Source organism: Hemicordylus capensis, chromosome 2 (assembly GCF_027244095.1).
Source record: "Hemicordylus capensis ecotype Gifberg chromosome 2, rHemCap1.1.pri, whole genome shotgun sequence".
Taxonomy (NCBI): Eukaryota; Metazoa; Chordata; class Lepidosauria; order Squamata; family Cordylidae; genus Hemicordylus; species Hemicordylus capensis.
In genome coordinates, this window is record NC_069658.1 from 158,499,730 (window position 1) to 159,032,675 (window position 532,946).

The following is a 532,946-nucleotide window of genomic DNA, read 5'->3' on the forward strand; positions in this document are numbered from 1 at the left end:
CCCATCTAGTAGAGCATCCTGTTTTGCACAGTGGCCCGCCAGATGCCGCTGGAAGCCACAGGCAGGAGTTGAGGGCGTGCCCTCCCTCCTGCCATTACTCCCCTGCAACTGAGGCTGGAGGTGGCCTTTAGCCCTCTGACTAGTAGCCAATGATAGACCTCTCCTCCATAAAGTTATCCAAACCCCTCTTAAAGCCATCCAGGTTGTTGGCTGTCACCACATCTCGTGGCAGAGAATTCCACAAGTGGATTATGCATTGTATGAAAAAGTACTTCCGTTTGCTGGTCCTAAATTTCCTGGCAATCAATTTCATGGGATGACCCCTGGTTCTAGTGTTATGGGAGAGGGAGAAGAATTTCTATCTACTTTCTCCATACCATGCATGATTTTATAGACCTCTATCATGTCTCCTCGCAGTCATCTTTTTTCTAAACTAAAAAGCCCCACCAGGTGTTCTAGCTTTGCATCATAAGAAGGGTGCTCTAGGCCACTGATCATCTTGGTTGCCCTCTTCTGCTCCTTTTCCACTTCTACAATGTCCTTTTTTAGATGTGGTGACCAGAATTGCACGCAGCACTCTGGGTGTGGCTGCATAATATTATAATGCCCTTTTGTATTAGGGCATTATAATATTAGCAGTGTTATTTTCAATCCCCTCCCTAATGATCCCTAGCATTGAATTGGCCTTTTTCACAGCTACCACACATTGAGTCAACACTTTCAACAAGCTGTCCACCACGACCCCAAGATCCCTCTCCTGGTCAGTCACCCACAGCTCATATCCCATCAGTGTATACTTGAATTTGGAGTTTTTCGTCCCAATGTGCATCACTTCACACTTGCCAACACTGAACTGCATTTGCCATTTTGTCGACCACTCACCCAGTTTGAAGAGATCCTTTTGGAGCTCCTCACAATCAGTTTTGGATTTCACTACCCAAAAGTTTGGCATCATCTGCAAATCTGGCCACCTCGCTGCTTACCCCTGCTTTTCTCTTCTCTCACAACAGCCCTGTGAGATGAGAGTGTTCCCTCCTCCCTCCTGTATTTATTCAAATAGAAGATGATTCCAAAGTTAAGACAACCCCCTTGAAAAATACAGTTATAAAAGGAACAGGTGTCTAAATTTAAGACACACAAACACACACGGGATGTGCACGTAACCACGAAGGCACGGTCCAGCGCTGGCGGGGGTCTCCCTTGAAAGGCGGGGGAGTTGCACTTACCTCTCCCGCCGCTTTTCCCCTGCTGTCGCTCTGTTTTTTGGAAACGATTTTGGGGCAGCAGCATTCCTCCCTGCTGCCCCTGCTCCCATTGTTAGCTGGAAATACCGGAAGTATCAAGCGCCCATGTACTTCTGGTATTTCCGGCTAACAACGGGGAAGGAAGGAATGCTGCCGCCCAAAAATTGTTTCCAAAAACCGGAGCACCAGTGGAGGAAAAGCGGCGGAAGGGGTAAGTGCAAACCGCCGCCCTTAAAGAACCACCTTCCACCAGCACCGGATTGCCGGACCAGGCCAAGTTCGAACCGGTTCAGAGGCCTCTGTCATGGCCTCCAGATCAGTTCAGGTAAATATGTTTGCTTGTTTTTTAAATGCAGGTTCCCTCCATCTTTCTTCTAAATTTTTATCAGGCATCCAATAGCATACAAAATCCTGTACATGTAAATTAAGAGACCCTGCTAACTGAACAAGAAAAATCTTTTAAAGTTGTGATTCTCTCTAATATATCTTATATTATAGAGGGAGATAATATCGGGGAGAGCATCTGACTCTATCCAGCCCCAGCACTGCATCTGTCCAGTGGCTGTTGTGGGTGTCTATCACATATTTCTTTTTAGAGTGTGAGCCCTTTTGAGACAGAGAATCATCTATTTATCCACTATTTATTTTTTCTATGTAAACAACTTTGAGAATGCTGATTGGAAAATGGTATATACAGTAAATGTTCACTGTAGTGTTAGCTGTGAGTTTGTGGCTTGGTCTCCCATACTCCAAAATTACTACTTCCCCATACCTACCAGAACACTGAAGGGTTTATAAAATTCAGAACTGGTAGACACTCCATCCCAACACACAAAATCGGCACCTCAGACATTTAACTATTTTTAATTACCTTACATTATTTTATTTATTTATTTATTTATCAGATTTATATACCACCCAAACTTTCGTCGCTGGGTGGTTAACATAAAATAATTAAAACACATATAAAAAGTTAAAACAATTTAAAATCAACCACAAAATTAAAACTGACACATTTTTAAAAGCTGAGAAAGCTTGGGTGAAAAGATGGATTTTCAGATTTATTTTTTTTTAATTGCCAGAGATGGGGAGGATCGTATCTTAGTAGGGAGCGCATTCCACAATCTCGGGGCAGCAACCGAGAAGGCCCGTCTCTGTGTAGCCACCAGATGAGTTGGTGGTAACTGGAGACGGACCTCCTCAAATGACCTCATTGGGCGGTGGGAATACCTGAGGGACCGCCTGCTTCCAAGGGTTGCTGCCCGCTTGACGAGGTCATCTGAGGGGGCTCTGCTCCAGGTGCCGACAATGAGGGAGGCTCAGTTGTCGTGCACGCGGGACAGGGCCTTCTCTGTTGCTGCCCCCAGACTCTGGAATGCTCTCCCGGTGGCTGTTCACTCCTCGGTCTCCATCACAGCTTTTAGAAAGCATGTTAAATCCTGGCTTTTTACCCAGGCTTTTATTTGATTGTCTCTGCTGCTGCTCTTTGTACTCTGTATTGCTTTTATGATTTTGTTTTAAATTTTTAATCAGATTTGTTTTATATTTTTAGCTTGATAGTTTAATTGTGTCTTTCTTACAATCTCTTAAAAATTTTTTTGCTGTAAACCGCCTTGGGGTTGTTTTAATGAAAGGCGGTATATAAATTTAACAATAAAATAAATAAATAAATAAATAGTGGAGAAGAAGCACTCTTAAATACTCTCAAATAAAAATTAGATAATAAGACATTCTCTTAAATAAAATTTAAGTGTCATTGTTCTCAGTGGAAGGACTACCTAGTCAGCCAATACAGCTTTTAGGCAACTTGAGTCCTGTGTAGTGTTTTGTCCTAAGCACTGCACAAAAGGCAAATTGTGGCATCTTCTTTGGCATAAAGAATGTATCAGCTAGTAGAAGAACCCCGGTTGCTATTGGCGCTTCCAGAAGCTAATCTTTTTATGCAATCCATAGTAGATCCTGGGACGGCCCCATGTACAGAATAGATGGCTACTAGAATCGTATAGCTACTTATCTATAGATCTATAAAGAATAGATGGCTAGTTATCATTGGCTACTAGTCTGGAGGCTATAGGCCACCTCCAGCCTCAGAGGCAAGATGCCTCTAAATACCAGTTGCAGGGGAGCAACAGCAAGAGAGAGGGCATGCCCTCACCTCTTGCCTGTGGCTTCTCAGAGGCAACTGGTGGGCCACTGTGTGAAACAGGATGCTAAACTAGCTAGGCCTGATCCCACAGGGCATGTTCTTATGAGTGAGTTTGGGTAGACTGAGGGGGGGGGGGGCGGGGGGCGGGATTCTGTAACTTGCAAGTGGCTCCTGCTACACAGAACCTGATGCCTGGAAGTTACCAAAATACGTTTTAATATTTTATTAAAATAAAATATAAAATATAATAAAATAGTTACCAAAGTTTTAATATTTTATTAAAATGTACTGAATGAAATAAACAATAAGACATAAAAATGTATGGATTTTAACTATATACAAACTGGGTGGGGAAAAGGTTTTTAACTATATAAGAATGGGGGGGGGGTTTGCGCCAGAGCAACATTGGCCAAGGGTGCCACAACCCCTTGAGCCGGCACTGCATCTCTCCACGGACAGGGTTGTCCAAGGCGGTGGAGGGAAGGGAAGGCAGGAAGGCAAGAGGCGCCCGTGCCGGAGAAGGATGGGGATATTTTATATGCCCTTTTGGATATCAATAACACTGAATTTTGTTTGTATATTTTTAACGTGATGCATTGTTCAGATTACTGTTCATTTTAAATGAGCAAATGAAACATGTTGTTGTTGTTGTTATTGAAATCCCGCCATACTACAGCCCTGACAAAAATAGTTAAGCTTGGGGAAGAAGCTTCCTTTGGAACCCACAGAAAGAGAGGAGAGCTGATCTTGTGGTAGCAAGCATGAATTGCCCCTTTGTATTTCACAAAGCTGAGACTGTTGGATGATTTGGTCCTGCTGCTCTTTACACCTTGTAGCTGTAGTCTCCTGTCCTCTGTTAAGCTGCTGCTGTACTATATTACACATGTCCTTAATGTTCGTCTGCAGCAGAGACATGGGGCCAGGAGCAGGAGAGGAAGGCAGCGAGGGATCCATTTAAAAATCTTGTCTCCAGGCCCACTCCAACCTTGGTACGCCCCTGTATATAAAATAAATGAATACGGCACTAAGTTTGAGATATTAATAACAGCAATAGAACGAAAAATACACTGAGCTTTTCAGTTAAGGCTGCAATTCTGTACACACTTACTTGATTGAAAATCTGATTGAAACCCTAAGCAGGCATGCATCAAATGAATCCAAAAACTTTAAACATTACAATACACAGATAGCCAATCAATCACTCAATCAGCCTTTATTACGGTCATAGACGAGTATAAAGTATAAGGGTGATTACATGATAAAAATGGGAGTAGATAAAAAGTGTGTGGTACTTAAGGTACATATTAATACTAAAACTACTAAAAATAGTAGAAAGTACACCAGAAGCATGAGGGCATAAAAGCCTGAAAATACCCTGAATACTCCCGCTGAATAAAGGCCTGAATACCCCTGCTAACTGGGCAAAGAGCCACGTTTGACTGTGGTGATTCTCTTTATTTAGCAGGGGGAGAGTAACTGGCCCTATCCACCCCCCAGCACAGTATTTCCAGTGGCTGTTGCTGCTGTCTATCTTATGTTTCTTTTTAGATTGTGAGCCCTTTGGGGACAGGGATCCATCTTATTGATTTGTTATTTCTCTGTGTAAACCTCCCTGAGCCATTTTTGGAAGGGCGATATAGAAATCGAATGATTGAATGCATGAATGAAAAGTAATAAAAGGCATGGGGGGGGGATAAAATGGATGTAAAAAGATTAAAAGACATGAGAAGACAGAAATACATAAAAGCCTAAGTATTAAAACTGGTATTTTATACCATTTGCATGGTATATGGTGCATGTTGTTCTGTTGATTGATTGATTGATTGATTGATTGATTGATTGATCTTAATCAAGTTTGATTGATCTGACATCAAGTTGGTGTCAACCCTTCGCAACCACATGGTATTCTATACCATTTTAGTAATAACCTTTGCATTTAGTTCTCTAATATCCAACGATAATGTTTTAAGATAGCATTGATTCCATCCCCCACCCCAGCATTCTGATCCCAAAACTGTATTGAAATCCAACTCCCACGTTTTCATGGAATTGTGGCCTTTTTGGTTCCATATATGGATATATGTTTTTAAGAGAGAATAGATGTTAAGTAGGGTTGTGCATTTTGTTTTTTTGTTTGGTTTGGTTTTTGGAACGAATCCAAAACACCCCAATTGTGTTCTTTGTTCGAAATTGCAAAATCTGAATCCGAAACGTTTTGGATTTTAAAAAATGGCCCCAGAGAAAAACTAGTGGGTGTGGGTGGTAGTGCCCAATGGGTGGAAACTACCACCTAAATTTCAGAGGAATTGGGCAAAGGGCTGGTTTTTGGTGAATTTTTGAAGTATAGGATTTTTCCCATAAGGGAGAATGGAGGTTTTAGCAAAAGTATAGCTTGATGTTGGGGGGAAAGGGGTGGCCCAGAGCAGAGTAGGGTGGGTGGTAGTGTCCAGTGGGGGCTAGGAAGCTGCCAGAATTATTTCAAAGGAATTGGGCAGAAGACTGATTTTTAAAGATGTAATGGAGTTTGCATGTCTGTAAAGTTCTTCCCCATAGGGAATGATGGACCTCCATAATTCCTGCCCCATAACTGCACTTGGGGGGCCCAGGTAGCCCAGAGCAAGTGGTGGTGTAGAGCACATAGGGTGCCAACCACCCCCATGGGTTGCTAACCCATGGGGTACTGGGTTCTGTTGTTTCTGAGATGTTTTGAGTGTAGATTCAGATTCTCTGGTAGCATATGAGAGTGAATTCATGTTTTGTCATTGAAAATCTCATATGCTATCAGAGAATCTACACTCAGAACATCTCAGAAACAACAGAACACAGCACCCCATGGGTTAGCAACCCATGGGGGTGGTTGGCACCCTATGTGCACTACACCACCACTCACTTCCGGCCACCCCTGTGCCCCCCAGGTGGCGTTATGGGTCTACTGAAACCTCCATTATTCCCTAGGTGGAGGGGAACCTTAAAGAAGCGTAAACTTCCAACAATTCCTAAGAAATCAGCCCTTTGCCCTATTCCTTTGGAATCTGGGTTGTGGCAGGCACCCCTTGGGGCACTGCCACCCAGCCCACTGTTTTGCCCCTCAGGCCCACTTTCTGCCCTGAATCTGCCCCAAAGACATTTCAACTTCATAAATTCTTTAAAAATCAGCCCTTTCCCCAATTCCTTTGGAATCTGGGTGGCAGTAGACACCCATTGGGGCACTACCACCTGAACCACTCTTCTGCCCATAAAGCCCCCTTTCTGCCCCCAATCCACCCCAAATAACATCAACATCACACATCAATAACAGCAGAGATTTGGGAAAAATCAGGCAGATTTCCAAAGGTCATGCACATCCACATCCCCCCGCCGCCCGAAATGCAATTGATCTACACACAACAATGTGAAGCAACAACAACGAAATGCACACTGCCCCACTGGCCAATGAGAGTAAATGCACACTGCCCCACTAGCCAATGAGGGTAAAATTTACCCTTAAATTTGCTTAAAAGGAATAAGGAGGCAATTGCCAGCAGATCAGCCTGTGCTTTCGCTGGCCAATCTGCAGGCTGGAAGGGCTGGAAATTCAAACAGCTGTCAAAACTCAAAATGGAGACTGAAGGAGAAAGACTTTTTGTGATTGCAAAATGGAGTTCCAAAACAGCCGAAACAACAAAACATTTTGTATCCAAAACAGGGATGTTTTGTTTTGGCTACAAAATTTTCTGTTTTGAGCACTGGGTGTTTTGTTTTGGCTACAAAACAGCCAAAATGGCCTGTTTTGTGCACAAAACGTTTTGTATCCAAAGCAAAACACACATCCCTAATGTTAAGCCTTTAGAACAGAAAAAAATATTGTTTTTTATAAGTTCTAACAATCTTTTGGTTTTCTACCCAACATCTTAGAACTTTTCAAATTTAGTATTGTAAAGCTCAGTAAGTATTGTCTACACCAGGGCTGCTCAACTTTGGCACTGCAGCTGTTTTTGGACCACAGCTCCCATCATCCAGCCACAGTGGCCAGTAGTGAGGGATGATAGGAGTTGTACGCCAACGTCTTCAGGAGGACCAAAGTTGAGCAGCCTTGGTCTACACTGATGGGCAGTAGCTCTCCAAGGTTTTAGGCAGGGCGGTGGTGGGGGAATGTACCTGGGACCTTCTGCAGGCAAGCCTGCAGATGCTCTTCCACTCAACTATGTCCCCATCTTCTATGGGGAGTATCTTACAATGCTCACATGCAGTCACCCAAGGTGGACCTGCGGAGCAAACGGGACAATCCATGCTCACTACCACAAGACCAGCTCTCCTCCTCAGACCACCTCCCTATTACCTTTTTTCCCCTAACATGTCCTTAGTGACTATATTGACATTGATGAATATATTATGAAATCTACGCAAGCAGTACAGTAGTAGTAGCAGTCTTTGAAATAAAACCATTTTAATCAGGATGTTTTTAATAAGCAGTCAAGCCATGCTTCTTCATTGCTAAAATAGATGTCAGTAATTTTGGATCTTGGTTTAAGAGCGAAACTGGTCTATCAGATCCTCCAAAGGATTCGTATCTGTTATATGGATTACAACAATCCTAGCCTCAGACCAGGAGTGAGAGAGGCTATCAGTTCTTAATATTCATTAATTAGCTGACCTAATGTAAAAAAAAAAAAGTCTGCCGCACATGTGCAGATGCCTCTGCGAGGCCCTGGGCCATGCCAGTACTTGCGGAAACCATATGTGCATGTGCGGCGGTGGACAAAATGGCCCCTGTGCCAACATACGGAGGCCCGAACAGGCCAAAAAATGCGGTAGGCCACAGTGGTGCTGACCAAGGTCGGTGGGGGGAGGAGGAACTTTCATGGGTCTCCCCGTGGCCTAGAGGAAGCCCCCCGAAGGGACTAAAGATTTTTTTTTTTAAAAATTTTTAAATCGTGAACTCCCTGAACCGTCGGTGGGGTTTGGTCCAAGGTCGGACCAAACCAGGGAGAAGGGGGGTTTGATTTGACCACAGAACCATTGGACCGAAGCCCTTTCGAACTGTTCGCACATCCCTAAACTAGATCTGGACTGGACATAACCTTCTGAAATTTGACCACGGAACCATTGGACCGAAGCCCTTTCGAACTGTTCGCACATCTCTAAACTAGATATGGACTGGACATAACCTTCTGAAACTAGATATGAAATGGACATAACCTTCTGAAATTTCTTGCAAAAATCTGATGGTAACTCATCCCTACTTTGCTAAGCTTTGTATTTGAGAGCCAGCATGGTATAGTGGTTAGAGTGCTGGACTAGGACCGGGGAGACCCGAGTTCAAATCCCCATTCAGCCATGAAACTAGCTGGGTGACTCTGGGCCAGTCACTTCTCTCTCAGCCTAACCTACTTCACAGGGATGTTGTGAAAGAGAAACTTAAGTATGTAGTACATCGCTCTGGGCTCCTTGGAGGAAGAGCGGGATATAAATGTAAAATAATAATAATAAGCTGATTCAGAAAAACTACTAGAAGAATATAAATGTTTATGATAAGTAGCAAATTGATTGGAAATATCATCTGACAGACAAAATATTTGATTTCATTCTTGCAATCTTGAGTCCATTTTTGTATTTAATCCTCTAACTAACTGTGATTAATTTGTGGGATTTATGTATGAGAGCTCTTTTATATGTTTCATATGTTGTAGAACTATATATTTGTATATATATATATTTGAAAAGTCAATGATTTATAAAAAATATATAAAAACCTTCATTAGGCTCTGTTCCTATTCACCATAACATGCCATGTGCTCACAAAAGCCTCCATTGTCTGAGTGCAGAATTTGAGGTTTTCTCCTAAATGTTTGCAACATTAACAATATTTGCATGTGTTTACTGATATCAGTGTGAGTTGTTTCAAGGGGAATATTTCTCTCTTTTTCCTTGCATTTGGAAAAAGTCGATCCGATTCCCTTTGCTTTCACACCGCATATGTATGCATATGCATAGATTGTACAATGCAGGTGTCGGTTTTTAGGCCTCTGACTAAAGCCTCTTTCTCCAGCTGAGATATAGCTTGGGAGTTGTCTTGATGACCTCATCTTCTGTGCCACAGCTTTGATAACTCTCTCTGTATGAGCACAGTCTTGCAGCTTTGCCTTTTTCTTTCTCACAGTCTACTTCAAATAGGCCATTCACCCAAAGAGATTGTGAGGCGCTCCAAAAGGCTCTCTCCAGACTGTGGGAGTCGGTGACAAAATGGCCAATGTGGTTCAGTGTAAGCAAGTGAAAAGTGATGCATATTGGGGCAAAAACCCCAAACTTCACATATATGCGGACAGGGTCTGAGCAGTCGGTGTCTGACCAGGATTGAGATCTGGGTTGGTGGACAGCTCATTGAAAGTGTCGACTTAGTGTGCGGCAGCTGTGAAAAAGGCAAATTCCATGCTAGGGATCATTGGGAAGGGGACTAAAAATTAAAATGCTAATATTATAATGCCCTTATACAAATCTATATAATGCCCTTATACCATAGTACATACAGTTCTGGTCACTGTATCTTAAGAAGGACATTGTAGAACTGGAAAAGGTGCAGAAAAGGGCAACCAAGATGATCAGGGGCCTGGAGCATCTTCTCTCTGAGGCATGACTACAATATCTGGGGCTTTTTAGTTTGGAAAAGAGCAGCTATGGGATGATATGGTAGAGGTTTATAAAATTATGCATGGAGTAGAGAGAGTGAAAGTTTTATCCCTCTCTCACAACACTAGGGGCCATCCTGTGAAACTGAGGGCCAGGAAGATGAAAGGACGTATTTTTCCGCACATAGCACATAATTAACCTATGGAATTCTCTGCCACTGGATGTAGTGACGGCCACCAGCTAGGATGGCTTTAAAAGGGACTTAGAGAAAATCATGCAGGACATGTCTATCAATGACTACTAATCTGGTGGCTATAGGCCACCTCCAGCCTCAAAGGCAGGATGCCTCCAAATATCACTCTCAGAGGAGTAACAAGAAGAGACAGGGCATGCACATACCTCTTGCCTGTGGGCTTTTTGGAGGCATCTGGTGGGCTACTGTGTGAAACAAGATGCTGGTGTAGACAGACCTTGGCCTGATCCAGCGGGGCTGTTCGTCTGGAGTCCATTCATAAGCAATTCCTTTCCAGTTATAACCAAACAATGCTTTCCCTTGAACATTTCAGAGCCTTTCTCAGTAGCATAAGTACTGTCAAGTGACTGACATTAAACTGGCTTCAGGTATGGTACCATATAAGCGTCTTCAACTCTTAGTTTAATGGTTTCTCCATTTCTCCCAGTTCCCAGTGCAACTTTGCAGGCCCTCTGCCTTCTGCAAATACTTGTGTTCCCTTTTCTAGATCAGGGGTTCCGAACCAGTGGTACTTCACATGTTGCTGAACTACAGATCCCATCATCCCCAGCTGCAATTTATTGTGGCTAAGAATGATGGGAGTTGTAGTTCAGCAACATCTGGAGTATGTTGAGATATGGTGAAACTCCACCTTTTTCTGGCTCCAGCGCCTACAGAAGCAAGAGGTGGACACATCCATGCCCTGGCAAGGAACTGGGCTTGGGAGTATGCCAACAGTCCAACGCAGACAGGAAGCTCATTTCCGAGCTTGTCATGACACTTGAGCCGTTCCTTCTTGCGATGAGCAGCTTGTGTGACGAGGTGGCTGCTCTTCTCCTGGAGAAGATGATGAGTGTGCTCCAGCCCTCCCTGACCACTGGGGAAGCACCTGCCCCCCTGGCAGGTCCGTTGAGGACTGGAGTGGTGGCATGGCTCAGCAGCAAGTTGGGTCAATTGGCAGAGCATGGTTTGGCCTGCCGATGTGACCCAACTGTGAAGGGCAACACCCAGGTGGAGGGCCCTCCGGGTTCAAGAAGTTAGGCAGGCAGAGGAGAGGAGGCTGGGTCTGAACCAGGAGGAGGGTGCTGGAGTGCCTACTTCTAGTGTGCAGTCCATACCCAGCAGCAGTGTCATCTCCACTTCCTAGTCCAGCAGCATGGTGTCCCTGGCTGCGCCAATGCAGCCGGCACATCAGTAGTAGTTGGAAGTGAAAAGCGACTCCTGTTTAAGTTACTGTTCTTCACTTCATCTTGTGGCAGCATACTCCAAAAACCCATCCCAAACATGATGCACGATGGTGCACCTCTCTCATGCCCCCCATTCTTTCTAAACGAAAAGGTCCCAGTTGCCTCCACCTTTTCCCTTCCAGGAAGGAGCTACACCCCTGAGCTCTTTCATGGTCCTTTCCTATACCTGTCCAAGCTCTAACATAAGCTTGGTGAGCTGGGTTGAGCAGAACTGCACACAATGTTCCAAAGGTCTCTGCACCAATGTATTTTGGCGGCTGTCTCTACTTAATTCCTCAGCCAGAAAGAAGACAATGCAATACCTGGAAACCTATTAGGCTGCCCCGGCTGTTCTGCAACCCTTCCCTGTCCCATTGGCTCCCTCTCCTCCAAATGTGTGCTTAAAGGTCTCTTTTTCACCTTCTCCCTGCTCTCTTCTAGGCTGCGAAGGGTCTGCAGTTGCTGCAGGGAACTGTGGAAAGCCTCCCCCACAGGTGACTCCAAGCCCCCCAGACAGAGGTTCTGGAAGAGGAGGAACTGGATTGAGCCCACTCCGGCTCCTCCTCCAACTGTGGCTCCTCCGCCAACTCCAAAGGGGGCCAGACATCTTCGGGAGTCACCATCGGTGAGGAGGTGCCCCAGGCTCCTGGGGAATGGTTGGGACTGGGGGTGACACTTTGGGGGGGATGGGACAGCTAGTGCTTAGCAGACTGGCAGATTTGTGGGCCTTAATTTAAAATGTGTGGGCCTGAATTTCTTCTTCCCTTCCAGACTTGAGCACTGCAGCGCAGAAAAGAGATAGAGCTAAGGTAAGCTATCATTGAGTAAAGGGCCTTCCTCCACAGAGCCCAGGTCATTGCTGTGAGAGGCATTTGCCCCACAGGGGATCTGGGAGCACCCACCCTCTGCTGTGATCCCTTTCCCAGTTCTGCAATCTCCCTGAGAAGCAGCAGAATAACCCATGGAGGGGGTGGGGTCCCAAGAACTTGAAGCAACCCATGCAGTAAGGGTGTCTGGTCCATTTCCAGGAAGCCACAGAGAAGTCCTTCCATCACTAACAGCTCAATGCTTCTAATTTTCAGATCATCCGCTGGTGGAAATATTTGCTGGATTCCATAGTGGAGAAAGTACAAGATGCTGAATCAAGGGGCATTGATACACTGTAATTCAGCAAGGCGGAGGCTGTTGATGCCATTTTGGTGAGTGAGATGCAGCAGAGAATGACCAAGAGCAGGCTCAGTCTAAACCTGACTTCCAAGACTGTGTGTTTGGGGCATCATCTTGTTTGTTTGTTGTTCTATTTATTTTTTCTCTAAGTAAACTTTTGTTGAAAAACAGTGTGAAAATGTTGTTGTGGGATCTGTCCCAATGAAGTCCATGGGTACTGATCAACTCTTTTCTGCTCTTTACCTTCTCCCAGGAGCTAATGGAGAACATAACAATACATCCGGACCCTGGCTCCCTCTTACGAAGAGCCATGGACACGGTCACGTTGCTCAGGTAGACACATAGTCATCAGGGATTAAATAGGAGGGGGTTGTATCAGAAAAGGGCAGTGGCAAACTAGACGAGATCTGTAACTGGATCTGCCCTTTTAAAAAAGATGGCAATTAATTCTAACGGGTTGGGTAAAATCTTGTTAAGTTATAAGGCTAGAGGTAGATAAGGCTAGAAGTAGCCTTATCTGCATCAGGGCCTCCCCAGGCCTGGATTTGTCATTTTTGAAAAAACAGGAGAAACCATCACAGACCAACCGTTTTGACGCTTGCTTAGTTGCCCTGTTCCTCTTCTCTACATGAGCTTCCCTTGACTGAGTCACCAGCCTTGCTCACACTATGCAATCTTATATTTCCCCCCCTTCCAGCAAAATCAAGCCGGCTTTACCACAAAAACTCAAGTTGGCAGTGCTGCACGTGGCGGTGTCCGGGGCCAACTACCTGGAGCCAGGGACCCAGGTAAATTCTCATTGAGCTTTTTCCTCCTGCAGCACAGACTCCTGCTGCTTCTACTCCTGGGGTCCTTGAAATGGTTTGACTGCCTGCAGAGGTTCTTCCTTACATTTCTGAGATATAATGTGTAAGCTCTTCTTCCGGGATAATTGTGAGTGGCCTTTCCTACTTCCAAATATCCTGGTTCTTTCTCGGTCCAACTGGAATCAAACATGATACTGCCGTAAGCATGAGTGCTTTTCAGTATTGTGTTCTTAAGACAGGTTGTCTCTCCTACTCATGACTGATCTTCTCTTTACCCCCTAGAATGAGACCTTTGAAAGTCTCCTGAGGATGATCCGGGGGTTTCTGGAGGAGGCCCCCACAGTCTCCAACTTAAACAGCATCTTGAAGGTAAGTGCAATTTAATGTGCAATGTGCAATTTAATGTGTAATGTGCCCTATTCGGACATTAGGCAGTACATGTGTATAGGTGTCTGGACACTTGGACGTGATTTTGTGTGCATGACTGTAGTTGCATTCCTTTAAAAAGTAGAGGCCCCAATATGGCATGGTCCAGATGGGAAGTGTCTAGCAGTGCCTGTCTTCCACAGCCTGTATGTATAGCTGTCCCTGTGTACACTTCTGCACCTGTGCACTGTCCACTCGTTGTCCGAGTGTTGAACATCAGGTGTCAATGGGGCTTCTGTCTTCATCCTTTCAGACATCTGCACCTGGTCTGACAGAAGGAAGCAGCAGACCCCATTCTCTTTGTTGATTTAGAGTATTTCTAGGCCACTTCCCAATTAGAAGCAAACTGGCTGAGAAGAAGGAGAAAAACATCAATCCAATAAACAACCCTTCACAAATATTTAAGATCTTTTAAACTTAATTTTGGGGGATGTTTGTACAGGAATAGATCACCCTTAAACTTGTTTGGGCCATCAGTCAATGGATATTCCTGTAATGGGGCAAATTCCTTCCGGGCTTAGCTCTCAGTAGCATGGCAAGGGATTATTTAGGCCAGTGCAGTGACTGAGCTGCTCTTTCAACCCACAGGAGCTCTCGCGGTACATCAGTGCCAAGGAGCCCCAACTGAAGGCTCTGGGCCAGGAAGCCTGCAGGTGCATTTTGAGCCATGCTGCCAGCCTGCCAGGTTTTGATGTAAGTACCCCTCTGTGGACATGGCTTGGCTCTTATTCAAAATCCTCCGGGACCCCTGTCAGGTTCCAGGTTCAGAAGAAGACCTCCTATTGGTCTCTGGTCACCCTGGGGCTGCCTGGCAGCACACCTGCTGCAGAAGGGCTGTTTCCATTGGGGCTCACCCAATGCCCCTTGGGACAGCAGCAGTGGCAGGAGGAACAGCAGAGAGCTGGGTTCCCCCTGTGTCTCTTCTGTCTGCCCAGTGCCCCAGAGAGCCACACTCCAGCTTTGGTAATCCTCAACTTTGCACCCAACTGTATCATCTTTTTGGTACTCATAGACACGGAAAAAGAAGTCCACATATTTAATAAATAAAATGCATCTCTATTTCTACAGCTCAAGACACTGAAGTATCCTTTCGCCATAAAGATAAAGAGCAGCATCCAAGGTAACTTGGGCTATTTCCAGGGAAGGGGGGGGGGCAGAACTGTATCCCTGTAGACCCTCCTTCATTTATTCAACATGCATGAGTCCCTCCTTACCTCTTATCAAAGTCAATTCAAATAAGAAAATCAAGTCTCTTCTCTTCTCTTCAGATGATCTTGTCTTGGAAGACTTTAACAAGGAAGAGGAGTTTGGTAAATATATGAGAATCAGAAAGGAGAGAGTGGGAATGATTGAATAGCCATTGGATATAAGCCAGAGACTTCATGTTTTGTTTTCTGTTTTGTTTTGTAGGATGAGAGATATGTTTTTCAAATGAGATGTGCAGAAGAAAAAGAAATTGTGTCCACAGCACAACAGCTAAACAAAGGTTGGTGCAGGGAATTGTCCAAGATGTGTTCTCCAGTTGACTGTATCTTGTAAATGTGGTTTTTACAACTTTTACAACCCGTCCAGAGAGTTTCAAAAATCAAAATCTATCACAGAGAGGTAGAAAGAAGCAGCTTTTTAAAGGGAATCTCTTCCCCTCCAGATTCGTTTAGCCCCTTCCTTACTGATCTTCAAATCTCTATTGAAGACTTTTCTTTTTCACCAGGCTTTTGCCCTGCTTTTTGTTAGTTACTTTAGTTTTTAATTCAGGATGTAATTTTTAATGTTGTCTTGCTTGCATAGTTTTGTGCACCACCTGGAGTCTTCGGAGTGGGCGGTATATCAAATGTTTCTAATAAATAAATAAATAACAAATAGACAGAAATCTTCCCCTGTCTTTCAGATGTACCCTGATGAGGTCTCTCTCGATGCTGCCAAATTCAAGGAAAAAGCCACGACACGGCTGCATCAAGTGATGAATATGTGTATGTGAAATAGCCTTTAAAATTGCTTGCTGTTGGGGACAGGGGGGTCGACATTTTTTTAATTGGTTCTTGCATCTCTTCAAATCCACTAGAGACTTCTCTCTCAAACTGGTACAGAGGATACATGTGCAGAGGTGACAAATTCAGATGTAGCATCTTCAAGATCTAATAATAACACCAGAATTAATACGTGAAAGAGCAAAGAAAATTAAAAATTGGACTGCGCCAGGAGATGATGAACTGCATGACTTTTGGCTTAAACACCTAACAAGCCTTCATAAACCACCATCAAAACAGTTCAATCACATTTTGCAGGTGGTGATATTGAACAATGGCTAACAACTGGGAAAACTCATCTCATAATGAAAGACCCAGCAAAAGGTACAGTCCCAAGTAATTATAGACCGATAACCTGCCTGCCAACCATGTTCAAATTATTAACTGGAATAATAGCAGATGAAGTGATGCAACACTTATTAACTGACAAACAGCTTCCAGTTGAACAGAAAGGAAATTGCCCGAACACCAGAGGCACAAAAGACCAGCTGCTGATTGACAAAATGATTTTAGAAAATTGCAAGAGAAGAAAAACAAATCTAAGTGTTGCATAGATTGACTACAAGAAAGCCTTCGACTCCTTGCCTCACACATGGGTACTAAAATGTTTAGAAACAACTGGTGTCAGCCTAAACAATCAGATATTTATTTAAAAAGCAATGAGCATGTGGAGTACACAGTTAACAATCAATAGAATTAGAAGAGGCATTTTCCAAGGGGATTCACTATCCCCTCTCTTGTTTGTAATCGCCATGACCCTACTTTCACAAATACTAAACAAAACAGGCCTTGGATACCAAACATCTAAAACATCAAGTCAAATCAACCATCTGCTGTACATCGATGATCTGAAGTTGTATGGAAAGTCCCAGTCAGAAATCAAATCACTGCTAAATACTGTCTGTATATTCAGTAGCAATATAGCATTGGAGTTTGGACTAGACAAGTGTGCTGCATTAATAATGAACAGAGGAAAAATAAGAAAAACAGAAGGAATAGAACTGCCCAATGGAAGCAACATCAAGAACCTGGAAGAGAAAGAACATTACAAATACTTGGGCATTTTCCAGGCTGAAAACATTGCACACACTGAAGTTAAAAGAAAAATTGGAACTGAACACATCAGGAGAGTTAGAAAAACCCTCAAGTCTAAACTCAATGGCGGGAACACCATACAAACCATACACTCCTGAGCTTTACCTGTTATCAGATACACTGCAGGAATAACAGACTGGACCCAGGCAGAGCTAGAGACGCTAGATCGTAAGACCAGGAAAATCATGACCATCAATCATGCTCTGCACCCCCGCAGTGATGTCGATAGGTTATACCTCCCTCGCAGCTCAGGTGGAAGAGGAATTCTGCAAGTCCATGAAACAGTAGAGGAGGAGAAAAGAGGCCTTGAAGAATATATCAAGGACAGTGAAGAAGATGCACTTCAAATGGTCAATAATGAGAAACTATTCAATACCAATGAAACAAAGCAGGCCTACAAGAAAGAACAAGTCAAGAACTGAGCAGAAAAATGGAGAAATAAGCCCCTGCATGGCCAATATGTGCACAATATAAGTGGAAAATCAGACATCACCAAGACCTGGCAATGGCTTAAGAATGGCAACTTGAAGAAAGAAACAGAGGGTTTAATACTGGCTGCACAGGAACAGGTACTAAGAACAAATGCAATAAGAGCAAAAGTAGAAAAATCAACAACAAACAGCAAGTGCCGCCTTTGTAAAGAAGCAGATGAAACAGTGGACCACCTAATCAGCTGTTGTAAAAAGATCGCACAGACTGACTACAAACAAAGGCATGACAAGGTAGCAGGCATGATACACTGGAACATCTGCAAAAAATACAAGCTACCTGTAGCCAAAGATTGGTGGGACCATAAAATTGAAAAAGTTGTAGAAAATGAAGATGCAAAAAAAAAATTATGGGACTTCCGACTACAAACAGACAAACATCTGCCACACAATACACCAGATATAACTGTAGTCGAGAAGAAAGAAAAACAAGTCAAAATAATCGACATAGCTATACCAGGGGATAGCAGAATAGAAGAAAAAGAAATAGAAAAAAATCACCAAATACAAAGATCTACAAATTGAAATTGAAAGGCTGTGGCAGAAAAAGACCAAAATAATCCCAGTGGCAATTGGCACCCTGGGTGCAGTTCCAAAAGACCTTGAAGAGCACCTCAACATCATAGGGGCCACAGAAATCACCATCAGCCAATTACAAAAAGCAGCTTTATTGGGAACAGCCTACTGTATATACTTGAGTATAAGCCGATCTGAATATAAGCCGAGGTACCTAATTTTACCTAAGAAACCAAAAAACTGATTGACTTGAGTATAAGTCTAGGGTGGGAAATGCAGCAGCTACTGGTGAGTTTCAATAATCAAAACAAATGCCAATAAAATTACATTAATTGAGACATCAGTGGGGTATATTGTGACCAGTATCTACTTTATTTCAGGGGGACATTTTAGCATGGACAGATAGATGACTCGAGTATAAGCCGATGCTGATTTTTTCAGCACATTTTGTGACGATATCTATAAAAACAGCAACAACATTGACAATAAAATTCAGCCATCCCAGGTCCTTGGGAAGGACTCGATGTCTGGATAAAACAAACCAGTTAATAACAACTGTCTGACTGTGTAAATAAATAAATAAATATTTCAGCCCTTTTATTGCACCTATTAACTGAACATTAAAATTAAAACAGGGACAGGGATCCAGGCACGGCTTTCTCACTTCCCTACTGCTATTCATCATCATTTCTAGCTCCACACTAGATCTTAAGTCAAGAAGAAGAAGAAGAAGAAGAACAACAACAACAACTCTTAACTCACTGGCCAGCACTGACTTGTCACTGACAACACTGAAAAGTCAGCAACTTTTCTCTCAGCCTAACCCGCCTCACAGGCTTGTTGTGAGGATAAATAAGGTTACCATATACACTGCCCCTTGGAGGAAGAGTGGGATATAAATTTACACATCTACGAAAAGACATATCAAATCACATGTCATGAACATTGATGTTGAGTTTCATCATTAATAATATGAATGTTTCATTGCTCTCCTTTTCACAAATGTTCCATCTGTGAGAATCCATCTGGCCATTTGTCTTTCAAACTACAAATTTCCACCATGGTTCTATTTCCCTGGTACACCACTGCAATGAGGATTGTATTTCTACATAAAAACGTAAGAACCGCCCTGCTGGGTCAGGCCCAAGGAGGCCCATCTAGTCCAGCATCCTGTTTCACACAGTGGCCACAATCCTACAAAGCTATGTGTGGGAAATTATTTGTTTCTGCAGCTGAACACAGCTTTGAATTTCCTCCCACTTCCCCACAGCAACAACCCCCTATGCTCCACAAATCATCTTCTGAGCAGCAGGAGCAAACAGAACAGTCCACTTATTTTGCTTGGGCTAACTCTCTGCCTCCCCACATCCAGCAATCCTCTTGCTTCCCTGAACACAATAGAAAAAAACAGTCCACTGGTGTTGCTGACTCCCCCCCCCCACCGCCACACTCCTCCCAACTCCCCACAATATGAATATGTCACATATTTATATACTGCTTTTCAGCAAAAGTTCCCAAAGCGGTTTACATAGATATATAAATAAATAAGATGGCTCACAAAAAGACACCCCCCTTTTTGAGTAGCAGCAAACAGAAAGAAGCGTCCACTTAAGTTGCTTTAGCTGCCCCCCTTTCCCAACTCCATTGCCTTTCCACTTCCCCACATCCAGCAAACCTCCCCACCCCCACCCCATCGCCCTTGCAATTGCCTGAGAGCAGCAGCAGAAAACATAAAGAGACAAGTCCACTGTCCAGAAGATCACTGAAAATCGGGCTGGGCTCCTCTAGCCCGGTTTTCAGTGATCGTCAGAATAGCTTCAAAGGAGTGTGCATGTAGTCATATTATATTTATAATTTAGTTGATGCTAAAGCATTACATTCCTCTTTGAAAGCTAAGGATTAATCTGTGGCTCAAAAACTGACAGATATGAAAGCTGCTGTGATCACGTACATCCCTCAAACATACACATGAAGTGCCGTTTTAGAATGGATCCCTTAACCTGGGCTGGGGCTCCCACTCACTGAAGGTCTTTGAGCAGAGACTGGATCGTCAGCTGTGCTGGGGATTCTCTAGCTCCGGATTCCCTGCATCATGCAGGAGATTGGCCTAGGTGGCCCAGGCCGACAAGGCCCCCTCAAACGCCCCCATTCTACACTCACTCCAGACAGAATCGATGCTTCTCCTTTGGTTTCGAATATCTGAAGGCAGGTCTCCTGGTCTTCTTCTGTGTGCCTGATTGGTCTCTTTGTATTATGATACCTCTTCCTTTAGTAGGATGCTTTTTGAATTTTCGGTTCCAAGTCAACCTCATTGCTAAACTGCTGTTTTTTCAAAATGTACCTTCTCATTTATTCTTCAGAGGAATCGTAAACGTAGACCCAACCTTTTTCCGGCAAGCTCAGGTTTCAGGGCAGGGTGCCCCCTCTCCTCCTGTGCCAAGGACACAGCTGCTGGATGGAACAAACCCTGCTGGATGGAACTTCTGATAAAACAAATGCAGACATCGACAGGTTGACCCATGGAAGTCTACAGCATCATCAGGCCCAGATCTGTCACTTGTTTTGAGGCTCTAGGCCCCATTGTGTGCAATCCAAGGTCAGCATCAGGACCAGATCAGGCACTGGGTGGAAGAAGGAGGAGCTACCACTGAAGATTTTACCCCATTTACTGATGGGGAGGATGGAAGGAGCTCCTGGCTGCCACCCATTGGGAGCCCAGAGAGCCATCGCGGTCAGTACAGGGCTTTGCCTCAGGGTCCACTCCAACCTGGCGCTGGCACTGTTGCAATCCCATTATGCTTTAGCACTTTGATGTGCTAAAGCATAATGGAACCCTGCTGGATGGAACAAACCATTCCTGCTGGATGGAACAAAGTGTGGAACTGACAGCAGCGTTGCCAGTGACATATAATACAGCTAGTATAATTATTTGATTAAAAGTGATTGTCCATGTTGTAGTTCTGTAGTATAACTGAATGAAGTATTGATGTTGATAAGGGGAATTGGTCCCACTTGAAAGGTTGTTGGCATGATTTACTTCTGTCCAAAACAAAAGGTAAAAGGAATTGGGGGGGGGGGGGTGTATGTGAAAGAATGCATGAGTGAGCAAAATACATACCAGCCCCAAAGACAGAATAAATGTTGGGGAGAAATGCAGATGACCCCAAGAAGGGCCAGGGAAGACCGGAATGAAATGCCGAAGGCAGCAGGAAAGGAGTTGCTCAAACAAGGACTATGGTCAGTCCAAGAGATAAGAACGGAGGCCAATACAGAACATCATATAGCTTCAAAGACAGGTAACCCTTGCTTCAAGGACAGGCAACCCTTTTTAAAGCCAGGCATCAACAGATGCTTCCCCAGAGAAGCATCGAAGATCGTGGGGCCCACAGCTTCTTCCAACACCCCATTTTAAAGACTGAACACCTTTTAAATGGGGCTGGTGAGTATGTATGTATGTGTGTGTGTGTGAGTGAATGGACTATACTTTAGCTAATGTTTAGGATGTAACAATAAACTGATGAACTAAATCCAGCTGTTGTCCGGGATCTGTTTTCTTTTTGGGACTTGTATTAGCCTTATCCGAAGCAATACTCCTAATTAAAGGTGACCCCCTTAAATATTGGTCACACCAGGGATGCCACGCTGTTGGACTGGGAAGAGGAGGGGGCGACGACCTACCTATACTGGTGCTCGGTGTGGAACATGCACTAGATGTAGGTGCATCAGCACCCTCCCCCTGGTTATTTAGCCTCCTCTGCTTTGCTTCACTAATGCACTCAACCAGGGTTGATGGCATTGCCCGTCATAGTTGGGTCAACACAGGCAGGCCAAAGTATGGTCTTCTGAGTCACTCAGTTTGTTGCATAGCTACTCCACCCACCCAGTGCTCAGCCAACCTGCCAGGGCTTTGCCCTCCCTAATGGTCAGGGAGGTCTGGAGTTCTCTCATCACGTTCTTAAGGAGAAGTGTGGTGGGCAGAGCCTGTCTAAGTGGTATTGCCTCAGTACACTCTTTGTGGCAAACAGTCAGGAGTGCCAAGACTGGCCCAGACATGAGTTTCCACTCCAAGTTGGAAAGGTCTCTCTCACACACACACCCCACGATTCTTTGCCAGGTTGTGGATGGCCACCTCTTGCTTTACCATGTGCTGGAGCAAGAGAAGGGTGGAGATCCCCCAGTTCTGAAGATCCCCAGGGATGAGGTGTCAAGGGAGGTCAAGCTCACGCTGCTGCTCACAGAGTATGCGCCTGCCCTTCTCACTCCAGTGATAATAGGTTGCAATCTTGCAGCACTTCTCCACAAGTGCAGCTGTGGAAGCAGAAGGACCACTAGGCTTGCTTCCCTGTTCCTTGGCCTCCTTGACCTCCTTGAGGCCCAGGGCATCTGATACCACCAAGTGCAGAGTGTGGGCCATACAGTGTATGGACACAGACTGCAGCTGGGAGACTGCCTTGGAGCCACTGTGAGTGACAATGAAGACGCGCCCAAGGTTTGGCTTCCCGGTTAGCCATTCCTCAGTGTGTTGACTGATGATGGCCACCAGCTTATCAGCCCTGTGTGTCATACCCATTGCCTGCACATGCAGCACAGCCCACCTGGGCCATGCTGTATGCGAGGGGCTGGCCACAGCAGCAGCACCAGATGTCCCTAGCGAGCAGTGAGGAACAGGAAACCAGTCTGCATTCCACTGAGGCTAGTCCAGGTCAGTTGTAAAATGCACACTGGGGCTGGGCCCTCTTGCCTCCAGTAGCCCCGACAAGAGCTCCCTGCATGCTCGGTACAGGGACAGGACTGAAGATGGTTCTTGAGGGGATCTGATCATCTGGGGCGAGTAGCTAGCGTGAGCTGACATTCTCCACAATCCTCAATGGTCTGGGTGATGAGACCTGGGTCTGGATGACCAGGAAGCTTGCCCGATCATGAGTGTGCCCACTGCTTGGCAGGCAATGTCCCCTGCTTCTCAGCAACTGGGGCACAGCCCTTGGCAGAGCTCATCAAAGGCACACAAATAGGTTGCTAGCACTGTCAGTAGCAGAAAGGACACCAGGGTGATGCCACAAGATGTGTCGCCGTGTCGAGGACGTCCCCAGATGCTTGACCACCTCCCCACTGCTGACTTGTGCCTTGTAGTGGACACAAGAAGCACGGTTTGGGGCACTTGGAGAGATGTCAAAGTGCTTCCACACAATGCTGGCAGCAGTCATCTTGAAGCCCTCCGTGATGGCAGTTTTACTGGGTCTGCCGGCTGCCCAGAAAACTTCTTGGAAAACATTCTGTGGTTGCAGAACTTGATCTAAATCTTCTTTATCATCACAACCCAATGAAAATAGTTGAAGGCCTCTCTGCTTGTCTTTAGAATATCAGATTTGATCCGGGAAATGGGAAAGGAATGGTGAGATGCAAATGATCTATGAGGACTTACCCTCTTTATCTTCTTGAACCATGCATCTTGAAGATGTTGATTAGAAATTATGTTATCAGTAAAAATAAGAGAGGGGGCTGTGGGGATTGGGGGTCGCGCAGCCCCTGGGAGTTCCAGGATGACCCACACAAGTGTGGGAGGTTTCTTTCAGCCTCCTGGCGGGGGTCTCCTCATGTGTTGCCGTGGCGCAGAGCCGTGCCGTGGCAACACACAATCCAATAGATGGGCTTAGCGGAGCACTTGCTCCACTAACCTTGTCTAAGGGGAGGGCTCCGTCAGCGGGTTACCCGCTTTGAGGACACTGGGCTCGCCTGGTGGTTCTCACGCTCGCCAAAAGTTGCAATCGTAAGAATCACCTCATTGTCTTAGAAGTAGAGGGTTAATCACTGGAGGTTGTGTGTTAGGTTCCCACACACCAAAAAAGACTAATAATGGGGGGGGGGCATAAATAAGAGAAATAAAGTACTCTACCTTGCTCTCCAGGTCTCCAGCAATGCCCACCCAAACCCCCCATTTCCACACACAAAATAGCTCTGCCCTGTAAAATAGTGGCCGGAAATGCCATCGGAAGTAATTTCTGGGTCATTTCTTGCCCCTCAAAATGACGAATTGGTGGATTTTAGTCTATTTTTGTACTACAGTTAAAGAAACCTTGTCTCTAAGACCCGTTCGCAGATATGTGGATCCGGGGTTGTTGAAACCGTGGATCATGAGGACCATCTGGGAACTCTTTTTTTTAGTCCTATGTGAAACTGTGCTGAATTCTTAGGTCTTATCATTGTGAGGTATTCTGCAGCTGCAGTTCACAAAATGAGAGTGTAAAAGATTTTGAAGTTATTTGGGGGGTACTGAAACTAGTGGTTGACTTTCTTTTGCTATCCAGGCCCCAAGTACTTCCTCAGTACTTCCTCAGCAGGGACACAAGCTACTTTGTGTTGGTGTTTGGGGTGAAAATCAGGGATTGGGTGGTTGAGCACCTTCCTTTAGGTTTAGGAGATCCCCAGTTTTACTCCTCACCTACAGTCAACCCCACAGAGGTCTGCAGACCTTATCTCAACCAATTTCTAGCTGGATGGTTCAGATTATGAAGTTAGGTTTGAGGATTGCAACAAGTAGTATGAAGTTGGATTGCAACAATTATTGGGGTTAGAAGGTGCCTATTCTGGAAGGACGGGGGAAATTCCCCTTCAGATTCAAATGCCTGCCTCAGATTCAAATGATTGAAGTGAGCATTAGGAGCTCCCAGGGCCCATATTTCTGAAGGAAATATGAACTGCAGCAACACCTCTAGATGAAAAGCATCTTTTGGTTGTGACAACTCTGCTTTGACTGAACTCCCATATTTTGTTTGCATCTTGATGACAGTTTGAAGCAGCAGACAATCTGAATGGAATCTGTTAAATCTTTCAGACGCACAGATAATCCAGGTACTTGCTTAATTTTTATTCAATGCACAGCTTTTATTTTTATAGACAAAGTGCACATACTTTTCTCCAGCAAACATCGATTGAGAAAATCTCTCTCTCTCTCGGATAGGTATGTTGCTTTTAATTGTAATGGAATGTACAAACTAACAACATTTCTTAACGGACATTTTCTTCAACCTATAAAAGAATGGATTTATCGTATAAGTTGAAATTAGGTCATATGGTACATCACAAGTGTTGTTTTCCTGGTTTTCTTGCTTTTAAAATTTTATTGGTTTTTGCAATATCTTAAATATTGACTTCCCACTCACCAGTCTGTGCGATTCATTCAGTATACAAGTCAACCATTGCTATAATAATTGAAAACATATATCCTAAACATTACAAACTCAATTTTACTCTACCCGACCTGCTATTATTACTACATTTCAAACCCTGCTGAAAAATCGATATTAGAGAAATAGTTCTTTAAGTATAGTAAGAATGGTTTCCAACCTTCTTTAAAACATTCCAGGTTTTCATCCCTTATCAGTACTGTAAGTTTTGCCATCTCAGCATATTCCAAAATTTTTATCAGCCAATCTTCTTTGGAGGGCATTTCATTGTTCTTCCATTTCTGCGCATATACTATTCTAGCCGCCGTGGTTGCATACATAAAAATTGTTAAATTTCTTCTGGAAAACTCTCCTTGCGTTATTCCCAGCAGGAAGGATTTTGGTTTCTTAGGAAATGTCATTTAAAAAATTTCCTTCAACTCATTATATATTATATCCCAGAAAGCCTTTGCCTTCCCACAAGACCACCACATATGAAAAAAGGTTCTTTCACAGTGTCCACATTTCCAGCATTTGTTTGGAACATTTTTATACATTAATGCTAATTTTTGGGGTGTTAAATACCACCTGTACATCATCTTATAATAATTTTCTTTTAAAGTATAACATGCGGTAAACTTTAAATCCATTTTCCATAATTTCCCCCAAGCTGCCATATCTATATTATGACCCACATCTTGAGCCCATTTTATCATAGTCATTTTAACCACTTCATCTCTTGTCTCCTCCAGAAGCAGCAGCTTGTACATCTTAGAAACTAATTTTTCATCATTTTCACACAGCTCCTTCTCAAATCTTGACATTTGATCCTCAAATCCAACTTTAAGATCCTTCTTATAGATTTCATTTAACTGATGATACTGAAACCAGATTTTGTACTTCAGTTAGGGTTTTTTTTTACTTACAGCCCTTTTCTTGGAAACATAACAAATCCCTATAGGTACCCCATTCAGGTTGCATATTGATCTCTTTACGTGCTAAAGCTTCAATTGGAGATAGCCATCATGGAGTTTTACATTCCAACCATTTTTTATATTTTACCCACACTCTCATTAGACTCCTTCTCACATAGTGATTAAGAAAATCTTTATGCACTTTACTTTTATCATACCACAGATATGAATGCCATCCAAACCTTCTATCAAATCCTTTGATTGAGAAAATCTCATTCATATAGCAGTCATTTGGAACACAGTCTTGAACACTGACATGGATAACATGGAATAAATAGTTAGTAGCTCAAGTTTCTCTTCTTTGGAGTAAAGACTTGGCAAACCTCTCCAAAAACATGCTAGTTATACTTTCGTTTATGCTCATGTTCCACTACATCTGTGCTTTGCTTCCTGTTTTTAAAAAGAGAAAAAACTCATTTTCTCAAAGAAAATGTTTAATTTTTCCTTCTTTATTTCTCATACTGATAGCCTGCTCTTCCTCTAAGGACTTCAGTGCAGAATACAGGGTTATTCAACTTTATCCTCACAACAATGCTGCAAGAGAAATTAGACTGCAAGGAAGAGAAATTGACCAGGGTGCTTTCCAGATGACACACTACAACAGTGTCACTACTGTCTGTTAAGTGTGCTTCCGTACTGCCTGTGTTTCAACACTGCAAACCCTGTGCTGTCAGAAAGGTGCCATTCACATTTCTCATGACATCTTTAGGATTTTATCCTTCTGTTTTAGTCCTACAACGTTGCATGTGCATCACAAATAAATAGCTGTATTTTCCCGTTGTAGGAGGGTTGCGCAAGCTATTTTCATTTTTAAAATGATCCTGAAGCTGAAGCATTTTACTGCTGAACAGAGTGTCATCTGGAAAGCTCCCAGGGCATTTTCCAGATTACCCACTGAACAGCGGTAGTTGACTTCAGCTTAGCAAAATCGTTTTGAACTCGTAAATAGAGGTTGTTGTGCAAACTCAACACCAGGGGGAGCAGTCTTTTCTAGCTTGCATGAAACTTTTGCATCGGGAAAATACAGCTTTCTATTTACAAGGTTGCAGCGCTGTATTGCAAAGAGAAAACCTGAAAGAAGGCATTGGAAATGTGGACGGCACCTTGCTGACAGCGCAGGGACTGTGATGCAGAAACCCAGGCAGTGCGGAAGGACAATTAATGGCCATGTAGTGACACTGTTGTAGTGTCCAGTCTGGAAAGCATCCGGGAGGCTTTTTAGACAGCAGGCCTTACCACGAGGCTTTACTGCAAGTTTGGGGCATAACAGATATGCCGATGCAAGAAGAGGATTTTTTCACCCTGGACATAAACCGGGCTAGGTTCCAATATGGAGGGAAACCCCTGAATGGTGTGTGAAGTGCTCTCTGAAAATTTTCAGGCACTTTGGGTTAATTGGGCCGATATGTGGCCGCACACTAACCCTCCCAAAGTGAAGATGCTCCCTGAAAAAGCTCTTGCTGAAGCTGACTCAGCAAGCAACTTGATAGAGCAGCAACTTAAACCAGGTCAATTTGATCCAGGTTAATCACTCTTGCCACTATACCTGACACCAACCCGATGGCATACATTCCATTAATATATATTTTAGGGGCATAATTGGATTGTCTGTGGATTGTAGCTTCATTTTCTGAATCTGGCTAACTCCGTTTGTGCTGTTTGTAAATATATGGCAGTGCCAGGAGTATTTCCTGCATTCCCAAGAGTAGAATGCAGTCGTTCAGGAATGTCGGCCCAGTAATGCGATGAAATGAAGATGCAGAGACAGTCACAAGCTTTGCAGGCTCCCACGCATAGCTGGCTCAAAATTCACCAAATACTTTAAAATTGCTTCCCTTGTAAACACAAAACATTCTTATGTAGATTTAACTAAGTCTTTATTCAGAAACAACTCCATTTTCTCCTTCTCCTTTCCCTCCTTTTTGTTCCTGACCGCCCCCCCCCAACACTCCCGCAGGATCCCCACTTGGACAAACGTCTAATTAACAAAACATAACCATGACTAGATAGAATCCAAAAGATAGTGAGCGTTCTTATTCCACTAGATTCTAAACATCAAGTATTGGGCCATTAGGATTAACTGGGAAGAAAACAAGAGGTACAGATTATTTTTCTTTTGCTTGTGACAGCTAGGAGTTTAGGAGCTCAATGCTGGAAACAAAAAGCAACTCCAATTATTAAATAATGGGAAAATAATGGCTAGGGTATTATCAACTTCTTGAAATTTACCTCTTATGTAGAAGGGTGGATAAGAAGGAATAACAATAATCTCAATGCGTTGAATAGATTTCTCTTGAACTGTAATATAAGCAGAAATATGATGAATTATAGATAGAAAGAAAGGATGACATATTAAGTGGGGTAGTCATATATTTCTGGTAGTAGAATATTGAGACCTATATTGTTTCAATTTTGTAATGTTTTCTATTCTTTTCTATTTCACAATAATGTAACACATGAAATTAATCAAGCTGACATACACAGCAAGGAGTCACCAGTGCTGTTGGGAATTCCCTCTGGTAGGAGAAACCCTTATTCACGATAGCAGAGTGCACAGAGGCACAACACAGCGGAATTTGCTTAGGCATGCATGTATGCTGAGAGTAAAATAACTTGGAGCTAGTTCATAGTTTCAAACCAATATCAGGAGTATTTATTAGAGAACTCCATTCTAGTTAGGAAAGTGAAGAGATAGGATCTCTATCTCTCTAGCTGGATGCAGATGGAGTCTGCATCTCTGCACACATGGTGCAGGGAGAGAGGAGTTTGCATGTTGCAAGGGAGAAGGAAGGGCGAGAAGAAGTGACAAGGCAGGCAGGTAGGAAGTGTCCCTGAGAGTAGCAATCTCAATTCCAAAGGGATAGTGTCAGAGCAGTAGAATAGAACAATATCGGACCTCTGAAAAGTATACAGTGTACTGTGCTTGATTGGCCAGCAAACTCGCCTGACCTGACCCCATAGAGAATCTATGGGGCATTGCCAAGAGAAGGATGAGAGACATGAGACCAAAGAATGCAGAAGAGCTGAAGGCCGCTAATGAAGCATCCTGGTCTTCCATAACACCTCATCAGTGCCACAGGCTGATAGCATCCATGCCACGCCGCATTGAGGCAGTAATTGCTGCAAAAGGGGCCCAAACCAAGTACTGAATACATATGCATGCTTATACTTTTCAGAGGTCCGATATTGTTCTGTTCTACAATCCTTGTCTTCTTGGTTCCATGTAATATTCTAATTTTCTGGGATTGTGGATTTGGGGTTTTCATGAGCTGTACGCCATGATCATCACAATTATAACAAATTAAGGCTTGACTTATCTCGCTTTGCATGTAATGCGTCTGTCTCATATATCAGTTTCACCTTTTAATTTGCATTACTGAAATTAGTGGACTTTTGCACGATATTCTAATTTTCTGAGTTTCACCTGTATATATGTATGTACAGTGAAATTCCATAGATCTGAGGAGTCCCATGAATTATGAAATGGAACACACACCCCTCCTGCTATCATATGCTGGGCAGTGTATGGGTGACATTGTGTGCTCTTGACCCTTGACCTTCATGGCTAATGAAGCTGCCAGGGAGGGGGCAGGTAGATGGTTGGAGGTGATTATCAATGCCTCATTAAGGGAGGGCAAGATGCCATCATGCCTCAAGGAGACGATGGTGAGACCATTATTAAAAAAGCCCTCCCTTGATTCCTCCAACCTGAACAACTATAGACTGGTCTCTAATCTGCCCTTTTTGGGCAAGGTGATAGAGTGCGTGGTGGTGTTCCAGCTGCAGAGGGTCTTAGATGATACGGATTATCTGGACCCTTTTCAATCTGGCTTTCGCCCCGGATATGGGACTGAGACTGCCTTGGTCGCTCTAGTGGATAACCTACGCCGGGAACTAGACAGGGGGAGTGCGTCCCTGTTGGTTCTGCTGGACCTCTCGGCGGCATTCGATACCATCTACCATGGTATCCTTCTGGGCCGCCTCTCGAGTATGGGAATCGGAGGTACTGTTCCGGTCCTTTCTTGGGGGGAGAGTCCAGAAGGTGGTGATGGGGGACTACTGCTCGGCCCCGTGGCCGTTGGCCTGTGGGGTCCCGCAGGGTTCAGTCTTATCCCCCATGCTGTTTAACATCTACATGAACCCGCTGGGAGAGGTCATCCGGGGACTTGGACGGAGTTGTCAGCAATATGCGGATGACACTCAGCAATATCTCTCCTTGTCACCTGATCCTAGGGAGGCTCCTGAATCAGGGTCTGGAGGCCATGATGGGTTGGATGTGGGCTAATAAACTGAAATTGAATCCAGACAAGACGGAGGTAATGTTGGTCAGTAGGAGAGCCAATCGGGATGAGGAGATTTTACCGGTTCTGGATGGAGTTGTCCTCCCCTTGAATGGAACAAGTACGCAGCTTGGGGGTATTACTGGACCTGGCTCTGCTTTTGGAAGCTCAAGTGGAGGCGGTGGCCAGGGGTTCCTTTGCACGGCTTCGGCTAGTGCACTAGCTGCGTCCCTTTCTCGAGAAGGCAGATCTGGCCACAGTTACCCATGCCTTAGTCACGTCAAGGCTGGATTACTGTAACGTGCTCTACGTGGGGCTGCCTTGAAGAACATCCGGAAACTGCAGCTAGTGCAAAATGCGGCAGCTAGGGTTTTATCCGGAGCTGCCCGGTGGGAGCACATCACACCCATTTTGAAAGAGCTGCCCTGGCAACCAGTTTGTTTCCGGGTCCAATTCAAGGTGCTGGTTTTGACCTTTAAAGCCCTAAATGGTTTGGGCCCGGGATACCTGAGGGACCGCCTGCTCCCAAGGGTTGCTGCCCGCTTGACGAGATCATCTGAGGGGGCTCTGCTCCGGGTGCCGACAATGAGGGAGACACTGTTGTCGTGCACGCTGGACAGGGCCTTCTCTGTTGCTGCCCCCAGACTCTGGAATGCTCTCCCTGTGGCTATTCGCTCCTCAGTTTCCATCACAGCTTTTAGAAAAAAAAAGTCAAATCTTGCCTTTTTGCCCAGGCATTTATTTGATTCTCTGCTGCTGCTCCTTATAATCCTTATTGCTTTTATGCTTTTTGTTTAAATTTTTTAATTGGATTTAATATCCCCCCCCCCCACTTATTATTTTAATTGTGTCTTTTTTACCATCTTGTGTTAAAAAATTTTTTGCTGTAAACTGCCTTGGGATTGCTTTAATGAAAGGCAGTATATAAATTTAACAATAACATAAAATAAATAAATATGCACATGTATTTATGCTGCATAATGCAGCACCTGTTGGAGCAGGCCTTCTTACAAATCGGGTATAATCTTTGGAGTGATAAGGTTTTCAGTACTCAGTTTTTGAGGCCTGGAGTCTGAAGAGTGAATTTGGGACACAGACATTGCCTTCCTGAGAAGGCTTAGTTGGGTACAAGAGTCCTTCCATGTTGGATCATGGACACTTACTTTAGCTGTAATAAGGACAGACAGAAAAAGCCCTCCCCTCTTAGAGATTACACCAGACAGCACTGCAGCAGAGAAGCCAGAAAGTGACCTCTCAGTTACCAGCAGCCTCCGTAAAGAATCCAGACTTGTCAACGTGTGTGGCGGGAGTAAAAAAGCACTCAGGTGACCAGCTGAGGAAGCTATACATGAATCATTTTTAAAATTTATTTTAAGCCCAAAATAGATTCATTATTTATTCATTATTATTTATTTATTTGATTTCTATACCGCCCTTCCAAAAATGGCTCAGGGCAGTTTACACAGAGAAATAACAACTCAATAAGATGCATCCCTGTCCCCAAAGGGCTCACAATCTAAAAAGAAACATAAGAGAGACAGCAGCAACAGTCACTGGAAGTACTGTGCTGGGGGGTGGATAGGGCCAGTTACTCTCCCCCTGCTAAATAAAGAGAATCACCATGTTAAAAGGTGCCTCTTTGCCAAGTTAGCAGGGGTAACAAGTGGGGCAAGTGGTTTCTGTAGAGATCTGTGTGGGCTTTTTAGCCAGGCTGAAAGAATCCCCTTCCACGGGGTTTTTCCTACAAGGAAAATGACGTTGCTCAGAGGCTCCCCAGAATGCTCATCCCATTGGAGGGAACACCCTTTGGTGCTGGAGGAGGAGGAGGAAGAGACTGTGGGTAGAAAGTAAGGAAGAACAACAACATGGCACTTACTATGAATGCAGCTGGGAGGCCAATTCACACACTCACTCTGGGCTGATACACAAGTCAGCAATAAACACTGAGGTCATTTGGACTGTTTGCAGGGATGCACCAATCCCATCACATGGCAAGTTTGGTCACCAGGACCAAACTAGACATGATTTTAAGCATCTTGTTTGCGTGGTGGTTTGTTTACTGAATAGCAGTTGCGCAAGCCTGCAACTTGGATTTGGGATCATGATCATGATCATGATAAAAGGTAAAATCCCAATCCCTGCATACCACAACCCCATTCTGGACACCGGCCCCTGTGACTGCTATTTACCAAATGTCATGCAGAGCCAAGCAGCCTGTTAGCTGCATGTGGGCATATGAATCAATTGCTTGATATTCAGAGAGTAGAAAGATGGTGGAAGGATTTCAGAATCAACACTGTGGGTTCAATTGGGGCTGATCCTGCAAAGAAGAAAGCACTGCCTGTTAGGGCACAAGCAGCTAAGTGATGAGGTAAGTGATGGACTAAGTGATGGACCCTAAGTGATGAGGGTCCAGTGGGCTGGGTTTCCTGTATCCTCCTGATCTATGGAGCCCACACAATAGCCTGGCATCCATTGTGCTGCAAGACGCTCTGCTTGTCTCTTGCAAAGCCAGACCGAAAAATCAATATTGTGCCAGATCAGGAAGTATTCGGGGGTCAAAGAGCACATTGCCTGGAAAATGAGTTACAGATCAAAGAAGCTGCAGAGGCCATTCGAAAGCCTCCCTAGCCTTGGCTGCCCCTCTCCTGACCTCAACACCTTACACTTCCCTAAACACACTGGGAAACTGACAAAAGGGTGCAACCAACCTTAATGACAGGAGACAGAAAGCAGCAAAGGCAGACACACACAAAACTAGCCAGTGAGCAGAGAGATGATTCAGAAAAGCAGCAAGCCACAGCAACACAGAGAGACGGAGGGCGGAAGGGCATTGTAAGGAACAGAGATTTGGGGGAGAATTTAGCCAAGAGGTTCACCGAGCCTGTTAGAAGCATGCAGGAGACTCCATGAAAGAATGGTGCTGGGTAGGGAACAGAGCATATTGATCTTCGCGAAATGGCCCACATAGTGTGGCAAGAGGGTCAAGGAAAAGGGATTGGGAAGTGCTGTGGGGCAAAGGAGAACACAGACCCAAAGATGTTTTACTTTGGATTCCAGCCCACATTTTCCTACCAGGTTGTGTAGGAATGGCAGAGTCCCTTTCCCTTCCGTCATCTTTTCCCCACATGCCCTTATTCCCTTACCCTAGGGCACCAAGGCCCCCTAGGGTGTGGATTACCTGTGCGTTACCCAGCATGCACTGAGACACCCCTCCAGCAATGATATCACACACAGCACAAAATGGAGGCCTGTGGAACAAGGAAGTGGCAGTTTCTTAAAAATTCTTCCCCTTGCCCCTGGTTTCCTAGATATGAAGAACCCACGAATCACCTCCCTGCCTCCTGAATGTCATGGAAAAAACGGAAACATACTGGGCTGTAATGCTGAGCATCCACTTTGCCACCTTTCCCCTTCTCCATGGAGCCTGCACCGCTGCCGGAAGGGAGCAGACGAGTAACTGAAAAGGAACCAAGGGTTTAAAAAAAGCAGGTTTTTAAATCAACCTATTTTGGGAGCTTTAGATTCATCCTTTTCCCAACTGTGACACTGAATCATAATCACCTGCTAACTAAATTTGCCCAAGACAGTCCCAGTCTTCTGGTACTAGTCCCTGGAAAATTGCTGACCCTATTTATCTTTTATGGGGTAATTCAAGAGGTGTTGCTATTTTAAGGTTTCAGTCGCCTCCCTAAATGTCGGAGGTTGAAGGGAGAATCGGGATTACATCATGCCAATAGGCCAGGACACCCATGGGTCTTTCCCAGGCTGGTATCCTCCTTCCATCAGGGCAGCAAGGTTCCCATATGATTCAAATCTTCTTGTGCAATATAAAGATTCCTGTCATCATTGTAGTGTCATGAGGCCTGCCATGACTTTGCACATCAACAACACTGCCAGAGTAATGTATGAGTTGACCTGAACAATCTGTTGAAGTTTGTTTAAATTGAAATATCAAAATTATTCAATTAACAAATCATAGCATTGATAACCATTCATAAGCATGTACAGAATCTTGGACTTTCCCATTCCAATGTTGGACAAACAATGTCCATTTAGACACAAATTTATCCATTGTATCTGGATGGCTTTAAGAGGGGTTTGGATAACTTCATGGAGGAGAGGTCTATCAATGGCTACTAGTCAGAGGGCTATGGGCCACCTCCAGCCTCAAAGGCAGGATGCCTCTGAGTACCAGTTGCATGGGAGTAACAGCAAGAGAGAGGGCATGCCCTCAACTCCTGCCTGTGGCTTCCAGCGGCATCTGGTGGGCCACTGTGTGAAACAGGATGCTGGACTAGATGGGCCTTGGGCCTGATCCAGCAGGGCTGTTCTTATGTTCTTATCCTTGCCCCTGGAATGTACAGTCTGACCAAGAACACACAAGAATTCCTGCTGTCTTTACCTGGTGAGCTGGTACTGCTGGGTGTACAGACATTATCGTCCAACCACGCACTCTGAGCCAGCGTGTCCTGCTTCTGGGGACCTTCAAGGGAACACATCAACTCTTGCACAAAAGAAATGGGAAAGAGGCCCCCATCACTAGATGTTAAGAGGGAGCTTTTAGGGTTGCTGTATCTACTCAGTTGAGACAGGGGAATTACTAGAGTGAAAGGGGCTCAGAAGACCCCACACTGACCGCCTCAATCTCCTCCTCCTCAGACATTCCATTTTCACTCACTCTTCTGCAACAGCTCCTCACATTGGATGAGGAGTGGGACAGGGGCTGCATCACACAATATTCGGATGTCTGGCTGGAGGGGATTCTGCTGAAAGAACAGAAGCCCCAGTCACCCCCCTTGTAATAACACAGGATCAAAAAATGTTACATTCCCTTATAACAACGTAGGGATATGCAGAATGGATCATGGTCGGAACATTCTGACTGGGAACCAGCCATTTCAAGTGTTCCGAGCTCAGAGCAGAGTGCCTTCAAATGAGCTCAGAACAGAAGAACTCGAGCTCAAAACATTCAAGCAAAATGGCACTCTTCTGGCCTCTGCACACACATGGCAGCCATTTTTGTGGTCAGCACCACCATTTTGGAGTTGAAAATGGTGCTCGGAGCGTTCTGACTCAAAACAGGGTCATTCTGTCGGAACAACTGACACGACTGGTTGTTCTGACAGAACTTTCCAGGAATTTTGCATTCCATTCCGAGCTTGGGACAGAATGCAAAATCCATTTCACGCACATCCCTACAACAAAGCTTTCCTGTTGTATATAGATCTTAAAGTCTATTCTGTGAGAACAGAACTGCTCAAGCCTCTAGCTACTATGCTCAATGGCTGACATGGTGCGCAGCTTACCACCTCCATAAGGAGGATCCACTGTGGGGCTCTGCAGCCTTGAGAGGAAGTGCCAACTGGGGAAACCTGTGGAAACATAGCTTCTGCAGTTGCTGCCTCAGGGCAACCTTGGAGCTTCCTTTGAAGTCTGCGACTGCAAGAGCCCCACAACGCATCCTTACAGAGGTTGGTGGGCTGCACATCATGTCAGCCAATGTCTTCTGTATTGGTAGGTAGCAACACGGTAGGGATGACCAATTTTTCTATGCTCTACTGAAACCTTTTCCAGCCTCTCCCTTCACAGCAATATTTTGTCGGAACTCACTTGCACTTCCTGTTAGGGAATTCTGGGGAACTGGGACTGGAGGAACCATCTGACTTGAGGTCAAAGAAGGGTCCTGGACTCTCCAGTATCTTCTGTATTCTTTCAGCAACGTCTGCTAAGGAGAAATGAGAAAGAGTTTACTACACAGAGCCAGGAGTCCTTCCAAAAGAGCTAACAATTTCTACAAGGCTCATCAGCAGACGCTCCTCCAGCCCAGGCTGTGTAGGGACCATTTAGATTCTCCAGAAGCTCAAGGCCAGAGAAATTACTCCCCTTTTCACTAGTTTGACTAGTAATCTCAAGGATTCTTGACCCTTTTCTGTAGCAAACAGCACAATTTTCTATCATTATTCCTTGCACTACAAACATCGCAGCACTTTCCAGTTCTCTGCTTGTGAGACACCACAATTTTGATACGGGCTAATCTGTCAGAAGAGCCACATAGTCGGACTTCCGGTTGGATAGCTAACGAGGCTGCACGCTTCCCGACAGGGGAGACCGAGGAGGAGCAATTTAAGGGGGGTTTGAGGCTTCATAACCACCACCCCCATGCCACCCTGGATTAAAGGGTTGGGATCAAGATCTCCCACAGATTCCCCCTGAGCCGGCTCCTTAATTTAGAGCTGTGTTGAAGAGCGCAGTTCTGTTTTAAGTAGAGCGGTGGGGGCTGGGAGACATCAAGCTCACTCCTCCTACATCGGAAATCCTTTCGACTGAAGCTGGTTGGCATCTAATCTCTACGGTTTGGATTTAATTAATTACTTAAAGTTCAAGAAGCTCACCTCTCAGCGTGATTAAGGATAACTTGCTGGAATTGCGCCTGCTTTTGTTGGAAGGACTTCACAGAACTCAAGCCGTTGCTGTAAGTGTTCTGACTATAAATCAAGGAGGGAAATTCAATCTTCTTACTAAATGCTGGGATTCAAGAACTGAACTGATGTCTAAAAGCTTTAAAGCTTTAAAAAAAACCTATATTAGTGGGAATTACTATTGCTTTTTCCCCCCACTGCTGTTTGAGAAAGTCTATGAAAGAAGCGTTTTGCTGTTTGCTATTGAATATGTCTATCATCAAGTCAGCCAATTAAAGGAAGAAGGCGTTCCACTCTACCGTGAGAAAATTAAACTGGCAGTGATAAGATATATGAGTTGTGGTGTGGAGCTTACAAGGCCCGAAAATTGGGAAACAAGAATATAAACTAAGAGCCTTTGCGGGTGATGTTGTCTTCTTTTTAGAAAATCCATTGGACAAGATTGGAAGACTCTTGGAAAAAATACAACAATTTGGCCAATTGGCTGGGTTTTATATAAATAAGACTAAAACGAAGGTCTTGACTAAAAATATGGATCAGAAATCTAAGGATAGATTCTCTGAAATAAGTGAGTTGAAATTGGAGAAGAAAATTAAATGTCTGGGGGTTTGGCTGACAAATAATAATTCTTTGTTGTTCTCAAATAATTATATTAAAATATGGAATACAGTGAAAACTGATTTACAAAGATGGTCTGATATGAATTTGTCTTTAATGGGAAGAATTGCAGTGGTGAAAATGAATGTCTTGCCTAAAATGTTATTTCTTTTTCAGACTATTCCTATAATCAATACTTTAACTTGTTTTAAGCAATGGCAGAAGGACATAACTAAATTTGTTTGGCAAGGGAAAAGACCAAGAATTAATTTTAAGAATTTAACAGATGCAAAGGAAAGAGGTGGTCTTACCCTACCAGACATAAGGTTGTATTTTGATGCTGTTTGTTTGACCTGGTTGAAAAAATGGATAACATTAAGAAATCCTAGAATACTTGATTTGGAAGGATTTGATAGAAGGTTTGGATGGCATTCATATTCGTGGTATGAAAAAAGTAAAATACATAAAGACTTTCTGGATCACTATGTAAGAAGGAGTCTAATGAGGGTATGGGTAAAATATAAAAAATGGCTGGAACCTAAAACTCCGCTATGGGTATCTCTGATTGAAGCTTTAGCATGTAAAGAGGTAAATATCCAATCACAATGGGGTACTTAGAGGGATCTGTTATATTTTCAAGGAAAGGGCTGTAAGTTAAAAAGTATAATTGAAGTACAAAATTTGGTTAGTGATTGGTTTCAGTACCATCAGCTAAACGAAGTTTATAAGAAGGATCTTAAAGTTGGATTTGAGGATCAGATGTCGAGATTTGAGAAGGAGCTGTGTGAAAATGATGAAAAATTAGTTTCTAAAATGTATAAGCTCTTGCTTTTGGAGGAGACAAGAGACGAAGTGGTTAAAATGACTATGGTAAAATGGGCCCAAGATGTGGGGTGCAATATAGAAATGGCAGCCTGGGAAAAATTATGGAAAACTGATTTAAAGTTCACTGCATGTTATGTTTTAAAAGAAAATTATTATAAAATGATTTATAGGTGGTATTTGACACCTAAAAAACTGGCATTAATGTATAAAAATGTTTCAAACAAATGTTGGAAATGTGGACACTCTGAAGGAACCTTTTTTCATATGTGGTGGTCTTGTAGGAAGGCTAAGGCCTTTTGGGACATGATATATAATGAATTAAAGAAAATATTTAAAATGACATTTCCTAAGAAGCCAGAATCCTTCCTGCTGGGAATAACACAAGGAGTGTTTTCTACAACTAACTTAACATTCTTTATGTACGCTACCACGGCGGCCAGAATAATATATGCACAGAAATGGAAGAGCAATGAACTGCCTTCAAAAGAAGATTGGCTGATACAAATTTTGGAATATGCGGAGATGGCAAAACTTACAGTATTGATAAGAGACCAAAATTTGGAATGCTTTAAAGAAGATTGGAAACCATTTTTATTGTATTTAAAGAACTATTTTGTAAAATATTGATTTTACCACAGGGTTTGAAATTTAGTAATATTAGCAGGTTGAGTAGATCAAAATTGTGTTTGTAAAGTTTAAATCTATGTTTTGAATTATTATTATAGCAAGGGTTAACTCTATAGTTGGTGATTCACGAGGAGGTGTGAGCGGGAAGTCCATATTTGTTTAATGTGTTGTGATTGATTATTGTTAAAATTAATAAAAATTTAATTTTTTAAAAAAAGAAGAAGAAGAGCCACATAGTCACATTTCCTCTCTGCAATTATGTGTTTAGTGGTACCATAGAGAGAGGAAACCTGACTGGTAGGGAAGAGGGTTGTTGTTGTTTTGTTTAAAGGTCATTTAAATCTCTCTTGGCTTTGTCCGTTTGTTCTTTCCAATTAAGCTGAAGAAGGGCAAATGCACTCTAGTCATTAGGAGTACGCCAGAAATTGTTACATGTAGCCAGAAATTTGGCTTTGTACTGCTCCCCATTCTCATGGACAGTCAGACAAGACACAAGTTTGATATAATAGAAGGTGGATCCGATTTAGATATTCCAGCCCTCATGACTCTAAGGAGAGGGGATGGACACACACACACACACACACACACACACACACACACGTACGTACTTTCTTTGCAACTAAAACTGAGCATTACTCTTGGAGAGCAAGGCAGGTCAGCTGCAACTTTGGTTTGTAAACTGCACTGTCACAGTGGAGGGTCAAATTAGAAGTGATGCAAGAGAAATCTCTGTTACGTTAATGCTGCCGAGTGGGGAAGCTGGTCTTGTGTTGGCAAGCAAGACTTGTCCCCTTAGCCAAGCAGGGTCTGCCCTGGTTGCATCTGAATGGGAGACTTGATGTGTGAGCACTGTAAGATATTCCCCTCCGGGGATGGAGCCACTCTGGGAAGAGGAGAAGGTTTCAAGCTCCCTCCCTGGCTTCTCCAAGACAGGGCTGAGAGAGATTCCTGCCTGCAACCTTGGAGGAGCCACTGCCAGTCTGTGAAGACACTACTGAGTGCGCTAGATAGACCAATGGTCTGACTCAGTATATGGCAGCTTCCTATGTTCCTAATTTAAATTTGATCAGAGCAGTAGCATTGAGGGAGCGGGGGGTGATTAACGCCTTCCCTACAGGCCCTTTGCTTGATCAAAAACATTCTATCCAGTTGCTTTTTTTCTGGCTGGGAAAGATACAGTGGCCGACATCCCCACTAATGAAGTACGCACACTTCAAGAGACTGTGGGGCCATGACGGGAGCCCTTACACAAGTCCCAGCCAGCAATGCGTTTCCAATCTTGCAGAGCCCTTCTGGAGTGTGCGGAGTGCTCTGGATTCTAAGGGCTCTGGATCAACAGGGTGCGTACAGGAGGAAAGGGGGGAACTCTTCAAGGGCTCCCAACCTGCCCTTCAGTCCCTTGAAGCACACACACACTTCGTTAGTCAGGATGTCCGCTGGTGATCTGAGATGCTGGGAGAAAGTAAGCAGGGGCAGAATTGAGAATGGGGAAACCGCCCACGGGGAAAGGGCTAAACACCCCTTCTTCCCCCTGCTGCTGCTCTCATCAAACTTGGGAGTTTACACTTAGTTCAAAATAAAAAACTGAAACAGATGCTGCATCTGTCTTCAATGTCTTATCTAGTTTGCTCCACAGACTCTAGCTATTCTTATGTGTTGTTCACACTATGTGTTGTTCACATAATGAAAATAAATATGTGGTGGTGGTGGGACTTGGAAGGCCATATAATGCCTGAATTTTGCTATTTTGTTACTGCCCATGTAACAGGAATCTTAATTTACTTCTGTCGCTCTTGGAGCAAATGAAAAAACCTCCATTTTTGCCCATAGGTGGGGCAAAGGGATGACAACACACTTTTGGGAAGGGACTGTGAGTAAAATAAGGGTCATTCTGCCCCTGCTTACTATTACTGAGTATACTCTTAAACCCTAATCCATGAGATGACAGACGTATGACAGAGAAAGGGGGCAAGTTTCAGGAGCACAGTGTGGTGTTGAACTGCTGTACAAGTTCTTTCTAAAAACTCCTGAGACCCTTCCAAAGCTGTTTGCAGTGCAGCAAATGGGGCTATTATTAAGTCAGAATATCACTTTTCCCTGGCACACACACAAAAGACTCTTACAATCGCAGCTGCAAACTTTGGAAAAGCCTCTTTACTTAGCATAGCGTGCTTCAATCTCACCAGAAACTTTTGTTATTGTATAATTTGAAAGTAACAATCCCATTCTGGTCAGCTGCAAAAAGGAAAGGTCAAACTTTGCCACAAATTATAATACAGATTATCTATGTCCTTCTTCCCGTCATAAAACTCAAAATCCCTTCACCATTTGAGAAAATTTGATTCTTTGGACTTATCTTCCACTTTTGCATCATTTTCCGTCTCCTAGGATGAAAACATGTAATAGGCGGTTGTTTTTCATCCAAAAAGAAGGTGGTACAATCGTTATGATTGCCCATGACATGCACTGTCATTTTGCCACTGTTTGACCAGAGAAGACAGTGGGATAAAAGAGAAGAGCATGGAAGATTATGGGGAATGATCTTCTATTGGTACCACCTTCACCTCTCTTACGAACTATTCAGTGTTCCCTCTAACAGGGATTCCCAGAGGTTGTTGACTACAACTCCCATAATCCCCAAGCAGAAACTGTCACAGCTGGGGATTCTGGGAGTTGTACTCAACAACCGCTGGGAATCCCTGTTAGAAGGAACACTGGAACTATCGCCTTCTCTTCAGCCCCAGCCATTTGTTCCCCTCTCTCTCCCCCAAATCCAGACTCTCAGTTCCACCTGGTGCCATCTTATCCTATTTTATCTAGAACTGGTTTTCTAGGGTGTTTTTTTTTCATGTCATCAATTTGGAAACAAGATCACACAATACTAACAACTCTCTCAGGTTATTGCTCTATTCCCCCCCCCCATTTTAATATACAGAAAAGCTAGCCAAGTCAGAGAACTCCTAAACATGTAAATAGCAAAAACCTGCACAAAAGTGTCACATGCAAGTTTTAAATAATTGACTACAGAAATTAAAACTGGACACATCACCTCCCCCAAATGCCCAGTGATTAAGATGCATACAAAGGGGGAGAGACCCGTTTCCCAGGGGTGATGTGTCGCCAGCGAGTGGCAATCAGGAGCTGGTGCCTCTTCCGGTTGGCCTGAAGCTCTTGGGGGAAAGAGGGGGCCGACACAGCCCACAGCTCACAACAGTGAGTGAAGGTTATGACTAAAAAGGATGAAGCCCCTCAGTTTAAAAAATGTCACCTCACTTCGGGCTCTGCAATGGCAAGTGCCGATGACCACTCATTCTAGTAACAGCTCTCACAGAAAGAGGTTCGCACAACCCAGAGAGCTGCCATCATCACCCCCCGCCCAGCAGCCCCCGTTCTAGCCTTCCCTTTCCCTCGCACAGCCATACCTCTTCTCCTCTTGGATGTTCTCAATGCCAATGGCACTACTGTGTCTCCCATTGAAGCGGCTGCCCCGGTTGCGCGACGGGCTTCTCCCAGGCAGGGCAAAGGACTAGAGGGAGGAAAGGAAGGGAAGGAAACAAAGACAAGAGCTGGAAGAGGAAGACTAGGGGGAGGCCTGGAGTCCAGGCCCTGTCCTTGTACTGCTGTTCAGTGCCAACAGATCCAGCCCTGTCCAGTCTCACAAGGTACCAGGTGAGCAGGATGAGGGAGCGGCCAAGGGTTGACAAAACAGGAAAGGAGAAAGGGAAGAATCTCGAGAAAGAGGAGCACACTAACGACAGAAGGGAACAAACTTCAGTAGACAGAACTCCATAAGTATGGGGGTGGGAGAGTGACAGTAGCACAAACAAGGGGAGATATAGATCCAGGGAAGAGAACACACAGAAAGGTAGATGCACAGAGCCCCAGAGGGCCAAGTGGGACACTCTGAGAGATGGGTAGCTGTGGCTGAAAATGGCACCCTGGTGTCAAGCTCCACCTTCCTGCCTAAAATTCACGAGAACTTCCTGAGACACGTCTCCTTCTCTGCCATAGCCAGAAGCCAATGAAGTGAAGCAGGGATGCGGAATGTGGGATGTCATGATGTAATGGCAGGAACAGTTCTACTCGGCAAGACTAAGGTGGGGGTGGAACTAGGTGTGTGAGGGCCAGTGTGTGTGGAGTACCTGAACATTTACTATAATCGTCTAGTTTGGTCCAGAGGATAAGAAAAAAGAAAAGGCGCAGCACATCCCATTGCCTTAAATCAATGTTAATCAAGGATGGCTGCAGACTGCTAGATGTTGGTGTAATCTGTATGAGGGTACACTTAAGCGTATGGTTTGGTTCTATCCAGTTATTGTGCCATTTTGGCTTGAAATTAATACGGTAGTTAATATGACATTGCAATTATCAATGCCTTTAAGGATGTTCACATAGTGTTGGGGTACATCCCCAGCATATAGAATCTAGAACTATATCAAGAACTGTGGATTCTTTGCACTTGGGGTGTTGCCAAAAGGATTATAATACAACACTGGAAGGACAAATTCACTCCTGAATTGCTACTTTGGATTACTGGTATGTGTTCTCTGTCAGCATTTGAACGGGTCTTTCTTCATCGGCAAGGTAAAGGAGAATTTTCAGCGACCTGGCTGAACTTTAATTAACTGTTTATGCTTTGAAATATAAGATATATATTCTTGAAGAAGGCGATCCCCCCTCCCCCTCCCCCACTTTTCTCCTGCATTGGTTGTATCTTACTATGTTTAAGCTATGTTTATGGGTTTTTTCTCCCCGACCCCTCCCCCCCCATTATATTCACATGCATTATTATCATCATCCTTGACCATGTTTATGTACTGTAATCTCATTGCAAGAAAAGAAAGGAAAAGAAAATCAACTTGCCATTTCTCCTTCGGCTACTGCCCTTCTTGCACACGTGATATCGGCAACATAGAGGTCAGATGTGATTGAATGTTCTGGAGCCCTGAGGGCAGTGGTATCATGGCTTAAGACTAACTGTAAGCCACAGCCTCCGACCTAAGGAAAAGGTATTCTACAGCATGCACTCTACTACTAAAGGGAGGGACATGGTTCAGTGACAGAACACCGGTTTTGACTACAGTTCTCGGAGTCTTCAGGGACCGTGCCTTGCTCAAATTAAGCCCTGTCTGAGAACAAATCCACACAGACAGGCTTTTCACATTCTGGTTGCTACTAAAGCCTCAAGCTGACTGGACTATCTCCAGAACAGCTTTTTCTTCACATGTAATTCAAGGCCAAAGTTGCAGGAGTAATTCAAGGCCAAAGATGCAGGAGTTCTGCAACTGGAACTCCAGATGACTTTTTCTCTTTCAAAAAGCAACTGCCAAGAGAGTGATTTGGAGCAGAGCTGTGGCAAGGTGGGACAAACTGTTAGGCGACCCCTTGTGCAGTTCTGTTCCAAATCACGCCACCCACCCAATTGTGGCTTTTTGAAAAAGATGTTAGGATTCCTGTCCTTCCAAAGCCTTGCCTGTGCAAGAGAGGAAATGCTCACTTGTCTCATTAGAAACCATCCCAAACAAGCTCAGCCCAAATCTGATCAAGCAACAGTTACATGAATGCCAAGTGAAAGAACAGCTGCCAATGTAGCATCTCCAGCTATTCTAGCTTCTAGACAGACACCACTTCATCACACTTAGCAGTCAGTGAGTCATTGAACAGACTGGCCCTGCTATGCAAACAATACCCATTGCAGATACAATATCCTCAGCAAATTGCCTGCTGTAAGTGGGGAAAACCCTGAGAAATTTTGCTACTCTTATAGAAATGTTTACTTCCCTCAGAACTCCTCAGACAGTTTCTCCCAGAAAATTTCACTTTCAAGAAATACGGTGGCCAAGGTCAACTCCAGGTCTGGGGGTGGCCTCAACACGTCAGCACTGAAGGGAGTGGGGTGGGGGGAGATTGGGGGTGGCAGCAAACATCCCTATTCTTCTCAAGTTTGCTCATTGCATGGGAGACTTCTTTACCAATTCTGGACTCTTAACAGGACAATTTAATGCTGCTGAAAGGCAGCTATACCCACAACCTGATGAAGCACTGACATTACATTTTTAATGCAGGTGTTTTGTCTACCTGGATTCCGGGTGTCATTTCTTACTCAGCAGCACTAAATATTCTGAGCTATATGTTTTATGCAGGGGCCCATGTAAGAACAGATAGCCCTAAAATTCTAGAAACATTATCAAAACTCTTACTTCTCTCAAAATTCTTCAGATATTAGGTTTGGTAGGGGGGTTTTGCCCAAGCGCAAGCCTCCAAATGAGTTTCAAAATTTCACTTTACTATGTAAGATATATATGGGGGCTTAATCAATCGTCAATATATATTCAGAACCACCAAGCCTACAGCAAGCATCATTAGTTAGCATGGGTAGCCCTTCATAAGCTTTAAGCATAGGATATCTTGGCTGTAGGAAAAGGGGAATTAAGCAAAGCCATTGATATCGATGTGCTACTAGTAGTTACAGGGCGTAAATGGGAGAAAGAATGACAGACCTATCAGCAAAAACAATTGGTTGTCAGCACAAAAATATAGAGGGTGCTTGATTCATGTTGGGAGAGGATACATTGTAATGTTGAATAAAGGTAAAATGTGCCGTCAAGTCAATTTCGACTCCTGGCGCCCACAGAGCCCTGTGGTTTTCTTTGGTAGAATACAGAAGAGGTTTACCATTGCCACCTCCCACGCAGTATGAGATGATGCCTTTCAGCATTTTTCCTATATCGCTGCTGCCTGATATAGTGGAGATTCGAACCAGCAACCTTCGGCTTGTTAGTCAAGCATTTCCCCACTGCACCACTTAAGGTAGACGAATATCTATTTGTAATAGCCTATCACAGACTAAAATGGATTCTGTTTCCTACAGAAAGGAGGATTTTCTGAAAGTGGGTGGAGTATACAAGTACTGTCCACTGTAACCTACCACAGGCAACGGTCAATTGACTCTGGGTGTACTGTCTGTCTGAATTATGTTTGCGATTTTTATGGTTGTCTAATCTACATTTGCAATTGCTGTTTTGAAGTTGATAAGATAGAAATAAACTTTTAAACTTGATTTCTTGAGTTTGTATTCCATTCCTGAAGCAGTGGACAATTCCAACCCAACAGCCAAGGTCTGGTCAGGCAAGGCTGAGATGGAAAATTAACTTCAATAAATATATTAAACTAAATTCCTACATCTGCATTTAGGGAAAGAATTACTTTGGATAGATTGAATGTGAAGAATCAATGCCCCAAAAGGTCCGCAAACAGCCGAGAGAGTCCTTGCTCGCCATGCTCAAGGAGGGAGGGGTCTCTAAAGTTTACAATATTCAACCCCATAGAAGTGAAGCATTCCCCATTCCTCAAGTTGTGTGTCAAAGTCAGAATCAGCACATAAATGATTCGGGTCCAGACAGAGGGGAAATAAGATGGGGAAATGAACACAGAGATGAACCCTGCTGCACTTAACGCAAACATGGAGCAACCAAGAGCTGATAATGTCAACAGAGTAGCAGGTCCAGGGGAGTGAGGGGAGGGGACACTGAAGACCTGGTACTCTCCACACTGTGACCCCCACCTCCCCAATACCTTACCGCAGCAATGGCCTTGGGGCCCTCGGCGACACTCTGGTTGAGAGCCAGACCAGCAGTAGCCGGGCGGCTGGGCGGAGTGGATGGCGGCTGCTGCTGCTGCTTCCTCACGGCTATCCCCATGGTATCCAGGCTCTGGCTACGGCCCCGGATCACCCGCTGGAGAGAGGGCAACAGGGAGACAGACACAGACAGGTTCACAGACACACAGAAGGACATCATGAAGAGCACCACAAGACAGCGGAGGGTAGTGGGGAGGGAGGCCGAGGGAACTAAGGTTACATCGCCAACACTCTAAGGTTACATCGCCAAGACTAAGGTTACATCGCCGAGGGAACTAAGGTTACATCGCCAAGACTCAGGCAGAGAAGGTACTGCTTTCTGAACCTCCTTGGACAGAAGCTACTTGGACTGATCTAATCCAGATCATCCTTAGCAGTGTTGCCAAAGTCTTTGTTCTCAGTCTCCTGCAAATAAGAGATACTCACCAACATAATTCCAATTCTCCAAAAACCCAACATCTTCCACTGCTATCTAGAGCCACCAGCACCAGTTGAGAGAGTAGGCTCTCATTACTGTAATGAAGATATTCCATCAAAAATAGAATCAAGGTTTTCCATCTAGAGTCAAAAAGGTGATGACTTCCCAGGGCATCCTTCACACAGCAAGCTTGACTGCAAACTCCAAGTTGTTCCAAAAAACTGATACAAAAAGTGGATTTTTTAAGCTGGGATATAAATTGGGCTACGCTCTAATACACAGTGAAAACCCCGAATTGTGTGTGAAGTGCTCCCTGATAGCTTGTAGGGACTTTGGGATAAATCTGCCCGATATGTGAACGCACACCCTCCATTCCGGAGGAGATGTGCGTTCAGCTACAGGGCTTTAAAAGCCCTGTGTGAAAAATGCCCAGGCCCCTCAGAATCGTTCTACATGACCTGGTCTGCACATAAAGCAGAATGAGGTAGTGGGCTGCAGATGGAGCAATCACATTGTTGAATGCGCAGTGTAGCAGAGAGTGCTTTTTACTTGCAGAAAGTTTGTTTAAGGTGAAGGAGGATTCAAAAATCGCATCTTGCAGCCTCAAGTTATACAGGCCCAAGTCTTTCAGCCTTTTAAGTAGAGAGAACCCCTACCTTCTGAGAAATTTAAGTAGAACCTCAATTTTCCAGTTGATTTTATATTCACAATAACGGGTGCCATATGATGGAAGAAGGGTTGTGTGTATAAGGCTGTGAGAAAGCGAGACTAATTCTAGGCAAAAAACAGCAGCAAAGACTGAGCAGCAAAGGCAACTGGGCCCTCTCCTCTCTACCCTCCTTCTTGAGCTTCTTCCCCGCTCTCCTCGCCCCATACCCCTGCCTGTGTTTTGCGTACCTCCAGGGGTGTTGAGAAACAGGCAACTCTGTCATCTCAGGATTCTATATTCTGCTGGTTGTGGAAACCAGGCCCACACCATGCAAAATAAGGTGACAGAACTGATGTGGCAGAATTATGCCACTTTAAACTGCAGGTGGAGGATTGCATGTCTGAATGCGGCCCACCCCACAGCAAACAAAACAAAACCCGAACCATGCATGCGCACTTATAGGATATAGGGCAGTAAAAGTAAAGTTCAGCACAACCCTTGCCCTGTGACTCTAGTATACTAGATAGAGGGAGGTGGTTCTGTTTTGTTAAGTGAAAAGTCATTCAAAAGTTCACCTGCCACAGAAGTCATGCAGTCCAGAATCTTACCAGCTCTAGAGCCCTTTCCTGCTTGTACCCCAGTTCTAAGCACATTTGTGGTTCAGTCTCCTTGCTTTGAATGGAATCTGCTTTCAAGTGAAAATGCCCTTAGGACTGAAACTTTAGCCATGGACTATCATGTACAGCACAAGCAGAAAGCAGAGTCAGTGATTATCCATAAGGGCCATCAATAAGCACCAGACCTGAGTGGGACAGATCTTCTACAAAGGAGAGAAGAATTCAGGATGTGTCTATATTGCAAAAAGCCCCAAGACGTAGAGCACTAAACAGCGGCAGGTTACAGGATGTGCTGTTGACTGCAGCACCTGTATCACAAGAGCAGAGGTCACAAAGAGCTTGTGGCCAGCCTCCTTGGTTTTTGTCAGCCCTGAGTTTCGCTAAACAGGGTAGCCAGCTTGGGAACTAATCTGGTGCCATTGGGAAGAGGTGCCTCTTTCCTCAGATAGACATTTCACACGTTACAGGATCAATAATCTCATGCACTGGACAGGTTCCATTCTCACTCCAGGGGGGAAACAATTACATTTCTAAGGGTTCCCTGGGGAAATGAATATCAAACCCATTTAAGTCAGTGGCGTTGATATGGTCTGCCACTAGATTCAGTGCCCCCGCATTCCCCACATTCTACAGTGGTGCATCCCAACAACTGATACCCTGAATGAGGGTATTGATTATGCTTTTTTTCTCTCCAGATCAGAGGCAGGGAAAGAGTCCATCATAGAAACAGACCCTTTGCCCTGAGCTGCTTCCCATCCTCATTTTCTTAGTGAAAAGCCAGTAATGCAGATTGCCTCATTGATTCTTGCCTGATCCCTTTCCCTAGCTAGAGCTAAGCAGAAATATCAGCATCTCCTGCAGAAGTACCACAGGGTCTGATGGAGCTTGTTGAGGGGTTTAAAATGTACTCTCTAGATTAGGGCTGCAGCCTTCCAGCTGTTGGAGTACAACTCTCATCATCCCTGACTACTGGCCACTGTGGCTAGGGATGATGGGAATTGTAGTCCAACAGCAGCTGGAGGGCAGGAAGTTGTCTGGCCCTGGTCTAGATATGTGCTATGGACACGCCTGCAGTAGGAGGGCCTACTCAGAGCGCCACAGTTCTGTGCAAGTACAGACAAGCTGCTAAGATCTGGTACTGGCAGGAATTCAGCATCCTGATCATCTCTGTGAACAGAAAAGCAGGTTTCTGAGCCTTATAGCTGATGAGATCAGTCAAGCAGGCAATGCCTACTCATGAGATACCCAAAGCCAGGCTAGCTAGAGGGAACGGGGGCAGAGTTGTCAGTAGAATGCTCGTGGGCTAGGAAAGGGGGCTCCAATGCCTTGCATGGCTCAGTGCTTCTAGCAAAATCAGAACAAAATTGTGCAGAATACGGGAATACATACTTCACTTTTGTAATGTACACATATTGCATAAGATGGGTTTCCTTAGGATACGACATTTTTTTGGCTTTTCTATTGCAAAGTATCTGCATTCCTTCCTACATCACTGTTTTCGGGATGATTATAACATTGTGGGAAACATAGCCATTGGGTGACTGGGCTACAAGTCTTGCTGTAAGTTTGGTCATCGTGATTACTGTGTATGTGTTTATCCTCATAAGAACATAAGAACAGCCCTGCTGGATCATGCCCGAGGCCCCTATCTAGTCCAGCATCCTGTTTCACAGAGTGGCCCACCAAACGCCTCTGAGAGGTCCACAGGCAAGAGATGAAGGCATGCCCTTTCTCCTTCTGTTGCTCCCCTGCAACTGGTATTTAGAGGCATTTCGCCTGTGAGGCTAGAGGTGGCTTATAGCCCTCAGACCAGTAGCCGTCAATAGCCCTCACCTCCCTGGATTTATCTAAGCCCCTTTTAAAGCCATCTAAGCTAGTGGCCATCACCACGTCCCATGGCAAAGGATTCCATAGATTAATTATGTGCTGTGTAAAAAAAGTACCTCCTTTTGTTGGTCCTAAATTTATCAGCATTCAGTTTCATGGGATGACCCCTCATTCTAGTGCAGTGAGAGAGGGATAATTATTATTGTGTCTAACCAAGGAGTCAGGGATCTAAACAGCCGAAGGATGTTTAATGTTCCATCTGTAAGTCTCTCTCCAGTCCATGGAATGCAATAGCCATCAGAATTGGAAAGGCGATACCTTCTAACTGTTGGCAGGGCACAGAGAAAACAATTTGGAACCAGTTTACAGTTTGAATCCAGGGCACTTTCCAGATTAGACCCTGCAACGGGGTCACGGCGTATCTCTGAAGTGTGCTTCCACACTTCCTGCGTCGTGACACGGCAGTCCCTATGCGGACAGCAGGGTGCCTACCGTTCACATTTCCAGTGGCTTGTTTTGAATTTAATCACTGCGATATAGTGCTATGCCGTCGCATATCCGGTTTAAGAAAGTTGCTGTTTTTTCAGGTTGTTAATTTCTGCAAGACTGCTCTCCCTGCTGTTTACATTCCACATACAACTTGCTGAACAGAGGCATTTTGCTGCTGTTGAGCAGCTAGCTTGGAAAGCACCCAGGAGAAACAGGATGATAAATTGGCTGAAGCATTTTGGGACGCGCAGGCTCTCTCTGAGGTTCTGGCTGAGGGTTACTGGATCTGCTGTTGCTATAAGAACATTCGTTTACTTTCATAATTCTCTGCTTGCATATTTGCAAATGAAGCAATTACTACCAAGACAAGAGAAGTCTCCTGTGTTCTTTTTCATCCAAAGGAAATTAAACCCTTTCGTGCTGCCCCTGAAACTCTGCACCTTTTGGGGGAGTGCCAAATGATTGCCAACCATCATGAAAAAGCAGGAGTTGCATGCTTCAGGGCATTACATCATTTCCTGTCCAATATTCTCATTTCTTTCAAGCTCCTGCCTTTTACACTCCAGAAATCATCAAGAATAACAGATATGTGATCTCATCCCCGAGGCAAGGCACTCAGACAGTAGTGGCATCTGACCTCATCATGACTAGCAGGTAGGCTGCTTCCTGCCAAAACAATGGAGCCGATTTCTTCTTCCCCCATGCCGCTATTTAGAAGACTTGGCTGCTATCTCCTCTTAAAGTAAAGTTGTGCCATCGAGTCAGTGTCGACTCCTGGCAACCACAGAGCCCTGCGGTTTTCTTTGGTAGAATACAGGAGGGGTTTACCATTGCCTTCTCCCGCGCAGTATGAGATGATGCCTTGCAGCATCTTCCTATATCGCTGCTGCCCAGTATAGGAGTTTCCCATTATCTGGGAAATATACTAGCAGGGATTCAACCCAACAACCTCTTGCTCCCTAGGCAAGTTACTTCCCCACTGGACCATTAGGTTACTCCCTACTTGATTCTTTTCCTGGCTCAATTAGCTCCCTCAGCTCCATCACCCTTGCATTGCAGTCTGGCTCACAGCGCTCTCAAGTCCAGGTGGAGCAGCAGGGCTAGCAGGAGAGGTAGCGAGAGAAGGAGGAGCAGACCAGAACACGCTTGTAAGAACAGCATCCCTCCTCCCACTGATGCTCCCCCTCCCTCCCTTTAATCTAGATCCGTGGTTCCCAGCCTGGGTTCTTCCAGATGTTGCTGAACTACAACTCCCATCATTCCCAGCTACTCCCATGCTGGGAGTTTAGTTCAACAACATCTGGAGGGACCCAGGTTGGGAACCACTGATCTAGTTCCTAATTTTTTGGTGTTGGTCTTACAAAACCATTGTGTCCCTCCCTGTGCCAGGGGCAGCTGGGGCCTCCAAAATGTGGGGGTGCTACAAGCCACTCCCACACCTCCATCCACTTCTCTCTACCCACTCAAAGCTCCTCCTGCCTGTTCCACCAACAGTACTGACAGCTAGATCAAGCCTCCATGGGCAGAAGCAGTATTCTGCTGAATACCAAATGCTGGGGACAAACCAGAAGGGAGGGCTGTTTCCCCAACTGCCTGTCTGTGTGCAATTGGTTAGTCACTGCCGGTAACAGCCGGAGGCTCAGTCTTTAAAAAAACCCAAAAAACTTAAGGGCAGAGAGAATGAATATTAGGTGTCCCCACCCCACCCCGCACCCCTTTAAGGTGATAGTTCTGTGGTATTTGGTATTCAGCAGTTGGTCTTCTGAAGAATACTGTCTCTGCCCATGGAGGCTTGATTTAGCTGCCATTGCTTATGGATGGAACAGGAGCTTTCTGCAGGAGAAGCTGCAACTGCCATGAGGGGCTTGTAAGTATGAAAAAATCATCTCTCTTCTTCAAGGTTGCTTTTGACTTCCTCTTACCAGGCTTCTCTTTTCGGATGAAAAAGAAGCTTGGAATATAGAGGAATATCTACAACTACCGGGAGGGACTAGAAACCTCTCTTTCTTGCTGAAGTAAAGATTATTCGCAGAGTCTGCCCAGAAGCATCTGGAGAGAAGGAACTCGGTCCCCACAGACCTTTGTCCTCAGATCTTCGGCCAGTGGAAGGAAGCCCCACAAGCATTTCTCCAGTCCTGGGCAGGGGCAGCTCCATCAAAGCCTGGGAAAGCAAGATGGAAACTGCCCAGGGGATGTCAAGGAAAGGCAGGTGGTGCCGTCGAGTCAGTGTCAACTCCAGGAGACCACAGAGCCCTGTGGTTGTCTTGGGGAGAATACAGGGGGGGATTTAACCATTGTCATCTCCCGTGCAGTGTGAGATGATGCCTTTCAGCACCTTCCTATTTCTCTGCTGCCCAATACAGGTGTTTCCCATACTAGTCTTGGAAACATACCAGTGGGGATTCGAAACAGCAACCTCGTGCTCCCTAGGCACGTTACTTCCCTGCTGCGCCATTAGGTGGCTGCAAGGTGATGTGACAAGTTACAAACTTGGATGTACCCAAGTGGATGTGCCCAGCTCCAGGACACAACACTTTAGTTGACAACTGCGGCTGATGCAAAGGTTCTTCTTGTGGACTCCCCCAGCGTTGTACAAAACAGGGAATGAAATCCTCCAGCCTTGATCCCATTCACACTTCCAACAAGTTCCATGCAAATCCTCCCGCTCCCAATGAGGCACTTTGCCTGGGGTTATCATGGCATTTCCGTGTCATGATAGGCAAGGGCTGGGGTCCTGCTTCCCAGACCATGCACCCCAAAAACTTGTTCTGCCTGCTCCTGGACTGTAGTGGGAGACAGCAACCAATGAAACCGGACTAAGTTGCTTACATCATGGCATGTCAGACCTCCCTCACTCTTCATTTCTAATATTAGCAATAGCAATAGCAATAGCACTTACATTTATATACCACTCTATAGCCGGAGCTCTCTAAGCGGTTTACAATGATTTAGCATATTGCCCCCAACATTCTGGGTACTCATTTTACCGACCTCGGAAGGATGGAAGGCTGAGTCAACCTTGAGCCCCTGGTCAGGATCGAACTTGTAACCTTCTGGTTACAGGGCAGCAGTTTTACCACTGCGCCACCAGGGGCTCATTATTTGACAGAATATGCATCCCCTCCATTCATTGTAATTTTTTTATAGTAAGACAGGGAGAGTGCAAGTTGTACAAGTTAGGAGGACTGTAAAGTGTGCAGGCATTGGGGAGCACAACAAAGAGTGAGCTGGAAGGGGAAGGAAGAGACCTCTCGGAGAACTTGCACTGGGACCCCAGAACTTGGTGCAATAGCTTCCCCAGTCTTAACAACTTGCCCGCAAAAAGCAGCTAGACATGTGGAAGTATTTTCTTTGGAAATCAGGTACTGCAAAATTGTAGCAGTGTGGTGGCTGGAAAGCCTGAACTCTGAGCCAGGGAAGTCCTTTGCCTTCGGTAAGCCCCGTCTCTTGGCCTTGGCCTCAGCCCTCCTCCTCCTTACACCGACAACTTGGAGGAAGTGTTGCAAACCTACCTTGCAGAGGAAATAACCAAGAGGACTTCTGTGAAGTGCTTTCAATACTCCCAAGCCTGCCGTTGTTACTGCATATATTCTCCAGAACAACAAGAAATCGATAAACACACCATTACACTAAAAGGAACGAAGTGTCTGTTCTCTCACCTTGAAATTCTCAAAGAAGCCACCACCCCCATTCTCTATCTTGTCATCATCTCCAGAGGCCAAGCCCATCATACTGCATCTCTGGATCTGCAGCTCCTCATAAAGACTCTCGAGAAGAGCACTGCGGGTCCGCTCCTGATCCAGAAAGAGAAGGCACCCAGGTCGGAGAACAAAGAGGACACAAGCACAGACAGACAGCCAAGTCAGAATAACAGAAAACAAGGCAAGTATATATATACAGTATATAGGAGGGCCAGTTTACACAATTCACAGAGGAACCTTTTTCCTGGGCTGCAGGTTACGGGCTGCATGCATGTTTGAATGCTCCCCCCACACAAAAACAGCCTCTGCACACAGAAAACGAGGTCCTGCCATGCCAGCAAACTCTGACTCTAAGACTGAGAAGCAAGGTGAAAGCGGAGACAAGGGGCTTTTCTAGAGAGCAGTAAAATGAAGGTTTTTCAAAGCTTCCACACAACTTCCTAATGCCATCTCGCCCACTGTCCAGATGCAAGCATCGGCTTGTGTGGGCTCCCCATTGACTCTCTGGCTACATGCTGAGCACAGACCTTGCCCCATTTTCACAGCACCACCTCCCAGCCAGCACTTGGCATAGCGTATGTCTCTTCAGCAGAAATGAAAAAGGGACAGATTCTTCTCAGAACCCACGAGCTGGGTGGCAGGGAGCACTGTGAAAAATCACACAAAGTCCATGCTCAACATGTGGCCAGAGAGTCAAACCATGATAGGAAGGAGCATGGGTACCCACGCAAGCATCTGGATAGTGGTAAAATGGCGGCTTAGGAAGTTGTGCAGAAGCTGTTTAAAAAAAAAAAAAACCACACCCCTGCCATCTAGAAAAGTCCAAGGATGTCCACCTTCAACTGCAAACTCCTACCAAGTTCTATTATAAATACTTCTCTTCTTTGGTCTTTGACCAGTTAGAAACTGTGTGGAGGAGACCCAGAAGTGTGAGGAGATGCAGCTCCCGATGGCATCGACTCTTAGCCCAGTAACCCTATTGACCATTAGGGGCACGAGGGGTAGAGATAGTGAGCAATTGAGCCCCATATCTGACTACAGGTTTTCTACTCTACTTTCCCTTTCTTAGGCTGATAGTCTCAGGTTTCATTCTCTCACCTGAGAGACAGACTTCCTCTTCCTCTTTTTCCTTCCTGATGTAGCAAGAAGCTAGGAAAGGCCTAGGCATGTAGGCCTTTCCTAGCTCTCTTGTAGCAGAATTCCCTCCCGGGTTCAGAGTGCAAAATTGACACCAACAGTTGAGAAAAAGCAGAATTTATTGCCAGCAATGATCTCAGTGGAATAGCTCCCAACCTGAGATGAAGATTACATCAGTGACTTGAGGTCTTATACTCATCTTAAGTGTATTCAGTGTATACAATCCTCATTGGTCAGCATCACTTAATCGTCATTTTACAATTATTACCATTATTGCAATTAGACAACATTCCTCTATTATAATGGAGCATTTCTCCCCCTTGTCATCTTGCTCCAGCTACTCCCCTTCCAGCCAGATGTGTCCTTGAAGGAGTTAGTTTTCACGCTTCACTATCTGGAGATATCAGAGAGGGGCCTCTTGCCTGAATTACAACACAAGACAGATTGATGACTTGTAGCAACTTACAATTAAACACTTTGCAAACCCTTTAACCAATTCTTAACCACAACCTGAGTTTCTGCCTCACTCTGAGGCATTTCCTAAACAAACTACTTCACTTAGCCCGCTTAAGTTCCCCCCACGTTAGCACTCTGCTAACCCTGTTTTACTAGGCGCAGCAACACATGAGTAGACCCCTGACCGGGAGGCTACATACAAGCAGCCTCCCGGCCTGGGGGGTCTCCCCAAAATGCCCCATGCACTTGCACGAGGCATCTTGGGACTTCCAGGAGCCGGGCGGCCCCCAATCCCCACCGCCCCTCCTGGCTTCGTGACAGAGCCCAGAGTTGTGTGGGCAGCCAATCTGGCCGCCCAGGGTCGGCTCCTGGCTCCTTGCTCAGCCCACTCTCCCCCCACAGAGCCCGGTAAGGCTCTCCACACTGCTTGTGTGGAAAGGCTCTTTGAGTAGGGCAGGGTCTGGAGCCTCAGAGCAGCAGGAAACGGATCCATTTTGCATGCAGAGTGACTTTGAGGAGAGCTTGCCCTCTCTCCATTCCCCTCCAAAATGGCAACTCACATGCAAAAAACCCCAAGCAAGCCTAAAAACACCCTGTGCTATTCAGCACTGTGCTATTCAAGAACAACACTGTTGGCTATTTAATTCCAACTTGAAAGTTTTCCTTTGCACATAATCCTTGCCTTTGTCAATTCTTTCTCCCACCTCACTGTAATATCTTTGCATTGATTCCCAGCTAACCGGCAAATTTACTACCACCACAACAAATACTTATATACCACTTTTCGACAAAAGTTTCAAAGCGGTTTACACAGAGAAATAATAATAATATAAGATGGCTTATTTGTGGTTTACTAGGCAATGCTCTAAAAATGCCTTGATAACTCTAAAGAGATCAGATCAGCTGCATTTCTCTTCACCAGGGAACTCCTTCAGGTCATTCTCACAACCTGTGAGCAGGGCAGGGAGCGTGCGGTCGGGGGAAGGCAGGATCGATCTGACCTTTTCCCCAGATGATCTTTACTGTTTCCGGGACTGCACGACTCACAGGCCCATAAATGCCATGCTCCTCATGGCAGCACAGCCATCTGGAGGCCTGGGGAACACAGCCTGGCCTCCAGAAACCCCTCAATGCATTGCACAAGGAGCCAGGCGCATTGGGGGCATTTCCACTCCAGGCAGCCCCAGCAGACACATGACCAGGGTACCAGTCTACCCCGAGAATAGCCCCAGGACAGAAATTCGGCTACCCGGCAGGGCAGCGCCAAGATCGGCTCTGACCGCCGGTGCTCCATGCAAGCAGCTCTGTCCAGGCTGCTCATGTGAACAGCCTCCTTAGCTTTTTCGAAGAGATCGCATACCAGAGTGGCAAAACACCTCGGCAACCTTCGCCTCCCACTCCTGTTCCTTCCAGGATTTGTGCTGGGTGCTTCTGCAGCACTAAGAAACTAACCGGCCTGCCATTATCCAGGTTCTTGTCCCCAAACAAGAATGGGTCACATTATCACCAATCAGAGTCAGCGTTACCAGTGTGATCACAGAAGTCAATTCGGTACTTATTTAAGGATAGCAGAGGACAACAAGCAGCACGCTGTGCATTGGTGGAGAATGGCACACACATGATACACTGGCCATTCTTAACAAAATACACAGAACCATTGAGCACGAAAGGCTTTACTTCCACATCTTTTAAGCAATGACAAAGCAATCTGATCCCTGCCTCTTGTTCCTCTGGGCAGAGGGACAAAGTGCAACTTAGATTAAGACCCTGTTATAGAGGCACATGACTGCCGCTCCCTGCTGCTAATACAGCAGAAGAGCCCCACCGTGGCCAGTAGGTGCCCTGGTGAGCTGCAGCAATGTCTGGGAAGTGGAATCCTTCCTGTGCTTTCCCATGGACTCCTCACTTTCCAGTGCTCCCTGCGTGCCTTCCCAGATGCCACTGGAGTTTGCCAGAGCATCCAGCAGCATCTTTAAGGGTCTCCACCACTGCGGGGAACAGCGCAACATTGTGAGCAGGTGGGCAATGGGGATAGTCACTTCGGAAGGGTTCTTTGACTTTGGCCAGGAGGATTATCTGACTTTGGCTACTTGGAGGCAAATATTTACACAGGCCTAATGGCCAGGAGCAAGGAGCTTAGGCAATGGAAAAAGTTCAGAGATGCAGCAGGTGCTACTTTTGAAGTGTTTATGGCTCCCAGGTGTGCATTTTACCTTGTAGAGAGTCTCCCCAAGGGCATGGTGATGAAGCTGCACTACCACATAGGCATGCAGGAAATTGGAGGCAATCATGTCAGGGACAAAGGGAGTATTTTCATCCTGGAAGACAATGGCCACAATATCGTTCCCAATGTGGCGCTTCCGCTGAAGCTGGAAGGAAGCACACAAGAGAGGGAGTTATCCTTCCAAACAGCAAATAGCCCAACATGGCCTACTTAACCCCACCGGCCTCCCATCTCAGTTGAAAACCTGAATCCATTCTAAACCCCACTCCCAGCTTGCTCCATCAACACTAAAATATCTATATGTCGCTACCAGTCTAGATGCTCATACATCACTCTCTCTTCCACCCCGTCCACAGTTTGCAGCTCCCTAAGCACCACGAAGCACCAGGTACCTGCTGGGCATCTCCCTCTGTGAAGGGTAGCTTTGTAGAGACATGGAACATGCTCTCCTTGCCCCGGAAATTGGTGCAGACAGACTCTGTTCCTGTCTGACCTCTCGTAACATCCAAGCCACCTCGGAATCTGAGCAGATCAGTCCCACATATTTCAGGAAAGGTGGGGGGTGGGGCGAGGCAGAGCGGGGGAAGAGGAGAAAAAGAAGAGAAGAGTAAAAAGAAACACTTTATTCAGAGATGGAAATACAAGTCAAGTGAGGGCACATTTTGTAAAATGCACGTCTACCAATTCTTCATAATGCTTCTGCAAGATTAAAGTTCTTGTTGGAAGTGAAGGACTTTGCGCTGTCTCATGTCTCAATGACATAGGAGGACAGACTAGTGGGTCAGAGGGCTAGAGAGGTCAAGACATTGGTCATCCTTTCTCTACTGCTCTGACATTATCCCTTTGGTATGTAGATTGCTACTCTCAGGGATTGACTTCCTGCATGCCTGCCTGGCCACTTCCTCTTCCTTCTCTTTCCTTTCTTTTTCCTTGCAACATGCAATGCAAGCTCCTCTCTCCCTGCATTATGTATGCAGAGATGTAGAATCCATCTGCATCCAGCTATCTAGATAGAGTAGAGATACTATTTCTCCACTTTACTATCTAGAATGGAGTTCACTAATAAATGCTCCATATATTGATCTGAAACGATGAACCGGCTCCAGGTTATTTTACTCTTAGCATACACGCATGCCTGGGCAGACTCCGCTGTGTTGTGCCTCTGTGCACTCTGCTATATTAGGAGAGTATCTCTTACCAGAGAGAATTCCCAACAGTTCTTTCATTCTGAGGTATAACTGGGAATGCATTTGAGCACCCAAGTAAGTTGTGGGAGAGCATAATTCAGAATAACATGCCCTCATAATGGCAAATAAAAGGGATGGCTCTCTAAATCCAGAGTTGGGAAATAAAATGTGATCCAAGTAGCCATTTAAGATATAGATGAAAACTTGATAGTCCACTGTGCTGCAGAGGGCAATGGACTATGGTTTTCATCTATATGTTAGATTCCAGAGCATTTAGCCAAGAAGGCGATAGCAATACAAAATGGAGCCCCTAAAGAAATATGGTTCTAAACAGCATAAGGAGAAGCAAGGATGGCATGTCTAGACTCCCATTCAGACACGTCTTGGGAAGACAGAATTGCACATCCAGTCTGTAGTGCTCTGGCAGGGCAGGGATACTGACCAAAAAAACCCAAAAACGGGTTTTTCTCACAGCAGGGATTTCTCTGCCATTGTCCAGGAGGGGAGGTTCCATTTGGGTCAGCAGCATGTCTACATCTTCTCCCTTTTCATTTGGAAATCAATCTGGCTAAGGCACAATAGGGCAGGTGTGTGTGCAGCCACCCAGACCTGGTTTGCATAACATAAGGCCCGGGGGCCAGATTCGGCCTGCAGGGACTATTTTACTGGCCCCCAGGTATCCTGCAGCAACATAGGAGCTGAAAACTGCCTTATAGCGCCATCCTATGCATGGTTTCTCAGAAATATGTTCCATGGTGTACCCAGTGAGTCTTACTCCCATGTAAGCATGCCTAGCATTGCAGCCTGAAAGCAATGACAATTTAGGGAGAGGAGAGGACTTGGCATTTATTTTGGGCTGGTTTGCACTCCAGGGGCCCCACTGACTGAGCAGGGACAGGACCTATTTTCTGGCCACTATTTCTTGGTTAAAACTATGGGTCTGTTGATAGGGGGAATAGGTCCACAAGTAACTAACGATATTTTTAATTTTAATGTAATGTGCTAAAAATTGACAGCGGCCCTTTCACGCCTAGTTGTGTGTGGTTCTGGCCCACTAGGGCATTTGAGTTGTGCAGCCCTGACCTAGACTCTTACGACTTGCAGCATCTTCCAACTTCTTCCTTCCCCCCTAGTTCATCCACATACACGCTCCTGCACGCAGAGTGTTGCATATTTGTTTTTGGAAATATTTACAAGCTAACTACTCAGTACCCTGAGCAGGGCTGGCCCTATCATACACAGCACCTTTGAGGAGTGAGGAGTGCTTTTGGCATGCACACGCACACACAACCCAGGTTGGTCTTTCAGTGTTGCCAAGTTGTGTGGCTTGTGCAAACTCAGCTCTTTGCACTTGCTTAAAGTTGACACTCTGGGCAACCAGTTGCCTTGCCCACCCCTAAGGCCGGTCCTGGTTCCAGTTCAGAAAGGTCTGGACCAGGCCTTCTAGTGCCTACACATGGTAGCACTAAGCCCATCACATCTAGCAGCTGCTGAGAGCTGGAGGTTCTCCAAGCTGATGATTAATAAATCAATTGAGAATGAATGGCCATTTAGTTTTGTGTCACTTGTTACATAGGAACATAGGAAGCTGCTATATACTGAGTCAGACCATTGACCTGTCTAGCTTCAGTATTGTCTTCACAGACTGGCAGCAGCTTCTCCAAGGTTGCAGGCAGGAATCTCTCTTTCAGCCCTATCTTGAAGAATCCAGGGAGGGAACTTGGAAGTTGGAACCTTGTGCTCTTCCCAGAGTACCTCCATCCCCTGAGGGGAATATCTCACAGTGCTCACACTTCTAGTCTGCCATTCATATGCAACCAGGGCAGACCCTGCTTAGCTAACGGGATAAGTCATGCTTGCTACCACAAGACCAGCTCTCCTCTCCTCTCACCTTGTTCTTTCACACTTCTCTGCTTCACGATTTAAGATTTAAGCAATCTTACTGAAAAAACAAGCAGAGTTCTGAGAATGATGATCTGTCGTAGATCATGGTTTTGTTTGCTCCACTTGAGACTACAAGTATGCTTGTGACAATAAAAGATCTTCCTGTGCTACCTTTCTTCTTTTATTTTGCCTGATCAACAGAGATGGGTTTTGGGACAAGTTATTTCACTTTAACGAGTATTGTTATAACACTTTGACCAGTTTTAAAGAACTTCTCCCAGTGACGCTACAACAACCACCCTCCGTCAGATTCCTGTTATTAAAGCAGAACTTTAAAAGAACCGCTCTTTGTCCGGTTTCTGTGTCAAACTGCGGGTGGCATTTGCAAGCAGAGGAAGTGTGCGATATTCGGCCCTGAGCAGTCTCTGAAATCCAAAGCACAGTTTGGATTATAATCTGCATTATTATTTAATACCCTTGATATTGCAGATGGGGACTGGAAGCTAAATGAATCTAAACTACTATCTTAGGAGGCCAACTAGTAAGTCCATATCTCAACTTATCTATGACTGAGAATTTCTGAGTTCACAGCCCATGCTTTTAGGGCCATGTTTGTGTGCGCGTCAATGTAATGCGCCGTATGGCCCCGCAATTGTTGTTGTTGTTTTAAAAGTTAAAACAGTATCTGACAGGGTGCCCAGAATCAGGACAGTGACGTCCAGCAAGGGGATACGTAACCATTTCCCTTCACGCTACAGTCCCAGTGAAGATCATCCACCTGAAGCCAATGGGAACTTCTTTCCCAGGGCGAAGAGCAGCCTTAGGGAGGGCCTGATCTGGATGGGAACTGTGGCAGCGGCAAAGAGTTCAGCCCTGTCCCACACACCATGGCCCCAGGCCAGACTGCCCTTCCCTGCTGTACAGCTGGCACACAAGGGCTAATCGCATGCTTGTTCTCACATTTATTTATTTACCATACTTATATACCACCCAAAACTCACGCCGCTACACGTAGTTCGGCCCTTAGTTCACTGCCTGCTATGCCCCCTTCCCTCAGCCTCCTTGCCTGCGGGCTGCCTGTCCTTTAGCTTCCTTATCTCCTCAGCCCTGTCCCCTGTTTTTAGCCATCCCCCAGGTGAGGCTTTAATTTTTCTGGGCTGGGCTGAAAATTGCTCAGACAGACAGTGCCGGAGGCATCCACGCAAAAGTACTTACCCGCGGAAGTCCTGCAGCTGGATTCTGTCCCCAAGGAGATCTAAGAACTCTAAGATGCCTAGAGACCAACAGATTGGAAGAGGTCAGTCTACATACCCCTACTAAAGAAAAGAGACTTAACAGATTGCGAAGACCATCGCGCAATATCCTTAATAGCACATGCTAACAAAATAATGCTCAGGATCATCCAATGCAGAATAGAGCCCTACGTAGAAAGGGAAATGCTGGATGTTCAAGCTGGTTTCAGAAAAGGCTGAGGAACAAGAGACATCATTGCTGAAGCACCCTGGATAACTGAGAAAGCCGAAGAATACCAGAAAGAACTCAATATGTGCTTTATTGACTACAGAAAAGCCTTTGATTGCATCGACTGAGAGAAGCTGGATTGGAAGAAGATGAGTGTGGTTGTTTGTTTGTTTGTTTGATTGATTTATATACCGCCCTTCCAAAATGGCTCAGGGCAGTTCACAACATGATAAAAACAATTAAAACAAATTAACAATTAAAATCAAACTATTAAAACACAATAAAACCAATAAAACAGCTAAAAGCCCTGAAAATCAGGGCAACAGTTTAAAACAGTTTAAAACAGTTAATCATTTCAAACTCTGGAAGGCCAAGCCAAACAGGTAGGTTTTAAGGGCTCTCTTGAAGGACAGCAAAGATCTCAAATTACAAATTTCTGCTGGGAGTGCATTCCATAGCCCAGGAGCGGCTACAGAGAAGGCCCGCCTCTGCGTCGCCACCAGACAACTGGAGACGGCAACTGGAGACGGACCTCCTCAGATGACCTTAATGTGCGGTGGGGATCATGTAGAAGAAGGCGCTCTCTTAGATAACTCGGACCTAAGCCATTCAGGGCTTTAAAGGTAATAACCAGCACTTTGTATTTTGCCCGGAAACATATCGGCAGCCAGTGTAGCTGTTTCAAAACAGGCGTCATATGGTCTCTCCGGGTTGCCCCAGAGACCAATCTGTTTTAAAGTTGGAGGAAGAAACATCAATAACCTGCACTATGCTGATGACACCACGCTGATAGTTGAGAATGATCTGCAAGCTCTAGTAATGAAAGTCAAGGAGCACAGTGAAAAAAATGGGACTGCAACTAAATGTAAAGAAGACTAAACTAATGACAACAGGTACAGCAACCAACCTCAGAATTGACAATGAAGACATTGAAGTGGTAGATAGCTTCTGCCTTTTAGGATCGACCGTCAACAGTAAAGGATCCAGCAGTCAAGAAATATGCCGCAGACTAGCACTTGGTAGGGTTGCAATGAAGCCCTTGGAAAGGATATTTAGATGCCATGACGTGTCTACACCTACAAAGATTAGAATTGTTCGGACCGTGGTTTTTCCCGTGACACTCTATGGATGTGAAAGCTGGACTTTGAAGAAGCAAGACAGAAAAAGCATTGACGCTTTTGAACTTTGGTGCTGGAGAAGACTTTTGAGGATACCATGGACAGCCAGGAAAACAAACAAATGGATCATAGAATCAATCAATCCAGAATTTCCACTCGAGGCACAAATGACCAGGCTCAAACTATCATACTTTGGACACATTGTGCAAAGACCCAGCTCCCTGGAGAAGTACATAATGCTGGGGAAAGTTGAAGGAAAGAGAAGAGGACGACTAGCAGCAAGGCGGATGGACTCGATGACAACAGCAATGAATGTGTTGGAAATTCTCTGTGGTGAGGGAACCCCTTTCTCATTATAGCAGAGTGCACAGAGGCACAGCACAGCGGAATTTAGTTAGGCATGCGTGTATGCTGAGAGTAAAGTAACTTGGAGCCAATTCATAGTTTCAAATCAATATATAAGGCATTTATTAAGGAACTCTATTCTAGACAGGAAAGTGAGGAGTTAGGATCTCTAATCTATCTATCTAGCTGGATGCAGATGGATTCTGCATCTTCTCTACACACATGGTGCAGGGAGAGAGGCTTGCCATGTTGCAAGGTAGAAGGGCTGTTAGGGGAGAGAGAGAGAGAGAGAGAGAGAGAGAGAGAGAGAGAGAGGAAGCTAGTCCCTGAGATTAGCAATCTACATATCCAAAGGAATAGTGTCAGAGCAGTAGAGAAGGGATGACCAATGTCTTGACCCTCTAGTCCTCTGACTCACTAGTCTATCCTCCACTGTCTGAGACAAGAGACAGTGCAAAGTCCTTAACTTCCAACAGAATGCACCACTGAGAGACCTTAAAGGCCAAGTTGAAGACAGATCATCCTGGAGAGAACTATCTATGTCATCACTAAGAGTCGACACTGACTTGATGGCACTTAATCAATCAATCACCATATATTAATCAGAGGAATCGAAGCTAAGTTTCCAAAACTTACAGATGCAATAAGGAGAAGTGAAATTGCAAAACTTGCTGTGTTCCCTACAATCTTTGCACCCAGGGCTTCAATGTTAGCAATGCAGCATCTCCATCTCTTTATAAACATATCAGCTGAAAAGAAGCAATGAATGTTAGCCACTGGCTAACATCAGGGGCTCAAGGAACACTTGGGCGGCCAGAGGATGTAGTCCTGCCAGTGGCTCCTCAGCCCCTGTGAGGCAGGGAAAGGAGCTCATTGTCAGGAAATCAAGGAAACTAGCCAACCCGCACAGAGCATCTGTGTGCTCTTTGGGGCTGGCTGTTCCTCCCTCCCTCCTGCCCCACTCTCCCTCTCCCTCCCCCCTATGTCCCACACTCTTGCCTCCTCCCCTCCCTCCTACCCCTCCCCTCCCTCCTGCCCCACTCTCTTGCCCCTCCCTCTCACACCACTCTCTTGCCCCCTGCCTCCCCCTCCCACCCCTCTCACTCACCCTCCTGCCCTCCCTCCCTCCCTCCCACTCTCTCTTGTCCTCTGTCCCCCTCCCACCCATCTCCCCTGCCCTCCCACCCCTCTCTCCTCCTCCTGCCCCAGTCTCTCCTGCCCTCCCTCCCCTCCCACCCCCTCTCCCCCTCCTGCCCCAGTCTCTCCTGCCAAAGTCTCTCCTGCCCTCCCTCCCCTCCCCCTGCTCTTCTCTCCTGCCCCACTCTCCTCCCTGCTCCAACCTCTCCTGCCCTCCCTTCTGCCCTCCTCCCTCCTCATCCTACCCTCCCTCCTGCCCTTCCCCTCTCCCCCCTGCCCCACCCTCTCCTGCCCTCCATCCCTCTCCCCCCTGCTCCCCTCTCCTGCCCTCCCCCTCTCCCCCTGCCCCTCTCCCCCTGCCCCACCCTCTCCTGCCCTCCCCCTTCTTTCTGGATTGCCTGTAGGAGTTGGCGATAGAGGGCACTGCTTTGCAGTGGTTTTGCTCCTGCCATTCCAGATGGTGGAGCTTGGTGGTGGTTGCTCTTTGAAATGGGAAGTATTGTATGGAGCCCCTCAGGGCTTCATTCTGTCACCTATGCTTTCTAACATCTACATGAAACTGCTGGGTGAGGTCTTCAGGAGATTTGATGCAGGGTGTTATCAGTATGCTGATGACACCCAAATCTATTTCTCCTTATCAGTCGTCATCATCATCATCATCATCATCATCATCATCAGGAAATGGCATTAACTCCCTAAATGGGTAACTATGGGCAGTAATGGGGTGGGTGAGAGATAACAAATTGAAGCTGAATCCAAGCAAGATGGAGGTGCTCATTGTGGGGGATTGGAATCTGAGAGATGAGTTAGATCTTCCTGTGCTGGATGGGGTTACCCTCCCCTAGAAAGGACAGGTATGCAGCTTGGGAGTGCTCTTGGATCCAGGCCTCATCCTGGTATCTCAGGCGGAGGCTATGGCCAGGAGTGCTGTCCATCAACTTGGGCTGATTCGACAGCTGCGTCCATTCCTTGAAGAGAATGATCTCAAAACAGTGATGTACCTAGTGTAAGGCCCAATCCGGTCAATTTTATATTGAATTAGCACATAGATAGGTTAGCCATATTGTATTAGATAGATGCTTAACTTGAGTCTGTTTGCTCGACACAGTTTAGGCCTTGATCTTGGCATGAACCCGTGAGTGAACGCCAAGTTCCCCTGTTCCAGCAAATTTTCCATGCTGTCAAGAGCAGCCCCCATCTAGAGCTTCTGTCTAAAACTGGAGAAAATCGGCCTGTCGGCTCGGGCACACTTCCTCATTTTTCAGTACCTCAGATCGAAAGTACGCCAAGGCTCGGTGTTCCATTTGAAGGGGGGTCACTTGGCCCACGCCTTGTTCCTTTTCCACATCTCCCCTAGACAATGATATTAAATGTCAAATGGAACAGGTTAGCCGAGGGTCATGAATGGTCAAGACCCCTTCTTCGTCCAATCACTATTAGATGCGTAGGTGGGAAAGGAGAGGATACTTAAAACCCTAATTTGAGGATAGAAAAAAGGGGCTCTCTCCCTCAGGGAGGGTGGCTCAGGCACGGCACACAGGAGGAGGAAAGGAGGAAGTTGATCCGATCAATCAATTTGATGGCACCAAGCATCTAGCAAAAAGAGGAACAAGTCGAGGTTCCCTTGGGGTATAGTATATTGTGACCGCAAGGGTCTGGCGGATCTGTCAGTGTCTCTAGGCTGTTAGTTTTGTGACTGCTTTGTGTGAGAGAAGTAATTTTACTGCATGCTGTATGCTGTGATTCATCTGAATATTGGTAAGAAAATAAATCTGTTTTGATTAAATATAATCTCTTCACTTCTCCTTGTGTCTTCTTGGGTCTTGGGATTCTTGGCAGCCAGTACCATCAGAAAGGACCCATGTCTATGAATGTGGGGATTTTTGGAGCCCTCATTTATTCCTGGTTGCAGGAGTTTTGGGGGAGTCAAAAATCTCTTACACTCGTACGAAAAATTCAGTTAGTTCAAAATGCGGCAGCCAGACTGGTCTCTGGGGTAACCTGGAGAGACCAGATTATGCCTGTTTTTAAAGAGTTGCACTGGTTGCTGATATGTTTCCGGGCAAAATACAAAGTGCCAGTTATTACCTTTAAAGCCCTGAAGGGCTTGGGTCTGGGTTACATTAGAGAGTGCTTTCTTCTGCATGATCCCTATCTCACGATGAGGTCATCTGGAAAGTTCCATCTCCTGTTGCCACCGGTACGTCTGGTGGCGACTCAGAACCGGGCCTTCTCTGCAGCTGCTCCTGGCCTATGGAATGCACTCCCAGCAGATAGCCACAATTTAGGCTCGCTGTTGGCCTTTAAGAGGGCCCTGCAAACTTGTTTGGCCTGGTCTTCCAAGGTCTTTAAATTGTTTGGGCGTGTTTTAATTGATTTTAAATGCTTTTGAATTGTTTTTATATTGTTTTAAGTACTGTGTTTTAGATGGTGTTTTATGTCTTTTTAAATTGGTTGTGCACCACCCAGAGCCTTTGGATGGGGTGGTCTATAAATGTAGTGTATAATACAAAATTAAAAAAGCATTGATCCAGTTTTCTCCATGTGCAGATTCTTTGCTGTTTAAGAAGATATGATTGATCAGAAAAGCTCTTTCCACATTCCAGACATTTATATGGCTTTTCTGTGTGTACACATTGATTGATAATTAAAATAATTAAAATTTTCACATTCCATGCATTTATACTGCCTCTTGTGTGCATTCTCCAATGGGCATTAAAGTCTGGTGTGCGATTCAAGCTTTTCTCACACACTGGGTAGACACTCCTTTTCATTCCTATTTGTTTTGCTTGCTGAACTGGAATTTCATGAAAGTTGTCCCCCTGGCAAGCCATGGATTTCCCCCTTCACATCTCTGGTTTCCTTCTGGCTTTTGGAGTTTCTCTTGATTGCTGAATTGCCTTCCACCTTTTGAAGCTGGTTTCTGTCTGACGATATTGCGTGCAATCTGTTATCATTCTTGCTGTCCCACCCACTGGTTGCCAGAGAAGCTACATTCCCCCAATTCTCCTCTCTGTGCAGGACTTCTTGGCCTGCTTTTAGCAAAGCTGGGTCCACCTCAGTGAAATGCAAAACCATCTACTTCAAGGGTATTGGATCCTGAGCTGGCTGCACAGCAGCTGTTTTTGTGCACCTCCAAAGAAGAGATGTCATTCCATTACCCAGTGAGGTCTGGTCTGCTGAGAATGAAGAGACCCCAGATTTTGATTCCAATTTTAAAAGGCCTGCTGCACAGGAGCAATGGTATCCTTTTAAACATTATTCTAATGACTTCCATCTGCTGGACTTTGAAAAAATGGAACAGGAGTCATTCCATGAAACTGATTGGCATACGATTTAGGACAGACAAAAGGACTTACAGGTGAACCCCATTATCCACAGATAGCGGCGTATTGCGGCAATGGGAATCCGGGGCTTAGGTTCCTGGAGGCTGGGGAAAGGGCAAAAATGGCAGGAAATGAGGGGAAATAGCAAAAGTAAGTGCCCTAGTCTCCAGCCTTCCAGGAAAACCGCCACCCCCACCCTCCGCTAGTCCCAAATTGGCCATTTGTCTTCTTTTTTAAAAAGAGCCACAAAATGGCTCCTACTCCCAAAATGGCAGCCGGAAATGACTTTGGGGATCATTTCCAGCCACCCTGGACATGCAAAATAAACCCGTTCTTCACCTTTTTTCCCTGCGTAAGCCGAGGTCGGCTGTCAATGACTTGACAGCAGAGACACGAAAGCATGGGTGTTGGATCTGCAGATAGAGAGGTTTCCCTGTATTCATGCACACAGCAGCACTTAATCAGTCTTTGGAATTTGCTGCCACAAGGTGTATTGATGGTCTCTAGTTTAGATGGCGTTAAAACAGGATTAGACAAATTCATGGAGGACACATCTATCCGTGGATATTGGTCTTGAAGGCATACCTCCCTTCTTCCACTGTTTCTCCCCACAACTGCCATTCAGCACCCTACTGAGCCTAGAGATAGCATATAGCCTCTCCCTCCTGCTTGTAGACTTCTGGTTGGTCATGGTGGGCAACAGGATGCTGGGCTAGATAGCAGGGCCAAATAAATCAGCACTGATTTGATTTGGGGATCACCTTGGTGCTTCAGATGTGTTCTCAATTCAGTTTGATGCTTCAGGGGAGCAATCCAATTTACTTTGGCCCTGTTTGATGGAATCACTTCAACTCGAGCCTAAGCTTTGGCCTGCCTCCCTTCGCCCTCACTACTCCCCAAAGCCCTGCACATTCCACAGGACTTCTTTCATCCTATGCTTGCTACGTGGCGTCTTCTTTCAGTCTTGAATGAATACCAAAACAGACCACCTCTTCAGAGCTTGGAGCAACATGTATGGGCTTCTCAGATGATCCAGGTACTAATCAGGACCCAAGCAGAAGAATTGGTGCAGCGTCGTGGTTCCAACCACAAGCTAAAAACCCTTGGCTGCAGTGTTCCCTCTAAGAGAGATTTCCAGATGTTGACAGCTCCCAGAATCCTCAGCTGCAATGGCTTTTGCTTGGGGATTCTGGGAGTTGTAGTCAACAACATCTGGGAATCCCTCTTCTAGGGAACACTGCTTGGTTCCAATCTCCACTCAGTCATGAAGCAGACCTTTGGCAGCCCATTGTCCACTAGCCATGGCTCCCCCAACTGGCAATATACTAAACTATCTTACAGGGCTATTGTAGGTATACAACATTAGATGGATAAGATGGGCAAATGTTTTTACTTTTATTCCCCCACCCCCACCTCCGGCTTTCCTCCAAGGATCCCAGAGCAGAGTACATGTTATGTCTGTCCTCACAACGAGCCTGGAAGGTACACCCACTGAATTTCACAGCTGCACAGGAATTTAAACTTTGTCTCCCTATTCCTAGTCCAAAACCCTAAGACCTACACCACACTGGCTCTCAACACTGAAAAATATGCACAATATCACATCTGAAGGTGCCTCCGTACTTTTATGGGCCTGGAGAGAGTGCAGAATTGGAGACACTGAAGTCTGAAGCTACCTCGCACATGAAAATGTGTGCTCTACCACCCAACTAACTTTCAAGAGCTTCTTCACTAATTGTGGTATTAAATTTAGGCTTACAGGTACGAATGTCATTATGTGCACTTGCTCTGGAGTAAGTTATTAGTCAGTAGTAATTGCCATAGAGACAAAACCATCTCCACTAATGGTGGAATGAAATGAGTGAGTGGATGTGTTTTTCCTTTCCACCTATTGAAGGCACTCTCCAGACTAGAGCCATAAATGCTCCCTGATGGCAGACACACCATCTATGGAAACCATGTGCTATTTTATACCAATAGACCTTGCCCATTCTGGTCTTCCGTTTTTGAAAGAGAGAATTGTTACAGAAAGCGGCAAGTAATTCTCAGGGAAGCTTTAGAGGGGATTTTGCTGCACTCTGATTTATCCAGAGAATCCAGTATAATTGTAGAAGCAGCAGCAGGCAAAGGTAGAGCCCTAGTTAGGTTAAATAGATGAGATTATGAGAGAGATTGTCACGGTCTGGTCTCAACCAGCCCCATGATCTGGCCAGCTTTACTGCTGCTGACCCCAAGTGGAATTCCTTATGTTTCCTGGCTGTCTCCACTTGGCAGCCCATCAGCCTTCCGTCTCTCACTCAATCTAGGCAGGGTGGTGTGGCATTTAAGCCTGGGGTGGAGAACACAGACAGAGACGACACCAGAATTTAATCAAGAGGTGAAATCTTTACTTGAGAGGGGAAAATACCAATTTGAACGTAGCTTTTGCAATGTTTAACAACCATAAGAGCAAAGAAGAAGAAGAAGAAGAAAATGAGATAAGCCCATCCAGCAATTATCGGACACTCCACGCTGGCCCTAAGAGGCACCTCACCAGCAGCTCTTCGTCAGCCCACTTGGCTTCCCTGCAAGCCTGGCTCTCTCTCTCTCTGCTCAGCGCTGCCTTGTCTGGTTCTGCTGCTATCTGTTCCTCCAGCTGCTCCAAGAGCAATCCAGCTCCTCTGTGTGATCTTCAGCTCTTCTTTGCGATTCAGCTCCTCCAACTGCTCTCCTGCTCACTAAACTGTTCCAACCTCCCCTTTGAATCCCTGGAACTCTGCCCACCTCCTGAGGGCGCTTTCTAGATTAAACCCTAAAACAATGTCTGATCTGTTCAGTGTGCTTCCATACTTCCTGTGTTGTGACACCGCAATCCCTGCATAATTTCAGAGTGTAATCTGGAAAGCGCCCTGGATTAGCCAATCAGGGCAAACACAAACCAGAACTTAGGGGGGGTGGGGCAGGGATGAACACCAGCCAGAAAAACAACCCTGGGGTAGGGAAAAGGTCAAGGATTCATCTACTCCAGCAACGCAAGTGGGGAATGGACAGCCATTTTAAATATAAATCAAAATAAAGACCAAGCAAACCTACAACATGGAGTTTTAGGCCCCATTCTCCACAGAAGTCAAGGAGGATATTGTGGGGACTGAGTCAAATGCTTTGCAGAAATCAAGGCACACTTTGTCCACAGCATCCCTGTCCTCTACCAAAGTAGTAACTCTGTTAAAAGAGGAGGAGAGATTACTCCAGTGTGACAAATTCATGCTAGCACCTACTAAACACCAGATTCTCTTTTTGCTGTGCTCACAGACAGACTGCTGACAATACTTGAAACATTCAGCAAAATCACTGAGTAACCTTTTCCTGGATTGTATCACTTCAAGCTGCAGATGTGTGATTTGTGCATCCCTCCCCACAGAAGATCCCTGCACATCGAAAAATAGCTCTGAAGGGAAAGGGTTAGACTGAACCAAGAGTGCACATCACCCTTGACCAATTGAGCAGTTTCCCCTGCATTTTATCACACCACCTGCCAACTCCTGGCAACCATAGAGCCATGTGGTTGTCTTTGGTAGAATTGGGAAGGGGTTGACCATTGCCATCTCCCGGCAGTATGAGATGATGCCTTTCAGCATCTTCCTATATCGCTGCTGCCCGATATCGGTGTTTCCCATAGACTGGGAAATAGCGGGGATTTGAACCAGCAGCCTCTTGCTCCCTAGGCAAGTTTCTTCCCCACTGTGCCTCTAATAGCCCATACCTATCCACAAAATAAAATTAATGAGGTGCTCCTTAAGATTTTTCTCTGTTTGCACCCCTGAGTTGAACACTTGTTCCCAACATGCTATTTTTTTTAAAAAAAACTATTATGAGGGAGAGCATTTAAAAACCCTACCTTCCACTTGCAGCCTGAAGTGATACAGTCTATGCAGAGCTTTGCCACTTGATTGTGTGAGTATGAACCAGACTCCCATTTGTGGAGTTGGAGGAGCAGAAGACCTGGCTAGAGCAGAAGGAGCAACTCATGCTTCTCCTGAATTTCGGATTCTGCCTCTTTGTAAAGCTTGCCTTTGTGGATCTATAGCTCACACTCAATGCTACTTGAGACTGTCTTGCAAGCGTTCTGCCATGAAGTCCCTTTGCACCCACACCCAGAAATAAATGACAGCACACAGGAAATGGGTTGAAACTAGGGCCATCACTTTATTGACTCATTTTAGCAGAGAACTAGAGTGTAGCTGGGGGAAATCGCACCTGCCACCAATGGGGTGGGGCACTACATCCCCTCCTCGGACCTGCCATGGTGACCAAGGGGCTACACTATTTAGCGGCACCACTCCTAACATCCGCCCGATCAGAAATCCCTTCCAGTGCAACAGTGCAGAGTAGGCAAAAAACCAGCCACCTCCAGGCCAATCCGGGTGGATGGGGAAAATTCCTACTCGGCCCCAAATGGCGACCGGCTAATCCCACACTGTCACCTGAGGGGGGTGAGTGGATGCCGAGGTGTCCCTGCAGAAGGCCAAGAGAGGGCGGGGATCGCTTTCACTAGCGCACCCTCTGCCCCCCTGCTTGGCCTTACAGAATGGTTCACTGTGGGGTCCAGCCTTGTTTCTTGCACCCTGCCAGGACTGGACGTGACATTTGCACCCCGCACTGGATGCAGAGCCAGGGGAAGGGGTGGGGTGGGGACCCAGACTCGGAATCAAGAGATGGGACAGAGGGAACGGGTGCAAACCTGGGCTGCAACTTCAGTAACTAGTTTGAAGGGAGCTCTGTAAACTAAGGTGTGGATTCCACTCCTGGGGTGAAGTCGTTTCCCGGGAAACTATGCCCCCTCTTTGCAAAAGCCTCATGACCTTGAGTGTACACGAGGCTTTTGCAAACCTAGTCAAAAAGGGAATGGGCATCTGTTGTGGGGTTGCTCTCCTCAGCCTCTTCCTGCCTTCTCTAGGGCCCACCATTCCGCTCAGCCACCGGAGAGATTTGTCATTGTGTCAATGCATATTTATCCGGCCGAGGCAACCCTCAGCACTCGCGTTGATAACAGTGCATCAGAAGCAGGATGGGATCCTTTGTTAGATGTTGAAAGGGAAGCTCTTCTTTGCTGGTATAGCCGAGAGAGAAGAAAAAGGAAACAAGTGTGAGCTACTTAAGTGGTGTTTTCTTCATGACCCTCTGTTTCAACTGCCTGGTTTTCATGTTGATTTGTTTATCCGCCCCCCCCCCCCCCGCACAAGCCATTGCTCAAAACGTGATGGTTCTCTTCATAAGAAGATCTGGATTTACATCAGGGGACTGTATTTGTTATTGCAGGTGTGGCCAGCCTGAGGTTTTCTAGCTGTTGTTGAACTCCCATCAACTCATGCCACAATACAAGGTGGCTGGGGGTGATTGGAGGACAGCTTCTATCATCCCCAGCCAAGCTTTATGGCAGGGGGTGATGGGAGCTGTAGTCCTGAACAAGAGAAGCTGGGGATGATGGGAGTTGTAATCCAACAAGAGCTGGGGAGCGTCGGGCAATCTCTAGCCTCTCGGCATCCTCTGTGCCATTTCTCTTGCTTTTGGATGTCTGTTCTGTAGAGAATCAGTTGCCCCACAAAACCACACATTTATTTTATTTAGCATATTTAGCATGAGGGCTCAAGTGGCAGCTACAGCAAACAAGCAGCAGAAACATGAAACATGTGGAAAGAGACTACTACGGAAACATCTGTCAAGCTGGTCCAAGAGAAATCAAAGGGCAGCAGAGGGATCCAATCGGCTGTACAAAATTTTAAAGATACCATTTAAGAGAGAGGCAATTTAAAAGTACAAAAATTTCACATACAAAACTTCTGGGGGGACATTGCCCAAATAAAGTTGAAGGGCCCCGAATATAGTTCCAGGGGAAACAAGAAAAGGGAACCAAGGACAGAAACAAGAATTGAAATAAAATAAGACAAAATGAGAAAGGAAATAATACTTGGTACAACCTTGGTTCATTAGTTAGCGAAGTCCTGTCCCACTCCTGAGAAAACAACTGGAAAAGCCTTGTGGGGTCCGGCAAGAGGAAGGAACGCCAAGCCTTGTGGGGTCCGGCAAGAGGAAGGAACGCCAAGCCTTGTGGGGTCCGGCAAGAGGAAGGAACGCCAAGCCTTGTGGGGTCCGGCAAGAGGAAGGAACGCCAAGCCTTGTGGGGTCCGGCAGGAGGGGGGAACGCCAAGCCTTGTGGGGTCCGGCAGGAGGGGGGAACGCCAAGCCTTGTGGGGTCCGGCAGGAGGGGGGAACGCCAAGCCTTGTGGGGTCCGGCAGGAGGGGGGAACGCCAAGCCTTGTGGGGTCCGGCAGGAGGGGGGAACGCCAAGCCTTGTGGGGTCCGGCAGGAGGGGGGAACGCCAAGCCTTGTGGGGTCCGGCAGGAGGGGGGAACGCCAAGCCTTGTGGGGTCCGGCAGGAGGGGGGAACGCCAAGCCTTGTGGGGTCCGGCAGGAGGGGGGAACGCCAAGCCTTGTGGGGTCCGGCAGGAGGGGGGAACGCCAAGCCTTGTGGGGTCCGGCAGGAGGGGGGAACGCCAAGCCTTGTGGGGTCCGGCAGGAGGGGGGAACGCCAAGCCTTGTGGGGTCCGGCAGGAGGGGGGAACGCCAAGCCTTGTGGGGTCCGGCAGGAGGGGGGAACGCCAAGCCTTGTGGGGTCCGGCAGGAGGGGGGAACGCCAAGCCTTGTGGGGTCCGGCAGGAGGGGGGAACGCCAAGCCTTGTGGGGTCCGGCAGGAGGGGGGAACGCCAAGCCTTGTGGGGTCCGGCAGGAGGGGGGAACGCCAAGCCTTGTGGGGTCCGGCAGGAGGGGGGAACGCCAAGCCTTGTGGGGTCCGGCAGGAGGGGGGAACGCCAAGCCTTGTGGGGTCCGGCAGGAGGGGGGAACGCCAAGCCTTGTGGGGTCCGGCAGGAGGGGGGAACGCCAAGCCTTGTGGGGTCCGGCAGGAGGGGGGAACGCCAAGCCTTGTGGGGTCCGGCAGGAGGGGGGAACGCCAAGCCTTGTGGGGTCCGGCAGGAGGGGGGAACGCCAAGCCTTGTGGGGTCCGGCAGGAGGGGGGAACGCCAAGCCTTGTGGGGTCCGGCAGGAGGGGGGAACGCCAAGCCTTGTGGGGTCCGGCAGGAGGGGGGAACGCCAAGCCTTGTGGGGTCCGGCAGGAGGGGGGAACGCCAAGCCTTGTGGGGTCCGGCAGGAGGGGGGAACGCCAAGCCTTGTGGGGTCCGGCAGGAGGGGGGAACGCCAAGCCTTGTGGGGTCCGGCAGGAGGGGGGAACGCCAAGCCTTGTGGGGTCCGGCAGGAGGGGGGAACGCCAAGCCTTGTGGGGTCCGGCAGGAGGGGGGAACGCCAAGCCTTGTGGGGTCCGGCAGGAGGAAGGAACAAACGGGCGAATGGCCCTCCAGGAATGGGTGGCAGTTTAATATATGTTAAACATTTACTTACCTAAAACAGCAGGATTCTGAATTTATGTCATGAACCTGAATTTTAACATCAAGTCATTTGGGAGGCAGGAGGAAAGAACCAACGGGCAGCCGGCCCTCCAGGAATGGATGGCAGTTTAATATATGTTAAACATTTACTTACCTAAAACAGCAGGATTCTGAATTTACGTCGTGACCCTGGGTTTTAACATCAAATCATTTGGGGTAATAGCATCTTAAATTCAGATCAATGTGTTACTTTAATGGCCTTCCCTTATTCGCCCTTAGTTTCAACCTTCCTATTTTCATGTTGATTTCTTTATCCAGCCCCCTTATACAAGCTGTTGCCCAAACCCTGATGCTTTCTTTCACGATGCTTTTCACCATGGATTTGCATCAGGGGACTATATTTGTTATCACTGTGTTGGATTACAACTCCCACCATACTAAAACTTCTACCATCCCCAGCCACCTGTTTTGATGGGGGTGATCATCTGTAGTCTCAACACAGCAGCTGGGGATGATGCTAATTCTAGTCCAACAGCAGCTGCTGAGCTACAGGTGGGTCATCCCTAGCTTCTTGGCTAATTGCTGTGAATAGCTATCCCTCCCCACCCCTCTAGTGCTTCAAGTGGCAGCTATTGCAAGGATTCAGAAGCAAGATGAAAGTGTAATGTCTGTGCAAGCAGATCTCTATGGAAATATCTCTTGAGCACGTCTTGGGAGAAACCAAGAGGTAGTAGAGGGATCCGATGGGCTGTACACAACCCTGCGTTGTTTTAACCAAGAGTCTTTTCAATATGAAATATATAAATATTTTTAAAATAAAGCATAAGCATCAACTTTAAAATATTTGTAACTTCTAATATAACTTCTGTGTAATCTAACTTCTGACTTTTCAGGGCTCTTACAAGGACCCTTCCATTCCAAACATGCATGATTCCCTTTTGATCAACAAGACATGCAATACTCCTGCAAGGTTTTGTAGCTGAGGATGATGGGAATTCTAGTCCCAAAACATCTGGGGACCCAATTTTAAGAACCCTTGGCTTCTGGAATTTATATCTGCCCTTACTGCCGGGACCTCCAAATATGCAATTCTTCTATCCTCACAATAGTCCTGTAAAGTAGGTCAGGCTGAAGAGAATGACTGGAAATAGAAGTTGGACTACAACTCCCATCATACCTGACTGTTAAGAACCTAACAGCCCTGCTGGATCAGACCCAAGGCCTATCTAATCCAGCATGCTGTTTCCCCATAGGGGCTCACTGGATGCCTCTGGGAAGCCAACAGACAAGAGATTCTCAAACTTGGTCCCAGATGTTGTTGGGCTGCAACTCCCATCAAGGGAAGGGATTCAATCAGAAAAATAAATCCATGCATCACTGGTCCCTCTTTACCAATTATTGACATTAAAAAAGTGTTCACAAGTATATGTGCGAGTGTACCTCTATACTATCTATATCTGTACTTGGGATGGTTGTGTGTGCCTCTGCAGACATCTCTCCCGTGGGAAATTATTCTCAAGGCTTAGCTTAAATCTGCTTCCTCATAACTGCAGTCAACTTGGGGGGCAAATAGAATCAGTCTGGGTGTCGGGGGGGGCGGGACTTGCAGATCCCTTGCAGACTCAATGTGACGATCACAGCAGAATCTTTGCATTTTAGAGTGGGAAGGCTCCTTGGAGATCATCGTTATCTGGCTTCTGTCTGAAAACCATCAGCAAAGAGGAGCCCAGGACTCCATGAGGTGACCTTGGCAACCCTTCTCCCATTTGGGAAAGCATTCCTACTGCCTAGCCTAAACCTGCATTCTCGTATTGGCAGCGTTCAGTGCTGCGCTCAGTAGCAACAGAGAGGAAGTACGCTCCTTTTTCAACACCTTTGATATCTGTGGACTGCTGTCTTTTCCTATGTAGCTCTCTGACAGTCTGGCCTCTGGAGGTGGTAGGAGTCAGACTTACCTCTCCATCTTCTGGGAAGACAAATTCAAGAGGTTCTTCAACACTGTGAAATAGAGAAAGATTTTTTATGCTTTGCTAATCTCTTAGGAGCTACTCAATGGCACAGCAGGGAAATGACATGACTGCCAGAGGTTGCTGGTTCAAATCCCTGGTGGTATGTTTCCCAGACTATGGGGAACACCTATATGGGGCAGCAGCAGGAAGGTGCTGAAAGGCATCATCTCGTACTGCATGGGAGATGGTAATGGTAAACCACTCCTGGTCACTAGGAGTCGATACCGACTCGACGGCACAGTCTACCTTTACCTTTGATCTCTTAGGATTTGCTACAATCTCCATATACACAGAGGAGTGCTAGACAAGGCAGGGGAGTTTTATGAAAGCAAGTAGTTTTAAGAAAATAAAGTTTAGCAATTAGCTACTTAACTTGACTCAATTAGCAGCTACCCCAGCTAACTGAGCAAAGAGACACCTTTTTAAGTGCTGATGCTCTGATATTTATATACCGATGGCATTTGTAAGGTAAAGTGTGCCGTCAAGTCAGTTTTGACTCCTGGCGCCCACAGAGCCCTGTGGTTTTCTTTGGGTTGACCACTGCAGGGGGCAAGCAACAGGTCCCATCCAACCCCAGCACAGCATCCCTCCAGTGGCTGTTGCTGGCTTCTGTCTTAGGGTTCTTTTTCGATTGTGAGCCCTTTGGGACAGGGATCCATCTTTATTTTTATTTCTCTGTGTAAATCGCTTGGGGAACTTCTGTTGAAAAGCAGTATATGAATATCCATTGTCATTTGGTGAGGCTTGATGTTTAGCAAATTTGAGACGGCTTTTGTATGTTTTCTTTATCTGAAAAATAGATTGGTGGGAGTGTTCTGAGCCCGATCTATACTGTCTGTAAATACTCTTCAATTGTTTACTTAGTGTCCTACAGCATGAGTCAAACCAATGATTAGTTGCTCTCTTACAATGAGCATATGAAGACTGTAACTTGCTCAGACATGAGAACTTTTGTATAAGAGCATCTTCTCATACTCTGGATATCAATCAGGCTGCACTCTAACGAGCAGTGGAAAAACCTGAATTGCGTGTGAACTGCTCCCCAATAACTTGTAGGGACTTCAGGATAAATCTGGCCAACATGTGAATGCAGCACCTCCATTCCAGAGGAGGTGTGTGTTAAAGGGCTTTAAAAGCCTCATGTGAAAAACCTCCTGGAATCAAACTTGACTGAATTTGTTCAAGAATTCTGAGAAAACAAACATAGGCTCACCCTGCATGGTTGAAAGTCTCCTTTGCTAATCTGCAGCGAGGAGGCCATTTTAATAATTAGTGTTTCTGGTGTGTTCTAGGCATTAAAAGTAGCACAAATATATAGTACTCAATGTCTATCACTATATACTGTGAAGTGTGCGTGTGTGTATTCAGTGAAATGTATTTCCAGGCAGCATACTTATTTTGAAATATCAGACTTAATCCTTGGGGGCCTGGGATGTGTGGAGGCCCTGGACTTTGAGGGGCTGGGGGCCCATTTTAAAATCTCATCTCTGGGCCCATTCCAACCTTGCTATGCCCCTGGTGGTCACTACACAAAACTTTCTGCACAACACCTGCACAGAAGAAACTTCCATGTAGAAAATGTGTCTCTTGTAAATTGACCCTGAATTTTCCATCCATGACTGGGATATCTGAGAGTTAGAGTCAATAATAAAAGAACAGCACACTGCTTGTGACAGGAAGGGGCAAATGACAATGATTTCTTAGTCTGGCAGGGGCTGGTTTTGGCCCTGCCAGAACTTGGCTGTCTGCTCCTGTTGCAAATGCAAATTCCTCTGTCTCGTGTGGCAAACTAATGTATCCTCCTCCCTCCTGGTGCCAAAGTAAGCACTAGTGTGGTGAATGCACATATACCCCATCATGAGCCAACAGTCATCACAAGACAAAGGCTGGCAGGAATCATTCACTGGTTTATAGACACCCCACCACCACCACCAACACCTTCTTCTTCCCCTATTTTGCTAGTGGCTATTTGGGCAGGTGATCCTCTAGGACAAAGTCACGGTTTTGTTTTTTGTTTTTTTAAAGCATGAGATGAGACCGAAAATGAAACTTGGAATCCTCACATAACTCCTGACTGCTGTTCTAAGTCTTTTACAGAGATGGCTCATGTTTTCAGGTTTTGATCAACAACCATGTCTAGATGGTACAGTGTTCTACTCTAGATGGTACAGTGTTCCTTTTAACAGGCATTTCCAGATATTGTTGACTACAAGTCCCATCATCCCTGTTTGGACAGGAGTGCAATTTCAGTGCTTGCCCTAGGCACTATTTCCCCTAGATATGCCCCTAGTTCTAGGCCCCTGATTGTCTTGGTTGCCCTCTTCTGCACCTTTTCCAGTTCGACAATGTCCTTCTTAAAAGACGGTGACCAGAACTGTGCGCAGTACTCCAAATCTGGCCACACCATAGATTTGTATAAGGGCATTATAATACTAACATTTTTATTTTCCGTCCCCTTCCTTATGGTCCCTAGCACAGAATTGGCCTTTTTTCACAGCTGTCGCACACTGAGGACACTTTCAATGAGCTGTCCACCATGACCTCAAGCTCTCTCTCCTGGTCAGCCACTGACAGCTCAGACCCCATCAGTGTATATGTCAAGTTGGGGTTTTTAAAATACCAATATGCATCACTTTACATTTGCTTACATTGAACCACATTTGACATTTTGTCGCCCACTCACCCAGTTTGGAGAGATCCTTTTGGAGCTCTTCACAATCTGTTTTGCATTTCACTACACTAAATAGTTGAGTGTCATCTGAAAATTTGGCCACTTAGCTGCTTACCCCAATTTCTAAATCATTTATGAACAAGTTGAATAACACTGGTCCCAGTACAGATCTCTGGGGGACCCCACTTCACACTTCCCTCCATTGTGAAAACTGCCCATTTATTCCTGCCTTCTGTTACCAGACCACATATGAACCTGTTCTCATTCAGCAAGGCCTATTCTTCTATTTGTTTAACAATTTTGTCCTTAAGTATGCTTTCCATCAATTTACCTGGCACAGAAGTTAAGCTAAGCAGCCTGTAGTTTCAGAGCCTGATTGTAGGGAGAAATTATGTATTTTTGCTAGGACCAAAGACTCTCTTTATACCTTGAATCTCAAGACAGGATAAATACTCAATGGGTGGGGTGTATTTGAACATAGAAGGACTGTATTTCAGGATCTCTATGGAACTCCTAATGCCCTCTCCTCCCTCCAATAAAGCAAGCCACAAAGGGAGGGGCTGATTTGGATGACGTTTGTAGTGTGCAGGAGGGGTATAATGCTTCCCCTCAAATCCATAGCCCTAATGCTAATTGCTACCAGAATTTGTTAGCTGTTGAAGGGGAAATGCCCATAAGCTTTCCTTTCCGTGATGAATACTGAGATCTAAGCTGGTAATTGGCACAAGAGCAGAAGACTGGATCCCCATCCCTCTGCACCCTGGCCCCTATCCATATCCACACATCCTGCAGCTACAGAGAGGTGGGCTGGTCATGTGGTAGCAAGCATGACTTGTCCCCTTAGCTAAGCAGGGTCCACCCTAGTTGCATATGAATGGGAGACTTGATGTGTGAGCACTGCAAGATATTCCCCTCAGGGGATGAAGCTGCTCTGGGAAGAGCAGAAGGTTTCAAGTTCCCTCCCTGGCTTCTCCAAGATAGGGCTGAGAGAGAGTCCTGCCTGCAACCTTGGAGAAGCCACTGCCAGTCTGTGTAGACCATAGTGAGAGAGATGGATCTATGGTCTGACTCAGTATATGGCAGCTTCTTCTGTTCCTACATTAAAAAAAGAAAAGAAAATGATGCTGGGAGTTCTAGTCACTATTGCACTGTTTTGCTAAAATGGAAATAAAAGTGGGGAAATAATGAAGACACTGGCTAAATAAGAGACAACCGAGCACTAATCATCCACCATGATGACTAGACGAGCAACAAAATTGGCTGAACTACCAGAAGTCCACAGCAACAACTACAATGTCAAATATTTCTATATCACTTTTCAACAAGAGCAACAAGGGTTTTAAAGGAACCCTTGCTAACTGGGCAAGGAGGCACCTTTTACCGTGGTGATTCTCTTTATTTAGCAGGGGGAGAGTAACAGGCCCTATTCACCCCCCGCACAGTACTTCCAGTGACTGTTGCTGGTGTGTGTCTTATGTTTCTTTTTAGAATGTGAGCCCTTTGGGGACAGGGAGCCATCTTATTTGTTTGTTATTTCTCTTTGTAAACCACCCTGAGCCATTTTTGGAAGGGCAGTATAGAAATTGAATTATTATTATTGTTATTATTATTATTATTACTATTACATCGAAAAAAGGGAAAAGATGGTTGCCTTTCCCCAAAAGGCTCAAAATCTTTAAAAAAAATCTTAACACAACAACAACATATGGCTTGTTCACAGAATAGTCTGAATCTAGGTTTAATGTGGGTTACCAGCATTAGTGTGATTGCATGAACCCATGTCAAGGTGGGAATCTCAGGTTAACACCTTGGTTCACACAATCACTTCAATGCTGGTAACCCACATTAAACCTAGCTTCAAATGACTGTGTAAACCAGGCCATAGTGGTTTACTACTATGGAGGGGTGTTATGCTGGAATTGGATAGGAAGAATTGCTCCACCCACTGCTCAATATGACCAAGTCACCTCTTGAAAAGGTGGTGCCTCTTTCCTCAGTTAGCAGGGGCAGCAACATACTAGGGATGTGCACAAACCAAGATGTGCAGAGGCCATGTGTGTGCTGCTGCTGCTGCTCCGCTGCGCCAGGGCTACTGGGGGGAGTGCCATCGCAGTAGGAAGCAGCATGGAGAGGTGGAGGAATAGGCAGGCACCTGCTCTCTCCTCCCTTTTAAAGGGGCCAAAACGGTGCTGTGAATCTGTGCACAGATCTTGATTCATCCACATCCCTACAAGTAGGGATGGGCCCGGAACGGTCCGGACCTTGGCGTTCCGGTTCAGGTGGGGGGGTAGCTTTAAGAGCGGCGGGAGGGCTTACTTACCCCTCCCGGCTCTTTCCCGCTCTGGCGCCGTAATGTTACAGAGACGTCACAGAGACGTGAAGCGCGCGCACGATGTGCGCGTGTGCACGCAAAGGACTCCTGGGAGTTTTACAGCAACAGCGGGGAAGGGGCGGCAGGGAGGTATCCTGCCGCCCCAATTACTACTAAACTTATGGCGCCAGAGCGGGAAAGAGGCGGGAGGAGTAAGTAAGCCCTCCCGCCGCTCTTAAAGCTACCCCCACCCCAGTTCCAGACCGCAGTTTGGCGGTTCCGTGCACATCCCTACCTACAAGATACCTCCATTTTAAAAGATTAAACCTCAAAGGGAGGAGCAGGTGAGCAACCCCAACCCAAGAAGCTCCCTACACCTTGCCCTGATGTGGACAGAACATAGTGGGATAAACCAGTGCAAGGACCGCTAGGTATAGGGCCCTAGTCTTGTCTCCCCGTGCCATTCCTTGCATAAGCTAACGCAAACTCGCATGAAAAAAACCTCCCAGCTAGAGAGAGCCCTAATCAGAAAAGCCCTTGTTTCCGAGGAGAAAATCGGCCTCGCTTCTCCCTCAGAAAAGCTGTGCAGGCTGACAGGAGAACCCCCAAATAAGCTGTGGGAGATTCCTGCTTGGTTCCTAGTGTCCAGTCATGGCCTAGAGAAGTACCACATTTCTGACATGTAAATGAAGTTTCACTTCAGTCCCTTTACATTGTACCCTAACTACTGTGGATGTATGCAGATAAAGCATTGAGCTAAGGCATTCTTCTTATCCCCCCTCCCATCTCTCTGTTGCTATTGTTTTACAATGCAACTGTCAGGATTTCTAGGCAAGAACATATCTTTGGATGGGTCTAAGAGCAGTGTCCAGAGCATCCTTAGGGATGTAGCAATGTGCAGGAAGTAGTGCAGAGCCCACCATCTCCATGGGGATATCCTAATTTTCAACACAATCAAAGATGCATGGATTCTCCACATTCCATTGTGATCTGGGTAAGTGCCAGTTTCTGCATCATAGGTACTGTATTCACTAGCCCTGTACAGGTCTTATATAAGCATGGATGCTGTACCCAGCTACAGCATTCTCCAGTAGCACACCTCATCCTCACACTGACGTGTTCTTTAGCCCACACAATCTGTGACTATAGTATTGGAATGTTGTACTCATGGATAGTGTGGGGATGGAGTGTGGACGTGAGGGACAGAGCATATTCTAGAGCAGGGATTCTCAACGTTGGGTCTCCAGATGTTATTGGACTTCAACTCCCATAATCCCCAGGCCCAGTGGCCTTTGGCTGGGGATTATGGGAGTTGAAGTCCAATAACATCTGGGGACCCAATGTTGAGAATCTCTGCTCTAGAGGATGCTGTACTTGGTTTCAGTACATCTAGCACTGAAACCAGTACTAGTATTGAAACCAGTACATCTTGGTTTCAGCATCTACAGTTGATGTAACACCTGAACAGGACTACTGCACAGGGCTTATCTGAGCCAGGCCGTGCAATCCCTGTCTGGGACCAAAATGAGCAGGTGTGGGGAAGAGATGCTCTGGAGGCCCATGGGAGTTGCAGGGAGGGAAGGAGAATCGTGTGGAGTGTCTCTTGTTTCAATCTGCAAATCAACCCTATAGGGTAGGTAAGTCCCTCTGGCAGATGGGAAGCCTGAGGCCCTGGGGTTTTCCTGATAGAGGCAGCATCCAGTGGGGGCTGTCAGACTGCTAGTGCAGCCTCTTGGCCCTGTGCTACTCCAGTCTCCAAGTTATGAAGAGGGCCTTGGTAAAAAGGAACAGGATGTTTTCTAGCCTCTCTTAATCTTAATACAGAGAGAGAGAGAGAGATTGACCTCTTTTCTTGGAACAATGGGTAAGTGTCTGCTGCCTATTCTTCTCTTTATGAAGATCTTTGTCTGAAGTTTAGAATTTGTGTGCACACTTCTTTCAGTTTGGGATTGGTCAAGATTAAGATTATGGAGTATGGAGAAGGCAAAGAGGACAGTGCAATATAGACAGTGCCATATATTTCTATGGCAGGGTAAAGTGTGCCGTCAAGTCAATTTTGACTCCTGGCGCCCACAGAGCCCTGTGGTTTTCTTTGGGTTTACCATTGCAGGGGGCAAGCAACAGGCCCCATCCAACACAGGCACAGCATCCCTCCAGTGGCTGTTGCTGGTGTCTGCCTTAGGTTTCTTTTTCTATTGCGAGCCCTTTGGGGACAGGGATCCATCTTTATTTTTATTTCTCTTTGTAAATCGCTTTGGGAACTGCTGTTGAAAAGCAATATATGAATATCCATCGTCGTATTTTTACATGATTATTATTATCCTCACAACCATCAGAGATGTAGTTTGGGCTGAGAGACAAGCATGTGGGCCCACAGTCACACACAGTGGCTTTCATGGCTGAGTGGGGGATTCAAACTCACGCCTCCCTGAGTCATACGCCAGTTGTCTTGTGGTAAACAGACACAACACAATCAGCACACCAAATGTGGGGTTTTACATTTCACAATTTTGTGTTTAATTCTGCTTTTCCAAGGTCAGTTTGCAGAAAAGAGGACATAAACGTGTGTCTTGATGGGCTGCTCCTGTTCCTCAATGCTAACATTCCTGCTATGATGATTCTGAACAGGCTGAGATTAATTTTAAAAATCAAAGGAACAAAAAAGGGAAATTCTTACTGAATCAGGAGTCAGTTTTACAGTGAATCTGTAAATTAGGTATGGGAGAGGAGGAGGTGTCACAGCAATAATGGGCTATAACTGCTGGGTAATTAACTGTATCTGCATTTCTAAGCAGATTAAAAGTTCAGCTCTCATTTGCCAATGAGGCTGCTGGGAGAATTATTTGGAGAATGTTTTCCAAATATTTTAATGCTCAGTAGGAATTACTCACAATTTCCTATTCCCACCCCCAGCCCCCGTGAGAATATACTGAGAAAACAGAATATTTAGGGCATATTCACCTCAAGCCTACCTTGGCACACAAATTGAGAGGCAGGCACAGGGAACCAAGGAGACACACAGGAATTCAAAAATGAAAACACAAAGCCAGGCAGTAAGTGATACTGAGTCCTTCTAGCCTGGTACATCAGTTAGGCAAGTCCTTCCTTTTCTGCTCCTGGGACACTGACTGGAGATGCTCCCCTCTGCCCCTGTCCTCCTGGGATTCTGGGGGGTGAGGGGGCACAGCCCCCCTGCCCTTACTGACCAGCCCCCCCTGCTCACGGGGCCCATTCACTGCTACTGAGCATTGCGATCTGGCCCTTGTCTTCCACACAGCTGCAGGGACCAGGCCTTCCTGCATTCCCCTCCACACACTCGACTTCTGCAGCACTTTCCCCAAATCCAGTCCCAGGACCGCCTGCTAGCTGCCACCTCCTTCCAGTTTGCTGCATTTCAGTCAACTTTGTGCAATATTTTTAAAATGTATTTTACTTAAATGGCAGAGAGACATTAAGAGAGGCTAAAAATCTATCAGGAAAACCCCAGGGCCTCAGGCTTCCCATCTGCCGGAGGAGACTTGCCTACCCTATAGGGCTGATTTGCAGATTGAAACGAGACAAGCCACACGATTCTCCTTCCCTCCCTGCAACTCCCCACGGGCCTCAGGGGCATCTCTTCCCCACACCTGCTCATTTGGGGTCCAGACTGGGATTGCACGGCCTGGCGCAGATGAGCCCCACACCACCTACCCCAGTGACAGCTGGTTTAACTTTGGGGCCTACCTCCCCTGGGCCTGAGGGGCCATCTTGGAGCACTTGCTGGGGGAAAGAGCCCCAGATGCTCTCAGCATAGAGCAGAGCCATGGGGAGAAGGCAAGCCTCCTTTCCCCAATCTTTGGAGAGATTCCTTGGAAGAGACCAGGAACGCAGCATCACAGCCCAGCAGTGCTTGCCCCACAACCCAAACACAGCAGAGTTTTCCATGTTTCCCCCACAGAATTCAGAGACACAAAGAGCACCTACTTTCTCTAAGACGGACCCAGCTTCTTCCCAAAGCCCTCTCTGTAACTAGGAGAGCTACTAGGACCGGCTGACCAGGAGTCTGGATGACTCATCTGGAAGTCCCTGCTTTGGATCTGGCCTCAGGAGACTTCAGGCAAACCCCGAATGCCTCAGTTATCCCATCTGTGATATGGAACCAACAAGACTCGCCTACCTTACAGGACTGTAGTATGGATCAGGAGACACAGCTATCAGGATCCTCCATTGCTTGCTTCGCCTTCATTCTTTTCCGATTCCCACTCCTTCTCCTGGGCACTTTTACTTTGGCACAGGCCCAGCTCAGGGAAGGCTGCTAGGCCAAGTGGAGACCAGGCCTAAAAAGAGGAGAGGAAGACAGTTTGGACAAGGACCAGAGAACTCCTGCAGAAAGGAATAACAGGAAAAGACAAAGGCCCCAGGAGATAAGCCAGCAGAGCCTGGATGCTGGACAGACAGAGACTCAAACATTAGGAAACACAGCTAAACATGCTCTTGTAGCAAGGGCCATCTAGACTCAGCAGGGCTTAAATAGGGGCCTGCAGGTCTCCACCCTGTAGCTGGTCTCTCCAGCCCTTATTGGGTGCAGCTGGTTCAGGCTCTACTGTTCAAGAATCCAGACCTTTCTTGATTATGCCCTCATCACAGTCAGCTGTTTCCTTGCAGGATCCTGCATTCTCCTTGTGCAGCTTGACCTTCCTCCAGGTAGACAGAAGAAAAGACATAGGAACATAGAACATAGGAAACTGCCATATACTGAGTCAGACCATTGGTCTATCTAGCTCAGTAATGTCTTCACAGACTGGCAGTGGCTTCTGCAAGGTTGCAGGCAGGACTCTCTCTCAGCCCTATCTTGGAGAAGCCAGGGAGGGAACTTGAAACCTTCTGCTCTTCCCAGAGCGGCTCCATCCCCTGAGGGGAATATCTTGCAGTGCTCACACATCAAGTCTCCCATTCAGATGCAACCAGGGTCAACCCTGCTTAGCTAAAGGGACAAGTCATGCTTGCCTCCACAAGACCAGCTCTCCTCTTGTGCCCCCAAATCTTTCACGGTCCAGCTTTGGTATCTCTTTTTCTTTTGACATAAAGAAAAATCAGATACATCCAGATGTGTAAGCACTTAACCCACAGTTCCCGGGTCTGAATGACGTGCAGAGGTGTGTCTGAACAAGACCAGACCCCTCCCTCTCATGCAGGGAGGAGGGACCATGCGATCTCGTCACTCTTTCCAGTCACACTCACGATCCACAATTAGTACAAAGGTTGAGATGCCATTTTTAACTAAAAGGAGTTAACATTGCAAAAGGAATGAGAAGAGAGTTCCCTGTCCCAGAGGGGCTCACGGTCCAAGCAGCAGCTCCAGAGAGACGCCAGCAGTAGCCTCAGAAGGATGCTATGCTGAGTTGATTAGGGGCAGTTGCTCCCTGCCCCCCCCACCCCGAAATATAAGCGAGACACCACTTTAAACAATGTTTTGCTCAGTTAGCAGGGAGGGAAGCCAAGCTGTGTGTCACAAGAAGGCCCGAAGATGTTTCCGTGTCCCAAAAGGAACTGCGACTTCGTCCAAAGGTCCCTCTTGGCCCAGGGAGCAGGGCCGTTTCCCAAACTGTGTGGCACAAGAGGAGGACACCCCCCCCCCCATGGTTCCCTGTTCCCAAGGGCCACATGATTGGAAAAGAGACACAAGGGAGGCCCTGGAAAGGGCGCTGTGCCGTGCTGAAGAGGGACAACTGCTCTCCCCCTGCTCAAAAGAAGAGTCTCTACTTGGCCCAGTGGACCAAGGTCTAGCTAACAGCCGGATAAAGGAAATTCTACAGAAACCCCCTACGTCTCCTCCAAAGGAAACAGAGGAAAGCCAGGGCTACCCTTGAAACTCCTCGCCACTTGATGAAACGGTTCACAGCACAGAAGAGAAGCCCCTTACCCTCCATCATGATCTTTATCCTGTACCTGCTATGATGCTGAAGGCGCCCAGGAGAGAAAGGCCTGCTGGTGTCCTTGAAGCCCTTAACTGCATCATCTGGAGATCAACCTTTCTGCTAATCCCGGCAGAGGAAAGCAGAGGCGAGAAGGAAGCAGCTCCTCTCACAGCTCCTCTCTCTCATTGAGTGATGGGAACGGCTCCAGGGATGGCAGAAATCAACCCCTTTTGCTCCCACCAGAAATTTCTGAGCAGCTGACAGTTGAGAGAAGGCAGTTGGTAATATCACAGAGAGTGATGTCACAAAGAGCAAACAGGGTTCCAAAAAAAATCAGTGAGGCACAGTTATAGACCACTTCTCAAAAGAACTGACCACCCACAGGTTTAAAATAGAAATAAAAATATGTTATTGAATTCAAAAGAGAGGCTTGACTTGTATTTAAAGAAACACACATGACATTTCCACATGACACAGATCACGCAAGATGTTTCACGTGTCTGGCCACTAATACAGCATTACTGTCTAAAGTCCGATTCCGACATTATGCGGTACGAGTGTACAGATGTCTGTACACTTGTTTGTGTGAATGGCTGTGCCTGTGTTTATTTTAAAAGTAAACCTGGCCAGGATATAGGCCAGAGAACAATTTGTTATGGGGCAGCTAACAAATAAAGTTTGTTTGTTTGTTGTTATTATTAGTAGTAGTGGTATTTCCTTCAAATCTGTTTCCTATTATGGTACAGATAGGAAGTTTGCTTCTGTACTGCACTCAGCATAACATGTGAATGACTGCCCTGTGTACAGATCTTTACCTGTGTACATTGTACACTCGTCGTATGAGTGTTGAACATAACATGTGAATGGGCCTTAAGTGTATGTGCTTAACTGACTAGATGCTTATTATTAGAGGAGACGGGGAAAGAAAGCAAGGGATGTCTGGGTTAAGTGGGGGGACATTAAAGTAAGAAGAGCTGGTGAGGACCACTCAGTGGGAAAGGAAGGTGCATAGGAAGGATCACGTCAATAGCTCAAGTCCTTTCCATGTCTCATATGGATGAAGATGGGGGGACAAAGGAGATGGGAGTCTCCTTCCTTCAGGGTAAAGGAGCAAATATTCACCCAAAGAGCTTGTGGAACACCAAGGCGGAATTGGGTTGGATGTCAGTATCCACCCTAACTTACACCCTGAAGCATCCTTGGATAAGGACACCGACATTGCCACTGAGGGGCCCTCAGATGTGGAGAACCCCTACACAATCCCCAACAGGGCTTCAGATGAGACATCCTTGGGTCATGTCATGCAGGAATCCAAACCATCAGCCTTCCGGGATCTCCCCACATTCTGTGAATCCCCTGACAGACCCCACCCCCATCCCACCCCTGCTCAGGGGGCAAGGACACATCCCGGCAGAGGCGTAACTAGGGAAAACGGTGCATGGGGCAAGCACTGAAATTGCGCCCCCCCCTGCCGCGCCCCCCGTTGCGCCCCCAACATACTGTGCATACGTTTGCCCACCATAAGCAGATTCCTACATCAGATGCCAACATGCAGTATATACTCCTATGTTGTGGAGGAGGAGAGCTGGTCTTGTGGTAGCAAGCATGACTGGTCCCCTTAGCTAAGCAGGGTCCACCCTGGTTTGCATTTGAATGGGAGACTAGAAGTGTGAGCACTGTAAGATATTCCCCTCAGGGGATGGAGCCACTCTGGGAAGAGCATCTAGGTCCCAAGTTCCCTCCATGGCAGCATCTCCAAGATAGGGCTGCAAGAGACTCCTGCCTGCAACCTTGGAGAAGCCGCTGCCAGACTGGGTAGGCAATACTGAGCTAGATAGACCAATGGTCTGACTCAGTATATGGCAGCTTCCTATGTTCCTAAATACTACTGCAGCACACACACAAGACACCTGTCCCATCCTGACACTCAGCCAACTTCCATAATCAAGATCCTACACACACACACACACACACACACACACACACACACACACACACCACAACTGCCTACTCCTAGATTTACAAGGAATACAAGCCACACCTAATGGCACAGCAGGGAAGTAACTTGCCTAGGGAGCAAAAGGTTGCGGGTTCAAATGTAAACACCTATATCAGGCAGCAGTGATATAGGAAGATGCTGAAAGGCAACATTTCATACTACGTGGAAGGAGGCAATGGTAAATTGCTCCTTTATTCTACCAAAGAAAACCACAGGATTCTGTGGTTGCCAGGAATCAAAACCAACTTGATAGCACAACAAGCCACACCAGGGCTACCAACTTTCCAATAAGCCTCTGTACCCCCCCCCCCTTCTCAGTGTTCCAACAAGCCAGCAGCCAAGTAAGGTACAGAAACATCATATTGCATTTGACTTAAAGCAAACATTTATAGTCACTTACATTAGAAGGCTTGCTACTAAGCGCTGGTTGCTTGCTTGTGCCTACAGTTCTTCCAGTCAGCTCAGCAGAGATGCTATTATCATTTTTTGAGAGAAAATGGCGGGGGGGGGGGGAGCCACTCTTTGGCACCCCTCATGTGACCCGCCAGGGTGGCGCCCGGGGCACGTGCCCCCCCTGTCCCCCTATAGTTACACCCCTGCATCCCGGCATGGCCAACAGAGAGGTGCCACCATCCCTACTGCAGCCCCAAGAGCAACAATGCCACCAGACCCAGGCCGATCTGCAGCAATGGAAAAGAAGCACCCAACTGGCAGCATAGCATCTCCCTCAGGAGAGACCAACTTGTGAGGAAGGGGTCTTCTCAAGAGCAACAGAAGAGCCTGAACTAGCTGCACCCAATAAGGGCTGAAGAGACCAGCTACAGGGTGGAGACCTGCAGGCCCCTATTTAAGCCCTGCTGAATCTCAAGATGACCCTAGCATGTTTAGCTGTGTTTTCTAATGTCTGAGTCTGTGTCCAGCATCCCAGCTCTGCTGGCTTATCTCCTGGGGCCTTTGTCTTTTCCTGTTATTCCTTTCTGCAAGAGTTCTCTGGTCCTTGTCCAAACTGTATTCCTGTCCTCTTTTTAGGCCTGATCTCCATTTGGACTAGCAGCCTTCCCTGAACTGGGCCTGTGCAGTGAGTTGCTGACTGAACACTGCATGACCTAGTGAAGACAGGACACTGGCTCTGTTGGGAGAAAATGAAAAAAGCTTGGGAAACATTTAAGGAACTAGATGTAAAAATGCCCAGAAAGAAGAGTGAGAAGAGGAAGAGAATGAAGGTGAGTAGAATACTGGGTCCCTGGGGAATTGTTGAGAGGCAATGGAGAATCCTGACCCTTGTGTCTTGTTGCAACTCATACAACAGCCCTGTAGGGTAGGTGAGTCTCATTGGCCCTATATCACAGATGGGATGACTCAGGCACTGGGGTATGCCTAAGCTCTCCTTATGCCTTTTGTGGAAGAGACAATATATGAAGTAGGGACTTCCCAATGGGAAATGCCACAGTGACTCTCCCAGTGACAGGTGATGATAAGGTGTATCTTAAGTGCTATTTTTCTTTTTGAATTCTGTGAAGAAAACATGGAAAGCTTTGTGTGTTTTGATAGTGGGGCAAGCACGTCTGGGCTGTGATGCTGCATTCCTGATCTCCTTCAAGGAATCTCTCTAAGGAGGCCCATGATGGCTGGCCACACAGGAGCATTCATAGCATACCTGGAGCCCTGGAGTGGGCCAAACCTGGGAAAGGTGGCGGGTGGAGGAGCTCACCTGACTATTCTATGCTGAGTGCATTTGGCGCTCTTGTTCTCAGGAGGTGCGAAAAAATGGCTCCTCGGGCCCAGGTGAGGCAGGCCCCAAAGGTTAAACCAGTTGTTAGTGGGGTAGGTGGTTTGGGGTTCATCTGGGCCAGGCTGTGCAACCCCAGACAGGCTTTTGATCTTGCTTGATTTGGGGCTGTGTTGTGTGGAATCCGATTGAATCGTTTGGAAGTCTTGTATATTATTGCATAAGTCTATATACACGGATGTTATGAAGAGGTTTGGAGAGAAGAGGTTGCAGAGGAGCTCTGTACTGACAGCAGTGCTGGATGATAATCTTGACATCGCATCTTTGATTGTACACACCATTTTATTCGTGGGATTAATCTGCACATAACTGGGTGAGTCATGATAGCTACTGTTTTACCAGTGGGCAGGCAGGATCACAGTGTGACTTGCTCAAGACCACCCGTGAGTTTATGGCTGAGCACAGATGTCAGCCGGGGTCCAGATCAACACTGCTGCCCCACCCCACCCCACCCCCATTACATTTATACCCCACTCTTCCTCCCTGAGGGTAGCATTCTCCATGTTATCCTTGCAACAGCCTTCTGAGGTAGGCTAGGCGGAGAATAGTGACTGGCCCACGGCCACCCAGTGTCTTTCATGGCTGAAAGAGAATCTGAAGCCAGGAGAGGTGGCTCAGTCATGCCTTATGAGAGGCTGTCTCCACAGGAGCACCAATGGCCATAGGGCTGGATTTGGGGCTTGCTCCTGCTCTCAGTTTACAATCCTGCTGGAGGTTCAGCACTTGATTAGACAAGAGGACATCTGGAACTTGGTGATGCTAGCACCAAGCCCTCTTTATTTCATGCCGAGACATTGAAGAGCTGGCAACAGACCTTTATGACCAATTCAGGTTTTCTGTTAGGCGACAACTCCAGAACAGCATTCCTTCCGTGACTGGCACTAGCTTCTCCCTTGTGCTTCTTTTTAGATTGCGAGCTCTTTGGGGGACAGGGGGACACTTTCTTCTCCTTTTTGTATGTAAACCACTTTGAGAACAGTTGCCTTGAAACATGACATATAAATAAGATAAGTAGTTGTTTGCTTCTGTATTCCATTTCTCAACATCCTTCCTTCACAGAGGGGGGAAGCGCCAGTTGGACTTCGAAGGAGACCCTGACCTGGATGAAGCCAGCTCAGTTTTGAACAATATCATGGCTTGGGTTGCCCTCCGAGCAACTTGAGTTGCCCCACGTAACGTCATGGGCTAGCGAAGATCTCTAAACTGCACAGGCGTGCATCTCAGTTGCTTCAAGACAACGTCCCTCCCCTCTCGCTGCCACTCCTCAGCCACCATTAGAGTCTTTGGTTTGGTTTTTTAATGGAGCTTTGGTGGGGTGGGCCCCCCAAAGGAAGTTTTGGGGAGCCTCGCGTGGGGGTGGGGGCTCGTGGCTGGGCGGTCTGGATGCCCAAATTACCTTGGTGTGTCCCTAGAAGGATCTGCTCTGCTGCTAACACCAGACATGGATCTCCTGACCAATGACCCGTTTAACCACTGCCACCAAGTAGACCTGTGTGTTCTAGACTGAATCTACCGCAATGGCCTTCCAACCTTCCGTTGCAAAAGCAAACTTCTTTCAAGGTAGTAAAGCCTATAGGCGTGGGGAGGAGTCCACAGAAGCTATCATTTTCCTTTCGCTATCACAAGAAATCTGACTTTGTGATTAGTTCACTTCAAGGTTGTTTCACACGTTCAGTACAAAACAACAACAGCAACCAAAAGAGCAATGGGAACAGACAAAATGTGATCAAAAATGCATCCAAGATAGATAGATCTCTGTCTTAACATGTGGTTATGAAATGTCTTGGTTTGATGTCCGGTCACAACATAGCTATGCATCTTATTGATCTTATTAGCAAGGCGCCAAAAAGAAGCTACCCACACCAGTTACGGAGTAGAGTGCAGAGTTGAGTTGTTGCCATTATGTGAAGAACACGCATGGAGATTGTTGTACAATCTAAATGAAAAAGATGTATTGGTGAAGTACATTTAGAGAGGAAAAACCTAGTCCTATCTATCAGCTACATACTGAATAGGAAGGGGGAGAGAGATGTTTCCATCTACTCTCTAAGAGGAAAGGAAGAGGACTGACTCTTGACTGGAAATAGCTGAGGAGTCGAAGCAGGGACCATAGAGTAGAGGCAAGCAGGGACAGGTAAGGAGACCCTCAATAACTACCTCTACTCCCAATACCCCAAGTGGTCATTAGGAAAGCTGGTGCAAAAGCTCGATGCACTGGAACTCCATCTCCAACTCGAAGAGTAGTAGCTTCTTTACAGTAAGTGCAATTTCTTACCTAATTCCAAAAGAGCATGGGAGTCTCTTGTGCAGAGTTCAATCTCTCTCTCTCTCTCTCTCTTTCTTTCCATCAAAGTTTCATGGTCAGCATCAAAACTTCCATATGATCTAGAAAGCTGGGCTTTGGAACATGTTCATGACCATCTAACTAGCCTGGGACAAGTTTACCCTGTAGCAGAGGCCCGTACAGAGCAAGCCAGGCTGCACATGGGATATCTCAAGCTGTTTGATGTGGCTTGTCATGCACAGAAATCACGCTTGATGTGGAAGAGGGGAGTGGACTTCAATGTTCTAATCAAAGAGCTGCATCTGAGCTGGCACAATACAAGCGCCAGTGGCTATTCTCTTAGAATGAGCCAGCCCTATTGGTATCCCAGGTATATTTTGGTGTACTTAAGCTTTGCCCGTATATGGCAAAGCTTTCCTGCAAGCAAATCAGAGTGTGAGAAGTCAGACCAGATACTGGTGGTCACCAGGGAGCTGTTGCTGAAAACGGCCTCCAAGGATCTGATCAACAGCTTGTTGCTAACACTTAGAAGCATTGTGTACAACATGACAATTGAACTGCGATTTACAATGTGGTTGCTGCATTGTAATTTCACCGAGTACACATGCGCAAACCCAGTGAAGGTCATTCACTTCAAGGAGGCTGTTGTTGGGCTTTGATTATTTAGCAAAGCACCAAGGAAGCTACCAGGCATTGGAGAAGATCCTTTATCTTCTGCTTCTGGTGGAGAAGGAATGCCCCTTCTGGTTGTGGCACAGATTCTTCGGCTTCACGGACTGGCTCTTGCATCGTGAGACATCTTGCCTCTTTCACCTGGATCTCTGGCACAAGTTCTGGCACATCATCCCTAGTTGGCCCTTGTCTCTCATCAAAAGACACCACATTGCAGATCCGGACCTCTCCATTTGTACGATCAGAGGTTCTCTATCCCTTTAGGCCAGGCGAATATCTAACCAACACTCCCAGTTCACAGTTGCGATTGAGTTTGCTTCTCCTGGCCTTTGGGACATATGCATAAGCTTTCGATCCAAACATTTTGACATGCTTTAGAGAGGGTTTCTGCCCAAGCTATCATTCAGATGTTGTCTTGTCTATTGCTTTGGCTGGCAATCTGAGTTGCAAGGACTTAGGAACACATGGGAAGCTGCCATAGACCGAGTCAGACCAAAGGTCCATCTAGCTCAGTATTGTCTGCACAGACTGGCAGTGGCTTCTCCAAGGTTGGGAGAAGGTTGGGGTCCACCCTGGTTGCATATGAATGGGAGGCTAGCACTGTAAGAGATTCCTCTTAGGGGATGGAGCTGCTCTCGGAAGAGCGGAAGGTTCCAAGTCCCCTCCCTGGCTTCTCCAAGATAGGACTGAGAGAGATTGCTGCCTGCAACCTTGGAGAAGTCGCTGCCAGTCTGTGTAGACAATACTGAGCTAGATGGACCAATGGTCTGACTCAGGAGATGGCAGCTTCCTATGTTTCTATGACATCAGAATGATTAGCTCCAAAGGACACTGTGACTCTGTCTGTGCAGAAAAGCTGGGTCTCACCCCTTGATTAAGTCAGCAACACTGACCCCTTGTGGCAGCTTCTCTGCATGACTCCACTTTAAAGTCCTTCCTAAAGCCATTTCTCCCAAGCTCATTTATCACATGGATTTGCCTAAGTGCTAGTCTTTTAGGCCATATGGTCAAACAGTTCTTGTGTTTGCATGAGGCTGCAAGCCTGGCCTGTTCAGTTACACAGTTCAATTGAAAAAGCACATCTTTATGCATAAAGGCTGTCATCATGAAATCATCCTTCTTAGCTGATGTAGCAAACTTTGTCCTGCAAAGTCACTTTGCAACTTTGATTGACTCCACCTCCCACAGAGGTCAAGTTACTCTCCATATCAGGGGCTAAGAGACCATCTTGGATCAAAATCTTTTCCATTTCCCCATCCAATTGCTTACTAGACAGTTCAGCAGTTCCTCTCCTGGCTGAATAACTATTTTTCCCATCAGCAAACCAAACAGCAACTTTGTCATTTTTGTCTAAATCTATCAACAGTTGAGGGGAATTCAGAATATTTGGGGGTAGTGCCTGAATCAATAACAAAACTCTTCCTCTCATTTCTGGTTGCTACATTGAAAGACTTGTCTTTTTGAGTCAGTCACTCAGTCTCTCTCTCTCTCTCTCTCTCTCTCTCTCTCTCTCTCTCTCTCTCTCTCTCTCCCCCCCCCCCTGTTCTTTCAATCCAACCTGCTGTTTGCTTCTCTGTCTGTGAAAAACAGGTATCCTCCTTTCTATTGTGTAGACAGACTATCAGTCATCTCTGGAGCTATGCTGACCAGGTTTTCCTCCTCTAGGTTTCTTTCTGCAGTTGCCGCCTTTAGGATCTGAGCAATGAGCGTTCAAGCCTGGAGCATGTGCCTTTCCTGAGAGAAGTCCACCATCAAGTGTGTCATGTTGTCACTCACGTTGGGGTTCAAAGGCAGGCTGGAAGCTGGTGCCATTGTGACACTGAAGAGCAGACATCAGGAAACAGACTTCCCCAAGTCTTCAAACGTCATCAGGCAATGGCTATGCTGTTCACCATAATATCAGTTGTCAGCTCTACAGCCCTATGAAAGCAATGTAGCTGCAGCTTATAGCAGCGAGCAATGTTGGTATCCAAGCAGTTGTGGAAAGCTAAACAACACTTGAGATTGACCCTCATGGTTGCCCACTGGCCCTTTTTCGGACAGGGAACTCCCTCTACTTGTAAACCTCATGAGCTGGTGAGGACTCAGCCGTTAAGAGTTCAGAAAACTTTCGCTCTCCACCTGAAAGAGACATCCCACTTCTCAGAGAAGTTGAAGGTCACCCCTTCAAACCTGCACATACACTTCACTCAAGCCATTTCCAGACTTCTCTTCCTTGGGTCTGCACCCAAACGGACCAACACCAGCATCCATGAACTCATTCTTCTACCTGAATATTGGCCCCTCCAGCTATGACTGATGCATTGCCTCCAAGCAGGTTTTGAAGTATGACTCCAGAGGCAGCATGGAGAAGACAAGCGGCTGCCTCTCTGTGGTTGACTGCTGCACTATTACGTCAGTAGCCTCCTCCCTCCTTCACTTCCACGGGGTCTCCTCCTCTCCAAGCATGGGAAGGAGAGCCCTGCTGTTCCCCAAACAAGAGGGTCCAGAGGGAAGCCAGGCAGCTGCTCAGAGCTTCCTTCCACTTGGGGCATCAGCTCTTGGCTTTGAAACTCGGAGGGAGGGAGGGAGGGAGAAACCTGCTGCTGCGTCTTCCGCCACCCTCCGCTGAATAATGCCAAAGTCAGCGATGAAGAGGCAGAGTGGAGAAGGCTAAGCAGCCACCGACCTGCTCCACGCTGCCTCCTGGCAGGCAAGTGACAGCATCGCCACACTCTGGAAAGAGCAGAGAGCAGTGGCCAGAGGGCAGAGCCAGCAAAGTGATGTGTGTCCCCTCAGGTGAGAATCAGTGTCAGGATTGCGCTGAAGGAAGGAGTCCCCGTGTCGGGCTGAAACAAGAGCACATCCCAGCAACCAAGGTGGCTCTCGGGATGAATGGCAGTGGGCGGAGGTGGAGGGGTCTGCTCTGAGGGGCCTGTGGTGGTGGTTTTGCTTTCAACATGGTGGGGAAGAGAGTCCTCTGATTTCTCAGATCAACAGACATATGAACAGGAAGGGTGAGGTTTGGAAGAACTTCTACTACTACTACTACTACTATTGATATACCGCTTTTCGACACAAGTTTCCAAAGCAGTTTACGTGGAGTAAGAATAAAGGAATAAAGATGGCTCCCTGCCCCCAAAGGCTCACAATCTACAGAGAAAGCTAAGATTGACACCAGCAACCACCACTGGAGGGTTACTGGGCAGGGGGTGGGTAGGGCCAACTGCTCCCCCGTGCGGCCTCTGTTCAATAAAGAGAATCAGCCCTTTGAAAAGGTGCCTCTTTGCCCGCTTGGCAGGGGATGCCTCCAAGTCCTGAAGCAACCACTAGAGGCAAGAGGACCAGTGGCCATTGCTGAGGCTCATGACACATCCTCTTTTATGACACCGCCGGGGCTCAGCTGCTCTTTGTGGGTGAGTTAGGCGAGGAGGGAGGAGGCGAGGTGGAGAGGAGTTGGAGAGTTAGCGAGAAAAGAGTGTATTAGAGAGTCTGTTTCTGTTTCTGTTTCTTTATTTATCCATTTATTTATTTATCTATTTATCTATTTATCCATTTATTTATCCATTCAGTGTTACAGTTAGTGTTAGTGTTTGTTATTTTGTTGCTTGTTGTTTGTTGTTTGTTTGGGGTGGTTTTGGGAGGGATCTAGGGGGGGAGGGAGGGACAGTCAGCTTTTAGTAAGAGGAGGGATAGTTAGTCAGGGGGGAATAGTTAGACAGGGAGGGAAATGGGGGAGAAGACGAAGAAAGGCTTCCTTGCACGGTGAGTAGGATTCCATAACAGCTTTGCCTTGCTCCCAGGTCTGCTGGCCAGGTCTGACTAGAGACCCCCGCCTGCCTGCCTGCCTGCCCACCTGCCCGATTAGGAAGGGCACCAGCGCTGAAGATGCCTACTGTGACGTGCTTCACGGAGGTCCCGATTGTAGGGGGGAATAATTGAATCAACCCCACTTTAGCAGAGCAACCCGATTAAATGAGCTCAGAGTAGAGGAGGAGGCTGGGTCGCAAGCAGGAGGAGGGGGCTGGAGCGCCTAGGAGTGTGCAGTCTGGCACCAGCAGCACCACCTCTAAGTTCAGCTGCCTGGTGGCCCCTGCACTGCCTTCGGAGCCTGTAATTCTGCCTCCGTGTTCCACCCCTCCGCACCTTCGCCGGCCTTTTCTGCACCTTTCCCAGCTCTAACATAACCTGGCTGAACTGGGCTGACCAGAACTGTACCCCATATGTCAAAGGTCTCCGCCCCAAAGCGTTGGCGCAGCTGTCTCCACCCAATTCCTCAGCCAGAAGGAGGACGGTGCACCACCTGGAAGCCTATTAGGCTTCCTATATTGCTGCCCCACCTTCTGTTCTGCACTCCTTCCCTGCCCCATTGGCCCCCTCTCCTGCAAATGTCTGTTTAAGGGTCGCATTCTCACCTTCTCCCTGCTCTCTTCTAGGTTGCGAAGAGTCTGCCTTTGCTTTAGGCAGATCTTTAAGACCTCCCCCACCAGTGACTCCGAAAAGGGCAAGCCCCCCAGAGGGAGGTTCTGGCCACGAAGCAAGCAGGTTGAGCCGAATCCGGCGCCACCTCCAACTCCCTCAGGGGTCACCCCGGCAGTCTCAGGAGTCACCATCGGTGAGGAGGTGCCCCAGGCTCCTGGGGAATGGTTGGGACTGGGGCTGACTCTTTGGGGAGTGTGGGACAGCTGGTGCTTGGGAGCCCGGGAGCCAGCCTGAATTCCAACAAAGGGAATTCACCTTGCTTAATTCCTCATGGGAATTCCTGAATCCCCCCTCCCTTCCCATTCTTCTTCCCTTCCAGGTTTGACAACTATCCAGGAGGAAGTGGACAGAGCTGAGGTAGGGAACCATTGAGGAGAACGCCTTCCTCCACAGAGCTCAGGACATTCCTGTGAGAGGCATTTGCCCCATCCGGGATCTGGGAGCACCCACTCTCTGCTCTGATCCTTTTCCCAGTTCTGCAGTCTCCCTGAGAAGCAGCAGCTGCAGAATATTCCATGGAGCGGGTGGTGTCCCCAGAAAGGACTTGAGAGCAGCCCACCAAGTCAGGGTGCCCGCTCCATTTCCAGGAAGGCACGGAGAGTCCTTCCATCACTAACAGTTCAGTGCTTCTAATTTTCAGGTCATCTACAGCTGCCAGTTTTTGACATCCGTCATCCAGGATGTTAAAGATGCCAAGTCGTCAGGCTCCAATATGCTCTCCTATAGTAAAGACGATGCCATGGAGGCCGTATTGGTGAGTGAGATGCGACAGAGAATGGAAGGGAATGCCCAAGTGAGGGCTCAGTCCAAAGTGTGTGTTTGGGGATGGAGCTATCCCAAGGAAGTCCGTGGGTAGTGACCAACTCTCTTCTGCTCTTTGATCTCTGCCAGGAAATTATGGAGGATGTCAAGAAGCATCCGGACCCTGGGTTCCTGCTGCGGTTAAGCCTGGATGCCGTCACGGAACTCACGTATGCTTATAGCATACGGGGATTAAATAGGAGGGGGTTGTGTCAGGAAAGGGCAGTGGCAAACCTGGCCAGATCTGTAACTGGATCTCCCCTTTCCCAAAAGATGGCCATTAATGTGAAGGTTTTTCTTTTAGAAAGAAATCTTCTTAAGTACTACGGCCTTTTGTGAATCAGGGCCTCCCCAGACGGGGAATGGTCATTTTTGAAAAAAAGAAGGGAAACCATCACAGACCTGTCGTCGTTTTTGACTCTTGCTGGGTTGCCATGTTCCTCTTCTCTAGAGGAGCTTCCATTGGCTGGATCACCAGCCCGCCTCACACTACGAAATCTCATCTTTCTCCCTCCAGCAAAATGAAGCTGCCTATGCCCTTCAATCTCAAGGCAGCAGTCCTCAACGTGGCGGTGTCCGGGCTGAACCAAGTGGACCCAGGGACCCAGGTAAATACTGTACTTCTTGGGCTTTTTTCTCTTGCGAAGAAAACGTGATACCGCTGTCAGTACCAGTGATTTTTCAATCTTGTATTCTCAAGACCGGTTGTGTCTCCTACTCATGACTGATCTTCTCTTTCCCCCCTCCAAGGAGAACATGGCATCCTTTAAGGATATGCTCAGGGGGCTGCTGGAGGAGGCCCCCTCTGTCTACAGCACCATTGGCATCTTGAAGGTAAGCGCAATGAAAGCCCTATTGGGATGTTAGGTAGTAGATGCGTGCAGGTGTCTGAACGCTGGTACGTGCATGACTGTAGTGGCATTTCTTTTCAAAGGGAAACTGGGCACGGGCCCCTCACAGAACTGGTACAGAGAGGGAGTGTCAGGCAGTGCCTGTATTCAACAGCATGTATGAATTGCATTCCCTGTGTCCAGATCTGCCCCTGTGCACTCTCCACTTTTGGTCCGAGTGTGCAACATAAGGTGTGAATGGGGCTTCTGTCTTCATCCTCTCTGACATCTGAACGTGGTCTGACAGAAAGAGGCAGCAGACCCCATCCTCTTGGTGTATTTAAGATACAAATAGGTCACTTCCTTATTAGAAGCCAACTGGCTGAGAAGACAGAGAAAACCATCACTCCCATAAGCAACTTTCAGAAATATTGAAGATCTTGTCAACTTTATTGGGGGCGGGGATGTTTATATGGAATTAGATCCTCCTTAGACTCCAATGGGACGCAACCAAGGGATGTTCCTGTAGTGGAACAAATTCCTACTGGGCTTAGCTCTCAGTAGCATGGCAAGGGATGATTTAGGCCAGTGCGATGACTCTGAGCTGCTGTTTCAACCCACAGGAGCTCCACAGGTATATTGAATCAGAGGAGCCCCGGCTGCAGGCTCTGGGCCGAGAAGCCTACGTCTACATCCTGCAGCATGTGGCCAGACTGCCCAATGTGGAAGTAAGTACCCTGCTGTGGACATGGCTTGGCTCTGCTTCAGCATCCTCTGGGACCCCTTGTCAGCTTCCAGGTTCAGAAGAAGACCTCCCATTGGTCTCTGGTCACACGGGGGCTGCCTGGCAGCACACTTGCTGGAGAGGGGCTGTTTCCACTGGGGCTCACCGAGGAACAGGACAGAGCTGTCACCCGCCCCCACCCCATGTCTCTTCTGGCTGCCCAGTGCCCAGAAGAGCCACACTCCATCTTTGGGAATCCTCAACTTTGTTCCCAACTGGGTCATCTTCAATTCTTCACTGTTTTGGATATGGTGTCACGTTGACATGAAAGAAACATGTCTGTCTTAATTTCTACAGCTGACCACACACAAGGCTCTCTCCCGCATTGAAGATGACTTGATTCATCATTTGATTAAAAGCACCATCAAAGGTAATGCCAATTTCCAGGGAAGTGGGGCGGGCAGAACTGTCTCCTTGGAATCCCAGAATGGGCCTGGGTGACAAAGGTCATCATTCGTCCAAGGAGCCCCAGTTTTGCTCTGACCTCTCTGTGGCAGGCCTCCCAAGTGGGCATGTCTCAAACTCCCAACCCCTCTCACATGGGCAAACACGGTTCTTCTTGGGAAAGTCCTTGCAGCTAAAGTGCGAGGTCTGGAAGCCATGCTTGTCTTCCGCTTTGGCAAGCCCAGTGCAAAAAGTGACCCATTAGAACCTCCTCATTTATTCAACATGGACCTGTCCCTCCTTAGCTCTTCTCTTAGCCAATTGAAAGAAGAAAACCCAATCTTTTCTCTTCTCTTCCCTTCAGACGATCTTGTCCTGGAGGACTTCGACGAGGAGGAGGAGTTTGAGAATTGTATGAGTATCAGAATGGAGAGGGTAGGAGTGGCTGAATAGCCATTTGAGCCGGAGACTCAATCTTTGGTCTTTTTGTTTGGTTTTCTAGGCTGAGAGAGAACAACCACTCCAACAATAATAGAACTTGGTTACCCAGTGGCAGTAGATTCAGGACAGAAAGCTTTGCACAATGCATCTTTATGTTGCGGGATTCCCTTGGAGATGTCGGGAGTGCCACCGGCTTCGCTGAAGAATTACGCCAATTAATGGAAGATAGGTCTGTCGATAGACAGGTGAGCTCTGGGGAGCCCGGTGAAGGATTGCAGGTATCCCTCTGAGGGCTGGATGCTGAGGAAAAACAGAAGAAGGAACAGGGAAAGGCAGAGAAGACTTGCCCCAGCTTGTGGCCCATTTTATCCTCCGATGCAAATCTCTGGAAAAAAGATGCTTTCCCCCTGCTTAGTTGCCTATGTGCCGTGAGCTTTTGGAGTTGCTTCTTGTGAATGGGTTGGTTGGTGGGTTGGGTATTTGGGAAAGTCACTTCTGCTGTATTAGGTTGACTGGCCTGGATCATGTGACATTCTTTCTTTCTTTCATGACAGGCTAGAACTACTGATGGATGGGCTAACAGTCCAAATTCCAAAACAGAGATCCCACTTCCTAGAGGAAAGGGCTCTCTCTCTCTCTCTCTCTCTCTCATTTTATTGAATGTAAATACAAATAGCTGGCTCTTTCTTTCAGGTTTGAGGTCATTCAGTAATAAGTCTCCCCCAATGCAAACTCTTTTGAGGGTTACCATTTTATGTTTTGTTCCCCCCCAGTGTTATGGTAGTGTTGCTTGTCAAAGTGAAAGTGGCTCTCATATGGAAACCCTGACACCTTCCGTGCACACGTAAGAACAGGATCACTGGTTCGTGTTCCCATATGGAATTGTACACAAACATTGAATGCAGGTCTAAACCACCCAGGATCCACCAAGCCAAGTGTCGTCATATACGTTGGCCCACCCGGCCTCAATGAACCTCCTGTCTTGGCTGCTGTCTTTGACTCAGCAGATCCCCATTTCTGTCATCCTGATTCCATCCCTTCGGTCTTGTGTTCCAGACAGCAATTGTGTGTAGGATCTGTAGAGCTTTTGCTCAAATTCCAAGCACAGTGGTCTCACCCTACAGACACACCCTTCAGGTTACTCCTGAAATGGGAAACATCTTCTTTGGCTCTAATTTCATTTTATGACATTAGAAACCGGATAGATCCAATTTGGAAGTATTTATTTTTTATAATTTATTCTATTTCTATACCGCCCTTCCAAAAATGGCTCAGGGCGGTTTAAACAGAGAAATAATAAATCATTAAGATGGATCCCTGTCCCCAAAGGGCTGACAATCTAAAAAGAAACATAAGACAGACACTAGCAACTGTCACTGGAGATACTGTGCTGGGGGTGGATAGGGCCAGTTACTCTCCCCCGCTAAATAAAGAGAATCACCACGTTAATGGTACCTCTTTGCCAAGTTAGCAGGAGAAGCTCTATTACTTCTTATGTGAAAAATGTACATGATACAGAAACCCAAAATTGATGCAAAGCAAAGAATTCGTGGGACGGCAAAATCGTTTTTATTATGAACATTTTGCCTTTCCATGATCAAAATGATGTGGTCGCTAAGAGTTGACACCGACTTGACAGCACTCCATCCATCAATCACATGCGTGCCACAAAGAAGCAGTTCTTTTCTGCCCGCATTGCTTCTGCAAGCTCACGTTCAGCAGAGTTGTCTCGAGTTGTGAAAGGGTTAGTACATGACCCTCCTCCCTTGAATGAGTATTTGGATCCATCAGTTACCCACTCTGATATTTTAAACGAGATGTTTAAATGAAAACTCTCTTCATCCAACGGAACTAGACTCGACAGGTAGTGCAGAGCCTACTGTGGAGGTGTCCGGCAGCTCCTCTTGCACTGTGAAATTGGATCATTTTCCATTTGTGAGCACGGAGGATGTGGACAAGCTGCTTGGGAGACTTCACTTGACTACCTGTTTTCTTGATCCTTGCCCAATATGGCTTATACCATCTTGCAAGGAGGTGTTTGGAGAAGGTCTTGGAAGCATCATTAATGCTTCTCTGAGGAAGGGCAGGATGCCTCCTTGCCTCAGGAAGGCCATGATTAGACCACTGTTGAAGAAACCTGCATTGGATCCCATTCTAGGCCTGTCTCCAACCTCCCATGGTAGGGCAAGGGGACTGAGAGGGTAGTGCCATCTCAGCTCCAGGAGTCTTGGAAGAAGGAGATGATCTGGGCCCATTTCAAAATGGCTTCTGGGTGGGCTATGGGGTTGAGAAGGACTTGGTCCTTTTTTGGGTGATCTCCAATTGGGAATTGACAGGGGGAGTGTGAGCCTGTGGATCCTTGTGGATCTCTCAGCCGATCCTTCTGATATCAGTGAATCATGGCACCTACTGGAGCGCCTGAAGGGGTAGGGAGAGGGTTAGGGAGTGAGAGGCACCGCTTTGCATTGGCTCCACTCCTACTTCTCATGTAGGTCCCAGATGCTGTTGCTTGGAGATTGTTGCTCTTCCAAATGAGAGCTATTGTATGGGGTTGCACAGGGCTCCATTCTATCTCCAATGCTTTTTAATATCTACATGGAACGGTGCGGGGAAATCGTCCGGGATTTGGAGCAGGGTGTTATCCATATACTGACACCCAAACCTCTTTCTCCATCTCAACTTCATTAGGAAATGGCCTAACTTCCCGAAAGACTTACCTGGAGTCCGTGATGAGCCGGATGAGGGAGAACAAACTGAGGCTGAATCCAAGGAAGACAAAGGTACTCATGGTGGGAAGTTGGGAAATAGGAAGTGGCTTAGATCTGCCTGTTTTGGATGGAGTGACACTCCCAGAAAGAGCCCGTATGTAGTCTGGGAGTACTTCTGGACCCAAGCCTCTTCCTGGTCTCTCAGGTTGAGGCAGAGGCCAGGAGGGCTTTCTATCAGCTTAGGCTGATATGCCAGCTACGTCCATTCCTGGAGATAGACCAGCTGGAAACAGTGGCGCATATGCTAGTAACATCCTGCACTAGTGCCACGCACTGTACATTGGGCAGTTTTTGTCTGTAGTATGCAGAATGTATGTAGAATTCAGCAGCCAGGCTGGTTTCTGGGGCTTGGGCCTAAGATATTAAAGGAAATGCTACCTTCTTCATGAACCCTGCTGCTTCCTATTCAGATCATCTGGGGAGGTTTGGTTGCAGTTGCCACTGGTTCAGCTGGTGCTGACCCAAAACCGAGCCTTTTCTAGGGTTCCCCAGGACTTTGGAATGTGCATCCTAACTAAATCAAATGTTTCTATATTTATTTCTATTCTCAGCATTTTTCACCAACTACGAATGAAAAGATTCCTCAGCCAATGCACACGCTACACTGTGCTGCCAATAGAGTGTCGACCGTGAAGCTCGTCACTCCCACCCTGATATCTCTATTGCCTAAAGTCCACAAAAAAGTCTCAGTCATCAGCTCTGATTCCAAAAAAGCTGACTTGGGTATCTACAAACCTTAAGTCTGCACAGTGACTTCCGGGCCAAGACAGGGATCATTACCATCCCAACATAGACTCGAGAGACCGCTCCACTCCCAACAAGGGAGACCCCAGAGAAGTCACACCAAGATCACCCTCCGATCCTGAAGGTGACATCAACAAAGCACATATGGAGGATGATACCATCAACACTAGCTGGTCTTCTCAAGACCGGCCGCCTCCGGACCGAAAAGAGTCTCCTGCACCATACCAATGAGCGAGAAGAGACCCTACGTGATACCAAGGCTCTCCGGGCCACAGGGAATCCCCTCACCATCTGTACTCTCCAAAACACTATCCCATAGGATTCGGCAAATTGCTACTGAGAACCTCGACACTGGGACTACTCTCCATCTGATCATGCCTGATCGTTCCACTAACTTCTTCGACGACAGATCTGGCATTGGTGATAGAGGACTCTATCTTCACCCTTGCTCTTGGGCTCCACATCGAAACCAATATCCGGGGAGATTGGACCATCCAGACGCTCGGTCCCGATCACATTCTCCTCAGCACTGCCGGTCTTGGTCTCAGTCAAGAGATAAAAGAACTCAACCACCTAAGCAGCCGGACCTTGACCCTCTACCACCAAATTCCTGAACTGAAGAATCCGCCTCAGAGGAAGATGCTGAAACAGCTCTGGACATCGCATGGGGTTCCACACCTACAGATCCAATTGGAGATCCCAGGCCTCTGTCTCCCTCGGAGTACCTGAAGCTCTTTCAGCACCTGGAGCGAAGAAAGGGAGGGCCAAACTGAATAGCATGCCCTACAATTTTTGAAAAATGCTGGAGCCCAACTTGCCCTCATACATACAAAAAAGGATATTCCCAAGGAGGTGTTAATTCTCTTGGAAGGGTCAATCATGTGGAGCTTTGACTGCAAGAGGATGGATGGCAGAAGAATGTTCTTCAGAGCTGTGTAGGGACCATTTTCAGCATTTTTTAAGTGCCAAAATGTCTTCAGAATCCGGTTACAGAATTCAGCTTCTTGAGTCTCAGCTTTCTGTCCCTCTTTGAAAGAAAAAGCCAATTTCTATCCCCTGTGATTTTAGAAAGGTACGCAAATGGTTCTTAAGAGGATGTTGATACTGTTGAAAGACCCCTGGGCCTTGAATGCTGAAGGACCCTGCTAACGGGGCAAAGAGGCACCTTTTTAACATGGTGATTCTCTTCATTTAGCAGGGGGAGAGTAACTGGCCCTGGACACATTTCCAGTCTCCAGAGGCCACAACTTCATGGCTGTGTACCCTTCCCTTTCCATTCCTATAGTCAACAGAAGCACAATAGATTTGTTCAAAGTGAGAGAAATAATGGGAAGTGGTTTAATTTGCCCCAGTTATCCCATCGCAGAACTCAACCTTGCCTGTTGCAGAATTTAGGCTGTCGGTGCACACACAGAGTTTAGGCTGACAGCATACACAGTGCTGTCTGCATGCAGTTCTTCCACATAGCAGCATCATAAGAAGTTGTGCTCCAGTTCATGGCAAGGCTTTTTTTAAAAATGCATTGCGTTAACCCTCCTCCCCTTTATCTTACATAGGTCCCTGTTTTCCAAATCCACACTCTGTTGGACCGAGTTCATACAACTCAGGGTACGTGTACCGTGTGAAGCCCTCAAGTACATCGAAGCCAACCATAGAAGATACCTGTGAAGGCATGAGACTGGAAGACCTCACTACCCAATGTACATCCCAATGGGATCTGGCCCATTGATGAAAGGGAAGACGTCATTCAACTCTACTGACCTGTCTATAAGACACAACAACCTCCAACAGGGATGTCCAACTCAGGGTCCGTGGGCTGGATCTATCCTGTGGCGCTCCACTGTCCAGCAGCCGAGCAAGTCCAGTGGTTCCTGCCGTGAGTGCCGCCACATTCCCTGTCTTCCCTCTCGCCAGCACCGCTGCAGCGACCGCTGAGCAGGGGCCAGGAAGTCCATCACCACCTCTTATCCAGCCCTTCTTTCCCCCATCAGGAAGTCATGGCCAGAAGAGGTTTTCCCTTTGGAGATGCTTTCTTCATTTTGCCCAACAGACCCAATAAAGGATGTATTAATTGTGGGAATTTGGTTTCAGTATCATACAAAAATTGGTGTCTTTCACATTTTCACACCAAGCAAGGACAATACACGATTTTCATGTTTTATTTTTCTTTCATGTGTACTGTTTATTGTAAACCTCCCAGAGACATACGTTTCAGGTGGTACAGAAATACGTTCAATAAAATCAATCAATCGATACTGGAACTCTGATCCTGGAATCTTATTTTCTCTCTCTCTCGGAGTAGTTCTTCAAACTGGCCATCATGCAAGCACATCGCTTGGAGCATGTGCAGGCAAGGCGTCAGCCCGGGCACTGCTGCTTCCGCTCCTTCCATAAAGAGCAACTTTCAACACATTTAACGGGTGGGGAGCAGGCCGTGCCCTTTATTCCAGCCGCCCTGATTGATTGGGAAAGGAAGGATTGAGACTCATCAGCACAGGAAGTGCGGAAGAGTCAGATCAGGGGTCATAGAGTAGAGGCAGGTAGAATAGTTGAGGGAGACCCCCACTCACGACCTCTACTCCCAATGCAGATACAGGATCCATGGATAACTGGGTTTGAATTCAACCTGAGGACAACTTCAGCCATGCCCTTTTAATTCCACAATGCTCCCATGATATCTGTAAAGAAGATCCAAAGCAGGCCCAGGGAATGAATGAATGAAGGGGTTTCCTTTCATATCACCATCTCTGGGAGGGCTATAAAGGGTTCTGCTTTATAGGCAAACCATGGATCCTCCTCCTTCATGGCCAGGAGGCATGTTGTTGCTGGCCCTAAGAGACACAAAAATCTCCTGAGCATCCTGGAAAGGGTGCCAGACAAGGAGATATCAGGGAGGGTCTTAACTCTCTGTAAAACAGACAAGGGAGCAATACATGTTGGATGGTTTCAATCTCCCTCTAACCACAAGGGCAGATTCTATCTTCCCTAGGTATACTCTTTATTCTCTCTGCCTGCACAGCCGACGGGAGCAGGTCATACCTTGCTCGAAAGGAAGCTCTCAGATAGCACGGGTTCTCTAGACCGAATGGAGAATTGCACAGAAAAAGCAAGAGTGTGTTGCTGTGTTGAAGAATTTGTGGCTTTGGAGATTACAAACTTGGTCCGGGGGTGACCAGCTCCTGCCACATTCATCCTGAACTCTAACTTCAGCGAGGTGCGGTGAAGCATTGGCTGCTAGGTGCAATCCACCAGAGTGAGAAGCACAGAGACTTGCATAGACCAGCATGCCTACCAGGGGGAGGAGAAAGGTGTGTGGGTCTGCTGGCCCTCCCCTCCGCTCTGCTCTTTGGCAACACAGGCTTGCACATGTGGGCTTCTTGCATGTTACTGCGGATGACACTTGCACCAAACCATTCATGGTCTTCTCTTTCATCTCCCTGACGCACCTCAAGGCTGTCAGACAGATCAAGGAGAGGGACAGTACACACTTCTTTGCTTGTAACAACAGTTTCTAACTGAAGTTGAAGATTCCAGTATGAAAGGCTCTCTTCTAATGTGTTCCTTGGGATTCTCGCCACTGAGTTCTGCATGGTGTCAAGACATGCTGCTCTGTGCTGGATTGACACGTCTTCCTGATCGGTCTGTTGTATCTCATGTGGTAACAAATGTGGTCACATCTTCAAGAGAAGTGTAGTTTTGTATTCCACAGCAGAGCTAATAATAGCAACTTCCTTACAGTACGTTCAATTTCAAAAGGAGCACGGAAGTCTCCTGAGCAGAGACAAATGAAGAGGTTTATCTGTCCCTCCCTCCCTCTCGTAATGTCAAATACATCTCATGGACAGCATCAAAACTTCCATATGGCCTAGAAAGCTGGGCTTTGGAACATGTTGAAGACAATCTAACTAGCAGAAAAAACCAACGGTAGGATGTTGGTGCACTTGTTCCCAGGGTCGGTGCAAGACTCTTTTGCGCCCTAGGCAAACACATTGACACTCGACACTCTGCGCCCCCCTGAGGTCTGCACTCTGCTGCCTAGTTGGCCTAACGGTAGCACCGGCCCTGCTGGTTCCTCACAAGGGGGACACAGAACTGTAAGGCACTTGCATCTTGAGCTGAAGGTGCCTCCGATTAGAACACTCTTTGAAAGTGAAGATCCTTTTGACATGTAATCCTGAACCTGAGAGAAGGAAACCCTCCAATAGAGGCCAGGCTGCTTGCTTCTTGCCAGTGATGATGAGAACTTGCTGCATCTCTCTGTGTGCACTAGACAAAGGGATGGGCAGTGACTGACTGATGTTGAATACATGTTGTGGAGGAGGTGCCGACTGCTTTGGCTGCTAGCCCAACCAGAGTGGTCTCGCTTGGAGATCGGTCTCACCATGCCCCCAATCCCCCTTAGCAATGCCAGTCTCCAGTTGTGATGGTGGGGTCCCTGAAGGAACCAGCAGCCTCACCACCCACGGGCCGGTGAGCATGGTGGCAGCCTGGTGTGGGATCACTTCAAGTTGTGCCTTAGTGACCATAGACATGCTTTCTGCACCTACTGAGTAGCAGGTACTGGGTAGTAGTGGGTAGTAGATACTGTCTGCACCTACATGGGTCAGCATGGGAAAGGAGCCCAAGCGTCTTGGGACGATAGTGGTGCTGCTGCACCTGCGACCCCTTTCACCTGCAGGTCCATTCTCCTGCTGGCAGCAATGGGTCTGGCGTGCCCTCGGCTAGCAGCAGCAGCAGCTGCTGCTGCTCCCAAGCCTCCAGGATGCGAAGGGCACTTGCAATAGGGGGCTCCCACCACACAGGCCCTGCTCAGGCCCATAGCCAGCCTCAGTGTACAACCTGGGACACACCCTGGCTACGGGCCCCTGCTGCTCCCATGGCGCTCTTGCGGAGAAGCGCCACAAGATAGCCGGCCATTTCCACCGGGGTGAAAAGGCTCAGTGCATGCTGAAGGAGAGACAGCTTGAGCTGGACCTACCTGAACACCTGATCCCTCAGGAGGTTCCTACCCAGTGGAACTCTGACCTTCTTCTGCGGGATGGTTTGGTTGGGGGGTTTTCTGCTCCATGCTGTGCCTCAGGAGAGGCAAGGAGGTTTGATTCTGTAATGTCCTTTTCTCTGCACTGAGTGTAATGCTGTTCTCTTGTCGGTATAACGATCTGGTTTTGCTGGATCTCAGGTCGACAAAAGCAGTACTTGGGTTCCTTCCTTCCTTCCTTCCTTCCTTCCTTCCTTCCTAGAGCTCTGGTTTGGTAGTCTGTGTGTGAGATGGTGTTGTGGGGAGAAAGGGACAGTGGCAGCTCAGCTCTATGTGTCTGTGTGTAATATTTCTTGGTGATTGCCGTGATGAGCTCTCTAGCTAGGGTTCCCTTTGAGGACGATCAGGAAGCTACAGCGGGTCCAGAATGCAGCGGCTCGCCTTCCCATGGGTGCCAGAAAATATGATGGGGTAACACCTCTCCTGCAGTCATTGCACTGGTTGCCTATTGGCTTCCAAGTTCAATTTAAGGTCCTGGTTCTGACCTTGAAAGTCTTGCAGGGCTTGGCGCCTGTCTACCTACAGACCCGCCTCTCCCTTTCCAGTTACATCCCTTCTGGTTAGATCGTCTCTAATGGCCCTTTAGTCGGTCCCTGATTTCCGAGAGGTTCGGGGCTCTAGGACCCAGGAAAGGGCCTTTTTGGGTGCTGCCCCACTTCTTTGGAACACTCTTCCCCTTCAGATCCGTCTAGCCCCTTCCTTACTGATCTTCAAATCTCTATTGAAGACTTTTCTTTTTCACCAGGCTTTTGCCCTGTACTTTAAATATTTGTTTTTTGTTAGTTACTTGAGTTTTTAATTTAAAACGTGATTTTTAATGTTGCCTTCTTTGTAAGTTTTTGTGCACTGCCCGGAGTCTTTGGAGTGGGCGGTAGATTAAATGTTTCAAATAAATAAATCAATAACTGGTTTCTGGGGGCACCAGAGAGAGTTGGGCATGATGGGTGCTACCCACCACTCAACCCATTTCCAATGTCTTCTTTGTGGTTTTATTGCTGTCTTACAGTTCTGTAACGCCAGCCCCCACCAACAGGCACAGTTACCATCCACATCCCCAGTCAGCTGGTGTGACTCCACAGACCAAGACATGGGTGACAGAGCATTTCTTCCTCCCCAAAGTTTTGCCCAGCAGCCAGGCTAGGTTTTGCCATTTGGTAGCAAGCCGGCTGTCTTACCGATGGATTATTGACTTGTGCTGTAACCAATCAATGGTAGCCAGCCTTCATTCCAAAAGACGGTGTCCCACCCCTCTCTGTTTCTTTTTCCATTCCAGGTCTGAGGACTGCAAAGCGAAAGAAAGAAAGAAAGAAAGAAAGGGAAAGAAAGAAAGAAAGGGAAAGAAAGAAAGAAAGGGAAAGAAAGAAAGAAAGGGAAAGAAAGAAAGAAAGGGAAAGAAAGAAAGAAAGAAAGAAAGGGAAAGAAAGAAAGAAAGAAAGAAAGGGAAAGAAAGAAAGAAAGAAAGAAAGGGAAAGAAAGAAAGAAAGAAAGGGAAAGAAAGAAAGAAAGAAAGGGAAAGAAAGAAAGAAAGGGAAAGAAAGAAAGAAAGGGAAAGAAAGAAAGAAAGGGAAAGAAAGAAAGAAAGGGAAAGAAAGAAAGAAAGGGAAAGAAAGAAAGAAAGGGAAAGAAAGAAAGAAAGAAAGGGAAAGAAAGAAAGAAAGAAAGGGAAAGAAAGGGAAAGAAAGAAAGAAAGAAAGGGAAAGAAAGGGAAAGAAAGAAAGAAAGAAAGGGAAAGAAAGGGAAAGAAAGGGAAAGAAAGAAAGAAAGAAAGGGAAAGAAAGGGAAAGAAAGAAAGAAAGAAAGGGAAAGAAAGGGAAAGAAAGAAAGAAAGGGAAAGAAAGAAAGAAAGAAAGGGAAAGAAAGAAAGAAAGAAAGAAAGAAAGGGAAAGAAAGAAAGAAAGAAAGGGAAAGAAAGAAAGAAAGAAAGGGAAAGAAAGAAAGAAAGAAAGGGAAAGAAAGAAAGGGAAAGAAAGAAAGGGAAGGAAGGAAGGAAGGAAGGAAGGAAGGAAGGAAGGAAGGAAGGAAGGAAGGAAGGAAGGAAGGAAGGAAAGAAGGAAAGAAGGAAGGAAGGAAGGAAAGAAGGAAAGAAGGAAAGAAAGAAGGAGGGAAAGAAAGGGAAAGAGGGAAAGAAAGGGAAAGAGGGAAAGAAAGAAAGAAAGAGGAGGTCAGGAACCATTGAGTAGAGGGCCTTCCTCCACCGAGCCCAGGACATTCCCCAACACTTGCTGGGTTGTCATGATGCTGTGCTCTAGATGAGCTTCCGTGGGCTGGATCACCAGCCCTCCTCACACGATGAGATCTAAGATTTCTTCCTCCAGCAAAATGAAGCCAGCTCTGCCAATTCATCTAATAGCAGCAGTCCTGCACGTGGCCGTGTCCAGAGTCAACCAGCTGGACCCAGGGACGCAGGGATATTCTTATTGAGCTTTTTTTCTCCTGCGCCACAAACTCCCGCTGCTTCCACTCCCGGGCTACTTGTCCCATTTGAGACCACTTGGGAATCTTTTCTATGTAAGGATGCCACAGTTTTGCTTTGTCCTAATATGTTCTATGAAGAAGGGAGAATTCAGTGTCAACTGAAAATCTCCCGGTTGGCCCCAACTGGAAACAGAAGCGAAGCCCTGTAGTGGTAACCAGTTCAGAAGATGGCGTTCCATCATTCCATCATTGGTTTCATTCAGAAAGACTGGCATGATGCTTTCTTCTCAAGTCAAGTCCCATGGTTGTCTTTTTCTAGAGTTACATGGCAAGCTCAAGAGTTTGGATATTATTCTGTAGGAAATGTAACTAAACTGGTTCAAGGTGTTTGAACTGGTTGCCAAAACACTTTGGAAAGTGAATATTTGACCCCACACTGAACGGGAGAGTTCCCAAAGAATGACCAAGTTTGAAATGGTGTGACTCCCTGCAGAGGTGGTTTCTTACTTTTCTGAGATTGAATGTATAAGCTCTTCTTCGGGGTTAATTGTGAGCACCCTTTCCCACTCCCATATGTCCTGGTGGTTTCTTGGCCCAACTGGAATGAAACACAATACCACGATAAGCATGAGTGCTTTTTCAATTCTGCATTCTCAAGACCGGTTGTCACTCATATACTCATGTCTGATCTTTTCTTCCCCCCCTAGAACGAGAACATTGAGGTGCTCCAGAGGATGATCAGGGCTTTGCTGGAGGAGGCCCCCTCTGTCTGGAACTTAATCAGCATCTTGAAGGTAAGTGCAATGAAAGCCCTATTCAGTCGGTAGTACATGTGTGCAGGTGTCTGAATATTGGTAGGTGATTTTGTGTGCATGACTGTAGTTGCTTCGTTTTAAAAGTGAACCTGGGCACGGGCCCCTCAGAGGCCTGGTCCAGCTAGGAAGTGTCATGCAGTGCCTGAAAACAGGACTGCCTTTTGGTTCCATGGTTTCCATTCACCCCTGAGCTCGTTCATGGTACTTCTCTGCAACTTTGCCAGCTCTAACATAATCTGGCTGAGCTGGGCTGATCAGAACTGCACCCCATATGTCAAAGGTCTCTGCCCCAAAGCGTTGGGGCAGCTGTCTCCACCCAATTCCTCAGCCAGAAGGAGGACGGTGCACCACCTGGAAGCCTATTGGGCTACCTGTATTGCTGCCCTCCTTCTGTTCTGCACTCCTTCGCTGCCCCATTGCCCCCCTCTCCTGCCAATGTCTGCTTAAGGGTCGCTTTCTCGCTTTCTCCCTGCTCTCTTCTAGGCTGCGAAGAGTCTGCCGTTGCTGCAGGCAGCTGTTGAAGACCTCCCCCGTCAGTGACTCCGCCAAGGGCAAGCCCCCCAGAGGGAGGTTCTTTAAACGGAAACACCGCGTTGAGCCTACTCCAGCACCACCTCCAACTCCCACAGGGGGCTCCCCGGCAGTATCAAGAGTCACCATCGATGAGCAGGTGCCTCAGGTTGGGACTGGGGCTGACTCTTTGGGGAAGGTGAGAGAGCTAGTGCTTGGGAACCTGGCAGACTTGTGGGTCTGAATGAAAAGGCCTTTGGTGAGAAGTCGCTTCCCTTTGGGAGATGCTAATCTCTCATTATTCATATATGCTGGCTGACTTGGGCTGTAACCTAGAACTGGTAGCCCGCCTTAATTCCAAGAAAGGAATCCCCATTTTTCAATTCCAAATGGGAATCAAAGTCCTTAAACCCACCCACCCCCAACTCTTCTTCCCTTCCAGATCTGACTACTGGAGTGGAGAAAATGGAAAGAGCTGAGGTAGGGATCCATTCAGAAAAGGGCCTTCCTCCCTAGAGCCCAGGACAGTTCAGCAGTTCCTCTCCTGGCTGAATAACTATTGTTCCCATCAGCAAACCAAACAGCAACTTTGTCATTTTTGTCTAAATCTATCAACAGTTGAGGGGAATTCAGAATATTTGGGGGTAGTGCCTGAGTCAATAACAAAACTATTCCTCTCATTTCTGGTTGCTACATTGAAAGACTTGTCTTTTTGAGTCAGTCTCTCTCTCTCTCTCTCTCGCTCTCGCTCTCGCTCTCGCTCTCTCTCGCTCTCCCCTGTTCTTTCAATCCAACCTGCTGTTTGCTTCTCTGTCTGTAAAAAACAGGTATCCTCCTTTCTATTGTGTAGACAGACTGTCAGTCATCTCTGGAGCTATGCTGACCAGGTTTTCCTCCTCTAGGTTTCTTTCTGCAGTTGCCGCCTTTAGGATCTGGGCAATGAGCGTTCAAGCCTGGAGCATGTGCCTTTCCTGAGAGAAGTCCACCATCAAGTGTGTCATGTTGTCACTCACGTTGGGGTTCAAAGGCAGGTTGGAAGCTGGTGCCATTGTGACACTGAAGAGCAGACATCAGGAAACAGACTTCCCCAAGTCTTCAAACGTCATCAGGCAATGGCTATGCTGTTCACCATAATATCAGTTGTCAGCTCTACAGCCCTATGAAAGCAATGTAGCTGCAGCTTATAGCGGCGAGCAATGTTGGTATCCAAGCAGTTGTGGAAAGCTAAACAACACTTGAGATTGACCCTCATGGTTGCCCACTGGCCCTTTTTCGGACAGGGAACTCCCTCTACTTGTAAACCTCATGAGCTGGTGAGGACTCAGCCGTTAAGAGTTCAGAAAACTTTCGCTCTCCACCTGAAAGAGACATCCCACTTCTCAGAGAAGTTGAAGGTCACCCCTTCAAACCTGCACATACACTTCACTCAAGCCATTTCCAGACTTCTCTTCCTTGGGTCTGCACCCAAACGGACCAACACCAGCATCCATGAACTCATTCTTCTACCTGAATATTGGCCCCTCCAGCTATGACTGATGCATTGCCTCCAAGCAGGCTTTGAAGTATGACTCCAGAGGCAGCATGGAGAAGACAAGCGGCTGCCTCTCTGTGGTTGACTGCTGCACTATTACGTCAGTAGCCTCCTCCCTCCTTCACTTCCACGGGGTCTCCTCCTCTCCAAGCATGGGAAGGAGAGCTCTGCTGTTCCCCAAACAAGAGGGTCCAGAGGGAAGCCAGGCAGCTGTTCAGAGCTTCCTTCCACTTGGGGCATCAGCTCTTGGCTTTGAGACTCAGAGGGAGGGAGGGAGAATCCTGCTGCTGCGTCTTCCGCCACCCTCCGCTGAATAATGCCAAAGTCAGCGATGAAGAGGCAGAGTGGAGAAGGCTAAGCAGCCACCGACCTGCTCCACGCTGCCTCCTGGCAGGCAAGTGACAGCATCGCCACACTCTGGAAAGAGCAGAGAGCAGTGGCCAGAGGGCAGAGCCAGCAAAGTGATGTGTGTCCCCTCAGGTGAGAATCAGTGTCAGGATTGCGCTGAAGGAAGGAGTCCCCGTGTCGGGCTGAAACAAGAGCACATCCCAGCAACCAAGGTGGCTCTCGGGATGAATGGCAGTGGGCGGAGGTGGAGGGGTCTGCTCTGAGGGGCCTGTGGTGGTGGTTTTGCTTTCAACATGGTGGGGAAGAGAGTCCTCTGATTTCTCAGATCAACAGACATATGAACAGGAAGGGTGAGGTTTGGAAGAACTTCTACTACTACTACTATTGATATACCGCTTTTCGACACAAGTTTCCAAAGCAGTTTACGTGGAGTAAGAATAGAGGAATAAAGATGGCTCCCTGCCCCCAAAGGCTCACAATCTACAGAGAAAGCTTAGATTGACACCAGCAACCACCACTGGAGGGTTACTGGGCAGGGGGTGGGTAGGGCCAACTGCTCCCCCGTGCGGCCTCTGTTCAATAAAGAGAATCAGCCCTTTGAAAAGGTGCCTCTTTGCCTGCTTGGCAGGGGATGCCTCCAAGTCCTGATGCAACCACTAGAGGCAAGAGGACCAATGGCCATTGCTGAGGCTCATGACACATCCTCTTTTATGACACCTCCGGGGCTCAGCTGCTCTTTGTGGGTGAGTTAGGCAAGGAGGGAGGAGGTGAGGTGGAGAGGAGTTGGAAAGATAGCGAGGAAAGAGTGTATTAGAGAGTCTGTTTCTGTTTCTGTTTATCCATCTATTTATTCATCCATTTCTTTATTTATCCATTTATTTATTTATCTATTTATCCATTTATTTATCCATTCAGTGTTACAGTTAGTGTTAGTGTTTGTTATTTTGTTGCTTGTTGTTTGTTGTTTGTTTGGGGTGGTTTTGGGAGGGGTCTAGGGGGGAGGGGGGACAGTCAGCTTTTAGTAAGAGGAGGGATAGTTAGTCAGGGGGGAATAGTTAGACAGGGAGGGAAATGGGGGAGAAGACGAAGAAAGGCTTCTTTGCACGGTGAGTAGGATTCCATAACAGCTTTGCCTTGCTCCCTCTGTTCAGGGCCAGGTCTGACTAGAGACCCCCGCCTGCCTGCCTGCCCACCTGCCCGATTAGGAAGGGCACCAGCTCTGAAGATGCCTACTGTGACGTGCTTCACGGAGGTCCCAATTGTAGGGGGGAATAATTGAATCAACCCCTCCTTTAGCAGAGCTCCCGATTAAATGAGCTCAGAGTAGAGGAGGAGGCTGGGTCGCAAGCAGGAGGAGGGGGCTGGAGCGCCTAGGAGTGTGCAGTCCGGCACCAGCAGCACCACCTCTAAGTTCAGCTGCCTGGTGTCCCTGGCAGTGCCTTTGGAGCCTGTAATTCTGCCTCCGTGTTCCACCCCTCCGCTCTTTCGTGGCCCTTTTCTGCACCTTTCCCAGCTCTAACATAATCTGGCTGAGCTGGACTGACCAGAACTGCACCCCATTTGTCAAAGGTCTCAGCCCCAAAGCGTTGGAGCAGCTGTCTCCACCCAATTCCTCAGCCAGAAGGAGGACGGTGCACCACCTGGAAGCCTATTGGGCTTCCTATATTGCTGCCCCACCTTCTGTTCTGCACTCCTTCCCTGCCCCATTGGCCCCCTCTCCTGCAAATGTCTGTTTAAGGGTCGCATTCTCACCTTCTCCCTGCTCTCTTCTAGGTTGCGAAGCGTCTGCCTTTGCTTTAGGCAGATCTTTAAGTCCTCCCCCACCAGTGACTCCGAAAAGGGCAAGCCCCCCAGAGGGAGGTTCTGGCGACGTATTGAGCCAACTCCAGCGCCACCTCCAACTCCCTCAGGGGTCACTCTGGAAGTCTCGGGAGTCACCATCGGTGAGGAGGTGCCCCAGGCTCCTGGGGAATGGTTGGGACTGGGGCTGACTCTTTGGGGAGTGTGGGACAGCTGGTGCTTGGGAGCCCGGGAGCCAGCCTGAATTCCAACAAAGGGAATTCACCTTGCTTAATTCCTCATGGGAATTCCTGAATCCCCCCTCCCTTCCCATTCTTCTTCCTTTCCAGATCTGACTACTGCAGTGGAGAAAATGGACAGAGCTGAGGTAGGGAACCATTGAGTAGAGGGCCTTCCTCCACAGAGCCCAGGACATTTCTGTGATAGGCATTTGCCCCATCCGGGATCTGGGAGCACCCACTCTCTGCTCGGATCCTTTTCCCAGTTCTGCAGTCTCCCTGAGAAGCTGCAGCTGCAGAATATTCCATGGAGCGGGTGGTGTCCCCAGAAAGGACTTGAGAGCAGCCCACCAAGTCTGGGTGCCCACTCCATTTACAGGAAGGCACGGAGAGTCCTTCCATCACTAACAGTTCAGTGCTTCTAATTTTCAGGTCATCTACAGCTGCCAGTTTTTGTCATCTGTCATCCAGGATGTTAAAGATGCCAAGTCATCAGGCTCTAATATGCTTTCCTATAGTAAAGACGATGCCATGGAGGCCGTACTCGTGAATGAGATGTGGCAGGGAATGGAAGGGAATGCCCAAGCGAGGGCTCAGTCCAAAGTGTGTGTTTGGGGATGGAGCTATCCCAAGGAAGTCCGTGGGTAGTGACCAACTCTCTTCTGCTCTTTGATCTCTGCCAGGAAATTATGGAGGATGTCAAGAATCATCCAGACCCTGGGTTCCTGCTGCGGTTAAGCCTGGACGCCGTCACGGAACTCAGCTATACTTATAGCTCACAGGGATTCTATAGGAGGGGGTTGCGTCACGGAAGGGCAGGGGCAAACCAGGCAAGATCTGTAATTGGATCTCCCCTTTGAAAAAAGATAGCCATTAATTTTAAGGTTTTTGTTGTATGAAAAAATCTGGTTAAGTACTACGGCTTTTTGCGAATACGGACTCCACAGATCGGGATTGGTCTTTTGGGGGGAAAGAGGCGAAACCATCACAGACCAGTCATTGTTTTTTTACGCTTGCTGGGTTGCCATGTTCCTATTCTGTAGCGGAGCTTCCACTGGCTGGATCACCAGCCCTCCTCACACTACAAAATCTAATCTTTCTCCCTCCAGCAAAATGAAGCCGGCTATGGCATTCAATCTAAAGGCAGCAGTCCTGAACGTGGCGGTGTCTGGGATGAACCAGCTGTACCTGGGATTCAGCCTGAATTCCAACAAAGGGAATTCCCGTTGGTTAATTCCTCATGGGAACTCAAGTCCTGAATCCCCCCTCCCTTCCCATTCTTCTTCCCTTCCATGTCTGACAACTGTACTGGAGGAAGTGGACAGAGCTGAGTTAGGGAACCATTGAGTAGAGGGCCTTCCACCACAGAGCTCAGGACATTTCTGTGAGAGGCATTTCTTCCATCCGGGATCTGGGAGCACCCACTCTCTGCTCGGATCCTTTTCCCAGTTCTGCAGTCTCCCTGAGAAGCAGCAGCTGCAGAATATTCCATGGAGCGGGTGGTGTCCCCAGAAAGGACTTGAGAGCAGCCCACCAAGTCAGGGTGCCCGCTCCATTTCCAGGAAGGCACGGAGAGTCCTTCCATCACTAACAGTTCAGTGCTTCTAATTTTCAGGTCATCTACAGCTGCCAGTTTTTGTCATCCGTCATCCAGGATGTTAAAGACGCCAAGTCATCAGGCTCTAATATGCTTTCCTATAATAAAGACGACGCCATGGAGACCGTACTGGTGATTGAGATGCGTCAGAGAATGGAAGGGAATGCCCAAGCGAGGGCTCAGTCCAAAGTGTGTGTTTGGGGATGGAGCTATCCCAAGGAAGTCCGTGGGTAGTGACCAACTCTCTTCTGCTCTTTGATCTCTGCCAGGAAATTATGGAGGATGTCAAGAAGCATCCAGACCCTGGGTTCCTGCTGCAGTTAAGCCTGGACGCCGTCACGGAACTCACGTATGCTTATAGCCCACGGGGATTAAATAGGAGGGGGTTGCGTCAGGAAAGGGCAGTGGCAAACCTGGCCAGATCTGTAACTGGATCTCCCGTTTGCGAATCAGGGCCTCTCCAGGTGGGGATTGGTCATTTTTGAAAAAAAGAAGGGAAACCATCACAGACCTGTCGTCGTTTTTGACGCTTGCTGGGTTGCCATGTTCCTCTTCTCTAGAGGAGCTTCCATTGGCTGGATCACCAGCCCGCCTCACACTACGAAATCTCATCTTTCTCCCTCCAGCAAAATGAAGCTGCCTATGCCCTTCAATCTCAAGGCAGCAGTCCTCAATGTGGCGGTGTCCGGGCTGAACCAAGTGGACCCAGGGACCCAGGTAAATACTGTACTTCTTGGGCTTTTTTCTCTTGCGAAGAAAACGTGATACCACTGTCAGTACCAGTGATTTTTCAATCTTGTATTCTCAAGACCGGTTGTGTCTCCTACTCATGACTGAGCTTCTCTTTCCACCCTCGAAGGAGAACATGGCATCCTTTAAGGATATGCTCAGGGGGCTGCTGGAGGAGGCCCCCTCTGTCTACAGCATCATTGGCATCTTGAAGGTAAGCGCAATGAAAGCCCTATTGGGATGTTAGGTAGTAGATGCGTGCAGGTGTCTGAACGCTGGTACGTGCATGACTGTAGTGGCATTTCTTTTCAAAGTGAACCTGGGCACGGGCCCCTCACAGGCCTGGTACAGAGAGGGAGTGTCAAGCAATGCCTCTATTCAACAGCATGTATGAATTGCAGTCCCTGTGTCCAGATCTGCCCCTGTGCACTCTCCACTTTTGGTCCGAGTGTGCAACATAAGGTTTGAATGGGGCTTCTGTCTTCATCCTCTCCGACATCCAAACGTGGCCTGACAGAAAGAGGCAGCAGACCCCATCCTCTTGGTGTATTTAAGATACAAATAGGTCACTTCCTTATTAGAAGCCAACTGGCTGAGAAGACAGAGAAAACCATCACTCCCATAAGCAACTTTCAGAAATATTGAAGATCTTGTCAACTTTATTGGGGGGGGAGATGTTTATATGGAATTAGATCCTCCTTAGACTCCATTGGGACGCAACCAAGGGATGTTCCTGTAGTGGAACAAATTCCTTCCGGGCTTAGCTCTCAGTAGCATGGCAAGGGATGATTTAGGCCAGTGCGATGACTCTGAGCTGCTGTTTCAACCCACAGGAGCTCCACAGGTATATTGAATCAGAGGAGCCCCGGCTGCAGGCTCTGGGCCGAGAAGCCTACGTCTACGTCCTGCAGCATGTGGCCAGACTGCCCAATGTGGAAGTAAGTACCCTGCTGTGGACATGGCTTGGCTCTGCTTCAGCATCCTCTGGGACCCCTTGTCAGCTTCCAGGTTCAGAAGAAGACCTCCCATTGGTCTCTGGTCACACGGGGGCTGCCTGGCAGCACACTTGCTGGAGAGGGGCTGTTTCCACTGGGGCTCACCGAGGAACAGGAGGAACAGGACAGAGTTTTCACCCGCCCCCACCCCATGTCTCTTCTGGCTGCCCAGTGCCCAGAAGAGCCACACTCCATCTTTGGGAATCCTCAACTTTGTTCCCAACTGGGTCATCTTCAATTCTTCACTGTTTTGGATATGGTGTCACATTGACATGAAAGAAACATGTCTGTCTTTATTTCTACAGCTGACCACACACAAGGCTCTCTCCCGCATTGAAGATGACTGGACTCATCATTTGATTAAAAGCACCATCAAAGGTAATGCCAATTTCCAGGGAACTGGGGAGGGCAGAACTGTCTCCTTGGAATCCCAGAATGGGCCTGGGTGACAAAGGTCATCATTCGACCAAGGAGCCCCAGTTTTGCTCTGACCTCTCTGTGGCAGGCCTCCCAAGTGGGCATGTCTCAAACTCCCAACCCCTCTCACATGGGCAAACACGGTTCTTCTTGGGAAAGTCCTTGCAGCTAAACTGTGAGGTCTGGAAGCCATGCTTGTCTTCCGCTTTGGCAAGCCCAGTGCAAAAAGTGACCCATTAGAACCTCCTCATGTATTCAACATGGACCTGTCCCTCCTTAACTCTTCTCTTAGCCAATTGAAAGAAGAAAACCCAATCTTTTCTCTTCTCTTCCCTTCAGACGATCTTGTCCTGGAGGACTTCGACGAGGAGGAGGAGTTTGAGAATTGTATGAGTATCAGAATGGAGAGGGTAGGAGTGGCTGAATAGCCATTTGAGCCGGAGACTCAATCTTTGGTCTTTTTGTTTGGTTTTCTAGGCTGAGAGAGAACAACCACTCCAACAATAATAGAACTTGGTTACCCAGTGGCAGTAGCTTCAGGACAGACAGCTTTGCACAATGCATCTTTATGTTGCGGGATTCCCTTGGAGATGTCGGGAGTGCCACCGGCTTCGCTGAAGAATTACGCCAATTAATGGAAGATAGGTCTGTCGATAGACAGGTGAGCTCTGGGGAGCCCGGTGAAGGATTGCAGGTATCCCTCTGAGGGCTGGATGCTGAGGAAAAACAGAAGAAAGAACAGGGAAAGGCGGAGAGGACGTGCCCCAGCTTGTGGCCCATTTTATCCTCCGATGCAAATCTCTGGAAAAAAGATGCTTTCCCCCTGCTTAGTTGCCTATGTGCCGTGAGCTTTTGGAGTTGCTTCTTGTGAATGGGTTGGTTGGTGGGTTGGGTATTTTTCGATCTCCCCTTTATGATACTAGTTGGAAAGAAAGTCACTTCTGCTGTATTAGATTGACTGGCCTGGATCATGTGACGTTCTTTCTTTCTTTCATGACAGGCTGAAACTACTGATGGTTGGGCTGACAGTCCAAATTCCAAAACAGCCATCCCACTTCCTAGAGGAAAGGGCTCTCTCTCTCTCTCTCTCTCTCTCTCTCTCTCTCTCATTTTATTGAATGTAAGTACAAATAGCTGGCTCTTTCTTTCAGGTTTGAGGTCATTCAGTAATAAGTCTCCCCCAATGCAAACTCTTTTGAGGGTTACCATTTTATGTTTTGTTCCCCCCCAGTGTTATGGTAGTGTTGCTTGTCAAAGTGAAAGTGGCTCTCATATGGAAACCCTGACACCTTCCGTGCACACGTAAGAAAAGGATCACTGGTTCGTGTTCCCATATGGAATTGTACACAAACATTGAATGCAGGTCTAAACCACCCAGGATCCACCAAGCCAAGTGTCGTCATATACGTTGGCCCACCTGGCCTCAATCAACCTCCTGTCTTGGCTGCTGTCTTTGACTCAGCAGATCCCCATTTCTGTCATCCTGATTCCATCCCTTCGGTCTTGTGTTCCAGACAGCAATCGTGTGTAGGATCTGTAGAGCTTTTGCTCAAATTCCAAGCACAGTGGTCTCACCCTACAGACACACCCTTCAGGTTACTCCTGAAATGGGAAAAATGTTCTTTGGCTCTAATTTCATTTTCTGACATTAGAAACAGGATAGATCCAATTTGTAAGTATTTATTCTTTATAATTTATTCTATTTCTATACCGCCCCTCCAAAAATGGCTCAGGGCAGTTTAAACAGAGAAATAATAAATCAATAAGATGGATCCCTGTCCCCAATGGGCTGACAATCTAAAACGAAACATAAGACAGACACCAGCAACTGTCACTGGAGATATTGTGCTGGGGGTGGATAGGGCCAGTTACTCTCCCCCTCTAAATAAAGAGAATCACCCCATTAAAGGTACCTCTTTGCCAAGTTAGCAGGAGAAGCTATATTACTTCTAATGTGAAAAAGGTACATGATACAGAAACCCAATATTGATGCAAAGCAAAGAATTCATTCGACAGCAAAATCATTTTTTATTATGAACATTTTGCCTTTCCATTATCAAAATGATGTGGTCGCTAAGAGTTGACACCCACTTGACAGCAATCCATCCATCAATCACATGCGTGCCACAAAGAAGCAGTTCTTTTCTGCCCGCATTGCTTCTGCAAGCTCACATTCAGCAGAGTTGTCTCGAGTTGTGAAAGGGTTAGTACATGACCCTCCTCCCTTGAATGAGTATTTGGATCCATCAGTTACCCACTTTAACATTTTAAACGAGATGTTTGCAGATGAAAACTCTCTTCATCCAACGGAACTAGACTCGACAGGTAGTGCAGAGCCTACTGTGGAGGTGTCCGGCAGCTCCTCTTGCACTGTGAAATTGGATCATTTTCCATTTGTGAGCACGGAGGATGTGGACAAGCTGCTTGGGAGACTTCACTTGACTACCTGTTTTCTTGATCCTTGCCCAACATGGCTTATACCATCTAGCAAGGAGGTGATCGGATTAGGTCTTGGAAGCATCATTAATGCTTCTCTGAGGAAGGGCAGGATGCCTCCTTGCCTCAGGAAGGCCATGATTAGACCACTGTTGAAGAAACCTGCATTGGATCCCATTCTAGGCCTGTCTCCAACCTCCCATGGTAGGGCAAGGGGATTGAGAGGGTAGTGCCATCTCAGCTCCAGGAGTCTTGGAAGGAGATGATCTGGGCCCATTTCAAAATGGCTTCCGGGTGGGCTATGGGGTTGAGAAGGACTTGGTCCTTGGTTGGGTGATCTCCAATTGGGAATTGACAGGGGGAGTGTGACCCTGAGGATCCTTGTGGATCTCTCAGCCGATCCTTTTGATATCAGTGAATCATGGCACCTACTGGAGCGCATGAAGGGGTAGGGAGAGGGGTAGGGAGTGAGAGGCACCGCTTTGCGTTGGCTCCACTCCTACTTCTCATGTAGGTCCCAGATGCTGTTGCTTGGAGATTGTTGCTCTTCCAAAGGAGAGCTATTGTATGGGGTTGCACAGGGCTCCATTCTATCTCCAATGCTTTTTAATATCTACATGGAACGGTTCGGGGAAATTGTCCGGGATTTGGAGCAGGGTGTTATCCTATACTGACACCCAAACCTCTTTCTCCATCTCAACTTCATTAGGAAATGGACTAACTTCCCGAAAGACTTACCTGGAGTCCGTGATGAGCTGGATGAGAGAGAACAAACTGAGGCTGAATCCAAGGAAGACAAAGGTACTCATGGTGGGAAGTTGGGACATAGGAAGTGGCTTAGATCTGCCTGTTTTGGATGGAGTGACACTCCCAGAAAGAGCCCGTATGTAGTCTGGGAGTACTTCTGGACCCAAGCCTCTTCCTGGTCTCTCAGGTTGAGGCACTGGCCAGGAGGGCTTTCTATCAGCTTAGGCTGATACGCCAGCTACGTCCATTCCTGGAGATAGACCAGCTGGAAACAGTGGCGCATATGCTAGTAACATCCTGCACTAGTGCCATGCACTGTACATTGGGCAGTTTTTGTCTGCAGTATGCAGAATGTATGTAGAATACAGCAGCCAGGCTGGTCTCTGGGGCTTGGGCCCAAGATATTAAAGGAAATGCTACCTTCTTCATGAACCCTGCTGCTACCTATTCAGATCACCTGGTGAGGTTTGGTTGCAGTTGCCACTGGTTCAGCTGGTGCTGACCCAAAACCGAGCCTTTTCTAGGGTTCCCCAGGACTTTGGAATGTGCATCCTAACTAAATCAAATGTTTCTATATTTCTTTCTATTCTCAGAATTTTTCACCAACTACGAATGAAAAGATTCCTCAGGCAATGCACACACTACACTGTGCTGTCAGTAGAGTGTCGCTCGTGAAGCTCGTCACTCCCACCCTGATATCTCTATTGCCTAAAGTCCACAAAAAAGTCTCAGTCATCAGCTCTGATTCCAAAAAAGCTGACTTGGGTATCTACAAACCTTAAGTCTGCACAGTGACTTCCGGGCCAAGACAGGGATCATTACCATCCCAACATAGACTCGAGAGACCGCTCTACTCTCCAAAACACTATCCCATAGGATTCGGCATATTGCTACTGAGAACCTCGACACTGGGACTACTCTCCATCTGATCATGCCTGATCGTTCCACTAACTTCTTCGACGACAGATCTGGCATTGGTGATAGAGGACGCTATCTTCACCCTTGCTCTTGGGCTCCACATCGAAACCAATATCCGGGGAGATTGGACCATCCAGACGCTCGGTCCCGATCACATTCTCCTCAGCACTGCCGGTCTTGGTCTCAGTCAAGACATAAAAGAACTCAACCACCTAAGCAGCCGGACCTTGACCCTCTACCACCAAATTCCTGAACTGAAGAATCCGCCTCAGAGGAAGATGCTGAAACAGCTCTGGACATCGCATGGGGTTCCACACCTTCAGATCCAATTGGAGATCCCAGGCCTCTGTCTCCCTCGGAGTACCTGAAGCTCTTTCAGCACCTGGAGCGAAGAAAGGGAGGGCCAAACTGAATAGCATGCCCTACCATTTTTGAAAAATGCTGGAGCCCAACTTGCCCTCATACATACAAAAAAGGATATTCCCAAGGAGGTGTTAATTCTCTTGGAAGGGTCAATCATGTGGAGCTTTGACTGCAAGAGGATGGATGGCAGAAGAATGTTCTTCAGAGCTGTGTAGTTATTGGGACCATTTTCAGCATTTTTTAAGTGCCAAAATGTCTTCAGAATCCGGTTACAGAATTCAGCTTCTTGAGTCTCAGCTTTCTGTCCCTCTTTGAAAGAAAAAGCCAATTTCTATCCCCTGTGATTTTAGAAAGGTACGCAAATGGTTCTTAAGAGGATGTTGATACTGTTGAAAGACCCCTGGGCCTTGAATGCTGAAGGACCCTGCTAACGGGGCAAAGAGGCACCTTTTTAACATGGTGATTCTCTTCATTTAGCAGGGGGAGAGTAACTGGCCCTATCCACCCCCAGCACAGCACCTCCAGTGACTCTTGGGTTTCTTTTTAGATTGTCAGCCCTTTGGGGACAGGGATCCATCTTATTTATATATGATTTCTCTATGTAAACTGCTTTGGAAACATTTGTTGAAAGCGGTATAGAAATATTTGTTGTTGTTGTTGTTGATTTCCAGTGTCCAGAGGCCACAACTTCATGGCTGTGTACCCTTCCCTTTCCATTCCTATAGTCAACAGAAGCACAATAGTTTTGTTCAAAGTGAGAGAAATAATGGGAAGTGGTTTAATTTGCACCAGTTATCCCATCGCAGAACTCAACCTTGCCTTTTTCAGAATTTAGGCTGTTGGTGCACACACAGAATTTAAGCTGACAGCACACACAGTGCTGTCTGCATGCAGTTCTTCCACATAGCAGCATCATCAGAAGTTGTTCTCCAGTTCATGGCAAGGCTTTTTTAAAAACTGCATTGCGTTAACCCTCCTCCCCTTTATCTTACATAGGTCCCTGTTTTCCAAATCCACACTCTGTTGGACCGAGTTTATAGAACTCAGGGTACATGTACCGTGTGAAGACCTCAAGTACATCGATGCCGACCATGGTAGATACCTGTGAAGGCATGAGACTGGAAGACCTCAGTACCCAATGTACAGCCCCATGGGATCTGGCCCATTGATGAAAGGGAAGACGTCATTCAACTCTACTGACCTGTCTATAAGACACAGCAACCTCGATCAGGGATGTCCAACTCAGGGTCTGTGGGCTAGATCTATCCTGTGGCGCTCCACTGTCCAGCAGCCGAGCAGGTCCAGCTGATTCCTGCCGTGAGTGCCGCCACATTCCCTGTCTTCCCTCTCGCCAGCACCGCTGCAGCGACCGCTGAGCAGGGGCCAGGAAGTCCATCACCACCATGGCCGAGAAGCAGCCCTTATCCAGCTCTTCTTTCCCCCATCAGGAAGTCATGGCCAGAAGACTTTTTTCCCTTTTGAGATGCTTTCTTTATTTGCCGAACAGACCCAATAAAGGATGTTTTAATTGAAGGATTTTGTTTTCAGTATCATACAAAAATTAGTGTCTTTCACATTTTCACACCAAGCAAGGACAATACATGGTTTTAATGGTTTTTTTGTTTGTTTCATGTGTACTGTTTATTGTAAACCTCCCAGAGACATACGTTTTGGGTGGTACATAAATACATTCAATAAAATAAATCAATTGATAATGTAACTCTGATCCTGGAATCTTATTTTCTCTCTCTCTCGGAGTAGTTCTTCAAACTGGCCATCATGCAAGCACATCACTTGGAGCATGTGCAGGCAAGGTGTCAGCCTGGGCACTGCTGCCTCCGCTCCTTCCATAAAGAGAGCCAGCGTGGTGTAGTGGTTAGAGTGCTGGACTGGGACTGGGGATACCGGAGTTCAAATCCCCATTTAGCCATGAAAGTAGCTGGGTGACTCTGGGCCAATCACCTCTCTCTCATCCTAACTTCTTTTACAGGGTTGTTGTGAAAGAGAAACTCAAGTATGTAGTACACCGCTCTGGGCTCCTTGGAGGAAGAGCGGGATATAGATGTAATAATAATAATAATAATAATAATAATGAAACAGTGGACCACCTATTCAGCTGTTGTATATGGCACGTATATGGACATTGCACTCTCGCACTTCCTAGGGTGCACATCCCCCCAAAAAAGATTAATTTCAACTTTAAAACTGCCCAATCTTCCTACTATTGTATTGGCATCCATTCATGCAGTACTGCTTCAAAAAATTAATCTGTGAAGTAATTAACTTGTGAATGAAGTGGTAATTAATAGAACCTGAAGGGGTTCTGCAGAAAAATATAGTCATAAACATTTTCCATTTCAGAAAATGTTTTGCTCCACATGGTACACTGTGTACAAATATTAGCTGCTTAGAACAAGACGCAAGTCATGTAACATGAGGCCTGAAATCCTATCCACATATACAAGTCCTCTTGAACTGGGATTGACTAAGTTCTGGGTTAATAAGCGTAGAACTGAATGGAAATACAGTAGGACACGCAAAAAGCATGCTTTGATTTCATTGCAAGTTAGGGGCCTTTTCAGACAATCTCTGACTTGGCACAATAAATGCACATTAGACAATTGTTACATAGGATTCCACATTCCTCAAGACAATGAATGCTGCAAGAACATTGCAGTTTCCCAGCACTAGCACTGCTAGGAAATGTGATCTCCCCTGATCTAGCTCATCTGAATGCTATGAGAAGAATGCACAACTGGAAGAAGCCCCCACTGGAATGATAAGCAGTTTTTCTCAGCTGCTAGAAATTGGGGGTGGGGGGGAGTCAGGAAGTGTGCAGGGTACAGGGGATCTTTCATCAGAGCTGTGCACAGATATTTGACAGAAAACCGGAGAGCTGGTGTAAATATAGTGGTGACTGAGAGTGTTGGCCTTGGACCAGGGAAACTTGGGTTCAGAATTCAAATCCCTGCTCCACCATGAAGCTCCGTGCATGGGGAAATCTTGGCTGAGTTACACACTCTCTGCCTAACCCACCTCCCAGGGCAATCCCATGTGAGAGCCAGTGTGGTGTAGTGGTTAGAGTGCTGGACTAGGACCGGGGAGACCCAAGTTCAAATCCCCATTCAGCCATGACACTTGCTGGGTGACTCTGGGCCAGTCACTTCTCTCTCAGCCTAACCTACTTCACAGGGTGGTTGTGAAGAGAAACTCAAGGATGTAGGACACTGCTCAGGGCTCCTTGGAGGAAGAGCAGGATATAAATGTAAATAATAATAATTAAAAATGTACACCCAGAATACAGATTTATTCATAACGGTTATAGTTATAGAACACCAGAGAGAAATGAGGCCTCTCATTCCAGTGCGGCTCTACATGCCATTCCAGACCAAGGTACTACTTCCCTTCAGATCAGTGTGGCCAACAAGTTGAAATGATCCCATCTCAAGCAAAAACATCCGGTAATTTGCCTTTCAGGTGCTTGCCCAAGAGTGCTTCTTGCTTGCCCAGTAAGTAAGTAATTGCCGGTCTGAAAAAGCACCCTTGACCGTCCCCCATCATCTGAATTACAACTCCCATCATCTCACGGGGATGATGGGAACTGTAGTTCAAGCCAAGGTTGCCTCCCCTGTCAAAAAGGCTACTGTTATTATGTAACACACAAAAAACCCACAAAAGACTCCAGCCAAGTTTAGCATATGCTTGGATGGGCTGGGGTGGGCAGGCTATCCCCATCAAGCCCTGAACAGCTGCTGATGCTAACCAGGAAGGGAAGAGTACAGACAGGGAGCGCACAGTCTTCCTGGGTAAAAGGGTTTCCCCTCCCTCAGGCAAGAACTTTCTGAGGGCTCCTTCTCTGGCTGACCACTTGGAAGCCAAAGGAGCTCCAGGAGGGGGCAGGATATTTCCGGCTGGAGCAAGCAGGGCTCCCTCTCACCCGAATTTCGCCATTGCTCCAAGAGCTCCTCAGACTGGGAAGACAGAGGCAGTCCCTCCCCAGGCCATGGAAAGTGTCCCCGCCCGCAGGAGGGACGAAATGAGGTCTGGAGATGCTCGCCGTGTGGACCTTCACAGGCCAGCATGGCTGGGTGGCCCCGTCTCCCACATGGCAAGGCTCCCCCAGTCGGGGTTATCGTGCTAGATGGGACGGCAGGGTCGGCTCCTAGCGGGGGCGCGTGCGCGCGGCGGGGGCAACAGGCAGCAAGTCTCCCAGGGCTGGGCCCTGGTTTCTTCCATGCCTCGCGCGGCTGCCTCCCACCATAAGGCTCCCTCCCACTTGTTGCACCCGGCCACCGCCGCAGCAAACTTCGTGGCCTCGCCCGGGTCGCCCAGCAGGCCACCACCACGCCCAAAGCCACCCCCCACCCCACCCCAGCCACGAGGGAAAGTGACAGGAGGAGGAGGAGCGAGAGGCGGGAGGACGGTGCGGGGGAAAGCAGCCAGGCCCGCCTCGGCAAGAGGCACGCTCGTCCCAGGCTGCAACACAGAGGAGGAGGCGACGCTCGCCCGCTCGCCCCCTGCTCATGCGGTGCGCCGCCACCCAAACTGGCCTCTGTCCCCACCACCAGCGCCTCGCTCCCCGGCGCCATAGAATCGCCCAGGGAGGGGGAGAAAGGAGGAGGCTGAGCCCCCCAGTGGGCATCGAAAGCCTCTCGCCGAGCAGCAGCAGAGCTGGCAAAGGAGACCGAGGTGGAGAGTTGGGCCAAAAAGCAGAGTCACAGGGGCGCCTCCTCCCGAGTCCCCAGGAAGGAAGGAAAAAAGGGCTTCTCCAGGGGCGTAGCTATAATTGAGCGAAAGGGTTCAAAGAACATGGGGCCCCAGCTCCTAAGGGCCCTCCGGCTCCACCCCTCCCTATTTCCTTCAATATCTTCCTCACTCTGGGGGGCCGCCAGAGAGAGAGGAATGAACACGCCCCCCCCTCCCCTAGCTACACCCCTGGGCTTCGCCCTGCTTTGGCTTTCGGGCTTCACCGCGGGGCAGCCTGGCAACGCACCCAATCAGGGAGAAGACTCAAGCCCCCAAAGGCCGGAACAGGAGGAAAGTCAGCTGCTGCTGCTCCACGAGGCGAAAAAAGGTGCACAGCTGCAGCCAGACACACACGGAGAGGCAGGCAGGCAGCCGTGCGCGCGCATGCGGGGGGGCTTGTCTGGCGCCTCGCCAGACTCGCAGAGACCGAAGCCAGCTCGAGGTGTGCCGGGGACCGGACAACAAGGTGCCTGCTGCTGCTTCGGCCACCACAGACGAGTCCCTGGCGGAGCGAGCAAAGCGTTCTACCCAACGGCCCCCTTCGCCCACTCCAAAGCAAACACCGAACAGTTCCGAGCTCTGGGGTCAGCGACTGTTGGCTGTTGTAACTTTATTTCAGTTCCCAGGTCTGATAGTGGCAGTCCTGCTGTCCCAGTTTTCCATCTCCCCCGTTGCCTGTCAGCTTGACATGGCTTCAGGGTGATGCTCAGGCTGCCCTCTTCCCAGAGGAGGGAGAAGCATCAGGGGGTGTCGCACACTGCACCTGCTGGAGCTTCTCGTTGCTCAGGAAAGAGGGCCGGCCGGCCAGCCAGCCAGCCAGCCAGCCTTTTCTCTAGGCAGATCACCGGCCAGTCATCCAGGCCAGGGGCCACCGGATGTCCCTAAATGAGGCATTAATAAAGACTCAAGTGTTCTGAATGGGTTTTGCGGTAAAAGTTTGGTTAAAACAGCAGCATCTGCCTCCACTACTTGGGAAAGAGTCTTCCAGGGCTCGGAACCGTTAGGTGTTTGCTTTGGAGAGGGCGAGGGGGGCCGTTGGGTAGGACGCTTTGCTCGCTCCGCCAGGGACTCGACCGCGGCGGCCGAAGCAGCAGCAGCTGCCTGGTCCGGTCCCCCGTGGCACCTCGAGCTGGTTTCAGTCTCTACGGAGACTGGAGAGGCGCCAGACGAGCCCCCCGCATGCGCACAGCTGCCTGCCTGCCTCTCCATGTATGGCTGCTGCAGTGTGCCTTTTTTCGCCTCTTGGAGCAGCAGCAGCTGACTTTCCTCCTGTTCCGGCCTTTGGGGGCTTGAGTTTTCTTCTTGATTGGGTGCGTTGCGAGGCTGCCCCCCCCCACCCTGTGGGGAAACCCGAAAGTCGGGGTAGCAAGGTTGGAGTGGGCCTAGAGACAAAATTTTAAAATGCTCCCGCTCACTGGGGGACAGGGATCCACGCCCTCCTTTGAGGGACAGGGATCCATCTTTATTCCTTTATTATTACTCTTTGGAAACTGCTTTGGAAACCTGTGTCGAAAAGCGGTATATAAATAATAGTAGTAGTAGAAGTTCTTTCAACCCTAACCCTTCCTGTTGATATGTCTGTATATCTGAGAAATCAGAGGCCTCTCTTCACCACCCTGTTTAAAGCGACACCACCACCACAGGCCCCTCAGAGCAGACCCCTCCACCTCCATTCATCCCAAGAGCCACCTTGGTTGCTGCCATGTGCTCTTGTTTCAGCAAGACACAGGGACTCATTCCTTCAGCGCCATTTTGACACGGATTCACACCTGAGGGGACACACATCAGTTTGCTTTCTCCTACCTCCCCAATGCTGGCTCTGCCCTCTGGCCACTGCTCTCTGCTCTTTCCAGAGTGTGGCTGGTAATGCTGTCACTTGCCTGCCAGGAGGCAGGGTGGAGCAGGTCGGTGGCTGTTTGGCCTTCTCCACTCTGCCTCTTCATCGCTGACTGCTGCATTATTAAACTGAGGGTGGCACAAGCAGCAGGAGCAGCAGGATTCTCCCTCCCTCCCTCTGGGTCTCAAAGCAAAGAGCTGATGCCCCAAGCAGAAGGAAGCTCAGAGCAGGTGCCTGGCTCCCCACCCCCACCAACTCTCTTGTTTTAGCAACAGCAGAGATCCAGTGGAAGTGAAGGAGGGAGGATGCTGCTGATGTAATAGTGCAGCCCTCAACAACAGAGAGGCAGCCACTTGTCTTCTCCATGCTGCCTCTCACCAGGTGCCTTGTGCAAAGAGCCAGCAATGTTCATCAGGAAAAAAATAGGGTCTCTCTTTTATCCCAAATCTAAATCAACCGTCAAAGCCTTTTGCCCAGTCCCCACTTTTAGGACAGGGATTTCCCTGTACTCTTCAAGCGGCATCGTAGTTGGCTTCCCCTTTACTCCTGAGCCGGCCCAGCTCACTCGAGCCTGAGCCTGAGTAGAACCTGTTCCATGCACATTCCTAGTAGCCACTGGATGAGCCGGTGGCAACTGCAGATGAACCTCTCCAGATGACCTTAATGGGCAGTGGGGCTCATGGTGAACAAGACATTCTCTTAAATACCCAGAGACTAACCTGTTTAGGGTTTTATAGGTTATAGCCAGCACCTTGTATTTTGCTCAGAAACTTATCAGTAGCGAGTGTAGCTCTTTCAATACAATAGTAATATGGTCACTCCATTATTTATTATTTCTCTGTGTGAACCACCCTGAGCCATTTTTGGAAGGGTGGTATAGAAATTGAATGAAATAACAACAACAACAACATTGACAATAAAATTCAGCCATCCCAGGTCCTTGGGAAGGACTCGATGTCTGGATAAAACAAACCAGTAAATAACACCTGTCTGACTGTGTAAACAAGATGATAATAATAATAATCCCCCAGTGAGGCACTACCTTGGCGTGGCTGTGGGGCTTGCGTGCTCTGAGAAAGGTGAGAGCTATGCCAGAGGTCCAACCATACTGGACAGGTCTCACCAGAGGAGCCAGACAAAGAGTGCCTCTCCCATCAATAATATGGTGAGACGTGACTTTAATAAATCTATACCGGATCGGTCGTCGCCCGGGTCAACAAGGACCGCGCCAGGTGCTATAGTCCCTGGACATCTGGTGGCAAGTGGGCTACAGGACTCAGGATCTTCAGTTGAGCAGCCAGGGCTGGAGACTGCAAGGTTACTGGAAGAAATGTCGCTTAACCAGAAAAAATATCCAAAAAATGCCAACAAGGAAATAATGATCTGCTATTACAAGACTAGTCCAACTAGAAGAGGTTATTTAAAAAGAATGTACCAAATTTGGAAAGAGAAGCATCCAGATACAGAAATAACAGAACAAAGGCTAGCAGACCAGAGAAGATTCATAATAAGAAATAAAGTATTCAAAGAAGTTGAGCTGGAAGAACCGCAAAGAGCAACACTGGCTCAAGATATGGAAGAAGAATTACCACCAACTGAAGAAGTGGCGCAGGCTCAGGTGGAGGAGGAGGTGTTGGAAATAGAGGATGCCACTGTTGCTGAACTGTTTCAAAATCAAAACCAGGCAACCTCCCCTTTGCCTTCACCTCAAAAACCCAAATGCCATTTAACAGAAAAGCAACAAGAACTAAAGCAAAAAATAACTGAGCATATGAACCAAACAACCACCAGGGTTCGACTTCCAGCCCTAAAAACAGTTGCCAAAAAACAACTTGCTCAGGCATTAAAAGATGTCAATGCTGCACTTGCAGAAATAACAACCAATAATTTGCAAGAAACAAACCAACTAATAATGTACAGTGCAGAAACAATAATAACACAAGAGCTAGGATATAAGATCAATGGACCTGTAAAAAAAGGGAAGTAGTACATCACCTAAATGGAAGATTAGATTAGAAAATAAAATCTCCAGACTTAGATCAGATGCTAGTAAATTGAAAGATATGAAAGACAAGAAGCTGAAGAATGAGAACACAAAACAGTATCTGATCCTAAAATACCACCTAGATTCAAGGAAAATTAGAGAAGTCCTGGAAATAATAAAGCAGCAAATAACAGCAGTGTCAAAGAAGATTAGCAGATACGAAGCCAGAATCACACAACACAGGCAGAATCTCCAATTCCAGTCGAATCAGAGACGTTTCTACCAAAGCATAGAAGGAGAAACTGCAAGAAACTTAGAAACACCAAATAAAGAAGAAACAGTGCAATTCTGGGGGAAATTATGGGACAATACAATAGATTATAACAAAAAACCAGGCTGGATGAAAGTAACCAAAAAATGTAAACCAAAAAATGCAAGATTTAATAATAACACCAGAATTAATAAGTGAAAGAGCAAAGAAAATTAAAAATTGGACTGCGCCAGGCGACGATGAACTGCATGGCTTTTGGCTTAAACCTAACAAGCCTTCATAAACAACTATCAAAACAATTCAATTACATTTTGCAAGGCGGTAATATTGAACAATGGCTAACAACTGGGAAAACTCATCTCACAATGAAAGACCCAGCAAAAGGTGCAGTTCCAAGTAATTATAGACCGATAACCTGCCTGCCAACTATGTTCAAATTATTAACTGGAATAATAGCAGATGAAGTGATGCAACACTTATTAACTAAGAAACAGCTTCCAGTTGAACAGAAAGGAAATTGCCCGAACACCAGAGGCACAAAAGACCAGCTGCTGATTGACAAAATGATTTTAGAAAATTGCAAGAGAAGAAAAACAAATCTAAGTGTTGCATGGATTGACTACAAGAAAGCCTTCGATTCATTGCCTCACACATGGATACTAAAATGTTTAGAAACAACTGGTGTCAGCAAAAACATTCAGATATTTATTTTTTAAAAAGCCATGAGCATGTGGAGTACACAGTTAACAATCAATGGGGAGACACTTGGACAGGTTAGCATTAGAAGAGGCATTTTCCAAGGGGACTCACTATCCCCTCTGTTGTTTGTAATCGCCATGACCCCACTTTCACAAATACTAAACAAAACAGGCCTCGGATACCAAACAACTAAAACATCAAGTAAAATCAACCATCTGCTGTACATGGCCGATCTGAAGTTGTATGGAAAGTCCCAGTCAGAAATCGAATCACTGCTAAACACTGTCCGTATATTCAGTAGTGATATAGCAATGGAGTTTGGACTAGACAAGTGTGCTGCATCAATAATGAAAAGAGGAAAAATAACAAAAACAGAAGGAATAGAACTACCCAATGAAAGCAAGATCAAGTACCTGGAAGACAAAGAACATTACAAATACTTGGGCATTCTCCAGGCTGATAACATTGCACATGCTGAAGTTAAAAGAAAAATTGGAAGTGAATACATCAGGAGAGTTAGAAAAATCCTAAAGTCCAAACTCAATGGCGGGAGCACCATACAAGCCATAAACACCTGGGCTATGCCTGTTATCAGATACACTGCAGGAATAATAGACTGGACCCAGGCAGAGCTAGAGACGCTGGATCGTAAGACCAGGAAAATAATGACCATCAATCATGCTCTGCACCCCTGCAGTGATGTCAATAGGCTATACCTCCCTCGCAGCTCAGGTGGAAGAGGAATGCTGCAAGTCCATCAAACAGTAGAGGAGGAGAAAAGAGGCCTTGAAGAATATATCAAGGACAGTGAAGAAGATGCACTTCAAATGGTCAATAACGAGAAACACACACAAAAGAAACCAAAAGTCTAATGCAAAGTCTGACTCAAGGAACTTTCCTCTATACTAACTTGTACCAGCATATGTACCACTGTTCTGACACCGTTTATCTCAAAAAATGGACGTAGCTGGCATATCATCTATAACTGATAGAAAGCACCTGTGGCCACTTCCTTAACCTGGAACACAAGGGGAAAGATTAAATCCAGAAGCGCATACAGACTGTGTACCTGTTCCTTCTCGCAAAGTGTGACCCCATCCTGGACTGGCAGATCAAAATCATCTCACGAGTTCCAACAACGCTCCATCTTATCTGTATTCAATTTGTTATCCCTCAACTAGCCTATCACCATCTCCAGGCAGGCAATTAGGGAGGTTATGCCTTCTCCTGATGATGTTGACATTGAGAAAAATATTTGGGTGCATAACACCCTGCACCAGATCTCCTGATGGTCTCTCCCAGCAGTTTCATGTAGATGTTAAACAACATTGGAGACAATATGGAGCCCTGAGGGACACCATATGAAAGTTCAGATTTTGAAGAGTAACAGTCTCCAAGGAACACCATCTGGAATCTGTCTGAGAGGTAGGAGTGGAGCCACTGCAAAGCAGTGTCTTCCACTCCCAATCCGATATTGAACCAGTTTGGATTTGTACACGTTTGTACACCCCTAACTCAGATTTGCTTTCAAGAAAGGTTTTGCCCTATATGAGAAAAGCTTTGGTGCACAAAAATATACCTAGGATACCTATAGGGCTGGCTCATTATAACATTATCAAAGAATAGCAACTCCAGCTTGAATTGTGCCAGCAGAGATGCAGGTCCTTGATTAGTACATAGAAGTCCACTCTCCTTCCACAACCAAGCGTGATTTCAATACATGATGAGGAAACCCCAAACAGCTTGAGATGTCCCACGTGCAGCCTGGCTTGCTCTGTACTGGCCTCTACTATAGGGTAAACTTGTCTCAGGCTAATTAGACTGTTGTGAACATGTCCCAAAGCTCAGCTTTCTAGATCATATGGAAGCATGCAAAGCTCAGTTGTAGAGGTGTGCATGGAACCGGCTGGTTCAGTTTGGTTCGCATCGGGCCCAAACCAGACTGGGCCAGTTAAGTCCGGCACCCCCTTGACCGCCCCCCCCAGTCCGGTCTGGGGGGGAGGGTCCTCAAACCTTTTAAAAGATTTTTAAAGGTCTTAAAAAGATTTTAGAAAATAAAATAAAATAAAATAAAATTTCCCCCCCGGGGGGGTGGTTCTCCAAGGCGGCAGCCAGTCCGCAGAGGTTCCCCCCTGCCCCGCCAGCCTTTCTTCCTTCAAAAACAGCCCTGTTCAGCCATTAAGATGGTCTGTAACCTGTGTTCCTTTATATTAGGCCTGTCGGGCTAAAAGATAATGAGCAAGACTGGATTTTCTCATATGCCTGGTCTTCTCTTCCAACCATGCTCCTATATTTATAATAGAATGTTTAAAATTATTATTTTGACCATCTGTGGTTAGAAGTGTCTTTGAACTCTGAGGGAGTTTGCCCTCTCAGATGTTTGTTTGGCTCATGGGGTATTTCCTGAAACCCAAAATATAAAGGATTTGGCTACATCTTCCCATCTGTGTAAATAGGAAGGCTGCTGGTTCCTAATGAAGAAATGCTGAGAGACCTGGGTCCTCCTTATTAGGGTATTTAGGATGATGTTAAGGAGGTGGAGGCAGCAAGGATCCAAAGAAAAAGGGGATCTGGAGAGGCAGGGGGTGGATAACAATCATCAGGCCATCTTCCCACCAAGATCCTCATCACACCATCTATTATCCATTTGCTGATTTGGAATGCTGTTGTCAAGCTCGGAAACAATTTGAAATAGAAGGACAGGATAGAATAATGTTAAAATGATATTAATAGTAGTTGAAATCAATTTTTGGTGTAGTGCAAACATTGTATACACAGATGTTAAATGACTGGATATTTTGCCTGTTTTGTAGTACAGAATACTGAGTATAGAAAGTAGGTGTGCATGGACAGAAGATCAGATATGATTATATTCAGCATCTCACCATTACTGATCGACGTAATGCAGGCTTAGGAGCGTGGAGCAAGACCTCTGCCCTAGCAAGGCGCTGCTAAACTAGCTGCACTCAACAAGGTTCATGCCTCAGAGCAGTCCACAGGGGAAGGATATGAGGAGGCGATTGTTGCCACGTCTCTTCCCACCTCTGAAAAAGCCCTCTTCATCGCCAGGAATATGTCCCTGAGGGCTGCACAGCCATTCCAATGACCCACACATGGGGTCCATAGCAGACAAAGCCCTGTGGAAAGAATCTCCCACAGGTAGAAAACTTGAAGACTGCTGCTCAAGGGCATCTACTGCTATTAGTAGAAGTGGGGAGTCAGGCAGGAGAAAGAGCACAGTGTCCCCACTCGGGAACATGAACAAAAACATCAAGACAGAGAAACTTTTATTCAGGGGGAATAACTCAGAGTCCAAACTGGCTTGTTTTGTGAAGTCCTCTCAGTAAAGTCTTGAGAAAGACATAGGATCATCTATGTAGCTTTATCAGACAGAATGTGTAGAGCAATACCTGACAGAGCTGTTTATGCAATGGAAATGAATCTCAGGGAAACCCCATTGGAATGAATGGAGTTTCAGTGGCTTGTCTCCTTTTATTTCAGCTAAATGGTGTTTGGTCAGGATTCACTACAGCGCCTTTGGATACAGCCCACAGAGTCCAGCTCAATAATAGATGGCTTCATATTTTCATGCCCCAAAGACCATTAAAAACTTGTTGAACAGAGAGTGCTCCTGGGCATGTACAACATGCCTGCAATTCAGCAATAACTCAGCATAACTCAAGCAAACATGCCTCACTTTGGAGAAGGGGAGGGTCTCAAGGCAAGAGGCTTACAGCTAAATTGGAGGTTTCATTTATCTTAATGCACACAAAGGGAAAAGACCAACTACATAGTTTCAATTACATGAAATCCAGCCCCTTTGTCTGCTTTGGTGCTTTATGACCATTTTAGGACACCTTTGCCAATTGAAAATGCAAAGTTGCAGTTGTCCTGTCAGCTTCTAGATTCCAGATAATGTTTCTGTACTGGTCAAAGATTGTAATAAAGTTTATCTATCCATGTTTCAGGCTCTCTCCTCTTCTTCCTTTATGTTCAGCTTTGCAGTTCCTCAGCTAAGCAGAGATGGCCTTTTCCCTAAAAGGGACACCATCTAAGATTGCTTAATATCCTGCCATTGAGAGCTCTACCTAGTCAACCCCACACTAGCATCTCCCTCTAAACAGAGGCTGCCCTTTCTGTGGTCACAATACATATCAGAGTTGGCCTCCAACAGGCTGTCTCCACCTCACCCAGTCCTCCCAAAAGATCCCATTCACTTGATGGAAGGCCTAGAAGCATTGTCCTCAGATGTTTCTGCTGTCTGGTCTGTGTTCAGGATTGCTTTGAAAACAGACCTCAAGAGTGCAGAATATTGAAGTGGGGTAGGGGGCAGGGAATTAAAAATGTGTGTCTCAAACCAATTTGTCCAGAAAAGATATTATCTTTTCATCTTGATTCTTTATTCTCACTTCCTTGAAACAGGCTTTGTGTGAAACATGATGCTCTCACCATTTTCCTAGTGATAGTTTCTAGAGATAAGGTTATCAAGAGATACTTGCTTTAGTTGAAGAACAGACTCAAGATATTGTTGTAATATTCTTTATTTTCAACTGTCTAAACAGAGGGTAAGGGACAAAGTTGTCAACCCCAATTTTCAAGTCATCTCCTCTCCCAAAATTTATATTGTTTTTAGGCTGCAATTGTAAGCATGCTTACTCGGGAGTTAGCCTAACTGGGTACACCATGGGACATAATTCCAAGTAGACATGCATAGGATGGTGCAGTAGAACAGTGTCCAGAGAGGGCAGAGGATGAAAGAGTGACTATCTGCCTTTCTAAGGTGTGCTTTGGCCTCAAGCAGCAGCAACTGACTCATGAGCTCATGGGTCAGTCACTGCCACGTGCATCTCCAGTGGCCTTGGAGGGCTGGGTGAGTAAGCAACAGGTGGTCAGAATGTTGGAGTCAGGTAAGGCAAAGACCAAGACCGATGAGAGATGGGGTCAGTGGGCTTCAGCCCAAGGGAAGGGTGGAGGGCATCTAGTCTCAAGCAGTCAACTGCACTGCGCTGCTTTGCTGTTGCTTGTCAACAGGACATGCTAAGGCCTCTTCATAGTTTTGGATACTCCTACCTGCAGGCCAGCAAAGAAGGTCCTGTGGGCTGGATCTGGCCCCCGGCCTAAAGTTGCGCAGGTCTAATTTAGTATTCTGTTTAAATCTTTAGATGGCTGAGTGGACCTCTCTGTGATGAAACCCCATATCTCAATATGAATTCTGCTCTGGAATTTGTTAGCATGGAATACCCACTGAAATTTAAGAGCAGAGGAAATACAGTGCCTGCATAATTTGTAATCTCTAGATCAGGGCTGAATAGCTTTGGTCCTCCTGCTGCTTTTGGACTACAACTTGCATCATCCCTGACTATTGGCCATTGTGGCTGGGAATGATGGAAGTTGTAGCACAACATCCACAGGAAAGCTGAAGTTGTGCAGCCCTGCTCTAGACTGAGACAGAGGGCCACTTTTCATACTCTTTCCTCTGTGGGGCAGAAGGGAGAAGTACCCATGGAAATCTATGGGGAAATCTAAGATTTTATCACAGATGTGATTGCGCAACAAGTGTGCCCCACTTTTTTCTTTGGTGAAGCAGCATCAGCTAGAAGTCCCTACTCTTTTTCACTTGGATCTTATTTTCTGTGAAAAGTGCAATTTTGAGTTTTAAAACTTCAAGTGCAAAACACATTTAAGTCAATGAAACTTGACTCTCTTCCATGCAACTGAGTCCAGGATTTGGGGTGGGAGGATGTCTAACAAAGAAATTTAACTGGAATGTCTTCTGCTGCAATCCAACAAGTGTTTTGTATTGGGTGTGGGCAGGGGGAGGTTGGGCTGGAAATCAGAATCTGCAGCATTTTGTCTTTTCAACCTCTGTACTTGTAGCTCACATGGGAGCAGGCTAACAAGGAATGTCAGGGTGTAGGGGGTGGAGCTTATGGACATACTTTTGTAGATACTGCATCTGGGTATAGCAGCTGCATTTGTATTACACCTGAACAGGGCTAAGGTGATCATGGGATCAAACTTTCATTTGCTTTAGCTGTTCGGCAGACATATGTACAGTCTCAGTTGTTTTGGATATGAATAAAATAAATTGCATGGCCTGCAATTCTTGGATCTCTTCTTGCAACTTTAGGTTGTTTAGGTGCCACATTTGGACCTCTTTCATCTGCCGAGTGTTAAAAGTAGATTCTTAAGCTCATTTTCTGCTGCAATAATGAACTGGCTTGCCCCCAATCTTGTTTTCAGTTTCAGCACTGGAGTCTTCCAAGACCTGAGGCTCATCCTTTTGTTAACTGACATTTAAAGTAAAATGTTCTACTGAGGCAAGGAGCAAATGGTCTAAGCTGGTATGTTACAGCAGTTACCCACTCCCTTACAGGTCACTGTGGAAAATGGGGGTAGAGATCCTTTCTCAGATGTACTCGGCAGAACCTATTTATTTAGGCTTTTATAAAGAAATGTAAGCCTCTAATTTCAGTAGTAGCTAACTGGAAGATTAGCACTCTAACTGAAAGATGAGAAAGCTTTCTTGTTTCATGAAGGAAGGACAGGCCAAGTATATTTTCAATCTGCTTTTTATTCTCAATGACTGGAACAAATGTGCACAACTTTTAGCAACATACTAATATATTATACAGGAATTTTCCCCAATCTTATTTTTTTCACTTTCTGGTAGGCCAAACAGTTTGCTGTAATACAGCAAACATCAGTTTTTCTAACACTGAAAACACAGACACAAAAAAGGAGACAATATATCTGAGACTGAACTGGCCATTTCTGAGCTAGGTACAGCACAATAAATACCTGTGTTTGGACATCCTTTGTAAAATGTTACAACATCCTCTTAAAGCAATTAGAACAGTTCCCTAGGCATAAATGCTACAACACAGTACAGTCAATAAGGATTTCAGAAAGAGGGCTTTCACTAATCATCCATACACCACACTTTTGCACAATGATAATTAACTCCTCAGTTCTGCACTGAATTTCAGATGCAGTTTTAAGTGTAACTGTAACTTAATTGAGGGCAGTCAAGGTTTTTTTTGGGGGGGGCACACACACACACTCACTTACTTTCTGCTGGGCTCCAGACCATTAATCTGATATCACATTAGAAACAAATTCCAGTAGTCCACAGCTAAAGCAAATCCATTGCAAAAGCATTAGACTTGGGAGGGGGAGGGATTTTTATTTGGTCATTACACAAAGTACAAATGGAGCCTGCAAATATATGTATTCCACAACCTTGATTATTACTAAGATTTTCCAAAAATAAAAAATAAAAAAAATAAACCTCCCTCAGAAGAGTTGTTAGCTGCTACTCACTGGGATCTCCTTTTCTGTAGCCGTTAAGAACTGTTACAAAGATGTTTTAGGAGGAGAAAACCCATTAAAGTGTTCTCATTACTGAACTTGTGATTAAACGTAAGCATTGGGAACAGCAAATATCCAGATATTGGAAGGTGGTTGAGCAAGATCACCCATGAGTCTTGCAAGTCACAGGCAAGGAGAAGATGGCACACATTCTACAGTCAGCAGCTTTGCGTGGGGTGAACATTCTCTGCCCTTATAATTTCAGAATCCAGCTATTCTATAGGTGGAAGTTAAAAAAAAAAACAAAACCCCCTAACAGCCAGAGTAAACAGCTTGTAGCTCCCAAGTTTACTCTAATAAGCCAAGGGATTGTGCTAGAAAGTAAACATTTTAGGAGGTAGGAGAGACTGGCTGCTTGGTCCACAGATTATCACGCACTGCATGTAGAAAGAAAAACAAGCTGCCAACACCATTTCCATGTTGTGGGAGAGGGGTGCGAGGAACAAGAGAAGGTAAAAGTCCTTCCGATAGGAAATTACAAGCATTCATGGCTTTGAGTGCCAAGCGCAATCACAGATTTAAAAAGTGGTCTAGGAAAGCAATTCTGTTTCAGATAATTAAAGAGTTGGGCACATGAAATCTTGTTGTGTTCTCCTCTTTGCCCAACAGTTCTAAATCCTGCAGATTTTCAGCACATGTGCCAAAGGACAGGGGAGGTGCTGAAACAGTATTGTAACAAAGTAAGTTTTTTAAAAAATAGCCTTGATTTTTCATGGTAGCAGCAGTAGCTCTTAATCCCTAACTCTGAAGCATCAGACCTACCTCAAATGCATGGCAGTTAACTAGGAAAACGGTTTCAACTGCCCTTACGCCATCCGTACACAAGAGTGCACTTTTGCTCCTAGAAGAAAGCTGCATGATCACTCTTCTGGTGGTTCTTAGAAACAGAAATGACATCAAGTCTGGCAGAGACTTCCAAGCTTAAAGGAGTTCGTGAAACCTGCTTTATCTTCTCACGCCCAGTCTCTCACGCACACATACACACAAAGCAAAGCTAATCAAACTGAATAGGAATGTGTCTGCAGATAAAGATAATCTTCAGGGAAATGTATGTCTCTCTCTCCTATCAATGGGAAAGGGAGAGAGCTGAGATGAGGAACACACTCGAGCAAGGCTCCACGAAAGCATCATGGCTCTAGTCTTCCAAACTGCGGAATGCATTCTGCATGTCTTCAAAGAGCTGGGCATAGTCGGCTTTGATTTTTTGCTCCCCATCTTTCACTGGGTCCTGAAATTTAAACAGACTAGAGCTAAGCAGTTGTTAGAGGGCGCAGATCTCAAACACAGTAAAGTTTCAGGCGGCCAGAAAACTTGCTTCTTGACAATCCACAAACAACCCCCAGCACAACTCTATGATGTGGGCTCTGCCCACCTGAGCCCACAGACAGCAGCAGACACACCAATACAAAAGAAGAGGCATATTAATCCATTAGACAGCCAACTGGAGATTTTGATAGGGCATCAATGATCACCTAATTTTAGATCAAACACAGATAAAACTGATTAAACAGAGGTGACTGCAAGGGACACTATGGGGTAAGCTCTCCTCCCCCCGCTTTCTGGATAGGAGGAGGGACTCTGGCTGTTTTGCTCTCTAATCAGTGAAACATCTTGTACCTGGGCAGGGTTTGCCTATTGAGTGGGGGAGAGCCACACCTGTTGGGCTTTTGAACTTTGGGCCCTTATAAAGGGGGAGCAATGCTAAAGGCGCAGCTCACTGATGGGCAGGTCGGCTTGTAGGTGGCCACCAAAGCCAGCCATCAAAAAGGGTCAGCCTTTGGCGGTGGGGCTGAGGACTGGAGCCCTCTTTGGACTCCTAAAAAGGAAGACTCTGCTGACTACAGTATTCTTGTTGCCTAGTAATTGGTTGGGCCTGGTACAGGTATGTGTCTTGGATTGTCCAGAGATGGGGAGGTGGAGGAAGACTCTGGGGGCAGCTATTCCAGTGGTGGTGGGGAATCGACAAAGATATGACACTGGTAGGTCAGCAGGCCATTACAGGGGAAGAGAATACAGAAATTTAATTGCTGTTTCCCCTTTCATCAGGCCTACCAACTCTTTGACTTTGGAGAGCAGTGCCAATTACCCAGAGAACCACATTTTATTACTTTGTAATGCCAGGTTGGTCCGAAATAAGTCTGAGATAATCCATGACTTGATTGTGTATGAAGGGGCCGACCTGATATACATTACAGAGACCTGGTCAGGAGAGACTAGGGGTCCAGTTTGGTCCCAGCTTCTCCCGGTGGGATACTCTGTGGTGGAGCAGGGGAGAGGATATGGGTGGGGAAGTGGGGTGGCTGTGGTCTATAAGCATCTTCTTTGTCACGAACCCAACTGCCTATTAAGATCTGGGGAAGTCTGGTTACGGTTGCCACCAGCTTATTTGGTGGCAACTTGGGACCAGGCCTTCTCTGTGGCTGCCCAAGGGCTTTGGAATATGCTCCCTTTCAAAACAAGAGCATCTCCATCTCTGCCTGTTTTTAGTAAGACCGGCAAAACACAATTGTTTTATCAGACTCTTAACTGAAATTAATTTTAAACTGTTTAATTGTTTTTATCCTGAAATTGTTTTAACCTTTATTCTGTGAAATGGTTTTGACTCTGTTTTATATTTGTTTTAAATTGTGTACACCGCCTAGAGATACACATATCAGGTGGTATATAAATAAGATAGATAAGCAAATAAAAAAATTCCATTTTGTCACAAGGGAATCAGTTTGGTCAACTGAAAAGGCTAAATTGACAATGAAAGTGCCTTAATCCTTAAATTACAGATGCTCTATGGCATCCTTAATTTAAATCCCTACCTTTAAGTTTTTTTGTTATTTCATTTCCATAAGAGTTATTTGGAAATATCTTGTAATGCTCATGTAAAAATCGCATAATATAGTTGCATGGCAAAAAATTGTTTGCGGCTATCTTGGGGTGAAGGGATGGAATCATTTCTTTCAGCACATTTCAGAGCCCATTTCTATAGTATGAATATGGCTTATCACAAAACTACTCTTGTTTTCTCTTTAAACTGAATATGAACACACTTTGTATGGCCAACTTCTGCAATACCAAGCTTCCTAGCAGGGCCTAAGTTGTCAGAATTCTGACGTGCAGCCTGTTTGGAATCCTTACAATCAACCTAATAGGAGGCAAGTTAAAATTCTGGTCATGTTTTCTTCCATGGAGGATCCTCAAGCAAAGACGTGGGCAGAGATCAAGGTGATGCTTTGCTGTGACCTTGATACAAAGCACATACCTTAAATTTCATTGAGGTGAGTCGGTAAAGAATCTCATTCATGTTCTCTCTGATGATGGACCAAGTAATCTTATTGTCGCTCTGGGCAGTGGTTTCAACAGCTCGACGTGCCATATCATAGAATGCAATCATGTTAGACAGCATCCCCACTGTTTTATAGAATGGACAGAACCTGATGGAAACACAAAAGCCAACATAAATGGGACAGATCCTCAAGAAGCTCGGGAGCATCTGAATGAGCATGTGGGTTGTTCCTGTCTTTGCCATTTATTCTTAGGCTTTTGTTGCCTAGAACACAACACTGTACCTGAGCCATTTTTGGAAGGGTGGTATATAAATCAAATCAATAAATAAGAATACCATGAAAACTCTTATGGTACACATATGGGAATGCATTGTACCTGCTATACAGGGGTGTAACTATAATAGGGCAAGGGGAGACAGTTGTCTGGGGGCCCACTGCCTTGGGGGCCCCCCAGAGGCAAGTCACATGACTGACTCCCCCAGCCACGCACCCGCCCGGGCTTCCTTCAGTTGTATTCATCCTCCGAAACTGATGTGAGTGTTAAGACCTTGAGCTACCAGAACAGCATGTCTTTCTCTAGTGCCATTAAATGACTTGCATCGTCCACAATTTACAAAACCTTTATGTTTTTTGTTACCACTATTCAGCTTCATTTAAGATTTCTTTACTTCATGAGCTGAGCTTCATTGAGGTGGGGCCCATTTTAAAATCTTGTCCCACTTCAACCTTGCTACGCCCCTGCTGCTATACACTCAATACCACTACCACCTGTGACAGAAGTGTCATGAAACAAGGTCACTGCTAGAGGTGAAAAGCAAATCTAGTTGAAGTTCAAGATTTCAAACAAACAGGACACACTACAGATACATACACACATGCCAACACAGTTTGTGCATCCACTGCAATTCTAAAAGACTGCGACAAAAGCACAGAAGATAGTAGTGGATGTCAAATTCAGATTCCCCTACAACAAGGGAGAATGATGGAAGTCTGCTTTCTCTTTAGAGGAAACAGCACTAGGTAATCCACCAGCAGACCATGGTCTACCTTCTGCCTACACCTGCTCTATAGTCCCAAGAGTTACGGAAGGCAGAAAGCCTGGGCAGTACCAGACAGCACAGTTCGCCAGACACAGCACAGATCTGAGAAAAAAGCCAGGCAAAGAAGAACAATCCCCAGGAAAGCTTGGACTGGGGACAACAAGGAACTGAACAATTTCTCCAAACATTAACACTGGTAGACAGTTTTGAACAGAGTTAGTCAACGCTGCCATAGAAACTGTTTTGGTGCCCGTTAAGAAAGTTAGATATATCCAAGGAAGAAACTAGAATTATAAGCCCTCTTTCTTCCAAGTTAGCTTTTTAAGGTTGTCTACTATAGACATCGTCTACTGTATTAGCATCCAATTCCATAGTGGCAGCTCCTGGGAGATCAAAACAAGTTATGTGAAAATTCTTCAAGTGCTGGGTAACACCTCTTTGTATGTGGGGGTGGGGCAGGGCGGGGGAGAAAGGGGTCCTTGCTGCCTCCCCTTAGTCAACAAGACAGACAGCTTACAGGGAGGTTGACTTCTGCATCACGTTAAAACCCTTTCCCAAGCAGACAGTTTCCTGAGGAGCGAGACCAACTGCTTGCTGCATACCTGTCATATGGGGTATAGCCATTTTGCTGCAGGAAGTCATCTTTAATGAGCTTAGCAACTTCCAGTGTAATTTTGTCCGTTTCTGCCAAGGAAGCCTAGAATGGAACAGAGTGGTAAGCATGGGGGCTTCCTAGAGATAAGAGTTTCCATTGACTTCCATGCCCTCCCTAGTCCAGACATGCATTTCTAGGCCCTCCACTCCACGTCTATGGAACTGCCTGCCTGCCACAATTCCCAACTACTCTTCTGGCTTCTCTAGTCAAGCTTCACACCTCTGTCTCTGACTCACTGCCAGTCCTTGACCCTGTTGTGTCAGTCTAAAGGAAACTAAAGCCTTTGGGCAGGGACCATATCACTTAAGTTTTGTATAGCACCTAGAACTATTATAGGTGCAAAGGTGGGGAGGAAAGCTTTAGAGCTACTAATATTCTCTCTCTCTCTCTCTCTCTCTCTCTCTCTCTCCCCACAACCATCACCAATCAGATCAACACAAGAGGCAGGCACTGGCTCAGTTCTGTGTGCCTTCTTCCGGAAGCCCATTCCAAGCAACCCCATAGATAAGTTGTTCTATAGAACAGCTCCTACTTCACTCACCTTCCCCACCAGCTGTACAATCTCTGCAAGATCCTCCTCTTCCTGCAGGATCTCCTTTGCTTTAGTCCTCAGGGGAACAAATTCTGGGAAGTGCTTGTCATAGTACTCGTCCAGAGCACGAGTGTACTTGCTATAGCTGATCAGCCAGTTCACAGATGGGAAGTGCTTACGTTGAGCAAGCTTCTTATCCAAGCCCCAGAATACCTGCCCCCCACAAAAAACACACACAAAAGGCTTTAAACAGAACGAAATCTGGCCATGAGAATATTAACTGTTTCTGCACAGTTCACTAACCATTTCCACCAAGGCCTCCAGAAGGAGTGCCATGCCTATCCGTCACCCCTGCGTTTCTCCCAGCCTCCCAAGAGAACAGGGCTAGAAAGGGCCTTCCCATTCTAGCCTCACAACCCTTCCTGTGTGGTACACTGAACTAGGAGAGAGTGACTTGACTAAGGTCAGCTAGTGAGCTTCATGACTGAGAAGGAACATAGGATGTTATTTTAGGACAGTGGCTCTTAAACTTGTATGGGAGACTATTGGTTTCATTTGCTTGTTCTTCGTCGACCAAGTTCTCTTGCGCCACAAGCACCATATAAAGTGGGCCTGAAAGGCTGCCCATCTGAAACTCAGCTGCTGCATTTGCCCTCTGTGGTCCTGACTCAACTGAGCCCATTTCTCTCAAACCTTTTCAGCTCCACCCCGTCCCTGTTCAAAAGGTGTCTTGCCTTCTTTCTCTACTCCCTCCCAATCAGCAACAATACGTTCCATAGGCAAGCACACAAAGAGTCTCACATGTAGCCAGTGCTCAAGGATGCATGGATTGGGGGTATTCATCTTCTGCATTAGCAGAAGTATACAACATAGTATCTCTGACTTCCGCTGGTAAACACACACAAGGAAGGTGCAGTCACCCCCCAAAATCCAATAGGGATCAATTGGAGCCCACTACCAGAGGATATTCATTCTGGTCTTGGCTGCCTCATGGTTCTCTCTCTTCCTGGAACTTCATCCCTACCTGCTCCATGCCCCTCAAGGAGGCCCCACCTTACAGTCACTGAATTAACTCTATGTATACACAAGGACACGCATGTGCATACCCCAAGGATTTCTTGGAAGCTGCTTGCACTGTTCAAGCAAGCTAGCCCTTCTCAGTTTACATTACAGGAACTCCACAACTCTGAAGCTTTTTCCTCTTCATTGTAGTCTTGGAAGTGGCCGTCATGAACCACATCTTCCCCAGACCACAAGCTTAAGAATCATTGGTCCTGGTGCAGATTTGCCCCACAAAAGCAAACAATGCAGATTCAGCTGGAAGGGAAGTTGCCTACCCACCACTTCAAGAGCCCTCCCCCCACTTTTGTCTCAGGAGTTTTTAACTGTGAGCTTGAGGGTAGGGATCTGTGCATGTTATTCTTAGGCAATCTTGTAGATCACTGCTATATAGGTTTGTGTGACAGTGTTCAGAGCTGATTGAACCTAGAGTTGCAGATGCACCCGGTAGAGGGCCAAACTCTACCACTACTAGCTTTGTGACAGCAGCAATTCAAGTATAGACAGACAGGAGATGAACTGGGGAAAGCCTGCAATTTCTTACAAGTTAAAGTACTGTAGTGGTCAATCTTTAGAGAAAGCGACCCACCACTCAGGACATAGCACCACATTCCCATACATATTCTGTTCGCCGCGCCTTGGTGCTCTCAAAGCATGTGCTTTGCATATGAAGGTTCTTAATACAGTCCCCAGCATCTCCAGTTGAAGAGTCTCAGGTAGTAGGGCTGGAGAAACAGCTGGCCAAGACCTTGAAGAGAGGCTTTCAGAAGAAGCCATGCTGGGCAAGTAAAATCGAATGGTCTGGCTCCAACTAAGGGGAGCAAGCAGCAGACCACTAGAGATGCAAACAGGAGGTTAGGCCTGACACTAGGCCATATCCAGAGCCACAGGTCCTCCAGCTCTGGTGGAGACATACTGAAAGCCTCCACGGCTTTCCCCACAGACTGGCCACCCATGCTTTAAAAAGCTTAGATAGATTCTCAAAGGTATGTGCTTGCAAGTTCCAAGTGGTTCTTCACAGTCACTGGCTGGACTAAAGCAATGCTTAGAACTGGAGCTTGTAACTTTCTGTCACAAACACAAGAGGTCAACCTACCTGAACAATGCCCAGAGTAGCAGAAGTAACTGGGTCCGAGAAGTCACCACCAGGAGGAGATACACTGAGTTGATAGAAGAGAGAAAGGGTGGGGAGGACACACATGAGAGGAGGTGTGTTCATGCTGCTCAAAGCTAAACAGGAACAGTAATCATATGACTTTTTCAGCTTGTTTATTTACTGTCGTTGACCAAAAGTCATATGACTTTTTAAACTTAGTGCTCAGGTTTTCCGTCATAAGTAAATTCCTTCAACTTCTGAACATAAATCAGAATCAAGAGGATGAAAATATACCAACCCCCAAGTTTTATCCTTGATAAAAATGTTATAGATCATTGTGTAGCACAGGGGTAGGCAACCTGTCCAGACTGGACTGCTGCAATGCACTTGACATGAGGCTGCCCTTGAACACGTTTTGGAAACTTCAGCTGGTCCAGAACCTGCCTCAAGGAAGCTCATGGGCATAAGTCGCTTCATGAATGCCACACCCATCCAGCAGCAGCTTCATAGGTTACCAGTCCACTTCTGGGCTATATTCAAGGTGCTGGTCTTGACCTTGAAAGCTCTATGCGGCTTGGGGCCAGGGAACCTGCCAGACCACATTCGCCCACATGAACCTGCCAGGGCCCTCAACTTAGCATTTCAGGCCCTGCTCATGGCCCCACCACCAACAGAGATTTGGTTGGTGGGGACTAGAGATAGGGCCTTCTCAGTTGTGGCCCCTTGGCTTTGTCCCCCCACCTCCCCAGAAGAGCTTTGCATGTTCCCTCCCTCACTGTTGTTGTTTTTTTTTTTAACACATATCTTTTTTAAGAGGCTTTTAAATGTTTTATCTGCTGCTTATATCTGGTAAGGTTTTGTTGATTTTCAGTTTCTAGCTTTCTATTAACTTGTAATTCAAAATTTTTAATTTTATGTTTAATTTTAAATGTGGTTTTAGCCTGGTAAATTAATTTGTTAAGCCTTATTAATCTTTTACTTTACATTGTATCTGTTTTGTTGATGATGTGAGCTGACCTGAGGAATAGTGTATTGGAAGGGTGGGGTATAAATATTTTAACACAACAACCACCTGGGCACTCCAGCTGTGGTGGAACAATTTATCGTGGCTGGAGATGATGGGAGTTGTGGTTCAAAGAAAGAGCTGGAGTGCTTCAGGTTGCCTACCCCTGTCAAGCATCAACTGAATATTCTAGAACAGGGACTACATAACTCACCCCTCACCCCGACACTGAACTACACCTTCCCTGACTATTGGCTACTGTGGCTGAGGATGATGGAAGTTATCCAACAACAGCTGGAAAGCTAAAGTGGTACAACCCTGTCCTAGAAGCAAGTCCCTCTTGTACAATACAGGGTGCAAACATCCAGACTGGGCTCCAAGGTTTTAGAATGAAACCAGTGCATTTATGTAAAAGTTCCAGTCATTCAGAGGTACTTTTAAAATTGGTTGCAGTTTATCAAACAGGTACAGTAAGAGTGGCCATCGGCCAAACACAGGTTGAAACCATTCCAAGTTGGCCCCAAGTCCAATTGAAAAGTTTCAGAGTAGGTCCACTAGGCAGTCTTCCCCACTCCTTGCAATTCATCCCACTGTGATGTGTACTCCCGCGGATTTGGTTTTGCCTAAAGAGGCCATGGTAATCCTACAGATTCAATTTCTAATTCAAATACTGTAGTTCAGCTTGTACTATAGGAACATAGGAAGCTGCCATATACTGAGTCAGACCATTGGTCTATCTAACTCAGTATTGTCTTCACAGACTGGCAGCGGCTTCTCCAAAGTTTCAGGCAGGAATCTCTCAGCCCTATCTTGGAGAAGCCAGGGAGGGAACTTGAAACCTTCTGCTCTTCCCAGAGCAGCTTCATCCCCTGAGGGGAATATCTTGCAGTGCTCACACATCAAGTCTCCCATTCAAATGTAACCAGGGCAGACCCTGCTTAGCTAAGGGGACAAGTCATGCTTGCTACCACAAGACCAGCTCTCCTCCCTAAATGGAAATAGACGGTTATCCTGAACTTATCACCTGTCTGATTCCATTTGATTCATTTTCTGCTAGGACAGTCTATCAATGGCTACTAGTCTGCTGGCTATAGGCCACAGAGGCACGATGCCTCTAAATACCAGCTGCCGGCAGCAAGAGAGAGGGCATGCCCTCACCTCTTGCCTGTGGGTTTCCCAAAGGCATCTGTTGGGCCACGGTGTGAAACAAGATGCTGGACCTGATAGGCCTTGTGCCTGATCCAGCAGGGCTCTTCTTAGGACAAGAAACTGACAGCTTGATGCACAAACACTTGCAAAAGCTAGCCAGGGGTGGGGCAGGGAGTCAAGAATGGGGACCAGTGTTCCCTGTAAGAGGGATTCCCAGATGTTGTTGACTACAACTCCTCAAATCCCCAGTTGCAATGGCCTTTGGCTGGGGAATATGAGAGTTGCAGTCAACAACATCTGGGAATCCCTCTTACAGGGAGCACTGCTGGGGACATGCACCCAAATGGCAATGGATAACATCCACATTAATGCACATTCTAATGTATCCTCCAGTTCCTAGAAGCAAGGATCTTCAAGACACTCCATGGAGCTTCTGTGAACATTGGAGATGATGGGGCAGAAAAATGAACTAACAGTGCAGAAACAAGGGGACTCGTTTACACATCACTAGTTTTTACCTATCCTGTAACCTCTTCGGACACTGCAAGTGTCTTTTTGCTCTCAAACACACTTTTCATGATCCCTTCTGTTTCACTAATGCAGACATTTCTATCTTTACTTGGCCACTGTTTTTATACCAAAAGTCACCTTCCTAGCTCAACATTTTATGGTTTATTTGCACACTGATTAATTACTTATCTATATGCAAACTAAATTACAAGTCATTGAGTACTTGCAGGTGTGAATCAGTCACAGAATAATCATCACAGAATTTCCTATGACCAGACAGCAACTCAAACATTGCTTTCTAAAGACCACACTTCCATCTGAAAGTCATCAATGGCCAATTCCACCAAGTGTAACAAAATCCAACCAAGATTTGGCCATAATACTCACGCTCCAACAATGCTGATACTCCCTTCCCTCTCTGGGTTTCCCAGACATTTCACTCTACCAGCCCTTTCATAGAAAGAGGCCAGACGGGCACCAAGATAGGCTGGATAACCACTGTCTGCAAATACCAACAAAGACAAGTTGAGTTAGCTTCACTAACCTTAAGGCTGCTCAAAGCTTTGGGACAAATCTAAGATGGCCACCACAATGGAAAGACTCACCAGCAGGCATTTCAGCAAGACGCCCTGAAATTTCTCTAAGGGCCTCTGCCCATCGGGATGTCGAATCAGCCATCATACTGACATGGTAGCCCATGTCACGGAAATATTCAGACAGGGTAATCCCTACAACGGAGAGATAAACAATTGCAGGTCAGCCATCAGACAGAAATTGTGGTCCATTATGGCTTACTGGAGAATAAGGATAAACCCTTCCACAACATTTTTAGACTCTTAGATCTGCACAACAACTGCAGAGTAACTGGATGTTTCATCACTCCTTTGGATTCTTCCTTTGCTCCAGAGACTATGTACTTTCCAATACCATCTGAAAATAGTTTCGACTTATGCGCCAGTCAATACTGACTAGAGAGCAGTATTTGGGACACAAAAGTAACCCCCCCCCAAAAAAAGTCTTACTAGTTTTAAAATAAGTGGGGAAAGTCCATCAGATTCAAGGATAAATGTACTAGAATGACAAGACTGATTTCAGTGCCTACAGTAGCAATAAAACAGCACTTTCCCTTAGTGTTTAAAGCACGTTGCATGCATTCTTAGTAATCCTCTCAACAGTCCTGTAAGGTAGGCCATTAATAGTATCCCTATGTTACAGATATTCATGGCAGAGGCAAGACTGAAACCAAGGACACCTCAGTTCACACTCTTAGCCAGCTTGTGATTGTGAACTCTTTCCAAAAGCCAGGCATACTGCAGCCTAGAACATTGGTTGGCTTTGATTAAATGTACTCAAGGAAATCCCATTGAAATTAAAAAGGCATGCCTACCATGTCTTTTGAATTTCAATGGGACTTTGAGAATAACCAGTGTATGGAAGAGCTAAATCATACAGGTACAGTACTACTACCATAATCAATGGCAAGCAATCCTCCAGAGTCACTCCTAGTCCATATTAATAGGAAGTGTTAGCATTTGGTGATGTGTACACAGAAATCCACAGAGTTCATCGTGATGCTGGGCGATGGCAGCGACCCTTGTTGGGAGACTAAGCAACATCTGAAAAGCCCCACAGAGTCTGTTCCCCCATCTCTTACCAGTGTAGATAGAAGCTTCTCTGGCAGCAACAGGCATGTTGGAGGTGTTTGCTACAAGAGATGTTCTCTTCATAATACTTTCAATTTTGCCATCAACTTCCATTGTGAGCTATAAAGACAAAAGGAAATAAAACTGAAATCTGCTTGACAATGGCCTCAAGTAGGAATCCTGGGTCAAACAGTTCTCAGCATTTTTTGAAATCCAATTACTGTAAGAGTGTTAAATATATGGCTTCAGAGTTTTCATCTCCAGGTCATGCTTGCCCCACATCTCTATGTTCACTTGCTCCAGACCTCCATATCCTGCAGTTGCTCCAAAGTGTTATGCTCAGTAGGAGGTCCATCCATTAACCCATTCCAATACAGATAACTCACTGGGAGTGCCCACCATTTCAAGTGTATCAAACATGTAACAGCAGTGAAATACCCTCCATTTGTGAAGTAACTCAAAGAACAATTGCTGTTCTCTCAGTTCAGTCTGACCATCGGTCTGGACCCCAAAATCCAACCTCTTCACCACATAGTAGCAGCAGCTCAGAGCAAGGTTCGTGGGGATCCAGTGGAATGAATTGTTTTTTAGGACAAAGGTTTTTACCTTTAAGCTCACAGGAGTTGTCCCAAGAACAAAAAGTAGACTTTATACTGCTGCCTCTACTTCTAAAATCCTGTGAATTAAATACTTCTCTTATATGCTTACTGCCACACTTTAAACTGATGCAGAGGTAGGTCTGTATTTCCAAAGCACTTCAAAAGCCATTTCTGTAGCTTATAGAACAGACCTGCTCAACTTTGGCTCCTGCAGCTGTCTTTGGACTACAATTCCCATAAGTCCCAGCCACAGTGGCCAATAGCCAGGGATTATGGGAATTGCAGGCCAACATCTGCAGGAGGGCCGAAGTTGAGCAGCCCGGCTATAGAACAACTGTTCACCTTGACTATATAGAAAGACAGAAGAGCTAGGAGCTGAAGTTATTTTGCCCTGGACAGAGATGCTGGATTTCTCAGATCTAAAACACAATCACTCCTGAATTCAGACCATCCTGCAGAGTGGATCAAGTAAACAGCAAATGCACAGACTAGCCCAAGGCAGAGTATCGTCATCCACCACTTGCTCTGCTCTCCTTCCTGTTGCTGCCGCCACCACTACATTAAGCACCATTCTGCTCCTCCCTTTTGAAGATACAAAAGGGCTCTATGCTGCCATATATAGGGCACACACGGCCCCACTGCTCTCGACTTCATAGGACTGTTATAGCTCTAATAAGGCAAGAAAAGGGAGGAAGAGAAGAAAAGCCAGTGTTCTCCTGCGTACACAAGAGACTTATTTTGAACAAGCTATTGAGTTGTAAACCGCATTTGCCCTAACACTGATCTAGATTCTGTTTTGCCTTCTTATGCATCATCTTTGCTGTCAAGCAACTGGCAGATTTCTGAACCACCATCTAGAAGCAGAGCTGTTCAACTTCGGCTCTCCTGCAGATGTTGGCCTACAACTCCCATAATCCTGGCTACTGGCCACTGCAGCTGGCGATTATGGGAGTTGTAGTCCAAAAACAGCTGGGGGGCCAAAGTTGAGCAGACCTGGTCTAGAACCACCTGCTGGCTAATCACATTCTTGCAGAGACTCCTGGATAAGGTGTACCTCTAGGTACTCCTTCTCTGTTCTTAAGCAAGGGAGCATACTTGGAATTCCTTTAAAAGAGTTAAGCACAAGACCCTTAAGAGATAATAAGACTCCCACCCTTGATACTGACCTCTGGGAAGTCTCTGAGCACTTCAGACATTTCATTTCCTCGTTCCCCACAGCCTACATAGATGATTACATCACTATTGGAATATTTAGACAGAGACTGTGAAATCACAGTCTTTCCACAGCCAAAAGCCCCAGGAATAGCAGTGGTACCTCCTTGAACACACCTAAATGAGAGAGACAGGATAGATTCATATTTAACCCAGACAAAAAGTTAAAAGTGGGGGGGGGGAACAACTGGTAGAAAGGAAGCACTTCAAAAGACAGCACCATCCAAATCACTCTTCTCCAGAAGCTCACACTTGCTTTCCTTCAGGTTGTACTTTAATCTTGGGAAAGCAGACCAGCATTTGAAAAAAAGATTAGAACCGTAAGACAAATGGAAGTGGTATAAACTGATCATAGCTCCACATGCGAGATTGTTCATCGTGTCGAGAAGAAGGACATCTCTGCCAACAGTTGTATCACTACAGGAGGAATCCTTCCACATACAGGAGCCCTCGGCACAGCCAAAGGTCTGAGGAGGGCAATCTGTGCATGGTTGTTTGTGAAGAACTGCCTTCATAATGAAGGATGCCAGCTGTGTGACAAGGACTCCCTTCTCAAGGTACCAAGAGCACTTTTGATGGCTGCAGGCTACTGCTTCAGGGTACTGGGGGCAGAGACCTGTGTATTGATTAGTCTCCCCACCCACACGAGACACCACCTAATGTCCTGCCATAACAGCAGCAGCACCTTTTCCAGCTTGTTGTATGCATGTGCACATGTTTAGATCAGATAACTTTATCACTCCTAATTACCAATCCATTTTACTACAAAAAGACTCCCAATCATACCAGGATTTTTAAAAGGCCCAGGCTCTTCTTAAACAGAATTATTTGCTGTCATCCACACACAATCTGTGATACACCTAGCAATTTAACATCCCATCCCTGCTCCATGCATTATCATCATCAATTTTATTACAGCCATTGGCCAACAAGAATAGAGGTAGCAAATACGTCCAATACAACGATCAATAATCAATGCTAAAACACAACAAAACAAAATACAATCATTCATAATAAGTTACTTAAAAACAATAAGCAGCTCCTGCAATTAAGCACTTGAGATCTTAACCTAATGGCTATATTAAAAAATTTAGCTACAGTTTTTGTAATCTCAGAGCTTAAATCTGCAAGGCAATAATATGTGTAAAAAGCCTCACAACTTCCAGGAAATTTAAGTAACAGAGGGAAAATAAGTTCTTCTCTGGCGTCCCGATACAAAGAACAATATAACAAAACATGGGTGACAGTTTCCAAGAGGCCAGCTCCATGCATTATAAGATTCTACTCTAGAAGCTATGTTAGCTTACAATAGCAAACAGAACACAGAAGTCACTGCACAGCATCTAGACTGAGTAGTCATACCCAAACCCCCTTGAAAGAGACAAGTTAGTCTCATTCATTTCAGTGAGACTTAGGGATGGTGCAGTCCTTTTTTTTTCCTGTGTGTAGCGGGAACTTGGATGAGCCGTCTAATGGTGCAGCGGGGAAGTAACCTGCCTAGGGAACAAGAGGGTGCCGGTTCAAATCTCCGCTGGTACTATATCAGGCAGCAGCGACATAGGAAGATGCTGAAAGGCATCATCTCATACTGTGTGGAAGATGGCAATGGCAAACCCCTCCTGTAATCTACAAAAGACAACCACAGGGCTCTGTGGTCGCCAGGAGTTGTCACTGATGCAACAGCACAATTTTACCTTTAGTGGCAACTTGACCAAGGAGAAAACATACAGAAGAACCCTGTTATTCATGGAGTTTCTGTTCCATGGAGGAGGAGTGAATCCACGAATAACAGGGCATTAAAGTGAGTGTAAATTGGGGCATTAGGTTCTCACACCGCCCAAAGTCATCCCCCAAATGACAAAACAGGCCAAATAAAGTGCTTTACCATTCTCCACTGCCCGTAAGGAGTCTAAGGATGCCTCCCCCCCACAAGCACAGTCACTGAAAATTGCGTTCCCCCCATTTTCTGTTTTAGATGAGCCATAAAATGGTTCCCGGACTCAAAATGGTGGCCGGAAATGACTTCTGAGGTCATTTCTGGCCACACCCAAGGCACGGATATGTGTGTTTAACCTTTTGTCTGCCATCCCCACCACCAATACTGAGGTCAGGTGTCCATTACCTAACCACAGATACGCAAAACTGCGGGTGCTAGACCTGCGATTAAACAAGGTTATCCGGTACAGTCTATCTGAAATGCAAGGTCTTTTCTCTAAATGGTTTGATCTGCAAATAGAACTCATAGTTCAGTTCTAGCAAAAGGTTCTTCAGTTCTTCTATAATGCTTGGAACTTATATCATCCTTTTAGAGCATTTGAAGTATTTTGCATAAGCTTCCTCAGTTACAGTGTTCGTGATCTACTATACTTGTAGAGGGAATCTGTGTTTTTGCTACATGCTCTGTAGCGTATTGAGCACTTTCTGCTGGGAAAAGGCACACTTTGCATTCATAGCTGAAGAAACAGATACTGCGCTGGCAGCTGCTACTTACGGAAAGAGTGCATCAAGGACTCTTTGACCTGTTAAGAGTGGATGGTTGGCAGGTAACTTTTCAGTGACGGGACGCACTTGCCGTACAGGCCAGACCTGGACCATAGTGAATTTCTCTTTCACACCCTCAAATTCCAGCTCTAATACAACATCCTAAAAGAGGGCACCAAAATCAAGCATGAGTAACACACCGGAAAACACTGCTAGCAAAAAACATTGAAAAGTGGGGTACTGCAATGTGGTGGTTGGAATTGGGGGCAGGGCCGAGGGAGCCACCCAACTTGCTGCTCCTACCTCCCCCCACCCACAAGTGACTTACTGGGAAGTCTCTCTCCAAGCTACCTCCATGACATCCATTCAGACACCCCCAGCAATGCTGCTCAGCCAGGAATTCCTGGGTTTAGGAGGTTACCATATACTCAGTCAGACCATCGTCCATCTAGCTCAGTATTGTCTTCACAGACTGGCAGCAGCTTCTCCAAGGATGCTGGCAGGAATCTCTCTCATCCCTATCTTGGAGAAGCCAGGGAGGGAACTTGGAACCTTCTGCATGCAAGCATGTAGATGCTCTTCCCAGAGCGGCTCCATCTCCTAAGGGGAATATCTTACAGTACTCCTACAATGAAGTCTTCAATTCATATGCAAACCAGGGTGGACCCTGCTTAGCAAAGGGAAGAATTCATGCTTGCCACCACAAGACCAGCTTCTCCTCCTCCTTTAGTAGGCTTGAGCTGGGAGAAGCTAGTCCTTGTCCCTTCCCAGGCGAGAGACAGGCAGGAGGACTTTTACTGGGGCAGGCCACTCATTTCTCAAGACATCAAACGCTCCATAAGAGAAAGTACTGGCAGAGTACCGATGTCTGTCCAAAGGCTACTGTCTCTTACACTGCATGCACAGAACCCCAGCTTCCAAATGTCACTAGGGTTTTGTTGGCTCAATAAGTTTATCAACAGAACTAAGTCCAGCCACCTCTACAGGTTCTTTTTATTTTTATTTTAAAGAAGACTGTAGCAACTCCATTGTTTGAGCAAGGCGGCAGCAATATTTAGTATTGAGGAAATAAAAGGAACAAGAGGAGTTTCTTATTTCTCCCTGTTCATTACTATTTTTGAAGCCACTCAGACAGAACCCAAGTGTTACTTATGACAGAAATAGGGTAGTGTGGCAAATTTAATGGGGGCAGGGGGAAGAGACACAACAACTTACAGATGCATCATAATTCCCAGGTGGAGCAACGTACGTTACTGTGCCCCTGTTTCGTGGCGGTAACATGAGCTTGTGTTTGATAAGGGAGTTCTCATTCACTAGGCCATAAATATCTCCACCTGTGATGTGACTGCCAACCTGCAATTAAAAAAAATAAAATGCACAGATACACGAACTTCCATGTAGATCTCACAAAGTCTCTATGCATGTCTTACTGCATAGACACTTAATTCAATTTTGTTAATAGCACCAGAGTACACACAGCAGTAGACATTTGCTGCCTGGTATCCTACAGCCAGTCTAACTTAAGTGCCCATGTTCATGGGATGTTCAGACCAAGCTCATCCTCTCTGCTGCATATTCCACATTACCCACTTAGCTGCATGCTTTATACACCCGCAAAGGACTCAGACAGGCATTTCAACAGATCACCATTTTTTAGGATTCCGTTTTGTAGTGATGTGGATGGGGCTCATTCCTGGATCCGCTTAACCAATCAGTCAGACACAAGGATTGGGAATTATTAATTGAGGCTTTATTGCTCTGCAGTCAGCAATAGGTATTCAATAGGCTCATGCTCTTTCTAAACACATCAGTAGGGACACTTTTCTAATATGACACTGGCTAAAGGGTTTCAGCATCGTCAAGTGCCACAGTCGTAGCAGTGTTTGGAAAGGCAAACCCCCAGCCCAGCTACTGCATTCATCTAACGTAGCAGCAAAAACCTGTCGGACTATTTGGATGCCACCTTTTCAACCCACCCGCAGATTTTTGGCAGGCACGAAGTCCCACTTGACGTCTCGGCTCAGAGCTGTCACGTTGACTCCTCTGGGAATGTAGATACTTTTGGTCTGAGTGCTGATGTCTGACAGAGGCCTTTGAATACCATCAAAAATGGCTCCCATGATGCCAGGGCCAAGCTCCACCGAGAGTGGCTTGCCTGTACGAAGTACAGGATCTCCTACAGAAACGCCAGCTGAAAACCCATTGAGGAAAACCATGTGCTGAAGGTGGTGCCGAACCAACCAGGAAACATGCATTAATTGGTTCCCCGTGCAATCTGTCAGGCCACAAAGAATTCAAACACAGTTTTTAAAACATAAGCATCTGAGTATCTTAGAGGGGAAGGAGGGTGGGAAATCCACATACATAGCAAATCCTCAGACATCACTTGAAACCACCGTTTGTGCCAAGTCTGAGAACCCAAACCAGAGCTGCACAACTTCAGCCCTCCAGCCGATTGCCCGCTTTTGTTTCCCATCTACCCAGAACTCAGCTTCACTTATCCACTTCTGTCTCCATAGGGTGGCCGCCTCTGGAACTGGAGCAATGGCAGGGGCATGGCTTGGTACTTCAGAGAGCCAGGCCCCAGGCCCGCAGATTCCCCCCCTCCCCACACACACACTTTTATAGTTAAGTCTCAATACTAGTCCTCTTCATTATTTTTAGTGCGGGCAGCCGCTGCCAAGAGGACTCATTCTGCACGGGGGCGGTGGGGGGGGGGAGCATGGAGGAGCATTTTCTGAGTTGGCTATCCTGCAACCTGGAGATAGCAGTGTTAAAAATGCACATTTTCTTCTACAAACGGCAGTGGTGCAAATTGAGGGCCAAATGATCCTAGGGTACTAAAAACTTACTCATAGACTCTCAATCTCTATTATTCTTGAGAAATCCTAGAACATAAATGAGCTGCCACTCGACTGGAGATGAGCCAATGTAATTCACAATGGGTGGGGGGGGGAGAAAGATCTGGGAAACTGTCTTGGATAATCGCCAGCTGCAGTGTGGTTAACTGTTGTTTTACATAATACTAGCTGAACCAGAGCAGAGCATCTGTGCCTCTAGTTCTCCGTCTCTCCTCCCCATCTTCAATTCCCCCCGCCTCCCTTCAGCCCCAGTCCCCATTCTGTTTTCCTTTCCCTCCTTTCAGCCGACCTGGTGGCGCTTTCCTTTTCCTCCCTGCCCGCCGCCGCCGGCTTCCCTCAACAGCCTGGCCGGCACTTTCCTTTCCTTGCCCGCCCACCAGCTGGCTGCACCACAGCTGCCTTCCAGCCTGGTGGTGGCCGCTTCTACACCACAGCCAGCCAGCCAGCCAGGTGGTGACCGCTTCTCCTTGGCAGCTGACCAGCCTGACCACGGCCACTTCTCCTCCACGGCCACCCACCACTTCTCCGCCGCAGCCGGCCTAGCAGCGGCCACTTCTCCTCAGTGGCCAGCCGAGCCACCCGCCCCCGTCGCTAATCAGCAGCTCGCAACTCTCGCAAGAGCTGCCGAGCATGGGCTTAGCGATAGGTACGTTTAGGATAATCATATATAGAGATTTTAGTTGTTTTATTATTGCGATTTGTATTGGATTTGAAAACCATTAGGGTTGAAAAGCAGCACAAAAATGTTAGTGTTTGCTAAAAATATATGTAATGTTAATAATCCCAAGATATTGGCAACATTAAAGTAGTTTCTCTTGCTGTTACCAGACCAGGGTGCTCTATCCCTCTGGGATAAGTGATTTCATTCCTCTTCTTAGTCTCACGATTTCCCTTGTACAACACATTCCGAGAGGCAGAGGTCACACTTCACTTGAAAGGATACAGGTTTCTTCATACACCTGGATAGTAGCCATGTCACCTTCTAGCCGGATAATCTCCCCTACAAGCTCGCTGTGGCCAACTCGTAGCAGCTCATACATAGCTGCACCTGCCATGTTGCAGGCAGTGACGACTATGGAGAAGGAAGAAAGAAAACAGCAATACAGATTCAACCAGGGCTGCCCACTTGCAGGCAGGGACAGTTCAGCAGCGCTGCAATTTTCAACACTGTCTTCTGTATATTGTTATTAGAAGCAGCGTAGCCCAAAATCTTAGGTTAAGAGAGGTGTGACTTCTGTTAATGTGATTTTAACCCAAAATCTAATATTAGCTCTCACCAAGGTGGTCAACCTGCATCTGAGCTCACTCCACGTGAAAAACCAGGTTTCAGGGAGAAGCATTTTCACTTAATTCCCAAACCCTGCCCCGCAGTATGCTTGCTTTCTATGAGAAGGGGATCTTTTTGTACTGAGGAGCACTTAATCATGTGAGCCTCCACCTCCAGTGGTAGAGCCCAGTCAAACACCGTAGTGGTCACAATGGCAGTGCCAGAACCCTAGAGCCTGCTAACCGCACAGGGTCAGCTCCAGAGCCAAGGGGAAGCCCCACTCTTTTGTGTCTTAACTACTGGAGATCCCCACCTGTCAACCAAGAGAAGGTACTTCCCAAAAGGACTGCCCCACCCCAGAACCACTGCAGAACAAGACACTGGAGGTGTCAAATAGCTTTCCATGGAAGACTTGAGAGCACCCGATTCTTTAAAAAGGTACATGAATTTCTTCTCTAGCAGTTAACCCTTGGCAACTGGCAGTTCTCAGCTTTGGCAATCACGAAGCTAAAAAATATACTCATTTTTATATGTATAACATTCAGTGAAGAGCATCATGCCTTTTTTGTGTACATTGTGTAAGCTGATAAAGGTGAAAGAACAACAAGGAGTCATCTGAGGTCTCTGTGCTATAGTCTCTCTCACAGCTTTCTCACCAAGTGGATGTAATTTGCTTAGTAAAGAATGTATTAGAGATCCAAGCAAACCAGCACTCACCAGGTCCTGAGACTCCATGGACATAACCAAACAAGCTCTCTTTGTCTTCATCGCGGATTTTGGGAAGGTGGGAGAAATCCATCATAACTGTTCAACTAGCTGAGGGCAGGGAAGAGATGACAGAAAAGAAAAAGAGCATTTAAGATTGCAAATCACATCTCACCAGTCTACGACCAGTCATAGTGATGCTACTCATACATATCACAATGAGTTTGTTAGCTTAACATATGTTCCCATCTTCTCTCCCCAACCCTGCTTAAAAAAAAAAAAATTGGACTCTGGGATAGGAGACCTGTATGAGCATTTCAGCATTAATAGTTATATGTATTTTTAATTTACACATTTATATCCCGCTCTTCCTCTAAGTTCAGAGTTCAGAGTGGTGTACATAGTTATGTTTATCCTCACAACGACCCTGTGAGGTAGGTTAAGTTGAGAGATACATGACAGGCCCAGAGTCACCTAGTGAGTTTCATGGTTGAATGGAAATTCGAACTCATGTCTTCCCAGTCCTAGTCCAACACTCTAACCACTACACCATGCTGTCAAAATGTTATTCTAATATTTCACTGAACTATTAAAAATTATAAGAGAAATTAGTTTGCATAGGTAAATAATAAAATTTGATACTTTTCACACTAAACTGAAGACATGTTATGCCAGAAGATGTAATCCTTTGAGTCTAAAAAGTGGCATAAAGATTTCTTAAATAGTAAATAAACAAAGTATTAGGAAGACAGCTCCCCCACCACCATATTTTATTATTTAAGATGGGGTTCTGAAAACTGGGTCCTCAGATGATGTGGGACTACAACTCTCATCATCCCTACCACAATGGCTGCATGCTGGGGATTATGAGAGGTGTTGTAGCCCTATCTGGAGACCCAAGTTTGAGAACACCCGATTTAGGATATTTTTACCCTGGCTTTTAGATACAAAGGTGGGTATGTCACAATAAAATGCAACAAAAACATCCTATCAGAAATTAAGCCTCCTCTACCATGAAAAAGATTTTTTTTTTAATTCAAAAACAATCAAAAACCAACCAACTGCTTTTATCTTCTAGGAAATAAAGGAAGTGGGGAAATACTCCCTTTCCCCCAAGCAACAGATATGGAAGCGAAGAGGGAAAGAGAGAGAAGCTGGAAAGCCTGAAGAAAAGAATAGGAGAGATCTTTGGCAGCCCTGTTGCACAGAGCTGGAGATTTGGCACCATCTGCTGGCTGGTTACAAGCCTAACGACAATTTGAATCAGCCCAGTCTAATTGGAGCAGATTGGGTCTACAACCGCACTATCAAGGATGACCTCCTACAGGGTGTGAGAAGGGTTTTTACATTCAGGGATGACAGAAGTTGTAATCCAACAGTTTGAGGGCTGAGGTTGGGCACCCTACAAGGTATCAATGATATTGTCCATACTGATATTGACACCATATTGTCCAATTCAGAAGACTGAAAACATTCAACGCTGAAGATATGCCACCATACAGGCTAATGTTGGGCACACCTGATGGGCCTGCTTGATTCTGTCAGCTGAGCTTTTTGGATGATCCAATAGATCCTAGAGAACACAAACTCATTTGATATGTAAAGCTAAAATGCATCTTGCAATTTAAAAAAAAGGGCATGGGCCAATTACCCTTTCATTGAAAGAATGGGTGGTAAAAGAATGGAGTCAGAACTGTAGTGTCAAATGACCAACTGCATTTGTTTTAGGGCTGGCAAACTCAGGAGTGAGACTCTCAGATCTAACTGTCCTTCAATTCTTTCTTTTATGAAAGTCAGATACAATCTCGTTAACTGTTGAAGTAGAAGCTTCTTATTGGAATTGCTTATTGTGATATATTATAGATTTCACATATTTTCCTTGTTTTATAAGACAGCTCCCACTGTGCCCACCCCCCACCGCCCATAAGGCCCACAGGTATAACAAATGTGCCATGTCTCTGATATCAGGCAACAGCGATATAGGAAGATGCTGAAAGGCATCATCTCATACTGCATGGTAGATGGCAATGGTCAACCCCTCCTGTATTCCACCAAAGACAACCACAGGGCTCTGTGGGCGCCAGGAGTCGACACCAACTCAACAGCACACTTCACTGCAGTACAGAGTGGGCTAGCAACAAGTGAAACAAACAAATTGTTGCAGTAAGCTTTTTTTTTTTTTGACATTTCCATAGTCTGCTGTGCTGAAAAGCCAACTCCACAATATATATGGTTTCCTAAACCACAGAAATAGCCATTTATATTCGGGGGTTGAGTTTAACTATAATTACTCACAGTACAAGGTACGAGACAGAATTCCCTGGCTCAGATCTCACCTCCAAAAGACTCAGAGACTAGTGGTACTTTTCTTCCACATTCTTTTAAGAAATGTAGCTATGTTAATTTAAAATTCACTTTCACTATTAACACGGCTATGTTGGTTGCCTCAGGTCAATGGCAGCCATCAGAGGTTTGGTTTTCCAAAATGTTTTGAACTGGAATCAAATTATTTTCGTCATTTGCATTATTTTTTTCTCCTTATAGAAGTTTAATGTGCAGATTTTCACTAAACAGATTGTGATCCAATTCGGCATGTTAACTGACCTGTTAGTTTAGTAAAATAAACCCACCATACTAATTTGCCATGTTGTATCCAAAGATGTGAGTTTTTGAATAGGAAAACATGTGAATATTCACCTCATTTGCATAAAATGTGCATTAATCTTTTTCTCAAAAGAATTACTACACAACTTTTTCTTGATGTCCTGTGATCTGATTTGGCATGTAATTTAACCTATTTATACAGTAAACAAAAAACCCACTTTCATCATATTAATTTCTATCACTGTGTCTCAAAAGTTTCTCAAGCAGATGAAATGATTTATTTGATGTGGTGGTGGTGGGGAATCAAGAGAGATGCCTAATATGGTTTAAATGTTATACTGAAACAAATTGAAAGCTTTATGTAGAAATAAAGTATTTTTAATTCGAGTTCTCAATAACAACAACAAAACATGTGCACATAATCACCTGAAAAACACATGACCCTCAGGGACAAATTCTGGTAATGCACAATGGGCTTCAGTAGGAAGGGAAAAGAAGTGAAAATCACTGCTTCTTCTACTCAAGCCACAGCGTGGTAGTGGTCTAGAATTTACAGTTCTGTACATATGCAATGTTAGTCTGGATGTTGGCCAATTAGTTTTTGGAAATGGAAAATTTTCCACAGAAAAGTCAAACATGGAAAGATTTTTCAGGGGGGAAAAGTTTCCATTCTGGAAAAATTTCCACCCTGGGAAACACTTATATCAGGCAACAGCTATATAAGAAGATGCTGAAAGGCATCATCTCATACTGCGCGGGAGGAGGCAATGGTAAAGCCCTCTTGTACTCTACTAAAGAAAACCACAGGGCTCTGTGGGCGCCAGGAGTTGAAATCGACTTGACAGCACACTTTACCTTTACAAAACATCAGTTTTATAGTGGGGTGCCCAACATCTGCACTTAGGATTTTCCTTCTTCAGGCATGAAAGCAAAAGCCTTCTAGGTATCGATAATGTGTGGCTCATTCAGATGAGACTGGCTATCCTGATCCCGTTTTACTGGAGATTAAAAAAAACCTAGACCAGTATTCCCTCTAATTCTTTTCATCTGTGCACAGAATGAGTTTTGTTCTGGGCGGCAGTATCAAGGCAGTGTGCACATGTACATTCAGAATGGGGCCTTCCTGATTATACCTGAGCAGGATCTAAAATCTGAGCAGACATTAAAAAAAACCACACACGCACCTACCTTAGAGGGGACACTGGACAGGACATTTTACACTAGCACAAAATGAAATTTAAATTAAAATATCACATACATCCAAGTAAATGTGTCTCCAGAAGCAATCGTCCTCAAACCACTGAATGGTAAAGTGCTAAAAGCTTCTTACCTTAAGGGACCACAACCCAAACAAAAATATCCACCATTCATATGAAGCAACTCCAAAACAAAGCCCAAAGGAATCAGTACTAGCTAGCAAGCAATTTGCTTTCCCCGTCATATCTCTCTCTCACACACACACACTTACACAGGCTGGTGTATAGAAGGAAGAAATTCCAGAGCCAGCACTAAGGATCATCTGACTGATGACTCAGCCTCTCTCCCCCGCCACCTCCCCCAACAGTACTGCTGCAAGAGCAAGTCACAATGCTCAACGTCTAACTAAATTTAACATGTGCCCCCTTTTCCCGTACAAATTTCAACACACTTCTCTATGCTGAACGAAAGCGGATAGCAAGATCGGCCTCCCAAGCTTGCAGCATCTCAGAACTTGAACAAATCCTGCAGAAGGGGAGTTGCAGCTTGCTATCTTGAAGCCATTCATCCTGTGACCATTGAGTCTTCTCAACTCAGAAAAGAGAATGCATACATTTTAACGCACATAATGAGCAAAAAATAACTTCAACACTCCACTCCACTCATCCTGATAATGTACTAGTGCAGAGATGGGCAAGTGGTGGCCTAGATCTGGCCCTACGAAATTGCAATTGAGATGTGTCAAACACGTTTTCACTCATAACAAAATGTTTTGAAGTTGTCAGAAACAGAGATATTCTGCACTTGAATACAATTCATATAAGAAAATCATCATCACCACCAAAGCTACAATTCTAGAAGATCCATTAAGTTCGGCAATACTTCTTTCCAAGTAAGACACCCTTAGGACTGTGCTGTGAGTGTCCTTATTCCTAGATCTTAATCCTTTTATCTATGGAAGGATGGCTATAAAACTCCACTTCATGCAACAGCAAGTCCCTATACTTCCAGAAATATAGTTAGTTTTAACCCATTGGGGTTAAAATTTCAACCCATTATTAAAACCAATATCTTCCTTGGATGTCAAGTACAAATTGGTATGAACCAAAAGATCTCGTCTTTTATGACTAAAGCAGCGGTGTTTCATGAAATGAAGTTTGTATTTTGCCCTCTTTTTAGAAGTCAGGAAAGGTTGAGACCAGTGCTTTTTAATTTATACATGGATCAGGGTGAGAAGCCAGATGGCCAAGTGTGCAGATGATACTAAACTATTTAAGGTAGTGAAATTCAAAACAGATTGCAAGGAGCTCCAAACTGGGTGAGCAGGCAACAAAAAGGCAAATGCAGTTCAGTGCGAGCATAAAGTGATGCACGTTGGAGCAAGAAACCCCAATTTCACATATGCATTAATGGGTCCAAGCTGATTGGCCAGGAATAGGATCTTGGTGTCATGGTGGACAGCTCATTGAAAATGTCAGCTCAGTGAGCAGCAGCTGTGAAGAAGGCAAATTCCATGCTAGGGAACATTAGGAAGGGGGATTGAAAATAAATATTATATTTATTAATATTAATATTATAATGCATTTACACAAATCTATAGCGCAGTCACATTTGGAGTACTGTATACAGTTCTGATTATATCATTTTAAAGGATACATAACTGGGGAAAGTTCCTTATGAGGTAAGGCTACAATATTTAGGGCTTTTTAGATTGAAAGAAGAGGATTAATAGGAGAAATGATTTTAATAGGTTTATAAAAATAGGTTTATAAAATTATTTATGGTGTGGAGAGGGAGGGTGCCCCCCCCGCCCCGCTCTCCTACAACACCAGAACCCAGGGATTATCCCATACAACTGATTGCAGATGAAATATAGGACTAACAATAGGAAGTAGATTTTTCACATTGTGCATAAACAATTTATAGAATTCTCTGCCATGGAATATGGTGATGGTCACCAGCTTGTATGGCTTTAAAAAGGGCTTAGATCAATTCATGAAGGACAGATCTATCAACCTTGATGCTATAGGCATCCTCTAGGTTCAGAGGCAGGATGCTGAATAGCAGTTTCATGGGAGCAACGGCATTAGAAGGGGTATGCCTTTATTCCCAGAGGCATCCGGTGGGCCAACACTGGGAAAGAGGATGCTGGACTAGATAAGAGTCTTGTTGGATCAGGCTCAAGACCTCTTATGTTGGATTCCTGAACACCATAAATATTGCTTTTCATTTCATAATTTCTTCATAAAGACATACAGATAAAGGAAACTCATTCCATTATACAACCAGCGAAGGGCCACTAAAAATTCCTTTTTCAAATAAGTCAACCTTTTCTCTGCAGGAACCATTTCCTCTTGCACTGATTTTTAAAGTTCAGAGTCAGCTATAAAGTATGGTAGTCATTTCATAGCTTACAACACCCTATTCCAACAGACATTTCTGATGCACAAAATATTAAGTTTAAAAATGGCATATTATAGTGAAAATTGCTGCCAATGTCTTATGATAAATTGTCAGAGGATCCAGTATTCAAGGATCTTATTCTGAAGTAGCTACAATGAAGTCACTGTTACATGAATGCTAATGCAGAGAAAAATTAGTCTTGGGATAGAAGTTGGTTATAAATCTTTGCCTTGTTACAAACAATCTACTTACTGTTAGAATAAAAATAATTGAAGTATAAAATGGACTTGACAGATTTCTCATTTTTGTTTTCATCTTCAAATATGTGACCATTACCTAGTCATCATTCTACCAGAAATCACGTAAACCTTTTAGCTTAGAGAGAAGTATTTGGACTATGTTGGCAAAGTAAATTTGATGCCATTTCATTACTGCAATGAGGTGTGTTATACACACACTCACAGACTGTTTATTTTCTTTAAATTTATCTCTGTAAGGTACTACGGAAGAATTCTACTTTTAAAGGCAGGTTAAGCATGCATAAATTAAAAGCTTTATGGTATAGCTACTTCAAGAATGAACTGACCAGCAAGGGTCCTACCCCACCGCCCATATTCAAGCAAAATACTCAACTTTTTCATACTTCTTGCAAAATACTCATGCAGGATTTTCAGCACTAACCTGCTCCAACACTGGAATATTCTGAAATATGGGACATCTATTGCATTCTATGGAGCTAGGATTTATTCTGCAAGGCCAACTTTACACCTAGCATTACAGACTTAATAATTGGCCACACGAACAGAAAGACGACAAAAATGCTTTGCCCTCTCTAAACAGACACAGCATTAGAAACCCGCAGTTCTCACAACAGACCACAACTAATCCTCCTAATTCTTTTCACACTTCCCCCAACTCAAAGCAGACAGACTACCGTAGTTATCTCAAATGGGAATGATTAATGGTGAAACATACATGCATCATTCTCCACTAAGTCTATCGTTGGGCATGTGCTGTTCCATTCTACATATATCATAGGTTGCCATGTGGCCCAAGGAGAATCAATTTTTCCAAGTCACATTAAGCACTGTCTAAGTAAGAGTTCATGGAAAATACCAGCTTTGGTTCTTCTTGTCTCCCAAGTTTTTCCCTATGGAAATACATCAACCAAGACACCAAGGAAATGTGAAAATGATGGTGCAGCCACATATATCCAAAGCAATAGTTCGTTGTACCCTATGGAATCAGAGGCATTTAAAAAAAGAGAAAAATATGTTAATAAGTGCAGCTTTCAAAAAGGCAGTTTTGGGGTCTTCTATAAAAAGATCAATTATCTGTACAAAAAAAAATTGAAAGGGAGAAGAACATCTTCTGAGATAAAGTCCCACACATCATAGCAAGCCATGGTGTGCACTGATCATCATTTAAAGCCCAAACCATGGGTTGAGCTTCCCAATACAAAACAATAAGTTTAAGAATATTTGGCTGCTTTTGTTTTCTGTCCTCTCAGCTTCATAAGTTCCTTCCCTTCTCCTGGTGTAGCTGCCTCTGGAGATGGATGGCTTTAACTCCTGCGTTCCCATTCAGATATTATGCCAAACTACAGTTAGCAGTACAAACCCACTTCAAGACACAGGGCAGCATTCAGACCTTTTGCCAAGCAGCACTTCATTGGCAGACATCCTTTCCATAAGCAGAGAGCTGTGCTCACCCAAGGGATCTTTACACAAGAACATCTTTATTCACAGAAGGAACTTCCTCTGACAAAGCACCACTCTAAAAGTGTGGTTTGGGATTCTGGACATTATATTATGAAGGCAGCAAGTTGTTCTAGTAAGAACTAATCTGCCTACTTTCCTTTCACTATCCCTACAACTGGACTAAATCTGGTCCAAAGCAGTTAGGCAGTTCACAAGATGTAGTTCACTTGTGCCTCAAACGTGCATGTGTCTGCTATCTTGAATTGGGGTGGATGACATAATCACAAACTATGCATTTGAGGTGTCCCTACAATTGTACCAAATTTGGTTCAAATCAGTTCCTACTTGCACCTCAAAAGTTCATGTGTCCGCCATCTTGAATCAGGGTGGATGACATCATTACCAACTATGCCCTTGTGGTGTCTCTATACCTGTAGCAAATCTGGTCCAAACCGGTTAGGTGGTCCACAAATTAGCTCTCTTGTGCCTCAAACGTTCATGCACCTGCCATCCTGGATCAGGGTGGATGACATCATTACAAAGTACACCATTGAGGTGTCCCTACAACTGTATCAGATTTGGTTTATATTGGTCCAGGCATTGCGAAGTTGATGGGACACACACACACACACACACACACACACACACACACTGTGGGTGATCTCATAAACTTACTGGAAAGTAGGCTTAAAGAAGAGCTTTCATCAGCTAAATGTGCAATTAGAGTAAAACATCTATTAGAGTAAAACATATATTTAACTTCAAATATAGAGGACATTTCCAAGGTCATTTACCACCATTTTACACTACTGAGGATTTGAAGAAGTGGTGAAGACTGGGAATCTCCTGCTTAGTGATAACACATAAAGTGAATATTTAAAATTAATATGCTCATTTTGCTAGATTTAGGAAGCCAACTACATTAGCAAATTGAAAAAATGGAAAAACAGCATCCCACAGAAAACTTGATAAATTAAACACCACCAATTGGGCTGAGTATACTGTTACAAGTTTTCGTGAGGTTGCTCAAAATGCAAGGAGCATGAACAGAAACAACTTCACCCTGCAAAAGCAAAAAAATGTTGCTGATGTTTATTGCCAGTCTGAGAATGAAAGAAACCACATGTTGGGGGGGGGGCTCCCACCCAGCTGGCAGCAGCCAGTTGCTGGCTGGGCCTAGCTAGTCCTCGCCTGGAGCCACCACCACATGTGCAACCACAGAGCCCTCAGCAGCTACCCAAGGCCAGCTTGGAGGTCCAAGTGCAATTCTGTCACATGAGCAAACCGATACAGGAATTCAAATCAACTACACATCTTAGGAACATAGGAAGCTGCCATATATTGAGTCAGACCATTGGTCTATCTTGCTCAGTATTGTCTTCACAGACTGGCTGCAGCTTCTCCAAGGCTGCAGGCAGGAATCTCTATCTTGGAGAAGCCAGGGAGGGAACTGGAACCCAGAGTAGCTCCATCCCCTAAGGGGGATATCTTACAGTGCTCACACCATCAAGTCTCCCATTCAAATGCAACCAGGGTGGACCCTCCTTAGCAAAGGGGACAAATCATACTTGCTACCACAAGACCAGCTCTTGCCAGCCTGAGATGTTGCTATTGCCAACCTGAGAATGCAAGGAATCAGGTGGTAAGAGTAAGAGTAATTTTTCTTTTAGTGAAAAATCTCTCATTCATATTCATATGAATGATTTTCCATAAAGATAAGCAGACAGAAGCGTCGACCAAAGCAGTCACAACAAACCCTTCCCCAACCCCATTTGGATGAGGTGGATCCAAGCAGTGACCGGGGAGGGATTTCAGAGGCGGTGTCTGGTCTCTGTCGGAGCAGACTGGTCACTGCTGTTTCTGGCCTTTCCTTGCAGCGAGTGCTCGGCTTACCACCTCGAGTCCCTGTTAGATTGTACAGCGATCTTGCCCCTGGCCATTTTCGGCAGCAGAGCGACTCGTGTCCCGTCCCCCGCTTAAGACCAGCAACTCCCACCACGCACCAGTAAACCGCCTCAAGATGCCACGAAGAGAAGAGAGGGGCTGCCGGGCTCCCCTTAAAAGTCAACGAAGAGAAAGGCAGACCAACCCGGCAAGAGGCAGCTCCCTGTTGCCACTTGGCAGCCTTGAGGACACCAGAGAAGGCAGCCTAAAGGAAGGAATCTCACGCTTAGGAAGATCAGCGCCCGCGGAACTCCTCACCTCGCTAGCAGAGCTGAATGTACAGCAACCCTCCAGAGCCGCCGTCCTTTGATCAGCTGATTACCACCGCCGCAGGTACACACCGCGCATGCGCCCGCCTACTAAACGTCCTTCTCCAGGGGACTATGAGCGCGTCCTGCGAAGGAAATGACGGATTTGTACTTCCTGAAGCGGTTGTCGGGACTTTCCAAAAGGTGGTAATGGGAGACTCACGTGCAGACGCCAGATTCCGGGTTAACTTTAAATGTCTGGGTTATTCCTATCACTAGGAGAAGGAGACGGCTACTCAAAACGGAAACATCCAGGATTTTAGCGTCTCGGTTTTAGCGTCTCAGCATTATTTTCCTGTCCCCGCCCCACGCAAGGGACCTAAAAAGGTCTAAAGGACCCATAAGGATCGAAATGACTGTGAGTCATTTACCTTCTTTTCTTATTTGTTGGCATATATTCAGAAACATACTGGATTTTCTTATTTCATCTGGTGAGGCCACTTCCGGGTTCATATAAAAATTATTTGTTCTCTCCATGGACAAAAGTGAGAGTTGCCCTTAGGGAAACAAAAGAGAAATCCAGGACTTTAGCATATGTTTAATCGGGCTACAGCATATTCACCTACCAAAAAAAATTGATATCATCCTTTATATCCCCCTGCTAACTGAGCCAAAAGGCACCTTTTAAAAGTGGTGCTTATGTTTCTTTTTTAGATTGTGAGCCCTTTTGGGAACAGGCAGTCATCTATATTTATTTATTTATTTATTTGTGTGTAAACCGCTTTGGGAACTTTTGTTGAAAAGTGATATATAAATATTTGTTGTATTTGTATCAGTTAAGATAAGCCGGCTGTGATCTTTTAATTTCAGGTCTTTCAATGTGAAAAGAAGTTGTTTTTCATCTTTAAACATTTTTTAAAATAGCCCATTCTCCCCATACTGCAGGTTGGGTGCACTGTGGCTAAGAGCATTTTATGACAGCCTGGCAGTATAGTTCACTGTTATGACCGCAAGTTAGGATGGCTTGGTTCAGATTTCTAGCCAAACATCCCCCATACAAAACATCCATCACAAGTTGCAAAGGACATTACTTCAATTGTCAGAGCTGAATTGCATGCAGAACCCTTGTGTGCATTCACTGGCATGGAAATGCATTGCAAATGCATATATATGCAAATGAAGAATTGTCAAGGAAGTCCAACACAGATGCTTCTGACTTCAGAAGAGGAAGCTTCTCAGAAATGAGGGAACTGGTGAAAAGGAAACTTAAGGAGTCGGTGTGGTATAGTGGTTAGAGTGCTGGACTAGAACCAGGGAGAAGCAAGGTCAAATCCCAATTTAGCCATGACACTTGCTGGGTGACTCTGGGCCATTCACTTCTCTCTCAGCCTCACCTACTTCATTGGGTTGTTGTGAGGAGAAACTTAAGTATGTAGTACTCTGGGCTCCTTGGAGGAAGAGTGGGGTATCAAAAAGTGATTTTAAAAAAATATTAAAGGGAAAGTCAGGAGGATCAAATTATTACCTCCAACTTCTATTACTATAATTTTAAATAACCTCTATGCATCATAGAAGCTAAACTAGAAGGTATAACCAAAACAGAAGGAAAGGCACTACTACCAATTCCAAGAGAGTGCTACCAAGGCTAACAAGAAGAGTCAAGGAAGCTATAACAAGCATGAAGACTTCCTTCAGAAAATGAAAGTCTTGACCAACTTAGGAGAAAAGGAACCCACGTCCTAGTAAAGGAAATGTAGAGAATCAATAAGGGAAGGGGGATAAAGAATTTGAGGGGGTGTGTGGCTAAAAACATCAAGGAGAATAATAAATAGAGTTGGACAGTTGGATGGTTAGGGAGTGAAAAGGATACTTAAGGAAGATATGGAGATTGCTGAAAAGTACTAAATGAATTATATGTATCTGTCTTCACTACAGAGGATACAGGAGCAGGTACTTGTGTCTAAACCAGCCTTCTCAGGGAGGGAATCTAAAGAACTAAATCAAATAGAGGTGATGAGACAATATTATAACACAAACTGAAATATTGTAAGTTAACAATCACCAGTGCTAGATGGCACCCACCTGAGAGTTCTGAAATAACTCAAATGTGAAATTGCCAGTCTTCTAGAAAACATATGTAACTTATCCTTGAAATCAAGGTCTGTGGCAAAGAATTGAAAAATAGCCAACATAACACTCACTTTTAAAAAGGGATCCAGGAATATGACAAATATTTATTTATTGTTGAATTTATATACCGCCTTTCATTAAAACAATCACAAGGCGGTTCATATAGAAAAGTTAAAACAAGACTATGAAAATTACACAATTAAAATATTATGCTAAAATATTAAAACAGATTTAATTAAAAAAAATTTAAAAAACATACATGAAAATAACCATACAATGTACAAAGAAGCAGCAAAGGAGACAATCACATAAAAGCCTGAGTAAAAAGCCAAGTCTTCACATGTTTTCTAAAAACCATGATGGACACCGAGGAGCGAATAGCCACCGGGAGAGCATTCCGAAGTCTGGGGATAGCAACAGAGAAGGCCCTGTCCCGCGTGCACGACAACGGAGCCTCCTTTATTGTCGGCACCCAGAGCAGAGGCCCCTCAGATGACCTCATCAAGCAGGCAGCAACCCTTGGGAACAGGCAGACCCTCAGGTATCCCGGGCCCAAACCGTTAAGGGCTTTAAAGGTCAAAACCAGCACCTTGAGTTGGACCCAGAAACAAACTGGTAGCCAGTGCAGTTCTTTCAAAAGGGGAGTGATATGTTCCCACTGGACAGCTCCAGACAAAACCCTGGCTGCCACATTTTGCACTAACTGCAGTTTCTGGATATTCTTCAAGGGCGCGTAGAGCGCGTTACAGTAATCCAGCCATGGCGTGACTAAGGCATGGGTAACTGTGGCCAGATCTGCCTTCTCGAGAAAGGGACTCAGCTCACGCACTAGCCAAAGCTGTGCAAAGGCACCCCTGGCCACCCCCTCCACCTGAGCTTCCAAAAGCAGAGCTGAGTCCAGTAATACCCCCCAAGCTGCGTACTTGCTTCGTCAAGGGGAGTGCAACTCCATCCAAAACCGATAAGATCTCCTCATCCCGATTGGCTCTCCTACTGACAAACATTACCTCTGTCTTGTCCGGATTCAGTCTCAGTTTATTAGCCCACATCCAACCCATCAAGGTCTCCAGCCCCCGATTCAGGACATCCACCACCTCCTAGGATCAGGTGATAAGGAGAGATAGAGCTGAGTGTCATCTGCATATTTCTGGCAGCTCAGTCCAAGTCTCTGGATGACCTCTCCCAGCGGCTTCATGTAGATGTTAAACAGCGTGGGGGACAAAACCAAACCCTACGGGACCCCACAGGCCAATGGCCATGGGGCCAAGCAGTAGTACCCCAGCACCACCTTCTGGACTCTCCCCCCAAGGAAGGACCGGAGCCACTCCCATGCCGTTCCTCCAATTCTCGTACTCAAGAGGCAGTCCAGAAGGATACCATGGTCGATGGTATCGAACGCCTTTGAGAGGTCCAGCAATCTGGCTTCTGTCCTTGGAATGGGACTGAAACCATCTTGGTTGCCCTAGTGGATGATCTTCATTGGGAACTAGACAGGGGGAGTGCATACCTTATGGGTTCTACTGGATCTCTCAGCAATACTTGATTCCATCTACCATAGTATCCTTCTGGACTGCCTCTCAACAATGGGGATTAGATAAGCTGCTTTGGAGTGGCTGCAGTACTTTCTTGAGGGGAGGGTCCAGAAAACGGTGTTGGGGAACCACTGCTCAACCGCTCAGCTGGTGGCCTGTGGAGTCCCATAGGGTTCACTTTTGTCTCCTGTGCTGTTAACTTCTGCCAAAAATACGCAACTGAAATGCAGTTTATTGTAAATAAATGCAAAGTGATGCATGTGTGTGAGAGAGAGAAAATCCCAGCTTCACATATATACTGATGGAGACTGGTGACTAACCAGCAAAGGTATCTTGGAGACGAAAATGTTGGCTCAGTGGGAGGCAGTGGTGAAAAAGGCAAATTCCATGTTAGGGGGGTGGGGTCATTAGGAAGAGGACTGAAAATAATATTCGGAATATTATAATGCCATTATACAAATCTCTGGAGTGGCCACATCTGGAATACTATGTACAGTTCTACTCATCAAAACTTTAAAAGAATGTTATGTTATAGGACAGGTACAGAAGAGGGAGGCCAAAATGACCAGGGGGCTACAGCATCTTCCTTACAAGGAAAGGCTACAATGTTTGGGACTTTTTAGTTTAGAAAAAAGTCAACTTAGTTTATACAATTATGCATGGTGTATAGAGAGGATAGAAGCAAGTTTTTCTCCCTTTCTCACAACACTAGAACCAGGGGTCATCCCATGAAACTGATTGACAGAGAATTTAGGGACAGCCAAAAGGAAGTACTACATCACAGAATGCTTAATCAGCCTAGAGAAGTTGTTACCACAGGATGTGGTAATGGCCACTAGCTTAGATGGCTTTTAAAGGGGCTTAAATTCATGGAGGACTCGTTTATCAATGGCTACTAGTCAGGATGACTATATGCTACTTCCAGAGGCAGTATGTCTGTGAATACCAGTTTCAGGGGAGCAACCAAGGAGAGGAGGTATGCCTTCACCTCCTGCTTGTGGGCTTCCCAGAGACATTGGGTGGACCACTGTGGGAAGTAGGATGCTGGAGTAGAAAGGCCGTGGGCCTGATCCAGCAAGGTCCAGTGCGTGAGGAGGTCATTAATGTCTCCCTAGAAAGAGAGTTCCATACCTATGAGGCAACAGCTGAAAAGGCCATGTCCCTTGTACCTGCCAAATGAAATGCAAGTGAACGGTGGGCTAGGAGGCAAGGCCTTGGCAGCAATCTGAGTGGCTGGATAGGGTGATGCAGGAGGAGGCAGTCCTTAAAGTTGCTTGGTCTCAGATTGGGCCGGGCTGCAGTTAGAACGTATCCACCCCGATGTCACTGGGAGATGTGCCGACCCATTCTTGGAGCATCCTCAAATCACATGTGAAGGATGTGAACGTCCTTGAATTGTGTGTTAATCCGCATCGCCCCCTACACGTGCTAAAAAACACCAGATGAACACTCCTCACGTACAATTAGAGGGCGTGCCAAGAATGCCTTGAAACATCTGCCAGTGATACTGGGGTGAGCACAATCTCAGCATGGCCCCACCGTTATTGCATGTAGTGGCCACTGTTCATCTGAACTGACCCCTCGTAAAGAGCCAGAAAGGTTAAAACCAGCTCTTTGAATGGGGGCCCTGGAAGCAAACTGGCAGCCCATGGACTTGGCACATCGTAGGTGTGTAGGTGTGATGATGTGCTCCTGTCGGTTTGCCTCCACTAGTAACTCGAGACACTGTTCTGAGCCAGTTGAAGCTTCCAACCCATTTTCAAAGACAGCCTCACACTGAGCACATTCTAGTAGTCTAGTCAGTGCATGGATAACTGTGGCTTGGTCCAACTAGATCAAATGACATGTGAAAATCTCAAGGTTTTTGAATTTTTAAACATTTTAAAATAGCCTTGCCAAGTCAAATTGCAATGCAAATGCCTTTCATTCTACCCATATAGCAGGTTTCTGGCAGGGCCTGAAGCTGAGACAGAGTTATCGGCAATATAGTTCACTGATACTGAATATTAAAATGGTCAACACACTTGCTGGTATAAGAACTCAAGCTCCACAAAGTCAGAAAAATGGAACCTAAGGCTGATGCCTTAACAGACGTGCTGTGTGATCAGTACTGGTGTACATGTCACCACTTGTGCTTGCTTACAACTTGCTCTTCATGCATCCACAAGGCCCTTAGTCTTTGAGGCCAAATCAAAATGGGGAGGGTGAGCTGGTCTGGTGGTAGCAAGCATGACTTGTCCCCTTGGCTAAGCAGGGTCTGCCCTGGTTGCACATGAATGGGAGACCACATGTGAGCCCTGTAAGATATTTCCCTCAGGGGATGGAGCTGCTCTGGGAATGGAGCTGCTCTGGGAAGAGTATCTAGGTTCCAAGTTCCCTCCCTGGCTTCTCCAAGATAGGGCTGAGAGAGATTCCTGCCTGCAACCTTGGAGAAGCTGCTGCCAGTCTGTGTATAGACTAATGGTCTGACTCAGTATATGGCAGCTTCCTATGTCCCTATGATGGAGTGCCTGGTACCAGCAAAGATGTCCCACATTGTTCTGGTCCTGTACTCTTTTATAAAGCATCTGAGCCCTACTGTAGGCTTTTCTAACTTGGGTTGTCAGATGTTGATGGACTACAACTCCCATCATTTCCAGTCATGGCTGGAGGTGATGGGAGTTGTAGTCCAACAATATCTGGCAATCCAGGTTTGGAAACCTCTGCCTTACCGTATGGCTACAGGAAAACCCATTATGTTGCATTTCCAGATCTAGAGTAAGAATCTTGAACTCTCAAATCACTTGGCAGGGTAACTCCCAGGGCCGGATAATATGGTCAGCCCTTACAGTGCCAAGGCAAGCCTCCCTGCCTGGGGTGCCATATGTGACCCCCTTCACCTGTCAGAGTAGCATCCTTCTTTTCATCCTCCCCTTCTGATACTCTGTGTGCTGCCTGAGGCTGGAACAGAACTGGAAAGGAGGACCATAGATTATAGAAGACACTGGTGACTCTAGTATCTTCTATAGTTGCATTTATCTGTTGCTTTGCATTTGTGTTTTGCATGCTTGTGTGTTTGCATTGCATATCTGTTTATCTGTTGGTGCTGTATGCAACTTTGTGTTGCATGTGTTTGTGTTGTGCATGTGTGTATGTTTCTATGCTGCATGCATGTGTTTTTGTTTCTGTGTTCTGTGTGTGTGTGTGTTCTGCACATATGCCTGTTTGTGTTGCATGTGTCTAATCCAGTGTTCTAATTTTGTCATTTCTGCAAGGAATAAGTTTTGTTTTGGGCAGTAGTATCAAGGCAATGTGTGAGCATGTGCATTCAGAGTGGGGCCTTCCTGATTCAACCTGAGTGGGATCTAAAATTGACTGAGCAGACATAAATAAGACACGTGCACGGCTTAGACGGAACACTGATCTAATCGTATTTCTGTGCTGTGTGTACATGTTTGTGCACATGTTCATTTTGCTGTTGAATGCGAGTGTTTGCAGTGCATATGTAGTTGTGCTGTATGCATGATTTTGTATGGTGCATTTGTCTGCATTGCATACCTGTTTGTTTTTCTGTGTGGCTGTGTGCATGTGTGTTGCATGCATGTGTTTGTGTGCATTTGTGTGTTTTACAAGCATCTCTATGCATGCTTGTGTGGGTTGTGTGCATTTGTTTGTGGTGTTTGTTGTGTGTGAGTGCATGTGGGTGTATTTGTGTTGTATATATGTCTGTTTTGTGTTTATGTGGGTGTGAGTTTGTGTTATATGAGTGTGCTTCTGTACCTGCATTGCTCGTGTGTGTGTGTGTGTGTGTGTGTGTGTTTCTGTATACATATAGTTGTGCCACGTGCATGTTTCTGTGCTGCGTGGGTTTTTGTGTGTATCTCTGTATGTATTTGGGGGGGGGGGTGCATGCACATATTGCTTGTGTGTTGGTTTCTCTCAGTGCATGCATTTTCAAAATCATTCGAGGCAACCCCCAAACCATCAGTACTTCTCCCCCAGAGTGCTCTTACTTTTCACCTGGTCTCCCCCTATCTGCCCATTTTATGGCAAACCACACATGCACCCCCACCCACACACACACCCTAATTCCCTAAGGGTTCACATTCCATAACTAATGGAATGGGCACTGCACCTGCAATAGGATCCACTGGTTGGCTCCCCTTACCCATGTCAGAGTACTGGCAAACATGTCAGCATTCTGGCTTCATTGTCAAATTGTATAACTTTGCCATCACTTGCTAGCCACAGGCTTTAATGGGACACGAAAACCTTAATAACTTTTGAACTGCTGCTTAAAACTTCATCAAACTACTAAAAGGTGCTCTTCACAGACAAGCCTGACACAGAGTACTTCCATCAGAATCAGAATCTATTTATTTCGGTCATTGGCCAGAATACAGTAACATCAAACAAAGTCATTATGAGATTTACACACAATATAGCAAAACTTGGCCACAATAGTAGTGATTGTTACATTAAAATTGGACAGCAAATAGTTAAGATAAAAATCATCTGTGTGGCCAGGAAAATTCATCAGTAAAGCGGAAATAAAATTCAATCGAATATCCTTGTAAAAGTCACAATATAAAATTACGTGGGCGGTAGTTTTGATAGCGCCTGAGCTGCATGGACATAAGCGAGACAAATATGGAATCCCATTGAACTTCCCCTCTAAGACTGCAGTGGGGAGTACAATGACACACATGAGAGTCATTGCTCGCCTAAATTTTGCAATTAGTATGTTACTTAAATAATTAGCAGGTCTGGAATTTAAAAGCTGATTACCTATATGAGAGCCAGCATGGTGTAGTGGTTAGAGTGCTGGACTAGGACCAGAGAGACGCAAGTTCAAATCCCCATTCAGCCATGAGACTGGCTGGGTGACTCTGGGCCAGTCACTTCTCTCTCAGCCTAACCTACTTCACAGGGTTGTTGTGAGGAGAAACTGAAGTATGTGGCACACCGCTCTGGGCTCCTTGGAGGAAGAGCAGGATATAAAATGTTAATAAAAATTAAAATAAAAAATAATATGCAAGCCCCTCAGTACCCTGGCTGCTTCCTCTTGTAGTTCGGTGTCAAGGATACACGTTTTAATGGCCCTCCTAGCTAGGTCAATCCCCAACCTAATGAGTTCTTCTGAAGGGAGACCATAATATTGGAGTTTAGTTTTTATCATCACCTTCCAGTTTGAATAGAAACTATTGATCAATACTAAGGGGGCCAGACCCACTTGGGTGAAGTTCAATTTTAACAACAACAAAAAAAAGAATGCTTAGTCAGTAACACATTTCCAATCTGATGACTCCTGCCTCCCTTCTAAGGACAGTATTTGGAACGCAACAAGGCACTTGAAAAATTACTCTTAAGAAATTCCGTTTGTACAACATCCAGCAGGGGGAAATTTCCAAATGGACCCAGTTGGGCTCCATACAAAAGCTGCGGATAAACTTTTGCTATGAAGAGTTTAATAGCAGCAGGGATAAAGAGAATTGAATTTGCTGATTTGGGGGCATTTTGGGTTATGAAATTTAGATGGGCTCTTCGTCCGCCTGCTGAATGGAAAACAATGCCAAGATATTTGAAAGTTTTAACTTGCTCAATCTTGTGGCCATTCATATGCCACATGTGAGGCTTAGGGCGTTTGGCAAAAACCAGGACCTTCGTTTTCTGATAATTTACTTCTGTGGCCTCGTCTGCACAGTAGGCACTTAATAAGGTGAGTGCCCGCCTCAGCAAGTACTTCAGTCATTTTCACCAACATCAGAAGAAACACATAATGCACACCAATAAAGTTTAAACAAAAGGGGGCCCATTTCTCAATTTTCAGCACTTTTTTAACTTGCTGTAGCTGCAGCAGTTTTAGCAAATCTTGTTGAAATTTAGGCACATTTGTAGACATAATCAAGTAGATCACACACACCACATTTCGCATTATTAGCTCAACAGTTGTCATATTTATAAGCAATAAAATGTTAGGGCTTATAATGGCAGAACCTTTTTTGACTAGCTACTCCCCTTAATTAAAGGGACACTCCTGTGTCCTTTTAACTGAGGAATAGTCTGGTGCTGATAGGCACATACGACAACTCTGCAGTGTTAACATTATTACAGTGTAATATTAAATGGACTGAAACGGATTAGTAATATTATGATATTATTAATAATATGTTAAACTTGGCATGTAATAAAGTAAAGTTGTGCAATCGAGTTGGTCTCGACTCCTGGCGACCATGGCTACCAGCTTGGATAGCTTTAAAAGGGGCTTAGACAAAATCATGGAGGACAGGCCTATCGATGGCTACTAGTCTAGAAGCTGTGGGCTGCCTCTGAGGCACGATGCCAGTTGCAGGGGAGCAACAGCAGGAGAGAGGACCGGTCCTCATCTCTTGCCTGTGGGCCACTGAGGTGAAACAGTGTGTAAAAAGGATGCTGGAGTAGATCAGGACCTTGGGCCTGATCCAGCGGGGCTGCTCTTATCAACTTGCTTTTATTTTATTTTATTTATTTAGTACATGTATATACCGCCCCATACAAAAAGGTCCCTGGGCGGTTCACAATATAAAATTATTAACATTGCACTGTTAATACTGCAGGTTAGAGATGGGGGCTGGGAGTCTGGGGCTGAGCCTGGCTTGGTATGCATACCCAACCAAAAATCCTCCAAACAAAACACCCCTCAAATTGCAGCAAAATTCAAGTTATGCAAATTGCCCTTTCAGTCTCCCTCCGAGTCCGAGCCCAAATCTCGTGCTTGACTGCATACAGAAGTCTTGCAATCAACGGACTAGCATGCATGCACACGGGTTCCACTTTTAAAAGTACGAAACTTTAAAAAAAAATCAAAAAAAAATCCACAAGCAATAAGATTTATGTTAAAAACGACATGATAATATCACAACAGACTGCTACTCAATCAGGGCTAAGTTTAAAGCCAGGGTTTCTTCATTTATTTCTACGGTCCGCACTCAGCAGCAGCACCGTCCCCCCAGAGGCGGGGGCCGCGGACACTTCCAGAAACGGACTGTGTGTGCGCCTCTCTCTTTCGTAAGTCTATGCTAGCCGCTGCCTTCGTCACGTCGACGTTGGGTGAAAGGTCACTCAGCGAGGGGTGGGGAGGCACGCACGCACACGCGCGCGGTCGCTCGCTCGCTCGCTCGGGGTGGCCTGAGGCCCATGTGGAGCGGCAGTCGGAGCTTAACCGCCGCTACCGAATCCGGATCTCGGGGCCCGAGGTAGCCATGAAGGGGTGAGTGCGAAACCGGCGCCGGCCCTCCCCTCTCACCCGCCCCACCGCCGCGGGAAGCGCCGAATGCTCGTCTCTGGAGCGAGCAGGCGGCCCGCGCTTTCTCCCCCTGGGCGGCGGCGGGTCTTTGTTTCTCGGTCCCGGCGCCCCCCGGGAGGGCTGCCCTGGAGTCTTTCTTCCTCCGTGCCCGAGCAGAGGCGGCCCTCTCCGGTTTCTTGCGGCACCTTCTTTTCGGAGGCCCTGAATGTCTGTGTCTGGCGGGGAGGGAGGGAGGGAGAGAAGCCAGCCAGCCAGCCAGCCATGGTGTGGGGCAGGTGAAGTGGGCGGTCGCCCACGTGGAAGGACGGCGAGGGCAGCGGCTGGCGGGGATAGTGGCCACACACGCTGCGATCCTGGGCATAAGAAGAAGAGTCTTGCTGGAGCGGACCGGAGATCCATCTTGGCCAGCCTCTCGTTCTGGCAGCGGCCGGGCGGGCAGGCATGCATCTGGGGGGGGGGGGGGGAGCTGCAAGCGGGACATGATGATGAAGGCAGGAGTCCTCCTCTAGCAGCAGGTGGTATTCAGTGACTCACACTGCTTCTGGAAGAAAGTGCCAATTGAACTCGGTGGGGCATAGTTCCGAGTAAATATGTGTAAGGTTTGGCTGTAAAGCATTGCGTTTTGAGACTCTCACGTGAGTCATGCCCCAATCCAAGGTGAATCGCACAGTGATAGCCCCCACTCTTGCTTTTTTAAACAGAGGGAAGAAACGTTGCAGAGGGATTGACATACAAACGAGTCCAGGGGTCCTTTACCTCTAATCTATGTTAAGGAAATTCCAGCAGGTGTCACATAAGTTGCCAACATTCTGTATTGTAGGCAGCTATTTGAAGGATAGGACCCCTGGCCTCCTTTGCATCTGGCTGACTTATAGGTTGAAAAATAGCTATATTGTAAGTTGCAAGTTGGAGACAAAGGTGAGTTCTGGAGCTGAACAGAATGAAGGCTACTGGTCTAAAGCATTTAGGAAATGGCCCAAATACAAGTACCGGCTTTTTATGTGAGATGTAATAGATTGGTAAATGGGTAAATGGCAATTTATGGGTAAATTGGCAATTTCTCACGTGTGTTAAGGAAGAACAGTTTCTGTTGAGAAAAATACGCAAGTGTTGAGATCACACTCAACTTGCATCCTGTCCCTATGCTTGTAGACTCAGAAGTAAGCCCCACTGAGTTCAGTAGGATTTCCAGTAGTACATAGAATTCTGCCCTTAATCAAACAAGTAGTTCATTGCGAGCTTTGTGTAAAGAAGGATACTCATGAGGTAGTTTCGGCACTCTGGATAGACTATAGTTGACCAATCTCAACTATAAGAGGAGTCGGGCCGTGAGGTGCTGGCTGTGTGGGGGAGGGGCTAGAAAAGACAGCCTGCTTAATGCCTGCAAGGAAATCCTTTGTGATTCACATAGTTCCATATATGAGTAATAATACAAGCATTAAACACAAAATCAATTCATGGCATTTTAAAATCAAAATAGCGTATTTCTGTTTTAATGTGTAGTTTCTTAGTCTTTATATAAACCTGGTGAAAACAACTCCTACATTTTTATTTGCGTAGCTGGGAGAGAAAAGAGATTTATTTACACATTTCTCCCTCCCTTTTACTCCACGACCTCAGGGCAGCACACATGGTCCCATCTTTATCCTCACAACCCTGTGAGGTTGCTTAGGGTGAAAGTGAGTATGGCTGGCCCAAGACCCTCCTGTGCATTGACAACTGCAAAGAGTTTTGAACTCTAGTCTTTCTAGTTACCAGTGAATACTCTAGCTAGGTACTACACTATGTTGTGCTGGTCTTTTGCCATCACATGAAGACTATGTTCATTTCCCAATAGGCATCTGACCTATCATTTGAATGGTTTTTACAGTTTGATTCCCTGGATTTGAATAGTGGGTCATATGCAGTGTTTTCTCTAACTTTTTTCATCTGTGAATTTTGTTCTGGGCATCAGTATCAAGGCAGAGTGTTCTCACATGCATTCAAAATGGGGCCTTGTTGATTCAACTTGAATGGGATCTAAAATTAACTGAGCAGACATCAAAAAATTTGTGAGCACACATGCACGCCTTAGAGGAAACGCCAGTCATGTCTTGTCTTTCTTAAATTTGTGCGTTAGTTGTTTGATTATGCTTTTAAAATAGACAGTACTGACCAGAGAATGCTGGCCTTCTTGATTATAAATTCATCCTGTTTCACCTTTAAAGACGCTTCCTCATTAATGATTTAATTTTAAAGAGTCTGGATGAGTAAAATGAAACATTGATACAACTGCTAAGCAAAGATGTAGCAGAGTTTAGTGATCCAAGAATACACTAATATAGCCTTAGACTTTCATTCCAGATTATACACAGAAACATAGGAAGCTGCCATATACTGAGTCAGACCATTGGTCTATCTAGCTCAATATTATCTCCACAGACTGGCAGCAGCTTCTCCAAAGCTGAAGGCAGGAATCTCTCTCAGCCCTATCTTGGAGAAGCCAGGAGGGAACTTGAAACCACCTGCTCTTCCCAGAGTGGCTTCATCCCTTAAGGGGAATATCTTACAGTGCTCACACATCAAGTCTCCCATTCACATGCAACCAGGGTGGACCCTGCTTAGCTAAGGGGACAAGTCATGCTTGCTACCACAAGACCAGCTTTCCTCCCATGTCCTAGCAGCCCTGTTTCCGTTCTAATCACATTACTTGTAGAGGAGATAAAGAGAAGCCCATTTAATCACCCCTCCAACAATGTGCATCACTTGCCAAGTACAGTATCCAATGGCTCCTACATTTCAGGGCTGGCTTCTAAATCCAAATTTGCCACGGCCATACACCAGCACTTTGGATTGTGCTTGGAAGCAAATATAAGCCATTGAAGATGTTGAAGTGCCAGCAAGATACGTTCTCACCAACCAGTTCCAGTCAAAATGCCTGGAAGCCACGTTTTGAACTAGTGGAGGCTTCAAAGTGGTTTTCAAAGGCAGCCCCACACACCACAAGACCAGCTCTCCTCTCCTACAGCAATCTGTTGTGGACCTGCATAAATAATTTTGCTGATTTTTATTTCGATTTCATGTTTATTGGGCTTGTGCAGAAGCCAAGTAATTAAGAATAGGTGCTGGAGTTGGGGTAGGGGTGGCTGGAGTTCTGTGACAGGTTAGCTAGCAGAGTGAGGGAGGGATATGTGGCACCATTTTAATATGTCCAATCTTGGCAAAGCTGCTTCCTTCCCTGGCCCACAGCTGACATGCTAATACCCTTCCTGAGGCAATTGAAGTTACTACTAACCTGTTTCTGTTTTTCCTCAGAAGCACCTAATGGCGCAGCGGGGAAGCAACCAACCTAGAGAGCAGGAAGCTCTTCAAATCCCCGCTGGTGTGTTTTCCAGACTATGGGAAACTCCTATATTGGGCAGCAGTGATATAGGAAGATGCTGAAAGGCATCACCACATACTGCGTGGGAGAAGGCAATGGTAAACCATTCCTGTATTTTACCAAAGACAACCACAGAGCTCTGTGGTCGTCAGGAGTCAACACTGACTCAACGGCACTCCTTTCCTATGAATGTTTGGGGCAGAACTCTGCTGTTGTGGCTGAGAAGCAAGAAGCAGACTGTGATTTTTCTCAGCCCTGGTCTTGAAGATAGTTTACTGACCTGAGGCCTGTCGTCATGTAGCTCTGGATGAAGATAGACAACTGGGGGATAAGAAAAGTAGCTTATCACAGAAATATCAAAAGTAGGAGGTGGGAGAAATCAGGAATACATTTTTGTGCCAAAGAAGGATGTTGTCTTTGTGCTGGCAAAGGAGGTGCTCAATTCTGAATGAAAATGCATTTATTTTCAGCTCTACAGCCTGTAAACCTATATCCTTAAACTTAAGTGTGTGTGTAAAAGTGGGATAAGGTGTAGTAGTGAGATAAGCAGACAAGTGTGAAAAGCACCCTCCAGATGTTTGGAAGTATTTTCCATAATATATTCCAGGACTCTGCCTCAACACTGAGAACAAAAGTCCAGGGTTTATCCGTACAAATGAAAAACTGGAACAGGCATAGTTTTCTCTGTGGTTCTGGCTGGGTCTTTACACTCAAGAAGAGATGTGTGTGGGTATGTAGGTCCACAGTTAGGTTCCTGCTTCTCAGAAAGCAAGGGAGCATTTAATTTGAAGACAAGAGGGACTTGGGCAGTAACTTAATAGGTAGTGATAAAGTGGAGCTGAAGAAAAATATCTCACATAGCCTGGGGACAGGAAGGCTTTTGTGGTGTTGGTATTAATAGAGTGCAAGAGAAACTGGAGGTGCCAGATTCTGGAACCCAAAGGAGTGGCCATTTTATTTTATTTATTTCTATCTAGCTATCTCTCTATCTCTGTAAACCACTTTGGAAACTTCTGTTGAAAAGCGGTATGTATTGTATTGGTATTGTGTGTGTGTGTGTGTGTGTGTGTGTGTATATATATATATATATATATGTATGTATATTTATAGATAGATAGATAGATAGTATTGGTATTACTGTATTGTATTGGGGAGGCATTTTACGTATTGGTTGGCACTTCTCAGCCAGAACTTTGGTTGGCAGGCAACTAAATAGAGGAATTCTGACTAGTGATGTGCCCGGACCGGTCCAGAGGCCATTCTACAGGCCTCCGGACCGGTCCAGACATGGGTGGTTCAGGTGGATTGGGGTGGGGGGTTCCTTTAAGGGCAGGGGAGGGTTTACTGAAGCCTCCTGTGCTTTCTCAACTCCAGCGCCCGTATTTCCTTTAGCAATCGGGGTGGTAGGATACCTCCCTGCCGCCCCTTTCCCCGCTTGGCTGCGCACGCGCCCGTATTTCCTTTAGCAATTGGGCAGCAGGATACCTCCCTGCCGCCCCTTCACCCGCTTGGCTGAAAAAGGCTTTAAGAAGCCTTCTTAAAACCTTTTGCAGCTGAAAGGGCGGCAGGGAGGTATCCTGCTGCCCGATTGCTAAAGGAAATACGGGCACCGGAGTTGGGAAAGCACGGGAGGGGTAAGTAAACCCTCCCCCGCCCTTAAGGAACCCCTGCGGTTCCGTGCACACCCCTAATCCTGACTCCAGAGGACATTAAGGTGTAAATTCTGTTCAAAAAGCATTGTGCTACTTCACAGTTGGAGGGTGTGTGCTTGTGTGTGAGAGAGAGTGAAGATGGAGTATTTAAGCCTTTAATTCATACCAAGAGTTTAATCTGATTCCCCATTTGTATAAGATGTAGTCACCTAATTAATGGTGTGTTCTTGGACTGATAGGCCCTGAGCTTCATTGGCGGGGGGTCATTCAAGGTTAAGTTGAGGACAGGAGGAAGGAATGTACTCTCTCTCCCTTGACCATTTGAAACTCTGCCTAGCCTGTCCATACTTTTGCCAGTTGCTGTCAGTGTACTTCAGGTTACACTCCGCACAGCCATAAGCTCTGAAAACATTTATTTATTTGCATTTTGTATCCCGCTCTTCCTCCAAGGAGCCCAGAGTACTACATACTTAAGTTTCTCCTCACAACAACCCTGTGAAGTAGGTTAGGCTGAGACTAGTATTGTTTTAAAAATAAAAACCCTCAAAACTCAGAATTGCAACTTGTGCACCAGAGGCATTGTTTCAATGAAAAACTGTGACTGCTTGAAAAGAAATGATCTGATTGTGTTCCTTTTGGCCTGTATGGCAGGTTACTCAGCGCAGACAGAAGCAACCTGGTATATTCACAGAAAATGCTGAGAATATTCCAAAGAACTTCAACAGTGTGAAAAATACCATTTTCTAAATGTAGCTGTTCTAAGGTCAAAATCCATCATGGCTGCTAGAACTCCAGTATTATAAGCATCCCTCTACTAAAATGCCCAAATAGAAAAGCTGGAGACTGAGCTTTGAATTGGAAAATGCCCACTTCAGATCTCTTCTCTGTCATGAACTCGCTAGATGGCCTTAGACAAGCCAGACCTTCATACAACAGCTATATGTAGAACAAAATTTTCCACTGCTGTTTTTCTGTGGAAAATGTTTCTTTAAAAAAGCATTGTTTCGTAACTTAATAAATGGATTCAGTTCTGGTCAAATTGCACAGTTTCAAAGTTGTACATAATTTCCACCCCCATACAAGAGAATGTGTGCCCTGTTCTCACATTCCATGTATGTATGTGGAAGAGGAGTAAGATCAGTTGCTGGCCCCATCCCCTGTGTGTCGAATCATTCTGATCTGGATCGTGATCCGTTGTGGTCATTCTCATTCTCCATGTGGTCGGCATGGAGGCAATGCGGGCTCCAGAGTTTACCGAGGTGGACTCATCTGAGTCGCCCTCGAACATCTGCGCCACCGTCGGGGAAGGGGTATGGTGTCTCTTCATGGGCAGCACCCCGAATCACCAGATACCATTTTCTCCTGGCATCCACGATCCTTAGGTTTGTGATGCTTCTTGGAAACATCCTTGGGCCTCTTGAAGTCGCCTTCTCCCGACTTTGCCGTGTCTATCAATGTGGTTTTAGACTGTTGTCAGGAAGTTCCGCGGACATCAGGCTGTGCCTCCTTAGATACTGTCGAAGTCGGAGAGCTCGATGAGGAAAGAGAATTTCCATGGGTTACTGCTCCTGCCTCCTAGAGGAAAAGCTTACTAATCACCCATTCCTTATGACCACAACAGATCACGATCCAGATAGACAGGTTGCTTACCTGTAACTTAAGATCTGGAAGTGATCCGTTGTAGTCATAAGCTCCTCCCGACCGTCCCCGCTGCAGTACCTACGGAGAATAACAAGGGGGATACATTAAAGATCATCTTTTGCATCATCACCTTGGGCGGTCTGCGAGAAACTGGAAAATGGACGCCCCAACCGCCTTATTTAACGACTCAGCACGGCACGTGCAGGCGAGAGGGGGCGTCACGAGGAGCTAATCAATCAGCCCGTGAGGTCCCTGCGCAGGCGCAGAACCCATTCCTTATGACTACAACGGATCACTTCCAGATCTTAAGTTACAGGTAAGCAACCTGTATTTCCCCTGCTTCAGACCAGCGGATGGTGAGAACAAGCTCAATGCATGTAGAGCCTATTCTCACCTGCTGAGCATGTGAAGGTTGAAGATATGTTCATTGAGTGTGTGGATGGAACATGAGAACATTAGAACCCCTGCTAACTTGGCAAAGAGGCACCTTTTAATGGGGTGATTCTCTTTATTTAGAGGGGGAGAGTAACTGGCCCTATCCACCCCCAGCACAGTATCTCCAGTGACAGTTGCTGGTGTCTGTCTTATGTTTCGTTTTAGATTGTGAGCCCTTTGGGGACAGGGATCCAACTTATTTATTTATTATTTCTCTGTGTAAACCGCCCTGAGCCATTTTTGGAAGGGTGGTATAGAAATCGAATAAATAATAATACATAGCTCGCTATCTAATGTGATAGATCTGGTTGTGCTAAAATGGGGATGTTAACAGTTTCCAGTGCCTTCATTTTCTTAAAGTTAAATAATGTAAAATAAATGTATGTTTTTGAATTTTTGTCTTAAAATAATTTTTGCAAGTAATTTTCAGTAGAAGTTTGAATTTGTTTGTATATGTTAGGGAGCCCCCTTCATACCTGGTAGGGCCACATTGGGAAAGCCTCCAGGAGGGCTGTTGCTAGTGTTGGGAGATGGGACCCCACTGGGTGATAATGCTCCCTTCCTCAGCAGAAGTGGAGCAGAGTGTGTTGGTGCACACCTGGTTGAACAGGCAGCAGAGCGCTCGTAAGAGTTCTTCTTGGAAGAAGGAGCAGGACTCACACAAGCGCAGGACTGTGGGCATTGCCAGCAGCTGTTTCAGATTAGTGATAGGAAGACTGGAGTGTGGGCAGCAATGCCAGAGGAGCAAGATGAGTGAAACTGCCCAGGGTGGCAAAGAAAAAACAGTGTCGTAAACCTTTCCTTCCTCCAGTTCCGAGGCCAAAAAGGGGAGAAATAGCTAGGACTTGGGGCAGATGTAGGGGAGAGGCACAAAGAGAATATAGCATTTAAACCACACTAAGTGTGCTTTATTGATTTCCCCACCCATTCATTCAAATGCATTTGGATATTGGAGAAACTTTTGAGATGGCATACATTTACATGTTATACTTGGGGGGGGGGTGTTGTTAATTAAATATGTCAGGCATGCTAGATCAGATCCCAACAGATATAAGACAATGGGGGGAAATCTGGGAAGCCCACATTGCTGGCTTACATTTATACTATGTATTATTTTTTCCTTAACAAGTGGTCTTCTTTGAGAGAGAGAGAGAGAGAGAGAGAGAGAGAGAGAGAGATACACATACACACACATGCATGCATGCGCAGGGGCACATGAAATTCCTTTCATAATGGGATGAATGTGAAAATAATGGGAGCTTCATTCAGTTTGTCAGTCAGTCATGTTTATTTACGGTCATAGACCAAAATTTAAAGCATACATAATAATACACATATGATATAATAGTAATATATACAGAGATCCAATATTATCTCATCCTAATCAGCAGTTTCCAGTTTACATAATCTGGTTATCCATCTGTTGTCTAGCATTCTTAGTTGCCTCACAAAACTTCGCAACTTCATTCAGTTTGCTGAACTTGAAATCAGTTTTAACTTTTTGCAGGGTGCAATGATTTTCTCTCCAGTGTCAAGAAAATAGATCATTGTCTCAATCTTGCCGCCTCCACTTTTCTATCCCAAGTCCATATGGTAATATTAGTAAATTACCAATAGATTTGATTTTTCGTCTTAAGACAATGTAATGGTATATGTTGTGCTTTCGAGTTGGTGTCGACTCCTGGTGACCACAGAGCTGTGTGGTTGTCTTTGGTAGAATACAGGAGGGGTTTACCATTGCCGCCTCCTGTGCAGTATGAGATAATGCCTTTCAGCATCTTCCTACATCGCTGCTGCCTGATATAGATGTTTCGGGATTCGAACCAGCAACCTCTTGCTCCCTAGGCAAGTTACTTCTCTGCTGCGCCATTAGGTGGTATATGTAACACAATGTTATTCATTCATTCATTCATAGTGTAAATCAGGACTCGACAAATTCCAGGAGCCATGGTACCTAGACTATGGTATTCAGTGTTACTTAATAAAATCTTTATTTGCCCCAGACAGTCCTGTTTCTATTCTAAATATGTTATTTGTAAAGGTGATAGAGAAGCCCATTTTTTCTCTCCCTCCACAATCTCCATCACTAACTCTAGTAAGTATTCATTGTCTGGCTCCCAAAGTTTTGAGCTGGCTCCCCCAGATCCAAAGAAAATTTGTCAAGGCCTGCTGCAGAGATTACTGAAATCCACAAGAAAGTTGAGCGTGTAGAAAGAAGGATTAGAAATTCATTATGACATGGTTGAGGTGTTGGTCATCATCATCTGTTCCGTGAAATAAAGAACAACCTTGTGTAAGTTGATGCCCACCTTCTTTTATTGTCATGGGATCATTTGAGAGCAGTGGTAAGAGTGAAAGCCATTGCTCCTTGCCCTACTGGAGTCTGTGGTGTACATTTTTCTGTAACCCATTTCAGATGATCCATTAGACCAAGATGATTGCAAACTGGTCATGGCAGGCTACTGAGCGATAGTTTTGGATAAAGGAAGAAGCAGAACAAATCTCCCTTGCCTTTTCCTCAGGTGTCTTGGACGTACTGTGAAAGGGATTTGTGCCTTTTCTCACCTTCTCCAAAGCTCACAGAGCTTCACACATGCCAGAGTAAGGAAGTGGGGAGAGTCTGAATACTTTTTTTTAAACCTTCTCCAAGGCGTTTGAAGAAAGCAGAAGCCTTCAGGAAGGGCAGGGTGAAGGGAGACAGGCTACTCCCTACATTTTCTTCAGGTCTCAGAACTTGAGGTAGCAAGGGGACTGTTGGAGCCTTGTTGCTTTGAATTGATAAAATTAATTGCTGGTTTGTACAAATGGATTATAGCGAGATCAAATTTCAGTATCAGCAGCTATGAACTGTTCCCTGTGTTTTAGATTCTATTCCTAATAAACTTAAACAGTCTTGTTTCTCTTTCTGCAGTATAGAGTGGATTGATTTAAATCATGGTGTAAATAAATCACCAAGAGAAAATCTCAATTAAAATCAAGTTTCCCATTGATATGTCGTTACATAGTTCTTAAACGATGATGCAAATCTGATCACAAAAACATGTTAATTTACAACATCTAGGAAGGTATACCTCCTGTATTTTTAAAAGATAATTTGGTTTTTACTAATTTAGGAAATTGTATATAATGCCTTGGTTTTTAATGTAATGTAAAGCTTTACACACCTATCTCAAGTTGCCCTGCATCACCTTGTTGCACTGCTTATACTTGACACATTTTTCATTTTCCCAGGAAAGGCATTTCTTCAAAATCTTCCCAGATAGGGTATCTCCTACAACCAGAAACTATGCCAGATTTTTGGTGGCAAAATGTGGGGCAATAGAGGAAGCGGAGTACTAAATAAATGTAGTGATCTTCACTATTTTTCAAGTGGGGGCTACTTCAGCAAAGAACCTTCAGCAGTTTCCTACTGTGCTTATCTCCACACATCACTGCACTTTCCCCAGTATTGGGAGGGCCATTTAAGAGGGCCATCTCTCTTAGGACCTCTATAGGGAGATCACTGGGAAGGGCTACAATTCCCAGCACTTCCAAGATAGTGTAGGGGTTCAAGGGCTCAATTTCCATTAAAGGAGCCCCACCTCCGCGGACAAAGCACCAATGGGAACAGTTGCTGGTGGGAACAGTGGCCTCTGCATGGTGCCAGGGAGATTGTACAGAGTGTTCAGCTTTGACTGGAGCATTTCATAGGCAGCCACAGCCTCCCAAGCCTCACAGTGAAAAACACTAGAATAATACCTTCCCTTCCTCCCACCCGCTCTCCACTTCACCTCCTTTCCCATATTGTGTCTGTCTCAACTCCTCTGCCCTGGCTCAGCCCCACCACAAAACAATCACCCTACTTGCCATTCAGCTTGTGTCCTTGCACATGAAAAACTGGCTTAGAACAGAAACTGAAGGCCCAGAATTTTTCAAAAGCGAGAGCCAGTAGTTGATGGGCACTGCTGGACAGACTAGAGCCATTTTCATGAGATAAAACTGAAATGAATGCCCATGTTTATTTGGTAAGTTACTCATGTGTGATAGAGAGTATTTCATTCATTGGCAGGAAACTCTTAGTGTTGGTGTTGTACATTTGTGATGAGATTTAACTTTAACCATGTTGGTTTTTTTATATGAGAATTGGCAATTTTCTATTTACATTTATAAAAATCTGACTTAATTTTTAAAACTATTGTTTTAAGAAATGGATTTGTTTTAATCCATCCTACTGCAGAATAGGTAGTTCTGTACAGAAATATTAATTGCCTCAAATGAGAGGACTGTGACAAAAATCTCGAACTTGTCAAGGTGATGAGTTCTCCCAATATCTAGAATTGTTTAATAAAAGAATGAGATTTTAAGCATGATTTGATTTGTTCCAGTAGCCGGATCGAGCTGGGTGACGTGACGCCACACAACATTAAACAGCTGAAGCGGTTAAACCAAGTCATCTTTCCTGTCAGCTACAATGACAAGTTCTACAAGGATGTGTTAGAGGTTGGCGAGCTCGCAAAGCTGGGTATAAGATCTATTTTGTTTTTGTTTTGTTTCTGGCGGGTTGGTGGATAGATATGGCTGCCCACTCTTTTTCTTGATATGTCTGTTAGATCCAATGCAACTTGTGTTACCTGAGGTTTGGTTTTCCAGATATCTCAATTATCTAGTTTGTGTGAAACCTCATGTGACATGCAGCCTTGGTCTGCATCATAGCATGCAGGTAACACTGCTTTTATCCAGGCATCTTAAATATATTTTATTTGTTTGTTTTGCTTAAGAAACAGTTGCTCCCCTCCTCCCTGCCATACCTGGCTCTTCAGCCCCCTGGTTTGTAATGTGTTAGAGTGCCTAGCTCTCCTCACAGCCATTGATTACTGTAACGTGGTATTAGCAGCCCCGATGACTACTTAGAAGTTTCAGCTGGTGCAGAAAGCAATGACTAGTTTCGTAATGATGTCAGTGCTTTTTTTTTTTAATAAGAATTTTTATTGAGAAGTAAACCAAAGGAGACAAAGACAAATCACCATAAAGGCAATATAAAACCAATCGTTTTTCATAATGAAAAACCTCATTTTTCTAATTAATATTGTGCTTTAGCATTAGAAGCAGCATCCTGTTAACTTCAGTATATTGAACTGACAACTTTTGAAGCCCTCAGTGATTCCATGTGTACACTTTCTTCTCATGAACATCGTGAACTCTAAAACAGAGAGTCAAACGATACCTAACCCAGAATGATCCTTTAATTTTTCCTGAGCCAGGAAAGAACTTGAACCATTATCTAGAAGTTTCTGTTGAACTTAAACCAGAACAGAACCACTAAAAAGCATGCTTAAAAAAATAAAATCAGGTTACCAGTTCCAAATAAGGGTTCAAACAAACAAAAGACCGGATGTATGCACACTGGCTCTCCAGGATAAGAATGAGTACATAAATAAAAGATATATCTAGGAGGATTTCAGTATTTGGGGTTTGAACGGGCTTCTGTACTCTGCCCTTTTTAAGGGCAGGGCCTGAGAAGCATTAGGTTGGAGGTCTGGGAAACAGCTGCTTCCCTGTTGTGAGAAGGGTTTGGTCAACATACAGTTACAGCATGGAAGAGATGCATTTAAAGCAAAATGTATGTGAGCTGATAAAGAAATACAAGACAGGTAATATAGGGCATATTTGAATTTTATCAAATGGCATGAATGTAGAATCATCATTTGACTCTCTGCATACTACACACACAAATGATGATGGCTTGGAATATTCTCTTGGAATAAGATAACTTGAAAAAGCAAGCACCACAGTCTTCTGGCACCCACTCAAACAGGATTAGTCCATTTCTGGACTCATTTGTGAAGAGCCACGATTGATATAAATATTTTGAAAAACTTGGAGACTCAGAAAAGATCTAGATGTGAGCTGATTAGTTCAGGTTGCCTTGTTGGACATAAACTCATATTGAAAGGCACTTTTGAATTTGAAATTTATATTCTCACCTCAGAGACTCAGTAAGGAGGAGGCAATCTTGGATAACTTTTTGTTAGCAAGACTGAACAGAAATTACAGAAAGCTGCAACACTATTTTCCCTAGTTTATCGATTTAAATAGTTAACTTTTTAAGATGTTTGCTGTGAACCACATGGTGCTGACAGATGGGGCAGTATAAAATGTTATAAATAAAAGAAGATCATATAATCATAGTGACAGTTCTATGATTTTATATGAAGTTCTTTCCTTTTCTCTTTAAATTTTATTTGGTTGCTTTTTCATCTATTTTTCATGTCTCTGATAGTACAATTAAAATTAATCAGTACAAGTAAGCATTTTTCTGTTAAGTACTTAGAACTTATTTTTTGTTTCATGCATGCTTCATAATACTGGTTGCAGCAGTTTTAGGCCCATTAACTTTCTCCTCCCCACTGTGCAAAATGATGATTATAAATAATGTGCCTTAGTGAAACTTTCTGATGTGAACTGGAACTGAATCAATTGATTATGTGTGCTGAACCTTTATTGGCTTGAACTGAAACCAGACTGAAACAACTTCAGTTGCAGCTGAACCTGAATGACAGTAGAACCGGAAAACTGAATGGTTTGACTCTCTGCTTTAAAATAAACAATGACAATGTATATATTTTATAAATTTACACCTTGCCTTTCTCAAAGACTCAAGATATATTATAAATAATAAATAATATTTAAATGTACAAATAGATGTACAGAAAGAGAACACAGAGGGCAAGTTCATTTAAAATAAAACAATGCTGGATAAAAATTATATTTATTTATAGGTATTTATAGATAAAATTATTATTGTTAATATTTATATACCACTTTTCAACAGACGTTCTAAAAGCAGTTTATATAGAGCAATAAATAATATTTAAATGGACAAATAGATGTACAGAAAGAGAACACAGAGGGCAAGGTCATTTTAAAAAAACAACCCAACAGCCTTATCTAAACACCAGTTGATGGAGATGGGTTTTCTGTTGTTGTGCTGCATAATCACATGAAGTGGAGGCAGTTCATCCCACACGTTGCCTAAGTGCTGAATGCATTTCATGTATTCTGGACCAGCAATGTGCACTGAGAGAATTCTTATGTCTGCAGTCACTCATAGATCAGTGGTTAATCTTTCTCCTTCTTAGAGACTTGCCAAGTTCATGCTGAAACATTTCCCAGAAGGTTTCTAAGGCCTAGTTCTTGTTAAGCTTGTAGACCTGTGTCTTGATTGTACAATTCAGACTGCAAGTGGGGACTGACACAATGTTTTGTGTGCACAGTATTCTAGCCTAGCCTTCTCCCTGACATGCTAGCTTTCTATGTGCAGAATTCTGTTTGCACAGGGGAACACTGCATTGTGTGAGTCCCTTCAGTCTAGAGCAATACAATAAAGACACAGGTTGATCTCTTCAGAATTAGACCTATGACCTTCTTGATTAGTCTGATGTTTAATGGCTGGAGTTAGGTAGGGGTGGTTTCATTTCAATGTATTTAGCATGGAATTGTATCTTACTGGTTTTCTCATGCTGCTTTATTGAATCTACAGGAGACCCTTGTCATCTGTGGTTTCGCAGATTGCAGTTTCGTGTATCTGCGGATGGGTCTTGGACACCTAGTTTTTTAAATCCGCAGCCTGCAATTTCTGTCTATCTGCAGTTCCTGAGTGGCCAGAAATGACTTTGATGTCCTTTCTGGCCACCATTTTGAAGCGCAGAGCCATTTTGTGGCTTATTCTTCATTTTAAATATTTTTTAAAGGGAGGGGGTTTACGGGGGCATTCCTGGAGAACAAGGTACTGTGCTTTCCTACCCTTATTTCTGACCCTTCCTGCCTTTTTAGCGTGTGTCCCCCCCCAGCAAGGAACCTAACCTAACCCCCCGCCCCAAATTCCCATTGACTCAGGGTTTCGTTATTCACTGTTTCCATATTCATGCTAATTGGCGGGAATGGAACTCCCCACGAATAACGAGGGCCACTTGTATATCTGTTTTGAACCTTAGAGATATATGATGGGATAGAAATCAAAATAAACCTGCCTTTTCCCTGTCTCTCTGCCATTCTTCTCCTTGGCAGCCTATTTCAATGATATCGCAGTGGGTGCAGTGTGCTGCAGAGTAGATCACTCTCAGAATCAGAAAAGACTGTACATCATGACACTTGGATGCCTGGCCCCTTACCGAAGGTTGGGAATAGGTAAGACTGCCTTTTGAATAGTCTGGGAGCTCTTAGGCTTATAGAAACCATATTCGGCAGTCAACTGTGAGAGGAGAAGTGGTGCAGGATGGTGACATGCATTACAGTCCTGTGAAATCCAAACCTCTTTTGGCAGAAGAGTGTGTTGAAATCCAATATCACTTGGCATCTAGAGCCTTTCATGAGCTATATTGGGAATATATCTTGAAAACAAAACAGCTATCAAGCTCCAATATGTCATCTGTTTTTCTTTAAGCATGATGTATTAGCGATTATATTTTATGTTTCATTATGCTTTAACATGTGTTATGACCTGTGATTACAACAAAAAACTTAACTTACTTACATCAATTCTCAAATTTCTGTCTCCTGACAATTTAAATTTTGACTCCTGACATAAGGGGTCTAAAAGGGAGTCTTTACTGTAACTTATGGTGTGTGTTAGTAACTACATAAATACTTTTGTTTTGAAATACACTTATTCTGCTTTGTTGAGGGTAAACCTTCTGATTTAAGGGTACGGTAGCATTGATCTTGGCATGTGTAGTGATAAAGAATTAAGGAACCTTGACAAGATAGTTTTTTGTTTAGTCTCTTTTGTCTCCATTCCTTTACAGGAACTAAAATGTTGAATCATGTGTTAAACATCTGTGAAAAAGATGGCACTTTTGACAATATCTATCTGTAAGTAAACATTGCTGCTATCTTCCTCAATATCATAGGCCTCCTAGAGTCTGCAAAAAGAGGAATCTGTTTTTATGTGCCATTTCAGTTCTGTTGGTACTGTGGCATGAATGAAAATGCTGGTGCTCAGAGTTGTATGTCATAGAACTAGAGAACAGCAGGTGTAAAAGTGCTCTTGCTTTCAGTATTTTTCTGTGAGCAGTACAGAAACTACTTACAGTGCAGTCCAAATGCTTGGGCTAAATTTCTGAGCAGTGTCACCTGTTCAGCAGGTATTATCCCCATTGCTAGATCAGGATTATTTATTCTATGGCACCTTTACTATACAGTGTCCCTCACCAACCGCGAGGGTTCTGCTCCTGGAAACCCTCACAGTTGGCGAATTCATGGTTGGTGAGACTTCAATAGGAAACGGGGTTAGGGGAATCGTGAGGGGGAAAGTGCCCCAAAATTTTAAAAAGTGAAAAAATCCCCCCTAACCCCCAGAAATTGGCCCCCAAACCTGTACAAAATTTGAAAAAATGGCGCCAAACCGGGAAAACCCGGGTTACGGTTGGTGAGAGTGGTGACAATTTGCCAGTCGTGGGAATCCATGGTAGGTAAACCCACGATAGGTGAAGGATGACTATATAGTTAAAGAATAGTGTCTGCTCATCTCTGCATAACTTGCTAAACTAATAATGGGCATCTAACATGATCTTGTGAATATTAACAACTGCAGAGGCCAATCTGGAGCATATCCTCAAATTATTAGTATAGTCCCTGCCCACTCTTGCTATCCAGCATGCCCACACATAACTGTTAGTAATCATTGGTACATTCTTCACCTGATTGAGGGAGCAGGGAGAGCATCTTTTCTCTTTTGCCATAGTTGCCAAATTGTAACTGTTTACAAGCCTGATGTAAATCCCTCTGAAAATACTTAGAATAAAAAATGTAATCTTCATGTAAATAAGCTCCCTTTAAATCTGTTGACGGATGTGAAGAAAAACATTAAAACCCTCACACAGTAGAATATGCTTTGGTGGTAAAGAAGTTCAGGCCAAGAGATTATCTAGAGACATTGGGTTGCATTCAAAAAATAAAGATTCTAACATCTTCTCAACTGGGCAGTATTTCAACTCTATGGAACCCTTTTCTTGTGTCAATATGCTTTGTTCTGGATTTTTTCGTCTCCATTTTTGAAAGCAAAATACAACTTTGTCTTCAAACAATTCAGTTAGCTTCAGTTCATCAGCTCCAAAGTCTTGCAACAGCTTGTGCATCCATGCCATCTCCTGGCAAGCCTGTGTGGCTGACACACATTTCACCTCCGTAGAGGAAAGAGCAACAGTGTTCTGCTTTTGACTGCACCAACTAATTGCTCCACCCCCATAAATCAGGTATCCACTTGTGGATTTGCAATCTGTTCCATCTTCTGCCCAGTATGAATCCACACAATCCCAGTCTGAATCCACTAGTATAGGATTCCTACTTGCTGGCAATTTAAGTTTTAGATGAGCTGTACCGTTAAGGTACCTACCCAGTCTTTTAGCTGCAATCCAGTCACTTTTAGTGGGTGTACTAAGTTTCCTGCTTAAAATTCCCACAACTCCAGTGATGTCTTATCTTGTTACTGTGACAATATATAGAAGTTTCCCAATTGCTTTCCTATATTGCTTTTTGTTTAGAAGAAGCTCATTGTTTGCCTCTTGCTTCAAGAAGTTAGCTTCCCTTAGAGTGCTGACTTTCTTGGCATCTGAAAGACCCAGACATTCTAACAAGTCATTCTCCCCCCCTCCCTGCCCCCGGTTAAGAAGATAACCTTCCATTAGCAATGTGTTTGAACTGCAGTTTGAGCACATTTTGGGAAATTTGACTGGGAACTTTAAGAAAAAGGCCACCCTATTCAGCTTCCGGGGGTGGGGGTGGGGCGGGTTTGCATCGAATCCCAATAACCCCTGTGCAGCATCAGCACGCACATAGCATCCTCACGTGCAGGTGCCATTTGCATGGTCAGCATGGTGTTGCTGACCACACAGACACCATGTGCGTGCTGACACCACACAGGGGTTATTGGGATGTGATGTGCACCCCCTCCCCCAGCAGGAAGCTGAATGGGGCAGTGGAGGGACCTGCTATCCTTTTTCTTAAAGTTCCCAGTCAGATTTCCCAAAATGTGTTCGAACTGCGGTTCATGGACATCCCTAACTCCCATCTTGTTCGCTTTCTCTTTGTATTCCAAGATAATAGGAAATGTTCCCCAGTTGCTTTACGTCTATTTCTTCTTTCGAATGCATTGCAATTTTATCACTATCTTCTCTGTTTTGACTACACTCAATCAAATCATCAACATATGTTAGTATATAAGTCCACCTATTGTTTCTAAACTTTGAATATAGACAAGTCGGCTGTTCCTTGAATAAACCCTTGTTTAACTAGCAACTGATTTAACTTTATATTCCAGGCTCTTGCTGCTTGCTTTAGACCAGTGGTTCCCAACCAGGGTTCCTCCAGATCTTGCTGAATTACAGCTCCCATCACCCCCAGCCACAATAAATTATATCTGAGTTAAGCAACATCTGGAGGAACCCAGGTTGGGAACCACTGCTTTAGACCATAAATGCTCTTTGGGAGCTTGCACTAAAGTCCCTCCTTACCAAGTTCCTTGAACCCTGGCAGTTGCTCCAAGTAAACGTCCTCCTTAATATCACCATGTAAAAATGCAGTGTTGACATCCAAATGATCTTCATGCATTTTCCTCGCTACTGCAGTACAGAGATGCATTCTTATAGCAGAGTGTTTTACTACTGGGGCAAATGTTTCATCATAAACATCACAATATTTCTGAGAATATCCTTTAGCTACTAGCCTTGCTGCATTGGACATCTACATTGTTCTTCACTTTGAAAACCCACTTGCACCCTACAGTTTGTCTTCCCATAAGCTACTCTGTAAGTATCCAAGTATTTTTATTTAGAGATTGGATCTCTTCTTCTTCTACTTTTCTCCAATTGCAAGCTTGGTCACATGGCATTTTATCAATATCCTCCCATGTACTAGGCTTATGCACATGTTCTTCTCTAGTAATATATGAGAGTCTTTTTGCTGGAACACCTTTGTTGGTTCTTGCTGAGCACCTTATTCCTGACTGAATAATAAAGCTCAAAACTTTAGTAGGCAGTCTGTTTTGTAAATAAGTAGCAGTCATAATTGCCTCTCCCCAAAACATACTGTGTATTCCTGCATCCAGCTGCATGCATCTGGCCATTTCTATTAAAGACCAAGTCTTTCTTTTGTTCTGAAGTATACGGCATTGTCATTTGGTATTCAATGCCCTCCTTTTAGAGATGTCCAGTTACCTCATTTCTTGTATATTTACCTCCATTGTCTGATCTCAGAATCTGAGGCTTCCTTTCAAACTTATTACTTCAGTTTTTCAGTTACTTGGCTCTTCTTACTAATCAGATATGTAAATATATATCTTGATTAATCTGCATGGGCCTACAAATATCACTGTGTATCAGCTCAAGAGAGATTGCTGTGTCTCTCTCTGTGTTGAGGAAAGGTAGGTTTCATTCCCTTTACCCTTATACAGCATGTACACTTGGACTCTACATTACAGTTTCTTATACTTAGGCCTCTGGTTAGATCCTCCTCCAGCTGAAGTCTTGCATTGGGATTTCTGTGTCCCATTCTGTGCCATAAATTCAAACGTTTTTAATGTGAACTCTGTTTTACATTTTTGGCCTCTTCATTTATACACTCCACCTTGAATAGGCCACTCTCTTGAAAAGTTCCTTTCATGAGTCGCTCACCTTTATCTGTGATAAAACAGTGTTTATGTGTGTGTTGTTCTAGGTAAACCACTTGGAGAACTTTGGTTGAAAAGTGGTATATAAATATCCGTAGTAGTAGTTTTCCTTTGAATTTCACTTCATAACCTCTCTCTGTAGCATATTTAAAGGGGGAGGGGTTTTCCCTTCGGGATACCTGTGCAGTCCCTAGGCTTACTCATGAGAAGAGCTGAGTAGCAGAAATAGCATTGCGAACACTGAGAGCGGAGATTCCTCTTATGTGATCACGACACATGCTGATTCTGAGTGGACTGCTCATTAATGAGGTTTATAAGGCCATGGGGACACCCCCTCACAATTCATGAGAAGAGGGGTGTCGGTCAGAATTGCTAATAATATGCGATGACAAAACAACCTCTTCTCCTGTGGACCATTCTCTCATGAGACTGTCAAGCCATGGGGACACTATATTAAGCCAGGTTGCTCTATGCAGGAAAGCTGCCGGGATGGGTACCCTGGCAACTGCGAATGCCACTAAATAACTGTCAAAGTGTGCCCCCTGCCAGTTCATCCACCCATGTAGACATGTACACCCTTGCTTGTGCCCTGAAATGGCGGCGCCTTCCTAGGTTTGCTGGAAATTGCCCCACCCCAGTACGATTCCCCACCGTGGCAGATCTGCATAAGAGGCAATGCTAGCCTAAACCCAGGAATCTTGAATAGGAGTTAAAATCCATCCCCACACCTGGTGTCCCCCATCTGCACATGCAGCTAGGCTCTGACACATGGTGTGTTGCAATCTCCTTTGGGTCCATGCAAGGCTTCCCAGGGGAAGAGGGGGTTGCAGTGCAAAGGTTCTATCAACCAGAGAGAGTGAGGGCCCCCACACAAGCTGGAGCCACCTCTGTTTCACACAGTAGCTCAACTCATGAGTGCGCAGTTTGACGGAAGACCGAAGTTGTTTAACCCAACGTTCTCTCCAGTAGACTGGCCCTCTCTGACGAGAGTACTAGTCTGCTGGCAGCAAGCTGCCAGGGGAGCAGGAATATGGTTTGGTCCGCATGGACTGCTTTGCCGGGGTGAACCCTTGCAAGAGCATCCTAGGTCACAGCGGGACAGACCCCCCACGCCAAGATCGTTTGCCCTCCCTCATATACATATCTCCTCCAAAGAATCCGTCATGTTCCCTCTCCTGACACAAGTAACAGGGAAATAGTGCCTTAGGTTGTAAGAAGTAGTGCTGGCATGGCATGGCATTTAAAGAGATTTAAATGCCCTTTCTCTGCTGAGGGCAGGTGGACCGGTCCAAAAAGGCGCGCTCGGCACACTCCCTCGAAGCGTGTGGCCAATTGTAGCCACTCTGGTGACGTGCTGACATTTTGCCCACAATCTGGTGATGCAAGTACTATGAAACTTGCTGGGATGTGGCTGTGACAGACCAGGACGAGGAAGGAGCTCTCCTCTTCTGAAACCAGAGGTTGCCAGACTGCAGTTGGGCAAATGCCTGCAATTCAATTTATGGCTTAAAATTGAATGTGCGGTTTTGTCAACCTCTGGTTTGATATTTTGTGTGAATGCGACCATTGTTTCTCCTTTTTGCAATTTGCAGTGTAACTTTGCAGAACCTCTTTCTTGAGCAAATATCTGCTTCCAATCCGCTAGAAAACTTGTAGCCTTATAATTTGTGTCCAACTAAGTAAATCTTTCTCTTTCTTTAATCAAATTTCTGGTTGCACCTGAATCAGTACAAATTCCAGCATTACATTTTGTAGAAGTAGCTCTTAAACTCTCCTCTGTTTTAGCAACATGCATTTTATGCTTGTCAGACTTGTTCTTTCCTTGCTTCCATGCATTTTTCTTTGTATGCTTAGGTGACTCAGTCCTCTCAAAATGTGGTATCACTTCCTTTTTAGTTGCAAATTCTTTGTTCTGAGGGCATTGAGCCTTCATATGTCTGAGACTCCCACAGACAACACTTCTTGTTATTTTGAAAAATCTAAAAACATTTTCTTCACTTGACTTCAGTTGCTGCCCATTGCCTCTGTGCAAATTCAAGTCTTCCAAGCAGTTTATTACAAACTTCAAATTCAAATAATCATTGGCTTCCAGTACATTTACAGTAGGCTCAAAATGCTCAGGAAGATGATTCAATAACAATCCAACCTGCACCATGTCAGGCAAAACTTCTCCCTGTGCTTGCAGCTGTTGTGAATTCTCCAACTTCTCATTTACATGTTTAGACAGATACTCTCCATCCTTTAGTTTCTTATTACACATCTTTATAATTTGATGCACCTTGGAGACAGCTGACTTTCTTGCATACAATTACTTCAGAGTCTCCCACATGTCCTTTGCATGCTGTTCATTTCTTAAATGCACCAATATAGAGTTACACACCAATAGACCAATTATCCCAGTGGCTTTATCATCTGCACTGTCCCATGCTTGTCTGTCTTCTCCTTCTCTGACAGGGTGCTCTGTGTGTAAGACGCTGCAGGCTCTGTGGCTTTTTAGGAGCATCTCACATTTTGAAAGAATATAGTTCAAAATCTGGACCATGTAACTTTTCGGTCCTCTGTAGCACTTGTCCTATCTCCATCTTTGAGAAAACCTTGTTTTCTTATTCAGGCAAATTACCTTTTTCGCCAGTCTCATAGCTTTGGGCCCATAACCCTGTTGAGGGATGTGAGAGAAACATTAAAATCCTCACACAGCAGGAGCATACAGTCCAGAGTATGCTATGGTGGTAAAGTATATCTGGAAACATTAGGTTGAGTTCAAAAAACAAAGATTTATTAAGAAACTAAAACATCACATTCTGAGAGAGACATAGAACATACCCATGCCTCTAGTGGCCAGAAGAGGTTCCTGCAGTGCTAAGAAAAATGCTTTAGAATTCTCACTTGTAACAAAATCAGCTGGAATTCAAGTAAATGTACTCAAGATGAGAGTATTCTCTCCACCCTACAGCCATGGCAGGTGGGTATGCAAAAGAGGGCTTTCTTGATCATACAGTTGTAGAATACCCTCTGAAGGGAGGCTTTCCTGGCTTTATCATTTCTGGATAGAGCAGTAAACAGAGGCCAAAGGTTCTTATGGAGCATTTGATGGTGATTAGGGATGTGCTTGAATGGAAATTCGTGCTCTGTTTTGTCGCCAAGGGGAGGGGAGCGGGATCTTTAAAAAAGAGGAGAGCCGGTCCTTACCTGCTCTCGGCTGCTGCATGCAGCTTCCTTATCCCAAGAACCCATGCATGGTGCTGGGACGTACATGGCGTCTGCGCATGCGTGAGTGCCATGTGCATGGTCAGTAACATCATGCTGATGATGCAAATGGTGTGTGTGGACATCATTTGTGTGCCGGTTCCACGTGCTGGTTCTTGGGGGCAGTACCACTGCAGCACGAAACTGCATGCAGCAACGGGAAACAGGTAAGGACCTTCCCTCCCTCCCTCCCCCCCCTTAAGGATCCCACTCCCTGCATCACCAAACCAGTGCATTCATGTACATCCCTAATGGTTATCCTGTTGTTTCTGTTGATTTATGGGACCTTTGCTATGTTTGTCTTGTTCTCTTTTCTTGTTCTCTCAGTGTGTTCTCATATTGTGTGTTAGAGGAGGTTATCTGCTCTGAGTGGTCTTGAGACAGAAAAGTGGGGTATAAATAGGCCTCATGTATACATGAAGTATAAAAACATTTAAAATGACTAGCCACGGATGTTGGGGTATGGGATTTTTTCCAGTCCTAAAAAGGCTGGATATTTTTATGTTGGACATCTTAATCACACAAGGAAGTGAATTATGTCACCATAACTGGATTTTGTTAGTCTTCAATTTTTAATAGCTGGCAGTTCTAAGAAAATTTCAGTGTGTGTGTTCTACTTTTTTCTTTTTTTAATGTGCACACTGGGCGTGTTGATTATGGATAAAGTTGACAATATTGACTTGATAGCTGAAGGTAGGAGTTGGGTGGCCCCATGTTTATGATCTGATATTTATTTCCTGGTATTGTGCCTTTCAGACCAAGATGCCTCAATGGGCATAAAACAAACAGGAAATACAGGTTTCTAACTGCAGCTGCTGGTGACTCTTAAAGTTGCAACAGGCCTGATGTAAAAAATTTCCAAGAAAATGGCCACCTTCCAGAATCTGGCAGCAGGTGACAGTTTTATGGGGTGGGACTTCTCCTCCTCTTGCATCTGTAACCTGCAAGAACCGGCTGTCATCTCTTCGCTGCTGCTGCTCCAAGCGACAGCAAAGGTTGAGGGGATGAAATCATAACAGTCTGCATTCCAGCCCAGAAATGTGAGCTGCTGTGAGTGGACCAGTGTGAGTAGACCCCATGAAAATGGTTCCCAGAAAGAACTGGAGGTAGAGGAGCATTCTGTGGCATATATGCTCTCCCTTTCCTACTTTTTCTTGTATTCACTGAGCTCCAGATGCAGTTCATTACTCTGTAGATCAGAGTTCTAACCTTGAGAAAATGTGAATATGGTTTTTCACTTGTTTCTCTTTCTACTCCAGGCATGTGCAGATTAGCAATGAGTCAGCAATTGACTTCTACAGAAAGTTTGGTTTTGAGATCATTGAAACGAAGAAGAACTACTATAAGAGGATAGAGCCAGCAGATGCTCATGTTCTGCAGAAGAACCTCAAAGTCCCTTGTCTTGGCCAGAACACAGATGTGCAAAAGACCGACAACTGAACAGAACCCAATGAACGCTTTCTTGCACTTGCTTGTCACCAAATAAGGAAAGAGAGGCCTGTTTTTTCCCCTTCTAATGTTTTATACCCTCTCCAACAAATTAATAATTCCCAAGGATTGTCCAGTTGTGTGTTTGGGTTTTATAGCTCTAATTCTTTGGAATGAAAATAGTGTGCAGTTCTAGTTGTGGGGAAAGGGGGCCTTCAGTCGGTCTTCCAGAGGTCAGCTATTCTTCAGTGTGTTTGATCCTCCTGCATTCCTGTTGAAGGGCAAAATTTAAGCAATACCTTGCATCCAGACTCCTAATACCATACTTTAAAAAAAATATCTGGATGCTATTGTGTTCTAATTCTGAACTTGATTTAGCAGTTCTTTGACCCCGTTTACATTTTGAACATAAACATGCATCAGCCTGTTGGCTGATCTACAGTATTTGAGTTGCCATTTTTCCAAGGTATAGTGACTGACCAGATGTTTCATCTTGCTGAGTAAGCAGCTTTGTCTATCTTTTGACTGGCTACTGCTGTGTTCCTTGACTGGTTTAGGTGAAGATTCAGAGTGGATTGTACCATCTTCCATTCTTCTCCTGTTCAGTATAGGTGTTTCAACCCTTGGTCTTGGGCAACAATGGAAAAGCCAAACATTTAAGACTGCTAAAGAAGATCAGTGTGTGACCCTTGCTTTTTAAAAAAGAAAAAAGAAAAAAGCATTGTCTTGGAAATGGCTCTACTGGTTTGGACTCTGCTTGCTTGCTGAGATTATACTCTTTCTAGAGGATGGTTAAAAATGCTTTCCTCCCCCTACTCTTCTGAAGACTTGGCACTCATTTTGGTATCATCTTAAAAGGGGGTGTTGGAGAACACCAAATGGAAATGGCTTATTCTGAACACATCACAAGGATTCAGAAAATAACTGGCTTTCTCCTAATATTGTAATGTAAGAACTGTAGCCTCCTTTAGTGAGCTCTTGCTTTGCATTGTGTTATGCTTCTGTTTGCAATCATTTCATTTTGAGCTTATATTCAGTACAATAATGCCAGCTTAACCATTTGACTCTTCTCCTTATCTGGGGAAATGTACTGGAAGAAGAAGATCTGCCCCATCACCTAAATTGATATTAAACTGTATTACTTTCCTGTTTTTGAATTTAAGCTATATTTTGCGCTTTTCTGCTTTGAAAAATTGTTTATCTTGGGTGTGAGGGTACAGCTATTACAGTATAATCTTGCTAGCTGGTGCTGTAATCTTACTGTGATACAGAATTGAGAACCAAGGGAATCGAAATTGGGAAAGCTCAAGTTCTTTACAATATTATGCAGCCTTTAACTGTGGAGGAGTGAGGAAACGCTACAACCTCTGTTCCTTATCAGGCTTGCAGAATGTCCTGGAATGTGTGCCTGACACCTACTTGGTATATGCAGACTTTCTGTAGAACTGCATGTTAATTTTTCTGATCAGAACAAATATTAAGCTTGTCCTCCAGAAACCTTGTTTTCAAGATTCTCATGCTAATTTCCTTGTCACAGACACCATCTTACATTGTATTTCTTGAATTTGTCATCATTTTAAAAAGATGTTGACGCACATTTAAAGCTCAAGTGCCACCCTAGCTTCCCTGATCAATTGTACATAAGGCTCAGAGTTTGAAGTGGGAAGGTACTTCAGTAAATAATGTATATACAGCCCACATCAGCATCTTTCCATAGCTGCTGCCTGCTACTAAGGGAAGTGTATGCCCTTGTTTCAGAAACTGAAACACTTCATAATGGGGAGGTGGATCTACACATTCTTATGGCTATATCCTAAGAGCCATGGATGGAGGGAAGTTCAGGTAAGCAAAGTTCCCTACCCTCTCCTCACCATAGCAGCCCCCCTGTGCCCCCTAAACATCCACTCCTGAGGGTTTAGGGACCTTCTAGAACAGGATTGTATGGAAGACAGAAGATTGCTGGGATAAGGGAAACTGGGGGGAAACACACATACGTGAACAGAAGTGCTTACATTCATACAAAAAACATTTGAGATGCAACTCTGTATCACAGCAGTTTCCTTTAGATTTTAACAAAAATTCTCATGCACAAACGTTTATCTTAGTTTTTGATATTATTTTTTGTTCTTGATCACCGCCATTCTATGAATGTATGTTTCTTGGAGTTTCCATTGTATAGTCAACTATCTTAGTAACTATCTTCTATAGGAGGTGGGAAGAGAAGAAATTGGAAATCAAAGGCTTAATTTTTCTGACTATCAGTTCTGCCAGCAACTAGTAAGAGCACAAACGGAACTATCCTTCTGCTTCAGTATGGTGAAGAGCAACAGTTTGGATAGTTTGTTTTCCTCTTATTTTGCTGCAAACGCCTACTGGTTTGGGGAAAATATAGGTTGGGAGGTTGTTTTAAATGGGTGTTTTAATTCTTCATGTTCTATAGGAACTTTCCATTCTCTTGCAAATCATCATATATACAAATGTTAATTCCTTTGGGGGTACTATGAAACTATCAGCAGCAACATTTCTTTTGTAAATGTTTTCAAGGAATATGATTTCAACTGAGTTTACCTAGTTATAGGCTGTGTAAATTACAAGTGGTTCAGTATAACAGGCTTTGTTGAAGCTGCTGTATTTTATAAAGAAACTTTCAGTATTAGGTAACCATGATATGTGACAAGAAGGAAAGAAACATCCACAATAGACATCCTTTACTGGGGGTGGGGGAGGGGATATTTTTATACACACAAAGTGGCTGGGATTACTTGATTCAGTTAATGGTTAAATATGATGATACTGTTACAGCTGAAATAAATTCTAGTTCTGTTTCATTAACTTTTAATGCTGCCCTGTGATGTCTAGTTAACTTCAGCCAACCAACCAGTTACCCTTTTCCTGTGATCCCATATCAGTAGCTGTGCTCAAATTTATTTCTATGGTTCATTTTGAGTCTGCACTGCAGCATTTGTCTAAAATGCCCACCACCCTGTTTTCTTGATTAGGATTTGATTTAAATGTGTTGCTCCAAATACCCGTGTAATCCGTGCATTGTGTTAATTCATTGTGTGTTGTGTGAACATGTCCTGACATTGCAGGAACCCTGCCGTCTACCCTTGGAAACTGGAAATGCTGATATCCTTGGAGTGTAATTCTCCTAACTTTATAAGCAGCCTGTTACCTTGGTGTGAGCAGAAATGCGTCATCTAGAATCACTGTGGCACAGAGATAGAAGCTAACTTTTCTCTGTGTTACATATCCTTGCACCAGTAGTTGTGTAGATAAATCAAGGCATTCAACAAGTACAATGCCTTGGGGAAACCTTCATATGAACATGCCTTCAAATTGCAGGGAGAAACAAATTATTTACAAATGTTAGATTGTTGCTTTTGTACGTCAGGAGCATGGTTTGTCTTTCTGAAATTATTGGAAGTAAAACTTTTAGAAACATTCTGAATAAATGTACATTATGAATAAGATTGCCCTTGACCTGGCCTTATAGTGTTTGAGATTTTTTTTTTTTAGCGCTTGATTTTCTGCCTCTTGTGTATTTGTTTCTGTATTTCAGAGGTTATGTGGTTCTGAATAAGCAGCATTACAGCAAATATTCTGTTCACCCAAGACAAATGCCCCTGGCCCTCTTGAAGGCTCCTGCTCAGAACATGAGAAATGTCCTCTCCTCTCTCTCCAGTCTGGCTCCCCTCAGGGCCAGTTTCATGTCCTTGGAGCAAGCAGAAGCAGCACAAAAGATTCCTGCAGATAATTTTGTGGGGCGGGGTCTGTAGTAATACAAGCCAAAGTGTATGGATCTTGTCCTGTTCAACCCAAAATGTTTTCTAATCAAAGAACAATAGCCCCTCACTAAGTCCCATTTAATTTAGTGGGAATTGCTCCCAATAAAATCTCTAAAATGCCAAGAGTTAGGTAAAGAAAGATTGTGCCGTTGAGTCAGTGTTGACTCCTGGCAACCACAGAGCCATGTGGTTTTCTTTGGCAGAATACAGGAGGGGTTTACCATTGCCATCTCCCACGCAGTATGAGATGGTGCCTTTCAGCACCTTCCTATATCACTGCTGTCTGATATAGGTGTTTCCCATAGTCTGGGGAACATACCAGCAGGGATTTGAACTAACAACCTCTTGCTCCCTAGGAAAGTTGCTTCCCTGCTGCGCTACATAAACTTTCCCCAATTTCTAAGCTATCCCAATATGAAAATTAACTAATGCTATGTGTTTAATTGCACCTCAGGATACTGAAAAAACTTGCAGAGGTGATGTTGGAGCCATTACCTGTCATCTTTGAGAACACCTGGAGAATGGGCCAGATCCTCTAAAACAACAAATGTTCCTGATTTCAAAAAGGATCTGGGAAATGCTAGACTGATCTGCTTGACATTGATTCCTTGCAAGCTCCTAGAACAGATTATTAAGCGATCAGTGAGCACTTCGAGAAGAGTGTTAGGAGCCAGCATGGATTTGTCAAGAACAAGTCAGGCCAAGACAATGAGGATAGGGCTGTAGCTCAGTGACTTGTATGCAGAAGTTACCAGGTTCAGTCCCTGTTTGATCTCAATCCCTGTTGGACAACCCAGTGTCCCTTGGAGACTGTTGCTCTTTAAAACCTTAACTTTTCTATGGTGTCCCCCCAGGGCTCCATATTGTCTCCAATGCTTTTTAACATCTACACGAAACTCCTGGGAGAGATGATCAGGAGATTTTTGTGCAGGGTGTTTTCAGTATGCTGATGAAACCCAAATATTTTTCTCCATGTCAACTCCATCAGGAAAAGGCATAATCTCCCTAAATGCCCACCTAGAGGTGTTGATGGGCTGGATGAGGAATAACTAACTGAATCCAGATAAGATGGGAGGTACTTGTGCAGGGCTGGAACTCAGGAGATGATTTTGATCTTTGCTCTTTGCTCTGAGGGGTCATTTCCCCAGAAGGAACAGGTATGCAGTCCAGGAGTGCTTCTGATCCAAACCTCTCCCTGGTGTCCCAGGTTGAGGTGATGGCCAGAGATGTTTTATCCTTTGTATGTAGTCTGGAAACTGCAGTTGGTATAAAATGTGGCAGTCGCATTGGTCTCTGTGTCATCTCAGAGAGATGCTATTACTCCTATACTGTAAAAGCTACACTGGCTACCAACAAGTTTCTGGGCAAAATACAAGGTGCTGGTTATAACCTATAAACCTCTAAACAGCTTAGGCCCAGGATATTTAAGAGAGCATATGATTTGCCATGAGCTGCACCGCCCATTGAGATCATTTGGAGAGGTCCTTGTGCAGTTGCCACTGGCTGATCTGGTGGCTATGCAAAAACAGGCCTCTGTTGCTTCCCCAAGACTGGAATGTGCTCCCTGCTGAAATAAGAGCCTCCCCCTCTCTGACAACTTTTTAAAAGTTTCTAAAGACTTGTTTTTTTCACCCAAGCTTTTAAACACAGCCGTGGTTTTAAATTGTTTCAAGGTCTTCATTTTTAATTTGTTTGATGATGTTGTCAACTGCCCAGAGACTGAAGATTGGGGTGGTCTACAAACTTGTAAAAGAAAACAATCTCCAGGTAGGGCTGGGAAAGACTCCTGCCTGAAACCTTGGAGAGCCTTTGCCAGCCAGTGTAGACAGTGCTGAGCTAGATGGACCAATGGTCTGACTCTCTATAAGGCAGCTTCCTGTCCTTTATTTATTATTCAACTTTTATTCTGCCTTTCATAATGCATCCCAAGGCAGTTTATTTAGTTAAAATAAACTCATAAAAATCCCATTTACAACATTAAAATCAGTTAAACTGTAAAAAGCACAAAAAACCAAGACCAAACCATAAAAAACATCAACAGAAGCAAGAGAGTTGAGAAACCTGGCAACCTCCAAGAAGTAAAAGACAACAAATACAAAGGCCTTAGCTGTTTTTTAAAGCAGTGATGGGTGTCAAAGAGTGGATGTTCACTGATAGAGCATTCCAGAGCCTGGGGGCAACAACAGAGAAGGCCCTGTCCCACATGCACGATGATTTAGCCTCTCTCAATGTTGGCACATGAAGCAAAGGCCCCCCTGATGACCTTGTTGGGCAGGCAGAACCACTTGTGAGCAGGCAGTCCTTCAGGTATCCAGGGCCCAAACCATTAAGGGCTTTAAAGGTCATAACCAGTGCCTTGAATTGGACCTGGAAACAAATTGGCAGCCCGTGCAGCTCTTTCAGAATAGGTGTAATATGCTCCAAGCAAGCATTCTGCACTAACTGAAGTTTCTAAATATTCTTCAAGGGCAGCCCCATGTAGAGTGCTTTGCAGTAGTCTACAGGTGAAACTTGAAAAATTAGAGTATCGTGCAAAAGTTCATTAATTTCAGTAATGCAAATTAAAAGGTGAAACTGATATATGAGATAGACGCATTACATGCAAAGCGAGATAAGTCAAGCCTTAATTTGTTATAATTGTGATGATCATGGCGTACAGCTCATGAGAACCTCAAATCCACAATCCCAGAAAATTAGAATATTACATGAAACCAATAAAACAAGGATTGTAAATAGAACAATATCGGACCTCTGAAAAGTATAAGCATGCATATGTATTCAGTACTTGGTTTGGGCCCCTTTTGCAGCAATTACTGCCTCAATGCGGTGTGGCATGGATGCTATCAGCCTGTGGCACTGCTGAGGTGTTATGGAAGACCAGGATGCTTCAATAGCGGCCTTCAGCTCTTCTGCATTGTTTTGTCTCATGTCTCTCATCCTTCTCTTGGCAATACCCCATAGATTCTCTATGGGGTTCAGGTCAGGCGAGTTTGCTGGCCAATCAAGCACAGTAATCCCATGGTCATTGAACCAAGTTTTGGTACTTTTGGCAGTGTGGGCAGGTGCCAAGTCCTGCTGGAAAATGAAGTCAGCATCCCCATACAGCTCGTCTGCGGAAGGAAGCATGAAGTGCTCCAAAATCTCCTGATAGACGGCTGCGTTGACCCTGGACTTAAGGAAGCACAGTGGACCAACACCAGCAGATGACATGGCTCCCCAAATCAACACAGACTGTGGAAACTTCACACTGGACTTCAAGCATCTTGCATTGTGTGCCTCTCCATTCTTCCTCCAGACTCTGGGTCCTTGGTTTCCAAATGAGATGCAAAAGTTGCTCTCGTCAGAAAAGAGGACTTTGGACCACTGAGCAACAGACCAGTTCTTTTTTTCTTGAGCCCAGGTAAGACGCTTCTGACGTTTGTTGTTCAGGAGCGGCTTGACAAGAGGATTACGACATTTGAAGCCCATGTCCAGGATCCGTCTGTATGTGGTGGCTCTTGATGCACTAACTCCAGCCTCAGTCCACTCCTTGTGAAAGTCCCCAACACTTTTGAATGGCCTTTTCCTGACAATCCTCTCCAGGCTGCGGTCATCCCTGCTGCATGTGCACCTTTTTCTTCCACACTTTCCCCTTCCACATAACTTTCTATTGATGTGCTTTGATACAGCACTTTGGGAACATCCAACTTCTTTTGCAATTACCTTTTGAGGCTTTCCCTCCTTATGGAGGGTGTCAATGATGGTTTTCTGCACAACTGTCAAGTCAGCAGTCTTTCCCATGATTGTGATTCCTAATGAACCAGACTGAGAGACGATTTAAAGGCTCAGGAACCCTTTGCAGGTGTTATGGATTGATTAGCTGATTGGAGTGGGACACCTGGAGCCTAGACTGTTGAACCTTTTCACAATATTCTAATTTTCTGGGATTGTGGATTTGGGGTTCTCATGAGCTGTACGCCATGATCATCACAATTATAACAAATTAAGGCTTGACTTATCTCGCTTTGCATGTAATGCGTCTATCTCATATATCAGTTTCACCTTTTAATTTGCATTACTGAAATTAATGAACTTTTGCACGATATTCTAATTTTTCGAGTTTCACCTGTAGCTGTGACATGACTAAGGCATGAGTAACAGTGGCCAGATCTGCCTTCTCGATAAAGGGATGCAGCTGGTGCATTAGCCAAAGTTGTGCAAAGGCACCCTTGGCCATCACCTCCACCTGAGCATTGAAAAGCAGAACCGGGTCCAGCAACACCCCCCCCCCCCAAGCTGCTCATTTGCTCTTTCAAGGGGAGTACAACCCCATCCAGAGCTGGTTGAATCATCCTATCCCAATTGGTTCTTCTGCTGACCAACAGCACCTCTAGAACTGTAGAGTTGTAGAACTGGAAAAAATGCAGAAGAGGGCAACCAAGATGGTCAGGGGCCTAGAGCAACTTTCTTACGAGGCAAGGCTGGAGCTATTTAGTTTAGAAAAAAGACAATGACTGAGGGGACACATGATAGAGGTCTATAAAATCATGCATGGTGTGGAGAAAGTGGAGAGAAATTCTTCTCCCTCTCACACTACTAGAACCAGTGGTCATCCCATGAAATTGATTGCCAGGAAACCTAGGACCAGCAAACGGAGAAACTTTTTCACACAAGGCATAATCAACTTGTGGAATTATCTGCCACAAGATGTGGTGACAGCCAACAATGTGAATGGCTTTAAGAGGGGTTTGGATAACTTCATGGAGGAGAGGTCTATCAACAGCTACTATAGTCGGAGGGCTGTGGGCTATCTCGAGCCTCAAAGGCAGGGTGCCTCTGAGTACCAGTTGCCTTGGAGTAACAGCAGGAGAGAGGGCATGCCCTCAGCTCCTGCCTGTAGGCTTCCAGCAGCATCTGGTGGGCCACTGTGAAACAGGATGCTGGACTAGATGGGCCATAGGCCTGATCCAGCAGGGCTGTTCTTATATTCTCTTGTCTTAGCCTTGGTGGGCCAGCCTATATCCAGCCCATCACTGCCTCCAGCCCCCAGTTCAGTACAGCCACTGCTTCCATAGGATCTGATGTCAGGGAAACTGTCATCTGCATACTGATGACACTTCACTCCAAGTCCTCTGATGGCCTCTCCCAGCAGTTTCATGTAGATGTTAAACAGAATGGGGGACAATACTGGGCCTGCTGGACTCCATAGGCTGGAGGCCAAGGAGTCGAGCAAAAGCCCACCAGCACCACCTTCTGAAACCTCCCTCCAAGAGAGGCCTGGATCCACTCTAGTACACTGCCACCAATCCCTATACCTGAGAGGCCGTCCAGAAGGATACCATTGGTGATGGTATTGAATGCCACTGAGATGTCCAGCACAACCAACAGGGACACACTCCCCCATCTAGTTCCCAGCGTAGGTCATCCACCAGGGTGACCAAGACAATTTCAGTCCCCACTCCAGGGTGAAGGCCAGATTGGAAAGGGTCTAGAAAATTCATATAATCCAAGACCCTTTGCAGCTGCACAGACACCACATGCTCTTATCACCTTGCTTTAAAAGGGAAGATCTGAAACGGGTCAATAGTTATCAAAGTTGGTGGAATCAAGAGAGGGCTTTTTTAATAGTGGTCTTACCACCATCTGCTTGAGGCTCGATTACATCTTGCCTTCCCTTAGTATGAAGTGTTAATAATTGGATCCAACCATATACCTGTTTCTTCCCTGGCAGATTTTACTTGCCATGAAAGGCAAAAGTCCAGAGCACATGGTGTTGCCTGCCCACTGCCTAGGATCTTGTCCACTTCCTCAGGCTGTACTAACTGAAAAGAATCCATTGCAATCAGACCAGGTAGTTGCCAAGGCATGTCTCTTGGAACTGCCAAAATCCCGGAGTCCAAATTGGCACAGATACAAGCGACTTTATCTTCAGTGACATGCAAACTGGTCACAGCGGGATGCTGATGTTTCTTCCCCCATCACTTGTGGACCTGTGTGAAGCAGTGGCTTTGGCACATGAAATAGCCACTGACCTACACTGGCCAGATGTGATGGAGGTAGAGAAAAAATATGTCTTTGCTGTCACCACCACCACCACCACCGAGTAGTCCCTAAAAGGGGCTCTAGCCCAGATCAGATTTGGTCAGATACATTATGAGTCTTCCTTCAGCATCACTCTAGTCTTTGTCCAAATTGTTTTATTGCCTAAGTTCCAAGCAGAGCCAAGGCGCAGGACCAAGCCAAAGAGGATGTTTAAGAGTGACCATGTTAATAGCCCAGGCTGTTTCCACATTCCAGATTCACCAGGGCCTCAAAAGAGTCACCAGTTCTGGACACATGAAACTCCCTAAGGGCTGTCTGGAAACCAAGTGGACCCATAAGCCTTTGGGGGTCGACTATTCTAATTGGACCACCACCCGTGAAGAGGTTGGTTGAAGCAGTCAAACGAAACCACACCAGATGCTTGCTGTCCATGACAAAGGAGTTATATGAAACTCCCCCACGTGCAGTTCATTCAGTTCCTGGTGGGCAAAAACCAGGTCCAGAGAATGTCCTGCCACATGAGTAGGACCCAAAATTAGTTGAGATAGGCCCATGGTTGTCATGGCAGCCATGAAGTCCTGAGCCACTTCTGCTAGTGGGGGCTCAGTGTGGATACTGAAGTCCATCAAGACAATAAGCCTAGGGGAACCCAATGCCACCTCAGATACCACCCCCGCCAGCTCAGGCAGGGAGACTGTGGTACAGTGGGTTGGTCAGTGCACCAACATCTCGGTGCCCTATCCTCTCTCGTAGGCCCACCCTTGGAGACAAACACATGCAATTCTGATATTGTCTAACTAGGCATCTGGAGAGGGGAATGGATTCAGGACAGATGACTGCAACTCCTCCTCCCTTATGCTCAAGGTGGGGCTGCTGTAGGGCAGAGCTGGGAGAGAACCCATTCCACTGAGTTCGCCCAACCAGGTCTCAGTCACACATACCAGGTCAGCATGCTCATCCACAATTACATCATGGATGCGAGATGTTTTAGCATTTACTGACCTGACATTCAACAGAACCCTAATCTATGAGGGAGTATTCCCAGAATTCCCTGGAACTGTAGGATTGGGAGAAGAGACAGAAACAGGAATAGTCCTCAGTTGCATAGACCATTTCCCCTGTAATGGCCTGCCCAATTCCCACCACCATATATCCCTCTGCCCGCTACCCAAGAAATAGCTCCTAGCTCTCCAGGCACATGCTAAACACCACAGGTGGCCAGAGTTTAAAATGGCAGAGTTCAAATAGTACAAGGACTGTACAAAAAGAAAAATCCCCTTCACCCCAAGACAACTGGGAAGTGGGTTCCTGCATGCACCATGATGTGTTGCTTGGCAAGCAGGGCTGCTCGGAGAGGCAAGATTATGTTCCTATAATCTCATATCCTTCCCCCGCCCCCAAATTATTAGTTTAGTTGCTCATGGGAAGACCATGGAATAGAAAGCTGCCATATACCGAGTCAGACCATTGGTCCATCTAGCTCAGTATTGTCTACCCAGACTGGCAGTGGCTTCTCCAAGGTTGCCGGCAGGAGTCTTCCTCAGCCCTATCTTTGAGATTATGCCACCCGAGAGAACTTGGAACCTTCGGCATGCAAGCATGCAGGTGCTCTTCCCAGAATGGCCCCATCCCCTAAGGGGAATAACTTACAGTGCTCACATGCAGCCTCTCATTCAAATGCAACCAAAAATATTTGACAAAGTGTCCCCTGATATATTGTTTGACAAGGTGGTAAAATGTGGACCAGATAAAACTGCAGTTTGGTAGATTAATAGCTGCTTGAACAACAGTATTCAGTCAAGGTCTCCATGTAACCCTAGAGGGGGGTATTGAGTGGAGTGCCACAGGGCTCTGTCCTGGCCCTGTGCTGTAAATTGTTTTTATACATGACTTAGATAAGGGAGTAAAGGGGATGCTTATCAAATGTGGTGATTATGCAAAGCAGGAGTGGGGAGAGAGCTAACCCCTTGGGCAGTTTTAATTCTCCCTTTCTTTTGGTTCTCCATCCCTTGGGACAATTTTGATTCTCCTTTTATAGGCTTGATAGGCTGCAGGAGAGGAGATCTAGAGGCAATGTATACAAAAACAGCTAAACCACTGCCAGTCATAAGAGCAGTATAAAGGTATGACTCCTTCAAGATATCCTACCCATCATCATCTATACTAAAACAAACATACATTAGGGCACTGTACTGGTTAGAGACTGTAATAAAGATACTACTACTACATTAGTGCATATATGTACACACCTTCACTGGAGTCATAGGACTGACCCTATATTTATCTATATTTTTATACTGCTACTGCATTATCTATCTATCTATCTATCTATCTATCTATCTATCTATCTATCTATCTAGGAGGTGTACATAATACAAATGTAAACCACCCTGGGCCATTTTTGGAAAGGCAGTATATATATAAAATCAAATAAATAAATAATATGAAAATAAAAAGACAAAACACTTTCACAGAATAAAAACAATTAAAAATATATATACCTTAAACAGTTCTTTAAAAAAATTAACTGAGTGCCCTTTTGATTTGCATATGAATTGCCCAAGTATACAGCAGGGGCTAATTTAAAGCATTGGATGGACAGTCTAAAGCTGTGGATCTTTCTTTCCTTGGGAACGTGTTACAGTGCAGGGTTGACAAACTCCAAAAACTCCAATGCCTTTTAGTTTGGCGATGTTAAGCAAATGTGAGGTATAGTGTATTCGAGTTGGGGAGGGAACTTCGACTTGGGAATCTCTAGTTACTCTTACCCCCTCAGTGCAGGTAACTGCAATGGTATCCCTGAGACATGGCCATCCACCCGCCTTTGCATGAGGCATACTGTTCCATTGCTGAACGGCTCTTAGGCTCAGGAAACCCCTCAAGGAAGCTTAAATCCGCTTCCTTGTCATTTCAATGATAACTTAAGAGCAACAGAAAACTAGCCAGCTCCTTCTCTGTGACAGCCTTTTCGCTATCTGAAGATGGATCTGTTGAATCTCCCCTTAGTCTTCTCCTCTCCAAGATAAACGTGCTGAGCTTCCCCCCACACCCCATCTTTATTTCCATCCTCCGACTCCAGTCATCAATGTCTCCTTAAAATGTGCCCAGCACTGAACACAGTCCAGAACGTGTCCAGAACTGGGACACTGCACAGTCCCAGTGCAGTCTCACTAGAACAGATCAGGGTTTCGCAACCACCCCAGATGAGGTACTCGACGAACGTGAGGATTGTTTCTGGTACATTCGGGCTGGGACCAGCACACGCCATGAGATTCAACAGACCAATCAGGCTGAGCAGGCAAAGACAGGGCTGAGAGAGACTCCCGAGTCCTGCCTGCAACCTTGGAGAAGCCCCTGCCGGTCTGTGCAGACACAGTACTGAGCTAGCTAGACCAAGGGTCTGACTCAGTTATCTTCGTTCATTCGATTTCTATACCGCCCTTCCAAAAATGGCTCAGGGCGGTTTACACAGAGAAGTAACAAACAAATAAAACAAGCTTCCTGTGCCTCAGAGCAGCGGACGACCACGATGAATTAGCTGTGTCCCGTAACAGAATGAGCCCTCTGAGCCATGGGTATTAGCCGGCTCGGGAGTGTCTGTCCTTCTTGGGGCAAACAAACAGGGTCCCGACCACAGTCGAGGAGAAAGAAGAGGGAGCCGAACTTCGAGAAAAGAAACCCGTCGTCCTTCCACCCGCCTCGGCTTGTCATTCATTGGCTGAGTCGGCTGAGGCGGACTGACAGCTCAGCCAAGGGAAATGCTGAGAGAGGAGCCTGTCTGTAAACCTCAGCTTTCAACCTCTCACCCAATGACAAGCAGAGGAGGCGGGACTCAGGGAGGGGCGGGGTTAGGAAGGGATAAAGAGGCCTCGGAGGCGTTTACTTGGCGATGGGAGGTACTTCGAATGCTCTGTAGCGGAGGGAGCGAGAACACGCACAGCTGGCCGTATTTTTCTTGACGTAAGAGCGAGGCCAGTTTATTGGGCACATGTCTTTTGCGTGGCACTCATTCAATTTGTAGTTGTGCTTGCATATACTTTGATGGAGTTGATGCAAGCTGGTGCGAGCACAAAACACAGAATGAATGTGGGCTACTCAAAAAGAAACCTCTCTAAAGTAAACTGGCCCCTGAAAGAAAAATGCGGACGGGTGTCGTCGCTCTCCTCCGCAGGATATGGGACCGCCCTGCCTCAAGGTCTCGGTCCCAATACCTCATGGCTGGCAAGGTCTGTTTATCCCTTCCTAGCCCCGCCCCTCCCTCCCTGAGACCCTTCTGCTTTGCTGGCCATTGGCTGAGCGGTGGCAGGCTGAGGCTGACTGACAGACTCCTCTCCAGGCGTTTCTCGCGGTTGGGCTGTCAGTCAGCCTCGGCCTGCTCACGCCTCAGCCAATGGCAAGCCGAAGAGGCGGGATGGGTTGCCCCTCTTGTCTTCGACTTCCCCCCGCACTCTCACCACCGCCGTCAGGAAGCAGGCGCGGTGGGGACTTCTGGACTCCCCTCCCCCTCCCTCCGTCAGGCAGCAGGCGCGGTGGGGAGGACGACGATCGCGACGCTCACTCCGTAAGTCGCCGCCGCCGCTGCAGCCGCCGCCGCCGCCGCCCTGTCTCCGGCCGGGGCTGCAAGACTAGGGCCGGCCAGTCATTTACTGGGGCCGGGCCCCTGTTTGCCCCAGTGTCGATATGGGCCTGACAATGGGATGGGCTCGCAGCATTGCCCCTTCCCTTGAGGCGAGCGGGGAAGAAGCAGCTCCCTCGCTCGGCAGCCCCACCTGTGCCGTAGAGGGGCCGAGCAGCAGCCCCCCCTCCCCGCTCTGCACATTACTCCCCCTCCCCAGCCCCTCCAGGTAACCTGGTGCAATGGGGTAGATCTCAAACGAGTGGCGGGGGGGAAGCTCAGCTGCTGAGGGCAGCAGGACACCACTCTGGAAGCTGCTGCCGCCGCCGCCGAGCCTGCAGCCCACCCCCCGCCCCCGGTGCCAGTGGCTTTGGGAGGCAGCCCCTTGGACTCCGTGGGGCTCACTGCTCAGTCATAGGTATAAGGGGTTTGGGGCTGTAAGAGTGTCAGTTGAGAAGTCCTGGGCTTGGATGGGATGTTGCCCTTGCCGTGAATTTCCTTACTGGCCTCGAACAAGCCACTATCCCACCAGCATCTGCCTGCCTTCTGCAATCTGGAGATAAGGCAGGATACTGACCTCCCTTGCAGGGTTTAAAAGAAAAAAAGATTGAGCTAATGTAACGTGTGAAGAGCATTTAACCCTGATGTGAGATACCAAATCAAAACACCTCATAAAAATAAAATCTATCTTGCTACTTTCAGTCACTAGTTAGGTTCATCCCCGCTCCAGAGTTGTATTTCGTTGGTAGTTAGGAAAATATACTTTCTTCTTCTTCAAGTGAATGTGTGAACAACTTATTGATTTGTTTTGTGCCACTTTATAAATATTCTATTTTGAATTTTCTATTCTATTTAAAATCTATTTTGCATAAAACTGTACCAATAACTGAAGTAATCGTTCTATATATGTGATATACCACCTGTTGCTACATAACTTCCCTGTCGTACCCATAACTCTTATTAATCTCTTCGTGCATTCGTGCATGCCTCTTCGAGCCAGCGTGGTGTAGTGGTTAGAGTGCTGGACTAGGACTGGGGAGATCCGAGTTCAAATCCCCATTCAGCCATGAGACTTGCTGGGTAACTCTGGGCCAGTCACGTCTCTCTCAGCCTAACCTACTTCACAGGGTTGTTGTGAGGAGAAACTCAAGTATGTAGTGCAGTGATTCTCAAACTTGGGTCCTCAGGTGTTATTGGACTTCAACTCCCATAATCCCCAACCAAAGGCCACTGAGGCTGGGGATTATGGGAGTTGAAGTCCAATAACACCTGAGGACCCAAGTTTGAGAATCCCTGATGTAGTGCATCGCTCTGGGCTCCTTGGAGGAAAAGTGGGATATAAATGTAATAATAATAATTAATAATTAATGTGCATGCACATCCTGCAACACCTTTTGTGGAGTGCAATTATATCTGCTTTTTACATACTTTCAAATTAAACAGTTCTAGGTGTTTCTGTTTAAATGGTTAATGTGCCCCCTTCTGACAACCATATCATTAAGACACGACAGGTTGCAATCCTAAAGTTGCTTGTTCAGATGTAAATCAGTGTGTCTTGTTTCTGAGTAAATGATTAGGATTAGGACTGGTTGGTGGTTTCATTTTTGGTTCGTTATTGTAGGCAGATGGTTCACTAGAAGCTAGTAGTGGGGTTCTGAGTTGATGTAAGACAAGTATGTGTGAAAGAGGATGAGAGAGAAACTTGGCATGACAGGAGCAGCAGCAGCATTTGTTGTTCAGATCATGTGTCTGCCTTGTTCACTTATAAAGTAGGGTGAAAGGTTGGTTTTTAATATCAAAAGGAGCACTTTGGGAGGGAAAACATACTACGGAATTCCTGAAGAGGAGAGCTTGTGTTTTGGAGTGGCCAAGCCAAAGTCCCAAACTAAACCCTATTCAAATGTTGTGGCAAGACCTGAAGCGAGCTGTTCGTGCAAGGAAGCCCTCGAATGTCATAGAATTGAAATAGTTTTGTCTGGAAGAGTGGGCCAAGATTCCTCCAAGCCAATGTAAGAGGCCGATCACCAGTTACAGGAAAAGTTTAGTCGCAGTTATTGCTGCTCGTGGAGGTGCCACCGGTTACTGAATGAAGGGGTCGCATACCTTTTCATACAAGGATATTTGTTGTTGAATCTTTCTGTTGAGTGAATATTCCATATATACCCTTTTGGCCTTACTTACTTATTCAGTAGGGTTGCCTTTCTCTTATCGGGGTTTAGCTTAGGATTTAATCATGTTTTGAATAAGTATTGTTCTAACATACAGTCACTCCAAGGGGGTTCACAAACTTTTTTCTCAGCACTGTAGGTGTACCATACCAAAGTTACTTCCAGAGCAAAACTACTGTGATCTATGCACATATTGGTCTATTTAACACTTTTGCTTAGACAGTACCAGCAAAGTCTGCCTGCAATATGTATAGGCATTCAGAAGAGATGCAACCTGAATCTGAGACTTAGTTGTCCTTGAGGAAGTAAACCACTGACTGACTGTTACCCTAGGACTCTTACATTGGAATGCTCCTTCATAGAAGATAAAACATTCTTCTACTCAGAAAACAAGCATATCAGGGGAAAGGAATTTTTTTTTTAAAAAAATATTATTATTATTATTATTATTTATTACATTTATAGACTGCCCCATCCAAAGGTTCTGGGCGGTGCACAAGTTTAAAAAGACATAAAAACAAACACCATTTAAAACACACTGCTTAAAACAAAAACAATTTTAGAACAATTCAAAACTAATTAAAATACTAAAAACAATTTAAAAACCTTGGAAGGTCAGGCCAAACAAGAAAAATTTTAGGGCTCTCTTAAAGGCCAACAGCGAGCCTAAACTGCAGATAACTTCCGGGAATACATTCCATAGGCCAGGAACAGTTACAGAAAAGGCCTGGATCCGAGTCGCCACCAGACGTACTGGTGATAACTGGAGATGGACCTCTCCAGATGACCTCAACATGTGATGGGGATCATACAGAAGAAGGCACTCTAAGGTAGCCTGGACCCAAGCCGTTCAGGGCTTTAAAAGTAATAACCAGCACTTTGTATTTTGCCCGGAAACATATCAGCAGCCAGTGCAACTGTTTTAAAACAGGCATAATATGGTCTCTCTGGGTTACCCCAGAGACCAATCAGGCTGCCGCATTTTGAACTAACTGAAGTTTCCGAACTACATACAAAGGCAGCTCCACATAGAGCGCATTGCAATAGTCAAGCCTGGAGGTTACCAGCTAATGCACCAATGTTTTGAAATCATTCTGTCCAAGGAATGGACACAGCTGTCAAATCAGTTGTAGCTGATGGAAAGCACTCCTGGCCATAGCCTCCACCTGCGATTCCAGGGTGAGGTCTGGATCCAAGAGCACTCCCAAGTTGTGTACCTGTACCTTCTGGGGTGGTGTAATCCCATCCAGCACAGGAAGATCTAACTCATCCCTCAAATTCCAATCCCCCACAATGAACACCTCCGTCTTGCTTGGATTCAGCTTCAATTTCATGACATGCTTGTTTTCTGAGTCCAGGGATTGATTGTTTGGAAAACTCATCTGAACCTTAATTGGAGGTGGCACAGTTCAGTCACAGCTTTACTAATGAGAACTAGACCCAATTTTCACATAATAAAAGCGGCTTTGTGCATTTTACAAAAAATAGGTAAAACTGAACACTTGCATTACTATAGATTCTTGTGATTGAACACTATTGCTTTTTAGGCATTTTCCTCACAAATCTATTTTGTGTCTTTTGCTTCCAAGCAAATTATCTTATTGGTTTGGACTGTCCAACTGTAAATCTTACATAATCAGGTGATCCTTCCCCCCACATTGTTTTCTGACCCATATGGTATTTGGTGCTTCTTGTTAGGAGTCACGTTATGGTGTGACTTTAGTCTCTTGCCTGTGTTAAATATTGACCTGCATGTCTGTCTTGTCATGTTTTGTAGAGGTAGAAGAGCATTATGGTCACATCATAATGTGGTTGGAAGATGAGGGTCTCCTGTTTTGATTTTGGAAGACATAAATGGTGTGTCAGTTTCTGTACTATTGAGTTCCAAATTATAATATAATGACTGCTCAGGTCATTTGGAAGTGTGTGACTGTTTCAGGCTTCTTATTTGAAGCAAGAATTGGAATAAAATGAAATTCACAACTGGCTCCAGCTTCTTCTAATCATGTTGTTTCCTCTCATAATACAGTGAGCTTCCGAGTCTTTGTTTTGTTGCTGAATCCATTAATTCAGACAACTTTGATGTACTAATAATAATCTAGATCAGGGATTCTCAACTTTGGGTGCCAAGATGTTATTGGACTTCAACTCCCATAATCCCCAGCCCCAGTGGCCTTTGGTTGGGGATTGTGGGAGTTGAAGTCCAATAACATCTGGGGACCCAACGTCGAGAACCCCTGATCTAGATAATCATGTAAAATCACAACTAAACTGCTAGTACTGTCTTTCAGATTAGAAACTCGGAGTTTACTTGGTGTTTTTTGCTACATTTCCCAAAAAGCCTTCCAGATGGATTTTTTAAAAAGTCAGTTTTCTTCTTGCTCAGTTCATTTTTCAGCTTTCTCATTTGTGCCTCTTGTGATCCACTAACATATTTAACTGAAACAATGTCCAAGCATATGTTTTGGCATCCTATTGCCTGCATAAGCGAAATGCTGGACATGGGAAAAGGTTCTGTTGAGCTGCCCATTAACTTAACCAGATAAAATAGACAGTGACTTTAAATTATTTTTGTTCACTGCTTAGTAATTTTGGGTGATTTCAAAATAAAATTTGGTATAGCCAGTCTATTTGCTTGAATTAAAATATATTTGTATTACTAGAAGCAACGTTTAGTTTGTGTGCATTTTTACTCAGCAGTAAGTTCCCGGTGAGTTGCTTTCAGGAATGTGTAAATGCATCATGACAGATCCTTATAGTTCTGTTGTAACTGTATTGGTTTTTGAGTAGTATTGGACTGGAAATATTAAAAAAGAGCATGCAAGTGTTTTTTCAGTTTGTTCATTTCATCATTGTATGTTGAACATACAGTGCTGTTTGGCTGGACAAATTTTGGGGAAATTGTGATTGTAAATGGACACATACACCCCAGATTCCTTGTGGGATCAGAGGATTAGAAGGGACTTTAGGATCAAAGAACTGGAAGGGACTAAAATGGATTTTGTGCAACCCTCTGGTCAGGGACAGGAGCACCCACTGATTGATCAACTTGAGCAATTCAGATTACAGTATGCCACAGGCAGAAAAGCTCAAATAGCTCAGGGCAAACTCTTTAAGATGATTCTTACTAATAAATGAGCTGAGCCTTGATATTGGTGGTATTAAAGGTGAAAGCCAGTGTGAGACAGAATTTAATGTGTGGAAGCACCAAGGTGTGTGTGTGTGTGTGTGTGCATGAAGACAGTTTGTTCAGGGTGTGCAAGGCAGTGGAAAGCCTTGTGGTTTCCCCCCCAGTTTACTTTAGAATAGACTTGCAAATAAAGCTTGAATGTATGATCACTCTCCTCTTACTCCCACACACACTTCAATTACCCTTAAAAGAATGTGTCTAATTGCTGTGCTGTCTATAACAGTTTAGAAGTGCAGACTGGGGTTCTTGGAGTTCTAGTGAATTTTATCTGTAAGACTTCAAAGCACACTTTGAGAATCACCAGCACAACACTTTAGTTGGAATACTAAACCAGTCTTGTAAACAGCCACTTGTCTTTGGTGGGTATAAATATCCTTCAGGTAACTAGACAGGGGAGCTTGACACAAGTTGGTTGGTTCTTGACAAAAGTTGGTTGGTTCACAAACAAGGTATGTGAGCAGACTCAATGGCTGGGGATGAATTTCATCTTCCTCTCCAGGTTTCCCATTCAAATGGGAGCTAGTGTTAGATGTTTATATCCTCTGTTCATGTACTGGCCATCTCACTGCCTAACAGTATCTGAGCTGACAGAGATGGTCTCTGATTTGGTGTTGAGGAACTCCAAGTTTATTGTCCTGGGAGATCTCAGCATTCATGCCTGGCTTACTTTGTCTACTCTGGGGCAATTCAGGATTTCATAGTGGCCATGACAATCATGGGGCTACCACAACATGGCACATTTCCAACAAGTCTTGCTGATTATTCTCAGAATTGGATGTTCTCAACTTTAAAAAACCCCAATATTGTTATGTTTTGTTCAATAGCATTATAGAACAAACAAGATTTAACAATGTCATATGTTACCCTCCTCACTCTCACATCCCTCCCTTGAGAGAATATATAAATACATAGGTTATTAAAATGAGGAAAACAGATAGTAGCAATAAAAATCATATTTTGAAGAGTGAGTTAGTGTGAAGTAATATTATACTTCCCGATGACCTGCAGATACCAAATGTTGCATACGTAATCCTGCCACTGAAAGTACCTGGATGCACTTTTTACACTGGAATAATCTCAAAGTGTAAATATTTTTAGAAGGAATTCTGAATATCATACTGCCCAATTACCTACAAATGCTGAATTTTGCATGAACAGTGCTACCACTTAAATTAGTTGAATGCATTATTTTACCCTAGAATATGCTCTCTGAAAATTTAAGTATATATATTTTTTAGAATTTCTGAATACAGACTTTAACTGTTATTGTTTTCAACACATTAACACTCAGTAATCAGATCAATAATTCCAAAACCACATCATGCCCAAGAGAAGCTGAGAGATCTTATGATTCAAATTTACCATATGGTAATTATTCAATACAATGAATGTTTGACGTTTAAATCCTACAAATATCAACCTGTTTTTACTTCCCTTTTGCAAGCACATTAATTTAAAAAATCCTATTTCTTGAACTTTCCTATACATGCAAAATGACTTTGCTTGATCAATGACAGGGCCTCACCTCCTAATAATTAAGAAGAAAAGGAATAAGATTACAAATATATACTTAATATGTACAATTTAAGTTCATACTCAAATTGAAAAACATAATTCACAAATTAAAAAATTAGAATGATTTAAGTTTCATTTCAGAAAATTTTCTCTTGAGCTGCAGGCCTCTCCTTTTGCTGTACCTAGTTTTCTATGTCTGGAGAGAGGTAATACTTTTCCAGTTTAGCAGAATTACCGGTATACATTTTGCAGTGAGAAAAGCCCTTTCCAAAAATTTCCATTTCTTGTAGATAACAGTGATAAGGAAGGTCAAAGTCCAAGTTATATTTCTGATAAACGAAAGGTATAGGTTATAGGTAAAAGAAAAATGTTATCACATCAGTCCAAAAAAGTCTTATGGTTGCACATGATTAGAATAAGTGTGTTAGACTGTGTTTTTGTTCCACATCTCCACTATTTCAATTACAAATTCCAGTGTTCTTGAGTCTCAAAGGTGTCAAATATGTCCTAAGGACAATTTTGTGTTTGATAAATCGCAATTTGTAATCATAGGAGGTAGAGATGTTCAATAAAATCTCATTTTATGATATATAAAATACTTTGGTACCAAAAGAACTATTTAAATAATGTTGCAGCCGTAAACATTGCCAAGAAGCTGCTGGGGATAAATCAGATTCTTTTTGCAGCACGTCAAATGTTTTCAAAGTTAAAGAGGGTGACCTCAACTGAAAGACTGAGGATGGCTCTAGTGATCCAAGCCTGCCAAAATATTGCGATGCAGATCTTTGGGTTAGCCCACAAAGTTGTGTCTACATGACAAAAAAAATTGCTTTGGTAAGCGGCTAGGCTGATCCAAGGATTGTTTCAGACCAGTAAAAAAGATGGGATTAGTTTCTCCTCCAATATCTCTTTGTCAATTAATAAACAAAATAAACATTGGCATTAGGCCAAGGCACACTAAAGAAAAATACAAAACTCAAGCATGACTTGGTGTCAAAGTACTTAGCTTCAGTACCACTCAAGATGTTTCCCTTCTGTCCCCAACACAATCGCAGGCCTTAGTTAAAGGATTTTTCACTCTCTTCCTTCCCCACAGTCAAAACACAAGTCAGGTGCACACGATCCAATTGTTTTGACTAGAAGGGCACAAGTGAAGGCCATGCACAGAGTGCAAAACAAAATGTGCGACTCTCAGCGAAAACACAGGCCCTTTATGAAAGGATACACAAAATGGTTCCTCTTAGGTTTGCTTTTAACTTTTTTGTCTATTGAAAGCAAATATATATCAAATATACAAAAATGTGCCATATCATTGTGGAGGAGAGGAGAGCTGGTCTTATGGTAGCAAGCATGACCTGTCCCCTTAGCTAAGCAGGGTCCACCCTGGTTGCATATGAGTGGGAGACTTGATGTGTGAGCACTGTAAGATATTCCCCTCAGAGGGTGATGGGGCCACTCTGGGAAGAGCATCAGAAGGTTCCAAGTTCCCTCCCTGCCATCTCCAAGAGAGGACTGAGAGAGATTCCTGCAACCTTGGAGAAGCTGCTGCCAGTCTGTGAAGACAATACTGAGCTAGATAGCCCAATGGTCTGACTCAGTATATGGCAGCTTCCTATGTTCCGAGTGGGGCAATATAAAGCACGATTTTGTAATATTTTGATCCCAGAGCTGCCTCTCCAGAAAGGGGTAAGAGTTGCTGAGCCTCCATTCCAGGGATGCACAACTCAAATGCCCCAGTGGGCCAGAACCAATCATGACTTGCTGTCGGTCAACTTTCAGCCCATTACTACATTAAAGATAAACATTTATGAAAGTGAGGTGCAGAGGGTTGCAGTTGGGGGAAGAAGAGGAATGATGCCGGTGGCCTCTGGCCTAAAGGGACGGCCAACAAGGTGGGCAGCAGGCACCTGGTCTCAAGCACCCAGTTGCATTGAGCTGCTGCTGCCCGTCCTACCAGGACAGACCAAGAGCTCTTGCAGATCTTCATGAAGGCCAGCAAAAAAGGTCCCTGTGGGCCAGATTTGGGTCCCGGGCCTTATGTTGTACAGGCCTGCCCTAGAGGGCCAGGCTCACTGTTTGGGAATATTTATAGATCCAGCATTGTCAGTGGAGGCTTGTGACATCAGTTGCTTAAAAAGTTCCTTTCCTCAGCTAAAGCTGATGTGCTAGCCAGGACAGTCCTTAGAGAGCCCTGGCGGGGTGCAGGGCCTGGGGCAAGTCAGCCAGTGCGGGGCCCCCTTCCAGTTAATTCTGATGGGGGTTAAAAGAGCAGGGCCCGGGGCGGTCGCCTTGCTTGCCATGCCCTAAGGACAGCCCTGGTGCTAGCTGTGCACGAATACTGCAACAGACAGTGTGTGGGGCTGCCTTTGAAAACCACTTTGAAGCCTCCATTAGTTCAAAACGTGGCTTCCAGGCATTTTGACTGGTACTGGTTGGTGAGAACGTATCTTGCTGGCACTTCAACATCGTCACTGGCTTATATTTGCTTCCAAGCACAATCCAAAGCACTGGTGTATGGCCGTGGCAAATTTGGATTAAGAAGCCAGCCCTCAAATGTAGGAGCCATTGGATACTGTACTTGGCAAGCGATGCACATTGTTGGATGGGTGGGTAAATGGGCTTCTCTTTATCTCCTCTACAAGTAATGTAATTAGAATAGAAACAGGGCTGCTAGGACATGGGAGGAGAGCTGGTCTTGTGGTAACAAGCATGACTTGTCCCCCTAGCTAAGCAGGGTCCACCCTGGTTGCATGTGAATGGGAGACTTGATGTGTGAGCACTGCAGGATATTCCCTTCAGGGGATGAAGCCACTCTGGGAAGAGCAGAAGGTTAAGTTGCCTCCCTGGCTTCTCCAAGATAGGGCTGAGAGAGATTCCTGCCTGCAACCTTGGAGAAGCCGCTGCCAGTCTGTGAAGACAATACTGAGCTAGATAGACCAATGGTCTGACTCAGTATATGGCAGCTTCCTATGTTCCTAGGACAAATATCTATTAAATAACTCTGCTTCTGAATATTCTAGTCTGGTCACCACAGTTAAATTTCTAAGTGTCATGGCTCCCTGGCACCTGGAATCTGTCAAGCCCTGTTTTACACGGCTGCAGAGTGGATAAAGATCAGTGGTTTTTTTTTTTTTTTTTTTTTTTTTTAATAAAAAAATGGATTTTTAAATTTAAATCTGATCTGAACATTCTTCAAACCATTTATTTAAAAAATGTACCCAGGTCAAAGATAGCATCATGAATAGTAACCATAACTTCTAATTATATTCTGTGAACATACTTCTTAACAGCTGTATATGGAGATGATTAGATAACAGACCTAATCAGTCCTATTCTGGAGTTCTATTCTATGTGCACACTCAGTCAAGCTCTTAACCCTCTCTCAGAGTACAAATACAAAGGAGGTAAAAGAATAGGATTTGTGGGGATGGAGTAGCTCTGGAGTCTGGAAAAAAATGCAAGGGATAGGGGAGAGGTATAGAAAATGAAACAAGTGAGCAGAACATATCCATGCGGTCCTGAGGAAACCTATTCTGAGGGTACATTTCAGGGCTAAGGGTGGCCAGTTCAAGAAATGTGTTTTCTGATGAAGTTTTAAAGGGAAGTTGTGCTATTGAGATGATGGAAATCACTTATAAGCATTAGGATTCAGAGGCCACTGAAGTGGTAATCCAGCTTTTAACAGCAGTAGCCTCTTCCGCAGGCATAGAGAGAAATTTCTCTCTCTTTGGACCAATTCATTCTCAGCTGAGAATGAATTGGGAATTAAAAGAGCAGGAAAGCTTGTCTTTATTTTCCAAGCTATAAACAAACAGGAAGAGAAAGGTGAAGAAGACAGAGTTAGCCATCACCCAATATTTTCTTTTGTTGACTTGGCTAAAATTGCCTTTTAAATTTTTATTTGTTTAAAAAAGTTATATTAATTACTAAAATAGTTAACAATTCAAAAATACATGTGCTTGTTTTGTTAAAACAATTCTTTGAGCAAAACAAGCATGGTGTAGTGGCTAGAGTGCTGGATTAGGACTGGGGAGACCCGAATTCAAATCCCCATTCAGCCATGAAACTAGCTGGGTGACTCTGGGCCAGTCACTCTCTCTCGGCCTAACCTACTTCACAGGGTTGTTGTTGTGAGGAGAAACCTAAGTATGTAGTACACCGCTCTGGGCTCCTTTGAGGAAGAGTGGGATATAAAATGTGAAAATAATAAATAATAATAAAGCCTGTTTGGTAGTGGTTCTCCTAGCATATAATGTTAAAGATAGCCTCCAAACAACCATGATTAATTGAACTGGAGATGGTTCACCTCCTACAGACTTCGTAAGTATGTATTGGCTTTGATACTAAATAAAATGACCAAATCATCTCATTTTTAGATAAACATTATTCTGAAAAAAATCAGAATAAATAATTGCTTTATAATATATACTGTTTACCTAGCTTCTAAAAATGAAACCTACATCTCTCAGTAGTGATGAATGTGTGTGGCCAGGGAGGCAACTTAACCTTCTGCTCTTCCCAGAGTGGCTTCATCCCCTGAAGGGAATATCCTGCAGTGCTCACACATCAAGTCTCCCATTCACATGCAACCAGGGTGGACCCTGCTTAGCTAGGGGGACAGGTCATGCTTGTTACCACAAGGTTCTATCAGACAAGAATGCACTTTTACTAGAAAAATGATGAATGGAATCTTCCCAACTAGAGCTGCTCCAAGGAAAAATAGGTTATAAATGTAATAAATAAATAAATGATTTATATGGTGATTTAAATAATTGAGTCTTCCAGATAAGTGATTTAAATAAATTTGACATTAAATCCACCCTGCACAGCTTGGTACCTGAAGGAAGCAACACTAGCATGCTTATGCAGCACGGTCCTTATTGGAGGCCCTCCTCTAGGTGCCCCCATATTTAGAGGTGAAATGGGTGATGACTGGGAAGAGGGCCTTCGTGGTTGTGGCTTACTGATCAGGGAATTCTTTCCCCAAGGAAGCCTCCTTGTTGTCCTTTCTGTGCCAGCCAAAGAACTTGTTTTCCCAGGCTTGTAATCTGAGAGAACTTTTATCTGCTAGCTCTTATAGAGAGGAGAGTTGGTCTTGTGGTAGCAAGCATGACTTGTCCCCTTAGCTAAGGAGGGTCTGCCCTGGTTGAATATAAATGGGAAACTTGATGTGTGAGCACTGTAAGATATTCCCCTTAGGGGATGGAGCCGCTCTATGCTCCAAGTGGTGCAGTGGTTAGAGTGCTGGACTAGGATCGGGGAGACCCGGGTTCAAATCCCCATTCCGCCATGAGACTTGCTGGGTGATTCTGGGCCAGTCACTTCTCTCTCAGCCTAACCTACTTCACAGGGTTGTTGTGAGGAGAAACTCAAGTATGTAGTACACTGCTCTGGGCTCCTTGGAGGAAGAGCGGATAGAAATGGAATGGAATGGAATGAATGAATGAATGAATGAATGAATGAATGAATAAATAAATAAAGTTCCCTCCCTGGCTTCTCCAAGATAGGGCTGAGAGAGATTCCTGCCTGCAACCTTGGAGAAGCTACTGCCAGTCTGTGTAGACGATAGTGAGCTAGATGGAGCAGTGGTCTGACTCAGTATATGGCAGCTTCCTATGTTCTTTATTCTGTGGTTTAATTTTGAGGAGAAAGGAGTTTTATTGTTTTGTTTTTTAAAAAGCTGTAGCTGTAGCTCTGAGCCTATGGGAGAGAGAGCAGGATATAAATCAAACAATTATTTATTTATTTGATTTGATTTTTATACCACCCTTCCGAAATGGCTCAGGGCAGTTTACAATTAATACAGAAACCATTGAAACCAACAACATTTAAAACAGAAATATAAATATGAACACCGATTAACAATTAAAACATCTTAAAAAACAAACTATCAGAACAATTAAAACTCTGAAAACCAGGATAGCATTAAAACAATTAAAACTAATTAAAAACTTGGCCAGGCCAAACAGATGGGTTTTGAGGGCTCTCCTGAAGGTCAGTAAGGAATTAAGATTGCAAATTTATTCTGGGAGTGCATTCCACAACCCGGGAGCAGCTACAGACAAGGCTCGCCTCTGAGTCGAAACGAACCGGTGGTAACTGGAGATGGACCTCCTTAGATGACCTTAACTTGCGGTGAGGACCATGTAGAAGGCGGCGCTCTCTAAGATATCTTTACAAGATCTTTATAGTATGAGCTGCCCTGAGAATTTAAGGATGGCATTTACATGTGTGAAATCAGGGGTGCACAATTTCAGCCCTCTGGTTGCTTTTAGTCTACAACTCCATCAACCTTGGCCACAGTAGCCAATAGTCAGGGATTATGGGAGTCTAGGATGGCCAACATCTGCAGGAGGGATGCAGTTGTGCAGCTCTATAGTAAATAAATAGAAGCAGTCTTATTGGCAAGGTTGACCTTGCTAATGTGAATACACCACAAGAAGCCAGTGGAAGTTTAGCTATGAAGATACTTGGGGGTCAAGTGAAAATATTATTGGTGTCTGTGAAATGGTTACTAGCCTTTTCTGTTCTTCTTAGACCCTTCTTTCTCAACTATGCCAGCAATGACTGAGAAAGCTCCTCTTAAGAAGCAGCACCGGTAAGTATATATGTCCCGATCACCAAAGAAAGTTAGCCCACTGTAAAGAATAACCTATCTTCTCCATTGCTTGCTTTCCCAGTCCAGGTGTTTAACTTTATTAGAGATACTTTGAAGATGAATGGTTGCTGAAATTTCAGTAAGGGCTAGTTAAAGTATTTCCCCTGTCTGTAGCTTTAGACTCCTGAGAGTCATTATATCTGCCTGCTCATTGTTTTATTTACACTAGAACTTGGTGTTACTGTGTACAACTTCACTTTCAATAATGAGGGTGTCATTGCAACACCACACAGACATCTTCCCCCCCAAGTCAAGCTGTATTGTTTCCCTGTCATTCAAGCTTGCTGGTTAAATCCAGTTTTTTCACCAGTTAGTGCCCCCTTGGTGGTCCCTGTAAGGTGACCTTGTAGTGGCCACTCATTGGATGGTACTTTGATGTATGTGGCAGAGTAGGCCTACCCCTTGTCTATACAAAGTGAGATGTGGCTACCCGGGGTTTCCTGTGACAACAAAACTGTCTTATTGTATCAGAATTTTGGGGCACCCTTCATTTTATTACTTCATTATTGTTACTACAACTACTTATGTACCGCTTTTCAACAACAAGTTTTCAAAGTGGTTTATATAGCAAAGGAAAATAGAACATGGCTCCCTGCCCCAAAAGGGCTCAACCACCTTAAAACCACCTCTTACAGAGGAGATACCAGCAAACCCCTGGAGAGATGCTGTGCTGGCTTGAACAGAGTGAGTTGTTCTCACCCTGCTAGATATAAGAAGGCCCTTACTTTAAAAGCAGTCTCTTTGCCCAGTTAGTGGGGGGACGTTGCCACTTTCGTTTTGAAGGAGCAAAGCAAGAAGGCCCAGCTACCTGCTTCCAGCCCGGCCACAGACAGAGGCGGGCTTCTAGAGCGCCTGTCTCTTTGGGGAATCCCCCAATGCAGTGCGTGTGTCATGTGATGCATTGTGGGATTCACAAAGGCCAGGACAATGAGGGCTGGGGCCTCAGATAAATTCATACTGCGTGGAGCAGGGCTCCTCATGTGGGAGCGTGGAGCACTCTCCCACCAGGCTTACAAGGAGCATCTGGGGGGAGGCAAGATTTGGGAAGCCTCCCCCACTCCTGCCTGCCCAATAGGTCGTGTGAATAGCCCCAGAATCTGATTTATTTCCATTAACCTGCAGCAGCCTCTGTCAAGCCTCTTATTGCTTTAGTTGCACTGTTGCCCCAATAATATAATATAGTACTCTGTAGCATGACCTTTAGCCGCCTAATGGCGCAGCAGGGAAATGACTTGACTAGCAAGCCAGAGGTTGCCGGTTCAAACCCCCACTGGTATGTTTCCAAGACTATAGGAAACACCTATATTGGGCAGCCGCGATCTAGGAAGATGCTGAAAGGCATCCTCTCATACTGTGTGGGAGGTGGCAATGGTAAACCCCTCCTGTATTCTATCAAAGACAACCACAGGCCTCTGTGGCCACCGGGAGTCGACACCGACTCGACGGCACACTTTACTTTAGCATGACCTTTATAAGCTACTAGCAAGTAAATAATTAAACAGCAGTGAAAATTATTTCTTGCCCTTTGGTTGATTCAGACCATGCAATTTGCACAGTTTCTTAAGATTACCATATGTACATTTATATGTTGTCTGGAGTTAAAAGGAACACTAGTGTACCAGTGGGGAAATTGGTACAAAACGTTGCCATCTCAGAATGTTCTTGCATTTAGCAGCAAGTTTGATCTGACTAATGGGCCTTAAGATGTACTTCTGCTGCTCTCCTATAATTTCTTTAAAATGATAGAGAGCAATTTATTTTAACCTAGTTTCCATCAGTTTAAGAGGAGGATGAATGTTGTAGAACAGAAGACCAATACTTGATTGAAAAACTCATTCGGGCATCAGAACTCACATGGCTAATTGGCTACTACCTGGACTTGCTGAATAACCAGAAAGATCAGATCTGAAGATAGTCCCTTTCTCCGACACCAGAGAAGGAAATCTGGTCTGTTTTATTTACCTGATTTGGTAATTAGCAGAAGGAGACCATCAATATTACCTCAAGAGGTAAAAGCTGCAGAACAGGAAATAATCTCAATTAAGCTTTCATTGATAACCTCGAATACTCCAGCAGCAGACTTCAAGAGTTTCTAAGCCCAATTATATGCATGTATTCTCAGAAGTGTGCATCATGTTTAAGTTATCATGGAGCAGTCGGCATTAATTATAGATCTTGGGATGCAAGACACATAATGCAACTTCTTAAATGTCGTCTGTGTTCTTCTTTTTAACAGAAAGAAAAACCGTGAGACACACAATGCAGGTAGGAGCTTCAGTGCTGTGAATTAGGCAGTTTTCAGATTATTATTTTTTTTTAAAGCAGGCAAAGTCAAATGCCTTTGCAGTCGCAAGAGACAAGTAGTTATTTCTGAGTATGCCACTGACTTGCAGTTTTCCCTATCCATTATACATGATATACTTTCTATGTTTACTAGTGGAAAGGCATCGAAAGAAGAAGATCAATGCTGGAATCAACCGAATTGGTGAGCTAATTCCGTGTTCCCCAGCACTGAAACAGGCAAGTGGGCCCTTAACTTGATAGTTGCTGAACAACCTTTGCTACAGTGTGTAATTGGGGAGAATAATCCAAAAAGTCAAAAGATGACAAGGCAGAAGATCTTAATGTTGTTCATGTATGCAGAATCTAAATTGCAAGTAGGCCTACAGTTTTGAAACAATAAATTTTTGTGGGTTCTCATTCGGAGTGTAAAAGTGCAACTTCAGGGAGAGGCTGCAATAGAAGGGAACAGAGTCAAAGCAGCACAAACTAAACAAGCTTCCAAAAAGGATCAAATGCAAGGTCCAGAGTAGGTTTTAAAGCAACAGTCTTAAGGAGCCATCTGGAGCCAATGGCTGCTTCCCTCCTGGGGCAAAGAGTAGCAACAGGAGATCCCTGCCAAGTGGAACCAGAGCAGGGGCAAAGCTCCCCACTCCAACATGCCACAGTCCTGATCTGGACTGGTAGCCCCCATGACTGCTTTTTACATTTAAAAAAAAAGAAAAGCAAGCACACAGGGACAAGCAACATCATTAGTGTCATGTCTAGTTTGACTCTTAGTGATATCCAGGCAATGTACAAAGAGAGAATGCATTTGTCAGATGCAGAGAATTCAGGGATGGATTTAAAAAACACACACACCTTAACAGATTAAAACAGATGTTTTCCTTATTATTCATATATCATGTTAGAGTTAAACTTATCCTGAACTGAGAGAGCTGGTCTTGTGGTAGCAAGCATGACTTGTCCCCTTAGCTAAGCAGGGTCTGCCCTGGTTGCCTATGAAAGGGAGACTAGAAGTGTGAGCACTGGAAGAGATTCTTCTCAGGGGATGGAGCCGCCGCTCTGGGAAGAGCAGAAGGTTTCAAGATCCCTCCCTGGCTTCTCCAAGAGAGGGCTGCAAGCTTGGAGAAGCTGCTGCCAGTCTGTGAAGACAATACTGAGCTAGATAGACCAATGGTCTGACTCAGTATATGGCAGCTCCCTATGTTCCTATGTTTCCCATGTAACTGTATCCTGTGAAACAAGAGTCTGATAAGTCTCCTGCTCCGAGTTCTTGGAGTCTTGCATGAGGGTGTCACTGGGAGGTACCTTGGGTCATGTTTGACTTCATGTTGGGAATGTTCTGAAGAGTCCACTGCCACAGATCTTTCTGGCTCTTGTTGTTACATTTAAAGCTGGAAAGATCTGTGGCAGGAGAGCTTTCCCCTCACTGGCAGCTTTCTCTGGGGGAGGAGTCTGCATGCAGCAGGGACAGTTCAGCTGCATTTCTTTCCTCAGGAGGGCTCTGCAAGAATTAAAGTTGACACTGATAACTTTAAAGCAAGGTTTGGGGTAGGAAGGAATACTTGAAGACAGATAGTTTTCATACCACAAAGATAGATTAAAAAAACTTGCATCCATAATAGGATGATTTTAGCAAAGAAGACAACTTTTTGGATAGAATCCTAAGCATAAGTGTTACATATGAAATGGCTTTATACCAACTCAGACTGCTGGCCCAATCTAGCCTAGTATTGTCCATTCTGATTGGCTTTGGCTGCGCATGGTCTTGGAGAAAGGACGATATTAGCAATGCTATCTGAGATGCCAAGGATCAAACCTGGAACCTTGAAAATTCTCTAGAAACTGATAGGCAAACTTGATCATGAAATATATCAAAACAGAATTTCTGCCTGCTTGTCCAGAAGAGTTGTGCTTGTGATGTCAAACGGTATCGCTCAGTCTTTCCCCTAATTATCTGCATGCTCCCTTACAGAGCAAGAACATGATCCTCGATCAAGCATATAAATACATCACGGAGATGAAGAGGCAGAATGATGAACTCCTGTTGAACGGAGGAAACAGCGAGCAAGGTGAATAGATGAAATGAGAGACTGGCTTGTATCACAGACCTCTCCTTTGTAATGACTCCTTGGATGGAAACTGGTGTTCCCTTCTCTTGTGGGTGCCACCTACAAACTTTCGCTCTGGCGGTCCTACCCAGATTCTGTTTTCTCTAGGCACCAGCCCTCTGTTGATCTGAGCATGACTAGGCATCAGTGGGATGGCAGTGGTAGTTTGTGCTGCTTTGTCACCCTGCCCCAGGTTAGAGGCAGTGCTGGTGCTGTCTCACCCTGCCTTTCATGTCCCGATGCTGCCTTCTTCTTCCTCGCCTCCAGTTCCAAAGGCTGGGGTGCACAGTTGCTGGCGGCGTGGCCTGGCCTGGCTTGCAGGAGGCAGTGTGGAGCATGCCTTGGCCAGTGGCGGCTGCCTAGCCTCTGTTGCTGCTGCACTACTACTAGGCCAGCAGCAGCACTCCCCCTGCCCCCCGTCTTTCTTGCCGCCTCTCCGGCACCAAACTTGTTCACTCTTTCGACCAGAGTTTGGTGCTGGAGTAAAGGGGAGGTGGCAGGGGAGAGGGATTGTGCGGCCTCTGCTGGCTTAGGAGCACAACAGCAATAGCAAGACTCCTCTTGAAGGCAGACTCTGCGCGGCCTCACATGGGGCGTGCTGCAAAGTGGCAACGGCAAAGAGGAAGAGTGCAGCGCCTGGGGATAGGAGGCAAAAGTACGTCTAGTGGGGGGCAGGCATGAAGAGGTGGTGGCGGCGGCGGCAATGAGGGGCTCTGAGTGGGGCGGTGGCGCATTCATTCTGATGTCCCCTGTCCCCCCCACCGCCAGAGGTCCACCTGAGACGATTGCCTCACAGGGATGCTGCCCCAGTAATATCAATGCATGGCAAATCACATGCCTGGAGTCTATAGACAACTGACTGTCCATAAGATTAGAGCTGCCACATGGAACACTTTAGCAAGAGCTGGCCACAAAGCAGATGGCTGCCGGTCTTTCCCCGATGTCTGGACGTCTCAAGGTGATCCTCATCTTGCTGCTTTTCTTGCTGCAGCATGGCAGCTCTCGATTTGCAGCATCCATCGAGTCTGTATAAATGTCAGTATCTTGGTCCCATTTCCCCCTTGAGGAGGGTATTGCCAAGGTGAATCCTGCTCCGTGTTGCTTTTATTTTGCATCTGTTACTTGGGTGGTATGTTATTTAAGAAGGGGTTATAAACCCAAGTGCTAACCTAAGATTTGAAAGCAGCAAGGGACTGCATTTGAATCTCCATTTGGCTATAGCTAAAGGGATATATTCCCTGAAACGTTTATGCATAGGTTGGAAGCCCTAGTAACAGTAATGGGTGAAAGTTAGGCCAGGTAGCTTTGGCTGTTTGCAACACATTTTCAGTAACTCTCTCTGTTACTGTGGACACATTTCAAATGGTCTTCGAAAGGAACTGTAGTATTCCTTTCTTCTGGGACTGCTATAAAAAAAGAAAGAATCTCCCTCCAGCAATGTTATGTTCATTCCTTACAGTTTAGATTGTAATATTTTAAATAAAAGTAGACCCAATCTTGTCTTTAAAAACATATTTGCTAATTATGTCTTCCTCCAGGTATGCATTTGTGCTAATATCGTTCAATCATATGGTTTTACATCAAGTTAGTTGCTAAAGAAACCAAATATATGTTACATAAATCATACAATCAGTGTATTGGACATATAAAATATAGAAACATAATTAGGAGAATATTTCCAAAACTGGAAGTGTTTGGGTTGATTTCACAGATAGACATCACTTTGATGTGATCTAGGACTGAATGTTGGCAAATGCATACAAAGCTATCTTGTGCATCAAAACAAGTATCTGTTTCCCACTTTCAGTAATTTCAGCATTCCAGTGACAGAATATGTCATACGGCTACATCCATCTTATCTGTGAGAAAGCGCTTGTGAGAGTATGGCATCATGGCAATATCCACATGTAGCTGTACAGTGCAGTCCCCACTTTCTACAGTTGCCTCAACTATTTTGTAGTTGCACCTAAATGCCTTCAGAAGTTCTGGAGGGTCTGTTGCCATGTCTGTTGTTACAGGGTAGTCTGTTGTCTGAAATGAACCATCTTCAATACTCACACTTTCCACTTGCCCCATCCAGCACTATGGGTCTTATCCCAATATGCATGGGATAAGACCCATGCATATTGTGGTACTTAGCAGCTGCTGTGTTTGCAGGAAGTGTGTGGACTTGTACATAGGAAGCTGCCATATACTGAGTCAGACCATTGGTCTATCTAGCTCAGTACTGTCTACACAGACTGGCAGCAACTTCTCCAAGGTTGCAGGCAGGAGTCTCTCCCAGCCCTATCTTGGAGATGTCAGGGAGGGAACTTGGAACCTTCTGCTCTTCCCAGAGCAGCCCATCCCCTGAGGGGAATAACTTAAAGTGCTCACACTTCTAGTCTCCCATTCATATGCAACCAGGGCGGACCCTGCTTCACTAAGGGGACAAGTTATGCTTACTACCACAAGACCAGTTCTCCTCACCCTACATACAAATGCTGTCCTTCAAGAAACCCTCTCAGAAGTGCCTGTAGTATGTCCAAGCTCTCACCAGATGAACCCTTGTATAGGCAACAATTGCCTTTTCACCAGCTTTGAAGATCTGTTTTTTTGGTTTCAGTGATGTTGTGGAAAATATTTGCTTGTTCCATAAAGTAGACACTATTTCTTAGTTTCTGCAAAGGCACACCTTTCCTAAGCAAATGAGAGTTAACTGACGTACCACACAGCCCGCCATTATTCGGAGCAGAATGTACACACACTGCAGCATTCTACTCAAGAGCACACAGGCACAGGTTGTAGAGGCAGGGTGCCTCTGTGCCTGCTTGTCATACCTGGGAGGGGCAGGTATGTCAAGCAGCACTTTGTAAGGGCAGGCAAAGCCAAAGTCTCCAAAGCCAAGGGTCAGGAGCTAGGAATCAGTCCATCAGAACAGGCAAGATCAAGGTCAAACAAGCAGTAGGTCAGAGCTCAATCTGTTCAGAGCAGGCAAAGGCAAGGTCAAGCAAGCAGAGGGTCAGAAGCCAGGAATTCCAGAGCAGGGCACAGGAACTCAGCAGAACACTTTCACCACCACATTGCTTCAGCAACAGCTCGCTCCAAACTGAGACCTTATATAGTGCAGACCCAGGACTCCAGTCTCAGGCTCCTCCCCTCTCTTCCAGAGACTGAAGAGGCTTAAAGGGGCCAGGACTTATTTATCAGGCGAAGGCTCCTATGGTAGGGGTGGTTGGCTGTGTGACTTCCCTACAGAGGGTTGAGGGAGTCCTCGGTTCGGAAGATATGGGCAATTGTTTATCTTCTGAGCATGATGGAAGGAGTGGCTCCAAGGGGTGTGGGGTCCACTCTGGTGCCTCATCCCACAAGCTCTCCTCGTCCACCTCCCCTTGCAGGGTTGAGTTCCTGACACTGCAAAGCACACAGCCATTACTGTTCTGACGCTGCTCCCCTTATTTCCTACTGCCTGTGCAAACAGTAAGTACAGGGTAGGCGAGAGCCAGGACACACTTTTGTGAGACGTTTTCTGGAAGCACCTTACATGTTGGTGCAAGTGTTGGGACAACTGCAAAAGTCGTCAATCCTACTGTAGGAAACATAGACTCCAATGTACTGTGGCATGTTGTGGCTCTAGCTCACCAGTCATTTCTCACGGAGATCTTACAGATGAGACATTATACAAATTAAGCATCCTTGAATGCATTATTGTATTTTTTATATTGATGATATTCACACAACCATCAATATTGGTATTCGCACAACACAGGTCATTCACATAACCATAAAACCCGGGGCTGGGGATTGGGGAACGCAGGATCACTCCTGCCTTCTCCCACATAACCACAGCGATCCTCCAGCTGAGCCGCTTGCCCACCCACACAGTCACAGCTCTGGTGAGCGGTGTGGCGATCTGAAGACAGGGGAAACGAGGCCAGGCCTCCAGGAATCCCACAATGCAGCAGTGGAAATGCTAGAGGCTGGGTCGCTCCTTCCCCTGGCCTCCAGCATTTTGATGGCTGTCGGTAGCATAGCTGCCCACACAACCAGGCAATGAGAGAGGAGGGCATGCACATACCTCACTTTTAGCCTGGGTAAAAAACACGGGCTACCCGGCCAAGGACTGCCAGGATCAGTTTGGATCTTAGCAGTTCTCACGAGCAGCTCTACCTGGGTAGGGCTGTGCTAGCCCAGATGAGCTGGTTGTGAGAACAACCCCTTTGTTGTTCAGTTATACACCAGTGCAACGTTGATTTGCTGGAAAGTAGTCTAAAATGGTTTTAGTATAACCTTTTCATCAGGATATCTAGGCACATTGCTAGACACATTGTCCTGGGAAGTTTTTTCTCATCAAATTGCACGTTCTTTGTCACTGGAACACTGACATTACTGAAAGTGGAAAGCAACAGATGCATTTTGTTGATGCACAAGATAGTTTTGATTGCCAAAATTCAGTCCTAGATCACGTTAGTGTTTATCTTTGAAATCTTCAATTTTGGAAATGTCCCTCTAACTGTGTTTTTCTACATTTTTGATAGTCAACAGAGCTCTTCTCACGATAGGTGAGAAGAGCTCTGAGGAGGTCTGCGAGGAAGGCTGGTTGAGCCTACCTTCCCCGCAGATGATCTCCTGTTCTTCTCCGGGCGGATGGACCACCCACCCAGACGAGCAGCGGCTCACCTGTGGCTTGCCTGGAAGCTCTGGGGGTCGGGGTGCCCGGATGCACCACCGCACATTGCCCTGCCCCCAGGAGTCCCAATACATTACTGGGATCTCCCCCTGCTCCGAGTGTGCCAGCAAGCAGCCGCAGCTGACACACGATCAAGAAAATGAAGTTAAGGAAGCACTCGCTCCCTTAAGCTCATTTTAGCAGAAGGCTACTTTGGTGGGTTTGCCGCTGTGTAGCCACTGGGATTGGGTTCCCAGTGGTTCCCACGAGCATGCAAAACTGGGCTGGGCTCCCTTAGCCCGGTTTTGCACGCTCGTGTGTATAGCCTCAATATATTGCTTAAATATTTTGGTCTCTTTAACAATCAGTTTGACATTGGCCCAGCATTTTCAGTATGGACTGGTTAATATTCTTCCCACTGGGACACAAAACACCTCTCATGTGAAGGAGCTGCACATAGAGAGCCTGCACAATTGATTCTAAGCAGTTGTTACTAAACTTGTAAACTGAGTCCCAGAAGAAGCACAATTTGGTTATATTTTTCACTAAATTGCCTTTCAGTTCCGTTGTGAGCAATTTATTTGGTCCAAAATGTATACAAAGCACAGGTTCTTCTGACTATTCTGCAGCATGGCTGAAATCCAAGTCCCAGGGATATCCTGATAATTAGACTTAATAGCTGTTGCTTGTGCATTAACGTGATGCCTTGGTTTTCATATGGCCACTGTTCTTTTTCTTCGAAAAGTGCGATCTGAGCTTGAACACTATCAGAATTTTAAAAAATAAATGAGGAAATATAGAAAACTGCTGTATACTGAGTCAGATTATTGGTCTCACTCTGACTACTGTCTACTCTGACTGGCAGTGGCTCTCCAAGGTTTCAGACAGGAGTTTTTCTCAGCCCTACCTGGAGATGCCAGGGGTCGTACCTGGGCCCTTCTGCATGCTACGCAGATGCTCTGCCACAAAGCTACCACCACATCACCAGCAGGAATGTTTTCTTGCTGAGAAAAAATGCATGGTGGTGATGAAGTTCAGTTCATCCTAGAATCTGAGTGTGGGAAAGCACCTTGTAGTATTTTAAAGCCAACCCTCTGTTCAGTGCCAGAACAACATTATGAAGCTGCCACACTGAGTCACACGACTGGCCTAGTGCCCTTGACTCCAACTTACAGTGGATTTTCTGCTGTTCTGCTACATAACAATCCTTTTAAACTGAAGACATTTCAGCAACTGGTATTTAGAGGCATCTTAGAGGCAAGATGCCCCTAAATACCCGTTGCAGGGGAGTAGCAGTAGGAGAGAGGGCATGCACATACCTCTTGCCTGTGGGCTTCCCAGAGGCATCTGGCAGGCCACTGCGTGAAGCAGAATGCTGGACTAGATGGGCCTCCTTCGGCATGATCCAGCAGGGCTGTTCTGATGTTCTTATGATACCAGGGACTGAAACTTCCACATGCAAAATATGCACCCTGCTACTGAGTGGTAGCCCCTCCTCTTTATTCTAACTCTCTAAGAATTTGTGAATATATCTCTAAAATGTTCATTTTAGGCACACTGATGCTAAAACAAGCAAGGCATGATACACGAAGGATTCTTGTGCTGCATCTAGGAGATGCTTCAAGTATTAATTGAGATGCCACAAGTGTTTTAGTATAGTGCCTACCTACACCTGTTCCAGAAATCATTCTGCTGTAGTAGATTTTCCAAGCATCTTTGATCAGTGGAATTAATAGGTGTTTTTTCTTTTTAAATTTGCTTTGTAGCTGAAGAGATAAAAAAGCTCCGAAAACAATTGGATGAACTCCGGAAAGAAAACGGTCGCTACATCGCATTATTGAAAGCCAATGACATTTGTCTTTATGATGATCCCACCATTCACTGGAAAGGAAATCTGAAAAATTCAAAAGTTTCGGTGGTTATCCCCAATGACCAGGTGCAAAAGAAGAAAGAAAACCTCAAAAATGCAAAAGTTTCCTTGGTTATCCCCAGTGATCAGGTGCAAAAGAATATCATTGTATATTCCAATGGGAGTCAGCTTGGTGGAAGTAACCAGGGGACATCTGTTCAGGGAATAACATTTAATATCAGTCACAATTTACAGAAGCAAACAGCTAATGTTGTTCCTGTCCAGAGGACTTGCAACCTTGTTACTCCTGTAACAATTTCTGGTGTTTATTCCACAGAAATCAAGTCAGGGGTTCAGACTTCAGTTTCTCCACTGGCGCCAAGCCAAGCTAAGAAAAGTCTTGAGCACTCTACCTCTGAGAATGAGCAGGGCATATTTACCTGTGCTACCAGCTCCCAAAATGCTTTGCAACCAGTAAGGATACAACCTGAAATGCAGCATCCACCAGAAGTTGAAGACAACATCCCCAAATCTAACAATAGGCAAGAAAGTTCCAAGTTACTGGAGAAAGCAGTTATATCCAGCATTGGCCTTACTTCCAGTGTCGATGTGGACATATCTGATGCTCAACTAGCAGACATACCCGCTGCAGAGGATTCAGGAAGTGGGTCCCAAGAAAGGTGTGTTGTTTCGGCAGCGGATGCCACTTGTACTCCATTAAGGCTTTCTACTGTGGATGGCTTTCCATCAGGAAGCATCTTAAAAAGTCCAGATGTGCTAAGTGGCAGTGGAGCATCAGCAACCTCTTCAGAAGAAATCCTGAAGGTTGTAACGGAAATCAGCACATTGCCTGCTTCTGCTTTAGATCAGTGGCCTTTCCCCAGTTCTTCAGGTATTGGCACTCCAGGCTCAAAAAGCATGGGTAGCCTGACACGAATCGCCTCTGATGGAAACACCCAGACGACCTGGTCTACTTTGACACTAGCAGGGAATACTGTTCAGCCCCTAAATCATACTCCGCCCAGTGTAATGACAGCCCTGCTAAATGAGGCAGGCAGTGGTGCTGGTACTGTAACCTCCACACCGAACAAGTATTTGACCACGGATGCCTCTGCAAATCATCCTCTGCCTGCGGAGGAGCATACACAAATTGTGGTCACCTTGCCATCCTGCCCATCCTTGCCTATGCAGCCGCTAGTCACGAAGACAACACGGGTTCTCGCCCAGCCTCCAGGCAGTCTCCTTCCATTGAATCCAGCCATGCAGGTGATCCAGATGCCCCAGCCAGTTGGTTCAGCTGTCACTGCAGCACCTGCTAATCAAAACGTCATCATCCTTCAGCCTCCCAATGCTACCCACTGTCCACCGCTGTTGCGAGCTGAAGTCCCCAACCAAACCGTGAGCCAGCAGATTGTGATCATACAAACGGCTAACCCAAACCCTTTCTCCCTTTTCTCCGCCCCACCACCACCTCCTCCTCCTGCTAGGGTGCCTGTGAATGGAGCCACGCCCACAACAAGTGCTAGCAATCCTATGCAAAATGCCTCTGGCTCTCATATGTTCGGCGGGAAGCACCTTGTCCATATTCTACCCAGGCCATCCTCTTCATCGTCTTCTAGCTCAGCACAGACGGTTCCTGTTGCCGTGTCGAGCCAGCAGCTTCCACAGACTGTTTCTTTAAATGGGCAGCTGTTTGCACTGAAACCGGTTAAGTCCTGTTCTGGAGCTTCGGATCAAGCCCCTATGCAAATTATTCAGCCTACCACCAGTGAAGATCCAAACACCAACGTTGCCCTCAATACATTTGGTGCTTTAGCTAACCTCAATCAAAGCATATCGCAGATGGCCGGGCAAAGCTGTCTGCAGCTGTCAATCAGTCACCCAACCAGTCAGACAGCTGCCAGCAGCCAAGCCACACCAAGTAACTGTGTTCTGCTGGCAGCTACTGCAGCATCCAATTCAGCGGCTGAGAACTCTGTATTGCCCAATGTTTTACATCCGGTGGAAGCGTCTCCCCAAAAAGCCCCTCTTGGTTTGCCATCCAGTTTGGGCTCAAAGCGTTCGAATAAAAAGTCAAGTACTAAAAAATGCTTAGTGGGCAGCAACAACCTCACGTGCCGAATTAATCCTTGCAAAGATCCCAAGAAGCTTGATAATGGGAACACAGAAGCTGCACTTGAGCATTCAGGAAGCGACATCTTGCTTGAAAACATGTCTGTGAATGTGGTATTGCAAAGCTTAGCCATACCCCAGGCAAATAACAGGACAGCGCCGAATGATGCAAATGCTTCTGAGTCTCATTCCAAAGAGACACTGAGGACCGAGCAGGGTGTGGAATCGATTCCGGCCTCTGACCCAAACGCTGCTGCAGTGACTAGATCATCACCCCTCGAATCGGCCTTGGGACAGTTTGAAGTGGTTGCTCCCATATCCAAAGACTCTGCTTCTCCACCTCTCCAGGCATGTAGGCCACAGAGTAATTTGGCAACACATCCTCGGTTATCGGAATCCAGATGCATCCCCACCATCTCTTTAACATCTGCTTCGTCTGACTCGCAGGTGACAGTTCCTTGGATTTCCGGGACATCGGCAACAAACAGCGGGGCAGCTGCAGAGAGCGTTTCTAGAGCAGAGGTCTCCGAGATCTGCCGGGTGGAGCAAAATTGTTCGATTGCAATGCAAGCCACGGACTTGTTAGAAGGGCCAGGCTTCACCAAGATGCTCTCTGATCTCAGTAAAGAGGCAGGAGCTGTACAAAAGCCGTTCTCAGTCCAAGACGAGCTCCCCAATTTTCGCACTCGGAGCACTAAGCAAGTTGCAGACTCAAATGATGATTTGGCAGGGAAGCAAGAGGGGCTCTTGCTGATGAACGCGGGCGGAGAAAACCTCGCACATTCCTGCACCTCTGAACAAGAGACCGTTAGCAGTTCTCTCGCTGCTAGCAGGCAAGCCGACTCCCCCATGTCAACTAGCTCAGGCAGCAGTTGTGGCTTCTCCGTTGCATCGATGCTGCCGGACACGTGCAGGGAAACGGTTCCCAGCAGCTCTTCGGTGAGCAGCTGTAGCAACTGCACGTTTTCCGAGCAAACGGATATCGTCGCTCTGGCAGCAAGAGCCATTTTTGACCAAGAAACCCTTGCAAAAGGCTCAGGGCCACTGCCAGGAAGTGCTGCTTCCAAGACGAACGAAGTGGCATCTCTAAGAAGAGACCAGCCTTTCAAGACGCATGCAGTTAAAGACGCAGACCAGATGGAAACAGCACCAACCACTTTCGGCACTCAGAATCCAATGCAAATCAACATGGACAGGACGGCAGAAAAGCAAAGCTGTTCTGTCGGAGTGGAAATATCCAATTCGGCGTTGCAAATTCCGACCCCCCAGTCTTCAAGTGCAACAAGCCTGAGTGTCAACAACCTCATACATCAAAGCTGTATCATCCACCCTGCTGTGAGCTGCTCAGGTTTACCTTCTGCTTCCGACCAAGCAACTGTCCCTGCAACAGTAACTCCATCTATGCCTGCCAACTCATATATGAGTCAGTCTCCGGGACAGTCTCCAGTGCTGATGACGGATTATGTTCCAGAACAGCTGTCAACCCTTCGGGCCAGCACCATGCAGGCTTCTCAGATGCACGAGCCACAATTAAAGCCACAAAGCCAGGAAAGCCGCAAAGACTCAGGCAAGCGCTCTGTCCAAGAAGACCACCTGCTTTCTGCATCAAAGAGACAGAAGCAGTGCCAGACAGCACCTCTGAGGCTTGAAGGCATAGCTTTGCTGAACCAACCCGAAGACAGTATTTCAGATCAAACGCAGATCCTAGTCAATCAGATCCCACCCAATTCATCCAATTCAGCTGTGTCAGCAAGCAGTCAAGGACACACTGATGGCCATAGCAGGTTATTTCCAGCCAGCAATTTCGTGCCACCTGCTCTGAGGCAAGCTGAAGTTCAGTGTAATTCTCAGCCTCCTGGCTTAGATCAGCCAAGTCCAGCAGGACAACACCTGCAGCCTATTCAACATGCTCCCACTCAAGGAATAGCTCATCTTCACAGTAATAACCACCCATATATAAAGCAGCAGCAGCAGCAGGCAGGACAGTTAAGAGAAAGGCATCACTTGTATCAGCTCCAGCATCACATCTCTCATGCAGAAAGCTCGATCCACTCACAAGCCCATAATGTCCACCAACAAAGAGTAATGCACCAAGAGGTACAAATGCAAAAGAAAAGAACCCTCATCCAAGCAGCCCAGCCCTCCACACTTGCTTTACAGCAGAAGCATCATGGAAATGATCAAGCACGGCAGAAGAGCAACCAGCCTCATCCCCATCACCCACAGATTCAGCAGATGCAGCAGCACTTTGCATCTTCTCAAGCTGAGAAGAGCTGCGAGAACCCCGCTGCAAGCAGAACCCACCACAGCCATCCTCAGAGCCATCTAAATCAGGACGTTCTGCATCAGCAGCCACCAGAAGTGGGCAACAGACAGCCAGGTTCTGGAGTTGCTTCTGAGCATGTACCAGGGCATAGTCAGATGCAGAGACTTATGACTTCCAGGGCTTTGGAACAGCAAATGGTGTCCCAGCCTAGTATTGTCACCAGGCCGTCAGATATGACCTGTGCGCCCCACCGGCAAGAAAGAAACAGAGTTAGCAGTTACTCTGCAGAGGCACTTATTGGGAAGTCGCCTTCCAATTCAGAGCAGAGACTAGGAATATCTATTCAGAACTCAAGGGTTTCAGACCAGCTTGAAATGAGAAATTACCTTGATGTGTCCAGAAATAAAGGATTGGTAATCCACAACATGCAAAGTCGCGTATCTGTAGACCATTCAGTTGGATCAGATATTCAGAGGCTCTCTGAGTGCCAGACATTCAAGGCAAATGGCACTAACCAGCAGCCCACAGGCAATTTTGATGTGCAGAACTCAAGGAATAGTGAAATGTCCTCTCTCCGGGGTATGCAGACACAGGCTTTTCGAATTGCGCAACATGCTGGACCATCCATAGACAGACAAAAGAGGATGTCTTATCAACCAGTTCAAGGCATTTCAACAGGAAATCCTCTTCCTCCCCCAAGGGACAATGAAAATACATGCCACCAAAGCTTCATGCAAAGTTTGCTTGCCCCTCATCTTGGAGATCAAGCCAATGGAAGCCAAAGACCAATTTCAGATCATCAGAGAAATCCACAGTGTGGTGCTTCCTCCATTGTTGAATATAATTGCTCCCCAGCAAGAGACAGCATCCATATTCGACGAGATGGTGATGGTCAAAACAGGGAAAGCTGTGATATGTCTCTTGGCACTATTAATAATAGGAACAATTCATTAAATATTCCTTTTTCAAGTTCTTCTTCTTCTGGAGATATTCAGTGTCGCAATACAAGCCCCAATATTTCTATTCAGAAATCCAATCCCATGAGAATAACAGAGAGTCATGGAACCAAGGGTCACATGAACACCCCAGTTTCTAGCAATGTGCATGGAGTTGTCCGACCTGCTCTCCCCCACCCACCAGTCTCTCGTGGAAATACTGACCAAGTCCCACCATCAGTTCGTCAGCCAAATTCTTCAGTTACTCAGCGATCAAGACATCCTCTGCAGGATAATGGTGGTTCTAAAATCCGCCAGCCGGAAAGGAATCGGTCTGGAAATCAAAGGCATGGGAATACATTTGACCCTAGTCTTCCTCACCTTCCTTTGTCCACTAGTGGTAGCATGATCCTTGGACGGCAACAGCCTACTTTAGAAAAAAGAAGTGGCATTGTGCGATTCATGCCTGATGGACCTCAAGTGGCTAATGAAAGTGCAGCTCCTGATCAGCACGGTTTGTCTCAAAACTTTGGATTCCCTTTTATTCCAGAGGGTGGAATGAATCCCACCATAAATGCCAATGCGTCATTCATCCCACCAGTGACTCAATCTAGTGCTACGCGAACGCCAGCTTTGATTCCAGTAGACCCTCAAAATACATTGCCATCTTTTTATCCACCGTACTCTCCTGCCCACCCCACCCTCTCCAATGATATTTCAATCCCTTATTTTTCGAATCAAATGTTTCCAAATCCAAGCACAGAAAAGTCCAACGGTGGAAGCTTAAACAATCGGTTTGGCTCTATCTTGTCTCCTCCGAGACCAGTGGGCTTTGCTCAGCCCAGTTTCCCTCTGCTGACGGACATGCCCCCCATGCATATGGCCAATTCGTCACACCTGTCCAATTTCAATTTGACTTCTTTGTTCCCAGAAATAGCGACTGCTCTTCCTCCAGATGGTTCCGCAATCTCGCCTCTTCTCTCAATAGCAAACACCTCTGCCTCTGACTCTTCCAAGCAATCGTCAAACCGGCCTGCTCATAACATAAGCCATATTCTTGGTCATGACTGCAGCTCAGCTGTATGAAAAGCAGTGGGCTGGAGATGAGAAGGGCAGCTTATTTTTGTATGTGTTTCTGTATTTTTATGGAGACATTTGCGCATGCATCTGGGGTTGTCATCCCTGAAGAGACCACTTATAATATCACTGTTTGTGGGAGATGTGTGTACATGGGCAGGTGCTTCTGTATTTCTGCATACCCACATTGCCAACTTAAAGCATCAGTGCCTATCTCAGCATTTACTAGTAAGAGTAGGAATGCAGCACCTGAAACTGTCTTAACGGAATAGCAGAATCTGATTGTTCCAGACTGTGACCCCTTACCCCAGTGCCAAGATCAGTCCTGTGCAAAATGGGACCAGGAAAGCAAACGCTTCAGATTGCATTTATAAGCCTTGGACAGTAACTTGTTGTCCAAGATATGGATCTGTAAAGCACACTTCATCTTGGAACAAACGTTTTGAGTATATTCATGCGAGATCATTTTGATCACTTTTTGTATTAAAATTTACCATAGATATCTACATTAGGGCTGACTGTGTGTGGTAAATTCTGGTGTGTGTGCGCATAAAGTTTAATTCCATGTCTAGCTTCTGAGGAGCTGTATGAAAATTGTGTCATGGAAAATATTGCTTCCCTTCTAAAACATTTATAGTAAGGCTCTCTTTCTTAGGCTTTATTGACGTTTATATTAACAACCATTCCTTCTAACAATACATATATTTTAAAAATGTAATGTATTCCTTCTTGGTGGTGGTTTCCCACGCCCTCGCCAGACATGGCATTCATTCTTGCCATTACTGGCCTGTATGCTGTGAGCTTTCTCAGGGTATCCTTCTTACGTTTTGCTTACCACCTTTTTAAGGTGGATCCTTCTAATATATATTTTTTAATCTTGTGATGTTTTCCTTTGCTTTCCCCCCAGATTAAGTTTTAAACTTGTACATGTTGAACAAGTTGTGCTAGGAACATTGTTGTGGGTGAGACTGTAGGCAAATGCAAAATGAATATCATTAATTTAAATTATCACTTTGCACTTACACTAGTACTTTCTGTCAAAGCCAGAGGCTCTGGTGAGAGCGGAAAAAGAAGTTTGAGAGGTTTTAAATGCTTGGCAAATTGGGATGTTCTTGGTGGAGTAAGCTGGGGGAAAGATGAAGAATGCCAGCCAGAAATGGTTGGTTATAAACAAAACACTAAGCACTAGTTGATGACTTGATATGAAAAATGTGGAGAGTAGCATGTGCATTCACAGAGAAGGTGAATCAGCCAGACTTAAGCATGCCTTTGGATTGTTGAAAAGAGACGGCTTCCATGCATCTTCCTATGGTGCTGGTTACCAGACAGTTCTGGTGGCAGCAGATTATTGGCCTAGGCTGGGTGGTTGCCTTGCTGGGTGGCTAACTTCTCTGCTTAAGCCTTTCCTTAAATTCCATAAACAGAGAACCAGACATTTCATCTATGTTGGCTGTCTGATGCTCATTTACATGAATCACAGTGAGAGTGTGTACACAGGGATCTTAGAGTGGATATATGACGTAATCAGATATGGTACTGTAGGATGTTTACGAAGCAAAGTTAGTTGTGGAAAAGGAACCTCCTGTTCCATGCATATTGTAATCTTGAACTGGAACAGATAAGAAGCCTTGAAGCGGATAGCCTAGTCTGATTATGATGTCAGGACCACCTATTCAACTTCCTGATTGTCTGTACACCCCAGTTTGCCAAACTGTTTGGAATATAATACCATATTGCAATGGGCAGTTTTATCAACAGGTAAAGTAAGGCAGAGTGGGACCTGCATAATGAATTCCCGAACAAATACCTTGTCGTCTGGTTTTCTGTTGAAATGAGCAGCTGAACAAGATTGTAAAAGTGTGTCACTGATAACACATAGCAGCATATTTCTGGTTTGCAAAGACATGCCTCTTTGTTTAGCGTGGAGTGCACAAAGGCATTTCAGATCTCTAACCTCTTGTTTGCCCTTTGGGGCAGGATCCATTCAGTGCTGGATTCTTCTGACTCCATGGGGCTGTTCTCACAAGCAGCCAAGCCTGGGCTGGGCTGCCCGTGAGAACTGCCGGGATCCACACAGATCCCGCACTCCTGCAGCACCAAACCTAGCACCAAAGTCTCATAGCCGAGGTTCATGGCTCATAGCCGAGGTTAAGGGCACAAACATGCCCTTCACCTGGCTGCCAGGATCAAGCAGCTCACGATGACACAAAGATGGGCACCTCCAGCACCTGTCCCTGGGGGACTCCCCCAAATTGGGCCACATGAGTTCCTAACAGGACTGTTTAGGAACTCCGTTCTTTGAAGTTGTTCAGGCACCGCCGCTAATATGTCTGGAAGCATTTACTGCTCCTTGAGCAGCTGCTTAGTTCGCTTTGGGGACTTTAATAGCTTCTCCGTTTAGACCAGCAACTTACTGACGTGATAGTTTTGGACTGTGCTTCCCAGCTCTCTTCAATAACACAAGCAACTCAGATAATACCGGAGACTAGCTTTCTTGTTCACAGAGGACTTTGTTCCTTATTGCAGGAAAGGCATCATTATTCTTCACCCGGAGTCCCTATCTATTCTCTTGCTTTAACTGGTTGAGTTAAATGAAATGAAACCCGTTTTAGAGAGTTGCGAGTAAAATGCTTTATTGTACCTAACCCTTGTTGGGAGGGAGTATAAAGTTATCCCCTAATGTTCTCTCCCCACTCCTGTCCCCTCCCCACAGGGCAATCCTAGGATTCCTTAGCACCCCTTGGCCACCGAGACAACAGAAGTCTGTGAGACAAACGTGTTGATGTTGATACTGTGCTCAAGCAGGTTCTGTAGTTCAGCAATCAGAAGCACCGTTTGAGCTGCCCCATGGGAAAACTAACCCGTTTCAATGGATTCTAATCAAACTGCAGAGTAAGCCTTTCCTCCTTCCATATGAGGCCTGTGTTAAAACACTGTTACAGCACTAGGCTCCTTTTAACTTCTTGTGCAATACAATGTGTGAGTGGATAGAAGGTGCTCTTTCCAGACAATTGCTGCGCTTCCATTTGCCTAGAGATGCCAAGAGCATGTTGAGTTGACCCAGTGAAAACTGCGTGTAGCTCTGCAGCCTCTTGTTATGCATGCAATTTGACTTGAAAACCTTCCCTGCGGTGTCCGGCTTAGCTTCTATGGAAATGTGAAGGTGGCTTCATAGTTGGCACATGCAGCTTCTCCTCTAAATCTGGCTAACTACTCTTCTTGGCTTCCTTATATCGTCTGGCTTTGCAAACAGAGGATAAATCCAACTCAGCCCTATATGTTACATTGTACCTTGGCTCTACTTTACTCTTCTCTCTGTTGCTGATAGAGTTTAGTGTACCACTACAGCTCACCATTTAACCAGCTTCCCTTCCCTCCACTAGCTGGTTAAGCTGTATAGTTTGATTACTGTTTGCTACCTCCTAGGACTGGGAAGATTCCGATTCTTATTTTTTATCAAAAGAATTTCATTTAACTAATTAGTAGTAACAAAAGAAACTCTCACAAAGAGAGGGGAAGTGTCCAAGACCATATATGGGATCTGTTAGAATCCATGTTTCTTGAGTGACCTTTTCCCACAATTGTAAATTATGCCTTGGAAGAGCATTTCTAGACAAAAGTTATATGTTTGGTGTTTTTTTAGGACCCCTAAAATTCTTACAGGGAATGGAGACAGAATTCCAAGGGTCCTGTAACAAAGCATAGCCATTTGTTCTGGCTGGACGCAGGTGAAGGGGAAATGTCTGGAAAATGCCAGACTGACCAACATCTATGAGGAAATTCCTACCTAAAATTGTCTTGTATGAATTGTCTTAAGCAATTGTTCTGCTTCTAAGCAGGCAAGTTATCAAAAGTCTACAGAACTGGGAGAGTATCACCTTGGTTGACATTAAATTGTATTAACTATTTTTTTCTGCCAGTGAATGAAGAAATGAGAATACCCAAACTTTCAGTGTGTGCATTGTGGTAGTAACTGATAGGATACTCTCAATCTGTGGGCCTAATCTGTGTTTTTTGTGTGTGTGTGGCAACACAACTATAGGGAGTTGCTAAAGTGCTCCCTAGTGTAGATTGGTGGTGACAGGCACTGAAAAAAGGCTTAAGATGTTGCCTACAGTAGCGGTTTTGCTACTGCAAATGTTAGTGAGATTTGAGTTATTGCTGGAGATCTATTTAGTGGAAGATTGTACGCTCTATTAAGACTCCATGGAGAACAAAATAATACCTATGAAACTCTTTGCTGAAGCATGCACACTCAACCACATTTTTCAGGTTTTTACTGAAGAGTACATATGCAGAGACCAGTCTAAATTGATTTCTTCCTTTTTAATTGTTAAAGGTTTGTGTTTATATCACTAAACCAGTCAGTCCATCATTTCCCAGCTTAAATTAATCTTACTGTTTATCTGAATACTGGTCTCCAGTTGTGTTCTCTTATCATACTCTTTTCCTATCAACTCTGGAATAATCTAATACTTTCAATCTCTTAGGGAAGATTGGTGAAATATTGACTGGGGATTTACTCTATGTGCGAGATCCACGGGATGCCAACTTTGAATACACATAGCATTAAGCCGTTCCCCTTTAATCCCTAGCACATGTAAGTGCCACAGTAGGCAAACTGTATATAAGTTTAGAACCTGCTGGATGCAACCAGCAGGGCCTTGCTCTTTTGATGGGAGCAGATATGCAAAATTGGGTGCCAGACAGCATAAGATTGGGTGCCAGTGTGGCAAATCCCTCCCACTACATAAGCCATATGCTGTGGTGCCCAATTACCCTTAAGCACTTGAGAGGGCAAGCTATAAACCCCACCTCTCCTCTTAATTTCAACATTTCTTCATTTCAACAAATCCTCTTGCTCTGTGCCACAGGTTGTTTTTGGTTTTTTGCTATGTATCCTCCAAAATTCTAACCACTCCTTATGGTTCCTGCAGACTCTTTGTTATCCTAGTACAGAAATGTGTAATTATTCTGATTAGGAGCATAAATTATTATTGTAAATAAGATTTTCTTCTGTTTATTTTGACATTTTTTACAAATTCATTGCATTCAGATGTAAATATTTGCAAATGTGATTTTGTTTGAAGTTCTCGAATTGTAAAAATTATATAGATATTAAAATGGTATTTTATTTTAAAAATGTGTACTTTTATTTGGGGGTAATCTGTACCGTTTGTACAGGGGGGAAACAAAGCCTATAAATCCTATGCTTAAATCCTGAATGCAGAGTTGCAGTTACAAACTATAAACTTGTAAACTTCTTTGAAATGTTAAGAATTTATTAAGCTAAGAAATTCCATTACCGTTATTCACTAATGCTAACTTCTTAGACTTGCTTGCTTACCATTTTAAATCATCAAGTAGGTGCCACTGACGCTTATAAACTGGATCCATATTCTTAATACAAACAAACATCTATAGGTCATGAGCACCAGTTTGATTTGTTGACTCAAATTCTGCTTCTTTCTCTTCAACCCTGGCTGAAATGAACCTTGAAGAGTAGTCTGAGGGATCTGACCAAAACAGGACGAGGTAGAGGCCTTATTTAGTCTACAGCCCTGAGGATCTCTCTTCCTAGAGCTCTGCAGGATTGGTCTTGGTAAAATAAAGGAGGCATCTTTAAAGAAACTGGACCACCTTGTGCTGATGACTTAGAACAGACAAAAATGGTGAGAGGCCTGGAAACAGAGTCCCCTGAGGAACAGTCGAAGGAGCTGGCTATGTTTAGCTTAGAGAAGAGAAGGGGGAATATAATTGCTGTATTCAAATAGCATGTCATCTACCACAGAAGGAATGGCATTGGTTTGTTGTTCCTGAGGGTAGAACTAGAACCAGTGGGTTGAAATTACATGGATGCAGATTTAAACTAGACATTAAGAAGAATTCCCTAACTGTAAGAGCCGTTTGACAGTGGAACAGTCTGCCTTGTGCCGTGGTGGGATTTCTTTGGCTGCAGGTTTTGAAACAGAGGCTGGACAAGCATCCATCGGGAATGTCTATGTTTTCCTGGACTGAGTGTTGGACCAGAAGAACTCCAAAGTTGCTTCCAACTCTAAAAGGTTGTCTCCCCACTTCAGTCTTCTCTCCTACAGGCTAAACATATCCAGTTGCTTCAACCATTCCTCATAGGACTTTTGTTTCCAGACCCCTGACCATCTTTATTGCCTGTCCTCTGAAGGATGTCGACAACATTCCAGTTTATCAGTGTCCTTAAACTGACCAGAATTGTGCAAGGGAACTTGGACAGTAGGAGCTCCACCTGCACTGCTGTGTCTGTGGGAACAGGGTTGTTCCACTTCATCATAAAGGTGCACAAACATAGTTGCATGGCAGCCATTATTTCCCATTGGCATCACACAACTGTGTTTGTGAAAATTTACAATGGAGTGGAACAGCAGCAACATAGTTGGCGTGGTTTTCACAGACACAGCAGCACAGTCCAGTGGTCCAATCGCCCACATTTCCTGGTGCAGTATGTCAGCCAGTATTCCAAGTGAGATCTGACCAGTGCAAAATACTGTAGAGTGGAAAGATGACACTGCATGATCTGGACACCTAGGTTCCTTCCATACGTACATGTTCATTCCACCTGTAAAGTCAGGTCTCCCCTATCCTGTACTTGTGCATTTGATTTTTCTTGCCTAAATGCAGGACTTTAGAGTTGTTTCTGTTGTTCATCTCGTTGGTTTTGACAGCACACTTCCAAATTATATGAAAAGCTTGCATAGAGAGCAAAGATCTTCAACTAGACCTTGAACAGAGGACACCTTCAAACAGAGGCTGCTTGGGAATGTGTTCGCTCTAAATTTCCTGCATTGAGCAGGATGGACCAGCTGGCTATGATTCTACAATAACAGTGGAGGTTTCCCCCCACTATAGTTGGTGCTATAAGGTGGGAGGAACTTTGTTTTGTGTTCTCAGAAGGAGTTCATTTAAATACCTGCAAATCAGTAATATTTGACCTGGTGACAACTGTGAAACAAGTCAATGCAAAATCCAATACTCATATACTTTCACCCAGAAAAACAAACAGGCCAATTAAAGTTGTGTTGACTGATGCTAGAAGGCTCAAAGGTAGAGTGGCCAACTACTTTTACAAGTTCAAGTGACGTACATTTGAAAGAATAATTACTACAGAGACCACATGACATCTTTTTATTCATAAAATGTAGCAAAGCAGGACACAATATGTGCACAATGCCTGCTTCATACAATGATTTTGTTTCCAAACAAAGTTATGTTTCCATGTTTGGTAAGAACACAGAAACAATTCCATCCTTCCCGTCTGCCTTATCAGGAGAACAACAGGAAAGCAAGTACCCATTCTGGTAGAGCTCACTTGTTCCCCACAAGTGTCCCATAATGAAAGGCAAATCTCTGAAAAAGGGATTCATGAGCTTCAGGAACAGCAGTCTCAACAGCTGTAGATCACCAATACTGGCAAGTGACACTGAAGCATACTTTCATTGCACCGAGTCCTGATGCATTGCACTGAGTCCTTTGAGAAGTGAAACTCATACTTCAATAAAAAGGGGTGAAACTCATAACTTCCATTAAAAGGGGCTTTTAATTGAAGTTATGCATTTAAAAAAAATCTTTTTAGGGGTCATGATATATGCAGAGAGACTGAAGGGAGAGATGTTCCAGGTGAGAAAACAGCATGTGCATTATCAAGAAGTCTTTTTCAGAAGTGGGAAAGGACTTCTTCAGGTGTGCCCCTCCGCCCAGAAGAGGAGCTGTGCTTTTCAGATTATTTAAAGAACTAGTTGGGCCGGGCGCAGAGCATCTGCACCTCTAGTTCTCCCTGCCACCGTTTCCTTTGCCCACCCACCACCATTTCCTTTGCCCGTCAGCCACTGGTTTCTCCTCACCCCCCCCCCCATCCCTGCTGTTTTGTTTCCTGCCTCACCCACAATCCTGTCCACCAGCAGCACCGCTTTCCTGTCCCCCTGCCGGAAGCTTGCTTGCGAACTCTCGCGAGAGCTGCCACACATGGGATTAGCGACAGGTACACCTTAGAGAAATATATATATATAGATTCTTTTCATGTGGAGCATGTGTGTGTGCGTGCATGCATGTGCAGCTCTCTGAGTGAGAATCTCAGTATAAAAATAACTACATCAAATGGTTTCTTGTCCTCCATTAGTTCCCAAGTAATGGTGGGGGCGGGGGGGTCTTCAAATCTTGTGGAGAAACAAAAGGGTTAGTTCCTTGTAAACAAATGTGGACAAATCAAACAGTGGGGTACTGGTAGTGAAAAAGGATAGTATCTTACAATGCACATTTGGCTGAAGAATCCTAAAGCACAGCATACGTGGAAAATATGCCCCTACTTCCTTTTTCAGTGCAAGAGATAATTCAGACTGACCACCGTTGCAATGGAAGAAGGGTTTTTGCTCTTTTGTTTTTGTATTAATGAACAGTTTCAGTGAGATTACATAACCAAAAACGGGGGGGACCCATAAACCCACCTGCCACATCCCCCCTCTCCCATCAAAAAGATGGAGGAAAGAAAAGGGCAAAACTAAACCAAAATACACCACCACCTTTGAAGCTTGGACCAAACCCAAGTCTTAGGTAGCACAGTCCCATATTTAAGTCAGTGTGAGAAGAGTTTAACGAAAGCTTTCCAAATGTAAGATTTGCTTAGCTTGTCTGTTTCCCTAAATGTTTTTTCTCTAGCAGCCAGAGCCTTCATCTCATTCAGCCAGTCATCTATATCTGGGGCTGTATTTGCTTTCCACAATTAAGAATAGGCCTTTTGTCTATTAATAAAGGGCTAATAACCCATTGTTTCTGGCCCTCTAAGAGATCAAAGTGGAGGTGGGGATGGGGGATGCAACAAGCCAAAAACTATCAACTTGTATGGTGCTTTGAGGTTTAGCTGAAGTATAAAGTCAATTATCTTTGTACTGTTTACTGAATCACTTTACAGTGCTGTTATGCATCAAATTTGCCCTGGGTCACCTTTGCCCTGGGTCAACATGCACCAGAAGTTGTTCCCCCTAATGACTGAAATCTTACAGGGAGACCAGTATGCCCTTAGAACTATTTTTTGTTGAATATGACAGAGTTTAATGACCAAAGTCATCTGAGAAATGCCTGAGAGAACATCCTCAGTTTTGGCAAGTTACAATCTCCTTTTTTAATTGGGAGTTGTAGATTTTTGTAAGAAATTCTAAGTCTCTTTGCTTCCCACCATAAAAAAAACCAACGCAGCAATTGAGCTATCATATTAAAGTACAACTGGGGAATATTAAACAGATATGTGGGATGACTGGATTTAATCATGTTGATACTTCCTCACAGAGTCCAATTTAATTTCTTCCACCTTTTTAGGTCTAACTCCATCTTATTAGTGGATCAAAGTTCATAGAAACCACATTCTGAATACTTTTGGGTATAAGAATACCTATGTTAAATATAAAGGGTATTCACACAACTGGGTGGCCGTGCAGGTGGAGGGAAGGGGTTCAAAACACCCCACAGACGACAGCAAAAATGGTGCTCAGTGCAGACTGTGCTCCCAGACAATCCTCACTGCACCAAGCTGCACCCAGATCCAGTGGCTGGGCGATGTGTCCTGGCTTCTGGGAATCCTACAATGCAGCGTGTGTACATCGGGCAATTCGCCCGTCAGATGGGTGCTCTAGGCCAAGTGCTCTGAGCAAAGTAAGGTTTGGTTGGCAGGAGCATCAGGATCCGTGCAGATCCCAGCATTACACATGAGCAGCCTAGTCCAGGCTAGGCTGCTCATGAGGACAGCCTCATTGTCTTGCCCCCACTGAAGTCCAAATTTACTTAGGAAGAATCAGCAATAGGTGAACCTGCGGACATGGCTTCAGTTTTTAACCAATTGACTTTATATCCAGAGTTGTTTCTAAGTAGTCCTGTTAAATCCATTAGGTTTTAACAGAAACAAGTTATTTGGATCAGTTATGAATAGAAGCCTCAAAATAATTCATTAATTTTCATCTGGTTGTTCCATATCCTTTCTGCCTTATCATTAAGAGAGGCAATACGATTTCTGTTCTTCATTCATTTTAATGTATGCTTCAGAAGCTTACTGGCTCTTGCTCCACTTTTCCAGTGATTGATTGATTGATTAAGTGCTGTCAAGTCGGTGTTGACTCTTAGCGACCACATACTTGGCCTTTAAGGTCTTTCAGTGGTGCATTCATTGCTGTCGTAATCGAGTCCATCCACCCTGCTGAGCAATGATGTCTCTTGTTCCTTGGCCTTTTCTGAAACCAGCTTGAGCATCTGGCATTTCCCTTTCCATGTAGGGCTCTGATCTGTGTTGGATGATCCTGAGCATTATTTTGCTAGCATGTGAAATTAAGGATATTGTGCGGTGGTTTGCGCAATCTGTTCAGTCTCCTTTCTTTGGTATAGGTATGTAGATTGACCTCTTCCAATCTGTTGGCCACTGTGTCGTTCTCCAAATTTGCTGGCAGAGTTTGGTTAGAGCCATGACTGATTCTTCTTCTGTTGCCTGCCATATTTCTGTAGCTATTCCATCAATTCCTGTCGCCTTCTGACTTGGTAATGACCGGAGTGCTGAATACTTTTTCAGTACTCCTGTTTAATACAGGAAATGATAAAATCCACCTGTTTGGAATGCAAGAGATTAACTTCATACTAAAGTTTAAGTAGCTTAGTGTATTTATCAGGGTTTGGAGATTGCCCATAATTGATTATAGAGATTGTTCTTGTCTATTGACTAATATGGGCTTTCTTTTTATGAACTGCATGATAAATTACTTCCTTCATCTCTGCTTTTAGCAAATCCCATAGCACTAGTGATGAGACTTCACTGACAGCATTATTAGCCAGAAAGTCACTAATATGGGCTTTTATTTTTTTCTGAAACGGCTTGGTATTTCAGAAGAGAGTTATTTAGACACCATTGTGACAATGCTGCTGAGATTGGCAGGGCAATATCAAGGATCACTAGGGCATGGAACAAGAGAAAAATTGTACCTATTTTGGAGTTCAAGGTAATATTATCAGGAAGCAATGTAGCCCAGAGAACTTCTGATGGACCAGAGATATGTATGTATAATTCACAGTCCCTTGGGTTGAGCAGTCTCCAAATATTATAAATGCCAAGATCCAACATTATAATTAACCCAAAATTTCATCTAGCTAATCTATTAATATTTCTGTCCAGGACAGGGTTCAGCATGTCATTGAAATCTCATTGAAAGCTCCTGTAAGGGAAATATTATCACAACCGTACTTACAAATGTGAGAAATAAAAGTCAGAATTGTCTGAGTTTGGCCCATTAAAAAAGGTAAATAGTTGACCACTGACTCTAACCTTTACTGGTAGGAATCTGCCATTTTCATCAAGCATTGAGTCCAAGATACTTATGTGAAGCATTTTATGAAACAACAGTGCAATTCACCAAGCTTTAGGAGAGTTGCCAGATAAAAAAATTTCACCGACTCAGTCTAATTGAAGCAGTTATAAGTTCCACGGCCATTTTCCAAAATAGGGCACATAGAAATCTTATGTCCCTTGCAAGATTCCTGGAAAGTAACTGGAGAGAAACTGCAAAGCACCAAGAGTTATCATCCATGCTAGAGATACCGAATTCTGGTATTCAGTCTGAGTGACAAAGAGAAGCTCTCTTATTTCAGCTCTCTTCTCTTGTTTGTTAGAATAACCTCCCCATATGCCAGCAGTGTATGAAACCGTTGAAAACCAGTTTCTGTGTTTTGTGCTCTGTGTACTGATAAGTTTGTTTTCACCAACTGCGTTGGCTGGCAACACTAGCTGGATGAGCAGCATCAAAAATCATTCTTGTCCTCATCCCATGACTCAGAAGACAGGGATCTTGTCTCTCGGTACAGAATCCAAATCATCATCCAGAGTGAGCAGGACCTAGAACAAGAAAGTAAAGATTGAGGTATTATCTTTTAAATTTTCCTTTTAAATAGCTGCTCTATACAAATTTGTCCTTTATCTTCTCACAGGTTTGCAGTCAGGAACTCAATGCCCCATCTGAGTTGAGGACCCCCACATTCAGTTTCGGGCACTCCTTTTACCAAAGCATTTGCTGGCCACTGACCCTAATTCTAACAGCTGTTCTATTCAGCAGTGGAACAGTCTGCCTCATGTAGTGATAAGCTCTTCTTTTCTGCAGGTTTTCAAACAGGGGCCGAATGGCCATCTGTCAGGTAAGCTGCAGCAGCTTCCTGCTGTACAGGGGACTGGACTAGAAAACCTCTCTCAACTCTATGATTCACCATCCAAGGTGTCCTGCAGTGGATCTGACAGCAGAGATGCTAGTTCATGCTTAGGAAGCTTTGAGAATTCTACCCCCCTTAGATAGAAACATAGGAAGCTGCAACATATTGAGTCAGACCACTGGTCCGTCTAGCTCAGTATTGTCTACACAGACTGGCAGCAGCTTCTCCAAGGTTCCAGGCAGGAACCTCTCTGTCTTGGAGATGCCTGGGACGGAGCTTGGAGCCTTCTGCATGCAAGCATGCAGATGCACTTCCCAGAGCGGCTCCATCCCCTGAGGGGAATATCTTACAGTGCTCACACGTGTTGTCTCCCATTCATATGCAACCAGGATGGACCCTGATTAGCAAAGAGGACAGGTCATGCTTGCTCCCACAAGTCCAGCTCTCTTCCTAAGAGGTGGCAGTCATCTTAAATGCAGAACCAGAGTACATTCCAGCCCAAGCATGACCCGTCTCCTATACTCCCTCAGCGTAAAAAGGAAGTGGTTCCACATCCACCCTTCCCATCCCCCCCCCCGCTTCAGTCATTGGAGGGGAGGCTCTTCATTGAGAGTTTCACTGTAGTATTAATAAGAGAGGTGAACAAAATGGGTTAATAAGAAAATGGTGAAGGATGTCTCAGCCACCCTAACCAAGGGGGAAATGTGCAAGGTGTGCAAACAAGGGAGGGAGGAGAAATACTTCTGAATTAGATACTAATCCCACCTCCAGTGAGCCTCAGCCTCTCACTGTACACAGAGCCCCCAAGGAGGAAGTAGCATCGCCACCCCATTCTCACAGCCAAAGAACACGTTCCCTTTAATAACACAAATTGCCCTGGAATGCATAATTTTTCTTCCATAAATATGAGCCATGGGGTGTGGGGGGTAGGACAATGGTGTGAGTGATTTGAGCCTTTGCCACTGCCCTGGTCTTGAGTTGGATTGCCCTCTCCCTGCTGTTTGCACCAGGAGAGAAGCTCCCATTTATGCCAAGGCAACAGCAATTGTGGGAGGGGAGCAATCTGGATCGGACTGTGGCAGGGCAAAGGGTTAAATCCGATCTCCTCTTCCCACCCATGTCATAACCCCACATCCATTTTAGGGAGTGCAGCAGTGACCCCAACATCCGAAGCATGGCATCCTGTACCATGCATGCCGTGCAGAAAATGTAAACTGTTAGCAAAGAAAAATGGAGCATTGGTTCACTTATTGTGAAGGCTTCTGGTTGCTGAGGCCAGGGACATCTCTACGGGTTATCCCTCCTGAAAGCTCCAAGGCAGGACAGAATCTGATTGGACAAAAGAAAAGGACATGCCTACCTGAGCCTGACGGGAATAACCCCACCCCAGTTCTTTCGGGCCAAGACAGCAAAAGGACACATAGACCAGCTACATCCCACAGATCTAGTAAGGAGCAGAACACATGGACCCACTACATCCAACAAGTCTAGTAAGGACACAGGGATAGGAAGGAACAGAATTCATCAGAAGCAGGCCAGATTGTGGAAAACCGGGTGGGCTGAGATGTCCCTGGCCTCAGCAACCAGAAGAAGCTTTCACGGTAAGCAAACCAATGCTCCGTTCTCAGTTGCTGAATGCAGGGGACATCTCTATGGGAAGTACCACAGCTGGCCAACTAGAGTGGGAGCGCTCTGGCCTACTGCTGAGGAAGAACCTGCTGCAAAACCCCCTACCAAAGGAGGCCTGGGCTGAGGCATAGTCATCAATATAGTGCCTCATAAGAGTGGAAGGAGAAGCCCAAGTAGCTGCTCTGCATATTTCATCACCGGAAGCATTGGTGGAGAAGGCCACCGAGGTTGCCGCAGCCTATGCTGAATGTGCGAGGATGTGAGTAGGTGACCTAAGTTGCTGGGCTTCGTAGGCCATGGCTATACAAGCCCTTATCCACTTTGCAATAGTTGCAGATGAGACAGCTGTCCCAACAGAAAATGGATGGAATGAGATGAACATAGCCTCCAACACTCTGAAGGAAGCTGACCACTTGATATAAGCCTTAAGGCAGCGCCGGACATCCAGTTTGTGCCACTGTTGTTCTCTGGGATGAGACAGATGAGGGCAGAAGGAGGGAAGAAAAATGTCCTGCGACAGGTGAAAGGTTGATGAAACTTTAGGGCGTACAAACAGGATTAGTCTGGCAGCATCTTTTAGGGTTCAGAAATATGCCTGGCGGATGTGACTGCAACAAGGAAGGCCAACTTGAACGATACAATTCAAATGAGAATAGTTGCAAGAGGTTCAAAAGCGGAAAACTGAAGAGCTCTGAGAACAGTATGTAAATCCCACATGGGAAACCTGTGAACAGTTGGCGGAGATAACAAGGAGGCACCTCTCAAAAATCTTTGCAAATGTGGGTGAGACTGGGAAATCTGTGTAGACCCACCGGAAATTAGAGAGGCCAAGGACGCCACTTGTCTATTAAGAGTATTAGGTCGTAATCCCTTCTCTAGACTCTCCTGCAGGAGGTGTAAATTTGCAGCTCCCCTAGGAACAGAGTGATGGGCCATCCAACGCAAAAAAGTCCTCCATGTATACTGATAGATTCTTTCAGTAGAAGCTCTGCGCGATGATAGCATGGTCTTTAGCACTCCCCCAGAGTACCTGTGTTGGCTCAGCAAGTGCCACTCAGTCTCCAAATGGCAAGCCGTAACCAACACGTGTTCGGGTGATGAATGGGCCTTGAGAGAGAAGATCGTGGTCCGGAGCAACTTCCAGGGAGGCTCAGTTGTTAGATGAAGAAGCTCTGGAAACCACAGCCTCCTGGGCCAGAATGGGGCAACAAGCAGAACGTTGGCCCGCAACAGACGTACCCTTTGCAATACTCTGGTTAGAAGAGGGGTTGGAGGGAATGCGTATAGGAGACCCTTCGGCCACGGGCTTGACAGAGCACCTACGGCTGCTGCACCTTTTCACGGGAATCTGGACATGAACATAAGCAGCTTCGCATTCTCTGGGGCTGCGAAAAGTTCCATCACTGGAATCCCCATACCCTCTGTAATCTGTGCGAAGACTCTTGGAGACCACTCCCCCAGGCAGATGTTGGCTCGGCTTAGCCAGTCCGCCACTACGTTCAATTCCCCTTTGACATGATGAGCTATTATGGACCCCAGATTCTTCTCTGCCCATGATAGGAGAAGCCCGGCCTCTTGGTGAAGAGACCTGGACCGAGTCCCTCCTTGTTTGTTCACATAGACCTTGGCTGTTGTGTTGTTGGTCTTTACTAACACATGAGTGGTGCACAGTGTCGAGTGGAAGGCCATCAGGGGTAGACGGATGGCACAAAGTTCTCGCCAGTTTATATTGTGTGCCCTTTCTTGGGGAGACCACAGATCTTGAACGGAAAGATTGAGAGAGTGGACCCCCAAGCCCCTGTCCCTGGCATCTGTCGTTAGGATGATCCTGGGAGGGTCCAGGAACTGTTTGCCCCGTAGAAGATTGTCAGGAACCAACCACCAGTGAAGCAATTGGCAGAGGTGATCTGATATGGTGAGCAGCTTCCTCTTCCTTGCAATGGATGTTTGATGTGGCAGCAGAAACCACTGTAGGTTGCGGAGATGGAAACGCACCCATTGTACTGAGTCCAGAATGGCTACCATCAATCCAAGCAGCCTCGCCAAAACGCTGAGCGGACGAGCCTGATCTCTGACTGGAGAGTGTGTAGTCGATCCAGAGGTAAAGTGAGGCTGTCTGCTTCCGTATTTAAGATTACTCCTAGATGGCAAATCTTGTAGGACGGTGTTAACTGACTTTTCTCCTGGTTCACGAGGAAACTGTGAAGGTCCAGGGTCAAAATGGTCCATTCAAGGTCCAATTGTGCTTCTTGCAGGGTGTGTGACTGAAAAAGCAGATCATCCAAAAATGAGAAAACCTGCAGCCCCGCCCCCACCCACCCCCGCAGTCGGAGGTGTGCCACCAATGGTGCCAGAACTTTTGTGAATACGCGGGGGGCAGAGGAGAGACTGAATGGCAATGCAACATACTGAAAATGCTAGCCTGCATACTTGAATCGAAGAAACTTTCTGCTGTCCAGATGGATGGGGACATGCAAGTACGCTTCTTTTAAATCTATGGAGGATAGAAGATCCAGATGGTGTAGGACCTCTGAAACTGATCTTAGAGTCTCCATGCAAAAGTGCTCTCGCCGAACCCATCTGTTCAGGAACTTCGAATCCAACACAGCTCTTTTGGATCTGTCCTCCTTGGGCACGGTGAACAATATAGAATAGATCCCTCCTCCCTCCTGAGGAATCAGAACCAGCTCCACTGCTCTGATATCGAGCAGGTGTTGAATTGCTTGGATCATCTCTGAATGTTTTGCGAATGCCCCTAATCTTGGCGTTGGCAGGAACCTGTAGGAGAGAGGAGTGACAAATTCTATCTTGTAGCCATGATGGATGACCTTTAATACCCAGTTGTCCAATGTTGATTCCCACGTGTGGAGGAAGCTGGACAAATGTCCTCCAAGCCAGGTAGGCTTCCCATCATTATTGTGATTGGGATTGTTTGGACTGCGTGGCGGGTTGCTTATAATTTGCAGAACCCTTGAAGGAGTAACGCCGATGGTTCCAGAAGCCTCTCTGATTACTGGTGTTTCTATCTCTGCCCTGGAAGGGGCGGGATCCACGAAAGGGCTGGTTAAACTGGTTGTAATGAAATGGCCTCTGAAAAGGTGACTTCTCTGGTTTCTTTGTGGAAGACGGCATTGTTTTGCGTTTATCTCTGGACTCCACATGAATGTCCTTCAAGGCTGTGTCACCGAAAAGTGTAGTGGAGTAATATGACACTGCAGTCAGATTGATTTTAGACATTGTATTCACCTGCCAATTGTTTAACCATAGGTGGCGCCTGCCCACAACCGATGATGCAGAGACACATGCTGAAAACCCTAATGGCATCCAGAGTGGCATCAGCCATAAAGGCCTGAGCCTTCTGGACCTTGAGTAATTGCTGCCTCATTTTGACTGGGTCTGAAGGTGGACTGCTGAGCAGGTCATCCACCTGGAGCAAGGAGGCTCGCACTGCCATAGATGCTGCTGCCGCTGCGCACGTGACCAACGAGGAGTTATCATGGACACGCCTAAAGGCCAGCTCAGCTTTCCTGTCTGCCTGGTCTCTTAAGGAGGCCTTGCCATCCTTCGGCACGAGAGAACCCGACACCAGCTGAACAATCATGGCTTCTGTACTGGGTTTTTAAAAAACATGTCTGAAGCCCCCTTTTGAAAAGAATAAAACTTGTTAGCAATGGACATAGGTTTACAGGTTGAGGCCAGTAAGAGCCATTCCTCTTTGACTACATCCGTGAATAACTCAGGCATGGGCAATAGCATGTCCTTGGCCCATGCCCTGGAGAACACTAGGCCCCCTTTTGCTGATGACTCAGAGTCCTGGGTATCCTTGGATTGTAAGCCAATGGTCTTAATAATCTTGGTCATAAGTGGAGAGAAGAAGCTCGCGTTCCGTGGCCTGAAGGTGGGAGATGCTCTGCAGACCCGGCAGCATGTGGCAAGGGAGGCTGGGAAGTGGCCGCCACCGATGCAGAGCAGGCAGCTACAACGGGCGGCTGATAGGCGGCCGATAGTTCTGCCAGCGGCTCGCCAGCAGAGACTACGGGCAGCTGATAGGCAGCCATTAATACTGGGGGTGAAAGAAGAAGGGAGAGGAGGAGAGAAAAAAGGCAATAGCAGGGGCTTTGTTGTTGTTGTTGTTTTTGTATATATATGTATGGATAGATAGATAGATAGATAGATAGATAGATAGGGAAAGGTCTACAAGGAAAGAGAAGTTAAGAAAGGACGAGACAAAAATAGTAGAAAAAGGCTAGAAGTGAGGAAAAACGCTGCCTGGAGCTGCTGAGGACAGAAAGAAGAGGGGCGGGGCTATCCCCCTCAGGCTTTGATAGGTGTGTCCTTTGTCAAATCAGGTTCTGTCCTGCCTTGGAGCTCTCGGGAGAGAAAACCCGTAGAGATGTCACTGGCATTCAACAACCGAGAATGGGACATTTAAAACCCCACACTGATGAGTATGCATACTTCAACATCTCAGTTCTTAGCATTTCAGCTGAAAGGACACATTGTGACTGATCTAAAGGCAATCTGGGAGCTGGTCAAGTGCATTCTACAGGCCAGTTACCCACAATCAACAAATCTTTTGCTTGGTTTTTTGTCAGCTGTCCTGGGCACAACCTTCCTGCCTACACACAGCACCAACATCTTTTGTGCAAACACAGATGACAGTGCTTCCCTTTGTGAATGCCATTCCATAGCTGGGGGTATGTCTGGCTATTGCGTCTCATAGTCTCTACATAGGTCAGTCCCTTGCTCAAGAAAGTCTCTGCCAGCTAAACACTGGGGAGAAAGTTATCCCTCACCACAATTCTCTGAGGGCAGGTTCAGATGACCATTGCCTGGCACATGCGAGAACATCAGTGGCAAGAACACACCTGCCCGGATGCCACAGACGGATACGCCAATACGCTCCTGAAGCATCCTTTATTTGTGCGAGAGGGGTGCTCATCTGAACCCCCCCCCTACACATGCTACAACAATGATTTGGAGTGCATGTAGAAGGGCAATTCACCTGAAGCATCCCCAAGTGTTGCTCCATAGCTGTACACATTGCTGCACAATTTGCAGGCCTACTTGACTTTGTTGCAGTCCTCTTCCAGCTTACTTCCCAAAGTCAACATCTCCTGTCAGTGGGTAGTATGTTTCTGCATCACAGCAGCACCATATTTTCAAACTGTACTTCTTTGGTTTGCTTGGAATGTGTTGCCAGAAGGGACAGAAAACTAACAGCTGCTCATCAACTGTTAGGTCAGACCCAGGAATACAACGAGGCTGCAGATGCTTCACAAACAAGATCCAGATACCTCTAATGATTGTCAGCTTAGCAGTCACTCTTCGATCCTGTCATGTGGCTCTGTCATCAAACCTTAAATTACTTGTGATGTTCCCAAACCATCTCAGCTGCATTGTGGCATAAAAGTAGGAAGGCCCCCCAAATGTGCTGCTCATAGTCCCTGCAGCACTTTGTGGTTGGCATAAAACACGCTAGCCAGGACTAGCAGGCCAAGATTTCGGTTCTCTTAGGTCAGGGATGTCAAACTACTACTGCATCCCTGCCCCCAACCACTGCATGCCAAAGTGGTGGCATTCTTCCCCACTTGCTGTGGCTGGCTTTCTGATTCCTTCCTTTCTTCCATCCTCCTCTCGCTACCTGTGCGCTACCTCTTGCTACCTTATAAGCACAGTACCTCCAGTGACTGTTGCCGGTGTCTATCTTGTTTCTTCTAAAACTGTGAGCTCTTTGGGGATAGGGATCCACCTTATTTATTTATTATTTCTCTATGTGAACTGCTTTGGAAACAGTTTTTGAAAAGCAGTATATACATATTATTTGTTCCATTCATTTCCAGGGTGGTTTTTCTCCCAATTTACTTACAATGGGAATGGAACAAAAACTATCCCACCATAGGGAGCCCATTCATTTGGGGTAGTTTTCTATCCTGTGTCATATTTTTATTAATAACATAACTTGTGGATATATCATGTACCAGAGTCCAGGTAAGAGTTTGACAATGGAAGCATGGGATAGCCAAGAGTGCAGTGGTTTGCTTGTTTACGCAGACTTATGCAGCTGGGGGTAGAAATCCACCCCAAAATCCAAATGAAGGTTAAGCCTTCCCAGCCATGGAAAGAGGATGTAAGGCGGGGGTGGGGGGAAGTCACCTTTTCCTGTTCTTTTAGCAGAAGGACCACCACCACATGGTGTGACTGAACCATTAGAAAGGCAGGAAAGCAAAACATGCTTTTAGTTAAGCACGGAGAGTGCTATGACAGACAGCTTAGGTGAGTCATGAACTGAACTGATATGACCCTGCTGGGAGAAAGAACTTGGGCAAGGAAAGTCTCACCAGGAAGGAGAAAAACAAGGCAGCCGCTGAAAGGAAGTGCCAGACATCGTGGTCATCAAAGAATCCCAGAAGGATACATGGGCGGTTTTTCTCTCGAGATTCTGCTGGAGTTTCCTGGGGAAAACGAGGGCATAGCCAGTAAATTCCAGTTCTCTCTTAAATATCCTGCCCTTTAATTGTTTCAGAGCAATTTGAAATGTGACATCACCATGTGTACCCCTGAATGAGGCAGAAACCAGAAAGTAGCAGAAGAGCCCAGTTTCTGAAAAAAATGATCTCATGATTTTTGTGGTAATTATTACTTGTCCAGAGGCTTTGTTAATTCTTTTACATCTGATCAGTTAACAGCATCAGATCTCTTAACCATGACAAGTCCTGCTTTCAGCCATTCTGCTGGTGCTTTAGGAAAAAGCAGAGTTGTAAGACTGTATTACCTTATTGGATTCCTGAATATTTTAATGTTTGGTGGAAGAGAAATTTGGACAGGTAGCCATGAGTAGGGCTGTTGTTGACCAAATTCTCTTTCCCACCCAACAACTTAAAACATGAGAAGCCAACTCCAAAGCATTTGCCAGTCGCAGATAATGTAAGTTGAGCTGAGTAGCAGTGGGGCCTAAGCAAGAAGTCACACCAAACAGAACCTAAACCCAAACCCTGTCCAGCAGTGAGTCAGAACTGAACCTGAATCAACCCCTAAACACAAAGAATAGTAACAGGTTCAGAACAAGTGGTTCAATAATCAGGCAATCAGATTTCGGTTGAATTATTGTTTTATTTTCCTGTTTTCTATTCTGTTGTATTTTGTTTATAAACCCTTTTTTAAAAAGAGTACTAAAAATAATGACTGACATCCAGAGCAGCTTTCTGGTAATGTGGCAGGAAGACACACTGGCATGAGGGAGAGGTTCCTCACTACCACTCTGGCTGCACAACCTCAGACGTGCAGGGGCAGGGAGCAAATCTGGACCATTTGCTCCGGCTACAGGAGTGCCCTGGGGCACCCAAAATGTGTTGCTGAGGGCTGCATTTTCGGGGACAGAGGGCACCCCTGGAGCCAGAGCTAACTGTCAAAACTCATGGACCCTGAGGCCGCACAACCGGTGAGGTAGAGAGGAAGCTCTGCCTTGTGCCGATGTGTTTTCCAGCTGCGTTCCTGGAAGGCTGCTCTGGAAGGCAGACAGTATTTTCCCTCAAGTCTGCAAGCATAAACAAGGCACTTCATACATACCGTGTTTCCCCGAAAGTAAGACCTACCCCGAAAGTAAGACCTAGCAGTAATTTCTGATGTACTGCTAATATAAGCCCTCCCCCGAAAATAAGATCTACCCGAAAATAAGACCTAGTCAGGAGGCAGGGGTTCGCGGCCGTGCGTTGGCCGCAGGGATCGAGAACGGCAGGAGACTGGGCTGAAACTTGGGGCACTACCTCAGAGTAAGTTGTTCTGTGCTTGCCTGCCGTGGCGGGGGAGGTGTGTGCAAAATAAGACCTACCCGAAAATAAGCCCTAGTGCATTTTTTGGGCCTAAAATTAATATAAGACACTGTCTTATTTTCGGGGAAACACGGTAGTGGCATCTAAACGGGTTCAAAACCAGTTCATAGCTCTCTGAAGTTACTGAACCTCTTTGCGAAGTTAGTGTCTGGACCAGAATTGAACTGGAGACTTGAAACTTACTGTATTATGAACCTGAACCAAAGCCTTTGCGGAAATGCTCCCAAAACATTGACGCATTCACTGTTACATTGTCCACTTTATACTGATGAAAAAGATTTATTTTTATCTCAGTATCTGAAAGATCTCCAAAGCCACTCAGTGGAGACAATTCTTATATGCTTATTAGAAGACAGGGACCCAACAATATCCCTGGCGGTTGCTAAATTTTGTTATAGATTGACCAAACTAAGAGAAGCTAGAGCACAGCAATCGGTTACTGTCAAAGATTCCTGATTTTATATATTTGATGACATTTTAGACTTTGTTTCCATTATTGTTTTCTCTTTTTACTCTGTATATTCTGTGTATATTGATGTTTGATCTAAGATCGTAAATAAACAATAACAATAACTGTATTATGAACCTGAACCAAAGCTGAACTGAAACTCCCTGAGTATAAATAAATAACGGAGCAGTAATACTCAAGCATTCTGAACACTGCTGGCTGAAATCCTCTTAAACACCAGGGACTGAAACTGGAAGCTTTTGTATGCAAAGCATGTGCTTTGACACTCTCCCCTTTACAGATCTGATGTTCACTGCACCAAAGTGTCCCTGTATTTCCCTTATCAGGGACCCCTGAACGAGCCATGCCAGTTATTTCCAGAAGCCTGAAATATCGGGGCGGGGAAAATATACAAAAATCTTACCTCCCAGCTGCTAAGGTTTTGGAAAAAGAAATAAAGGGCTGCAGCCCAAACTACAGCTGTGGCCACAATACAGAAAAGGGGGATGGGTAGAAGTCTCTCTGAGCTGCGGAGCTGGAAAGACAAAAGGTAAGAGGCCTTAAAGTGGTGATTGAGTAGGCACTTCCCAGGTGCCCAGAAATACAGAACACATAGTTAAACCAAAAGGCACATGACAATCCAAAACATCTGGTAAAGCAGTTGGCTACACATTTCTGCTCAGGCCAGCTGTGACATTCGTTTGAACCTTCGATCAGTTAAATAATCTGACTGAATTTGCCGGCAGCGACTTTTCACGATGCCATGTGCTTAACTGTAATCAGCCCCAGAATATAAGATTAGCCAGAGATAGTGGAGGAGGATCTTTGGTGGATAAAAGGTAATTAATATCCATGAGTACAGAAATTCAAAATATCTACTCTGTATTTTTAGGGTCACCGTACAAAGCAGGGCATCCATAAGAACCCCACATTTTAGCAGAAACACAACTTTGCGTGGCATCTATGGTAGAGTCTCAGAATGCAAATCTTCTACTAGAATTCACAACTAGTAGGTAACGAAAGCCCAGTCATTTATAGTCAGCAAAATGTGCTACCAGAAATGTTTAATATAAAATTCTTTTTTTTCAATTTATTAAGTGAACCTTTATTAAATCTATTAAATGAAATTATGGAAAGTAATAAACTTCCAGAAACATGGAAAAAAGCAAAAATAGTAGTAATAGCTAAACAGGAAAGGCCCCAACTCAGAACAGTCCATATCAGCCAACAGACTGCTTAATCAGGATTTTAAGATTTGGTCTAATATTATGTCTCACATGAATAAGATCATACACAAGCTTATCTCTATTGATCAGACTGGATTTATTAAAGATAAACTCTCCACGAATATGTGTAAGATCATCAACATTATCCACAAAGTCCATCTCTCTAAGCAATGCTTTTGTAGTGCTATTCCTGGAAGCAGAGAAGGCATTTGACCAAGTGGAATGGGCATGTCTTCTGCAAACTTTAAAATTTTTTGGTTTTGGAGAGAAATCCACGTGGTGGATACGTTTAATATATGGTGCACCAAGAGCTAAAAGTGCTTGTGAATGAAGCAATTTCATATGCTTTTCAAATCAATAGAAGAATATGCCAGGGCTGTCCTTTATCACCAATACTTGCCTTGTTAACAGAACCTCTGGCAATTGCAATCAGAAATAAGGTAAACATCACTGGTTTGAGTGTGGATGGGAAACAACTCAAGATCAGTTTATATGCTGACAGTGTAGTGATTTGCTTAACAGGCCCTGAAAAATCTCTACCACGTGTTATTAACACTATCAAGGATTTTTCATTCATCTCTGGATATAAGAAAACAACTTTGATAAATCTGAATGGCTAGCTATTAATATACCCATAGCCATAAAAACCAGACTAACACACATATCTCAAGTTCCCTGGAAGGAAGTACTGATAAAATAGTTAGGAATATGAACCATGCAAGATATTGACAACTTAGCCCAACGGAACCATAATAAATTAATACAAGAGAAGGAACTGATTAAATGGTTACAGGTGCCACCACCACCAACATCATGGATGGGTAGAATATCAATTATAAAGATGAAGGTTTTCCCACAAATTCTGTTTTTACTGTTAAATATTCCCTTTGCAAAACCTGTAACAATTATAAATGAATGGCAAGATCTGCTGTTGAAGTCTGGCTTATAAAACCCCTAGGATTTCTGCATATTGGAGGGTTTGCTGTACTGGTCCATATAGCACATTAGTATCTACTTTGACTGGCAGGGTCTTTCTAAGCAATGCCACCTGTATCATAAAGGCAGCCACTAATGGCTAATTCCATCCCTGGCAAGTGCATTTTTTATTCTGGCAACATCTTCTGACCTTCTACTGAACTAGGAAAAAGACTGGCGATCTCGCAAACCTTGGTCTTACTTGGAAGCAGAAAGCAGCAATCTATTTTGCTGCTGTCCAACCTTTTTTGAGATTTATTTATATTTATTTAAAATATTTATACCCCGCCCTTCCAGTGCAATTCTGCTCGGGGCAGCTCACAGCAATAAAACAAAACAATATAAAATGAATATAATTCAGTTAAAAATAAACCAAATTAATGTTAGAAGTGGGAATTCCACAGCATTGACTCTTAGCACCACAGTAATCTCTTTTGGCCACTAGAGGCATGAGGAATTATGTTAATAAGTCTCTAAAGGCACTTAGAGTAGAAGCCACCTAATGGCGCAACGGGGACATGACTTGACTAGCAAGTCAGATGTCACCGGTTCAAATCCCCTGGTATGTTTCCCAGACTATGGGAAACGCCTATATCAGGTGGCAGCGATATAGGAAGATGCTGAAAGGCATCATCTCCTACTGCGCGGGATATGGCAATGGTAAATACTTCCTGTACTCTACCAAAGACAACCACAGGGCTCTGTGGTTGCCAGGAGTTGACACCGACTCAAATGCACACTTTACCTTTACCTAAAGGCACTTAGCGTCAGTTAGAATTGCTCAATTGTTGGAGGCTAGTGACTACTTGTGTATGTTGTTCTCTCTCTCTGTGTAAGTGATGTTTTAGTTTCTTAATAAATCTTTATTTTTGAACTCAACATACTCTCTTCAGATAATCTCTTGGGATAAACTTCTTTACCATTAGAACATACTCTGCTGTATGAGGATTTTAATGTTTCTCCTCACCCCTCAACAATTAAAACCAAATATAAATCCCACCAGAACAGATAAGAATAACAAAAGCCCCTCTAAAAAGACAAGTATTTAAGTGTTTATTTAAAATGTTGAGGAAGAGAGTATGGTGAAGTTCATCTGGGAAGACATCCGGCAGGTCAAGAGGCCACAACCAAAAAGGCCCCTGCCACTTGTCCCCACCAATCGGATCTCAGTCAATGGTGGGGCCATAAGCAGCACCTGCAGGTTCATATGAGCAAATGCAGTCTGACAAATACCCCGACCCCACACCTCATTCAACGTGCAGTGTGGATACTCCCCTGCCAACTTCTGGCTCAGGAGAAGAGGAGGAGAATTCCTAGACACTGGTCTCAAAAAAGCTAAGAAAGCTTTTCCAAGGCTCAGCGCAGGATAGGGACAAGTCCCCTGTCCCAAGCCACAGAAGGAGACTTACAAGGCTCCACCCCTCCTCCTTGGAGTGGGGAGAGGGTCAGTAGGGAGCACAGTTTTTGGCTGCCTCCAAGGCCAATGAAAAAGGGGGACTGCTGTACTAAAGATCTTGTAATTGGTGATTGAACCAATTGTATATCTTATGCATATATACACCCTTTGTCAAAAGACAACATGGAACTAAAAGGGCCAACTGACAGTTTCTTAATTAAGGGGTAATGAAACCCTATTATTTTGCCTCTACTACAATAACTGGAATCCATAGAAGTCATATTGTGGCACATAATGCAGGCAGAATTATGAGAAATAGCTCCACAACACTCATCTTCCCTACTCACACCAGTAAGGCAGCCATCAAAACGTTCTTAAATGATAAACAAATAAACAAACATGAAAGAATTTTGGAGACAGCTCCTTTACCTTCATGATGACATAGAAGGCTAGGTACAGCAGAAGGTTACAGATGAAGATACCTAGCATGTACGAGGCAAAATCTTTTGGCCGATACACCAGTCCAAAAATGGCACTGAGAAAGAAGGACAAAGACAACATCCAAGATATATGTGCAAGGCCATGTTCTTTTCTGCATTATTTATTTATTCATTTATTCTGTACATGTATAAGCCATACATGTATAAGTAACAGGCAGCTTACAATTAAATATAGAAATATATATATATATATATAATACAGTCAACTAAAAAGAGCAAGAAAAATCATAGAAACAGTAGCAAAAACCACTAAGATGATTCAGGGCAACAGTGAAATAACAACAATAATAAAAATTCTATAAAAACAACCTGAAAATAAAACAAAGCTACAACCTAAACATGCAGCCACCCATTGGCTAAAAGCATGGATAAAAAGGGCAGTCAGTTTTCTCTGAAAATCTGGGAGGGAAGGAGCCATGCAGATCTCAACCACGAGCGGGTTCCATAGACTGGGGGCAATCCCAGAGAAGGCCCTGTCCCATGTGCTTGTCAAATGAGCCTCGGAAGGTTTTGATATGTGGAGCAGAGCCTTCCAGCTGACATATTCAGGTGAGTAGGTTCAGCTTGAAGCAGGCGGTTCTTAAGGTACCAGGGCTCAAGTCATTTAGTTATTAAACAAGCATATTTAATTGTTCCTGGAGACAGACTGGCAGCCAGTGCAGTGCCTGTCCTTTTGGCCATCCAATCTCCTTCCCTTCCATCCATCTCTCTCTCTCTCACACACACAAATATACACTTACAAAGACCAGTTCACCAGGTTCCCAACAACAAGCAAGACCATTCTGTCCTAGAGAAAGGAAATAACCTTAATTAGCAAATCAGAAATGTTCATGAAGTTACAGCCAGAACATTCATGAAGACACAGCCATGGCAGTTGAAGGCACAGATGCCAAAGACACAATCCAACCTGTGTCAAAGTAGACATGTGCCCTGTTCAAGTATAAAAGCGGGGGTGTCTATGTTTAACATGAAAAATGGTGTGCACGTACAGGCAGCTGAAGTCTAACTTCCCTACCACCTTTGCCCCCCACGCCAAACAACTTCTGGTATTAAAGCTGGGTAACCAGATGTAGGGAGCTTAAGATTGGCGAGGGTTCAGTTTCCTTGATCTGAGCAACCCTTCATTAAAATCAGGGACCCCCCCCTTTTTTTTTTTTACAAGAATGGAGCACACATGTTAATAACCAAATATGGTTGCCACTGTCAAATCTAGATTGACCCTGAGAAACACTGGCTAAGTCAGCCCATTGAGTGGGGTTGGGGGCTGAGGTGAGATCTACATGTAAACTCATGCTTTTAACCATTACACCAGGAAGGGTACCATCTTCTGCATTTTTCATGTGAATTTAAATTTTTTCTGTGTTTTAGCTCCATTCTGCAAGTCAGTTGCTGACAACAGATTTCAACTCGGCACTGACCTCACAGGTGTTAATCTAACTGGATAGCCCCAAGCAAGTTCAGATTTATATGCAATTAAGAATGTAAGAACAGCCCAACTGGATCAGGCTCAAGGCCTATCTAGTCCAGCATCCTGTTTCACACAGTGGCTCACCAGATGCCTCTGGGAAGCCCACGGGAAAGAGGTAGGGGCGTGCCCTCTCTCTTGCTGGTGCTCCCCTGCAACTGGCAATATGCCTCTGAGGCTAGAGGTGGCCTACAGCCACCAGACTAGTAGCTATTGATATACCTGTCCTCCATGCATTTGTCTAAGCCCCTTTTAAACCCATCCAAACTAGTGGCCATCACCACAGCCCATGGCAAAGAATTCCATAGATTAATTATGTGCTGTATGAAAAAGTGCTTCCTCTTGTTGGTCCTAAATTTCCCAACCTTCAGTTTCCTGGGATGACCTCTGGTTCTAGCGTTGCAAGAGAGGTAGAAAAAAATGATCTCTGCCCACTCTCTCTACTCCATGCATAATTTTATACAGCTCGATCATGCCTTGATCATGTTAGAGCACATGCTTGACTCCAAGGAGCAGATCAGTGCCACTCTCATTCTGTATGATGTGCTGTCAGTCTCCTTACATAGAGTTACTTGTGTGAGAGTGGATGGGAATAATATGTGCTCATTCCCCAACTTTGTACAATTGAAATTATGGATAGGAGCCATCCAAACCGAAGAATTTGCAATTTCAACTGATTCATGCATTGAATTAGTAACCTAATAAACATAAAGGCACTCCTTTCTTCCAGTAATAGCAAAGACACCCCTGCTCTAGGCATGCTCAGGTGGGGTGGGTGGGGGAGCAGCTTTCAAGAATGGTCAGAGATGACTTCTGGAGAACTGAATGAGGAAAGTGATTACCATGTACATTGGCCGGCTGCATTGCTGGATGCAGTCTGTATACAGCACCATAACTGCACGTCGAAAAATCCCAAAGTCTGCCAGAAACAAGAGCAAAAGGAATCAAAGCATGAATGTACCTAGAGACAGACAACAATGTATCTATACTGTAATGAGCGCTATATATGCCAGTGTTGTGAGGGTCACAACTGTACCCAGGATAATACTTGTAATAGTGAGAGTTGCCATCTGATTGACAGTTGGTCACTCTTATGTGGTGAGGAAAGTGGTGATCAATCTGTTCTGGATGGTGTTGCACTTCCCTTAAAGGATCAGGTTATCTGTTTGACCCAGTCCTGTTTCTTGATGCCCAAGTGGCATCTATGGCACAAAGCATGTTCCACCCATACAACTAAGGCTGGTACACTAACTGTGATCCCTCTTGGATAACTAGGGACCCAGGTATCTAAAGGACTCTGTTCTCCTTCATGAACCTGTCCAATTATTAGGTCCAATTACTAAGTTCATCACCTGAGATCCTTCTCCTCATCAAAGAGAAAGAGCCATTTTAACTCACTATAGCATGCTCTCTCCAGGGAATTTTGTTTGGCTTCAACTTTAATGGCCTTCAGGCTCCAAACAAAGACTCAGCCCTTATTTACACAGGCCTTTACTACACAGGCCTTATTTACTCAGCCCTTATTTACAGAGGTCTTTCCAACTACTAAACATTAGCAGTCAGCTGTATAATATGGCCATTTTCAGCTACTCTTTTTACCTCTTGCCATTTTTATTGCCTTGAATTACTATTTTTAATCTGTAAGCCACCTTGTGAGTTTTTAAACTGAAAGGCAGGGTAGAAATGTTTTAAACCAACAAACATAAATAATAAATATGTATTTATTATTTCTCTGTGTAAACCACCCTGAGCCATTTTTGGAAGGGCGGTATAGAAATCGAATAAATAATAATAATAAATAATAAATAGGTCTCCTACAGAGTACTGCCAGGAGATGGTTGGTTCTGCATGTGCATATATGCCCACCCACCAACACTCATGAAAAACCTCCACAGGGCTGTCATGGAGCTCAACTCCAGTTCCTCCAGCTTGCTTTGCTATGTCTGTGCAGAAGAATGCTGACACTGGTGACTCTGTCTCTAGTCCAGGCCTGCCCAACTTGGGCCCCCAGCTCTTTTTGGACTACAACTCCCATCATCCCCAGCCACAGTGGTCAATGGCCAGGGATTATCAACTGCCCTGAGGCATTTTGGAAGGGCTGTATAGCAATTGAATGAATACCCCTGGTGGCGCAGTGGTAAAACTGCCGCCCTGTAACCAGAAGGTTGCAAGTTCGATCCTGACCAGGGGCTCAAGGTTGACTCAGCCTTCCATCCTTCCGAGGTCGGTAAAATGAGTACCCAGAATGTTGGGGGCAATATGCTAAATCATTGTAAACCGCTTAGAGAGCTCCAGCTATAGAGCAGTATATAAATGTAAGTGTTATTGCTATTGCTACATAAATGAATAAAATTATGGGAGTTGTAGGCCAACACATCTGCAGGAGGGCCAAAGTTGAGCAGCCCTGCTCTAGTCCAAGCTGCTGCTTCCCCACCTAATGGTCTAGGAGTCAAACATGTTTCCTATTCTGGCTGCTAAGACTCCTGCTGGAAAAGGGTTAACCCAAATTGCAAGTTACCTGGATCAGAGACATCTGAGGCCAAGCGAAGTGAAAGAGAAAGAAGAAAAAGAAGGTTGTGAGAGGAGCAAAACGGAACAGCAATAAAGGATCAATAAGTGTGCTGAAGCTGAGAGGTTTCCCAAGATGTCTACCAAAGAAGAATGCGTTTTGAGTTCCAGATGATGCAGACGCATGCATGCATGCATGCTCGTGTGTGTGTGTGCACGCACGCGCGTACACACACACACACACACGCCAGGCAGCCCTGAGTAGCGTACTACTTGCAGGGAGGCAAAGGATGCCTTGGACACACAGCACAGCACTAGGTACCTTAGGCAGAACAGAAGCAAAGCCTACAGCTTCTATGGGGAGTCAAGATATAATAATCCCCTAGCGCTATAATTCACTGTCAAGGAATAAGCTAACAGAAATGTCAACACGAGATTTTCATGCTCATTCCATGTACTAGAAACAGACAGTAGAAAGGAAACAAGCATGACTCCCACTGTGTTTAAGGCTGTGATCCACTGAGAGAGTTACCCCTAGGCAAACTAGTTGAGGAGGGCTGAAGTGCCAATTACCTATCTTAAAACGACCCATGTAATAGATCTGGGTGCTGAGACCAAGCGAGGCTATGACATGGATGACTGAGAAGAGGACCCAAAACCACACTGCATTTTTCCCAAACACCTGCAATGCAAACAAAAAAGTATTATTCCAAATGGTGTTTTCACTTATCGTTTCCAATTAAATAAGATATTCCCCTGCTACTCAATACAAAAAATTAAATACATCTACAGTTAATATTTTCCAAACCTGAATGGCCCCAAAATGAAGCTTGCCAAATCTGTTTGATGGTAAGAAGGATTTGGAGAAACACATGGAGGCGATTCTCACGATTGGCCAAAATCGGGCTAAGGGAGCCTAGCGCGATTTCGGCCGAGTGTGAGAACCACCAGGCTTGCAGGCAAGCCCAGTTTCTCCAAAGCGGGTGACCTGCTGAAATATCCCTCCCCTTAAACAGGGTTAGCAGAGTGAGCGCTCCGCTAACCCCATTTTTAATCGTGTATTGCCGTGGCACGGCTCCCCGCTGCAGTAACACATGGGGAGACCCCCGCCGGGAGGCTGAAACAAGCCTCCCATCCCTGGGGGTCTCTCCAGGATGCCCCACACGACCCCTGATCCCCGCAGCCCCTGCCAGTTCTGTGACAGAGCTGCAGTTGTTTGGGCGGCTGATCCGGTTGCCCAGGGCTCCCGCGGGCGATCATCTGCGCGGAGAGCGGGCTAAGCCCGTTCTCCCGGCAGACCTCATTTTGGTGAATCTCACTGATTGTGAGACTCACCTCATACTCTTGCATATCTGAATTCAGAAACCATCATTCTGGTAAAAAAGAGACTATGGAAAAAGAGTCCTCGTGTCTTCAAAGTTCATTATGGCCCAACTGGACAGTTAACATTGGAAATTCCAACTTTTAGAGGAGTACGTCAGGGCTGTATACTTGCTCATATTTTGTTCAACATCTATGTTAATTCTGTGGTTACTTGTTTGTCCACCCTCTCTATTCATCCACCAAAGTTAGCCGATAGGCACGTCTTCATATTATTATATGCGGATGACATGGCTATTATGTCGCAGACACCTGTAGGCCTTAAGTGTGCCCTAAGACTCTTCTCATCATTTTGTAACCAAGAGTCTATTGAAATAAATTATAGTAAGACTAAAGTCTTAGTGTTCGCCAAGCAAGCTAGGCGTTATAATTGGTCCATACAAGGAAACAAGATTGAGCAGGTTAATTCCTTAAAATATCTAGGAATTACGTTTCACTCTGTTGGCTCTAGAAATGCCCATTTTAACTCCATCAGTCTGCTCAAATGGTTGTAAATAAGAGCAAATCTTATCATTTTACACATGGTGCTGCTTTTATACCTGCGACAGTGAGACTTTATACAGCCAAAGTACTGCCTTTGCTCTTATATGGAGCCCAACTGGGACCTGCAAGTAATTTTGCCCTACTGGAGGCTATCCAGACTAAGTTTATTAGATGCATTTTGCAAGTTCCGTGTTGTGCTCTGAATGCTGTCATCAGAAGAGAAGTTGGTCTTATTAGGTTGGAATCCTTATACTGGTGCTGTATTTTTCGATTTTGGTTAAAATTGAGTTTTGGACAGGCGGGTTTAGCCTCTTTGGCTATGAAAGATGGTTTTAATTCAAGCTGGAAATGAGCTGTGTTGAGTAAATTTTCTTTTTTTGGCCTCTCCATAGAGGATTTGCATACTGTAGGAATTGAGCAAGCCAGGAAGTTAGTTAAGCAACGTGTCCTGGATACAGAAGTTCAACAAGAAGGTGCATGGCTCAAGCAGGGTTTATACTTAGGGAGTCAAGCTATTAATCTTAAACCAGCTAAATACTTTGATGTGGTGCTTGTCCCTAAATTTAGACGAGCCCTCACTGTAGCACATTTAAATGTTCTTCCTACAGCAGTATTGGATGGCAGGTTTAAGGGAGTTCGGCTATTTTTACGACTTTGCCCATGTGGCAAAGGGGTTATAGAATCCACCTCACACATTATTCTTTCTTGTGATTTTTATAGGGAACCCCGTTTAAGACTTTTATCTCCTATGTTAGACAATTTGCCTGGCCGGTCTGATGAATTTTATTTAAATTATCTTTTAACTAATGAGGATACTGATATTATTTCTGTTATGACCAGGTTTTGTTATATTATTTGTAAAATACGTACTGGTTTATTGTAAATGTTTGCTGGTCAATGACCGAATAAACTTAAAAATCTAAAAATCAAATCTTTTTGAACGATCATTTGTTTGTGAAAGAAAACACAACTATCTTGAGGTCCACAAAACCTTTCTTCTGGCAGACTGGGTTCAAAAACATGCCTAAAGCCACGAGCAATTTATTGCTCAGGCAATGAATACTATCACCTACTTGATGTCCCTCATTGTCTGGGAGAAACACAGAAACACCGCCCCTGGAGTCTTTTTATTGAAGGGTGGCTTATACAATATAAACTAAACTGAAAATAAATAAATAAATAAGTAAATAGATAATACATGCTAGTCTTCTTTTTGCTCAGCTTTTGGAATAAACGTATGAAGATGTCTTGTATTTATTTTTACGTTTATAAACCACCTTTGGCTGTCAGCATCAAGGCGGTTATGCAGCATGAAATACACCACCACCACAACAGAGTCAAATCACTGGTCAGTCTCGCCCAGTATTGTTTACTTTGATTGGCAGCCATTTCCCAGGGTCTCCTGGGGCAAAGACTGAGTCTGTTCAAACACGCAGCCAAGAGGGGGCTAAGGCACCTCAAGCCCACTCTTGCCTCTGTGTGTGAGCCTGCAGCTGCCGAGTAGCTGCCAGTGACGCCGCGGCGACAAACCTGCCACAGAGCCCCAGCCTGTAAATGGGGTTAAAGGAGTGCGTGCTCTTTTAGCCCCATTTTTCCAATCATCTGTCAGCCCTGGTCGCTTACGGCTGGGGCTGGGAGACTGCAGGGCTCCCGGCCGGTGTTGGGGAATCCCCATAATGCTCCCTGCGGTCACGTGGTGCATTGTGGAACTTCCAGGGGGCAGGGCGACACATCCTGGCCCTCCGACCCTCCGAACTGCCAGAGAACACAGCTGCACTTTTGGCGCATGATCTCCGTGCCCAGACCACAAGCGAGGATCGTCTGCAGGGAGGTAAGGTTTTCAAGGCTGATTGGGAGAAAGGGCTCACTATTTGTAGACCTGATACCTGAGAGCCTTTTAGCTGGAGTGAATCTAAGACCTTCTACGTACAAGCATCTGCTCTACTACTGAGCTTAATAATGCTGCCCACAGAAATGACAGATATTATCACGCCAGAAGACACTGTTGTTGTATTTTAGTTCTGTTGAATTAAACCCTCTGGTACCAATACACCATGAAAAACACACACATTACGTCTGAAGAACAGAAAGGCAGCATGGTAATAGAATGCAGTTGATTATATGCCATACTTTGAGAAAACCATGAACAAACCATGTGAATTCTGTGCAGCTAAAGCATGCAAATTAGCTGCAGTTCTCCAGTTCATGATACATTTCTCTTGTGGCTCTTCCTGCTGAGCAAATGCAGTGTCATTTTCTTTAACCGTAAACTTCTTGAATGCTTCGTGTCTACTCTGTGGTCAATAGAAATCTGCAAGACCAGAGTAGTTTGCAAAGCCATGACAACTGATTCAAGGAGAGCCAGCACAAAGGCAGACCAACTGGGGCGCAGAGATGATGGTGGCAGCTGGGATGCAGCTGAGGCAGGGCTGTGGGTCTCCAGGGCCCTCTTGGTGCCCCCCTGCAACTGACACTGCACACAGAGAAGGCGGACAGGGGAGCATCTTCAAACCTTGCCCCAGGTTTGAAGACGATCCCACCTTACTATGCCCCTGCAGCCCAGGTAACAATCTAGTTAAGACAAAATAGGCTTCAATCCAATCTGTGAGTTGTGAGATGGGCTGTGAAATGGTGGGCTAGGGTAGCAGCAGGTTGTTGGGGTTTTTTTTACTCGAATGCTGATCCAGCAGCTGATAATGCTCAGATCATATTTAAGTCTAAATCCACGAGACTGTGCAGAGTTCAAAGGCAACATTTCACAAGCCATTCTGATACTATGGCCTATTCCCCCTTGTCTCAATTCTTAGCACTTCTTCCCAGTTCTTGCTGAATCAGCCCTTCAGTGAAGAGCAGAGGTGATAAGACACAGCCATACTAAGTAGAAGGTGATTCACCCTCTGGAGCTTTCCCAAACAGCAGTACTTTACACAGCAGCTTTTCTGCGAGACTTTACTGCGAGTTCGAAATTGCCCCCCAAAACTGATGCAAAAAGTGGATTTTTTTTACCCCGGATATAAATCAGGCTACACTCTAATGTGTGATGAAAAACCCAAATCGTGTGTGAAGTTCTCCCTGATAGCTCGCAGGGACTTCGGGGTCAATTTGGCTGATATGTGAACGCACACCTCCATTCTGGAGGAGATGCAAACTAAAAGCTGGGTGTGAAAAACTTCCTGCTAACTGGGCATCCCCTGCTAACTGAGCAAAGAGGCACTTTTTCAAAGTGGTGATTCTCTTTATATTGAGCAGGGGGAAAGCAACTGGCCTTATCCATCCCCAGTATAGCACTTTGGGAACTTGTTGAAAAGCGGTATATAAATATTCGCCATATTCGTATTCATATATATAACCGGGGGGGGGGGGAGTGGGGAGCGACTGTCGTCATTCAACTGAGCACAGCATCTTCCCAGTAGCTGTTGCTGGTGTCTGTCTTTTATTTCTTTTTAGACTGTAAGCCCCCTGAGGACATTATTCTTCCCTTTTCTATGTAAACCCCTTTGAGAACTTTTAGTGTTAAAAAGCAAAATATACATGTTAAATAAATAGATAGATAGATAGATAAAGAGATAATACCACTCCAAGGACAGCGAGGCATATGACCACTGCAAAGGATGCATAGGCAGAGTAGGCACTGGCGTTGATGTCAGGGTGGCGGGTCTGGTACAGCTTTAGCATGCACAACCCGGCAATCATATACATGAAGGACGTATCTGTCAAAGTAAAAGAAAAGGCAACATTACTGGTCATTCTTCTTCGGGCAGAAAAAGCCTCTTTTCACACCAAAGAGGACCACTCCAAAATAAGCATCAGACTGAGTTGCTGTTATGATGACTTAAGATAACCAAAATGGGGTTGCCCCATCAACTGGCCAAGAATCTAACTGAAAGAATCCTGAAAATTTGAGTTTTAATTTGTCTAACAATAGAGTTTGGGGAAATTTTGGCTAGGACAAAGATCTTGAAAAATGTGACTGAAGATTCAGTGTGGCCCAAACTACACATTATCTTAAACTCATAGTCACTGGTGCTACTGGCCCATATCTCACTTCATCAGCTGCTGCTTATGGGGAACAGAGAAATAATGATGTTATCTCATCCTTGTTTTAACTAAATGTTCTGGGAGATGTGTTTGTGAGGGGGAAGGGGAGACATTAGCAGTGGCCATGTGTTGACAGTAATAAATAACATGGCCCAGTGCTCCCCCCCCCACACACCTGGTTTTCCATTTCACTCTTTATTTTCTGCTCATCTGTGTTTGCCATGTCAAAGCACTATCTGTACAGTACATGCATTTTGAGAATGTGTTTTAAGAGGGGCATATGTTAAATGCAGAACTTACTGAGACCAGCATTGGAAACAGCAGCACTATGCTTCCTTTACACCCACAAGAAGCACCCAATGAAAAGGAGTGGGGGCATAATGAGAACCATTAGGGTTCTGCAAGGTTCAGTTTTGTCCCCTGTGCTGCTTAACATCTAACTGAAACTGCTGAGAGATCATCAGGAGATCTGGACTGAGTTGTCAGTAATATGCGGATGACACTCAGCTCTGCCTCTCATCACCTGATCCTAGGGAGGCAGGGGATGTCCTGAATTGGGGACTGGAAGTAATGATGGGCAGGATGTGGGCAAGTAAACTGAGATGGAATTCAGACAAGATGGAAGTACTGTTGGTCAGTAGGAGAGCCAATCGGGATGAGGGGATTCGATCTGTTCTGGATGGGGTTCTACTCCCCTTGAAAGAGCAAGTGCGCAGTTTGGAGGTACTCCTGGACCCAGCTCTGCTTCTGGATGCCCAGGTGATGGCCAGGGATGCCTTTGCACAATTTCGACTAGTGTGCCAGCTGCGTCCCTTTCTTGAGAAGGCAGATCTGGCCACGATTATCCATGCCCTAGTCACATCACAGCTGGATTACTATAATGCACTCTATGTGGGGCTGCCCTTGAAGAATATGCAGTAGCTAGTGTTCTGCAAAATACAGTAGCTAGGGTTCTGTCTGGAACTACCCTCTGGGACCACATCACGCCCATTCTGAAAGAGCTACATTGGCTGCTGATTTGTTCCAGGTCTAATTCAAAGTGCTGTTTTTGACCTTTAAAAGCCCTCAACAGTTTGGGCCCTAGATATCTGAAGGACTGCCTGCTCCCAATAGCTTCTGTTCCCTCTGAGAAGATTATTGGCTCTGCTCAATGGGCCAATGATGAGGGAGGCTCGGTTGTTGTTCACATGGGACAGAGCCTTCTCGGTCATTGCCCCAGGCTTTGGAATGTTCTCCCATCTGCTCCTCAGTCCCTATCACAACTTTTAGAAGGCAGTTAAAAACATGACTTTTTACTCAGGCTTTTAAATAAGGTTGCTGCTCTCATGCTGCTGCTTCTGTGTGCTGTTCTTTTATTGAATGATTGTGCATATGTTTTTTCCTAATCTTTTACATTGATCTGTACTGTTTTTAATATTCAGATTTAGTATTTGTACTGTTTTAATTGTTTTATAATTTGTGCTGTTTTTAAATATGGTGTGAACCACCTTGGGATTATTTTTTAATGGAAGGCGGTATATAAATCTAACAATCAATCAATCAATATTGCTCATGGCAGCTCACAAAAATAACTGTGATAATAAAATAATACTTAATAAAAACAAATAGTTGTACACAATAGGGCCTAGTTCTGAATAAACATGGATAGGATAGTACTTTAAATCATTTATTGTTGGTATGGTGAAATCTATGCTACAGATTTTTAGACAATTTACGTATCTCTGGATCTCGGTCGTAATCATGGAGAAAACGGGCAAGGGGTCAGTATCAAGTTTGCATGCAAAGATATGTAGGCACAACTCTGCACCTGTGGGACAAGGGCTCACAATAGGGAATTCCATGTGTGGAGAAACACATGCAGGAGCGGAAGGGAAGTGTATGGTCCCCAAAGATTAGTGGTATTTGGAAAATGCAATACCCAAATTCACATGACAGGTGTTCAGTTGTAGTACTGCAATTAGGATCAGTAGCTCTTGCCTATGCTATCTTTAAGCCAAGTAGAAAATATATGTGAGAGGGTTTACTCATAATGAAGCAACCATTTCCTAATCTATTAGAAGATACGAGACAAACATATTTGCAAACCCAACCACAGAACAATCTCAACACAGGATTGTAAACTCAACACACTGTAGAGCAAGGAAAGGGGATGCTAATGGCAGACCCGCTAATAAGGTGCTGTGAGATATTCGCCGCAGGTGGGGGATTGGGGGAGGCGGCCGAATAACCATCTCAGCTAGCCTCCATGAGCTTTCCCAGAGGGGGGACTTTACTGAGGCAGGAAGCGCCTAAAGTTAAGCTGTGTTGAGCACTGCACCAAAGTGCTACTTTCTAAGGACATATATAATGTGCAGTAACTGCAAATTGTCAGGAAAAAGGCTGGAAAATGCCATTGGCCGTATGAATGGTACCTTCTGTCCCTGCCCTGATGTCGCTGTAAATAGCTCACTTATAGGAACTCCACCTGCAGTCTGTGTATCGAAGCTATGTTAAATTGCTGTTTGGAAGAGCTCCACCTGTCTCATTAGCAAGCAGGTGTCCACCCCTACCCATCAATGGTGACAGTGGTAGTGCCCCTGCTGCTGGGCTATTCTTGCCGTGGTCCCTGCAAGATGGGAGAGGGGGCACAGACTGGAAGGAAATGTGGGGTCCTCTAAGCATGTACCACTTCCTGTCTTTTCAAACTGAAATGGCAAGGAGTGGGACAGATGAACAGAAGGAGTAACAACAGCAGGGGTGGCAGCTACCACCTCAACAGTAAAAGCAAATGGGTGTGTGTGTGTGATTTTTGGAGGGTAGGGAGATGGGAGAAAGGAATGTGTTTCACATGCCATGGGTGAAGGTGGTGAGAGCGGGATTGCGGTGGGTGGAAAAACTGTTGGGGGAAAGGAGAGATGGGGGAGAACTCACACTGTGGGAGTGGGGGAGATTGGCTGGTGATGCCACCACGGCATTTTTATTTAAACATTTGGCTTTTTCTTGTTTGTTAACTGCTTTGAGACTTTTGTAATAGGCAGCATACAAATTATTAAATAAAAGAAAGAAAGAAAGAAAGAAAGAAAGAAAGAAAGAAAGAAAGAAAGAAAGAAAGAAAGAAAGAAAGAAATTCTCAAAGTGTCATTTTCCCCTAAACTATTACAGCCTTCAACATAAATCTGAATGCTAACTTGAACAGGAAAGTCTGAAGTGTTTGTGTTAAGTCCTATAAAACCTAAAGGTGCCACAGAAACTAATTCCTATGGGCCATGCTCAAAACACCACCAAACAAAAGCGAAATTCTTCCCACCCCCCATGTTTCAGTGGACTTGGCTGGAGGAACCTCTCAGCTTACCAAACTGGAAATTGGAGTAGTTGGGGCAGACATGATAACAAGCGCTGAGGACGCCTTCCATCATCAAAGCGATGCCCATCGCATAGAAGAGGCCAAAGTGCTTGGGGATCCCATATTCCTAAAAAGGAAGGGAAGGACCAAAACCAGTACCATTCATTATTAGTGCTTACATGACCTTTGATCAGATTATTCCTCATAGGAGTCCCCAGAACCCTATAAACAAACATTCATCTATCTAACTAGAAGCAACACAGGGCATGAACTTTTGGCTGGACAGGACAATTGTGATTACAACCCTAATTAAAAGCAACAGAGCTATTTCACAATGGCAGCATTTATTGTTAAAAGGAATGCAATCAGCCACTGCAAACTGATTAAAACATTCAGACAGATTCTTCATTGCTGATTAGGGTTGTGCATTTTTTTTTCCTGTTTTGTTTTTGGCCCGAATCCGAAACACCCCCATTTTGTTCTTCGTTCGAAATCAGTCAATCCGAAACACCCCCACTTTGTTCTTTGTTCGAAATTGCAAAATCCGAATCCAAAACGTTTTGGATTTCTAAAAATGCCCCCGGGGAAAAACTAGTGGGTGGGGGTGGTAGTGCCCAATGAGTGGAAACTACTACCCAAATTTCAGAGGAATAGGGCAAAGGATTGATCTTTGGTGAATTTTTGAAGTTTAAGATTTTTCCCATAGGGAAGAATGGAGGTTTCAGCAAAAGTATAGCTTCATGTTCGGGGGAAAGGGGTGGCCCAGAGCAGAGTAGGGTGGGTGGTAGTGCCCAGTGGGGGCAAGGAAGCTGCCAGAATTATTTCAAAGGAATTGGGAAGAGGGCTGATTTTTAAAGATGTAATGGAGTTTGCGCATCTGTAAAGTTCTTCCCAATAGGGAATGATGGACCTTCATAATTCCTGCCCCATAACTGCACTTGGGGGGCACCAGGGTGGCACAGAGCGAGTGGTGGTGTAGAGCACATAGGGTGCCAACCACCCCCATGGGTTGCTAACCCATGGGGTACTGGGTTCTGTTGTTTCTGAGATGTTTTGAGTGTAGATTTTCTGGTAGCATATGAGAGTGGATTCATGGTTTGCCGTTGAAAATCTCATATGCTACCAGAGAATCTACACTCAGAACACCTCAGAAACAACAGAACCCAGCACCCCATGGGTTAGCAACCCATGGGATGGTTGGCACCCTATGTGCACTACACCACCACTCGCTCGGCCACCCAAGTGCCCCCCAGGTGGAATTATGGGTCTGCTGAAACCTCCATTATTCCCTGGGGGGGGGGGACACCTTAAAGAAGCGTAAACTTCCAACAATTCCTAAGAAATCAGCCCTTTGCCCTATTCCTTTGGAATCTGCGTTGTGGCAGGCACCCCTTGGGGCACTGCCACCCAACTCACTGTTTTGCCCCTCATGCCCCCTTTCTGCCCCGAATCTGCCCCAAAGACATGTCAACTTCAGAAATTCTTTAAAAACCAGTCCTTTTCCCAATTCCTTTGGAATCTGGGTGGCAGCAGGCACCCATTGGGGCACTACCACCTGAACCACTCTTCTGCCCCCAAAGCCCCCTTTCTGCCCTGAATCCACCCCAAATAACCTCAACATCACACATCAACAACAGCAGAGCTTTGGAAAAAATCAGGCAGATTTCCAAAGGTCATGCACATCCACATCCCCCCCCCCGCCCAAAATGCAATTGCTCTACACACAACAGTGTGAAACAACAACAATGAAATGCACACTGCCTCACTGGCCAGTGAGGGTAAATGCACACTGCCCCACTAGTGAATGAGGGTAAAATTTACCCCTAAATTTGCTTAAAAGGAATAAGGAGGAAATTGCCAGCAGATCAGCCCATGCTTTTGCTGGCCAATCTGTGGGCTGGAAGGGCTGGAAATTCAAACAGATGTCAAAACTCAAAATGGAGACTGAAGGAGAAAGACTTTTTGCAATTGCAAAATGGAGTTCCAAAACAGCCGAAACAACAAAACGTTTTATATCCGAAACAGGGATGTTTTGTTTTGGCTATAAAATTTTCTGTTTTGAGCATTGGGTGTTTTATTTTGGCTACAAACTAGCTGAAGTGGCCTGTTTTGTGCACAAAACGTTTTGTGTCTGAAACGAAACACACATCCCTATTGCTGATGCTCTCAGAGTGAGACCAATGCATGTCAAGGATATATACTTGGACTGTATTATCCAGCAGCAGTAGCCACTACCTACTTATCTATCTATACTTATCTACTGCGTATTGGCATAGTAGATACAGATAGTCACTAATCACACAGTAGTTGTTTAAAACTCTATAAGGTCGTTCACACGCCCAGCCTGTCCTTGCACAGCCCTACCTGGGTAGGGCTGGTCATGTGGAGCTCCAGGATCAGTCCCAATCCCAGTGCTCTGCACCAGTGTATCCTGGGTTTTGTACCCAGGTTTATAGTGCGGTAGAAGCGTGCGGGCCTGCAGCCCAAGTACCCATTGAGCTGAGTGGCAAGAGTGCCCAGCAGCGGGACAATCCCCCCAAGCACTATGCTACTCGCATGGTGCCACCGCCTGCTTTTCCCCTGCCCCCCTCGCTGCTTGTGAATTGCTCACATGCCAGTTGTGGGGGTGCGTGGCAGGAGCAATCCCACAGCAGTGCCAACCGTGTGGGGGGAAGGTAGGTTGTATCTCAGCTCTCCACCACCACCCTACCAGAAACAGTCGTGTGTGTGAGTGACTTTAATGTGAAGCATGGAGTGGCAAGCATCTGTGTGGTAAACTCAACACTAGAATACTCTTGCAGCTGCTTGGATGTCTGAAGGAGTGGTAAGGAAGGCATTGCTAGGTCTGCTGCATGGCTGGAGACATCACGTAATTGCTCCTCCACACAGTTAGGATCACCATGAGGAAAGTCTTTTAAAAGTGACTGTTTAGTGGTTGTCAGATTGCACCTTGAGAGCATTTATGGTGATCTTCTGAGAACGGTGTGTTCTTAAACGAAAAATTGAAGTGCAAACAGTGGATGCAGTAGAGCCAGAAATGTAATATTCTGTCTTGATATCAGTTTAGAAGTCTTAGGATAGAACCAACAGGATTCTTCCAGGGTGAAACCAATTCCCATCATTCTTAGGGAAAGCTATTTGGGTCCCCACATATGCACACCCTCTCTCTCTCTCTCTCTCTCTCTCTCTCTCCTTTTCATAGAGGAGAGCACACTACAGAACACAAGTGATCCATTGAGCAGGTCCTGTACAGAGGCTCCGATGCTCTTTCATAGGGGCGTAGCTAGGGGAGAGGGGGCCCTTGTTCACTTTTCTCCCCAGTGGCCCCTGAGAGTGAGAGAAATAATGAAGGAAATAGGGAGGAGTGGAGCTGGGGGGCCCTCAGGAGATGAGGGGGCCTGTGTTCTTTGAACCCATCCGCTCAGTTATAGCTACACCCATGCTCTTTCAGAAGAGCAAAGAAGTATGCTCACTGGGTGGTTCCCATTATTTCACCTGTTCAACAGCTGCAAAATACAGGCCCCAAATCACATCAGCAATGACCCAGTAGAATTTTTCTCAAACTCAAAATTTCTTATAGTGGCAGGATAAATTATTTCCATCTATCCCTAAGGAGGATTGGAAGTTTGCTCCTGAATTCTTAACCACTGTTAACCCTTATCCTGAATAATCATGTTTTACTCACAAGTAGGACTTCATACTGCTGAGTAGTCCTATTGGTTACATTAGGTTTTTTCCCATTTTTCCACATCACAGAACCCGCAGTCTATTATATATTTTGAAGAGTCTGTTTGTGGGTGTTTGTGAAAAAGGAAGTCACACTTCCTAATTATCTACAGATGCCAAATTTTTCATACACAATCCTGCCACTGAAATTAGCTGAATGAAATACTTTTTGCCCCAGAATATGATGGGGGAATGGTCTGTATTTTTTAGAAGAAACGCTGAATATAACTACCAGATTTTAACTGCTATTGTTCTCAACAGATTTTTAACACTTAACAATCAGTTCAATAATTCAAAAACGACATTGTATGTCACCCCTGTGACACTTGGGCCACTTCAGATGAACGCAACCCACCCTGACGTCACCAGTGGATGTGGTGTCAAGTGAGAGGGGTGTTCTTCTGAATCACCCCCATCTATTTTATTGTACATGTAGAGGGGTGATTCAGATGAATACTCCTCTTGTGGAATTAAAGGATGAGCCAAGAGCATGTGGGCATGTCCACTGGTGACATCAGTCTGGTGTGGTTGATGTCATGGCACATGTTTGAGTACACATGTCTGGATTGGCTTCTTCCACGCCTGGGCCATGTGGGAGCACTATTGACATGCTACCCTGTGACTGGTGACAGTGTTGTCATTGATGCTGGGGAATTCACCTCTGGGTTTTCCCCCCCAAGCTCTTGTTTCCTTATCCTATCTTGTGTTGGACTAGTACAGGATTCCATCTATGCTAGGCTGGCATAAGCAGGACACTGGCTTGACTTCAGGATAGGATTGTCCAGCACTGAACTTCCCTGAAAAAGGTAATTCTATATCCAGAGCAGAACTAAGGAAAACATTCTTCAATATAAAGATGAGTTGGTTACAGATTCATCCAATCCTTCACTTCACCTCTAATGCAACAATTAAGAAGCAGTCAATTAGACCACTTACAGAACTGAAGCACTTACAAATCTGAAGCACTGGTGATGATGAAAAAGCACTGGGCTTTTTAATGTATGTTTTACTTGTTGAAACTTAAGATTTTCAGAAGGCTTGTTTGGGGGAAAGATATGAGGGAGGCCGTCCTGACTCTCTCTGGAATGCTGTATGGGGTAAAAAACCTATGAAGTCTGTCCCAACATTAATGAACGAGAGTTCAATTAAAATTATACATATATGGGAGCGGCAGGCGGTGGCCAGCTGGTCCGGCTGCCAGGAATTGGTGCACGGGTGGGAGAAGGTAGCGGGCCAGCTTTCTTGCTGGCCCACCATCAAGAAACGGGGCACGCAAGAAACAGGCAGGTGGTGGAGGAGAAACAGGCAGGCGATGAGGGGGAGAAGTGGGCTGGCCAGGCCAGCGGAGGTGCAGATGCTCTGCGCCCGGCCCAGCTAGTAGTAGTAGTAGTAGTAGTAGTAATTTTGAAAGATAGTTTGCACAAAGATTAACTGAATATCTTATTAGGTTAGGAAGATCAGAAATTGCTTTGCAAAGAAGCAAATAGCAAGCAATCTATACAGCATTTTCTCTGAACTGGTGTAAATGTAACATGGCATCATTAGATGAAATTTGTTTATTGAAAAGCTCGGGCAAGCCATTATCTCATTTGTAAGACATTGAACATTCAGCCATTAAGTAATCACAGGAATCCAAATTGGGCTGATCATGCTACAAATTGTGTTTTCTCCCATTCAGTTTGGTATTTGTGGATATCTTTTAAAACACTGTGCACTATCAATTCAAATCTTGCTTATTAGGTTTTTTTCCCATGCTCACAATAACCTCTGTACCATGACTGAAAAACTTTTTTGAAAAAAAGTTGCACAGAGGAAGAGGCAGCTTAATTCTTTCCTTTTCACCATTTATTCACCCAAAATTGCCCTCCCCAAGCTGTTTTTCTTCCTTTAAGGCTATGGAAAACCCATATCTTTCCCTTCCGGAGGAAAAGGAGCAGCTTGGGGAAGGCAATGTTGAGTGGGAAAATGGTCGTAGGGAAAGGGTTAAGCCCCCCTTGTTCTGCACAACCTTGAAGACATCTACAGCTGCTTTAGAACTATGGAGACACAAACATGTCGCTTAGCTCAAGGGCACATCTTCATCAAAGACAGACCATGTGTTCTCCCTCAACAGTTCCATCACCCCACCCTGTATATTTTTTAAAAAGGCGGGAGGGGGGAGTAATAGATTATTCTTGACAGGGGTTCATTACCCAACGGATTTATCTTCCTATTGGGCTCAAGCTAGAATGTCTTCCATACCATTGTGTAGATGTCTTTCATTTCCAAGGAGCGCCGATGGAGAATGTCTCTGCGCAACACAATCAGCAGAAAAAGGAAGCCCAGCAGCACATGGCCCACATTGCTGAGGATGTTGTTAAAAGCACTGCAAATAAGTAAGAAGAAGGGGTTGGGGTGAGACACGAAATCTTAACTCCGCCCCCCCCTTCTCAAATGAGCCACATAGTATTTCCACTTTCCCTGGCCCAACTAAATGTAACCATCCATAAACTTTTTAATTTTAAAAAACTAGTTCTCTGCATTTCACACATGCATTCGCGCGCACACAAACTGCATTCAATTTAAAGCAAAAATGATGGTTAAGAAATGGCCTGTCTATACATTATGAGAATTCCACAGTTGCCAGGGCAATTGGCAAAAAATGCAGAACATTTCACAACAGGGTTCATGACATTCTTTGGACACAGGTACTTGTATATTTTCCCATGAAGGGAGAAGAACTGCTTGATAGGAAGTAATAACATTTCCCAGCTTAAACAACGGTCACCACATGAGAAGCTTTTGGCAATTAAAAACTAGGTGAGATTCGTTTAAAATGATGGGAGTTAGGGATACAGGGACTGAAAACCTAAATAAAATTTCGGATAGGTAGGTCTGCTTAACAATCAGTCTTCAATATCTTCTGCTGCTTGGAGAGAAGTTCCATATTCAACTTTCCAGAGACAGAAATGAGCATTGGTTACTTCCCATGGAGGCTTCTTCTTGCTGTTGGATTTGAGGACATCTCATGTGGGTTATCCTTCACACGTGGTCTAGAGGCAGGGAGACTATGTAAACTGCCCAGAGACGTAAATTTTGGGTGATATAAAAATATGTTAAATAAAATAAATAAATTAGTTAGAAGCTTTAAGAGCCTGGGAAGGATAGCCCCACCCAGTTTCGAATAGCCAAGTCCATTTAAATACGGAGCAACCGTGAAAAGAGGAGAGGTCTATCAATGGCTACCAGTCGGAGGGCTGTGGGCCACCTCCAGCCTCAAAGGCAGGATGCCTCTGAGTACCAGTTGCAGGGGAGTAATGGCAGGAGAGAGGGCACGCCCTCAACTCCTGCCTGTGGCTTCCAGCAGCATCTGGTGGGCCACTATGCGAAACAGAATGCTGGACTAGATGGGCCTTGGGCCTGATCCAGCAGGGCTGTTCTTATGTTCCTATGTTCTAAAAGGTTGAAACAGTCTCAAGAAAATAGACAGAAAAAATGGCTTTCCTTTCAGTAGACAGGGGCCACTAGAAGGGTGGGTTGAAATGTCCTCAAATCCAGCAGCAAGAAAGAAGCTCCTTTCTCTGCTGCTTGATGAGGACATCTGATGTGGGACATGCCACAGCCTATATGACCCGGGTGGGGGCACCCCAGTCTATTGAAGAGGATAGACCTGCTGTAGGACTCTTCTGCCAATGACGCAAGGGCAGAACATTTGGAATCCAACTTTTAGAGCTTTGTAAATGTTGAAGGCGAGGACCAGGTTGCTGCTTTGCAAATTTTAGAAATAGGAGGGTTTGCAGAAAACACTGTTGAAGCTGCTGCCGCTCTGGTAGAATGTGCTGTAATACTAGGCGGTGACGCATCCGCTGTTTAATGCACAGGCTTTGTTTCATACTCAGGAAATACAGGCTTTGGTCCACCTGGCTATAGTGGCCGCTGCCATGAAGGTGGGTAGGCAGGAAACAAAAAGAGAATCCATAGAATGGACTCAGTGCATTTTAAGCAGGCCTTCATGCACCTACATACGTCCAATTTATGCCAAGCTTGTTCGGAAGGGTGAGTTCGTTTAGGACAGAAAGAGGCTAAAACAATGTCCTGTGATCTATGGAAGATTGTAGGGACCTTAGGAACAAAAGATGGATCTGGAATGAGGCAGACCGAGTCAGGAGAGAAGATGCACAGATGTTTGCTGACTGACAGAGCTTGGAGCTCTGATACTCTTCTGGCAGAGATAATAGCTACCAAAAATGCTAGCTTGAATGAAAGCAGCCTGAGTGAGATTAATCAAAGAGATTCAAAAGGTGACTGAAGAGCTCTTAGGACCATGTGCAGACTACAAGTTGCGAGCGATGAACAGTCAGTGGAGAAAGGAGAACAGCCCTTTTGAGGAACTGCTTGAGGTGAGGATGGTCTGATAAACTTCTCCTGGGGTGCATAGACAGAAAGCTTGTTAGCGAAGCTGCTTGTCTCTTTAATGTATTGGCTTTTAAGCCCTTATTCTATCCATCCTAGAGAAAAGCAGTTTAATTCTGCATTTAATTCTTTATTTTTAAATTTCACATTTCTCCTTTGGCACCTGACGCCTAGAACACCATCTTAGGAAAGCCCTCCATGTGCTTTGGTATATATGATCAGTGGATTGCTTTCTAGAGGCTAGGATGGTGTCAGGAACCTTAGCTGGATAGCTATGCTGACTCAGGAGGTTCCATTCAGTCTCCAGGTGGCTAATTTTAACCATGCTGGATCATGGTGGAGAATGGGACCTTGATGTAGAAGACTGGGCATGATCCGTGTGATATCGCAGGTGTAAAATTTCTGGAAACCAAACTCCCCTTGGCCAATATGGGGCTATGAGAATGACCTCTGCCTCGGCTAGACATACCTTCCACAGAAGACATCTGAGTAATGAGATTGGTGAGAAAGTGTACAGCAGAACTGGAGGCCAAGGTGCTGATAGAGTGCTGACTGCTTCCCCTTGCAGGGGAAGTGAGCAAAAAACCAGTTTAGTTTGGTGTTGTCTGGAGCTGCAAAAAGGCCCAACAGTGGCTGACTGAAGTGAGCATGTTGAATGACTATTGACTGAGGATCCACTCTGCCGGGTGAACCTCCTTGCGGCTGAACCAATCTGCCTTCATGTTGAGAGCTCCGCTGAAATGATGTGCTCATAAGGATGCCAGATTAATTTCTGCGTACCAAAGTAGCACTGACTCCTGATGTAAGGAGATTGACCCGGTTCCCTCTTGTTTGTTAACATGGGCTTTTGCTGTGACATTGTTGGTCTAGATAAGGACATCCTGGTGTCGCAGTATCCTCTGAAAGGCTATCTAGGTCAATAGGATTGCCCTCAATTCTAGCCAGTTGATGCTGTGCTGGCGTTCCTGGTCGGGCCATTTCCCCTGAGCTGAATGGTGCAAACAGTGAGCTCCCCATTCCAGAAGCCCCCTTTTTGACTGGTAGAAGCGGAAGTAACTTCCACCCTGGAGCTGGACCGGGCCACTTGCGAACCGGTTCGCAGGCCTCTAATATGGCCTGCGGACCGGTTCGTGCACATCTACCAAAGTCTCACTCCATCATAAGGCACAGCAGCTAAATTTTCTCTTGATGCTGCATCTACAGGCCAGTGTTTTAACCACAAGTTACGTCTGCCTACAACAGTTGCAATAGAGGCCCTGGAGGCAGACCTTATCACATCTATAAGGTGGAATCTGAAATGATTGCCTACGCCTTTTGAATTTTTATTAACTGATGTCTGAGGTTATAAACCTTGAGTGGGGGATCCTGGATTAAGTCAACTAACCACACTACTGAGGCCTGGGCTAACATTGATGCTGCCACTGAAGCTCTAATGGCGTGAGATGATGCCTTGTTTGCCCTTCTGAAGGAAGCTCTATACGTTTATCATTTGGGTCTTTAAGGGCCGATTCCCCATCTCTAGGTAACAGTGCACCATTTAGGAGGGCCACGACTGGACCATCCATGGGTGGAACCTTGAACATATCAGCTGCCTCTTGGTGAAAAGAGTAGTACTTATTAGCCACCGCTACAGACTTTCAGTTAGATGTTGCCAGTAGCCATTCCTCCTTCACTCTGTCAGCAAACAGTTCAGGAAGGGGTAGTGTTAATTCCCTGTTTTTCTGCTTGGGAAACACAAGAGTCCCCTTAGTAGGAGGGCCTGACTCCATAGTTGCTGTGGGCTGAAGCCCCAAGGTACTAATGGTCCTACCCACTAGAGGCGCCCAAGTCCTGCTGGGCGGAAAGGTGTTGTGATAATGTAGATGCCGGATTTTGCTGATCATCAGACCATTCCCCCTCCTCCTTGTTCAGTGGCTCCAGCCCTGGATCCCCAGACAGAGTTTCCATAGGTATGACAGGAGTGTTTAAGTCAATTGGTCTATCCACTGGAACGTACGTTGAATTATGGAATTAGATCCTATTTCACCCATATTTGGTGATAAAGGTAGTGGCATGCTAGGCGTAGGATTGGGTGATTCACCTCCAGAGCCTTCTGAGCAGTGCACCCCCTCCCCCTGTAACTAGTTTCCCCTTGAGCGGGATGCTGAGTTTGCCTTGTTTCCTTGGCGTGCTTTCTCTTTCTCTTAGCTTTTCTAGGAGAAAGGCTTTCAGAATCCTCAGATGAGGAAGAAGGGGAATGTCCTTCTCATCCTCATCTGATCCTCAGATGAGGAAGAAGGAGGAAGAAGGAGAATGCCCCTCTTCTTGTCTCTTTTGGACTTATGTATTATTCCCTTCAAAGATGTTTTTGATCCAGTTTTGCCAATTAGCGGGCATTTCCTGTGGAAGATTAAGCAGGGGGGCATCAATGGGACCCGTTGGGGGAGCATTTTGACTAGCTGCGACAAACAGGGATCTCACCGGTGCATTGGTCTCCCTTCTTGGTCCAGCTCTGGTTCCCTGCAGGTCCATGGGCAGTAAGCTCCTCATCGGGGAGATGCGAACTTGCATAGCGGCAGCTCCCGACATTCCCGCCCAATTGCAGAGCCGTTGCTGTTGGAGGTGGGGATGGCGCACGTCTGCTCTGCTGAAGCCGGCTGCGGTAGGAGCGAGGCAGATGCCTGGCCCACGCTGACTGGCTCTGCCCTTTCCTGAGCTCTGGTGGAGCTCCGAGTGTTGCGGGTGGCTTGTGAAGGACCCGGTGCGGCATCCCTTCGAGCAGCCCGAGAAGGACCTGGTCCAGCGTCCTCCGTTTCTCCCTGGGCATGTGGCGCAGCCGTTAATGGCAGCAGCGCGGAAAGCGGAAGGTGGGGAGCCCGGGGCTCTAGTAGAGAGTGAGAAGCCCGCTCTACCTTCTCCCCTCGGCACTAAAATATGCCTGTCGGCACTCCATAGGCATATGTGGAAAGAGGGGAAGGGAGGGAGAAGGGAAATAGATTCATTCATTCATTCATTTATTAAAGCAGTAACAAGAAATGAGGCAGTAGAGAGAGAGAAAAGACTTGAGTAAAAATAATCAGGAAATGAATAGAAAAGGATAAGAAGCTCGGAAGTGAAGATAAAAGGAGTTAGTCTATGGAGATCTGCCTAGGAGCGCAGCAGGACTAAAAGAACTGGGCGGGGTTATCCTGTCCGGGCTCTTAAGGCTAGTAACACTTTTTAATTAGTCCTACCTGGGAACACATGGGAAGGTAAACCCAATCAGAGATGTCCTCCGCTCCAGGCAGCAGAGAGAAAAAACACATGAGCAGCACCACTCAGTTAAAATGTTTAAAAAGGTATTATACCTTTGGTTATCCTCATGATCAGCCCTGCTAGGTCGGTCTGGAGTGGTTATGAGAACCGCTGGAAACACTGCCAACCCTCCAAGCTCCTCTGCTGGGTAGACCGGGTTTGAAACCAGAGCTAAAAGTGAGGTAGGAGGATGCACACGTGCCTCCTATCCCACTGTCTGGCCATGTGGGTGAGTGGGCTGCTGGCTGCCATCTTCCCATAGAGTGGGGGGAAGGAGCAGCCCAGAGTTATCCATGTGCACTGCACTACTCCCCCTCCCGCACCATCGGGCTCGCCTCAGCGCTGTGGGGAGGAGCCTGGGAGTGACATGGGTCTTGTCAGGGAAGGCAGGTAGGCTCCTGCCTTCCCCCCAGGCTCAGCGGTCATGTGAACAACCTTATAAAGTGACAGACAATCTCATCTTCCACACAGATACCAGGAAGATACCCCTCTCTCCACTTTCATGTACTATAGAAAGGAAACTGACATGTAATAAGGCCCCAGGAACCCCCACACACCTCAGGACTCCCAATGGATGAGCACAAAGGAAATTGTAATAGCAGATGTCTTGGTTTCCAGTAACATTCACCACCTGGAAAAGGAAAGCAGAAGGAAATTTAAGGGCCCTTCCAGATGACAAAATAAATACATTTTTAAAAAAATTCAGCTCACATTAACCAAAGTATGAGAGTGTGTGTGGAGTGTCAAACTAGGTCTTGGGAGATCAGGTTCAAATCCCCACTCAGCCATGACATTTACTCACCTTGGGCCAGTCACCCTGTCTCAACCTAACTTACCTTGTAGGGTTGTTGTGAGGATAAATGTATGCCCTTGAAAGAAGGGCAGAAGAAAAATGTAGCCATGTAGCCATGCCATTCTCACATAATGGAACAGGGTGAGGTTGGCCTTACACCCTTATCCAGGTGACCACTTTATGCCTTCTTTAAGGGGGAAATCTGGAAGTGCATTCAATATACATTCAAACATTCATCCCAATTTATGGCTGAAGTTCTTAACAATAGCCAAGACATTCTGTGGAGTTTCCATGCATATCTAAGAGCAGTGTTCCCTCTAACAGAGATTCCCAGATGTTGTAGACTACAACTCCCAGAATTTGGCTTGGGGATTATGGGAGTTGTGGTCAACAACATCTCGGAATCTCTGTTAGAAAGAACACTGTCTAAGACCACTGGAAAGGGAAATAGAAAACTCCATGGAAAATTCCATAAAGAATAAACTTTGCACATTCATAAACAAAACACACACACACAAAAACCAGTTAAAGGCAGAGTGGAATATGGGCGATCTGGCTATTCTTTATTGCTCTTTCTTTTTATTAAGTGGATAGATAAATGCTCTCCTACTCTCTATTGCAGAGGAGACCACTCAGGGCAGCTGCAGGATGGAGTGGGGAGAATATAGATTGGACTCTGTTAAAGTTCCCCTCCCCACCCGCCACAGTCTCACTCTGGAAGGATCACCTCTCTCCATGGCTTCTATTTAGGAAAAATGCAAACACTCAACTCTAATTATGAGCTTAACAGAATGGAGCATCGGTTTCACTTACCGTGAAGGCTTCTTCTGGTTGCTGAAGCCAGGGACATCTCTATGGGTTATCCCTTTCAGGAGCTCCGAGGCAGGACAGAATTTGATTGGATAAAAAGAAAAGATACGCCTACCCGAGCCTGAGGTGGATAACCCTGCCCCAATTCTTTCAGGCCTAGATAGTATAAGGATATTTTGCACCAGAAAGCAACGTAGTAAGTACGGACCAGATAGGGAAAGAAGGGAAACATTGAACAGCATCATGTACCCCACTTTAACACTAGCCCCAAAACATTCAGTAGTCGGCCAGAGCGTCAAGTAGCTGGGTGGGCCGAGACGTCCCTGGCTTCAGCAACCAGAAGAAGCCTTCACAGTAAGTGAAACCAATGCTCTGTTCTCGGTTGCTGTAAGCCAGGGACATCTCTATGGAACATACCACAGCTGGCCAACTCAGGTGGGGGCGCTCTGGCCTATGGTTGGGAAGAACTTGTTGAAGAACCCGCCTCCCGAAGGAGGCCTGGGCTGAGGCATATTCATCCACTCTGTAGTGCCTGGTGAACGTAGATGGCGAGGCCCAAGTTGCAGTTCTGCAGATCCCGTCGACTGATGTGTTCGTGGAGAAGGCTGCTGAAGTTGCTGCCACTCTCATCGAATGAGCCAGGATGGAGATGGGTGAATTGAGATGCTGAGCTTCGTATGCCAGTGCAATACAAGCCCTTATTCATTTCGCTATGGTTGCAGAGAATACAGCTGAGCCCATACATCTAGCTTGTGCCACCGCTTTTCAGTAGGGTGGGCTGGTTGGGGACAGAATGAAGGCAAGAAAATGCCCTGTGACAGATGAAAGGAAGACAGTACCTTAGGTTGTATGAAGGGGTCGAGGATCAGATGCAAGGCGTCCTTTAGGAAAATGCAGAATGATTTGCTTATGAATAATGCCCTTAGTTCAGATACCCTCCTGGTGGATGTTACTGCCACAAGAAAGGGCAGCTTGAGTGAAAGGACCTTGATGGGGATGGTCCATATGGGTTCGAATGGATGCGACTGAAGAGCGTGGAGGACTACATGCAGATCCCAGGTGGGGAACCTATGGACTGTAGGAGGGGAGAGAAGAGAGGCGCCTTTCAGGAAGTGACGGAGATGTGGGTGTGAGACTGAGAGACTTGTGAAGGCCCGCTGGAGATTAATGAGACCAATGATGCCACCTGTCTCTTCAGAGTATTTGGCCGGAGACCCTTCTCAAGCCCCTCCTGCAGGAAACGTAGAAGGTGACGTAGGTTGGCGGTACCCCAAGGAATGGAGTGGCGAGCCATCCAACACAGAAACGTCCTCCAAGTGTATTGGTAGACCCTTTCTGTTGATGCACGGCACGATGCTAGCATTGTGTTTAAAACACCCCCAGAGTACCCTTGCCAACTGAGGAGCTGCCGCTCAGTCTCCAGGCAGCAAGTCGCAACCAGGCTGGGTTGGGATGATGAATGGGGCCCTGGGAAAGTAGGTCGTGATCCACGGGAAGTTCCCAAGGAGGTGTGATAGGTGAAGAAGTTCCAGAAACCAGGGTCACCGGGGCCAGAACAGAGCTATGAGAAGGACTTTGGCCTTAAAGAGGCGGATCCTGTGCAGAACTCTCATGAGGAGGGGAGTCAGGGGGAGGCATAAAGCAGGCCCTTCGGCCACTGGGCTGACATGGCGTCAACCACAGTCGTGCCTTGACAGGGGAACCTCGATATGTACCTGGGTAGCTTTGTGCTGGAGGGAGCTGCGAATAGGTCCATCACTGGCACTCCCATGTGTGTTTCGTGATCTAGTTGAAGACCCTGGGATGTAGGCTCCACTCCCCTGGGGAAATATCCATGCGGCTGAGCCAGTCCGCCACCACGTTCAGTTAACCTTGACGTAATGGGCGATTATGGAACCCAGGTGTTCTTCTGCCCATGAGAGGAGAAGCACAGCTTCTTGATGTAGAGATCGGGACCGAGTTGCCCCCTCCTTGTTGAGATATGCCTTGGCCGTCGTGTTGTCGGTCTTGACTAACTCATGGGACGAGCGGAGAGAGGACTGGAACAAGGAGTGCTAACTGAATGGCTCAAAGTTCTTGCCAGTTGATGCTGTGTGCCCTTTCTTGGGAGGACCAGAGACCCTGGGTGGAGTGGTTGAGGCAATGAGCCCCCCGAACCCTGTCGCTTGCGTCGTCAACAGCATGATCCTGGGAGGATCTAAGAAGGGCTTGCCCCATTGAACGTTGTCGGATGTTAGCCACCAGTGGCTTCAAGAACCATTGAAGGTCACATGGGTAGAAGCGTGCCCATTGTACGGAGTCCAAGGTGGCCACCATCAGACCCAAAAGTCTAGCTAGGACGCTGAGAGGAGATATTGGAGCAGAAAGGACTAACCTGACATCTGACTGGAGAGTGCGGAGACGGTCCGGAGGCAGGGAGAGGGTGACCGCCTCTGTGTCTATTATCACTCCTAGGTGTTGCAGTTGGTAGGATGGGGTCAACTGACTTTTTTTGTGGCTCACAAAAAACCCATGGAGATCCAGAGTCAAAATTGTGTTCTGGAGATCCAGCTGAGCCTCCTGCAAGACTGAAGGAGAAAGTCATCCAAATATGCAAGACTCGCACCCCCTGCAGGCGGAGATGCACCACTATTGGTGCTAGTACTTTTGTGAAGACGTGGGGGGCAGCGGAGGAGAGGCTGAATGGTAGTGCCACATATTGGAAGAGTTGGCCTGCGTACTTGAAATGAAGATACTTCTGACTGTCCGAGTGAATTGGGACGTGGAGGTACGCTTCCTTTAGGTTGATAGATGCAAGAAGGCCATGACGGTGCAGTGCCTCTGAGATTGACCTCAATGTTTCCATGCGGAAGTAGTCTCGCCACACTGATCTGTTTAAACATTTCAAGTCCAGCACAGCCCGTCTGGTACCGTCTTTCTTTGGCACTGTGAACAATATAGAATAAACTCCTCCTCCCTCCTCCGGAGAGGGCACCGGTTCGATTGCCCTGATGTCCAACGGGTGCTGGATGGCTTGGAGCATCTGTGAGTGCTTGGCGAAGGAACCTTGGAGTAGGAAGGAATCTGTAGGGGGGAGGAGTGTGAAATTCTAATTTGTAACCATGACAGATGACCTTCAGTACCCACTCGTCTGATGTTGAGGACTCCCATGTGTGGATGAAGGACTCCCATGTGTGGACAAACGCCCCCCATGCCAGGTAGGCCTCACATCATTGCTGTTGCTTGGGTTTAGGGTGAGTGCAGGAGGGTTTGAAGGTACTGGAGCCTCTGAAGGCATGGCGTTGATGATTCCAGAATCCCCTCTGGCCTCTGTTGTCCATGCTCCTGAAGGGACGAAAACCTTGAAAGGATTGGTTTGATTGGTGAAATTGAAATGGTCTCCGAAAGGAAGCCCCGTCCAGCTTCTTCAAGGAGGACGAAGGCATAGTTCTGCGCTTGTCTTTGGACTCCACCAAGACGTCTTTCAAGGCAGATTCTCCAAAGAGCTTGGTGGAGTCATAAGGAACAGTGGTGAGGTTGATCTTTGACTTGGAGTCCACTTGCCAATTTTTCAGCCACAAGTGGCATCTGTCTATGACCAAGGCGGCGGAAACCCGTGCCGAAAATCGAATAGCATCCAGGGTGGCATCAGCCATAAATGCCTGCGCTTTCTGGATCTTTATCAATTGCTGGCGCATTTTGGTTGGGTCAGACGGAGGGTCGCTGAGGAGGTCATCCACTCAGAGCAGAAAGGCCCTAGCTGCCACAAATGCCGCCGAAGTTGCGCGAGTGACCAAAGCCGAATTGTCATGGATGCGTTTGAAGGCCAGTTCCGCTTTTCTGTCGCCAAGTCCTTGAGAGAAGCCTCGCCGTCCTTTGGGACCAGGGAGCCAGATACGAGTTGGACTATTGGTGCATCTGCACTGGAGGTCTTGAGCATGTCTGATGCCCCCTCCTGGAAGGAGTAAAACCTGTTGGCTATTGCCATGGGCCTGCGGTTTGAGGCCGGGAGGAGCCATTATTCCCTAATGACATCTGAAAACGAATCAGGCATTGGTAACAACCCGTCTTTTGCTTTAGCCCTGGGAAACACCAAATCCCCTTTTGCTGCACATTCAGATTCCTGTGTATCTTTAGTTCTTAGACCAATAGTCTTAATGATTTTATTCATGAGAGGGGTAAAGTCCTCTGCAACAAATAAGCGTTGGGACACAGGCGAGGGTTCTTCCTCGTCCCCCTCAGACCATTCTCCCTCTTCTCTACCAGGGAGGGCATCCGAGTCTGGGTCGGGGTTATCTGGATCGAGTGGGTGTTCCCGGTCATGGTCAGAGGCTTCTGAGGAGTGTACCTCCTGTTCAGTAGCTATTGAGGATGTTAACACAATAGCCTTCTGTTTAGCCTTCACTTTTTTGGAAGGAAGGCTGGGGGAGGCGCTAGAGGAGGAACTAGGACTGGGTGATCTATGCCTTGTCTTCCTTTTAGCCTTTTTTGCTTTTTTGGCTGGTTTAACCTGTTGGATGGTATCCACTATCGCGTTTTTAACCATGCCTGTCATACAAGTGGAATCACTTTGGGCAGAGAGATGGGCGGACTCTGGGCAGCAGCCTCTTTATTTACCATGCCCTGGCTAGTCGAGGAACCTTTGGTGCCAGACCCCATCTGCCTATGGGAGGAGGAGGAGGAGGAGGAGGAAGACTGCCCCTTGTCCCCAGCCCCCACACATGTGTACTTGTGGCTCTAGTTGAGGCACGCACCCTTTCCGAGGGTGTTGGGGAGGAAGCCGCCATTTTTAGGGACTCACTGCGCTGAGCCTGAAGGTTGATCAGGCTAATCTCCTCCGAGGTTGGTGGTGGGTGAGCCAGAGGGCACCTGCAGAAGGTGATTTCTCCTTCCCCGTCTGCTGCTTTAAGGGCCTCGTCTCCAGGGGCGGGAGATGCATGGCGGGCCCGGCAGTGTGTGGCAAGGGAAGCTGTAAAGCAGCCGTCGCCGACATTGCAATGGCAGGTACTATAGGCGGCTGAGTGTCGGCCAATAGCGCTGCTGGCAGCGCGGCGTCAGGAGAAGCTGGCGGCCATTGCTGCTGCTTTTGAGGCTTGCCGGGCGGGAGGTGGGCTGTGGAAGACCCGTGAGCGCCCCGGACCAAAGTCTTTCTGTGCTGGTCCCCTTGGGACTAAAATAATCCTCCTGCCCCGATAGCTCTGCTCCATGCAACGGAGGTGAGAGTGGGGGAGGAGTGGAAGAAGGCGAGAGAAAGAAAAAGCCGGGTTTTGTTTGTTTGTTTTTCAGGAGATAGCTGAAGAAGGGCAGGATTGGAGACAAAACTGGGGTGGGGGGGGGGAGAGCAAGAGGAAAGTGAAAAAATGCTGAAAGGTTCAAGAGAGGGGAAAACACGCTGCCTGGAACTGCCAAGTACAGAAAGAACTGAAGCAGGATTATCCCCCTCAGGCAGGCTTTTCTTTTTATCCAATCAAATTCTGTCCTGCCTTGGAGCTCCTGAAAGGGATAACCTATAGAGATGTCCCCGGCTTACAGCAACCGAGAACTTGTAGTTTGAACCTCAGTCTCTACATAAAAGACAAAAACAGAATAAACTTAACTTAAACTAGTGTTGCAAGCACTGAGCGGAAGGTGCTTTCCAGATTAAACCCTACAACAGTGTCACTACAGATCTGCTAAGTGTGCTTCTGTAATTCCTGTGTTGTGACTCCGCAATCCCTGCTCTGGCAGCAAAGTGCCGTTCACATTTCCAATGTCTTCTTTCGGGTTTTATCTTTGTATTATAGTGCTACAACATTGCAGGTGCGTCTCAAAAAAGTAGCTGTATTTTCCCATTGCAGGAGTTTGAGATTCTGGGGATCATTTTCAATACGATCCTGCCAAGCCGAAGCATTTTACTGCTGTTGCAGCATGTAATCTGGAAAGTGCCGAGGTAAGAGAAAGGGTGTTTCGTCTGGATGGCCAAAATGAAAGAAGGCAGATAACTCACCGTCTGGTATGTGATCACCAACTGGATTACAGGCAGGGCATAAAAGACAGCGATTGTGATGATGTTCCTGCAGAGAGACCATGATGGTTATACATAAATGTAAGAAGATGCGCATTAAGAGGTAATTGGGTTTTAAAGGGCTTAGATGCTTTTACAATTCTAAGCAAAACTTTACTAATATGAACAAAGGCAAATGCAAAAGGAGACAGATGGGCAGTCCCACTGCCTGTATTACATTATAATCATTATTTTGTTATTATGACTTAAATAGCACTAGCCACCATCCACGGCATTTTACACACAGAGAAAAAATAAGCCCCTGCCTCAGAGTATAGTATGAGGATTAGAGGTTGGGCTTTGTGGGAAAAGTGGATTTTGAAGAGGGATTTAAAGGAAATAAGGGAGGAGGTCATTATGGGAGGCATTTCCCGGCATACAGAGTAACGAAGGAGAAAGGGAAGTGTTGCTTGAGGGAGACAATACCTTTGGATGGCTGAGGGCTCTGGAGCTTGATGAAAGAAGGTGTGCTGGGATATGAAAGCAGAGAGATAAGTACGGGGCAAGGTCATGGAGGGTTTTGAAGATGAGGACAAGCAGCTTGTGTGGGAGGAGAAGGCTGTGAGCACTTTTGGGACAGGAAACTCTTATCTGTTTTTCCCATGTAAACCGCTTTGTGAACTTTTTGTTGAAAAGTGATATATAAATATGAATAATAATGCAATTGGAACAATGAGCAAAGTGCACATCTTTGAAGAAGAGTGCTAGATAGAGACAAGGGAACTGAACTGAGACAATGGGAGACAACAGGAGACAAGAGAAGAGAAAGTTATAGGAACTGAGAAGGGAAATTATCAGGTTGTAATCAGTGTTTTTGCTGGGATTGTGGTTGTGGTAGCATCACAGCACCAACTGGGCAGTGCCTGTGCCATCACTGCAATAAGCAATACAAGTCACTCCTCTTTTACCCACACCTTTTGAGAACTCCAAAACTTGAACATAAGAAATACATGTTTCACTTGATATGAATATCCTCCAGCATCACGGCTATCCCATGCCCATTTCTGTTACACTGATGATGGGGAAATAGCATCACTGATGCTAGGTTGGAAATAGCATCACTGATGCTAGGTTGGAGCTGGCACAATTTTAGTTCTTCTATCAAGAGCTTTTTTTTAATAATCTGGAAAACCATTTATTGAAAGGCACCATGCAGAAGACTGAACCCAGTGAGAGCATAGCTCAGGCAACTCAACCACTTACCAGAAATAAATTTTATACTTTTTGCTGACAATTCTTCGGTCCTTTCTGGATAAATCTGACAGATAGAGGAATACCTAGAAAGAGATTTTATAGATTGTGATGCTTTAATGGATTACGAACTGCTAGCAAAAAGTATAGTACGGGCTGCGTGTTTTAAGCAGTTTTTGTTTGAGAAAGCGCTTGTTCTACCTTTCAAGGCATGTGCATGAAGCAAAATTGCCTCAAGGCAAGACATAAGCATAAGGCTCCTGGGCTTTAGCTGTGCAAAGTTATCAGTGTGTGCTCTAAGCAGGTGCAGAACCAATATGTTAGCCTACACCAAGATCATGAAGAACGTCATAAGGACTAAAGTCACTTCAATTACTCCTTGAATGGGTCTATTTCCTTCCAACCTTTGGTAGCAAACATTTTGCATGGAAATAACTGGGTAGAATCCTCAGGACTTTGGTGGTCCTTCTTCACTCAGTGCTTTAATCTAAAACACAGTTGTAAAAAATAAATAATCAAAATCTGTGTTTGATGGGGAAAGGAGGGGAAAAGAAGAGGGGAGAAAAAAGTCAGAGGTGTAAGGGAATATTGGAATTCCTTCCAATGCAGTCCCTAAACCAGTGTTCAGCATCTATGCGAAGAGTGCATTTTGAAGTCCCTGCACTCTCACTTAGGCTAGGGCAACAGCACCAACCAGACCAAGAGCAGCATAAGAGAGAGTTCTGCATCTGACACCAGCTGGATGCCAGGCACAAAGTGAGAGCCCCCTGGGCCCCACTTCCTGTCCTCCTTCCACCTTTCATGCCACTGTTTATCAAGCAGGAATGGAGGTACCCTGCAGAGCCAGAATTCGTTGCTGTCACAATCCATAAAGATTAGATATATATTACATATTTATTTGTTTAAAGTGCTTCACAACAAGGTTCTCCTGATGATTTGCAGTTAACATGCTACTAAAGTTAAACAAGTAATAAAATCAGTAAGTCGCCACTTACAAAATAAAAATAAATAAGGACAAGACAAAAATCCAGTGAAAAACCAAATTCGACTAATACGTTTAAAAATAAAATTGTTTTCACCCGCTGCCTGAAACGTAAGAGCTCCGTTCCTGCAAACCTCCCTGAGTGCAGGAAATTCCGTAACTAAGGTTCTAGATCTAGAAGGTTCTAGATGTTAGGCACTTCAGATAGCACTTGAATAGGAGTTTCATCCAATGTTCAGAATGCAAGGGATAGCGATGAATATAAGGGAGCATTATATCTTGACACAAATAATTTGTCAGAAATACCTTAGTGCGGATGACATTCTTGTCACTTTCGATCTCAGGCATGGTGTCAAAGTCACTTTCCTCTTCCACTGAGCTGTCTGTATCAGAGCCACAAGGAGCCCTCTGATCCAGTGGTGATAACTGCTGACCTCCACTGGAGCTTGACTCATCTGAAAACAAGAGAGGGATATCTGGGGTATAAAGTTACTTTGACTGGATAATTAATTGTGGGGACTCTTGAGCTAATGCATCTTGAACTGAAGACCGTGAAAATTCATGACTGGGTTTGAGGGTTTTGGTGAAGAGTGGAAGTGGGAAGAGAACTTGTTTAGCAGGCCGCTATTGCTCCTACAACAGCAACTGGCACCTGCATTAGGACCCCTTCCAATAATGCTGGGTATGCCTCACATCTACAGGGCCAGCAGCAGAGTCACAATTGGGCAGATGTGTTCAATAAACACAAATGCCAGAAAAGAGGGACTTTGGGGGACCACCTGAGAAAAGGGCACACTGCCTGGGCATAGGACAGGCAGGACAGAGCAGGCATGTCCTTCACCCGCCCACCCACCCACCCACCCCTCTCCTGGAGTGCAGGGGCACCTTTCCCTCATCACGTTGGGGTGTGTGTGTTCCTCTGAAGCACTCCTATATGTGCTAGAACAAGTGCATGTAGAGGGGGTGGTTCAGAAACACACCCCACCCCAAGCAATTAGGGAGAGGTGCTCTTGAACACTAGTGGGGGGGGATGTACATGCTCATGAAGCACACAAAGAGGGTGCACATCCTTATCACATATCACATCATCAGAATTCCATGGTTACATAGCTCCAATAGCTCCACAACTGCTTCCCTCAGGGGGGATTAGGAAGAGTTGCTCTTGAACACTGGGTGGGGGGGAGTTTACATACTCATGGGGCACGCAAGGAGGGCTCACATCCTTATTATGTATGGTGGGTCAGGTGGACAAAGCACCATCCAAACTGGCCCAGTGTCTTGGGAATTCCATGGTTACTATACCAATAGCTCCATAGCTGCTTCCTTCAGGGGTGCTGGCAGTGATAGGATGAGAGGAAGGCACAGTCCCAGATCCTGCAATGAAAACAAATAGGTCAGTGGCCTCCTACTTTCGCCCTCACAGGCAATCAAAGACTGGCAGAAGAAACTCCTCGAAAAATGAAGAGCAGGTGCTTCCTATCACATGGCCTGTGACGTTGCCAGACAAGAGCTCTGCACAGGTTGCACTTTGTGGGAACTAAAAGAGGCTGTGTGACTCTTAAGGACATATCTTTGGAAGGCAAAGAGCACTTACGGAAGCAGAGGAGAGCAGCCAAAGTCCCTCCACCACCCCCACCCCAACGTGCACACTCTTTTGTTTGGGAAAACTCTGGCTGCGTTAAGAGCAGCTGTTCTGCATCCAGATCGCTGCTCTGAATGTCAGCCAATTTATCTAAGAAAAGGAGGAAACTCTCTAGGCAGTTCACTTGCACCAAATTAATGTTTGTTGAAGACAGATCTATGCAGATTAAGCTGACAAGTTACCCTTCAGAATGCAGTGCCTGTTGAATCTGTTGAGACAGATTCAACAGGTACCTGCTGGTTTTTGATAACTATATCCTGTTGGAGATGAACTTCCAGTGCATCGACCTTTTGCACCAACTGTCCTAATGACCACTAGGGGCATTGGGAGTAGAGACAGTGAGTCAGGGTCTCCCTATCTGTCCCTACTCCATGACCCCTGAACTGACTCTGCAGCACTTCCTGTGCTGAGTCACAATCCTTCCCTTCCTCCTAGAGAGCCGATGGAAACATCTTCTTAGAGAGCAGATGGAAACATCTCTCTCTCTCTCTCCTTACCTATCCGTTATGTAGTCCTTTAGATTAGATATAGGTCTTTCCTATCTAAGTGTATTTAACCAACAAATATTTAGTGTTTAGTCATACAAGGATCTCCATGTGTTTTCTCTAAATAGCTGCAATATCCCAACCATCCTCTGCTATCTACTCTGGAACTGGAGTGTGTGCTCATTCCTTAGTGCTCTGCTGTTTTTCCTATTGTGGGTAAAAATCAACAACCTCTAACATATCCAGTATTTATATTACTTTTTTTGAGCAGTGTTTCACATCCATTATTTTGCTGGAATTCTTATGACAACCTTGTACAATAGGTCAGAATATGGCCATCTATAGATGTCATGATGGCGGTGAGACATGTACTGGGAAATTCCTGATTCAAAGCAGTTTATTTAGCCACTTTACATCAGCTCTATAGATACTGTGGCTTGAGAATGGAGTTTTCCTCCTTTCCCAACAGAGGTAGTTTAGGTAGGATTCCTGCTATTGGCAGAATGTTCAATGACCCATGAAATCTCTTCTGTGGTTCTATATTAGCACAGTATATTAGAATTTTACCATTATCGAGAGTGTATCGTCCAGCTGAAGTCTTCCTATGAATCCTGAAATCAATGGAAAACATGTTAAGTTACCAACCGAACCCTTTACTGAAGGGTTAGGCACTTCGGTAAATGGGAAAACAGAGGCTTGCCCTCCATACTGAGACAGCTGAAACACTTCACTCACCTGATGTAGTGTACAAAGGCAACCACCAGTGCACCCAGGTAGAAGGAGAAGAAGCTCAAAAAACTGAAGAGGATGGCACGCACATAAACAGACCCTGGAGGAAGAAGAATGGATTTGCCATCAGCATATTAGGAGGAAGACATCACCTATCCTCTATCATTATGCCTCCTGCTCCTCAAATCTGTGCATCTCCTTGCTAGGAGATACCCCTGCTAACAGGGCAAAGAGGCACCTTTTTAACATGGTGATTCTCTTTATTTAGCAAGGGGAGAGTAACTGGCCCTATCCACCCCCGGCGCAGTACCTCCAGTCACTGTTGCTAGTATCTGTCTTATGTTTCTTTTTAGATAGTGAGCCCTTTGGGGACAGGGATCTACCATTTTTATTTATTATTTCAACTCTTGTTGTTGTAGGATAGACCAACGAACTGGATAATCATGAAAACCGACATCATTCCATATTTCTTTCTCTCTGTCCTACAACTAAAACAGATAAGAAGGGAACTATTACAGCCAACACTACATTATGTGGTCCTTCCTCCTGAGCTGTTCCATACTCAGCAGCCATTCTCTATTAATTTCACATGGACCAAATTTATAGAGGCATTAGTTCCCAAACACTTTATGGGGCTAATCATGGTCTCTTATCAGTCTGCTTTTGCCAACTCTCTTTGTCCACCTTACTAAGAATGGCAGAAGGCACAGATTCTGGCTTTAAGACAAGTATAACAAAGATGTGGAATTCTAGTCCAAGACAATAACCTTTAATTGAGGGCACGACTGTTACTTCGAGTCTCTTCATTCTCTGAAGGTTCCAGGTATGGTTGGTCTTTCCTGGAATGAGATTTTTTAAAAAAGAAAGAAAAAAGGATTATTTCTTGTCTTGGTCAATCAACAGCAGTATTCTGAGATGTTGTACAATCCCTTGCCAGTTTGGAGAACTCTCCAAAATATAGTAAGAAACAGGGGTGTGCATTCAGTTTGCAGTGAATGGAAAACTGAAATAAATAGGGCCCATTCTTTTTATTCTTAATTAGTAAAGAAACAAATATTATAGCCACAAATGAGTTCCAAGTTTTATGCATTCATTTGTTACTTGTTCAGTTCATTTGGAGCCTAGAAGGCTGAGTAAAATGGAAGTTACAGGAAATGGGGAGCAACAGCAGGAAGTAGAAAGTTTCCCTGCACCCAGGAAGAAGACTGTTGGGGGGGAAAGGCCACCCCAGCAGAAGATCTTCCCTTGGAGGAGTTGTAGAATGTCTGAAACTTCATGCCAAATGGATGGAAGTCACAGAAGCAACCACTGTTCCCCTGGTCAGTGATTCTTAGAGAGGGGAAGAGAAGTTGCATCCCCACTAATGTGGCAACAAAGCTGCATGTATTGGGATACACGTCAAAATCAGCACCCCATTGAAAGTTATGCAATGGAGAGCAAAGACATGGCATTGGGATGCAAATATCTATTCTTATCTAGTTCCTATGCACAAAGCTCGATTTGTATTTACTGACGAAAACATATGAAGCTGCCTTATACTCAGTCAGACCATGAGTCCATCTAGCTTAGTTTGTCTAAAGTGACTGACAGCAGCTTTCTACCTCACTGCCTAGTCATGTGTACCATCGGAGCTCTGAGAACAGCCACCTGGAGTGAAGACCATAGAGCCCCAGCTGCAGCATGGCCAAGGAGAGGAGCCCTGCTGCACTGTAGTAGGCTGCCTCTCCACTGCCCGCACAATGCACTGTGAGGTGAGGGAAGACTTCTTCCACCCAATCCCATGTTGGGTGACTGTCGGGCATGGAGGGAGGCTGGCGGTGGCAGCCCATGTTCAGCTGCTGCCCCATGGCCCCACCCCTTGCATCTGACATCAGACGCAGGAGGCCGGCAAGCCATGCTCCCATGTCTTACATCAGGCGCAGGGGTGTGGTATCCCTCCCAAATGGGGCTGCACAGCCCCTTTAAAGGCAGGGAGAGCCGTTCCGGCCATTCTGCCAACACAGCACGGGCCGATCTGTGATGACTTCCATGGGGGATGTGGAAGAGGATTCCTCAGATGAAGACCCAGAGCAGGGGGGACAGGCTGAAACTCTGGTCAACTCAGCAGAGCCAGAGCTGACAGGCCTGCAGGCGCCTCTGCCTCCTTCCCCCCGTCCTCCTGATGAAGCCTCCGCTGAAGTCGAGGTGCCTGCCCCAGATCCCCGACAGCGATGTCTGGCCAGAGTACAGGCTCAGAGGGAAGAATGCCGTAGGTCAGAGAGGCTGGCCAGAAGGAACAGGGGTCCCAGCTCTGGCCCGGCTCATCTCCCTGACAAGGCCCAGCTGAAGTGATGGGCGGGGCTCTCAGCACACTGCCTGTTTAGAGCAGCCTGAAAGCTGCATCTGTGCTGGAAACAATGTCTGTGTGACCAGCCCTACCGTCAGCAACCTTGACCTAGAACTCTGGACCTGTTTGTTGTTGTCTGACCCCAATTTGTGTTTACCCCTGAGCCTATGGAATTCCCAGTGTTGACTTCGGGCAATGTTTGTGACTACTCTCCATTCCTGTTTGTCGGCTCTCCCTTCCCACCGGAAAAGAGTGTTTTTTGCAGCTGCTGGACGGCAGATCATTACAAGATCTCCTTCTCAAATGGGGCCATGTGGCCTCATTTGGGAGGGAGATCGGCCCTGCTGAGTTGGCAGCGAGGCCAGGAGCAGCTCTCCCTGCCTTTAAAAGGCCGTGTGGCCCCGTTTGGGAGCGAAATAATGTCCCCCATGTCTGAAATCAGACATGGGGGGTGTCTGGGGCTATGAGGTGTGGCCCCTGGGGGCGGTGGCCCGGGTTCTTTGAACCCATTTGCCCAATGGTGACTCCGCCCCTGGTGACCGCAGCCATGCCAGTCATGTGGGCGTGTGAGTAGCGGCACCCAGGAAAGAAGATCATGTGGGGGAAGGTAGGTATGATCCTGCCTTCCCCCCCAGCCCTCAGATGCAGAAGTCATGAGAATGACCTCAGAATCTTGTTACTTTGATTGAAATGCCCAACTTAATGTCCTTGTAAAAGCAACTGTGAGGCCTCCCCCTGATTTGGATCAGGGCCACGGCACAGGGCAATAGGGCTCCAACACTTCTCTTCCTTGTTTGTTCTCCAACATAAATTGCCTTTCTTCACTCAAGCTGCTACCAGCTGTGGCGAGGAAAGCTTATGCAAGTTTTCCTATTCGTTGCCACCAGGAACTTGGGGAGGTGATTTGGATCACAGCCATGGCACAGTGCGAACGGGCTGGAACATCCTCCCCTGATCCAAACGGTGACTACTTTTACAAGAAGAAAACTACTCTGGGCGCCTCAATCATGGAGCACCAACTTAATGTATACTCTGATCCTAGGATTCCCACTACAACTGCGGAAGAAATGTCTTTCTTGATGCAGTTCCCTGAGACACTGCCACTGCAATATGGAATGGGTATCACTCCACTGAGAGTGTCCAAGATTGTATCTTACTAACCGTCTACTTTTGCCAACCCTTTTCACCCCTCTTACCCAGTATAGAGGAAGGCACTGAACCCCCACAGGCATAATCCTCTGGCTTTATGACAACCACGACGAAGAACTGCTCACCCGGGAAGTCCTTTTTCTGCACGAAATGAAGGCGGGGGGAAACAATTTCAAATCTGAGCCTTTCAAATCAAAGGGGAATTCTATAGATAAGAAGTAACTCCATGGTCTTAGTTATAGACTTAACGTGCTGGCCACATAAATGAGAGTTGCTGGAGATCAGTAGCCATGATTCTCAAAAGGGATGATTTTCCTTCCAATGGCTGAGCTTTGCTCCTAGCTGGGAGGACACAGATTTCAAAGCCTCAGCTCATTCTCTATGGTTTCCCTGTTTTACTATTTGCTTGCTCTGTGAAGTTAGCCAAGTGTTAGGGACTCCAGGATTCAGTCCATGTACTTCATGGACCTCTGTGCCCAAAATGAAGAACCTGGCTACACCTTACTCACCATATCAGAGGTAGCCACATGTAATCCAGGCTCTGATTGAACATTCTGAAGGCTCCCTGAGAGGTAGAGAAAGCTGGAGGGAATCAAAGAGATGCTAGCTATCTTTGTTTATTTAAGTATATCTCATTTCTTCAATAATGAAGAAATTATAATGAACAACAGTCCCTGCTGTTCTCCTTCCTAACACTTAGGGGAAATTATCTGCTAAAGAGACCAAAAATGACCTTAGATAAACAACAGTTCTGGGCCCAACATTTTAAGAAGGACATTGCTAAACTAGAATGGGTTCAGAAAAGAGCAACTAAGATGGCGAGGAAAAGTTGAAAGAGCTGGAAGTAACTAAATTTATTTATTTATTGTTGTAACCACTGGTAATAACATAACAAAACAAAATATCATGTAACATTAAAACAGAGCAAAAACCATGAAACACAACATAAGCATAACATAACAGAAAAAGAAAGGGGGGTGGAAATAAAATACAGTTAAAAATAATATCCTACAATACCTATCTGCAGTTACATCAACAAATAAAGCATACAGAATAAGACTAGACCTCTACAGTTTGGAGAAAGGCTTAGTAGATATAAATCTCTTTCTAAGTTCAAAAGACAATCAAGCAACTTCGCAACTAACATATGGAATCCCATCTGTAAGAAGGTAGTTTAAACATGCCACATCTGAGCCCTTACAGTACATGTATCAATAATCTGCCTCAGCGTTTTTCCCCTGGTCACATCAAGAAAGGGGCAGTATAAAACACAATGGATGATGTCCCCTCCACTTGCCCTGAACCACAAGAGCAAAGACGCTGCTCCACCAGGAGTTTGCGAAATCTACCTTCAAGATACGCTGTAGGCATGGGAAGAGCAACCAAGATGGAGAGGAACGGTTGAAGGAACTGAGTATGTTTAGCCTGGAGAAGAGAAGACTAACAGGAGATATGATACGGATTGAAGTTGCAAGGAAGTAGATTGAGGCTAGACTTTAGGAAGAACTTCCTAACTGTAACCGTTGTTTGACAGTGGAAATGTCTGCCTCATGCAGTAGTAGACGCTCCTTCACTGGAGTTTTCAAGCAGAGGCTAGAAGGCTATCTCGTAAGTTATAGCAGTTCCCTGCACTGAGCAGCGGCTTGGGCTACATGGAGGAAGTCTAGGACTGTGTGTGATCGGCCCTCTTCTGGCACAGAAGGGAAAAGGGATGTGCAACATCAGCCCCTCTGACAGGCTATGATCAGGCCCGGCACAAACACCAGGAGTCTGCCCTTCTGCCCTTATCTGGTCCACAGACTGCCATGTGCAGTCAAGGCTCCAATTGGTGCAATAGTCGGCAAGGACCCTGGACTAGAAAAAACCCATTCTTCATTTGGATTCAGGTATAGCCAGCCATGCATCCTGCCCCATCCCCAGCATTACCCCCACAAGACACTGAGGCTGTTCTCACAAGTGGGCTTGGCTGCCTAGGCTTGGCTGCCTGTCAGAACTGCCGAGATCCACGTGGATCGTGGCAGTGCCTTGGTGCCAAACCCTGAGCTGAAGCCCGGCCCTTAGCCGAGGTGAAGGGTGCAAACGTGCCCTTAACCCAGCTGCCAGGATCATGTGTCAGCAGCTCGCACTGACACTGAGATGGGTGCCAAGAGCAGCTGTACCCTGGGGGAATCCCCTAGTACAGGCTTCCCCAACCTGCGGCTCTCCAGATGTTGCCGAACGACAATTCCCATCACCCCCAGCTACAACTTATTGTGGCTGGGATGATGGGAGTTGTAGTCCAGCAACATCTGGAGGGCCGCAGGTTGGGGAAGCCTGCCCTAGTACACTGTGCTTGGCATGCGGTGCACTGTGGGATACCCAGAGTCCAGGAAAAAGTCTCCCAGCCTCAGAGCGATCTGCTGTGCTCCTCGCTACATGGAGCAGCGGGGATCATGTTGGAGCACGGAGCGCACTCCTACCAAGCACTGCAAAACCTTCCCCTCACCTGCCCACCCGCCTAGCAGGTCGTGTGAATGGTCCCACTGTCTAGATCAGGGTTTCTCAACGTGTGGGTCCCCAGATGTTGTTGGACTTCAACTCCCATAATCCCCAGCCCCAGTGGCCGTGGGTTGGGAATTATGGGAGTTGAAGTCCAATTACATCTGGGGACCCACACGTTGAGAAACCCTGGTCTAGATCAGCAACTCTACTGCCCAAATATATTGAAGCATAACCATAAATATTTTTATAAGTGTATAGCCTAGGGCTGTGTGTAGAATGGCAATACCTAACTGGTTCAATGGCTATTGAAAATAACCCACCTACAAAAACAGGAAAAGAGCATCAGCCACTTACCTGCACAGTGATGGCTGCCTGTTTTGTCATGGACTGGTAAACCCCATTAAATTCCACATTATGGTCCAAATCATAAACTGGGCACTGCAACAGATGGACATGCTTGTTAAGAGTAAATAGTTGAATTCAAGTTAGTTTAAAACCATTTCCCAAACTGTTACTGTTTTGGGACCTATTTAGCGCCATTACCTCAAACTGTTCTATCTTGCCTGAAAGAGCTCAAGTCTCTGAGGTCATTCAAACAATCAAAAAACTGTGTTTTACCCAAGTTTGGGAGTTGTGTGTGCTCCCAATTTCAGTTGTTTAAGAGGAAAACCTGTGTAGAAGTGATTGTGTGGAAGCAAGGTAGGAGGAAAAGCTACCCAGGTTTTTCCTCCTTTCTTCCACGCAAACACTTCTACCCAGGTTTTCCTCTTACCTTGCTTCCAGACAACCATAAAATTGGGAGCACACACAGCTCCCAAACCTGGGGAGAGCACAATTTTTGATTGTGTGAATGACCTCACTGTGCTAAGTGAACTATCAGCATAATCTCAGAACCACAGAATTGGAAGGGACCTTCGAAATCTACTATCTGCACAGTGCAGGAAACTGCGACAACGTCTTCAACAGATGGACATCCAGTCTTTTTGAAAACCTCCAGAGAAGGAGAGCCTAACAGTTTATGAGGCAGACTGTTCTACCATTGATCAGCTCTTACACTTAGGAAATTCTAGCCTAAATCTGCTTTCTTGTAATTTCAATCCACTAACTCCAGTCTTGCCCTCAGCAACAACAGAAAATAAGACTGCTCTTTCTTCTATACGGCAGCCTTTCAGATATGTGAAGATGGCTTCGTATCTCCACTTAGTCTTCTCTTCGCCAAACTAAAGAGAAGTGACCCAGAAGCAACCCAGCCAGCTCCTTCAACTCTTTCTTCATAGGACTTCATTTCAACTATTTTGTTACCCTTTTCAAAACCCTCCCTAAAACGTGGGGCCCAGACCTGGACACAGTTTTCCAAGTGAGGTCTGACCCGCACAGAATAGAGTGGAATGATGAGATTACTTCCTGTGATCTGGACTTGATGCTTCTGTTAACACAGCCGTAGACTGCATTAGCTTTTTTAGCAGCTGCATAACACTGTTGGCTCATGTCCAACTTATCCACTAAAATACTTTGGTCACTTTCACATGTACTTCTGCCAGTCCAGATCTCCTCCATCTTGTACTTGTGCATTTGATTTTTCTTACCACGATGCAGGGCTTTACATTTGTCTCTGTTGAACTTCAAATTGTTAGTTCTGGCCCAATATTCGAGCCTTTCCAGATCAGATTGAATCTTGATTCTGTCTTCTATCCACCACCACCACCACTCCCAGCTTTGTGTCATCTGTAACTCTGATATGCCTGCTCTCCCCTCCCCCAAGTCATTTATGAAAATGTTAAGCAGGACAAAGCCCTGTAGCACCACTGAATACCTTCCTCCAGGATGATCTGGAAACCATTAAGGAGCACTCAATGGACACAGTAGTCCAGACAGTTGTCAGCAAAGATATCTTTGGAAACTACTTATTATTATGTCCCAAGTGGCTCACAATCTAAAAATACTAATACAGGAGGACCTCAATATTTGCGGATGTTCAGTTCCATGATACAACTGCAGATACAGAAACCACGAATATCAAGGCATTAGGCCAATGGGGAATTGGGGGTTAGGTTCCCGGTTTGAAGAAAACTGTCAAAAAAACAGTGGGTTTGGGAGGGTGGGGCACGGGGGGAAGCTGCCTACCATCTTAGCTGCTCCCCCTGAGCTGTGCCCCCGAATGCCTCCAAATTGGCCAAAAATCAGCTGAAAACCACCAGTTCTTTTCATTTTTGTTTTTAAACGGAGCCATTTTGAGGCTCCAAAACATAAAATGGCAGCTGGAAATTACCTACGTGGTCATTTCTGGCCACCCCTAACCTGCGGAGACACGAGGTTGGCATGTTTCCCCCCCTTCCCCCCCCCCCTCCGCGTATGCCAAGGCCGGGTGTCTTTTACCTGACCGCGGATACGCAAATCCGTGGATATCGAATCTGTGGATATCAAGGTCTGCTTGTACCCACAATACTAAGCCACAGAACAAGTACACCAAATGTTTTACCTGTTGTAGGACATCAATCCTACCCACTCCACTAGAGCTTACCACAATGTCCTGGATGGAGACGACAGTGCAGGGGTAGACCATGTCAGAAACCACCCTGACGATGATAGAATCCGCATGTGGTGGGAACTTGTACAGAAAATACTATGGAAAAAGGAGATAATTTTAGAATTATTTCTGCCATATACTGCAAAGGTGTTCTGATGTCGCCAGACAAGCCCCCCATATCAGAGAACATCCCTAACTAATAGTAGCCTGGGGCATTGGTCTGGAGATGCATAATGCAGTAACCTTGCTAAAGCTCCAAGGAGGCAAGGTGGGATATACATATAGGACTTAATGATTATTTGAAAGAGATGGCAAAATTAACCTTGCACCTGATCAAGAAAAAAACAAACCCCCATTATTCCATTATTATGTTCCATGCTGTCTTAGCACATTAATCAGCTTCTGCCTCCCAGTCATTCTACAAGATCCAATTTAAACGATACCTTAGTAGTATCAAATCTACCACGTTGAACCATGCCTGCAACAGTGTTCTGATCTGACAGCCACAGACATGTTTCAGAAGGAAGTTACCTGAACCATGTGGCTGGAGATTTTGTATGGGACCATCGAAACCTGGGAACAACCCCAGAAGCAGCAGCTCCAACACTGCCAAGGTATTGCTGAAATCAGCCCAGCTAAGCAGAATGAAGTAGAAGCGAGAGGTACCAGATTTCTTATTTGTCATTTTATTTATTTTAATTACTTGTATATTGTGCCTTCTCCTGTTTAAAGCAGGCACAGGATGGCTCACAATGTGAAAGACTGAAAGCAACAAAACACAATATACAGTCAATAAAACAATATAAAAGCAGCAATCTAAATACATACAACCCTCTATAACAAAGACCCTGAGTGTGCGGCCGTGCTGCCTGTGTCTTTTTCGGCGGTTCTGAGCATGCGCGGAGCGCATGCTCAGAACCGCCGTAAAAGATACGGCCGCCCAGACATGGGCGGCCATGTTGGCAAGGCCGAGGAGAAGCCGGCCAAGGAGAAGTGAGCCAGCCAAGGAGAAGCGGCCGCCGCCGGGCGGGCGGGCCGAGGAGAAGCGGCCGCGCCAGCCGAGGAGAAGCGGCCACCGCCGGGCGGGCCGGATGAGGAAAAGTGGCTGCTGCCGGGCCGGCTGAGGAGAAGTCCCGCCGCCGGGCGGGCGGGACGGCCGACGAGAAGCGGCCGCAGCCAGGCGCGCGGCCCGGCCGAAAAGAAGCCCCTCCAGCCCAAAACCAACTTGCAGCTGCCTATCTGGCTGCTGCTCCTGCGGCTGTTGTTGAGGGTGTCGGGCGACGGGACTCCATCCTAGCAACTGGGAGGAAGGAAGTAGCAACTGGGAGGAGAAGGGAGGAGGAGCAAACTAGCACCCCCCCACACACACTAGAGCCCATTATTATAACGGGCTTAAAAACACTAGTAAAAAAATAAAATAAAAGCAGCATTCTTGAGCTGCATCACTTCCTACTGCAGGTAGAGAATTGGTCCGCTATATAAAAAATCTCTCCAAGGAGAAAGCTAGCACATCAGGAAGAGAGCTATGCAGGGGCAGCCGGTGCAGGCGCTACCAGGGTGGCGGCGGTGGTGGTGAGAGGCCCCTTTAAGTACAAATTAATAGGTGCTTACCCCGTTCCAGCTGCAGCTGCAAAATACTCTGAGCAGTAGCGCACTGCCTAGCATGCCCTGTGGCAGCAGATCGGCTCTGCCACTCACCTGGCTTCCGCAGAGCCCATCCCCCAACAGTGGCCAGGTGAGTGGTGGAGCCGATCCACCACGGCAGGGAGCCCCGGGCAGCACGCTGCTGCTCGGAGTAGCTTGTAGCTGCAGCCAGAGCGGTAGTAAATACATTTAAAGGTGCCTCTCACACTCCAGCACTCGCACCAGCCGCTCCTGCCCCTATGCTAAACTTTTGCCTATTATATGCTAGTAGTTTACTATATACAGGGTGTCTTTTACAAGGGAGACCATTCAAAAATATGATACAAACACCCCTTCCACAATCTGAAATATTGTATACTAGCTGAACCTGTACAGAGCATCTGTGTGGCAGCACACTCCCCCCACCTTCTGCTCACCTCCCCCGCCCCTTCTGCCCAAGTCTCCTCTCCCCCCTTCTGCCCCGTCTCCTCTCCCCCCATCCTCTTCTGCCCCAATCTCCTCTCCCCCTGCCCTAGTCTCCTCTTCCCTGTCCCCTTCTGCCCCGTCTCCTCTCCCCTGCCCTCTTCTGTCCCAGTCTCCTCTCCCCTGCCCCCGTCTCCTCTCCCCTGCCCCCTACTGCCCCGTCTCCTCTCCCCCACCCTCTTCTGCCCCAATCTCCTCTCCCCCTGCCCCCTACTGCCCCAGTATCCTCTCCCCCTGCCCCGTCTCCTCTCCCCTGCCCTCTTCTGCCCCATTCTCCTCTCCCACACCCCATTCTGCCCCAGTTTCCTCGGCCCCCCACCTTCTGGCCCAGTCTCCTCTGCTTTCTTGCTGCTGCCGCCACCATTATTTATCTCCTGCCTGTGCCACACCCAAAGCGGGTTGAGGGTGGATGCCTGGTGTCTAGCCACCTTCGATGCCATTCCCTCCCAAGGCAATGGGTCCAGTTTCCTCCCTTCTTCCTCCTTCCCCCTGACTCTGCCGATTCCCCTTCAATTCTGCTTCTTCCTCCTCTCTCCTGCCTGCCTCCCTGGCTGCCATTCCCTCCCAAGGCAATGACTGGAACTTTTGCAAGACCTCGGGAGAGTTCCACCAGCAGGCATCCGGACGTATCCCCACATCCCCACGCAAAACCCCTACTCAGTCGGCTGTAAGAGAATTAAATATATAGATTCTATGATGCAATTCTGTGTACCCTATTTACCTGAATCCAAGACTAGGTTTTTTCCTTGATGTTAGATACTGGGGGGTCATCTTAAAATCAGTCTGCTCTTCCTTTGGGGTAAATACAAGTATAACCTGTATTTAAAAATTGGCCATCTTAAATTCAGAGTCGTCTTCTGCTAGGGCAGATATGATACTATGTAGAACATTTGTAAGTTCTCCTAGGCGTTTTCTGGACTATGAGATTTGCGCCGGTTAAAGTGTTGCAGAGTGCAACCGTATGAGGCAGCGGCTTGAAACAACGAGTACAGCATTTCTCGATGCGTTTTTCAATGCATCATGACAGGGTTGTGGCCGATCAAATTGCCCACCACTGAAGCGGGTTTTCCGGGCGGGGGTGTCCATATTCCACCTGAATCTCATTCACTGCCCCCTCCTCCTCCTCTATTTCAGGCCAATGGGGTAGCAGGGGAGGATGATGTGACTAGGTTTGTTGGTTTTCCCCCTCTAAGTGATTTTGCACAAAGCCGCCACTTGGGGGAGCACCATGGTGCAAACAACAATTCCTTGACAGCCTCTTGGACAAGAACTCAAGCTTTAGATATCAGAAAATAGGAAAGGGGCTTTAGATATCAACAAATCCTTGAACAGCAGAGTGAGCCCTCCACACCACATAGCACTGAGAACAGTTTGCAGGCTTGCTGGTAAATAATTCAGTTCACTGGGCTTCCTTGCAGTAAACAAGCGGGGGGGGGGGGGTAGTCCGTTGCCATGCAGTAAACAAATGGGATTGCGCAGAAGTAAATTATTCAGTCCAATGGGCTTCCTCTTAGGTAAGTGAGCATTCTCTCTTCCTGCCCTGGACTGCTCTGTTGCCTTGTAGTAAACAAATGGGATTGCACAGAAGTAAATCATTTAGTTCAATGGGGAAGTGCAGCTCCTTCTGTTTTGCTTGTACCACTTGCACAAGCCAGAGCACCGGGAAATGAAACGGAGCAGAAATATATATATATATTTTAAAAAACATATGCCCTTACATATCAACAGATACTCGATCTGCCAAATGATCCAGCCAATCCACAGAGCAAAAAAAAAAGAGAGAGAGAGGAGGAAATATGAACATGTCCGAAAAATAAGTCTGAAAAAACAAAAGCAAATGCGACCGAAATCAAAAGCTAAAAGCAGATGAATCGGATTGCACTTCTGCGCAAAAACCCAGACAGAATTTTTTTTAAAAATTATTTATTGTGCACGGGATGGAAAGGGGCTGTAAAAATCCACAAATGGTTGCACTGTGATTTGAACCACCTACACCACATCATACTGCAATGCATAATCTATGAGGCAAGCCTCCTACAATGGAAAAATACAGCTACTTTCCTGCAATGCATATACAAAGTTATAGGGCTACAACACATCAATAAAACCTGAAACAAGGCATTGGAAATATGAACGGCACCTTGCTGACAGCACAGCGACAGCAATGTCAAAACACGGCCACTTAGTGGACATGTTGCAAAACTGTTGCAGTGTGTAATGCAGAAAACAGCCCAGAAGAAGCTCTATGTCACAAGCTCAAGTCAAGCAGCCAGCATGATCCTGAGCTACCTAAGCTTGACATATGTATCCTATAAGCAATCCATACAGAGCATCACTCATTTTTTTTACTTCAAATAGCTTCAGACCCCACTTCTCACGATACTTGTAAAAGCATTTTTCACATTATAAAATACACTTTAAATTAGAGTTACGATACTTAAGTAATTTCTGTTTTATACATGGAACCAATGTGTGATTTAAACATACCACTATGTGCTAAACTACTCTCCCATATTCAGTTTCATAAGAATTTGGCAAATTTTGCAGGGGGTGGAATGGGGAAGGTCGTAGTTAGTTCTGTGCGAGTTCTAGAATTATACAAGATGTGCAGGCAAACACATGCTATTATGGTCCTAGCTGCAAGCAACTCTTATTTCATTAAAAACAGCCATACACCCCCACTCCCGAATGCTGAGTAGGACCATGTGTGAGGAAAGGAGTATTAACATTTCAGTTTGTACAATTTTTCCACCCAAAATTGCCCTCTGAAACTTATTTGCCCCAAAACATCAATGTGCAGAATTTGGGGGCAGCCAGCCACTTTGGAGGTGACCTGCAGCAGGAAAAAGGTGCAAAAGGCAAAAAAGAGTTAACAGCCCATCCCCGCACATCATAATCCTGCTCAGCATTGTGGGGTAGAGCTGTTTTTAATGAAATAAGAGTCGCTTTTTTCATTTTAAAAATGAAATAATATTGGGGTTACTTTCAGTGAATCAAGAAGCACTTCAGATTTCAAGCATGGCTCTATAGCACACATTTCTGTGCCTCTAGTTTGACCCTTAATTTTAAACTCTTCAAATTCACATGACCATTTTTGGAGCTCATGTTACTCCATGCAGATATTTGTTTATTTCCCCCAGCAGCAGACACTGTCAGTGCACATGGCAAACGAAAAGTGATTGTATAAACTGGCTGCCATGATCACAAATATCTAGAGAAGGATGTCATTCATGCCATCAAAAACTGTGTTCTACCCAGGTTCGGGAGCTGTGCGTGCTTCCAGTTTTTGGTTGTGTGGAAGTAAGGGAAGAGGAAAACCTGGGTAGCTTTTTCCCCTACCTTATTTTCACACAATTACTTCTATACAGGTTTTCCACTCGCCCTGCTTCCACACATCCGAAAATTGGGAGCACACACAGCTCCCAAACCTGGGCAGAACAGAGTTTTTGATTGTGTGAATGACCTCTATATGTCATGAGCTACCTGAGCATATTCTACACATCTTGTTGCCTGCAATTTACACACACGGCAGCTGATCTATATCTTGGTTATATTTACATTCAAGCTGAGCAGGGGGGAAACACTGTGAGTATTAAAGACAAATCTAAAAGCAGTTACGTGAATTGGCTATCAGGCCACTTCATATGTTATGTGGTGACAAATATGGTTTCCCCAGAATGTATGCATGGCAGGAGCAGCAGCAATATTGGCCACTGTCATGTATGCCTTTATTGTTAGGAACATAGGAATATAGGAAGCTGCCATATACTGAGTCAGACCATTAGTCTATCTAGCTCAGTATTGTCCTCACAGACTGGCAGTGGCTTCTCCAAGGTTGCAGGCAGGAATCTCTCTCAACCCTATCTTGGAGAAACCAGAGAGGGAACTTGGAACCTTCTGCTCTTCCCTTCTGCTCTCCATCCCCTGAGGGGAATCTCTCACAGTGCTGACATGTGGTCTCCCATTCAAATGCAACCAGGGTGGACCCTGCTTAACTAGGAGGATAAGTCATGCTTGCTACCACAAGACCAGATCATTTAATTGAAAACACATTTGTTATGCACATGTGTTATTTTTAAAATGTTCACATAGAAAGTTCATAGAAAGTAGACTATTTGTACTTGTAGTCTACTAGTTTGTGGTTCATGTATCTTTTTCTGTACCTATTTCCACAGACCCAGGAAGCTAACTGGGACACAGTTGCATATCCTGTTGAATAACCCATGTTCAGGTCAAAATTCCGACAAACATCATTTTGAAAACTAGACAAGTCTGTTTCTTAAACATTCTCTTTACTGTAGCCAACACTGAGGAGGAAGTGTTGTCATTTAACAGATACCGGTGTTAGCTAACAGAGAAGAATACCCCCTTTTTATTTATCTTTTATTTATAAATTGGTTCTCTTGCTCAAGTCATTGTTACAATAAAGTACAGAAAAGTAATACTAGCTAAAGAAAGGACAGGTTGTTTGCCCCACAGCTCTTGAATAAATGTAGTGTTATAAAAGTTGTGTGATTATTGTAAATGACTCTGGCAGGATTTGCCCGAAGGTGGTGCCTGATCAGGCTTTGGGATTTAACAAAAGCAACAAATCTAATGTTCTTCAATAGAACCAGGTTACTTCCACAATGGGAGATTTTCCTGGAAGGTGTGTGTGAAAGGATAAAAGAAACAGCTTGAGACAGGCTGGAGGGTGAAAGAGACAAAGACTGACTGGAGAAGCTAAGAGAGAGAGAGAGAGAGAGAGAGAGAGAGGACTCGAAGCTGATGAAAAGCACCTTGAGATGCAGGGCGGGTGCCTCTGGGGTTCAGAGGGAATCTGTGGCTGACTGCTTGGACTGCACTGTTGTTCAACTCCGCCCTAATGCTCAGTTTGTACAGTAATACATAAAGCAAATATGACAAAGATGACAGCTGTCATAAACCTCCTGTGATCTCTTCTACCAAGGAAGCCAGCATCCTGGTAGTGCTTGCCTCCCCCCACTGCAACTTCCTACTGCTCGGAGATGTGGGGAGCAGGACAGCATTACTTGGCCAAAGGAAGAGGCTGGGAAGAGAGGGAAGAAACAGATTGGGCCAAGACTGAAAAGGGCAACTGTGGGAAGAAATAAAGCAAGGGCTGCCTGTGTATCTCTATCCAGAAATGATTTATCTTTTAAAAGAAAATCCTCAAGAGATTTGCTCCCAAATCCAGGCAACCAACCAACCTTGTATACTGAATTCACCCTAACCTTCAAAAGTAAGCCAAACCAAAACCAAGGATGCTGAGTAGGTCCGAGGCTATTGCTGACTTGATAAGCTGAATAAAACCTGTAATGCTTTGAAATGACTGAAGTGTGGAAGAAGTGCCTGAGTTCTGACATGGGTCCAAAAGGTTCGTTTCCTTTTGCAAGCTTCCAATCATTGGAGGAACTACTTTTTAAAAGAGTGGGAGTTTTTCCCCATGATCACTCCCATAATCTCTAAACTAAGCAAACAGCAGACTGTGCCTTAGTAAATCAAACAAGAGGTGGACTTTGCAACAAAGTGGGGGGGAATTAACACCAGCATTTTAAAGGAAATGCTTTTTCTCATTGGATCAAACTGTTTCTGAAAATATTATTTTAACTATTGACTGTAATTTTTATAGCTCTTTGCTTTGATACAAAACACTGCAGGAAAAAGTTCAGTTCAGTTCAGTTTTATTGCAATCTTTGATCAAATATACAATCCAGATCCAATAAAAGAAACCTTGAAGGTAGATATCAATATAAACACATGTAGAATCTTATTACATAGGAAACTGAGATAAAACAGTATAGGATAAAACAAAATTAAAAGAAAGAAAAGTGGGCGGGGGGAGAACGATTAAAACTGACCATTTCTGGCACACCATGTGCCGATCTTAATCGCAGCCTGTGAAGGAATGTGGCACAAACCTCTTCTCCACTGTAAATATGCCTAGAATGTTGGCTGGTCTCTGTGTGGGGTCAAAAGTTCATTCTTGTTTCACATTTGGTTTAGCATTTTGACAGTTGATTTTGGGGGGGGAGAGATTTTTTTTAATGGAGGGCATTTTTGGTTTGTTCTGATTGGCTGGGCTGAGGAATCGATGGGCCAAAGAAACTATATATATTAGGAGTGTTTAGAGAGGAAAGTCAGAGAGTCCTGGAAGGAAAAATCAAGAGAGTCTGCTGGAGCAAGTCAGAGCTGGAGGTTGCAGAAGAAGGAAGAGAGTCTGGAAGTCTGCTAGGGTGAATCCAGTGAATCCATGCAGAGAGTGAGCAGCCAGCAAAAAGAAGAGAAGCCTTCTATCTGAAATCACTGGAAGGAAAGGAAAGAGCCAGGCTGGATTGAGCCCCAGATCTGTGCCAGAATCAGAACAAAGAGTCTGCCCAGCAAGTCCGAAGCTGAGAAGAAAGAAAGTACAAGAGGACTCTGAGTAGTAACCAGTATAGAGCCAGGTAGTGATTATGTTTCTCCTGCTTTTTATTTCCCCTGACTTGCTCTAAGTAACTGTTTTGAGTTTGTATTTTTATTAGCCTACTTTCCAGTAGGCTTATGAGATCACCTGGCATACTTTGTGTGTGTCCCCCATAATCAACTTTGCAATGCCTAGACCAATATGAACCATATTGGGTTCAGTTGTAGGGACACATAGGCACACCTCAGTGGCGTAGTTTGTGATGCTGTCATCCACCCTGATCTGAGATGGTGAACATGTAAACTTTTGAGGCACAAGTGGGCTAACTTGTGAACTGCCTAACTGATCTGAACCAAATTTGCTACAGCTGTAGGGACACATTGGGATGCCCTAATGGCATGGTATGTGATGATGTCATCCACTCCAATTCAAAATGGAGTTTCAAAATGAAGGCATTCAAAATCCAATGAATTCAAACTTAATTCAAAATCCATTCCAATTCAGAACATCTGAGGTGCAAGTGGGCTAACTTGTGAACCGCTTAACCAATTTAAACCAAATTTGCTACAGCTGATGGGACACATAGGGACACCTCAGTGGTGTAGTTTGTGATGATGTCATCTACTCCAGTCCAGGATGGCAGACACATGAACATTTGAGGTGCAAGTGGGAGAACTTGTGGTTTGTCTGATTTGAATCAAATTAGGTCAGTTGTAGTGAGTGACACATAGGGACACCTCAGTGGTATAGTTTGTGATGATGTCATCCACCCTAATTCAAGATGGCGGAACCATAAACATTTGAGGTGCAAGTGGGCTAACTTATGGACTGTCTAACCAATTTGAACCAAATTTGCTACAGCTGAATGGACACATAGGGATGCCCCAATGATGTAGTTTGTGATGATGTCACCCACCCCAATCCAAGATGGTGGATGCATAAACCTTTGAGGCGCAAGTGCACTAACTTGAGGATTTGAGCCAAATTTGGAACAGCTGTAGTGAGTGACACACAGGGACACCTCAATGGTGCAGTTTGTAATGATGACATCCACCCTGATCCAAGATGGCAGACACGTGAACATTTGAGGCACAAGAGATCTAACTTGTAGACCTCGATTCACACCAAGTTTAGTCCAGATGTAGAGACAGTGAAAGGAAAGATGGCTGATTAGTGCTTACTAAAACAACTTGTTTTTTTCTGTAAAAGAAATGTTTTAATTGAACACATTTTCCCCTGAAAGTAAACTTTCTTGTTATAAAAGAAATTAGAAGCTTGTTGATTTGTCTCCACCACATGCCTATAAGTCTTTCCACACTACTGAGTGGAAAAAACTCAGTACTATCAAGAAAGTACATTTTTGCAATTTTTGATAAATGTGAAGGGCTGTTGTAGTGGACCCAGCCATACCAAAAGTCCACTTGGTGGCAGCGGAAAAAAGGTTAGGAGGAATAGAGAGGGCTGTTCCTCCACACAGCTGTACAGAATTTGGCTACTGAAAGAAGGCATCGGAAATGTGAATGGCACCTTGCTGTTAGCACATGGACTGTGGTGTCGAAACACAGGCAGTACAGAAGCACACATAGTGGACAGTAGTGACACTGTTGTAAAGTGTAATCTGGAAAGCACCCTGGCACTTCCAAGTAAGGGATGAGAGAGACACCTGCCAGCAACCTTGGAGAAACTGCTGTTCGTCTGTGAGCTAGAGGAACCAATACTAAGCTAGATCAAGCAAGGGTCTGACTCGTTATAAGGCAGCTTCCTATGTTCCTATGAGACGACCTAGGATGAGAGTAGTCAAAGCGGAAATAAATGGAAATAAACATTTTCAGGTATAAATTGGAGTAAAGCTGGGGCCATTTATATTCTTATATCTTATGAAGTTTGGCTATGGTTCCTTAGGTTGTTTCCAAGCAAGGATTGTTCACACTGCATGCTCTCCCTGCCGTCCTTCTGGTCCATTTTTGGCCAATGGGGTTTCAGAGGTGGTAGGCGGCCTGCCTCCGCATTCCTATTCAAGTGCACAGGTAGAGAAGAAGCAGGTATGTGCACATGTGTGGTGGAGACCCTGCATTCTTTTAAACCTTTGCTATTTAAAAATAATAATAAAAGTTTGACTCATTATTTAAAAATAATAATTTGCTGTGGATCTAGCGCAAGGCTGACACGTGTCTCTATAGCCAGCTACAGGGTTTTTTAACATAGAGGTCAATGGATAATTTTAAAAATCTTAAGTTGGGAAGGGCTGACCATGGAGTTCTGAAACCAGACACAGTTGTAGCACAGGATAGCGGAATTCTGTGTACTAAATTTGAAGCTGGTCGGTCTATTTATTGATTTTTAATAGAGTTTTTAGACGGGGGCGGTATTTTGCTTTTAAAATTTCCCTGTTGATCTTATGCTAGACTGCAATTGGCCAGCAGGTGGTAGTCTTGCTCAAGATCGACAGGGAAATAAAAGAACAGAAAAAGTGAAGCACACTCCCTGTCTAAAAAAATTATTAAGTATCAATTGATTGACCCAGCAGTTTCAAATTTAATACACTGAGTCCCACTATACTGTGCTACAACTGTGCCTGGTTTCAGAGCTCCATGACCAGCCCTTCCCAACTTACATTCCCCCCCCCCAATTTTCCATTGATCTCTATGTTTAAAAAAAACTTTGTAGCGGACTATAGAGACATGTGGCAGCCATGCACAAGACCCATGGCAAATTAATCCGCCCTCCCCCCCCCAAATGAGTCAGGCTTTTCAGGAAGGAAGAATTTTTTAAATTAAAGAAAAAAAATAGAAATGAATGAATGGAAGTTGACTGCAGGGCACAGGAAACAAGTCAGCCCAGAATGCTATCATGTCAGCAGACACTTGGCAAAACCACATCTCCATCTCATCTTAATCAGCTTTATATGTGGGGTTTCTCCACACATCAGAATCCTACTCCGCAGAATGACAGAGTATCCTAGAAAAACATTTTAGAAAGTGCAACAATTTTGGGATGCAGTTACTCCGAGTTAAGCTCCATTAGTAAAGATAAAGCCTGAATAATTCCACTTGCTATATAGCAATAGCAATAGCACTTACATTTATATACCGCTCTATAGCCGGAGCTCTCTAAGTGGTTTACAATGATTTAGCATATTGCCCCCAACATTCTGGGTACTCATTTTACCGACCTCGGAAGGATGGAAGGCTGAGTCAACCTTGAGCCCCTGGTCAGGATCGAACTTGTAGCCTTCTGGTTTTACCACTGCGCCACCAGGGGCTCATATGAACAGAACTTTGCTGTCTCCGTACTGAATTCAGGCTAAATCCTGCCTTCATATGAACACACCCCAAGCCTTAGTGTGCAAAAGTGCTGTAAACATGCAGAAAAGCTCCTGGTGAAAACTTTTAGATGTTTCACAAATATATTATGATTGTGCTATGGTGATTGGGCTACATTGCGTGGACTTGTGGAATGAAAACAAGACATATCACCATCCTCAGGGTGGACTTGGTCCCAGTAGATTAACTCCTTAGATCCTAATTAAATGCATTTCTTATTCTTATATACAGCTACTATCATACAGTACTCTTGCTTACCTGAGGTTGAGAAGGGCTGGCAGTGAAGTTAAAAGCAGTGTTTGTCCTGAAATGAGAAGAGGAAAAAGACTGCTAGGCATATCAGCGTGAAAACTGAATCAAATAGAATGCTGGAACTCAGCAGCCATCCACAGCTGGCCTAATCTTTTCAAATTAGCTGCCTCCAAAATACCAAATACAGATTGGAATGATTTTTTAAAAATATTAGGTGCCAAAGCAAACTGAGGTGAGGCATATGACAACAGCGTTTCTTCTTTGAATCAGAAGCCCTTGAGCAAAAAAAAGGATATTTATTACCCTAGCCAATGTTCTCAAACTGGTTGCCCTGTCAGCCCAGGATGGGGCTGTAGCCAGCGTTGATGCTCAGCATGAATCCCAAGAAGCAGCCAACTATTCCTTCACCACCACCACACCCGACTCAGGATGGACCTGCATCTAGGATGACCAGACTGCCCTGAGAATCATAACGACAGGACGGGCGCCTGATAATGATGTCAAGCAGCCAGTGCCATCTGACGAAGGGGGCAGAAAAGATGAGGAAGTTGGGAGGAATAAGGAAGGAAGGGGAGGGGGTCAGGCGGCACAGGTATAAGTTAATAAAAGCACAGGTGGAGGGGCCAAGGCAAAGGGGAACTGAATGTTCGGCCTGTACAGCAGCCCTTAAGAATGGGCAGGCCAGTGATGAGGGCAGTATGCGGTGTGTCCGGAAGTGTTGTGGGTCTCCAAAGAGAGACCAACCCCATGAACGCTGCTAGCAGGAGGAGGAAGTAGTTGGATCAAACCCCCTCCCTTGTCTCTGAGACCTGACTCCAGCTCCCACCAAGTATAAGTGGACCCAGGAGGGAGATTCCTGGTTGACAGAGAGGAGAGCTGGTCTTGTGGTAGCAAGCATGACTTAGCTAAGCAGGGTCCACCCTGGTTGCATATGAATGGGAGACTAGAAGTGTGAGCACTGTAAGATATTCCCCTTGGGGGATGGAGCTGCTCTGGGAAGAACAGAAGGTTCCAAGCTCCCTCTCTAGCTTTTTCAAGATAGGGCTGAGACAAGATTCCTGCCTGCAACCTTGGAGAAGCCACTGCCAGTCTGTGAGGACAATACTGAGCTAGATAGACCAATGGTCTGACTCAGTACATGGCGGCTTCCTATGTTCCTATCTGTGAAATCCCACCCATAGTATTCCTTGCCTGGACCATGGGTGTTGTTAGAACTGGGCACAAGGGGCACGTGATCCCATTGTTTGGCTGCATACCTGAACCCCCATGCCCCCCTGTTTGGAAGAAGCAGGAGACAGTGGGAAGGGACACACTCTGAGCCAGCATGGTGTAGTGGTTAGAGTGCTGGACTAGGACCGGGGAGACCCCAGTTCAAATCCCCATACAGCCATGATACTAGCTGGGTGACTCTGGGCCAGTCACTTCTCTCTCAGCCTAACCTACTTCTCAGGGTTGTTGTTGTGAGGAGAAACTCAAGTATGTAGTACACCGCTCTGGGCTCCTTGGAGGAAGAGCAGGATATAATTATTATTTTTCAAACACTGGAAGGACAGCAGGTGGCCCTTGGGCCTAGTGGTAACTGCCAGGCTTGGTGAAGGGGGCGGCAGGCAGCTCTCGCACCCAGCAGCAATGCTGTTGCCAGGCATGACGAGTAGGGTGGCAGCCACAGGCCTCATGCCCAGCAGCAAAGCAGCTGCTGGGCACTGTGGAGGGGGTGCCACGTAGCTCTTGTGCACAGTGGCAACCCAGCAGTTGAGCATGGAAGAGAAGAGGGCAAGTGGCCATCGCACCCAGTGGCAACCAGCTGCTGGGCTTGGTGGAGTGGGTGGCAAATGACTCTTGCATGCCCAATGGCAATCCAGTTGATGGACATGGTGGAGGTGTTCCTTATGCCCAGCAGCAGCTTAAATGCAAGGCACTGTGGAGGGGGCAGCAAAGGGGTGGTGGCCCTTGTTCCCACTTCCCAGTGGCAACCAGCTGTTGAGAGGGTGGCGGCTGGCTGGCTCTCACACCCAGCAGCAACCCAGCAGTTGTGTATGGTGGAGGGGATGGCAGGTGGCCCTTAAGCCCAGCCACAACATATCCGCTGAGCATGGTGGAGAGGGCAGTGAATAGCCATTATTCCCAGCAGCAACCCTCCTCTGCCAAAAAACTCTTTTTAGAAATTGCGGGGTGGCAAAGCTGCCACAAAGAAACCAAAAATAGAGGTTGAGTGGTGAGATATGAATTCACTGAAAACCAAATTTCACGGGGTGGCAAAACCACTGTAAGAAGTGATTGCAAAATGGAGGGAACTCTGAAGATAAAGAGTACGGTGTGGACCAAACACGCCAGCTATAACAAGCATGTCCTAGTGATTAATAGCTTCCAAAAAAGAAGAAGAGTTTTGGTTTGCTGTAAACAGCACGAAAAGGGTTAATCATCAAAATGGTGGGGGGGGGGACTGTGGGCCTCAGCCAAGCCCTGTGGGTCCAGGATATTTTAAGTACCTATCAAGCCTCTGTCCCTAAGGGGGGGCTCTGCTCTGTTTTCTGCCACCATCAGAATATATATATATATAAGGTTGGAGGGGTGTGGGAGAGAGCATTGCCATTGCAATACCCAGGGATGTTCTGCTCTGAAACATTTTTATTGCTGCAGAATATTATGCTGCTGATTAGTTGCATTACTGATTTGTTTTTAGCTTAGTCTTTAACCGTTTTTAATCTGTGTTGTTGGGCATCTTGAGGACTTACCCAAGCTGGAAGCTCTTGATCCTGGTTACTTGCAGCATGTACTGAGCATTATAAGGGGCCATGGAAGCCACATCTACAAATATGATCTGCTCTGAAGGTCCACTCTCAGATGTGGTCTCTGATGGGCAGAGGGTACGGCTCACTTCCTGGTAGCTATAACTTCTTTGGTAACTGCAAAGACAGCAACAAAACCACTTCATAATTAAGATGGCTGTACTTTAGAATTCCAGAGGGACAGCCATGGTAATTGAGGTCCTAATCAAGACTATGGGTTACAGGGAGCCATATTTTATTCATTCATTCATTTGTATCTATGCAAACCACTTTGAGAACTTTTGTTGAAAAGCAGGATAAATATTCATATTCATCATATGCGTATTCTTTCCCATTAAAGTTAAATTAACATGCCAAAGCTAGGAAGATTGTGTAATCACCAATTACTGAACGGGATAACATTCCATGCATCTGATGAAAATAGGCTCTATTCCACAAAAGCTTCTGCTTCAACAAATATCTTAGTGTTTAACGTGCCACAAGACTCTTTGTTGTTTTTGCTACAATAAGCGAATGCAGCTTCCACTCTAGAAGTTATTCTTATCCTATATACATTTGAGCTTTGCACAGAAATGCCACAGCCCTATTAGATCTCTTCTTATATGGCTTTTGGGCAGCACTGTTCATATCTTCCCTCTGTACATGTACTTGGGTGTGTATGTATCTATTAGATTAATATCCCATTCTTTCCCATGGGTTTCAGTCGGCTTACAGTAGTTTTTCCAAACAGAAATATTTCTGTCCTCATTAGGTTGACAATCTATGCAATTAAACGCTTTGGTGATAAAAGAGGTTAGACGAAATAAAAATGATATGTTATAGAAATATCATTATATTATATTATTGTATTATTTATAATATAAAGTATCATATTATCTTTACTCTTATAGACAACTGTTTTTACTATTTTCATATTGTGTTTTAAATTTTGTACATCGCCTAGAGATATACATATCGGGTGGTATAAAAATATGATAGATAGAATCAAAAAAAATTTTTAAACCCCAACTCCTATATCATGCAGTATATAACCACTCCCAACAGCATCAAAAGGGCAATGCTTTCTGCAGGCAGCTACCTGCTAAACAGGTTAGTGTTGAATAGGTGCTGCAGAGTGGGATGGGCTGAGTGGGGAACAGCTAGGTCCCAGATATGACATGATGGTTCCTCTAGTCTGGAGGTCTACCCAGGAAGTAGTAGATCTGCAGCATGGAATCCTCTTTCCCACAATAGCACTACCTGCCAAAGGTGTAGTGGCAATGATAATATATACAGGGCTGTGCAAGTCGGGTGAAGTTGGGAGAGGATGTCGGAAATCCTGGTCCCCACTATGAGGGGGCAGCAGAACACTGGGCAATGGCTCCTGCTAGTGTGGTAGTGGTAAAGGTAAAGATAAAGTGTAGGGATGTGCAAACCAGTTCGAATTCGAACCGAACCAGCCATCGGGTTTGAGCTGCAGGTTTGAATTTGAACCAAACTGGGGGTGGTTCATTTTGAACTGGTTCAAACCAGTCTCACACACAGTCATTGTGGAGCACTTAGGGGCACAAAAGTGGGGTGGGTGGAAGGTACCCAGGGGTTCCTACCACCCACAAAACCCCAAGGCAATCGGACACTCCTCCGATTACTGGGGGATTTTAAAATTATTTTTGAATTCCTCATAGGGAATAATGAGGATTGCAGCAAATGTATAGCTTCACACTGGGGGGAAATGAATAGCTTCACATTGGGGTGGCCTAGAGCTGAGTGTGGTGAGTGGTAGTTCCCACGTGGGGCAAGGAAGCTAGCAAAATTATTTGAAAGTAATTGGGCAAAGGGCTGATTTTTAAGTGATTTTTGAAGTTTACGCGTCTTTAAGGTTTTTCTCCATAAAGAAGCATGGAGGTGTCAGCAGCCCCATAACTGCACTTGGGGGGTGCTCGGGTGGCCGAAAGCGAATGGTGGTGTAGTGCACAGAGGGTGCCAACTACCCCCATGGGATGCTAACCCATGGGGTATTGGTTTTTGTTGTTTCTGAGGTGTTCTGAGTGTAGATTCTCTGGTAGCATATGAGATTTTCAATGACAAACCACGAAGCCACTCTCATCTGCTACCAAAGAACTTTCCCCCCTTGCACTGTTTTTCTCCTGAAAAGTGCCCCTACAAGCGTCGCAGTGAGAGAGAAGAGAACATATTCAAGAGAAGTGCAAAGAGAAAAAGGGGGCTGAAGAGAGAACAGGTTAAATGAAAACACTTTGTTGAAATTTACATTGCGACCCTATTTGGAGAAGTCAGACCTGACCTCAGTCACTCTTGCGTTGGTAACATCCAGACTGAATTGCTGCAATGCGCTTTACATGGGGCTGCCTTTGAAGACCATTCGGAAGCTTCAGATGGTTCAGAATGCTGCCACAAGGATGTTCGTGGGTGCAAGTCGTTTCACAAGTATTACACTCATCCTGCATCAGCTTCGTTGTCCACTTCTGGGCTAGATTCAACGTGCTGGTATTGACCATTAAAGCCCTACATGGCTTGGGGCTGGGGTACCTGTCAGACCGCATTCGCCCATATGAATCTGCCAGGGCCCTCCGCTCACCATCTCAGGCCCTGCTCATGGCCCCACCACTAACAGAGATCTGGTTGGTGGGGACTAGAGACAGGGCCTTTGGGGTTGTGGCCCCTCAGCTTTGGAACACCCTCCCTGAAGAGATTAGCCATCCTCCCTCTCTCAATGTTTTTAAAAACATCTTAAAACAAAACTTTTTAAGGAGGTTTTTTAATGCTCCATTTTTTTTTGTTATATCTGGTAGGTTCTTTAGCTTTTTATAATTTTCAGTTTTTAGCTTTTAAAATAGTCTTTAATTTGAACCTAATGATTGTGGTTTTTAATCTGACAACTTTTTAAATTCAGTTAATTTTATTACTTTTATTGCCTCTTGTATCTATCTTATTATTGTGAGTTGCCCTGAGCAGTAGTGCACTGGAGGGGCGGGGTATAATTAATTAATTAATTGTTGTGAAGAAGAAGAAGAAGTCCAAACTCAATGGCGGGAACACCATAAAAGCCATAAACACCTGGGCTATACCTGTTATCAGATACACTGTAGGAATAATAGACTGGACCCAGGCAGAGCTAGAGACGCTAGATCGTAAGACCAGGAAAATCATGACCATCAATCATGCTCTGCACCCTTGCAGTGATGTTGATAGGCTATACCTCCCTCTCAGCTCAGGTGGAAGAGGAATGCTGCAAGTCCATCAAACAGTAGAGGAGGAGAAAAGAGGCCTTGAAGAATATATCAAGGACAGTGAAGAAGATGCACTTCAAATGGTCAATAATGTGAAACTATTCAACACCAATGAAAGAAAGCATGCCTACAAGAAAGAACAAGTCAAGAACCAAGCAGAAAAATGGAAAAATAAGCCCCTGCATGGTCAATATTTGCACAATATAAGTGGAAAATCAGACATCACCAAGACCTGGCAATGGCTTAAGAATGGTTACTTGAAGAAAGAAACAGAGGGTTTAATACTGGCTGCGCAAGAACAGGCACTAAGAACAAATGCAATAAGAGCAAAAGTCGAAAAATCCACAACAAACAGCAAGTGCCGCCTTTGTAAAGAAGCAGATGAAACAGTGGACCACCTGATCAGCTGTTGTAAAAAGATCGCACAGACTGACTACAAACAAAGGCATGACAAGGTGGAACGGATGATACACTGGAACATCTGCAAAAAATACAAGCTACCTGTAGCCAAAAATTGGTGGGACTATAAAATTTAAAATTTGAAGAATATGAAGACATAAAAATATTATGGGACTTCTGACTACAAACAGACAAACATCTGCCACACAATACACCAGATATCACTGTAGTCGAGAAGAAAGAAAACACAAGTCAAAATAATCGACATAGCAATACCAGGGGATAGCAGAATAGAAGAAAAAGAAATAGAAAAAATCACCAAATACAAAGATCTACAAACTGAAAGGCTGTGACAGAAAAAGACCAAAATAATCCCAGTGGTACTTGGCGCCCTGGGTGCAGTTCCAAAAGTCCTTGAAGAGCACCTCAACACCATAGGGGCCACAGAAATCACCATCAGCCAATTACAAAAAGCAGCTTTACTGGGAACAGCCTATATTCTGCGACGATATCTATAACAACAGCAACAACATTGACAATAAAATTCTGGCATCCCAGGTCCTTGGGAGGGACTCGATGTCTGGATAAAACAAACCAGTCAATAACACCTGTCTGACTGTGTAAACAAGATAATAAAAAATTATAATGCTTTCCCTTTGTTGGGAGTTCCTACCCTCCCCCGTGAGGGTGCCAAGGGAAACAACAAGACCACCCCAGTAATTACCTCTCAGGAGTCAGGGAGGGCTCGGAGAGAAGTACAACAGCTGCTGGGGGATGGGCGGGGACAGCCCAGGAGACGGAAGCTTGGTGGAGAGGGAATAGCAATGATATTAACTCCACAGCTGCAAACAGGTGCAGGGATATTAAGGAAGGGGGTGGAGTTAGAGAACAAGTCCCTTTTGGGAGCCAGGGGTTGGCTGGCCACTACGCTGGCCCAGTCAGGGAAACGGAGCAGGTTGGAAGTGGGGAGGAGTGTCTGAAATGAAGGGCTCTATCTAAGTCAGGGGCTGCCAAGGATGAGGAGATCAGCCGGGACGGGCTTGTTGGTCTGACTGTCTCCCAGAGAGGAGCTCAGGCCTTTTTGCTCCCACTGAAAGGAGAAGAAGGGAGTGAATGAACTTCCCTCCTCCCCCAGCTCTGAGGCTATGGCCACGCCTAGAATTTAGTGCTGGATGGCAGAAAGGTTGCCTTGGAGGATTCCTCACCCCAGGAACGCTGACACCCTCATTTATTATAGTGATGCAGCCCTCCTGGGTTAGTAAAAATATGAAAGTGGCCCACAAAATAATTTGAGTTGTACATCCCCATTCTATGGCAATGGAAGACTGAAATGCTAACAGAGACCAATAGGTCTTGAGCAGATATATTTCACACCACAAGGCTACCTATACAGGGTGCTTTCCAGCCTAGCTGCTCAACAGCAGCAAAATGCCTCCATTCAGGCAAGTCGCATTGAAAACATAAACAGCAAGGAGTTCAGTCTCACAGCAACTAACAACCCCCCCAAAACACCAACTTCCTTACACCGGATATACGACAACCTAGCTCTATATCGCAGCAATTAAATTCAAGACAAGGCATTGGCAATGTGAGCGGCACTCTGCTGTCCACGTAGGGACTGCGGTGTCACAACACAGGAAGTGTGGAAGCACAATTCTGAGATCTGATGTGACCTCATTGCAGGGCCTAATCTGGAAAGCGCCCAGGAGACAAAAAGGGTATTCACACCACTGTTCAGGAGGGGGGAAAGGCTGCAAAACCTACCTTCCCTGCAGACAATCCAGTAAACGTTGCTGGGAGGGCAGACCACGCTTCCAGATGATCCGCTGCTGCACTAGGCAGCGCAGAGCTCTGGAGGCCGGGACGACGCATCCTGGCCTTCAGGTATCCTACAATGCACCACGTGCTGAGCATGGCCATCTCAATGACTGCGTGGGCTCCAAGCAGCCTGTACATACAACCGCGGAGCCTGGGTTAAGGGAGCGCTTGCACCCTTAACCCAGGCTAAAAGCTGGGCTATACAGTGCTGCCCCACCAGGATCGGGCCCAATCCCGGCAGCTCTCACACACAGCCTAACCCAGGCTGGGCTTCCCTAGTCTGGGTGAGGCTGTGAGTGAGAACAGCCTCAAAGGGTCCTTCCAGACGATGGTTTATTCAGCCATTAACACTGATTGTTGTGGGAGGGATCAGATGATGCTCTCGTCATTCCACATGAGATTTGCACTACTCCTATAAACAGGGCTGAACCTAGGATTAATAGTGTCCTGGGCAAGGAGTGCCTTCAGCGCTTCTCCCCATGGTGGAGACACCAATTTCTTTTCAGACCTCATTTATTCTGACTAGAAAACATTAGTGGAACAACTTGTATGATGAGGAGAGGCGTACAGACCCTTGTACAACTTGAGAAGTGGCTTTCCACATAGATGGTGGCGGTATATCTGAGAGTGGCTCCCATGGGCACACGTCCTTCTTCCATACTGGAGTGCATCTTTGACACTGTGCCGCTTTAATTTCCGGTCATTGCCCTTTGCATGTATTTTTTTACAATTGTTATAATGACCTTCTGCCCTCCTGACCTCCTCTTATTTTTAAAATTAAAAGCTCACTCCATCTTTATTCGGATGTACCTCACTGCTGTTAAGGGAACTTCCTCCCAAGAAGTAGGAGGTGAGAGAGGAGAACCATGACTTTGAGAGTGGAAAGTAGAGCTGTGCAGTGAAAACATCATTCCCTCTGGATTGCTCTGCAAGGGGATTTAAATGGCAAAAAGGCAAGCCTCAGAACTTCAAAATGTGCCTGCCTGGAAACCACTCACGCTATTTCTCTGATATTTGTGGGAGGGGCATCTTGGCCTCAGAAGCTTCCGCCACGCACACAAGTTTCATCTCATTCTGAGAAGAAATGAATAAGTTATGGTGTGAGTGACTTGTGGAATAATGCCCTCTGAAGAGGCTACCAACTACCATACCTGGAATTTTCATCCCTTTCTGTAAAGAAATAAAATAGATAAAGGTGTCTTAGTGATTACTTATACTCTAGAGAACAGTTTTAGAAGTAGTCTAGATTATTATGAACTTGTGCTTCATTGTGGCAATTTAACATTAAAAATTTTAAAAATAAAAAGAAGGCAATAGTGGTCTCAACCAGTAGCGGCCAGTGCAGGAGGCTTTACACACAGGGCTTCTGCCCGGAATCTCCTTCAGAAGAGAGTGTGTGCATTCACACACCAGCCAAACTTACCTTGAAGTCCCTTTGAGATCCTTGGACCCACTCCACACACAAACTGGGCTTTGTGATGCCAATTCTAGCTTATCTCAACGTCTGTCCGGGTTTTTAAAATGTTAGTTTTAAGCTACTTTTTCTGAAACCTCTGGGAGCAACTGGGAGAAGCACTGACTAGAATCATTAGCATGATAAGAGGGATGTTCTCTCCAGAAATGCAGATCTGTCTCTGCAGGAGCTCTCTCTCCCCCACCCCCACTGGCGAGAAGGAAAACACGGAAGCATGTCATGTGGACTTGCAAAAACAAAAACCGAGAGCAGAGGGGAGGGGCAGCTTCCCTCCATGCCGCGAGTATACTTCGAAGTGGCTTCGCTCAACATTTTCCCTGAAGCCAGGTGCGAATAACTCCTAGGCACCGCCAGGGGGCGGGGTGGTGAGAGGCACCTTGAAACATAGATTAGAAGGGTGCTAATCTCTGCTCCGGCAGCACCTGCAAGTTGCTCCAAGCTGCAGTGTGCTGCCCAGGACACCCTGCTGTGGGGGGACCAGCTCCACCACTCACCTGGCTTCCGTGGAGCCAATACCTCGCCAACGGCCCAGTGAGCGTCAGAGCCGATCCTCCGTGCTGGGTGGCGTGCTGCAGCTCGGAGCAGTTTGTAGGTGTTGCCAGAGAGGGGGTTGGCACCTCCTAATTGATGCTTAAAAGGTGCCTTTCACCGCCCCCCTCCCCGGCGGCACCCACACCGGCCGCTACTTGTCTCAACAGCACAATATATGCTTGTTTACTCAGAAATAAGTACCACTATGTTCAGTGATGCTCACTCCCAGGAATGTCTGCAAGGGGGACGACAGGGTGGAGAAAAAGGAAAATGATCCACAGCATTTCAGGAAGGGATTAGTCAACCATCAGGAGCAATGGTTAATTAACCGGTATTAGCAGTCCAGGGGGCACTTAAAACTACTTCAGACATGAGTCTCAGCAGAAGGGGAAGAAAACGCTGCAGAAGTTTGATACACTGGAAATGCATGGCAACAGAATTTAAATATTTTAACTTGTCTCAGTGGAGCAGGGTCAGTATTCTCTCTAATTTTCTTCCATCTGTGTGTGGAATGAGTTTTGTTCTGGGTGGCAGTATAAGGCAGTGTGTGCACACGGGCATTCAGAGTAGGGCCTTCCTGATTCAACCTGAGCGGGATCTAAAATTAACAGAGCAGACATAAAAAAAACTTGTGAGTGTGTGCATGTGCGCACACCTTAGAGGGAACAATGAGCAGGGGCAGCACAAGAGGTACAGAGGAAGGTACAGACAACCAGCTGGCAATGTTCCACCCCATAGTGCAGATGAAAAATAATGAGTACAGAAAAGAAACCCGCCAGAAACATGTGTGTGGAAGCCCTGTTTCTCTTCTGCATGCTGTTCAATTTGCCCAAAAGGCCCTTCTTCTGGAAGGGCCCAAATTAATGTTCAGAAATTCAACACTTTCTTGAACTGTACAGGCAGTCCAACAATATTATGGGCAATATCACACGGAATGCATTGTTATGCTAAAGTGTGTGCGTATATGTGTTAACACTATGGAAACATGTCACCTGTCCTGAGGTTAATGACTGACATGACTGGCAGTCTTATGTCAATGTTAGGGACCCGCCATGGCTGCTATGCAACTTGAAAGCCATCCCCGGCAGTGTAGAGCAAAGGGGCTGCCCCAGGATGACTTAAGACCGCTTCTGGGCAATTGCACAGCATTCCTTTCACTGGAAGCAATGGAAGCAGCACTATGTAACTGCCTGGAAGTGGTTTTAAGTCATCCTGCAACAGCCCCATTGCGCTACACCTTTGGGGCCGCCTTTCATAGGAACATAGGAAGCTGCCATATCCTGAGTCAGACCCTCAGTCCATCAAGCTCAGTATTGTCTTCACAGACTGGCAGTGGCTTCTTCAAGGTTGCAGGCAGGAATCTCTCTCAGCCCTATCTTGGAGAAGCCAGAGAGGGAACGTGGAACCTAGATGCTCTTCCCAGAGCGGCTCCATCCCCAGAGGGGAATATCTTGCAGTGCTCACATTTCTAGTCTCCCATTCAGATGCAACCAGGGCAGACCCTGCTACCATGCCTGGTCCCTAACATCAAGGTAGGGTTGCCTGTCATGTCAGGCATCTGTATCCACTACCTCCTCCTCACTCAATCTTGCCTCTAGTGGAAGGCAAAAACAGCTTTTTTTATTATGATTATTCATGATCCACCCCTTCCAGTATTGTACAGTATGCTTTAATTAGACCAACAACAAAACGGCATACTGTGGTCCTAATGATTTCTGGTGGAGCAGATGTACCTCTATAACTTGTATTTAGATCAGTATGATAAATAATTGTGTATGAGGTTTTCCAGATGGGGAGCTTTACTGTGTGAGGGAGTGTGACAAACACTAACTGGAATCACTGCAGGCTGTCCACACAAACTGCCTCTTTATCTGTTTCTTTCTCCCTTTGGGCTTTCCTATTGAAAAAGTGCAGGTTTCATCTCCTTGCCTTCCCCTTCCCTGGCACACTGCTATCCATCCAATTAGAACCTCCCACTCTTTCTCCTCCCACTGCCTACCTATCACCCACCCCCATTGTGCACATGCATGGATCACACTGAGATATGACCTTGATGCATGTCTGTGTGTGTGTGAGTGTGTGTGTGTGTGTATGTATACATGTATGTATATATATGTGTGTGTGTGTGTGTGCGCGCACACACACACACACACACACTAACTATGTAATTTGCAGTGTTTGGGAGTATTTGTGCTGCCAAGCACCATAGCTTCTGTTAGGGTTGCACAGCAGAGAATACACATTCCGAGGAATGAAGTTGGGGAGTTTTTTCAAAGTTTTGACTGTGCTTCACCTTTGGGCAGATGGTAGCCAAGTTACTTCACTGGGTTTCTGCTCTGCGCTTTCCTGTATGCTTCAGGGGAGGGGGAGAATTTCCTGTATTCTGCAGGGAGGAGAGCTAGTCTTGTGGTAGCAAGCATGACTTGTCCCCTTAGCTAAGCAGGGTCTGCCTTGGTTGCATATGAAAGAGAGACTTGATGTGTGAGCACTGCAAGATGTTCCCCTCAGATGGAGCCGCTCTGGGAAGAGCAGAAGGTTTCAAGTTCCCTCCCTGGCTTCTCCAAGATAGAGCTGAGAGAGATTCCTGCCTGCAACCTTGGAGAAGCTGTTGCCAGTCTGTGAAGATAATACTGAGCTAGATAGACCAATGGTCTGACTCAGTATATTGCAGCTTCCTATGAGTATTTCTGCACATTCACCCTTTTGCCTTTCCAGGAAAGCATACCTGACATGTTTCTTGAAGCGGTTGCTTCTGCTTGCCCATTGTTGTTTTTTTCATTGTCTTTTTCCTTTTATGCCTGAGGAGCATTCATGTCTGGAAGGGGTTCTCAATGTGGCGATGCAGGAACAGGTACTGCGTTGCAATTTTGAGGTCCCCTGAACCAGATGACCTTCCCCTGCTTCTGCCCTCCATTTTTGGAGGCAGTAAGAGTAAAGGTGAGGAAGGGGTTACAAAGAAAGGTAACAGCCATGAAAAGTGAGCTTTACTGCCCCGGTACACTTTCTTGGGCAGACAAAAAGGTGAATGTACACAAACAGACCTCACATTTTTTAATTAAAAAAGAATAAAAGCAAGTGTGGAGTAGAAACCCAGTGAAGTAACTTGGCTACCACCGGCCCAAAGGTGAAGCACAGTCAAAAACCCCAACCTGGACCCCAAGAAAATCACCCAAAGACGTTTCAGCTATAGAAGTAATACCCAGCAACTGAAGTGTGTTTGCCAGCTTGTGCAAGTGTGCATGTGTGCAATTACTCTGTAGAAAAAGATATTTTTAATAAGGGGAGGAATACATAACATATATGCCTGGGGAACAATCCAGAGGTAAAGCACCACCCAATCTGTCCCCACCACAGATTTTATGGTTGGTGGGCCTGCAGGCTCCTGCAGATACAAATAAGCACGCATAGGGCGAAAAATTATCCGCATATGGTGGGAAAATGGTGAATGTAAAGGGAAACACCAGCAGGCTAGCGAGTGACCGGAGGTGTTCCAGGTGGAACCGACACTCCCAAAGGCAGAGTCTTAGCAGGTAGTCACACCTCCAACCCACACTTCATTTCCCGCACAGCTGCTCCTAACTCCTGCAATATCCCACATTGCCATTTTCAGGATGGTTAAAACATACAACTTTTAAAAGACTGTTATTTCATGCACTGAAGGGGCGGGGGAAGCCCCAAAAGGGCAGTTCACCAGCTGAACAGCCTGCAACTGTAACCGTAACAAGGCATCTATAAATCACCAGCTGGAAAATGTCTGTGTCTTTCATATAAATTATTGAAATTATTGAAAATTACTTGGCAGGGGGTGGAGCAGAAGGAGATAAACGTTATAAATATGTAAATACATAAAAGTCAGGGGGAAGGAAAGACAAATGTGATAACTAAAGAGGAAGATCGTTCAACCTTCCTATATTAAGACTACTTGAAGGGGAGGTAGGCTGTGATGCCACTGATTTGATATTCTCCTATTTCCAACCAAAGGAAATAGAATCTTTGGACTCCATAGTGCCAAATAGCCCAAGACAGGCAATGCCAATGGTGCCAGTTAGACTGAATGATATTTTCCTAACATAAGAAAAGCCCTGCTGGATCAGGCCCAAGGTCCATCTAGTCCTGCCTCCTGCTTCACACAGTGGTCCACCACTGGGAAGCCCACAGGCAAGAGGTGAGGGGGCATGCCCTCTCTCCTGCTGCTACTCGCCTGCAACTGGTATTTAGAGGCATCTTGTCTCTGAGGCTGGCCTTTAGTGTGAACTAATGACCAGGAAAGAGTCTGAGATCTGACGGTTTTGAATGGAAGAACCAGGAAAAAAGCAATTTGGGGAATGAAAGAGCAGGGAGAAAAAGAGAGACACATCAAGTCTAGAAGTGCCTTGCGAGGTGCAAGGCCTTTCTCTGGGGACTTGATATGGGGTAGCAGGTCTACTATGTGGCAGCAGCATTTGCTGTTTGTTTCCACTTACGCTCACATATTTATAAATACAGCAAATATTACAAAGATGCCCTAAGTGTTCAGGCTGAAGTGTTCTCATCAGTGCTTTCTCCCCCAGAGATAAGCAAACCTGTGTCATTCTGACCCTGGAACTCCTCACCCATCATGGAAATGAGGAGAACACAATACTCACAGGCCTCGGAAAATAAGTGGAACCTGCCAGGATAGAACCCCCTTCTGCTGCCGAACTACGAACAAGACTGGATACTGAAGATCTTCAGAATTGCTCTTTACATAGACCCGGACTGCATCAACCTGTGGAGAGGGACAAAGATACAAGCACTCAGTAATAAAAAACCCCGACATTTCTATTTCACTCAAAGCAATCCGATTCCCCTACGACCATGCCAATTTTACTTTTTGCCTATTGCTACATGTCATGATGTTACCCACACTGAGGCAATGTCTCAAGAAACATAACCCTGGGTTCAATGAGAACAGAAGCTATATTCGATACAAGATTATATGCAGAACAGATCTGGATTAGGGATGTGCAGAATGTTTTGATGTCAAAATGTTTCAACTCGAAATGGGCCATTTCGAGTGTTTCAAGCTTGAAACAGAACACTGTTTCGAGCTCAGAGCAGAAGCCTGTTTTGATCGAAAAGTTTCAGCGTTTTGAGTGCCATTTTGGAGGTCTGTTTTTCCCTTGCTGATTGGTTTTCTGGCACTGGCTTCCAATTGGCTTGCGATCTCCTTGCTTATTAGTTGGCTTGTTAGCATACAAATCAAGTGTTCTCGTGGGCAACTATCCCCCATTGGCCGGGGGAGGGAGGGAGGGAGGAACACAAAAGTAGGGGATTTCAAAATGTATTCAAAGGGACTGGGAGACAGAGAGAGCCCTTACAGTGTGCCTCTCTTGAAGAAGAGCATACATCAGGAGAGGAGGAAGATAGGCTTGATTTGTGGTTTCTTTTTCTCAGCACTGAATATAATATGCTGTGCTATTGCTGTGATAACTATCTGGTTTTGCTGCTTGACCAAGGCAAAACTTGAGTGTCTTCCTTCCTTGAGCTATGGTTTGTTTAGATAGTGTTGTGGCGAGGAATGGACAGTGGCAGCTCTGTGTGTGTGTGTGTGTGTGTGTGTGTGTGTGTGTGTGTGTGTGAGAGAGAGAGAGAGAGAGAGAGAGAGAGAGAGAGAGATTTCTTGGTGATTGCTATGATGGGCAAGCAGGCGATTTTAAACCATTTTTTAACCTATTGCCAAAACCCCCATAGGAGTTTTTTCTTATGGTTTTTGAGGGGAAAGGTTAAAAAAAATTAATCAACTGTGTGCCCATTTATTTAATGGGGGGGCGGGTAGATAGCACTCATCATGCCCTACCAACTGTTTTGTTAGGGACACGGTTCTTTGCTTGGGTCAGAGACTAAGACACACACACACACACGGTGCAAGATGAATAAATGCCATTTTAATCAGAGAAAGATAAAAAGGTGAAAGGTTTACATATCTCAAAACACACACTACTGGGGATCCCGTTGCAGTGGTGGGGTGTAGCTCTTGGCAGTGGTCAGAGGAACTTACACACAAAAATACAGAAAGTGTTACCTAGAAAAATTGCCTCCATGCTCTAATCCATCTCCCTACCCCCACTAATTCTGGCAACCAGCATGTTGCTGGACGTGCAGACAGATGACAGTACAGGTGGGGTGGGTGGGTGGACTCAGACTAAGCGGTTTTGCCAGAACCAAGTATATGTGCAGGCAAGGCTATTTTGTGATCCAAGCAACACTATACTAGGACCATGTAACTTCCAGCTGGGATGTACAAGCTGTTGCTATTGCTGTTGCCTAGCAATATTACACAATTAAGGTGCAAAAGGCTGGAACAATCTTGTTGGCATATCTGTAGGAGTAAATAATCTCATGGTTTACAAGAGTGCTGGATCAATGTTTAAAAGACAAAAACCTGTTGAGGTGCCTCTGCTGTTGTGCTCCACAAGGACATCAAGATTCCCTCCCCCTATTTCCTCTGGGGAATCAAACTGCCACAAATTACAGTGGAGAGTGGGTAGTGGATGTGTTCTTCAACTACATTTCCTTTTTGGGAGGATGTAGGCCCTATTCACACACTAACCACAATCTACTACAAGTGGTGGGACAACAGGTTCACCCTCCTTTCTTGTCTGCTTTTTTCAGCACTCCCACAATACTGGTTTAACCAGTACATGTGTAAATAAAGCAGATTACTACAATGACTTCCATAGCCTCTAATGCTCTTTCTCCCAGAAGAAACGGATTTGTAAAGGCAGCACTCAAGGAAGGGGAAATGTGAATTCTTACTTCTTACTTCGTTCCCTGCACTTACTCCCTACCATTACTGGTTCTCTCATAACTGATTTAGTTCAGCTTTAAGTTTGCCACATAACATTTCTTAATAAATAATACAAAAAGCTAATTGTTCTTTTTCCTATATTAGCCAATGCCAACAAATCCCCATTCACTTGCAAATGCTGTTAGAAAAACCACTATGCGTTCCCTAAGCATTTTCAACTTTCAGAGCCAGAGTGGCCCCACTCTTAATAGGTCAACTGGTTGTTTACGGAAACTGTTGTTATACTAGTGTTTCCCACAAGCCCATAGGCTCAATTCAGACATCACACGAAACCACGATCGGCACTATCCAAACCCAAATAATAGTTTGAGCTTCTAAATGTACCAACAAATCTTGATCTAGAACTCCTTAGGCCTATTCACATGCACAGGCAAAATCGAGCTAAGGAAACCCAGCCTGGTTTTGCCGGAGCGTGTGAAGCACTGGGAGCTACGTGGCTCCCAGCGACATGGCAAACCGACTTAGGGAGCCCGCCACTTAGCCCGGGTTTGGGTGCCCAGCCTTAGTGCCTGTGTGTTGGTGTTGCACAACTCTGCACAGCACACACACGCAAGTAGCCTCACGGCCACTGCCGGGAGGATCCCTATAACGTACCATGCTTTACCAATGTACGACGCATTGTAGGAGTTCTGGGGGTGGGAAGACGCATCCCAGCCCCCGACCCTCCACACTGCCGGCAGTAGCAGGCAATTGTCTGGGCAGGCGATCTGGCTGTCCATGAAGGTGTCCTCAATCGTCTACCAGGGAGGTAAGAATTTTAAGGCTTCCTCCCCTGCAGATCGGAACCCTTTTCCACTGATCGTGAGAAAGGGCCCCCTGCCTGCTTTGGCTTTCCATTTGCTCTGTTCTCCCATTTCTACAGTGCAGGGATTGTACAGGTAAAGTGATGTTTATAGGGATGCTTTGGAAACTGATACATCCTATCCAAACACAGCTAACACGAACCATGGCTTCTAAACTCTCTTGAAAACATGGCTTCTGATTCTGGCAAGATAAAAATTGTATGAAAATTACAATGTCACAGATCCATGGCCTAAATTGTTCCCCATATAAGCAGAGGTGCACTTAAGCAATTTTGAAGCCTGGACCTAAAGGCCTTTGGAAACACCCCCACCCACACACCTTGCTGGACCCCCCGGCCAGGCAAGTTAAGCATCATCCCCCTACACACAATGTGTCAAACACAGTATTTTTAATACGTGGGTTCTTGAGGGCATAAACAGAAACTGAACTCACAAAAATGTAAGAATATAAAACATGTATATTTATGCAAATATGCATTCGCAGGAACATTTCAACATGCAATGTAACCTATTCTCATCCCACATATTTCTTTCCCCACTCCCCCGCTCTGTCTCTAAAGCTCCTGACACAGGTCTCAGTTACACTCTGCAGCCTGGCACAGTGTGGGCCAGTGGCCACACTGGCCCACAAAGAGGATTTGGGGCGGGGGCTCAGGGCTGTGGCGGCCCTGCACTTCGGCCCCGAAGCCCAGGGATAAGAGCGCCACTACATATAAGGGTATCAGGATGCTTTTTTGATCTTGTACATCTTCCTCAGAAAGAATGGTCTGTGTATTCAGCAAAGCACTGAAGGCAGCTCTGGGGTTTGTCTTCCCTCCCAATTCAATAAAAACTGCACCGGCCTCTAAATGAGAATGAAGCCAAATAGTCAATAGTCAATAGCCACTGAAGAAAATGGATGGCTCTCCTCCACCAGCACCAGCACTGGGCCACCTAGGGAAGTGCCTTAGCTCCATTCTTCAGTGCCCTGGCTGTCTTCCACCAGAACTGTAGCACAGTAGCTGTCAATCTCACCAGCATCCTCTTACTGTCTCCCAAACCGCCTGTTGAAAAGATAGAGGGCAGTGCTTGCTATTTTATTTATTTATTTAAACTTGTGAATTTAACTTCATTTTTATTGTTTAATGATTTTTTTTTTAAGTTTGTGAGTTTAGCTTTAAAAAATCTCCACTGGATCACATCTACACAATTTTGCTTGTAAGTGACGGAGAGGAAGAAAGGAAGGTGCTTGTGAGTTTGGTCAGCTACATTATAATGCAGATTAACACCCTAAAGATAATCAAGGTACTTTTAAAAAATTATTGGGGTGTGTGTGTCATGATTGAGTTCAGTTATCAAAAAGGGAGGCTGTTGGCCTGAGCTAGGACTTGTGGGCTCAGACCCCAAATCTTTTAAGAACCTAGGAACGCCCTGCCTCCTCCCTCTAATCAGCAACGCAAGTATCCTTATAACTGGGGTTGCTAAGTCAGTCAGCCTGTTATCTAAATATCCTAGTTACTAGGATTCCCAGTCTCCTACACAGTCCTGTGTAAACATGTCCCCTAAGCAGTATCCTGATGTACCTGAACTTCTCTATCTGAACGTCCTCTGAGCCCTTTAGGTAAACAAGTTTTAAGACTGAACTGGGAGCAGAAAGATAGTTAAAGCAGAGCTAGGTATCTACTAAGACAAATTTCTACAACACTTCTTTGCATGTACAAAGTATCTACATGTCTCCAAATGCCCACAAGGAGCTTTTCGTTGCTCAGGTTTTGCCCGACAACCACCTGAGTATTAGAAACTGTTTTAATTATTATAAATATGGACCCACAACAAAATGCTGCGGCATAACCCGGGTGTGCATTTGTCATTTCAGCCTGTAGCTGAGCTTGGTGGGGGAAAAACAAAAGACTGAAGTCTCTACTCAAACCAGGGTCTTACTCCATATGCAAATTCTATTTTTTTCCTGTTTTCTCGGTTCTTTTGTGAAGGGGAACACTGGTGTTCAGTCCCAGCTCTTTTTCATCTAGCCCTGATGTTTCAAGGGTTAATGGCTGGTGAGGGGTCAATTTAATGTTGTCATCAATATGTGCTGAGGTTGTAGGGATGGAAAGGGGTAGTGGAATAGGTTATAGCTAATGGTGAATGTTGCTCATTTACTGTGTGACTGTGTGTGCATGCACATAACAATGGTCAGCAGATTCATTGTATGAACTTCCCCCTCCATTCCTTAGGAGAGTTCACACACATGCAGTTGTTTTATCTTATTGGGCGGGTTCACCTCGCACACCAGCTTAAATGTATCAGACCTTTTCGCTCTCAGAAACACAAAACCGTGAAATGGCTGGTGAGAAAACTAAAAAGTTGTTAGAGGTTGTTGATTTTTACCCACAATAGGTAAAACAGCAGAGCACTAAGGAATGAGCACACACTCCAGTTACAGAGTAGGTAGCAGAGGATGGTTTGGATATTGCAGCTGTTTAGAGAAAACACATGGAGATCCTTGTGTGACTATACACTAAACATTTATTGGTTAAATACACTTAGACAGGAAAGACCTATCTCTAATCTAAAGGACTACATAGTGGATAGGTAAGGGGAGAGAGAGAGAGAGAGAGAGAGAGAGAGAGAGAGAGAGAGAGAGAGAGAGAGAGAGAGAGAGATGTTTCCATCTGCTCTCTAGGAGGAAAGGAAGGATTGTGACTCAGCACAGGAAGTGCTGCAGAGTCAGTTCAGGGGTCATGGAGTAGGGACAGATAGGGAGACCCTGACTCACTGTCTCTACTCCCAATGCCCCTAGTAGTCATTAGGACAGTTGGTGCAAAAAGTCGATGCACTGGAAGTTCATCTCCAACAAAAGTTTTATAGACCATTCCCCCTCAGAAGCAGAAGGAGTTGTGATTGTCTTGAGGGAGGATTCTTTAAGAGGGGAAATTTCTCACTCTTTTTGTTCAAGCCCTCATTCCCACCACCACCACACCACCACCACCAAGTTCTATTAACTCCACCCACCTGTTTGTCTGTTAACTGCACTATGAGCCCACAAGCCTTCTATCTCATTGACTTACATGGGGGCAGTTTAGGGACCTTTAACTTCCCCCCCACCCTCTTCAGACAACACTGATATATCTTCAGATCACCCTAAGTCTCCTGGTACACCCCATTCACTTCCAGGTGCTCCAGTTATTGAGCCCTTGGTATAACAATTGGGCCTTTGGTAGCTGCCTAATGATGCTGACCAGTTCTTTAAAAGAACTGTATAAACCAGTATAAAAGAACTGTATAAACCAGGCATCCCCAAACTGCGGCCCTCCAGATGTTGCTGAACTACAACTTCCAGCATACCCAGCCACAAAAAAATGTGTCTAGGGATGCTGGGAGTTGTAGTTCAGCAACATCTGGAGGGCCGCAGTTTGGGGATGCCTGGTATAAACTGTATAAACCAGCGGTTTATATTGAAACCCAGAAACTACTAAATAACTAATGAGGCTGAAACAAGATTGGAGTAAGATGGGTACCAGGCAACAGTCTGGCAGCTGCATTTTGGACCAGCTGCAGTTTCTGGACCATCAGTCTCATACAGAGATAATTGCAGCCATCCAGCCTGTAAGTAACTAGGGCATGAAGACTGATGACAGGTCCATCTTGTCTAGAAAGGCTACAGCTAATGAACCAACAGACGCTGGTAAAAACTGAATGACTGATTCAGCTTTCAGATAGCAGGGACTTACATCTATCTTTTCCATAGCAAAAATTGAAGCAGTTGGGCTTTTCTGAGGGGAGGGTGTGGTCTTAGTGACTGCTGTTTTAAAGTTATATCTGTATGCAGCCTAAGACACACTTACAGTATATGCACTGCAGCAACATAAAATCTGATACCTCATTTTGTCATAATTTGACTTTTGATATTCTGAACAAAGCCCAGGGCTGCTTTATTTATTTATGGCACCAGGGACCAAAACAAAACAATGTAAAATAAAATAGAATAGTCAGGCTCTGCTCTAAAGAGTTTACCATCTAAAATTCAACATCACAGACTTGAGGAAGGGGAGGAAGATAGGGTGAGAGCAATTGGTTTGAGGGGGTCATATACGGTATTCTCTCTCATTTATTTGGTCTGTGTGCGGAAAGAGTTTTGTTCCGGGTGGCAGTATCAAGGCAGCGTGCACACATGCATTCAGAGTGGGACCTTCCTAAGTGGAATCTAAAATTAACTGAGCAGACGTCAAAAACCACGTGAGCGTGCGCACATAGAGGGAACACTGGACTCACATACTTTTTTCAGAGGGAGTCTGAGGAGTCCTTTTACCTTCTTGGTAAAATTGACTGGGGACTTCCAAGGTTACCTCTATACACAGGGTACTTTGCCAAGGGCCCCCTAAAACTTGGCCACATCCTTAATGGTTTAGGAACAGCTTATCTCAAGGACCTCATTTACTCCATATTTGATGGTCAAAAACTCTGCCAGTTTAAGACCAGAGTTAAGGCTCAAGCTCCACAAAGCTGGGCAACTGGAACCCAAGGCTGATGTCTTAACAGATGTGCCACGTGATCAGTAATGATGTTGAGCAATGTCACAAATTGTGCTTGCTTACAGCTTGCCTTGGATGTACCCGCATGGACAATGTGAGACATCTCAGCTGGTGCCAGGTACTCCATCCTCCCCATCTTGAGTTGGATCTCAAAGACCAAGAAAAAGTGTCGGTGCATGGAGGGAAAGTTGTAAGCAAGCACAATTTGTGACTTTGCACAACATGATCATTATTGATCATGTGGTATGTCTGTTAAAGCATCAACCTTAAGTCCCAGTTTCCTTGCTTTACGGAGCTTGAGCCTTAGCTCTGGTCTTAAGCTGGCAGGTTTTACGATCATCAAATTTCCATGGTTTGTGAAAAGTAAATTTATTGTTACTTTGCTGGCAATCCAATACCCTCCCCAATTTAACATTTAGTGAGGATTCTAAAGATACAGTGGATTGCATTATATTTTATGCAGTATATTTCCAAACTTCAAAACCAGGAATTTAGAACCTAAGGATGATGCCTTACTGATCACATGGCCACTCTGTTAAAGCATCATACTTCAGTTCTAAATTCCCGGTTTTGTGGAACTTGAATCAAAATGAGATAGAGGCGCTTCACACAACACGCGTGAAACACGTGAGGGGGTTCTGCGGGTAGAGCGAGCTTAGCCCACTCTCCCCACAGACAAGCAGCCGCTCGTAGCCAGGCGGCCAGATCAGCCGCCCACACGACTGCCAGCTCTGTCATGGAGCTGGCAGGGGCTGTGGGGATCGGGGGCCGTGCAGCCCCCGGAAGTTCCAGGATGCCCTGCACGAGTGCATGGAGCATCCTGGAGAGACCCCCGAGCCCGGGAGGCTGCTTGCAGCCTCCCAGTCAGGGGTCTATTCATGTGTTGCCGCACACCGCAGTGACACATGAGCAACGAAATGAGGTTAACAGAGCGCTCCCTCCGTTAACCTCATTTAAGGGGAGGGTGGTTTAGATGGGCTAGCCGCCTTGGGAGCACCAGGCTCGCCTGAGGGACCGGTGTTTCCCATGACCACTGAGCTCCCTTAGCCCGCTTTCCAGTGATCGTGGGAACAGCTTCATAGTCTTAACTCTGGCCTTAAACCAGCAAGTGTCTTGACTATCTAATATATTCTGTCATGCACTGGCCTGGGATCACAGTCTCCAACCACCTCCCTTCCTCTGATCCTGTTCATAGGCTGTGGAAGTGGCCTCAGAAGTGCTGGGGAGGGGATTCATTGCCACACTATTCCTCCACCAGCTCTCAGAGAGAGGGGTAAGGCTGCTCCTCATGGGGAGACTCTAGGTCCAAATCACTCCCATCTCTCCAGACCTCCTCATTGCTGGCCATCCAAGCCTTAAATAGAGCCCTGCAATCAGGGCGATCCCAGCCATGCTCTCCTGACTCCACCCTCTCCAGTGGAGCTGCCTGCATCCTCCCTCCTTCAGCTGTTGCCTGTCCTGCCAGCTGTTGAGGCCCTGCCTTCTCCTCTTCGCCACCAGGAGGCAACCTGCTGGGCCATAATGGCCCATCCACGGTCTGTGGGTTCCTGGGTGTCCTGGCTCTCCCTGGCCACTGAGTAGGGCCCCAGCTGACTTTGCCTGTACCCGGGGGCTCTATTGCCTCTGTCTTCTCGGCCCCCCGACTGGGTGAATACTCAGGCCCACCTGCAGCCAGCCAACATTACCCACTTGGCTTTCCCCAACTGCCTCACCTCCCCCTTCTCTGAGAGCTCATATTCCATCACTAAAGAATAGGCATAGCACTTGAAATAGAATTCACTGGCTGTTTCCCCCTGCCAATGTCAGAGTACTGGCAAACGTGTCAGTATTCTCACTTCACTGTCAAACTGGCCACGCTCTAGATAACTTTGCCAGCAATTGCTAACCATAGATTTTAATGGGGCAGGAAAACCTTCAAAACCTTCATAATTTGAACTACTGCTCAAAACTTCACCAAAAACCACCAAAAGCACCCCTCTTAGACAAACTTGAATGCAGTATATCAGTCATTTTCACCAAATTCAGAATAAATATATGATATTCTTGTCTAAAGAGGTTCGTCTGCGGATGCCGCCAACACGCCTGGCAGCTACTTGGGAACGGGCCTTCTCCATTGCTGCCCCTGGACTTTGGAATGCGCTCCCAGTTGAGATAAGGGCCTCCTAATCTCTGGCAACTTTTAAAAAGGCACTGGAGACACATTTATTCTCCCAGGCTTTTAATTAGATTTATAGTTTTAATATTTTTAATACTGGGTTTTAAATGCTTTTAATGATTTTAATAGTTAATTGATTCAATGTTTTAAATGATTTTAATTGTAAACCACCCAGAGAAGTTTTGAGCAGTACAGAAATATTTTAAATAAATAAATAATAGACAAAAAGGGATCAATGTGTCCATTTTCAGCCATTTTTAACTTGCTCTACTTGTGGCAATTTCTATCAGACCACTTTGAAATTAGGCACATTTATTCACCTTGTCTGACATTTAGTCCACATTTATCAACCTTGATCACACATGCCAAGTTTCAAGTTATCAGCTCCACAAATGTCATACTTATGCGCAATACAAGTTTGAGGCTTCTAATGGAGGAACCGTTTTTGCTTTAATGAATCTGCCTGACCATAGGTTGGTTCAAATGAACACAGCCTGGCACATGCAATAATGCTGGGGTTCACTGAGATCGAGCTGGCCCTGATGTAACCGCAGGATGCCCCAATGTGTTCTTTGGGGATCTTTTAATAATGCGAGAAGGGTATTCATATGAATTGCTCCTCTACGCATGCTCCAAAACCCTGCATAGAGGGGCAATTCAGATGAATGCCCCCCCCCCACACACACACGATTAAAGGACATCCTGTGAGCGCATCAGGATGTGCTGCAGCGACGTCAGGACAGGTATATTATCGTCATATCCCCAACATTATCATGTGTGCCTGGCTGTGTTCATCTGAACTGGTCCCATTAAGATCAAAGCTGAAGGCCCTGCTTTCCATTCTGTCTCTACAAGTGATCAGATGGCTGGGTAAAAGTTAGCTTATATTGGCAGCCAGCGCAGTTCTTTCAAAACCGGTGTTATATGGTCCCTTCGTGTTGTCCCAGAGACCAGTCTGGCTCCTGCTGTTTATTCATTTAAACATTCGTTTGTTGCCTTATTTTTAAGAACAATTTTTAAAAAGTTGCAAAATCACTTGAAAAATGGAAGTGTGTTTGTGATGCCATATACACAAGCCAATCAGACTTGTGTACTGCCAGCTTCTGCTGCAAATCCACAAAACAGGATTTCCTTTAGCTCAATTCTAGAGAAAAAATTGTTTGAATAGAACATGGTAAGTGCATTTCTGTAACTGCTCAAATAAAGCTACACTTGTACATTTATATCCTGTGGAAATATATAGTGTTTATAAAGTTTTGACTAGAATCACAGAGCTGGTGGGGGCCCTCTTTTCCCAGTTTGCCCATTAGACCATTAGAACTGGACAATAAAACAAATAAATCCAATCAAACAAAACGTATTGTTTTGTACTGCAATCCCTCAGATTTCTTAGCTTGTTCTCTGATGCTGACAAGACAATTTCTTCAGCCATATACAGCCTATCCTAGAACAGGAATGCTGTAGTAGTTTACTGCACTGAGCAGGGGGTTGAATTAGAAAACCTTCTAGGTCCCTTTCAACTCTAAATTCTATTTATCAAGCTGGCAGATAGATTTTCTAGTTTTTCTACAACTGAAGATGCTGCATTTTGAAATCCAAACTGGGATGGGTATGCCACATAGTATATGCAATTATAGGGAGATTTGACCATTGACTTCCACTCTTTTCTGGATATACAAACCCGAACAAACATCCATGGAGTAGTATTAAATAGAGGAGTTAATATAACATCTTTCTTGCAATGCTTTTTAGACCTAGTCAGAAAGCCAAGATTATCTAACACATACACAATTTGAAACCACTATTTCATCACTGTTCTCCCTAGTAGCGCTTATCACAAAGTTTATCATTTGAGAAGCTTTGCCACAAAATGAGAATTCATAACCCTAAAACTTACAAGCACCAACCTAGAATGACTACCCAGCTGTCTATTTTCATATCACACCTTCGAAGAACCAATTTTCCTTCAAACAAAGGCAAGAAAGGATGAAATCAAACCACCTTTTATTCGTTTCAAGCCAATCACATTAAACACTATGCTGCTCTCTCTATAAAGAACCTAGTAAATTTATTATACAGCTTTGTCAAGAACTAAGTGAGCCTGTTCTCACAACATGAGCTACCATAGGAACATAGGAAACTGCCATATACTAAGTCAGACCATTGGTCTATCTAGCTCAGTATTGTCTTCACAGACTGGCAGCGGCTTCTCCAAGGGTGCAGGCAGGAATCTCTCTCAGCCCTATCTTGGAGAAGCCAAGGAGGGAACTTGAAACCTTTTGCTCTTCCCAGAGCAGCTTCATCTCCTGAGGGGAATATCTTCTTGCAGTGCTCACACATCAAGTCTCCCATTCAGATGCAACCAGGGCAGACCCTGCTTAGCTATGGGGACAAGTCATGCTTGCTACCACAAGACCAGCTCTCCTCCCCTTCTATCCAAGTAGAAGGGAGGTAACCCAGGCAGCCCATGTCATTTGAACCACTGGGAGGCTTCCTGACCCAGCTGCTCCAGACCCGGTTAGCCCAGATGCACTACCCATGTGAAAAGTGAGGTAGGAGCAAAACAGAGCCCATCCTACCTTACTTTTTAGTGATATGTGCTGTCGCTGCTTGCAAAGCTGCTCCGAGGCAGCCAGTGGCCATTTTAATCACAGAGTTGGGGAAAGAGAGGGGCCAGGCAAGGAGAGCTGCTGAAATGAGGAGGGCAGCAGCCCTGCTCCTCATGTAGTGTAACGCCCTCGATCTCAGACAGCGAGAAGCTGTCAACTTTTCAGCCGATGCAGGGGTGTCTGAGGGGCAGAGCTCGGCTGTCAGTTTCCAAGAAACGGCTGAGGCAGATCCGGCTGATGATTTAGAGCAGGCACAACAACCTGAGACAGCAGAAACCGTGACGGACCAATCAGAAGAGGAGCTATGCAAGCAACCTCCACTGACTCCACGAGAGAGGCGTATTACAAGACGAAGAACACAGCTAGAAACTATCAGGAGGAGGAAACGCCTCTTGCAGAGGGCTGATAAGCCTTGAATTCCTCCAGCTGGGAGCTCTCGGCTTGTGCTATAAATTACGTCACCAGCTTTCTATTCACTGCTGGAAAGCAACGTTTGTCAACTTTCGTGTCGACAAACAACGTTTATCAACTTTCGTGTAGATCAACTTGCAGCCAAGCCCAATAAAGAAGAACTGTTCCGAGCCATATCTTGTTCCTGCAGCTCCGTTTGATACGGTGAACTTCCCTGCCAGGTGGCCATATACTGACATGTAGTGCATTGTGGGATCCCAGAGGACCCAGTGTGAGTTTTCCTCCTCCCCTCTGAGCTCTGGAGCTCTCCACTGTGCTGGTCATGTGGGCATATGATCTGCAGAGCCCCAAGGAGGCTCCAATCATCTGGGGGAAGGCCGGTAGGATCCTGCCTTCCCCCCAGCCCACCCCATTTTGGTTGTGGAAATGAGCTTAGTTATAGGCTAAACAAACTATGGGCCATATATCGCATACCCATCCCAACTCGGATTTCTAGATTCAACCGCTCCAGTTATAAAAGAACTTCTTCACTTTCCTGACCATGCCCTATTAATTCTTTTTAATTAGCATCCTAGTTTATTACCCTAATAAGATCAACAAAACACTACTAAAGTATTAGCACACTAATACTATAGTTGCCTTAAAAGTAGAAATAATTTGAACAATTCTACCAATTATCATCTTAATTTCATTATGAGTTCTGTATCTTATAGATGAAATTGACAACCCACACCTTACAATTTAAAGCACTAGGACACCAATGATATTAAAGCTATGAATATACCAACTACGAAGACCTTATATCTGACTTTATATTTGACCTTTTATTTGATGTATACTCAACCTATGGAATTCTCTGCCATAAGATGGAGACACAGCCAGCAACCTGGATAGCTGTAAGAGGGGCTTAAGACAAATTCCTGGAGGACAGGTCTATCAACAGCTACTAGTCTGAGGGCTATAGGCCACCTCCAGCCTCAGAGGCAAGATTCCTCTAAATACCAGTTGCAGGGCAGTAGCAGTAGGAGAGAGGGCATGCCCTCAGCTCTTGTCTGTGGGCTTCCCAGAGACATCTGATGGCCCACTGTGTGAAGCAGGATACTGGACTAGATAGACCTTGGGCCTGATCCAGCAGGGCTGTTCTTAGTTCTTATGACTTTTATCTAATTCCAACACCAGAACTACCAAAACGTCCCTATAGAATCACCAAGAATACTAATCACAGCAGATGTCCTGCACTCACGAGCCACTGCAACAACATACATTACAACAGATGCAATTAAACCACAGAACATTTCTTGTCGGTAGTTTTTCTGTCAATGTGGTAGCCTTGTGTGAGGGTGGTAGAGATTTTTTTTTTTTTTAAGACAAGATGGGTTTGGTGTTCACTTGCTCCCTGACACCTTGCTTGAGACTGGCTTGAGGCCAGTAAAGGCAGGAGGTCAGCACTGGTGGGGCTGGAGTTGCTGAGGAGGGAAGGGGAATGAGAGGAGATGGTGGATCCATCGCAGAAGGGCGGCAGGCATGGAGGCCATCGAGGACCCTGCCTGGGATCTGCCCTAGAAAAGCAGAAGCATCTCTCTGCAGAGCAGGCAAGGCAGGGAGGGGGAGAAGGGGGTTCTTTCACCTCCTCTCTGCTATCAAGGCAGCCTTCCTTTCTGGGCAACTTGGTGGGAGAGAAAGAGAGGAACAGCAGCAGCTGAGGAGGTAACACCAGGTCCAGGCGGGGGGGGGGGCATCTCAAGCAGGAGAAGTTTTGTCAGGCAGCCTTAGGAAACATAGGAAACTGCCATATACTGAGTCAGACCATTGGTCTGTCTAGCTCAGTATTGTCTTCACAGACTGGCAGTGGCTTCTCCAAGGTTGTAGGAAGGAATCTCTCTCAGCCCTATCTTGGAGAAACCAGGGAGGGAACTTGAAGCCTTCTGCTCTTCCCAGAGTGGCTCCATCCCCTGAGGGGAATATCTTCCAGTGCTCACACATCAAGTCTCCCATTCATATGCAACCAGGGTGGACCCTGCTTAGCTATGGGGACAAGTCATGCTTGCTACCAGAAGACCAGCTCTCCTCTTGATTTTTTACCCGCCCTCCCACCAAGCCTCTTTGTGTGTCCACCTTGCTTCTCACTCCATCCATCCATCCATCCATCCATCCGTGTATGTGTGTGTGTGTGTGTGTGTGTTTGTGCGTGCGCGCGCTTCAGGGCTGAATTTGGCTTCAGGGCACAGGAAACAAGTCTGTCCTGAGCAGTGTCAGCAGACACTTATACTAACCACACCACCCTCGCAGGGTTCAGCTGCTTTATCCCTGGGTCTCTCCAAATGGTTAAAAGACGAACTATCCCTCAAAACAGTTTTCAACACTCCCCCGATGTGCTACTTTTTAAGGATGCAGATATGGCACAGTAACTCGCATGAACTCTCTCCTACCCTAAGCATAGTAAAGCGTCATTAAATAACCATTTGGAAAAGTTCCTGCCTGTTTAAGCTGGTATTAATATCGTTGGAATTGCTTACTTCTCCTCAGGATTCCCAGGCTCAAAGTCCTGCAGCCTCAAGACAGCCTGATCATGATCAGGCTATTTGAAATAATGCTGTCACGAGGGCTTCTCTTCTAAGGAAGCAGTTGAGCAATCAGATCTTTAGGTGAGCTGTTCAGTTTGCGCTTAGGGGCTAGAACTCTATTGGGGATGGAGTTCTGTGGGCCCATTCAAAGGCACTATATTTAGTTCAGAGATCAGAACTGCAAACCAATTTAATAGTCTTCTCTACCAAGGGATGTAACTTGCGATGCCCGGGGGTGTTCTGAGAACAGGAGCCTGCTGCCCTACAGCCCCCCACCCCAGGATCTCTCACTTGTTGACCCCAGGACCCCTCACCAGTCCCCCTGCTCCGCTACCACCTCCTCCTCCTGCCCCCAGCCCTCATTTCACCCTCTCTGCCTTTGCCATCCCCTGCTCCTCCTTCTCCGGCTCCCGAGTGCCCATGCCCCTGGCTCTTGCAGCACCAGCAGAGAGGAAAGAAACAGTCCTCCAGCACACCAGCCTGCCATGCAAAAGCTGACACTCAGGAGGAGGAGGAGGAGGAGGAGGAAGAGAGGACCACAGCAAAGGTGTCAAAAGAGAGGGTGAAGTGAGGGCTGGGGGCAGCAGGAGGAGAAAGTGGTGGTGGTAGAGGTCAAGGGAAAGGGTTTATGGCGGCAGTGGTAATCGCTGCCACCAAAAAACAAAGTGTAAAGAATTGTCACAGCACTGCACTAATGGCACGGCAAAAATAAAAATAAAAATTGAACACATCCCCCCCCCACACACACACACCTTGTTACGCCACTGTCTCTGTCACCTCTGACTCACCAATCTCACGGACCCTTATGTTCCCCAAGGATCCCCAATTTCCCAGATGGCCAGATCTTCCATTTGCAGATGATGAACCTTGGTTGCTTTAGTGAGGTGGGGGCTACTCTCGGTTGCAGGTTTTACCCGTTTCAGAAGCTTCTTTTGCTGGAAGTTTTTCACACTCAGCTTTTAGTTTGCATCTCCTCCGGAATGGAGGTGTGTGTTCACTTATCGGCCAAATTTATCTGGAAGTCTCTGTAAGTTATCAGGGAGCACTTCACACACAATTTGGGCTTTTCATTGTGCATTCGAGTGTAAAGTAAAAGAAAAGTGCGTCATCAAGTCGATTTCGACTGCTGGCGCCCACAGAGCCCTGTGGTTTTCTTTTGGAAGATAGAATACAGGAGGGGTTTACCATTGTCATCTCCCGTGCAGTATGAGATAAGAACCTAGGAACAGCCCTGCTGGACCAGGCCCAAGGCCCATCTAGTCCAACATCCTGTTTCGCACAGTGCCCCACCAGATGCCGCTGGAAGCCACAGGCAAGAATTGAGGACATGCCCTCTCTCCTGCTGTTACTCTCCTGCAACTGGTACTCAAGATGATACCTTTCAGTAGCCTGATTTATATTCGGGGTTAAAAAATCCACTTTTTGCATCAGTTTTTTTAAGCAACTTCAAACTCTCACTAAAGCCTCACAGAAAACCTGTGGTAAAGCCTCTGTCTGGGAGCTCCTGTATTTACAATATCCTCCATTTTTATTATTATCTCTTGTTTACACAGTCAGACAGGTGTTATTGACTGGTTTGTTTTATCCAGACTTCGAGTCCTTCCCAAGGACCTGGGATGCCAGAATTTTATTGTCAATGGTTATAGATATCGTCGCAGAATATAGGCTGTTCCCAGTAAAGCTGCTTTTTGTAATTGGCTGATGGTGATTTCGGTGACCCCTATGGTGTTGAGGTGCTCTTCAAGGTCTTTTGGAACTGCACCCAGGGCGCCAATTACCACTGGGATTATTTTGGTCTCTTTCTGCCACAGCCTTTCAATTTCAATTTGTAGATCTTTTTATTTGGTGATTTTTTCTATTTCTTTTTCTTCTATTCTGCTATCCCCTGGTATTGCTATGTCGATTATTTTGACTTGTTTTTCTTTCTTCTCGACTACAGTGATATCTGGTGTATTGTGTGGCAGATGTTTGTCTGTTTGTAGTCGGAAGTCCCATAATATTTTTACATCTTCATTTTCTTCAACCTTTTCAATTTTATGGTCTCACCAATTCTTGGCTACAGGTAGCTTGTCTTTTTTGCAGATGTTCCAGTGTATCATCCCTGCTACCTTGTCATAGCCTTTGTTTGTAGTCAGTCTGTGCGATCTTTTTACAATAGCTGATTAGGTGGTCCACTGTTTCATCTGCTTCTTTACAAAGGCGGCACTTGCTGTTTATTGTGGATTTTTCAACTTTTGCTCTTATTGCATTTGTTCTTAGTGCCTGTTCTTGTGCAGCCAGTATTAAACCCTCTGTTTCTTTCTTCAAGTTGCCATTCTTAAGCCATTGCCAGGTCTTGGTGATGTTTGATTTTCCACTTATATTGTGCAAATATTGACCATGCAGGGACTTATTTTTCCATTTTTCTGCTCGGTTCTTGACTTGTTCTTTCTTGTAGGCCTGCTTCGTTTCATTGGTGTTGAATAGTTTCGCGTTATTGACCATTTGAAGTGCATCTTCTTCACTGTCCTTGATATATTCTTCAAGGCCTCTTTTCTCCTCCTCTACTGTTTGATGGACTTGCAGCATTCCTCTTCCGCCTGAGCTGCGAGGGAGGTATAGCCTATCTACATCACTGCGGGGGTGCAGAGCATGATGGATGGTCATTATTTTCCTGGTCTTACGATCCAGCATCTCTAGCTCTGCCTGGGTCCAGTCTGATAACAGGTATCTGATAACAGGTATAGCCCAGGTGTTTATGGCTTGTATGTTGTTCCCGCCATCGAGTTTGGACTTGAGGATTTTTCTAACTCTCCTGATGTATTCACTTCCAATTTTTCTTTTAACTTCAGCGTGTGCAATGTTATCAGCCTGGAGAATGCCCAAGTATTTGTAATGTTCTTTCTCTTCCGGGTTCTTGATCTTGCTTCCATTGGGCAGTTCTATTCCTTCTGTTATTCCTATTTTCCCTCTGTTCATTATTAATGCAGCACACTTGTCTAGTCCAAACTCCATTGCTATATCGCTACTGAACATACGGACAGTGTTTAGCAGTGATTCGATTTCTGACTGGGACTTTCCATACAACTTCAGATTGGCCATGTACAGCAGATGGTTGATTTTACTTGATGTTTTAGATGTTTGGTATCCGAGGCCTGTTTTGTTTAGTATTTGTGAAAGTGGGGTCATGGCGATTACAAACAACAGAGGGGATAGTGAATCCCCTTGGAAAATGCCTCTTCTAATGCTAACCTGTCCATGTCTCGCCATTGATTGTTAACTGTGTACTCCACATAATTACTTGGAACTGAACCTTTTGCTGGGTCTTTCATGATGAGATGAGTTTTCCCAGTTGTTAGCCATTGTTCAATATCACCGCCTTGCAAAATGTGATTGAACTGTTTTGATAGTTGTTTATGAAGGCTTGTTAGGTGTTTAAGCCAAAAGCCATGGAGTTCATCGTCGCCTGGCGCAGTCCAATTTTTAATTTTCTTTGCTCTTTCACTTATTAATTCTGGTGTTATTATTAGATCTTGCATTTGTTGGTTACATTTTTTGACCTCTTTCGTCCAGCCTGCTTTTTTATTATAATCTATTGGATTGTCCCATAATTTCCCCCAGAATTGCACTGTTTCTTCTTTATTTGGTGTTTCTATGTTTCTTGCAGTTTCTCCTTCTATGCTTTGGTAGAAACGTCTCTGATTCGACTGGAATTGGAGATTCTGCCTGTGTTGTGTAATTCTGGCTTCGTATCTGCTAATCTTCTTTGACACTGCTGTTATCTGCTGCTTTATTATTTCCAGGACTTCTCTAATTTTCCTTGAATCTAGGTGGTATTTTTGGATCAGATACTGTTTGGTGTTTTCATTCTTCAGCTTCTTGTCTTTCATATTTTTCAATTTACTAGCATTTGATCTAAGCCTGGAGATTTTATTTTCTAATCTAATCTTCCATCTAGGTGATGTACTGCTTTCTTTTTTTACAGGTCCACTGATCTTATATCCGAGCTCTTGTGTTGTTATTATTGCTGCAGTGTACATTAGTTGGTTTGTTTCTTGCAAATTATTGGTTGTTATTTCTGCAAGTGCAGCATCAACATCTTTTAATGCCTGAGCAAGTTGTTTTTTGGCAACTGTTTTCAGAGCTGGAAGTCGAACCCTGGTGGTTGTTTGGTTCATGTGCTCAGTTATCTTTTGCTTTAGCTCTTGTTGCTTTTCTGTTAAACGGCATTCGGGTTTTTGAGGTGAAGGCAAAGGGGCGGTTGCCTGGTTTTGATTTGATGATGATGATTTACATTTTATATCCCGCTCTTCCTCCAAGGAGCCCAGAGCGGTGTACTACATACTTGAGTTTCTCCTCACAACAACCCTGTGAAGTAGGTTAGGCTGAGAGAGAAGTGACTGGCCCAGAGTCACCCAGCTAGCATCATGGCTGAATGGGGATTTGAACTCAGGTCTCCCCGGTCCTAGTCCAGCACTCTAACCACTACACCACGCTGGCGTCAAGTTAAGTCAGCGATGTTTTGCTCCATGGATTTTAAAAGTGCAGCTAGATCGAGGACTAGGTTTTGCTTTGGTGTTGCATGTTGCGCTGCGATTCCTGCTGTGATGTCTACCATTTCAAGCCTTGGTAATTCTGGAGGCATGCTAGGCCTCCAAAACATGCACTAGAACAGGGCTGCACAACTCAAATGCCCTGTGGGCTAAAACCAACCGTGAGTTGGCCTTTGGGGGCCAAGGTCAAGTTTAAAATCTAAACCTAATTATAATTCATCAAAATAATTAATAAACTTAATTTTTAAATTAATCTTTTTAAAAATAATAATAATAATTCAAATTCTAAATAGCTGAGGAGGGTGGGCCTGTGTTCACCCCCCCCCAGCAGCTCCCACCCCCTTACTCTACAATGCTGTAAGGTGCTGGGCTCTCCTAGCCCTTTTCTCACTCACTCACGCCCGATGTGATAGCAATGGCTGCGGGAAACACATCAGGGAGGCAGTCCAAACAGAAGCTATGTAAAGCTCAAAGCTGTAAAGGAGGAAGCAGTGGCAAGCTGAACGCACCGCCCTGGCTGAAGAGAGCAAGCTCCTACTGGGCAGGTGGGTGGACAAGTATGGGGAGCGCCAGCCTACTCAGGGGAAAGAGCCAGGAAGAAGCTTCTCAGGCAGTAGCAAGCCTCCCTCATCACCTGCTCATTCCCCAGCCAAGGGGAGTAAGCTCCTGCCAGGCGGGCGGGATATGGGGAGTGCCCACTCAGGGGAAAGAGAGCCATGGAAATAGGTGGTGCCAAGAAAGAGCCCTGCAGGCCAGGCAGAACATGTTCACAGGTTGGATCTGACCCACGGGCCATATATGGTAGAACCCTGCACTAGGTTTGCTCAGCTCTTTTCAGGTGTTTTAGTCGTGGGTCAGTCTCTTTTGTGTTCAGTTGTGTGGATTCTATATTATTTGTTAAGATCTGCCAGTTTGATACAATTCTGGATGCTCTTTCAAGTGCCCGGCCATGGATCTGTTAGTTTAGGCTGCCATCTTTCTCTGATACACAAACACACACCTTCTTATTCAACTAATCCGTATTTACACTTTTATCCATCGTAACTCTAACTGCAACTGCCTTCATTACAGTCAGCCCTCGCCAACCGCAAGGGTACCGTTCCGGCAAAATCCTGCAGTTAGCAAATTTGCTGTTGGCGAGGCATTAACGTCTATGGGAAACAGGGGGGTAGGGAAACAATGATTGCAAAAACACCAAAAAATGAAAGGAAAACTGCTTTTAAAAATCAGCAAAAATCACCACAAATCTCTTAATATCGCCAAGAGTCACCAAGAGAAATGAGCAGATTGAACCTCTGGAAATTTTCTGAACAACCCCCCCACACACACACACAAAACCACTCAAATGCACTAATTGGCAAGGGAGAACAAGAGAAATGAACAGATTGAACCTCTGAACCCCTCAAAATCACTTTTTAAAAACCTCAAACCACTAAAAAACCTCACCAACCACAAATATTTGGGTTGCGGATGCTGAAGCCAGATACAATTTCCCAATCGCAGATTCTCAGAACCGCACTTGGGGAAACCATGGTTGGTGAGCGATGACTGTATTGTACTGCTCTTAACATGACTAGAGACTGCAGTAGCCACAAGCCTTTCCATTCTTTCCTTTTCTCTGTGTTGTCTTTCTCATCGCCAACATTTAGATTGTATGTTCCTCAGGTCAAGGAATTTCCCTTGGTTTATGTTTGCCCATTTTTGGTTATGTCAGTTTGTAACGCAACATTGTATATGTGGCCATGTTAGATCAATAATAAATGTATTTCTGTAATCAGCATTCTGTATTCAGATACAAGGTGGAATATACAGCAAACTAGACATTTGGAAAATTCCAGAGCACGCACCGCCCTGGCTGAAGAGAGCAAGCTCCTACTAGGCAGGTGGGTGGACAAGTATGGGGAAGTATGGGTGCATTAGTCTACTGCAGTAAAACCAAAAACAAAGTGGGTTTTAGTTCACAGAAGCTTATGTCACAATAAATCCATTCGTCTTTCAGGCGCTAGAAGACTATTTGTTGTTTTAAACCTGGGAAGAGCCCCGACTCTGCTGTGAAGCTATTTGGCTATTTGCCTGCGGTCACTGAAGAAATGTGGATTGGCCTGTTTCTCTATAGGTTTGAGGGAGAGTGAAAACTGTTTGGGAAACCTGTGTTCCCATTACTCCGAGATCTTCAGTTCTGAATGAACCTTGCAACCATGTAGTAGTGATCAATCTCAGTGACTTGCATACCATGAGCCACTTAAGTGACGAGAGCTCACTGCTTACGAACCCCTTTAAACCCTGCTGACATAGCTTGTGAAGGCAGAGAGCAGTGTTCCCTCTAACAGGGATTCCCTGTTAGAGGGAATTCCCTGTTAGAGGAAATCACCAAGATGCAATGGCTTTTCCTTGGGGATTCTGGGAGCTGTAGTCAACAACATCTGGGATTCCCCCTCACAGGGAACACTGGTGGGGAGGCTCAGTGGCTACAATGGAGTGCATCCTCACACTCCTGCTGCTACTCCCATTATTCCCAATGAGAGTAGCAGACGGCATTGTTGGGGGCAAGTTGCAAGTCAACTCCCCGCCCATGCAAGGCTCAGAGCTTTAGCAGCACATGCGCAATAATGATGCAGCTAAGTCAGCATGTGGGGACAGGGGTGCGTTCTTGGCTCCCTCACACCAAGTCATGGCTGGTCATACATTTGGGTTATGCATCCCTGAGTACGATAGATGACTACAGACTGGCTACACATAAATATTTTTGCATATTGTATTATTTGTATCCTACCTGTCCAAAACTCAACCCAGTTTACATCTGGTAAACAATAAAAATTATTAACAAAAAAACTCATCTATTAAACACACACAGCTCATTTAACCCATGCTACAAAAAATTAAATCAAAACACGTAAGTAATATGGTAAAGACAGTAGCTACCCTAACAAACAAAGAAAAATTGTTCACAATCAGCCACTAAGGCAAGACAAAAAGGGATAGATTTATCTTAGACTATTAAATATTTGGGTTAAATATGAAGAAAAGCTTTGCCTTTGGTCTCAAATATAAAAATGCACCGATCGATGTCAGAAAATAGATCGGAAGTTATCTCTTTCCACCAGAATTTCCTTGGCTATAAATGATGGTTGATGCTAAGTGAAGGAACCTGGTACCTGGGCAAGACTTTGGAACTTTGGCTTCAGCCTAAAACAATTAATCTTCTATCCACTGTGGCAAATAATTTTGGGGTACCAAAGTAGAAGAATGCCCAGTCAGCAAAAACTGCTAGCTGAAAACTAAGAAAAGGTTTGCTTTGGGTGAAGACAGATATACATGTTCAAGAGTGTGGAAGTGGCATGGGGAAACCCCAACTTGCAATGGTCCTGATCTGGTTCACCCTTTACCTTTGTAATTGCTGTTTTATTTTGCGGAGGGGAGTAAAGAGAGAGAGAATTTGTAGCTTGGATGTGGGTGTGGTGGAGATGGTTTGAACACTTCAAACCATCTCCACCACACCCACATCCAAGCTACAAATTCTCTCTCTCTTTACTCCCCCCCCCGCAAAAAAAAAACAGCAATTACAAAGGTAAAGGGTGAACCAGATCAGGACCATTGCAAGTTGGGGTTTAACCCTTTCCCCATGCCATTTCTGTGGTAAAAATCCTTCCCACAAAGCTGTTATTGGTCTAATTAGTAAAAACACAGGCTGTACTGTACATTTTCACTAATGGGTCAAACAGGAGCTGGGGGGTGATTTTCATTTGGAAAATGACCATGGGGAAATACTTAACCCTACTTCATGTGCTCTAGATTTAGGTGCCTTGTGGCTATATATTTTTTTTTAATTAAAAGATATCTCCATCATGTCAGCCTGGGCTTGGCTGCCCATGAGAACTACCAACAGCCGGCGGCACTGCAATGCTAAACCCAGCTGCGAAGCTCAGTTCTTAGCCGACACAGAGATGGGTGCCTAAGGCACCCGCCCCCTGGGGGAATCCTGCACAGGTCACTGTGGGATACTTGGAGCACTGGTTGTGTGGGCACATGGCTTGTGAACTCTGCCTCCCCCACTGCCCATGCCCGCAGTCATGTGATTAGTCCTAATATCTGTGGCTTCATTTTGTTGGGTAGCCAGCAAGATTCGCCAGGAACTCATTATGAATTCAATTTAGCTGTTCTGTTTTGAGGTTCAACCTGTCAATATTACATTAGAGTTTTTATAGCTGACTCTGTTGGGCTTCTGTGTGTGTATTATTATGTACTGGTCTGGTCTGTGACGGTAATAAAGTATTTGATTAACATGGGGCAACAGTTGAGCAAGATGGTACATGGCTAGTTACATCTGCTACAGCAAGAGCTAATATAAGGAAGCCGCTGAAAGACTGAGCTGTGAACCAGGAAGTTCCTGGTTATAACTGTGCATCTGCCACCCTTCCCTCACCTTCATCCCCACCCCATGCAACACAGAGAGAACACTGGCCTATTTTATAAGGCTGCTGTAAGGCTCCGTGAGATCATGTCTGTGAAATGTTTTCAATGTTTATAATATATCAATGCATTACAACAATAATTTCACTAGCTACCTTCTACCATTGTCCTCTGCCATTTCCCCCTCATGTCTTGGTTTTACACACATCAGGCACAACCCAGTGGGAAGTTACCCTGTGCAAAGTCAACTGAAATGTGTGCTCCAATTATATTTTAGCATATGCATGCTTTTGCACAGCCCCCATTCCTTCTGACACGATGTCACAGGACAACTCATACCCCATGACATCAGTTCGGAGAGCCCCCAAACTAGACTAGAATTTCTAGGAAGAAATTTTGCTGCATGAAAGCAAAGCAAGTACCTGCAGATCTCGGTGCCATAGGTCAGACTACTTACTTGTTAGCAAACCTACTAATTCTAGTGTTATTAAACCGGAGCCCTTTCAGAATTTGAAGAGAACGGTAAATGTAACAGAAACATCAACTTGCATCTTCATACTCTCATTGGTGCCTTGTGTGACTTCACTTCAGGTTTCAGTACTGAAGTGTGCAACACTGGTGGTTAAAACATATGCTACTTATTAGAAATTAAACACTGCTAAGCATTTAGGAGATTCCTATGGCAGGATCAGAACTCTATAAACACACAAATGTTAAAACTCAATGAGGAGATTCTCACGATCGCCAAAAGCGGGCTAAGGGAGCCTAGCCCGCTTTTTGCTGATTGTCTGCTGCAGGGGCGTAACAAGGCTGGACTGGGCCCAGAGACAAAATTTTAAAATGGGCCCCTTGCTGATACACACACACACACACACACACTTCACAATATATAGTCATGTGACTTGCCTCTGGGGGGCCCCTCGAGGCGTGGGGGCCCCCAGGCAGCCGCCTCCCCTTGACTAATAGTAGTTACGCCCCTGGTCTGCTGCCACGGGAGCTGCGTGGCTCCCGGCAGCAAACCTCCTCCCAAAGTAGAGGTATATCAATGGCTACTAGTGGGAGGGATGTGAGCCACCTCCAGCCTCAAGGGCAGGGTGCCTCTGAGTACCAGTTGCAGGGGAGTAATGGCAGGAGAGAGGGCATGCCCTCAACTCCTGTCTGTGGCTTCCAGCGGCATCTGGTGGGCCACTGTGCAAAACAGGATGCTCTGCTAGATGGGCCTTGGGCCTGATCCAGCCGGGCTGTTCTTATGTTCTTATGTTTATGTTCTTAAGTACCCCTCCCCTGAGCCGAGGTTAATGGAGCGAGCACTCCGTTAACCTCGTCTTTCTGATCATGTATTGCCGTGGCTCCACGCCACAGCAGCACATGAGGAGACCCCCAACGGGAGTCTGAAACAAGTCTCCCAGCCCTGGGGATCTCTCCACGATGACCCGCATCCTGGACCTTCCGAGGGCCGTGCAGCCCCCAATCCCCGCCAGCTCCGTGACAGAGCCGGCAGTCGTGTGGGCATCCGATCCACCCACCCAGGGCTGCTGGTGTACTCCTCTGCGGGGAGAGCGGGCTATGCCTGCTCTCCTCGCTAACTCCATTCATGCAAGTCTCACTGATCGTGAGACTCGCCTCAACTTGTCATACCTGGAACCAAATGGGAGGATTGCTGGCAACTAGTAGCCTCCAAGCACATCACCCTGAGCTCCTTGGATAAAGGCTGGGATATACATATGCAGTGTCAACAAAATCTAAATGCTCTTTGCCTAAGGCCACTACTGGACAAAGTCCATGTTTAGATAGTTTCAGGACTACCTATAATTTAATTCCCTGCTAACAATCAGACTCATGTACCACAGCAGTACATAAATCTGGTAGTCTAAGGTGTATACTGTCCCAACACATCCCATTGTATCTCCAAGGGTTTTATTAAGGCATTCTCGCTAAACAACAACTATCTTTTCCTTTGACTGAAACAAATACATCTGGCGTGGTTCAAATTAATGGAGGATAATTGGAAGGTGGTGGTACTAGAAGACTTTGGAGAGGCTGAGACTCAAAAGCTTCAGACAAATGCACTGAATTTGCCCTGCTAAATTCTGAATTATATTAGAATCAAGCAGTCAGTCACAGAAAATGGTTCAGAAAGAATAAAGACAGGCTAAGAATGGATACACATCGCTGGAAGGGCTGTTCTTTAGCGGGGTGCAAAGCTCAGGGGGTGCAGGGCCCTGGTGATGATGGCCTCAGCAGCACAGAGATTCCTGCCTGGAATCTCCCCGTTCCCACCACCTGATGCACAGCTCCTGCCCACCACAGCAACAACTCTCCACCGGAGACAGAGAGGAGAGCTGGTCTTGTGGTAGCAAGCATGACTTGTCCCCATAGCTAAGCAGGGTCTGCCCTGGTTGCATCTGAATGGGAGACTAGAAGTGTGAGCTCTGTAAGATATTCCCCTTAAGGGATGGAGCCACCCTGGGAAGAGCAGAAGGTTTCAAGTTCCTTCTCTAGCTTCTCCAAGATAGGACTGAGAGAGATTCCTGCCTGCACCTTGCGAAAGCCGCTGCCAGTCTGTGTAGACAATACTGAGCTAGATAGACTCAGTACATGGCAGCTTCCTATGTTCCTGTGTCTTGTGGTGTGCTTTGGTTTGCTGAGCAGAGTGTGCTGCCAGGCAGACGGGTTTGTGGGCACACTGTGACAGGCAGGAGCCAGGCTCCAGGCCAGAGGCAGTGGGAAATAACAGTACCACTGCCGCTGGGGAAGCACAGCTCTCACCTGCCACAGCAGTCGCCAAGGTGTGCTCTGGTTTGCCGAGAAGAGTATACCAAGGGGCCCGGATGAGTCAGAGGGCAGCCACTGCAACAGGCAGGAGGGCACTCTGGGTTGGCAGGAAAGCTCCCCGCGTCCCACTCACCACCACAGCCGCCCTCCAACTCAGCCCGCCCTGCAGGACACTCTGATTTTCCAAGCACAGTGCGCCATGGGGCTGGCCGAGTTGGAGGGTGGTAGCGGTGAGAAATCTTTATGCTGCCGGCGCCACTGCAGCTCCTGCCTGTTGCAGCCGCTGCCCTCCAACCCAGCCTGCCCTGCGATGAGCTACGGCTTGCCAAGCAGAGCGTGCCATGCAGCCTGGCCGAGCTGGGCAAGGGCTGTGACAGGCGGGAGCCGTGCTCCAGGTGGGCAGCCACTGCATGCTGCCACTGCTCTCCACGGCAGGCTGCCACTGCACTCCACGGCAGGCTGCCACTGCTGCAGCTCCCGCCCTTTGACTCAGTCCGCCCCACGGTGCACTCTGGTTTGCCCAACGGAGTTGTGCCCCGTGGGGCCAGCCGAGTTGGAGGGCAACCCCGCGAGCCACACTCCAGGCTGGCAGCGGTGGGAAATACCTGTGCCGCTGCTGCAGCACAGTGCCCACCCGCTGCAGCAGCTGCCCTCCAACTCAGCCAGTCCTGCAACACATTTCTACCGCCGCCGCCGCCGCCGCCACCGGCGGCGGCACAGGGCTGGAGTAGAATGGGGCTCAAGGTGATGCGGCGGTGAATATTTATCTACCGCTTTTCAACAAAAGTTCCAAAAGCAACTTACATAGAGCCATAAAAATCAATAAAGATGGATCCCTGTCCCCAAAGGACTCACAATCCAAAAAAGAAACATAAGGCAGACACCAGGCACTGGAGGGATGCTGTGCTGGGGCTGGATAGGGCCAGCTCCTCTCCCCCTGCTCACTAAAGAGAATCGCCACTTTTAAAGGCTGCCTCTTTGCTCACTTGGCAGGGGTGCCCCATTGGCCGGCCCTTCAGGACAGCGCTGGCCAACTGGCAAAGCGTAGGGAGGCCTGGCCCGAGAAGATATTATTAGTCCGACTATTGGATCTTTCTGTCACTGTTCTCTTCGTTGAAAGCTGCTGCAAAACTAATACAAGAGAGGGGATGCAGCAGGCGTCTTCTGCAGCCTATCTAGGGACGGATGCAGCCCGCCCGGGCTGTACAAATGCGGGATCAAATCAAGGTCCACCGCCAGAGCCCAGCGGCCATCCAGATGTGAGCAGGCTATACAAGCAAGCAACCCCTTTCCTCCGCCGTGAGTGCCAACCAGAGCTTTCACTGAGCGCAGACTGACGCGGCTGAACACAAGCCGTGCCGCTCGATCTCTCCCAATCACGGCGATCACCGGCGGCTAGATCGAGGAGGTCCGCCATCCAGGGCAGGGTGGGCTCGGGATTCCTCGCAGCCCCACCGTCTCTCCCCCTGCTGCAGACCATGGCTCCTCCGGCCCCTGCCGCCTCGGGCAGCCGCAGCGGCGGAAAGCACCTCTCGAGCCACGCTGCCTGCCGGTCTAGAGAAGCGCGGCTGGGCAGTCAGGGCAACAACCCTCGCCGCCTTGCCTTACCTGACCCGGCTTGCTGGTGTAGTTGAAGGCGTAGAGCTGCTCCGTGACTCGACTGACCGTCCCCTGGTAGATACGGCCGAACTCAGCTGCCTGTGCGGCGGCGGCCGTAGCGGCGGATCTGGCGCTGCTCGCGCCCGTGCTGAGCGCCCTCGGGGGCTGCAGCAGCTCCTGAGCCCCGGCAGCAGCAGCAGCCAGGAGGAGCCAGGCCAGCCCAGCCCAGCTCATTGTCCTTCAGGTGGAGGGACAAGAGAGAGAGACACCGTCCGAGCAAGGCGGGATCTACTCCCAGGGGGGCCTGCCGCTTTCCTCAAGCCGCGGCCGACAGCTGCCCACGCCCGCGGCTCCCCGCACCATCGCCTGCTGCCGCCTGGGTCATTTCAAAGACGCGCGGGCGGGAGAAAAATATGTCCTGGATCGAGAGACGCCGCGGCTGGATCTCCCTTCTTCGTTGCTAATACTATACATCGGTCTCCTCTGGCGCAGCTTGAACAGAAATGCCCATGATCCAAACGGCAGCCTTTCAAACCCAACCCCGGCAACTACGCCTCCGAATGGGCAGAAGGATCGGAGATCCTGCCGCAGAAGCTGCTTGGGTGCTCGTCCCAGGGGTGGGGAAGGGAAGCGGCCGGCTGCCTTCGTCCCTCCCGCCTTGGCAGTCGGAATGTGTCGTTCGAAGTTAGCCCTGCACAGGAGCAGCTCGCGAAGAGGCGATCCACGACTTGCTGTGCGCATGTATTGCACGCAGAGCGTTTGCACCGCATCCCCGCCGGGCGGGGGTGGGTCTCCAGTTGCAAGCGTCATTCAGGAGCAGTCTCGTTGCACACAAATCACACACATCTCGAGTCCCCACCCGATAGCCTGCTTAAAGCCAAGCGCACGCTGAAGTGGCTCGGCAGTTTGCAACAGCCGCTGCCACGTAGCCATTCACACGTACGCACCTCTCTTTCTCCCGTCCCTTCCTCTCAATGGTCGACAACCGTATTTAACGTTAGAGTCCGTTTGAAAGCTACGTTCCCGTCACACTTGGCTTTTAGATAAGCAGGCCGGAGATAAAGAAATGCTGGACGCAGGCTCTTGCATTAAACAGGTTGGATAGTAATACAAAGCCACATTTCAGAGCTCCATCCTTGAGCGATTACTTTGATTTGGGCTTCCCTTCAGCAAGAGCATGGGCTGAGTTCCTTGTATCTGGGAGGAATGGAGGATCAATGCGGCCTGCTTGTTTTAGAGGCGGCAGCAAGCTTTGCTTTACAATGCAATCGAGAATGCCCTTGCGACGCCACCCCTTTTAATTCCTTTGCATCCTTCCCCACCTTTTCCAAGAAGCCTATTGACCCAGTCCCCATACTATGCTATAACTGAGCCTAAATGTTGTACCTTATTTAACAGCTCTTCCTTTACACTCCAGTCTTGCCCTGCCTTCTTTCTTTCTTTTTTTTTAATTGTGAGCCCTTCAGGACAGTGACCTGTCTTTTTGCTTTGTATAACATGCTGGGAGCACAGATGCTCACAATCCTATGGATAGTGTGTGTGGTAGTACACTGTGTTCTATGGCGTTTACTTCCAAGTCAGTATGCAGAGGATTGCAGCCTAAAATGTTCAATGAATTTCTAACCAAGAGGCATCCAAAATATACCAGCACCCTCTAGTGCCGGCTCAGGACACTGCGCTGCCTGAAGCAAAGGGCCAAACGGTGTGTGTCCCCCCCGCCCCTTAACGTCACTTCTAAAAATCTTACCCCTGATCCCTTTCTTCTCTCAAATCTCCTGCTCTATTAGCAAGAACAAGCAGCAAGATGCCATTTCACCTTTCCCCCTCGCCTCTGTCTGCACATCATCCTTGGGGGAGAGTACTACTGGGTGAGCTGCTATGCTGCTCCTGAAAACTGGCCCACAGCCTCTCATCTGAAGGGATCTGCCCGCTTCATGGCCCTGGAACCCGCAGCCTGCGCACAAATCAGACAAGCATGGCATAGTGCACTCCCTGCACTCTTCCCTCTGCACTCTGGAGCAGAAGAGGAAGGCATGAGGTGTGGTGGCTGTTTTGCCAAGCTCAGCCAAGGCAAAAGTGATGCCAAGTGTAAAGTGATGCCTATTGGGGCAAAACAAAAAACAAAACAAAAAAAAACCCTCACCCAACCTCAATTTCACATATACACTGATGGGATTTGAGCTGTCAGTGACTGACCAAGAGAGGGATCTTGGGGTTGTGGTGGACAGCTCAACTCAGGTGTCAGCTCAGTGTGTGACAGCTGTGAAAAAGGTTAATTCCATGTTAGAAAATAATTAGGAAGGGGACTGAAAATAAAAATGCTAATATTATAATGCCCTTATACAAAACTATGGTGCGGCCACATCTGGAGTACTATGTACAGCTTTGGTCAACGTATCTTAAGAAGGACATTCTAGGACTGGAAAAGGTGCAGAAGAGGGCAAACAAGATGATCAGGGGCCAAGAGCACCTTTCTTATGAAGCAAGGCTACAACACCTGGATATTTTAGTTTAGGGGGGGAAAGGTGACTGAGGGGACACATGATAGAGATCTATAAAATCATACATGGTGTGGAGAAAGTGGATAGAGAGACATTTTTCTCCCTCTCTATAGAACACTAGTGTTATAGTGTTCTATAACACTAGAACCAGGGGTCATCCTGTGAAACTGATTGGCAAAAAACTTAGGACCAACAAAAGGAAGTACTTTTTCACACAACACATAATCGGTACCAGTTGCGGGGGCGTAACAGCAGGAGAGAGGGCACGCCCTCAACTCCTGCCTGTGGCTTCCAGAGGCATCTGGTGGACCACTGTATGAAACAGGATGCTGGACTAGATGGGCCCTGAGCCTGACCCAGCAGGGCTATTCTTATGGAATTCTCTGCTATAAGATGTAGTGAGACTATTCTCACAAGCGAGCAAAACCACGCTAAGGAAGCCCAGGCCAGTTTTGCTCACTCATGAGAACTAGCGGGCTCAAGGGTGAGCTAGAGGGCTCCACGGCGGCAAGCCCACCTATTTAGTCACCCTCTTAAACAAGGGTAACAGAGTGAGCGCTCTGTTGAGCCGCAGCAGACACACTCAGGGGGAGGGGGATCCCAGAAATGCACTGCACACTCATTCGGTGCATTATTGGAGCTCTGGGGGGCACCCAAGCCCCAGAGCTGCTGGGCAAGGCGCGAGCAGCCTACATGAGAGGTGCTGCTCGTCTGGGCAGGCGATCCGCCCACCCAGTGATGGGTAAGTGATCATCATCTGCGGGGAGAGTGGATCAAAGCCACTCTCCCCGCAAGCCTTCTCAGTGCTTCACACTGCTCGTGTGAAGCGCCTCAGTGACAGCTGACAGCCTGAATTGCTTTAAGAGGGGTTTAGATAATTTCATGGAGGACAGGTCTATCAATGGCTACTAGTATGAGGGCTATAAGCCACCTGCACCTCAGAGGCAAGAGGCCTCTAAATACCAAAATACCTCTAAATACTTCCCTCAGTTGCAGGAGAGTAGCAGGAGGAGTGAGGGCATGCCCTCAGCTCTTGCCTGTGGGCTTCCCAAAAGCATCTGGTGGGCCACTGTGTGAAACAAGATGCTGGACTAGATGGGCCTTGGGCCTGATCCAGCAGGGCTTTTCTTATGTTCTTATATTCTTATGATACCACTTTTCAGCCATTTCGCTGAATTAAAATAAAATCCATTCAAGCATTCTACAATACAAAAAGAAGACGACAGCAATAGAAGTAGCAGAAAACTGAACAACGATGCAATGGGTGCTAGAGCTCAAATGCATGGACATATAGCAAGGTTTTTGTTTGCTTTTTAGAAGCAGCAAAGGAAGCCAGGAGATGGACATCTGGGAGAGCATTCCAAAGCCTGGAGACCAAGAAGGCCCTGTCCTGTGCAGGCCAGTCAAGCCTCAATGTAAACACATAGAACAGAGTCCTCTCTGATGATCTTGTGAGTCAGGAAGGAACATTTAGGAGCAAGTGGTCCTTCAGACATCCAGGACCCAAACTGTCAAGGGCTTTAAAGGTGATAACTAGAGATGTGCACGAAGTGTTTCGTGCATCTGTGGGGTGGTGGAAAGTGGGAGCTTTAAAAGGAGGCACGCAGCTCCATACCTTCTCCTCCACCACCCCCTGCTGCCCCACTGCATGGCTGTCTGTTCTTAAAAGCCACACTGCACAGCTGCTTCCCTGTTCCCAGCAGCATGCACAGGATGCTGGCACACACATGGCATCCACATATGCTGCATTCTGCTGCTGGAAACAGGGGAACAGCAGCTCCTCGTGGCTTTTTAAAATGGACAGTGCGGTAGCAGGGGGTGGGATGGAGAAGGAGGAGGTATGGAGCTGCATGCCTCCTTTTAAAGTTACCATTTGCACCTCTGCTGAAACATTTCATCTGCTGCAGCCTGGATCATTTTGCCGCCTTTCTGATGAGGCACTGAAATGATTCAGGCACATCCCTAGTGATAACCAGCACTTTGAATGCAATTCAGAAACAAATCAACAGCCAGTGCAGCTCTCCCAAAATGGGTGTCATCTGCTCCCAGTGAACAGTTCCATATACAATCTTAATCGCCACATTTTTCACCAACTGCGGTTATGAATATTCTTCACAGGCAGCCCATAGCATCGATAGGCAGCCTCATGTCAGCCACAGGCACTACAGTATGCCAGACATGATTAAACGAAGGCATGAGTAACCTTGGCCAGAGATCGGCCTTCTCGAGAGAAAGGTGCTGCTAGCATACCAGCCAAAGCGGTGCAAATGAACTCCAAGCCACTAACTTCACCTGGGCATCCAGGAGCAGTGCCAGGTCCAGCAGTACCCCCAAACTACACACCTGCTCTTTCAAGGGGAGTGCAACCCCACCCAGGGTTGGCTCTCAGATTGACCAACAGCAGTTTCATTTTGCCTGGATTCAGGTTACTATCCCACATCCAACCCATCACTGTTTCCACCCTTACCTTCCCCCCCACCGCCCCAGTTCATCCCTAGGATCATCCCGGCACATCCCTAGGATCAGATGACAAAGTGAGACAGAGACAAATGCCTGCCTCAAGGAGCTTCTATATAATTATTTCTCTTAGCCGCCCACTGTGGGGATGCGTGTCTTCAGGGCGGAACTCTGGCATGGAACTCTAATAAAATAATAATAATAATAATAATAATAATAATAATAATAATAATAATAATAATAGATTATAATAAATATAATAAACAATAGATTATAATTTAAAAAAGCAGGCTGGATGAAAGAGGTCAAAAAATGTAACCAACAAATGCAAGATCTAATAATAACACCAGAATTAATAAGTGAAAGAGCAAAGAAAATTAAAAATTGGACTGCGCCAGGCGACGATGAACTGCATGGCTTTTGGCTTAAACACCTAACAAGCCTTCATAAACAACTATAAAAACAGTTCAATCACATTTTGCAAGGTGGTGATATTGAACAATGGCTAACAACTGGGAAAACTCATCTCATTATGAAAGACCCAGCAAAAGGTGCAGTTCCAAGTAATTATAGACCAATAACCTGCCTGCCAACCATGTTCAAATTATTAACTGGAATAATAGCAGATGAAGTGATGCAACACTTATTAACTAACAAACAGCTTCCAGTTGACCAGAAAGGAAATTGCCCGAACACCAGAGGCACAAAAGACCAGCTGCTGATTGACAAAATGATTTTAGAAAACTGCAAGAGAAGAAAAACCAATCTAAGTGTTGCATGGATTGACTACAAGAAAGCCTTCGATTCATTGCCTCACACATGGATACTAAAATGTTTAGAAACAACGGGTGTCAGCAAAAACATTCAGATATTTATAAAAAAAGCAATGAGCATGTGGAGTACACAGTTAACAATCAATGGCGAGGCACTTGGAGAGCTTAGCATTACAAGAGGCATTTTCCAAGGGGACTCACTATCCCCTCTGCTGTTTGTAATCGCCATGACCCCACTTTCACAAATACTCAACAAAACAGGCCTCAGATACCAAACATCTAAAACATCCAGTAAAATCAACCATCTGCTGTATATGGACGATCTGAAGTTGTATGGAAAGTCCCAGTCAGAAATCGAATCACTGCTAAACACTGTCCGTATATTCTGTAGCGATATAGCAATGGAGTTTGGACTAGACAAGTGTGCTGCATTAATAATGAACAGAGGGGAAATAACAAAAACAGAAGGAATAGAACTGCCCAATGGAAGCAACATCAAGAACCTGGAAGAGAAAGAACCTTACAAATACTTGGTAATTCTCCAGGCTGATAACATCGCACATACTGAAGTTAAAAGAAAAATTGGAAGTGAATACATCAGGAGAGTTAGAAAAATCCTCAAGTCCAAACTCAATGGCGGGAACATCATACAAGCCATAAACACCTGGGCTATACCTGTTATTAGATACACTGCAGGAATAACAGACTGGACCCAGGCAGAGCTAGAGATGCTGGATCGTAAGACCAGGAAAATCATGACCATCAATCATGCTCTGCACCCCCGCAGTGATGTAGATAGGCTATACCTCCCTCGCAGCTCAGGTGGAAGAGGAATGCTGCAAGTCCATCAAATAGTAGAGGAGGAGAAAAGAGGCCTTGAAGAATATATAAGGGACAGTGAAGAAGATGCACTTCAAATGGTCAAGAACGCGAAACTATTCAACACCAATGAAACGAAGCAGGCCTACAAGAAAGAACAAGTCAAGAACCGAGCAGAAAAATGGAGAAATAAGCCACTGCATGGTCAATATTTAAACAATATAAGTGGAAAATCAGACATCACCAAGACCTGGCAATGGCTTAAGAATGGCAACTTGAAGAAAGAAACAGAGGGTTTAATACTGGCTGCACAAGAACAGGCACTAAGAACAAATGCAATAAGAGCACAAGTCGAAAAATCCACAACAAACAGCAAGTGCCGCCTTTGTAAAGAAGCAGATGAAACAGTGGACCACCTGATCAGCTGTTGTAAGAAGATCACACAGACTGACTACAAACAAAGGCATGACAAGGTAGCAGGGATGATACACTGGAACATCTGCAAAAAATACAAGCTACCTGTAGCCAAACATTGGTGGGACCATAAAATTGAAAAAGTTGTCGAAAATGAAGATGTAAAAATATTATGGGACTTCCGACTACAAACAGACAAACTTCTGCCACACAATACACCAGATATCACTGTAGTCGAGAAGAAAGAAAAACAAGTCAAAATAATCGACATAGCAATACCAGGGGATAGCAGAATAGAAGAAAAAGAAATAGAAAAGATCACCAAATACAAAGATCTACAAATTGAAATTGAAAGGCTGTGGCAGAAAAAGACCAAAATAATCCCAGTGGTAATTGGCGCCCTGGGTGCAGTTCCAAAAGTCCTTGAAGAGCACCTCAACTCCATAGGGGCCACAGAAATCACCATCAGCCAAATGCAAAAAGCAACTTTACTGGGAAAAGCCTATATTCTGCGACGATATCTATAACCATTGACAAAATTCTGGCATCCCAGGTCCTTGGGAAGGACTCGAAGTCTGGATAAAACAAACCAGTCAATAACACCTGTCTGACTGTGTAAACAAGAAATAATAATAATAATAATAATAATAATAATAATAATAATAATAATTCGATTTCTATACCGCCCTTCCAAAAATGGCTCAGGGCAGTTTACACAGAGAAATAATAGAAAAATAAGATGGATCCCTGTCCCCAAAGGGCTCACAATCTAAAAAGAAACATAAGATAGACGCTAGCAGCAAGAGTCACTGGAGGTGCTGTGCTGGGGGTGAATAGGGCCAGTTACTCTCCCCCTTCTAAATAAAGAGAATCACCACGGTAAAAGGTGCCTCTCTGCCCAGTTAGCAGGGGTCATGACACGCCGAGAAAGCTCCCGGCAAAGACGGGAGCAAGGACGGAGAAATTGGGGCCTGATTGGGAAGGAGCCGCACGAGGGAAGCGGCAGGCCCAGACATGATGGGGCCCAGATGTGATGGGGATGCGGTGGCAGCCATGATGGGGAGGCGGTGGCCCTGGCCACAGTGGCGAGGTGGTGGCGGGTCTGGCTATGGTGGTGAGGTGGCAGCAGGGTGAGGAGGCAGCTGGGCCTCCAGGAAGAGGAGACAGCCCAGGAGTGGCCGGGATGGCTTTACAGCCAGCCAGAAACCGCGGGCGGGGAACGGGGAGGAAGGACCAGCCCGGGTGGGAAACACCGGCCCCAAATACCGCGCAGATGTTCTGTGCAGGGTCGGCTAGTATAATCTGAACTGCAATGGCAGGAGAGTCAAGAGAGGGAGGGCGGAGAGGAGGTAACAAGGGACAAATACGAGCAGAGGTACTCTTTTTGCAGAAATCAGGACTAAAGATTAACCTATGAAATATTTTAATCTTGTCAGTTTCCCCCCCAACTCCCAACCCCCAGATATTTCTTACCTAGCAAAGGTGTGATTTGGGGAAATAGGGAAATAGGGAAAATGAGGAGAGGAGAGAGAACAGGCCAGTCTGCCAAGTGGGTGCCTCTCCCACCTCTTTTTTCCCCTCAGGGACTCACTGACTCACCTGGCTGTTTGAGTAAAAAAAAAGAATTGTTCTCTCCACTCCTTTTCCCCACCCCTTAACTTTTTACTTATTAATCAAGCGCTTAAAGAAGAAAAAGAAGTAAAAAATTAAATATCCCTGCTGACACCTCTGCCTCTGCTTCCTTCCTATCTTCTCGACTGCTCCTTCGCGCCTTGCCATTCTCTCACACAGGCAGGGGAGCGACTTAGGCTCAGCAGGGGCCCTTAGAATCATCATCATGATGGACGATGATGGCAAGCAGGTGGGAGGGTGGGAGCCTGCAGCCGCCGCTGCCACCCACTGCAAGCCATCCTTACTCGGCCGCACAGCTTCGGCAGCGGGCTGGCCTGGCAAGATGTGGCTTCAGTGAGTCTCCCTCCGTCTCTGGCACAGGTGGGTGCCCAAACAGCCAGTGTGAAGCAGCAACGCATGCACACCCCGGGGCCTCCTTCCAGACCAGTAATTTGCACCGGCTCCCTCACCCCCACTCTCTAGGCCCTGCATGGTTGTGTTTATCCACAGGGTCTCTCCAACCCTATGAGATAAGTGAGGGGCCCAGAATGACCCAATGAGTTTCATGGCGGAATGGGGATTTGAACTTGGGTCTCCCCAATCCTAATTCAACACTGTAACCTTTGTAAGGGTTGCATGCATATATGCGTTTATCATTATTTCACTTTCAAAGCAAAGTCTTTGTTCTTGTACTTGTTAACCTGCTACACAATATTACACAAGTCCTTAAAGTTGTTTTGTGACAAAGATGCGGGGGTAGGGGGAGGAGATGAAGGCAGTGGTTGTGTGTGGGGGGGTACATTTTCGAATCTTGTCCCTGGGGCCCACTCCAGCCTTCTGCTGTCAGACCCTTAGCCCATCTGGCTCATTTAGTCTTAGTCACAAGGCTCACTCAGCCTACTCTGACTGGCAGCAGCTCTCCAAGGTTTCAATCAGGAGCCTTTCCCGGCCCAACCTGGAGAAGCTGCCAGAGACTGCACCTGAGACATTGTGCATGCAAAGCAGATAATCCATCTTCTTTTAACTAGTTCCAGTCTTAATTATGACGTTGCCTTTTAAAAGGATTTGTTTGCTTTTCAAATGGTGGCTTGGATTATATTGCTTGGTACCTCGAGCATGTGATGGAGAAGATGATGGGTCCAGGGGATCAGGAAGTAAATAAGTGATATTTGGAAGACCTTACTGCGTGTTTCCTATGTGTGTGCAGTTGTTTTCAGGTTTCCTGGAAGCATTTTTACCTGGCTGTACACATGCATTCATGTTTAAAGAGAGCATGGGTACAATCGTGGGACCCAAACATGTGGCTATTCCTACCGGCATAACGTACACTGTACAAAGACTGTACATGCTGTGCTTAGGACGGCCGCCCCCTCCCTTGGCGGAGGGTTGTTTGTTTATTAATTACAGCGGTGCCATTTTTTTGCACACAGTCCCAATCAGAGCTTGTTACGCCACTGGGTGGCAGTGAGGAGGAGGAAGAGAAGGAGAAAAGAGAAGCGAATTAGGAGGGCGGGCCTCACCGGGCTCTCTCTCCAGCCCAGCGAGTTCCCGGACGCCTCTGCTGCTGCAGGCGGCGCTCTTGCCTAGGCGATGGTGAGCCAGGAGTCGGGCCATGCTCGTCCCCGCTCGTTCGAACGTTCCTCTAGGGCGCGTGACTGAGACCGTCCGCTGCAACGGCATACGTATGATACGACTGGGCGCCGGGCGGGTTGCGGAGGGGAGGAGCGGACTGGAGAGCCACCCAGGCCCCGTGCTTGCCTGCCTGCCTGCCTGCCTGCCTCCCCCCCCAGAGGAGGCGGGATTACCCTAGCAACGGGCGCGAGCGGGGCGGGCTCTGGGCGACGCCGGCGGCAGTTTTGAAGGCCGTTCGCTTGCCAGGTGGGCGGCGGCAGGTCAGGCCCGCCTAGTCGGATTCTGGTTCGGTGGCCGGAGCGGGTTCTTCCGCCGCCGGTCCAGGGCCCCGGCTGCCATGTCCCTGTTGAGAGTAAGTCGTTTCTCCGCCAGTGCGGGGAGGAAGCCGCCCAGAGCCCGAAGGAAAAAGCCCCCCGCCAAGCAGGAGTGGGATGTAAGTCCGACCGAGGCAGCGAGCGAGGCTGCTGACTTTCCTCCCCTGCGAGTTAAGGCAGAGCGCAGTTTGTTTTCCAGCTGTACTCGCTACTAGCCACGAAGGCGCATTCAGAACTGCTGGGTTGCAGGTGGACAAGTGTGGATTGGGGGGTGGGGGGGAGGGAGGGTTGTTTCCTTTTCGGATTTGGGGCACGCACGCAGCTGTGAGAACGGATCCTTGGTGCGTGTGGTTGTTGCCTCTGAAATGCTTTTGTTATAAATAGTCTGCCAGGCTCACAAGTTTGAGCTTGTTCCAGTCTCAATCCAACAGAAAGTGGTCAGTCCTTTTATCTTTGACCACCAATCACGAGATCATAGCTAGCATTCTGCACTGAATCACAGTAAGCTTCCTTGTAAGCATACTCTCTATAGTATAGTGTGACACAATTGCTTTATGTGACTAAATAGCTGCACCTGGAGTAAGCAATCAGACAGATTAAAATTCGGGCCACAACTTTATTAGTCAGCTTCTAAATGTATAATATCTACAGTGTCAGTTAACCTAGAGTATGGGTACAAATCTAGCTGAAGCAGAAACTACCTTGCAATTACTGCCTCCCACTTTCCTGGGCTAGTGAACTGTTCCCAAGAACAAAAACAGTCATCTGTCTGCTGCCCATTCCTCAAGCCACAGTGTTGGCTGTATTAAGGGAAGTTTGCCTGCATTAATTAAAACAAAATTAATTTTTAAAGTATTTCAGTTGGTTTTAAATTGTGTTATAATTGTTTTTATGTTGTTTTAAGTAGTGTGTTTTAAATGATGTTTGTTTCTATGTTTTTTTAAAGTAGTTGTACACTGCCCAGAGCCTCTGGATGGGGTGGTTTATAAATGTAATAAATAAATTAGCACCCCGCCAAGCCTCTGATTGAGACAAGCAAATTCCCAAGAGAGAGGGCCAATTCCCAGACACTCCAGGACCCCAGTGCTTCACCAGATAAGGTGGATAAGGAGAGTAGGGCATGGGAGGATATATGAAAAATTCAGTATTGGATATGTTGAACTGTACTCTGGTCCAGACTGAGCTGAGGTGAGTATGTCAAACTGCTCTCTGTCTGCCCTGATGCAACTGTCTGGAGAAGCAAGGTTTCCTTCCTTCTCAACTGTGTCCCAGATTGAAGCTTGCTTGCTTTTTCTCATTGAATTAAATGGAAGTAATGTAGAAACAAGCTAGCCACTCTGCACAGCCTAGTTAATTCTAGAATGGGCCTGGATGTTGAGAACTGATTTCTCAAGAAATAGATGGCTTTGTAGAAAATATGCTGTTCACTGGATGTGCTTTGGTTTTATTCTCTAACCTTATACTTGGTGTGTATGTTTCAGAGCACCATTCATGATCTCACCGTGCATCGTGCAACTCCAGAGGATCTTGTAAGCTGAGAACTTTTCTTTGTTGACATGCTATTCTTTGGCCCTGGTAGTCTAAACTGCCTAACTTCCAGCGGCATCTGGTGGGCCACTGTGCGAAACAGGATGCTGGATTAGATGGGCCTTGGGCCTGATCCAGCAGGGCTGTTCTTGTGTTAACTTGATTGTTAGAAGCAGGGGGTCTGAGGTGAAAGTCTGCACTGAGGCATGTGTGCATATGTTGACTTCCATATGTGACGGAAGCTGACCAGCGTTCCCTGTGACAGGGATCCCCAGATCTGTTGACTACAACTCCCATAATCCCCAGCAAAGGCCATTGCAGCTGGGGGTGATGGGAATTGAAGTCAGCAACATCAGGGCATCCCTGTTATAGAGAACATTGCAGCTGACCTATTCTATTACACCTGTGTCTTCCTCAATTATATACAGTGTAGGGAGTTGGGAACTGGTTTCTAGGACAAAGGTGTGTGTGGATGAAAGAATCTGAACCCTTCCCCTCATCCACCACTTCTCTTCCTATAGTGTTATTTCTTTCCACGAAAGAGCAGTGGTGATGCTCAGCTAAGGAAGACATAAGAAGGGCCTTGCTAGATCAGGCCCAAGGCCTTCCTAGTCCAGCATCCTGTTTCCTAGAGTGGCTTGCCAGATGCTTCTGGGAAGCCTGCAACCAGGAGATGAAGGCATGCCCCTCCTTGTGTCATTGTTTTCCTGCAACTGGTGTTCAGAGGCATCTTGCCTGGAACTAGCCTATAGCCGTCGAGACCAGTAGCCATTGATAGGCTTGTTCTCCATGAATTTCTCCAAGACCCACTTAAAGCCATCCAAGGCAGAGAACTCCATAGACTGATTGTGCATTGTGTGAAAAAGTACTTCCTTTTGTCAGTCCTAAGTTTCCTGGCCATAAGTTTCATGGGATGACCCCTGGCTCTAAGTGTTGTGAGGGAGGGAGAAGAACTTTTCCTTAACTGCTCTCTCCACATCATGCATAATCTTATAAACCTTTATCATGTCTCCCCTTAGCTGCCTTTTTTCTAAACTAAACAGCCACAAATGTTGTAGCCTTGCCTCATAAAGGAGGTGCTCTAGCTCCCTGATCATCTTGGTTGCCCTCTTCTGCACCTTTTCTGGTCCTATAATAACTTTTTTGAGAGATGGTGAGCAGAACTGTATACCATACTGGGGCCACACCACTGATCTGTAAAAGGGGATTATAATATTCACATTTTAAATTTTTCCTAATATTCCTTCCTAATGATCCCTAGCATGGAATTTGCCTTTTCCCCAGCTGCTGCATACTGAGTTGACTCTTTCAACCAAATGCCCACCGTGACCCAAAGATCCCTCTTCTGGTCAGTCACTGACAGCTCAGACCTCATCAGCATATATATGAAGTTGGAATTTTTACCCCAATGTGCATCATTACTTACATTTGGCATTTTGTTGCCCACTCACCCAGATTGAAGAGATCCTTTTGGAGCTCCTCACAATCTGTTTTGGATTTCACTACCCTGAATAGTTTAGTTGTTGTCTGCAAATTTTTCCACCTCACTGCTTACCCCAGTTTCTAGATCATGTATGAATAAATTAAAAATAACTGGTCCCAGTACAGATCCCTGGGGTACCCCACTTCTTGCACCTCTCCATTGTGATCTCTATATGAAGCTGCTGAAGACAACTTGGAAGCTTCAGCTAGTGCAAAATGTTGCTGCACATTTTATAGTAGATATGTGGAGGCATGAACATATGCAGCCCATCTTGTTCGACCTCATTGGTTGCCGGCAGGTTTCTAGGCTCAGTCTGAGGTTCTAGTGCTTGCCATTAAATTTCTTCATGGGTTGGACACTACACATCTTGGAGACTGCCTCTCCTTGCACTGTTCCCCAAACCAGTTCCAGTCGTCCACTCAGACCCTCTCCAATTGAATTGAGAATTTCTGCAGCTAGAAACTTGTGTTTTGCCCCTAGACTATGAAATGAGCTTCCTTATGAGATGTAAAAAATCTTTTGGAAGGGATATAAAGTACATTTTTCCATTTTGTTGGGTACCAAAAGCCTTCTGGCATTCAGTGCAGTTGTTTTCACGACTATTTCTTGTTTGTTAATCTGTTTTTATGTGTGTATACTGCCTTGAGCCTTGAAAAGACAGTTGTTAAATGTTTTATATAATTAGGAATAATTTAGTCTGAGCACAACTGGTGCAAAATCTGACAAAAAGGATCCTGTTTATAGAAGCCAAAAGAAGCGCTGTATGCACCATAGCCTTAATTCCTAAGGAAACTGGTTTCCTAAAAGTTGGTGTAGTATAGCGATGAACTAGGAACCTCGTGTTGGCTATGAATTCACTAGTTGGCCAAGCCACTCCCTCTCAGTCTCAATTTGTATGGAGATGATAGTACCTGGCTGACAGGCTTGTTGTAAAGATTGCAACAAGAGAATACTTGTGAAGTGCCTTGAACACTCTTAAAGTTCTATACAAACTACTTGTGCCGTCTGCAAGAAATAGTTACTCTGCTCTCTCTCATGAGCTGCAATGAGGTAACAATCAAATCACAAGCTTGCTTGACATACATTGCTTTATATTGAACAAAAGTATTTGTTGTAAGCATGTCCATTTTTTGGTGAAGTGCATTTCATTTTTAACAGCAACATATGAACATTTGAAGCTGTCTCCTACTGAATCTATCTAGCCCAGTGCTGTCTACACTAATTGGCAACAGCTGTCCAAATTCTCCAGTGGAGGACTTTCCCATCATCTGCCATTTGATAATTAAGCTGGAGGTCACTTGGACCTTCTGCATACAAAACATGTGCTCTGTCACTGAGCTATGGCTCTTCCGAGCAGTGCAGGGATGATGGGCATATATTCTCCCCCCCCCCCCCGGTTACTGAGCTTGATCAGATATTGAGCTACAGGGGACAGGGAGCCATTTTATTTATTTATATCTATGTAAACCACTTTGGGAACTTTTGTTGAAAAGCGGTATATAAATATTTGTCGTCATTGTCATGTCCTCAGATACCACTGAAATAGTGCCTCTGATGGCTAGGTTTACTCTTGAATCCAGTGTATGATCAGACAGCACAACACCCTAGATGGCTTCCTGTAGTATCATCATCATTTGTTCTTTGGCTCAAGTTTGAGGAGAATCTTCCCTTTCTGTCCAGGTGCGACGACATGAGATGCACAAGTCAAAGAACAAAGCCCTTGCACACTTGGAATTGCAAGAAAAAACATTAAAGAGCAAATGGAAGAAGCAGAGACTGAGAGTTCCTGAATCTCTGGAAAAAAGGAAATTGACCTTAATGAGAGAGGTAAGAAATAGTTGTTCAGGTTCCCATTGGCTGTCCTACTTAACAAGGCTTTGCAGCCTTTCTCATAACATGTTGCATCATGTGTATGCCATGATCTTGATGAACTATTCTAGGCCATTGGTAGACTATGGCATCTTCCATGGTCATTGAGCAACTAGGAGGTGGAAGAAACCTTGCATGGTGGCGTCTAGAATTCCTTCCCTTGAATGTCTGTCTGAAATATAGCCATTCGATAGTTTGCTCTTGTTCAAGGACTGCTGGTGAACTACAGCTTATTGTGTGCCATGGAGTCATATAATCTTGAGTAAGCTCAGCCCTCTTGCTCAGTGCTTGCATTGCAGAATGCTGAGGTAAGCCCACCCCTGCTATTGTTTTAAAAGGTTACTGGGGGTGGGGGTGATCTGGCTGTTCCAGGACCACCACCTAGATCTCTCCACCATTTCTTTCTGTGTCTGTGTGCCTGGCTGTGAAGTTCAGTTTGGTCTCGAGCTCTGCCTTGCTTGGTTTAATCATGCCATCCATTTGTGATATCTCTTTCCCTGGAAAGAATCTTTTTAGCTGCCTGCCCCTCTCCCCCATGCACTTGAGTTGGGCAGATCATCTTGTCGGTCAGTCTCTCCTGCTGCACTCCAAAGGTCCTGGTTGCCTTAACAGTCTGTCTGTATTGGCTAAGGGAACTTTCCAGCCAAGTGGAACAGCCTTGCTAACTGCTTTAAAATGTGGCTTAAATCTGGAGCAATGTTAGGATCCTAAAGAACCCTGGGCCCAGGATAAGCACATTCTTGAACTCTGGCAGTGGAAGGAGCAGGAGAAGGTAGGGAAGTTTAACACAAACTGAGTCATATTGGGAACAACACAAAGGAGGGCCCAGCTACACCGCTTCTGTTGCAAAAGAAATGCTTAGGCTTAGTTGACTGCAAATATAGATTTCCTGAAAATTCCCTGGGTGCCCAGACACTTTACTTGTTAAGAGGAGTTGATTAGTGAAAGGAATCATCTGCTATGTATCACTGTCTGTCCGTCCTTCCTTCCTTCCTGTATCAGTCACCAAAAAACAAAACTAATGAGAATAAAGGCTCAGTTCTGATATTTAAGTGCAGTTAACAGGAGTAGATCATCACTCCTCCTCCCTACTGCTTTACATTATAAAAAGTGTGTGTATAAGTCAACATCCAGACTAAGGAAATACTAGGGCTATGAGAGAAGCAGTGGCACTCCCAGTGAACTCCTGATTTAGGCAGCACAGGCACTCATGCGGGTGGTGGTGGACTTAGACAACCTCCCCTTCCCCAGAAGTTCTCAGCGTCCTATGTGGAGTGTTTCTGGGAAAAGGGCAGACCATCTAAATTCACACACACATGATACATGTGATAGTGCTACTGAGTTCGCTGAAGCCATCCAGAGCACCACTTCTCATGTAGCAGTGCTGCTTCCTTAGTCTAGAATCTAGGTTGACTACTGTTTGTTCAGTACCCTGCAGGGTTGGGGCTGGGCTGTTTAGGGCCATTGGGAGGGGCTAAATTAGTGCTGGTCGGGGATGTAGCTTGTGGATTTAATTAAAGCCCCACCCTACCCCCACTTTAGCCCTTTCCCCATAATTAGAGCTTTGCTCGGGCTCATGCCTTGCTGCTTTGAAGTGGCTTGCTTAGTCCTTTCTTTAAAGGAAATGTCATTTCCTCTTCTTCCAAAAAACTTTTCTATCCACACAGATCAGTAGAGAAAACAGCTCTTCAGCTGCTAGACAAATAGGAGAGAAGTTGCTGCTCCTACTTGTAAGGAGCCCTTTGCAAGAGTCTTCAATACTAGTCATGGTGGTTGAAAGATTTTTTAAAAAAAGAATGTTTTATATCTGTAGAAATATGAAGGAGAGATTACTCTGTTGAGCTGTTATTACATAGATTTAGTTTTTTTCAATGGTGAATGAGGCAACTAAGTGTAGAGAGAATAGTATATTGAGAAGCATTGTTTTCATTTAGGCAGTAATAACATTCTTCTTAGATAATGATGTTGTTTTAGACAGTGCTGCATGAATGAGCCAAGGAGGATTGTTTTTCAAGAAGAGTGCTAAAGAGTGGCTGACGTAAAGGCTGAAGAGTGCTTGGTTATGCTTCAAATAAAAAAATACGTTGCACATACAGTGTGTTTTTGTATGCAATATTAATTAATTTAAACATGCTGCTGTTGGCCTACATACTGTATTTTGAGCATAATAAAAGAGCATTTTTTGGGGATGATGTTGCTAACAATGAAACACTTGTTCTGTTTTGGGGAGAGGAGAGGAAGTGAGAGAGGAAAAATAAATGTTTGAAGTACCAATAGTGTGTTTCCTGTGATGTGTCCTTAGATTCTCTCTGATCAATACCAGCTGCAGGATGTCCTGGAGAGATCTGATCAGGCCATGGCTGTGGTGAAAGACCTGTTTGGAGATGCCCCTCGAAGACATATCGGTAACATTTTATGAATTGAAATGGGGATTGGAATTAATACAGTTATCTTTTTGTCTTGCAAGACTCGGGGAAACATGCAAAGTTTTATTCTAGAATTGTTGCCTATTTGTTTATGCAGTGGAAAGCCTCTTGTGCCCAGTGGCCAATGAGTATGTGCCCCCAAATGTTTATCTGGGTGTACTGCACCGCTTGCCCACCCCGCCCCTCTGCGTTCCTCTCCACCAACCTTGTTTGGACAAAGCAGGAGGAGGTGTGCTCTAGGCTGGAATTAAACCTTTTACCCCTTAGGTGCTCCTTGTCACTCTCACTTCAGTTACTGAGCCTCCCCTATCTGTATGATTGTGATGGAAAGAGGGAAGGACAGATCTGAGTATTCTTCCACTCTTGTCACTTCCCTTTCCACTTGTTCACAAAGGAGAGGTTAAGATGGTTGTATTGAGGGCCGGTTCTTCTGGTGCATGGGGCCCTTTGACCTCAGGTCTACCAGCAACCTAACTGTTCAATTCATTGGTGGTAGTGGTGATGGGTAGCCTTCTGCTGGGCACAGTGGTGATGGCCCAGCAGTGGAGAGGCAGTGGTGAAGGGGCCAGGAGAAAGAAGTGGGCCACCGCCTCAAAGAAAGAAAAGAAAAAGTCAACCTTTCTGAAGAACTCTGTAAAAAATTTAAAAAAAATCATGATGGACAAAGCTGCTGCTCAAACAAAACACAAACTGATGAGATGAGATGGGATGAGATTCTAATGTGCAGAAAATACCCAAATTTCACATGGTGGCTAACACAAGTAGTAATCACTATGGGGAGTAAAATTTTGAAAAGAAAGTACATACTGTGGTTTAGGGACCCAGTCCTAATAGGACCATAGCAATGCACCTGGCCAAAAGATGTCAGATATAACAAGGATGTACTGGTGATTTTTAATAATCTGGAAGATAGTGTCAGATTCCTTTTTAGAGAGCATGAAAACATTTAATTATCACAATGGGGGAATATTGGGCCTGAGTCCTAGATCCTTTAAGTTAGAAAGACATCTTTGAGTCATAGTTGTGGTTGCCTTCAAAACTTTTCTAGAAGTGTGTGATCAATAATCTACATCCTATTGGCTTGAGTATTAAAAACCTACATCTAATGTTTTGCCAGGTAAATTCCAATTTACACAGTACTTTCCCTTTTGCCACTCAGTCAGCAAACTGGGGGACTGTTTGTCTTCTGCCTCTCTTCTTTCTTTCTCTATGGTATGTCTCTTCACCTTCTCTTTCCAATTTATTCGTGATGCAAGCACTGCTAGTTTTGAGACTTCTCTGTCACAAGCATAGGTTTCAGGATGTCTATTGCATATCCCTGTTACTTGAGCCTGTAGCTGATCATGGTGAAAAAACAAAAGTTAGCAACAAAGACTAGTCCCTACTCTAACTTAGATCTGTCTTCATATGCACACTTTATTTTTTTCTGTTTTCTGTGTGCTTTTTGGTGGGGTGAGCGCTGCTGTTCAGTCTCAGCTCCTCTTCATTACCATTGCCTTCTCCCACGCAGTATGAAATGATGCCTTTGTCGTTGTCACTGAAGTGATTGTCTGCTTCCAGCACCTTCCTATATTGCTGCTTCGCGCTTTGGGTGACCTGGGAGTGTACCTCCCAGCGTACTTTGCTCTTCCCTCCCGGGAAACACCCCACCGCCGCAATAAGGCAGCATAGCAGGACTTGCAGGGGGACCTATATTACCTACTGAAATAATTACTTCATGTATCTGACGAAGTGAGCTCTGGCCTGTTAATGCTTATTCTGCAGAAAATGTTTTTAGTTGTTAAGGTATCACAAAATTATTTGTTGTAATATACAACCCTCCTAGAATTTATCAAAATATGATTGTCTTTATGAAAGACAAAAGATTATTTGGAAGTAGTGCATGTCTGAAACAATACAGTAAGCTTACATTCAAATGACAGTCCTGATGCCTTAGACTCTAGTGTAAAATGTTCATTGTTTTGCAATATTCTGGTCTTCCTTTGCAATCTCTTAGGTTTTCCAAATGTGACAGTAGCTCCTGATTGTGATGAGGAATCCTTTCAAGGTCCAATCATACAAAAGTGTGATCCCCCTACACAGCTCTCCCTTCTTAATGAGTCTGTCATGGATTCTCAGGTAATATATTTTCCATGGGAACTTTGTCACTAAATGGAAGAAATGGACCAAGGAATGCATCTCTCACTGCAGCTGAAACATAGGTGTGCTCTTGAGAGGAACCCCATTGGCCCACATTCTCTGCAATGTTATGAGAGCAGAGCAGGAATTCCACCCTCGCAGGTTTGCTGGGAGACTAATTCTGCAGTCCAGCTCACAATTTTCACTTTCCCTCCCTGAAAAAGTTGTCAGCCTGGGGAATTTATCCAAATTATGCCAGTTGAAATTGCTCCCAGGCAGTGCTTGAGATGTTATCTTTGTTTTCTGAAAGGCACTCAATGAAGTAGAAGGGGAGAGCTCTTCCATTTGCCATACAGACTGTGAGAATGGCCAAGATGTGTCTCTGAACTTCGGATCTGACATTGGCACAGACAGGTTAGTGTTTGTCTCTCTGCCTTCTCTCATATGCCTTCTGAAAAGCAAGTAAAGAGGAACCATTCCTCAGATCCTAAGGGGGGATGTTTTATATGCAACTCTTGTTATATGCAACTCTTGCATATGATACCTTTGGGTATCATTATGCATAAGTATGCCTGAGTACCTCAACACAAAAATGTATGTGGTAAAAATAATAGTGTGAAGTTGGAGCTGAGGAGGCTGGGTTGAAATGTTCTGTGTATTTGTGATCCTTTGATAAATATCCTCCTCCATGGGAGTACAAAAATGATTGATAGCGAATCCTTCCTAACTTGCTCTGCAACTTTGTTCTTTATCAAGAAAACTTAAAAGAGGAAATGCTGTGGCCAAATGCCAACAAGAGGCTACTAAGCTACAAGCAACTACCCACTCATCACAGGATGTTAACATTCTTGCAACTCCAACAACAATTTTTCAGTCCATGGGATATAGAGGTTCACTTTATACTTTTCTTTTTTAAAAAAAAGCTGGGGTTAGGGTTGGCTGAGCAAAAGAGGTTTTGTTTTGTTTTTTATTTACTTACTGGATTATTTTAACCTCCATTTATTAAAATAGTTTACATCCATATTTCTTACATTTCATTTAGCCCTTAATGCTACTCATGCAGTCAAGAAAGTCCACTCAAGACTTCAGGATGAAGAGCAGACTCCAGATGTTAGGTACATTGTGCAACAAGTACTGAATGCCAATCTAAGGAAGCAAAAACAAATGTCAAAAAAAGGTTTGATTTTTTAAAAAATATATACAACTCTTTTATGCTAATCTGGTTTTCAGAAGTTGTGTGCTTTCTCCCAGGTCTTTGGTTAAACCTTTGGCTGAGGCAGCAGCAGTAAGCCTATGTCTGGGTGTACCATGTCTTCAGAACTGTTTCAGTCAGCAAATGGGATTTGTATGACTTAGTGACAGACCTGCCGTCTGAAATAGTCTAGCCCTGCTATGGGTGTACCACTGCAAATGAGACCCAAGACTTGGGTTCAGCCATACAGATGACCAGTTCTTTGCTAAAAGCAGAGATGCATGTCTGATCAGGCATTCTTTAAAGCTGAATCTGTGATGTCGTTCCTCTTGAATTGTTAGGAAGGATATGCTTTAGAAGTGAAGCTGTGCCCATTGTGAAAATTTTTGTATTTTCTTGGATAGCAAGGGCTTGTATATGGTAGTGGCACCTTTTCATGTTCAGATTTAGTTGCCATTTTGTGGGGGGGCTGCCAGTGTTGAGTGAACACTCACAAACTACTACTATCCAATAAGCCTTGGAAACTGCCATAGTCACTGTGAGGAAGCTGAATGAAAGAGGTGACAAAAGAAAGGTTCAGTGTAGGGTTGCCATATGTCCTGGCAACCCTGAGTTTGTGAGGCTTAAGGCAGACTTCTGTTTTAAGTAGACAGGCTTATTTATGTAGTAAGAGTAATTGGAACAAGCATAAATAAAAAGCGCTGCCATATGTGAACACTTGCTTCCATAGACTGTTTTTAAAATACCTATAATATAATATTCTATCTGTTCCTACCCATTCTTCTCCCACACCATCCTCAAAAGCCATAAGAACATAGGAAACTGCCATATACTGAGTCAGACCATTGGTCTATCTAGCTCAGTACTGTCTTCACAGACTGGCAGCAGCTTCTCCGAGGTTGCAGGCAGGAATCTCTCTCAGCCCTATCTTGGAGAAGCCAGGGAGGGAACTTGAAACCTTCTGCTCTTCCCTTCATCCCCTGAGGGGAATATCTTGCAGTGCTCAGACTTCTAGTCTCCCATTCATGTGCAACCAGGGCAGACCCTGCTTAGCTATGGGGACAAGTCATGCTTGCTACCACAAGACCAGCTCTCCTCTCCACCAGCTCTCCTCTCCAATAACCCTAACTGCCTTCTTCATCTCAGCGTTCTATCCTCCAAGCACTTCCCCTCTTCTAACCAGAAATGGCTCAGGCACAGTTTATTACAGAGGGTAAAGTGAAGGAATTAAACCTGTAATATTGACACTTTTGAGGTTTTAGCTATGTATTGATTTATTATAATTTATTTAGCATCAGGTTTATGGAGTAATGTAAGGTCTCTGCCCTGAGGAACTTACAATTCTAAATTTTGACAGAGGAAAACAAGGAGAGGCATGAGACAGAGTATGAATATCAACAAATACAGTTATACATACTATCGTTTCAGTAGTCGGTGAAGACTAAGAAGTTAAGGTGGAGGCTTTTGAGGAGGAATTCAAAGGAAGAGAGAAATGGCACCACACTGATGTTGTGGGAAGCCCACAGAGTCATAGTTCTTGAATGGTTCAGAAACTGCTGATTGGCCACAGTAGTGTGTGTGGGGTGGGGCAATAAAGGTACCTGCTATATGGGCTCAAATGGGCATTGGAAGATCATGTAATGTTTTCAGTATAAAATAATTACTCAAATGTTTAAAATGGCAGATGAAAAGCCAAATTTTATCTTGTCTAGAAGTTTAGCAAGGACAGTGGTATACCATTTGTCCTGTTCCAGCCTAAAACAGAAAAACACATTTAGCCATTCAGTACTGCTGGTAGTAGAAGAGAAGATAAATCATGAAAACAGCAAGTGTTCTTCCACAACTGCTTCAACAAAACCAATATACTTATGCCATGAGAATTCTTGGATTTCTGCTTTGGTAACCCCCAAAGTTCTGCATCTTAACCAATTTTAACTTACCCTGTTTATGCTGGAGGCATGAGGTAGAGAGTACTGTTACATCACTAGTTGTGCTACAAAGCTTGGATTCTGTAGGGTTAGCTTTCAGAAGCTAAATTATTCATCACTGAACAAAGTTATCAGATCGTGATACATGTTTTATAATTAAATAGAAAGTAATTCTTTTTGTTTTTGGTTTCACACAAAATAATGTTTGTAGTGACTTCTACATTGCTTATAAGAATTAAAATACTTTATCACCCCACTTCTCAGTGAAGAAAAAACAAAGTGCACAGACTCCTGCTAGACAGAAGAGGAGTCACTCGAACACTGCTTCAACTTCCTCTGACCACTCAAATGACAACAAATCCAGCCTAGATGTCTTGAACCAAATGATGCATGATGTAGAGCATGAAATGGAGGAATATGAGCAGCGGACAGGGCATGAAGTCCAGAAAACACTCAACAGTCAAGGAGTCACTGGATTTACTTACTCGCTGGTGAATGCTCTGTGTCGAGTGATGCGCTTTTTGAAGCAGGTGGGAAACTGCCACACCGTTTACAGCTACCATAACTGCATATTTATTTTTCAGCCTTATTAGTTCAATATTATTAGGTTGCTTCCTATTTTTTTCAGAGGGAGAAGCATTTAATTTGTATCATTTTTATTTTATATTTATTTCAGGGATTTATATCCTGCCTTTTATACTAGCCTCAAGATACAAATACAACAAATATTTATATACTTTATAAATATTTATATACAAGCCTCAAGATGACTATTTTAAATATGCATTCAAATGATTAATGATCAAATGTAGGCTTGTGTTTAGATATTGTGAACTTCTGGAATTCATATGTAATAACGTTTTCAAAATTCCAATTCAGTTATTAGTTACTGTATTCGTTTAACAGTTCTTGGTGACTTGGATCTATGGTATCTGCTTATCTTACGGAATCCCTGGGGCCTCAGCTCTGTGCAATCTTTCAGAAACATATAATCAGTTAGCACATGTGTAGTGAGTAGCCTTCCAGCTCTAAAAGAGAGAGTTAGGGAAGTGAACCCCTGTCCTTGATGGACAGGCTGGTGACCCTAGGTCCTGACCATTCAGTCAACCAGGTAGGTGGGACATGAGGGCTGCTGGGAGAAAGGAGAAGTAGATGTGGGCTGGGGGAGAGGAATATGGAGGATGACCATGCACATGCTCTCTCTCTCGGTGAGTCTGCAGATTCTTGAGACACAGGATTGCAGGAGCTTGATCTCACCAGGGCTTTGGGGAGATTAAAGGGTAGGAAGCCAGGCTGTGCCTTTCAGAAGTTAACACAGGAGAAAATATATTTAGTCAGGCTTTGCGATAGTAGTTATTTTATTCTCTGTGTGGTGTTTTGCAATTCCTAAATATCTGTTTCTTATAACTTCGTAACTAAGTTTTCAATACGTGCCACCTACAAAAGATCTGGGTGTTTTGAAACTTCTTGTAAGTAAGCTAAATGTTTCTAACAGCAACTAATAAGCTGAAATTGAACCTCCACTAGTTTGTAGGAAATTAATAAAAGGTTTTTCTGGTTTTTTGCAAGCCTCCCAGCGTTGTTTGTTAACTCTCAATAGAGGGTGAGAAAGGTTGGGGACTGGAAGCCTCTAGTGCAAAGCGCCTTCAAAAAGGACTGCTAAGCCAACTATTTCAGGCATACACGTGGGGAGCAGGACTTTTTGAAATATTTTCACACTAATAAAGTAAAGAGAGAACGCTGGATTAAAGCACTCTAGCCCAGACAGTCAGTCTCTTAAAATTTGGAGTGCTTGGTGGCAGTGAAGTAATCTACTGGAAATAGAATAGTTTTATGAGGAACCCACCCAGGCAGCTCAGCAGGGATGACTCAATGATCATTCCCTTCACATGAGCTGGTCTGAGTTGAAAGACTATTGTTCCTTACAACATGGAACTGCATATTCTTACTAGGGGCTTACACATTGTGTGACATCCTCCCAAGGGTGACTCGTTAATCCTCCTATTCATGCTTGTTGTGGTCTGATGGTGACTAGTGTTAAAAGCATTTTCAGGTTGATACAATTGGTGTGTGTTAATCATTTGATTTTGTTGCTGATCTTGAGTCTTCTGTTTTTGTTTGTCTTTGTAGTTTCCATTTAATGTTGGTTTAAATTGCTGATTTTATATTAGGTCTTTCTTTCCAACCAGCACTTTAGAATGGTAGCTTTCTTTTGTTTGAGAAGTGATCTGCTAATCTTATATTCTGTATTGATCTGACTGCTATTCTTTTTTAATCCTGTGAAGCTGGGGGGTGTTACTTTTACTCTGAGCTCTTTTAATGGGAAACTCATTTTGAGTAAACTCATTTAGTTCCCTTCTCTATAATCTGTTTATGTCATCTGACTATTGGGATGCCTGAATTTGAATGAGTGAGACTTCATCTGCATTCCTCTTGTTAATGGGCTCTATCAACAGATGCCCTCTCCAGTTGTGATTGCTTCTCTTGATCTGGACACAATGCTTCTATTAATGAAGCCTAAGATTGCATTAGCATTTTTAGCAGCTTGTTGTCCACTAAGTTGGCAGTATGATGATATGGACTCCAGAGATTCAGAAGGGAAGCCTGACCTTGATTCAAGTTCTTCATACTGCTAAAACCTTAATGATGCATGTGTTCATCATAACACTTAATGGATCATTTTGCTCTCTTGTCCATTTATCCCTCTTCCCCCACCCTCTAAGAGCGAGATGAGGCTATGTCAAGAAACATTGAACAGGCAGCAGCTTGAAAATGAGCTAAGTGAACACAGGGCACTAATTGATGCTCTAACTGCTGAAGTCCTTCTGGTGAGAGAAGAAAATCTTGCTATACAGGTACTGTCCACAATTACTGTTTAGCCATGTAATCTGCACTAAATACACACTTGGAATTTAATGTTAGCACTTACTGGGTACTTCTGTTTAGTGATATTTCCAGACAAGAACAAGACAGATTGGATACATTGGCAGAGCAGACCAGGGGCTAAGGCAGTAGGGATGTGCACGAACCAGGGTTCGGAAGTGGCGAGGTGTATATATTACCTTTTTAAGGATCAAGGATAGTTCAGACACACACACACCTGCGCCCGTTTCCACCGCCAGCGCTGTCTGCAAAACAGGTGCCGTGGGGCTGCTGCGTACCTCCTTGCAGCCCCGTTCAGTGGTGCACCGGAAGTGGCCAGTGCGCATGCACATGTTACGCATGTGCACTGACCACTTCGAGTAGGCCGCTGAATGGGGCTGCAAGGAGGTATGCAGCAGCCCCATGGCACTGGTTTTGCAGACAGTGCCGGCGGGGGAAATGCAGGGAGGCACCTTTGCTGCTCCTTAAAGGTGCCCCTCCCTCACCGCTGGACCGCCAAACCGGTTTGGCGGTTCATAAAAGGACTACCAAACCGGTTTGTGCACATCCCTATAAGGCAGTTGTAACTAATGGAGACTTGGCGAATGGTGGATTTAAGCCCAACCTTTGTCTCAGAGCAAGTCCACATGGGGGAAAGAACATTGCTGATTCATTCCCTCCATCGTTGGAGAGAAAACTCAACAAAAACTGAGACTTTTGCAGTGCCCTGGATGGATAAAAAGGGCACAGGTACAACATTCTTATGTTACAGATAAAACACAGTAGACCATTTGTAAGGAATCTGCAAAGCACTACAATCAAGAAATCTGACACCAGCTACCTAACACACGGTTCTCTGGCGAAACCCTTCTCTGAAGCCAAGCCCTGGCTTCTTCCCTGAACTCAACAAAACCATGGTAGAGACTTCAGGCCCCTGCAGAGTTCCTAGTTGCTGCCGTGGCTTGGCCAGCCAGCCTGTTGCTTCCCCTGCCTGGCTCCAACTGCACAAGAACAAAGGACCCCTTCACTTCCTGCCGCCAGGCCCTCTAAGTCCCGGTCATCATATGCTGAGTGGCTGATCCCTAGAGGTCACTGCCTGAGACAGGACAGAGTTCGCTTCCGATTCACTCTTTAGGGTAAGGGAGGGGCTGATTGCTACAGCAGTGGTTCTCAATATGGGGTCCTCCAGATGCTGCTGAACTACAACTCCCAGCATCTCCTGCTGTATCATCAGCAACATCAGGTAGACCCCACGTTTAGAACCACTGGCCTAAGGGATTGTAATAGCAGGGTCTAACAACAGGAGTTTGTAGCTAAGGGGCTGACTTGGCAAGCTAACAAGCAACACATGAGGTTTCAAGTTTGTGGTGTGGCATATTATATGGGCCAGCCTTGTTCTTGCCTCTGGGATTGTTTCTTCTGCTATGAGGATAAGTTTGACCTTTTTAATCAGTGCTTTCAGTTTCAGCTTCAGAATTCACATGGCAATGTCAGAACACTATGAAAACAATTTATTTCATTTATGTGAAATGCCTTTCACATTATTATTATTATTTCTTGTTTACACAGTCAGACAGGTGTTATTGACTGGTTTGTTTTATCCAGACATCGAGTCCTTCCCAAGGACCTGGGATGGCTGAATTTTATTGTCAGTGGTTATAGATATCGTCGCAGAATATAGGCTGTTCCCAGTAAAGCTGCTTTTTGTAATTGGCTGATGGTGATTTCTGTGGCCCCTATGGTGTTGAGGTGCTCTTCAAGGTCTTTTGGAACTGCACCCAGGGCGCCAATGACCACTGGGATTATTTTGGTCTTCTTCTGCCACAGCCTTTCAATTTCAATTTGTAGATCTTTGTATTTGGTGATTTTTTCTATTTCTTTTTCTTCTATTCTGCTATCCCCTGGTATTGCTATGTCGATTATTTTGACTTGTTTTTCTTTCTTCTAGACTAGAGTTATATCTGGTGTATTGTGTGGCAGATGTTTGTCTGTTTGCAGTCGGGAGTCCCATAATATTTTTTACATATTCATTTTCGTCAACTTTTTCAATTTTATGGTCCCACCAATTTTTGGCTACAGGTAGCTTGTATTTTTTGCAGATGTTCCAGTGTATTCATCCCTGCTACTTTGTCATGCCTTCGTTTGTAGTTAGTCTGTGCGATCTTTTTACAACAGCTGATTAGGTGGTCCACGGATTTCATCTGCTTCTTTACAAAAGCGGCACTTGCTGTTTGTGGTGGATTTTTCGACTTTTGCTCTTATTGCATTTGTTCTTAGTGCCTGTTCTTGTGCAGCCAGTATTAAACCCTCTGTTTCTTTCTTCAAGTTGCCATTCTTAAGCCATTGCCAGGTCTTGGTGATGTCTGATTTTCCACTTATATTGTGCAAATATTGACCATGCAGTGGCTTATTTTTCCATTTTTCTGCTCGGTTCTTGACTTGTTCTTTCTTGTAGGCCTGCTTTCTTTCATTAGTGTTGAATAGTTTCGCATTATTGACCATTTGAAGTGCATCTTCTTCACTGCCCTTCATATATTCTTCAAGGCCTCTTTTCTCCTCCTCTACTGTTTGATGGACTTGCAGCATTCCTCTTCCACCTGAGCTGCGAGGGAGGTATAGCCTATCAACATCACTGCGGGGGTGCAGAGCATGATTGATGGTCATGATTTTCCTGGTCTTACGATCTAGCGTCTCTAGCTCTGCCTGGGTCCAGTCTATTATTCCTGCAGTGTATCTGATAACAGGTATAGCCCAGGTGTTTATGGCTTGTCTCTCCTGATGTATTCACTTCCAGTTTTTCTTTTAACTTCAGTGTGTGCGATGTTATCAGCCTGTAGAATGTCCAAGTATTTGTAAGGTTCTTTCTCTTCCAGGTTCTTGATCTTGCTTCCATTGGATTCCATTCCATATAATAACAACAACAACAACAATTCAATTTCTATACCGCCCTTCCAAAAATGGCTCAGGGCGGTTTACAAAGAGAAATAACAAACAAATAAACAAATAAGGTGGATGGCTCCCTGTCCCCAAAGGGCTCACATTTTAAAAAGAAACATAAGACACACACCAGCAACAGTCACTGGAAGTACTGTGCTGGGGGTGGATAGGGCCAGTTACTCTCCCCCTGCTAAATAAAGAGAATCACCACGGTAAAAGGTGCCTCTTTGCCCAGTTAGCAGGTATTACACAATGTGTTTACTGGATTATGTATTGGATCTAACAAATGTGGAAACAAGGACATGGAAATGTCTTTTCTGTGTGTGTGTGTGTGTGTGCGTGCGCCTGCCTGCCTGCCTTTTGTAAGCTAGTTAAACTGCTGGTTTGTGTAATTTTATTCCCTTTCTCTTCCAGAGTAAACTTCAGCAATACATGGTTGTAACAGATGAACAACTAATTTCGTTCACTCATGCAATTAAAGGGCTCTCTGCCACAGATTCTAACAGAATCAAAAGTCCTGGAGAGAGTGGGGAATTTTCAACCAGGAGTCCAGAGGTCACCCATGGTATAGGTCTGTTTCCTAATTGTCACAAAATTTGAAAAATCTGGCATGACAGTTTTAACACTTCCAGAGTTTTAAAAGTAACTGGGCTGTTGTGGAGATAGCTTTATTTCTGACAGTAACTGAGTCTTGAATCCATTGCAGCAAGGGTAGATTAAGTGTTTGCATTTTCTGAACATTGCTCTTGTATAATTCCCCACAGCTTAGAATGTGTTCATAAAATATTGGTGCAGTAATAACTTTGGCTATGGGAAACTTTAAGGTAGTCATTGTCTGCTCAGTGAAGAATGCAGAGTAGCCGTGCATCGTGATCCTTGTTGGGGATCCTGAGACCATTTGTAACTTGATCATGTTAGTATAAAACCTCCTATTGGCTGTAGAAACTCTTCTAAACATTGTCAGTGGTGTTCCAAGTGATCTTCATGAAATGGAGTGCCTTCTACCACCTTTGGCCGGTGTGCCAACTGTGACCCCTCCTGAGCAGTGAGAGCCTTGCCACAGTTCTGGTAACCTCTAGATTAGACTGCTATAATTCTCTCCACAGAGGGCTGCCTCTGAAGACTGTCCAGAAACTGCAGTGAATTTAGAATTTAGCTGTGAAAGTGCTAACTAGGGCCAGGCATTAGGAGCCTAACTTGTCAGTCCTCAAACAGCCCACAAGCTCTGTCTAGGCACAATTCAGAGTGCTGGTGTTGACCTTGAAAAGCTTTTCATGGCTAGGAACTAGGGTATTTGAAACACTGCCTGCCTCCACATCTCCACACTAAGGCCATTGTTGGGGGCTTGGGGGATACCCCACCCTAATGAGTTGCAGTGGGTAGTAATTGGAGAGAAGGCCAGTTTGGTTGTGGTAGCCCACTTCTGCAGTGCTCTCTCCAAAGAGGCTCTCCTGGCACCTATACTATTCTCTTTTTGGAGCCAAATACCTTATTATTTTCTCAGGTTTTGTTTTTTTAAAAAATGTCCTAACCGCAAATTTGTATTTATGCTGCATTATCTGCTGTCTTATATCTATTGTGATTGGGTTTTTTTTTCAAGCCTGGAAGTGTTTGTTTTATTTGAAGAGAGAAATCCAAATTTGTTAATAAATAAGACTATCTAAAATGTGTAGGTTCCTGAATAGGATGGATCCTAAAGCAAACTCCTTTGCTAACATATATAATTTACTGTGTTCTTGTTTATAACACAGCATATTCTCTAATTATTCTTCTTTATCAGAGAAACCGCATTTAAACTATGCTGGGCCAAAGACAGATATCTTCAAAAGTGAAAAAGTGTTTGAACTCTCACAATCGAATCTCTCCAGTAAAGGTCCAGTGTTGCCAAATCAACCAGATAGCATTGGGGTTGGACAGATGTTATCAACTTGTACATTCCAACCAGCTGTCCTGTTATCTCCGCCGCAGCAGAAGAACAGCGAAGTCTTGCTCTCTCTTCCTGATGGTAACGAAGCCACTCTAACCACATGACAGTTCTTAGTAATCAAGTGCCCATCAGTCATGTGTCCTCCAGTGCATGCTTATGATGGGGCCATTCTATTGTAATATCTAGTCCTAAACACGTTGTGATTGTGGCTGTTGTTCAGTTTTTGAGATTATGGCAAGATAACAGCCTGCTCTAAACTTGCATGCGAACTAGTTGGGAGCATCCATTTTGAAAATAGCATAGTATTTCACCTGGAACCCACATTACTTAAGATGATCACCTTTTGTAACTGATTATGTTCCCCAAGCTAAAACCAGGCCCATCAGAACAGCAAACAGCACTTAGGAGGAATGTTTGAAACACAAGAAACTATTTCATTCTGGCAATCAGATAAAAATCTTAGTAGGCATAGAACAGTGATCTTCACTATTTTTTGAAGTGGGAGCCACCACCACGCTGCCCGAGGCACAGACCCTCTATTTTGGGATGCTTTCCCCATTGTGCAGTCCGGGCTGGTGCTAGCCCCCTCAGCCCCAGGCCCTGGCTTGCCTCTCTTGCACTCTCTCCCTCTTGGCGGTGGCAGGAGGAAGAGAGAGTGTGTGTGCCAGAGCCAGGGCAGGAAAAGGAGGAGGGAAGAGAGAGACTGGGCAATGCAGCAGTGGCATGAGGAGGAGGAAGAGATGGTGAGTGTGCTCTGGTGGTGGAGGTAGCATGAGAGAGAGTGTGCTTGAGATGACCATGATGGTGGCGGCAACTGAGGGGCTAGAAGCAGCAGGAGGAGGAGAGGGAACAGTCAGACAGGGGCCACCACTGGGGTCTGTGTGGACCACCATTCACTTGCAAGCCATGCAGTGAAAAACAGTAGCAAAGGCGGCAATTCTATGTATATGGGCAAAGTTGATTTTAAAATGCAAAGAGTGAATATTCGAATTTCTTGGCACTTTGTAGGTTAACCTTTCTTGAGCATAATTTGTGATCCTGAGCAATAAACACACTTAAAAGGCCTATGCACATGAAATTAGCATATATCCCTTTTAAAGATACTAGGAAGTGACAACCAAGAAAGGATTGGGTTGCTACTCCTGGATGTCTTAAAATGCTTAGTTTTTGACTTGTTTCATATTTAGATATCCATTCCTGAGTACAAAAGGAGAATTGGCACTCAAGCATTGAAACAGATCTCTTCTCATATAGTGTAGGAGGAGGGCATCTTCACAATGAGTTAATGAGTTGTGCATCCCAACTTGCTTCAATAGACAGGGCTTATTGTAGATTAGACTTCTTCCCAGTAGGCTATGGGAGCAGGACCTTCCCAGTCCTGGTCCTGCCTTGCTCCGGGTAAGGGGTTGTAAAGAGCTCCCTTTTTTATTTCATTTGTTATCTTCCAGCTTTTTCTTGCTTTTCCCTCCCCTTAGGTTAGGTCAGGGCAAGGAGTTAGTCGATCCTCCTTTTTTTTTGTTTTTTTTAGCCTACTTTCCTTAAGGAAAGTAAGCTTAGGAGATCACCCGGCATATTGTGTATGTATGTGTGTTTGTCCCATCGACTTTGCAATGCCTGGACCAATTTGAACCAAATTGGGTACAGTTGTAGGGACACCAACAGCATAGTTGGTAATGATGTCATCCACTCTGATTCAAGATGGTGGGTGCATGAAAGTTTGAGTCGCAAGTGGGCTAATTTGCGAGGATGGTAATTATCAATCAAGTTTATAGTGAAAGGAAAGTAGGCAGATTAGTTCTTACCAGAACAACTAATTGCCTAAAAACCACAGAGGGACTTTTCACTTGAACAGCCCTACCCAGGCTTGCACAACCCTACCTGGGTAGAGCTGCTCATGTGGAGTGCCAGGATCAGCCCTGCTCCCAATACCAGCACTGCCCCACTGGGTAGCCCAAGTATTTTACTCAGGCTACCACTGAGGTAGAAGTGTGCAAGCCCGCCCTTCTACCCCAGTCCCCAGTTGTGTGCACACTCAAGCTGCCTGCATATGTCCCAGCGAGTGGCAGAGCCTAACAGAGAAGGCTGATCATGAGCCTTCCTCCCTGCCAACCATCCCTATTTTGGTTGTGAAAACGACCTTAAAATATTTTTACTAATTTGGTTAATTGGAATTTTTTACTTATGGATATCATTATTCCCAAGGCTGATGATTTCTTGACCGGCTCTTTCTCTGAGGAGCATCCAGATGACAGGGAAAGGATGCCTTCTTTTTTTTAAAAAAAGTCCCTTCACAATCTCCCTTCTGCTCTCCTTCTCTGTTGCTCAAACACACGCCTCACCAAGGAGAGTACTACCATCTTGGCCACCATCCACCCTCAGAAGCAGGGCAAAGCAGCAAAGAAAACCCAATATCTCTCTGTTCACCTGAGTGAACAGCCTTTGCATCAGGCAGCACTCACAAAGATCAAGCCACCAAATGCTTTGCCACTGCCAATAAATCATGGCTGTATTGCCAAGTCTGGTGCTCTGCTCCATCTGCTGCTTATTATTGATCCTGAAGGCAGTGATGCTGAATCAAGTGTCCTTCCAGCAAGTCAGATGGGTCAATACTTGCTGGGTGACTCTGGGCCAGTCACTTCTCTCTCAGCCTAACCTACTTCATAGGGTGGTTGTGAGGAGAAACCTAAGTATGTAGTACACCACTCTGGGCTCCTTGGAAGAAGAGCCGGATATAAAATATAAATAAAAATATTAGCATATCCTCCTTTGATACTGTTACACTGTTTCTTTCCTTACTCGGCTTTTCTTACTGTATCACGAAAGCTTCAACAGTCCTGGAACTTGGGAGGGTCTTGCACTCTCACCTTAATCTACATAAGCCTTGACTTTTGGGGCAAGTTGGGATGCACAGCCCATTGTGAAGATGCCCACGGTGTAGAAATAACCCTTCACATAAGTCTAATGTTTCTTCCTTTTCCCCAGAATACAGTTTTCTCATCCCAACCCTTGTTTAGCTTTGTTAAGTGGCCTTAGTGTAGGATTAAATAACTATTCAATGTGTTTACTCTTCTATTTCTCCACAGAATCCACTGGGAGAGATGATCTGCAGAAGCAAATGGCTGAGCTAACACTCCAGAACTCTGTTGTTAAAGCTCAGCTAAGCAAATTCAGGCATTACCATCAAGAAGCAGAGAACAGTTTGCAGCAGCCAGTCACAATGCAGAATGAATTAGTTGGAGAGGAACCGGTAAGAATGTAAGAGATGTAGTTAGATTTTCGCATTCTGTCACACTCGGATAGCATTTTAATTTAGGAAAATACAGCGGATCACTACCAGGTCATCAGTTGCAAGTAAGCAACCTGTTTTTATGCTTTTGCCACTTGTGTGTGTACACACATTCAAGCACATTCCCTTTATAAGAAAACAGAAGTGAACTTCAGTCAATCATTCAGGGCCGCTTGACTTTCCTGTCCTTTCACTTCTTTCTCTGGGATTCAGTCAGTTTACTTAATAAATCCAGAAATCTCCCACAGTGAAGTTCAAGGGTGGACACATTGCTGCATGTAGCCTGGTAATGTGTGGGCTGGAGTTTGTATAATATCCTTGATTCCCAGCATTGTATATGGATGTATGTGCATAATGCTCAATTCAGATACCACTTCCTATGTGGTAGCAAGCCCATTGTAGAGCTTGGAAGTGACATTGTCATCCTGCACTCCCAGCTGTCCAGGTAGCTTTCACCATGTACCCTTCTGTTACTTCTGTGTCATGCACTGGACACAATTGCTGCTCCTCAAAAACTAAACACCTCCCTACCCCTTGGGACTTGGATGCTTCTCCACGCAATTGCTGCTCAGACATCCTGGCACATATCAGTCTGCATATTGTGTGTGTGTGTGTGTGTGTGTGTGTGTGTGTGTGTGTGAGAAGTCCTTCTTGGAAGGGCTTACCTCCAAGTAAAGCAAAAGTGGGAAGTGGAGGGAGGTTTACCTGCTTCTCAGAAACTCTTGCACTTCAATATAAAATGGGGTGGTATCAAGCCCTAAGAAGGGTCCACTATCAGTTCTACGATGCCTGAAAGTTTCATCCCATTCTGACTTCAAATAATAATTTTATAGACTTTTCCATTATGGGCCATTCTATCTTAAAGGCCAGTGCATCAACCCAGTACTAGGGATGTGCACGAAATTGTGGCAGGGAGGCTCAAAGGCGGCGCAGGTACAGGTTTAAGAGCGGGAGAGGGTGTACTTATCCCTCCTGCCGTCCCCCCCGTACCCCCCGCCAGCATCCATTTTTTGAAAAGCCCGTCGGGTCGACAGTGTACCTCCCGTTGCCCGTTTTCCCGATATGACCAGAAGTCTCCGCGCCTGCATGGGCATTATGTGTGCGCTGGAGGCTTCTGGTCATATCGGGAAAACAGGGGCGGCAGGGAGGTACACTGCTGTCCCAATGGGTTTTTTAAAAAATGGATGCCGGCAGAGGAAAAGCGGTGGGAGGGGTAAGTGCACTCTACCCCCTCTTAAGGCTAGACACCCCCTGCCATCGAACTGGCAGAACCACCGGTTCTTCAAGCTGGTTCGGAACCAGTTCCATGCACATCCCTACCTAGTACTGATGCATGGAATGATTTGATCCAGGTGGGTACAATTACTGGATGCACAATTCGTTGATCACTTGCATCATATTGGTGTTGGATCCAATAATTTTGTGTGTACCTTGGCTAGAGGTGATGTTGACTAAAGCTAGGAGGCCTGAACCCAGAGCCATGCAAGGAGTGGCATGGCAAATTATTGCCGAGAAATATGAAGTGCTAGACACCAAACCTTTTGCCATCATTTGGAGATGGGGCAAAGAAAGATGGGGAAAGAGGGTGAGAGAGACAGGCAGGAAGAGAGAGCAATGCTAATTCTAGTCGGTAACCAGTAGCAAAGGGTGAGCAGCAAAGGCAAGCAGGCAGTTTTCCCTTCTCCCTTAGTCCCTTATCTCCTGCCTGTGTACCACGTGTTGAGAAACTATGCTATGTGATATTAGATAGCAAAGGCTCACTAAAGGTACAGTAGGACATAGAAGGAAAGGATGTTCTTTGCTGCTGCTGTCCCGAATTAATGTAGTGCTGTTTTGATTCTTCCAAGTAGCCCAGGTCAATAACAAAAGACATGTAAAATTTGGTTTGCTTAAAATATACTTTTAACCACACTCTTGAATGTTCACTTAGGAAATTGACCGAGCCATAAACAGTTCGGAAGAGTTACCAAAGAGCTTGGATGAAAGAATAGCAGAGCTGAACCGCCAGAGTGCAGAAGCTCGTGACAAACTACTGTTCTTGATCAAACAGCAGAAACTAGCCACATTAATCTCTGTGTCTCCACCAATTTCACCCATTCCATCACCACCTGTAAACCTGACTGGTATGTATCATATCCTGGTACATCAGCTGCTGGCAATGTAATGGGTTAATTTGTTGATGTTGGCTGTCTTCAGGGGACAATATTTTGCTCTGATTTATTTAGAGAGTGGGGTGATGGAATATAGCTGTTTCTCTGTTTTAATAGATGCTGAAAGAGGTTTACAGTAGCTTCTCGTCAAGTATAATAATTGACTTCTAGTAATTCAGCAATTTGAGATTAGCATTTATGTCTTTTCTAGAAAATGGAAGGAGGACAATTGAGGTGTGTATTCCAGTGGCAGAAATGCTGCATAGTTCTAAAGAAGATATGACTCCCCCTGCAAGCAGGACCAATGCAAGGAGGTAAAAGCCAATCAGTTAATTATCTTGTCTTTTACAGGCAGGTTGGATAGCATAAAAGAAACTAAGACAATATAAAACTGCTAACATCTGAAGACTTGACTGTGATTTCCAGTTAATCATTGGAGATTAGGCTGTAGAAATATAAAGTTGGCTGCCTCAAGATGACAGGCAGGTTTCTTTAAGATGCCTTGATAAGCAGGTGTAGAAATCTTCCAAAGAGAGGTTTGATTTTCCTCTCAACTCCCTGGAAAATAAGCTGTTGCTTATTTTACCATGGATATAATGAAAACTTAAACATAAATAAAAGCTTTACTGAAGCAGACCAAAGGTCTCTTAAATCTTGTCTTGTGTTGCCTATAGCAGCCATTTACCTTGACTTTCTTTCCAGGTGTGAGTGGTAGGGACAAAAAGCTGAGTCACTTTGTATGTTGTCATTCCTTCTTAAATCTCCCATTGACCCTAAGTACAGCTCTCTGACTGTTAGGCCTGTGCCAAGCTTCAGCCATAGCCAAATATTTCAAACAGCGCCCCTGGCACCATGCAGAGATGATGCCCACATCCACTGTGCAGGGCTGTTCTTTCCCCAGTGCTGGTGGGGCTCCCTGAAGCCCCTCTTCCACATCTTGGAAGGTGTGTCTGAGCATGGAGAAGTGTAGTCCTTCCCAGTACTTTCCCCATAGCACTCTACAAGGAGAGTGCTGGGAAAGACTGCACTTCCCATTCGTCCATGCACACTGGTGGCTTTTTTCTCTTAAAGGTCCCTCCACAACCCCACTCTGGGTGCCAGGGAAAGTGCAGCACTTGCAGAGCTCAGCACACTGGGGAATGGCTCTCGCAAGGAACAGTTTTTGTCAAAGTGGCCCCCAGTTGAAAGATTAAGATCACTGCCTTAGGTCATAGTCTGCCCTGACCCTGGCTCCTGTCTTCTCCCATCACTAAACAGAATGGAAGTGTACAAGAAGAGATCAAATTCCTCCTTTTCTCTGCCATTTGTGTCTACAGATCTACTACAGGTGTGTCTAACCAGGTGCATATACCACAAAGCACCTCACAGGGAAATGTACAACTGATATCTGAGAGTCATAGAACAAAGGTAGGTCTTCCTGGGACAAAGCTATGTGCAACCAGCTCCTCCTCATGTGGATTTATCCTCCTTTTGTTGCAAATGAGTACACAAGTGAAGCTGTAGCCCAGCCTGTCTTGGGCAACCAGTGCCTCCTGGTGCTCTGATGTGTGCATTCAAACTACCAGTCCTTAATGCTGTTTGCAGCTTCATAAAAGACAGCAAGCTATGATCTAGAAATGCAAAGAGCTGGACGGAGGAGTAGAGGGCATACCCCCCCACACACACAATCTATACATGCAATGAAGAACCAATATATAAGGTGGTTATAAGTGGTAACCTAGATATTAATGGCCAACATGGAATTTCATATTAAATCCTGAATGGAAATACCTTGCTTGTAGGGAATTCTGGAATGTAAGAAGTGGCCCTGCCTGCCTTGCCCTTGTCTTAAGACTGTATATATATAATTCTCATCTCTTTTGTGTCCTCAAAACTTACCCTACCTTTCCCCTGCTCTGTTTCTACAGATTGAAAAGCAAAGTGAAGAAGGCTGGTTTGCCCTGTCAATGCACATTGAATAGCATCAGCCCAGCTGTATGTGTACAGTTTGTTGTTTAAACTATTTTAGGCCATTATACTAAAGTTCTGTACCCTTCCTGCCAGAACTTGGAAAATGTTGATACTGCTAATTGTGGTCTCCACATCAGTGGTTATGTACTTCTCAAAGATGTAGTGTTATCTTTTCACGCACTTCTTTATAATTAAATGGTACCGAAGCTGTGTTTAAAATGGCTTGATCCCTCTAATGTTCTAGGTTAGTAACATTTTTGTATCCTTTGTTTTAATTAATAATATAAATAAATGGTAAAGAGTGTTTTTTAACAGATCTGATGTAGGAATGTCTCAATGACTTTCTCCTTAAGTAAATGTCCAAAAACATTTTCCAGTTCTAAAGATGTTCAGTTCAGGGTTTTGTTTTATGTGCAGGAAAGACTATTGTTTTGTTAGATACTTGATGTACCCTTTCCCCTATTGGGGAAAACTCAGTAACTGTGAAGGGCTGATTGATGCCATGTTGTGCATGGTCAAGTTATATGAAGCTCTCCACAATGTTTGTGGACCTATTAATATAGCTTCATCCCACATTGTGGCCATGTCATAGTTGTTACTTAGAACTTCTTCTTCACATGGTAGGTTCAAATAAACCACTTGTGGTCATGGCTGCATCTGCCAACATTGAAGTGTGGCTGGAACACTTCAGAAGGGCTCCTTGTGGCCACCTACCCACACCTACTGTTTGCCCGCCCACTGTTTTCTCTTCCTTTCCCCTGCCCGCCGCTTCCCCCGGCCTGCTTCGGCTGTTAATGACTTTTTTCTGTGTCCAGATGTGATACAAGGGTTAGACAACATTGTTAGGTGTGATTGTTCTAAAGTTGCCATTATGATGAACTTTGAGTGCAACCTGACCTGTAAATCAACCACTTGCAGAGGTAAACCAAGTCCTAGAAGAACATATTTCACTAAGATAGTGGGTGTTCTGCAAGTCAACTAACTCAGGGGTACGACTGTACCCCTAATATACTTGTACGCCAGTAGTGTTTTCATCATGGAGGAAAAACCATTTATGGTAATGACCTGCTCTTTGCAGGTTTTGCTTACTGGGGTGTCACTGACAACGTCCTAAGTGGACAAAATTTTATAATTAAGAACCAACAATTTTTTTTAGCCTCTAGGGGCACAGAAATACCCCATGATAGCTGGTGAGGGTTAATATTTTTCAAGTGATATTTCCTAGGAAGTGAAAGTACATATACATAGTTTGAGTATTTCAATTAAAATAATTGCTTTTCACATAAAACTTTGAATTAGTTTTTAGCAGAAATATACATCATATTAGGTGTGTCTATTGATTCCCTCCCCCCCCCCAAAATTTTTTTTTCAGTTGAACTTTAGTGGAATTAATGACTTTTAGATACAACACTGGAAATGTATCTGGTGGGTTTTTTTAAAAAACTAAATATATAGGTCAAGCAGTATGCCAGATCAGATTACTATATATTTAGGGCATCAGAAAAATCTGCATAGTTACACAAATGAGGGAGGAAGTTACGTAGGAGAACTTTCCAGTGTTTTCATGAGAAACTTCCATTTCAAATTCTTCTGGATAATCCACATTTCTGGGATGAATTCTTGGGTACAGAATGATTATTCAACATTCTACCTCATTGGGGATGGGGCTTATACTGTATACTCATGTAAGTTCACAAATAAATCTGGAGAATATATTCAGTGCAAGCACCATTACACAAACAGTGCATGTGAAACTCTGACACATGTGGATGGAAGAGTCATTTAATTGTATGGCTGCCTAATGGCACAGCGGGGAAGTAACTTGCCTAGGGAACAAGAGGTTGGTGGTTCGAATCCCTTCTGGTATGTTTCCTACCTATATCAGGCAGGAGTGATATAGGAAGATGCTGAAAGACATCATCTCATACTGTGCAAGAGATGGCAATGGTAAACCCCTCCTGTATTCTGCCAAAGAAAACCACAGGGCTCTGTGGTCGCCAGGAGTCAACACTGATTCAGTGGGCACAACTTTATTTTATAAAATGGACAGAGAATGACTGCTTGGTTCTATTTTGATAGATTTATTCAGAGGCTTGCAGGCTCCATGCCAAGGAACAGCATACAAATTGGACATCATTTTGTGTTACCTTCTTTCAGAAATTTTCATATGTCTGCCTGAATTAAAACTTCCTCTTCTCACTGCAGAGGTTCTTGCTATTAATAGTCTCTAGACTAGTGTTCCTTCTCTTCTTTCTGCTACATCCAGATTCCGTGCAAAGAGTACTCAAAGGAGAATTCATGGGCTGAAAGCAGAAGCAGCTTCCCTTTGCAGGTGGCTTCTAAACAGCTGCTGGATTTCTAATAGTGATTGTACATGTTATGGTATTTCCTCTCTGGAAAAAAAGAAATGCAGAGCAGCCTTGTAAATAAGCCCCACAACATTACAGATCCATCTAAATTGTTACCACATCGGCCCCCACATACTCATGATGATTTGCAGGTTGCACAGAGCACTTCCAGGGGATGGGGAAATCTGCAGAAATCACCCCCATCCCCAAGTGCCTGCAATGCTGAAGCAAGAACGCAGCCATCGCTGCATGCATGCTTCTTTGGGCTGCACCTGCTCAGCATTAGTCAGGATGTCAGCCTTTGTGTTTCTGAATTGTTCTTGGGAGTAGAAATGTTAGGCTTGTGTGGTTATTTGACATTGGAGGCTCAAAGCCAAAAGTGTATGGCGGGAGGTTACTCTGCAGTTAACAGTAAGGCAAGAAACACCCTCTGCAATTAATGGTAGAAAGAAAAAGGCACTCTGGACACGAGTTGGCACCACAGTTATCCTTGGGCTCCACCTGACAGCAACTTCCAAGGCAGATCTCTCATCCACCAATGAAAGTCTAGTCTTCCAGCACAATTCTGCTCTCAAATCAGACTATCCTTTCCTGGGGGCAGGAGAAGACTTTCTAGAGGGGTATATTGATATAAGGGTGTCCTTTTTTTGCCTTTCAAAATATTGCTATATTTTAAGAGTTATGCTACTCATCTCACTAATATCTGCAGGAACAATGAGCTTGTGTACTTATTTTAAGCAAGTTATCAGTACCCAGTTCAAAATTTGATTTTCAGGTGTTTCTGGATCTATATTGTCAGAGTACCTGCCCTCCATACACCCAGGATTAAAGAGCAGGGATTCCAAGGCATATGGAATCTTTCTTGGCAGGGGTCATGAGGGCGCTTTTATGCCTAAAGTGATGCCATAGATCTCCCTGGTATCTCTTGAGCTGAAGTATCATAAGATCACGAGTTCCCCATCCAGCCCCCTCCTGCTCCTATCTTCATCTTGGCCCTTCCACCTCAGGGTATTTCGCCTTTAGGAACATACATTTATTTATTTGACGTATATACCACCCTTCCAAAAATGGCTCAGTGGACGTTGGAGTGACTCGAAACTGCTTCTTCGGTCTTAAGTGTAACGAAGTAACCACCCCCTTGTAAAGATGCTGCCTATAGCTTGCCTTCTACTCCCTCAGATCCCCGATACCCCACTTCCAAGATCACTAGAAGTGGTGATAATAGAAGTGTAGAGAATTCCTCAGCTCTACACACACACACCCCAGTTGGAGCTACCACCACCTCATACACCAAAGACCTGCAGTATCTGAGAAACAGTCCCTTATTGCACCCCGGCCCCAGTATCCCACCAAAATCAGAGCTGCAACCGCCTCATTACTAGGTAGCAAAGTTGGAAGAATCCCCCCACCCAGCGCAATAATTCTAGGGCCTGGTGGCAGCAAAGAAGGAGGCAGAGAAAACCCAACAGAATAAGCTGCAGTCTCAGTGCCCCAGAGAAGAACAGGAATTTAATGTCATAATTGCATCAGCCAATTGGGGTACATTTTCAGTCTAACCAGGGTTGCAGTTTTCAGTTGGCTTTAAAGTATGTTTTAATGGAAACTATAAGAATTAGAATACTGATCTGATGGGGGGGGCGGCATTGGTTTTGTATGAGTAACAGCTGACAACAGAATTCAGAAATTTAGGAGAATACCACTTTGGGGCAGGAAAACCTTTGAACAGCTGCTCAGATGTTCACCAGGCCAATAAAGGATTGTGTCCCTAGACAAACTCAAACAGATAGCATCATTCATCAGTCATTTTCATCAAAATTTGAAAAATGTTAGGATAAAATTTGGGCCAAAAAAAAAATCCAATTGTCCATTTTCAGCACTTTAACTTGCTGTAGCCGTGGTAATTTTTATCAGATCTCCTTGAAATTAGACACATTTCTAGATCTCATCATGTGCTGTAGATCATGCACACCATGACTTATTAGCTCAACAACTGTCATATTTATAAATAGAACATTGAAGCTTATAATGGAAGAACCTTTGTTTTGTTATCAACCTTAACTAAAGGGGCACTTGTAAATGGCCTGTTAAGGATTACTCTGAAGTAGACATCTGGTGGTCCATTGTGTGAAACAGGATGCTGAACTAGATAGGCCTTGGGCCTGATCCAGCAGGGCTATTATGTACTTTTGGTAGTTTAAAGTGCAGTATTAAGTATTAGAGTCACCTTAAGCGGCATAGCAGGGAAATGCTGGACTTAACAAGCAGAAGGTTGCCTCTTTGAATCCTCACTGGTGCTGAAAGACCATCTCATACTGTGCGGGAGGAGGCAATGGTAAACCCTGCCTGTATTCTACCAAAAAAAAACCCACAGGGCTCTGTGGGTGCCAGGAGTTGACAGTGACTTGAAGGCACACTTTACCTTTACCATTAAGTATTATGGTGAAATTTTTCCTGCTTCAAGAAAAAAAGGAAATGCTAGGCTCAAAAAACATGTTTGAGAGACATTCATCATACATCAGAAAGCATGGATATTGTTAAGGCTGCTGCCTTAACTTCAGTGCCGTGTAAGCAATAAACACATTCTGTAGTATAGCATTATGTGCTAACAATTTAGCCTCCATCCAGCTACACTTTCCCATGGTCTTTCAGCCCCAAACATCTTCCTCTGAAAGCTGGAGGAACACTGGAGCTCAGGCTAATATGGGAGGTTGAATAGATTCATTTTGGTTTAGAGTGGCATAAGTAGTGATTGTGGAGAGGAGTGGAACAAGCTTAATAGATGGAGCATGAAGAAGACACAAAACTGGGGACAGATGGGTATGTGTCTGTTTCACCGTATGGTAACCCAAGTCTGTAGGCTACAGGTCCAATATTCTGATAAATTACAGTTACTGGCTGGTTTTGCTTTGGGTTCAGCATGCACAAGATTGTGCTCTGCAGTTTAAGATAAGCTATTGCAGGGGGATTTAAACACATATAACTTATTACAGTTGAGATAACAGTGGCCCAGCTTCAGGGTCCTCTTTCCCCAGCACAGAAGAAAAGGATTTGGGCTGAATGACTAAGAGAAAATGTGGGTGCGTGGAGGCTACGTTGTAAGTGAGCACCATGTGTGAGACTAAAATGTGTTTACTGTTTTATGTAGTGCGGAAGTTAAGAGAACAGCCTTAACTTATGCTTTCTATACTTTTTGGTTAAATTGGTAGGCACCTTAACCTTTCTTTTAAACCAGATTTTTTTTAGTTTGTGAGAGAGAGAGTGAGTGTAGGGGCAGGGGGACCTTTTGTGTACCTTTTAGAACTTTGCATCCCGAAAGGGAACCCTAAAATAACTCAAATTTTGGTAAGCTAAATAAATCTTCCCTCAGTATGGAACCCAAATGCTACCCTGCATTTTATCTATAGACCTGAGACCTTGTCCTCAAGAAGATGTGTGAAAAAGCAACATGTTCTTCCTTGTACTATGAGACAAGGACACTATGAGGTCATATACCACCAGCATCCTTCTTTCAAGGCCCAATGGGGACCTGCAGCAATAAAATACTGACTTGGGACTTTGTGGATGGATCGGACCGGCCTGTTAAGCACATCATCTTCTTCAATATGACAAGTGTAGATCTCATGAAGTAATACAGGGTATATCAAGAGAGACACCACTCTGTAAGACCCATCCTGCTTCTCTTCCAGAATCTCTGTGATGGAGTAGCTGGACAGATCTTCTTCCCTGCGATTACGCCAGGTTACCTTTGGCATGTGGTACCAGCCTGCTGAGATGCACTTGGCCACAAGTGTATCATTGACTGTGCTGAATTGCACCTGTGGCTCTTCAGCATCTAAGTGGGATGAGGGGGGAAAACAACACAATTAGTGATTACCTAATGTCAGCTTGGTAGTAATTGCTCTAAAGCAACCAGCAAAACAGCCTGCTGCTGAGTACTGAGTATTCTCAATGCCCTGTGTGAGCAATAGAATCTTGAGAGGAACAAGAAGGAAAATGGGAGGGGAAGGGACTTTGCCTGCCTGAGCCCCTAACCACTTAATAGTACCCCGGAGAAGGATTAGGAGTGAGGGAAGTGTCCCAGTCTAGCATACTGTAAGCTTTTAAGGGCTCTGACCCCTTTCAAGTATGTGGGAGGAGATTTATTAAGTTTGGAGGAAAACATTTCTTTCCTTCCTAATTAAATAACACACCCCTGAACTCTTTCAACTGTGGTGAGGGCAAAGTATCCAGGTATGTGTGGAAATAGGTTTGGAGATATCCTAGTTTCTCTCACCCCCACTTCATTCGTAGAATCAGAATGTTAAGAGTTGAAATGAAACTTGGCAGTCTAGTCCAACTCTTGCTCAGTACAGGAAACTGTCGCAGCATCCCAGGCTGCTGGATGTCCAGACTCCATTTGAAAACCTCTAGAGATGGAGAGCCCACCACTACACAAGGCAGATTGTCCCACAGTTAGGAGATTTCTCCTAATGTGTAGCCTAAATCTGTCGTCTCATAGTTTTAACCCAGTAGATCTAGTCCTGCCCTCAGATAACAAGGATGTTCCTTCTCTGTGACAGTAAGACTGCTATCTTGTCTCCCCGTAGTCTTCTCTTTTCTAGACTAAACATATGCAGCTCCTTTAGCTGTTCCTCACAGGACATGGTTCAGGCCTTCATCGTCTTTGTTGCCCTTCATGTAGCTCAGGAAATGGAAAATAATAATATCCCCTTGTCCACACAGTATTATTCAGATTGGGGCTAGATAAGCAGTTTTCTGCTTAGCTAGCTCTAAACTTCAGCAGTCAGAGCTATAGGGCACTGGTACTACAGTGTTACACTGCTGGAGTTCAAGGTTAGGTGAGCAGGAAGCCTCAGTGCAGCAGTCTGGAGCTACTCTATGATAGAGGGGAGTTTCCCAATTAATTATTACCCCGCCACACAAACACAGCAAACTTAGTCTTGTGCCTATTAGTAGAGCAGTGAGTGTGCACAGACTAGATAGAAGTTTATATGTATATATTCAGGAGATTCCTCAGGTATGCAGAATACTAGTTTGTAAATTGTCTTGAAATCGGGGAGGGGGTGGTGGAATGAAACAAGGCAAGGACTGGGCATGCTCATGGATCTCCAGGAGCCACAGGACACCATTCATTCATTCATTCCTTTTTTATCCTGCTCTTCCTCCAAGGAGCCCAGTGCGGTGTACTACATACTTGAGTTTCTCCTCACAACAACCCTGTGAAGTAGGTTAGGCTGAGAGAGAAGTGAATGGCCCAGAGTCACCCAGCTAGTATCATGGCTGAATGGGGATTTGAACTTTCTCCCCGGTCCTAGTCCAGCACTCTAACCACTACACCATGCTGGCTCTCATTCAGTGCAGTTGAGCATCAGATCAGCTGAGGGTGGTGGTGGGATGGGGAAGTTGCCTGACTGAGCCCATAACAGCCGATGGGATTCTAAAGGGGTGACTAGGGTCAAGGGATTAAATTCCACAACCCTTATTCCACTGCACTCAAGCTGCTGACTCTTCTGAACCAAAAGGAGTTCTGAAGGGTTTATTAGGATCTGCATCCCCTCTATTTCTATTTAATTGTTCATCTAAAGACACTTTTAGCACTTAATAGCAATAGCACTTACATTTATATACCGCTCTATAGCTGGAAGCTCTCTAAGCGGTTTACAATGATTTAGCATATTGCCCCCCAACATTCTGGGTACTCATTTTACCGACCTCGGAAGGATGAGTCAACCTTGAGCCCCTGGTCAGCATCGAACTTGTAACCTTCTGGTTACAGGGCAGCAGTTTTACCACTGCGCCACCAGGGGCTCTTTTGGCTGTGAAGGAAGAGTAGAAGCCCTAAAAGAGGGGTCTCAAACTGTGCCCCTCCTACAAAATAGCATGATTTATTTATTTTATTTATTTAACACATTTTTATACCACCCCAAACTCACGTATCTGGGTGGAAGGTATACATAATACATGTATACCTTCATAAAGACATCCTTAAATCGTCTAAGTCTATATTCTTAAATGGATTATCTTTCAAATCAAAAGTATGAGTAAGTACACTTCATGTTACTGAGAATACATGTACAGGTGAAACTCGGAAAATTAGAATATCGTGCAAAAGTCCATTAGTTTCAGTAATGCAAATTAAAAGGTGAAACTGATATATGAGACAGACGCATTACATGCAAAGCGAGATAAGTCAAGCCTTAATTTGTTATAATTGTGATGATCATGGCATACAGCTCATGAAAACCCCAAATCCACAATCCCAGAAAATTAGAATATTACATGGAACCAAGAAGACAAGGATTGAAGAATAGAACAATATCGGACCTATGAAAAGTATAAGCATGCATATGTATTCAGTACTTGGTTTGAGCCCCTTTTGCAGCAATTACTGCCTCAGTGTGGCGTGGCATGGATGCTATCAGCCTGTGGCACTGATGAGGTATTATGGAAGACCAGGATGCTTCATTAGTGGCCTTCAGCAATTCTGCATTGTTTGGTCTCATGTCTCTCATCCTTCTCTCGGCAATGCCCCATAGATTCTCTGTGGGGTCAGGTCAGGCGAGTTTGCTGGCCAATCAAGCACAGTACACTGTATACTTTTCAGAGGTCCGATATTGTTCTATTCTTCAATCCTTGTCTTCTTGGTTCCATGTAATATTCTAATTTTCTGAGATTGTGGATTTGGGGTTTTCATGAGCTGTACGCCATGATCATCACAATTATAACAAATTAAGGTTTGACTTATCTTGCTTTGCATGTAATGCGTCTGTCTCATATATCAGTTTCACCTTTTAATTTGCATTACTGAAATTAATGGACTTTTGCACGATATTCTAATTTTCCGAGTTTCACCTGTACTTTCACATTTCCTGTTCCAAAGCAATTGATACAGAGATGTATAAGACTTTGGAATTCCATTAATGTGTTACTCTGACCATTTTAAAAATTTAATTATTGCACTTGCACATCATCATCACTCACCAGATTTTTCTGTGCCAGTCCTCTAACATGGGTAATTTACTCATTTTCTGATATTTTAACAACTTTTTTGCTGCAGCTAGGTAATCATGAACTGTCTGTTAACAAAATGTTAATATGCACAGCAAAATGCACAGAGTTTGTCAAATCATTAAGTAAATACACTTTGTGGTTCTAGCTGAATTTGGTTTGAGATTTCAAAAACACCCTGCATTACACATGATCAAAAATACTTGCCAAATACACCATATATGAGTAAATCTTGCATTATGTTTTTGACATCTCCAGCATTCTCCTGAAGCTGTTTCATATATACATTTACCTCCGTCTGGAGCAGAGTTGTAATATTGTACAGTTGTAATATTTTTACATGATTTTCTTTAATTGCTGTATTTATTGAAACTCCAGCTTGAAATTTCCATTTTCCCACAAGAGTTATTCATTCAGCTTTCCCAATTATGCCTATATGTACCAAGATTTAATATTTAATGTGTCCTAGACAAGACCCTTTGCAAATATTTCCAGAAATTAACTACATGTCAAATCTGGATTGTCTCTGATTTAAGTCTACTCTCTGTGAAACCCGCCAGTAGATTATGAACAAATCCTTAAAGTTTAAGTTTGTACTCAAAAATCTCGCTCAGTTTTTCCATTTAGCATATTTCAACCTATTAATTACTTCATATTGATTTCTATATCCAGTCATATCTCTGACTTTTATTAGGCTGGCATACAGGTATATGTCCAAATTAATCTAATAGTTCCTTAAGCCTAAATAATTATTATTTAGTGAAAAAAGAAAACAGCATCATCAGCAGATTAGGCTGGTTTATGTGCACGCTCTTGCTCTCTGTACAATATTTCAATCCAACCATCTCCCAAACCAAACTTTTGTACTGTGTCCTTCATGCGTTTCCATTCACTTTGATCAAATGCTTTTTCTGCATCAGTAAAGAATATCAAAGCTTTATTTATTTATTTATTTATTATTTATTACATTTATATCCCGCTCTTCCTCCAAGGAGCCCAGGGCAGTGTACTACATACTTGAGTTTCTCCTCACCACAACCCTGTGAAGTAGGTTAGGCTGAGAGAGTAGTGACTGGCCCAGAGTCACCCAGCTAGTATCATGTCTAAATGGGGATTAGAACTCGGGTCTCCCCAGTCCTAGTCCAGCACTCTAACCACTATCCCAAGCTGTCTCTCTTTACTGCCAAAGATATATTATGTTATATTCATAAACTAACATAAGCCTAACATAACCTTTCAGCTGTCTCCCTCTAAGATAGCCTACCTGTGAACCTAACCTCGAATGACCATGTGCTCAGAAGTAAAATGTCAAACCCCACCTATTTTCATGTCATGGCTCTGATCTGGATTGGGCCCCTGTGCAGTTCTTTAAAAGTTAAACCACTCCCCACCCCGAGCTAGACTGACACATTTAATCTCTCATGAAGCCCTAGGATTCTGGGTGTATAGGTATTGCGTAAGTATTCAACTTGGAATTACTTTAAGAACTTTATTGTGTTTATTGTTTCACTGCTGGTTTTTTGTATGATAAATTATGCATTTGAATGGATCCTTATTTTCCTTTGTTTGTGATATTTTCACAGCAACCCTGTGAAGTAGGTTAGGCTAGAAATAGTGCGTCATGGGGCCAATTTTGGTGAATACTGGCCAGCACACATGATAAAGCCAGGGATGCCTAGAGAGTTCATCCACCCTGACATCTACATCCCGACATCACCAGTGGGTGTCCCAATCAGTGTTCCCCGTAAGAGGGATTCCCAGATGTTGTTGACTACAACTCTTACAATCCCCTGCTGCAGTGGCCTTTGGCTGGGGAATATGGGAGTTGTAGTCAACAACATCTGGGAATCCCTCTCACAGGGAACACTAGTTTCAATGTGGCCTTGGTGTTCTTTAATCATGGGAGGGGGGCACTCATTTGAAATGCACCTCTGCATGCATTCCAAAATCCTGGGTTTCAGACACACACTCCCAAGAGCATAGCAGGATGTCCTCAGGATGGGCATGGCCTTGGGGTCCCCAGCCTTCTTGTTTGTGCCGGGCAGTGTTAATCTGAACCAGCTCTATGAAGCACCTTATTTCTATTCCAGCCTGGTGAATGACCAGCCTGCACACCTGGAGTTAATGCCATGGGAAGGTGAGAGAGCAAGAGCTGGGAGGGAGCGAGAAGAGTAGGCATGAGCCACGCCTACAGGCAGCTCATTCTCCACCCACACCCACCCCGCCACTAACCACCACTGGCATATGCATGTTATATACACATAAACTGTTCCTGTGAAACAGTGGGACGTATACAAATGTCCTTACCTTCTACAATGAGTTTCATTTTCTTTTGTCCACTGCCCCTTATATTACTTGCCTTACATATGTACAGAGCCTCATCAGAAAACTGTACTTGCTCCAATATGAGTGACAGACTGCCCTCCGGAATCTCCTCCTCATCGACCCAGACTCTCCCCTCATACAGAGAATTTCGCTCCTCTGTCTGTTCCTTGTTGTTGCTATAGCTGTATATCAGCTTGGGATAAAATTGGTAAAAGTCTTGGAGCCCAACAAAAAATTTATAAAAATCTTTATCTTCCACTTCATGCTCTTCCTTGATATCTTCCCTCTCCCAAGTGAAAGCCAAGGTATCTGTGCTATCCACAAAGGAGAAGTGGCAGGGTAGAGTAATATTGTCAAATGGACGCACTTTGAACTCTGCCATAGCATCTAGGAAATGGAACAGCTGATATGTTAGTCACCAATGCAGTTGGTACATCTGCCGTGAACTCACAAGGTGTCTGTCAGCAAGCCCCTCAGCCTCCCCCATCTTCAAGTAAGGTATTCTACCTTACAGGGTCACTATAAGAATTACAACATAAAGCATGTGAAAACACTCTTAAGAACGCTATAGTAAACTATAGAAATGCTAAGTACCATTATTAAGCATCATCCTGCCACTAAATTATCACTTTCCTAACAGTCCTGTTTTGTAAGCAATGAGCTTATAAACTGAGTTTCTTCTACACTGAAAACACTGGATTCCACCAGCTTAAAATGCTAGTGAATAAACAGCATCTCATCAAGTCAAATGATTCTGTTTTCAGCTACTTACCAACATGATAAATAAGTAATGTGAGCAGTAATGGATAAATGAGAAGCACGAGGGAAGCCATCCTAGATGAGTCAAGCTTTGGATCAGAATGCTTCCTCTTTCTACAAGCTTCAGGGATCTACAGCAGGGAGTGCCACCGTCCACTACTAAGCACTGCTTTCCCAGTGCCTGACTCCTCCTAATAACTGCAACACAGAGCCTCATCCCTGCGCCCCTGCAGTACAGCACATATAATCCCAAGAGGCCAGTTAATGAGCTACATACATAACACTGAGTTAGAGATCAGGTGTGTTTTCTGTGTCTCTTGAGTTTGTGTACATTCTTACTTTAAACTAGCTTTGTAGAGCGCCAGTAAATGGGAGAGGGGTTTGCTTTCCTTGGTCAAGAATTTCCAACCATTATGAATAACCACATGGTAGCAATGCAAATAAACAAATAGATGCTCCAGAAGTCAGGATCAGAGGGGTCAATTTCCTTTCCAGTCATCTTTCTGGTCAGCTGACAAGATTTTAGTGGAGGTAGTTGAAAGGTAAAGACAGAAGCATCACATATCTATCTATCTATCTATCTATCTTAGATAGATAGATAGATAGATAGATAGATAGATAGATAGATAGATAGATAGACAGATATACTGTATGCACAGAGAGAGAGAGAGAGAGAGAGAGAGAGAGAGAGAGAGAGAGAGAGAGAGAGAGAAATACCAAAAACATTTTTAAAGACTATATTGTTGTCATTTATTTTAACTAAATTTGTTTTAACTTTTTGTTTGCTTGTAAACTGCCCAGAGAGGTGAGTTTTGGGTGGTACAGAAATATGTTAAAATAAATAAAAAATAAATATATGGTCCCATATCTATCTATATATTTAATTCTCTAAGACATGCCAGAAAAAATGTGTGGCAGAAATCTGGCGAGAGTTCATGAGCAAGACAGAAATGGTGGAAATATTGCAAGAGTACGCAAGCAGGACAGAAAATAACAAATGACAATGGTGGCCAGTGGAACCCTGCCAGTGGATGGAGGAGGCAGCTGACAGGCGTGGGTGGCTGCTAGAGTCATGCTGCCAGGCAGAAGAGGAGGCTGGCTAGCGGAGGCGTCCAGTGGGAGGAGGAGCCCGGTGGTGGAGGCGGCCAGCCGTGGCTGCTACTGGGCAGGCTGGTGGGGCAAGGCGATGCGGTCACCAGTGGGCTGAGGGAAAGTGACTGAGGGGAAAGCTCTAGGATGGGGGCAGCTGGCCAGAAAGCCAGGCATGCCGGCGTCTGTGTGTAGGAGGGGGAACAGTGGCAGTGGCTGGGCCAGCCGGAGTCGCAGATGTTCAGAGAGAGAGAGAGAGAGAGAGAGAGAGCTGGGGAGGGAGAGAGAGTTGTGGGGGAAGAGAGGAGTTGAGGAGAGTGACAGAGAGTTGGGGGAGAGAGTTGGGGGGGAGAGTTGACAGGGGGAGAGAGAGTTGGGGGAGAAAGAGAGTTGGGAGAGAGAGTTGTGGGAGAGTTGTGGGTGGGAAGAGCAAGCGAGAGAGTTGCTGGGGGGAAGAGTGAGCGAGAGAGTTGTGGAGGGAGGAGAGAGTGAGCGAGAGAGTTATGGGGGGAGAAAATGAGCAAGAGTGTTGGGGGGAGAGTGAGCAAGAGAGTTGTGGGGGGGGGAGAGTTGGTGGGAGAGAGAGAGTTGGGAGAGAAAGAGAGAGTTGTGAGGGGAGAGAGAGAGAGTTGGGAGAGAGAATTGTGGGGGGAGAGTGAGAGAGTTGGGGGAAGACCGAGCAAGAGTTGTGGGGGAGGAGAGAGCGAGTGAGAGAGTTGTGGGGGGGGGAAGTTGTGGGGTGAGAAAGAGCGAGAGAGTTGGGAGAGAGAATTGTGGGGGGAGAGCGAGAGAGTTGGGGGAAGACCGAGCAAGAGTTGTGGGGGAGGAGAGAGCGAGTGAGAGAGTTGTGGGGGGGGAGTTGTGGGGTGAGAGAGAGCGAGAGAGTTGGGAGAGAGAATTGTGGGGGGAGAGCGAGAGAGTTGGGGGAAGACCGAGCAAGAGTTGTGGGGGAGGAGAGAGCGAGTGAGAGAGTTGTGGGGGGGGAAGTTATGGGGGGAGAGAGAGCGAGAGAGTTGGGAGAGAGAATTGTGGGGGGAGAGTGAGAGAGTTGGGGGAAGACCGAGCAAGAGTTGTGGGGGAGGAGAGAGCGAGTGAGAGAGTTGTGGGGGGGGAAGTTGTGGGGTGAGAAAGAGCAAGAGAGTTGGGAGAGAGAATTGTGGGGGGAGAGCGAGAGAGTTGGGGGAAGACCGAGCAAGAGTTGTGGGGGAGGAGAGAGCGAGTGAGAGAGTTGTGGGGGGGGAGTTGTGGGGTGAGAGAGAGCGAGAGAGTTGGGAGAGAGAATTGTGGGGGGAGAGCGAGAGAGTTGGGGGAAGACCGAGCAAGAGTTGTGGGGGAGGAGAGAGCGAGAGTGAGAGAGTTGTGGGGTGAGAGAGAGCGAGAGAGTTGGGAGAGAGAATTGTGGGGGGGGGGAGCGAGAGAGTTGGGGGAAGACCGAGCAAGAGTTGTGGGGGAGGAGAGAGCGAGTGAGAGAGTTGGGGGGAGACGGTTGTGGGGGGAGACAGAGTTGGGGAGGAGAGAGAGACAGAGTTGTGGGGGAGAGAGAGAGTGTTGTGGGGGGGAGTGCACGAGCTGTGGGGGGGAGTGCACGAGCTGTGGGGGGGAGAGAGTTGTGGGGGAGAGACAGTGAGTTGTGGAGGGAGTGGGGGGATGCCCTATGGCACAGATGCTCTGTGCTGGGTCAGCTAGTTATCACTAATATCTGTGCTCCAGTTGAATATAAATAAAACACATTTTTCAACAAGTGTATCTGGTAGTTGTATACTATCAAGCAATCTTTTATGGTTTATTAATTAGGAGTTTGTCCCAGTGGGGATCCTGTAGAGGGGGTGTGTGGAGTCAGAAAGGAAAGGGTGGAAAAGGAGGGAGATGGAGTTGTTTATTTTATTTACTTAACGTATTTCTATACCACCCAAAACTTGCGTCTCTGGGTGGTCTCTGAATAAAGCTGCTGAACAAAGCTGAATTAAACAATCATAAGATTGCTTTATGTTTACGAGTGATGCAGCTGTAAAACAGTAGTGTTCCTTTGGCGGGGGAGGGACTTAGCTGCAACTGAACAAGGCGCGGGGGGGGGACAAATGGGGGGGGGCGCTGCCAGTTGAGTGACAGCTTGCATGTTACTCTCCTGCCTCTTGCCTCTCTAAGGAAAGCAGGTGGGACCCATATTCACTTTTTGTCCCAGAGCCGGCTCCCACCTTGCTATGCTCCTGAGTATGTATGTTTTGTTAAAAGCGTCACACATCGTGGGTGTCATTGATGATTTTCATGCTGGGGCAATGCTTTACTGAAGCAAGCAAAGAAGTTAATTCCAAAGATGATGCCAAGGACATCCTTTGCCCTCTGCTGCTTGCCTGTGATGTGTCCCATAGGTGCAAACAGTTACCACCACAGACAATGTAATGGTAGGAGTGGAAGCTTCTAGTCTGGCCAGCAACAAGGTCCCACAAACCTATCACTTCTGGTGAAAAAAGTTCTCCGCGGGGCAAGTACCAGCAGGCAGAGCTTGCTTCAGAGGAGGCTTCATCGTTGCTGCCTCCTTCCCCGCAGTGTCTCAGGTATTTCTAAATTTTGCAATGACTTTCTTTTCATCTCTCACAAGTACTCATACACACGCAGTTAGCGCTGGTATTGGCTAACCTGCCTGTGTCCCGCAGAGAGACCTTTAAAAAGGCCAAGTTGAAGACAGATCATCTTGGAGAGACTCTAGCTATGTGGTCGCTAAGAGCCGACACCGACTTGGCAGCACTTAATCAACCAATCACCTAATCAATCAATGTCCCGCATATGAAGCAGAAGACCTGCTGTCTCCTGAGATTTAAAAAAAAGACTGTAAGCTTGAGCACTTGCTCCTCTGCCAAACCCGCGGATTCGCGCAATCCGACCTCTGATCCTGCAGCCCCATCTTCCTCCCTTCTACGCCCAGAGGCGGCGCCCGCCCCACTGCGTAGCGAGTCCTTCGCACGGGCTGCATCACGCTCTAGTCTAGTCAGCTGACCGTCGTCTACAAAAAAGCCGAAGGGACGCGGCGACGCCTCTTCAGTGGCTGCTCCGATCGTGCGTGTGTCCCTCCCGTTCGTATCGACGCAGCAGAAGTTGCCCCTCCTTGAGTGCCAAGATGATGTGCGGAGGGACCAGCGAATCCAAGGCAGCCACAAAAGAAACGCAGGAGATTGTCGAAGAGGTAAGAAAGACGCAGATGCCTCACGGCAGCGCCATAAACCAGAAGGAAACTTGGAAGGTGGAGTGGGGTGGGGTGGGGAGGAATACCCTGGCCTCGGAGGAACTATTTCCGGTGTCGGGTTCATTTTTCCTTATGGTGGTTTACAGCACCCGAAACGATGAAGCGGAAGCGCTGTGTGGATTCCCGGCTTCCCCACGACCCGCCATCGCCTTTACCTGCTGAAATTCGAGATGTGTAGCTTAGTAAGACAAAACAGCTAAGAAGTTTGTGGTACTTTAAAGCAGGGCTGGGCACCTTTGAGCCTCCTGCAGTTGTTGGACTACAACTCCCATCATCTCTGATTATTGGCCATGGTGGCTGGGGATTATGGGCGTCTTAATCCCAAAACATCTGGTGGGCTGAAGTTGTGCAGGCCTGCCTTAAGCACTTAACAGTTTTTGGGGTGGGGCAGAATCCTTTGTGAACCAGAGCTGGATTCTGATGTGGCCGCATCTAAGGAAATGGACTGTAGCTCACAAAAAAGTGGGATTCTTGCCTGCTCGGAGTCTCTCCTCTTCAAAAGCAGGAAGGCCAGATGTAAAAGAATGGGAGGGTCCTTATGCCTTCTGTACTTGTGCTGGAAGGAAGAATTTCACCAAACATCCCCCGCCCCTGCACCTCTGTTGGCCAGATTTGCCTCATCTGTTAAAGGCACAGCACCCCTTTAGTCCTCTGTAATTGGTCTTTTTATGCAAGTAACAAAAGAGGGGAATGGTATGCCACTGAGAGGAAGTTCTATGAAGGAAACAGAGGCTTTTGCTTTAAAACTGCTTATACAGGCTTTGCATTGCATATTTTCAGTGGTGGCTGCCTGTTTTATCCTAAATGAATGAAGAGTTCCCTCGTTTCTGTGTTCTTGTGGTGATAACATAAGTTTCCCTACTCAGCTGTGAGTCATGCATTATTTGTGCTTAGTCACTTTGGGATTGTCTGGGACAAAAAAAAAGTCTAGCTTGGGGTTGCACATGATTGTGACTCATTCACCAACATGGAAGGGGGGGCGGGCACAGCCTTTTGGTTAAGGAAAAAATAACTTCTGCTTATCCAAAACAGCCATTGAACCTCAAGAAGAGACAGCAGACGCTGCCCTATGTGCTATTTGCATGTTTTCAAGTTGCTTGTTTAATGCCCCCCCCAATACACCACTGATCCTATATGGGGAGGTGGGGTAAACCAGCGTGTTTGAATTCTGACACCTAATCTTATGACTAAAGACAGTGTTCAGTCATCCAAGGCCATAGCAAGGTTAGGAAGGGCTCTGGGACAAAAAGTAAAGGGCTTCTGCTTGCCTCGTAACCACCTTCAGAGAGGCAAGGAAGGGGAGATCAAAGAGCAAGCTATCACTCAGCTGGTGGACCCCCTTTCCCTCAGAGTCCCGGGGACACCTGTCCCCTGTTCAATTATACCTACACCTCAGTGTGAGTTTCATAGGTTCCAGATTTCCATGGTTTGCAAAGCAAGGAGTGGAGAGCCAGTCTTGTAGTAGCAAGCATGAGTTGTCCCCATTGCTAAGCAGTGTTTGCTTTGGTTTGAGAGCCAGCATAGCGTAGTGTGCGTAGGAGTGCTGGACTAGGACCGGGAAGACCCGAGTTCAAATCCCCATCCAGCCATGAAACTCTCAGGGTGACTCTGGGCCAGTCATGTATCTCTCAGCCTAACCTACCTCACAGGGGTAGTGAGGATAAAAATAACCATGTACTTTGAACTCCTCAGAGGAAGAGTGGGATATAAATATAAGAAATAAGAAATAAATTTTACCTTTTGATGGGTGACTCCATGTGAGCACTGTCTGCTGTACGACATTCCCTTTAGGCAGAAGTTCCCAAACTTTTAAAAACAAGTATACCTATTCTGTCACAAACCTTCAGCTCAGGTACCCCATAGAAATACTGTGTGTTTACATACGCACACTTAAATGTTATGATACAGGCTTCTCCAGTTGCTGGCTTACACAGTAAGTTACTTATGAGTACTCCCATTGAAATTAGTGGACAAGTAAATTTTTCCCATTAATTTCAGTAAGACTGCTTGTAAGTAACTAGTAAGCCAGTGATTGCAGTAGTCCATCTGATTACTACTACTTATATACTACTCTTTACCAAAGTTTTCAAAGTGGTTTACTTAGAAAAATAAATACATGTGAATGTATATATCTATAATACAAAACTGCTTTGGACTGGACTGACTGACATGAAACTCCCAGACCAAACCACAAAAGATAGATATGCCAATTTCATAGGTAGGTCCCATACCTCTCCCAGACTACCAAACCCTAGAAAAATTCTGTGATCTCCTGGAAAATGTGGATAAACTCTCTCATTGGAAAGCATGGGGAATGAGGCCTTATAGAGCCAGGAAAAGCCTAGAGTCACAGAGAGATAAGATGTTCATGGGCTTGCAGATTGCAAGCCCTTTTACTAATCTATACATAAAGACACACACTTTAATGTTACATTTAGGGGAACAGGTACTACAGTCAGTTGCTCACATCAAGCCTAAGTTCCTCATAAGCAAGTCTGTCTATCAGGCTGAGGGGAGGGGTATGCTGAGCTTCAGCATGTAACTAGCCAGTCAGGAGCAGAGGAGGAGGGTCTTTATCCTCCTCCCTCTGCTTGTGCAGCAGACATTGCTGAGGATGCATCAACTTCAAGCTGGCAATCCTCAGATGGGGAACAAATAGCACGGCTGCAGGAGGCCCCTGAGTACCCCTGGGAGTCCTTCAGGTACCCTTAGGGATACTAGTAACCCTTGCTGGGAATCCCTGCCTTGAGGGTGGGACCATAGCTCAGAGGTAGACCATCTGCTTGCTCAAGGCTTGCATCAAAGCAGTTAACAAATTGAAAAGAAAAAAAATCAGCCATGTACAATTGGCTTGCAATATCATAAAATTAGTAAAACAAAAAAACAAAAAAAACCACCCTTGTCCTTAAAATAGTCAAAAGATTAAAGTTTTTTGAAATCACAAAGTGGAACACGTAAAATCACTAAAACAATCTCTCACTAAAGTAATTTAATATAAACAATATACAATAATAAAGGTTGTTAAAAGTTAAATTAAATAAAACTTAAAAATCAAGTAAAACCTCTCTCTCTTGTCCCCGTGGGCCTTGCCATGCTGAGGGGCTGGAGGAAGCCAGGGCTCCTCAGTGCGGCAGGAGTTAAGAGAGATTGCCCCATTGTGAGAGAGGGAGGTGGGGCTGTAGGAGCTGCAGCCAGGGCCCAGTGGTCCCTCTAGTTTTTTCCATCTCTGTGTGGAATGAGTTTTGTTCTGGATGGCAGCATCAAGACACTGTGTGCGCACCTGCATTCAGAATGGGGCCTTCCTGATTTGACCTGAGCGGGATCTAAAATTAACTGAGCGGATATTAGAAAACTTGTGAGTGCATGCATGTGTGTACACTTTAGAGAGAACAGTGCCAGGGCCCATCTGTGTGGTGGCAGCAGCGAAGAGAGATGGCTGGGACCAGAGAGAAGTGGAAGCTGGAAGAGCCCCAGCCAGGGCCTGTCTGCACATGGCGGTGGAAGTGGAGGCAGTAAGGAGAGGGACAGAGAGAACTTCTGTCTCTCTCATCCCCGGGTGCCTTGTCTTAGCTCCTGCTGCTGCACGCAGACAGGCCCTGACTGCAGCTCCTCCAACCCCTCGGCAGGGCACCCAAAGAAAAGAGAGACTCTGACTGTTGCTGGCGTCTGTCTTATAGGAACATAGAAAGCTGACTCATACTGAGATGCCATTGGTTCCTCTAGCTCAGTATAGTCTACACCAGGCCTGCTCAACTTAGGCTCCTCAGCTGTTTTTGAACTACAACTCCCATAATCCCCAGCCACAGAGACCAATAGCCAGGGATTATGGGAATTGTAGGCCAACATCTGCAGGAAGGCCGAAGTTGAGCAGCCCTGGTCTGCACAGACTGGCAGTGGCTTCTCCAAGGTTGCAGGCAGCAATCTCTCTCAGCCCTATCTTGGAGAAGCCAGGGAGGAAACTTTGGAACCTTCTGCTCTTCCCGGAGCAGCTCCATCCCCTGAGCGGAATATCTCACAGTGCTCACACTTTTAGTCCCTCATTCATATGCAACTTAGCTAAGGGGACAAGTCACGCTTGCTACCACAGGACCAGCTTTCCTCTCTTATGTTTCTTTTTAGACTGTGATTCCTTTGGGGACAGGGATCCATCTTATTTATTTATTCTCTATGTAAACTGCTTTGGAAACTTTTGTTGAAAAGCGATATATAATTGTTGTTGTTGTAGATACAAAAGTGGGGCCTGGAGGAGGCACAGCCAGGGCCTGTCTGTGTACAGTGGCAGGAGAGAAGGCACCTCCCCGCTGCCCTTTCCCCTCCCTAGCTGCCTTGCCTTCACTTCCTCTGCCACGTGCAGCTAGGCCCTGGCTGTGCCTCCTCCAGCCCCCACTTCTTTCTCGCTCATATCCTGGCCCTCTTTCTTTGCTCCTGCCACTGCCCAAATTATTATTATTATTTATTCGATTTCTATACCGCCCTTCCAAAAATGGCTCCGTGCGGTTTACACAGAGAAATAACAAATGAATAAGATGGCTCCCTGTCCCCAAAGGGCTCACAATCTAAAAAGAAACATAAGATAGACACCAGCAACAGTCACTGGAGGTGCTTTGCTGGGGGTGGATAGGGCCAGTTACTCTCCCCCTGCTAAATAAAGAGAATTGCCATGGTAGAAGGTTAGCAGGGGTCAAGAGAGAGGTCAGTGTGGGAACAGAAGAACCAGGGGCAACAGCGCCAAGGCATGGTGCCTGCTTTCTCTAGATGGCGCTGGGAAGGAGGGTGGGTAACAGTGGGCCAGGTGTTAAGTGCCTTGGGTCAGATCCGGCCCATGGGCCACATGTTGTGCAGGCCCTGGTGTAGACAGTAGGGAGCTAGATGAACCAGTCGTATGACTTGGTATTTCATATGTTCCATTCAACCTTTGTCTCCATTTCCCATTTTTGTTACCTAAGGTGAAGGCACAGGTGGAAGAAAAAGAAGGCAGAAGCTTTGAAATCTTCACTGCTATTGCATTTAAATCGCAAGTGGTTGCTGGAACAAACTACTTCATCAAGGTACCATATCTGCTCAATCCTTTATGAACAATCCTATAGCCAAGCATTTGCTCTTGTGTGTATGTAGCTCATTACCGATGTCTGTTCAGATTGGACAATAGCTATAAATTGGTTTCTTCACATATTGCTACAACTCAAGTACTTTGTGCCTATTTTATTTATTTATCTATTATATTTATATATTGTCCCATCCAAACGGCTCTGGGCAGTGCACAACAATCAAAATAAAACTTAGAAATCAATTCTTTTAAAAACTATCATTACAGAACAATTTTTTAAAAAGCATAAAACGATTAACAATTAAAACATTTAAAACAGTTTTTAAAAACCCTGAAAGGCTCAGGGCTCTCCTGAAAGCCAATCATGAATTCAAGCTATGGATTTCTGCCAGGAGTGCATTCCACAGCCCAGGAGCGGTTATAGCGGGCCTGCCTCTGAGTTGCCTCCAGACGTACAGGTGGTAACTGGAGACGGACCTCCTCAGATGACCTTAATGTGTGGTGGGGATCATGCAGAAGAAGGTGCTCTCTAAGGTAACATGGACCTAAGCCATTCAGGGCTTTAAAGGTAATAACCCGCACTTGTATTTTGCCCAGAAACATATCGGCAGCCAGTGCAACTCTTTTAGAAGAGGCATAATATGGTCTCTCCAGGTTACTCCAGAGACCATTCGGGCTGCCACATTTTGGACTAACTGAAGTTTCTGAACTATGTACAAAGGCAGCCCCATGTAGAACACATTGCAATAGTAAAGCCTGGAGGTTACCAGCTGATGCACCACTGTTTTGAGGTCATCCTCTTCAAGGAATGGGCACAGCTGTTGATCACCTGAAGGTGGTAGAAAGCACTCCTGGCCATAGCCTCCACCTGAGATGATGATGATGATGATGATGATGATGATAATAATAATAATAGGGTGAGGCCTGGGTCCAGGAGTACCCCAAGCCATGTACTTTCTGGGGGAGTGTAGTTCCTTCCGGGGGAGTATAACCCTATCCAGCACAGGGAGATCTAACACATCCCTCAAATTCTGAGCCCCTGCAATGAGCACCTCCATCTTGCTTGGGTTCAGTTTCAGTTTTGCTATTCCTCATCCAGCCCATTACTGCCTGTAAGCAGGCTTTTAGGGAATGAACGCCATTTCCTGATGATGAGGATGACAAGGAGAAGTAGATTTGGGTGTCATCGGCATACTGATAACACCCAGCACCAAATCTCCTGATGACCTCATCCAGTGATTTCATGTAGATATTAAAAAGCGTTGATGACAGAATGGAGCCCTGAGGGACTCCATATAACAGGTACCATTTTGAGGAGCAACTGTCACCGAGCTCCACCATCTGGAATCTACCCGAGAGATAGGAGTGGAACCACTGCAAAGCAGTGCCCTCTATCCTCAACTGTAGGATACCATGGCCGATTGTATTGAACGCTGCCAAGAGATCCAAAGGAACCAGCAGAGTTGCACTCTGTCTGTCAGTTCCCAGGTAGAGGTCATCCATCAGGCCGACCAAGGCTGTCTCAGCCCCATAGCCAGCTCTAAAGCCAGTTTGAAATTGATCTAGATAATCAGTTTCCTTCAAAATTGCCTGGAGGTGGTTGACCATCACCTTGCCCAACCAAGGGAGATTGGAGACCAGCCTATAACTATCCATCGCTGAGGGATCCGGGGAAGGCTTCTTAAGAAGTAGTCTAACCATTGTCTCCTTCAAACAGGAGGCACCCTACCCTCCCTCAGCGATGCATTTATGATATTAACTAGGCCACCTCCAATAATATCCCTGCTAGATAGAAGCAGCCAAGTCAGGCAAGGGTCCAGAGAACAAGTGGTAGGCCTCACTGCCCCAAGCAGCTTGTCCACATTTATCTTTAACCCGTAAAGATAAAACGATTTTGCACTGGTATGATCAATACATGGGGAAGTCGAGCCTAAGCCCTGCTGAGATGGGAAATCTGTGTAGTGCTTCTAGCATTTCAAACTGCAGGTGAGTGTTCATGTGATTAATGCTCCTCTGTGCACCCCAGTTTTCCTGCATGTTGTTAAGAATGTCTAGCCTTCTCCATGACGTGCTAATTTTGGGGGAGAACAGGAGATTATTTTGAATAGAGAAAGACCCACTTTCCCCCAGAAGTAGGCCTTGTGTTTTTTATAGGCCTTGTGGCTGGGGATAATGGGAGTTGTAGTCTAACCACATCTGAGGGCCCAAATATGAGAATCCCTGCAATACACTACACGGTGAATCTTTTCTCATGAGCAGTGAGAAAAGGCTGCCGGGTTTGCACGGTGGAAGCCCTGAAGAGCTTACCTCCCCACAGAAGATCTGTTGGCTTCCCCCTGCCCAGACAAGCACTGGCTGCTGCCCCCTGAAGCTCCAATAATACACCACACAAGTGCGCAGTGCATTATGAGGATCCCCCCTCTCCAAGGGCGCCGCAGTTGGGCAGCCGTGGGTGACAGATGATCAAAATAACGAGGTTAGGAGAGCAAGCACTCTCCTAACCTCCTTCTGGAGGAAGACTCCTCAAGTGGGTTTGCTGCCGGGATTGGGCCTGATCCCGGTGGTTCACACGCGTGTGCAAAACTGGGCAGTTTTGTATGCGCGTGTGAATAGCCTCAGTTTGTGCTGGCTCTGCAATCATTCCTGTTGGCTCTATAGCCAGGTAGGTATCCGCGTAGAGTGGTGGATAGTATGAATGTCCCTGAAGAGATCTGATCCAAAAAGGAATGTTGTGAGGGTGAGGATGTTTGCTTTACAAGAGAGTAGACTAGACAGAAACCTGTGTGTGTCTGTGTGTGTGTTTTGGTGTAATGGACACATGAAATGTAATCCTTCTTTCAGAAAGGTGTAACTGGGGAAAATCAGCATTTTCACCCTATAAGGGAGAGTTCCTGAGGTTGTAGGATGACTCTTCTCCACCCATCCTCAGACCTTCACGCCATAACATTTTTCTGTCCCTTTTCTTTCAGGTCCATGCTGGCGATGAGGAGTACCTTCACCTGCGAGTGTTCAGAAGCCTGCCTTGTGAAAACAAACCACTGCAACTTACCAGTTACCAAAGCAAGAAAGCAAAGCACGATGCGCTGACTTACTTCTAGGACTTTTTTTTTGTATGTGAAGTTTCTCTAGCACCTCTTAATTTTTTTAAATCAGTGTTTACTTTGCAAATGCAAAGAATAATTTCCTCTTTCTATCGCATCCTTGCAAGTATGGGGTTTTGAATCCATAGCGGTTTAACCATGTCTTGATTATACTGTATTCCTGTGCTTGCAAGTAATCATGATATTCACAAGAATTATTGTACATCTGATGTGCATTTGTTCTTTGTATGTTATATCAATAGCACCTTCCTACCCCCACAATCTTCCAAAATTTGCTGGCCTTTTAGTAAATACAGCACATGCTTGAAACAACCTTTCCCTTGTTTTGCACCTCTTTTCAGAAAAGCAAGCCTAGAAGCTTGCTGGAGATATAATGGATATCTGGACAGCTCCCTTGAAAGTATTGAATCGGCAGGGGGAGCAGCACCTTAATTTGGCCTGACAAGATTGAGGGGATGCCCATGGTGACCACATGCTCTGAGTACACACATTAGGTTCCTTGAGTAGAGTATACTTCACTTAGATATCTCCTCTGCCAGGAGGGACTCCATTTGGGTAATAGTCACTGCCCATCTGCTGTGGCTGAAACCTGGTCCAGACATACAGCAGGGCGGTAGGACTGTGAGGTGATTGAGTCGTACACTATACCACTTGAAGGTGCAGGGATGCCAGTTTTGAGTGTTAGACACCAAAGAGAACTTTTCTGCTTATCAAGAAAAGATTCTAGTTCAACTTGCTCTTTGCTGCTTTGGGTTTTTTCTTACAGGAGGGTTTGTTTTTAATAGGGGGCATTCAAAATGGATCTTCTACCTGCAGTAATATAGTATATTCTACTATCTCAGTACTCCAGCTGTTCTGTATGTGTATCAGAACTGACTGAATGGGGAGAAGGAGGCTACAGAAGTTCGAATTTCAACATGCTATCCTTTGGTTTCCAACACTCTGAAGTGCGATGAGCATACTCAATACATGATATGTTGCTTCTTGCCCCTGTTCTTCCCTGACCTTGCCCAATGCTTTTCCTCATTTTATTTTTTTTATTTTTGTCCCTTGTCCCATTTCCTGGACTAGACATTTCAGTAGCTATTTAGGAGAGCAGTCCATAGACTTCCAATGGAGGAATGGGAGCTGTGTTTTGCTTCTTTGAAATCAACAAGATCCTAATCCTGTCTACTGTCCATTTCACTTCAAGGGCAAATCTGATGGGTTTTTGCATTTTGAGTGAAAGTTTTGTGCTGATTTCCCTAACTGGGATCGTTCCAAGCAAAGGTGTTCTCTCCACGCACTTCAAAGTGGAGAAGGCTTACAGCGACACAGTGTTCCTTTTATTCAAATTCCTAGTTTGCTAGTTTGAACACTGTGTGGCTGTAAGCAGATCATAATTTCTTGACTCCTGTTCCCCATCTATAAACTGGAGCTGCTAGTGACTTGGTGTATTCTGAGAGTAAACACAGTAGCCTATACTGCACCAATGTGCCAGATGTTTTTGTTGTACAAAAAGAGAGAGATGACTTTCAGCAATCCCATTTTCCCTCTGCAGGTGCCTGTGCCTCCCAAAACTACTGTGTCGAAGGGGACACTTCGAGACTTCGGGAGATAGTTTTGAGAGGAACTGGTGGCTGCAAAGGAAAGGAGAGCTTGCTGAAAATCTCCCCTTCTCCCATACAGCAGAAAATTCTGGTGCATTGGCACAGGATTAATCTGGATGCCCACCAGTTGATGGGAGATGGTAGCATTTTGTGTGAAGGAACTCATATGGTAGCAGGCATTACTTGTCCTCTTAGCTAAGCAGGGCCTGCCCTGGTTGCATTTGAATGGGAGACCACATGTGAACATCCTCTCTAATAAAAGCCTTGGTGTCCGTCCGTGGATGGACACCAAGGCGTGCGTCCGTGCCTCCCTGGGCTGTTCTGGGCATGCGCAAAGCGCATGCCCAGAACAGGGCAAGGGAGACACGATCGCCAGCACCCTGCGGCCATCTTGGGCGGCCAGAAGTGGCCGCCCCGAAGAAGCCAGGTATGCGGCGGAGGGGAGCACTGGCCGAGGCGGTGGCGGAGCCGCCGCCTCGGCCATTAGCTGCGGCGCGGCCAAGATGCCGACGAGACGGCCAGAGGCGCCGCCCCGAATATGCTGGGAGCAATGGCGGCGGGGGAAATACAAACAGGAGGACTGTGATCCGTGGTGAAGCCTGCTACTGTGATCCGCGGACTGGGCGCCACTTGGACTCATCCGCGCCAACAGCCCGCTGCCGCCGCCGCGACGTTAGGAGGAAAGAAGCGCCTTGGGAACCAACGGGATGCGGAACGTGTGAAGGAAGCAGCAGGGTGTAATCAACGTGGAGACTGAGCAGGGTGATGGGACAGGACAGGGGGGAGGGGAAGGGCAAGAGAGAGAGAGAGAGGGAGAGAGAAGGAAGGAAAGGAGGAGGGAGAGAAGGGGGAAGGAAGGAAAGGAGGGTGAGAGGGAGGGAGAAGGAAGGAAGGAAAGAAAGAAAGGCTACTAGCGCCCGTTAATTTAATGGGCTGAAAAATACTAGTTGTAAGATATTCCCCTTAGGGGATGGATCCGCTCTGGGAAGAGCATCTAAATTCCAAGTTCCCTCTCCGGCATCTCCAAGATAGGGCCAAGAGAGAGTCCTTCCTGCAACCTTGGAGAAGCTGCTGCCGGTCTGGGTAGACAATACTGAGCTAGATGGACCAATGGTCTGACTCAGTATATGACAGCTTCCTATGTTTGGATATGGGGTGACATTACTGGCACAATCCCATCAGGCAGAGTTGGATTTGGAATGCCTGGGTTCAGTTCTACTCTTGGACAGTTTGGATGCTGGCTGCCTCCTCCTGGAGGAGTATTTACATTTCATGGTGAGGAGTGATTTGAACAAACATCTCCCCAACCCGCACCCGGCAAGATGCAGCAGAATGATGGCATACTGGGTGAGCAGGGAGATGTATGTGCACACATTCATCCCCCTGTGATTCAGAGGGAGCTAGCAGACCTATTGTCTTACCCAGTCTGCTCCTGTCAACTCTCCCAAAGGCTATACGAACAAAGAGGGGGTGATGAGAGGTTAGCTTAGTGTCTGAGCCTGCTCCTTATTTAATTCATGTAACCCTGGAGGATTCCAGTGTGTGGGTGATGGGGGCTCTTGAGCACTACTTCTTGGTTGGTGAGGCAAGAACTAGCTGTTCCCGCATAGACAGCTAAAGGTGAGAGGAAAATTTGGGGAAATAACTCTGTCATTAGAACCAAAACCTTTGACATTGTAGAAAGGGGTTCATTCATTCATTGACTTTGATTTGCTTACCTTACCAGAAAACACAAATTGCACTGATTGTACAAAGACCAGCAGAATGGGATGTTTCCATAAGCACCAGCCCATTTTATTTGGCTATTCTGAGGTAACCTTTACCTTGCATTGATAAAAACCTAGATAAAGTATTCCTTACAGAGATGAAGTTAACTCTTCATAGCCATATATTCCGAGGAGCAAGATTATGGGGTATTTAACTAAAAGAGAGGAATAAAGCAGAAACAGAGCTGTGCTAGATGTGTAGCAATTCATTTTAGCCTGCAGCCTGCCATATGCCTGTGGCAGGTAGAAGTTGCTGCTCTTCTACTCCTGTGTCTCCTTAATCAAAAAGGGGCACTATGAAGAAGGAAAAATTGGAAATGTGTTTTTAACTGAAACGTGTTTAGCTAAAAAGGGCTGAAGCACAGGCTGAAAAGGTGAGAAGATGGCAAAAAGTCTGCAGAATGAGCTGAATTGAAGATTGCCTCATTTCTTAAATTGTAATCGGCATTCTCAGCAGACACCTAGAGATGATTCTTCTGCCTCCATGAAAAAGGAACCGAGTTTGCTAAGCTAACAGATGAATGGGATTCCCTATAATACAGGTGAAATTCAGAAAATTAGAATATTGTGCAAAAGTCCATTAATTTCAGTAATGCAAATTAAAAGGTGAAACTGATATATGAGACAGACGCATTACATGCAAAGCGAGATAAGTCAAGCCTTAATTTGTTATAATTGTGATGATCATGGCGTACAGCTCATGAAAACCCCAAATCCACAATCTCAGAAATGGAACCAAGAAGACAAGGATTGAAGAATAGAACAATATCGGACCTCTGAAAAGTATACAGTGTACTGTGCTTGATTGGCCAGCAAACTCGCCTGACCTGACCCCATAGAGAATCTATGGGGCATTGCCAAGAGAAGGATGAGAGACATGAGACCAAACAATGCAGAAGAGCTGAAGGCCGCTAATGAAGCATCCTGGTCTTCCATAACACCTCAGCAGTGCCACAGGCTGATAGCATCCATGCCACACCTCATTGAGGCAGTAATTGCTGCAAAAGGGGCCCAAACCAAGTACTGAATACATATGCATGCTTATACTTTTCAGAGGTCCGATATTGTTCTGTTCTTCAATCCTTGTCTTCTTGGTTCCATGTAATATTCTAATTTTCTGGGATTGTGGATTTGGGGTTTTCATGAGCTGTACGCCATGTTCACCACAATTATAACAAATTAAGGCTTGACTTAACTCGCTTTGCATGTAATGCGTCTGTCTCATATATCAGTTTCACCTTTTAATTTGCATTACTGAAATTAATGGACTTTTGCACGATATTCTAATTTTCCGAGTTTCACCTGTACAAGCAAAGGAGAAGGATGTAGCTATTAAGGCAGTTTGTGGGCTGGAAAGAGCTGTCATGGATTTGGTATTCCAGCTTGGAACCTGTTTCCAAAAGAGTTCCTGAGTAAGAGCTGTCTTTCGGCTTGGCGCAAAACAGAATAGCAACCTACAGTTTCTCACATCCAGATGTTTTATTATTAGTCATAGGCAGACTTTAAAATGCAAATCTGTGTCCTGTCCATTATAAGACAGCAGAAGCATCTCCTTAGAAGTAGTTCAGTGGGTCACTTGCCGCCTTTTCAGTCTGGTAGCCACTCAAAGAGGGTCCCTCATGCTGCTGAGGAAGGGACTGGAATACATTCAAGTGCATATACACGGCCTCGCCAACATCAACCTATATGGAAGCAAGAATGAGTTGAGCATCCTTAAAATGTTCTAGTACTATCCTGTTTCACGTTAACACCCCTATACTATTCTCCTTTACTAGTAGGGATTACAGCCAAAGAATGTGTGAACCCATCTAAAAGCTCAAAAGGGCTATCTAAATGCTAGGGTTGTAAAATCAAATGAGAACAATACACTGAGATTCTAGACCAGTTGCATCACCACTTGGGTCCATGTGTGGCTATTGTAAGTGAGCCAGATCTAGAAGATAATCCACTCTTTTGCTCCTGCCTCCTTTTCAGCTTCCTGGGGTGGGGTGGAGGAATCTCATGCCCAAACGAACCAAGGAAGAGTAGCAGATTGCTTGCTTCAGGGGTCCAAATATATAGTCCTTCCCATGATCTTTTTGCTGGGTAGAAGGGCCTCTTTGAGTCAGATGTCAAACCATACCTAAGAACATAGCAATTGATTTGCTGGATCAGGCCCAGCCTCCACGTTTCAAACTGATCAGCCAAATGCTTCTCTCTTGTAATAGTTAAGTTGTGTGATAAGGGACAGTTCAGACAAACTGCCCCCATGAAATATAATGGCAAAACAGTGTCCCACAGGGGAGAACCATGTGCACACAGCAACCTCCTCCATCATGTGATTCAGTGTAGATGTATCACCCAAACTAGTTCTATCATGACACTATTAATTTGTCTCTAGCCTGTTTTTAAACCCATCTAAGCCATTGGCCATCATCACATCTTGCGGCAGCAAATTTTGTACGTTAATTGTGCACTGTGTCAGTGGCGGCTCCAAGCAGGCTGCCACTGAGGGTGGCACAAACATTGCTGTTTTGCTCTCATTCACCCTGCCCTGCCTCTGACATGAGCCTGGCACTGATGCTTCCTTGCTCCTCATGTCGCTGACCCCACCCTCAGCCAACCATCACTCATCACTTCTAGGTTGGAAGCATGACACTGATTGCAGCCTTTTCTTTCTTTCTTTCTTTTGGGAGGAGAGCCGGTCTTGTGGTAGCAAGCATGACTTGTCCCCTTAGCTAAGCAGGGTCTGCCCTGGTTGCATCTGAATGGGAGACTTTATGTGTAAGCACTGTAAGATATTCCCCTCAGGAGATGGGGCTGCTCTGGGAAGAGCATCTGTGTGCCTGCATGCATAAAGTTCCGATTTCCCTTCTTGCCATCTCCAAGATAGGGCTGAGAGAGATTCCTGCCTGCAACTGTGGAGAAGCCGCTGCCAGTCTGTGTAGACCAGGGATTCTCAATGTTGGGTCCCCAGATGTTAATGGACTTCAGCTCCCATAATCCCCAACCAAAGGCCACTGGGGCTCGAAATTATGGGAGTTGAAGTCCAATAACATCTGGGGACCCAACGCTGAGAATCCCTGGTGTAGACAATACTGAGCGAGATGGACCTAGCTGGTTTGACTCCGTATAGGGCAGCTTCCTATGTCCCTATGTTCTCCCTTCACAATGTGCTGCCCGGCTTCTTTGCTCTCCTCCTCCAGCAAACCTGTCTGCTTGGTCGCCTCCATTTCCAGAGCAGAGAAAACACACAATTTTTTTAGTAGAGGGGGCAGGGCTGTATCTAGGGGAGAGGGGGCCTGTGTTCACCCCTCTCTCCAGTGGCCCCTTGGAGTGAGGGAGATAATGAAGAAAATAGGGAGGGTGGAGCTGGGGGACCCTCAGGAGCTGGGGGGGGGGGTTGTTCTTTGAACCCACCCACTCAGGGGCGTAGCAAGGTTGGAGTGGGCCCAGAGACAAGATTTTAAAATGCCCCCCCTCTACTAGCTCAGCTCAGCTCAGCTCATGAAGTAAAGAAATCTTAAATGAGGTTGAGTAGTGGTAACAAAAAGCATAGAAATATATCTATATCTATATCACACCTATGTGCCACAATAGAACATCATCCTAAAAAAAATTTTTTTTAAGGGTTTGTGAATTGTGGACGATGCAAGTCATTTAATGGCACTAGAGAAAGACATGTTGTTCTGGTAGCTCCAGGTCTTAACACTCCCATCCATTTCAGAGGATGAATACAACTGAAGGAAGCCTGGGCGGGTGCACTGCTGGGGGGTGTCAGTCATGTGACCTGCCTCTGGGGGGGGCCCTCCAAGGCAGTGGGCCCCCAGACAACTGTCTCCCCTTGCCCTATTATAGTTACGCCCCTGCACCCACTCAATTATAGCTAAACCCCTGAGAGGGGGGATAGAAGGTGAGTGAGAAAGACCAGCCACTGGCAATGCTTGCTGCCTGCCTCAGGCCAGCATTGCTACTTGCTGTGGCAGGCAGTGCACATCCCGTCTCTCCTTGCGCTGGGTGGGTGCCTCTTGTGCGCCCTCTCTGCTTCCACTCCAACTGTAGAATTTGCATGTAGAAAGCACATACAAATATGTCTGCTTTGCGCTTCTGAAATGGAGAAGACAAAGCAGACAGGTTTGGTGGAGGAGAGAAGGAGAAGACGAATGAGAGAGACCCACAGTGTTCCCTGTAACAGGGATTTCCAGACGTTGTTGACAACTACAGCTCCCAGAATCCTCAGCTGCAAGGGCCTTTGACTGGGGATTCTGGGAGTTATAGGCAACAGCATCAGTGTTCCCTGTAACAGGGATTCCCCAGTGACATTATGCATCGCCAGGCTGGAAAATGCTGCACACTGCACTGGACTTCTGATGAGTTGGGCAGCTGAGGGCGGGGCCAGTGAGGAGGGAAGTGTTGAAGCAGGGATGGGGCAGTGGGGGCACGCAGGTGAGGTAGTGCCAGGGAGGGGCCCAGCACTTGCTGCCTCATGGTGCAGTTGCCATTTGAGGTCTTCACCTCATGGTGGAGCTGCTCCTGCAGTGTGTGAAGTACTTCCTTTGGTCTGTCCTGAAGAATTCCACTTATGTCCCCAAAGAGAAAAACAGAAATGGAAATATTTAGAAAACCTTCTTGTTGGGGTTGCTAGGAAATAAGCCTACGACTGATATACTACCGAGAGAGTCCATTTAAAACCCCTGATAACCTCTCCACTTGGAGCACTGACCTTAATGAAGTAATTTATTCCAGCAACCACCTGGGTTTTAAATTCTATAGCATTGAAAACAGGGTAACTCTTGTTTTCCTTCTCTTCTATTTGAGGTTTCACCTGAAATTAAGAAGAGTTTAACAGTCATTTTACATCTTAGGCAGCAAAAATACTCCTTCAAAAGCATACCTGTAGGGAGGTAGCATATTCTCACTAGCAATTTCAAAAACCATCAGGACTTTTTGCTACGTGTTACTCTGTTACGTGTTACTCTGTGGCAGACCCTCCTCCTGTTGGAAAGTTAAAGGACTTTGCGCTGTCTCTTTGCCTCAGACAGTGGAGGACAGACTAGTAAGTTAGAGGGCTAGAAGGTCAAAGACATTTGGTCTTGTGTCTTGATGAGTGCACAAAATCAGGTAAAGGTAGATCCTCATGGAAAAGTTCTTCTTCCCAGATGTGTCCTGGAAGTTGGTTCAGATTTAATTTTTTTATTTTTGCATTTATAACCCATTCTTTCTCCTAGGAGCCCAGGAGAATGGTGTACATGGTTATGTTTATCCTCACAACAACGTTGTGAGGTAGGTTAGGCTGAAGGATACATGACTGGCCCAGAATGACCAAGTGAGTTTCATGGCTGAATGGGGATTTGATCTCAGGTCTCGCAGGTCCTAGTCTAATACCTGTCTAACCACTACACTGCGCTGGTGATAATTGCTTTGACAAAGTTGTTTTTGGTGTACAACCAAATAGTTTGTTTCAAGATAGGTTATTTTGATCTGTGACATGTTTTGTTGTATTTCTCCAAAACAAGTAGCAAAAAGCAGGTAAACACACTGCAGTCAAAGTGTATGGAGTTAATCAAGATATTTAGTTAAGCGCATTCAACAGCTGTCTAGTACTTTGGTCTCCTCTGGTTTCATCTCTGAAAATATGAACCTGTCTCCCTGGTAAAAGGAATGTTATTTCCAAATCAAGAACATCTGGTAATGCTGAGATGTTCAGCACCTATTTCCAAAAGAGCTGGAAATGTTATGATGCTTATGGATGCATAACAGAGCATTAGCTTGACCTACGGTCAAGAGGAAGGCACTGGCAGACTCAGGATACCTCGCAGGTACGTTAGTTTCACAAAAACCTGAAGAAGAAGAAACGGAGGGGGCAATCCCCTGCAAACTGCCTCAGTGTAACTCAACAGGACAGATTGTTTGTGGACTCAGAGGGCAGTTAACAGACAACCAGGTGGGCAGAACTAACGGAACTCTGTGGTGAAGAGAATGCTTGAACCAAAGCAAGAAAAATTCCAGCTTGAAGAATACTCCCTCAAGTCAGTGGGGCTATTCACATGCACAGGCAAAACCAGGCTAGGAAAGCCCAGCCCGGTTTTGCCAGCACGTGTGAACTGCACAGCAGCAAACTCTGAGGCGATTCTCACGATCAGTGGAAAGTGGGCTAAGGGAGCTTAGCCTGCTGTCCACGGATCGTGGGAACCACCGGGCTCGCAGGCGGGTCACCTGCTTACCTACCCCTCCCCTTAGCCGGGGGAGGCGGGTCACCTGCTTACCTACCCCTCCCCTTAGCCCAGGTTAGCAGAGTCAGATCCGTGACGGAGCCAGCAGTCATGTGGGCAGCCAATCCGGCCGCCCAAGGCTGCAGCAGTGCTCGTCTGCGGGGAGAGCGGGCTGAGCCTGCTCTCCCCATGAACCTCGTTTTGGTGAGTCTCACCGATCATGAGACTCGCCTCTCTGTTTGGTGCCCCAGCTGTTAGCCAGGGTATAGGGCGCACGTGTGCCTAAATCCCGGGCTAACAGATTGTGTGTCAAAGCCATGTGGCTGTGTGTGGCACCTACGCATGAGTAGCCTCCCCACCAGCATCGGGAGTTTCCCCATTGTGTGCGGTGCATTATGGAAGTTGACATGGGCTTCCAGGCCACAGAAACTCCCTGCCACTGGCAGGAGCAGGCAATCTTCTGGGCGAATGATCTGCTCCCCCAGCAAGGGAGAGAGGATCATCTGTGGGGAAGGTTAGCGTTTCGAGGCTTCCTCCCTGCGCCCCTTTTGAGCCCTTTCTCCAATCATGAGAAAGGGCTCAGTCTCAACTCTTTCTGCTTCTGAAGGGGAAAGGTGTCTAAAATTGTCACTAGGCTCAGGCAAAGGCTCAGGTAACACAAGCATACTAGGAATATAGTGCACCATTTTGTTGTGAATCCATACTTGTCTCTATTCTATTTCTGAACTCAATCTGCACATGAATGACTGAAGGCAGATACTAGTGAGAAAAATGTGTGTGTAATGTGGGCATCAATTCCCTCTGCCTCTTCTTACTGCCATGAGATATAAATGGTGCATCTGCATTTGTTCTACCAAACTTCAAGGCAAGGGAGACCAGCTTATGGAAATGACCCATCAGGCATGCACACAATTTGTGAGCAGCTAAAGTGGAGCCATTGTTTCATTACTGGATGATACTTTATAATCTGTTATATATTTTGAAGAATTTGTTTGTTTGACATAAGGGCATATTTCCCAATGACTTACAGATATGAAATTTTGCATACACAATTCTGCCACTGAATTTATCTGAATGCACTATGTTTTACACTGAAATATGCTTGGTGCAAATTTGAACTTTTTGGGGTATATTTTAGAAGAAATTCTGAATATAATATATTAACTGTTATTGTTCTCAACAGATTTTTAACATGCAATAATCAGATCAATAATTCCAATATGATATAATGCCCAAGAGAAGCAGAAGATCTTTTTCAGATTCAAATTTATGTTGATTCAAATTTACCATATATGGTAATAATTCAATAAAATGAATAATGTTTGAAGCTGCAACCCTACACATTTCAAACTGTTCTTTTACTTCCCTTTCACAAGCATATTAATAAAAAATTATATGACATATATTTAATTGCTTGAACTTTCCTATAAATGTAATCTACACAAAATGACTTTGCTTGGTCAACGACAGGCCTTACTTATTAGTTTAAAATAATAAGCAATTCTCTGGACTGTTTTTTCAGTTTAACTTAGAAATATGTTTGTCACATGAAATTCTGGTATGTATTTTTCAGTGGGTTTTTTGTACTCAGCTGGTCAACCAGCTTTTGCACATCTGAAGTAGCAGGCTGAGCATCAGTCAAGCCTCCAGCAATCATGGTGCCAAGTCAAACCTGAGCAGGTTGGAAAGTCTGTATAGTCAAGGCAGGAGCAACAGCAGTATCAGAAGTCAGCCTGGCATATTATATACTCACACAGCGTCCTATGACCATTATGCAGATGAGCTCATCAGTCATCAAGTCTGAGAAGGAACAGCACAAAGGGCTAGTAGTCTGGACAATACATTCCCAGCCCACACGATTAAAAGTTGCGACATCATTTGCAGATGTCCCAACACCCTCCTGGCACCCTTTTATGGCCTGGGCGGGCGGGGCTGTTTGTCCAAATGGCAGCTCTAGCTTAAAACTAGAGGAATGAGGCTGCAGAAGGTCCCAGCTTCCTTCCCTGGCATCTCCAGGTAGGGCTGAGAGAGAACCTGCCTGAAATCTTGGAGAGTCGCTTTCAGTTAGTTAGATGGACCAATGGTCTGTCTCGGTATAAGGCAGCTTCCTATGAAATGTGTGTGTGTGTGTGTGTGTGTGTGTGTGTGTGTGTGAATTAATTCTTTCTATCACCATGAGCTATAAACAGTGCACCCTCTCTTGTTCTACCAAACGTTGAGGCAAGGGAGATCACCTTATGGAACTGATCCAAACTGTGTCCAGATAAACTGGAGTTTAAACTTGGAGTATGTATAAATTTTGTGTACATAGAGAGTGGCCATTCAGATGATCAGCAACACATACCACCCCCCTGCCCACACACACACAATAAAGGGACATGCCAGGAGGGTGTTGGGATGAAGAGCATGTTAGGGGGTTGGCCCATGGGGCATGGGCCCCCAATGAATGGCTCAGAGTCCCACATTTCATTAGCCACCTCCATGACCCCTTTCAGAGCAGTGGAAGGAAGGCACCTGCACAAAGCAAGGGAGAGAACTCCTAGCCTCACCTAGGAACATAAGAGGAAGCTGTCTTATACCGAGATGCCATTGGTCCATCTTGCTCAGTATTGTCTTCACAGACTGGCAGCAGCTTCTCCAAGGTTCCAGGTTGGAATCTCGCTCAGCCCTCTCTTGGAGATGCCAGGGAGGGAACTTGGAACCTTCTGCATGCAAGTGCTCTTCCCAGAACAGTCCCATCCCCTAAGAGAATATGATACAGTGCTCAGACATGTAGTCTCCCATTCAAATGCAAATAGGGTAGACCCTGCTTAGCAAAGGGAACAATGCATGGTTGCTACCACAAGAGCAGTGATATAAGATATAAGAGCCAGCGTGGTGTAGTGGTTAGAGTGCTGGACTAGGACTGGAGAGACCCGAATTCAAATCCCCGTTCAGCTATGAAACTAGCTGGGTGACTCTGGGCCAGTCACTTCTCTCTCAGTCTAACCTACTTCACAGGGTTGTTGTGAGGAGAAACTCAAGTATGTAGTACACCGCTCTGGGCTCCTTGGAGGAAGAGCGGGATATAAATGTTATAATATAATATAATATAAATATAATATAATATAATATAATATAATATAATATAATATAATATAATATAATATAATATAATATAATATAATATAATAAATATGCTGCACTGTATGCAAGTTCCTACGGGTTTGGGTAGAATCCGGTTAAAGTGGTTCAGTGAGAGGAATGTCCAAAAGGTCCAAGGGAGGGACAGATCCCAGCCTCACCTTGCGTGTGGCCGGCAGGGCCGTGCCAGTCTTCTTCTGCCAATTGCAGCCTCTGGGCGTGGGTCCTTGACAGCGGAGGGTCTTCTCCAGGGGGGTCCTCCGGGGGGTGTTGTCAGCAGGAGTTCCTGGCGTGGTCAGCCACTGTGCTGGCATGGTTAGTTTAGCATGCTAGTTTAGCATGATATGTTATAGATCACGTTCCCGAGGCGGGAGGTTACATACATACGTGCATACATACATGCAGGTCAAGACAGCCATAAGAAAATAAGTGTCCATCTGAGTAAGTCGCGAGCTGCAAGGCATCGCCAATGTATGCAAGTCCTCCTCCGGTTCCATGCGTATGTGAATCTGGACAGAGTCCAGGATAGAGTCCAAGCCAGGAGAGCAGGGGAACCTGGTCTCAACTTGTGGGTGGGAGGTGGCACATCGTCCGGGGTGTCCTCTGGGGGTTTCCAGGTGGTCTGGCATCCTTCTGCAGGGGAAAAAAGAGACCTCGCTGGGCTTGTCCGCAGCTCTGGTGGAGCTCCTCTCTACCAAGGTAGGGTGGAGTGTGTGGTGGCTTGCCCCCCGTGGGCGTAGCAGGGCAAGCCATAGGTGGCTCCCTTCCTCTGGGTTTTTAGGAGGGCGAGCTGTTTCCCTGTGGGATGCGGTGGCTTGGCTTGCCCCTTGTGGGCGAAGCGATGCTGAAAGGTATCATCTCATACTGTGTAGGAGAAAGCAACGGTAAACCCCTCCTGTATTCTACCAAAGACAGAGTCGACACTGACTCAATGGCACAACTTTACTTTGCCACAAGACCAACTCTCCTCCTAGTTCATTTCCACCTTCATACATGCAGTATTATAATATTAGAGACATTTAAAAACATGTTATTCTTGGGGGTATTTGCATTGATAGACCTCTCCTCCATGAAGTTGTCCAAACCCCTCTTAAAGCCATCCAGGTTTTTGGCTGTCACCACATCTCGTGGCAGAGAATTATTCCACAAGTTGATTATGCATTGTGTGAAAAAGTACTTCCGTTTGTTGGTCCTAGATTTCCTGGCAATCAATTTCATGGGATAGCCCCTGGTTCTACTGTTATGTGAGAGGAAGAAGAATTTCTCTCTATCCACTTTCTCCACACCATGCATGATTTTATAGACCTCTTATCATGTCTCCCCACAGTTGTCTTTTTTCTAAACTAAAAAGCCCCAGGTATTGTAGCCTTGCCTCATAAGGAAGGTGCCCTAGGCCCCTGATCATCTTGGTTGCCCTCTTCTGCACCTTTTCCAGTTCTACAATGTCCTTTTTAAGATGTGGTGACCAGAATCGTACGCAGTACTCCAAGTGTGGCTGCACCATAGTTTTGTATAAGAACATTATAATATTAGCTGTTTTATTTTGAATCCCCTTCCTAATGATCTCTAGCATGGAATTGGCCTTTTTCATAGCTGCCGCACATTGAGTCAACACTTTCAACGAGCTGTCCACCACGACCCCAAGATCCCTCTCTTGGTCCGTCACCGACAGCTCAGATCCCATCAGCGTATACTTGAAGTTGGGGTTTTTCGTCCCAATGTGCATCACTTCACACTTGCCAACATTGAACCGCATTTGCCACTTTGTCACCCACTCACCCAGTTTGGAGAGATCCTTTTGGAGCTCCTCATAATCCATTTTGGATTTCACTACCCAAAAGAGTTTGGTATCATCTGCAAATTTGGCCACCTCACTGCTTACCCCTACTTCTAGATCATTTATGAATAAATTAAAAAGCAGCAGTCCCAGTACAGATCCCTGGGGGATCCCACTTCTTACTTCCCTTCATTGTGATAACTCTCTGTTTATACCTACCCTCTGTTTCCTATCTTTCAGCCAGTTAGCAATCCACACATGTACTTGTCCCCTTATCCCATGACCGCTAAGTTTCCTCAGGAGTCTTTGATGAGGAACTTTGTCAAAAGCTTTTTGGAAGTCCAGGTAGGTATATTATGTCAACTGGATCACCTTGATCCACACACTTGTTGACACTCTCCAAGAACTCCAAAAGGTTTGTGAGGCAAGATTTACCTTTGCGGAAGCCATGCTGGTTCACTCCCAGCAGGACCTGTTCTTCTATGTGCTTTACAATTTTATCCTTGAGGATGCTTTCCATTAATTTGCCTGGAATGGACGTTAAGCTAACCGGCCTGTAATTTCCCAGATTGCCCCTGGATCCCTTTTTGAAAATCGGTGTTACATTTGCTACTCTCCAGTCCTCTGGTACAGAGCCCGATTTCAGGGATAAGTTAAATATTTTAGCAAGGAGGTCGGCAATTTCACATTCAAGTTCTTTGAGGACTCTTGGATGGATGCCATCCGGCCCTGGCGATTTGTTTGTTTTCATTTTTTCCAGACAGTTTAGAACATCATCTCTTTTCACTTCTATTTGACTCAGTTCTTTAGCCTCCATCCCTGAAAAGCCTGGTTAAGGAACAGGTATATGCTCAGTATCCTCTGCTGTGAAGACGGACGCAAAGAACTCATTTAGCTTCTCTGCAACCTCCATATCCTCCTTAATAATCCCTTTCACTCCCTCATTGTCTAATGGTCCAACTGCCTCCCTGGCAGGTTTCCTGCTTCTGATGTATTTAAAGAAGTTTTTGTTATTCCCCTTGATGCTTTTAGCTAAATGTTCCTCAAACTCTCTTTTTGCCTCCCTTATTGTCACCTTGCATTTCTTTTGCCAGAGTTTATGTTTCATTCTGTTCTCTTCATTTGGACAGGCCTACCAGTTATGGCTTCCTTGATGATACCTGTTAGCCATGCTGGCATCCTCTGGACTTAGTGATACCTTTCCTCCTTTGGGGTATACAATCTAACTCCATGCACTCTGGAGTGAAATGACTCTCCTGATTTTCCCTTTCAGTTTTCTTTTCACCATACTCCTCATTTTGGAGAAGTTTCCTCTTCCGAAATTCAAAATGTCTGTGATAGACTTCCTTGGTGATTCTCTCCCTGCATGTATGCTGAATTTGATCACACTATGGTCACTGTTCCCTAAAGGGTCGATGACACTGACATCACGCACAAGGTCCTGGGTGCCACTCAGAATTAGGTCCAAGGTCGCCTTCTCTCTGGTTGGTTACAAGACCAACTGTTCTAGGGTACAGTCATTCACTGTATCTAGAAATTTGACCTCTCTGTCATGAACTGACTATGAATTTCCCCAGTCTGTGTGGGTCATTGAAGTCACCCATTATTACAGCCCTGCCTCTCATTGACGCCTCCCTGATTTCCTCATGCAACTCTCAGTCACTGTCAGCGTTTTGATCCGGAGGGCGATACCACGTCCCCAGTAGCACGTTCCCTTTCAGGCCTTGCATATTGTTACCTACAGGGTTTCTGTGGAGGACTCCAGTCCACCCAGGTTTTCTAGCTTGTTAGATTCTATCCTTTCTTTAACATACAGTGCTACTCCACCTCCAAGGTGCCCCTCCCTGTCCTTTCAATAGAGTTTATATCCAGGGATAACAGTGTCCCACTGGTTCTCACTGTTCTACCATGTTTCTGTTATGCCCACTATATCTATTTATGCGTTAGCAACCAAGCACTCCAGCTCACCCATCTTGGCTCGGAGGCTTCTGGCATTGGCATATAAGCACCTACATGCTGAAGCTCTTACCTGATGTATGCTATCTTTCTTTTGACTCTTTGACCAGCTGGCACAGGCTTCTGTCTGCTCTTTATGCGGTTCTGCTCTGTCCTCTTCTGTTTTATCTTTATGCTGTTCTGCTCTGTCCCCTTCTGTTTTATCTGAATCCTTTGCACCATCGCACTTTAAAGGATGGCTTTTGCTGAACTGGATACTGCCCAGCTCCCATCGGCAGTACCCCAGGCATCATTTTAAAAGTGGCTCTGCAACTTTTTTGATTTTAAGCGCCAGTAGTTTGGTTCCATTTTGGTTCAAGTGCAGCCCGTCCCTTTTGTATAGGCCTTGTTTGCCCCAAAATGTATCCCAGTGCCTAACAAATCTAAACCCTTCCTTCCGGCACCAAAATCTCATCCACGCATTGAAACCCCTCAGCTCTGCCTGTCTCACTGTACCTGTGTGTGGAACAGGTAGCATTCCTGAGAATGCTACCTTGTTGGACCTGGACTTCAATACGCTACCTATCAGCCTAAATTTGGCTTCCAGGACCTCCCAACTACATTTCCCCACATCGTTGGTGCCGACGTGCACCATGACAGCTGACTTCTCTCCAGCACTGCCTAAAAGCCTACCTAGACGCTGTGTGATGTCCACAACCTTCGCACCAGGCAGGCAAGTCACCGTGCAGTCAACACATAAGTCACAAACCCATCTCTCTTTACCTCTAATGATCAAATCACCCACTACAAGGAGGCCCCCACCACCTGGAGGAGTATCCCCTGTGCGAGAGGATATGGGCTCATCATCCATGGAAGGTGTCCCTTCTAAAGGAGCATTTCCCTCTTCCTCAGAGCGATGTCCTCCTTGCCCGAGACCTTCATTCTCCCTGACAGCAGAGGAGCTACCAGCCCTGGAGTGGGATGCCTCTATCATGTTCCTGAAGGTCTTGTCCACATGCCTCTCTGTCTCTCTGAGCTTCTCCAGATCTGCCACCTTGGTCACAAGGGAATGAATTTGTTCCCGGAGAGCCAGGAGCTCCTTGCACCGATCACACACCCATGACTTCTGCCCATGGGGCAAATAGTTATACATGTGGCACTCTGTGCAATACACTGGGAAGTGCCCCCTCCCCTGCTGACCTTCTATCTTCATACTCTTTTTGTGGGCTATTTACAGTATTTAGAGATAGTTTATTAGAAGGCTAGGTCTCAGCTGTAATGGCCAGCTATTTAACAGTCCAAACAGCCTTTCCCAAGAATATGAGGGAGGGATTTATACTTACATTCTCTTCTCCACCAGACTCCTTGTGATCAGAGGAGCATGATCCAGGCTCCCCTGCACACTTCCTGATAAATTCCTGCAAAACCCCAATGTCCTGTTTGCTATCCCTGTTCGCTATGTTCTCGGGCCTTCACCTCTTATGTAGAGAGTAGTCTTCCAACTGAGACACAGGATGTGAGAAAGGAGCCTCCCCCAGCCCTAGCTGATTCCACCCCCTCCAGGCAGGGACAAACTAAAACATTGGAGTTTGCTAGCCCTGGGAAATGCTAGCCCTGGCAAATAATACACACACACTAGTACTTATCCCTTAAAGAGAAACCAGCCCCTGAAAATCTCCCCTCCTTCTGTTAGTTTGAAGGGGGGAAATGCTAGATGTTTAGAAAAGCTTGCTCACCTCCCTAAGCTGTATCTGCTCTTGACAGAGTAATCTTCCAACTGATTCACCTATTTCCTTGTAGGAGATCCCCTTGTAGGAGTAGATTGTCTTAACTGTTTTGTTGTTGTTGTTGTTGTTATGCTGATCAAAGACCAAAATAAAATAAAATAAAATAAAATAAAATAAGAAGAGTGTGTGTCTTACTTTAATTTCCCAAAGAGGAAAAGCCAAAACCTAACATGTACTGAGACAGAGAACCAATTTCCAGGCACTCCATCCTCCCCATCTGGATTTAGGCCTCAAAAAACAAGGGAAAGTGTGGGTGCCTGGAGGATAAGTGGAAGTGAGCACAATTTTTGACATTGCACAACATCATCACTGCTCATGTGACACATTTGCTAATGCATCAGCCTTAGGTTCTAAATTTTTTGTGTGGTTTTTTAAAAATAAAATCGTTACCTATGGTGATCATCTATAAATATATTAAATAGTTTTTCAAAACCCTGCCAATTTAAGATCAGAGTTAATGCTATCTCATTTTGGCTCAAGCTGCACAAAGGTAGGAATTTGGAACCTAAGGCTGATGCATTAGCAGATGTGCCACATAAGCAGTGTCGATGTTGTGCAATGTCACAAATTGTGCTCACTTCCACTTGTCCTCCAGGCACCCACACTTTCCCTTGTTCTCAATATAGGTGTTTCTCATAGTCTGCTAAACATATCAGCAGGGATTTGAACTGGCAACCTTCTGCTTGTTAGTCAAACATTTTCCCGCTATGCCATTTAAGGTGTACCTCCATCTTATTTGGATTCAACTTCAGTCCATTATCCCTCATCCAGTCCATAATCACCTCCAGGCAGGCATTTAGTGGAGTCATGCCAATTCCTGGTGTAGTTGGTATGGGTGATAATAGATCTGGGTGTCATCAGCATATTGATGACATCCCAGACCAAACCCTCTGATGATCTCTCCTAGTGGTTTCATGTAGATGTTACAAAGCATTGGAGACAGTATGGAGCTTTGTAGAACTCCACACTTTAGCTTGTGCATAGCAGAATAACAGTCTCCAAGTGATACCATCTGGAATCCGCCAGAGGTAGGAACAGAACCATTGTAGAACAGAGCCATCCAATCCCACCTCCTTCAAGTGAACCAGCAGAATACCATGGTCAATAGTATCGAAAGCTGCCAAGAGATCCAAAAGGATCAGCAGAGTTACACTCCCTCCGTTGATAGCCAATTGGAGATCATCCATCGGGCCAACCAAGGCAGTCTTAACCCCATAGTAAACCTGACAGCCAGTTTGGAATGGGTCTAGAAGATAATCTGTGTCATCCAAAACTGCCTGGCGGTGAGAAATGACCACTTGCTCAATCACCTTGCCCAACCAAGGAAGATTAGAAACAGGTCTGTAATTAGCCAACTCTGAAGGGCCCAATGCAGGTTTCTTCAAATAAGGTCTAAGAATAGCCTCCTTAAGACAAGGAGGCATCCTGCCCTCACTCAGGGAAGCATTAATTATATTTACCAGACCATCTCTAATAGTATGACTGCCATATGAACTACGCCAAGTTGGGCAAGGGTCAAGAGAAGAGATGGTGGGACGTACAGTCCGAAGCAGTTTGTCCACATCCTCAGGAGTAACAAAGTGATCCAATTCAATCCTATAAGAGGAGTTGCTGGACAACTCTACAACAGACTCTGCAATAACTCTGGAGTCTAGTTTGGCATGAATACAAGAGGTTTTCTCTGCAAAAAAAGTTAGGAAAGACATCACAGTGAGAGACAGATAGTTCCGAGTTCAAATTCAAGGTTTAGGGGGTGTGAACTAGTCCCCTCACAACACTAGACAACTCAGCTGGATGTGAATTTCTGGAAGCAATGTGGGCAGAAAAGAACTGCTTCTTCACCACCCAGACTGCCAGAACACAGATCTTCAAATGTGCTCTGTGTTGCAATCTGTTGGATTTGGACCGTCTTCCTCCACTTGCCCTCTAGTCGTCTACCTCGCTGCTTCAGCTCCTGTAGTTCTGAGTACCATGTGGCTGACTTTAAAGCAGGTCAGAGAGGATGCTTAGGAGCGATTTTGTCTACCACTCTAGTAAGTTCATTATTCCATATTTGTACCAGAGCATCAAGAGAATCACTAGCAGAACCAGCTTGAAACCCTTCCAAGGCTTCTTGGAATCCTATTGGATTGAATAACCTTCTTGGGCATACCAACCTAATGGGTCCTTCACCCCAGCAGAGGTGGGGTGTGGTTGCAAGTTCTACATTAACCAGACGGTGATCTGTGCATGACAGTGGGGAGATGACAGGAGTCCCCACTCATGGAACACCACCCTGATCAGAGCAAAAGACCAAACTGAGAATGTGAAACCACTTGGGATCGATGAATAGTCATCATGGCCGCTATGAATTCCTGAGCCGCTCCCGACAACTCGGTTTGAAATAGACATTGAAGTTCCCCTCAAACAATAATCTGGGCCACTCCAAGGCCAACTCCGCAACCAGGTCGGTCAGCTCAATAAGGGCAACAAAGTCCATAACTGAGCTGATGGACCTGCTTGCGGAGTTTTTTTTTTAGCTTACATGTTTTGTGGGGAGATATGTAACTTGTTTTAATATCTTTTAACATCTTTTATGCATTAAAGAAGTCATTTGAAGTTTGTCTTTTCCTAAAAGCAACGAAACAAAACCTCCTTGTGCTTTCTGTAGTAAGTCTTAATGGAACCTTGTCCCCAAAACCTGCCATATTTCTCCCCTTGAAATATAGGTCCTCCCCTGATCATTCATTGTTTTTAAATTGTAAAGTTACTAAAAAATGTTGATGTTTTATTTGTGAAAAGGAAAATTACATATTTGGGGAAATATGTAACTTGTTTTAATATCTTTTAACATCTTTTATGCATTAAAGAAGTCATTTAAAGTTTGTCTATTCCTAAAAGCAAGCCGCCTTGTGCTTTCTGTATTAAGTCTTAATGGAACCTTGTCCCAAAAACCTGCCATATTTCTCCCTTTGTAATATAGGTCCTCCCTTGAACATTCGTTGTTTTTAAATTGTAAAGTTAGAAAATAACTTGATGTTTTATTTGTGAAAAGGAAAAGCAGCTGCAGGTTTAATCTAATTTTGCCATATCTTGATTTGTATCGTTCACTTTGTGTCAATAGGGATCAATAATTGCTATAAAGATGTTGTGTCAGAATCCCTTTTAAACAGGCATTTCACAGAAGCTCCAATAAAGACTTTTCTGACATGTTTTAAATCCAAATGTAATATTTGTTTTACTGGCACCACAGTTGTGAAACCTGTCTGCTGAATGCTGCTAGGGGAAATTCCACCGCACTCCCGAGGCTGGTTAATTAAAAGCAAAAACAAAAAAAAACCCTTGATTGTTAGATCCACAGAAGATCTAGCATAAACATTCCTCAGTAGCAGCAGGAGGCTGTGGGCTTTTTTGCTATGCCCATGGTGGCTGGTAATGGGTGCCATGGGAGAACAGAATGCCACGGAGGAAAGCGTGAGCTTTCAGGTCTGAGGTTGGAAGCAGTAAGGGCTCCTAAAAATATTCATTGGTGGCTCCTAGCACATGTCTCTTGCACAATTGTGCTTTGATAATTGAGCAAGCTTTTGAAAAACTGTGGTACTAATGGTTCCTAATGTGTTGTGTCACTATGATGCAACAACCCCCTCTTTAGAATGTCTGGTCTCAAAAGAAGTTACAAAACAAAGCAAAAAGAAGCCCAAGATACCAACCACTACTCAGTGGATGTTTAGATTGATGTGTGGTATTTATGCTTAGCACCCCCGTTGTGTCCTTTTGTGCTCTGCACTGCTGGTGCCTCTAGTTCCCTCCCTGATTTCTGGGTTTATCTTCCACTGCATCTCAACTGATCTGTGTTATACATCTAACCCTGATTGGTTTACTTGATGCATCTGATGAAGCAGGATTAGCTACACTGGGAATCAGTTCTCTGTCTAGTACAGGTTAGGTTTTGGCTTTTTCCCTTTCGGAAATTAAAATACCAGACACACACTCAAATGTATAACATGTTAAAAATGAGAGTGGGGGGTGAGTGGGTAACAGATTAAGCACACCTGAACAGATTAAGTCTTGGTTCCGTTCAGGTTCAGTTCTTTTTTGGCTCACTCAATCAATTAGTAGTAATTTGGTCAGAATGAATGTGAATAAAATGATCTTATCTATCAATCCTGATCCAGCTATAGTCATGACTAAGACATAATGGATTCAATTAGTCCTGACAAACTTAAGCCCCATTACTTTCAGTGTAACTTTGTTGTGGCTAAATTTTATTTGGTTTGCAGTCATTGTATGTCAGGAGCTCCTTCAATTCGAAGTTGAAAACACTGCATAATGAAAGTGAATGACAGCTGGTAGGTTACAGTGCACAGTGTTCATTGTGTTTTGGAATAATTAACTTGAAATGTGGAAAACATGACTTAGCCTGACAAAAATACTCAAACAGGCAAAAACACACACATAGGAAACATCTTTTTAATGTTCCAATATTGGTCTCTTGCTACTGAGATTTTTAAGTTTATGCCATCAAATAGGAATTCTAGACCTTCAAAAGATTATCATTGAGGTGTTCTGGATTCTAACAAGTGATGTAGGGCCTTCAAACCACAATGGAATTTCTCTCTCTCTCTTATTTCAAATAAGTTTACAGTAGTATGTATATAACATAATCAAGGATAACAATTATATCTGTGTATAACTGAAAGTGGGGGATGGAGAGGAAAGAAGGAAAAAGAGAAAGAAAAGATCCCTTAAGCATAACTTTTTAACATCTCTTGGCAACCACAGAGAATACAGGAGGGATGTACCATTGCCATCTCTTGCACAAGTATGAGATGATGCCTTTCAGCATCTTCCTATATCGCTGCTGCCCGATATAGGTATATGGAAACATACCAGCAAGGATTCGAACCGGCAACCTCTTTTTCGCTAGGCACATTACTTCCCCACTGTGCCGTTAGGTGGTTCCTAACATCATAAAGTACAAGCTACCAAGAAAAAAGCGGGGGGGGGGGAGGGCAAGGATATACTTCAAAACTTAAACAATTCATTGAAATTCAACCAAATTGCTTCTTTACCTCTCAGTCGGGGGCAGGGGCGGGCGCAGAAATTCAGCTCAAATGCTGACTAGGAACACATATCAGTTATCCAAAGTTGTAATTCAGGAGTAAATTTGTCCCTTCAGTGCTGTATTACAATCCTATTGGCCATTCCTTCCAGCATGAAGAATCCACCATTCTTGATGTAATGCTAGATTCCATTTGCTGGGGATGTACCCCAACAAAACATGAATGTCCTTGACAGGCAATGATTGCTGCAAAGTCATGATAATAAGCATATGGATTTCAAGTCAAAATGGAGCAATAACTGGACTGGACCAACAAAATGCATAAGTGTACCCTCATACAAATTGGAGCAGGTGTGAGGATATGGGCAGGGAGATGAGATGGCTATGGTCTATAAGAATACCATTTCACATACCAGGATCTCTTTCAGGGAATTGGCCTGTATCGAAAGTGTGCACCTAATTCTAGGGACCAAGGATAGATTGGGATCAATCAATCAATCTTTTATTACGGTCAGTGACCAGCATAAAATTAATACTGGTTAAAAATTGCATATTATATGAAGGTGTTATGAGGATATCATGACAAGGCTAAAATTAAGGATGAGTGCAATTTTAAAAAGCAAGTTAGAATACATATTACTACATATCATCAAAAGGCTAAAACAAAGAATAATTGCAGTTTAAAAAGTAAAATAGATAGAATATACGTGTTAATACTAAAAAGCTAAAAAACTAAAATTACTAAAGCTAAAAGAGATAAAATGTAATAATACAGTTTTAATATAAAAATGCACAGAAACGATGAAAAGGGGAGTATAAAATTGTAGAAGTCCAGAGTTAAAATTATAAAAAGCAACAGAAGGACCATAAAATGCAGTGAAATGCAATAAAATGCAGTACAATGCCATAAAACAATGGGTATGGCGGCATGGGCAAGTGCGAGGTCAATCCAGAGTCATCAAGAATCAGATTAAGAGGGCTTACAGCCTAACATCCTTCGATGGATGCCAATTGCAGCCACACAGAACTTGGCAACTGCTGAGGGGAGACCATGGAAGCGAGCCAAAGTGAAGGCCCTTCTGTGGTTTGGAGCCTCTAGTTGAGTGAGATATGCTGCAGGAGAGGCAGTATATTTAAGCTCCTCACTGATATAAAGTTTCGAGACACTACTGAGGTCTGTTTGGCACTCAATGTCTGTAACGTGCTGCTTAATTTTTGCTTTTGCCTGATCATAGCCCATGCTGAGTGAGCAGGGACAGTGGGGAGAGGGTAGCTAATTTCACCTCATCTGCATGAGCCCAACTAGATTGATAGTCATCATGTAGGGTTAGAGGAGCAAGACCAATTGGGCAAAAGGATAGTGTAAGCCAATAGGAGAGAATGGCCACCCACACCCTAGCCTCAAGCTTAATCTGGCCTGTCTCCAGGCATAGAGTGGTACTGGAGACACATCTTGGTACATGGAGCGCTGCCCTCAAGCACTTGGGCTGTACACGTTCCAGGGTCACAATAACGGGAAGAGGACCCAGTTGAGCTGCGCCATAGAGTAGTTGAGCTAATGACTTGGCTTGGAACAGTTTGAGAGCTGTGGGAAAGTAGTGGCCTCCTCTTGTATGCATAAACTGAAGGATGGCAGAGGAGCTTCTCTGAGCATTTAAGGCCACATGTTCTCCATGGGCTTTTCTCAAGGCACCGGAATGAAAGACTACATCCAGATACTTAAAATGAGCCACTTGTTCGATCTTATCTCCCTTGATCCTCCAGGAGTGGATCTTGGGCCTCCTAGCAAAGGCCATGATTTTAGTTTTGTGATAGTTGATTTCCAGGCAGTCTTCCTTACAGTGCAGCATCAGGGCCCTCAATGCTCTTCTAAGGCCCATGGAAGTCCTTGAGAGGATGGTTGCATCATCTGCATATAGTAGGATGGCTATATGTCTCCCCGCAAGCTTTGGAGGGTGAAAATCAATATTGCTAAGCTGGGCCACCATTGAGTTGATATAGAAATTGAATAGGAGCGGGGCCAGAATGCATCCTTGCTTCACACCCTTCTGTGTTAGAACAGCACTTATAAGGTGACCTTGTAGACTACATCTCACCTTGAGTGAAGTGTCTAGATTGGGATCACCCCACTGTCCAACAGAGTCCCTAACTGAGCTGACGGACCTGGTTGCAGAGTTGGCCTTGGAGTGGCCCAGGTTGTTGTTGGTGGGGAACTTCAATGTCCATTTCAGGACCAAGCTGTTGGATCCAATAGGATTCCAAGAAGCCTTGGAAGGGTTTCAAGCTGGTTCTGCTAGTGATTCTGTTGATGCTCTGGTACAAATATGGAATAATGAACTCACTAGAGTGATAGACACAATCGCTCCTAAGTGCCCTCTCTGAGTAGGTTACAGTGCACAGTGTTCATTTTATTTTGGAATAATTAACTTGAAATGTAATTTCTCTCTCACTTTTATTTCAAATAAGTTTACAGTAGTATGTATATAACGTAATCAAGGATAACAATTATATATGTGTATAACTGAAAGTGGAGGAGGAAGAGGAAAGAAGGAAAAATAAAAATAAAAGATCCCTTAAGCATAACCTTTAAACATCATAAAGTAAAGTAAAGTTGTCCCATCGAGTTGGTGTCAGCTCCTGGCACCAAAGAGCTATGTGGTTTTCTTTGGTAGGGGTTTACCCTTGCCATCTCCCACACATTATGAGATGATGCCTTTCAGCATCTTCCTGTATTTCTGCTGCCCAATATAGGTGTTTCCATAGTCTGGGAAACATACCAGTGGGGATTTGTCAGCCTCTTGCTCGCTAGGCAACTTACTTCCCCACTGTGTCATTAGGTGGCTCCTAACATTGTAAAGTACAAGCTGCCAAGAAAAAAGTGGGGGGCAAGGATATATTTCAAAACTTAAACAATTCATTGACATTCAACCAAATTGCTGAATATTTCTCTTCTTTACCTTTCAGTCGGCGGGCGGGTGGGGGGGAACCCTAGGAACAAATATCAGTTATCCAAAGTTGCAATTCAGGAGTAAATTTTTCCCTTCAGTGCTGTATTATAATCCTTTTGGCCACTCCCTACAGCATGAAGAATCCACAATTCTTGATGTAATGCTAGGTTCCATTTGCTGGGGATGTACCCCCACAAAACATGAATGTCCTTGACAGGCAATGATTGCTGCAAAGTCGTGTTAACAAGCGTACGGATTTCAAGTCAAAATGGAGCAACAACTGGACCGGACAAACCATATGCATAAGTATGCCCTCATACAAATGGGAGCAGGTGTGAGGATGTGGGCAGAGAGGTGGGATGGCTATGGTCTATAAGAATACCATTTCACTGACCAGGATCTCTATCAGGGAATTGGCCTATATTGAAAGTGTGTACCTAAGTCTAGGGACCAAGGATAGATTGGGATCACCGCCCTGGATAGTGTCTTGAAATGGATATTGAAGCCCCCCACCAGCAACAACCTGGGCCACTCCAAGGCCAACTCCGCAACCAGGTCAGTCAGCTCAGTTAGGGACTTTGTTGCCCTTATTGAGCTGAGCAACCTGGTTGTGGAGTTAGCCTTGGAGTGGCCCAGGTTATTGTTGGAAGTCAAAGGACTTTGCGCTGTCTCTTTGCCTCAAACACTGTCTCTCTCTCTTCCCTACCTGCCCTTCTACCTTGCAACATGGCAAGCCTCTCTCCCTGCACCACGTGTGCAGAGAAGATGCAGAATCCATCTGCATCCAGCTAGCTAGCTAGATTAGAGATCCTAACTCCTCACTTTCCTATCTAGAATGGAGTTCCTTAATAAATGCCTTTTATATTGATTTGAAACTATGAATTGGCTCCAAGTTACTTTACTCTCAGCAAACACGCATGCCTAACTAAACTACCGCTGTGTTGTCCCTCTGTGCACTCTGCTATAATGAGAAAAGGGATTCTCTCACCACAGAGAATTTCCAACAGGTTATGGGAGCCCAGTATTTTGAGCTGCGTGTACTGCAACTAGAGAGTTAGGTTTGTTCCAGGAGATCCAGTGAGATCTAGCGTGGACACTTTGAATTGCTAATATACAGCAACTGCCTTTTGGAGCCGGTGAGGATGGCTACATACCTAAAGAGAAAACTCAGGCTGACTATCCTGAATGCAGACAATTATTTGGAATGAAAGACTCGATTGAGGATTGCACTGAAAGCAGAAGGACTCCACCAAGTTACTGAGGAGAACCCCCCCCCGAAGGAAGCACATCTGCTGAGAAGACTGCCAGACAAAATTGGCTCATCAAAGATGCAAAATCGCAAGCGATGATTACAGTTTCTGCGAGTAGAAATTTTCTTTATGGGATATGTGAACTTGGAACCTCAAAGGAAATGCTAAGCAAGCTAGATTCCTTGCATATGAAGAAAGGGTGGGCATACACCTTTAATTTAAGAAAGAAAATGCAGGATCTCCAATATAAAGATGGGGACTGTTTTTCTACTTTTGTGGGATTTTTGGAAGATTTCTTTTTCCAATTTAGAGAGGCAGGGGAACAATTTACAGAAAGTCAGAAGCTGGAAGCTCTGTTCTTAAGCATGCCCCCCAGCTATAGCAGTATAATCGGCGAATTGGAAACCCACACCAATCTAAGCTTTGAGAAAGCTGTGGAGACATTGTCCTCAGAAACAAGCAGGAGAAAATTTTTGAACTCACGCTATGAGAGTGAACTGGCAAGTAACTTTGCTCTTAAAGCAACAGTTGATCATTCCAGGCGAAACCCAAGTTGGGGAGGGAATGCTGCAAGAGGAAACCGCATGGGGCCCTCACATTTACATACAAAGAGATCTGGCTTTGCTGCCAAAGAAACTCAGCCCAGAGAGAGAGGTCACATGACCGCCAGCAGAGAGACTATTCCTGAAATGAGGCCATCTGGGAGTAATGCCTTTAGATGTTTTCTATGTAACGAATTTGGCCACAAGGTGGCGAACTGTCCCAAGAATCAGACAAAGGAGAATGTGAATCAGTTTACAGAAAGATATTCCAACAGGAACAGAAATTATAATGTTAATCTAATGCAAAATGATGAAAAGTTTATTTTGGATTCTGGTTTGTCTGTGCATATCTCGCATAATCTAGATTTCTATACTGAACTGTTTGATATTCCTGAAGAGACTGTTTATTTGGGCAATAATACCACAATTAAAGCCAAGAAGAAAGGCGGAAGAATTTTGTATTGCAAATTGCTGGATGGATCTGTTAAACCATTTTTTCTTAAAGATGTTTTGTATATCCCTGACTTCTCAAGCTCCTTGATTTCAATTTCCAACCTAGAAAAACAAGGCTGTGAACTGTATATTAAAAATGGACAATGTGTTGTTACCCAGAATGGAGAAATTTGCCTTGTAGGCTCTGAATTCAAAGGTCTTTATTGTGTGGAATCTACAGACAGAGAAAGACCACAACCTGAGGCATACCAGCCTAATGAAGTGAACCTTGCTAAGTCATGGCTGCATGAAAACTGCTTGCAACTGTGGCATAGAAGGCTAGGATGCAGGAGTCATGAGTCAATCCAGAACATGAAGGAAAAGGGATTGGCTAATGGCATTGATTTTGTACCATGTGACATTGTAACTAACTGTGTTTGTTGTCTTGAGTTCAAAGCAGTAAACAAGCCATTCCCAAAGCAGAGTGAAAGGAAGATCAGAAGACCCTTGGAATTGATCCACAGCGATATATCTGGACCACTACCAGCAACCATAGGTAATCAAAAGTATTTTCTAACAATAACAGATGATTTCTCACAATACACATGTGTTTTTCTACTAAAGGAAAAATCAGAAATGCTAGAGAAATTAAAAGCATATGTGGCGATGGCAAGCAACAAATTTGGCTGGAAGCCAAAGATCCTACGCACAGACAATGGAGGAGAATATATGTCCAATGCCACACAGCAGTTCCTGAGAGAACATGGAATCGTGCATCAAACCATGGCAGTTTCCAACGCATCACAGAATGAAGTGTCAAAGAACAGAAGTCTACTGGACATGGTAAGATGCATGCTTGCTGACGCACACCTCCCACAGAAATTCTGGGGAAAAGGCATCATGACTGCTACATACATACAAAACAGAATGCACACAAAGCCTATAGGAACAACACCATATGAACTTTGGCATGGTCATAAGCCGTCAATGACTCACCTGCGTGTCTTTGGAAGCACGGCTTACTCATACATCCCAAAGGAAAAAAGGACTAAGTTAGGGGCTAGGGCCACAAAAGGGATTTTTGTAGGCTACTCAGCACAGTCCAAAGGCTACAGAATTCTGGATCCTGACACCAACAGGATAACCATAAGCAGAGCAGTGTGTTTTGAAGAGGATGAAAGAGCTACACCTTCAGAGGGGGCCTACACTGAAGCAAGCAACCAGACCAAACACCCTGATGACTGGATTATGCTTCCTGATCTCAGAGGAATTGAGGAGGAGGAGACAGCAGATCCAGATCCAACCACAGTCGACACAGAGACCCCCAGCGATCCACCAGACGCACCTGCAATAATGGAAGAGACCACAGAGGGTGAGGTGAGGCGATCAATGCGCTCAAACAGAGGTGTTCCAGCTCCAAGACTGTCCTACCTTGCAAGAACGGCGGAACAACCAGAACCTTCATCATGGGAGGAAATATCCCAGCTACCACAACCAGAAGATTATGATGAAACCTTTGCACCAGTGGTTAAACATACCACAGTAAGGACTCTGTTAAGTATTGCTGCTAGCAAAGGAATGCATGTTGAACACCTAGACGTGAAAACTGCATTCTTGCATGGTGAACTAGAAGAGGACTATGTATGCAATGTGCTGCTTCAAGCAAACTTCAAAAGAAGCAACTCGGATCCCTGTCTATACACAAGATGCATAGATGGCAAGTGGACTTACATTTTGGCGTATGTTGATGATTTGATTCTTGCCTATGAAAATCCAGATGACAGCAAGGAAATAATGCATCATCTGGACAGAGATGTGGAAGTCAAGCGACTTGGCAACATTGCACACTACTTGGGCATTCAAGTACAAAGAGAGAAAGATGGAAGTTTCCTCATCAACCAAGAACAGAAAATTAAAGACTTGATCAACTTGCTCAGACTGGAAAATGCGAATCCTACACCAGCTCCAATGGAAGTGAACTACATAAAGCAAGAAGATCAAATTGAGCCACTATCTGACAACCATAGATATCGTGAAGCATTGGGTAAGCTTTTATACATTAGTACACTCACTAGGCCAGATATTAGCACAGCAGTTGGCTTACTTTGCAGAAAGACTGCATCACCAACAGTCAAGGACTGGAATGCAATTAAAAGACTTGTTAGGTACCTAAAGTGTACTGCACACTTTAAGCTCAAGCTGTCAGCTAATAGTCAACCCAAACTAGAAGCATATGTAGATGCAGACTGGGGTGGAGATATAACAGACAGGAAATCCACCAGTGGTTACATAATTTTCTATGGAGATGGAGCGATAAGCTGGTCAAGCAGAAAGCAAGACATAGTAGCATCATCAACCACTGAAGCGGAATATTTATCAGCTGCACAGGGCTGTCACGAGAGACAATGGCTGTGTCAACTACTGAAGGACCTAGGTACAGAGGTACCACAGCCCATACTGGTGTATGAAGACAACCAAAGCTGCATTCAACTCTCTAAACAAGAAGATGTAAAGAAGAGTACCAAATATATTGATGTAAAGTACCATGTAGTGAGAAGTCTGCAGAAAGATGGACTAATCAAGCTGATCTACTGCCTGACAAATGAAATGCTTGCAGACATACTCACTAAGCCACTACCAAGACCCTGCTTTGAAAAGCTGAGAGAGGAAATGAATCTTGTGAGCTGAGTCACGAAACATCGAGAGGGGGTGTTGGAAGTTAAAGGACTTTGCGCTGTCTCTTTGCCTCAGACTGTGGAGGACAGACTAGTAAGTCAGAGGGCTAGAGGGTCAAGACATTGGTCATCACTTCTCCACTGCTCTGATGCTATCCCTTTGATGTGTAGATTGCTAATCTCAGGGACTTCCTTCCTCCTTCTCTCTCTTCCTATCTGCCCGCCTACCTTGCAACATGGCAAGCCTCTCTCCCTGAACCATATGTGCAGAGAGGATGCAGAATCCATCTGCATCCAGCTAGATAGATAGATTAGAGATCCTAACTCCTCACTTTCCTATCTAGAATGGAGTTCCTTAATAACTGCCTTTTATATTGATTTGAAACTATGAATTGGCTCCAAGTTACTTTACTCTGAGCAAACACGCATGCCTAACTAAACTACCGCTGTGTTGTGCCTCTGTGCACTCTGCTATAATGAGAAAAGGGATTCTCTCACCAAAGAGAATTTCCAACAGTTCGAGGGGAACTTCAATGTCTATTTCAAACCGAGTTGTCGGGAGCGGCTCAGGAATTCATAGCGGCCATGATGACTATTCATCGATCCCAAGTGGTTTCACATTCTCAGTTTGGTCTTTTGCTCTGATCAGGGTGGTGTTCCATGAGTGGGGACTCCTGTCATCTCCCCACTGTCATGCACAGATCACCGTCTGGTTAATGTAGAACTTGCAACCACACCCCACCTCTGCTGGGGTGAAGGACCCATTAGGTTGGTATGCCCAAGAAGGTTATTCAATCCAATAGGATTCCAAGAAGCCTTGGAAGGGTTTCAAGCTGGTTCTGCTAGTGATTCTCTTGATGCTCTAGTACAAATATGGAATAATGAACTTACTAGAGTAATAGACGCAATCGCTCCTAAGTGCCCTCTCTGACCTGCTTTAAAGTCAGCCACATGGCACTTGGAAGAACTACGGGAACTGAAGCAGCGAGGTAGACGACTAGAGGGCAAATGGAGGAAGACGGCGCAAATCCAACAGATTGCAACACAGAGCACATTTGAAGATCTGTGTTCTGGCAGTCTGGGTGGTGAAGAAGCAGTTCTTTTCTGCCCACATTGCTTCCGCAAATTCACGTCCAACTGAGTTGTCTAGGGTTGTGAGGGGACTAGTTCACACCCCCTCCACCTTGAATTTGAACTCAGAACTATCTGTCTCTCACTGTGATGTCTTTAATAACTTTTTTGCAGAGAAAACCTCTTGTATTCATGCCAAACTAGACTCCAGAGTTATTGCAGAGTCTGTTGTAGAGTTGTCCAGCAACTCCTCTTATAGGATTGAATTGGATCATTTTGTTACTCCTGAGGATGTGGACAAACTGCTTCGGACTGTATGTCCCACCATCTGCTCTCTTGACTCTTGCCCAACTTGGCCCTAGTTCATATGGCAGTCATATTATTATTAGAGATGGTCTGATAAATATAATTAATGCTTCTCTGAGGGGGGGACAGGATGCCTCCTTGTCTTAAGGAGGCTATTATTAGACTTTATTTGAAGAAACCTGCATTGGACCCCTCAGAGTTGGCTAATTATAGACCTGTTGATTGAGCTTAATTATCAAAAGGGGGGCTGTGGGCCCAGGCCCTATATCTTTTAAGCACCTAGGAACACCCCTGGTTGAGATGTCTGTGAAAGATATCACAATAGGCATAATTTTGACATGTCCCCCTTTTAATTGCATAGCCAGGGAAGTATTGTCCTAACCAGTCCATTTTCTGACAACTGATATGGGGGAGCATAATTTAAAACAATAATACTATGGAAGCAAAAGACGAAATGCTACACAGAACAACCAAACCTCTGTGTTATTACTATTACTTCAAGAGAGGATGTGGCATCCTCATTCACATATTCAGCTTAACATGAGTAACGGGCAGATGACCGACTTTTGCTGTTTGGAAATTTGATGGCACTTCTTCCTGTATTGGCCAACATACTCTTTAGAAAGTTCATCATAATCATACTTTGTGCTCTTTCACCAATCTACTACACTGCACCAAATCTCCTGAGGATCTCTCCCAGCGGTTTCATGTAGATGTTAAACAAAATCAGAGACAATATGGAGCCCTGAGGGACACCATAGGAAAGTTCCGATTTGGAAGAACAACAGGGACACCATCTGGAACCTGCCCATGGGGCAGAAAGAATGAGGTAGAAATGGGTGGCAAATGGCGACAGCGGGTTGGGGGGGGGGGAGTTCATGATCACAGACTAGAGCCACACTTGCTCTGCACCTGGCCCAGCTAGTATCAATTGAACAGTTAAAATCATGTAAACAATTAAAATCATTTAAACATTAAAATCATTTGAAACCAACATTAAAAATTTAAAACCATACATCTAATTAAAAGCCTGGGTGATTAAATGTGTCTTCAGTGCCTTTTTAAAAGTTGCCAGAGATGGGGAGACTCCATAGCCCAGGGGCAGCAATGGAGAAGGCCCATTCCCAAGTAGCCACCAAATGAGGTGGAGGCAACCTGTTGGAGATGAACTTCCAGTGCATCGACCTTTTGCACCAACTGTCCTAATGACCACTAGGGGCATTGGGAGTAGAGACAGTGAGTCAGGGTCTCCCTATCTGTCCCTACTCTATGACCCCTGAACTGACCCCACAGCACTTCCTGTGCTGAGTCACAATCCTTCCCTTCCTCCTAGAGAGCAGATGGAAACATATCTCTCTCTCTCTCTCTCTCTCTCTCTCTCTCTCTCCTTACCTATCCCCTATGTAGTCCTTTATATTAGATATAGGTCTTTCCTATCCAAGTGTATTTAACCAATAAATACTTAGTATATAGTTCTACAAGGCTCTTCATGTGTTTTCTCTAAAGAGCTGCAATAACTAAACCATCCTCTGCTACCTACTCTGTAACTGGAGTGTGTGCTCATTCCTTAGTGCTCTGCTGTTTTACCTGTTGTGGGTAAAAATCAACAACCTCTAACACAACTGCAGACGAACCTCTCCAAATGATCTTAACAGGCAGTGGGGCTCATGGCGAAGAAGATGTTCTCTTAAATACCCAGGGCCTAAGCTGTTTAGGGCTTTATAGGTAATAACCAACACCTTGTATTTTGTCCAGAGACATATTGGCAGCCAGTGTAGTTCTTTCAACACTGGAGTAATATGCTCTCTCCTAGATGACCCAGACATCAACCTGGCTGCCGCATTCTGAACCAACCGTAGTTTTCAGACTACATAAAAGGCAGCCCCACATAAAGCACATTGCAGTAATCCAGTCTCAAGGTTACCAGCATATGTACCACTGTTTTGATGTCATTCATCTCAAGAAACAGACTTAGCTGGTGTATCAGCCATAGCTGATAAAAAGCACCTCTAATCACCACCTCAACCTGGGACACCAGGGAGAGGTTCGGTTCCAGAAGCACCCCCAGACTGCATACCTGTTCTTTCTGAGGGAGTTTGACCCCGTTCAGAACCGGCAGATCAAAATCATCTCCCGAGTACTGACCCCGCACAATATGTACCTTTGTCTTATCTGGATTCAGCCTCAGTTTGTTATCCCTCATCCAGCCCATTACTGCCTCCAGGCAGGCATTTGGGGAGGTTATGCCTTTGATGATGTTGACATGGAGAAATAGATGTGGGTGTCATCAGCATACTGATAACACCCTGCACCAAATCTCCTGATGATCTCTCGCAGCGGTTTCATGTAGATGTTAAACAACATCGGAGACAATATGGAGCTCTGAGAGACACCATAGGAAAGTTCTAATTTGGAAGAGCAACCGTCTCCATGGGACACCATCTGGAATCTTGCCCAGCCATGGAAGGTTGGAGACAGGCCTGTAGTTGCTTAACTTCGAGAGATCCAAGGCAGGCTTCTTCAGAACTTCTTCTTATACCACTTGCGCTGATGTTTTAAAATCCACATCTGTAAGTGCTGCTGTGCCAGTAAGCATTCTTTCTGTAATTAGTTGCTGTATCGACAATTGCTTGCTGCTGTGCCAGATGCATTTAGGCTCAAGCCTTCTTAAGTGGCAATAAATTGCTATAGAATTATTTCTCATGCACCTTACAAAATACATATACAGTAGGTGAATATGGAATTCATTCTCTGAATACAGATGCATACCTGCACTCCACGAATATAAGCATATCTGCTGAAGAAGGCTCAAGCTGAAATACTGTACATCTGGCACAGCAGCAAGCAATTATCGATTTTGGATGTCGAACTGATTTCATCACTTCATTGAGATAGAGGAAGCCACTTACGGATGTGGATTTCAAAACATCAGCACGTGTGGTATAAGAAGAAGTTCATATGGACTTTTGTGACCCCCCTCCCTTTTTTTTGCATTTGTGCACTTTTTGGAAATTTTGAATTCATGAAGCTACACAATGAGAGAATTATTGAAAGAATTACTGGGTATTTTTAGATTTTATGTATTAACCCATACAGTATAAGATATTGATGGACTGGGTATTAAAATTATTGGTTTTTGTATGTATGTGTGAATTTTGATGCTTTAAGGATTTATGTATTGATTTGAGATTATGTGTGTGTGTGGGGGGGGGAGTGTATCCACTGATTATGGGGCAGCTATTCCAGTGGTGGTGGGAAACAGAAGAAGTAACGTTGACAGGTCAGCAGGCCATTGCAGGAGAAGCTACCACTGTCTTGTGGTAGCAAGCATGACTTGTTCCCTTAGCTAAGCAGGGTCTGCCCTGGTTGCATATGAATGGGAGACTAGAAGTGAGAGCACTGTAAGAGATTCCCCTCAGGAGCCACTCTGGGAAGAGCAGAAGGTGTCAAGTTCCCTCCCTGGCTTCTTGAAGATAGGGCTGAGAGACATCCCTGCCTGCAACCTTGGAGAAGCTGCTGCCAGTCTGTGAAGACAATACTGAGCTAGATAGACAAATGGTCTGACTCAGTATATGGCAGCTTCCTATGTTCCTATGTATATGACCTGGCACCCTATTTCACATCACATAAGCAACCCTGGACCCAATCTTCAATATTAAGCAATCAAAACTGTTGTCCTGCAGTATGTGCATCAGTTGACAAAAATGTACTATTTGCCTCAACAGCACAAGCTTGTGCAAGAGCTGGCTGCCACAAGGCTGAACTTACAGGATATGAAGTACAGAGATTTCACAGACTGAACATTGCCCTCCTTTCAAATGGGGTCAGACCTTTTTGCAACACAAGTCATGCTATACTGAATCATGAGGCAGAAGTCATGTTACACACCATTCGTTTATGTGTCACCATAAAGCAAAACATGAACGATCAAGAAAACTTATACCATGTTCTCTGAGAGGAAGACAAGAAAGGAGGTGCTCAGATCTGGGAGCACTTGTCTTTATTTCTGGGAGCACTTGTCTTAAGAGCACTTGCTCTTAAAAATACCATCAATGGCCTAATATAACAATACTTTTAAAAAAACCACATTTTATACCCCGCACTTCCTCCAAGGAGCCCAGAGCGGTGTACTTCATGCTTATGTTTCTCCTCACAACAACCCTATGAAGTAGGTTAGGCTGAAAGAGAAGTGACTGGCCCAGTGTCACCCAGCAAGTCTCATGGCTGAATGGGGATTTGAACGCGGGCCTCCCCACTCTAGCCACTACACCACGCCGGCTTGTGTAAAGCTTTGTAAAACTTTGTAAAGCTTATGTGACTTGCTGGTTTGTTTTTTTAATATTGTAAACTGCTTAGGGTGCCTTTGCCAAGGCAGAAAAATGTGACAAATAAATAAAAAAAATAAATAAATTATACCCACTTCACAGTCTCCACAACTTCCTCTGCAGAAGCAGTTAATGTTCTGGAGTCATCTTCACACTCACACAGATGTTCACATTTAGTGTAGTGGAATCTCTGCATGTTCTGCCAAGACACAAAAATTAAATAATAATTTAAAAAAAACCACTTGCTGTTTGCATGAAAAACATGAACAATCAAATAACTTCAGCTGCTACATGTGCAGAATGTATCACAGAGCAGACATGACTTATATACCTGCTGATGGCAAAGCCAAAGCTATAACAGATGTTGATTGGGCTGGGATGGGGATTCCAGAACGCTGAAGCAAAAGATAATGTTTTGGAATAGCAAAATGTTTGGATTTGCTAATCAAGCAAACAAGCAGAAGGATCCACAGATCCTTTACACATCAGCGACCAAAATTCAAAGAGAAATGACCCTCTGTCAAGGATGTCTGTGATATGATTGCACCATGTGATCAGTCTGGGGCTGATAAGTAAACAGTGGACAGTGCACAACCAGGAACTGAATGAGTATCCAAGGCGTGCTAAAGAGAATGAAGTCATTTTTACAATCAAGCCTCAGCTGACAAGACAGCTGGTGAAGTGCTCCCTCTGGAGCATAAATAAAGCAACGTGCACAGCCCTATTCTTTCACCCACGCAGTAAAAACAAAGGAGGAAGAAGACAACAATGGTGACAGACAGCACAACAACAACAAACTGGTAGTGGGTGTGTGGAAATGTTGTTGTGGCAGCCAGTGTGGGGAGCTGACAGACATGTCAGAGTTCCAGAACTGCAGGGGGAGCTTCTGATAGGTCTGAAAGCCCTACCAGATCAAAGCACAGAGACCTTTTCTGCTACCATTGCATCAACCACCAGAGCTTTTCCAAGTAGTGTGGAAAATTTAAAGCCAATCTGAAGGAGGCTGCGGAGGACAGTTTGGTGGCCTGCTGTGGCCAATTTTCTTTACATTATGCAGATAAAACCACTCATAATTGTTCCAACTGGACTCTGAATTGAGGGTGATCATGGATGTTGTACCCTTGATGCTGACTGGTCCGCTTATTGCAGATTCCTGGTTGTGCCTGAGGATGTGGACATTTATTTACATATTGTTGTTATTGTTGTTGTTGTTTTCCTTCATTTTCTTGTATTTATGCTGGCCTTGGGCCGAAATAAACAAATACATACACATATAAATTTGCTTTTTAATTGTATTTTATACTCTGTTTGATGAGTCTTTACACATGATGATTATTGTATATTTTACATAATATTTGTGCCTGTGTTTATATATATATATATAAAATATACAGTTGTTCATCTTAGTGGAGCTTTAGTGTCATTGGTTCTGGTTACATATAAGATCCTGGTACACATGGTTCGTGTTGACTAACATGCTGATGATACCAGCTATACCTCTATTTTCAACTGATGTTGGGGAAGCAAGCAGTGGAAGTTCTTAACCAGTGTCTGAGGGAAATGTTGGACTGGAAATCTAGACAAGACAGAGATGCTTCTGGTTCGGAAGCCGGTTCGGATTTAAGTAGGAAAGTCAGTTCAGATTTAAATGTGATCTCCTGGTTAGTAGGAAAGCCAGTTCGGATTGAAGTGTAATGCCTGCTCAGGATGGGTAGTAGTACCTCCTCTGAAAGACCAGCGGCACTGACCTGGCCTTGCTCAGGTGGCATTGATCACCAGGTGTGCCTAGACCCAGCTTTGATTTGTGTGCCAGATGCAACCTCACGTGCAAGTTATTCACAAGTTATTCGGGGTAAATGTTGAGCTGAGCCACTTCGAATCACACTCGCGGCATTGAGGGAATCAGCCTCTCCCCTCTGCTCTTGGGTTTACTTTTGATGCAAGTTCACATGTTTTCCTTCATGTTTTCCTTCTAGCCAGTGGCAGCAGGGGGGGGGGGAGTACTGAAGAGCTACATTTGCAAAGAGAGTATCCCTCTTTTCATGCTAATGATTCTACATCAGTGCCTCTCCCTATCTACTCAGAAAAAGTAGCTTAAAACCAGCATTATAAGAATCTGGAAATACCTTGAGATAAGCTAGAATTCGCATCACAAAGCCTGACTTGTGTGTAAAGTGGGTCCAAGGATCTCGAAGGGACCTCAGGATAAGTTTGACTGGTGTGTGAATGCACACACTCTCTCCCGAAGGAGAGTCAGGGTCGAAACCCTATGTGTAACTGGCCCTGTCCACCCCCAGCACAATACCTCCAGTGACTGTTGCTGGTATCTATATTTCTTTTTAGATTGTGAGCCCTTTGGGGACAGGGAGCCATCTTATTTATTATTTCTCTGTATAAACCACCCTAAGCCATTTTTGGAATGGCGATATAGAAATCAAATAATAAAATAAATAACAAAGCCTCCTGGAAACATCAGATCTGGCCACGCTATCACCCGTGTCTTAGTGAACATCGGCCTTCATGAAGAGGAAACTTACTCAGAGCAGTCCCACTGACATTAAAAGGACAAGTTAGGCAATGAGATGGGGCTGCCCTTGAAAAGTGTTTGGAAACTGCAGCTAGCTCAAAATGCAGCAGCAAGACTGCTGCCAGAAGAACAAGAGAGGGACTGAGTCTATATTGTACCCTTACTGTACCATCTACATTGGCTCCTGATTAGTTTCCAGGCACAATTCAAGATACTGAGGCGATGCTCATGATGGCCAAAAAGTGGGCTAAAGGAGCCTAGCCCGCTTTGGGGCAATCATATGCTGCAATGGGAGCCATGCAGCTCCCGGGAGCAAACCTCCCAAAGTACCCCTCCCCTTAGCCGAGGTTAACGGAGTGAGTGCTCCATTAACCTCATCTTTTTGATCGTGTGTTGCCACAGCGCGCAGCGATACATGGGTAGACCCCATACCTCTCAGGGGTCTCTCCAGGATGCCCCACGCACTCGCGCGGGGAATCCTGGAACTTCCAGGGGCCATGCAGCCCCCGATCCCCACAGCCACCGCCGCCTCCGTGACGCTGATCTGGCCCCTGAGGGCTCCCTTTCGATCGTCTGTGGGGGAGAGCAGGCTAAGCCCGTTCTCCCCGCAAACCCCCTTCCAGCGAGTCTCATTGCTTATGAGACTTGCCTCACTGTTTATCACCTTTAAAGTCCTAGATGGACTTTAGGATGGTTTAGGACAGGCCTGCTCAACTTAGGCCATCCAGCTATTTTTGGACTACAACTCTCATAATCCCCAGCAACAGTGGCCAATAGCCAAGGATTATGGGAGTTGTAGGCGAACATCTGCAGGAGGGCCAGTTGAGCAGCCCTGGTTTAGGACGAGGGCACTAGAAATACCACTTTCTGCACATGACTTTGCCCAAACATTGAGATCCAACAGATGTTGATTTTCAACATCGTATTGGGTGATGACCCAGGACAAGGTCTTTTCAGTGGTGGCACCAAGGTTGTGGAACTCCCTCGTCCTTGAGACCAGACAGCGCACCCCCTTCGGTAACCTTTTGTAGAACTGTAAAGATGTGTCTTTTTAGGCAGGTATTTCCTGATAGTTGAGCTGCAAGAGATATTGGTCTTCGAGACAGGCAGCATTGTGGCTCCATAATACTGCATCCCCAGGGCTGTTGCAGACTCTGAGTGCAGCCATGATGCTGGTACAAATGGGTGATTTTCTTAACAGTGCTTCTGCAGTTTCCTCACCTGTTGTGAAATTGCTTGCCTTCATATATCTATTTAAAAGGAAAAACCCAACAGTAGCATAGCAAAGCACAGTATAGGAGCCAGCGTGGTGTAATGGTTAGAGTGCTGGACTAGGACTGGGGAGACCTGAGTTCAAATCCCCATTCAGCCATGAGACTAGCTGGGTGACTCTGGGCCAGTCACTTCTCTCTCAGCCTAGCCTACTTCACAGGGTTGTTGTGAAAGAGAAACTCAAGTATGTAGTACACCGCTCTGGGCTCCTTGGAGGAAGAGCAGGAAATAAATGTAATAATAGTATAGTCTTTATTTTGGTCTTTGACCAGCATATCATCTGTTCAAATGACATTCTCCCAGAAGCATTGTGGTCTGTCAATATACATTTTAGCACATTCCAGTCTGGCTTTTAAAAATGTTTTTCTTTCAGCAGTGGAGTCCTCCTGGGTCTTCTTCCATTGAGCCCACTGTAGCTCAAAAAGTGACGGATGGTGCAATCAAACACTGATGGACCTTGACCTTGGAGTTCAGCTTGTACCTCTTTGGAAGTTGTCCTTTGCTTTTTGCCTACCATTCTCACTATCCTTCTGCCCATTCTGGGGTCGATTTCCCTCTAGCGGCCATGTCCAGGGAGGTTGGCTACAGTCCCATGGACCTTGAACTTCTTAATGTTTGCAACTGTTGTCACAGGAACATCAAACTGTTTGGAGATGGTCTTATAGCCTTTGCCTTTAACATGCTTGTCTATAATTTTCTTTCTGATCTTGTCAGACAACTCTCTCCTTTGCTTTCTCTGGTCCATGTTCATTGTGGGACACACGATGATACCAAACAGCAGAGTGACTACTTTTCTCCATTTCAATAGGCTGAATGACTGATTGCATGAATTGAGACATGTGTGATACTAATTAAATAAAACAGCTGATTTGAAAAATCACTCTAATACAATTATTTATTATCTTTTCTAGGGGTACCAACAAATGTGTCCAGGCCACTTTAGAATATCTTTATCTTTAGCAAAACTTTATCTCTTTTCACACTTGCTTTGTTTTACTCGATGACATATTAAAGGCATGCAGTTATACATGGAACAATTGCTTTTCATTTAATCGCTTTTCAGGATGCATAAAACACTTTTTCAATGAGCTGTAAGGGTACCAACAAATTTGTCCATGTGCGTATGTAATCCATTCCTTTTATACACACTCATATCCATATTCATGCATTTTGCACTGGTGCAGAACCTCATTTGGGGGTCATGGGGTATGCTGACAGGGCTATCCTCCCCACCCCATCTTAAAACAAGATGGCAGCTATTCAAAGCATAAGCATAATTCCTTTAGAATTCATGTCTTGACAATCCAGTGCAACCACATTCAGAGCATATAGGAGGTCCTAGCATATCCTCATGGAATCTTAGAATCTGCCATCTTGGTAGTCACACATATTGTAAGTCCTCTTGAAAACTGTATTTGGGGGGAAAGGGCAACAAAGCAGCCAGGTTAGATTTCCAAGAACAGCAATCAAATACTTTCCAATGGATTTAATGTGATTTCGATGTTGAAAGAAATAAAAACCAGGCTCCATGAATTCCAGAGAACTACTTATTTGTTTTTGCTTCTGAGAGTTGCACTAGAAATGGCAACTCTTCCAGAATTGTATCAATGAGACTTACTTTCAAGAAACTATATTGGGGTGTAGTAGTGGTGCTGCACCACCACAATGTGTTCTCTGTCAGGTCATTTACAGAAACAAGATTTCAGGAAGTTAACACTAGAATTAAAGTAGTAAATCCATGAAAGTAGTAAATCCATGAAAGTAGTAAATCCATGAAGTAAATCCAAATATCAGTTTTGTTCACATCAATGGAGAAAGAAAAAAATCACTGAATTAAGAGGTACATATAGCAAATCAACTAGTTTAATATTTTTTTAAACTCGGATTCTTTTAGCATCTGAACCAAAAGTATCTAGATGTTACCATCTCAAAGGAACAGGTTTGCAGTCTGGGAGTACTTCTGAATCCACACCTCTCCCTGGTATCTCAGGTTGAGGCAGTGGCCAGAGGGGCTTTCTATCAGCTTCGGCTGATACACCAGCTTCTTGAGATGAACGACCTCAAAACAGTGGTACATATGTTGGCAACCTCCAGACTCAACTTCTGCAATGCACTCTATGTGGGACTGCCTTTGTACATAGTCCAGAAACTTCAGTTGGCACAGAATGAGGCAGCCAGGTTGATCTCTGGGTCATCCCGGAGAGACCATATCACTCCTTTGCTGATAGAGCTACTCTGGCTGCCAATAGGTTTCCGGGCAAAATACAAAGTGCTAGTTATAAGGCCCTAAACTGCTTAGGCCCTGGTATTTAAGAGAACGTCTTCTTCATTATTGGAGAGGAGAGCTGGTCTTGTGGTAGCAGACATGACTTGTTCCCATAGCTAAGCAGGGTCTGCCCTGGTTGCATCTGAATGGGAGACATGATGTGTGAGCACTGCAAGATATTCCCCTCAGGGGAGGAAGCCGCTCTGGGAAGAGTAGAAGGTTCCAAGTTCCCTCCCTGGCTTCTCCAAGATAGGCCTGCAACCTTGGAGAAGCCGCTGCCAGTCTGTGAAGACAATATTGAGCTAGATAGACCAATGGTCTGACTCAGTATATGGCAGTTTCCTATGTTCCTATGAGGCCCACTGAGGTCATCTGGAGAGGTCCGTCTCTAGTTGCCACCAGCTCAGCTGGTGGCCACACAGGGTTGGGCCTTCTCGTTTGCTGCCTCAAGACTGTGGAATGCGCTTCTACTGAAATACAATCCTCCCCGTCTCTGACAATTTTTAAAAAGCATTTGAAAATCCACCTCTTCACCCAAGCTTTTCCAGCTTTTTAGATTTTAATCTGTGGTTGATGTTTACATTGTTAAATTGTTTTAAGTTTTTGTATATGTTTTAACTTGTTTTATGCTATTGTTAACGGCCCAGACATGAAAGTTTGGAGCGGTGTGCAAATCTAATCAATCAATCACTAAAAAACAAAACAAAACTGCACAACTGTTCAATGTAAAGACACCCACAGCTAAAGATTCCAAAACTCCAGACTACAAGATCTAAGCCCACAATGTAAGGTCATTCACACGACCCCATCCCTGGTGGATAGGAAGGGATGGGGGTGGGGGAAGGGAGTATACCTACCTTCCTCCACACGACCATGGTGATTCTCATGCTGCTCAGGTGCTGTGGTGAGCAGCGCATTCTAGAGACCAGGGAAAATACAGACCAGCCTCCTGAAATCCCACAGTGCACTGCACAAGCAGCATGGCCCGAGCAGAAACAGAACAGAGATCCCAGTTAGAAGGGCACACTCGCACCTTTCTACCTGGTAAAATCCAGGAAGCTACTACCTGGCAGGGTAGTGCTAGGATTGGGCTAGATCCTGGTGCTCCAAATGAACAGCCCTACCACCTAATGGCACAGCAGGGAACTGTCTTGATTAGCAAGCCAGAGGTTGCCAGTTTGAATCCCCGCTGCTTTGTTTCCCAGACTATGGGAGACACTTATTTCGGGCAGCAGTGATATAGGAAGATGCTGAGCATCACCTCATACTGTGTGGGAGGAGGCAATGGTAAACCCCTCCTGTATTCTACCAAAGACAACCATAGGCCTCTGTGGTCGCCAGGAGTTGACACCGACTTGAGGGCACAACTTGTCTTTTACCTGGGTAGGGCTGTGAACAGCCTCTATGAATTTTCAGTGTGCTCCCAGTCAAGAATGGATGTTTTGGTAACAGTCATATTGATGAAACTTGTACTGTAATCCTTCAACTGTTATGTTGCTATACTGATCCTTTATTATCTTTGCTAATTTTAAAACCAGACCAAGTTTCAAGAAGCCATATCCAACCACCCTACAGACAAAAAATAGAGCAGGGACAACTTCTTGGTCCAAGGAGAGATGGGCAAATTTTCTCTTCCTGTCCTAAGGACACTTGCAGATCTGCAAATGCCAAAAGGAAAAACAGCATCACATCCCATCTGAATTTTTTTAATAATAAAATTTGTTTACATACATCTTATACAAAATAGCAATTGGGTAATCTTCATTAGCAAAATCATTCACTGGGCTGAACCCCACACATCTCATTTCTCAGAAGGTCTCATGTAGCTTGCTCCACATTTCTTCTCCAGTTTATTTGCATGATTGAAGTCCACTTTCAGAAGAAATCCCCCTTTCATTTACATCATTGACTCTTGGGAGGCTTATAATGAGCTCTGCAGCGTTCATTAAATACCTAGGGCATCAAAACAGAAGATTGTATCATGAAATAATACAAGTGAGGGTAGACTCACTGGTTGACATCTAATTCAGCTTAACACAAGCAGTGCCAATCGACCTGCATTGCTGTGGGTTCTCAGTAAAGTGCTGGTGGTGTTGCATTTTTGTGCAAGAGTGCAAACACATCAATTAGTGTGCCTGCATTCCAGAATAGGGATGAGCACGAACCGGTTCGCAGGCCATGTTAGAGGCCTGCGAATCAGTTCACTGGTCCGGCGGTCCGACGCTGGAGGGGGGTGTTGCTTTAAGGGTGGGGTGGGGGTTGTACTTACCCCTCCCACTGCTTTCCCCCCTCCGGTGCTCCATTTTTAAGCAAAACCTTTGGGGTGGCAGCAGTCCTCCCTGCCGCCCCTGCCCCCTTGTTGCCTGCTAAAAGCGGAAGTAACTTCTGCGCACGTGCACGCTGTGTGCACATCACATACGTCACTGTGATGTGTGCGGTGGGTGCATGCACAGAAGTTACTTCCACTTTTAGCAGGCAACAAGGGGGCAGGGGTGGCAGGGAGGCCACCCCAAAGGTTTTGCTTAAAAATGGAGCACTGGAGGGGGGAAAGCGGCGGGAGGGATAAGTACAACCCCCCCACCGTCGGACTGTGCCTCCACAGTCCGTGCACATCCCTATTCCAGAAGTGCTAGTTATCTTGGAAACAAGTTGCTTGACTGTCGGTGATGTGTTTCCAGTCTAACCAGTGCTTCTGGAATGCAGGTATGCTAATCAAAGTATTTGCATAAAAATGCAACACCACCAGCACTTCACGGCAAGCTCAAAGCTTCACGGCAAACTTTAAGTGGATTGGCACCATTCATGTTATGTTGTAGGCTGGCCAGATTTGAGGGGTATACTCGTGGGTCAAATGGGCCGTAACCCAGAATTTGGCTTTTTAAAAAGCTGTATTTTGGCCAGGGATCCAAAAAAACAACCACACTGATTTGTTGGGTAGATCATTCTATGGACAAACTTATTAATGCATTGCAAAAGAATAATTCGAGTAAATTCAGAAACTCAGAAAAGACATGTGGCACAATCCTCCTGCACTCCTTCAGAAAATAGGAAAGGAAATTATTATTATTAAACATATTTATACACTGCTTTTCAACAAAAACACTCTAAATTGTTTACACATAAAAGGAAATGAAATGGTTCCCTGTCCCCAAAGAGCACCCAGTCTAAAAAGAAATCAACAGCCACTGGAGGGATGCTGTGCAGGGCTAGACGAGGACAGTTGCTCTCCCTCTGCTAAATATAAAAGAGAATCATCGCTTTAAACTGACCTGTCTCAGTGAGATAAACACAATCAAAAACTTCTACCTGGGTTTGGGAACTGTGAGTGCTCCCAATTTTCGGTTGTGTGGAGGCAAGGTAAGAGGAAAACCTGGATAGAAGTGATGGTGTGGAAGCAAAGTAGAAGCAAAGGCTACCCAGCTTTTCCTCCTACCTTGCCTCCACACAACCATCCAAAAAACCAGTCATGGGAAATGTTTTGATCCACATCTCTGCGTAAAAACATACTACATTTGTATAACCAGCTGACACTTGTATTAATTATTATTATTTTTACATTTATATCCCGCTCTTCCTCCAAGGAGCCCAGAACAGTGTACTACATACTTGAGTTTCTCTTTCACAACAACCCTGTGAAGTAGGTTAAGCTGAGAGAGAAGTGACTGGCCCAGATTCCCAGCTAGTTTTATGGCTGAATGGGGATTTGAACTCGGGTCTCCCCGGTCCTAGTCCAGCACTCTAACCACTACACCACGCTGGCTCCTATAAATTAATTATATCCATATAAATTAATTTGACAATTCCGATTTTGATATTGTATTTCTAAAAATTGTTTTAATCCAGTCCATTACCTGTCTTGGATATTTAGGTAAAGTGGCAAGACAGAAATACTTTTAATAAAATCACCCTTCTTCCTCAATTGCCAGTTCAGCTCGTACGATCACATTTCTATTACCTTTCATAGTGTCACCTTTTTAATATGTTGCAATAAATATTCACACAGATCACAAGTTAAGATCATACCTTCCAGCTTCTATCATTTACCACTTCTTCAACGTTCAATTCTGACTGCATTAATTTCAACTACGGGAGAGAAGAAAGAAGAGAGGTCTTTTGCTCAGAATAAAACACCGTGAAAGCTTCCTATAAAAGTTGTGCTGCAGTCTGCTGCTCTTGCAAGCTGCAGGACATTCAGGGTCTTAGAGTCCGACAGTGCTACAGCATCCCGAGAGACAGCTGCCCAGCCTCTGTCTGAAACCCTCTAGTGAAGGAGAACTCATCCCTGCATGAGGCAGACTCTGCTTATAGTTAGGAAATGCCTCCTAATTTCTAGCCTAAATCTGCTTTCTTGTCATTTCAGCCCAATGATCCTGGTCCTACCCTTAGGAGCTAAAAAGAAGAGGTCCACTCCTTCTGTGAGACAGCCCTTCAGGTATCTGATAATGCTGTATCTCCCTTGGTCTTACAGTATCTTCTCCAGGTTAAACATACCCAGATCCTTTAAAGTTCCTCATATGATCCTGACCATCCATGTTGCCTTTCTCTGAATCTATTCCAGTTTATTAATCTCCTTCTTAAAATGTGGTGCCCAGAACTGTATTCTGTATTCTGGTTTGGCCAGCACAGAATGGACTGCAACTATTATTCTCCACTAGTTAATTTTGGCCCGTTGAACAACGGGCCCTAGTAACGACTCTCCTGTCCCCCCGCTGCCATTCCCCCTCCCTCCCTCATTAAGGGCCAAATCGGCCCAGCCACTTGCTTCCGCAGCTTCCGCCGCCAACCAACCGCCCGCCCACCCAGCTGCCGATACCTCCTTGCTCCCGGAACACGTCCTCCGCTTGATCCGCTGCTCGATTAACAGAAGGAGAGAGGTGCTCGCATGCAGAGCTCCACTCTCTTTAAAGTCTCTTCCCGAACTGGCGGTTTGCGCGGCAAGGACGCAAAGCGCCAGTTCGGGAAGAGACTTTAAAGAGAGTGGAGCTCTGCATGCGAGCACCTCTCTCCTTCTGTTAATCGAGCAGCGGATCAAGCGGAGGACGTGTTCCGGGAGCAAGGAGGTATCGGCAGCTGGGTGGGCGAGCGGTTGGTCGGCGGCGGAAGCTGCGGAGGCAAGTGGCTGGGCCGATTTGGCCCTTAAGGGGGGGGGATCAGCTGGGAGGGAGGGTCGGCGGCGTTGGCTGCGGGTGCCTTTTAAAAAATATTTAAGTGGCCTCCGCTCCGCCCCCGGCCTCCGTCTCTTTTGGCCGAGGCAGCGGCGGAGCCGCTGCCTCGCCCAGTTTACCCCGGCGCCGGTTTTCCGGCTTCTTCGGGGCGGCTGCTTCTGGCCACCCAAGATGGCTGCCGGGTGCCGGCGAGCATGTCTCCCTTGCCCTGTTCTGCGCCTGCGCTTCGCGCAGGCGCAGAACAGGCCAGGGAGGCACGAACACACGCCTTGGTGTCCGTCCACGGACGGACACCAAGGCTTTTATTAGAGAGGATGATCAAGACAACCCCATTCAGAACAGACTGCACACCTAACCTCAGACTGGCTTTTCCACAAATAAAAACCTCACTGTCTTGTCTGGATTAAATCTCAGGTTGTTCACCCAAAGCCTGTACATCATGAACAATGCATCGGAGTACACTGCAGAACAATTTTAACTCTCTTTCCATCATATGTTCTCAGCATCAGCTACCGAAAGGTATACGGCTTCTGAACTTGGAGACTCTATTTAGCTAATACCTCTTGATATTCTATGAATTTTATTAAAAGGTTAGTCTCAATTTTTTAAACAGATGAATAGAACTGGGTGACTTTCTCTAGTTATTGCTTAATTCTGATAAACTACCTTCTGCTGAACTTGCATTAAACTGCAAAGCACAATCTGCTGCAAGTTTAGCAAGATAAAATGGGTGAAGTGGTTTAAACGTACTAAATGCTATTGCATTACAGTGGCCAATATTCATACAGATATATTCATACAGATATATATATATATATATATATATATACAGAATATTCATACAGCATAATTTAGTTCCTTTGCAAAAAAAAAGCTCAGTAATCCAAAATCCTTTAGTTTAAGATGAGTGTTAAGGTGCATTAAATTTTCACTTGTGCACTAAAAAGTGTGGAAACTGCAAGTGAAGGTGATCACCTTAACTCCCAATACCACGTATGCAGTAAAGACACTGTACAGTCTCAAGTATTATGCTGGCTTTACAATTGAGGCTTCATGCACGCACACTATGTCTTTTAGCTTGACATCAGGCTGGGGAGGGATGCATCCCACCAGGAATTCGGCAGGTGCAGCTTCCCCAATCGCTAGCTAGAGATGCCCTAATGAATTTCTGCCTGCTGCATCTCTACAAGGTGCAATGCTTCCCCAAGATACCACCTAGTCTAGTAAATATCCTGGCAGAAGTTCACCACCTGTAGCAGTTTCATCTACCACTTCTCCAGCAAATTTTCTCCATCCTCCATTCAGCAATTGCAATGTAGTGGGTTTCTTGACTTTCGATCTGATCACCTTAATTTGTAATTGTCACACTTTTTAGAGCACGAGTGAAAATTGTAAACACCTAGAAAGACTACTACTACTGCATGTATATATTGTTTTTCAACAAAAGTTCTCAAAATGTTTTACATAGAACAAACAAGATGGTTCCTTGTCACAATCTAAAAGCAAACATGGTAGACACCAGCAACAACCATGCTGGGGCTGGACAGGAACAGTTTCCCACTCTGCTAAACAGAAGAGAATCACCACTTTAAAAGGTGCCTCTTTGCTTAGTTAGCAGGGGGTCACCTTAACGGTCATCTTAAAACAAAGGGTTTTTCAAAAAAAAATTTTTTTTTGAATTACAAACTAAATCAATAAGAAGTTATCATTTTTGGTAAAAAAAAAAAATTAGATTTGAAAAATGTGTTGTAAGTTTCTTCAGACACAGTCAATTAAAATCTTATATATGTTTGGAAGAGTTTATTTGTGTAAAAAATGGTCACACTTCCTAATTACCTACAGATACCAAATTTTGCATTAACAATCTTGCCACTGAAATTAGCTGAACGCACTACTTTTTACCTCAGAATATGCTCAGTGAAAGGTGGATTTTTTGTTTTTGCATTTTCATTTTTAAAAAATATTGTATAATGATAATATTTTAACTGTTTTTATTCCATTTAATGAGTGTATCTGTCCCATGACATGGGTGAAGTGGAAACTGTGGGACATGTTCTTTTGTACTATTCTTTCTATTGAGATAGTTGTTCTACATTTATTATAACCATTTTAGTTAAAATGCCACACAGATCTGATGAGTTTTATCCAAGAGTCGACACCGACTTGACGGCACTTAATCAATCTTTCCTTTTGTCAGACCAGAATCCATCTTTGTCTGATAAGAGTTGTTAAGTTTTGCTCTCCTGCTTGTACTACACATCAGAAATTGACTAAAGTGACATAATCTGAATGGCAAAGCTGTTTGTTTGTTCAAGGATTCTAGATTATGCCATTTCTACTGACACATGCAAAGTGGAGTGACATATCTGTATAGACAGTTTTCAGCCTATGTAGCCTGAGGATGTGGACAAAATACTTGGGAGAGGTAAGGCCTATTGCCTGTATGCTTGAACCTTACATTTCCTAGCTAATTAGCCAGCAGCCAGAGGGCAAGTGGCCAGACCGGGAAAATAAATGCCTCAGTGAGAAAGGAGCATTATCTTAACAGTTCTAAAATGTTAGACTTCTATTACTTGTTAATAAGCTGAACTTAATGATTAAGTCTGTGAGTGCACTGAAGGTAGAGGCAATTTTTGGTGATCTTTTTTCCTTCTGCAGCCGCCAGTGCCTCACAAAAGATGAGCTTCTCAAGCTCTCTGCAACCCTCAGAGATGTATTTTTGGAAGGTACAGGTGGCTGAGGATGGGAGGGAGGGTTGATAAAAATTGCCCGTGTCCTCCATGTATCCACGAAACTGTTTTCTGCATGCAGGTCTTAGTAGGCCATTGTCTAGTCTCAAATATACCTTTCTTTGGGCAAGGTGCCTGAGCACATGGTGACAATCTAGTTTCAAGTATTTCTGGACTATACTAAATTATTTGGATGCTTTATAGTCTAGTTTCAGGCCTGGTTTTTAAAATGAACTGGCTTTAGTGGTGAACTGGACAGGGAAGTATGTCCCTCATGGTTTTATTGAACCCCTCAGCAACCCCTTTTAAATACCACCAACCATGGTATCCTATTGGTGTGCCTGGTCAAACTGGGAACCGGAGGTGCTGTTTTATAGTATTATAGGGCAGGTGCGCAACTCAACCCCATGGCCTTTTGGGTTCTGCAAAGTTCCATCTTGTTCCCCATCCTCTTAACATCTGTATAGAAATTCTGGAAAAGATTGTCTGGAGATTTTGAGTGTGGTGTCTCCAATATGCTGTTAATACCAATCCCTCTTACTCCTTTTCTTTGGCTCCTAGAGAGGCTATGGAAGACAACTGAACTTTTGCCTGGCAGATCTGAAGGACCTTATAGGGGTTAACAAATTGAAGGTTAATCTAGAAAAAGGAAAGGTAATGTTAGTCAGTGAATTAGCCAATCCACAGTGAGGTGTAATTTGGATGGAGTTGCGTTCCCTCTTAAGAACAGGCCCACAACTTGGTTGCATTTCAGACCAACACTGTTCCTTGATGTTCAGGTAGCTACTGTGGCCAGTCATTACTCTCCAGATCAAAAGCACTCTGAAAAAATTAATTTATGGAATCCTTTGCTCTGGAATATCAGTTCTCTTCCTTCCTGCCTTCAGATGCCAGATCGATTATTTGAGTGTGCTTTTGATCTGGGCAGTAAGGTCTGTACTCCTTTAATCAAAGTTTGTTTCTAGTTTTTACTACTTCATTTTTGGGAATTTGTTAACAGGTGTTTTATTTGTAACTATGATGTTGTTTTTGAGGATTTATTATCTGTCTTCATAGTCCGTGTGGATGAAAAGATGGGGTAAAAATATTTTAAATACAATAAATAACCAGAAAATTGACAAAATGCAAGGTTTTAGACCCCCTTATTTCCAGATTTGTCATATCTTGTCTAGATTAACATTAAAACATGTTGAGATTAGATAACATTATGAAGAGTTTGTATTATCAGGTTACAGATAATATGGCACATTGTTAGAAGAGATGGAAGTTCATTTGTATCAAAGGTACGGAGAGATACCTTAACTATGCAATACCACAGAAAACTTTGGTAATTTGACTTAATACCCCTACAAACTGGTACCTATTTCTCTAAAGGGATATCTGAATGCTACTTAACTCCATATAAAGTCCAACAAATATATTAATTGGAACAATCAGGTTGTTATAGGTGTGGTGAGAGCTCTGATCTCATACACATCGGGTGGTTTTGCAAAAAAGCTTAAAAGATACTGAAGGGGGAAAGTTGCAGCTCCTCAAGGATATTAATTTACAAGTCATTTAAAAGGCGTAGCTGAGAAGTGGATATGGAATGTGCTCTAGTATGCAATAAAGATTAATGTTTCAGCTTCTAAAACCTATGCCTGTTTGGCAAGTGGCTGAAATGAAGCAGCTCATGAATTATATTCCTGCCACAGAAGGATGCTAAATGCCAGATAACATTTATAAAGAATTGGTCTTTGTCCAGTGCTGAGATGATTATATTTATCCATATACATTGTTTTCATGACTGTAAGCATGTGTTTCTTTTTCTCCTTGTAATTATCTATTACACGTCATTTTATGTATAACAAGAAAAATTAAGAAAACCACAGAATTTTGCCACTCACCTTTGTCTGCTCTTTCCTGAGTTTTTTTAATAATACTATGTCCTCCAGAGTCTTCTTCCTCTCTTCTTGCAGAGTTTTTACTACATTAGAAGTTTGGGCAATACAGTTTTTTATTATTCTCTCTCTACTTTCATGAGCCTCCATCAGCTAAGGAAATGGTGAAAAGAACAAAACATCCAGTGAGAAAGTACATTTCAAGTGAAAGTAATTAATCTTTATAATCAACAGATTACTTTCAGTGCACACACAATGTTGCAAAAAGGACTGAACAATTTTCAATACACAAGGAATGAACTTCCAGTGTCCAACTGTGTTTCCAATTCGGTGATACGCATGGAGGCGGGCATACTGAAATTGGAAACCACGGCCTGGCTCCTAAGGATATTTTATTGGCTTAAACTTCATCTGCATCCGTTAGGGCTAATTCCAAAGCTTCTTGCGGCTGAGCCTCAGGCATCTTGGTCTAACAAAATGATAAACTTTGCCAATGCGGCCTATCACCCACTCTATTATTAGAGAGCGGTGAGAATACAGCCCGCAGTTTAGTACGACAGAGATTGGTCGATATTGACATTCAGGAAGAGAAGGCTTGTTTACCACCTTTTGATAAACAAGTATATGCTAAGACGGATCTTGCCCCAGCAACGTATTTATTTACGATCACTTTGAGTAAATTAAGACGGGTCTTCTCCAGGGCTAGGTTCAATGTTTTCCCATCTGCAATGCTGTATGGGAAATATCTGAAGCTATTATATGAAGAATGGAAATGCCCCTGTGGAGAGGCGATCGAAACCATGGGCCACATACTTTTAAAGTGTTCAATATACCAAAACTTGAGATCTCAATTAATTAGCCCACTGTTAAATGATATGACGGGACAACCTGAGGATCTTGTTGTAGCATATTTATTAGCAGATAAAGATGCAACTATTTCATACGTTGTGGCTAAATTTTGTTATGTGGTCACCAGATTAAGAACTTCAAAAGAATAGAATACAGCTTCCTTACTGTTAATTTTAAATTATGCCTATACACTTACGTCTTTCCAATGCCATTATTTAATTTTATTTTTAATGTGTAATTATTATTAATCAAAAGCTGTTATCCATTTATGTGTAACTGACTTTCTATTAATATTTTTCCTTTTAACTATGTAAAGATTTTTATTTCTCTTTTGGTCAAAGACGGTAAATAAAGTATGATGATGAACTTCTAGTGTATACATATTACTATGCCACACGAGGCTTCTTTCCTTCTTATTTACAAATGTTAGCAGACTATCCACAGCTCACCCTGTAACACTGCTTTACTGTTAGCAGCACTACTCTAGTGTTAAAGGGGCACAGAAATATCCCTTCAGTTTAGGCAAGTTGCAAAGAAAAGGCTCTGTCATTATAAGCCTCAACACTGAACTGCTTATAATATTACACTTGCTGAGCTAATAACTTGAAACTTGGCAAGGGCGGCCTACTTAAAGTCTATAAAATGTGCCTAGTTTCAAAGCAAAGCAGTCTGATAAAAATTGCCACAGGTACAGCAAGTTGAATAGTGCTGAAAAACTGACACTTGTGTGTCCAATTTTTAGACAGGCATATCATATTTCTTTCAAACTTTGGTAACTGTTCAGGCTTGTCTAGGAAGATAATCATTTATCAATCAATCAATATTATTACTGTCTATGACCAACAAGTTTGAGAGATTTACAAAGCACAGTATACATAAAACAATGTTACAATATTATAGTATTACAGATCATTCCAACTCCTCTAAACTATATTAATTAAAATTAACATACTCTATATTACTTCTAAATAACATATCTCTCCACAATTATCAAATTAGAAGCTGATGTTAGTTCATGGCAAATTCTGTAAGCAGCTACACAAAACTTAGCAACACTATAAGTGTTGCTGATCAGAAAGACGATATAAAATTCACCCGCACAACCTGGCAAATTTGATAAAAGAAGGAAAATAAAATAATTTCACAAATCACAATACTAAAAAAAATCACAGGATAATAAAACATCACCAGAACCACAAGGGCAGGACAATCATTTATTGGTGTGGTGAAGCTTTGAGCAGCAGTTCAGAAGTTACTAGTTTTCCCAACCCATTAGAGCCTATAGGTACCAAGTTCTGGCAAAGTTATAGAGAGCACAGTCTGTTTGAAACTGACGCCAAAATGCTGACATGTTTGCCAGTACTCTGATGTTTGCATGGGGAGCTACTAGTGGGTTTTACAGCCAGCGCAATGACGATTCCTTTAATCATGGAGTGGGAGCTCTTAGGGAAAGGGCACGGAATGGACAGGCGGGGAAGCCTGTTACAGAGCTGTGCAGGAAGCAGTGGAGGCTTGGGAAGGGCATCCGATGCTTCTGAAATCTATTCACCCCTAGCTATGCCACTGGGTGAAGGGGTGGGAGGGATGGAGCTGTGCCTGCTGAGCTTCGGCCTGGCTATGTCCAGGTACATGTCACACCACTTTGTGCAAGAAATGTTATATTACACTGGCATAATAAGAAAATATTTTGAGAGGCAGAAAACGTTTACATAGCCAGGAGGGGTGGCAAAAGGCATCTGTTGATTTTTTGCCTGACAGACTGAAGGGAGAAGTGGGGAGGGGAAAGGATATTATGCCATTGTGAACACTTCTCAAGCAATCTCAAATTCTGTGCACCTCGAAGGAAGGAGGCTAGGAACTGTCATTCAGTAGTAATCTCCCGCATCCATTTCCACAATCAACTTTTTAATAGTGATCACAAAGAGCTGGATATTACATGGATCTAGAGCAGGGCTGCTCAACTTCGGCCCTCCTGCAGATGTTGGCCTACAACTCCCATAATCCTTAGCTTCTGGCTGGGGATTATGGGAGCTGAAGTACAAAAGTAGCGGGGGGGCCCTAAGTTGAGCAGGCCTGATCTAGAGCAAGTGAGTTATGTTTGTTACACGGACGTCCTATCCTCAATGGCCATTTCTGATATTTCCCAATATAATGCTTCGTATAATAAACCATGTAGTTTGACAATAACAAGCGTAATTTATTTTCTTTGTTTGAATCACATCTTTTACAGTCAGTTTCTTGAACTTGCTACCTTTTTTGCCTCAAATATACTGTAGCATATAACAATGATTATTGTAAGACTACTGAAATGCAGGATATACTATAACTGTTTTAGAAGTATGTAAAACAAGTATGGACTTACAACAAAATGTTGACACATATTGCTGGTGTGCATGTGATACCTGAGCCTGTGGTTGAGTTTTGGTGAAAGAAACAACAACAACTAGCTGGGTCGTGTGCAGAGCATCTGTGCCGCTAGTTCACCACTGCTGGACCCCACCCCCTGCTGTCACCGTCTTCTTCCCCCTCACTTGCCAGCCTCTGCTACCGTTTCCCCCAATGCTTCCCCTGCCTGCTATTTCCTCCATCCACCCGCTGCCGCCATCATCGTTTTCTGCCCACCTGCTGTCCCTCCCTCTTCTCCCCGCCGGCTGGCGCCATTGTTGTTCACCGCTGTTTTGTTTCCCCACCGGCCAACCGGCCGCCGCTGCCATTTTCTTCCCTCCCACCCGTCCCTGTCGCTAGCTGCTCTAATTTGGGTCTTACTTCATATGCAGATTTTTATTATTTCTGTTTTCTGGGGGGGGGGGGGTTGGGGGGGATGCACAGGTGCTCAGCAGTCTTCCTTGTAACAGAGATTCCCAGATGCTGTTGACTACAACTCCCAGCAATCCCAGCTGCAATGGCCTTTGGCTGAGGATTCTGGGAGCTGTAGTCAACATCTGGGAATCCCTATTACAGGGAACATGGGTGCTCAGTCTCAGCTCTTTTTCATCCAGCCCTAATGTTTCAAGGATTGATGCTGGTGAGGGGAGAGTTTAATGCTTTCATCAATATTTGCTAAGGTTGTAGGGAAGGAAAGGGATTGTGGAATAAGTCATATCTAAAGATGAATGTTGTTAGTTTATTGTGTGACTGTGTATGTTCATACACATGCACAATGATCAGCATCATCAGTATGTACATACTGATTCATGCCGCAGTTTTTCTCTCCATTCCATAAGAGAATTCACGTACATACAATTGTTTTAATTTTGGCGGGTGGGGGGGAGGAGAGGGCACTTAAACATCGGTGCCACCATGGCTGCGTACATGGAAGCAGTGGTGCCACTGCCCTAAATGGTGGTTGCACAAGATGTATCTCCATAGTTTCTCCCATGGTGGCAAATGGGAGGAACTGCAGGAACACAGTTTGCACAACTGCCAGTCAGGACAGCAGTGCAGCTGCTACACAGCAGTGGTGGTGCCGAAGTCTTCCAGCTCTGTAACCTTGCGCATAATGTCCATATCAATTTATTGAATTAGTTTTCAGATCAGCTGAATGCAGGCTGAGCACCAATCCCAGAAAAGTGGCGGGGCGGTAGCAGAGCAAGTAAGGACCTGCTTCTTACGGGAACCGCTCCCTGCCCCACTGAACTGGTTTGGCTGCGGGCACCCGAGTCGGATTGGTGCTTCCCAAAGGAGGTGCCGAACTGGCTGGTGCACATCCCTGCTCCACAGCTCAGTGCTGTTACAGGGGTCAAGTCCACACTAGGAGCGCTATGCATAGATTCAGAGCAACTCCCATTGATTCAGCATGTGAAACGGATACCTTTCACTTCATGTCTGGGGAAACTTAGGTGGGCAGAAGGCGAGTTTAATGTTAACTACTTTTTATGGCCTCAGCCCAGCTCAGTGCAGACATACATGCTCTAGATCGTTCCTCCTTCCTGTGATTGTTCTTTTTCTGTTAGAGCACCAATCAAACTCACATCACTCTCAAAGTCATTTATTTTTATAGTACTATTTTTGCAGGCCAATAAATAAGCACAGGTCCCTCTGATCTTCTGACCACCACCCTCTCTCTCTTGCTGGCTGCTCTTTGTCCCCAGGCCCCACTTTCTACCAACCAATCTTGATATCTCTGTTGCACTGCAATATAAATGTTGCATAACTCAATAAACTAACAGATTTTAATAAAAATGAGAGGACAAGACTGCTGCTATTCCCTCAAACTTTTGGATGCCTTTAGAAGGGCAAGAGGGGAAAAAACTATTAAAAAGCAAAATTTTGCTTGCACAAAAGCCCCAAAGACAAAAAATGCACAGAAGGGGAGAAAGTAATCATTTAAAAACTACTGTATTTTGGCCATTTTTCAATGAATCTGTCCAAACTTTGGTTACTTTACCACAGTCAACATTTGATACTCCATGTTAAATTTCAGATAATTCGGACAGATTTTTATCAGCACTTCTTTTAACATGGTAGAATGCAGTTTAACCCCTTTGTCTTAGCTATGCAAATAACGTATTGCTTACTAAGATAACATCCTTTTGGTGTCATTATTAACAAGTTCTTTTACAACATCTGCTACTTCTATGCTTCTGAAGTAAAATGTCTACTGGAACCTACCTTGTGGGGCATGACATATGCAGAGAACGAAATGTTGCAATATGCACACTATGTGGCATGCAATTAATTACTGAAAAGACCTGTGATAGGAATACACAATTGTTAACATAGCAGTTAAAAAACAATAACACACACACACACACACACACACGGATACACGGCAGAAAAGTAATTAATAAACGTACCGACTGATAAAGTTCTTTACAGGTTTGTTGTGCATCTACTTTTCCTACAAAAGAAGCTGTTGGAATAGTAGTGTTTAATTCATGGACTATTCTGTCGTCAATTGTTCTCATCACCCTGAGTAACTCCTGTAGGGGGCGGGGGGGGGGAAATAGACATTAATTTTAAAATCTGAATGAAAGGGCAACAAGTGAGAAAGGATGCAATATTAAGGTATTTCTATGATTTGAATAGAGGTATTATTTTGCACATTACATTTATAATTACTACAGACTTACAATATAAATATACAGTGGTCCCTCGACCTACGAACTACTCGACAACCAACGTTTTCGATTTATGAACGACAAAAAAGACCGGAAGTAGTTGGCGGTTTAGATTTGGCTTCCTCGACTTATGAATTTTTAGATGCGGTTTCCTCGACTTATGAATGTTTCCAGACCTCCGTGGGTGCGCTTTTCGACCTACGAAAATTTCGACTTAGGAACGTCCGTTCGGAACGGATTAACTACGTAAGTCGAGGGACCACTGTATTGTAATATTCATATAAATATTTGTATTGCAAATATTCATTATACAGACTTACAGCAAGACTCGCATGTTGGTTAAGCCAGAATAATTGGATCTAAACCAGTTTAGGTCTTAAAAGAACTAAGTGATGACATGACAACTGGCAAATCCATTCTGCAGTTTCCCCATAATTCAATGCTGCAAATGAACTATTATCAAGAAATTGTAGTCACTTCAACTTAGGATTTGTTAGATTCAACTCACACTTCAACACACCTCACCCTCACCTATCCTCCAGTTGAAGGAAGGACACCAAGTCCATTTGTACAGTACAAACCAGAAAAATAACTTTTCAAAAAGAGGATTCAGTGCAAGCTCTCTCTCTTGGGCTCTCATCAGGAAGTGGGGCTGTAGTGGTGGCTTTCCTACTAACAAAGAGTTAAAAGGGTTTCTTGCAGAAAGCCTGGAATGATGTGGGAATGTGTGCAAATGAATACCCTTAGACAGGACACCCTAGCACACAATAGAAACAGTCCTCAGTATTTCTAAGATTCTAATTAAAATATGCTACTCACAGCTAAAACTGTTTCCTCTATCCATTAAACAATCAACTCAGGAAGTACCCAACTCCTTAGCCAGAGTTCACTACCACAGGAAACATCAAATATGAAGGTCAATCGCATACTCAAAATTCCCTGGAAATCCAAATAAGGACAAGTCCGCCCCATGGGTACTCCACCTCAGGAGTAGACCACTAATGAGATCTCTTAGCATTTTCCCAGGATGACAAGTATTCAATCACAGAACCTGTTTTACCAGGAAAGAAGATGGGCTTCCACCCACAACTAATCAGCAGCTGAACTCCAAAACAAAGCAACTTCACCAGTTAAAAGTTTAATTATATTATAATAGCTAGCCAAGCCAGGAAAATCCTTTGTCTCTGACTTCCTTCAGTCTGCTCCATGAAAAGATCTGCCTTTGGAGAACAGTAGAACCTATATAGAAATCCTTTGTGAAAACCAATCAATTTTATGTAAAACTTCCAGATCTTCAGATTTGCACTTTAAGACAGCCTGTTTACTTGGGGATCGACTACTCTGAGCACAGCCTGACAATCAACCAGACACCTCAGTCAGAACTCCCAAAGTCGCTTTGTAGCCTAGCTCTCGGTCGTTTACCCCTCTTCCACTTTGAACCCAGGGACACTTTGCAAACCAAGAAAGGTATTATTCTCACTGGAAACCACACATCGTGGACTGAGCCTAGCCCCTTCTCAAACCGTGTTCCCTCTAACAGGGATTCCCAGATGTTGTTGACTACAACTCTCATAATCCCCAAGCAAAAGCCATTGGAGCTGGGGATTCTGGGAGTTGTAGTCAGCAACATCTGGGAATCCCTGTTAGAGGGAACACTGCCCTCAAGTCTACTCTACAAACTACTTTCTCTGTCCTTTTGCTATTCCTTCCTCACCCTCCCATAGAGCTGAAACGTAGCCACAATTTGTTTTCAGTGTTCACGGTTATAAGCTGCCTTGGAGAGATCTCCTTGTTGCCTTTCAGAGACTCCAGTCTGCGCTGTCTTTTATTAACAAAGTTGGAACTCCAGCCCACCCCCGTTTCCCAAGAGTACTGAAAGACATGTGTGCCCTGAGAGGAAGGCAAGAAAGGAGGCGCCCAGGCCAGGGGAGAGCATAACATCAGCTCCCACGGAGACCAGCTCTGGCCTTTGAGGACTGCTGGGGCAGCCTCCCCTCCCACCTCACCTTCCCAGGAGTACGGAAAGACCAGTGTGCCCTGAGAGGAAGGCAGGGAAAGAGGAGCCCAGGACGGTGAGAGCCCAGGACCCTCACCTCCTGAGAAGACCAACAGCCTGAGACAACAATGCTTTTAATCTTATGTAATGGCTTTGTTCTTTAATATTGCAAGCCACTTTGGTGATATAGAAATGCCACAAAGAAATAAGTAAATAAATACTTAGTGGCTGTTTAGCTCAGTGGTTGCCCTGTTGCCGTCGACTTGCAGGGACTTAAGCATGAGTGACTCATCAGAGAAGCAAGGACATAGCATTACTTTCCTGAAATTTGGAACGTGTAACCGCTACCACAGTGCTGGAGCCATGAGACCGAGCTATGAATCAAGACATCCCTCCCTTCAAGTCTTGCCTCTGCTGCCATGAACTCCGTAAGCGCCCCTGAAGCACCCTTAATACTCTAACAAGCAGCAAGCACCCGTCATGGATGCTATATCCTCGCTCTTCTCAAGGAAGCACCGAATAAGCCAGCCTCTTGGCAGAGAGATGGAAAGGTCGGTGGCTGCTGAGAAAGAGCACTGCATGCTATCTCCGCTCTCGCCCTTCCCAGAGAACAGGAGGACGCTGCCCCAAGCTAGCTAGCTAGCTGGCTGGCTGGCTGCAGAGCGGGGCGGTCTTTCTGTTCTACAGCCTCCAGCCTGAATCCAGGCACGGGAACTACCCCAGCCGGAGACTACCGGCACATCGCAAGACATTCAAGGGAAACTTCACGCAGCCAGCTCCCACTTTAAGCTTCCCGTACCTGAAATTCAGCGAAGTCCTCGCAGCTTACATGGGAGCTGGGCGCCGCCATATTGGAGAGGCTGGAGAACCTCAGTGGCAGCCAATCAGGAGCTCTGACACGAACGCAGCCCCACCCACTCGCAGGGTTGGATTAAGAGGCGAGCGCGCCGAGTGGAAGGCAGGAGATCGAGCCGGGGGTCCTTTAAGCTACGGGGCTTACAGAAAGAAGCACGCGAGCTGTGCATGATGGCCGTGATGCGATCCATAGAGAGAAAGGATTCGGATAATGATTCATTTGTCTGGGGATGGAACTTCCCGGTCCCTATATCTAATATATAGCTAAATAAAACATTAATATATAATGATATATCTAAATAAACCATTGTGGAACATCACTGCTCAAATACTTCATGACTGACATACTCTAAACTGGTAATTTCAGATTAATAACTCTGGTCTAACTTTATAATAGCCTTGAGCTCTTGCTATCATACTGAAATTTATTTATTCTTAAATCGCATGACATATGGTTGAGCATTTAAATATATTGTTCCAGAATTGAATAAATGACCATTTGTGCACAAATTTGTCTTCTTTATATTTTATAGATATTATATATTAATTATATTTAATTTTACCATGATTGCATTGTCCCATACCTTCTAAACCCATTCAACCCATGATGGAGGTATTGGATTTCTCCACTCTCTGCTTATGACTAGTCTAGCAGCAAACAAAATATTAACCTATCAGTTTTTAATCTCTCAAAACTATCATATTCCAATCTAAAGTGGTGTGTTTACATATGACAGGGCACACATATGGGCAAGCACTTTACCCAAACATCACATATGCTTGGGCCTTCCGACTGATGAGGGTGGGGGTGGAATCTCTGTGTATTGTTGGAAGAGCAGGGCTGTCAACAAATGTCCCTCAGTGCTGCTCCTATGAACTCCTCAGTTCCCTGACCATTCTGTGCATTTCTCCTACCACAAAACTCATTGGGTTGATAAGGAGCCCCTCTATCTTTACTCCTTTACAAACTCATAGCAGCAGAGGTAAGGGCCTCTTCCGACTGTCTGGCTGTACCACTCCAGGCTGCAGGTCAGGTTTGGACAACTGAATTCTTCAGACAACCCTCCCTTCATATAGAAAACCAGATGTGAGGGGAAAGGGTTCTAGCCTAGCTTAGCCTTCTTGATATGGTGGTTTTCTGTGTGAAGATTTTTGTTTTAATGGAAGAACATTCAATAACTTGAGCATTCCCTCTGAAGTCTGAATCCAAACATGTTTTACTTCCTTAGTGAGAACCCGTATCAGCAGCACTCCTGTGGCTATCTTTGTGCACCAGCGGCGCTCTCTCCAGCTGCCTTCGCATGATACCAGCATGCACATGGCCTCTGCGTATGTGCAGCGTCGTGTGAGGGCAGCTGGGGAGAGTGCCACTGGCGCATGAAGATAGCTGGGGGACTGCTGCTGATACAGGAAGTGGCAGCTATTGTTGGAGGAGCAGGTGCGCACCTGCTCTCTTCCATTTTAAAGGTGCTAGGGATTTGTGGCTTATTGCGCTTCAAATCACGCTTCATGCACATCCCTAGATTGTATCACTTGCCTGTTGGAATGGTCTCCACCAATTAGGGTTGCCACATTTGTTGGAGATAATTCCTGGACAGAACCACCAAAGGGTGAAGCAAATTTTAAAACCCTGCTTTTTTGCCCAGGATTGACGGGAGCATGGCATGGAGCATGGCAGTCACTCTTTTGCCCAAGAATGCTTGACTGGAGCATGGCAGCTGTTTGCACATTTCCTCCTATAGCAATTTTTAGAGAGGATTGGGAGGATTTCACCTTAATAAGTACAATGACATATGACACATACATTTGACAGTAGCACTAGTGCAGGTGAGAAATAAAATACACCTGTATTACGTGCTTAATAACAGTTTATAAAATGACCATTATTAAAATACAGTTGGATGAGTGCAAGGGGCTCTCTCTGTCCATATACTTCAACTTCACTGCTAAACCACCTTCACTAACTCTAGAGAGATGATCCAGAAAGAGGGGAAGGGATTTATTGTGTCATATACAGAGAGCCAGTCACAGCACTGATGCCAGAGAAAGGCTAAGAATAGGGCTTTTAGTTTTAAGTACTGACACCATGTATGAGTTGAGTGAAGCATGAGAAAAATGGGCAATTAAAGCAATCTTCCCACTCAAATATCTAGCCATTTCGTATCCAAGACAGAACGTTTCCTACAGCCTGGTGGACAGCACGTCCGAATCTTGGACTGTCCAGAGCTCCAAGCCAATCCTGGACACGTGGCAATCCTAACACTAATAAAAGTTCCTAAATGTAGAAAATTAGCATGTCACAGAGAAGGGTTCCGTCAGATTAGCCTTCTCCCCAATATGGTCTACCCCACCCCACCTCAGCGGGGCGTGGTTGTTCCTGAGAAGCAGCAAGCATTTATAATCCGGAACCTTGAAGCGGTGTGCTCCGGGAAAGGTCTCGCTCTCAGGGAAGCCCTGGCCGTGAGCTCTGCTGCTTCAACTCCCTCGGATCCGGAGAGCCACATTTAAGTTCTCCTGAAGCTCAGCAAGTGTTGCTTGTTTAATGTCGAAATCAATAGCAATTCACAGTGAAGGAAGCTTGTGGCTGACCTATCAAGACTGACGCCGCCGCCACTGCGGGTCCAACTCCTCCCTCGGAGCAAGCCAAGGCCCGCCCCCCCGATAGTCACTGCCTGGTCTGTCCTTGCGCGGTGTTCGATAAGAACGAAGAGAGGTCGAGAGTAGACATCGGTAAGAGAAGACCGCGGGAAAGAAGCCGCAGGTCAGCGCGGGACCATGTCGGGTCTTGCGGTCTCCGCCGGTGGTGAGTGCTTTTGCTTTCCTACTGGTTCGTGCCTGGCCGTGGCCTGCCTTGGGAATGAAACGAAATGAGAGGCTGGGGCCTGGGAAACAGTCTTGCAGCCCCATTTCAGGCACGCGCGCCCTTCGCAAGAAGCCCCGCTGAATTCGATGTGCGCAAGATCCAAGATGACAGCGACACAGCGTCTGCAATTCTACTCCGGCCGCTACGCTAGATTGGGTTCGGGACTCCGAAGCCAAGAAGGGTGCTCTGCTGTGCACGAGGGAACCGTGTCCCCAAATGTTTGGCAGGGGCTGGGCGCCCCTTGATATTTGCTTGCCTGCCCCCCACGCTCCAGACCCGGCCCTGGCCTTGTTTGCACGGAGCAGGAGGGTGAGGGGCGCGCGCGCGCACACTTGGCTTTAAACATTCCAGCGCAGCAGGCACTTTCTCACGCTACTGTCGTTGAGCCTCCGGCTTCCCCCTAGCGGAAAATGGGGAGGGACTCCGACTGGAACATTTGCTCTTGAATCTTCCCTCCCTCTTTTGGGGGGAGGTGGTTGCGCGGGGGGGGGGCAAGCTCTTTCAGAAAGCACAGCCCTCAGTCTAGTGTCCAGCAGCAGTAACACAGCTGTTCCTGGTCTCTATGGAAGGGGCAGAGGCCCAGGACAAGGATATCTCCCCCCACCTCGAAAGCATCTGCCCCCTTCAAAAAAGCCTCCTAAAAAACCCCGAACTGTGCACCAGCAAAGCCTTTTGTGAAAAGAAAAGGTTGAAAGGTGAGATACTAATGCAGAGTTTAAAAAAAATACACCCCCACCCCCCCAAAAAACAAAAACAAACACACACACAACATTTTGGGTGGTTACAAAGCCACTGCAAAAAGTAATTGCTCAGGAGAGGGGAACTTGAAAATAAAGCAGGTTCTGTGGACCAGGACTTGATCTTAAGGTCCTAGCAACATTCCTGGTGCTAATGCCTGTTTCTCGACTTACACTGCAATCCTTTCCCCTTTTTTTCAGGCAGAGTTGTTAGAGGTTTGGACAAAAAATGTTTTTCTGTTTTGCAAGTGACTAACCGGCAGTGGATGATGAACAGAACGTTATGCAATAAAGCCCACCATGAGGACAGCACACAGAAGCCAAAACAAGAGGCTTCAGGTAAACCAGAATAAGTTAACCTTCCTAATCAGCAGCCCAGTTCTATGCATCTTTACTTGGCATTGTGCTTAATGGGGCTTCCTCCCAAGTAATAGAGATTGCAGCCTTAGGCTTTGTGAGGATGGCAGCATTTTAAAGGGTTGGAGCCCTTTGGCCACAACAAATAAATTCATTTCTTTCTGTTACCGTATACCTTGGTCTCCCATCAAACTGTTTTTGCAGGTTTTGGTAGTGCTTCTAGTCTGGGGAAAGCTGAATGTTTGGGACTTCTTTGTGTGATTTCCCCCATACCCCGATAATATTCAAACTACTTTACATGCCCCCCTCCCCAAAAGACTCATTCTTGCTGGTATAATCTTAATATTTACAGCCAGATGAAGGTTTCATTTTTGGTCCTCTTCTCGATAGAAAAATTGCCCAAAATTATCTTACAGAAACCTCTGGAAGAGCATGACATTGTGTATGGATTAATGGAATTCATTTACCAAAAAATTTAAACATTGCGTATATATAGCCTCATGGTACATAATGAAAAACTAATCCTTATTTCATGATGAATGCCTTTGGACCATAATGTATCTTAAATAGAAAACTATCTTTAGATAGATTTTTTCCCTCAAAAATAATGTTATTTTAAAAATCCAATTTAAATAAAAAAAATCTGATTTAAATAAAAAAATCTGATTTAAATTAACCGATTTTTTTATTTTAAAAAAATCATTGATTTTTATCCACCTTGCTTCTTGTTTTAGTATGTGAAAGAATGGGTGTAAATCCACATGTGTACATGTAACCCTAAAAAAAGGGGGCAGCGGTTTCCCTTAGGCATGAATTTGACTTGATAAGTTTTCATTTGAAAGCTTGGCTTTGCCAAGCATATTGTAGTGAAGTGTGGTCTGGGTAATGTTTGGATAAGAGCAGGAATTGCTCAGAGCTTGGAATGCTGGGGGGTGGGGTGGGGGGCGGGAGGAGGAGGGTGCTGGACTTATTTCTAGGTGGTGCCCAAGAGTTATAATTGTTGAACTGATAGGAAACAATGAGCATAGTGCTATCAGATTCAACATATGCAAGTAGAAAATTGCCAAGGAAGTCCAACACACACACTTGATTTCAGAAAACGAAACTTCACAAAAATGAGAGAACTGGTAAATGGAGAAGAAAGTAAAGAGGGTCAAACGTCTCCTGAATACATGAGGCACAAAGAAGAAAACTTAGCACAAAGTCCAAGAAAATGGCAGCATGGCTAACAAGGATGGAAAGCTATAAAAGGCAAGAAGGCTTCTTTCAAAAAATGAAAATCTTGCCAAATGATACAAAAAGGTTGATGAAACAAATATGGTATTTTCCTGGTGACAAAGTATTCCAGTTTCCCCACACCAGAGGGGAAGGTGCCTGTGTTCTCTACAGCAAAGAGTAACAACCATTAACTCTTGTGCTTAAAAATAATAGCTGGAAAAGCTCTAACATTTTTATCCCACCTTTCCTTGGAAAAGCTGAAGGTCGCATGCATGCATGCTCACATATGTGTGTGTATAAATACACACTCTTACTTTATCATCACAGCAATCCTGTGAGGTGGGCTAGGTTAAGAGATAGTAAGAGTTCAGGCTTGCCTAATTCAAACTAGGTCTCCTGAGTCTAAGATCAACAGTTAGGAGGTGGGGACTTCCATAATAACCGTGGAACATTAATGGCCTATTTTGCTGTATCAGGCCCAATTAAGTCTGTATGTTCTAAAGGTTCCCTTCCCTCCTTCTAAAACAAAGCTGCAATCTGACCAGACTCTCAGAATGATATAACTGGCAACTCTTTGGATCATTCCTAGTGAAATTGATTTTTAGTGTGAATTATTCTCCTTTTCCCAGTGATATTGCTATAATGGCAAAGAACAAGCTAAAATGAATTGTGCCTGCTTGTCTTGTGTATGCTGGCATAACTTCTTTTGAATACAACACTTCTCAGGTGATCGTCCAATTGACTAGCACTACGTTGGCTGGAAAATGTTTAGTGGAGAGACTTTTCAACCTGCAGTGTGAAACTCAGATGATTTGTTCGTGGTGTAGTGAGCTCCTGCTTGGAGGTGGCTCCCCCATGAGGCCGGTTGAGGCGATGGCCTCAGGTGGCAAGTATAGGTGCCCATCCCCTTGCCACAAGAGTCATTGCACCTGCCTATTGCTGCGGTCCCTGCCTCAACTCTGCTGTCGCCACCCTATCTCCAGTCTCCCCACCACCACTGCCTACCTCATTGGCCCAGTGCTGCCTCTCTTTCTCCTCACAGCTGCTGGGGTGAGCTGCCACTACTAGCTGTTTACGTGGCTTGAGGAGTGGAGTGTGCCTCCAGTCGTGCTGGCTGGCCTCGCTCTCTGCACTCACACCACGTGTCTCCCTCTCTCTTTCACCAGCTGTGTCTCCCCTCCAAGTACCAAACTTGTTTGCTTTGTTTCCGGGTGGGTTTGGTGCTGGAGGGAAGAGACGGAGGGAGAGAGCTGATGCTGATGCAGCACTATGCTGCCGTGCACCGTGGAAACGGCAAGCGGTGGCAACGAGCCCCAGCAGCTGGGGCCGATGGTGAGGGGGAAGGGTCAGCAAGGGGGTGGCTGCCACCTAGGGGCAGGGTGCCTCTTTGCCATTTGCCTTGAGTGACAGATGGCAACTAGCCAGTACTGCTCCTACTCCACTTGACCATGGGACGATGTACAAGCCATGCCAACCTAAATATGGCCGTTGTGAATAATGAGTGGTGCTGCAAAGAGATTACAATGCCAGTGTTGCCTTTTGAGTGAGATCCATAGTTTCCCAGTGCTGCATTTTCCTCTTGCATGCTTTCTGCAGGATCCTTGTTCAGAGTCCCAGGATACAAGCCCACTGACTGGGATAAGAAGATCTTGCTATGGACGGGCCGTTTCAAGAAAGTAGAAGACATACCAGAAACTATGTCGTAAGTTCAGGACTTGCACAGCCCAAGATTCCTGTTTCTGAATTGAGTTGGGTGCTAGCAGTTGAAAGCAGAGTGTACACAGGTTAGATACTTTCCATGCAGAAAAATATGTTTTATTTTTTTATGACCTGTGTCCGTTCACCACCACAAAGCGACACAGGGAGGAGTAGTGAAACCCTTCAGAGAGCCTCCCCTTCCTGTGCTGCTTTGGTTCATAGGTTTGCTATCCATCTTACTCAAAGAAATTCCATTTACAAAGACTACTATTGGCCTTTTGGAGCCTCCTTTCATTACTTTTCCTCATTACAGATTATAATCACAATATATCTAGGGGTCCCTGCCAGGCTGGTATGAGGGCCCTGGTATCTACCATTAGCTTTCAGTTGTGTTGAAGGATAAAGGAGGTCAGCAGCTCACGGCTAGATGCAATAGATGTTGTAAGTGTAATTGTACTATCAGTTCTGTCTTCCAGAAGTTACTGTGTAATGCCCATTGCTGATTATTGTCATTGACTTTGCAGGGCTGGAGTAGTCTAATGAAAATTGTACAGGTTTTAGGTCCATTTTATAGAGACATTTGTGCCAATCTCATTCTGCTACATAAACTCAAGTTTCCAGGTTGCCGAACCCAATTCTACACCTCTCTGCTGCTCTCTGATCAACCCACCATCACGCATAATGTTGCCAGATTCTGCGTGGCAGCATGCAAGATCTGCTGGCTCCTGACAGTTAGCAGGTCCTGACCAGGATGATTTCCACGCTCAGTTACATTGCTACACAGAAGTCTTGACATTCCTGCATTTGTGCAGTTCCTATGCACTTCATCCACACCCCACTCATATACTTTACTTTAAAAGTTTTAAAAAATGTTCCCCCGCCGGCGTGCTGTTATTTTTAAGCCCCTCGGGGCGGTTCCCCCATCGGCCGGAAGTAGCGAGCATGCATGCGCCTGTCGTGCGTGTGCGCACGGCAGATGGGCACGTGCACGCAACAGGCGCTCGCACGCTCGCTACTTCTGGCCACTTCCGGCCGATGGGGGAAACGGGGCGGCAGGGAGGAACGCTGCTGCCCCGAGGGGCTTAAAAATAACAGCGCGCTGGCGGGAGGGGTGAGTGCACCCTCCCCCGCCCTTAAAGTACTACCCCCGCCGGTGCCGAAGATCTTCAGAGCTATGTTTTTCTATGTAAAAATTTCAGAGCTATGTTTTACACAGCTGCTCAGCTTTTAGCAATAGTCTTTTACATTCTTACAGTAGTTCTTTAGAAACACTAAATTTAGAGCTTTTAGTGCTGTTGTTCATACTGCTCAACAGCTTTTAGCAATACTCTTTTATGTTCTTATATAAGACTGTAATAAAGATGATTGATTGGTACAGGTGCTAGATGAGTCTCCAGAAGAAAAAGTTGCACTGATCTAGAAGATAGTTGCAAATCGTACACTGTCTGGGTTTTTTATTAATTGGGCTGTAGGTATTTATTAGATACAAACATGGGCTTAGAAGGGTTTTTCAGAAGAGCTTTTAATATTGGGGATCACAAGTTAAATGTTAAAAAGCAGCAAAGCACGTTTTACAGGAACCTTAAATTCTGTGAAGGTGCTTCAATGGTCTTGCTCTAAAAGCTAACACGAGTGTGCTGAGCATCACTCACCTGCTTGCCTTTTATCTTATCTTCATTTTTTCCAAACAGTTAAACAAACAGTGATGATGACATTCCGGTCGAGAACTCAACACAGGAGAGAGGTCTCTTTCTTACAGTTGCTTTTTTTAGCTTTTGAACTCCTCAGTTGTTCACCATAGAGCTAAACACTGAGCAATGCCATACTTCACATGGAGGTTCAGACATGTCCACACTAGAGATGGTTGCTCTTCCTTTTTTGCAGCTTCCCCCTGTCCTGTAAGAATTGCCACTTATGGGTCCTCTGCAATGAGATGAGCCCAAAAGAGTATTCATTTAGAACAAATGGAGGTGTCACTTTATCTGATAGAAACATGTTGCAGGACAGCTGTGACTCATTCCACAAAGAGGCTAAAAGTGAACCTACAGGGGCTAGAACTTGTGGGGGGCATAGCTGGATTCTAGGAACTGGGTAGAGCTGACTTTTTCACTTCAGCTGCAGTGTGGTAACTTTGCCTTTAATAAAGAGCGAACCAAAGAAAATAACATGCAGCTAAAAGGATGGGATAAAATGGAACCTTCTTCACTTTTGGTTGCATGGCTTTACTTGCCTCAGGAGCCCTGAAGCTGCTTTCCTTCTCTCTGCACAGGTTCAGGGAGGATTCTGACTTTGGTTCTAAAAGGAGACTGCCTCTCTATGATGGATAAGCTCCTGAACTCTCGATTCCTCCCACCCAGTGTTTGCTAGCTGTTCTCCCTACCTAACAAGAAGGAACATGTTGGCCTTTCGTACGGTAGCATCTGTGTACTTCTTTCCTCTGCATACCTCTCACATTTCCTTTAGTGGCTTTACCCTCCCCAGGTACATAAGGAGGCAGGTGGGCTGAGCCAGGAATTCTTGGGTATCAAGGGCATGGCTGTTGTAACTGTTCCTCTCTTGTAATATATGACTGTTTGTGAGTGGGAAGAGGGCTGGTGGCACACTGCTAGGAGGCATGGCCTTAAAGAGAAGCTAAAGCCTCAATTTGATTCCTGGTTTTGTTCTTGGCCTTTATGTGACCAAGCTGCTTTTCTGTAAAAGGGAGACTCCTTGTGTTCTTTGTAAGCCTCTTTAACTCTTTCTAGAGTGCTTGGATGTAATCTTAATAGGAGTTGTTTGTGAGATAAGATTTCCATAGAGAGAGGATTTCCACAACTCACCCCTGTGGTGCTCTTGTGCCGTTCCTGTGCACTTTAATAAGGCTTGTGCAGAACTTCCCATTGATAGGTTCAGAACTGGCTGTGCCTATGTAGGAAAGAGATCTTGGGGTCATAGTGGATAGCTCAGTGAAAACATGTGCTGCAGTAGTGAAAAAGACAAATACCATGTTAGGGATGATTAGGAAAGGAACTGAAAATAAAAAGGCCAATATTGTGGAAATTTCCCTGCCACTAAAGGATTCTGTAGCCCAAGATACTGAAAACAGGCCAGTTTGGCATTTACAGATTAGGTTGTGCAGGGTGGTTGGGTGGTGTTAAGTAGGGATGTGCATGAAGATCTTTGGCGCTGGCGGGGGTAGTACTTTAAGGGCGGGGGAGGGTGTACTCACCCCTCCCGCCGCATTTCCCCCGCCAGTGCACTGTTATTTTTAAGCCCCTCGGGGCGGCAGCGTTCCTCCCTGCTGCCCTGTTTTCCCCGTTGGCCAGAAGTAGCGTGCGTGCGTGTGCCTGTTGCGTGCACGCGCCCATCTGCCGTGCGCACACGGACGGCAGGCGCACATGCGCTCGCTACTTCCAGCCACTTCCGCCTGATGGGGGAAATGGGGCGGCAGGGAGGAATGCTGCCGCCCCGAGGGGCTTTAAAACAACAGCATGCCGGCGGGGGAAATGTGGCAGGAGGGGTGAGTACACCCTCCCCCGCTGGCGTCAAACCTCTCCCCCCCCCCAGCGCTGAAATGTTTTGGAGGCCTTCATAATGGCCTCCGAAATGTTTCGGGCACATGCCTAGTGTTAAGCCCCGAGTCAGAAAGATTAATATCAACACCATGAGGCTGTTCTCACAAGCAGCCAAGCCCAGGCTTAAGCAGCCAACCTGGACTAACCGCTGGGATTTGCACGGATCCCAGTGGTGCTGCAGCGCCAAACCTAGTGCCGCAGTCCGACTCTTTGCCGAGGTTAAGGGTGCAAACATGCCCTGACACCTGTCCCCTGGGGGAATTCTAGAGTGCCTGTCCTAGAAGCTCTAGAGCAGGGATTCTCAACGTTGGGTCCCCAGATATTATTGGACTTCAACTCTCATAATCCCCAGCCCCATTGGGTTTTAGATGGGGATTATGGGAGTTGAAGTCAACAGCATCTGGGGATCCAACGCTGAGAATTCCTGCTCTGGAGCACTGGTCCTAGACCTAGAGCACGTGTACCCTGGGGGAATCCCCCAGTGCACTGTGGGACTCATGGAGGCCAGGACTAGTCCCAGCCTCTGTTCTCCAGCACAGCTGGGAGCAGCATGGAGAGTCATCTGCGCTGCTTCAGGCAGTACTGGTCATGTCGGTGCACAGCTTGTGTATTGCCTGGGCTGCAAAGGATTGTCTGGGGAAAGGTGGGTTGAACCTTGCCTTCCCCCTGCCTGTCCAACTGCTCAAGGGCATGGTCATGTATTATCAGCCCCCATGTGTATGATCAGAATATGCAAAATGATGAATGTGTGTCAGACTCTTTCTCTATAACAAATAGATTTTATAAGAAATTACAAAATACAAATGTATATCATAGGGTATTTCTCACACTTAAATTAAACCCAGACTGATATTTCCAACTCTCTGCTGGCTTGTCCTCCCTAGATTTCAGAGATTATCAACAACTGCAGAGCCAGAGAACATTGGTTCAGTTCTGTCACAGCTACATTTGGAATATTGTATATAACGCTGGTTGCCCCATTTCAAAAATGACTTTATTAGAACTGGGAAAAGTTCAGGAAAGGGAGGGTAATTGATGAAGGGGTTTGAAGCACTTTCCTTATGGGGAAAGGCACTTGGACTTTTTGATTGTTCTTATGAGGAAAGACAAATGTTGGGGAATATAATACAGACTTAAAAAAAAATGGTATTAAGCAAGTGCATAGAGAAATTTTCTTCCTTTCTCATCTTGCCCATAATTGCAGTTGCCCAATGAAATTGGCAGGACGTCCAGGCTTGACAAACTTCTTTATGATTAGCACTGTAGCTGTGTAATGTGGTGGCCATCAGTTTAGATGGCTGTTAAGGAAGGATTAGACCAGTTATTGGAAGATAGATGTATCAGTTTACGACATAATTTGATTTGTTTTCTCTTAATGGAATATCCAAGCCATTCTGATGACTTTTATGTAACGCTGCTTTTAGCAGATCAAACGTTTCAGATCACTTACAATGTTGCTAAGTTCTGTTTTTCAGCTTCTAGATTTATGGTGATCTGCGATAGCAGCTTGATCTGTTCGGTTTAGCTTTAATTGTATTTCTTCTTGCTGCCTTTTGGCTGTAATAAATAAATTCTGATTCTCATGTATCGGTGCTACTGCCCGTGATAGCTAAATGGAACCTCCATATTCAGAGGCAGTAAACAACTGAACACAACTTGGTGGGTAAATGCCAAGGTGGGGGAGGTGCTATTTCCTTCTTGCACTGTCTATGGCTTTCCTGGAAGCAGCTGGCTGGCTGTTGTTCAAACTGGATGATACGGAGACTTGTTCTGACCCAGCAAGGTTTTCCCTTTGTTCTTAACATTGTGATCAGTTGCATCTCTTGGGTCAGAGCTCCATCTTTCCTTGCACTGCCCTTAATGGCATGCAAACTCTGCCAGCGCCCTTTGCCCATAGCAGAGTGTGTTGAAAAGGCCTGCAACCATCTTGGCCAAATGTGTGGTGAACATGACTGGCACCCAGTGAAACTTCTGGAGGTGTCTGTGTTTACTGATCACTTGGATAATACAATGGCTCAGGAGTGGACAGGGCAGATATCAGCGATATTGACTTTTCCATAGTAACAGACCAACAAGGCAACTTTTGGACCTGTGGTCTGATAATGCTGTGTTTGCTCAAAGGTTTGAGACGATCGACGCAGCAAGGAACAAGATGCGTGTGAAGATCAGCTATGGAATGATCGCTCTGACAATCCTGGGCTGTGTAATCATGGTTATTTCAGGAAAACAGGTGAGTACAAAAGAACCAACAGGCTGAGAGTCTCCTCCTTCCTCTCCAGAATTAGAAAAAAAACCTTTCCCTAATGAGTGCCCAGGGTGACTCCCAGGAGCTGAAGATGCTGGGGGTGGGTGGGCAGAGGGAACCCTTTGAGGTATTCGTCAGAAATCTTCAGCCCACTTTGAATGATCAAGAGCCCATTTGGGTTATCTGAGGGAGGAGTGAGGAGCCACTCACTCTAGCCACTTTTTCTTTTGAGGGGGTCGGGGGCATGTTTTGCAAATATGTTCTCATGGAGGGCATAGCTTGTCCTTTGCCCTTGTGTGCCGTGCCATTAGGGGATGCATTGGGCTGACTCCTTTACCACCTTAGCTTGTGCTTTGGAGCGGAGCAGACCAGACCAGAAAACGTCTATTCAAATGGACTAAGCAAATCTAATGTGCATAGTCCTGCCAGCTGGAGGGAGCAGACATACACTCCTCCACTGAAGGCAAATACTGACACATCTTACAGAGTTCTTGTAAGAATTGTTGTTTTTGTGTCTGTGTAAAAATGCTCCTTATATGCTTTTGGACACTCAAAGGCACGGCATACATCAGGCCTTGAGATTTTCTTGGATTTGTGAGGCAGCCCCAAAATTTAGGAGCAAGACCATGGACACGTGACAAAATTACCGGTATTAGCTGTAATTGGAGGGTAAGGACAAATGGGCTTCTCTTTATCCCTTTACAAGTAATACTTAGGATAGAAACAGGGCTAATTTTATTAACTACCTCAGAGTATCCTAGTCTAGGCACTGGTCTAATGTCTAGTCAGGCACTGGTATAAATGCTAAGTGTTAATATTTCTCCACCATTCAGTCTCAGTCATAGAGACACTTGTAGAGGCAAAATGCCCATTCGTTTGTCAGTATCCCAGTGCTCTGAACTGAAGAGCCATATGACTTGCTTGCAGTTCATAATTTTTGAGATCCCCTTTTCTGCATCCTTTGTTCTTCTACTGTAGGCTGTTAAAAGGCATGAATCCCTCACAAGTCAGAACTTGGAGAAAAAAGCGCGCTGGAGAGAGGAGGCTGCTCAGAGTGCCTCTGCTAAGCCCTAATCCAGAGGAAGAAGATCTGTCACCTTTGAATTGGGAAGGAGGATCAGCTGGAGGGATGTATTTTCATTAGCCAATTCCACTTTTGAGAAGGAACAAATGAAATTATTTTGTAGTGATGCTCCTACTATGAAATGCCTGTTAATAGCTTTTAAAGAAGACTATGAGATTGTCACGCATTAAATCCAGTGTTCTTCAGATCCTTGTTAACTGGCTCTATTAAAACTATCACAGTGCCTGTGAAACATGCATTGTTCTGCCCAGCGATGATTCCCCTATGAGGCCAAGGGGGGTGATGACCTCGGGCCCTGTGTGTGCCACTAGAGCACCAAGGACAGGCATCCTCTCCTGCATTGGGCATCATCCCACCTGCTGGTGCCCTTGCCTCTCTGAAGAAGCTTGCTGGCCTCATCCCCCTCATGGGCGTAACTGGGGGGGGGGGGCAGGCAGGGCACATGCCCTAGGTGCCACTGGGGGGGGTGCCACACCAGTGCCTGCCACCCCCACCCCAAGGCCCCTCAGCCACTTGCCCTCCTGCTTGTCTTGCCCTCCAGCCTAGAATCGGAGCTGCCTGCGAACTGTGACACAGCGCTTTCTCTCCCCGCCTCTCAGCTGATTGGTGGGTGGGCAGGGCTTCTAGAGAGGCCTCTGTGCAGGCCTCCCTGAAGCCTGAACTCGAGGCAGGCCCCAAGCAAGGAAGGAAGAAGGCAGGCAGAGTTCTCTACAGCAGACCCTCTGCCCAGACCATCCAGCACAGTGTTTGCCAGGTAGAATGTGAATTCCTTTTTGTGGTTATCCCCCGCCCCCATAGGCTTGCCATAGGGCAGGGGTGGGGAACCTTGGCCCTCCAGCTGTTTTTGAACTACAACTCCCATCATCCCCAGCCATTGTGGCTGGGGATGGTAGGAGCTGTAGTTTCAAAAACAGCTGGAGGGCCAAGGTTCCCCACCCCTGCCATAGGGCTTTGATATGGGGGGCAGGGACTAAGAAGTTTCTGAATATTTAATTTAAAACAGATTGAAAAATCTGCTGGCTTTAAAAACAAAAACTCTAAAAAGGCCTATAAGTGGCTTGTTTCATGGCAGAAAATTACAAAAACTTCTGGAACAAACAATATTATATTTATTTATTTATTTATTCATTTATAAATGCACTTATGTTCAAGTTGTTTTGCAACCCAGAAGGTCTGAGTGAGAACTGTGAACCATGTGTTGTGCTTTTATTTTATTTTTCTTGTGTGTGAACTGCTCCCCAATAACTCACAGGGACTTCAGGGTAAATCTGGCCAACATGTGAAGGCAGCACCTCCATTCCAGAGAAGATGTATTTTAAAGGGCTTTAAAAGCATCATGGGAAAAACCTCCTGGACTCAAATTTTACTGAATTTGTTCAGAATTCTGAGGAAACATACATAGGCTCACACTGCATGGTTGAAAGTCTCCTTTGCTAATCTGCAACGAGGGGGCCATCTTAATAATTAGTGTTTCTAGTGTGTTCTAGGCATTAAAAGTAGCACAAATATATAGTACTCACTGTATATCACTATATAGTGTGAAGTGTGTGTATTCAGTGCAATGTATTCCTAGGCAGCATACTTATTTTGAAATATCAGACAAATCCTTGAGGGGCTGGGGGCCCATTTTAAAATCTCGTCTTGGCCCATTGCAACCTTGCTATGCCCCTGGCAGAATAGATACATATGCATTGATCATTACACATGGGTTTCTGCACAACACCTGTAGAGATAAAACTTCCATGTAGAAAATGTGTCTCTTGTAAAGTGACCCTGATTTTCCATCCATGACTGGGATATCAGAGTTAGAGTCAATAATAAAAGAACAGCACACTGCTTGTGACAGGAAGGGGCAAATTACAATGATCTCTTAGTCTGGCAGGGGCTGGTTTTGGCCCTGGCAGAACTTGGCTGTCTGCTCCTGTTGCAAATTCCTCTGTCTAGTGTGGCAAACTAATGTATCCTCCTCCCTCCTGGTGCCAAAGTAAGCACTAGTGTGGTGAATGCACATATACCCCATCATGAGCCAACAGTCATCACAAGACAAAGGATAGCAGGAATCATTCACTGGTTTATAGGCTCCACCCGCCCCCACCACCATCGTCTTCCCTATTTTGCTAGTGGCTATTTGGGCAGGTGATCCTCTAGGACAAAGTCATGTTGTTGTTTTTTTAAAAGAATGAGAAGAGACAGAGAAAATGACACTTGGAATCTTCGCATAACTCCTGACTGTTGTTCTAAGTCTTTTACAGATATGGCTCATGTTTTCAGGTTTTGATCAACAACCATGTCTAGATGGTACAGTATTCTAGTCTAGATGGTACAGTGTTCCTTTTAACAGGGATTTCCAGATATTGTTGACTACAAGTCCCATCATCCCTGTTTGGACAGGGGCGCAATTTCAGTGCTTGCCCTAGGCGCTATTTTCCCTAGATACGCCCCTGCATCCCCTTCCTTGATGGCTCCGCCCCCAGCCACCTGACTCACTAACCCAACTCATGCTCCTCAGGTCAGAAGCCCAGTGCTAATTCTCCTGTTCTTCAGCAGCGTGCAGCACTCTGTTAGCCGGCTAGTGTTTGTTGTAGCTGGCAGCAGGCATCCAGCACCAGTGGCTGGTGCCTCCCACTGCCATAGCTGTTCAGTCTCACTCCCCTCCAGCACTAAACCTCTCTGCTCTGTCTCCTCCTAAAATGGATTAAGGTGGCTAGGTAGAGTATGAACCATGCAGTCGGGACATTGAGAGACACTGGTCAGCAATGGTGGATGCCTGTAGCAGTGCCAGCCAAAGATGGCACACTCTGTGCTGCTGAAAAGGCCAGCAGGGCAACGTGGTGGCCAGCATTGGGCTGCCAGCCCAGAGGGTGGAGATGTTATTCAGGTGGCTGGGGCAGGGTGGTATCAGCACCAGGCGTGCCCAGGGGGTGGGGCAGCATGGTGCAAGGTCACCTCAAGTGACGAGTCCATGAGCCACCTCCACATAGGCCTGTTCAAGGTGTATTCAACTTGTCAGGTTAGTATTGTATGTGGGGTTTTTTTTGTTGAGTGTGTCACCCCCCCCCTTTAATGTAAACATGGTTTAAAACAGTAAAGGAGTATGTATACACTATTGCTTTCTTCCAAGGTACCCAAATATTGTGTGAGACTGAGCTTGTTAATTTCTAATAATAGTTGCCTATTCTTTCGAAGGAAAAATGGCAGCCAAAACTAGTTTTTCACCTATCTTGCCAACCTTTGTTCAAGATGGAAAAAGATTTATTAGGAAAATTCTAGAGTGTAAACATCTCCATTAAAATGTAGAGCTCAACCAATAGTTCTGCCATAAAATGAGGGTTTTTCTGGAATGATACCACATGGCAACTCTGACATCCCCATTTTGTCTGTAGCTCACTTATGTCAACTTCTCCTGTAAAACTGAAAACTGATAAAATTAAAAGACCATTAAATTTACTGTCAATTATTTGGGGGAAAGCTTTCTCTCCCTGTATGGGCAGACTTCACACCGAGGACATTATACTTGCCCAGACTGAAGCGGCAGTCATGGCAGGAGATGGGTGAGTGCTTTATGGACTAGGATGCAGCAGAATGAGCTGCAAGACCAGGGTGGGGGACAGCCCAAATGTGTGTCAGACTGAAAGTTGGTGGATGGGTGAAATGGTTTGCACAAACAGGAGTTTGGTGCTTTGCCGGGTGTCAGGTGGCAAGCCATTTTCTGCTGCCTGAGGGGCCTCAACCCTTTGGGCAGCCCCTTCACAGCCAGGCTTGAAGCTCCCACTCTTATCACAATTTTACAGAGGACATAAAGCAGCAGTAGCACCCCCTCCTCGCCCCGCCATTGTCCAATGGATATATAAGCAAAATTTGACCCAAACCTAGAATTCCCACAAGGTATTTCATTTTAAGATTCAGGACATTCCTAAACATGGAAAACCAAAAAATATATAGTTAGACACATACAAAAACCAATAACTGGCTTTATCTTGAAACTTTTGTGAATGCAAAAACACTGGCTGCAGTGTTCTCTCTAATCTTTTTCATCTGTGTGTGGAATGAGTTTTGTTCTGGGTGGCAGTATTAAGGCAGTGTGTGCACATGTGCATTCAGAATGGGGCCTTCCTGATTCAACCTCAACAGGATCTAAAATTAACTGATCAGACATCAAAAAAACTTGTGAGCACATGCACGCCTTAGAGGGAACACTGACTGGCTGAGACACCAGTTTACGTGTTGGGTTTTTTTAATGCCACATATGGCTAACAAATGTGATTCCTGGTTAAGAACATAGATGTTTGAATGACTTCTTACATGCATGTTGTGGCTGGTTAATATGGACAGCTCATCCTCATTTTTGTCTTCTACAGTGCCTGCATTTGTACAATCCTTCCCACAACAGTTCTGCTGCAAATGGGAGCACAGCATCGCCTGCATTTACAACTTCTAGTGCATGGCTCAGTGCCAGACACTTTGCAAGTGGAGCAGAACAGGTCCATTAATGTTGGGGAGTGGGGGACACACAGGGTAGGTGGTTATGGCTAAAAGAATGGATAACATTAAGAAACCCTAAAATTCTGGACTTGGAAGGATTTGATAGAAGGTTTGGATGGCATGCCTATCTGTGGTATGAAAAAAGTAAAATACACAAAGACTTTTTGAATCACTATGTGAGAAGGAGTTTAATAAGGGTGTGGTTAAAATATAAAAATTGGTTGGAACCTAGAACTCCGTTATGGACATCTCCGATTGAAGCTTTATCACGCAAAGAAGTAAACATGCAAATGTGTTGGGGTACCTATAGGGATTTGTTACATTTTCAAGACAAGGACTGTAAGTTAAAAAGTTTAACTGAAATACAAAATTTGGTTAGAGATTGGTTTCAGTATCATCAGTTAAATGAGATATATAAGAAAGACTTTAATGTTGGATTTGAGGATCAGATTTCAAGTTTTGAGAAGGAATAATGTCAAAATGATGAAAAATTAGTTTCTAAAATGTATAAACTGTTACTTCTGGAGGAGACTAGAGAGGAAGTGGTTAAAACGACCATGATAAAGTGGGCTCAAGATGTGGGGCATAATATAGAAATGGCAGCCTGGGAAAAGTTATGGAAAACTGATTTAAAATTTACTGCATGCTATGCTTTAAAAGAAAATTATAAAATGATGTACAGATAGTACTTGACACCAAAAAAACTGGCATTAATGTATAAAAATGTTTCAAACAAATGTCGGAAGTGTGAACACTCTGAAAGTACTTTTTTTCATATGTGGTGGACCTGTGGGAAGGCTAAGGCCTATTGGGATATGATATATAATGAGTTAAAGAAAATATTTAAAATGACATTTCCTAAGAAGCCAGAATCCTTTCTACTGGGAATAACACAAGGTTTAATTTCTACAAATAATTTAACATTCTTCATGTATGCTTCTACGGCGGCCAGAATAATATACGCACAAAAATGGAAGAGTAATGAACTGCCTTCAAAAGAAGATTGGTTGATAAAAAATATGTGGAGATGGCAAAACTTACAACACTGATAAGAGACCAAAACTTAGAACGTTTCAGAGAAGATTGGAAACCATTTTTGGTGTATCTAAAAAACTATTTTCCTGCTATGGACCTTACAGCTGGATTTGAAATTTAGAGAGAAAAGAAAAAAAAATGCAGATTGGGTAGACTAATTGTGTTTGTAAGGGTTTAAATTTATGTTTTGAATTATTATAGCAAGGGTCCATTTTATAGCTGATGTTTCACAAAGAGAGATGCACGAGAAGTCCACTTCTGTTTATTATGTTATGAATGAATATTATGACTGTTAAAATCAATAAAAATTCAATATGAAAAAAAAAAAACCCAACAGGGATGAACAGTTATATTAACCAGCAATACCATGTACTGCAAATTGTTAAAACGTGTTAAGTGGTATCTCAGTCAGTGTTTTTGCAGTCACAAAAGTGTTTCACAGTAAAACCTATGTCATTTGTTTTTGCATGTGTCTATAACTGTACTTTTTTAGTTTTCTATATTTTGGAATGGCCTGAATCTTAAAAAGGTGAAATACCTTCTGTGGAGATTAGTTCTAGGTTTGGGTCAATTTGCTTATAGCTATTGGACTAACAGTGATACCTCAAACTTTGTTTTTTTAAAAAAGTACAATGATAAACTTCTATATTTTTGATATCAGAATACAATGTACTTTCCTAATTGTAAAGCAAAAACTACTTTTGTGGAAATTATTTCAATCACTACAGTTATTTCAATCACTCCAAAGAGAAGAACCTGTTCTTGCATCACTGTACTCCGTCTTAGTGGAATGGTTACCCTACCAAAAAACCAAGTTATGTGTTGTACATGCACGTTTCCCCCCAGAAAGTGCATCATTGGCAGTTTCTCTTGTGCCTGAATGCAGTGAAATAGGTGGCTGAGGGTGGAGCCAATGACATGTGGCAGTGCTCAGCTTACTCAGAGGGCGGAACGGGTGAGGCTTGGCACCTAGAGTGGCAGCCAGACTCCAGTCCCCTCTGAGAACTGCAGAAATATTTAAGGAGCAATTGCAAAATCTGGTGGGGGCGGGGGGAGAATAGTGCCACTGCAAAACTGGATTCAACTCAATGTTTGGGACTTTTAGTACGTTGTTGACAACACTATCCTCACATTTGGATTCTCCCCTCCCCCTGCCATTTACCCTAAAATGATTGGGCTAGAGCAGTGACTATTGGATTCTAAAAATGGCTACCTGATTAGGGGACAATACAGTATGAACATTCTTGCCCATGTAGAATTAGCAAATGTCTCCTTCCCCCTCAAGTTCTCTTTTATGGGCATGATTTTCTCCCACTGCCCACCAAATGTTGGCAGGGAAACAAAACCACTCAGCAAAGTGAGTAGGTCTTACCTGTGAATAAATGGTCATAGGACTGGGACCATCAAGGACTCCAGGTTAGAACATGGGCTTTCCCCCATGACCCCTCAGCAAAGCTTAGAAGACACTGAAAAGTCTCTTGATTTTAGTCATACAATGCCCAAATAACTCTGAAATAACCCACAGTACTTTATTTCCTCAGAAGTGCCTAGGAGAGGGGTCTTGATTACTGAATAAGTTGCCTACTCCCAGTTGTGTGGGGATTATGAATAAATTGCTTACTTGTGGTAGCAAGCATGACTTGTCCCCTTAGCTAAGCAGGGTCTGCCCTGGTTGCATATGAATGGGAGATTTGATGTGTGAACTCTAAGATATTCCCCTTAGGGGATTGAGCCGCTCTGGGAAGAGCAGAAGATTCCAAGTTCCCTCCCTGGCAACTCCAAAATAGGGTTGAGATAGATTCCTGCCTGCAACCTTGGCGAAGCCGCTGCCAGTCTGTGTAGACAATACTGAGCTAGATGGACCTATGGTCTGATTCATTATATGGCAGCTTCCTGTGTTCCTATGAGTGCTGATTATGAATAAGTTGCCTACTCCCTGTTGAGTGCTTAGCTATGGGCTTAATATAGAGTAAACACTATATATCCCATCTGTGCCAATGTTGGGGACATCATTCTTCATCAGTGAGATTCAATATGCTTGACACCTGTAATTTGGAACATTAATGGTATTGAGCCCTTTGCTGATTGTCTTGAAGTCCAAACATACAAGCAGACTCAACCTGGCTAGCACAGCAACTAGGATTTAACCTCAAATGACTGCTATGAAATGCTTACACCAAAGAAATGCCACTTAAAACTGTAGAGTTTGAAGGAACCTTTGAGGTCTTCTTGTCCAACCACCTGCTCATCGATATTAACTGGGCAGCAGCCATGGGGAAGCCATTTTCAGTTATGGCCCCTCAGCTTTGGAACACCCTCCCCGAAGAGCTTTGTCATGCTCCCACCATCAGCGTTAAAAAAAACACAAAAAACAATTAAACACATTTTAAATGTTTTATATGCTGCTTATGTTTTTATGTTTTATCTGTTTTAAATTTAAGCATAATGCTTAATGTTTATCTGTATAAGCTTTTTAGTTCTCATTTTTTAGCTTTTTAAACTTAATTTGAAGCTTTTAAAATTTGCAATTTTAAATTTTAACACAAAATTTAAAAAACCAATGCATAAAATAAAAGTTCTAGAGATTTCCTCTAAGGAAAGGACAAATGGTTATCCAACTCTATCCCTAATAGGATAACCAGACAATATGAACACTCAAAACATATCTTCAGCTGAATGCCTTTCTGCCTTTAACCAAGAATTATCACAGAACCAGGCCTGACCTGATTTCTCCCCCCCAAAATAGCAGCTAGCTTCTCCAGATCCAACTAGGAGGAAAAGAACACACCCTGCATGGTATGTGTATGCACACATGCGTATGAGAAAGAAAGCAACGCTGGTACAAACCACAAGCCTAGAAGGCAATTCATCTCCCAACACACGGCGTCTCCATGGATTTCTTCTCCATAGAGGCTTAGGTAACCCAGCAATAATATCCTAGTATCTTGGGTGGAGGGCAAACTTACCTTCACAGGCATGTTTGCTCCAATGGAAGAATTTTATCTTTCTCTGCAGGATCTAGTCAATATGGAAGATAGTAAAGGCATGCATCCAGTGAGATCAGCAGGGTGATCCTTCTCCCTGAAGCCCTGATGACTACAGCACCAAGGCTCAGGGGAAAGGTTTTGCTCAAACTGCATCCCTACTTCATTTTCCTGAATTCAATGAGTCTGTTGAGAACTGTCACCCCCCCACCCCACTCACTGTGTTGTCTATTTACTACCCTGTGGTGGGTTGTTTCTTGGTGTGATAGAAACCTGAGGCTAAATGACTTGTGTTCTACAAGCATAAACCACCACTGCTGAAAATGCTACCTCTCATACACACTCCTTGTATCCAAAACCTTGCTTCAAGCGTATTAATATGTAATTTGAATTCCACCTGGTGTCTCATGTGGAGTTTAGTTTGCTCTGTGCTGGAATGCGGGTCTTTGTTATAACAAACTTTCAACCGTTAGCTGTAAAAATATCAATTTTTCAGAATTTCCCTAAGGGCACCTTGTCTTGGAGATAGGTATATGAACCAAATTTCATTGAATTGGTTAGCATAGAAGAACCATAACCATTGTATAGGTTAGTGTCGAAGTACCATAACCATTTTGGGGCAAACTGCATTTCTAGTGACATGTCTCAATCTCAGACTTGACCTCAAGAGCTGACACATGACATGATTCATTTTCTGGGTGCCCCTGAAATAAAAACTCAATTTCAGATTTTTTAATAAACTGGGGTGCCTTAGACTACACATGTACCATATTTCAGAGTTCTAACTCATTAAGAAGTACCCTAGTTTCAAGATCTCCCCTGCCCCCCACTTCAGTCACTGAAGGCCAAGCATCTATTATCTAGAAAAACAGGTTGCTTACCTGCCACAGAAGATCCTTGAGTGATCCTAGATATTCACACCACTGGGATACGTGCCTGCACAGGAGCTCATTTAGGAAGATTCTAAAAGGTTTGTGTGACGCTCCCAGCTCTGCCCACAACATGCATGTGTCCATCAGAAGGGGTGGCCAGAGCATCTTGGATGCTCGGTTCTTGGACAACCGCCGGACTTAGGAACTGAAAAGGTACCTGAGAGATAGAGAAGTATTATATTGATGTTGCCTAGAGCACAACCTCCAAGTAAGAGGGTAGGTAGGGTGGGATGTGTGAATACCTAGGATCACTCAAGGATCATCTGTTAGAGGTAAGCAACCTGTTTATTCTTGACGTGATTGCAGTGTGTTCATACCACTGGGTGATTGGCAAGCTCCTACAGGAGGCAGGTGGTCTTGGACTTACCTCATGCTTGGCTAAGATAGAACTAGTGCATAATGAATGAGCATTCCGAAGGGCATGTGGCAGCTCTCCAGTTCTCATCCATGGAGACACCTGATAGGTTGGCAGCTGAGGAAGCCACCACCCTTGTAGAATGGACCATAATGCCCTTGGGTGGATCTTTGCCTTGACACTTGAATGCCTCTATAATGTCCTAAACAATCAAACGTGGTAAACAGTGGTGAGTGATTATTATGCTATTCTTGTCTTTCCTATAGGATACAAAGAGTCTAGGATCCTTGTGGAAAGGACGGGTCCTGTACAGGTAGAAGGCCAGGGCCCTGCAAACATCCAAGGTGTGGAGGGAGCTCTCCAAATGGAATTGTGGGTCACAAAAAAATGCCGGCAATATAATGTCTTGATTGATGTGGAAAGTAGAATTTATTTTTTGAATGAAAGACAAGTCAGTATGCATGGCCACTTTGTCTTTGTGAAATCTGATATTGGGGGTGGGTGGGTGGGTTTGGACCTAAGAGCACACAATTCCCCCACTCATTGGGCAGAGATAACGGCTATGTGAAGAGCTGTTTTAATAGACAAATATTGGAGAGGCACGGAAAGCATGGGCTTCTCGTGAGACTAGCCAAAACCAGAGAGAGCGACCATGGTGTTGCTGGGGTGCATACATGTGGGTAAAGGTTCTCCAGGCCCTTGAGAAATTTCTTGGAAAGGAGGTGGGGGGAGAAAAAGAGTAGTATTGTCTATACCTGTATGACAGCTGGATATGGCCACCAAATGGATTTCAAAGGATATATTGGTCCAGTAAATTTTAGACTAGATAGATATTTCAACACCTGCAATATGGTAACTTTAGCAGGTGAGAAAGAATACACCTCCGCATATAATGCGAAGCGTTTCCATTTCGCTGCATAGGTCTTTCTGGTATAGGGTTTCTTTTCATCAAAGAGGATTTGCTCTAACAGGAGCTCACTGGGCTTAGCGCAGGCCTGCTCAACTTCGGCCCTCCTGCAGATGTTGGCCTACAACTCCCATAATCCCTGGCTATTGGCCATTGTGGCTGGGGATTATGGGAGTTGTAGTCCAAAAACAGCTGGGGGACCGAAGTTGAGCAGGCCTGGCTTAGTGGTATGATTCTCCACGCAGTAAGTTTCAGCGTTTTGACTTTGGGGTATAAACTTGACCATGATGCATGTAGAGTATATCT

At 45.2% G+C, this 532,946-nt stretch overlaps 11 protein-coding genes across 37 annotated transcripts; 5 read left to right on the forward strand and 6 right to left on the reverse strand.

The window, feature by feature from the left end:
• Positions 1-28,364: 28,364 nt before the first annotated feature.
• Positions 28,365-62,446, reverse strand: LOC128342106 (rap1 GTPase-activating protein 1-like). Its single transcript, XM_053288988.1, has 11 exons — positions 62,311-62,446; positions 58,417-58,546; positions 58,014-58,169; positions 54,166-54,300; positions 46,448-46,603; positions 42,285-42,393; positions 36,010-36,121; positions 35,036-35,165; positions 34,802-34,882; positions 33,771-33,856; positions 28,365-28,414 (listed from the first exon to the last, which is right to left on the reverse strand). Exons 2-11 carry the CDS (start codon positions 58,465-58,467, stop codon positions 28,387-28,389), a joined length of 1,044 nt encoding a protein of 347 aa, XP_053144963.1. The 5' UTR covers positions 58,468-58,546; positions 62,311-62,446; the 3' UTR covers positions 28,365-28,386.
• Positions 62,447-143,718: 81,272 nt separating this feature from the next.
• On the reverse strand, positions 143,719-175,868 carry ATP6V1A (ATPase H+ transporting V1 subunit A). 4 transcript variants are annotated; one of them, XM_053291242.1, is made up of 15 exons: positions 175,730-175,868; positions 165,636-165,734; positions 164,595-164,723; positions 162,767-162,981; positions 162,006-162,143; positions 160,801-160,952; positions 158,264-158,426; positions 156,510-156,618; positions 155,461-155,583; positions 155,243-155,357; positions 152,194-152,257; positions 150,048-150,251; positions 149,454-149,548; positions 147,787-147,958; positions 143,719-145,761 (listed from the first exon to the last, which is right to left on the reverse strand). In XM_053291242.1, the coding sequence occupies exons 2-15, from the start codon at positions 165,718-165,720 to the stop codon at positions 145,669-145,671; spliced, it is 1,857 nt and encodes a 618-aa protein (XP_053147217.1). In that variant the 5' UTR covers positions 165,721-165,734; positions 175,730-175,868; the 3' UTR covers positions 143,719-145,668. The 4 variants fall into 4 exon arrangements, with proteins under 4 accessions (XP_053147217.1, XP_053147219.1, XP_053147220.1 ...); XM_053291244.1 differs by having other exon boundaries at positions 175,617-175,745; XM_053291245.1 differs by lacking the exon at positions 175,730-175,868 and adding an exon at positions 175,531-175,549.
• Positions 175,869-186,400: 10,532 nt separating this feature from the next.
• NAA50 (N-alpha-acetyltransferase 50, NatE catalytic subunit) lies at positions 186,401-214,534 on the forward strand. 3 transcript variants are annotated; one of them, XM_053291246.1, is made up of 5 exons: positions 186,401-186,609; positions 198,099-198,235; positions 201,781-201,900; positions 202,518-202,584; positions 210,883-214,534. In XM_053291246.1, the coding sequence occupies exons 1-5, from the start codon at positions 186,416-186,418 to the stop codon at positions 211,061-211,063; spliced, it is 699 nt and encodes a 232-aa protein (XP_053147221.1). In that variant the 5' UTR covers positions 186,401-186,415; the 3' UTR covers positions 211,064-214,534. The 3 variants fall into 3 exon arrangements, with proteins under 3 accessions (XP_053147221.1, XP_053147222.1, XP_053147223.1); XM_053291247.1 differs by having other exon boundaries at positions 198,102-198,235; XM_053291248.1 differs by lacking the exon at positions 186,401-186,609 and adding an exon at positions 197,662-197,738.
• Positions 214,535-224,742: 10,208 nt separating this feature from the next.
• USF3 (upstream transcription factor family member 3) lies at positions 224,743-261,430 on the forward strand. 5 transcript variants are annotated; one of them, XM_053297740.1, is made up of 6 exons: positions 224,743-224,820; positions 238,886-238,946; positions 241,243-241,271; positions 241,444-241,526; positions 243,265-243,361; positions 249,815-261,430. In XM_053297740.1, exons 2-6 carry the CDS (start codon positions 238,903-238,905, stop codon positions 256,294-256,296), a joined length of 6,735 nt encoding a protein of 2,244 aa, XP_053153715.1. In that variant the 5' UTR covers positions 224,743-224,820; positions 238,886-238,902; the 3' UTR covers positions 256,297-261,430. The 5 variants fall into 5 exon arrangements, with proteins under 5 accessions (XP_053153715.1, XP_053153713.1, XP_053153716.1 ...); XM_053297738.1 differs by lacking the exon at positions 224,743-224,820 and adding an exon at positions 225,318-225,421; XM_053297741.1 differs by lacking the exon at positions 224,743-224,820 and adding an exon at positions 225,333-225,421 and having other exon boundaries at positions 241,444-241,491.
• Positions 261,431-263,430: 2,000 nt separating this feature from the next.
• On the reverse strand, positions 263,431-392,447 carry SIDT1 (SID1 transmembrane family member 1). 7 transcript variants are annotated; one of them, XM_053297750.1, is made up of 26 exons: positions 392,429-392,447; positions 355,166-355,287; positions 343,038-343,208; positions 340,309-340,354; positions 328,213-328,314; positions 326,046-326,129; positions 323,258-323,351; positions 320,503-320,574; positions 319,742-319,835; positions 319,574-319,617; positions 318,182-318,253; positions 317,186-317,334; positions 315,910-315,983; positions 314,650-314,716; positions 307,639-307,712; positions 301,658-301,781; positions 295,700-295,817; positions 291,904-292,040; positions 287,041-287,149; positions 286,478-286,492; positions 284,802-284,878; positions 283,235-283,281; positions 282,424-282,529; positions 278,822-278,932; positions 276,459-276,572; positions 263,431-268,180 (listed from the first exon to the last, which is right to left on the reverse strand). In XM_053297750.1, exons 3-26 carry the CDS (start codon positions 343,097-343,099, stop codon positions 268,118-268,120), a joined length of 2,055 nt encoding a protein of 684 aa, XP_053153725.1. In that variant the 5' UTR covers positions 343,100-343,208; positions 355,166-355,287; positions 392,429-392,447; the 3' UTR covers positions 263,431-268,117. The 7 variants fall into 7 exon arrangements, with proteins under 7 accessions (XP_053153725.1, XP_053153718.1, XP_053153720.1 ...); XM_053297743.1 differs by lacking the exon at positions 392,429-392,447 and adding an exon at positions 383,748-384,627; XM_053297745.1 differs by lacking the exon at positions 392,429-392,447 and adding an exon at positions 383,126-383,712.
• Positions 392,000-422,230, forward strand: SPICE1 (spindle and centriole associated protein 1). Of its 8 annotated transcripts, none has more exons than XM_053297753.1 (17): positions 392,000-392,077; positions 395,741-395,788; positions 398,950-399,096; positions 401,441-401,543; positions 403,561-403,682; positions 403,993-404,096; positions 404,439-404,572; positions 404,725-404,859; positions 407,067-407,332; positions 409,526-409,657; positions 413,016-413,172; positions 414,382-414,606; positions 417,612-417,775; positions 419,745-419,937; positions 420,176-420,278; positions 421,281-421,371; positions 421,872-422,230. In XM_053297753.1, exons 1-17 carry the CDS (start codon positions 392,015-392,017, stop codon positions 421,923-421,925), a joined length of 2,241 nt encoding a protein of 746 aa, XP_053153728.1. In that variant the 5' UTR covers positions 392,000-392,014; the 3' UTR covers positions 421,926-422,230. The 8 variants fall into 8 exon arrangements, with proteins under 8 accessions (XP_053153728.1, XP_053153733.1, XP_053153730.1 ...); XM_053297758.1 differs by lacking the exon at positions 392,000-392,077 and adding an exon at positions 392,590-392,694; XM_053297755.1 differs by lacking the exon at positions 392,000-392,077 and adding an exon at positions 393,800-393,906.
• Positions 422,231-423,985: 1,755 nt separating this feature from the next.
• LOC128345581 (butyrophilin subfamily 2 member A2-like) lies at positions 423,986-438,398 on the reverse strand. 2 transcript variants are annotated; one of them, XM_053297759.1, is made up of 5 exons: positions 438,326-438,398; positions 434,368-434,865; positions 433,578-433,982; positions 427,810-428,094; positions 423,986-424,307 (listed from the first exon to the last, which is right to left on the reverse strand). In XM_053297759.1, exons 2-5 carry the CDS (start codon positions 434,426-434,428, stop codon positions 424,273-424,275), a joined length of 786 nt encoding a protein of 261 aa, XP_053153734.1. In that variant the 5' UTR covers positions 434,429-434,865; positions 438,326-438,398; the 3' UTR covers positions 423,986-424,272. The 2 variants fall into 2 exon arrangements, with proteins under 2 accessions (XP_053153734.1, XP_053153735.1); XM_053297760.1 differs by lacking the exons at positions 434,368-434,865; positions 438,326-438,398 and adding an exon at positions 437,639-438,311.
• A 94-nt stretch (positions 438,399-438,492) lies between these two features.
• LOC128345582 (cystatin-B-like) lies at positions 438,493-447,145 on the forward strand. 2 transcript variants are annotated; one of them, XM_053297761.1, is made up of 3 exons: positions 438,493-438,624; positions 443,631-443,732; positions 446,701-447,145. In XM_053297761.1, exons 1-3 carry the CDS (start codon positions 438,559-438,561, stop codon positions 446,827-446,829), a joined length of 297 nt encoding a protein of 98 aa, XP_053153736.1. In that variant the 5' UTR covers positions 438,493-438,558; the 3' UTR covers positions 446,830-447,145. The 2 variants fall into 2 exon arrangements, with proteins under 2 accessions (XP_053153736.1, XP_053153737.1); XM_053297762.1 differs by lacking the exon at positions 438,493-438,624 and adding an exon at positions 438,743-438,866.
• Positions 447,146-451,653: 4,508 nt separating this feature from the next.
• Positions 451,654-483,706, reverse strand: LOC128346963 (cystatin-B-like). Its single transcript, XM_053300819.1, has 4 exons — positions 483,686-483,706; positions 457,970-458,068; positions 454,890-454,991; positions 451,654-451,869 (listed from the first exon to the last, which is right to left on the reverse strand). Exons 2-4 carry the CDS (start codon positions 458,033-458,035, stop codon positions 451,741-451,743), a joined length of 297 nt encoding a protein of 98 aa, XP_053156794.1. The 5' UTR covers positions 458,036-458,068; positions 483,686-483,706; the 3' UTR covers positions 451,654-451,740.
• A 7,639-nt stretch (positions 483,707-491,345) lies between these two features.
• Positions 491,346-510,680, reverse strand: MIX23 (mitochondrial matrix import factor 23). 2 transcript variants are annotated; one of them, XM_053295649.1, is made up of 5 exons: positions 510,546-510,680; positions 505,075-505,200; positions 499,436-499,582; positions 493,679-493,738; positions 491,346-491,608 (listed from the first exon to the last, which is right to left on the reverse strand). In XM_053295649.1, the coding sequence occupies exons 1-5, from the start codon at positions 510,582-510,584 to the stop codon at positions 491,558-491,560; spliced, it is 423 nt and encodes a 140-aa protein (XP_053151624.1). In that variant the 5' UTR covers positions 510,585-510,680; the 3' UTR covers positions 491,346-491,557. The 2 variants fall into 2 exon arrangements, with proteins under 2 accessions (XP_053151624.1, XP_053151623.1); XM_053295648.1 differs by lacking the exon at positions 510,546-510,680 and adding an exon at positions 508,134-508,361.
• A 142-nt stretch (positions 510,681-510,822) lies between these two features.
• FAM162A (family with sequence similarity 162 member A) lies at positions 510,823-522,130 on the forward strand. Of its 2 annotated transcripts, none has more exons than XM_053295646.1 (5): positions 510,823-510,992; positions 511,991-512,128; positions 514,961-515,066; positions 520,738-520,846; positions 521,840-522,130. In XM_053295646.1, exons 1-5 carry the CDS (start codon positions 510,965-510,967, stop codon positions 521,933-521,935), a joined length of 477 nt encoding a protein of 158 aa, XP_053151621.1. In that variant the 5' UTR covers positions 510,823-510,964; the 3' UTR covers positions 521,936-522,130. The 2 variants fall into 2 exon arrangements, with proteins under 2 accessions (XP_053151621.1, XP_053151622.1); XM_053295647.1 differs by having other exon boundaries at positions 510,856-510,992; positions 511,995-512,128.
• Positions 522,131-532,946: the final 10,816 nt, after the last annotated feature.

Coding starts and splice junctions, on each gene's coding strand:
- LOC128342106 (XM_053288988.1), bottom strand. CDS start 58,467: ATGTTCCATGTCTCTACAAAGCTACCCTTCACAGAGGGAGATGCCCAG. Junction 42,394..46,447: donor GCCCCAAGGCCATTGCTGCG/GTAAGGTATTGG, acceptor TCCTCCCTCTAG/TCCTTTGCCCTGCCTGGGAG. Junction 33,857..34,801: donor CAGCAGTACCAGCTCACCAG/GTAAAGACAGCA, acceptor GTTCCTTTTCAG/TTACTCGTCTGCTCCCTTCC.
- ATP6V1A (XM_053291242.1), bottom strand. CDS start 165,720: ATGATGGATTTCTCCCACCTTCCCAAAATCCGCGATGAAGACAAAGAG. Junction 160,953..162,005: donor CTGGGAATTATGATGCATCT/GTAAGTTGTTGT, acceptor GCCCTCTTTTAG/GATGTTGTATTAGAGCTGGA. Junction 145,762..147,786: donor TCACCTCAATGAAATTTAAG/GTATGTGCTTTG, acceptor TTTAAATTTCAG/GACCCAGTGAAAGATGGGGA.
- NAA50 (XM_053291246.1), top strand. CDS start 186,416: ATGCTAGCCGCTGCCTTCGTCACGTCGACGTTGGGTGAAAGGTCACTC. Junction 198,236..201,780: donor TGGCGAGCTCGCAAAGCTGG/GTATAAGATCTA, acceptor TCTCCTTGGCAG/CCTATTTCAATGATATCGCA. Junction 202,585..210,882: donor ACTTTTGACAATATCTATCT/GTAAGTAAACAT, acceptor TTTCTACTCCAG/GCATGTGCAGATTAGCAATG.
- USF3 (XM_053297740.1), top strand. CDS start 238,903: ATGCCAGCAATGACTGAGAAAGCTCCTCTTAAGAAGCAGCACCG. Junction 241,272..241,443: donor CCGTGAGACACACAATGCAG/GTAGGAGCTTCA, acceptor TATGTTTACTAG/TGGAAAGGCATCGAAAGAAG. Junction 243,362..249,814: donor CGGAGGAAACAGCGAGCAAG/GTGAATAGATGA, acceptor TTTGCTTTGTAG/CTGAAGAGATAAAAAAGCTC.
- SIDT1 (XM_053297743.1), bottom strand. CDS start 383,972: ATGAGCTGGGCTGGGCTGGCCTGGCTCCTCCTGGCTGCTGCTGCTGCC. Junction 314,717..315,909: donor AAGTATAAAATTTATTTCTG/GTAAGTGGTTGA, acceptor GTCTCTCTGCAG/GAACATCATCACAATCGCTG. Junction 278,933..282,423: donor CCTTCTATGTCATCATGAAG/GTAAAGGAGCTG, acceptor TTGTCTTTCCAG/CTCCGCAGCTCAGAGAGACT.
- SPICE1 (XM_053297751.1), top strand. CDS start 394,283: ATGTCCCTGTTGAGAGTAAGTCGTTTCTCCGCCAGTGCGGGGAGGAAG. Junction 401,544..403,560: donor TGCCCCTCGAAGACATATCG/GTAACATTTTAT, acceptor GCAATCTCTTAG/GTTTTCCAAATGTGACAGTA. Junction 421,372..421,871: donor CTGAGAGTCATAGAACAAAG/GTAGGTCTTCCT, acceptor CTGTTTCTACAG/ATTGAAAAGCAAAGTGAAGA.
- LOC128345581 (XM_053297759.1), bottom strand. CDS start 434,428: ATGGCTTCCCTCGTGCTTCTCATTTATCCATTACTGCTCACATTACTT. Junction 433,983..434,367: donor ATTACTTATTTATCATGTTG/GTAAGTAGCTGA, acceptor TCCATTTCCTAG/ATGCTATGGCAGAGTTCAAA. Junction 424,308..427,809: donor ATCCATCCACAAAGTCCCAA/GTCAGTATTTTA, acceptor CTTTTTTTCCAG/AGAGGAAATACCATAACATG.
- LOC128345582 (XM_053297761.1), top strand. CDS start 438,559: ATGATGTGCGGAGGGACCAGCGAATCCAAGGCAGCCACAAAAGAAACG. Junction 438,625..443,630: donor CGCAGGAGATTGTCGAAGAG/GTAAGAAAGACG, acceptor TTGTTACCTAAG/GTGAAGGCACAGGTGGAAGA. Junction 443,733..446,700: donor GAACAAACTACTTCATCAAG/GTACCATATCTG, acceptor CTTTTCTTTCAG/GTCCATGCTGGCGATGAGGA.
- LOC128346963 (XM_053300819.1), bottom strand. CDS start 458,035: ATGATTGCTGGAGGCTTGACTGATGCTCAGCCTGCTACTTCAGATGTG. Junction 454,992..457,969: donor TGCAAAAGCTGGTTGACCAG/CTGAGTACAAAA, acceptor TCTTAATTTCAG/GTGAAACCTCAAATAGAAGA. Junction 451,870..454,889: donor GAATAAATTACTTCATTAAG/GTCAGTGCTCCA, acceptor GCTTCCATATAG/GTTGATGTTGGCGAGGCCGT.
- MIX23 (XM_053295648.1), bottom strand. CDS start 508,184: ATGGCGGCGCCCAGCTCCCATGTAAGCTGCGAGGACTTCGCTGAATTT. Junction 505,201..508,133: donor AGGACTTCGCTGAATTTCAG/GTACGGGAAGCT, acceptor CGCCCCCTACAG/GAGTTACTCAGGGTGATGAG. Junction 499,583..505,074: donor GTAAAGAACTTTATCAGTCG/GTACGTTTATTA, acceptor CCATTTCCTTAG/CTGATGGAGGCTCATGAAAG.
- FAM162A (XM_053295646.1), top strand. CDS start 510,965: ATGTCGGGTCTTGCGGTCTCCGCCGGTG. Junction 510,993..511,990: donor TCTTGCGGTCTCCGCCGGTG/GTGAGTGCTTTT, acceptor CCTTTTTTTCAG/GCAGAGTTGTTAGAGGTTTG. Junction 515,067..520,737: donor GACATACCAGAAACTATGTC/GTAAGTTCAGGA, acceptor GTTTGCTCAAAG/GTTTGAGACGATCGACGCAG.